This window comes from Anomaloglossus baeobatrachus, chromosome 11, assembly GCF_048569485.1.
Source record: "Anomaloglossus baeobatrachus isolate aAnoBae1 chromosome 11, aAnoBae1.hap1, whole genome shotgun sequence".
NCBI classification, from domain to species: Eukaryota; Metazoa; Chordata; class Amphibia; order Anura; family Aromobatidae; genus Anomaloglossus; species Anomaloglossus baeobatrachus.
In genome coordinates this window covers 61,116,006-61,692,721 of record NC_134363.1, presented here as the reverse complement: position 1 = coordinate 61,692,721, position 576,716 = coordinate 61,116,006, and the positions used below count along the sequence as shown (strand labels likewise).

The following is a 576,716-nucleotide window of genomic DNA, read 5'->3' as shown; positions in this document are numbered from 1 at the left end:
AGTGAATAGCACGTTCTTCTTCACAGGAGTACCAAGATGGCAGTAACGGGGGTTATCAGCAGGCCTTCAGCTCTCATGGTAACCCACTGGTTCCCCACAATTGCATAACGGGAAGCTAATGGGAGATAGTGAGTTCTATCACAGGCAACTGCAGGCATTTAAATGGTCCACAGCCGTGATCAGAGTTCAGCTTTGGCTGCTTTTGTTAAACACAGATGCCTGCTATGTAATATAGCTGTCATCTACAGCATGTGAAGGAAGCTCAGCTCCTGAGCCCCCTCCTCACATTAGCCCCAACACTGGCATACCTGTATGTCATTTTGCGCTAAGGGGTGAAGTAGCATGATCCAGGTGGGCTCTCCATTCTTGCACAAAATTGGTCAACCACCTATACGTTTGTGAGGTGCTTATGGTTTGCTATAGTGGCTGGGGTCTATTGAAGGTGCTGTCTTTGTGCTCTCTTGAAGCCAAACCACAGGCTGTGGGCTTAGTAGGTGATTGTCATGACCCCAGCAATCCAGAGAACTGGGGCTCAGAAAAGCCTCAACTGAATGGAGCATTGGTCGATCATGCACACTGCCACTCCAATCATTCTAATGGGAGTGGGTGTACCCCAGCCGAGCTCAACTCTTGGTAATCTCCGGCACTCCCATTACGAATAACTGTAGCAGCAGTTTGCATGATTGACCACTGCACCATTCAGCTGAGGCTTTTAGAGTCTCGCGATTGTTACATAGTTACATAGTTACTTAGGTTGAAAAAAGACCTAGGTCCATCTAGTGCAACCTTCCTCCACCAGTTCTACATTTGGTCACTAAGTCATTTATAACCAACAACTCGTACTGAGGAAATCATCCAGCCCTTTTTTAAAAACTGTTATAGTATCTGCCATTACTACCTCTTGTGGTAGGGCATTCCACAGTCTGACTGCTCTAACTGTAAAGAACCCTTTCCTATTTAGCTGTCGGAATCGCTTTTCTTCCACTCGCAGTGAGTGCCCCCTGGTCCTTAGTATTGTCTTTGGAAGAAATAAGTCATGTTCCAGTCCTTTATATTGACCACACATGTATTTATACATATAAATGAGATCTCCTCTGAGACGTCTTTTTTCTAAAGCTAAACATATCTAACTTTTTCAACCTGTCATCATATGGGAGGCCTCCATTCCTTGTAGTAGTCTAATTGCCGCCTTTGAACTGACTCTAACTTCTGAATGTCCTTTTTAAAATGTGGAGCCCAAAACTGGTTCCCATATTCCAGATGTGGCCACAAGTGATTTATAGTTGGTTGCCACAGTGATCAGAAAGTAATCTCCTATCCCGTGAACATTCAAACTCCTTTTGACCCACACCCATAAAGAGGGAAAAAAAATGAGGGTGCCAAAATTGTGTTTTTATTTTTTTACTCAATACACCTCCCAAAGAAACAAGATTAGTATTACTATAATCGTCCTAACCTTAAATAGGTTGTCCACTACTTTTACATTGATAGCCTATTCTAAGGGGCACTTTGCACACTACGACATCACAAGCCGATGCTGCGATGCCGAGCGCGATAGTCCCCGCCCCCGTCGCAGCTGCGATATCATGGAGATAGCTGCCGTAGTGAACATTATCGCTACAGCAGCTTCACATGCACTCACCTGCCCTGCGACGTCGCTCTGGCTGGCGACCCGCCTCCTTCCTAAGGGGGCAGGTCGTGCGGCGTCACAGCGACGTCACACGGCAGGCGGCCAATAGAAGCGGAGGGGCGGAGATGAGCGGGACATAAACATCCCGCCCACCTCCTTCCTTCCGCATAGGCGGCCGGGACGCAGGTAGGAGATGTTCCTCGCTCCTGCGGCTTCACACACAGCGATGTGTGCTGCCGCAGGAACGAGGAACAACATCGTAACATCGGTCTTTCCCAAATCATGGAAATGACCGACGCTACACCGATGATACAATTACGACGCTTTTGTGCTTGTTAATCGTATCAAAAATGCTTTACACACTACGATGTCGACAGCGACGCCGGATGTGCGGCACTTTCGATTTGACCCCACCGACATCGCACCTGCGATGTCGTAGTCTGCAAAGGGCCCCTTAGGATAGGTCATCAATGTCTGATTGGTCAGGTTCAGACCCTGCACCCCCACAGATCAGCCGCAAATGCTCACTTCTGGAGCTACGCTGTCTCCTGATAGGGACTGCGGCCGGATACTGCACATCCGCCTCCTATTAAAATCAATAGGAGGTGGCTGTGTAGTAACCCGCCGCAGCCACTATCAAACGATGGAGCAGCTCTGGAACTGAGCATTTCCGGCTGCCGCCTCTGGGAACAGCTGGGGTGCGGGATGTCGGATCCTGGCCGATCAGACATTGATGACCTATCCTAAGCAGAGGCCATCAATGTAAAAGTAGTGGACAACCCCTTTAAGAATCATGCTTCCTGCAAAATGAATGGTCTAAAAACAAAAGCCTTTTCTAAAAATGCCCTTTTTTTTTCTCCATTTTGCAAACCTTAAAAAGATGGAAAAAATTCTAAGTACATTATATAGTAAAGTTAAAAAACTACAGCTCGTCCTGCAAAAAAAAAAAAAGTATAAATACGCCAAGTGCAATCAAATAAAAAAATCACAATGCACTCAGACCCATCTTTTTCAGACAGTGCTGATCTGTGAGTTGTTCCTCAGCTGTTTTCGACCTGAGAAAAAAAATCATAGTATGCTGCGTATGGTTGTGTAAAACAGCTAAGACTCGCCAAAGCAACAAAAGGGACATCACAAAGACCATCCATATGCCGTCTGATATTTACAGATACATTACCATTCTGTAGCATAGAGCACTGTAAATACTCCTGTAAATAATTGCTGATTAATAGCTGCTGAGAAAAAAAATATACAGTGGATTAGGAGCATAATTGGTTCTGGGACTGTGCTGTTAAACCAGAGAGAGGCTTCAGAATAGCGTTAGGTACCCAGTTACGAGATATGCCGTGAAGGGGCAACTGGGCAGATATACAAATAGCCATTTCTATATGCTAAATATCTCATTTTTTTTTAGATTTTCCTTAGCAGTAATGCAGGTCCATGTTCACACATTCATGGTTTCCATACTTTAGCATTATCAGAGCGCAAACTGTCTTTTTTTTGTATTTTTTGCATGTAAAAACTTATGCAAAGGATGCGGTGTTTGCGCCGCATCCGTTGCATAGGTTTCACAGCCGGATTGAGCCGCACGGCTCAAACCGGATGTGTGAAAGTAGCCTTACAGTAAGTCATGTATCCTGATTTGTAACCTGATTTGTGTCTTGAAGCTTCTTAGTTTTTGCAATGATGATATAGATCTCCCTGCAGGAAAACGTCACATCACTGATATATATACTGTAAAGGAATGTGCTACTTTGTGCACCTAGATAATAAGTGTAACAGTCCTAACTCAGTAATGACCCTGACTCACCTGTAATTACAACACGGAAGTAGGTTGTGTGACTTACCTTCCAGTAATGGACTTTTCTCCTTTACCTGTGTCATCGGGTGGGTGTGCCCTGTACTAATAAGTCGTACAGCCCCGTGAGCACCAACCCAACTGGCTCTAATGGAAGCTGACTGATTTACTGAAGGAAATTGTAGGAAGAACAGCACAAGGTATGCCGGAACCATAGCAAATATATATAATGTGTGTGTATTAGTTGTATACAGGCTGTATTCAGGGTCAACCTTGAGTAAGGATCACTGAGGTCTAGATTTCTATTCTTTCTTTTTTTTTATGAACTATGTGTCAACTAATTGGTGTCCATAAAAAAAAATAATAATCTATCCATCTTCTCTTTTGTGGGGTCCTTTCTTTCGCACACAATTTTAATTGCATTTTTGGGGCACTTTTTCCACATATGGGGTTTTTTTGTATGTAGAAAAGGCCTATATACACATAACCCCTTCACCCCAGGTGATTTTTCATTTTCGTGTTATCCTCCTCCTTCTTCCAGGAGCCATAATTTTTTTTTTCACATAGCCGTATGAGGACTTGTCTTTTGGGTGACAAGTTGTACTTTGATTGACACCATTCATTTTATCATTTGATACACTAGAAAGTGAGAAAACAATTCCAAGTGCGCTGCATTTCATAAAAAGTTGCAATTTTACAGTTCTTTTTTGTTTGTTTCTTGTTTTCTTATTTAACATGTTCACTATACAGTAAAACTTGTCTTGCTTGGCAGTATGGTTCTCCAGATCAGTACTATTATGTACTATCCAGCATTATTTTTTAATTAATTTATTTATTTTTTAATTAATTAATTAATTAATTAAATTTTTTTACATTTTAGTGGTAGAAATAAAGAAATTTAATCTGTAAAAAAAAATAAATAAAAAAAAAATGTTCTTTGTGTCGCCATTTTCTGAGACCTATAAGGCTAGGGCCCCACTTTGCGTTTTTAGGCTATGTTCGCACGTTGCGTTTTTTTCCGCGTTTCTGCAGCGTTTTTAGCAGCAGCGTTTTTGCGCTAAAACGCATGCGTTTTTGATTGCCAGCAAAGTCTATGGGAAAAGCAGAAATCCTGTCTGCACTTTGCTTTTTTTTCAGCAGCGTTTAATTTGCATATTTGTGGTCAAAAACCATGCTGAAAAAGAAGCAGCATGTCAGTTGTTTTTGCCATTTCTGCAGCGTTTCCTTAACATTGGAGTCAATGAGAAATGGCAAAATGCAACCAAAAGCACAATTCCTGCGTTTTTCATGCTTTTTACCTGCTTTTCCACTGCGTTTTTGTCTCCAAAAACGCATGCTTTTCTGGCCAAAAATTAAAGGGTTCTAATGTTCCTTTACACACACACAATAACCGAAAATTTAAATGCTAAAAAATAATAAACTTTACCTATTTTCCAGTTAAAATGTGCATAACCACTATTATTTCATTAAAATTGATAATTTTTCATATAGTTTTAATAAAAGTTAATTTTATACTTTTTTTCTCTTTTTTCAGTCTTTTTGACTATTTCAACTTTATTTCTCAGTGTCTTGATCTACAAAACGCATCTGCAGAAACGCAGGTGAAAACGCAGGTAAAAAGCGCTGAAAACGCACTAAAAACGCGGTAAATACGCATGCGTTTTTAGCGCTAAAAAATTGTCAAAAGCCATTTGGTCAAAAACCAAGGGAAGGAAAACGTGCAGAATAAACTGCAGGTACTCCGACGCAACGTGCGCACATAGCCTTACCTGCTTTTCAGGTGCTTTTTGGGTGCGTTTTGAGAAGCACCTTTTTTATGCCGAAATGCTTGCGTTTTCATTTTCCAGCCATTTCAATAGCATTTGTGATTTTTCCGACCCCACTTTGCGTTTGTAAACGCATCTGCGAATTTGCATATTTTGTGGCAAAACCAAGCGTTCAAAGAAGCAGCATGTCAATTGTTTTTGCCATTTTGGGTGCGTTTTGCTAACATTGAAGTCAATGAGAAGTTGCAAAAACCAAAATTCCTTCAAATTCCTGCGTTTTATCTCCTTTTTATGTGCAGAAAACATGCGTTTTGGACTACCAAAATGCATGATTTTTGGACATTAAAATAATGATTTCATATGTCCCTTTTCACACACACATAGTCCAACAATTAAATTTAAGAAAAATAATAATTTATTGCTATTTTTCCAATAAATAATATATTACCGCTATAATTTTAATAAATATTTCTATTTCCTTAATTATTTCTAAAATTCTATGTTTTCCTTTTTTTTCTCTTTTTTCATTTTGTTTGACTGTTTAAACTTTATTTATTTATAATTGCAAATAGGAGAACGCAAAGTGGGGCCCTAGCCTTAAGCCTTCAATTTTAGAATATGGGGTTGCATGACGGCTTATTTTTTCGTGCCCCAAGCTGACGTTTTTACTGATACTGTTTTGAGATACATACCAATGCAATGTTGTTGTGGCCAAAAAAACGTAATTCTGGCTTTTTGATTTTTTTTTTTCTCATTACACTGTTTACCAATGGTATTAATTTATATTCTATTTTGATAGAATGGACAAATGCAGCAATACCAAATACGTGTTTCGGGGTTTTTTTGTTTTTTTTTAATGGGGCGAAAGGAGAGTGATTTGAACTTTTGTGGTGTTTTTTTATTCTTTTCGAAAGATTTTTGTTTTTACTTTTTACTGTATTTAAAGGGAACCTGTCAGATACAATATGCACACAGAACCATGAGCAGTTCTGGGTATATATTGCTAATCCCTGCCTAGCTGTCCCATCATCTAGTAGCATCTTAAAGAGATCTTTTGGGTGCACACACACGAGCGTATTAATCGGACGAGTGCAATCGAGAAAATCTTGCATTTCACTGGAACCAATGATGGTCAAAGAGGGACAGCAGATGGTCAGCTTTTTTCTCATCCAGATTCTGGATGAGAGAAAAGTTGCAGCATGTTGCGATTGTCTGCGAGAGCCGTGTCACCCGCACCCATACAAGTCTATGGGTGCAAGAGACACATCGGACTGCACTCGGGTGATATCCGAGTGCAGTGCGATAATCGCATCAACTGACAATGAAGGTGATGGAGAGATTAATCCATTCTTCTCCTCCACAGCTGCAGGATCCGGTCACAGTCGCATGACATGCTGGCAGCACAGCGGGAGCCGAGGGTAGTGTCTGACTGGTTACCGGAGGAATCTCCAGTAATACCAGGCCTGGCTGAGGTTACCTGCACTGAACTCTGGAGCTCTCCCTGAGCTCCGGAGTGCAGCCTGGACTGAACTCAAGGTTTGCAGGACTGAACCGCGAGTACCGACTGATTCCCCGACGATTGTGGTTCAGTTCATGGCAGCTGCGGACGGGCCGGGTTGAACACCGAAGCTGTCACCTGAGCTCCCAAGTTCATCCCGGCCTGTCCGCAGCTGTGACATGAACTGAACCGCAATCGTCGGAATCATTCGGCGCTCGCGGTTCAGTCCTACAAATTCTGAGTTCAGTCCAGGCTGCACTCCGGAGATCAGGTGAGAACTCCAGAGTTCAGTGCCACGCCTGGTATTACTGGAGATTCCTCTGGTAACCAGTCTGATTCTGGCCGAGGGACATTAGCATATCGCATCCGATGCATTTGCATCAGATGCTATATGTTCGTGTGAGTCCAGCCTTAGGCCCCCTTCACATGTCCGTGAAAAAGACGTGCGTGTCTTACGTGCCGTTTTTCGGGTCCGTGTTCCGTTTTTTTTTGTCCATTTTTCTGGTACGTGTGACATCCGTGTGATTGTGTATGCTATCCGTGTGTGCGTGTGGAATGTCCATGTGTCTGGTATCTCGGGGAGACGCCTGCCATGATTAACCTAGGACTTAATGGCAGCTATGGGCTGCTGTCATTAACTCCTTATTACCCCGATTGTCACCGCACCAGGGCAATTCGGGATGAGCCTTGTACAGTCTCGGGACTTTCGCATCTAATGGATGCGGCAATTCTGGGCGGCTGCTGGCTGATATTTTTAGGGTGGGGGGCTCCCCATAACGTGGTGCTCCCCATCCTGACAATACCAGCTTCGAGCCGTATGGCTTTACCCTGGCTGGTATGAAAATTGGGGGGAACCGCACGCCGTTTTTTTTATTATTTATTTATTTATTTAAGTTACTGAATGATATAGACCCGCCCACCGGCAGCTGAGATTGGTTTCAGTGAGACAGCTGTCACTCAACGTGGGGGTATCATAGGCGCCGGTGGGCGGGGAAAGCAGTGAATACTAGATGGAATAATGAGCGGCCGGCTTTTTCAAAAGAGGAAAAGCCGTTGGAGCTTTGTGACAGCCGTGCAGCGCCGCGCCGGTGATCGGGATCGGTGAGCATGAGAGGAGGGGGGGGGAGAGGGATAGACAGACAGAGAGAGATAGAGACCAACGACAGGAAGACAGAGAGACCGACAGAGAGAGAGACAGACCGACTGACAGAGATTGACCGACATCGACAGACCTCACTCATTTCCAGTGTTTTCTGCAACATGCGATAAATGTATTTAGAAAAACGCATGTAACTAGGATGGTGTCTGTGCCGTCCGTGTGAAATCCGTTTTTTTCAATGCACCCATAGAGTTTAATTGGGGAGACACACGCGATAAACTCACCAAAACGCGGCATGCTGCGATTTTTTTTCTCAGTACGATTTGAGCTGAGAAAAAAATAGCAGATGGGAGCAGCCTCATTGCTTAACATTGGTCCGAGTGCAATGCGAGATTTTCTCACATTGCACTCATGCGAGTTAATCGCAAGTGTGAAGCCGGCCTTAGATGTGACTTGCATTGAGGTTTATGTCAAGTGAGTCGCTTGCAGGGTTGCCAACTTGACTTTTTATTTTTTCTGGGCAGCTTCTGAAAAAATCACACACAGGCAATATTTTTTAATCATTATGATTATAAGTGATCCATGTCTACAGTTCTGATATACAGACATCAGTAGCATTCGCTGTAAAAATATGCTAATTACAGTCAAAATAATAGTATACATTTTTCAGTTTCCAAAATAAACACGTATTGAGCTTATTAGACATGTTCTGTAGAGAAAACTCATCTGTAATTCGCACCCAAAAAAAAATGCTGCAAAAAGTCAATAAAAAGAGCAGCGAAAACTCAGCAAAACAATCATTTTGAATGCAGCGTTTTTACTGCAGGTTCTGGCTACAGAAAAAAAAAAAAAACCTCTGCGCGTGAACATAGTCTTACAGGGGTTAGAAAGTGCTTCCCAAACGTCAGCTGTCATGTAAAAAAACAAATTAAATTAGTACTCACCATCCCTATGTCCAGTGCCAGCCCCAGACCACAGCTGAAATCTCTGTGTTTTGGGTGCAGCAGAGGAATACAGTACTCATTACCGCTGCAGCTAATCACTCAGCTCTGCCTATGCAGACAGCACAAACCAATGGCCGCAGTGGGGATGTGTGCTGTAGTTTTGATGTTAGGGTTGTAGCCAAAACACCAACCGGTGAAGTGTTGGGATGCCGGTTGCTCTACTAGGTGACAGTGAGTACTATCTGAAGTTCTTGTTCTACATGTCAGCAACCATTTGGGGACCACTTTTCTAAATCATGGCTGACACCTGCAGCAAAGCAATATTTTATGATGAGCTGCTAGACCCATTGAACAGACGGGAAATGTCTTTTGCTAAACATTGACGAATTGGCCCATTTAATTTCAATTATTTTAATGTAAATTAATTATTTTTTTGTATTAAAATGAAAGGGTGATGAGGGTAGATTATCCCGAAGGATAATCTTCTAATTTCACTTCAGTTTGATGAAAGCAAAGAAACAATGAATGTCAGGAACAATTATCCAAATAGTACTTTTTCCCCCAAAGTAAAGTAAGTAGCATAGTTCCATCACAATTCATAACTTTGTACTGAGCACCATATAAAGAATGGATTTGTTTCTTTTAGGATTCCAAATAATAAAGATTTTTCATCTATTAGAGGGATCTCAAACTATGTGCACACGGGACTATGTGTTGTTAGGAACATTTAACCCCGTGCTTTACAGTTACTTTAAAAAAAAAACTGCCTCCATTAAAGTGAATGGAGCTGCGAGCTATAGGTTATTACTAGGAGCCGTGATTGGTTGCTATAGAAACAAAGTAAATTGTTAGTATAAGAAGCTTATGTGTGAGGTAATATGATGTCAGTGGGGAGATGGATAGCGACAGACAGACAGACACAGACAGACATGGAAAGAGACAGAGAAAAACAGACAGAGACAGAAAGAGACAGATATTAAGACAAACGGGGAAAGAGACAGACAGGCAGAGGCAGACAGGGAAAGAGGCAAACAGACAGAGAAAGACAGGGAAAAAAGGCAGACAGGGAAAGAGGCAGACAGGGAAAGAGGCAGACAGGGAAAGAGACAGACAGGGAAAGAGACAGACAGGGAAAGAGAAAGACAGGGAAAGAGAAAGACAGGGAAAGAGACAGACAGGGAAAGAGACAGACAGGGGAAGAGACAGACAGGAAGGGACAGGCATAGAGAGACAAAAACATACAGAGACAGACCTGGAATGAGACAGACCTAAAAAGAGACAGATGGGGAAAAAGACAGACGGGGAAAGAGAGAGACCTGGAAAAAGACAGGCAGGGAAAGAGACTGGCAGACAGACAGAGACAGACAGAGACACACAGAGACAGACAGAGACACACACAGAGACAGACACACAGTGACAGACACACAGAGACAGACACACAGAGACAGACAGACACACACACACACAGACAGACACACACAGACACACAGTGACAGACAGACACAGTGACAGACAGACACAGTGACAGACAGACACAGACAGACAGAGACAGACCGAGAAAGACAGACAGACAGACCATGAGAGACAGACAGAGAGACAGACAGACATAGTGACAGACACAGTAACACACACAGAGACAGTCAAACAGAGACAGACAGAGATAGGGAGAGATATAGACAGAGAGACAGACAGAGAGACAGACAGACAGAGACAGGGTGTCATGTCCCCACCGGAGTCCGCTCCTGCGACTTCTGCTCCGATGGACAGTCAACGCCGTGTTCCCGCCATGGATAGTGCTGGTGATGGGAGCAGAGTCGGTGCCCGTGGCTCTGCTGAGCACAGGCTCCGCTCATCCACTAGGCTGGTTTTCCCTGGAACCTGCAGTACCACTGGCTGACTGTAGGTGGCGTATGTCTTCCAGCTGAAGTTGCCATTATTCACCTGCAGCCAATGGGAAGACAGCACACCCTTCTTATTCCCCTCCTGTCATCTGACCACTGCCAGAGATAGTTTGTATTCCTGGTTCCTGTGCTGTTTGTATTCTGATTCCTGTGCGCTGACCTTGCTTGTTTCCTGACTACCCTTCTGCCTGTCATTTATGTACCTCGCTGCCCGATCTGGATTTGACCTTTGCTTTGTTTGCTGATTACGTCCTTGCCTGCCGATTCTGTCCCTGTTCTGCAATTCCTGGTTTGACCCTGCCTGACAACTACTCTCCGGACTGCTGGCTTCCACAAGTAGTGATCTCCAGGGCCCTGTGTAATTCCAAATCCCTATATAGGGGTTAAAGGATCTGGGGGTCCTGCTTGGTGAGTGGCTTCCCTCTACCCTGTCCATTAGAGTCCGTCTCAGTCTGTGGATCCAGGCAGGCGTTACACTGGCAGAGTGAGAGACAGACAGACAGAGACAGGGAGATAGACAGACAGACAGTTACTATCCCGGACAATGCCAGGTACTACATCTAGTAAATACTAAAAAGGAGAAAGTATGGCCCTGATACATGAAACAAACTGTTTTCTGCAGATTCCTGGTGTAGAACGTTTTTAAAAGTTTTTTTTATTTATTTGTTATTGCATAACGTATTTTTGCTTTTGTAAATTTTGTGATTTATTTAATTTTTTTTTCTTTGTCTCAGCCAGTCTTGCAAACTTTTTTACAAGTGTGAGGAGCTTAGTTTAGAGAATTTGTAGCCAATCATGGACAATTTAAGCCACAAAAGTAGAACAAATTCTGACAGCTGGCGACGCTCTGCATCTTAACTGGTTCATGTCCTATGATGTACATTTTCGCAATCTGTCATTAAACAAAGTGTGAAACTGGCCGAGAAGCTGAGCCTGCTTCTTATGCGGTAGATGCTGGCTGTGTTATCTAGCCATCATCTGCCTGAAACTACAGCATCCAAAGTGCACTCCAATTACTGTAGTTTAACCACTTAAATCTTGCTGTGAATTTCCGGCAGCGCCATTTAATTGAAGTCAGTGTCGATGTAAACATGAATCGTCTTCCCACAACTGCTAGCATTCAGTGGATTATCATGGCAGCCAACTGCCTGATGTCGGGCCCCAAAATTGCCATTAATTCTTTTGTGAAGTTCAGTCTCATATGAATTAAAAAAATTAAGGGTTTCAGAGAAAGGCGTCATAAACATTTATTTTTTTCCGATTTTTCTTTACACTACTTAAGTAATAAAAATGGACAAGTTTGGTATTGCTGTACTCATACTGATCTGGAGAATAATACTGCCAAGTCTGTAAAAAAAAAAAAAAAAAATCAAAACAACCCTCCCATGCTCAATCCCAAACAATGGCAAAATTGCCTTTTCTTTTCAAAATTTCACAACACTTGGATTTTTTGTTTCCACATTTTCCAGGACATTATCTTGTAAAACGAATGATGTCATTCAAAACTGTAACACGTCCTGCAAATTCCAATATGGCTATGTCAATATAAAAAAAAAAGTTATGGCTTTTGCCACAAAGGAAAGTAAAAAAAAACTATAGATCAAAAGTGAAAAATGTCATTAAAGACATATTGAAGTCACTGAAGGAAAAGCAGTACGGTGGATTTTTTCTTTTGTTGTGGATGCAGTATGTTGAGGGTTTCAATAATTGCCAACGTGTACCCAAAGCTTTACTGAAATATATGTGAAAAAATATATATATTTATGAATGTGTGTGTGTGTGTGTGTGTGTGTGTAATAAAAAAAAAATATTGTATGTATATACATTTTTTTATGGTCACTTTTAATAGGGTATAAAATGACATGATTGTGCTTACATATACATAGAATGTGAATAGTTTATGTAATGTATTGTGCTTTATTATGAGGCATTAGTCATGCAGTAAACATGACAGTTCTCCCTCATGCTCTTAACCTTGCCGATTACTAGATAATTTGATTACGGGTGGAGACTATAATGTCGATAAGTCCACATTGACAGCTGTAAGGTATTTACACTATTACCACTTATGACTAAAGGTATAAAAATCCTAATAGTAGTTGTTTCTGTAACATCCTTGATGAGTACGGTATATATGCAGGCCCAAGACTAAACACTGAAAATGACATAACAAGCATGCACCTCATCTACCATCTGTTAGTAAAGGGCCGTTCCATCGAGAAGGTCAGGTAGCCATGGGTGCATTGATATTAGCATGGATGCTGTAACAGGGGATTTCAACAGGCAAAAAAAAAAATTAAATATATATATATATTATATATACTGTGTGTATGTATATATATATGCGTCACTTTGCACAGTATTACATATGTGGAAGAAGGAAACTGGGATATGCTGTGTTGACATCAAACATCCAGAAGTTGATTAATTTCTCTTTTATTTAATCAGGTCTATGCGTTTCAGAAGACGCAGCCTCCTTCTTCAGGGCAATTATTACAGAAAAATCAACCTTAGTGGTACATCAGAGTCTCCTCTCCAGATATACACTTGTCTAAGTAACGACTGAATTCAAGACCGCCCCCAAAATTTAAAAAAAAGGCTTTATTTATCGATCGTACTTCCCACTGATCGGCCATCCGCCTTTTTTTTAAATTTTAGGGACGGTCTTGAATTCAGTCGTTACTTAGACAAGTGTATATCTGGAGAGGAGACTCTGATGTACCAGTAAGGTTGATTTTTCTGTAATAATTGCCCTGAAGAAGGAGGCTGCGTCTTCTGAAACGCATAGACCTGATTAAATAAAAGAGAAATTAATCAACTTCTGGATGTTTGATGTCAGCGCGGCAGATCCCGATATTCTTCTTCCCCATCTGTAACACGTCTCTCCGGGGCTGCAGCAGACGCCATTTTATGCCTATGTAGGAGTTGTGACTGGCACAACTTCTGCAGGTGAGTACCTTACCTGTGTGTCTTGTCAAATCCCACCAGATAAGACCCTATCTGCGCTTCTTTTATCCACAGAATTCTTTGCACAGTATATAATGGCCCCAATTTATAAAGATTAATGTTTTGCCCTTCATTCTTGATGACGAGCACACTGGAGTAGGTCACAAAAATAAGAAACTTTGTAATATACCTGAACAGATAATTCTGCTTCTTTCTCCACCAGTACTGGCTTTCATTCTCAAAATGTTTAATTTATGGGCAAAATCTGTATTGTGAAGACATAATGTTACATTACTCAGGAGATGGCAATTAGCGCTCATAATATTCTATGTAGAAGAAAGGAGAAGGGGCTAGAATTTTTTTTTCCTTATTTTCCATCCCTCCTACATAGAATCGTATAAGCATCAACTCCCATATCTTTTCTCAGTAATTTAAAAATCTTTCTCCACTGAATACACATATTACCCGTGAATTGAGAATTTTGGGAATGAAAGATCAGACCAGAAGAATGAATCCGATTTCTCTGATAATATATATTACACAATTGTTTCCTAATAAGTGTGCTATTGATTTATCAAAGATTTAAATAGTGTGAAGCCCCGCTAGTATGTGTCGGTGCAGTACCTTCAGGGACTCCACGTGGATGGAACAGTCTGGTCACAGGTAGGGAACCTTCTTTTAGGATTGTCGTGACGCCATTCTCAGTATTGCGGTCAGCGGGGACCGCCACTGCAGATTAAGGGATGCCTGGGGCTGATGGTGGGTGCAGTCAGTATATTAGCCCCCTGAGAGTGAGGCAAGCCCCAGGCCCCGGTGTATGTGTGTGGGACCACAGGTCGCAGAATGACTCAAACACAGTCCAAGAAGTCTTTCAACGTGTTTACTCACTGTTTGGAGGTCACGGTGAGATGCCCGGGCGACACTGTGATAACCAGGTTGAACCAGGAATTCCAGGAGGCCGTTCTGAGGGTAGCTGTCCACTCGCCTTCCTTGCACTCTTTCTGTTTTAGGAGGATCCTTTGCTTGAAGCGTGGTAGGACCCCTCCAGGGAAGCTGTTACCACCCTGCTCCCCTCTCTCTGGCTCGTCTGCCGGCAGCGTGGCCTTGGTGGGATGGCTTCTGGCCCTGTCCCCTTATGGGCCTGGTGATTGCTGCTTGGCTCAAGCTCTGTGTAGTCGTGGTGAGGGCATGAAGTACCCCCCCCCCCCACCTGTAGGTTAAGCAGCTCTGGATGATCTGCTGCCTGTACTGGGGACCTAGTTCCCCTTGTGTGCTCGGATACCGGGATCTCCGTACTCAGCCACCCTTCTCTCTGGATGATTTTCAGGCCGACCCACGGTACTCCTTTCTCCCCCGCTTTCAGCTACTGCACTCCTCAGGACCTGTCTGACACGAGAGCTCCTCTGCTCCCTTCCACACACTTCAACTTCTTCCTCCAGACTCCCCTCTTCCTCTCTCTCTCTGCCCTGCTTCCTAGCAACTAGCCCCTGAACACACCCCCAGCTGGGAATTGAAAGTTAACCCCTTTTGGCTACCCAAGGGTCCCCTCTGGTGATGTGGGAGGCCTGATCACTATATGTTTGTGTGTGCACCTCATCCTGGCCTTTGGAGATTACCTGGAAGCATTGCTCCCGCATGGGTGCAATACGCTGTGGTGCCTGACCAAGTCAGGGGCGCCACATTCCCCCTTAGTTATCATCAGCACGTCCTCGGGCTGCAAAGACAAGAGAAAAAGGTAAATACAAACTTTTCCCACACAGGGGCAATTATTTACATTTAAACATACCAGGTACCATTCCACCACCAACCACCCACATGTCCGAACCCCACCCAAAAACCTCCAGGAGGTAGGTCGCCGGTCCTTTTGGTGACCAGGGCTGGGCCATCACATTCCCCAGACCTTTCCTCCAATCTTCCTCTCCTGAGGAGAGTGGTGTAAGGTAGGCCCCATAAACAGGCGTACCCGCTTCCGAGTGTTGGAGGGCAGGCCCCATAAACAGGCGTGCCCCCTTGTTGGTGCAGAGCCATGCCCCTCAACAGGCAGACTCTGTGGTTGATACCAAGAAGGCAACTTTTTACAATGCAAAGTTTGTGGTTAAAGCCAGTTCATAACCAGTGGTCTAACATTTTAAGGAGGTCTCACAATAGTCCTTGTGGGCACATTTCGCTTAAACGTTACCTAACTGTAAACAGGTTAAACATTACATTTCATACAGTCACTTTGAACTAAACTGTACTTTCTCTATAGCGTAATGGGAGCTGACCAAAGTTGCTGCGGGTTGATCTACGCAGTACTATACTGTCATCTGTCTGAGGTTGTGTCCTCCCACCCGATGTATGTGTCTCAATGTGAATAATGGGTGTGCTAGGTATTGATACCAGTGCATGGTCTTCTGCTTCAGCTACATTTGGCTCTTCCAGGTTCTGAACAGGTTCTTCTGGGTCTCTTGCTTCTCCAGATTGAGGGAATGTAATAACCGGAATAACTACTGCTCCATTGTATTGAGGCCAACTTGCTGGAAAATCTCCAAGTACAGTATGGATCATCTTTTCTTTTGGTTCTTGAACTGGCAAAGGGTTGGGAATTTCTTCAGGGATTCTTAGTTGTTCAGGACATTTCTTTAAGCGATCTCTAGAAACGACAGCTGTTGTTTTTCCTCCATCTTTGCTGATAAGGCATGTCTTTTCACTGCTAAGCGTCGATGGCAACACAGTATAGGGTTCTTCTTCCCAGTGATTGTCAAGTTTATGACGTCTTCTCTTTCTTTTGAGAACTATATCTCCTGGCATCAAAGGAACAGCAGGTGCTTTTCGATTGTAGGCCTTTTCTTGTTTCTCACGCTGCTGAGTCAGGCTTCGCTCCACACACTCTTGTACTTTCTTGTATTGGGCTTGGCGGTTGGAATCCCAATCAGCACCTTGTAGATGGTCTTCAGGGGTCTCAACTCCCATTTCCAGATCTACTGGCAATCTCCCTGGTCTGGCCCTCATCAGGTATGCCGGTGTGCAGTTCGTGGAACTCACAGGGATGTTGTTATACATGTCCACTAGATCGGGCAGTTTTTCCGGCCACTGACTTCGTTCTTCTAGTGGGAGCGTCTTCAGAAGGTCGAGAATGATGTGGTTCATCTTCTCACACATGCCATTGGTCTGGGGATGGTAAGGCGTAGTACGGATCTTCTGGCAGCCGTATAGGTTACAAAACTCCTTAAACACTTCAGCTTCAAAGGCTGGTCCTTGGTCAGTGAGCACTTGGTCTGGATAGCCATGTGGTCGACAGAAATGTGTCTGGAACGCTTTGGCTGCAGTCTGACCGGTCAAGTCCTTGACTGGTACTACCACCAGGAATCTGGAGTAGTGGTCAACCATAGTGAGAGCGTAGTTGTAGCCTTGTCTGCTGGGTGCCAACTTTACATGGTCCAGGGCCACGATCTCCAAAGGCCGTTTAGTTTGGATTGGCTGGAGTGGTGCTCTCTGGCTGTGCTGGTCTTTTCTTCTAAGATTGCAGGGCCCGCAGTTTCGACACCACTTCTCTAGGGCAGATCTCATGCCCACCCAGTAGAATCTTACTTTAAGTAGGGCCTCCAGTTTCTTCCAACCAAAATGGCCTGCACCATTGTGATAGGCTTCTAGCACCATCCTCGTGTCCTTCTGTGGTACAATCACTTGCCACACCTTCTCATGCGTCCTCGGGTCAATGATGCTCCTGTAAAGTTTGTCTTGATAGATGAATAATCGACCCCTCTCCTTCCATAGGTACTGTGCCTCAGGTGGGGCTCCTTTGTCAAGGCTGGCGCCAGGCTGGCTGATCAGTTTCTTTACCAAGCCTACCGCTGGATCATTTTCCTGGGTCTCCTTCCAGTTGTAGTGAGGTAGTGGGTTCAGGGTCACCTCTTGGCGGTTGGCACGCGACTGCCGACACTGTTTTGCTCCATGGCGATGGAACGCTGGCAGCTCAATCTCTTCAAGATCATCTACATCTTCACCCTCGTCTGCTAGGTGAGGCATCCTGGACCGAGCATCTGCGTTGCCGTTCTTGCGGCCAGCTCGATACTTGACAGTAAAGTCATAATTCGCCAGTCGGGCTACCCAACGCTGCTCCATGGCACCCAATTTAGCAGTATCCAAGTGGGTCAGGGGGTTGTTGTCCGTGAAGACAGTGAATTTGGTGGCTGCCAGGTAGTGCTTGAACCGCTCTGTGATAGCCCATACCATGGCCAGGAACTCTAGCTTGAATGAGCTATAATTCTCTGGGTTTCGTTCAGTAGGCCTGAGCTTCCTGCTGGCGTAAGCAATCACACGCTCTTTGCCTCCCTGCACCTGTGAAAGCACTGCTCCCAGTCCCACATTACTGGCATCGGTGTACAGTACGAATGGCAGACCGTAGTCAGGGTAGGCTAGGATCTCTTCACCCGTCAAGGCCCCTTTCATTTGTCTGAAGGAGTGTTCTTCTGCTTCTCCCCAGTGAAATGGCGGGCCGGAGATCTTTCCTTTCTTCTTTGGGTGGCCTACCAGGAGCTCTTGCAAAGGCGCTGCCATTTTCGTGTAGCCCTTGATGAACCTTCTGTAGTAGCCTACCAAGCCAAGGAACTGACGTACCTCCCGGACGGTAGTAGGTGTGGGCCATTCCTGGATGACTGTGACCTTCTCTGGGTCCGGTGCTACTCCTTCTGCACTGACCACGTGACCTAGGTACTGGACCTTTGGCTTCAGTAGATGGCACTTGGATGGTTTCAACTTCATTCCATATCGGGATAGTGCTTCAAAGACTTCAGCCAGGTGTTTCAGGTGGTCCTCGTAGGTCTTGGAGTACACGATGACATCATCCAGGTAGAGCAGGACGGTTTCAAAGTTGAGGTGCCCTAGGCAGCATTCCAAAAGCCTCTGGAAGGTCCCGGGGGCATTGCAGAGTCCAAATGGCATGCTGTTGAACTCACAGAGGCCCATTGGGGTGGTGAAGGCCGTCTTCTCCCGATCTTCTTCTGCTACAGATACTTGCCAGTAGCCACTAGTAAGATCTAGGGTAGAAAAGTAGTTAGAGGCTTTCAAGGCAGCGAGGGATTCCTCTATCCTTGGCAAAGGGTAGGCATCCTTGTGTGTTATCTGATTTATCCATCTGTAATCCACACACATCCTCATCGTGCCATCCTTCTTTCTTACCAGGACCAGGGGAGCCGCCCAGGGGCTACAACTGTCCCTTATGACGCCTGCCTCCTTCATGTCTTTCAGCATGTCCTTTGTGCGCTGGTAATGGGCTGGTGGAATAGGCCTATGTCTTTCCTTAATGGGAGGATGACTGCCTGTGGGTATGTGATGTTGCACCCCTTTGATCCTACCAAAGTCTAGTGGGTTCTTACTAAAGACCTGCTCGTATTCCTGCACGACCCTGTAAACCCCATGTTTCTGGTAGTCGGGTGTAGAGTCAGTCCCCACGTGTAGTTTCTGGCACCAATCCTCTAACTGCTTTTGGGAGGTCTCACCCTCTTTTGAGTCAGCTTGTGTCAGGGGACCTACAGGCGTTATGGCGTCATCTGAGCATGTAAACAGTTTGGCTATGGTAGCGTACCTTGGTAGTCTGGCTTCCTCCTCCCCACAGTTCAACACTCGTACAGGCACTCGTCCCTTGTGTACGTCAACTACCCCCCTGGCTGTCAGAATCGTGGGCCAGTGGTCTGAATGAGTGGGCTCTAGTACAGCCTGGTAATCTTGTCCTCTGAGACCTACCGCTGCTCTACACCACATCATCATTTCACTCCGTGGGGGTATCACAATGGGGTTTGCATCCATCACCCGTACACTACCAATCTCACCGCCAGTCTGTTTTACCTGTTGCTTCCTCATAATGATTCGGATCTCCTTTTGCAAGGCTCTTTGCGACCTGCCCTCAGCACCTTCAACAATCTGGTGAAGCAACAACAACACTTCCCCTAGGCAATTTTCTATGACATTAGTGCCTAAAATCATTTGCGGGTTCCTTTCTCTAATATCAGTGTCCACAACAATCAGTCCTTGTCCCTTCATTTCCTGCCTTCCCACCTTTATGGTTACCTCTTTGACCCCGATCTGGTCTATAGGTTGTCCGTTGGCAGCATAGATGGTGAGGGAGGGGTCCGGTGGTCGGAGATCGTCGTCCGACCAAAACCTCCGATAAAGGACATACGGGATCGTGGTGACCTGAGAGCCGGTGTCCAATAACGCCGGGGTAGGGATCCCGTCCAGGACGATGGACAGGACAGGACGTCCACCCACGTACTGATCACAGCAGCGACTTGGGCCTGATCTTCTTAATCCTGAGGACTGGCCCCCGGCCCCAGGTTTGGCTCGTTTAAAGGACAGGCCCTTGCATAGTGTCCTGCCTCCTGGCAACGACGACAGATGGGTTGTCCAGATGAGTCATAGCGATCACTGCTCCTGCCTCGGGTTGGGGGACCTCTTCTCCTCCGCATCCAAGGGACGTCCTCTGGGTTGTCAGCTAGCAGGATCCGATGAGGGACTTTGGTCTCTGAGGGCAACTGCATTGCTTTCAGGATTTGTGCGACGTCCTTAGTGAGCTGTTGCACCTGGGAGGATAGTGTATTTATGGTCTCTGCTGGCGCGTTGAGTCCTTTTGCAGTTATTAGGGTCTGCGAGGAGGATTCCGCTCCTGCAGCCGTGGAACTGGCAGGCCATGCTGGTGCGACGGGGTCTGTGTCCACAGGAGGTTGGAGTGCTTTCACTGCCCTGTCTTTCAGAATGGCAAAGTCCACGTCAGGGTGTTCCAGGGACCACAGCTTCATCTGCTTCCCATCCTCAGGAGAGCGCAGGCCCCGCAAGAATTGTTCCTTCATCATCCGGTTTCCTTCCTGATCACTGACAGGGTCCACCAGCTTGAGAGCCCGTAGTGCAGCCTGCAGCCTGAGGGCATAGGCTCTTATGCTATCTTGGGGCTTCTGCCGGCAGTTATAGAAGTCCGTCCTCAGCTCTCCCTCGGTGCGGTGTTCAAAAGCAGCTGCTAGTTTGGCAAAGATGGTCTCAACAGAGCTCCGGTCATCATTGGTCCAGGACTCAGCTTCCAATTCTGCTGCTTCAGTCAATTGTCCCAGCACCACAGCGGCCCTCTGCTTACCAGTCATCGCGTGCATGTCTAGCAGGGTGTTGATCTTCTTCTTAAACCCGGTCAGCGTGTCTATTTTACCGGCATATTGGGGCAGCCATTGCGCTCCTGGGACATACAGCAAGGAAACTGGCATTATGAAGGAGATTTCAGCCGGCGCGGCTGCGACCGCGGCACCGGCACCAGGCGCTGCTGCGTCCAGCGCGACGGGGGCTGGCATCGCTTGGGCTGCGTCGCCCTGACCAGGGGCATTACCTCCTGCAGCGTCCATTTTTCTTCAAAAATCTCCGCGCCCCCTTTCCACTTCCTGGGTCAGTACGCTCTCCGAATTGTGGGGGTTCTGGGGCGGCCACACCTCTTCGTGGGCGGTGCTCTTCTCCCTCGCGCGGGCTGCAGCGCGCGCTTTTGAAGATGGCAATATGGCGGCGGTTCAATTTTTGCGGTCGGACCTCTGAGGCACACGGTCACCTGTCTGAACAGGTCTAGTCCTTATCCTGTTCGTGACGCCAGAAGTTGTGAAGCCCCGCTAGTATGTGTCGGTGCAGTACCTTCAGGGACTCCACGTGGATGGAACAGTCTGGTCACAGGTAGGGAACCTTCTTTTAGGATTGTCGTGACGCCACTCTCAGTATTGCGGTCAGCGGGGACCGCCACTGCAGATTAAGGGATGCCTGGGGCTGATGGTGGGTGCAGTCAGTATATTAGCCCCCTGAGAGTGAGGCAAGCCCCAGGCCCCGGTGTATGTGTGTGGGACCACAGGTCGCAGAATGACTCAAACACAGTCCAAGAAGTCTTTCAACGTGTTTACTCACTGTTTGGAGGTCACGGTGAGATGCCCGGGCGACACTGTGATAACCAGGTTGAACCAGGAATTCCAGGAGGCCGTTCTGAGGGTAGCTGTCCACTCGCCTTCCTTGCACTCTTTCTGTTTTAGGAGGATCCTTTGCTTGAAGCGTGGTAGGACCCCTCCAGGGAAGCTGTTACCACCCTGCTCCCCTCTCTCTGGCTCGTCTGCCGGCAGCGTGGCCTTGGTGGGATGGCTTCTGGCCCTGTCCCCTTATGGGCCTGGTGATTGCTGCTTGGCTCAAGCTCTGTGTAGTCGTGGTGAGGGCATGAAGTACCCCCCCCCCACCTGTAGGTTAAGCAGCTCTGGATGATCTGCTGCCTGTACTGGGGACCTAGTTCCCCTTGTGTGCTCGGATACCGGGATCTCCGTACTCAGCCACCCTTCTCTCTGGATGATTTTCAGGCCGACCCACGGTACTCCTTTCTCCCCCGCTTTCAGCTACTGCACTCCTCAGGACCTGTCTGACACGAGAGCTCCTCTGCTCCCTTCCACACACTTCAACTTCTTCCTCCAGACTCCCCTCTTCCTCTCTCTCTCTGCCCTGCTTCCTAGCAACTAGCCCCTGAACACACCCCCAGCTGGGAATTGAAAGTTAACCCCTTTTGGCTACCCAAGGGTCCCCTCTGGTGATGTGGGAGGCCTGATCACTATATGTTTGTGTGTGCACCTCATCCTGGCCTTTGGAGATTACCTGGAAGCATTGCTCCCGCATGGGTGCAATACTCTGTGGTGCCTGACCAAGTCAGGGGCGCCACAATAGCGGGTTTTCTATAAGAGGCATGGGTCTCTTAATGAATTTGTGCACCATTTAGGGACTGGAGTATATTTCTGTCATAATCTTCAACACTGTTTTAGCATATACTGTATTACGATGCATTTGTCAACCGGGCTCCTTCCCTGCCATGATCCCTGTCTTTTAAAAATTTGGCAGGTACGGCCAAGGCTCATTAAACTGCCAAAAGTTGCAACAGTTTTGTGCAACTTCAAGCTGCACAGTAAAACTTTTTATTTGTCAGGTTAGTTAGATAACAAAGCTCTGTGTTCCACGGTACTGTTTCATGTGTGGTGCTGGGACTTGCCAAAAAATAATAGTCTTTTGGGCAACATGGACAAGAAAGGATGAAGTAATCGTATTGCTGCATATACATTGAAAAGTAAACTCGGGACTACAGAACAGGAGAAGGACTTGGGTATTCTCATTACAAATAAGCTGAGCAGCAGCACTCAATGTCAGGCAGCAGCTGCTAAAGCAAACAAGATATAAGGGTGTATAAAAAGAGAGATTAGATCCCGGGATCCCAACGTATTGTTACCCCTCTATAAATCACTTGTAGGGCCACATCTGGAATATGGGATCCAGTTTTGGGCTCCACATTTTAAATAGAAAATTCAGAAGTTAGAGTCAGTTCAAAGGCGGGCAACTAAACTATTACAAGGAATGGAGGCCGCCCATATGATGAGAGGTTGAAAAAATTGGGATTATTGTTTAGCTGAGAAAAAAGATGTCTCAGAGATTACATTTATATGTATAAATACATATGTGGCCAATATAAAGGACTGGCACATTGTCACGGATGTGTCTGGAACTTCAGGTGCTGCTGCTAGGACCAGGTGCAGAAGGGCTCTGCGAACGTCCAGACGTTAATGGACGCGGTCCCTTTTAAAGGCTTGATTTAGGGTTTTTTTTCTGTTTCCTTGCCAGGTTGGAGGAGCCTTTCCTCCAGCTGGTAATTAAGGACCTTTCAAAATAAATGCAGTATGTTCATTCTTCCTGCGTTTTTGTCAACATTTGTCACAAAAACGCAGCAAAAATGCATGTTGTGAAAAACGCAACGAAAACGCAGCAAAAACGCACCTACAATTACAAGCGTTTTTTGTGACATTTCCAGGCTCTCTCTGACAAGGTGCAGTTTGTGAACACAAAAAGATGCAGCGTGCGCATGTAGCCATATAACGTTGGGCCTCTCACTCCTCCAGTGGGGGTTATACTCTTCACTTGGAGAAGTTGCTTGCCCAGGAGTGCATGTGACTTCAGACTACGGTTGCGGTATATTCTGAAGATTCCCTCTCAAGATAAGTTGTTGTTTTTCCTTTTTCCCTTTTTCTGGTTATTTTTGTTTTTCCCTCCGTGGATTGGTAGGTAGTGGGATTTAGTCCTAGGGTCTGGCTAGGAGACAGGGGCATGTTTGCGGGTCACACCTCCTAACCATTATAGGTGCCTGTGATTTGAGGGCTAGCACAGGGCCTCCCAGTATCAGGGTCAGTGCAGGAGCCCTGGTTTCCACCCCCACTCTGTGTTTCAGCCTTCCTTATTTCCAGGAGTCCACTTGCTGGGTGTCTCTCCCCACACCCAGTGTGACACACATGACTTATTCCTTCCAAAGACAATACTAAGGACCAGGGGGCACTCACTGCGAGTGGAAGAAAAGCGATTCCGACAGCTAAATAGGAAGGGGTTCTTTACAGTTAGAGCAGTCAGACTGTGGAATGCCGACCACAACAGGTAGTAATGGCAGATACTATAACAGCTTTTATAAAAGGGCTGTATGATTTCCTCAGTACACACAACATTGTGGGTTATATGACAAAATATATAATTGGTGGAGGAAAGTTGAGCTAGATGGACCGGGGCTTTTTTCAACATATGTATATGTATGTATATAATGTGAAAAGAATTGCTGCTGTCTATATTTCTTAATGTATCCGGCAGGGAGGCTGAAAACAGGGTGATTTCCTACAAAACCTAGAGCATTGACTTGTCTGCTGGCTTCTGTAGTGCATGGCAATTGCAGCCTTATTAGGCCTTATGAGAATGACAACCTCTTTACCATTGCCTGGTATTCGTATCCCTGAATAATGACTTTGTAATCCTAATGTGTTGATTAGTAGGCGGCTGGCATACAGGTACAAAGATGCAGTGTCTATGGCCTATTAGGCTAAGTTCACACATCCTGTGTTTTGCATCAGTCACAATCCGTCGCCTTGGGGAATTACGGTAACCTGCAAAATATTTTGCAGGAATCCTGTATTTCCCCATAGACTTCTATTAGCGACGGATTGCGACTGATGACCCTGCGTTGCATCCGCTGCGTCGTGGTCCGTCGTTTTTGACTGACCGCCGAGCGGGGAGCAACGCAGAATGTAACGTTTTTCGGGCCGTCAAAATTAACGCGCCGCGCAGGAATCCGTCGCCATCCGTCAAGCTTGTAATGCATGTCTATGGTGCTGGATTCCGTCGTAATCCGTCTTACAACGGAATCCAGCGCAGGATTCCGTCATGCTCTACTGAGCATGCCCAGCATGCTTGGCACGCCCACTGGGCTGTCCCAAACACAGACGGATCATGACTGATCCGTCAAAAAACGGACGCACAGCGGATGTAACGGACGCAACTGATGTGTTTTTTCACAGGATTCCTGTGAAAGGAATCCTGTGAAAAACACATCAGTTGCATCAGTTGACATCTTGAAAATGACTGATCCGTTGCTGACGGACCTGACGGATTGAAAACACAGGATGTGTGAACTTAGCCTTAGGGTTTATGGCCTCTTCTAATATACATATCTATAAATAGTCATTTCAGTTCCTGAATGACCTAAAAATAGAAAAGTCGATAGTAGGACACCATATAATAAGCAGATAAAGGCTACACTTTGTCCTTCTTGCCACATGTGCATTGTTATATAGCTGCTGATATCAGCAATGCAGAACGTCCGTCCTGCCAGTACACTAGTAAGTGGTCATCGAGTGAAGAATTACTATTACAACATAGATTTAGCGTATTTTAAAAGCCTGTGTATATGGAGAAATGTCTTACACAGGCAAATAAGGATACTTTTATGCCAGCAGTCTTCTGATTCACTAGAATCATCAACTACCTGACCTATGTCCTGCTCGGCATCATTGACAGCGGCTCCTGGTCTCCGAGAAGGCTGCATTTAGGATCGTGAATTCATTAGTATAGAAAGTAGGGATTCAAATTAATTAACGAATTAATTCAATTAACGAATACTGAATTTTTTCCCACAAAACTATATCTCAATGCGTTCCTCCTGCTCTATAACATACTGTCCACAGATTGTATATACAACATGACAGGTATCCTTTAAAGAGAACAATCAGTCATGGAGGTGCAGGATGCAATTGTCCCGGGCGGAGGAGGGGACGCTGCGCTCTCCCACTGCTCGGGTCCGGCTGCTGCTGCTTGGTGGTGGCTCGAGCAGTAGGCCGGATCCCGGGGACTCGAGCGGCGTTCCTCGCCCGTGAGTGAAAAGGGGGGGAATTGATTGTGGGGATTTGATATTGTCCGTGACGCCACCCACGGTTGTGGTGAGGTTGTGACACAACCGCTGCTCTGGACGGGGATCCCGGGAGCGATGACTGGGAGCAGCTTAGATGTTGATTCTTCCCTCCGTGGGTAGGGGATTGGTTGTCCTGGGGCCCGGTGATGGCGTAGGGATGGTTGACAGGCGGGTTACGGGGCCTGGTGAGGTGCAGGGTCGCGGGGGCAGCGCTGTGCCGCACGGCATGGTGGTACTCACTCAGCCAATGATGTACACAAAGTCTCCGGTAAAACAAACGGCTGGATGGACGGGTCCCACAGACGGCTGCGATGTTTCTTCTCCCGGCAGGTTGATGGTGACTGCCTTTCCCTGCACCTGTTTAGTATGTACGGTTCCAATGGGTTCCCACCGGTAACCCGCTCCCCAGCTTGGATATGTGCTGAGGGAGCCCCTTTTGCCCGCAGGCTCTGGCCCTGGGAACTTTAGCCTTGGCGGTGACTGTGTTTCCCTCTCACGGTTGGACTGTTGCCTTCTGTCGGGACTTGGCTGCTGGGAAACCCAGGAGGTTCCCTTCGCTAACGGATTTGACAAATTGCACGGCGACTCCTAGCCTTGTCGGGGTCCGTAAGCCCCTGCCGGATGGTGCTGGCTTCTCTTTGCGTACCGGTCCGGTACCGCCGGGCCACCGCCCGTCCACGGTCCTTACGGCTAGCTCCAATAGGCCTCTCCTGCAGACGGTCACCACCGTCTGCCAACCTTGCTACTTGTGCCCGGGCCACACACCCGGACACGGTCAGTCTGCTCCTCTACCACTTCACTCCTTTCACTTCAAACTCTAAAACTCCACTGATCTGAACTCTTTTCCCGCCTCCAGGACTGTGTACTCCTCGGTGGGTGGGACCAACCGCCTGGCCCACCCCCTGGTGTGGACATCAGCCCCTGGAGGGAGGCAACAAGGATTTTGTGTGACTTAGGTGTGCCTGACCGGGAGTGTGGGGTGTGTTGGTGTTGTTATCTGTGGCCCCTGGCTTGTCCAGGGCACCACACAATCATGATTTATGATTGCATCCTGCACCTCCATAACTGATTGTTCTCTTAAAAGGATACCTGTCATGTTGTATATACAATCCAGTCTGTGGACAGTATGTTATAGAGCAGGAGGAACGCATTGAGATATAGTTTTGCGGGAAAAGATACAGTACATGTTGTAATTTATTCACTTGAATCCCTATTTCTATACTAAGGAAGTCTATGTGTGCCAATAGATGTTAATCACAAATAATAGACCATCCACTGGACTACGAAGTATGGAAAAAAATATTTAAATGAATAAATTACAAATTATACTGTTTATTCTGTACAAATATGTAACAGTGCTGCTTAGATCGGACTGATAATCAGAAGAGGTGCCAGGGATGCCAGCTCCTAGGAGGCAGGCAGCCACTGACTACAACTGTGGCCATTGGACCAAATTCTTGCAAAGCTTTTTGCTCAACTCCAGTGTATCCAATATATGTCTTGTACTCTATGGCCACAACACTGGCCAGGTGTCTGATTTGTATTCTGATTACACCTGCTTATCAATGGGAGCAATAGCCAACTAAATGTGGATGGGACTGTAGGATATATTTACTGTATAAATGTGTCGCCCTGGGCAAGCCAGGGGACACAGGTCAAACACCACCACACCCCACACCCCAGGTAGGCACATCAAAGCTGAACCAAAAATCCTTGTTGCCTTCCTCCAGGAGTCTGTTGATGCACACCAGGGGGTGGGCCAGGCGGTTGGCTCCGCCCACCAAGGAGCTCACAACTCTGGAGGCAGGAAGTTACCAGGCAGATAGCCCCAGGCAGGGCAAGAGTGAAGTCCAGTGAAGGGCTAGAGTAAACAGCAGAGAAGTGAAAGTGAAGGAAAGAAAAGTGGAAAAGGAGGAAAGCAAGAAGTGGTGACAGAGCAGAGAGTGTGCAAGCCTGAGAGCCCAGCTTTGTGTAGGGCCAGAACAGCAAGGTCAGCGACGGCGGTGACTGTCCGGAGGGGGACCGTTTGGAAGTTCCTGGAAGGACCCCGTTGGCTGTGTGCCCGGTGGTCTGGAGCAGTGTTCAGAAAGACAGTCAGCACCAGGGCAGGGGCCTCTCGGACCCTGGCCAGGCTAGGAGTCGCCAAATTTGCCGAATCCGTCAGTGAAGGGGACGTAGATTCCCCCAACAACCAAGTCCCGATAGAAGGCAACAGTCCAACCTGTACAACAGAGGCACCGCCACCGCCAGGGCACCAGTCTCTGAGGGCCAGCGCCTGCGGGCAAAGTGTAGTGCTCCTCCGGCCCAGCTTGAAGCCGGGGAGCGGGTTACCGGTGGGGACCCATCGCAACCATCCGTACATACAGGTGCAAGGAAGAGGGACATCACCGTCACCTACCGGGGAAGCAAAGCAGCCGTCTGTGGGACCGTCCTACCAGCCGTTTGGTTTACCGTACAAACTGTGTCCAAGCCTCAGGCTGAGTGAGTACCATAGTGCCGCAAGGCACAGCGCTGCCCCCGCGTCCCTGCGCCCACCAGGCCCTGCACCTCACAAGCCATCACCGGGCCCCGGGATCACCAACCCCTACCCACGGAGGGGCAACACAACACCTGGCTGCTCCCCATCACCATCCCCGGGATCCCCGCATTGAGCAGCGGTGGTGCTACACATCACCACAACCGTGGGTGGCGTCACGGACATTATCCCAACACCCCAAACAACCCCCCTTTCACTCACGGGCGAGGAGTGCCGCTCGAGAAACCCCGGGATCCGGCCCACCGCTCGAGCCACCACTGAGCAGCTGCCGGACCCGAGCAGAAGGGGTGAGCGCGGTGTGCTGACACCCTCCTCCCCGCCCGCGACATAAACACCAGGGTTTTCAATGAATAATAAATATACAAGATATACAATTTTTTTTCCCAACACATCTAGATATCATTCCGTTCATGTTCTCCTTCTCTATATGATGTTCTCCGTGGACTTCATGTGCAACCTGACAGGTTCCCTTTAAAGGTGATCTAAACCTCACAAGTTTGGGAATGATGCTCAATAGTGGAAATTCACAAGGTCCATAACCATGGATTATATAACGTATCCTACAGCTGTTTGTTCATGCCTCTATGCACAGATCGCCTCAGCGCAACAATTTTACGTAATGTTGTTCAATTAGCACAACTCTACTAAGATTAATTCTGATAAATTATCCAATATTTAATAAATATTAATAGACGCTATAAAGTCGGCAGAACTTCTGATAAAGTTATCTAGAAATGAGCTTTTATTGAAGAGGCGTCATCAATATGTGTAGTTACTGGCAGTGCTGTAGATGTTACCTAATGCTGGATACAAAAATGATGACCCTGCATTGATTAACGCCTCTGGCAGAGCATTAGTAAAAACATTTCTCTGAGGGTCACAGTCCTGATCATAGATAAGTAAAATCTTGGCAAAGTGAAGGAATCTAACGTATCTTTTGAAAATTGCATCATGTACTTAAGACTTTAGCTTATTCCATCGGGCACTTGACCTTCACCACTAAGCACAATGAAGGGGTCCTATGAAATGATTATTCGTGTCCATACCACTGAATAAATATTGATGGCGCAGCAACACTCTCTGCTGTCAATAGAAACAGGAGAACTGGAGTACTATATAGTGCAAATTATCACAAATATTTATTAGGCGATACAAAATTCAAAAAACACACACCAAGAAATAAATGGCCATGATTAAAAATGACAATAAAAACAGCATGGAAGGGGAGATCAAGCCCTATGTATGGAAACAACAATGTCAAAATGAATGAACACCCATATACAAAAATAGATTATTAATATGAAACAGTATATCTATTATGTACAATAATAATATTTGTATACATACCCCAATCTGGGGAGGACAGCATACGGCCCAAGCAAAATGCGCATCCTAAAGTATCAAAAACCCACAGTGGCAGATGAACATAAGAGCCGTGCTATCCAGAGGGTGTATACCAAGTCACATAGGGTAAAGTGCTAAGTGTAGTCAACAAAGTGTCCCAACTCAGGGAGTCCCCACATCAAAATGCCCCCAAGCCATCCAACGTACGTTTCGCCAAAGATAAATACCTGTGTGTTTAGTGTCCTGAGTTGGGACACTTAGTGCTAAGTGCAGTCAACAAAGTGTCCCAACTTAGGACCTCCTGGGCCTCAACGATCACCAGAATGGGTGACCCCATTTCTCCAAGTTGGAAGAGCATGACTAAAGGAAGAGTTCTTCTGGGTTTCCACTCACACATGTGCCCTTTGGTGGCACTGATCAGTAGACCCAAGTTTTGCGTTCAGGTATTTCTAGTATATAGGTAGTGACAAGTTCTTCCACCTGGAATCAAAGAATGGGCTGTCACCCACTTTTATAGATTGCTAACTTACTGTCAGCCTCTCCTATTTCTTGGTCTTGTCACTGTTTTCCGCCATTTCATTGGACCTGTATATATTTTATGCAGTCTATTTAACAATGAAAATACAGATTGTTTTATATTTGATGAAATATTTATTTTACCTGTTTTGTTGCTTTTCAGCTTTCTTATTAGTGAGATGTGGGCCTGGGCTCTATTACCGATTTTTCTAGCAGTATTTGCTACAGCAGGAATATGGGTGGTGTAAGTTGATTTACTATGTAGCTTATCTATGCATCCGGACACTACAATTTTTGTTTCTTGCTAACTCTTATTTCTCTAGATTCTTACATGTTCCAAATAGTTCCGATATCCTGTCTTGAATCATATTGTGATTTATCTTAATAGGTAAATGACTTCCTTAATAATTACTTGACTTAGCTTTATAATGGCCAGAAGTGTGCTGACACAGATTAAAGGTGATTAGTCACTTTTTATATGATCAGTATGAAATAGTATATAAGTGGCGTGAATGTAACTTACTATCTTTAGAAGTTCTGGGTTTTTTTTGTGTTTTTCTTAAAGTAATGCTCATTTATCATCAAAGTCTTCTCCCCTGTTAACCCCACTGCCACCCATTAAAAAGTGTCCACTTGTGTTTTTTTTCTCCTTACACATCAACAAAAGAAAACCCAATGCATTTGATCAGGAGCCATGGATGGTTGGTGTGCGTCTACTTGCTTCCATAAGGGGCAATTTGCAGAATATGGTCATCAGGGCTGACAGGCAGAAGGCTCAGATGACAAACACATGTTGCTTCCAAACTGGATCCAGAACTTCTTAAGACTATATAGTAATACGTTGCCTGCACCATTAATGCCAACTCTTTTGTGCTGATTATATAGAACATGGTTAACCATTTTAGGTGATACTATGCTGGGGCCAGCAGTGGAGGGAGCTTTAGGGAATGTCTCTTTTGCATAAGGCGGGCTTTGCACGTTGCGACATCGCAAGCCGATGCTGCGATGTCGCACGCGATAGTCCCCGCCCCCGTCGCAGGTACGATATCGTGTGATAGCTGGCGTAGCGAAAATTATCGCTACGCCAGCTTCACATGCACTCACCTGCCCTGCGACCGTCGCTCTGGCCGGCGACCCGCCTCCTTCCTAAGGGGGCGGGTCGTGCGGCATCATAGCGACATCACACGGCAGGCGACCAATAGCGGCGGAGGGGCGGAGATGAGCAGGATGTAAACATCCCGCCCACCTCCTTCCTTCTGCATTGTGGCCGGCGGCAGGTAGGAGATGTTCCTTGCTCCTGCGGCTTCACACACAGCGATGTGTGCTGCCGCAGGAACGAGGAACTACATCGTACCTGTCGCTGCACCGGCATTATGGAAATGTCGGAGGCTGCAACGATGATACGATAACGACGCTTTAGCGCTCGTTCATCGTATCATCTAGGATTTACACACTACGACATCGCAAGTGACGCCGGATGTGCGTCACTTTCGATTTGACCCCACCGACATCGCACCTGCGATGTCGTAGTGTGCAAAGCCGCCCTTAGAGTTGTTTTCCCATGAACAAAGTTCATTTTAATCAATAGATCTTGGAATAAATAAATTCCACAATTAGATGTGTTTAAAAAACATTACTGTGCTGAGATAAACTTATATATGTGTCCCTGCTATGTGCTGTGTAATGGCTGTGTCTGACCGTACAGGGACATGATCTGATCACGAGGTAAAACATTTCCCTGCCTGTTTTGTTTTATTTTTTAAATATTTTACCTCACAAAAAGAATCAGCTGTGATCCCATGCTGTAATGTCTGTTAATTCTCTGTTGTACCCTCTTCGACCCAGTATGATCAGATCCTGTACGGTCAGACAAAGCAATTACACAGCACATAGCAGGGAAACATGTATAAGATTATCTTAGCACAGGAATATTTTTTTTAAACACATCCAATTGTGGAAATTATTATTATTCCAAGATCTATTGAGTAAAATGAACTTTGTTCTAAGGGAAAACAACTCTAATGCAAAAGAGACATTCCCTAAAGCGCCCTCTACTGCTGGCTCCAGCATAGTATCACCTAAATTAAATGTGAAAATTCTAATTATTCCAAGATTTATTGAATAAAATGAGCTTTAAAGGAGTTATCCACTACTAGGACAACCCCTTTTGATTCCACAAGTTTCCCCCAGAAAGACTAAACTCCCCTCCTGTACCGGCACCCCTTCATCAGTGTCCAGGATTGCGGTCTCGGGGCTCACGTGGGGTTGTGACGTCCCACGAGCCCTGCCTCCATTCAACACAGGCTTCTCGCCCGCCCCCCTTCTTCAGACCAAACAAACAACCAACAAGAAGTTGGCATAGCCGCTGTTGTGCTCACTTCCTGATGATTAACTTGTTTGGTCCGAAGGCGGGGAGAAAGGAACCAGAGCTGATTGGACGCGGGTCTTGCTTGACCTCATAACCCCACGTGAGCCCCGGCACCGCGATCCCGGACACTGCTGGAGGGGTATTGGTGTGGGAGGTGAGGATACTCTTTATAATTTTACCTGGGGGATACCTGTGGAATCAAAAGGGGTTGCCCTAATAATGGACAACCCCTTTAAAATTAGCTTTCTTCTTGTTAAAACCCCTTTAAGTTGGTTCAAAGGCATGATCTGCATGAAAAGAAGAATATAAGTATTGTTGAAGTACTGCCATTCCAGAATTCAAGAGTCACTTCTTCCCAATGGTCTTTGTTGACATGATTGTGTCCATGAAATCGGTCCACAGCATATGACTACTAAACTTAGACACATAAAATATATTGAAAATGTAGTAGGGTTTGGAAAAGAAGGATATGTACACAAGAGGGCAGCACGTAACTACAGGATGAGATGGGTAAAAACAGGCCACATCCAACATAAAGAAGGCATCATATTATTAGGAAGTCAGCAGAGACGTGTTATGTCCATAAGAGGGGTGCGTCTTCAAACGTTGATGTGTGAATATGTTTAGTAGGTAAGCTTCTAGCCATATGAGATACTATGATTTCAGTATTAGGAGGCTGTATATTTTTGAAGCTGTTTAGACACACAAGTTTCCATAGTCCTTCTCTAACTTTTGGCTGAATCTAGGTAATTAGCATATGACTACGGCAGACAATCCCTGGTCTCAGCAGTCATGAGCCTTCTACCGCTGAATGATTGCTGAGCCCAATAATTGGCTGCAGTGGTCACGTGCTGTATATGGATGGAAGAGGCAGTGCTAGAGCAACATGTTAAGTGATGCCGATATTCTTCATTTCATGTAACCATGCTTTTGGCCAAGTTTACTGTAAAATCCTACATCACCTACAAGAGCATACGCACAGAACCTGTACATTCAGCATAATAATAATGCAGTATATAGCAGACCCACAGCTCTTGCTAGTAATGGCTGCAAGCAGTCAGCATTTCATTAGGTATTTCCTTTTCAAAATAAGGGATTTGGAGCTCACTATGAGGAAAAAAGTCTTGACAGATTCTCTAGTAATGGGGAAAAAACACAGAAAATGTAAGGAGGCAGTGAGCATGTGCAGACTGAGGCTCTGACCTGGAGATACCACATGCTGTCAAGCTATATCCAACCCATAGCAGCAGAGCTTCCCACTGCACATGCTCACAGGGATATGTCCTACTAATTAGATTTTAGGACAAGTTTCCTTCAGTGCAAAAGGCAGTGGCCATTTTAAGATCGTGTAGCAACTATCTCCACAGACAAATCAAATGTAATTTGCTGAATCAAGGCATTTAGATACGTATTTATAATGACAGACATTATTCTTTCTTTCTTTCTTTCTTTCTCTCTCACCTTTCTCTTTCCTTTCTTTTTCTTTTCTTTCTCTTTCGCTCTTTTTCTCTTTCTCTCTCTCTCCTTTCTCTTTTTCTCTCTCTCTTTCTCTCTTTCTTTTTCTCTTTCTTTCTCTCTATCTCTAGTTCTTTCTCTTTCTCTCTTTTTCTCTCTTTGTTTTTGTTTCTCCTTCTCTCTCCTCCTTTCTATTTTGATCTTTAGCGCTCTCTTTGTCTCTTTCTCTCTTTCTCTCTCTTTCTCTCTTTCTTTCTCTGTCTCCTCTCTCTTCTCTCTCTCTTTGTCTCTTTCTTTGTCTCTTCCTCTCTTTCTCTCTCTCTTCCTTTCTTTCTTTCTCTCTCTCTTTCTTTCTCTTTCCCTCTCTCTTTCTCTCTCTTTCTCTCTCTCTCATTCTTTCTTTCTCTCTCTCTCTCGCTACATCTCTCTCTCTCCTCTCTCTTCTCTCTCTCTCTTCCTTTCTTTTTCTCTCGCTCTTTCTTTCTCTCTTTCTCTCTCGTTCTGTCTCTTTCTTGTTCTCTTTCTTTCTCTCTCTTTCTCTCCCTCTCGTTCTCTGTCTCTTTCTCATTCTTTCTTTATCTCTCTTTCCCTCTCGCTTGTTCTCTGTCTCTCTCTCATTCTCTTTCTTTCTCTGTCTCTATATCTCTCTCTCTCTCTCTTCCTCTCTCTCTTTCTCTATCTCTCTTTCTTTCTCTTTTCTTTTTTTCTTTTTCCTTTCTCTTTTTTTCCTTTTCACTTTATTTTCTTTCTCTTTTTTTCCCCCAGAGAATTGTTTTATGAACTTCTTGCATAAATTAAATGATGTGACACCTACAAAGTATTTCATCTCCAGCTTTTTCCTTCTGTAATGCGTCAAGTGTAGAACTGTAACTCTCCCCAATGTACTTGATATGCTAGCTATTACTTTACCCTTCTTTCTTCATTTTTTCCTCTGCCTTCCTAACCCTCTAACATTCCTTCGATAATTTCTTTCATCTTGAAGTTTTGCTTTGTTTTTGCTCAGTTCTCATGTTTTATTCTGTCTCAGGTATGTAATGTCCGTGTCCAATGGCTCAGTCAATCTGGAGGAGGGTTTTCCTTATATCAGGTGATTATATGTTTACTTGTAGTATCAGAAGTGTACAAATTATTCACAGGTATATAGGTCTCATTCATATGCTTGGGTTTTTTTCATGTGTGCTGCATCTGTTTTTGATCCATTTGTCAGTTTTTACAATTCAGGTGTCGTTTATTTTTCCTGAATAAATGAAAAGTGTAACAAAATATAAATTGCTTTTTTAATATTTTGTGGTCTTTTTATATTTTCTTCACAGTACATGCGGGTCATATCCTCCTCAAAGCTGTATATTTGGCCAAGTTCTTAATATTGGTGCAATGCTGGGTAAGTATTTTTCAGCATGCAATTAGCATCCACTTGTCATACTAATGCATAGCTCTAATTATGTGGTTGGTTTACTGTGCTATTTACTTATGATAGTTTGATATATTTTTTGTTTTTTATGAGAGTCCTTATTACATATTCCCTCCATGAAGGACAAAAATTAAACCACACTAAACCTAGAAGTGAACGATATGTGAGCAGAATTTGCATTTCACAGACTGCATCGACAAAAAGAAAGTGATGGTGGAGCCTTAAGGTGCGTGTCCACGATCCGTGCTTTCGCTGAGTCCAAAATGCTGCATTGTACTGTACAAGCACAGTGGATGGTATTTATAGAAATCCCATAAACACTGTGCGTGTGTGACCCGCAGCGAAAAATGACCTGCGGTGTGGCTTTCCGGTCGTAAGCAAGTCAATTCTTTGCTGCGGAGTCACAAGTGTTCTATGTAGGAAGAACACAAGTGAGAGAACCTTGATTGTGGGCACAAGTAGCTATGTTCTCCTGCGGAGGACACTCGTGGCCCCGCAGATCAAGACCCGCCGCCTCCAGGACGTAGTGATTTCTGATCGTGGGCATGTACCCTTAGAGAGAAACAAAGGTTTACTTTCCTCCTGATCCCTTCCATTTTCAACACACAGGTTACTGAGGCATGTGTCTCAGTTTGGATGGACATTAATTGTCTCCGAGCACCTTCAGAGCAATACTGCTGTGCTCCTTCTGCAACTAGTACACATTCGGTTAATATCGCCCCAAACCCAGTGAGCCATGTAGACTGGACTGGCCTTCCATCTATTGTGTATGGTGGTGTCAAGACTGTCCCCCAATGGCAAATGTCTTATTTCCCTCTTCTTATTAGGAAGGAATGCATCCTCAGCCAACCTGAGGGTGAATGTGCATGAGAAGGTCGGGAGTAGAGATGAGTGGACCCGTGGATGTTCAGTTCAGCGGAGTCAGACAGATTTTTGATAAAATTCGGTTTGGGACACGGACTTTACCTGAATCCCAATGGCAGTCAATAATTGGACAGTTCGGGTCTCTGCCCACATGCAGCCCGCCATAAACAGATCACTTCTGGGGACGGGTGGGCAGATTTTTTTTTTTGTTTGGTGCACAATACATTCAATCACTAGATCCTATCAAACACTGGAAGCGGCTCGCACTGTGCTGTGCGCGAGCATATCTGAGCACGCGAGTGCTTTGCATACATAAAGCACCCGAACTGTGAACCCAAACTCTGTTTTTTGGGAAAAGTCTGTGTTTGATACGAACACCAAACCTCAGCTTCACTCATCTCTAGTTGGGAGTAGTAGCTGTTGCATGACAATGATACCATGATTTTGAGAAGAGAGGTGGGAATGGCTGGTTTCTGGGCCACATACGTAGTTTTTAGGGATGATCGAATATCACAAATATTCGGCAATATTCGGCTTTGCAAATATCCCACGAATAGGTCGCCGCTATTCGACTATTTGCGAATATTCGATGTGCAATGTAAGTCTATGGGAAGCCCGAATAGTTGCTATTTGGCAACTATTTGGTTTGCCCATAGACTTACATTGTGCATCGAATATTCGCAAATAGTCGAATAGCAGCGACCTATTCGGTGAATATGGGTGTTGCCGAATATTTGAGGTATTCGATCATCCCTAGTAGTTTCCAAATGTCCCAATTTTGCTGGTACAGTCATGCAAACTAGAGTGAAAAAGGGGTGCAGTGTACAAACTCCATCCAAACTTTTCAAGGCTGTGAAGGCAGAGAAATTGCACACACGATTTTTGTAGACCCCAACCCCTGTGAATTGGGAAGTGTTATTATCACAGCGCTGAGATCCATAAATGTTACAGAGATATATTTGAATTGTATATTGTGTTTTAAGATTGTTTTAATTCCCATAATTAACATAGTTTGAAACCATTTCTTTCCTAGCATGCTACTAAGCTGCTAAGAAGGTAGGAGGCTCAGTATATCTGGCATGTCTAGTGCTAATGTAGTCACCATTATTCCATAACCTTTAGTGTATGTGCGCACGTTGCGTACTAGCCATGCAGAAATTTCTGCAGCGATCTGAAGAGCACATGTGCGCTTTAGATCGCTGCAGAAATGTCCGTAGTGAGCGCCGATTCCATGCGCTCTGCCTGCAGCTCCTCCCATAGACAGAGCAGGAGCTGCCGGCAAAGCGCAGGAAAGAAGTGACATGTCACTTCTTTTTGCGCAGCGCTTCGGCAGTAGCCGAAGCGCTGCGCTCTGAGACGCCACGTGCGCACGGCCCCTGCACAATCTCCATAGACTGTGCAGGGGACGCAGGACGCATGCAGTTACGCTGCGCTGCAAAGCGCAGCGTAACTGCATGAATTTACGCAACGTGCGCACATAGCCTTATAGTTTACTCATGATTTTAGTCCTCAAAAGTTAATCTCACCTCAGCCTTTCATGGAATTCAATTTCATCAATTAATAGCATGACCTAATTTTGTTATTAGGCTTCGTTAACCACAGTTGGGGTATGCTGCCCGCTGCCAATCTATCCTAGTCTGCCCCTACTGCTTTTTACCACTTTTTTTATTACCTATTTCTATCCCAGGCCATGCTTACCGCAAAACTACCTGCTTTTCCTTCCATCCGTACAAACCTACAGTATCTTCCACCACTTAATGCCATAACACCACCCCATATGCCATGATTTCACGTCTGCCATCCACTCTGCAGTCCGATATTTTGCTATTACGGCCGTGGTGCATGGACATCATTGCATATGGCTAGCTGAGAAAGTGATAGAAAACAATTACCTGCCTTCCGTTTCACTAAATGATTATTTCCAGTTATAAAGTTCTAATCCCATTTTGGTTCTCTTTTTTGTTAGTGGTCTGGATATGTGTTATACGGTTCCAGCAAATCCGAGATTATGGCTGCCATTCTCATGTAAATTCTGTGGGGCTCGCTTTAGGATTTCTTTGTGCTTTAGGAACATCAATGGTTGGTAATTTTCAGGTGAGTCTTCAGGGTAAACTTGTAGTGGCCACTGTTGCACTGAGAGCTAATATTAACACTATTTCCATATTTAAAGGTGTCATGAGTAGCGGCAGCAACACAAATTCTCCATAGCTTGATGTTAAATAATATATGCCAGAATATCACATCTAAAGGACCCGTTACACGCAACGACATCGCTAACGAGATATCGCTGGGGTCACGGAAATCGTGACGCACATCCAGCATCGTTGGCGACGTTGTTGCGTGTGACACTTACGAACGACTGCTAACGATCTCACTTACCTCAACTATCGTTGATCGTTGAAAGGTCGTTCCTTTCCCAAATGTTGTTGATCTTCTGGGACGCAGGTAGTTCGTTGTTCCTGAGGCAGCACACATCGCTATGTGTCACACCCCAGGAACGACGAACAACAGCGTTCCTGTGTCCTCCGCCAACGAGGTGGGAGTGTCAATAATGCAACTGGTTTCCGTCCCTCCGCTTCTATTGGTGGGCTGCTGTGTGACGTCGCTGTGACGCCGCACGAACCTCCCCCTTAGAAAAGAGGCTGTTTGCCGGCCACAGCGACGTCGTTATTAAGGTATGTGCGTGTGACGCACAGTACCGATATTGTACGCCAAGGGCAGCGATTTGCCCGTGACGCACACACGACGGGGGCGGATGCAATCGCTAGCGATGTTGCGGCGTGTAAAGCGGCCTTTAGATACTGAAATCTAGCGGAATATCTGCCTGATATGAACCATCCTCAGTTCCTTAGCTCGCTCCATAAATCACACAGCGACGTATGACAAAGAAGTAAATCACAGGTCATTAAAAGGTTAAAGTGTTTTAAAGGGGTTTTCCCATGAACAAAATAAATGTTAAAGTTAATTGTAATCAATTGGAATAATTATAATTTCCACAATTGGATGTGTTTTTAAAAAATGTTCCTGTGCTGAGATAATCTTATGTGTGTGCCCCCGCTATATGCTGTGTAATGGCCGTGTCTGACTGTACCACATATAATAGTCATGGGAGGACACAAAAGAGTTTACAGATATTACAGCACAAGATCATAGCTGATTCTTTTTGTGAGGTAAAACATTTCCCTGCCTGTTTTTTTAAAAAATGTTTTACCTCAAAGAAAGAATTATTTGTAATCCGATGTAGTAATGTCTGTATACAAATCATCAAATCAAATAAGCTTTATTGGCAGAACCAAATACACATAGGTTTTGCCAAAACAAGTGTACAATAGGGACAGGGACTGTGGGGGTGATGGGTAGGGACTGTAGGAAGGATGGGTGAGGGCACATCCAGGGTGGGGACTGTAGGAGCGAAGAGTGGGGGATACGGTATACTCTCTTTTGTGTTTTCCCTGGCACAGGAGATGTGGTATGATCAGACTGTCACTGTACGGTCAGACACAGCCATTACACAGTACAGCAGGGACATATAGATTTTCTCAGCACAGGAACATTTTATATAACCCAACCAATTGTGTAAATTATTATTTTTTCAAGATCTATTGATTAAAATGAACTTTGTTTATGGGAAAAACCCTTTAAGTATTTAATGTGATATATAATTAGCAGCTCACACAATGCTTGTCATTTAGAAAAGATAATTTCATTATTCTACCTTAAACTAACTGCTTCTGTCCCGACTAGTCCACTCAAACTGCCCTAACCAAAGTTACAAATGACCTGTTCTCAGCTGAAGCCACCAAATCATACTCTGCTTTCTTCTAGACCTGTCTTCTACCTTTGACATAGTTGACCATTTACTTATAATACAAACCCTCTTTCCTTGGTATTATTGACCTGACCTTCCCCCGGATATCCTCATACCTCACAGGCCAAAAAGACTAATGCACTGCCAGGATGCAGCAAGACCTCCATTAAATGGAGACATCACAGGTGCAAAGGAAGATGGTAAAATTGCATACTTGTGGCTTGCATAGGTTACGTTTCACACATGCAGGTTCACAGTATCTGGTATGCAGCCTATTAGTTACGCCCATCAAAATAGATGCAAGCGGGCTGCACCAGTACTATATATGTGCACCATGCAGGGACAGTGACTATAGTATGCAAGGCCTAACATAAAGAGGCCTGGCTGCATCCTGTATAAAATATTCTGTGCAAAAGAGGATTTGGAGGATTTTTATTCCTCTTTTTGGTGTTTTTTATGTATATACACATATGATATATTAGTGTAGGGACCCACAAAATGAGGATCCGTGACGTGGATTGTGGGCTTTCCGTACTATGGCCATATTACCTACCAATACCTCATATATTTATTTATTCTTTTGCACAGAATATCCGGTCCTCACAAAACCGTCTTCTCTCTTCTACTCTTGTATGTTCCTCACCCAATCACCTTCAAGATTTTTTTCAAGCGGGCCTAAAATTCTGTGCCTCAACACGTTTACTTGTGTCCCACATTTCAATCCTTCAGAATGAAACCTGAAAACTCATCAGGAAAGCCCACAGCCTCAAATTACCCCATTGCCACCTCACTACCAAGGGCCAGCTCCTGTTTTTTTGTGGGCTCTGGGTGAAAAAGTCTCAGTGGGCCCCATGCGCACACAGAAACACACATAAATAAATACAACAGATATACGTACACATACAGGCATACTGTACATATATACATAGTTGAAGACAAAGTCCCTAAAATACATATAAATAGACAAAAATATACACACAGTCATATACACACTGACATACATAGATATACACATCATACATGCACATACCACAGACATATTAGAGATTTTATTAATATGGAAAAGCTGGCAGCAGCCTCACTCACCTTCCCGCTTGTCTCCGTCCAGCTCCTCCTGGACATGGGGCTCTGCAGGCCACTATACGTGGCGGACATCACTTAAAACAGACATGGCTGCGCACAGTAAGACTGATGTATATACATCACAGGGGAGGCTGGGGCTACAGGATACACATCACGGGGGGGCTGGGGGCTACAGTATAAACATCACAGGAGGGTCTGGGGGATATAGTATATACATCACAGGGGAGATTGGGGGCTAACGGCATATACATTAAAGGAGGGGCTATAGGCTACAGTATATACATCACAGGAGGGGCTGGGGCTACAGTGTATACATTACAGGGGAGGCTGGGGGCTACAGTACATACTTCACAGGAGGGGCTGAGGCTGTAGGATATACATCACAGGAGAGGCTTGGGGCATAGACAATACTGGGGGGCATATACATTATTGCGGAGAGGCATACACATTACTGAGGGGCATACATGTTACCAAAAGGCATACACGTTACTAAGGAGTATACACATAACTGGGGGAAATACACTTTTCTGGGTATACACATTACTAGGGGGCATACACATCACTGGGGAAGGGCGCATACAGCTCTGGTGTTGGGGCTCATACAGCTCTGGTGGGGGGACATACAGCTCTGGTGGGAGCGCTGGGGGCATACTGCTCAGGTGAAAGCCGCTGGGGGCATACAGCTCTGGTGAGGGAGGCTGGGGCCATACTGCTCTGCTCTGGAGAGGGGGGCTGGAGGCATTTTGCTCTGCTCTGGTGGATCCATACTGCTCTGGGGGGCTCATGCTGCTCTGATGAGGGGGGCTGGAGGCATACTGCTCTGTTCTGGTGTAGGGGGTCCCATACAGGACATACGCTGTTCTCATTGTGCTGGGGGACGCTAGCTGGAGCTGCGGCTCCTTTTCATCTGTTGGACTGGAGCACACTGTGCGGTAGCCCCGCCCACAGATAAACTTCAATGAAGGAGGAGCACGCAGTATTCAGCAGTGAATGCTGTGTGCCAGTCTGGATTAAAGGGCCGGCAACCGCACTATCTAGGATAGTGCGGCTGCCAGCCCAACCACTGCAGTCCCGGGAACTCAGCCCGGGGCCCGCAGGACTTATGAGGGCGAGTGGGCCCCCCAGCTGTCCAGGGCGCCGGCATTTGCCCGTGTGTCCCGGGTGCTCATGCCGACCCTGTCACTACCACCGGAGCTGCTCGACCATCTCCTTCCACAATACCCTGTAGACTATAAGCCCTAGAGGGCAGGGTTCTCTGCCCTCTGTACCAGTCCGCCACTGTTTGATTATTGTAATTTATATATGTATTTTTCATGTGAGCACTCTGATCATCTACAGCTCCATGGAATTACTGGTGCTTTAAAATGAAATAATAATTATTATTATTTTCTACAGCAATCCAATCAGCTGGAAACTCACCTCATCGGAGCCTTTCTGGCATTTGTCATTGGTATTATTTACTTCTGGATACAAACATATCTGACCTACAGAGTGAAGCCAAGACATGGCGGGAAGTGGATAGTACCTCTGCGATTTATCCTCACTCTTTTGGCAACAGTATCACTTATTCTGAGTATCCTTACCAAGGCAATAGACTGTGAAATACACATGTACAACTCCATAATTAAAGGAGTCCTTAAAAAAGTGGTCACCTAACAATGGCTCTTCAAAGGGCTCTGCTGTAAACCATGCCAAAGTCTTTTTTATATCTGCTTTCTCAAGTCATCATCTATTCCAGTCCTACATTTAATTTCTATCAATTAAGGGGATGGAACAATGGGGATGGAACAATGGAACAATTCAATCATTTATCCCCTCATGCTACCCAAATGAAAAGCAATGCTTTTCCTTGTCGCTGCTGACTAGGTACGGACTATCTTGTGTTTATAAAAAAAAAAAGATCTAATAGGTACATAAAACATACTTTAAAACAGAAAATAAAATCATAAGATATATTATAAGTGCCAAAAAAATACATTTTTAACTTTCAACTAAAGTCGTGTTCAGGTATTACTGACATTAGAGTAATAGCGCTGAACAGGTATTTGAAAGTTGCTCAACAGACAGGTCAGGGTTACTTTTCACAATTTTGACCCCCAGATGAAACATGTCGTCGAAACACGCGTCTGGGTTTGATCTCACACCAGCTGGAGGTAAACAGTTGCTAGTTATTTTGTTACATGTCTCCATCCATCCTAATTATGCTTATATAGGTATGTGGATGGTTGTTTACTCTCACCGGCCTTCAATACAGCACGTATCCTATTTACAATGATACAATTGAAAGGATTCATAGGTGTTTGAATATTTTATAGGCCTAGAGTACCTTATGCACACTTTATACTTATTTCTTGCTGTGTTGTGGTATCGTCTGCTGGAGAACTCAGATTTTTTATCCGTGTTTTTAATTGCTTTTTTGCTACTTGTTCTCATACAATATAGTTACCGTATATCCAACACAATGTTAATATGTAGATAAAATAGAACTTTTATTTGTTCATCATACATGACCATCTTGAACATTAAATTTGTTACAGAAAGTGGGCACACTACTTGAGGTGCATCCTATAAGCCCAAGGTACAGGTGGACACAAGGGCCATGGGCATCGGTGCAGAAGGCTGGTATTGAACATGGGAAACAGCAGAGTTCCTGGATGCAAACAATTTTAAAAGGAATCCTGGAAGCCACAAGTGGATACATAGAGGCAAACTAAAAGTCTTAAAAGGGCCCTGGAAACCGTAAACGAACAGGAGATGTCCCAGAAACTGCAGGAGTACATGTAAAGTCAAACTGAAAGTCTTAAAGGGGTCCTGGAGACCTCTGACAGGTATCATGGATACCAGAGGCCGCAGACATACATGTGAAATCCTAAAGACCACTGTCTGGCTGCAGGGCTACTGGAAGACGCAGAGAAGTGAAGTCATGAAGACCACTTACAGGCAGCAGTGTTACTGTAGGCTGCAAACAAGTGAAGTCCTGAAGACCTCTGACAGGCACCAGGGTTACTGGAAGCTGCAGACAAGTGAATTCCTGAAGACTACTGATGGGCAGCAGGGTGACTGGAGGCTGCAGAGAAGTAACTTAGGGACTGGAAACCACAGGTGACCAGGAGAAGGCCTTGAAGCTTGTCAACGGTCACAGGAACTGTGCACAAACAAAATGTCATGACCCTGGCTGTCAGTCTTTACTGGCCTCTCCCCGCCTCGTTCCCGGGATCATGCCGCTTTATCTTCAGAGCACTTGCGTTCATGCGGGTGCCAGTTATAATCCTGCTCTGTAGTATGCCGCTGGTCCCTGTAAGTACTGATCCTGTCTCCCGTCCTGACTACGTCCGTCCTCCCTGCATCCCTTCCTGTGTCCGATCCCCCTGCCTCCTGTCCTGACTGTGTACGTTCTCCCTGCCTCCCATCCTGACATTCCGTCCCCTCTGCTTTCCATCCTGACCGCCTCTGTTCCTCTCTGACTCCCATCCTCCCTCCTCTGTTGTTCCGTACTCCTTTACTCCCTGCTATTACCTGCTCTCCCGGTTCCTGACTTCGGCTTGTTAATAAATTCTGTGTTTTCCGTGCTCACCCGGTCTTTGACATTCTCTCTCGGTTTCCTGACTCGGCTCTAGCTAGACTCTGTCTCCGTATGACTCCTGGTACCTCGTCGGCCTCCTGGCTCTGACTCCGGCTTGTATGACCATCCACTTCTTCCACTGGGGAGACTTATGCCCTCTAATGGAGGGTTGCTGTCAGCACTCTCCTGGTTCTCTGGCTCCCCCTGCTGTTTTACTATGTCTAGTGCCATCTAGTGGGGAATCCCTACCTAGCATTCTCCTGGTGTTCCTGCTCCCCCTGCTGGTTCATTACACAAACTAAAAGATTTGCTAGAAAGTCTTTATATAATACCAAGACACAGGTGTGAGTCTTGGGAGGCCTTATATAGGCCCAGGAAATGCAACACATGGCAGCACTCCGGGCTACTTGAAAAGCCTGTCGTGCAATGCAAGAAAGCCTAGTGGACTGTAACAAAATTAAGATATAAGAAGTGTCTGGGGAGTGTGTCTTGTCTATATAAGAGTATATGAGATATTCTGCTTCTAGTCTGCCATTCACAGTACTTTCACCCTCTTCCAATCTACTATCTGACCTTGTTGACATGTTTTGCTGCGCACACGGCATTTTCAAGGGGTTTTGGGTATTGCTTGAAAACACCATGAGCACAGCAAAATATGGAATTTAATCTTAGTCTTTTAATAAGCAGAAGTGATTTATGATTAAAGTTTTTTAAACTATTGATTCATGTTGTTTGGGAAATTGGCTGTTTAGTGGCCTAAAGACAAATAATAATCAGTTCACACCTGATGAAGACTCTGGTTCCGAGTCTAAAACATGCTTGTTTTGGCACTTACTGTATATCTTTTAATTATATTTTAAGCTTTGCTTTATGTGACTATTAAATCAATAATCTTGCAAAAAATAAATAAAAATCATCAGTTCTCAGGAACACAGAGAAAATCCGCCATTGATTTTCTTCATTTGGATAAACACACCCATGTCAGGAACCGCGAAGGGGGCAGCCTGCAGTGGATAGTACTAACAATTATTCATTGCTTATTTGGCCAATTCACAAGGTGAGAATATAAAGAAAGGCATTCTTTACTTTACATTTAATGTGACCAAAATTTATTTCACAAAGGATGCCTTGCATCCCTTTTTTTGTTTTATACACCATAGCTCTTCATGCTAAGCATAGGAGTCAGTTGTTTGCCATAAAACTGACCACAAAACAGCTCCGCTACACAGAAATACACACACAGCATTACAACAGCATCACACAAATATACAGCTCTGCTATATCAACACACAAGTGCGCACACACAGCTCCGCTACTACATCAAACAAAAAACACACAGCTCTGCTACATTAACACACACAGCTGTGCTACATCAACACACAAATGCACACACAGCCCTGCTACTGGAGCACACAAAAACAGCTCAGCTACATAAATATTTAAATACACACAGCTATGCTACTGCAATAAAAAAAATACACAATTGCACAGCTCTGCTACTGTAAAATACCCACACAGCTCAGCTACATAAACACAGATATACACAGAGCACTGATACAGCAACACACTGTATTCATACTTAATCACTATATGCTGTATACACATGCACAATATAATGTATACGCAAACACTTTCTAAATGCACACACATACTGTATACACACTATATACTGTATAAATATATACATGCACTACATACTTCATACATTTTACAAACTATATACTCTATAATGCTGTATATATAAACAAACTATACTGTATACTAACAAATTCTATATATTTTATATATATCACCACTGCCAGTCATGTGATCTGCAAAAGGCAACTTGACCTGAAAGTCCTAGCAAGACCTTCAGCATTTACATAGAGCTGTCAGGTCTCTGCTCCACCATTACATTCAGCTGTATCTGTGTCCTGAAGATACAGATACAGCTGATATGTTGGTACATACCCTCGACCTCCCTGGATCTGGGATGGTTGTGCGGTATGCGAAACACCACTGGATGGCAGATGACGTTTGTTTTGCTCTACATGGTTAATGCATGGAGGCTTCTACATGCGCACAAGACCTGAACCACATGCTTTAGAGTTTTATAAAGGGCTGGATAATATGTTATAGTAGAAGTTATATTCTGAGATAGACAGCTGAAGCAGAGCTGAGTGTGCTAAGGCATTGTGCAGTGTCTATCAAAATAGGTTGGATGTATCCATTGGCAAAGAAACGTCCATAGGTGTATAAAGTCATCAAAAATTTATTTTCAAGCAAATAGAGTTATTACGCGTTTCGAACTTAGAAGGTTCTTAATCATAACCATATTCAGTGTCTAATATTCTCTCACTTTACTTATGATTCCTTGACCGATTTTACTAGTGTTCGCATTCTTCAGCAAGCAAATGAAATCTATAGCTGCCATATGTGAATGGATTTTAGCCATAATTTTATTCTTCTTATTTGGACTCTTCTGCGTTGACTTCTGGTATCTAGAAGGACACTTCTTCCATGTCAGGAAACGGAGGGTGGTGATTCCCACCGAAGTTCAGGTTTCTACAGTCGCCCTTAGTTTATAGCTGCCAAGTATTATGGAGCTCAACATTGCTGTACAGACTGTTCTACCTTCTACCATAAGTCTTGTATGGAAAATTCTGGGAATTTCTATTTATTTTATCAGAAATGTGGACTTTTATACCATCCAGTATTGTACGACCTATGAATGAAATATTTATGTACAAGGTTGATGTAGATTTTAGCCTTGGGTTCACAATTGTTTCCGGTCAGTTGTTTGAAGTCTGATCCAGACGCTCCTTACTCATTTTTATGTACTTTGTGCACCAATCTGACATCCACAACCTCTAAATGCAGCATTTTTCTGTCCACCGTCGAGACATTTTTTAGCACAGCTGATGATATGGATGCCAGAACTGCTCTCATAGGAAAGCATGGGATTAGTCATTGCATCAGTTTCCTTCAGGATTTTATGTAGCACACCAAAAGGAAGCGAAACCAGATTGCTGGACATATGTGTGTGTATGTATATTAATTTCATTGTACATGACTGTTGCCACTCTATGCAGCAGAAAATAGAGCCATATGGGTAGGTATACAAAACTTTGAAAACCCAGGTATTCTGGATCAATACATTTCTGTCAAACATTTCAGTAAAACATACTATGAATTTGATATTGTGCAAAAAAAGACATACTTGGAACTAAGCCCAAATTAGACTTGCTTCACCAAAAACAGATGGCATATAGAAAAAAATCCTAAATTTGTACATTTTTTTTCACTACTGTTTTTGCTATTTTTTTTACCATTCATACAGTTGGTTCATTTTACTGGCTTTGCATTTGTACCACATTAGATTTAATATGTGAAAAAAGAATCCTCTAATTGGTTTTAATCTAAATTGTTTAATTGTTTTGCTTTTTCAGTTTGCATGTATTACAATACATTGATAGCTGCTCAATGCTATTTAATTGTAAGCCTGACCCTGACAGCCAAACTTGCTGCTAGTTCATTAAAATCGGAATTTAAGTTACATTCATGTTCAGGAAAAGACTGAAGTGGCTGAAAACAAAGCCGAAAGATAGCTCAGGTGCTGAAAATTGAAATTGAACAGCGCTGAGCAGCTTGCAATGGATTGCAACATATGGAAGCTGCAGAAACAAAAAGGTCATTTTTAAATTAAAACTAGTTACGTAAATATTTTTTCACAAAATATTCAATAATATTAACAAGGATACAAAGGTGTTTACAGAATTTTAAACCATTTTCCAAGTTTCACATGTAATCTATGTGTGATCAGTGTTTCCATTTGTATTCTACACTGACGAGCAAAAGGGAAACAATGTTTTGGAAGGTTTTACTTTCAGGCTCCATATTTCACCATCCACTACAGCTTTGAGCATGAGACTACCTTCATTTTATAGACAATCATATTGGCTATCCCATGCATAAATTTGACTTGCAACTATTTAGCATATGATTAGTTTTGTAGATTATTGTCATATCACTGCATTGTTACTGTTTTGCTCCTAAAATTCTAAGGTTTCATTTTTATTAACTTGTTAGTATTTTTCAAATAGACCTTTTGATTTTCGACACTGCCTGAATCCTTCTGGGCATGCTCTCCTTCAGATTCAAGAATGATTCTACCAAATTCCGATCCCAGGTCCCAATGTTGGTGCATACTCGTCGGCTTAGTTGGGGATGTATACAGCTTTGTCTTCAACTCTACCCACAGGAGTTTGTTTGGGTTGAGTTCTGGGAACTGTGGGGCCAATCCAGCACCTCTACTTCATTGTCATTGAACTATTTCTTTGCCTACCTTGACGTATGCTTCGAGTCATTGTCCTTTTTATACCATAGTACTCAAGTGTAACAAGTAACTCATCTTGTAGGACACTCACATATAGCTCAGCATTGAGACCACCATCAATCCTGATCAAGTATCCAATGCTTTTGGCTGTGAAATAACCCCATATCATTAGGCTTCCTCCACCGAACTTGACAATTCCTTCAATTTCTCGATCCGTTAACCCTTCTTTCCCTTGTTTATTCTAGACCCATTTGCACCCATCAGAGCTTAGTCTATTGACTTTTGTCGCATCGCTCCAAATCACCTGTTTACAATCTTCTACTGTCCATTTTTTTTGAAAACTCGAGCCGAGTTTCTTATGATGATATTGAAGTCGAGGCTTCTTCATCTTTTTTCAGGCCACCATTCCAGACCTGTGTAACATGTGTTGCACGGTGCTTGCATGGACGTCTGTGATCTCACTATTAGGAAGCATACGAGCCGCCTCTACTGTCATCTTTGTCACACTAAAACTGATAGACCTTGTATGAGCCAACTTGTTGACTGCAATATTTTGCCTGGACGTCACCTCTTGGCTTTTGACTGGATGGGCGGACTTATTTTCATATTCTTTCAAGTCATGGACTCACATGCTGCAGTTTGGCAATATTCTTGGCTGAGAGACTGCTATCGATGAGCTGCATGATGGTTTTAGCTCTTTTCTTGAGAAATCTACATGGCTGCTCCTCGTTTTGTTCGAACCCGTGACTTTTTTTCTTGGGAATCAACCTGATAACACAATGACCGATTAGACAATGTGAAAATAGGTTGTAATTTGCAGTATACAGAAAGAAAAATATTTTTCAACTGCCAGAAACAAAACAGTAACAATACAGTAACCTGACGAGAATCTGCATAACTAGTCATATGCTAAATAGTTGCAATTCAAATTTATGTATGAGATAGCCAAGACAATTGTCTATAAATTAAAGGTCGTCTCACACGCACAGCTGTAGTGGATGGTGAAATATGGAGTCTGAAAGTCAAAAGTTCAAAATATTGTTACTCTTTTGCTTGTCAGTGTATATAGTATTCAACGTTTTTCTTGGTGCTAATTTAGACCCCTAAAAGTTATCACCTATGCTGTGAATACATGGTAGCATCTTGTTACCGGAACATTGGTACAGTTAGTTTATCAGCTGATCATACAGTTCAGAGATTTCAGGCCACTTTAAAGCCTGCAGAATTGTGAATGCAGCTCTGGAGTATAATATTAAATGTTTAAAAATTATTACAAAATAAGAAATACAATGTATTATTAACACTATGCCTTATTCACACATCTGTATTTTTGGTTAGTGTTTCATTAGATTTTTTTATGTCAAAACCAGAAAAGAGGTTAATAGTTTTAATCTCTAAGTTTCACTTCTAATTTTTATTCAGAAACAACCAAAACTGACATGAATAGTGAGCATTGCTCACTAAGGTCTTTTTATGTAGATACATTAATTTTATATGTAAACTAATTAAATTAATTTTCAAAGTTGAACTTCTGGTTTAATCATTTAACTCCTAATATGAGTAAGTATTCAGTGCTCAATTTGTTTTACTCATATTATGGGAGTCACAAAGCTGAAATGGTGGGGACACTAACAATTTTTCGTCTTTTGTAGAATATTTGTCATGAGTCTCGCTTGGGGGAGACCCCAGGTGAATCTGGTATCAGAAGGTCAAAGCGCCTTGCCGCTGGCAGGTTCACTACTGTTATTTGATAACCTCTCCTTGCTTGTGGTTCTGTAAGGGCTAAGCCCCTTCTCCTGCCTGGCTGCTGGCTGTAGCTTCCAATCTCAGGTGTGACTCTTTGGGATCACTCCCTTTCATTATTTAAGTAATATGATCTGATCACATGATGCCTGTGATAGAAACTGAATCTCTCATTTCTATGTGGTCTACTTTGGAAGGAGCCCACTCTGGAAGGCGCTTGTTTTGTTGTGTGCAGCAGTGGTGTTTGCTGCACTGAAGCAGACTGGAAAGTTTTTCCTTTCTGTGTCTATTTCCCCTGTTTGTAGTCCTTCCTTGTGTTTCTGTCTTGTAATGGTGAGTCTTGTGATCTCGTCGGCCTGCTCACTAGCCAGGGTAAGTGTAGGGCTAGCTGAGGGCCTAAGGTATCCAGATCGGCGACAGGTTGCAAGAACCTGTATTGGGACACTAGGGAGGTCAGGAATCAGCTTGAGGCGAGTTCAGGAGGTGTCCCCTCACCCCTCTTCCTAGCAGCCAGGACCTCCATTATAATGTGACCCCTGTGTCATCCTGTGTGTTGTAACATCTTTTGGGGTTTTTTTTTAGGTACTAGGTAAATGTGCTAGTCATGTGCATGACTGTATTATTTGATGTCATATGACTCAAACCTGGATCATACGATATCTTTGATCCTAGATCACAATAGGCGACATGTAAAATCTGATTTATTTCTCCCACTAGTACTTTTGCATTATTAGGATGGATTCTTGTGCAGCAGATTTGTAAAAAAAAAAATCATGAATATGGTTTCTTTGTCAAAAAGCTCATAGACCTTAGTAAGTCTTCTTTAGGTATACTAGTTTCTGCAACAAATCTGACACATAAATAAATGATTAAAGATGTGGTCCGACTTTTTGAGAAAACGGAGACCAGGAATTGTTTGAAAATACCCCCAAATCAGTACTTACTTCTTCGATCCCCAGCAATCCAACACAGACGTTTGGCTGTCCTTGTCTTTTTCGGTTTCAACGCCGTCAACATGTATTTGCTTCAGCAAACTAGTGGCCTCAGAAGTCACATGGACAACTTCTGGTACCACCATTAGAACCAGTTAGTATGGAATGTGACTGGTATGGGCAGGCATGGCTCTAGCAGTCTTGTTCCAGTACAAAATGTCATCACTGGCAGTTTGCAAATAAAAATTGGTGGGGAAATGCAGGAGCTTCTCTTGCTCTACTGAGAATTGGAGAAGTGAGTATATCTTGTGCCAATATATTTGTCAGCACAAATGAGAGGGAGCGCCGCGCTGCTTCTCATCACTGTCCCGCTGTCTGTGCGCTCCGACAGAGAGCACGGCTCAGTTCAGCAGTAACATCACTACTGTGCTGATATGGCCAGAGCACAGACAGTGAGCGAACGAGGAGCAGCGGCGGGGACCGAGGAAATGTGACTATGTATGTGGGGTAGGTGCAGAGCGCTATGTGGGGTGCAGAGCAATGTGTCTGGGGGTTTGCAGAGCGCTATGTGGAGGGTGCAGAGCGATGTGTGGGGTGGGTGCAGAGCGATGTGTGTGTGGGGTTGCAGAGCGCCATGTGGGGGGTGCAGAGTGCCATGTGGGGGGTGCAGAGCGATGTCTTTGGGGGGTGCAGAGCAATGTGTTTGGGGGGTGCAGAGCACCGAGTGGGGGGGTGCAGAACTAGATGTAGGATGGTGCAGATCGCTATGTGGGACCTGCAGAGTGATGTGTGATGAGGTGCAGAGCCCTATGTGGTGAGGCCTGCAGAGCCCTATATATGTGGTGGGGTGCAGAGCCCTATGTGGGACTGTTATTTCCAATGCTGTAGTGATGAGAAGTCCGTGTTGGGCAGAATACTGGCAGCCAATGAGTGTGCAGAGGGCAGGCAGAGGGTGGGTCTGGACAGTGAGGTCGGGCGGTGCCAGCTCTGACTGTAATACTGGAAGATTTCATGTTTGGTTGAACTGCAGGTAAATAAAGTGTCTGCAGAGAATAAAGGGATAATTCAAGAGGATCAAAAGTTAGAAAACAAAAAAATGAAAATAATATCGGGATGTTTTTTATGACAATACAAAGTTAAGATACCATGCCTGATGAAGGGACCTGAGATGTCTCGAAAGCTTGCTTTGTAACATCACCTTAAAAGGTATCACAAGATTATAATTTTGTTCCTCTCACTGAGAACATTCAATAATACGACAATACAGCACAGATCAGCTTAAAAAAAAATTGGAATTTACCGTATGCTGGACAACTCCTTTAACTAGTCACTTTCAGAATTTTGGAAAATTTAGGTGCAACTCTTTAGATACATTTATCAAATATTTTTAGCCAAAACAGTTGTTTCTAAAACATTTGCACTTTTCCAAAATGTTTAGGCAAATGGGCTTTTAGTGGAAAAGGTGACACAATACACCAATATTTTGGTACCAAATAGTGGTATAAACTAATCCAATTTTAGTAGGGGTCTAAAGGCCAAAGATGTTTAATGATGAGCCACATTTATAATCCAGCATGTGCCACTGTAATAAATTTTGCACATTTTAAAACTGCCTAATCTAAGGTTTTGCTAAGTATTGGTCAGAATTGATCTTCCGGGAGGCGGAGCTTCGGAATGGCTGCTTCTTAAGAGAGCTCCCTGTTACAGCCTGAGAAAAGCCCAAATAGAAATCAGCAGAGGGCTTACCGAAAACCAGGCAGTGGGGGATAAGGTCAGGACAAGGGCAGTGCAGCGTTAGCCCGGCTCTCCTGTGTCCCCGGGGGTCCTAGAAGCTCGTCACACCGAGCAGCAGCAAGCTCAGCAAACAGGACTGCACGCTGTGTTTACCTGTCACACAGAGCTCCGTGGACAGGCCCACCGTCTGAGATACTGTGAGTGAGGGGCGAAGGGGAAGCTGAGAGCCCCTGGAGACATTCGGCTGTGAGAGCAGGTCAGGAGATAAACGGGCTGAGGCGGGGGTCTCATCTTAAATGGCTGCTGCACAAGGCCTGTAATCTGCAACAGTAAACAGAGGCAGATAAGCCTGAAGTGCATCACAGCTCAACTTGATTAACCCCTACTTCACCACTTCACCAGCACTGACAGTATAGAAGAGGCTGAAAAACAAAAAGAAGTGGGATCAGTCATCTGGCCTGCCTCCTGCCCTTCTGACTGGTCTTTTTCAAGTAACATCTATACACTCTCATACACAGCGTGGAAATAATTGTGAAACAGCCAAGTTTACCACACAGATGTAATTAAGCTTATGTTATTGTGACGTCACCACAGTCTCTAAAGAAGCTCCATATTTACAGTTCTTACTATGGATAAATTTGTGGGTAAGAGCAATGCCACACAACCAAGTAAAGGAATTAGACCGCAAAGACGAAACCAAAATGCACCCCCATCACCAGGGGCTTTCCCTGAGGCAACTACAGACGCACCCCAGGCCACTGCTAAGGCCATCATGGATCTCTTGATGCCGGTGATTGATGGGCGGCTGGCAGCCTTCCAGTCTTCATTAGACGTTATAATCACCCAAGTTAATGCCCAGGGTTCAAGGCTAACAGATGTGGAGCAGAGGGTCTCTGACATGGAGGACTCTGTAAAGGAAATTTCAGAGATGCTGGAGAGCAGGAATAAGGACATTGCTATATTGCTGGACAAGGTAGATGATCTTGAGAACAGGTCCAGACGCAATAATTTAAGGTTGGTGGGCGTCCCTGAATCGGTTCGGCAAGCTGATCTACTGAAACTCACTTCAGAATGGCTACCAGGAGCTTTGAAATTGGATCTAAAGTCGGGGCCAATTGCTATTGAAAGGGCCCACTCTGTGGGCCCACCTCGAAATGATGGAGAGGTCAGACCCAGACAAGTAATTTTTAAGGTCCTGGACTTCCAAGACAAGATCAGATTGCTGACAGCATTTAGAAAAAATCGCTTACTTACCTACAATAACTCTAAACTGCTTTTGTTCCAAGATTACTCAGCAGCCTTGACAACAAGACGCAAAGCCTTCAATCCAGTATGCAAACTATTGGCGGAAAAAAATATTCGCTTCAGTCTACTGTATCCTGCTGTTCTACGCTTCACTACAGGGGGAAAGAATTGGACTTTTGAAGATCCTAAGTTGGCTTTAAATTACCTTCTTCAGGAAAATGGAGCTTCGCCAGCACTCAACATAGATACTTAAATAGAAGACGTCACTGTGCTACAGTTCTGATGTTCATTCTGTTTTTCCTTTTTTTTTTCAGTGTCAGGACTGCCAGAGAGGCAGGTGACATTGTCATTAGATTAAGGTTTTTGTTTAGATGGGAAGGGGTTAGGGGGCTCTGCGTGCGTACCTTTAGTTTAGCTCTCATATGGGTTGTCGCGTTTACTCGCTGGGATGGACGAGGGAACCCAAATAGGTTGTTTATAATTTTACAATTAATTCCTCCTTCTGGAATAGGATAAATGGCTAACACAGAGAGCACAAATGTGTCCACGATTAAATCGCTGTATTGGTGCTCCTGGAATGTTAACGGGTTAAACTCTCCTATTAAGAGGAAAAAAGTTTTAAATTATCTACATCGTTTAAATTGCCATATTGTCTTCTTACAGGAAACACACTGGATGAAGGGCAATCACCCATTTCTTCACAGCAGAAAATATGCCGTATGCGCAGAAGCGTCATTTACAAGAAAACAAAGAGGGGTAGCTATATTGATCAATAAGCATATTAGTCATGAAGTTCTGGAGGTTTCAGAGGACCCTATGGGGAGATTATTATTGGTGAAAGTGAAGATAGAGGGCACTATCTACAACTTAGCAAACATATATGCACCAAATATTCCTGATCCACAGTTCAGAGCCAGATTGATCGAAAGTATCACAGGTTGGGATATGACTAATTTAATTGTAGGCGGAGATTTCAATGAGGCTCATGATAGAATTTTAGACAGGTCAAGTCCCCAGCCATCTCCTCTATTGGCGCTCCATAGTGGTTTGCAATATCTCGTCAATCAATTGGGACTAATAGTCACATGGCGCATGCAGCACCCAATAGATAAAGATTATACATTTTATTCACATGTCCATGACTTACATACACGGATTGACTATTGGCTACTAAGCCCAGCACTGATGCCACATTTACTTTCCTCCAACATCCTAGACATCTGTATTTCGGATCATGCACCGGTTACTTTTAATTTGTTATTATCTACCACAATACTACGGGAAAGAAGGTGGAGGTTTCCTTCATATTTATATCAATCTGAGGATTTCAAAGCTTCTTTACAAAACTACTGGAGCTTTTATGAGAAGGATAATCACGAGCATAGTGGGGACGCTGGATTGTATTGGGCTGCCTCCAAGGCAGTAGTAAGAGGTCAGATAATATCATACAGTTAGGTCCAGAAATATTTGGACAGTGACACAAGTTTTGTTATTTTAGCTGTTTACAAAAACATGTTCAGAAATACAATTATATATATAATATGGGCTGAAAGTGCACACTCCCAGCTGCAATATGAGAGTTTTCACATCCAAATCGGAGAAAGGGTTTAGGAATCATAGCTCTGTAATGCATAGCCTCCTCTTTTTCAAGGGACCAAAAGTAATTGGACAAGGGACTCTAAAGGCTGCAATTAACTCTGAAGGCATCTCCCTCGTTAACCTGTAATCAAGGAAGTAGTTAAAAGGTCTGGGGTTGATTACAGGTGTGTGGTTTTGCATTTGGAAGCTGTTGCTGTGACCAGACAACATGCGGTCTAAGGAACTCTCAATTGAGGTGAAGCAGAACATCCTGAGGCTGCAAAAAAAGAAAAAAAACATCAGAGAGATAGCAGACATGCTTGGAGTAGCAAAATCAACAGTCGGGTACATTCTGAGAAAAAAAGGAATTGACTGGTGAGCTTGGGAACTCAAAAAGGCCTGGGCGTCCACGGATGACAACAGTGGTGGATTATCGCCGCATACTTTCTTTGGTGAAGAAGAACCCGTTCACAACATCAACTGAAGTCCAGAACACTCTCAGTGAAGTAGGTGTATCTGTCTCTAAGTCAACAGTAAAGAGAAGACTCCATGAAAGTAAATACAAAGGGTTCACATCTAGATGCAAACCATTCATCAATTCCAAAAATAGACAGGCCAGAGTTAAATTTGCTGAAAAACACCTCATGAAGCCAGCTCAGTTCTGGAAAAGTATTCTATGGACAGATGAGACCAAGATCAACCTGTACCAGAATGATGGGAAGAAAAAAGTTTGGAGAAGAAAGGGAACGGCACATGATCCAAGGCACACCATATCCTCTGTAAAACATGGTGGAGGCAACGTGATGGCATGGGCATGCATGGCTTTCAATGGCACTGGGTCACTTGTGTTTATTGATGACATAACAGCAGACAAGAGTAGCCGGATAAATTCTGAAGTGTACCGGGATATACTTTCAGCCCAGATTCAGCCAAATGTCGCAAAGTTGATCGGACGGCGCTTCATAGTACAGAAGGACAATGACCCCAAGCATACAGCCAAAGCTACCCAGGAGTTCATGAGTGCAAAAAAGTGGAACATTCTGCAATGGCCAAGTCAATCGCCAGATCTTAACCCAATTGAGCATGCATTTCACTTGCTCAAATCCAGACTTAAGACGGAAAGACCCACAAACAAGCAAGACCTGAAGGCTGCGGCTGTAAAGGCCTGGCAAAGCATTAAGAAGGAGGAAACCCAGCGTTTGGTGATGTCCATGGGTTCCAGACTTAAGGCAGTGATTGCCTCCAAAGGATTCGCAACAAAATATTGAAAATAAAATTTTTTTTGGGGTTTGGTTTATTTGTCCAATTACTTTTGACCTCCTAAAATGTGGAGTGTTTGTAAAGAAATGTGTACAATTCCTACAATTTCTATCAGATATTTTTGTTCAAACCTTCAAATTAAACGTTACAATCTGCACTTGAATTCTGTTGTAGAGGTTTCATTTCAAATCCAATGTGGTGGCATGCAGAGCCCAACTCGCGAAAATTGTGTCACTGTCCAAATATTTCTGGACCTAACTGTATGTCAGCCATAAGAGAAGAAAGCTCCTGGAACAAACTTTATCAGCACAAAAACTTCTCACGCAGGCATATAAAGATTTTAAAAATAACAACACGGATACGACAAAACAACATTTCTTGGAGGCCAAGGAGGCGGCGGACACCCTGGCCCATGAGATGGCACTTAGTAACCTGGACTACCAGAAACATAAATACTTTAAATGGGGCAACAAACCTGGGAAATTACTAGCTTCTTTAACCAAACCCTTTAGAACCACCACTAGAATCCACAAAATTAAAAAGAAAGATGGTACCATGGTAACAAAAGATGAGGAAATAGTGGAGGAGTTCAGGGCATTCTTTGGCTCGCTGTATGAGGCGGAACCGAGGGAGGTTGACGGGGAAGCTGATTTTATCCATGGTACTGTCGCGGGCGGAGGAGGGGACACTGCGCTCTCCCACTGCTCGGGTCCGGCTGCCGTTGCTGCGGCGGCCTGCTGCTGCTCGGTGGCTCGAGCGATGGGCCGGATCCCGGGGACTCGAGCGGCGCTCCTCGCCCGTGAGTGAAAGGGGTTTGGTTGTTGGGATAGTTTATTGTCCGTGACGCCACCCACGGTTGTGGTGATGGTGTGGACACCACCGCTGCTCTGGACGGGGATCCCGGGAGTGGTGATATAGAGCAGCCAGATGTTAGTTCTCCCCTCCGTGGGTAGGGGGTTGGTTGTCCCGGGGCCCGGTGAGGAAGGTGGATGGGCAGCAGGCGGGTTATGGGGCCTGGCAGGGTGCAGGGTCGCAGGGGCAGCGCTGTGCCGCACGGCACGGGGTACTCACTCAGCCAGTAATCACGACACAGTCTACGGTAAACAAACGGCTGGTTGGACGGGTCCCTCGGACGGCTACGGTGCTGATGTTCCCTGCAGTTAGCGGTGACAGTCACTTCCCTGCACCCAAGTACGGTTCTTTGGTAGCGATGGGTTCCCACCGGTAACCCGCTCCCCAGCTTGGATATGAGCCGGAGGAGCCCCTCTCTTGCCCGCAGGCGCTGGCCCTGGGAAACTGGTGCCTTGGCGGTGGCGGTGTCTCCCCTTCATGGTCGGACTGTTGCCTTCAATCGGGACTTGGTTTTTGGGAGACCCAGAGGTCCCCTTCACTGACGGATTTGGCAAATTATGGCGACTCCTAGCCTTGCCGGGATCCGAAAGGCCCCTGCCCTGGTGCTGACTAATCTTTGTATACCGCTCCGGTACCGCCGGGCCACAACCCATCCACAGTCCTTTCGGCAACCTCCGATCAGCCTCTCCTGCAGACGGTCACCGCCGTCTGTCAACCTTGCTGTCTCAGTCCGGGGCACACACCCGGACCAACTTCAGGCTTCTTGCTGTCACTTTCTCTTTCTCCTTCTTCCTTTTCTCACTACAACTTCACTGTTTACTCCTCACACTTTCAACTCTAAAACTCATCTGCCTGGTTTTCCCGCCTCCAGGGCTGTGAACTCCTCGGTGGGTGGAGACCAACCGCCTGGCTCCACCCCCTGGTGTGATCATCAGCCCCTGGAGGAAGGCAACAAAGGTTTCTGGTCTGACCTTGGTGTTCCTGCAGGGAATGTGGGGTGCATGTGGTGTTGTGACCTGTGACCCCTGGCTTGCCCAGGGCGTCACATTCCCCCTTAGCAAAACGCAGACCGTCCTCGGGCTGCCCGTCCAACACCGGTTTTATTTTCCTTTTTTTTTTTTTTTTTTCTGAAAGATAAAAACGGTAACACTTACAATTATATTAACATCATCCCACAACGGGAGGCACATTGCTTGAACGTTACGGTAACAAACGGTTGCGGCTGCCGCTCTCTCCCACCCAAGTAACCTGGCCCTGATGCTGCCCCTAGAAAACAGGCAGCACCCCTTGACCCCAGTCCTGAACCAAGTTACCCGAGCGGGATCTGTCCTTCCCCTCCAGAGGGTAGCCACCGGTTCCTGTGGTGGCTGGGCCCCAGCCTGCTCTACTGTGGGCCCTCCCTCCAATCTGCCTCTCTGGAGGCGGTAACGGTGCTGCAACGGTAACATATTTACAAGCCACTAACGTCTGTGGTTGCCCTGCAAGTTCACGGGCTTGTCCATAGAAAGTTCTCTATGCAAACATTGTGGATGGTCCCCACGGGGACAACGGTGCCGGCAACGGCCGGTTTTCCAAATCACGGTTAATCAGGTGACTTTCACGGTAATTACTTTCATTCTCTTCAAAACTTTTCAAACTTTTACACACACACACACTTTGGTCCCCCCCCTTTTAAAGGACGGTTTCCCTGTACCTAAGTGGGGGTCTACCTAGGTTGGGACGGGTGGACCTCCGGGGTCCGGTGTAAGTAGGGCTAGGCAGTGGGGTAGAGGGAACAATCAGTTCCTCCTCCCTGCTATCGTGTGGGGCAGGCGGAGGCATAGGGGAGCTGGGTACAGGTTCATTCCTGGGCACTGGCACTGACTCACGGTTGACCGCTTCCATCACTTCTTCATCCACGGGTTGTGGGAACAGTATCACTGGAAGAATCACCGCGCCGTTCTGTGTAGGCCAGTCCGCTGGGAAGTCTCCCATTGCAGTGTGGATCACCTCTTTTGCCTTTTCTGCTGGTAGGGGAACCGGTACTTTAGCTGCCGCTCTTAAGGCTGGTGGGCACCTTTTCAGATGGTCCCGGGAAACCGTGGCCAAAGTGCCCTTTTGGTCACGACTGATTTGGTAGGCCTTCCCATCTTCCCATCCTGTGGGCTGTATGACGTACAGGTTTTGTTCCCATTGATCATCCAGCTTGTGGGTTCTCCTCTTCCGCTTCAGTACGACATCTCCGGGCTGAAAAGGGCCAGCAGACGCCTTTTGATTGAAGCGCTGCTCCTGCAGTTCCGACTCCGACTCAAGTTCTTCTCAACATATTCTTGAATCTGCCGGTATTGTACCCTCCGCCGAGTTTCCCATTCAGCTGTCGAAGGGAGTGCTTCTGGGGCCTCCAATCCCATTTCCAGGTCCACCGGCAGTCGGCCGGGGCGAGCCCTCATCAGATATGCTGGGGTGCACTTCGTTGAGCTGGACGGGATGTTGTTGTACATATCGACCAAGTCGGGTAGCTTCTCTGGCCACAGGTTCCGCTCTTCCAGCGGTAACGTCTTGAGGAGTCCCAGGACCAAGTGGTTCATTTTCTCACACATGCCGTTGGTCTGGGCATGGTAAGGGGTGGTCCGGATCTTCTTATAGCCGTACAACTGGCAGAACTCATGGAACACCTCTGCTTCAAAAGCCGGGCCTTGGTCAGCAAGCACCTTTTCTGGATATCCATGTGGTCGGCAGAAATAAGCCTGGAACGCTCTAGCGGCAGTACGACCAGTTAGGTCCTTGACTGGGACAACCACCATGAACCTTGAATAGTGGTCTACTATGGTCAACGTGTAGGCGTACCCACTTCGGCTGGGGGTGAGCTTGACATGGTCCAGGGCGACCAGCTCCAGCGGCTGATGAGTAATGATTGGGTGTAGGGGCGCCCTCTGGCTGGCCTCGTCCTTCCTCCTCAGCGTGCAAGGACCGCACTCTCGGCACCAAGCCTCTACAGACTCCCGCATCCCACTCCAATAGAACCGCTCTCTCAACAGCATCTCCAGCTTCTTCCATCCGAAGTGTCCGGCACCATCATGGTATGCCTGCAAAACAGTGGGCACATCAGCTTGGGGAATAACCAACTGGCGGATTTTCTCATGAGTCTTTGGGTTGATCAGCTCGCGGTACAGCTTCCCTTGATGTACAGTTAGGTCCAGAAATATTTGGACAGTGACACAAGTTTTGTTATTTTAGCTGTTTACAAAAACATGTTCAGAAATACAATTATATATATAATATGGGCTGAAAGTGCACACTCCTAGCTGCAATATGACAGTTTTCACATCCAAATCGGAGAAAGGGTTTAGGAATCATAGCTCTGTAATGCATAGCCTCCTCTTTTTCAAGGGACCAAAAGTAATTGGACAAGGGACTCTAAAGGCTGCAATTAACTCTGAAGGCGTCTCCCTCGTTAACCTGTAATCAATGAAGTAGTTAAAAGGTCTGGGGTTGATTACAGGTGTGTGGTTTTGCATTTGGAAGCTGTTGCTGTGACCAGACAACATGCGGTCTAAGGAACTCTCAATTGAGGTGAAGCAGAACATCCTGAGGCTGAAAAAAAAGAAAAAATCCATCAGAGAGATAGCAGACATGCTTGGAGTAGCAAAATCAACAGTCGGGTACATTCTGAGAAAAAAGGAATTGACTGGTGAGCTTGGGAACTCAAAAAGGCCTGGGCGTCCACGGATGACAACAGTGGTGGATGATCGCCGCATACTTTCTTTGGTGAAGAAGAACCCGTTCACAACATCAACTGAAGTCCAGAACACTCTCAGTGAAGTAGGTGTATCTGTCTCTAAGTCAACAGTAAAGAGAAGACTCCATGAAAGTAAATACAAAGGGTTCACATCTAGATGCAAACCATTCATCAATTCCAAAAATAGACAGGCCAGAGTTAAATTTGCTGAAAAACACCTCATGAAGCCAGCTCAGTTCTGGAAAAGTGTTCTATGGACAGATGAGACCAAGATCAACCTGTACCAGAATGATGGGAAGAAAAAAGTTTGGAGAAGAAAGGGAACGGCACATGATCCAAGGCACACCACATCCTCTGTAAAACATGGTGGAGGCAACGTGATGGCATGGGCATGCATGGCTTTCAATGGCACTGGGTCACTTGTGTTTATTGATGACATAACAGCAGACAAGAGTAGCCGGATGAATTCTGAAGTGTACAGGGATATACTTTCAGCCCAGATTCAGCCAAATGCCGCAAAGTTGATCAGACGGCGCTTCATAGTACAGATGGACAATGACCCCAAGCATACAGCCAAAGCTACCCAGGAGTTCATGAGTGCAAAAAAGTGGAACATTCTGCAATGGCCAAGTCAATCACCAGATCTTAACCCAATTGAGCATGCATTTCACTTGCTCAAATCCAGACTTAAGACGGAAAGACCCACAAACAAGCAAGACCTGAAGGCTGCGGCTGTAAAGGCCTGGCAAAGCATTAAGAAGGAGGAAACCCAGCGTTTGGTGATGTCCATGGGTTCCAGACTTAAGGCAGTGATTGCTTTCAAAGGATTCGCAACAAAATATTGAAAATAAAAATTTTTTTTTGGGTTTGGTTTATTTGTCCAATTACTTTTGACCTCCTAAAATGTGGAGTGTTTGTAAAGAAATGTGTACAATTCCTACAATTTCTATCAGATATTTTTGTTCAAACCTTCAAATTAAACGTTACAATCTGCACTTGAATTCTGTTGTAGAGGTTTCATTTCAAATCCAATGTGGTGGCATGCAGAGCCCAACTCGCGAAAATTGTGTCACTGTCCAAATATTTCTGGACCTAACTGTAGATACAGCCGGTTCCGTTCCTTCCACAAGTGTTGGGCTTCAGCTGGGGCGGCAGGGTCCATTCCAACTGCGCCTTTTTCTACCAGGGTCTTGACGAGGCGGACAGCAGGCGCCTGGTTTTGAGCTTCCTGCCACTCCTGACTGGGCAGTGGATCCAGGTTCACCCGTTGTTGGTGGACATGTACCTTCTCAGTTGGTGGCTGGTGAAATGCAGGCAACTCGATCTCTTCGAGGTCGTCATCCTCGCACCCTTCTTCTGACAAGTGGGGCATCCGAGAGAGTGCATCAGCATAAATGTTGACCCGACCAGCCCTGTATTTGATTGTGAAGTCATAGTTGGCTAGCCTGGCCACCCACCGCTGCTCCAACGCACCCAACTTGGCCGTGTCCAGGTGAGTCAACGGATTGTTATCCGTGAAAGCGGTGAATTTTGCTGCGGCCAAGTAGTGGCGGAACCACTCGGTGATAGCCCATACCAGTGCCAGGAGCTCGAGTTTGAAGGAGCTGTAGTTCTCAGGGTTCCTTTCAGTTGGCCGGAGCTTTCGGCTAGCATAAGCAATCACTTTTTCCTTCCCGTCCTGGACCTGGGACAGGACTGCCCCCAATCCCACATTGCTGGCATCTGTGTATAGGATGAATGGGCAGCCATAGTCAGGGTACGCTAGGACCTCTTCTCCGATCAAGGCTGCTTTCAGCTGGCAGAAGGATTCCTCATGCCTTTCTTCCCACACCAGTGGGGCTCCGATGGGTCTACCAACTTTGGTCTGTCCCACGAGGAGATCTTGCATGGGGGCAGCCATCTTCGTGTACCCCTTGATAAAGCGCCGGTAGTACCCCACCAGACCCAGAAACTGCCTTACTTCCCTCACTGTGGTTGGTCTTGGCCAGCCTTGGATGGCAGTGATCTTCTCAGGGTCGGGGGCGACACCTACTGCACTCACTACATGCCCCAGGTACTGCACTCTGGGTTTCAGCAGGTGACACTTGGAGGGCTTCAACTTCATCCCGTATTTAGCAAGGGACGCGAACACCTCGGCCAGGTGCTCCAGATGGGCTTCATACATCTGGGAGTACACAATCACATCATCCAAGTACAACAGGACGGTCTCGAAGTTAAGATGTCCCAGACAGCACTCCATCAGCCGTTGGAAGGTTCCAGGGGCGTTGCAGAGCCCGAACGGAATACTATTGAATTCACAGAGCCCCATTGGGGTGGTGAAGGCGGTTTTCTCCCGGTCCTCCGGTGCCACTGCCACTTGCCAGTATCCACTGGTAAGGTCAAGGGTAGAGAAGTAATTTGCAGTTCTCAGTGCGGCCAAAGACTCTTCGATACGGGGCAGTGGATAAGCATCTTTATGCGTTATCTGGTTAATCTTCCGGTAGTCCACACACATCCGCATGGTGCCATCCTTCTTTTTGACCAGCACCAACGGGGCGGCCCAGGGACTACAGCTGTCCCGAATAACCCCTGCCTCCTTCATGTTCCTCAGCATATCTTTGGCGCATTGGTAATGCGCAGGGGGAATAGGCCTGTACCTCTCTTTGATAGGGGGGTGCTCACCGGTGGGGATGTGGTGTTGGACCCCTTTAATCTGCCCAAAGTCTAATGGATGTTTGCTGAAAACTTGCTCATACTCCCGCACCACCCTGTATACCCCTTCTTTGTGATGTGTAGGGGTATCGTCAGTGCCCACGTGTAGCTGTTGGTGCCACTCATTTACCTCCCCTTGGGGCGGGTGAGTGCTGGTAGTAGGTGGGGAGACTGGGGGAGCTGCCTCGTGGATCGTGTGGGGATCTAGGGTGAGCAGCTTGGCAAGGGTGGCATACCGGGGAAGCCTGACTTCTTCCTCTCCACAGTTCAGCACCCTCACGGGCACTCTCCCCTTCTTTACATCTACCACCCCTCGGGCGGCCATTACGGTGGGCCAGTGTTCGGAGGGCATGGGCTCTATCATGGCAGGGTAGTGACGCCCCTGAGGCCCTACTGCCGCTCTACACCAAATCATCATCTCACTCCTAGGGGGTACAATCAACGGAGCAGCATCCATCACTCTCACTCCACCAATCTCTCCTCCTGTTGAGTTTACATGCTGGCGGTACATCAAGGCTCGGATCTCACGCTGCACAGCTCTCTGTCAGCTCCCCGCCGCCGTGGCGGCCAGCTGCTGCAGTAGGGCCAACACATCACCCATACAGTGCTCCATCACATTGGTTCCTAGCACTATCTTCGGGTTATGGTCACTGGGTTCATTCATGATCACAATCATACCCTGGTGTTGCAGTTCAGCTCGCCCCATGGTCATAGCCACTTTTTTATACCCCACTTGGGTCAATGGGAGTCTATCAGCAGCAATCAGTGTTATACTAGTATCGGGGGGGGCCAGCTCGTCTGTCCCCCAATACCGCTGGTATAATGTGTATGGTATGGTGGTTACCTGTGATCCAGTGTCCAAGAGAGCCATCACCGGTATGCCGTCCACAGCCACGGGGATGATTGGCGGGGCACCGATATACCGGTCCTGCCAGTCTGGGGGGCCACGGGGTTCTACTCCTGAGGATTGGCCCGTGGCCCCAGGGCTTGCTCGTTTAACGGGCACTGTCGGAAGTAATGGCCAGGCTTGTTGCACTTGTAGCAGGTTGAAGGTCTGTACCGTGAGTTGTTAGCACTTCTCCGCTGCATCCAGGGAACATCCTCAGGGCTGTCAGCGAGCTGTATCCTGGGTGGAGGCTGGGATCTGGTAAAAGGTTGGAGTGCAGCGAGAATCTTGGCGAGGTCTCCGTCCATGCAGCGGACCTGGGCTGCCAGTTCTTCCATTGTGCTGCTGGGAGCTGTAGGCATTGGAGAGGCTGGTGGAGCAGGGGCCACCACGACAGGGGCTGTCTCAATTGGCCACGGGGCTGGCTCCGAGATTTCTGAAGCTGGGGGTTGCAGTGCTTTAATGGCCCGTTCCTTTAACACAGCAAAGTCCACATCAGGGTGTTTCACGGCCCACAGCCGGAGCTGTTTGCGATCCTCCGAGGACCTCATCCCCTGCACAAATTGCTCTACTAGCATCTTGTTGCTGTCTGCCTCATTAATAGTGTCTACCCGCTTTAGGGTGCGAAGAGCGGTTTGCAGGCGTAAAGCGTAGTCCCGAATGCTATCCACAGGCCGTTGCCGGCACTGGCAAAACTGCATCCTCAGCTCAGCTTCGGTACGGGTCTCAAAGGCAGTCTGTAGCTTCTCAAATATGGTGGCTACAGAGAGCCGGTCCCCCTCGGCCCAGGTCTCCGCTTCCTGCTCAGCCGCGCCGGTTAGCTGGCCCAGCACTACCGCTGCATGTTGCTTATCAGTCAGGGGGTACAATTCCAAAAGCGGATTAAGCTTTTTCCGGAAGACCTGTAAAGCATCAGGTTTCCCGTCATACTGCGGTAGCCAGGTAGCCCCGGGCGCATAGGGCAAGGAGAACGGCATCACCTGAGCGAGAGCGGGGGCCGCGGCACCTCCCGCCAGCACGGCCGGGACCTGGGAAGGCCCATTCCCATCCACGGGTGCCACTGCGGCTGCGACCACCGCTCCTCCAGCGGCTCCGTCGGGCGCAGACATCTTGTTTCCGTCCCCCTTAGCCTCTTTCCGGCCCCTCCTTTATCGGGGCGGGGTTTTGGCCTTCACGCCTCTGCTACTCGAGAAGACGCTCGAGTGGGAACTCTTCGCGCCAAAGATGGCGGCTTCTGAAATTTTTCGGCCGGACACCTCCGGCGGTCACAAGGCGCACCTCTACCCAACGGCAGAGCGGTAAGATCCTGTTCGTGACGCCAAGTTGTCGCGGGCGGAGGAGGGGACGCTGCGCTCTCCCACTGCTCGGGTCCGGCTGCCGCTGCTGCTGCGGCCTGCTGCTGCTCGGTGGCTCGAGCGATGGGCCGGATCCCGGGGATTCGAGCGGCACTCCTCGCCCGTGAGTGAAAGGGGTTTGGTTGTTGGGATAGTTTATTGTCCGTGACGCCACCCACGGTTGTGGTGATGGTGTGGACACCACCGCTGCTCTGGACGGGGATCCCGGGAGTGGTGATATAGAGCAGCCAGATGTTAGTTCTCCCCTCCGTGGGTAGGGGGTTGGTTGTCCCGGGGCCCGGTGAGGAAGGTGGATGGGCAGCAGGCGGGTTATGGGGCCTGGCAGGGTGCAGGGTCGCAGGGGCAGCGCTGTGCCGCACGGCACGGGGTACTCACTCAGCCAGTAATCACGACACAGTCTACGGTAAACAAACGGCTGGTTGGACGGGTCCCTTGGACGGCTACGGTGCTGATGTTCCCAGCAGTTAGCGGTGACAGTCACTTCCCTGCACCTAAGTACGGTTCTTTGGTAGCGATGGGTTCCCACCGGTAACCCGCTCCCCAGCTTGGATATGAGCCGGAGGAGCCCCTCTCTTGCCCGCAGGCGCTGGCCCTGGGAAACTGGTGCCTTGGCGGTGGCGGTGTCTCCCCTTCACGGTCGGACTGTTGCCTTCAATCGGGACTTGGTTGTTGGGAGACCCAGAGGTCCCCTTCACTGACGGATTTGGCAAATTATGGCGACTCCTAGCCTTGCCGGGATCCGAAAGGCCCCTGCCCTGGTGCTGACTAATCTTTGTATACCGCTCCGGTACCGCCGGGCCACCGCCCGTCCACGGTCCTTTCGGCAACCTCCGATCAGCCTCTCCTGCAGACGGTCACCGCCGTCTGTCAACCTTGCTGTCTCAGTCCGGGGCACACACCCGGACCAACTTCAGGCTTCTTGCTGTCACTTTCTCTTTCTCCTTCTTCCTTTTCTCACTACAACTTCACTGTTTACTCCTCACACTTTCAACTCTAAAACTCATCTGCCTGGTTTTCCCGCCTCCAGGGCTGTGAATTCCTCGGTTGGTGGAGACCAACCTCCTGGCTCCACCCCCTGGTGTGATCATCAGCCCCTGGAGGAAGGCAACAAGGGTTTCTGGTCTGACCTTGGTGTTCCTGCAGGGAATGTGGGGTGCATGTGGTGTTGTGACCTGTGACCCCTGGCTTGCCCAGGGCGTCACAGTACCATAGCGCCCATCTTGACAGAGGAACAAAGAGTAGTACTAAACGCCCCTATAAATATTTCAGAAATAGTAAAAACTATTGGCACTCTTAAACTAGCCAAAAGCCCAGGGCCCGACGGATTTAGTAACGAATATTATAAGATCTTGGGAGCCTCTATCGGTCCTCATCTATGTGCAGTGTATAATAAGATAGTCACAGATAGAATAATTCCCGACAGGTTCAATGAGGCAAACATTATAGTATTACCTAAGCCAGGAAAAGACCCACTACAGGTGGAGGGATACAGACTAGTGATGAGCGAGCATGCTTGTCACTACTCGGTACTCGCACGAGTATCGCTGTACTCGGGCTGCTCGGCGGGGACCGAGTAATCTCGCGATACTCGTGCTGTACTCGTGGTCTTCATTTCTGCATGTTGGCGCTCTTTTGAGAGCCAGCCCTCATGCAGGGATTGGCTGGCAGACCACTGCAATGCCACAGCCCTGTTAGTTGTGGAATTGCAGTGATTGGCCGGCCTGCACAGCGTGACCGAGCCTTTATATCGGCCGGCGCGCTGTGCTCTGCTCACAGCTATTCAGACAGTCAGTGTAGGGAGAGTGTCGCTGATTCAGGGAAAGCTTTGCGGCCCTTTATAGCTTTTTCAGTTGCAGGGCTGCAAACAGTGTGACCAAAAGTCCTTCTCAGGACTATTCTAGTTGTATACAGGCAGGCAGGGTATAGCCAGGTCGGAGTACAGTAGCAGAGTCCTTCTCAGGACTATTGTTGCTATATACAGGCAGGGTATAGCCAGGTCTGAATACAGGCTAGTGACCAAAAGAGTCCTTGTCAGGACTATTGTACCAGTATACAGGCAGGCAGGCAGGCAGGGTAGTGGTGACCGTATACCAGCCTTCATCATATCTGGGGCTGGTGTACACAGTGTAAAACAGTCCAGATAGTGTCTGACTTGTCTGTAATTGTCGCTCCCCAAAAAAACCTGTTAGGTTATTATTGCGTCCGTGCTTGGTTTTTAAAACCGCACGTGTGTGCCTGTTGGTGGCAGCGTACAGGTGCACTTGTGTGCAATTTCCACACACTTTGATATAACGCACAAGTAGTGAATATACACGTCAGCAGTGCACAGCATTGCAAAATGCGCAAGGGCATTGGCAAGGAACAAGGAAGTGGACGTGATGGTGGTGCAGGCAGAGGCCGAGGTTGTGGGCAAGCTCTAATTTCGCCACAACAAAGGGCCACATCTAGTCGCTCGCACGTCCTGTCCCAAATTCTTGGGGACCGCAGCAGTACACCGCTCTTGAACCAAGACCAGTGTCAACAGGTTGTTAGTTGGATAGCAGATAATGCTTCCAGTCAGATTGGCACCACCACAAACACTCTGTCTTCCACACGGTCAAGTGTCAGTAGCCGTGATACTGCACCGCACATTTCTGAACCTGATCCTCCTTCCTACCACCAGGCTGAGTACACGTCCTCCTCGGACATTAATGATCCCACACTTGGACACTCGGAAGAGCTGTTCACGTTTCCATTCACCTATTCTGGCCTCTCGCCAGCTCATATTGAAGTGGGTCATGAGGAGATCGTCTGTACAGATGGCCAAATATTTGAGCAGCCACGTTCTCACGAAGTTGGCAACGTGTCTCAACAAGTGGTGGACGATGATGAGACACAATTGTCAGCAAGTCAGGAGGAGGAGCAGGGTGCGGAAGAGGAAGACGACGTGGTGGATGATCCAGTAACTGACCCAACCTGGCAGGAGGATATGCAGAGCGAGGACAGCAGTGCACAGGGGGAGGGAGGCGTAGCATCACAACAGGCAGTAAGAAGCAGGGTGGTGGCCCCAGGCAGAAGTCAGGCAACCGTTCCCCGGAACAACACGACGACACAAGGTGCCTGTACAAATGTTAGGTCTTCCCGAGTCTGGCAGTTTTTTAAGTTGGATCCAGATGATTCAAAAAAGGCCATTTGCAACACCTGCCGTGCCAGCATCAGCAGGGGTACCAAAACTAGCAGCCTGACCACCACCAGCATGATCAGGCACATGTCAGCCAAGCACCCGACTTTGTGGGAAGTACAACAGAGTCGAGGAGCAGTGCTTGCTGATGTCACTGCTACGTCTTCGCTGGTTGTGCATGCGAGCCAATCCTCTGTCCATGCTGCCTGCGAACAAGCCTCCTCCACTCCTGCACCTGCAGTTGCCTACGCAGAAAGAACACCATCATCAAGCACGTCCTTGTCCCAGCGCAGCGTTCAGTTATCCATTCAGCAAACCTTTGAACGCAGGCGCAAATACACTGCCAACACCCCACATGCCACAGTTCTAAATGCTAACATTTCGCGACTGCTTGCGCTGGAAATGTTGCCTTTTAGGCTGGTGGAGACTGAAGCATTCCGTGACCTGATGGCGGCAGCTGTCCCACGTTACTCGGTCCCCAGCCGCCACTATTTCTCCCGGTGTGCCGTCCCCGCGTTGCATAACCACGTGTCACAAAACATCACACGTGCCCTGAACAACGCTGTTTCACCCAAGGTCCACCTAACCACAGACACGTGGACAAGTGCTTGTGGGCAAGGCCGCTACATCTCGTTGACGGCACACTGGGTTAATATTGTGGAAGCTGGGACCCAGTCTGAGCGAGGGACGGAACACGTCCTTCCCACACCAAGGTTTGCAGGCCCTACCTCAGTCAGTGTTTCACCCACACTCTACAGCTCCGGAATGTCATGCTCTTCAGCCTCCTCCTCCTCCTGCGCATCCTCATCCACTGTGCCCTCCACACCAGTCACAAGCTGGAAGCACTGCAGCACTGCCTCGGCGAAGCGGCAACAGGCTGTGCTGAAGCTAATCTGCATAGGTGACAAACCCCACAATGCAGAAGAGCTGTGGACAGCTCTGAAACAGCAGGCAGATCACTGGCTCACACCTCTGAACCTAAAGCCAGGAAAGGTCATGTGTGACAATGGCCGGAACCTGGTGGCGGCTTTGAGGCGAGGCCAGCTGACACATGTTCCATGCGTGGCCCATGTGCTCAACCTCGTGGTTCAGCGGTTTATAAAGTCATACCCAGAGCTGTCTGATCTACTGGTAAAAGTTCGCCGCCTGTCTGCACATTTTCGAAAGTCACCTACTGCTTCAGCCGGCCTTGCCGGCTTTCAGCGCCGTTTGCATCTTCCGGCTCACAGACTGGTGTGTGATGTCCCCACGCGTTGGAATTCAACTCTGCACATGTTGGTCAGGATATGTGAGCAGAAGAGGGCAGTTGTTGAGTACCTGCATCACCTAAGCCGTCGGGAAATGGGTCAAACTCCACACATAACACCTGAGGAGTGGAGATGGATGTCAGACCTATGTACCATCCTCCAAAACTTTGAGGACTCCACCAAGATGGTGAGTGGTGATGACGCCATTATTAGCGTCACCATACCGCTACTCTGCCTTCTAAAACGGTCTCTGCTGAAAAACAAACATGATGCATTGCAGGCGTAGCGCGATGAGTTGCAGCAAGAAACAGTAGTGGGTGTGGGTGATAACACACAGCCCAGCCTCGTCTCATCACAACGTGCAGTGGAGGACTATGACGAGGAGGAGGATGAAGACATGGAGCAACTCTCTGGCCAAATTGAGGATATGACATGCACACCAGTCATATCCTCGGTTCAGCGTGGCTGGCCAGAGGACAGGGTAGATGAGGAGGAGGAGGAGGAGGAGGAGGAGGACAGCATGTTCAGTCATCTTGTTGGTCAGGCTACTGAAGTCCTGGCTGTTAAGAGTCTGGCGCACATGGCTGACTTTATGGTAAGCTGCCTGTCTCGTGACCCTCGCGTTAAGAACATCTTGGCCGACAATCATTACTGGTTGGTAACACTGTTAGACCCACGCTACAAGGAGAACTTTTTGTCTCTTATTCCCGTGGAGGAGAGGTCAACCAAAATGCAGCAGTTTCGGAAGGCCATACTCACGGAAGTAGGCAAAGCATTCAGCTCACAAAACGCTAGCGGCATAGGTCATGAATCAGTGGACAACCGAGGCGTACAGCCGAGAGAGGCACAAGTCCAATCCGCCAGAGGTAGGGGAACAGTCTTTAAGATGTGGGACAGTTTTCTCAGCCCCTCACGTACCACAGCCCCTGAGGTGCGGGGTAGTGCCACAAGAAATCCTAAGTTTGCCCAGATGCTGAAGGAGTACCTTGCAGATCGAACAACAGTACTCCGACATTCCTCTGTGCCTTACAATTATTGGGTATCCAAGCTGGACACGTGGCATGAATTGGCTCTCTACGCCTTGGAAGTCCTGGCCTGCCCTGCTGCTAGCGTTTTGTCAGAGCGTGTTTTTAGTGCCGCAGGTGGAATCATTACAGATAAACGCACCCGCCTGTCAACTGAAAATGCTGACAGGCTGACTCTGATCAAGATGAACAAGGGTTGGATTGGGCCAGACTTCACCACACCACCAGCAAATGAGAGCGGAATTTAAAGTTTGCCATGTACCTCCACTCACCCATGGGTACACACTTCTGGACTTTGGATAATCGCTGGACTCCTCCTCCTTCTCCTCATGCGCCACCATGATGATGACCGTTACAAATTGCAATACTTAGGCCTTTGTTTCAGGTATACCCCCAGTGGTAAATTTTTTCGCCCATTCTTTGCAGAATGGACATTACAACGACAGGAGACCCGCTCCTTTGCAATGGGAACAATGTTTTGAGGCCCTCATGCACGTTTCTACCCAGGGACAACGTGGAGCCTCCCAATTTTTGGCTGCCCTGCCTAAGGGCTATACTATAATACACCCACTTCCTTAAAATGGACACTTAAGGTTTTGAGGCCCTCATGCACGTCTCTACCCAGGGACAACGTGGAGCCTCCCAATTTTTGGCTGCCCTGCCTAAGGGCTATACTATAATACACCCACTTCCTTAAAATGGACACTTAATGTTTTGAGGCCCTCATGCACGTCTCTACCCAGGGACAACGTGGAGCCTCCCAATTTTTGGCTGCCCTGCCTAAGGGCTATACTATAATACACCCACTTCCTTAAAATGGACACTTAATGTTTTGAGGCCCTCATGCACGTCTCTACCCAGGGACAACGTGGAGCCTCCCAATTTTTGGCTGCCCTGCCTAAGGGCTATACTATAATACACCCACTTCCTTAAAATGGACACTTAAGGTTTTGAGGCCCTCATGCACGTCTCTACCCAGGGACAACGTGGAGCCTCCCAATTTTTGGCTGCCCTGCCTAAGGGCTATACTATAATACACCCACTTCCTTAAAATGGACACTTAATGTTTTGAGGCCCTCATGCACGTCTCTACCCAGGGACAACGTGGAGCCTCCCAATTTTTGGCTGCCCTGCCTAAGGGCTATACTATAATACACCCACTTCCTTAAAATGGACACTTAATGTTTTGAGGCCCTCATGCACGTCTCTACCCAGGGACAACGTGGAGCCTCCCAATTTTTGGCTGCCCTGCCTAAGGGCTATACTATAATACACCCACTTCCTTAAAATGGACACTTAAGGTTTTGAGGCCCTCATGCACGTCTCTACCCAGGGACAACGTGGAGCCTCCCAATTTTTGGCTGCCCTGCCTAAGGGCTATACTATAATACACCCACTTCCTTAAAATGGACACTTAATGTTTTGAGGCCCTCATGCACGTCTCTACCCAGGGACAACGTGGAGCCTCCCAATTTTTGGCTGCCCTGCCTAAGGGCTATACTATAATACACCCACTTCCTTAAAATGGACACTTAATGTTTTGAGGCCCTCATGCACGTCTCTACCCAGGGACAACGTGGAGCCTCCCAATTTTTGGCTGCCCTGCCTAAGGGCTATACTATAATACACCCACTTCCTTAAAATGGACACTTAAGGTTTTGAGGCCCTCATGCACGTCTCTACCCAGGGACAACGTGGAGCCTCCCAATTTTTGGCTGCCCTGCCTAAGGGCTATACTATAATACACCCACTTCCTTAAAATGGACACTTAATGTTTTGAGGCCCTCATGCACGTCTCTACCCAGGGACAACGTGGAGCCTCCCAATTTTTGGCTGCCCTGCCTAAGGGCTATACTATAATACACCCACTTCCTTAAAATGGACACTTAATGTTTTGAGGCCCTCATGCACGTCTCTACCCAGGGACAACGTGGAGCCTCCCAATTTTTGGCTGCCCTGCCTAAGGGCTATACTATAATACACCCACTTCCTTAAAATGGACACTTAAGGTTTTGAGGCCCTCATGCACGTCTCTACCCAGGGACAACGTGGAGCCTCCCAATTTTTGGCTGCCCTGCCTAAGGGCTATACTATAATACACCCACTTCCTTAAAATGGACACTTAATGTTTTGAGGCCCTCATGCACGTCTCTACCCAGGGACAACGTGGAGCCTCCCAATTTTTGGCTGCCCTGCCTAAGGGCTATACTATAATACACCCACTTCCTTAAAATGGACACTTAATGTTTTGAGGCCCTCATGCACGTCTCTACCCAGGGACAATGTGGAGCCTCCCAATTTTTGGCTGCCCTGGCAAAGGGCTATACTGAAATAGACCCACTTCCTTACAATGGGCACTTCAGGTTTACAGGCCATCATGCACGTCTCTACCCAGGGACAACGTGGAGCCTCCCAATTTTTGGCTGCCCTGCCTAAGGGCTATACTATAATACACCCACTTCCTTAAAATGGACACTTAATGTTTTGAGGCCCTCATGCACGTCTCTACCCAGGGACAATGTGGAGCCTCCCAATTTTTGGCTGCCCTGGCAAAGGGCTATACTGAAATAGACCCACTTCCTTACAATGGGCACTTCAGGTTTACAGGCCATCATGCACGTCTCTACCCAGGGACAACGTGGAGCCTCCCAATTTTTGGCTGCCCTGCCTAAGGGCTATACTATAATACACCCACTTCCTTAAAATGGACACTTAATGTTTTGAGGCCCTCATGCACGTCTCTACCCAGGGACAATGTGGAGCCTCCCAATTTTTGGCTGCCCTGGCAAAGGGCTATACTGAAATAGACCCACTTCCTTACAATGGGCACTTCAGGTTTACAGGCCATCATGCACGTCTCTATCCAGGGACAATGTGGAGCCTCCCAATTTTTGGCTGCCCTGGCAAAGGGCTATACTGAAATAGACCCACTTCCTTACAATGGGCACTTCAGGTTTAAAGGCCCTCATGCACGTCTCTACCCAGGGACAACGTGGAGCCTCCCAATTTTTGGCTGCCCTGCCTAAGGGCTATACTACAATAGACCCACTTCCTTCCAATGGGCACTTCAGGTTTACAGGCCCTCATGCACGTCTGTATGCAGGGGCATTGGTGAACCTCACAATTTTGGACTGCCCTGGCAAAGGAAAATACTACAAAGACTCACTTCCTCAAAATGGGCACATTAGACTCAAGAGGCCTTCATGTACGTCTCTTCTCAGGGACATCGGAGTGCCACACAATGTTTTCACGTAAAATCTTTCATGTATTAATCTCAAAAAGTAACATACACCAGCTCTATCTCACTATTGGGTATGTGCCCTTAACATTTCCGCCATGAAAAATCATTTTGGGGTCATTTTGGAAGGTTTTCTGGTGAGTCCGTAAAAATGGCGTAAAACGCGGACAAAATTGTTCACAGCTGTGACTTTTCAGTGATAAATGCTTCAAGGGGTCTTCCCCATGCTGTTGCCATGTCATTTGAGCACTCTTCTGAGACTTTTGTGACATTTTTAGGGTTTCTCCATGCTGCCGGGGGGTCATTTCACAAAAATACTCGGGTCTCCCATAGGATAACATTGGGCTCGTTGCTCGGCCCGAGTACACGAGTATCTTGGGAGGCTCGGCCCGAGCTTCGAGCACCCGAGCTTTTTAGTACTCGCTCATCACTAATACAGACCCATCTCATTACTCAACTCTGATTTTAAAATCTTTACTAAAATACTAGCTGGTAGATTACAACAAGTGATTCCAGATCTTATTCTGCCCTTCCAAACGGGATTCGTGCACGGGAAATCCATCACCTATAACATCAGGACGGCAATTGGGGCTATCTCTTATAGCAGGAAGCATAGATGTACCAAACATATAGTAGTTAGCCTTGATGCGGACAAGGCCTTTGACAGGGTCTCTTGGGCCTATTTACATAATCTTTTGACATGTCGCCAGGTGGGATCCTGGTTTTGCGAAGCAGTCAAGATGATCTACACAGAACCCAAATCCAGACTATCTATAAATAATACATTCTCTGAGCCATTTGAGGTACAGAGGGGAACGAGGCAGGGGTGTCCCTTCTCACCTTTATTGTTTAATTTGGCTCTGGACCCAATGTTGAGGACCCTACATAATTTAGCAATATTTCAGGGCATGAGAGTCGGTGGGACAACAATTAAACTTTTGGCTTTTGCTGATGATATTTTATTGTTTATTGCCAATCCCTCTCAAGCGATTCCAGAGATAATGAACACATTGAATAATTTTGGAAAGGCCTCAGGCTTCAGGGTAAATTACAAAAAAACTGAGGCATTGGCAATGTACAAATCGGGTAAAATTGATAACTTATTTCCCTTCCAGTGGTGTACCAGGTCCATTAAATATTTGGGGATTCAGCTCCCAGCAAACCCCTTGTTACTATATCAAATTAATTATAAGCCTCTTATAAATTCATTAATACATCTACTCCAATCTTGGAAACATCTGAAAATATCCTTTTCGGGCCGATGTCACTTAATTAAAATGGTAGCATTCCCCAAAATAATGTTCTTATTTCAGACTTTCCCGTTGCTTCTACGCAAATCAGAAATTAAGTTACTAAATTCATCCTTTGGAAAATTCATTTGGGGGCACAAGGGGCGTACTAGGATCAGCTTAATCAAGCTTCAATTACCAAAAGGGGCAGGGGGCATAAATCTTCCAGATCTGGGCAGATATAATCTAGCAGCAAATTTGAGATATGTGGTGGACTGGGTGCGAGGAGTATCTTACTTTGCCAATGTACAATTGGAACAACAGCTATGTTCACAAGTCTCGTTAACAGCATTGCTGCATTTAGGGAACGAGGAAATACCGAGTGAGGTTAGGGATCATCCAACACTATGGCATACTATACAAACGTGGAGGAAGGTGAGGAAACTTGGTAAAATTAACACTTTAAGTTCCCCATTTCAACCCTTTATTGGAAATCCGAGATTCCTCCAGGGTCGCCCTCCGAGGATTTATGAAACATTGTCAATGCAGGGTTGTGCTTATGCTGCAGATCTAATGGAGCCTGATTGGTCGTTGCTTTCTTACGAGAAGGCGGCACACCGATTTCCAGCTTTTGTGGGTCAGCCTTTTCTTTTTCTTCAGGCGCGTAGCTTGGCACAAAAATATCTTGTTGACAAGCCAAAGGGAGATCTTGGAGGAAGTGTGGATAACTTTCTTAGGAGGGCAAGAAGCCAGGCATCCTCGACTAGTCAGGTTTATTCAATGTTGCGTACAGTTTGGACATGGGAGGGGAAAACAACAGGTCCAGCAAAATGGAAGGTAGACATGCCAAAGTTCGAGGTAAAGGATTTTTTACAAGCCACGCTATTGCAACGTAAATTTCTCTCGTCCAGTAGCTACACAGATATGGCTTTGATGATTCTACATAGAGCATACATTACTCCAAAAATTCAATCAAAAATGGACACAAATGCCTTATACTCTTGTTCTAAATGTGGCATAAGAGACACTGACATGTTTCACCACTTATGGGACTGTGTTCAAATACAGGGAGTATGGAGAAGCGTTCACTCAGTCTTACAAAATACATACAATATTCAGTTTGCTCTGACACCACAGTGGGCGATTTTTAACATGTTGGAGGAGGCTCAACAAAGTCTTCCGAGAGGTACCAGGGCAATGTTAACTATTTGGGCCTCGGCCACTAGGAAAAGTATCCTACATCTCTGGGTAAATCCTGAAGCACCCTCTCTAGCGTTTATCCAAACAAAACTAATGTTCATATTCAAAATGGACTGGCTGGATGCACTGTCGAATAAGGAGAAGTTGACTAAGCGTTTCTTTGAAACATGGTCTTTATTTATACCTAACTTGGCTACAGTGCTTAAGGATAGACTTAAATCTCAGTTTGGACAGACCTCTTGGTACCTTCTTGAACTGCTCAATGGACACATACCAATTACATAAGTTACCATTTTAAGTTGCTTCTGGTCGCACGCAGAGCGGGGGGAGGGGTGGGCGGGACTGTTTTGATTATAATGTCATCAATGGAATGCTCTTTGTATAAGAGCAGATTGTAAAACAAATTCGGTTAAAATTCAATAAAAAGATGTTTAAAAAAAAAAAGTATTGGTCAGAATTTGGAAATCTGCCACATAGAATTTGTAATTACCGTAGAGTGCTGTATTTTTTTTCACTCATGATTGAGAGATGAGCGAACCTCAGACCGAACACAGACTTTACGAAAAAAACAGAGTTCAGGTGCTTCACGTATGAACACCACTCATGTGAGCATCGCTGTGCTCCGGTACGCTCGGTGCTCAGCCAAGTTCGAGTCGCTTGAGTGTTTGATCGACTCGCACTGGGGGTAACAACAGCGTCATCAGATGTAGTGTGCACCCCCCAAAAAAAATGAAAAAAACCCTGCCCTTGGAAGTGATCTTTTTATGGTTGGCTGCATGTAGGCAGAGACCCGAACTGCACAATTAGTGACTTCCATTGGGGTTCAGGTTAAGTCCGGGTCCCAAACCGAGCTTTATGTAAAGTCCAGCTTCCACAGTCCTCTGATCTCTACTTGTAAATCATTTTAATTCCCCTCTACAAAACATATTGAACTAGGATGTGATAATTGGTCTGCAGTTTTTAATTTTTTTGGGAGTTTTATTTTTATGCTATTTAATTACTTCTCTTTGTTTTAACTCTTTATCTTTTTATATTATGTTTCTTTCCATGGTTTAAGATATTCTTCTTTGTTTTCCATCTTTAACTTTTTTTTGTGTAGTATTTTTTTGGGAGAGGTATTTTAACCCCATAGTGACGGCCTAACGTCTCAAGACATTGGAAAAACAGGGTACTTATTCTGTTACGACGCTTTGAGACGTCAGGCCGGAAAAAGCTTGTAGCGCCCCCCAGTGATGGAAAATCTCGGGGGTTTCAGCTACCGGAGGTAGCTGAGAGCCCCAAGATTATGAATCGGGGTGTTTTTTTTGGACCCCCATAATGTGATTGCCGGTATACACCGTATACCGCCAATCACATAAAAAAAAAAAAAAATGGCAAATAATACTGATTTCTTTTTCATCTGACATAATCAAACATGTCAGATGATGAAGAAATATAAGCCCCTAGTGCCCCCAAAGCCCCCGGTACCGGAGAAATCAACCCCCCCGGAACATCCAAAATGGCGCCGACGCGTGCCGAAAACTGCAGCCGCCGCCGGCTCTGCATTCATTTCCCTCTAATCTGAAATGATCAAACATTTCAGATGGCAGGGAAATGTCCTCCCCCTGACCCCTCCTCCGGGACACCGGAGCCCTCTGGTCCCCCGGAGCCCCCTCCGGTTCTCCAGAGCCACCCCTCTTCACCCTCCGGAGCATGCAAGATGGCGGCGCGCAGCGCACAGTAGCGCGCGGCCGCATTCATCCTGCTCTTTCTGCCGCATGTGACACGTCACATGCGACAGAAAAGTTCTCCCCAGGTCCCGCCAGGTCTCCCGCCGTCAGCCCCCGGTCTTCCCCATTACCTGGCTGCTGCTGCGTCCCTGCGATCACTCCTCCTCCTTCTGGAAAGCTGGCGGCGCATGTGCAGACAGCGGCTGTCAGCTGGATCCTTGCAAGCAGGGACGCTGACCTCGCTGCTGCACATGCTGCTGCACTGTGGACCGGGGGAGAGTGAGTGCAGTAATCTACCGCCACACTCCTCACATGGAGAGCCTGCTGTTCTAGAAAATGGGGGGTACGTTCTGTGAGCGTGCCCCATCATATTCTGGAATGAGGTTACTGCAGGTCACTCTGCCCTCGGTTGGACCGGGGCAGTGTAATTGCAGTATTCTCAGATTACTGCACCCACACTGCTCATGGAGAGCTTGCTCTTCCAGAAAATGGGAGATACGTTCCCTAAACGTGCTCCCCATATTCTAGAAGGTCCAGAGTCGTCGAGGGACCTCCAAAATAGATTACAGCGACCGGAATTTGTTTATTTTCAATAAATTGGTGAAAAAGGAATGTTTCGGGGAGTTTTTTTCAAATAAATTTTTTTTTTGTCTTTATTTTTTTCTATTACTGACTGGGTTAGTGATGGCAGGTATCTGTTTAGATGCTGTGACATCACTAACCCCAGGGCTTGATGCCAGGTGACATTACAGCTGGTATCAACCCTGTATATTACCCCATTTGCCACCCACCGCACCAGGGCGCGGGATGAGCTGGGGCGAAGCGCCAGGATTGGCGCATCTAATGGATGCGCCACTTCTGGGGCGGCTGCAGCCTGCTATTTTTAGGCTGGGAAGAGTCCAATAACCATGACTCTTCCCACCCTGAGAATACCAGACCCCAGCTGTCCGCTTCACCTTGGCTGGTGATCTAATTTGGGGGGGACCCCATGTTTGTTTGTTTTTTTAAAAAAAAAAACAAAAACACGCCTGGGGAGCCCTCCAAATTGATCACCAGCCAAGGTGAAGCTGTCAGCTGTGGTTTGCAGGCTACAGCTGTCTGCTTTACCCTAGCTGGCTATCAAAAATAGGGGGGACCCCACGTCGTTTATTTTGATTATTAATTTTTTGGGGGGCTAAATACAAGGCTAGGCATCCTTTAGTGCCACATGAAAGGCACTAAAGGGCGCCAGCTTAGAATATGCAGGGAGTGATTTTCCTTAGCAGTAATGCAGGTCCATGTTCACACATTCATGGTTTCCATACTTTAGCATTATCAGAGCACAAACTGTCTTTTTTTGTATTTTATGTCATGTTCAGTTATGCGCCTGTTCACATGTCAGGTTGATGAGGCAGAGTGCAGGCAGACTTTTTTTGTCTATATCAAGAGGGTCATACCTTCTGACTGTGCACCCCTCCCCCAGTTGCCACAGGTAAACTTATTCTATATAGCAAGTTCCTACGTGCCCATACACAGGAGGTTTTTAACCCAAAGAGAGGTTTCAGAATAGCGTTAGGTACTCAGTTACGAGATATGCCGTGAAGGGGCAACTGGGCAGATATACAAATGGCCATTTCTATATGCTAAATATCTCATTTTTCTTAGATTTTCCTTAGCAGTAATGCAGGTCCATGTTCACACATTCATGGTTTCCATACTTTAGCATTATCAGAGCGCAAACTGTCTTTTTTTGTATTTTATGCAGGGAGTGGGACGTTATATTTGTTTGACATCTATCCATTCATCCATTGTAGCATTTTAGGCTGTGCGCCCACGATCAGGCTTTGCAGCGTTTTCGGCGCAGTGTTTTCCCTGCGTCCATAACGCTGCGTTGTGCAGTAGAAGCACAGTGGAAGGATTTTTAGAAATCCTGTGCCCACTGTGCTTCTCTTCTCCGCAGTATAAACCGACCTGTGGCGCAGCTTCCCGAGCCTCAGCATGTAAATATATGCTGCGGAGACAAGAGTGTTCTCTGCAGGTAGCATAGAGCTCCACAGCAGCCTGAACCCAAATCATGGGCATGGGCAGCTGCGTTCTCCCGTGGACAACACTCACATCTCTGCAGGAAGGCTGACACTGTGTACTAGACGCCGTGTCGCTGGATCATGGCCACATAGCCTAAAAGTGAGAAATTTGTTGCTACAGCAACATTTTTGTGAAGTACCTGTGGATTCAAAATGCTTACTATACTCCTGAATAAAATCCAGTTTCCAAAATGGGGTCACTTGTGGGGGGTTTCTGCTGTATAGGTACCCAAGGGGCCCTGCAAATGTGACATGGTGCCCGCAATTTATTTCAACTTTTCCAGAATTCAAATGGTGCTCCTTCCATTCCAAGCCCTCCCATTTATCCAAACAGAGGTTTTTGGTCACATGTGGGGTATCCCTGTGCTCATACGACATTGGATAACAACCTGTGGGGTCCACGGTTTGTTGTTGCCTCTTCAAAAAGTAAGAAATATGATGCTAAAGCAACATTTTTGTGAAAAAAATGAAAATTTCCAATATGGCAACTTAAGCTTATCAAATTCTGTGAAGTACTCTTGGATTCAAACTGCTCACCTAGATAAAAGCCTTGAGGTGTCTTGTTTCCAGAATGGGGTCACTTGTGCGGGACCTTCACTGTTTAGGCACCTTAGGGGCTTTCCAAATGCAACATAGCGTCCGCTAATGATTCCAGCCAATTGTGCAGTCAAATGGCGCTCCTTCCCTTCCGAGCCCTACCGTGCACCCAAACAGTTGACTCAGGAGAAATTGCACAATAAATATTATGCTGAATTTTTTCCTTTTACACTTGTAAAAAAAAAGCTACCTGGTTGAAGTAACAATTTTGTGGTAAAAATGTATTTTTTTATTTTCACAGCTCAACATTATAAACTTCTGTGAAGCACCTGAGGGTTCAGGGTACTCACCAAACATCTAGATAAATTCCTTGAGGGGTCTATTTTCCAAAATGGGGCCACATGTGGGGGAGCTTCACTGTATAGGCACCTCAGGGGCTCTCCAAATGCAACATAGCGTCCGCTATTGATTCCAGCCACTTTTGCAGTCAAATGGCACTCCTTCCCTTCCGAGACCTGTCATGCGCCCAAACAGTTGATTTCCACCACATATAAGGTATCGCCAAACTCAGGAGAAATTGCACAATAAATTTTATGCTGAATTATTTCCTTTTACTTTTGTAAAAAAAAAAGCTACCTGGTTGAAATAACAATTTTGTGGTAAAAATGTATTTTTTTTATTTTCACAGCTCAACATTATAAACTTCTGTGAAGCACCTGGGGGTTCAGGGTACTCACCATACATCTAGATAAATTCCTTGTGGGGTCTATTTTCCAAAATGTGGCCACATGTTGAGGAGCTTCACTGTTTAGGCACCTCAGGGGCTCTCCAAATGCAACATGGTGTCCGCTATTGATTCCAGACAATTTTGCAGTCAAATGGCACTCCTTCCCTTCCGAGCCCCGCCGTATACCCAAACAGTTGATTTCCACCACATATAAGGTATCGCCAAACTCAGGAGAAATTGCACAATAAATTTTATGGTGATTTTTTTTCCTGTTACCCTTGTGAAAAAAAAGCTACCTGGTTGAAATAACAATTTTGTGGTAAAATTTTATTTTTTTATTTTCATGGCTCAACGTTATAAAATTCTGTGAAGCACCTGGGGGTTCAGGGTACTCACCAAACATCTAGATAAATTCCTTGAGGGGCCTAGTTTCCAAAATGGGGTCACTTGTGCGGGGTTTCTGCTGTTTAGGTACCTTAGGGGACCTCCAAATGCGACATGGTGCCCGCTATCTTTTTCAGCCAAATTTCCTTTCCAAAATTCAAATATTGTTCCTTCCATTCCAAGCCCTCCCATTTGTCCAAACAAAGGTTTCAGACCACATGTGAGGTATCACCGCACTCATAAAAACGTGGGTAACAAACCTTGAGGTCAAATTTTTGGAATTACCTCTTGAAAAAGTGAGAAATTTGATTGTAAAGCAACATTTTTGAGAAAATTATTAAAATTTTCAATATGACAACATAACGTTAACAAAATCTGTGAAGTACCTGTGGATCCAAAATGCTCACTATACCCCTAGATAGAAGCCTTGAGGGGTCTAGTTTCTAAAATGGCATCACTTGTGAGGGGTTTCTTCTGTTTAGGTACCTTAGCGGACCTGTAAATGCAACATGGTGCCTGCAATCTATTTCAGCCAAATTTGCTTTCCAAAATTCAAATATTGCTCCTTCTGTTCCGAGCCCTCCCATTTGTCCAAACAGAGGTTTCTGACCACATGTGGGGTATCCGTGCGTTCATAAGAAAGTGGGGAACAAGTTTTATTGTGTTATTTTGTTGTGTTATTTCTTCTAAAAGTGAATAAATTTGGGTTTGAGCAACATTTTTAGGTAAAATTTAATTTTTGCTTTTTTTCATTCCACATTGCTTTTGTTCATGTGAAGCACCTGAAGGGTTAATAAACTTCTTGAATGTGGTTTTGAGTACTTTGGGGGGTGCAGTTTTTAGAATGGTGTCACTTTTGGGTATTTTCTGTCATCTAGGCCTATCGAAGTCACTTCAAATGTGATGTGGTCCCTAAAAAAATGGTTTTGTAAATTTTGATGTAAAAATGAGAAATTGCTGATAAACTTTGAACTCTTCTAACTTCCTAACAAAAAAAAACAATTGTTTCCAAAATTGTGCTGATGTAAAGTAGACATGTGGGAAATGTTATTTATTAACTATTTTGTGTCACAGAACTCTCTGGTTTAACGGTATAAAAATTCAAAAGTTGAAAATTGCTAAATTTTCAAAATTTTTGCCAAAATTAAATTTTTTTCATAAATAAACGCAAAAAATATTGTCCTAGATTTGGTACTAACATGAAGTCCAATATGTGACGAAAAACCAGTCTCAGAATCACCGGGATCCGTTGAAGCGTTCCAGAGTTATAACCTCATGAAGTGACACTGGTCAGAATTGCAAAATTTGGTCTGGTCATTAAGGTGAAAATTAGCTCCGTCACTAAGGGGTTAAAATTCCATAGATTTACATTGCAGATTTATCGTTGTTGGGGAGGGCATATTAGACCTGTTACTATTAGACCTGGTGTTGTTACCTAGCAATCATAAAATTGTTCGGACTGTAACAGCAAAAGGCATTGAGAATTGTAGAATTGTGCACACTATTAAGTAACAGGAAGATGGAGAAAGTAATTAAAGGGTAACCAACTTTGCTTTTGACTATCATTTCAGATCTTAAGCTGCCTGTGTGTATATGAGAAATAACTCTACCTTTTACAATTATATGACTTGTATCCTGTACGCTCATCAGTTTTTAGCCTCTGCAGTCTCTATCGCTTAATTTGCAATTAACTCGCAGCTGGTGAGAAGAGATTAGTTGTTAATATGTCTCCCATACACAGCACAAAACACACAGAGGGATTCCTGCTCTTCATTCCTTGGTTAACACACACAGAGATAAGCAGCAGCATGGAAGACATTATACTGTAATCCTAAACTGTGTGGATATGAATGAAGCCATAGGGTGAAGTAAAAGACTTGTTAGAAACCTCAGCACAATGTTTATGTGTCTCCCTCTATAGTATAGTATGAAATGTAGTATAGTGTATAGTGTAAGGGTGAGTGCACACGGTCTGGGTTTGCAGCGTTTTGGACTCAATGTGTTTTCGCTGCGTCCAAAATGCTGTGTTGTACAGTAGAAGAAATGATCAAAAACAGTTCAGTCGAATTGAGTTTCAAAGACCAAATAGAAAGAACCTCAATTATCAATATAAAATAAACTTTATTAATATCACGAATTTTTAAGAAAACACACCCAGTGACTGTGAACATACATGGGCATACAAGGAAAATGGAAGGAGCTTCCTGGATGGGATCCCTATATTATCCTTATGAGATCCTGCTCCTACCTATCAACGGGGGGATATACAAATATATATAATGCCGTAGATGTTCTGGGCGCCCCCGTTCAGCGTCAACTAACCCTTGATGCACCCTAAATTACAGTGAAGTATTAATAACACTATAGGGGCAGGGAGGAAGGAGGAGGAGGCACTCTCTATGGGGACCCTATCTCACCCTGTGGGAACTCACTCCTACCTACCAACGGAGGGTATGACACCGTAAATGTTTTGGGTGCCCCCGTTCCACGTCGGCTTTCCCTTAATGCACCCTAATTTATGAGTGAATAATACTAAAAAATGGCACAACACTCATACATGATTCAAAAAGATGGATTTATAAACACGCAACCTGCAGTTTAATAACATGGATACCGGTTCCTTACAGAATGATTAAAGTCAATAATCAGTATGCCACCACTTGAATCAATAAGTTTGTGACCATCATGCATGGATACACACCAAAACTTCAAAATTTGTAGGCTTACCAAGATGCACAAGATAATCATAAAGCTAAATAATAAACTCATCAGTCGTGCAATCTTATATCAAGGCAATCCTACATACCAAGAAGCAAACCAGCAAGTTAAATGCAAAAATGCACACAAAAAGGGAGATATTTAGATACAATCTTCTTCCCTTCAAATGAATGTTTCCATATCGCCTCAACGCGTTTCCCCTTTTTCTAGGTACAAGGATCATCAGGAGGCCAAAATCCCAGCTGTCAGATCTAATGTGATGCGCCAATTCTGAGGCAGCTGTGGGCTGGTATTTTTAGTCTGGCAAGGGCCCAATAACTATGGACCTTCCCAGCATGATAATATCCTCCCCCAGCTGTCTGGTTTTACCTGGTTATTAAAAATAGGATGCACTTTACTCTGTTTTTTGTTGTTTTTTTTTTAAATTTTTTATTAATTTAGCAGCGACCTGGGAGTCAGAGATGTGTCCAGCCATCTTCACCATGCTGTTCCCATTCCATTTGAGCACTGTTTCCATCCATTTCAATGATTTTCCTGCCCTTCAGCCCTCCTGTTGAGATCTTCCAGAAAAATGCTCTTTAATCATTGATTACCATCATGCTTGTTACTCAAGTCGAGCTGTCCGAGTGTCCGACCTGCTCAATTTGAGTAACAAGCACGCGAGCATTTTAGTGCTCGCTCATCACTATTGTACACCTCTCAAGTAGTGATAGCGAGCATGCGTTACTCGATTGAGCATCGGGATTCTCGAGTGAAACTTGAGTACCACATATAATGGAAGTCGGATATCTTGCTATGCTTGGTCAGCTTCCTAAGCTTGCCGCTATCTCCTCTCAGTGGGTGCCCACCAAAGCAGGGTGTTGCTGGCTTAGATAATTGGCCCTGGAAGCCCCGAAGTCATAAAGATTCTAATCTCTGGTGGGCCAGTGGAAGAGAGAGACTCTGTAACCTATATCATCTTGTGTTCTTGCTGGAAGTGTACTGTAGGTTTTTGCCTATTGGTGAGCCAATAAAGTCTTACCAATGTGTGGTTCCCTCACCCTGTATTGTCTGAGCATTGTTCTGCCCATAGGGAAGGCGTGTGAGCGTTCAGTGGGATGAGCACTGGTCCATACAGTTTTTATGAAGATAGCCAGGTCAGCGGATGAGAGCACCCATTGACCCTTGTGGCTTCACATAGACCCACCTACTTGTCTGTCAGGATTTTTATCATCCCTTTTTTTATTGTTTAATATTTACCTAATACATGGTGGTTCCTGGACTGGACCATCCCAAGGGATTAGGACACCCCTCCTAGGTAGAGATGAGCGAACCGGTCCCGGTTCGGCTCGAGGTCGGTTCGCCGAACGGAGGTCCCGTTCGAGTTCGGCTCGTCGAACGTTCGACGAACCGAACTCGAGCCAATAGGAAACAATGGCAGGCAATCACAAACACAGAAAAACACCTAGAAAACACCCTCAAAGGTGTCCAAAAGGTGACAAACAACTCACAACACATGGGAAAGTGACAAGGACATATACTCATGCGAAAACAAAAGAGCTGGACAAGGAAAAAGAGGAGGACACACAGATATATGAGTATATGCAAGGAAACGTCGATGCCATTACTGTGCAACTTGAGCCCTGCTCATTTTAGGCTTCCAATCTGGATAAATTGACTGAGCTTGCCACGTACGCCTTGGGGATCTTGTCGTGTCCTGCAGCCAGCGTTCTCTCGGAACCTGTCTTCAGTGCTGCTGGGGGTCTGCTGGCAGATAAGCACACGTGTCTGTCCACTGACAATGTGGACATGGCTCTGAGAGGACTTTTCTTCCCCTGGGTCAGCCAGGGGAGGCGAAAGGCACGCGTATTTTTGAGAGTGCTTCATGCAAAGCATCTTTTTCTTTTTCAAAAGGGGGGTCAACTGATGCCAGTCAAGTGGGGTGTGTGTGGCCCAATTAGTGGAAACTAGGGAGACTGTGGTTGGAGTCTCCTCGCTGTGTTTCTAAAAGAACCAAGATGAACAAGTCATGGCTCTCAGAGGACTTTTCTTCCCCTGGGTCATCCAGGGGACGGGAAAGGCACGCGTATTTTTGAGAGTGCTTCATGCAAAGCATCTTTTTCATCTTGAAAATTGGGTCAACTGATGCCAGTCAAGTGGGGTGTGTGTGGCCCAATTAGTGTCAACGAGGGAGACTGTGGTTGGAGTCCCCTCGCTGTGTTTCTAAAAGAACCAAGATGAACAAGTCATGGCTCTCAGAGGACTTTTCTTCCCCTGGGTCAGCCAGGGGACGGGAAAGGCACGCGTATTTTTGAGAGTGCTTCATGCAAAGCATCTTTTTCATCTTGAAAATGGGGGTCAACTGATGCCAGTCAAGTGGGGTGTGTGTGGCCCAATTAGTGTCAACGAGGGAGACTGTGGTTGGAGTCCCCTCGCTGTGTTTCTAAAAGAACCAAGATGAACAAGTCATGGCTCTCAGAGGACTTTTCTTCCCCTGGGTCAGCCAGGGGATGGGAAAGGCACGCGTATTTTTGAGAGTGCTTCATGCAAAGCATCTTTTTCATCTTGAAAATTGGCTCAACTGATGCCAGTCAAGTGGGGTGTGTGTGGCCCAATTAGTGTCAACGAGGGAGACTGTGGTTGGAGTCCCCTCGCTGTGTTTCTAAAAGAACCAAGATGAACAAGTCATGGCTATCAGAGGACTTTTCTTCCCCTGGGTCAGCCAGGGGACGGGAAAGGCACGCGTATTTTTGAGAGTGCTTCATGCAAAGCATCTTTTTCATCTTGAAAATGGGGGTCAACTGATGCCAGTCAAGTGGGGTGTGTGTGGCCCAATTAGTGTCAACGAGGGAGACTGTGGTTGGAGTCCCCTCGCTGTGTTTCTAAAAGAACCAAGATGAACAAGTCATGGCTCTCAGAGGACTTTTCTTCCCCTGGGTCAGCCAGGGGACGGGAAAGGCACGCGTATTTTTGAGAGTGCTTCATGCAAAGCATCTTTTTCATCTTGAAAATGGTGGTCAACTGATGCCAGTCAAGTGGGGTGTGTGTGGCCCAATTAGTGTCAACGAGGGAGGCTGTGGTTGGAGTCCCCTCGCTGTGTTTCTAAAAGAACCAAGATGAACAAGTCATGGCTCTCAGACGACTTTTCTTCCCCTGGGTCAGCCAGGGGACGGGAAAGGCACGCGTATTTTTGAGAGTGCTTCATGCAAAGCATCTTTTTCATCTTGAAAATGGGGGTCAACTGATGCCAGTCAAGTGGGGTGTGTGTGGCCCAATTAGTGTCAACGAGGGAGACTGTGGTTGGAGTCCCCTCGCTGTGTTTCTAAAAGAACCAAGATGAACAAGTCATGGCTCTCAGAGGACTTTTCTTCCCCTGGGTCAGCCAGGGGACGGGAAAGGCACGCGTATTTTTGAGAGTGCTTCATGCAAAGCATCTTTTTCATCTTGAAAATGGGGGTCAACTGATGCCAGTCAAGTGGGGTGTGTGTGGCCCAATTAGTGTCAACGAGGGAGACTGTGGTTGGAGTCCCCTCGCTGTGTTTCTAAAAGAACCAAGATGAACAAGTCATGGCTCTCAGAGGACTTTTCTTCCCCTGGGTCAGCCAGGGGACGGGAAAGGCACGCGTATTTTTGAGAGTGCTTCATGCAAAGCATCTTTTTCTTTTTCAAAAGGGGGGTCAACCGATGCCAGTCAAGTGGGGTGTGTGTGGCCCAGTTAGTGGAAACGAGGGAGACTGTGGTTGGAGTCCCCTCGCTGTGTTTTACATGCTTTTAGAAGGGCATGACATGGCTTGGAGGTTGACTTTCAGCATCTGCAAACTGTTGCCTACCAAAATGCTGCCTTTCCAACACCTGTGGTTATAGACAATGAGGAACATACTGATGAAGATGAGACGCAGATACCCGATTGGGATGACAACTTAAATATTCGGTCAGGGCAAGAAGAGGCTCGTTCTGAGGGGGAGGGGAGTGCAAACACAACAATTGATGATGAAGTTCTAGATCCCACCTACTGTCAACCCACAGTCAGACACTCGAGGAGGTCAACAGAGGCGGTGGAGGAGGATGCAACCGACGACGAAGTTACCTTGCGCCTTCCTGGACAGAGTCGGAGCACTGGTAGCACGTCTACAACTGCATCCTCAGCCACCACTCTGCCTCTGAGCATTATTCGGGGTGGATCAACAGGTCACATGGCCTCTAAGCCTTGCCTAGCCTGGTCCTTTTTTGACATAGAAAAAGATCGCCCAAATTATGTGATCTGTAAAATTTGTCATGGTTCTCTTAGTAGAGGTCAAAACCTCAGCAGTTTGACAACTTCTTCCATGAATCGTCACATGAATAAATATCATATGGCCCGGTGGGAAGCTCACCGTGCTGCAATGCGGCCTAGCGGAGCGAACCATCCACCGCCTGCCCCTTCCAGTGCATCCGCGTGCTCGTCATCTTCTAGGACTGTGGGGACAGCTGTCACACCTGTTTTTCCACCCACAACTTCCACCACTGTAACCGCAACAGTCAGTTTGCTTGGTAGGTCGTCAGTTGGTTTGGAAGGGGAAACAAGTGAGTGTGTACAGCTCTCTCAGACATCGATAGCACCAACGTTGGATGAAGGCAACATCATGTCTCCGCCTGCACTTTCCTCACAAACCTGCATTTTTCCATGGACACCCTACTCAACACCGTCTACACACAGCAGCCAGATCTCTGTCCCTCAGATGTGGTCAAATAAAAGGCCACTTCCTGCGACCCATGACAAAGCGAAGAGGTTGACTCTATCCGTCTGTAAGCTGTTGGCTACCGAAATGCTGCCTTTCCGCCTAGTGGACACACAGGATTTTAGAGACCTTATGTCTGTCGCTGTGATCCAGTACAAGATGCCCAATCACCACTGCTTCTCCAAGAACAGCATGCCCGCGCTACACCAGCATGTCGCACACAACATCACCACTTCCTTGAGAAACTCTGTGTGCGACACGGTGCATTTCAACACAGATACTTGGACCAGTAAGCATAGACAGGGTCATTACATGTCACTGACTGGGCACTGGCAAACTATGGTGAGAGATGGAGAAGGGTCTGCTGTCCAAGTCTTGCCGTCCCCACGAGTTGTTTCAATCCTTCTTCTGTATGTAGAAGTTAATACACTGCTTCTGCCTCTTCAACCTCGTGTGGGTCCTCCACCTTGGCTCAAACCCTGTGTGGTCAGGCCACCCTTCCTTGTAACTGCGCACAAGCACTACCACACACCTCCTTACTATGCTGGCAGCAGAGCTCAATGCCATCAGGCGGTCAAAGTTTTACTTTGAAATGTATGGGAAATGTGAGTCACACCGCTGAGAAGTTGTGGACGGTTAGCTCTGGATACCGAGTTTCATCAATGGTTGTCTCCACTCAACCAACTCAACCAGCAGCCAGGGAAGGCCGGGTGCGACAATGATGCAAACATGGGTGCGGCCCTTCGCTGTGACAATGTGACACACATGGCTTGTGTGGTTCACGTGTTGAACCTGGTTGTCCAGCAATTTTTAAAGCACTATCCTGGACCACATGGCCTTCTGCAGAGAGCACGGTGTAATGCCTTCCTTGATCCACACACTCAGATGGGCTGTTAATGATAGGCTAGAGGGAAGCCACTCACCAAGCAGGACCCCTAGAACCCTGAAACCCTTTAACCCCTATACAGGGATTAGGAATTGCACAGGGCCCAAGGTGATTAATACCTGTGGAAGGCTGCAGTTCCAGAGAATAGTAGTCAGGCAGGGTCAAAACATTAATTGAGGAACAGGAACAGAATGGGACGGCAAGGACTTAATCAGAAAACAAGCAGAGGTGAAATGCGGATCGGCCAACAAGGTACATAAACAGCAAGCAGGAAAAGTAGTCAGGTAACAAGCACACAAAATCATAAAACTGAACTGGGGGTAAAAGTAACCAGAGGTCATAGCTATGTCTGGCAGTGGTCTGCAGACAGGAGGGGCCTAAAAAAGGGTGTGGTGTCTTCCCATTGGTTGTAGCTGAATGATGGTATTTCATCTGTGAGATACCCACCAGCTACATTCAGCCAGAGATTCTGCATCTGTCAAGGTAATGCAGCCCAGTGGGTGAGCATAACCTGCGTCCACCTGCGCCGCTGGCATCGACTACTCTCACATCATCAGCACTATTCATGAAAGGAACACGTTGTCACCTGGCAACCGGAGTACAAATTGACGGAGCGGACTCCGTTGGTGACTTAACAGCCGTGTGCGGCAATGATGCAAACCTGGCTGCGGGCCATCCTCAGGGCAATGTGACACACGTGCCTTGTATGGCTGACGTGTTGAACCGAATTCTCCAGCAATTTTTAAAACACCATCCCGGCCTACATGGCCTTGTGCAGCGGGCACGCTCGCTATGTGCTCACTTACATCGTGCGCACACAGCAGCTCAACAACTTTCATCACTCCGGAAGTCTTAGGGTCTGGCAGTTAAACGCCGGAAATGCGATGTTCCGACACGCAGGAATTGGAATCTGCACATGTTGGAGCGTGTGTGGCAGCACCGCAGAGCCCTGCTGAAATACGGTATGACATATAGCCTGGGATAACTTGATCAAGAGGTGGTGCAGATCACGCTGCTGGAGTGGTGTCAGATCAAGGACCTATGCACCCTGCTACACAGTTTACAAATGTCGACGAAGATGTTTAGCACTGGCAATGCCATTCTCAGCGTGACAATTCTGGTCATCTACATGATGGAGCACACTGTAATTATTATTCGGAGTCAGGTGTTGGGACAAGAGGAAGGGGAGGAAGTACAGGAGGAGTCATATGCGGAAGGGATAACAAGATCTACGAGGTCCAGATGGTCAGCGGCACCTATGCGGCATTCATGGTGAGGGAGAGGGATTAACAAGGGCGCATAGTATCAGCAAAAAGTGTTGATGAAAGTGCAGGAGCCCATGAAGAAATGGAGGATGAACTGGCGATGGGCATGGAAGACTCAGCAGATGAGTGAGAGCTTGCTCACATTTCGGTTGTGCGAGGTTGGGGGGAGAGGGCAGAGGAAGGAGGCACGATTCTCACCTCTCTGCCACCAACACACCAAGGACTTGGTCCTCCTGGATGCACAAGACACATGAGCGCCTTCTTGCTGCACTACCTACATGACCCTCGGATTGTATGAATTCGAAGTAATCCTGAATACTGGGTTGCCACACTGTTAGATCCCCGGTACAAGACAAAATTTGGCAAACTAATTCCTGCCATAGAAATGGACGCACGTATACAGGAGTATCTGCAGAATGTGGTACGCAATCTTAGATCTACTTTTCCACTAAACACCAGTGCTGCACAAAGTGAATCTCAACGCTTTCTCATGGATAGGAGGAAATGGTCTTTTACTTGTCCACATCGGAGGGACCGAGGGATGGCTGCTGTGCTGAGATGGCGTTGAGTACGGTGTCTCTGCAGAGTTGCACTTTTGGTCATATACCAAAATGAGTTGAAAAAGGACAGATGCTGGTGGAAAGGGGAACAGGTGTGTTGGAAAGGGGAAAAAAGTTTGGGTCCGTGGATTTGGTGGTTAAGCAACTGTAACATTTGCTGAAGAAACACCATCTGTTACAGTGGGACTGGCAGATTTGGATAAAGTGGTATATACTATGTTACCGCTATATAACGAAAATTAATAAGAAAAGAAAGAGAAAGGTATATATCCCCATCAGCAGTCAGTGTCCACCGTGCTCCCAGTTGGAAAAGGAGAGGTTGGCAACTGGAAGGTTTGGTGGAGGATACAGAGCTGTGTGGCTATGAAACTAATAGTAGCCTGAACCGAGTTAGACGCCATTCGGATCTGGAGACTGTGAGCCCTGTTAGCGTCACAGGGTCCACACGCCCACCCAGCCCAGGAACTCCCTGTTAACATCACAGGGGCCATTCAGTACGCTGACCGTGTGCATTGGGGCCACACCTGTGGACAGCAGGCGCATCAGCAGCAGCAGGCCTGTTAATGCCACTGGGCTGCACAAGCAGGACTGGTAGGACAGGAGCTGGTCTTAACCGTTCTGCGTTACCAACTGTGGTGGTGGCCTGCATCGACACCCTATCCCTGCCTACCTCTGGCCTAAAGCCGCAATGGGTTCAACACATGGAGGTGTGCTCTTTCGTAGCATAATAGAAGACTGCGCACCTCCTTGTTGGCTCCAGCCCCTTTTATAACCTGGGTCCGCCCCAAACCAGGGTGAACCACAATGCACCTCCTGGAGACAAAAGTAGAGTGACATGTCATGAGTGGCATAACTAGCGTCCTATTTGGAACCGCAACTTCAATGATGACCTCATGGCTGCCATGACCCAAACACCTCACCAGTCATCGTCTGACCATCAATAATGCGGTGACAAGTCATAGGGGTGGGCCTCTGCAAGCCATTTGGGAGGACACCTGATGCCCTGTGGTCTATATGGGACCCCCACATCAGGGGCAGGGCCCAAGAGTTCATTACCGTACCTAGTCTCTGATGCAGGAAGTGCCTCAGCATGCTCAGTAGCATGAAATACAGTCTCTGAAAAAAGACTATCAGCTTTAGCATGGTGTCTAGGCACAAAACAGGACTTAGACCCGGCACAGAATGCAAGCACCTGTGCAAAGAGGCTTTTCACACTTAGTGTGGGAGCATGCGCTGTATCCCGAAATGAAGACTTAGCGTCAGGAATAACACAGTCAGGCTGAGCATACTCACTACGCGAAACACTGTAATTAGGCTGCAGCTGGGGTAAATCGGCACACGCATGCGCACTAGCTGCCTCTCCACACTTAGACGTGGAGGGGAAATTGCTCTTGGAGATGCTGTCTATGAACAGAAGGAAAAGCTAAAGGAAGCCTGACTTTCTATCCCTCCGAATTATGAAATGCAGCAATGAATTCCATGAGTTTGCTATAACATTAGCGTAGCAAAATGTGCATGAGGGTGTCATGTAGAGGTGCTATAAATAGCTTGGCACCAGTGGCGCACTAATGGAATACAACAGCCAGTTCTATGATGCCACTAAATGGAAGTATTTTTTGCTATCATTATAGCTTATTAAAAACAGAGCAGGAGGGTGTCCTGCAGAGGTGCTGCACATAGATTTGCAGTAGTGTGAATAGACAAAAGTACAATAGCCACGTTTAGGATGCCACTAGGTACACTGAGTGTTTGCTAGTATAATGGCTTAGTTTAAAAAAGTTGTAGTGTGCAATGCAGGCAGACGTGCTGCAAATATCTTTACAATAGTGTGAATAGACAAAAGTACAATAGCCACGTTTAGGATGCCACTAGGTACACTGAGTGTTTGCTAGTATAATGGCTTAGTTATAATGAGTTGGAGTGTGCAATGCAGGCAGAGGTGCGGCAAATGTCTTTGCACTAGTGGGACTATAGCAAAGTCCAATAGCCACGTTTAGGATGCCACTAGGTACACTGAGTGTTTGCTAGTATAATGGCTTAGTTATAATGAGTTTGAGTGTGCAATGCAGGTAGACGTGCTGCAAATATCTTTACAATAGTGTGAATAGACAAAAGTACAATAGCCACTTTTAGGATGCCACTAGGTACACTGACTGTTTGCTAGTATAATGGCTTAGTTATAATGAGTTGGAGTGTGCAATGCAGGCAGACATGCTGCAAATATCTTTACAATAGTGTGAATAGACAAAAGTACAATAGCCAAGTTTAGGATGCCACTAGGTACACTGAGTGTTTGCTAGTGTAATGGCTTAGTTTAAAAAAGTTGGCGTGTGCAATGCAGGCAGACGTGCTGCAAATATCTTTACAATAGTGTGAATAGACAAAAGTCCAATAGCCACGTTTAGGATGCCACTAGGTACACTGACTGTTTGCTAGTATAATGGCTTAGTTATAATGAGTTGGAGTGTGCAATGCAGGCGGACGTGCTGCAAATATCTTTACAATAGTGTGAATAGACAAAAGTACAATAGCCACGTTTAGGATGCCACTAGGTACACTGACTGTTTGCTAGTATAATGGCTTAGTTATAATGAGTTGGAGTGTGCAATGCAGGCGGAGGTGCTGGAAATATCTTTACAATAGTGTGAATAGACAAAAGTACAATAGCCACTTTTAGAATGCCACTAGGTACACTGACTGTTTGCTAGTATAATGGCTTAAGGTACCGTCACACATAACGAGATCGCTAGCGAGATCGCAGCTGAGTCACGGTTTTGGTGACGCAGTAGCGATCCCGTTAGCGATCTCGTTATGTGTGACACTTACCAGCGATCAGGCCCCTGCTGTGAGATCTCTAGTCGTTGCAGAATGGTCCAGGCCATTTTCTTCAAAGGCGATGTCCTGCTGGGCAGGACACATCGCTGTGTGTGACACTGTGTGACAGGGACACAGTGACTGCTGAGATCGTTATACAGGTCGCTACTGCGACCTGTATTGTTCCGGCATCGCTGGTAAGATCTCACTGTGTGACATCTCACCTGCGACCTCCCAGCGACTTACCTGCGATCCTTATCAGGTCGCATCGTTTTCGGGATCGCAGGTAAGTCGTTATGTGTGAAGGTACCTTTAGTTATAATGAGTTGGAGTGTGCAATGCAGGCAGACGTGCTGCAAATATCTTTACAATAGTGTGAATAGACAAAAGTCCAATAGCCACGTTTAGGATGCCACTAGGTACACTGACTGTTTGCTAGTATAATGGCTTAGTTATAATGAGTTGGAGTGTGCAATGCAGGTAGAGGTGCTGCAAATGTCTTTGCACTAGTGGGACTATAGCAAAGTCCAATAGCCACGTTTAGGATGCCACTAGGTACACTGAGTGTTTGCTAGTATAATGGCTTAGTTAAAAAAAGTTGGAGTGTGCAATGCAGGCAGACGTGCTCTGCAAATATCTTTCCACTAGTGTGACTACACAAAAGTACAATAGCCACGTTTAGGATGCCACTAGGTACACTGACTGTTTGCTAGTATAATGGCTTAGTTAAAAAAAGTTGGAGTGTGCAATGCAGGCAGACGTGCTCTGCAAATATCTTTCCACTAGTGTGACTACACAAAAGTACAATAGCCACGTTTAGGATGCCACTAGGTACACTGACTGTTTGCTAGTATAATGGCTTAGTTAAAAAGAGTTGGAGTGTGCAATGCAGGCAGACGCGCTCTGCAAATGTCTTTGCACTAGTGGGACTATAGCAAAGTCCAATAGCCACGTTTAGGATGCCACTAGGTACACTGAGTGTTTGCTAGTATAATGGCTTAGTTATAATGAGTTGGAGTGTGCAATGCAGGCAGACGTGCTCTGCAAATGTCTTTGCACTAGTGGGACTATAGCAAAGTCCAATAGCCACGTTTAGGATGCCACTAGGTACACTGAGTGTTTGCTAGTATAATGGCTTAGTTATAATGAGTTGGAGTGTGCAATGCAGGCAGACGTGCTCTGCAAATGTCTTTGCACTAGTGGGACTATAGCAAAGTCCAATAGCCACAGATAGGATGCCACTAGGTACACTGAGTGTTTGCTAGTATAATGGCTTAGTTATAATGAGTTGGAGTGTGCAGAGGACAGGAGGGTACAGTGCCAGGATTGTGGGTATGGGTAGAGGAATGGAAGCCTGCCTTTCTATTCCCTCCTAATGGTGAAATGCAGCGACGAAATCCCTGACCTTGGCTACACAGATGCTGTCTCTGTTTTCAGGACCTGTCACCTATGGCTCTCTGACCCTGCCGGTTTGAGCCCTTAAAAGGACTGCTAGAAAGTGCTCTCCCTAAGCTGTCTAACGCTGTGTATGGAGCGCATACAGCTGTATCAGCGATAGGACAAAGGACGGAGCTGCGACAGTGATGTCTGACACCAAAGACGCAGAAGAGATAATGGCGTCCTGGAGGAAAATGTCCGGTTTTATAATGCAGGGACATGTGACATGGACATCCTATCACACATGCCGTTGCTTCTCTGGCTAAAAGTCCACTTAGCTGTGTGTGTGTCTGGGATTGGCTGACATGCTGGCCCGCCCCACTACACGCGCGCGCTTAGGGAAGGAAGACAAGGAAAAAAAAATGGCGATCGCCATTATAGAAACAGCAGTGATCTGAAGGCGCTGTTCACGCACACTATACACTGAAATGTCATAATAGTGTGATTCACAGAGTGACTTACACTATTACACCGGAAACCAAGCTAGGATTTAGCTGTTTTTTTGCTGCTAGAACTGTTCTCGAACGTTTCTAGAACTATCGAGCTTTTGCAAAAAGCTCGAGTTCTAGTTCGATCTAGAACAGGCCCCAAAATCACTCGAGCCTAGAACTGGAGAACCTCGAACCACGAACCGCGCTCAACTCTACTCCTAGGTGAATGTACTACGATATACCTTTTCTGTCAGTCCTCACCCTCTCCACTTTATTATTTATTATTGATTTTGGTTCTATGAAACTCCCTGCTTTTTTATTCTTATTACAGGTTCATTACCAAAAATGTCCACCATTGTTGCGGCAGCCATCCAAAAATATTTTAGCAGCCAAGAAAACAAAGCGTCTCTATGGTTAGTTTGCATGTTTTTAAAGATTTTTTTGTTTGTTTCCACCTTTTCATAACCCAACAGAATAGTACAGAATGGCAACTAAAGTTGGTCATACATATAATCAAACGTTGGCCAAAACTATTAATTGTTTTTCAAGGCTCCTTTTAAAGATAATGACCCCTATTCATCACTGCTGTTAATCCAATTTTCTGGAGTAATTTGCGCTTTTTTAAGTTGTTTTAGTATTTGTGCCTTATGCGGGCGGCACACGAGACGAGCTATCGCGCGATGCATCGTCGGGGTCACGGTTTTCGTGACGCACATCTGGCATCGCTTGTGACGTCGTGTCGTGTGACACCTCCGAGCGACGCAGAATAGCTCACAAATCGTGAGTCGTGTACTCGTTGCTTATTTTTAAAAAACTGTTTATTTTTAATGTCGCTGGTTGTTCATCGTACCTGGGGCAGCACTCATCGCTCCGTGTGACACCCCGGGAACGAAGAACACAGCTTACCTGCGTCCCGCAGCTCCCGCCGGCATTGCAGAAGGAAGGAGGTGGGCGGGATGTTTACGTCCCGCTCATCTCCGCCCCTCCGCATTCTATTGGCCGGCCGCTGTGTGACGTCACTGTGATGCCAAACGTCCCTCCCCCTTCAGGAAGTGGATGTTCACCGCCCACAGTGAGGTCGCTCAGCAGGTAAGTACGTGTGATGGCGGTTTAACAAGTTTCTGCGTCATGGGCAACTAATTGCCCGTGACGCACAAACGACGGGAGCGGGTATGATCGCTCGTGCAATCGCACGATAGATCGTACCGTGTGAAGCCCGCATAAGGCTATGTTCACACAGGGCTTTTTTGGTAAGTTTTTTTTTTCCTGACCAAAACCTGATCTTGAGGCAGGAAATCTCCTTTGAGTCATTTGCGTTTTTGGTGCGTTTTTCATGCGTTTTTGCAGATTTGGTGCGGATTTGCTGCTTTTTTTTCTACAAAATGGGTTGTATCAATGAAAAAACGCAGCAAATCTGCAGCAAAGAATTGACATGCTCATTCTTTAAAAGCCTGGCCAAAAATGCAGGTATTTGACAAAACAGTGAGGAAAAAAACCATGATGTGTTTATGTGTGTGTGCATTAGATTTCAGAAATCTCAGACTTTGCTGGGACTGTAAAAAGCAGCTTTTTATTATCATGGATTTGCATAAAACCAAAGCAAATCTGCAGCTATAAACGCTGCAAAAACTTACCAAAAAAGCCCTGTCTGAGCATAGCCTTATTCTGTAAATGTTTTGTGACACTTTTTAAGTTGACTTTGTTTTGTGTCTTTTCTTTCTCAAAAACTTTGTTGATGTTTTAAACAGGTTCATGAAATTTGAACCTTACGAAATGTCCCATTTTTTGGAGCACCTCTAAAGGGTGCTTTACACGCTGCGACATCACCAGCAATAGCACCCGCCCCCGTCGTTCGTGCGACATTTGGTGATCACTGCCGTAGCGAACAATCCCTCCTTCATGGGGGAGGTGCGTTTGGCGTCATAGCGACGTCACTGTGGCATCACTAAGCGGCCGCCCAATAGCAGAGGAGGGGAGGAGATGAGCGGCCGGAACATCCCGCCCACCTCCTTCCTTCCTCATTGCCGGTGGACGCAGGTAAGGACAGGAGATGTTCGTCGTTCCTGCGGTGTCACACATAGCGATTTGTGCTGCCGCAGGAACAACGAACAACCTTGCTACTGACTAGACAACGATTTTTGGTAAATGAACGTGTTACAGACCAACGATTTTTAACTCTTTTGCGATCGTTCGTTTAAGGTCGCTCCTAGGTGTCACACGCTGCAATGTCGCTAATGACGCCGGATGTGTGTCACAAACACCGTGACCCCGACGATATATCATTAGCGATGTCGCAGCGTGTAAAGCACCCTTTACACCAGTCCATGCCTGGAGTAAGATTTATATTGGAGTTTAAAATTTGGCACATTTTTGCTACTTTTAAAAGAATTTGCGACTTTTGTTTCTGAATAGTTGCAAAAAAATGATTTTGGACCAAATTTATGAACCACAATATTTTTTGAAGAATTTGGCACAGAAAAACATTAGCAAATACTACAATGTAGGAGGTAGTCAGGATACCTCCACTCCTAGTAGGTGTTATATTAAAGTGTATTACATAATGTATGTTTTAGGCTGCTTTCACACATCAGTTTTTTGCCATCAAGCACAATCCGGCAAAAACATGAAAAAACGCATCCGGCGTCTGTTGCTGCCGGATCCGTTTTTTCCCCCATAGACTTTCATTAGCGCCGGATTGTGCCGGATGGCCTTGCGTTTCATCCGTTTTTTGCCGAATCCGGCAAAATGTACTTGTCCGGCAGCTGGATGAAACGTTGAAGTGAACATTTTTGTGTCCGGAAAAAAAAACAGATCGCGGCGGATCCAGCGCTGTACGGCATGTTTTGTAAGTGAAGCCTATGGACGCCGTATCCGGCGTAATGCAGCAAAAAAACAGATCCGGCCGCCGAATCTGTTTTTGTGAACTGAGCATGCTCAATATCACACCGGATCTGTCAAAAAACTGAAGGAACAGATGGAAAAAACTGGTGCAACTGATCCGTTTTTTCTCCGGATCCGTCGCATCAGTTTTTTCGCCGGATTGTGCCTGATGCCAAAAAACTGATGTGTGAAAGCAGCCTTAGACTACGTTAAAGTGTAAGCTATGGGGTGTCATAAATGTATTAGAGTTATATGCATAGGAAAAGATAGAGGGTTTGTTAGTGGCAGGAAGAGTAATATGCCCTTTGTTCCAGGTTTGTGTTTGACTGGCCGACACCTTCCCTCCTCTGGACTGTGTGTGGTGTAACCCAGCAGAAAAAGTGCGGGAAAGTGTCTGGGAGGACAGAGACCGGACTGAGGGGGTTGAGGAGTGGTTGTGCCTCGGACATGGTTAGATCTTGCAGGACACTGCCTGAGGAGAATCCAATAAGCACAGAATGGAAAGATATACAATGCCAGCTGCAAGACTTCCACGAGTTGGACTCTGAGAGAATCCAGACTTTAGCCAAGCCAGGACTCGTAAGCAGAGAAGATGTCGTCCATATGAGCCCAGCAGCCTATGCCGGAAGAGATTTAAAATCCCTGTCATGATCCAGGCCCAGTATTCCCCACTCCAGAGTTTCCCAGACCCGGCCTGGTCATGTCAGGGGTTAACTGCCATCAGTCTCGTTCCGGTTTCAGGAGACACTATATCTGGTCACTGCAACAGCATTCCAGTGCTGGTTATAGTTTTGCTCTGCAGCCTTGGACTGGCTCTGGTGAGATTTCCTGTTTGATCTGACTCCTTGTTACCATGCCCTGACCTGTACCCTCACCCGTTTGTCCGTTTCTCTCAGTGTCTGTGTCTCCTCCTCCTTGTCTTCTGTTCCCTGTGTGTTTCCCTCTGTCTGTCTGATCTCCCGGCATCCGACATAGGTTCTGTTTTCTGACTTGATCTTGATCTTCCTTCTGCAGTGACTTGACTTCATGGCTTGACCCTTACTGCTTGACTATTCTATTGCCCCCTGGTGGTTCACCTGTGAACTGACTGCTGAGGTTACTTTGCTGTACTTCAGCCTACAGCCTCCTTTCTGTTACAGTGTTGCTTTGACTCTCCTTAATTACTCTTCTGCCACCTAGTGGGAATACGCTGTACTATGTCTTACCAGCCCTTTGTACAGCATGACAATCCCCTCTTGTCTTGCCTGGAGAAGTGTGCACCAACGAACCTTGCTGTCCCTGGAGAGAGATGGTTTCTAATGACGGTACCGTGAGTCTGCATTCGTGCACCTTGGTTCGGGTGTAATGTAGGCTGGAGTTGTTAGAGCGTGGAGGCCTGTCAGACTGTAGGGTAGTTGATGTTCTGTCCTCTTCCCACTTTATTTTGTGATAGTTGAGATGACGGCTGTAGTTCGCCCCAGCTAAGCAGGTTACTTGTTAATTACCTGTCTAATTCCTCATACCCTCTGTCCACTGCCTCGCAGCAGTTGCGTGTCCCTATAAATATACCCTGTTTACCTGTAGTCTCATCTTGTGTCGTAACTTACTCTGCACTTCGGTGGGCCCTGGCCATCACTTCAACAAGATGAAAAAAGAAAAGTGATTTCAGTAAACTGCAAATCATAAATCTGGCCCAATGTCTACAGGACCTTCCAATTGTCCCTTCACAGAAAATATTTGTTACCATGGGCAAAACCTCAGTACAGACTATTTTCTCATTTAGCCGTCGACACAATTACATTTTTGTTAATCAGTTTTTTTTCTTTTTTTAACGAAATCTTAATAACACATAGTTATTAGAAATTCTACTTAAGGACGTAACATATAAAGCAGATGATGATTTTGCTTTCTCCCAGTTCCAGCATATATTTCATTTATTAACAAGAAAGTACCAGGAAACCATTTTGTTCATATTTTTACGATTTGTAATTTGTTTTTTTTTTAGAGCATATTTTAACTTAAAGATAAAACAAAAAACAAAAGAAAATACAGGTTAAAATGAAACAGAAGCAATCAATTAAAATCCAAAGGGGTGAAGGCTGTAAAACCAAAATGAGAAGGAACGTAATATAACAGTAAAGTGTAAAATAACAAAGGCTGAAGAAGGAAGAAAAGTATGTGGGAGAAGATCTACATGGTCTCCTCTTAGAAAACACATTCTGAATATTCAACCAAGAGTCCCTTGTCCGGGGCGGACAGTCAAGGGGTGGAAGACAGAAAGAAGGGATAATGGAACATTTACATACATTTGATCTGAAATAATGTGCACGCCAGCATGCGTTGTGGTCCTCGCCAATGATTAATTCTCTACCTAAGCTGCATTAACCGCCATTGCTCCAACCATTGGGGGTTAATACATTACAATGTCCAGTTTGGCATACATTTCTGCATGGAATACAGGTAAAACATTGTTGTGCATTGCCACCCGATAACCAAACCATTGGTAAATTAATTAGAACTATAAGAGCTAAATGGTGGAATGTGATGGAGAAAGGTGAAGCGTAAAGTTATGTTAAGTGCATCATTTTCGTTATGTCAAGTCCCATGAACTAACGAGAATATTTAATGAACAAGGAAAATTCTGTAAAACAAAATTAACTTTGGTATTTGGCTGATCTTTCCTCTTGCAAGCACATCGTGCTGGTTCGGAACGACCCTTCTAAAGATGTGTTGCCATCTAGAAGACTATTGATATAAATGAATATTAACTAATGTAAGGGTGGGCAGATGAAGTCTTTGCTGCGTACATATCATTTCTTTGAAGGTGAATTGTGAGAGTACGGAGAAGATGTTATCTGTGCCATGTTATCTTAATATTAAGAACGATGTTAGTCTGTCCCACCACCTTCCTGTTTTACCAGATACGTTGCAACCTTGGGTTATCCAGTCTTTCAAAATTGATGGCTATAAATTCTCGGAAACCATATACTGCAAATTGGAAGCTAAGGACCCAAACATTTCTCCTTCTGAAGAGGCATTAAACTTCTGCAACAGAAGAACTATTGGTTATGTAGACCTATGCTGGACAAGGCACCATTGACACTTAAATCTTGATATGTGGACTGTTACCACCCCAGCATGGCATTGACTCTAGATTTCTGAAGACGGTAGCTAATTAGGCAGTAAGTTTCTCTAAAGTTAGTGAATTCATAAACATGAAGAAGGTACAATGAGATCGAGTTAAAGACCAATTAAGTAAAACGCCAGTTGAGCATCCAAAATAACTAAGCAAAGAAGAGCAAGTATCTACTTTAGAAACTAGTGGAATTACCCAATGAAAAAAATGACCTCAGCAGTCTTTATTTGAAAGGGAAAGTGCCTCTAGAATCCTTGATTTTATATAATTTTCTCAAGAAAAAGTCTAAAATGTTACGGAGATATGTGATAAGATATAATTAAAGAGAGTCTCTGTCTTACTTGGCCACTACTATTTGGATTCTGCACTTTTCCAGACAACGTATAACTTTATACTATGAGTTGGAAATCTTTGCATGGGAGTTGGAATAGAGATGAGTGAACTAGTAGATGTTTGGGTTTAGCCATACTTTAGTTAAAAGTTAGTTTTGGGACCCAGACTTGATCTGAACTTGTTCCTGGATCCCGAACCCCACATAAGTCAATGGAGGTCTGAACTAATGATCTCGACTCAAGTAACGAGTATAATGGAAGTCAACAATTGGGCACTCCGGCTCTCTGCCCACATACAGGCAGCTATAAACAAAGCATTTCCGAGGGAGGAAGGGTAGATTTATTTTATTTTTATTTTTTTTTTGGGACACACTACATCCAAAAATGTTGTTTTTCCCCCAGTGAGAACTATTCAGAGACTGTAAGCAGCTCTGTAGGCCAAGCACCATGCGTATCCGAGCACCCAGATGCTCGATTAAGTGGTTAACATACAAACAGCACCCAAAATCGGGCATGGATTTTTTTAAAAAGACCGTGTTCGGGTTTGAGCCCTGAACACCCAGTGTTTGGTACAAGCCCCAAACTTTACAGGTCAAGTTCGCTCATCTCTAATTTGGAAGCCTCCTATTCTCAGCACTGGCACTATAAGATGCATGCACATGCAGCCCTCTTTTAGAAAAGAGTAGATGTCTACAAATTCTTGTAGAAATGTTAACAAAGCTCTTTAGAATGGAAAACGGATTTTTGGAAGAAACTTGGATGTCTGCCACAGATGTGTAGTTTCATATGCTGCCGATCTGGACTCAGACCCGTTTAGTCAAGGTAATCCACATGTGGCATTCTGCCGGATTTTCCATGCAGGAGCTGCCTCAATAAGTGACCTGTCACGTTTTTAGTTTCATTGGATGTGCATTTCAAATCTGCCTTTAAGAATCTGCAAGTAACACAATCTCATATTGAAATCGATCAGAAGTGGATTCCAAGTGGATTTCATAGTGGAATACACAAAAAAAGTAAGTGAAATTACCCTACTGGTCTCCAGGTCAGATGATGAAAGGACACGGCATCAGTTGAGAGCGAATTCCCCATTGTTCAATCAATCAATGTAGGTCGCAGTGTACAAACTCCGACTGATGACATCTTCTCACATAATTTGTTACGGCATATACAATAACAAAATAAATCACACTTAACTTAAAGGGAACCAGTCATGCCCACAAATGCTATTAACCTGTAGATATAGTGTTAATGTGCAGGTTAATAGCCTTAGAAAGCTGTCTGGCCACTTACTAAACAAGCAGAAAAAGGGAAAAAGTTATTTTTTTTTCTCCTAGTACTTGCCAGCTTTCAGTCATAGAGGTGTGCCTGGCTACTATATCTGCGCAGCACACAGGGAGTGGTGGCTGTAAGCATGGCCTGGCACTTTGGTTTACAGCCAACTCTGCACTAATGCACTACATTGTGACCTGTCAATCAAAGTGCCAATGTGCAGTGACAAGACTTTATGACTGAAAGCTGGAGAAATAAAGTAAACTTTCTCTCTGTAGCCGCTATAACTGAAAGCTGGGGAAATAATGTAAACTTTCTTTCTGTAGCCTCTATGACTGAAAGCTGAAGAAACAAAGTAAACTTGCTCTCTGTAGCCTCTATGACTGAAAGCTGGAGAAATAAAGTAAACTTTCCTTCTGTAGTCGTGCTTTAATTTTTGGTGACCAGACATCTTTAAATTGCTATTAACATACAAATTATCCCTTTGTCTGCAGGTTAATAAGGTATGGGAAAATAATAGCTTCCCTTTATCGACTGAGGGTTGCTCCTTTTCTTTAGATTTCTGATCCACTGCCAATTTTTGTTCTTCCTGTTTCAGTGATGACATTTTCACATGGATATGTAACTGCTGCATGCAATCACAGTCAGCAGTAATGATCCAGTAAAGTTGAAGGGAGTTGCCCACTACTTGGATAACCTCTTCTCAATTGGCACGTTTTCCCCCGTAAAATTACAACACTTATACTCACCTCCGGTGCCAGCGTCTTTCCAACTGTGTCAGCACTTGCTCTCCTGAGGCTCACGTGACATTATGTCATGTGAGCCCTGCTCTCAGTCAGTGCTGGCTTGACGCTCTCCACCTTCGGACATGAAGATGAAGTGAGTGGCCAGTCACAGCTCTGACTTCCTTTTGATTATTTATTTTGTCCGAAGGAGGGATATTGAAGCCAGCATGGACTGGCTGCAGGGCTCATGTGATATAATGTCACGTGAGCCCCAGGAGAGAAACTGCTTGAAGCATGCATGGATTGGTTGCAGGGCTCGCAATGACATAATGTCACGTGAGCCCCAGGAGAGCAAGTGCTTGAAGCCAGTGTGGATTGGCTGCAGGGCTTGCATGGCATAATATCACGTGAACCCCAGAAGAGCAAGTGTTTGAAGCTAGCATGGATTGGCTGCAGGGCTTGCATGACATAATGTCACGTGAACCCCAGAAGAGCAAGTGTTTGAAGCCAGCGTGGATTGGCTGCAAGGCTTGTATGACATAATGTCACGTGAGCTCAAGCAGAGCAAGTACTGACATGGCTGGAACAGCGCCAGCACCGGAGGGGAGTATCAGCGTTGCTCTTTACGGGGGCAAAGAAGCTGATTGAGAAGGGGTTTTCCAAGTAGTGACTAAACGTTTTAATGACTGGCTGCAGTGCTTTCATGGCCATTTCAGGACATCATTGCTGAAGCTGAAACTATAGAGACTGGCGGGGTACCTGGAAACATCAGAACTGGAGCCGGAGTGAGTACAGTATGTCTTCTTTTGATTTTTCCTACCATTTTAAAACTATTGATGATTTGTCAACCCCTTCAATGTAGTTCTGAACGTAACAACATTAAATAATTCTTAATTACTAGGAATTTGTAGTATTTGGGTCTGCACATTCACTGTATTTTTTGGAAAAAACATGTTGTATGACTGATACCGACAGCGTTGTACTGGAGGCAGCGTACAATATATTTTACTATTACCGAGCGGCTCATCTTCAGAACAGATGGGTCCTGCTGCCCGGAAGTGTTTTAGCTGAATCTGTACAATTTATGGCTTGAGAAGTCAATTTTAAACTGTGTAGATTAGGCCTTATTAACGGCGTTTGCCTTCCGCAGAAATTATCTTTCCATTTAACTTAAAGTACAACCCATAAATCTTAGGCTTGTACTCTCGGACGACTGTCTTCAGAATTTCAAGTATAAATTTAAATTCCCTTCCCATGAGCTTAAATGTGTTTTTAACTCTGAGAAAAAGACTACTAGCGTCTCTAAATTTCTTGCCTTAGAAGAGGTGCAATCGGTGAAGGCTTCAATAAAAAGTCGTGTCGGAAGATCTTTATATTACTGTGCATTAGGGACTTTATAGAAAATTCTTACTGTGGGAAAATATCACATATATTCTGCATATACTTCAATGTGTGTTACAATATTTCATCCTTCGTCCAAAGCAATCGACTTCGTGGTGATAAAAACTCTTTGGATGGACAACGTTTGGGCCAAAGTATGACAAAATCATCAAGACATAAAAAAAAATCATATTTATATATATACATGCAAAATGCCTATTTCTATTACAGACTGAGAACATTGAAAAGCCTTGAAAGCATGTCATAATTTGGTATCCAGATTTGTTGACCATTTTGTATGGAAAACCCTTGTCCTACATCGGATATTTAGTAGAACCCCACAATGCAATACTGAAATTAAAATGCATACACAAGAAGTGGGTGACTGCGAGCCTCTCAGGATGGCTTCTCTCCGTTTTCGGTACATAACCTTGAATAGAACAGACAAGTGTAAAATAGGTTTCTTTGTCCTTTTTTAATCTTCCGGTTAATCCAAAGTGAATGGTGCATTACGTATGTTAGTCATCTAAAGAGATCTGACCCCATTGACTTGGTTGAGATTGCATAATGTTTTCCAAAAAATAAAATACATCAGGTAATAAGAGACAGTCGAGAAGGTTTACAAAGGCAATGCATCATGAGGACTCGGGCCCAAAAGAAGAGAACCATATTTCCCATATTCAGGTAACGACCAAGAATACCAACAATAGTATTATAGCACTCATGGTTTTCTTATTTGATCTGCTGATTATTACAAGTTTAATAGACCACAACTTACAATAGCTTTTTTTTGCTTTCCAGCGTCTTGCATCCATTCTTGTTGACCAAAGTAGACCTTTTTTGACTTAGGTTCCCTGTCACGTCTACAAACGCAGATATTGGGTTAATCTGAAGGTTAATAGCTTTTCCAAAGCTCGGCTACTGGGAAGAAAATAACTTTATTCCTCCCTGCAGCCTCTGGCTTTCCTGGTGTGGCTTCAGTCACCACTCTTTACATAGTGAGCGGCGGCTGTAACCACACCCCCCAGGACTAATTGACAGCTGGATTTTTACTGAGGCACTGTTCATTTGGCTATCAGTCAGTGCCGGGGGCACAGTTACAGTCGCTCCATATGATGTAGTGAATTGTGACTGAAGCTACGCTGGCTGTGCCTCCATAACTGAAAGCTGGAGGCTACCGGGAGGAATAATCTTATTTCCAACCTGTAGCTGGGCTTTACAGGACGCGCAGCACGCACAATCACCATCGCACACAGAGGCCAGCCCCACTGGAGTTACCCTTATCTCCTTGACACATTATCTCCAGCAGGATTTGATCCAGCCTCCTGCAGCAACTGATCTGCTACTGCTACCAGTATAAACAATTGACTTTACCTAGTGTCCCCTTACTGGAAGTTTCACTATAGACTTATTATTGCTAATGGTAACAGCAGTACATTTTAAGGTGGCCGTGACAGTGTAAATCTAACCTGTGGTTTACGGATCTGGATCCATAGCAACAATCAGGCTTTCAGCCCCAATACATCCACAAAGTTATATTGCAGATATACTACTGCCACCAGTATAAGCACCCTAACCTAACTGGCATTCTTGCGGACTAGCAGTTCCTTACTGATATATCCATTGCCATAGGCAATAGCAGTACTTATTATGTGGTTTGTACATTAATTATCCAATCCGGAAGTAACGGACCCAGAGCCTTAGTAACCAATAGGCCTTTAGCCTAATTACATCCATGCAGGACACTCTAGTCTACTGAATCACCCCACAGGACTTTTCCAAGGTCTATACCTCCCAGCAGGACTAGATTTCATGCTGGATCATATTTGTTTATGACGACTGGTGATTCTTCTCTTTTTTTTCCCTTCATTACGGATCTTTGCTCGACATGGTCAGATTGTCCGACCTGATGAAGGCCTAGGGCCGAAACGTCCTGGCGGATTTTCTACTCATGTACAGCACAACATTTTTTCCAATAAAGAAAAAACAGATTAAAATGACTTGAATTTTGTATCTTCCTTATTCTGGGAAACAGCACAGTGTGCCGGAACTCTCTTCGTTTTGAACATTATATTTATTTATTTTTTCCAGAGCACCTGCCTAAGGTGATGCTAGGTCTTATCTCTATTTGGGCTTTCAGTGCAGCTGCCCATGATGTAGTGAGCTGTGACTGAAGCTGTGCCTCTATAATGAAAGCCAGAAGCTGCTGGGAGGAATAAACTTATTTCCTCCCTGTTGCTGGGCTTTCAGTGCAGCTGCCCATGATGTAGTGAGCTGTGACTGAAGCTGTGCCTCTATAATGACAGCCAGAAGCTGCTGGGAGGAATAAACTTATTTCCTCCCTGTTCTGGGCTTTCAGTGAAGTTGCCCATGATCTAGTGAGCTGTGACTGAAGCTGCGCCGGCTGTGCCTCTATAACTAAAAGCCAGAGGCTGCTGGGAAAAATAAACTTATTTCCTTCCTGCAGCTGCCTAATAACTTTCGAACTCTATTAACCTGTAGCTTAATCCTGTATCTGCAGATTAATAGCATTTGAGGACATGACAGTTTCCCTTTAAAGGGGTTATCCAGTTCCATCATTTTGTTTTTTTAGCAGTGCTGTAAAATAACATTGAGTAATGCTAATTTTACATTCCCTGCTGATCAAATATGGCTGTTTGTTACATTACCAAAAGCTTAGAATGGTATACAGTATGTAAATATTTTTATGTCGAAAAAGACAAGTATTTTAAGAGTCATAGCCTTATTGGCTAACCAGAAAAAATGATAATTCTTTTAGATTTTCATGCTTTTGAAGCCGAGAGAGCCCTTCATCAGGCCCATTTCCAAACAAATGACTGAGACAAAAATGTAAAAGATGTTACAAAGAAATTTTTACAAGTGATCGATTGTGTTACAGTGATTTTTTCTGGTTAGCCAATAAAGGCTGTTACATATATTTTAATAACTTACTCAGTATTACAGTATAAGCTTTTGGAAAAAGGATTTTTAAAGGGGCACAACTGCCCCTTACATGTGTAATGAGGATGGTTTAATAAAAGAGACAAAAAGCATTTTGTTAAAATATACAATTGTCTGCCCTACTATGTCAACTGGAACTTTTTTTTTGTCGGTTATATGGGATCTTAGAGAAAGATACATAAATATTTTATAAATATATCTATATTTATTACTGGTGCAACCAGGTGACTTCCACACTAAAAGAGAGTGGCGTGATGAATAATACGGATGGCGTCGCGGCGGAGAGAATACCGTGACATGTCAATGGTATGGCACAATAGGGATTTATAGAGCTGTCCCAATCTAGAGGTGCCTTATTGCCATAGTAATTATGATATAGCAGCTGATCGGATCGAGGAAAACAGCCGACAAAAAGGGCTTTGTAACAGATGTGCAGCCTTTCTGAGATCGAGCTTTAATTCAATGAATTATTCTGCTTGCACCCCTGAATATATATCAAACATATAGGCAAATTGGAATTAGTAGTACTAAGCGTTGAAGGAAATGTTAAAAAAAAACAAAACTAAATTACAGACTCATAGAAGAGGATATGTGTGCTGTCTTGCTCTTACCAAAACCTCTTCTTGCCTATCGTGGACGGCTACGGTAATGGTTAGTGGTTGAAACTGTGGTCGGCGTGTTATCACTATGGCACATGTGGTTTTGCACATGCAGTTTAAGTTTCCGCACAAGCCCTTTGATGTGAAAGGGAACTTGTCACCAAGTTTTTTCCTTATGAATTGCGACCACCACCAGTGAGCTCTTATATACAGCATTCTAGAATACTTTATATAAGGGCCCAGGCCGTTCTGTAACACATAAAAAACACCTTTACAATACTCACCTAGGGGGGCGGTCGAGTCCGATGGGTGTTGCTACTCTTGGTCCGGTGCCTCCTCCATCTTTTGTGTCCTCCTGCCAGCCCCATGTGCATGACGCCTCCTATGTCATTCACAGAGAGGCCTCCCATTGCGCTCATGCGCAGGCACACTTTGATCTGCCCTGCTAAGGGTAGAGCAAAGTACTGAAATGCTGTAATGCGCAGATCTATGACCCCTGGGCATGTGCATTACAGTACTTTGACCTGCCCTCAGCCTGAGGAGATCAAGGTGTGCAGGAGCACAATGGAGATCTCTCTGTGAATGACGCAGGGCGCGTCATGCACATGGGGCTGGACAGGAGGACAATGGAAGCCTCTGTGTGGATGACGTAGTATTCGTCATGCCCACGGGGCTGGGCAGGAACGCAATGGAGGCCTCTGTGTGGATGACATAGGATGCGTCATGCCCACGGGGCTGGGCAGGAGCGCAATGGCAATGTGTGGATGATGTAGGATGTGCCATGCACAAGGGGCTGGGCAGGAGCACAATGAAAGCCTCTGTGTGGATGATGTAGGATGCGTCATGCCCACAGGGCTGTTCAGGAACGCAATGGAGGCCTCTGTGTGGATGACATAGAACGCGTCATGCACATGGGGCTGGGCAGGAGCTCAATGGAGGCCTCTGTGTGGATGACATAGAACGCGTCATGCACATGGGGCTGGGCAGGAGCTCAATGGAGGCATCTGTGTGGATGATGTAGGATGCGTCATGCACACGGGGCTGGGAAGAAGCACAATCGAGATTTCTGTGTGGATGACATACGACATTATCATGCACACGGGGCTGGACAGGACGGCGGCAATCGCAAAAGATGAAAAGGCGCCAGCCTGAGAGTAGTGACACCGATCGGACCAGACCACCTCCTAAGTGTTTTTTTTACATTCTACAGCGGCCTGGGCTCTTATATACATTATTCTAGAATGCTGTATGTAAGAGCTCACTGGTGGTGAAACATCTGGTGCCAGGTTCCATTTAACATTCAAAAGAACCCGTCATTCATAGAAATCAACTCTTCTAATCTACACTTGGATTGTATCGGCCGAGGGTCATCCGGATGTTTGACATATGGCTGCCGCGTTACAGGTGCAGCCACAACAGCACTGAAACAATCTGAGCTGAGAAAAGTTTTCAAGAATTGTGTTTGGGTCATGCCTTTTTGGCGTGGGAAAATGGGGGGAAAAAAACTGCGAAAAGAAAATAAAAATAGACAAAAAAGTTGAAATGAAAGAGCCCCACACCCGGACAATTTCCAATGAAATAAATAAATAAATATATTAAAAATAATAAACTTATTCATGAAGAATTGCAGTTTCTTCATAGATTTTTTTTGTTTTCCTTCCGGTTTATTTTCTTGAATTCCATTTGTAGTTTGCTTTTTTTTTGTTTGTTTTTTTTTGTCATTTTTGATTTTTTGGAAATATTTACATCTTCACAGTAACGCCAATCCTTAACTCCGGTCGCTTTTGTTCTTTTCTGTGGTGTATGTGCTCATCGCTCTGTATGTTCGTGCACTTGTATATGTACTGTATGTAACAGACGGTTTTGTCAAACCTTAGGTATGCATAACGGTATATCCGGCCACGCGCTGGAGCCTGTGTACACCTGGGATAGGATACATGTCTGTGTACCTATTGATTTATGTAAGCGGATCCATGTGAGTTTTCTCTCATCTTCAGGGCGCTGCGTTCTCTTGCGTTGTTTTGTTCAGTTTTTTTGTTTTTATTATTATTATTGTTCATTCATAGCTCGGCCAGATATGTCCTGGCAATGATAGTTTCTCCATGGTCATGGCTGTGTTTGCGTTCCGTTGGAAGCCAAAAGTTTCTTGTCTTTGGAGGATCCTCTCCGGTGGTGTTCTGCCATGTCAGGCTCGGAGCGACGCGAGTTCTGGCAGCTTCGGGTTGGGGTTCCGGGCGGCCGGCTTTGCTGTCCGTTCTTCTCATCTGGTGGCAAGAAGAGAAGATGATCCAAGGAACACTCCATCTGGGTTCTTGTTGTTACATTTGCTCCTAAATGAAATCATCAATTGCACTTATCTCTCGTAAAGACTTGAATACACAATATAAAAGGAGAACTCCGCTGTTATATAATAATGCTGATAAGTGGGGACATCCATATCATACAATCATAACACATCCCATCCCAAATACTGTCTTAATGGCAAAACCAACAGCCTGAAGCTTCCACTTTTTTTAGGGAACTGAGCACATTCAGATTTGATCACGGCCATTGCCAGCTGCATAAATATGGATGCAATTAGCTCCCTCTAGTGGTGGCCTTCTACAGCAGGAATAACATCCAAAAATTGAGAAAACTTTAGCTTTATTACGGAACCAACATAAAATCAGAACAGGATTGTGGACTTAAAAACAAAATGTAGACATTAATTTTGATAGAGGTGTAAATCTTTCCCTTAGTGAGGCTAATTCTTTTAGTTTTGTTTGTTTCTCTAGAAATATTTTTATGCTCCTGTGTATGGCAAAAACAGATGAGGTGTTAAAATTGCACTCTAAAGATGTCGCATATACACATATACATATGTGTGTGTACATGTACAGTGTGTATAAAATATATATATACTGTATATATATATTAAATATCTACACACACATACATATATGCACATACACATATCTATCTATATTTACACATGCACAAACACATATATACATAAACACATATATAAACATGTATACATACACATACATACACACATACAGTATATATAGAGATACATACACACATACATACATATACACACCCACAGACATACCTACATATATGCACATACCTACACACATACATACACACATATGTGACGCCCTGGACCTACAGGGGTCACAGTACAGTACACTAACCACACACACACCCCCTCCCCTGGGTAGGTGACACCAGTCAAACAAAATCCTTCTTGCCACCCTCCAGGCTTGATGTCCACACCAGGTGGGGCGGAGCCAGGCGGTTGACCCCACCCACCGAGGAGTTCACAGGCCTGGAGGCAGGAAAAGACAGTAGATTGTGGTAGAGAGTGGAAGTGTGAGGAGTAAAAACTGTGTGTGCCTGGGTTGGAGCCCAGGCACGATCAGCAAGGTCGGCAGACGGTGGTGGCCGTCTGCAGGAGTTGGTGGAGGTCAGTGGAACCGTAGGACCGGGGTCGGGCGGTGGCCCGCCGGTACCGAACCGGGGAGCAGATTGAAGCCAAGCGCCAAGGCAGGGTACTCAGACCCCGACCAGGCTAGGAGCCACCGAAAAGGTCAAATTCTCTGATTGCGGTCTGGACCTCAGGGGTTCATTCCCACCCAAGTCCCGTCAGAAGGCAACAGCCCAACCCGTCCGGATAAGTGCCACCGCCAAGGGCCAGAGATCCAATGGCAAGCGCCTGCGGGCAAAACGGGCTCTCCCGACACGTACACGCCGGGGAGCGGACTAACCGTGGGAAGCCATAGGAGTCAAACACACATACACAGGTGCAGGAAAACGACAGCCACCATCAACCCGTTCGGGGAGAGCGAGAACACCGCAGCCGGCTGTGGGCCCCGTCCATCCAGCCGTTTGGTTTACCAGAGACTCTGTCCTTCTGTGTCTGAGTGAGTACAACAGTGCCATCCGGCACCGCGCTGCACCGCAACGTTGCACCCGCACCCACGCTGCCTTCCCGCATCGGCACCTGCACCTATTCTCCTCCCTACCTCCCCAACCGGGGCCCCAGGACCAACAGCCCCTACCCACGGAGGGGTCAACACCTTAGCTGCTCTATGCCGTCGCTCCCGGGATCCCCCGTCACCAGCAGCGGTGGTGCCCACCATCACCACAACCCGTGGGTGGCGTCACGACCGACATCCCACCACAAACCTCCCCATTTTCACTCGTGGGCGAGGAGGCGCTGCTCGAGCCCCGGATCCAGCCCCGTGCTCGAGCCACCGAGGAGCAGAAGCACCGGATCCGAGCGCCAGCGATCCCAGACGAGCGGCGTTCCCATCCCCTCCGCCCGCGACACATACATATCTACATAAATATACACACAGACATAAATGCACACACAGACATACCCACATACAGACATACATACATATACACAGACATACATACACACGTACCTACATACAGACATACCTACATACACACATACTTACACAAACACAGACATACAGACATTCATAGATATAAATACTTACATATATATATATACACACACACACACACACCCTATACACATACAAACACACATACAAACACCTACCTACATACATATATACACATGCACATAGACATACACACACGTACATACACACACATACATAATATATATATACATACACACACACACGTACATACACACATACGTATACACATACATATACACACATACATATACACGAATACATATACATACACGAACATACATATACACATACATACATACCTACATACAGACATACATACACACACATACCTATACCCATACAAACACACATAAATAAGCACATACATACCTACCCACAGACATACCTACATACAGACATACATACGTATGCACAGACATACATTCGCACACACACCTACATGCAGACATACACACATATATGTATACATAGGCATGTATACATACATACACACATATATATATATATATATATATACATATAGACACATATGAATGTGTGTGTATGTGTGTATATATATATATATATATATATATATATATATATATATATATTACGTATGTGTGTATGTACGTGTGTATATGTACGTGTGTGTATGTCTATGTACATGTCTTGTGAGAATGTGCAAATTGGTTACCAATCCACATTTAATGTTTCAGGTCCAATGTCCTGTGAGATTTACATCCTTAATAGCGCTATATATAAATATCAGCCCCATTTTACTTAATAAAATGATAAAACTCATGCTACCACTAGAGGGAGCTCACTGCCTACTGTATTATGATTACATTCATTGTATACACAGGATACAACAAGCGACTTAGTGCCCTCTAGTGGTGAACTTTATAATGTAATAGAGATATATGTCTGCCCCACTACAGACCGACACTGCATATTGTACATTACTTACATTGAAAAAAAATATTAATTTCATGCTTAATTATTTTATTGAGCCAACTAGAGCTTGAGCTACAATTATTCAGTTAATAGCAGAAACAAATGACAAGGTTTTGGCCACGAATGAGAGGATTACATAAAAACACTACAGTCTGTGTACACCCTGATTATTGCCGCATATGTCTGTGCATGCTCTGCAGCCACAGTAATATGTAATCAATTAACAAGGTTGTCACATGGAAGGCAATGCTGCACTTAGAATATTGCACCGCCATGAAAGTGGATGTGAATTTACCAAACCTCACTCACATGGTGCGTAAACGATCTGTGCAAGATGTTCCCAGAGGGGGTGTCAATTTATGTTCAACATTTTGACTTGCAATTTCAATCTTTGTAATGCATAAGGTGAAATATGATGCGAATATACAGCAAAAGCCGTGAAAATCTGCATTTGGCTCATGATTATTTTGCCACATATTTGTTATGCATTTCTCTACAGCTTCTGGTTAGATTATGTCCCAATATTCTATCAGTGTTTTATCAGAATCCTCTCATTGGTAACGAACAAACATCTATCTATCCCTCTATCTATGTCTATGTATCCAATCATCTATCTGTCTTTCTATCTTTCTGCACTGTCTCTAGCCCTAAAAGAGCAGCTATCTGTGCACCACAAGGCATGACTGACTAAATGAGACTGCAACTTTGAGGAAACCTATGGTGTAGATCTCCTGTTTGTTGGGATTGAAAAAAACGACTAATTTGCACTATAATAAGGTCCGGGCCTGTCACCGCTGGAATTAAATGTTAAAACATTGCTGATAACTGATCGACAATGGCTTGATAGTAATAAAGAAAAAATTCCCATCATGAGCTATTAAATACTACCGCTGCTGCTACTACTTCTGCTACTGCTACAATTAATTACTATCGTAGTACTACTATTGCTGCTACTATTACTTCTATTATTACTACTGTTACTTTTGCTCCTACTACTACAATTACTTCTACCGGGGCTGCTCCTAATCCTGCTCCTCCTCTTCCTCTCCTCCTCTTCCACCTGCTCATCCTCTCCCTCCTGCTCCTCCTCTTCTCTCTCTTCTCTTCCTCTCCTCTTCCTCTTGCTGTTCCTCCTCTCCCCTTCCTCATCCTACTTCTGTTCGTTCTCCCCTCTTCTTTCTGCTCATACTCCTCTCCTCCTCCTGCTTTTAATCACCTCCTCCTCCACCTGCTCCTCCTCCTGCTCCTCATCTTCTCTTCCTCTTTCTCCACCTCCTGCTCTTCGTCCTCTCCTCTTATCCTACACATCTTTTCTTCACCTCCACCTCCTGCTCCTCCTTTCTTCTTCCTTCTTTGCCTCCTCCTCCTCCCCTCTTCCTCCTCTCCTCTTGCTGCTCCTCTTCTTTTTCTCCTCTCCTCTTCCTCCTGCTCATCCTCCTCCTGATCCTTTTCCACCTGTGTTCCTCTTCCTATTCTCTTCCTCCTGCTCCTCCTCCACATCTCTTCTTTATCGCCGTCTCCTGCTCCTGCTTTCCTCTTCTTTCTTCAACTCCTTCTCCTCACCTCCTGTGCGTCCTCTCCTCTTCTTTCTGCGCCTCCTCCTTCTCACCTCTGCCTCCTGCTCCTCCTTTCCTCTTCTTTCTTCACCACCTCCTCCTCCTCACCTCCTGTGCTTCCTCTCCTCTTAGTCCTGCTCCTCCTCTCCTCCTTCCCTCTTCCTTCTGCTCCTCCTCCTTCTCACCTCTGCCTCCTGCTCCTCCTTTCCTCTTCTTTTTTCACCTCCTGCTCCTCCTCCTCACCTCCTACACTTCCTCTCCTCTTCCTCCTGCTCTTCCGCTCCTCCTTCCCTCTTCCTTCTGCTCCTCCTCCTTCTCACCTTTGCCTTCTGCTCCTCCTCTCCTCCTCCTCTTTCGCCTCCAGCTACTCCTCCTCTCCTGCTCTTCCTCCTCTCCTCCTCCTCCACCTGCTCTTCCCCGGCTCCTCATCTGTCTACTACAACTGTTGCTACTACTGCTCCTACCATTATTTCTCCTGCTCCTCCAGCTGCTGGCTGTTTGCTCCCTTCTTTTTCCTTCCATCAACTTCACACAAGGTAATTCCACCAATTTCCTAACAAATAAGATGCCCTTTCATATATTTCTGATATATTTCTGATATGCAATATATGTACCTGCCAAGGCCTGGACTGACGGCTGGTCATGTGTGCTCAGCAGCTGTGCCTGAATAGTCTCTACAACCCTCTTAAATCGGCGGCTGGGACCTGGAAAAGAAGCAAATAAAGTCAAGTCATATAAATTACAAACATAAAAACCTGCAAAATGAGAGAACTTTGAGTACGTTCACACTTCAGAATCCACATGAAAACATGATTTTGTTCTGGGATCATAGAACTGATGACCAGCTTGGTGGAGGTCCAGCTCTCCGCACTGCTGCCAATCAGCTGATTGCCGAGACTGTGGTGCTCGGCTGAGAGTAGCGGCCCCTTCATTGCTGACATTTCTCCATCTACCTGCATGTGAGCTCTTACCCACAGTGTTGTGTTATTAACTTGAAGTCCACCCCATCATGATTGCCTAAAGATAATTCATCAATACTGTGATACCAGAAAATCTCTTAGAAATTCTGTATGCCATGTATTACATATAAGGTCTCATACACACTATATTTCTGCACTATAAGAATCACAGAGGGTAGAAAACAAGAAAAAAATAGGATATTATATACACTCTACAGTATGGAAAAAAGAATTGGGAGACCTCCACATTACACTTATAGGTGCCTTTATGACCTCCTGTTCTAAATTCATAGTCATTAATATAGAGTAACTCCCCACCCAATTCCCCTTTGCAGAAATAATAGCTTTCTAATGCTCGCCGCAGGAGATGGTAAAGCAGCCAGCAGGACTGGACACACTGGACCACAGGGAACACCGGGTTTACCTTTGAATAAGCACCCACCATGCGGCAGACGCCAGATGCCACTTCCAGGGCAAGGATCGGGACTGTGGCACCTGACTCCTAGGGCAGGCATGGACACAGGGACAAGCGGATACAGTCTCTAGTACAGCAAGGATGTCCGGGGTAACTGAGACTGGTGGCACAGCCGTGGTGGACGGACACAGACTCTAGTATAGCAAGGACCTCCAGGGTAGCTGAAGCTGGTGGCACAGCAGGGGTGGACGGGCACAGTCTTTAGTATAGCACGGACCTCCGGTGTAGCTGAGGCTGGTGGCATGGCCGAGGTGGACAGGCACAGTCTCTATAATAGCAAGGGCCTCCAATGTATATGAGGCTGGTGGCACAGCCGGGGTGAACGGGCACAGTCTCTAGTATAGCAAGGACCTCCGAGGTGGCTGAGCTGGGTGGCACGGCTGAGGTAGATAGGCACAGTCTCTAGTAATGCAAGGACCTCCGGGGTAGCTGATGCAGATGGTTTGGTGGGGGTGGATGGACACTGGGTACCAATGGAATGGGACCAGGAGACAAGCACAGTACAGCGGACAAGGGGACCTGACAACTAGCTGGCTAGGTAACAAATCACTAACTAACTGAACACATTAATCAGGCACCTCTCCTAGTGGAAGAGTGCCTTAAGTACCCAGTGCCTCTCAGCGATAAGCTGAGAGGCACTTCCCAGGAATTATGTGCTGGCCCTTTAAGAGCAGGGCAGCGGCGCGCGTGCATATGCCCTAGGAGCACTCCCGGAGGATCTGTGCCCGGGAGGGGGAAGCATGAAGCACCCATTTAAAGAACACCGAGCAGCGTGGTGAGAGCTGGCTGTGGCGGTAAGTGTGCGTCCCTGCGGGGACGGGAGCAAGGAGTGCCGGGATGCCAGCACTACAAGCTACCACTCTTCTGGTAAGGATTTTACAAGAACTTTGAGGTTTCTGTGGATATGTTTGCCCATTTATCCATAAGGACATTTCTGAGGTCAGACACTAATGTTGGGGAGAGGCCGGGCTCCCAATCTCCCTTCTGGTTTATCTCAAAGGTGTTGGATGGGGTTGAGGTCCGGGCTTGGTGCAGCCGGCCATGTTCTACTACACCAGACTCCCCCTACCATGCCTTTTTGGACCTTGTGCACTAGGCACAGTCATAGGGAAAAGAAAATGCCCTTCCCCAAACTGTTCCGACCAACACTGTAAGCTAAAATTATTAAAATTATCCGAAGTATTAAGATTTTCCTTCCCTGGGACTAGGGGGCTGAGACCAACCGCTAAGAAACACGCTCAAAGCATTATTCCTTACCCTCTGTAATTTATAGCTGATACAATGCAGTCAAGTGGGTAATATTCCCCTGGTATTCAGTAATCCCAGACTCATCCATCATATGCTAGATAGAGGAGTGGGATCCGTCACTGCACAGAACACAATTCCACTGCTCCAGTGTTCAGTGGCGGCTGCCTTACACCACTACATCATACACTTTATATTGTGCTTGGTGATGTAAGGCTGCATGTGTGGCGCCGCTGAGGCTCCAGTCGCCACAGAGGTACTGCATCTCAGCCAGAGGTGTAGTATCTCATTCTCGGGTAAGGAGGGGGTCACAAACTGGTATACCCAAAACACCGACACTCTCATCAGCAACACTCCATCAGACCAGGGTTTTGGCGGCCTGCTGGGGGGTGGAGTCTAGTTGGTGGGAGCAGCCTGTATAAAGTTGGTCAGTCGAGTAAGAGCAGTGGAGGAGTCAAGACCTGTGAGCTGGAGCTGCAGTAGCTCGGCCCAGGCACACGACGGAAAGGGTCCTAGAGCCCACCGGAAGCTCTACGCCTGGGGCCTCGTTCCACATATGACATACCGGAGTGGAGGGACTTGGCCGCAGTGGAGAACTTCAAGACTCAGCTAGCTAACCGAAGGATGAGGTTACTTCAAGTGCCGAAGCCAAATCCACACACATTGAGTGAAAAAGTGACCACATAGGGCCAAGGGATAGAGCTTCAAGCCACCCAACAGGGTCCGCGGACACCAGCTCGGGGCTCTGTGTGTGCAGGCGCAGGACAGGCGGGAGAGGTCAGTGCAGGAAGACGACCAGGAAAGGAACACAGAAGGGTGTACCGTGTTGTGCCTCCGAACTATCCGGGATCGGCTGGAGCCCATCACAGCAGGACCCGACACTCCAAAGGCAGCATTTGTCTGGACGTGCTAACCTGGAACTCTTAACTGTGAGTAAAGACCTTGTGAATGCATCTATGTGTCATCCGATTATTCCCTGCGCCTCCGGCCCTGCGCCCCGCTGTTACAGACTACTACTCTCAACAGCCCTGGGGCTCAGCTCTACCTGTGGAGAGCAATTCCAACTCTGCTGCGTCACCACCGACCCTAGAGGAACCGAACGGCAGCGGCGGCACCTATCTTGCCGCATGCCACAGAGGGGTCACAACATCTCCAATGTAAATATTCCCCCACCATCATCAGCCAATTTATTTAAAACGACACCGCCAGGGTAATGGAACCGGGCCCTGTCGCCGTGAGATTCACCGAGTAGAACAGAGCCAACCCGGTGACGAGTAACTCCCAGGCCCCGGTGCGGGTGTGTCACATGCAGCTGCTCAGACATGGAAACCCATGCTACGAAGCATCAGGTCTCCACAGGTTTTGTGTTGATCTTAATAACAGAGGACGTTTGGAGATCTGCAGTTATAGTCAAGTTATTGAACAGTATATTGGTGACTTTTATGCACGATGGGCCTGAGCATTTATTGACCCCACTCTGCAGAGTGCTGAATAGATGTGGCATCTACAGATGTAAAATTTGACTATTAAAGCATATGTCTACAAAATAATTTCCTGCGCATGCACATTTTTTGAGTTAAGGTGGTGTCACACACAGCGACAACGACGTCGCTGCTACGTCACCATTTTCTATGATGTAGCAGCAACGTCCCGTCGCTGTCGCTGTGTGTGACATTCAGCAACGACCTGGCCCCTGCTGTGAGGTCGCCGGTCGTTGCTGAATGTCCTGCTTCATTTTTTGCTCGTTTCTCTCCCGCTGTGAAGCACACATCGCTGTGTGTGACAGCGAGAGAGCGACGAACTGAAGCGAGCAGGGAGCAGGAGCCGGCTTCTGGCAGCCTGCGGTATGCTGTAAACACGGTAAACATCGGGTAACCAAGGGAAGACCTTTCCTTGGTTACCCGATATTTACCTTCGTTACCAGCGTCCGCCACTCTCACGCTGCCAGTGCCGACTCCCTGCACACGTAGCCGGATTACACATTGGTTATTTAACCCGATGTGTACTCTGGCTAGGAGAGCAGGGAGCCGGCACTGGCAGCGTGAGAGCGGCGGACGCTAGTAACTAAGGTAAATATCGGGTAACCAAAAGAAGTACTTTCCTTGGTTACCTGATATTTACCTTAGTTAAGCTTCCACGCGTCGCTGCTGGCTGGGGGCTGGTCACTGGTCGCTGGTAAGATCTGCCTGTTTGACAGCTCACCAGTGACCATGTAACGACGCAGCAGCGATCCTGATAAGGTCAGGTCGCCCGTCGTGATCGCTGCTGCGTCGCTATGTGTGACCCCAGCTTTAGACAGTCGTGGGTAAATGTCTGGATTTTGGGGAATTTAAAAAAAAACAACAAACAATTATTCACCATTTACAAAAACAACTGAGCAAAAAATTAAAAAACTCAGTACAGTCGCTTGTAACTAGCAAGCACACTGTCTCTAAACAAATTTTATTTCAGATTTTTCCTGCAAAACTATTGTGCTGTTTTGCTGCTGCTTTCTAGTGCATTTATAATGAATTAAAAAAAATGTGTAAATATACCGTAATTAAATCCAGGAGAGATGCCAGCTACACTATATCACTGATCTGGCACTATTGCTGTAAGCTCTGCTTTCTCTCTCCCCCTATCAATTTAATCTGTATTTTTCTCCGACTACAAACTTGTACAACTGAAGCAGTGAAGAAGATACCACATTACTGTGTGAGCTTTGATGTCCTCTCACTGTTCTAAATCACACCAAAAATCTATGCTGCATTCCCTTCTTCAGCTTTTATATAGTCTTACCACTTACTGTATCTCTACTGTAGGAGTGAAGACATTTTATGAACTGACTTGTTTCACCAGTGGCTCCTATTACAAGGGATATATCAGTGAGCTCTTTACCACAAGCCAATCTGTCACAAATGTTAGCAAATGCAGATGGCATGGCAGGGGACCTGTTATACACCGGAGAGCAAGAGTCGAGCTTGTACACTGGGGGTGAAGGCTGGATAATATACACTGGGGGCAAGAGTCTGGAGGTTATACACTGGGGGTGAGGGCTGGATGGTATACACCAGGGGGTGAGAGGCTTGAGGTTATATACCAGTGGAGAGGGCTAGATGGTATACGCCAGGGGCGAGAGGCTGGAGGTTATACACTAGGGGGGTGAGAGGCTTGAGGTTGTACACTAGGGGTGAGGGCTGGATGGTATATACTGGGGGTCAAAAGGCTGGAGGTTATACACCAGAGGGCGAGAGGCTTTAGGTTGTACACTGGGGGTGAGGGATGGACAGTATACAATGGCAAGTGAGAGGCTGAAGGTTATATACTGGGGGTGAGGGTTAGATGCTATACACGGGGGACAAGAGGCTGGAAGTTATACACCAGGGGCGAGAGGGTGGAGATTATACCTGGGGGTGAAAGCTGGATGGTATATCCTGGGGGGATAGAGGCTGAAGGTTATACACTAGGGAAACAAGAGAGGGTGGAGGTTGTACACTGGGGGTGAAGGCAGGATAGTATACATCGGAGGCAAGAGGCTGGAGGTTATATACTAGGGGTGAGGGCTGGATGGTATACACCGGGAGGCAAGAGGCAGATGTTATATGCCGGGAGGTGAGAGGCCACATGTTCTACATTGGAGGAGTGAGGACTGGATGGTATACACTGGAGGTGAGGGGTCAGATGTTATACACAGGGGGGTGAGAAGACAGATGTTATACACCGGGGGGGGGGGGGCGGAAGGTCAGATGTTATACACTGGGGGTGAGGACCGGATGGTATACACCAGGAGACGAGGGGCCAGATGTTATACAGCAAGTTCAATAGAACTGAATAAAAAAACCTGATTTAAGATTTAAAAAATTCATTTCATCATCCAGTATGTGATGTTATGGAAAAAAGAGGCCGGTCTGAATTTCCAGGTAGCAATGAATCTTTCCAATTCAAGCAGATTGTCCTTGATGGTCAAAGAGCATCTTCCTCCAAGGCCTGGGCCATCACCATGATTTGTGCCGTTGTGGGAGGACACATGTCTATCGGGAACGTTGCGACCATAAACCCTGTGAGCAGAGCTGCCAACAGTGTTCTGCTTCATGTCACAACTCCAGTGAGCAGAATGGTGATTGACAGCTCCCTTTTTGCAGGAGCCAATCTCATACTCTAGATGTCCTGAATACGCGGCATCTGTGGTGTCTGGTGGTTTGTAATCCCTTAGATTTATTTATCCTTTCTTCAAATAAAAACCTGTCACCCCCCCCCACCCCTTATCCCCTGCGTGTCCGGCTGTCTGGTATACCTGATATTAGAGTGAAGGTCACAGAGTAGATGCCATTCTCTTTTTGTGCCTCAGCTCCCTCCGAGTAACTGATGTCCACCTGAAATTTGACAGGTTTCTGAAATACAGATGGACCCCCTGATGACTTGTACTCTGCCCTGAAGCTGGTCTGAGAGATCACGCTGTGACTTAAGCTGGGGATCTGGAGGAGACAAAATTCACAAAATCAGCAGACCTGGTGCTTGCTAGAGGTCAATATAATGATGAGGATAATAAGATCACTAATAACATACAAGCCCACATTACCCCCAAATACAAGGTCAATACAGCCCAACAGTATAAACTAAGCCCATCACCTTGTAGGGGTGTAACCCCTAAAATAAAATTACATTTAATGATCTAATTGCTGCCTCTGTTCTGCCAAAACGGAAGTGTAATCAAATATGCAAATTTGGGTCTTGGGTGCACCCTTGTTCTGGCCAAGAGGCTCAGCGTATCGTTCCTTCCAGTGGCTTACTGCCAATGGTGTCAAACCATGTGGCCGCTATGGGGTCAGTGAGTCAAGAAGGCCTAGTGTCGATGTGAACACCAGCAACAGTCCCCCCACCCCCTTCCCTTGTTTAACTGTATCGACCTGGATGCCGATACAGTTGAAAGCAATGATGAAAGAGGGAGCGCACTGCTCCCTCCACCATTTTCCCTCACAGTCTGATGTCTCAGCGCAGCAGGCCCAATAACGTCCCTACAGCTGCATATCTTTCGCCACGGAGACCGGAGCAGAGGCGGGAGGTGAATATTTATTTATATTAATCAGTCAGTACACTGGTATTCATAATACTATACGGATGACTATGGGGGTGCATTATTTTTTATGGAGGACTACGGGAAGTGCATTATTCTATATGGAGAACTATGGAGTACATTATACTATATGGAGGACTATGGCTGGTGCATTATACTATATGGAGGACTATGGCTGGTGCATTATACTATATGGAGGATTATGTGCTGTACGTTATACTATATGAAGGACTATGGGCTGTGCATTATACTATATGAAGGACTATGGGCTGTGCATTATACTATATAGAGGACTATGGGGGTGCATTATACTATATGGAGGACTATGTGCTGTACGTTATACTATATGAAGGACTATGTGCTGTACATTATACTATATGAAGGACTATGGGGGGGTGCATTATACTATATAGAGGACTAAGGAGTGTGTTTTATATTATATGGAGGAGTATGGGTTGTGCATTATTTTATATGGAGGACTATGGGGTGAGTATTATACTACAGGAAGTGCATTATACTATATGGAGGAGTATGGGGGGGTGCATTATTTTATATGGAGGACTATGGGGTAAGTGCTATATATTATGGAGGACTACGGAGGTGCACTATATAATATAAAGGACTATGAGGGGCCCATTATTCTATATGGAGGACTATGAGGGGTGCATTATACTAAATTGAGGCCTAAGGGGGTGCATTGTATTATATGCAGGACAATGGGGGGCCCATTATACTATATGGAAGCCTATAATATTTGAAGGGCTATGATGGAGCCTTTACACTTTATAGTGGGCTATTTAAGGGCCATTATACTGTATTCAATTGTACAGTGTGAGGGTTTGTGTGAGGTCCATTATACTATACAGGGGTCTGTGTGTGAGCCATTATACAGTGTCAAGAGGTGTGAGGGCCATTATGCTGTATGTAATCCTTTTATACTGCATGGAGGGCTGTGTGGGGGGTCAAGATTGGGGGATCATACTTTGTTAAGGTAACTATATCTTGCCGGGGTAGTTGACGGAGGTACGTAGGATCATCATACTGCACACGTGGAGGGTACTGTGGGGGAATTCACTATGGGGGTATGGTACAGTGTTTGTTGGGCATCATACTTTATGGCTGCAATGAAAGGGGAATCTAGAGGCTTCAGTAGGAGGAAATCTACTTTGTAAGGGTTGAAAGTTGTGTGATATACTTTTCTGTCACCCAACCGACAATTATTATTATGTTTCTTTGGGGGGTGCCAATTAGAACTTCTGTTATGGGGCGCCATGACTTCTATGTACTTCCCACTGGTTTTGAATGTCCCATCTCCCTCACTGGTGATTGACAGCACTGGCTTATCTGGAGCAAGCACTGTCTGCAGGGAAAAGAATCTAACGCTGTCAATCACCAGTGACAGTGGCGGGACATACAAAACTACTGGGGAGAAATAATAGGCCTTGGTAGGTAATGTGCACACATCGTCTTTTTGATGCCGACAAACCAGCATTGTGTTTGAAGCATCTTCTGTAACACTTTTTCTGATGTTTTTGCTGCCAATTTCTTCTTTTTTAATTTTATTTTTACATTTAAAATTGTAGCAGCTTCCAAGCAGAAGTCACCTGAAAAATGGTCAGGGCAGCTCTTGTAGCCACGTCATGATTTTCGAAGCTTGAAATGGTTACAAGAAGTTACAAAAAACAGAACATGTGCACAGCAATGTCGTTTTTCATATGGCTGTGCATGTGTTCATTGTTTTTAACGTTCACTGAGCACTTTTTCAAGCAGAAGCCACCTGAAAAATTAGCATGTCAGCTCTAGTAGCCGCTCCATGACTTTCAAAGCCTGAAGTGGGTTAAAAGAAGTTGCAAAAGATAAAACATGTGCACAGCAATGTCGTTTTGAAGTTACTGTGCATGTGTTCATAATTTTTAACATTTACTGAGCACTTTTTCAAGGAGCAGCCACCTAAAAAATGGTCAGGTCAGCTCTTGCAGCCAATTCATGATTTTCAAAGCCTGAAGTGGGTTATAAGATGTTATAAAAGATAGAACATGTGCACAGCAATGTTGTTTTGACATGGTGTGCATATGTTCAGAATTTTTAAAGTTTACTAAGCACTTTTTCAAGTAGACGCCACCTGAAAAATGGTCAGGTCAGCTCTTGTAACCACTTAATGACTTTTTAAGCCTGAAGTGGGTTAAAAGAAGATATAAAAGACAGAACATGTGCACAGCAATGTTGTTTTTTATATGGCTGTGCATACGCTCATTATTTTTAACATTTACTGAGCACTTTTTGAAGCAGACGCCATCTGAAAAATGGTCAGGTCAGCTCTAGTAGTCGCTTAATGACTTTTAAAACCTGAAGTGGGTTAAAAGAAGTTACAAAAGACAGAAAATGTGCACAGCAATATCCTTTTAACATAGCTGTGTATGTGTTCATTATTTTTAACATTCACTGCGCACTTTTTCAAGCAGAAGCCACCTGAAAAATGGTCAGGTCAGCTCTTGCAGCTGCTTCATGACTTTTTAAGCCTGAAGTGGGTTAAAAGGAGTTACAGAAGACAGAACATGTGCACAGCAATATCGTTTTTGACATGACTGTGCATATGTTCATTATTTTTAACATTTACTGAGCACTTTTTCAAGCAGATTCCAGGTGGAATCCATCTACAAAAGACTCTTTGAACATATATCCTTAGGCTGAATTCACACATTTTGTAAGAGACAGCACATGGATGCAACACAGATGGCATACATAAACTATTCACATTACACACCCAGTAAATGAAATGTATGATGTATGAGTTCGGTCAAGGGTCAATGAATCAGTCCAAACTTAGACATGTCTCTGCTCTTAAGTTGTGGACCAAAGAGGGTTTGTGAAACTGTTCGAGGCTGAGAAGGATAGCACATGTCCATCTTAGCCAGTGTGAATGGGGCCTTATTCTGATTCACAAGGGCAGCTGTAGTTTTTTCAAGAGGGATCTCAGGGACCACAAAAACCCATGTTCATCTGTACTTACTGAGAGAAAGGCATGGACTATGTCAGCTTTTATGGAGCTGAGAGGTTTATCTTTGATCACCACAAATATCTGCTCTTCTTTATCTAAGTTGATGAAGTTTCCAAACCATGACTTTTTGGCAAGCCTATGATCAAAGGGAATTGGAAAAAGGTTAGAGAATCCAAGACAGATCTAAAAGTAATTGGATTTAGTAATTGTCACCTCTGATTCAGTACAAAGAATAGATACTCACTCCGGTGACGACTCTGGAGTGAGACTTGACATTTCTTCCGGTGTCGGTACTGAGGAAAAATGAAGAATTTATAAGGAATTAATAGAAAAGAAGAGAATACGGATAGATGAATAGACTGACAACTGGGTGGTCCATTTCACTTGTCAATAGGGTGTGTCCAGGAACAATTACATCGCCAGCACTGACTGTGCAGTCTGAGACTATGTGGCAAGAAAAGGTGTGGTAACAATCAGTATAAAACTATTAAAAATGAACATATTGCATTCAGATATTTGAATGCAACAGGAAAAACTTTGATAAAAGTATCATTCAGACATGAGTTTTCATAGTAAATATGTTAGCCTCATCGAATCTAAGAAATATAATTATTCCAGTAATGGAGCAACGAACAACACATCCAGCAATGAGATAAGAGGCCAATCCGATGGAAGAATAAAACTTTATATTTATTGTAAACGATAAAAAATGCTGTGCAACGTTATCATACAATAACCAAAAAAAACCAACGCGTTTCCACCATGGTGCTGGAAAGTGACTCCACATTTGCCATGCATAGTTACCCTAACTGGTGTCCTCCTATTGCCTTTTCTATACAGATCGGTGTTCTGGTCCTCTTGCAACCTAGATGGCCACCACAGAGGAATAGGGAGTGCAGTAGTGATTCTGAACCAGGCCTCCCCTGCCTTTTCCCATGCTTTGGAGATGTGGTGGTCATCTTGGATGCAGGATGCCAATCTCAGTGGAGGCGAATTGAGGAAACAAGGTAGAACAACAATACATGACAAATTTATAGTCACTTTTCAACACCAGGGGATCACCTTAAGATCAGACGATCAACTTTGGTGCTAAATATCTGAAGAAGTGGTTTATGACCACATGATATTTTGATTCAAGGCCAAAAAGTAAAGATCGTAAATGGGTGTTAGATATCAATGGCTTATAAAATGAGTTTTAGTGGTGATTTATCATCTGCAATATGCATGGATCTACAGCCATTTTGATGGAGCCATCTCCACACTCTAACCACTAGATGGCCCTCACATATAGGAAAACAAAACTTACCTTGCAATTTCCGACGGTGGAAACGTGGGGAACCCAGGAAACTATTCTTGATAGAGTTGAGTCGTGTCTTCCAAGCCACCCCACCAACGCCAGGACTTGAGGGTGGGGTGCCACTGGGCGTCCCAGTCGGGCTGTCCTTGGGCGTATGCACTGGGGTACCCAGCGGGGTAGGGAGGGGACTACCTCGGGGAGAAGGGTGAGGGGTCACCTGCGGCAAAGGGATAGATTTGGTGGTGGATTTAGTACCAGGGAAAAAACGAGCAGGTAGTGAGGAAGGGAAGAAAGGAGGGGATAATGGGGAGCGATGAGGTGAAGTTGAGGAGTCATGCGGTGGGGAGGAGGCAGTCATGGTAATCGGTAAGGGATTGGATTTAATGGTGTGGAGGGGCTTCTCTCCCAGGCTGGTCTTAGCAGGCAACGTTTGGGTCTTCGGATCAGGCTGACGGTGAGCAGCTTTGGATTGCCAGATGGCACGGGGGTCCTCCCCATCAGCGGTTTCCAGCGGCGTGGGGGAGAAAGTGAATACGGGACTCTGGCAAGGGGGGACAGAAAAGTGCCCAATGGGCATTGATGTTTGACAATGAGATGGAGCAATGTGACAGGACATGGGCTCTACTGGTGTGTGCATAATGTGTAACAGGTATGAACTTTCATCAATGGCAGTTCTCAAATAGGCGGGAAAAAGTCATATTCTATAGGATCTCTACACTTTTTGAATTTCTTTGTATAATGATATAATGGGATACAACCATATTTGAGTACAGCAATGATGAATGATGCACAAAAAGATTGTAGGTGTAAGGTTTTAAGGGGGGTTGGCCTGAATTGGTGCATGATGGCTTGTGATGGTGTATGTAATGTAAGGCATCGGGAGGTGACAATGTGATGTACTGGCATAGTAATCCACTTCTGCAGTCTGTATCACTGTGTATTTCCTTCTCAATGCTTACCCTTGGACTGCTGAGCGGGCTGGACGAGAGACCAGTGGATGCGCCACTCACAGATCTGGACCTACAATAGAAAAGATCCATTACCTACGGCACATGGAACAATGACGCTGACCCCATTTTGCCCCGTTCTAAATTGTATGCTTTGGAAAGGATTACGTTTCAGCTAGATAGATATATAGGTCAAGTGGTATGATTTCAGATGGTTATTCCTTCTGCATCTAGCAATTTCATCTGATTTCTCTCCTTTTAAGCCATACATCATTTTTCCTACAATATAATCAGTTCTTGCCTCTTGTATTTTTAGAAATAATGTGATCGTGCCTACTGGATAAAATAAAGGTACCCGGAATATGCGTCGTGTAGCCTTCCTATCCCTGGTACAGATATACTATAGTTCAGCTCCCGTCTATATAACCTCTGTCATATATTAGAAACATGTTTGCCCTCTCTAGACTATATATAATAGTATATCTATTATTTACATATAAAAGAATTCTAGAAAAATATATATACAGTGCCTTGCCAAAGTATTCAAACCTTGTGAACGTTTCTACATTTTTTCACATTATACCCACAAACTTAAATGTATTTTTATTGGTATATTATGTGATTCTCACACTATCTAGAAAGTATTTGTCAAGTGTAAAGGAAATGATACATGATTTTCAAAATATTCTAAAAATTAAATCTAAAAATTGTGATGTGCATTTGTATTCAGCCCCCCTGAGTGAATACCACCTTTTGCTGCAATTACTCCTGCAAGTCGTTAGGAATATGTCTCACTCTCTACTAGATTTGCTTATGTAGAGGCTGACTTTTTTTTACCTTTCTTATTTGCACACAAGCTCTAGAGCCAGCTTTACACCTTACAATTAGGTGTGCGATCTCGTATGCGATGTGACACGCCCAGGTCGCATATGCGATTGACTGAGATTGCACGTAGGTCGTTCATTTGCTGTCACACGTGCGTTAGTAGTCTATGTTAAATTGATCAATTTTGTGTGCGATCCTTTAGATCATGTGTTCTGTGACGTATGCATTGGGCACCTTTTTTTTTTTTTATTTATTGACTTGCCAAGCGTGTGTAGTGTGTAGGGATACGTTTTTACTATGTCATCTGCCATTCAGCTCTGCTACATGGCCGCTGACAGCAGACACAGACAGCCATGTAGCAGAGCTGAATGGCAGATGACAGCAGACACAGACAGAGCCGCACTGTCAGAATGAACTCGGGTGAACTTCACCCGACTTCACGGTCATGCTGCGGCTCTGTCTGTGTCGCGCCCTGATTAGCGGTCACCTGTGAAGGATTCACCGGTGACCGCTAAACTCCTAAGTTACTGAAGTTTGCAGCCCTCTCTCATACTCACCGATCCCCGATCCCCGGCGCTGCACGGCATTCACACTGCTCCGGCGGCTTTTACTGTTTTGAAAAAGCCGGCCGCCCATTAAACAATCTCGTATTCCCTGCTTTCCCCGCCCACCGGCGCCTATGATTGGTTACAGTGAGACACGCCCCCACTCTGAGTGACAGGTGTCACACTGCACCCAATCACAGCAGCCGGTGGGCGTGTCTATACTGTGTAGTGAAATAAATAATTAAATAATTAAAAAAAACGGCGTGCGGTCCCCCCAATTTTAAAACCAGCCAGATAAAGCCATACGGCTGAAGGCTGGTATTCTCAGGATGGGGAGCTCCACGTTATGGGGAGCCCCCCAGCCTAACAATATCAGCCAACAGCCGCCCAGAATTGCCGCATACATTAGATGCGACAGTTCTGGGACTGTACCCGGCTCTTCCCGATTTGCCCTGGTGCGTTGGCAAATCGGGGTAATAAGGAGTTATTGGCAGCCCATAGCTGCCAATAAGTCCTAGATTAATCATGTCAGGCGTCTATGAGACACCCTCCATGATTAATCTGTAAATTACAGTAAATAAACACACACGCCAGAAAAAATCCTTTATTAGAAATAAAAAACACACACATATACCCTGGTTCACCACTTTAATCAGCCCCAAAAAGCCCTCCATGTCCGGCGTAATCCAGGATGCTCCAGCGTGGCTTCCAGCGCTGCTGCATGGAGGTGACCGGAGCTGCAGAAGACACCGCCGCTCCGGTCACCTCCACGCAGCTAATGAAGACAGCCGGCGATCAGCTGAGCTGTCACTGAGGTTACCCGCTGTCACTGGATCCAGCGGTGGATGCAGCGGTGGCCGCGGGTAACCTCAGTGACAGCTCAGCTGATCGCGCTACTCACCGCCGCTCCTATCACCTACACGCAGCAACTGAGGTGAGTAGCGCGATCAGCTGAGCTGTCACTGAGGTTACCCGCGGCCACCGCTGCATCCACCGCTGGATCCAGTGACAGCGGGTAACCTCAGTGACAGCTCAGCTGATCGCCGGCTGTCTTCATTTGCTGTGTGGAGGTGAGAGGAGCGGCGGTGAGTAGCGCGATCAGCTGAGCTGTCACTGAGGTTACCCGCGGCCACCGCTGGATCCAGTGACAGCGGGTAACCTCAGTGACAGCAGCTGATCCCGCCGCTGTCTTCATTAGCTGCGTGGAGGTGACAGGAGCGGCTGTGTCTGCTGCAGCTCCGGTCACCTCCATGCAGCAGCGCTGGATGCGACGCTGGATCATCCTGGATTCCGCCGGACATGGAGGGCTTTTTGGGGCTGATTAAAGTGGTGAACCAGGGTATATGTGTGTGTTTTTTATTTCTAATAAAGGATTTTTTCAGGTGTGTGTGTGTTTATTTACTGTAATTTACAGATTAATCATGGAGGGTGTCTCATAGACGCCTGACATGATTAATCTAGGACTTATTGGCAGCTATGGGCTGCCAATAACTCCTTATTACCCCGATTTGCCAACGCACCAGGGCAAATCGGGAAGAGCCGGGTACAGTCCCAGAACTGTCGCATATAATGTATGCGGCAATTCTGGGCGGCTGTTGGCTGATATTGTTAGGCTGGGGGGCTCCCCATAACGTGGAGCTCCCCATCCTGAGAATACCAGCCTTCAGCCGTATGGCTTTATCTGGCTGGTTATAAAATTGGGGGGAACCGCACGCCGTTTTTTTAAATTATTTAATTATTTATTTCACTACACAGTATAGACACGCCCACCGGCTGCTGTGATTGGGTGCAGTGTGACACCTGTCACTCAGCGTGGGGGCGTGTCTCACTGTAACCAATCATAGGCGCCGGTGGGCGGGGAAAGCAGGGAATACGAGATTGTTTAATGGGCGGCCGGCTTTTTCAAAACAGTAAAAGCCGCCGGAGCAGTGTGAATGCCGTGCAGCGCCGGGGATCGGGGATCGGTGAGTATATGAGAGAGGGGGATAGACTGACATGGACAGAGAGAGAGGGACAGAGATAGTGACCGACTGACAGAGATTAGGGAATGACAGACATTGTGAGGCGCTTCAGAACACAGCTTTTCAGCTGCGCTCTGAAGCGGACCTTTTTTAAGCTGCGGTGCAGAGCGCACACCTGCGCACATAGCATCAGACATCAAAATCGTATGAGGGATGTCACACGTTACAATTCACTAGGTTCATACAACAAAACGCTCAATGTATGAGGAATAAACGACGTGTATGCGATCACCGTATTTTCGGTCAATCTTGATCGCACGTAGGTTTCACACGCAAATACGTCACGAACGATGCAGGATGTGCGTCACTTACAACTTGACCCCGACGACGGATTGAAAGATTTATTGAAGCGTGTAAAGCAGGCATAGCTCAGTGAGATTGCATGGAGACATCTGTGATCAGCAATTCTCAAGAATTGTCTCATATTCTCAATGGGATTTAGTTTTGGACTTTGACTTATGCCTGCTTTACACGCTTCAATAAATCTTTCAATCCGTCGTCGGGGTCAAGTTGTAAGTGACGCACATCCGGCATCGTTCGTGACGTATTTGCGTGTGACACCTACGTGCAATCAAGATTGAACTAAAATACGGTGATCGCATACACGTCGTTTATTCCTCATACATTGGACGTTTTGTTGTATGAACCTAGTGAATTGTAACGTGTGACATCCCTCATACGATTTTGATGTCTGATGCTATGTGCGCAGGTGTGCGCTCTGCACCGCAGCTTAAAAAAGGTCCGCTTCAGAGCGCAGCTGAAAAGCTGCGTTCTGAAGCGCCTCACAATGTCTGTCATGCACTAATCTCTGTCAGTCGGTCACTATCTCTGTCCCTCACTCTCTGTCCATGTCAGTCTATCCCCCTCTCTCATATACTCACCGATCCCCGATCCCCGGCTCTGCACGGCATTCACACTGCTCCGGCGGCTTTTACTGTTTTGAAAAAGCCGGCCGCCCATTAAACAATCTCGTATTCCCTGCTTTACCCGCCCACCGGCGCCTATGATTGGTTACAGTGAGACACGCCCCCACGCTGAGTGACAGGTGTCACACTGCACCCAATCACAGCAGCCGGTGGGCGTGTCTATTCTGTGCAGTGAAATAAATAATTAAATAATTTAAAAAAACGGCGTGCGGTCCCCCCCAATTTTAAAACCAGCCAGATAAAGCCATACGGCTGAAGGCTGGTATTCTCAGGATGGGGAGCTCCACGTTATGGGGAGCCCCCCAGCCTAACAATATCAGCCAACAGCCGCCCAGAATTGCCGCATACATTATATGCGACAGTTCTGGGACTGTACCCGGCTCTTCCCGATTTGCCCTGGTGCGTTGGCAAATCGGGGTAATAAGGAGTTATTGGCAGCCCATAGCTGCCAATAAGTCCTAGATTAATCATGTCAGGCGTCTATGAGACACCCTCCATGATTAATCTGTAAATTACAGTAAATAAACACACACACCCGAAAAATCCTTTATTAGAAATAAAAAACACAAACACCACTTTAATCAGCCCCAAAAAGCCCTCCTTGTCCGGCGTAATCCAGGATGGTCCAGCGTCGCATCCAGTGCTGCTGCATGGAGGTGACCGGAGCTGCAGCAGACACAGCCGCTCCGGTCACCTCCACACAGCAAATGAAGACAGCCGTGCGATCACCTCAGTGACAGCTCAGCTGATCGCGCTACTCACCTCAGTTGCTGCGTGGAGGTGAGAGGAGCAGCGGTGAGTAGCGCGATCAGCTGAGCGGTCACTGAGCTTACCCGCGGCCACCGCTGCATCCACCTCTGGATCCAGTGACAGCGGGTAACCTCAGTGACAGCAGCTGATCGCGCGGCTGTCTTCATTTGCTGTGTGGAGCTGATAGGAGCGGCGGTGTATTCTGCAGCTCCTGTCACCTTCATGCAGCACAGCTGGACGCGACGCTGGACCATCCTGGATTACGCCGGACAAGGAGGGCTTTTTGGGGCTCATTAAAGTGGTGAACCAGGGTATATGTTTGTGTTTTTTATTTCTAATAAAGGATTTTTCGGGTGTGTGTGTTTATTTACTGTAATTTACAGATTAATCATGGAGGGTATCTCATAGACGCCTGACATGATTAATCTAGGACTTATTGGCAGCTATTGGCTGCCAATAACTCCTTATTACCCCGATTTGCCAACGCACCAGGGCAAATCGGGAAGAGCCGGGTACAGTCCCAGAACTGTCGCATATAATGTATGCGGCAATTCTGGGCGGCTGTTGGCTGATATTGTTAGGCTGGGGGGCTCCCCATAACGTGGAGCTCCCCATCCTGAGAATACCAGCCTTCAGCCGTATGGCTTTATCTGGCTGGTTTTAAAATTGGGGGGGACCGCACGCCGTTTTTTTTAATTATTTAATTATTTATTTCACTGCACAGTATAGACACGCCCACCGGCTACTGTGATTGGGTGCAGTGTGACACCTGTCACTCAGAGTGGGGGCGTGTCTCACTGTAACCAATCATAGGCGCCGGTGGGCGGGTAAAGCAGGGAATACGAGATTGTTTAATGGGCGGCCGGCTTTTTCAAAACAGTAAAAGCCGCCGGAGCAGTGTGAACGCCGTGCAGCGCCGGGGATCGGGGATCGGTGCGTATGAGAGAGGGCTGCTAACTTCAGTAACTTAGGAGATTAGCGGTCACCGGTGAGTCCTTCACAGGTGACCGCTAATCAGGACGCGACACAGACAGAGCCGCAGCATGACAATGAAGTCGGGTGAAGTTCACCCAAGTTCATTCTGACAGTGCGGCTCTGTCTGTGTCTGCTGTCATCTGCCATTCAGCTCTGCTACATGGCTGTCTGTGTCTGCTGTCAGCGGCCATGTAGCAGAGCTGAATGGCAGATGACATAGTAAAAACGCATCCCTACACATTACACACGCTTGGCAAGTCAATAAATAAAAAAAAAAAGGGTGTCCAATGCACACGTCACAGAACACATGATCTAAAGGATCGCACACAAAATTGATCAATTTAACATAGACTACTAACGCACGTGTGACAGCAAATGAACGACCTACGTGCAATCTCATTCAATCGCATATGCGACCTGGGCGTGTCACATCGCATACGAGATCGCACACCTAATTGTAAGGTGTAAAGCTGGCTTAAGACATTCACACACAGGAATATGCCTTGATCTAAACCATCCATTGTAGCCCTGGCAGTATATTTAAGGTCATTGAACCTACACCCCAGTCTCAAGTCTTTTGTAGCCTTTAACAGGTTTTCCTCCAGAATTGCCCTGTATTTAACTCCATCCATCTTCCCATCAGTTCTGACCAGCTTCCATGTCCTGACTGAAGAAAACTTTCTCCACAGCATGATGCTGCCACCACCATGTTTGATGGTAGGAATAGTGTTTTCAGGGTGATGTGCAGTGTTAGTTTTCTGCCACACACAGAGTGCTTTGCATTTCACTCAAAAAGTTCAACTTTGGTCTCATCTGACCAGAGCACCTTCTTCCACATGCTTGTTGTGTCCACTACGTGGCATGTGGAAGAAGGTGCTCTGGTCAGATGAGACCAAAGTTGTACTTTTTGGGCTAAATGGAAAATACTATGTGTGGCAGAAAACTAACACTGCACATCACACTGAAGATACCATCCCCAGGAGTGTGCAAGGAAGAATGGGCACAAATTTCAGGTTCTAGATGTGTAAATCTAGTAGAGACATCCCCCAAAAGACTTGCAGCAGAAATTGCAGCGATAGGTGGTCCTACAAAGTATTCATTTAGGAGCTGAATACAAATGTACGTCATAATTTTCAGATTTATATTTTTAAAATAGTTAGAAAACCATTAGTCATTTTCTTTACACTTAACAAATACTTACCATCACATACAATCCCAATCACTTCCAGGACTCTTTGTTCTTTTTTACTCTCAAATAGTTCTTAATGACATTGGTTTTATGTTTGGGGTCATTGTTCTGTTACAGAATATATTTGAAGCCAATCAGACACTTCCCTGCTGGTTTTGCATTACAAATAAGTGTCTGCCTGCATTTCTTGGCATTGAGGACATCATTATTCCTGACCAAATCCCCAACTCTATTTCTTAAAATGGAGCCCCCACATTGCATGGGACCTCCACCATGCTTCACTGTTCATGTAGACACTTATTATTGTTCTCTTCTTTAGTCCTTCAGCAAACAAACTGCCTTGTTACAGTAAATATTGCACAGTTTTACTCATCAGTTCAGAGTACTCTCTGCCATATTTCTGCAGGTCCTATGTTTTCTTCCATAGTTGAGTTGCATTGACTTGTTTCCACGTTGAATGTATTGTCTTTAAGGCCACAATTCTTCTATAAAGACCACTTTGTCCAGACGTCCTCGAATAGAAGATGGGTATAGTCAAGTCCCACTGGTTGCTGTCAGTTCTGAGCTGATGGCACGGCTGGACAGCTTCCAATTTTGACGGAACTAAGGCTAAGTTCACACTTCCGTTGTTTTGCATCAGTCACATGAGTCGCTTGACGCATGTGACTGATGCGCTGTACAACCGATTGACAACGGATGACAAAGAACAGAATTCTTTGTCGGATTCCGTTGTGTGCGGGGGGCGGAGTTCGGGGGCGGACTTCGGGGTGGGTGGAGCCGAGCGGGGCAGTGGAATTGAGTACGTCAGTGCCGCGGGGACTGCAGGACAGGTTAGTGTAAGTGTGTGTGTGTGTGTATGTATACATGCTGTGTGCGGGGGGCAGACGCGAGGGGGCGGAGTTCGGGGTGGGTGGAGCTGAGCGGGGCCGTGGCACTGAGGACATCAGTGCCGCGGGGACTGCAGGACAAGTGAGTGTGAGTGTATGTGTGAGAGTGTGTGTTTTTCGATGCTGACAGGTGCAACGGACATGAGGGAATGGAGGGAAGGGAGCACGAGGACGATGGTACCGTTTCGCACCTCTAGGGGTGCTTTCACGGGTCCATACATAGGTATGGACCCGTGAAAGCACCCCTAGAGGTGCGAAACGGTACCGTCGTCCTCGTGCTCCCCTCCCTCTATTCCCTCATGTCCGTTGCACCTGTCAGCATCGAAAAATAAAGCTGTCTAAAGTTTACCGCAGAGTGCTGCCCGCTCTCTTATTTTTTATGAATTGATTGCTTCCTCTGGGCAACAGCACCACGGTTGGAGACATCAGCTTCCATCATACCATGAATATATTCAGGATTTTGCCTAATGTTACAAAGCAACAGCCACACTGGATAGTGTTGGAACGGGATTATCATACTACCTTTTGAAAGGGTAAGCAGTGCTGTGCACTTTCCTTCTTTTTTATTTTATATGAGAGTGTGTGTGTGTGTATATATACATGCTGAGTGCGGGAGGGGGCGGAGCCGAGAGGTGAAGTGTCAGGCTCCGTGCACAGCCAGGGTAAATATCGGGTATAAGCAAAGCACTTTCCTTGGTTACCCGATATTTATCTTGGTTACCAGCATACACCGCTTAGCGCGGGCTCCCTGCACCCATAACCAGTGTAAATACCGGGTAACTAACCAAAGCGCGTTGCTTAGTAACCCGATGTTTATCCTGGTTACCTGTGCGGGAAGCCAGAGAGTGCATGCGCAGCGAAATCCAACGGATTCCACTGCACAAAAAAAGTTACATGCTGCGTTGCTCCCGCCCGGCGATCAGTCAAAAAACGACTGACCGCGACACAGCGGATGCAACGCAGCATCATCAGTCACAATCCGTCGCCAATAGAAGTCTATGGGGAAAAACTGGAATGCTGCAAAATATTTTGCAGGATACCGTAATTCCTCAAGGCGACGGATTGTGACTGATGCAAAACAACAGTGAGACATCTGATTGGTTCCAAATTTATTCTGCAGCCAGACAACTAACCCAAACATACGTCCTAAGAATTATCTTCAGCGTAAAGAAAAACAAGATATCCTGGAAGTGATAATCCAGCCCCCACAGAGTCCTGGAAGTGATGATCCGGCCCCCACAGAGTCCTGGAAGTGATGATCCGGCCCCCATAGAGTCCTGGAAGTGATGATCCGGCCCCCACAGAGTCCTGGAAGTGATGATCCGGCCCACATAGAGGCCTGGAGGTGGTGATCCAGCCCCCACAGAGCCCTGAAAGTGAAGATCCGGCCCCCACAAAACCCTGGAAGGGATGATCCGGCCCCCACTGAGCCCTAATCTCACACCATCCAGTCTTTCTGGGATCACATGAAGAGACAGTAGGATTTGTACAAGTCTCATACACAGAAGATCTGAGGTTAGTTCTCTAAAACCTCCCTGCCTGTCACCTTCAAAATCTGTGTGTACATGTGCTTAAAAGAACTGATGCTCTTTTGAAGGCAAATGGCAATCACCGCAAATATTGACTTGATCTAGATTTCTCTTTTGTTCAATCAGCATGTATTTTGTTTAAGTGGTAATAATAAACTTCAATTTTTGAATGCATTCCTAACCTGCAGCAATTTTTACACACCTGCATACAGTTTTTGCACATATTGTGTGTGTATATATAATGTGTGTGTATATATATATATATATATATATATATATATATATATGTCAGTCTTATGTGGGCGTCACACGATACGATCTATTGTGCGATCGCACGAGCGATCATACCCGCCCCCGTCGTTTGTGTGTCACGGGCAATTAGTTGCCCGTGGCGCACAAAGTCGTCAAACCGCCGTCACACGTACTTACCTGCTGAGCGACGTCGCTGTGGGCGGCGAACATCCACTTCCTGAAGGGGGTGGGACGTTCGGTGTCACAGCGGCCGGCCAATAGAAGCAGAGGGGCGGAGATGAGCGGGACGTAAACATCCCGCCCACCTTCTTCCTTCCGCATATCCGGCGGGAGCCGCGGGACGCAGGTAAGCTGTGTTCATCGTTCCCGGGGTGCCACACGGAGCGATGTGTGCTGCCCTGGGTACGATGAACAACCGGCGCAAAGAAAAATGACTATTTAAAACTGAACGACGTGTGAACGATACACGATTTGCGAACGTTCTGCGTCGCTCGTAGGTGTCACACGGGACAACGTCGTAAACGATGCCGGATGTGCGTCACGAAAACCGTGACCCTGACGACATATCGCACTATAGATCGTCTCGTGTGACGCCCACATTAGAAGTTCGTAACTACATTTGAGGGGCCCAGTGTCATGACATTTCTTGACTTGTTGTTGTTACTATAGCCCAAAGATCTAGTTGCAATTATTATATAGTTGCATTTGGAGTTCCTATAATGCAGTGGGAAACATAGAATGAGTAGGAAATAAGTATAGCAATGACTTTTCCAAAGTTACTTCAAGGCGCTGTCTCCCAACGATCCCATCTACCAATTTGCCCCCTCCATGAACCTGAAAAGAGAGCTTCTTTGGTGCAACTGTGAATGGAGAGGTGGCCGCACATATGTGGCTCCCTTTATCTTGGAGTATTGAGTGTCCTTGCTCAATAAATAAGGGAAGTATTCAAAAACTAAGCTTAAATTATAAATCACACAAATAATATAGGTTGGTCTTTACCTTTGACTGTGCTGTGCCATCTCTATTGCCCGTCGTGCAGGAACCGGTGAGCCACCATCTGTCACACTTAAGACTTCCATAGACTTTCTCTCAGGTCGGCGTTTTCCATGGCGGTTAAGCATTGGGGAATCAACTCTTTTACGCGGTGGATCTATTGTAAAAATATAAAGGGTATAATAAACAGAGATATACAGGACTTGTAGGTAATGTCCAACACTACAAGCATTCGTGGACTTTGTTTGTCCTAAGTCATGTCGATAGTTGCATTTTACAATTACGGAGGATTCATTTTGGAAGTTCAGCATTTCCATGATGCAGTTTTCTGAAGTCATAATTTTGGAAACTCTTTTGGCTTCATAGCATAGAGCAGGGGTTCCCAACATGTAACTCAGGTCACAAGTGGCTTACGGGCCTGTGACGTGTGGCTCGCAGCTGTTTGCCAGCTTGGTGCTCTATGAAGAACAGGTCTCCAAATGGTGACTTTTGTAAGATACCCCTTGATAATACTGGTATAGTGCCTCGGTGTGATTTCTGTTGAAAAGCTTTGGCTATTATTATACTGTAATTGGGGTTCTGGGTGTTACTACTGTGAGGGGGTTTGGGAGCTGGATGAGGCTCACAACCCTCTCTTGGAGTTGGATGTGGCTCACGACCCTCTCTCAGAGCTGGATGTGGCTCACAACTCTCTCAGAGCTGGATGTGGCTGACAAACCTTCTCTTAGAGCTGGATGTGGCTCACGATCCTCTCACAGAGCTGGATGTGGCTCACGACTCTCTCCCAGAGCTGGATATGGCTCACGACCCTCTCTCAGAGCTGGATGTGGCTCATGACCCTCTCTCAGAGTTGGATGTGGCTCATGGCCCTCTCTCAGCACTGGATGTGGCTCATGACCCTCTCTCATAGCTGGATATGGCTCACGACCCTCCCTCACAGCTGAATGTGCTACTCCTGGTCAGAAAGGTTGGGGACCTCTTTCATAGAAAATAGCAACCTGTGTAACATTTCTGTTGAGAATGCCCTTGGAACACTTCTAACCCACACTGGATCACCCACTTTGGTGCGGAGTTTAGGCAAAGTGGAGCACCCCACGGAACCTGGGGGGATACTGTCACGCTCCCCGGGTCCTCACCCCCGTTCCCCGGCTCACCTGCCACGCTCTCCGCTCCCCAGTCACCGGATTCCGTCCGTCCCAGGGCTCCGGGCCCCCGATCCCGGCGCCCGACAGCTTCCCTGGACCTGGCCGGCTCCCCTGCGTCCTCCTCGCAGCCTCCTTCCCTGGCTTCTGGCACCCGGGCGGCGCGCATGCGCATTAGGGCGCGCGCGCGGTCACTGACCCTTTCTTAAAGGGCCAGCGTCCATTAACAGGAAATGAGGTTGCACAGGTACAGGGTATATAGGGGGTCATTGTCCAAGGGGGCGGGGCCTGATCTTCGTGTTCCCTGAGCTAGGAGTCAGGTCTCTTGGTGTTTATGTGCCTGTACTCACCTATCTGTCTTTGTAGAGCCGTACCTGCCTCGCCATCCAGTCTGCCGTGTCCTGATCCCCGCACGCTGTCCGTCTGCCATCTGACAGTCCGTACCATCCCGGATCCCTGCGGTGACCCGTCATCTTGCTCCAGAGGTTCCGGACCCCGCCTGATATCACCTCGGCCTCCGAACCTGAGCTACGTCACCAAGACCACCTTCTGTGACTCCGTGGTCCCTGGGACTCCTCCGCTGCCTTCTCTTGCACGGACTGTTCTACTGCCCATCAGTGCTTCAGCTGCCGGACTCCCTACCACCATCTCAGAGAGTTCGGTCCAGTGGATCCACCTCCTGGGTCTGCCCGACCGCCCGGCCGTGACAGTAAGATCAGGCCATGGATCCCGCTGCAGCACTAATGGCTCTGCAAGAGGAACTCCAACGCCAGCGTGAAGTCCAGACCCGCATGCTGCAATTCATGACCTCCGTGGACACCCGCCTGTACACATTACAAGCATCAATGACGCCTGCGGCACCCAGGTCCCCCGCCAGGCAAGCCATGGCCCCCGCACCAGTGGCAACCTCGTCAGATGCTTCCCGACTCCGTTTGGCGTCACCTCCTCGTTATGCTGGAGATCCCAAGACCTGCAGGGGCTTCATAAATCAATGTTCCCTTCATTTCACGCAGCTGCCACATCTGTTCGCCTCCGACCAAGCCAAGGTCGCCTTTATAATGTCCCACCTAGAGGGCGAGGCGCTGGCGTGGATGAACCCCTTGTGGGAGAAGGAGGACCCCATGACCAAGGATCTTCAACAGTTCCTGCAGGCATTCCGCAGCACCTTTGACGAGCCGGGACGCGCTTCTGCCTCTGCTTCATCACTCCTCCGCCTACGTCAAGGAACACTGACGGTGGGCCAATACGCCATCCGTTTTCGCACGTTGGCTTCAGAACTCGGGTGGAATAATGAGGCCCTAACAGCCGCCTTCTGGGAGGGACTCTCGAGTCGCATCAAGGATGAGTTGGCGGGTCGGGACGTGCCCTCCACCCTAGATGCCCTGATTGCCCTAGCAACTCGTGTGGACATACGTTTTCAGGAGCGCTCCAAAGAGCTATCTCGTGAGAGACGCCCGTTACGGCATTCATCTCCTCCTCAGAAGCCCTCCGTACCTCAGTCATCAACAGCTGGGAGTCCCGTCCACGAGCCCATGCAGATTGACCGAGTGCGTCAGTCTGCACAACGTAGAGCAGAGCGGCTTGCCCAGGGTCTCTGCTTTTACTGCGGTGAGGGCACACACCTCCTCCGTTCCTGTCCGGAAAGGCCGGGAAACTCCAAAGCCTAGGGTTGGTAGGAGAGGCCACCCTAGGTGCTGGGACTCTCTCTGATCCGGTCACATGGACCGTGCAAGTGACAACGGGAGAGACGCGGTTCACGGCTGAGGCCTATCTTGATTCCGGGGCAGCAGGCAATTTCATCCAGCAAGCCACCGTGGACAAATACCAGGTGCCTGTTATCCCACTCAACAAGCCCCTGGTGATTGCCTCTGTGGATGGGAGACCCCTTTCTGACACCATCTCCTGGACCACCAGGCCGGTTGAACTGCGCATCGGTGCTCTTCACACCGAGAACATCGCCTTCTACGTCCTTCCGCACATGTCCCATCAGATCCTGCTGGGCCTTCCATGGTTACGGACTCACGAACCATCAGTCAGCTGGGGCACTGGCGAAATCACCCGCTGGGGTGCTTCGTGTCATGAGAGATGCCTAAAATCCACACAACCCATCCGACGACCTCCGGTTCCTGAGAACCTACCGGGGCTGCCCTCGGCTTATTGGTCCTTTGCTGATGTCTTTGATAAAAAAGAATCCGAGGTACTGCCGCCACATCGCCCCTACGATTGTGCCATCGACCTGCTCCCTGGAACAACGCCACCACGAGGACGGATATATCCTTTATCTCCAGCCGAAACACGGGCTATGTCGACTTACATCTCAGAGAGCCTGGCTAGGGGATTCATTCGGAGATCCTCCTCTCCTGCTGGAGCAGGTTTCTTCTTTGTCAAGAAAAAAGAGGGCGATTTACGTCCCTGCATCGACTACCGGGGTCTGAATCAGATCACTGTTAAGAACAAGTACCCTCTGCCGCTCATCCCCGAATTGTTTGACCGGCTTAGAGGAGCTCGTCTGTTCACCAAGCTGGATCTTCGGGGTGCTTACAATCTGGTGCGCATCCGCTCTGGTGACGAATGGAAGACCGCGTTTAATACGCGCGATGGACATTATGAGTACTGCGTGATGCCCTTCGGCCTGTGTAACGCCCCTGCCGTCTTCCAAGAACTGGTGAACGACGTGTTCCGAGACCTCCTCTACACCTGTGTGGTAGTATATCTAGATGACATCCTTGTCTTCTCTCCGGACCTCCCAACCCACAGAGAGCACGTACAGCTGGTTCTACGACGACTAAGAGAGAACCGTCTGTACGCAAAGTATGAGAAGTGTGTCTTTGAGCAGTCTTCTCTCCCCTTTCTGGGGTACATCATCTCTGAGACTGGACTGCAGATGGATCCCAAGAAGGTCTCCGCCATTCTCAACTGGCCTCCCCCTTCTGGACTGAAGGCAATCCAACGCTTCCTGGGATTCGCCAACTACTACCGCCAATTCGTCCCTCACTTCTCTGCTCTGACTGCTCCACTTTCCGCTTTGACTAAGAAAGAGGCAAATCCAAAGGACTGGTCGCCTGCGGCCGACGCCGCGTTTGGCTCTTTGAAGCGGGCTTTTGCTTCCTCGCCTGTACTTCACCGTCCGGAGTTGAACCGCCAGTTCACCTTGGAGGTGGATGCCTCCTCCTCAGGAGCCGGAGCAGTGCTCATGCAGAAGTCCTCCTCCGGGAAGATGGTGACTTGCGGATTCTTCTCCAAGGGCTTCTCAGCGCCTGAACGCAACTATACCATCGGGGACCGAGAGCTCTTGGCAGTCAAACTGGCACTGGAGGAATGGCGCTACCTCCTGGAAGGTGCAGTGTATCCCGTGATCATCTACACGGACCACAAGAACCTAGAATACCTGCGGTCCGCTCAGCGACTGAACCCACGGCAAGCCAGGTGGTCCTTATTCTTTGCCAGGTTCGACTTTCAGCTTCACTTCCGACCCGCGGACAAGAATGTACGCGCTGATGCCTTGTCCAGGTCTTTCATGCCCATGGAGCAGGAGGAAGAGACTACCCAACCCATCATCTGTCCTAGCAACATCATTCCGGTGGCCCCTGTTACCCTAGCCCAGATACCGCCCGGGAAGACCTATGTCTCCGATACCGACAGGCAAAAAGTGTTACACTGGGGTCATGCCTCAAAAACAGCCGGGCATGCTGGTCAGAAGAGAACATGGGGTGCGATTGTACGCCATTACTGGTGGCCATCCCTTCGCACGGACGTCGCTGCTTTTGTCTCTGCCTGCTCCTCCTGTGCCAGGAACAAGACGCCCAAACACTTGCCCCATGGCCGTCTTCTGCCTTTACCGATACCCTCAGTCCCGTGGCAACACATAGCAATGGACTTTATTACGGACTTGCCATTATCCTCCGGGCACACAGTCATATGGGTCGTGGTTGATCGATTCTCCAAAATGGCCCACTTCGTTCCTATGGCCGGACTGCCCTCTGCTCAGGAACTCGCGGAAGCCTATATACATCACATCTTCCGCTTGCATGGCTTTCCATCCCACATAGTGTCCGACAGAGGAACTCAGTTCACCTCCCGCTTCTGGAGGGCTCTATGCAAACATCTGGGAGTGACTCTGGACTTTTCTTCTTCTTACCATCCTCAGTCTAACGGCCAAGTGGAGAGGGTCAATCAAATCGTGACCTCATACCTACGTCACTATGTCAACGCCCATCACGACGACTGGTCCTCGCTTCTGCCTTGGGCTGAATTCTCCCATAACCACCACGTCAGTGAGTCATCCTCCGAATCTCCCTTCCATGTTGTTTATGGACTCCAGCCCGCCGTCCCATTGCCTATATCCCCTTCATCGGATGTTCCGGCTGCTGATACTGCAGTTCGTGACTTTGCTACCATTTGGGACTCTGTCAAAGCGTCCCTTGGGCGCGCTTCCCAGCGGATGAAGAAACACGCTGACAAGAGACGTCTGGATCCTCCGTGTTTCTCTCCTGGTGACCTGGTCTGGCTTGCTTCCCAGTACATCCGATTGAAGATACCTTCCTACAAGCTGGGTCCTCGCTACATCGGGCCGTTTAAGGTCCTCAGCAAGATCAATGAGGTATCCTACAAGCTTCAGCTCCCGGCCACGATGAGGATACCCAACTCCTTCCACGTCTCTCTGCTCAAGCCGGTTGTCCTTGGTCCCTTCTCCGCTGCTGCCAGTCCGGCCCCTCCTCCTATTGCCGATGATGACATCTATGCGGTAAGGGATATCGTGGCCATGAAGACCGTACGAGGTCGACAGTTCTTCCTGGTGGACTGGGAAGGGTATGGTCCTGAGGATAGGTCTTGGGAGCCCAGGGAGAACGTGGGCACTCCTCTTATCCGTGCCTTCATGTCCCGGTTGCGGGGAGGGGGGCGTGGGGGGGGGGGTACTGTCACGCTCCCCGGGTCCTCACCCCCGTTCCCCGGCTCACCTGCCACGCTCTCCGCTCCCCAGTCACCGGATTCCGTCCGTCCCAGGGCTCCGGGCCCCCGATCCCGGCGCCCGACAGCTTCCCTGGACCTGGCCGGCTCCCCTGCGTCCTCCTCGCAGCCTCCTTCCCTGGCTTCTGGCACCCGGGCGGCGCGCATGCGCATTAGGGCGCGCGCGCGGTCACTGACCCTTTCTTAAAGGGCCAGCGTCCATTAACAGGAAATGAGGTTGCACAGGTACAGGGTATATAGGGGGTCATTGTCCAAGGGGGCGGGGCCTGATCTTCGTGTTCCCTGAGCTAGGAGTCAGGTCTCTTGGTGTTTATGTGCCTGTACTCACCTATCTGTCTTTGTAGAGCCGTACCTGCCTCGCCATCCAGTCTGCCGTGTCCTGATCCCCGCACGCTGTCCGTCTGCCATCTGACAGTCCGTACCATCCCGGATCCCTGCGGTGACCCGTCATCTTGCTCCAGAGGTTCCGGACCCCGCCTGATATCACCTCGGCCTCCGAACCTGAGCTACGTCACCAAGACCACCTTCTGTGACTCCGTGGTCCCTGGGACTCCTCCGCTGCCTTCTCTTGCACGGACTGTTCTACTGCCCATCAGTGCTTCAGCTGCCGGACTCCCTACCACCATCTCAGAGAGTTCGGTCCAGTGGATCCACCTCCTGGGTCTGCCCGACCGCCCGGCCGTGACAGATACTCGTCATGGGGCCGGTGAAGGGTCAGGGGATGTCAAGGGTGGCCTGCCCGGTTTCATGACTCTTAGGTGTCCATGGAAGGGATGGATGATGGGATGGAGAGGATGAGGGTAGTAGTGGATGAGGGTGAGGGTGATTGTCTCGTGACGCCACCTGCAGTACGCGGCCAGGGATTAACCGTCGCTGCTGTCGCTGTCCTCCGGGGCGGATGGTTGTAGCAGCAATAATGGTTCTGCTCCCCACAGGTGGAGCGGGCCTCGGGGAGGATAATGAGGGGAGTAGTAGTGGCCATTGGCGGCGAAGCACGGGGCGACGGCGAAAAGAGGCTGAGTCAGCTGCTGTGGGTCCAGGTCTCTCTTTACTCACAGTTCTAGTAATGCCCTCAGAGTACTGGTCACCGCCGTGATGGGCCCCAGTCAATCCTGAGCAATTCGGGGTCCCGCCGGTGTTCCAACTGTGTGTCCTTTTTGGTCGGGGTCCCTCCAATCCCGGTGTGTGGAATATGGAACGGGCTGCGGGTGTTTCCTGCACTCTCCACAGACCCTGGAATCCCATGTAGCTGTACAGAATCCGGGCTGAGCCGCCTGCTCCAAGCCACGGGTCTCTTAGTGCTCCCATAAGTGTGAAGGTAGAAAGAATATGCCTGGACCAAAGTCCTGGCTGTGCTTCTCACCCCAAGCTATGCCCGGGGAAATCTGACTGTGTGTGAAGATGCTCTTTCCCTTTGCAGTGGTGCCCGCCCCCCAGGTGGTTGTTCTAGTGACCGGGAAAGTCTCATGCCTTGTGATGGCCACCCCCCCGTCTACCCTGGCCCAGACCCCAATGGGAAAGCACCTAACTGTGCTTGGTGTGTGAATGTGAGAAACACCAGCGATTAACCTCTTCCTTACCCGGGATGAGTACTGCACCTAAGTGAGCTGCAGTACCCTGTGGCGACTGAAGCCTCAGGGGTGCCACAAAAGCCCAACATTTTTTGTCCAGGATACCTTACATTTGCTGGAATTGTGTTTCAAAAGTGGAGAGTCTCATCAAAACCGGGACGGCTGGCAGGTATGGGCATGTTGCCCTAATTATTGAGTTCATGTGTTTCAGCTCATTAACTTTAAATGTGGCACTGTTATAGCATGCTATCTTTGCAACAAGATTGCTTCTGAAATTTCTGGTCTACTAGACCTTGCCCGTCAACTGTGTCAGTTATTATGCAGTGAAAACTTATAGAAGCAGTAGCTTCGCCAGCACTAGGTAGTCTGCACAAACCAGGGTCACCAAGTGCCCCAATGCATGGCACTTAAAAATCACCTGTCCTCTTGTCCTCACCCACTATAGAGTTAAAAACTAACCCTGGAAGTGACATCAGCTCAAGAATAATGCGTCAGATGCACAAAGGCGTAAGTACACTAAGCGCAACACAGACTGTCAGATGGAGTTGTGTAAAGAACGCCAACACTGGACTCTGGAACACTGAAATCAAGCTTCTCTACAAGGCATTCTGATTTTTTTTTTCTGAAGGACGGACAGATATCAGGGGCTTATTTTCCAGTTTGGGCAAAGGTTTATTACTGGTACAGAGTAATGTCAATACAATTACACAATTGTATGCAACCACTAGGTTGTGGAAGGTATTTTCCTGTTCCAGCATGATTATATTATAGTGTGTAGGAGTGCCGCCCCTACGTATGGTTAAACACGCTATCACTTTAAGAGACAGTGCTTCCCTGTGTTCCGTGTGTTGTGGATTAACCGGCAGAATTGGCGTTCCCCTTTGATTTGTGCATTTGCACTAACCTGCCCAAAAAGTAGGGGAAGTTGAGAAAGAGCAGGAAAAGAGCTTAGGGTGGTGACAGGATAAGTTGGGTTGCCAGTGTGTCGCCCTGGGCAAGCCAGGGGTCACAGGTCACAACACCACCCCACCCCACACTCCAGGTAGGCACATCTATGCTAACCAGAAATCCTTGTTGCCTTCCTCCAGGAGTCTGTTGATGCACACCAGGGGGTGGGCCAGGCGGTTGGCTCCGCCCACCGAGGAGCTCACAACTCTGGAGGCGGGAAAAACCAGGCAGATAGCTCAGGGAGGAGCAGGAGTGAGGAGCTAAGTGAGAGAGTAGACAAGCAGTGAAAGTAGAGAAGTAGTAAAGGAGGAAAACAAGTGAAGTGACAGTAAAGAAAGAAAGCCTGAAGGGTCCAGCTTTGTGGAGGGCCAGATCAGCAAGGTCAGCGACGGCGGTGACTGTCTGGAGGGGGACCGTTTGGAAGTTCCTGGAAGGACCCCGTTGGCTGTGTGCCCGGTGGTCTGGAGCAGTGTTCCGAAGGACAGTCAGCACCAGGGCAGGGGCCTCTCGGACCCCGGCAAGGCTAGGAGTCGCCAAATTTGCCGAATCCGTCAGTGAAGGGGACGTAGAACCCCCAACAACCAAGTCCCGATTGAAGGCAACAGCCCAACCTGAAGCAGAGAGACACCGCCACCGCCACGGCACCAGTTTCTCAGGGCCAGCGCCTGCGGGCAAAGTGTAGAGCTCCTCCGGCCCAGATTGCAGTCGGGGAGCGGGTAACCGGAGGGAATCCACCGCTACCACAAGTCAAACATAGGTGCAAGGAAGAGGGACATCACCGTCACCTACCGGGAGTGCAGGTGCAGCCGTCTGTGGGACCGTCCTACCAGCCGTTTGGTTTACCGTACAAACTGTGTCCATGTCTCAGGCTGAGTGAGTACCACAGTGCCGCAAGGCACAGCGCTGCCCCCGCGTCCCTGCGCCCACCAGGCCCCGCACCTCCTTCTCCATCACCGGGCCCCGGGATCACCAACCCCTACCCACGGAGGGGCAACACAACACCTGGCTGCTCCGCATCACCATCCCCGGGACCCCCGAATTGAGCAGCGGTGGTGAAATCACCACAACCGTGGGTGGCGTCACGAACTATAACAATCCCCCACACCCAACCACAAAACCCCCTTTCACTCACGGGCGAGGAGTGTCGCTCGAGCAACCCCGGGATCCGGCCCACCGCTCGAGCCACCACTAAGCAGCTGCCGGACCCGAGCAGAAGGGGTGAGCGTAGTGTGCTGACACCCTCCTCCCCGCCCGCGACAACTTGGCGTCACGAACAGGATCTTACCGCTCTGCCGTCTGGTAGAGGTGCGCCTTGTTACCGCCGGAGGTATCCGGCAGAAAAATTTCAGAAGCCGCCATCTTTGGCGCGAAAAGTTCCCGCTCGAGCGTCTTCTCGAGCAGTAGAGGCGCGAAGGCCAAAACCCCGCCCCGAGAGAGGAGGGGCCGAAAAGAGCTAAGGGGGACGCGATGGCGGCTGGACGCATGTAGCAGCAGCTATAAAAGCAGAGACGCCAGGACTCTGCAGCAATACTGGGTTCCTGGAAGGCACAATTGCCAAGATGTACGATCCAACTCCCAACGAAGCAGCCCCCGCGCCCGGCACGGCGACGTGGTTGAGGGACCGGACTGTCCCGCTGAGTAACCGTCTGCAGGCTCATATGCAACTCCTCCTGGAGGAGTGGGAGACCGACATGGCGGACGTGGTGGCTGCTATGTGGAGACGCGAGGCAGAAGAGGATTTGGAGGAGCGGGTAAGCGACCCACGCCCCTGTATTCCTGAGGGATCGGCCGTTGGAGCTGAGGGGCCCGGCCGGCTTCCGCTCACCCTACCTCTCTCCCTGCTACCCGTAATAGCTGCTGCCGCCCCACCATTAGGCCCGCTACCTGCCCAACCGGTAGCGATACCCTGCCCAGCCGCTCCGGCGGACCAGCTGGCTGCAGACGTCCGGGACGTCCCTGAAGTACACCAGGGGGAACCGCTGGAACCGCGGCCCCTTAACAGCATGGTGCCAGAAGTCCCAGCAGTGACTGTGCCAGACCCTGAGCCTGGAACCGTGGCCTGGATGAAGGCCCGGGTGATTCAATTCCACCGGCGTCAGCAGGAGCAGATCTTCCGGATGATGGAGCAGTGGACCAACGAGGTGGAGGAGCTGCTTACAAGTGCCCCGGGGTACGGAGGGGGAATGGATGTAGCAGAACCGACTGGTGACCCACGTCCCTATGTCTTACCAGGACCGGCCGCTGCGGCTGAGGGGCCCGGCCTAGTCTCGGCCTATGCATCACCCTTGCCGTTACTCATGAGGCGCCTTAATGTCAGCTCGCCTAATCTGCTGCTCCGTGCTACCGTAGAAGGGGCTGAAGTGCTGGAGGCTGGAGAACAGGAGGCTGCGGCAGCTGGCGGCAACCCGCCTGACGCAGGAACAAGAGATGACGACTCCTGCCCCAGCCTCGGGTCTGCTGTTGAGTTCGAAGAGGCAGGTGAGCGTACCTGCTGTGTAGGAGACCCTGTGGTTGTTCATACTCCGTGTACCGGTGGAAATGGGTACCGGGTGCCCCTGTCACCGCGGGCATGTCAGTGCATGTTGGATATGCTGGTGGCAGAGGATGGGTCCGCCGCGGCAGAAGGACCGGAGTAGGGCAGCGGATGCCCGTTGCACCGTCCCCGTTGGGACCACCACTGAGTTTACAGTTTGTTTGTTTGTTGAAAAGTTTGAAATGATGAAAAATGATGATACCGTGAAAGTCACCTGATTGTCTGAAGTGATTGAACCGGCAGGAGCCGGCACCGTTGTCCCCGTGGGGACCGTTTAAAGTTTTGCATGGAGGACTATCCATGGACAAGCCCGTGAACTTGCAGGGCACCACAAACGTTAAGTGGCTTGTAAATATGTTGGTTACCGTTACCGTTTCCGCAATGCCGTCTCCGGAGAGGCAGGTTGGAGGGAGGGCCCTGAGCAGAGCAGGCTGGGGCCCAGCCACCAAAGGAACCGGTGGCTACCCTCTGGAGGGGAAGGACAGATCCCGCTCGGGTAACTTGTGCTGGACTGTGGGTCAAGGGGTGCTGCCTGGGCTTTAGGGGCAGCATCAGGGCCAGGTTGCTTGGGTGGGAGAGAGCGGAAACCGTAGCCGTAAACCGTTGCAACGTTAAAAGTAAATGTGCCTCCCGTTTTGGGAAGAGTTATTAAAAATGTTATTCATGTTTGCTTAACCTTGTTACCCCCTTTTTCAGAAAAATAAAACCGGTGTAGGACGGCAGCCCGCGGACGGTCTGCATTTTGCTAAGGGGGAATGTGTCGCCCTGGGCAAGCCAGGGGTCACAGGTCACAACACCACCACACCCCACACTCCAGGTAGGCACATCTATGCTAACCAGAAATCCTTGTTGCCTTCCTCCAGGAGTCTGTTGATGCACAACCAGGGGGTGGGCCAGGCGGTTGGCTCCGCCCACCGAGGAGCTCACAACTCTGGAGGCGGGAAAAACCAGGCAGATAGCTCAGGGAGGAGCAGGAGTGAGGAGCTAAGTGAGAGAGTAGACAAGCAGTGAAAGTAGAGAAGTAGTAAAGGAGGAAAACAAGTGAAGTGACAGTAAAGAAAGAAAGCCTGAAGGGTCCAGCTTTGTGGAGGGCCAGATCAGCAAGGTCAGCGACGGCGGTGACTGTCTGGAGGGGGACCGTTTGGAAGTTCCTGGAAGGACCCCGTTGGCTGTGTGCCCGGTGGTCTGGAGCAGTGTTCCGAAGGACAGTCAGCACCAGGGCAGGGGCCTCTCGGACCCCGGCAAGGCTAGGAGTCGCCAAATTTGCCGAATCCGTCAGTGAAGGGGACGTAGAACCCCCAACAACCAAGTCCCGATTGAAGGCAACAGCCCAACCTGAAGCAGAGAGACACCGCCACCGCCATGGCACCAGTTTCTCAGGGCCAGCGCCTGCGGGCAAAGTGTAGAGCTCCTCCGGCCCAGATTGCAGTCGGGGAGCGGGTAACCGGAGGGAATCCACCGCTACCACAAGTCAAACATAGGTGCAAGGAAGAGGGACATCACCGTCACCTACCGGGAGTGCAGGTGCAGCCGTCTGTGGGACCGTCCTACCAGCCGTTTGGTTTACCGTACAAACTGTGTCCATGTCTCAGGCTGAGTGAGTACCACAGTGCCGCAAGGCACAACGCTGCCCCCGCGTCCCTGCGCCCACCAGGCCCCGCACCTCCTTCTCCATCACCGGGCCCCGGGATCACCAACCCCTACCCACGGAGGGGCAACACAACACCTGGCTGCTCCGCATCACCATCCCCGGGACCCCCGAATTGAGCAGCGGTGGTGAAATCACCACAACCGTGGGTGGCGTCACGAACTATAACAATCCCCCACACCCAACCACAAAACCCCCTTTCACTCACAGGCGAGGAGTGTCGCTCGAGCAACCCCGGGATCCGGCCCACCGCTCGAGCCACCACTGAGCAGCTGCCGGACCCGAGCAGAAGGGGTGAGCGTAGTGTGCTGACACCCTCCTCCCCGCCCGCGACACCAGCTAGTGTGAGGAGACACTAACTTTGTGACTGTCCAAAAATGGTGTTTGTGAGACAGGCACGGTGCTAAGCTGTGAGGAAGACTGCGAGCCAGACCATGACAGAGCCTTGACATCTGCTAAGCCAGCTCTAGATTGGGAAGCTCCTGAGGATGGTGATCCCAAAGATGAGAAGCGGCACCATCCAGAGGAGTAAATCAACCCCATCCCCGAGGAAGAGGAAAGGTTCCCTTGCCCTGGAAGGAGAGTACTCACCTACGAGCCACCTGAGCATGGCGGCATCGCGCTCCCCGAAGTGGACGTGGTCCTTCACAGTGGTTCAATGAGTGCTTTACCGGTGTGCAAACGCAATAGGGTTTAGTAGTGTAGGCCTCATTAGTCAGAGCGCTGTCAGGTTGATATGGTAGAGTAATTGTAAACTAATTCATTCCACAAAGTTTTCCGCTGTTCCTATAGTTTTAATACCTTGGACGAGGCCGTGTTGGTGTGGCCCAGATAGATCCTGCAGTGTTGTTAACCTTACTTTCGATATCCTATACTATACTGTTAACCTGCAGATATATATTATTCCTGTCCAAAAATAAAGCTTTTCCCTTGTTTCTGCTACCTCATCTTGTGTACAATAATTGAACTCTTTCTCGAAATGCTTCCTTTGTCTCCACTACTGGTGCACAAGCCAAGGTCTATACATAGACATGATGTGATGATTTTGGTGGCGATGAACTTGAATGTCTGCACAAAGCCCTGACTTCACACTAAAGGCTCCGTCACACGCTACGATATATCTAACGATATGTCGTCGGGGTCACGGAATTTGTGACACACATCCGGCATCGTTAGAGATATCGTAGCGTGTGACAGCTCCTAACGACTGTGAACGAGCAAAAATACTCACCTTATCGTTGCTCGTTGACACGTCGTTCATTTTCAAAATGTCGGTCCTCCTTCTGTGCTCCGGTTGTTCATCGTTCCCGAGGCAGCACATATCGCTCTGTGTGACACTCCGGGAACGATGAACACAGCTTACCTGCGGCCGCCGGCAATGAGGAAGGAAGGAGGTGGGCGGGATGTTACGTCCCGCTCATCTCCGCCCCTCCGCTTCTATTGGCCGGCCACTGTGTGACGTCGCTGTGACGCCGAACGTCCCTCCCCCTTCAGGAAGAGGATGTTCGCCGCCCACAGTGACGTTGTCCGGGAGGTAAGTATGTGTAACAGGGGGTTAACGACTTTGTGCGCCACCGGCAACTAATTGCCCGTGATGCACAAACGACGGGGGCAGGTACGATCGCTCGTGCGATTGCACGATAGATCATACCGTGTGACACCGCCCTGAGGCTGATGCTGGTGTTTTATTTGTTTCAGTGACAATTCACATCCATACCTATATCATTCCGAGGAGGGAGGTCTTCATCCTCACAGCTTGGATATCTTTCTTTACGATCCAGGAGAAGGTAATAAATCATTTTTTCTTGGTTTTCACTGAAAAAAAAATTGTTGTAAAAAATATTGCAATTTTTGCAAAATGTGCAAATATTACGTATTAATAAGAATCTTTCCTGTCAAGTTACAAAACAGTCTGAAGGAACAAGTCTTGTAGAAGGCAGTATTTTTCGGAAGGACACACTCCTACTGGAACTATGTACTAAAAGACAATGGATGATTAATACGTGAAGCATCCAGCTGCACAGAAGGTGACCCTGATTCAGAACATACAGATAAATGTACATTTTATGAAGGTCATAGTTATACTATGAGTTATCATCAAGAAATATGAGAATCACATGTCACACTATATCTACAGCAGGTGACACCAAATGGTTAGTCAAGGCATCAAGATCCTTCAGTGATAGTACTGCCAAACACATGGGTAAGAGGCCTCTTTACTAATATGGCAGAGGGAGTCTCATATGGGAGGAATGTGAAGTGGAATGAAGTCAGCCCTTATCTGTCGGCCTCTACTTTTTAAAGAGGACTTATCTGTTATGGAGAAAAACATTAATTATGGTCATTCTCAAATATATGTCATTAGCAAATCAGATGTTTTCTTTTAAAAGGGTGACATAGCTGCCTCAAAAGGGAAAAAATATACAGGAAGAGGACATTTGTGATGTCACTAGAGCCCTGTGTCCAATCAGCACCGGCTTCCTTCTCCCCGCCTTCGGACCAAACAAACAATCAACAGTAAGTGAGATCAGCCGCCCGCTCACTTCCTGTTGATTAACTTGTTTGGTCCGATGGTGGAAAGAAGGAAGCCTCTGCTGATTGCGCACAGGGCTCTAGTGACATCACAAGCCCACGTGAGCCCCGACACCATGAACCCGGACACCACTGGAACAGCACTAGTACGGGAGGTGAGTTTAGGCTTTATTATTTTACCTGGCGGAAACGTGGAATCAGAAGGGGTTGTCCTAACAGTGGACAACCCCTTTAAGATCTCTGGATATAGAGGGCACTTTATTTTAGAGACCAGTAAACAAAATTTCTTATATAATAACAAAAAAAAAATCTAATTTTTCATTCACAGGACCATGAATACTTACTCTTCATTCTGTAGTTCGAGTTTCAGTTTGGTTTTATCCCTGAAGCAACCCAAGGAGTGCATACTATCCAGGACGTCTGGGTCAAACTCACTTACTGAGTGAATTCTTCTGATGGACACCTTTCGGGGAGTGGGCTGCTCAGGCTCTGGTTCATTTTTGCCACCCCTGTGGAAAGAGTGAATAAATATGAATATAAGAACGCTAATGGAATTTAGGTTAAAGAAGTATAACATTAGCTTGACCACAACAGAAGCAGTAAGTGGCCACATTAATATATTGATTCCACTCTGTAAAGATTGCTCTCAGCTTAACTTGCCCAATCCTCATCACCCCCAATATCATCTCAGGGGAGAATTGAGGGGCCTCATACATATCAGATGTTAAGCCAATCCCCCAAAAGTCAACAGTGATGTAATATCTGTATGGGGACCCAAAAAGACAAATGTCATCTGAACCCACCAATATCAACTCTTTGGGCCAATAATCTAATGTCTATGGAGGCATTGATGATTGTCGGAGGAGATAAAGATCTGGTGTGTCCAGTTTTGTCTTTATACAAGTCACTAATGCGACCACACTTAGAATACTATATTCAAGTTTGGTCTCCAGTGTTATTAGAAGATCATGGCTGAACTAGAATGGATGCAGAGAAGAGCAACCAAGGTTATTAAAGGGAGCCTGTCACCTACTCAACTGTGGGGCAGTGTGGTCCATTGGGCGTTGCTGGACTTGACGCGACACCTGCTCTATTTTTGCAATCACCTTCCACTTTCTCTGCTCCGTGTGGATGATTCACAATGTCCTCCATTGTCGTCCTGCGCATGCGCACTTCTTTCTGCCCTTCTGTGGGCAAAACAAAGTACTGTAATGTGCAGGTGTGGGGAAAGGTCAAAGAACCCCCACGCATGTGCACTACAATCCTTTCTTTGCCCGCAGCAAAAAGAAATGCGCAGGTGCACAATGGAGGAGTCTGTGTGGATGATATAGGACGCATCATCCATATGGAGCAGGGAAGAAGGAAGGTGATCGCAAGCAGACTAGAGGAGCTAGGTCAACAATAGCAACACTCATTGGACCAGACCACCCTGTAGGTGACAGGTTCCCTTAACAGAATGGGTGGACTGCAATACCAAGACATGTTATTCAGTTTGGCTTAGGGGTGTATGAAGGAACAGTGCATAGATTTCTATAATGATCTTTTTACACCTAGGTCTGCGATAGTGCAAAGTGGGCATCCTCTACGTCTAGAGAAAACAAGGTTTCTCAGTGAAACCAGATGGAATTCTTTACTATAAGAGCGGTGAGACTATGGAGCTTTGTATCACATGATGTTGAAATGGTTGACTTAATGAAAAATAACTCAAAGGAGGGCTTGGAAGCCTTTCTTGAAAAATATAACCTCACGGGTTATGAGTCCTAGATTTTGGAGACGGGACATTAATCTATAGATCTAGTTTAATTTCTCTATTTGGAGTCAATAAATAATTTTTCTCTAAAATGGGGCAGTAACCATCGGCCTCATGAGGCTTTTGATTATTTCTGGATCAACATGTTGGGCTATAGATTGAACTTGATGGACTTGTGTCGTTCAACCTTAAAACTAGCTATGACCATGACTTTGAATTTCCTCAAAACACTTTAAACCCTTTAGGCAACATGATATTTATTTCTCTATTATACTAATAGAATTTCAAAGGTGTTTCCTCTGAGATCTGCAGAATGGAAATTAACATTTGTGAAATTCCCTGGTTGTCCTGTACAAATATTTGTCTACACATACACATCTAACACTCTTGTGTACTTGAGAATGTCACAGGCGGCATTATGCCCATAGGTTTACGCATTATTTGTAAAGATTGGATTCTATCTTCCACCATACAAGAGCTTTCCATGTGTTTATATAGGAGGTTAGGATTCTGTCTACCTAAAGCAGTGTTACCAAACATGACTGTTTCCTGCATACTGGCCAGAGGTGTCACGGAAGATATTGGCCAGAAGACCTCTCATTTTTACCCTAGTGGTATCTGATGTTAGATAACTTTTCAAAGGTCAAAGGCAGTTGGTGTGAAGTCAGGCAACGCAGTCAAGAGATGCCAAAAATAGCAGGGTCCGAGAATCAGAATAATAAAATTGTCGTTTTTTGAGAGCCTCCACCACAGTATCACTCTTAAGAAACATGGCACATTTTGGTCTGTCTTTGAGATTATGAAATCTGTACATGTTATGAAAAGACACAGAATTGCCCCATTGTAATAATTTCTGACTAATAATTCAATAAATATGTTGGGTAGAAATGAGCGAACCCGAGGTGTTCATGCCAAACACAGACTAAAGGGCACTTTACACGCTGCGATATCGGTACCAATATCGCTAGCGAGCGTACCCGCCCCCGTAGGTTGTGCGTCACGGGCAAATCGCTGCCCATGGCGCACAACATTGATAACACCCATCACACGGACTTAGCTTCCCTGTGATGCCACTCTGGCCGGCGATCCGCCTCCTTTCTAAGGGGCGGTTCGTGTGGCGTCACAGCGACGTCACACGGCAGCCGTCCAATACCAGAGGAGGGGTGGAGATGAGCGGCCGGAACATGCGGCCCACCTGCTTCCTTCCTCATTGCCGGTGGATGCAGGTAAGGAGATGTTCGTCGTTCCTGCGGTGTCACACACAGCGATGTGTGCTGCCGCAGGAACGACGAACAACATCGTACCTGGAGCAGCAACGATATTTTGAAAAGGCGCGACGTCAACGAGCAACGATTTTTCACGTTTTTGCGCTTGTTGATCGTCGCTCCTAGCTGTCACACGCTGCAATGTCGCTAACGGCGCCGGATGTGCGTCACTAACGACGTGACCCCGACGATATATCGTTAGCGATGTCGCAGCATGTAAAACACCCTTTACAAAAAGACAGAGTTTGGGTGCTTTACATATGCTGACCACTCGTGTGAGCATTGCTGTGCTCAGGTACGGTGGGTGCTCTACCCAGTGCGAGCTGCTTGCAGTGTTTGACTGGCTTGCACGAGGGGTAAAAACAGCGTGATTGGATGTAGTGTGCACCCTCCCAAAAAAATGGAAAAACCCTACCCAGTTTATGGCTGGCTGCATGTGGGTGAAGACCCAAAATGTCCAACTAGTGACTTCCACTGGAGTTCAGGTCAAGTCCGGGTTCAAAACCGAACTTTGTCTAGAGTCCGTCTCAACCCATCAAACCAAACCTCCACGGGTCCACTCATCTCTAAAGTTGGGACAATGTTGGTCATGTTCACAGCACAAATATTGTTGCACCACAATTGAAATGTATGCAAAATGCTAAATACATTTTCTCCATAATTGAAACAAAAAGTAGCTAAAAATTACGAAATAGAAAAAAATGGGAATGCTTTGGAACATAACACAAACTCCGAAAAGAAATACAGCATAAAAAAGAAAGACGCTCCATTGATCCATTGTATGCAGGATCTTAATGGTGCCTGGCTTATAATGGAACCATCTGGGCAAAAATAGCGGATGTGAACAGAGTCATAGATAATAACACATCTCTATCTATGAGTAAACACTGCTGAAAGCATTTATCCACAGTAAGAAGTGTGTAGGTTTTATGTTGAGTACAGGTGAGAAATTAACTTTTGAGACAAATTGCAAAATTGATAGAAACTAATTCATTAAGGTGTTCAGGCTGGAATCCTGACTTAAAATACCTTAAATAGTTGCAAAATTTTGATGGAATTTGGGATTGTGCAAATACTTTTGACATCAGTTTAATCCAGCAAAATTAAACTGGACACAGCTGGGGTAAGACAGGGACTTGAAAACACCCTCCCATCTAATTCATAACTGTCATGGCTGCCTCTCTGTATTTTGAGACTAGTGACAGGATCAGGACTAGAGTCTCTCATTGTCATCTGAGACTCTATGTTCAACATATTTTCTTTCTTTGGGTGTGGCAAGGGTTAATGTCAGTTTTCCTTGCCAGCAGTTTCTGACTCCTGGTCAGGTGTTTCCGGTTTGGGCCGCTCCCAGTCCATTTATATACCCTCTGCTTCCAGCACAGGGTGCCTGTTATTCTCTTTGCCATTTGGATCCTGGGCAGGAGGTGGAAGGAGCTGCTGGAGTCCTTGATGTTGGTAGCGGTGTAGGCTGCAGTACGGGTGCCTGACTGCAGTCTAGTTGTTGGAGCCAGTCTGTTATTGTTTTCCCCCCTGTCCCTCTCACCTTCCCTTGGCGTGTTATTTTAGTGCAGTGGTGAGACTAGTGATCCTTATATTCCCACTCACTAGCCAGGGCTTACTGCAGTGTCTTCCAGGGCTTCAGGTTCCCGCTTGGCGACAGGTGAGGAACCTGTATAGGGACTGGCTAGGAGTGCAGGGTACAGCGGCAGGTAAGGGAAGGAGGTGTCCATCTTCCCTCTCACTAGGATCAGGGTTAATGTGTCCGAAGTATACGCCTTGTTTATCTTGGAAAAACCTCTGTGTGTTGTGTGTTTTACATCACACCGGACCTTCCCTAAGTCCGTGTCATGACAATAACCAATTGTGGCATACCTTACACTAGAAATGTTACACCAATACATGACTACAGTAAGATTTCTGGCGAAGAGCATGGAAGCGCATGCCACTTATAAGATAGATCAATTTCATTCAGTGGAGTGTGCCTATTAATGAATCAGGCACCTCTTGCTCCGCCATGACCTTTCATTGAGAGTGGACAGGCAGGAATAAGAGGTGCCTAATTCATTAAGCGGTGAACTGCACCTAATGAAAACGATGTATATTATTAGTGCGTTGGTCTTTGATTAAAGAAATATTTCTGGCGTAATGAATGCCAGCACTTTTAATGTATTTGCCGGGTGGCAGGCCTTGCCATTCCTCATACCACCCAGGATGCGCCCCATTTTGGTGGAACTGCCAGAAACTGGGGTGTAAATGTCAAACATCCAAAACTTTTTAGGCAAAACTTCAGCGACCTTTAAAAGTGTTTAGCTCCAAAATTGTGGCATTAACACCATGAAGAATCAGGGTCATAGTGTTTTTAAAAATGCACCTGAATGCTCCCATCTAGCTAAATTGCAGAACTCCCTTTCTAAAACAATTTATTTGATTACCACACAATAATTATTTGGTTGGTGTCCAGTTGAGGAATAAATCACGTAGTCAGCTCCAATAATATGTCATCATCGGCCTCAACCGGAGAGATGGTAATCAAGCCTGGAGGAATCGGTGGACTGCACTGCTGGTCCTGACTCTGGACCCTATTCTTATTCTGATGAACTAGAAGCGCATTCTTAGATTTAACAAATTATCCCCTAAATCAAATACACACTGAATAATGCTTTTTTTTAAAAAAAACCTGAGTTCTTCTGTGTCGCCCTGGGCAAGCCAGGGGACACAGGTCACAACACCACCACACCCCACATCCCAGGTAGGCACATCACAGCTGAACCAAAAATCCTTGTTGCCTTCCTCCAGGAGTCTGATGATGCACACCAGGGGGTGGGCCAGGCGGTTGGCTCCGCCCACCAAGGAGCTCGCAGCTCTGGAGGCAGGAAGTGTCAGGCAGATTAGCCCAGGGAGGGCAAGTGTAAACACCTAAGTGAAAGTAGAGAGAGAGAAGTGGTAAAGGAGGAAAGCAAGTGAGGTGACAAGAAGAAAGGAAAGCCTGAGAGCCCAGCTTTGTGTAGGGCCAGAACAGCAAGGTCAGCAACGGCGGTGACTGTCCGGAGGGGGACCGTTTGGAAGTTCCTGGAAGGACCCCGTTGGCTGTGTGCCCGGTGGTCTGGAGCAGTGTTCCGAAAGACAGTCAGCACCAGGGCAGGGGCCTCTCGGACCCCGGCAAGGCTAGGAGTCGCCAAATTTGCCGAATCCGTCAGTGAAGGGGACGTAGATTCCCCCAACAACCAAGTCCCGATTGAAGGCAACAGTCCAACCTGTACAACAGAGGCACCGCCACCGCCAGGGCACCAGTCTCTGAGGGCCAGCGCCTGCGGGCAAAGTGTAGTGCTCCTCCGGCCCAGCTTGAAGCCGGGGAGCGGGTTACCGGTGGGGACCCATCGCAACCATCCGTACATACAGGTGCAAGGAAGAGGGACATCACCGTCACTTACCGGGGAAGCAAAGCAGCCGTCTGTGGGACCGTCCTACCAGCCGTTTGGTTTACCGTACAAACTGTGTCCAAGTCTCAGGCTGAGTGAGTACCACAGTGCCGCAAGGCACAGCACTGCCCCCGCGTCCCTGCGCCCACCAAGCCCTGCACCTCCCAAGCCATCACCGGGCCCCGGGATCACCAACCCCTACCCACGGAGGGGCAACACAACACCTGGCTGCTCCCCATCACCATCCCCGGGATCCCCGCATTGAGCAGCGGTGGTGCTACACATCACCACAACCGTGGGTGGCGTCACGGACATTATCCCAACATCCCAAAACCCCCCTTTCACTCACGGGCGAGGAGTGTCGCTCGAGAAACCCCGGGATCCGGCCCACCGCTCGAGCCACCACTGAGCAGCTGCCGGACCCGAGCAGAAGGGGTGAGCGCGGTGTGCTGACACCCTCCTCCCCGCCCGCGACAACTTGGCGTCACGAACAGGATCTTACCGCTCTGCCGTCTGGTAGAGGTGCGCCTTGTTACCGCCGGAGGTATCCGGCAGAAAAATTTCAGAAGCCGCCATCTTTGGCGCGAAAAGTTCCCGCTCGAGCGTCTTCTCGAGCAGTAGAGGCGCGAAGGCCAAAAAGAGCTAAGGGGGACGCGATGGCGGACGGCCGCATGTAGCTGCGGCTATAAAAGCAGGGACGCCAGGACTCTGCAAACATCCCGTTCCTGGAAGAAAGAAAGAAAGCCAGCATGTGGATGCCGTCCCGCGACACCGTACCCCCCGCGCCTGGAACCGCGGCGTGGGTGGAGATCCGGACCGCGCAGCTCTACCAACAGCTGCAGGTAAAGATGCAGCTCCTCATGGAGGAGTGGGAGGCCGACATGGCGGACGTTGTAGCCACCGTGCGGAGACGCGAGGAGGAAGCGGAGAAAGGGAGGGTGAGTGACCCACGTCCCGACGCCCTTGAGGGGCCGGTCATCGCGGCTGTGGGGCCCGGTCCAAGCCCTCTCCCTTCGCTGCCTCCCTCGCCACCCGTCCCGGAGGCCGTGACCCCGCCACTAGGCCTGCTACCACCGCAACCGGTAGCAGTACCCAGCGTCCCCGCCCAAGCGGGCCAACCTGTAGCCGGAGCCCGCAGCAAGTCCGCAGTGTTGCCGTGGAAGACTCCGAAGACCGAACCGGAGGCATCCCCTGAGAAACTCCCCGAGCCGGAGCCGATGACCCGCTCCGGGCCGAAGGCCCAGCAGCGGAAAGCCCCTAGGCCCATCCCCCACACCTCGGCTGAGGTAGCGCCGGGTTGTTGCTGCAAGGCAGCGCCCAAGGCCAAGACACTGCGGGACATGCCACCCGTAGTCCTGACAGTGGGTAATGTCCAGGATGTCCCGCGGGGCCCGACCCGTGCGCCGGCGCTGGCGGCAGCGCCGTACTGGGATAGGGAGCCGGTACCGCTGGGCCTGGAGATCGCCGAGAGGGAGAGGAAGAAGGCCGAGCTGGTGGCCAGAGCGATCCGGGAGAAAGAGAATCTCCGGCAAGCGACATTCCGTGACCGGGGACCGCTGTACGAGGGGCAGGTGAGGCGGTTTGATGTCCGTCGGGGCTACGGGTTCATCTACGAGCCGGGCCTGGAGGCCGAAGTGTTTGTAGCCCGGCGGGATGTGCATGCTCACCTGCCCGAAGAACATCCCGGCCGTAACCTGATGCCGGGAGATATTGTGCAGTATACCCAACACTTTGGGGAGCGAGGATGGTTTGCGCTGGACGCTAAACTCAGGAGGGGCCCGGAGGCCCGAGCGAGTGCAGACCTCTACCCCTTGCCGGCAACCCCAGCGCTTGAAAGACCGGAGTAGGGCAATAAAGGCCCGCAGCACCGTCCCCGTTGGGACCACCTGCTTGTTTGAAAAGTTTGAAAGTTTTGAAAAATGAAAAAAAATGATTATCCGAGTTTTCACCTGATTCACCGTGTGATTTGCAACCGGCTGGAGCCGGCACCGTTGTCCCCGTGGGGACCGTTTAAAGTTTAAAAATGCATGGGAACTATCCATGGACAAGCCCGTGAACTTTGCAGGGCAACCACAAACGTTAGTGGCTTGTAAATATGTTGGGTACTGTTACCGTTTCCGCAATGCCGCCTCCGGAGAGGCAGGTTGGAGGGAGGGCCCTGAGCAGAGCAGGCCAGGGCCCCGCCACCAAAGGAACCGGTGGCTACCCTCTGGAGGGAAGGACAGATCCCGCTCGGGTACCGTGTGCTGGACTGTGGGTCAAGGGGTGCTGCCTGGGTTTTAGGGGCAGCATCAGGGCCAGGTTACTTGGGTGGGAGAGAGCGGAAACCGTGACCGTATACCGTTGAAACGTTAAAAGTGAAATGTGCCTCACGTCTTGGGAAGAAGTTATTAAAAATGTTATTATTGTTTGTTTAACCCTGTTATCCCCTTTTTACAGAAAAATAAAACCGGTGTAGGACGGCAGCCCGCGGACGGTCTGCATTTTGCTAAGGGGGAATGTGTCGCCCTGGGCAAGCCAGGGGACACAGGTCACAACACCACCACACCCCACATCCCAGGTAGGCACATCACAGCTGAACCAAAAATCCTTGTTGCCTTCCTCCAGGAGTCTGATGATGCACACCAGGGGGTGGGCCAGGCGGTTGGCTCCGCCCACCAAGGAGCTCGCAGCTCTGGAGGCAGGAAGTGTCAGGCAGATTAGCCCAGGGAGGGCAAGTGTAAACACCTAAGTGAAAGTAGAGAGAGAGAAGTGGTAAAGGAGGAAAGCAAGTGAGGTGACAAGAAGAAAGGAAAGCCTGAGAGCCCAGCTTTGTGTAGGGCCAGAACAGCAAGGTCAGCAACGGCGGTGACTGTCCGGAGGGGGACCGTTTGGAAGTTCCTGGAAGGACCCCGTTGGCTGTGTGCCCGGTGGTCTGGAGCAGTGTTCCGAAAGACAGTCAGCACCAGGGCAGGGGCCTCTCGGACCCCGGCAAGGCTAGGAGTCGCCAAATTTGCCGAATCCGTCAGTGAAGGGGACGTAGATTCCCCCAACAACCAAGTCCCGATTGAAGGCAACAGTCCAACCTGTACAACAGAGGCACCGCCACCGCCAGGGCACCAGTCTCTGAGGGCCAGCGCCTGCGGGCAAAGTGTAGTGCTCCTCCGGCCCAGCTTGAAGCCGGGGAGCGGGTTACCGGTGGGGACCCATCGCAACCACCCGTACATACAGGTGCAAGGAAGAGGGACATCACCGTCACCTACCGGGGAAGCAAAGCAGCCGTCTGTGGGACCGTCCTACCAGCCGTTTGGTTTACCGTACAAACTGTGTCCAAGTCTCAGGCTGAGTGAGTACCACAGTGCCGCAAGGCACAGCGCTGCCCCTGCGTCCCTGCGCCCACCAAGCCCTGCACCTCCCAAGCCATCACCGGGCCCCGGGATCACCAACCCCTACCCACGGAGGGGCAACACAACACTTGGCTGCTCCCCATCACCATCCCCGGGATCCCCGCATTGAGCAGCGGTGGTGCTACACATCACCACAACCGTGGGTGGCGTCACGGACATTATCCCAACATCCCAAAACCCCCCTTTCACTCACGGGCGAGGAGTGTCGCTCGAGAAACCCCGGGATCCGACCCACCGCTCGAGCCACCACTGAGCAGCTGCCGGACCCGAGCAGAAGGGGTGAGCGCGGTGTGCTGACACCCTCCTCCCCGCCCGCGACACTTCCACCTGCTACAATAACAGGGGTCTGGCTCAAGCTCTCGCAATCGGCTTATCACTGGGGAAACAATTTTTTATATAGAGGTCTCCTCCAAGGACATCTACCTTGTTTTCACTTACAATGGATCATCCAACAAAACAGTATATTAGTCATTATGATCGCAAAAGGCGCATATGACAAAAGCCATTGTTACATACAATTAGAGATGAATGGTTGTCTCCGATTCACTATTTTAACTGATGTTCAGATTCAGAAAGTCACCGTTCCATAAAATACAATAGAAGATTTGTTTGCTTATTAATTTAAAAAGTGACAACCAATAAGACCGGGAATATGTTGCCAAGTAGCCCCAATATGTCATGTTTCTTATGCTACATAATATTACAGTGTCGGTTTTAAGATGGTTCGGACGAGACCAGTCTACTATGTATGGAGGGCTTTAGTTTTGGAAGTAACCTGGAAAATCTTGAGGTTTCTTCACATGATGTGACGTAATGTACTAGTACTTACTAAGAAATTATAGACATGGGTGGATCGATTTGTGGAACTCTGGTTCAGTGTCCAGGTCAGTGAGGTCTGGCCTATAGACTGGAGGCCCACGAGTCTCTTAACTTCCGGCGTCCTCGAAGCATTATTTGGTTTGTCAGACCTGGCACAACACCATTGACATCATGTGCATCTATAGATCAGGTCCCACGGATATGGACTCTGGACCGAGTCCCACGAATCGATCCACTCATCTCTAAAAGATAAGGTTCTCCTATTTTAGAGCCGCCCTCTCCATAGACTGTACAAAGCTCCTGTTCGTATAATGGCAGCTTATAGAGAGGTGTGTGACTAGACCTGTCCATCAGTTTCCTCCAAGTGAATAAACCATACAAAGGAAAGCTGTTAGTTGAGCAGTCTGTGAGGAGAGCTCCTCTAACAAGTGCAGGAGAACTTGTAAGGTCTCATTCAGACATCAGTTTATTTTTCCCTAAACAAGAACATTGGTCCAAGTTTCTTCTTTATCAGCATTTCACCAGTTTGGCCACATTGTCAATTTTTATGGCTCATTCCTATGTCATTTTTTGGCATACGAGTGCTGTCCATGTTTTTCATAGATGGCCCTCATCATACCTATAATGGGACTATAATGGGGCTCTTCACATATCCATGATTTTTCACGGTGTGTGCAAAATTGCGGAGACATGTCCATCATTTATTACACTGCAAGTCTTTGGGTTTGTGAAACAACATTGGACAGCACTCGTGCGCTATCGGATACCATCTGAGTGTGGTCTGATTTTCACAAACTGTTGGACATGAGAAAAATAGGAGAAGGTGGTGAAACTTTTTCTTTTTGATGTGTGAGAAAAGTGATGAAATTCTGATAAAACGCTGATGAAAATCACTTTTTATCGTATGTGATCAAAACTTACATGTGAATGAGCCCTTAAATAGCACCAACCACAGGATTTTCATATATAAACTAAAGCCAGGGCTATACTGGTGCTATCATGCTGATTCTATACATATCTTTAGTTGTGAGATCGGATGTATAGTTTCTGAAATACAGGCAAGTAAAGTTTGTGTAATTCACTGTGATTTGATTGATAGGTGCAACGGAATATCTAATAGGTGGGTCGGGTTTTGCTAGTTATTCCCGCCCCTGACTGCTGCCTGTCCTTCCTCCTCCTGTCGCTGTTATTCCAGGGGGAGGAGACAGGGAGGGAGAACAGACAGCAGACAGGGGCGGGAATAACTAGTAAAACCCGACCCACCTATTCAATATTCTATAGCAATTAATCAGGTAACAGTGAATTTCACAAACTTTACTTGCCTGTATTTCAGGAACTATACATCCGATCTCACAACTAAGGGAATGTATAGAATCAGCATGATAGCGCCAGTATAGCACTGGCTTTAGTTTCTATAGGAAAATCCTGGTGGTTGGTGCGCTTTAACATCAGAATTTGGTGTAAGTTTCATTCAGCTATTCTCAGATGAGAACAAAAAAAAAGAGATTCTCTATATTCTATTCTCTAGCACTTAGTGAAAAATGCACAACACTTGGATGCAATGTCCGATTTTGTCACAGACACATAGACTTGCTTTGTGATTTTAATCTGACACTCAGATCAATATCGAGTATAGGGTGCTTTACACGCTGCGACATCGCTAACGATATATCGTCGGGGTCACGTCGTTAGTGACGCACATCCGGCGTCGTTAGCGACATCACAGCATGTGACACCAAGGCGCGACGATCAACGATCGCAAAAGCGTCAAAAATCGCTGATCGTTGACACGTCGCTCCTTTTCATAATATTGTTGCTGCTGTAGGTACGATGTTGTTCGTCGTCCTGCGGCAGCACACATCGTTGTGTGTGACACCGCAGGAACGACGAATATCTCCTTACCTGCGTCCACCGGCAATGCAGAAGGAAGGAGGTGGGCGGGATGTTCCGGTCGCTCATCTCCGCCCCTCCTCTGCTATTGGGCGGCCGCTTAGTGACGCCACTGTGACATCGCTATGACGCTGAACGCACCTCCCCCTTGAAGGAAGGATTGTTTGGTGGTCACAGCGACGTCGCTAAAAAGGTATGTGCGTGTGATGCTGCCGTAGCAAAAATGTTCGCTACGGCAGCGATCACCAAATGTCGCACGAACGACGGGGGCGGGAGCTATCACTCGTGATATTGCTAGCTATCGCTAGCGATGTTGCAGCGTGTAAAGCACCCTTATGTCTCAACAATTTTGCACCTACTGCTCAGTTCGCGAAGAAGCAAGGACATGCAAACGACCCCCATTCACTATTATAGGTGCAAGTACTATCCATGGAAAACATGTCGTACGAAGCAGTCGTACGCAAAAACTGAATGAGCTCTAAAACATATACACTAGTAAGTGCCACAAAATAGTGTCCTCAACACATTTGTTAAAATGAAGATAAAGTGCAAATTCTCTTTACAATTATAATACACTGATAAAAGGTGGCACGTCAGAGGAGCGGTGAAGAATACCGTATTACCAAAAAAATAGAAGTCAATGTATTCAGCTTTCAGCATGACCCATTTTATCCATCTGACACTAATCTTTTCCAATTATCCAGAGTCTGCAGATACATGTCCTGAAATAATGCACGGTGCGCTGTTATTTTCAACATGTAACCGCACTGGAGAATTCGCATGAAGAACTCCAGAAAGTGATAATGATATGTAATAATAGAAGTTATATACCTGTATACAGCACCTGCAGCATTTGACGGTGGCACAGAGCTATACTTAAAATTCCGTCCCTGTAGAACGTATATTTTACATTTTTGGTGCCTTAGGCGGTGTGAAAAGAGTGACTTCTCCTGGGTCACAAATTGCTGACACAGAAATCTAGCAATACATTCGTCCTTGGTGCTCAGGAGTCTAACAACCAAACTATACACTATTGGTTTTCTGAATTTTCATTAACCTTGTGCAAGGAATTTGCTCTTTTTTTAGGAACGTACATGACCATAGCATTAAACCATATTTGCAGACTATTAACCAAAAAGAGACAACAACCACAACACAGTTAATGATATAAAGTGCTAGTGCTTGGAAAAAAATGATGTTTCAATGAGTTTGAAGCATGAATATACTGTAGAGGTGCATCTCAATAAATTAGAATATCATCTAAAAGTTAATTTAATTCAGTAATTCAATATAAAAAGGGAAACACATGTATTATATAGAGCCATTACACACAGAAGGATCTATTCCTATATATTATATAGTCATTACACACAGAGGGATCTATTCCTATATATTATATAGAGCCATTACACACAGAAGGATCTATTCCTATATATTATATAGTCATTACACACAGAGGGATCTATTCCTATATATTATATAGAGTCATTATACACAGAGGGATCTATTCCTATACATAATATAGTCATTACACAGAGAGATCTATTCCTATATATTATATAGAGTCATTACACACAGCGTGATCTATTCCTATATATTATATAGAGTAATTACACACAGAGAGATCTATTTCTATATATTATATAGTCATTACAGACAGAGGGATCTATTCCTATATATTATATAGAGTCATTACACACAGAGGGATCTATTCCTATATATTATAGAGTCATTACACACTGAGGGATCTATTCCTATATATTATATAGAGTCATTACACACAGAGTGATCTATTTCTATATATTATATAGAGTCATTACACACAGACTGATCTATTTCTAGATATTATATCGAGTCATTACACACAGAGGGATCTATTCCTATATATTACATAGAGTCATTACACACAGAGGGATCTATTCCTATATATTATATAGAGTCATTACACACTGAGGGATCTATTCCTATATATTATATAGAGAGATTACACACAGAGTGATCTATTTCTATATATTATATAGAGTCATTACACACAGAGTGATCTATTTCTAGATATTATATCGAGTCATTACACACAGAGGGATCTATTCCTATATATTACATAGAGTCATTACACACAGAGGGATCTATTCCTTTATATTATATAGTCATTACATACAGAGGGATCTATTCCTATATATTATACAGAGTCATTACAGACAGAGGGATCTATTCCTATATATTATACAGAGTCATTACACACAGAGGGATCTATTCCTATATAATATATAGAGTCATTACACACAGAGGGATCTATTTCTATATATTATATATAATCCTTACACACAGAGGGGTCTATTCCTATATATTATATAGAGTCATTACACAAAGAGGGATCTTTTTCAAGTGTTTATTTCCGGTAATGTTGATGATTATGGCTTACAGCCAATGAGAACTCAAAAGTCATTATCTCAGAAAATTAGAATATTTTATAAGACCAACTGAAAAAATGATTTAACACTCAGAAATGTTGGTGCCTACTGAAAAGTCTGTACAGTAAATGCCCTCAATGACTCTATATAATATAGAGAAATAGATACCTCTGTGTGTAATGACTCTATATACTATATCGGAATAGATCACTCTGTGTGTAATGACTCTATATAATATATAGGAATAGATCACTCTGTGTGCAATGACTCTATATAATATATAGGAATAGATCCCTCTGTGTGTAATGACTCTATATAATATATAGGAATAGATCCCTCTGTGTGTAATGACTCTACATAATATATAGGAATAGATCACTCCGTGTGTAATGACTCTACATAACATATAGGAATAGATCCCTCTGTGTGTAATGACTCTACATATTATATAGGAATAGATCACTCCATGTGTAATGACTCTATATAATATATAGGAATAGATCCCTCTGTGTGTAATGACTCTATATAATATATAGGAATAGATCCCTCTGTGTGTAATGACTCTATATAATATATAGGAATAGATCCCTCTGTGTGTAATGACTCTATATAAGATATAGGAATAGATCCCTCTGTGGGTAATGACTCTATATAATACATAGAAAAAGATCCCTCTGTGTGTAGTGACTCTATATAATATATAGGAATAGATCCCTCTGTGTGAAATGACTCTATATAATATATAGGAATAGATCCCTCTGTGTGTAATGACTCTATATAATATATAGGAATAGATCCCTCTGTGTGTAATGACTCTATATAATACATAGAAAAAGATCCCTCTGTGTGTAGTGACTCTATATAATATATAGGAATAGATCCCTCTGTGTGAAATGACTCTATATAATATATAGGAATAGATCCCTCTGTGTGTAATGACTCTATATAATATATAGGAATAGATCCCTCTGTGTGTAATGACTCTATATAATAAATGTATATCCTTTTTGTATTGAATTACTGCAATAATTTACCTTTTTGATGATATTCTAATTTATTGAGATGTTCCTCTATATATGTCATAAAGAATAGGGTCAAAATTCCTTCAAACGATGTGAGACTGATAAAGTCAAACCGGAGACAATTGCTTAAAATTATTACTGCTATAGATGTTTCTACAAGCTATTGATTCATGAGGTGTACTTATTTTTCACATACTTTGGTTTACATTTTGGTAAATAATTAAACTAGATATTTAAAATTTCATATTGTCATTATCTGATGTTTTATTTACTCACTTTTAATACCTTTTACAGATCTGATGGTTTTTGTTTTGTTTTATGCCCTCCTGATATGTAAACCTATAGAAATCAGAGGGTGTACTTAGAAGTGGTGACATAGGTCCACTAATATCTCAGTTTCAGTTGTACTCTTAAAGGGGTTGTACAGGCTTCAGACCATATGGGGTTCAAGAGGTTGTCACAGTGTGCGCAGCACACGCTATCAGGATTCTCAGTATGGGATTTGAACATTTATGACCACATTCTGACTAGACGTGTCCAACCTTGCTCAGTTCACTTGTATTGAGTCCACACAAGTCTAGTCTGCATGTGACTGTGTCGCGGGCGGAGGAGGGGACGCCGCGCTCTCCCACTGCTGCTCGGGTCCGGCTGCCGCGGCTGCTGCGGCCTGCTGCTGCTCGGTGGCTCGAGCGGTGGGCCGGATCCCGGGGACTCTAGCGGCGCTCCTCGCCCGTGAGTGAAAGGGGGTTGTTTTTGGGTGTGGGAGTTGTTTATTGTCCGTGACGCCACCCACGGTTGTGGTGATTTGTTAGCACCACCGCTGCTCTGTATGGGGTTCCCGGGAAGGATGGTATGGAGCAGCCAGTTGTTGTGTTGCCCCTCCGTGGGTAGGGGTTGGTGATCCCGGGGCCCAGTGAAGAGGTGGGGGATGCAGGGACGCGGGGGCAGCGCTGTGCCTTGCGGCACTGTGGTACTCACTCAGCCTGAGACGTTGACACAGTTTTTCGGTAAACCACACGGCTGGAAAGACGGTTCCCACGGACGGCTGCACTTGCTTTCCCAGTAGGTGACAGTGATGTCCCTTTGACCTGCACCCTATGTTTCGTTGTTGGTAGCGATGGGTTCCCACCGGTAACCCGCTCCCCGACTTGGATATGTGCCGGAGGAGCCCTACTTTGCCCGCAGGCGCTGGCCCTGAGAGACTGGTGCCCTGGCGGTGGCGGTGTCTCTCCGTTACGGTCGGACTGTTGCCTTCAATCGGGACTTGGCTGTTTGGAGACAGACGTCCCCTTCACTGACGGATTTGGCAAATTATGGCGACTCCTAGCCTTGCCGGGGTCCGAGAGGCCCCTGCCCTGGTGCTGATTGTTCTTCGTATACTGCTCCAGACCGCCGGGCCACTACCCGTCCACGGTCCTTCCAGCAACCTCCGAGCAGTCCCCCTCCAGACTGTCACCGCCGTTGCTGACCTTGCTGACTCTGTCCTGCACACAGCTGGACTAACTTCAGGCTTTTTCGACTCTCACTTTTACTCTTCTTTGCTCCAGTACTACTTCACTTTCACTTCACTTAGCTCCTCTACCACTCCACTGTTTACTCCTCCACTTCCCTCACTCAAGCTCTGCCTGAGCTAAACTGCCTGGTTTCTCCCGCCTCCAGGGCTGTGTACTCCTCGGTGGGCGGAGCCAACTGCCTGGCCCTCCCCCTGGTGTGAACATCAGCCCCTGGAGGAAGGCAACAAGGATTTTGGTAGCTTTGGTGTTCCTAACTGGGATGTAGGGTGTGATGGTGTAATGACCTGTGACCCCTGGCTTGCCCAGGGCGTCACTTTCCCCTTAGCAAAATGCAGGCCGTCCGCGGGCTGCCCGTCCAACACCGGTTTTATTTTCTGTAAAGTATAAAAAGGTAAACGGTAACATTTTAATGCATAACATCATCCCACAACGGGAGGCACATTTCTTAAACGTTACTAAACAGTTTTACGGGTACGGTTTCCGCTCTCTCCCACCCAAGCAACCTGGCCCTGATGCTGCCCCTAAAGCCCAGGCAGCACCCCTTGACCCAAGTCCAGCACAAGTTACCCGAGCGGGATCTGTCCTTCCCCTCCAGAGGGTAGCCACCGGTTCCTGTGGTGGCTGTGCCCCAGCCTGCTCTGCTGAGGGCCCTCCCTCCAACCTGCCTCTCCAGAGGCGGCAACTGCAGAAAACGGTACGGTAAAACAACATATTTACAAGCCACTTAACGTTTGTGGTTGCCCTGCAAGTTCACGGGCTTGTCCATGGATAGTTCCCATGCTAACTTTTTAAACGGTCCCCACGGGGACAACGGTGCCGGCAACGGACGGTTTAATCACTGTTAATCAGGTGAAGTACACGGTAATCATTTTCCATTTTCATCTTCTGTAAACTTTTTAAACTTAAACTCACATACACACACTGACTTACTGATCCCCCCCCATTTAAAGGACGGTCTCCCTGTACCTAAGTGGGGGTCTACCTAGGTTGGGACGGGTGGACCTTCGGGGTCCGGTGTCAGTGGGGCTATGCAGTGGGGCAGAGGGAACAACCGGTTCCTCCTCCCTTCTATTGTGTGGGGCAGGTGGAGGCATAGGGGAGCTGGGTACAGGTTCATCCCTGGGTACTGGCACTTGTTCTGGTTCACGGTTGACCGCTTCCACCACTTCTTCATCCACAGGTTGTGGGAACAGTATCACTGGAAGAATCACCGCGCCATTCTGCGTAGGCCAGTTTGCTGGGAAGTCACCCATCACAGTGTGGATCACCTCTTCTGCCTTCTCCACTGGTGGAGGAACTGGTACTTTAGCCATCGCCCTCAATGCTGGTGGGCACCTTTTCAAATGGTCCCGGGAAACTGTGGCCAAAGTGCCTCCTTGGTCACGGCTAATTTGGTAGGCCTTCCCATCTTCCCATCCGGTGGGCTGTATGACGTACGGGTTCTGCTCTCATTGGTCATCCAGCTTGTGGGTTTTCCTCTTCCGCTTCAGGACAACATCCCCGGGCTGGAAAGGGCCAGCAGACGCCTTCTGATTAAAGCGCTGCTCCTGCAGTTCCCGACTCCGACTCAAGTTCTTCTCGACATACTCTTGAATCTGCCGGTATTGTGCCCTCCGCCGAGTTTCCCATTCAGCTGTGGAAGGAAGGGCTTCCGGGGCCTCCAACCCCATTTCCAGGTCCACCTGCAGGCGGCCGGGGCGAGCCCTCATCAGATATGCTGGGGTGCACTTTGTGGAACTGGACGGGATATTGTTGTACATGTCGACCAAGTCGGGTAGCTTTTCCGGCCACAGGTTCCGCTCTTCCAGCGGTAGCGTCTTGAGGAGTCCCAGGACCAAGTGGTTCATCTTCTCACACATGCCATTGGTCTGGGCATGGTAAGGGGTGGTCCGGATCTTCTTACAGCCGTACAACTGGAAGAACTCGTGGAACACCTCCGCTTCAAAAGCCGGGCCTTGGTCAGTAAGCACCTTTTCTGGATATCCATGTGGTCGGCAGAAATAAGCCTGGAACGCTCGAGCGGCAGTTCGACCAGTTAGGTCCTTGACGGGGACAACCACCATGAATCTTGAATAGTGGTCAACGATAGTCAACGCGTAGGCGTACCCACTTCGGCTGGGGGTGAGCTTGACATGGTCTAGGGCGACCAGTTCCAGCGGCTGATGTGTGATGATTGGGTGCAGGGGCGCCCTCTGGCTGGTCTCGTCCTTCCTCCTCAGCGTGCAAGGGCCACACTCCCGGCACCAGGCTTCTACCGACTGCCGCATCCCACTCCAGTAGAACCGCTCTCTCAACAGCATCTCCAGCTTTTTCCACCCGAAGTGCCCGGCACCATCATGGTATGCCCGCAAAACAGTAGCTACATCAGCTTGGGGAATAACCAACTGGCAGATTTTCTCATGAGTCTTCGGGTTGATCAGCTCACGGTACAGCTTCCCTTGATGTAGATACAGCCGCTTCCGTTCCTTCCACAAGCGCTGGGCTTCAGCCGGGGCGGCAGGGTCTTTCCCCACAGCACCTTGATCCACCAGGGTCTTGACCAGGCGGACAGCCGGCGCCTGGTTTTGGGCCTCCTGCCACTCTTGACTGGGCCGTGGGTCCAGGTCCACCCGTTGTTGGTGTACCTGTACCCTCTCGGTTGATGGCTGGTGAAATGCAGGCAACTCGATCTCCTCGAGGTCATCATCCTCGCACCCTTCTTCTGACAAATGGGGCATTCGGGAGAGTGCATCAGCATTAATGTTGACACGACCAGCACGGTACTTGATGGTGAAGTCATAGTTGGCTAGCCGGGCCACCCACCGCTGCTCCAACGCGCCCAACTTGGCCGTATCCAGGTGAGTCAACGGATTGTTGTCCGTGAAAGCGGTGAATTTTGCTGCGGCCAAGTAGTGACGGAATCTCTCTGTGATAGCCCATACCAATGCCAGAAGCTCGAGCTTGAAGGAGCTGTAGTTCTCCGGGTTCCTTTCAGTTGGCCGAAGCTTCCGGCTAGCATAAGCAATCACTTTCTACTTCCCATTCTGGACCTGGGACAGGACTGCTCCTAGTCCCACATTGCTGGCATCTGTGTAGAGGATGAATGGACAGCCATAGTCGGGATACGCCAGGACCTCTTCTCCGGTCAGGGCCGCTTTCAGCTGGCAGAAGGATTCCTCGTGCTTTTCTTCCCACACCAGTGGGGCTCCGATGGGTCTACCACCTTTGGTCTGTCCCACGAAGAGATCTTGCATGGGGGCAGCCATCTTCGTGTACCCTTTGATAAAGCGCCGGTAGTACCCCACCAGACCCAGAAACTGCCTTACTTCCCTCACGGTGGTTGGTCTTGGCCAGCCCTGGATGGCAGTGATCTTCTCAGGGTCAGGGGCAACACCTTCTGCACTCACCACGTGCCCCAGGTACTGCACTCTGGGTTTCAGCAGGTGGCACTTAGAGGGCTTCAACTTCATCCCGTATTTGGCAAGGGATGCAAACACCTCGGCCAGGTGCTCCAGATGGGCTTCATACGTCTGGGAGTAAACAATCACATCATCCAAGTACAATAGGACGGTCTCGAAGTTTAGGTGTCCCAGACAGCACTCCATCAGCCGTTGGAAGGTTCCTGGGGCATTGCACAGCCCGAACGGCATACTATTAAATTCACAGAGCCCCATCGGGGTGGTGAAGGCGGTTTTCTCCCGATCTTCCGGGGCCACGGCCACTTGCCAGTACCCACTGGTGAGGTCAAGGGTGGAGAAGTAATTTGCAGTTCTCAGCGCGGCCAAAGACTCTTCAATCCGGGGCAGTGGGTAGGCATCTTTATGGGTTATCTGATTAATCTTCCGGTAGTCCACACACATCCGCATGGTACCATCCTTCTTCTTGACCAGTACCAATGGAGCGGCCCAGGGACTACAGCTTTCCCGAATAACCCCTGCCTCCTTCATATTCCTCAACATATCTTTGGCACACTGATAATGTGCAGGGGGAATAGGCCTGTACCTCTCCTTGATAGGGGGGTGTTCCCCGGTGGGGATATGGTGTTGAACCCCCTTGATCTGCCCAAAGTCTAGTGGGTGTTTGCTGAAAACCTGTTCATACTCCCGCACCACCCTGTATACCCCTGCTTTGTGATGTGTAGGGGTATCATCAGTGCCCACGTGTAGCTGTTGGTGCCACTCATTTACCTCCCCTTGCAGCGGGGAAGTGCTGGTAGTAGGTGGGGAGACGGAGGGACTGGCTTCATGGATGGTGTGGGGATCTAGGGTGAGTAGCTTGGCAATGGTGGCATACCGGGGAAGCCTGACTTCTTCCTCCCCACAGTTCAACACCCTCATGGGCACTCTCCCCTTCTTCACGTCTACCACCCCTCAGGCGGCCATTACCGTGGGCCAGTGCTCAGAGGGTATGGGCTCCATCATGGCAGGGTAGTCACGCCCCTGAGGCCCTACCGCTGCTCTACACCAAATCATCATCTCACTCCTAGGGGGCACAAGCAACGGGGCCACATCCATCACTCTCACTCCACCAATCTCTCCTCCTGTTGAGTTTACATGCTGGCGGTACATCAAGGCTCGGATCTCTCGCTGCACAGCCCTCTGTCGGCTCCCCGCTGCCGTGGCGGCCAGCTGCTGCAGTAGGGCCAACACATCACCCATACAGTGCTCCATCACATTGGTTCCTAGCACTATCTTCGGGTTATGATCACTGGGTTCATTCATGATCACAATCATACCCTGGTGTTGCAGTTCAGCTTGCCCTACCGTCATAGCCACCTGTTTATACCCCACTTGGGTCAATGGGAGTCCATTGGCAGCAATTAGCGTTATACTAGTATCTGGGGGTGCCAGCTCGTCTATCCCCCAATACCGCTGGTACAACGTATATGGTATGGTAGTTACCTGGGATCCAGTGTCCAAGAGAGCCATTACCGGTATGCCGTCCACAACCACGGGAATGATGGGTCGGGCCCCGATATACCGGTCCTGCCAGTCCGGGGGGGCCACGGGGTTCTACTCCTGAGGGTTGGCCCGGGGCCCCAGGGGTTGCTCGTTTAACGGGCACTCTCGGATGTAATGCCCAGGCTTACGGCACTTGTAGCAGATGGGAGGCCTGCCCCGCGGGTTGCTGTTACTTCTCCGCTGCATCCAGGGGACATCTTCAGGGCTGTCGGCAAGCTGTATCAGTGCTGAAGGCTGAGATCTGGTCAACGGTTGGAGTGCAGCAAGAATCTTGGCGAGGTCTCCGTCCATGCGACGGACCTGGGCTGCCAGTTCCTCCATAGTGCTGCTTGGGGCTGCAGGCGTTGGGGAGGTTGGTAGGGCAGGGGCCACCACCACGGGAGCTGTCTCGATGGGCCACGGGGCTGGCTTCAGGGCTTCTGAGGCTGGGGGCTGTAGTGCTTTAATGGCCCGTTCCTTTAACACAGCAAAGTCCACATCAGGGTGTTCCAGGGCCCACAGCCGGAGTTGTTTACGATCCTCAGGGGACCTCATCCCCTGCGCAAATTGCTCTACTAACATCTTGTTGCTATCCGCCTCATTAATAGGATTCACCCGCTTCAGCGTGCGGAGGGCGGTTTGCAGACGTAAAGCATAGTCCCGAATGCTATCCACAGCCCGTTGCCGGCACTGGTAAAACTGCATCCTCAGCTCAGCTTCAGTCCGGGTCTCGAAGGCAGTCTGTAGCTTCTCAAAGATGGTGGCTACAGAGAGTCCCCCTCGGCCCAGGTCTCCGCTTCCTGCTCAGCCGCACCGGTTAACTGGCCTAGCACTATCGCTGCATGTTGCTTATCAGTCAGGGGGTACAGCTCTAGCAACGGGTTAAGCTTTTTCCGGAAGGCCTGTAAGGCATCCGGTTTCCCGTCATACTGCGGTAGCCAGGCAGCTCTGGGCGCATAGGGCAAGGAGAACGGCATGACCTGAGCGAGCGCAGGGGCCGCGGCACCTCCCGCCAGTGCAGCCGGGACCTGGGCAGGCCCATTCCCATCCGCGGGTGCCACTGCGGCTGCGACCACCGCTCCTCCAGCGGCTCCGTCGGGCGCAGACATCTTGTTTCCGCCACTCCTCTATTGGGGCGGAGTTTTGGCCTTCGCCCCTCTGCTACTCGAGAAGACGCTCGAGCGGGAACTTTTCGCGCCAAAGATGGCGACTTCTGGAAATTTTCAGCCGGATACCTCCGGCGGTCACAAGGCGCACCTCTACCCAACGGCAGAGCGGTAAGATCCTGTTCGTGACGCCGCGCTCTCCCACTGCTGCTCGGGTCCGGCTGCCGCGGCTGCTGCGGCCTGCTGCTGCTCGGTGGCTCGAGCGGTGGGCCGGATCCCGGGGACTCTAGCGGCGCTCCTCGCCCGTGAGTGAAAGGGGGTTGTGTTTGGGTGTGGAGGTTGTTTATTGTCCGTGACGCCACCCACGGTTGTGGTGATTTGTTAGCACCACCGCTGCTCTGTATGGGGTTACCGGGAAGGATGGTATGGAGCAGCCAGTTGTTGTGTTGCCCCTCCGTGGGTAGGGGTTGGTGATCCCGGGGCCCAGTGAAGAGGTGGGGGATGCAGGGACGCGGGGACAGCGCTGTGCCTTGCGCCACTGTGGTACTCACTCAGCCTGAGACGTTGACACAGTTTTTCGGTAAACCACACGGCTGGAAAGACGGTTCCCACGGACGGCTACACTTGCTTTACCAGTAGGTGACGGTGATGTCCCTTTGACCTGCACCCTATGTTTCGTTGTTGGTAGCGATGGGTTCCCACCGGTAACCCGCTCCCCGACTTGGATATGTGCCGGAGGAGCCCTACTTTGCCCGCAGGCGCTGGCCCTGAGAGACTGGTGCCCTGGCGGTGGCGGTGTCTCTCCGTTACGGTCGGACTGTTGCCTTCAATCGGGACTTGGCTGTTTGGAGACAGACGTCCCCTTCACTGACGGATTTGGCAAATTATGGTGACTCCTAGCCTTGCCGGGGTCCGAGAGGCCCCTGCCCTGGTGCTGACTGTTCTTCGTATACTGCTCCAGACCGCCGGGCCACTACCCGTCCACGATCCTTCCAGCAACCTCCGAGCAGTCCCCCTCCAGACTGTCACCGCCGTTGCTGACCTTGCTGACTCTGTCCTGCACACAGCTGGACTAACTTCAGGCTTTTTCGACTCTCACTTTTACTCTTCTTTGCTCCACTACTACTTCACTTTCACTTCACTTAGCTCCTCTACCACTCCACTGTTTACTCCTCCACTTCCCTCACTCAAGCTCTGCCTGAGCTAAACTGCCTGGTTTCTCCCGCCTCCAGGGCTGTGTACTCCTCGGTGGGCGGAGCCAACCGCCTGGCCCACCCCCTGGTGTGAACATCAGCCCCTGGAGGAAGGCAACAAGGATTTTGGTAGCTTTGGTGTTCCTAACTGGGATGTAGGGTGTGATGGTGTAATGACCTGTGACCCCTGGCTTGCCCAGGGCGTCACAACTGCATGTATGCAAATTGAATACTTGTGATCACATGCCAGCTCGCTCCCAGAATTCTGACAATGCTTACACTGCGTGCTGTCAGCATTCACAGGTCTGCAGTCATATAGAGTCACTGCAGCCTTGAACCCCAAGCCTCGACAACCCCTTAAAGTCCCAACTGCTAAGGACAGGAGAGAGTTTTTAGTATCTACACATGATTAATTCTGTGTGAAGAGGCTGGCTGATTGGCTTATTTCAATACCTTAGCTATTAACATTACCAGTCAGCCAGCCCCCTTCATGCACAGCACTAGTCACATACAAAACACTTGTTGGTAAAGTTTGGGAGGAAAACTGCTAGAGAGAGACAGGTATTGATTTACCCACTAGAGAGGGTACATATAGAGATTAAAGAGGTTGTCCACTGCTTATACATTGATGGCCTACCTTTACGATAGCTCATCAATATCTGATTGACCAGCACCCCCCACCGATCAGCTGCTCTCGGTGCCGGAGGTTGGCAGCAAGTGGTCGAAAAAACTCAGTTCCGGAGCTGCTTTGTCACCTGATTGTGACCGCAGGTAGCTCCTGCACATCTACCTCCCATTCAAACCAATAGGAGGCGGTGTGTATCCGGTCGCGGCCGAAATCAGAACATGGGGCAGCTCCGGAATGGAACATTCACGTCCACCTGCTTCCGCTGCCGGCACCAAAAACAGCTGAATGGCAGGTGTGCGGGGTGTCAGACTCCGGCCAATTAGACATTGATAACCCGTCCTAAGATCAGGTCATCACTGTAAAAGTAGTGGACAACCCCTTTAATATAGTCCACTATTAATAACGCCCTTCGATCAGTACCCATAGTATACTTGTAGTTCCCAAACAGAGGCGGATGATATTTTGCGACGCTCATCTGCTAAAACTGGTTTGGGCTTCAGAAGTTAAAAAGGTATATAAAATTTGAAGAAGAATTTTCAGACTTCCCAGTAAAAGTGGAGCCTCGGTAGTGAAAATCAATATGTAACGTATTGTGATTTATGCAGCAGAAGCAGGTAATTATCGTAGAATAATGCAGCTTGTTCACCATGAAGGACATCTTCAGGGCGGCTTTTGTTCAACATCAACTGAAAGGTTTGGACGGGTAAAAAGTATGACCAGGCGTGACTCAAAAGCAATATCCTTGAGTTTTGGCCATAATGTTTTTCAGAATTTCTATATATTTGAAAAATGAACCCTAATACCGCCAATGAAACAATATAAACAAGGTTTTTGTAAAGCTACATGAACTCGTTCAAACGCCAATATAGGTTAATCCCTCCCGCCCTTATGCTTTTATTTTTTCCTCCTTTTCTTCCTAGGGTCACAGCTTTTTTATTTTTTCTATCCATGGGGCCTTATCTTTTGCAGGCGAGTTGTAGTTTTGAACGACACCATCTATTTTACCATTGACTTTACTGGAAAACAGTAAGTGCGATTCTATCATTTTTTTGGGGGGTCTTGCAACGTGATTGCTCGGATCAGTAGGATTAGAGCAATACCGCCCAAATTTTTACTTGTGTTGCCGTAATTTATTTATTTATTTTTTTTTTTTAATGGAGGAGTGTGAAAACTTTTTTTGTTTGGTGAGCTCAAGTTATTATCGATACCAGTTTTAGGCCCCCTTCACACGTCCGTGAAAAACACGCACGTGTGTTACGGGCCGTTTTTCGGGTCCGTGTCCCGTTTTTGTGTCCGTTTTTATGGTCCGTGTGGCACATGTGTGAATTGCGTATGCTAGCCGTGTTTGTGTGTAGAACGTCCGTGTGTGCGTGTGGAATTAACGTGTATGTGTACGTGGAATGTCCGTGTGGAATGTCCGTGTGTGTGATGCACAATGTCGTTTATAAATGTCGGCTGACAGCAGACAGAGTTGCGCGATGAGAATGAACTCGGGTGAACTTCACCCGACTTCATCCTCATACCGCGGCTCTGTCTGTGTCGTGTACTGATTAGCGGTCACCTGTGAAGGATTCACCGGTGACCGCTAATCCCCCGAGTGACTGAAGTTTCCCCCCCTCTCTCATACTTACTGTTCCTCGATCCCCGGCGCGGCGCTGCACGGCATTCACACTGCTGCGGCGGCTTTTACTATTTTGAAAAAGCCGGCCACTCATTAAACAATCTCCTATTCCCTGCTTTCCCCGCCCACAGGCGCCTATGATTGGTTACAGTGAGACACGCCCCCACGCTGAGTGACAGGTGTCACACTGCACCCAATCACAGCAGCCGGTGGGCGTGTCTATACTGTGCAGTAAAATAAATAAATAAATAATTAAAAAAAAACGGCGTGCGGTCCCCCCCAATTTCAATACCAGCCAGATAAAGCCATACGGCTGAAGGCTGGTATTCTCAGGATGGGGAGCTCCACGTTATGGGGAGCCCCCCACCCTAACAATATCAGTCAGCAGCCGCCCAGAATTGCCGCATACATTATATGCGACAGTTCTGGGACTGTACCCGGCTCTTCCCGATTTGCCCTGGTGCTTTGGCAAATCGGGGTAATAAGGAGTTAATGGCAGCCCATAGCTGCCACTAAATCCTAGATTAATCATGTCAGGCGTCTATGAGACACCCTCCATGATTAATCTGTAAATTACAGTAAATAAACACAAACACCAGAAAAAAATCCTTTATTAGAAATAAAAAACACACACATATACCCTGGTTCACCACTTTAATCAGCCCGAAAAAGCCCTCCATGTCCGCCGGAATCCAGGATGCTCCAGCGTCGCATCCAGCGCTGCTGCATGGAGGTGACCGGAGCTGCAGAAGACACCGCCGCTCCGGTCACTTCCACGGGGAACGGTAAGTATGAGAGAGGGGGGGAAACTGACCGACAGACTGTGAGAGAGGGACAGACAGACAGAGAGACCGACAGAGAGACAGAGAGACCGACCGACGGACTCAGGGAGATTGACCGACATACACAGAAATAGAAAGAATGGCCGACATCACTAGAAATAAAAACACCAAACGGACACGGACTATAGATAGATGCATACGTGTTTACTAACGTGTGTGCACATACCCATAGACTTTCATTGTGTCCACGTGTGCGTGCTCCGTGCAGATAACGGACATGCATCCGTGCAAAACGCAAACACATACGGATCACGGACACGCACACACAGACATAATGAAATAACGCACGTGTGACCACAATCATAGATTAACATTGGTGCACGTTTGGCCGTGTCTCCGGTATATACGGAAACGGACCAAACACGCACGTGTATCACGGACGTGTGAAGGGGGCCTTAGGTATATTATTTTTCCAGTTTTTTTGTGATGTTGCAAAAAGCAAAAAACAGCAATTTTGATATTTCAATTTATATTCTTGTTATACCATTTGGGTTACTTAATTTGAACTGTTGGTAGACTGGACCGTCACAGATCCGGAAATACTAAAAATGTATATTTTTTAAATGTTTTTTATTTGTTTATGTTTAATAGTGGGGAAAAAGGGGATGAAACAATTTTTTTTTAGTTTATTCATTTTTACATTGCATTAGGAGACTTGAATCTATTATCATCCCATCACTTAGGCTATGTGCGCACGTGTGCGCTCTGCACCGCACCTACAAGGTGCGCTTCAGAGCGCAGCTGAAAATCTCCGTTCTGAAGCGCATGGTGCCGGCAGAGAACGTGCGCTCTGACTGCAGCTCCTCCCATAGACAGAGCAGGGGCTGCCGGCAAAGCGCACGGAAGAAGTGACATGTCACTTCTTAGAACGCACGCTTCGGGCAGCAGCCGAAGCGCTGCGCTCTAAGACGCCACGTGCGCACGGCCCCTGCACAATCTCCATAGATTGTGCAGGGGACGCAGGACGCATGCAGTTACGCTGCGCTACAAAGCGCAGCGTAACTGCATGAATTACGCACACGTGCGCACATAGCCTTATACTGCAGAATTTTGTGAATTACAGTACAGACCAAAAGTTTGGACACACCTTCTCATTCAAAGAGTTTTCTTTATTTTTAGGACTCTGAAAATTGTAGATTCACATTGAAGGCATCAAAACTATGAATTAATACATGTGGAATGAAATACTTAACAAAAAAGTGTGAAACAACTGAAAATGTGTCTTATATTCTAGGTTCTTCAAAGTAGCCACCTTTTGCTTTGATGACTGCTTTGCACACTCTTGGCATTCTCTTGATGAGCTTCAAGAGGTTGTCACCGGAAATGGTTTTCACTTCACAGGTGTGCCCTGTCAGGTTTAATAAGTGGGATTTCTTGCCTTATACACGGGGTTGGGACCATCAGTTGTCTTGTGCAGAAGTCTGTCCCTTTTGCCTTCACTCTGCGGTCCAGCTCACCCCAAACCATCTCGATTGGGTTCAGGTCTGGTGACTGTGGAGGCCAGGTCATCTGGTGTAGCACCCCATCACTGTCCTTCTTAGTCAAATAGCCCTTACACAGCCTAGAGGTGTGTTTGGGGTCATTGTCCTGTTGAAAAATAAATGATGGTCCAACTAAACGCAAACTGGATGGAATAGCACGCTGCTGCAAGATGCTGTGGTAGCCATGCTGGTTCATGATGCCTTCAATTTTGAATAAATCCCCAACAGTGTCACCAGCACTGCACTTGGGACACTTTCAAAGTTTTCCCAATCTTTTGGACTGACTGACCTTCATTTTTAAAGTAATGATGGCCACTCGTTTTTCTTTACTTAGCTGCTTTTTTCTTGCCATAATACAAATTATTATATATATTCTATTCAGTAGGACTATCAGCTGTGTATCCACCCGAGTTCTACAAAATACAAGTGATGGTCCAAACCCCATTTATAAGGCAAGAAATCCCACTTATTAAACCTGATAGGGCACACCTGTGAAGTGAGAACCATTTCCGGTGACTACGTCTTGAAGCTCATCAAGAGAATGCCAAGAGTGTGCAAAGCAGTAATCAAAGCAAAAGGTGGCTACTCTGAAGAACCTAGAATATAAGACATATTTTCAGTTGTTTCACACTTTTTTGTTAAGTATTTCATTCCACATGTGTTAATTCATAGTTTTGATGCCTTCAATGTGAATCTACAATTTTCAGAGTCATACAAATAAAGAAAACTCTTTGAATGAGAAGGTGTGTCCAAACTTTTGGTGGGTACTGTATGTTCTTTTGTGAGGTTCACTCATAGGTCAGGCTTCACCGAAGGACCAAAATGGTGGCAACTGTGCTGGCATCAGTCTGGTACAGTGCGAACGCAGCTCCTGAGCACGTTCCATACTCAAGAATCCTACATAACAAGCGCTATTACGTATTATGTCAGGAAGAGGTTAAATATCAGCAATCAGACCACAATCCAGCCACTGTAGTTACAGGCAGATGCCAGCTGTATATTACAGCTTTCATCTGCCTGGTACGGTGCAAGCTCAGCTCCTGAACCTGTTTCATACACAAGAACCCTACATAACAAGCACTATTATGTTTTACATCAGGAAGAGGTTAAATATCAGCGATCAGACCACACTCTAGCCGCTATAGTTACAGGCAGATGTTAGCTGTATATTACAGCTGGCATCTGCCTGGTACGGTGCAAGCTCAGCTACTGAGCTCGTTCCGAACACAAGGTTCCTACATAACAATTACTATTACATCTTAGGTAAGAGAGAGGTTAAATATCAGCGATCAGACCACAATCTGGCCTCTGTAGTTACAGGTAAATGCCAGCTGTATACTACAGCTGGCATGTGCCTGGTATGGTAAAAGCTCAGCTCCTGAGCCCTTTCGATACACAAGGACCCTACATAACAAGCACTATTATGTCTTATTTCAAGAAGAGATTAAATACCAGCGATCAGACCACACTCCGGCATTTGTAGTTACAGGCAAATGTTAAGTGTATATTACAGCTGGCATCTGCCTGGTATGGTGCGAGCTCTGCTCCTGAGCCCGTTCCATACACAAAACCCTACATAAAAAGCACTATTATATCTTATGTCAAAAAGAGATTAAATATCAGCGATCAGGCCACACTCTAGCCAGTGTAGTTACAGGCAGATGCCAGCTGAAATATACAGCTGGTATCTGCCTGAAACAGTGCAAGCTCAGCTCCTGAGCCCGTTCCATACACAAATTTCCTACATAACCAGCACTATTACATCTTATGTCAGACAGAGGTTAAATATCAGCGATCAGACCACACTCCAGCCTCTGTAGTTACAGGTAGATGTTAGCTGTATATTACAGTGGGCATCTGCCTGGTACGGTGCGAGCTCAGCTCCTTAGTCCATTCCATACACAAGAACACTACATAAAAAGCGATATAATGTCTTATGTGAAGAACTTAAATATCAGCGATCAGACCACACTCCAGCCTCTGTAGTTACAGGCAGATGCCAGCTGTAATACAGTGTGGTCTGATCGCTGATATTTAACCTCTGCCTGACAAAATATAATAGCTTGGTACAGTGAGAGCTCAGCTCCTGAGCCCGTTCCACATGCAAGGACCCTACATAACAAGCACTATTATGTCTTATGTCAAGAAGAGAGTAAATACCAGCGATCAGACCACACTCCGGCCTTTGTAGTTACAGGCAGATGTTAGCTGTATATTACAGCTGGCATCTTCAAACGGAACCTGAAAACGCACCTGTTCCGAAATGCCTACAATCTACAATGAACTCGCTGCCGCCCGACCACCGTGCGGAGCTGCCGCCCGACCACCGTGCGGAGCTGCCGCCCGACCACCGTGCGGAGCTGCCGCCCGACCACCGTGCGGAGCTGCCGCCCGACCACCGTGCGGAGCTGCCGCCCGACCACCGTGCGGAGCTGCCGCCTGACCTACACCCCACCTATTGTCTCCTCCCCATAATCCTATAGAATGTAAGCCCGCAAGGGTAGGGCCCTCTTCCCTCTGTACTAGTCTGTCTACTGTAACTTGTATACGTATTTTGTATGTAACCCCCTTCTCATGTACAGCACCATGGAATTAATGGTGCTCTATAAATAAATAATAATAATAATAATAATAATCTGCCTGGTACGGTGCGAGCTCAGCTCCTCAGCTCGTTCCATACACGAGAAACTTACCTAACAAGCACTATTAAGTCTTATGTCAGGAGGAGGCTAAAGAGGACTTATCTCTGTTTTTTATTTAAATGAGTTCCTCCTGGTAGAGCACTAGTTTTTGGCCTGTGCGATGTACACACTACAGCCCATCTTTGCTGTAGGAGATGCTTAATTTTTGGAGGATATTTATTCCTCTTTTTGTTGCTATTTTTATATTTAATGTAGGGACCTACAAACATGAGGTTCCCATGACGTGCGTTGTAGGCTTCCATATTCTGGCCATAATACCAACTATAACCTCATATTTTTTTTGTACAGGATGCAGCCAGGCTCCTTTCAGTTAGGCCTTGCATTTTAGAGTTCCTGTCCCTATATGGTGCACAGATGGAGTACGGCTTGGCAGCCTGCCTGATCTAATAGTATGAGCGTCACCTAATAGGCTGCAGGCTTGTGATTATACATCTGCTAGTGTGAACAGCGCTCTATGCAAGCCATCAGTGTGCAGTTTTATCATCCAGCAATCGATCCCTTCATTCTTTGGAAGTGTGTGTGTGATTTGCTCCTCCTGCACCTGTGATGCCTCCGCTTAGTGTGGGCTTAGCTGTATCCAGGTAGAGTACTAGTTTTTGGCCTAGGCGATGTACAACTGTAGCCCATCTTTGCTGTAAGGCTTAATTTTTGGAGGATATTTTCTTCTTTTTGTTGCTATTTTTACAGTCTAAAGGCTGCTTTACACGCAGCGACATCGCTAGCGATCACACCCGCCCCCGTCGGTTGTGCGTCACGGGAAAATCGTTGCCTGTGGTGCACAACATCGCTAGGACCCACTACACGTACTTACCTGCCCAGCGTCATCGCTGTGGCCGGCAAACCGCCTCCTTTCTAAGGGTGCGGTTCATGCGACGTCACACGGCAGCCATCCAATAGAAGCGGAGGAGCGGAGAGCAGCCGAAAGAAAGTGACGCCCACCTCGTGGCCAGAGGAAGCGGGTAAGGTGTTGTTCGTTGTTCCTGGGCTGTCACACGTAGCGATGTGTGCTGCCTCAGGAATGATGAACAACCTGCATCCTGCACTATTTGGGATTAGAACGACGTGTCAACGATCAACGATAAGGTGAGTATTTTTGATCGTTAGCGGTCATTCGTACGTTTCACACGCAACTACGTTGCTAACAAGGCCGGATGTGCGTCACGAATTCCGTGACCCCAACGACATCTCGTTAGCGATGTCGTTGCGTGTAAAGCCCTCTTTACACTGGAGTAACATTTCTGGAGTAAGAAACACCACCACTTTTCAAGAATTCGATGGCGTATCTCCTCAATTTCCACATTGGTATGAAAACACCAAAAAGTAGCTACATTTTAGCGTCTATTCAAAAGGATTTTCCACCATTTTTTTTTTTTTAATAAACACTTTAATGCTTTGACCCCTATGTCTTCATAAAATTCGGGGTCAGTAGTCAATAATCACATAGCCTGATTGTGGTCTGTAACCCCACTCAATGCTGCACAGCGTTTCATTACCTAATAATTACACATCTCAACATGTGTTATTGTGGCGATAACTCCCCGAGAACTAGATGGAGTCGTTATTGGAAAATAATAAAACAAGACGGTCAAATGAGCCATTTATTTTAGCTTCGTAGTAAAGTCAGTCCTTAAATCAGAACACAAAACTGAACTCAATATAAGCACTTAATTCCTCAATTCAGATTACAATCCTGTCTTCAATTCATCTTGTATGTCTCAATGTCCCTTTAAATATTCTTTATTTTCATGGTAATATAATAATTTAGAAAAAAATACAAAAATTCCAATAATTTCTTATCTTTATTCATTAATTAAAATATCTAATTTGTTTCAAAAATTCACGTTCTCTACTTCAGGATAAAATCAGAGTATTAAGAATTTTCTAAAAGTCTATATAGAATCATGTTTACGTTGTGCTGTACAATTTCGGAGGCCTGCTGTGATCTGTGGCCTCGACAGGCTCCCATTATTGGCATGATTGAGTTTTCCTCTAATGCACCTGACAAAAAATATTCTCACACCGCAAATCAACATTTTAACAGATATTTGCCGTTGGTCATAATCTGTTACACTTGTTCTTGTCAAGAAAAGGAGCCAAAGGTCTGTAGGAAATATTCTTAATTGGCCAAATCAGCCATGTAAAATCACTATTGTATGGACATCTTTAAGGAGGTGCGCAGATTAGTACTGATCTTACAAGTTGGCAACCATCACACTAATTCTTTGGTCTTATTAAATTGCTTTAATAGGTAGACCGCATGAAAATAAGCAAGTTTGCAATTGACTTGCTTTTTCTAGGGGCTGTCATTCTCCTGCAATAAGAGCTTTTATCTTTCAGATTGTACAGGTGGTTTCCATAGAGCTTGGCCACTAGTGCCTGCCCAGACCATGGCCAAGAGCGAGCAGTAGTTACATTCAAGGAAAGCGGTTAACTCCTAACATCCCAGACATCTCTCTTAAGACCATAGATTTCTATACGGTAGTTAGCTTCTCACCTCTCTAAAGCTCCCTTCTCAGCTCCTGACAAGCTGCTGTTATAAATCATGCTAAATCACTAGCCTGCAACATTGGCTTCCCCCATAACAGTTCTCCCAACACACCAACATAGCCAATACCAGGAAGCAACATTATTTTTCTATTGGCTGATGCCCCGCCCCTTCTGGTCACATGGTTATGACATCAGCAAAGGTCCTTCTAGCCACTTAGTAAAACGCTTCTATAATAGAATTAGCATAAATAACAGATAGGGAGAGAAACAACAGGCAGGGGGGCGGAAATCACTATGAAAACCCACCCCAGCTATTAGCTGATCGGCAACTGTTGTCAATCAAAAAGCTGCTCATTTTACAAACTTTACTTGCTTGTGTTTCTAAAACATAACATTCTAGAAGGCAATATATATATATATATATATATATATATATATATATATATATATATATATATATATATATACACAGTATATATATATATATAATAAGCATGATAGTACCAGTATAGCACTGGGTTTAGGTTATATAGGAAAATCCTGGTGATTGGTACACTTTAAGAGAAAAATTGAGAATACTCCTTAAGAACACTACACCAACTATACCATATATTCATAAGTAAGTATAGATATATTTATCTTACATTATACATACATGTGAGCATGTGTGATTTTCAACTATCAAGTTCATAAACTAGCCACACATTTTTCTGGAACAATGCAAATGATATTGTTGGAGTCATTAACCTAATGTCTAAAGAGACGTTATCATAGCCTCCTCAATATCACTTGTTGAACGATACAAAAGGGTGGAATTTTAATCTGTACAATGTTTTGCTTCCCTCTTACCAGAGGTCCCGGATATGACATCCCCTCCTTACAAAATAGCTAATATTTGGACAAACCGGTAATGTACCTGTGTGTCATGTGATGTTCGGCTCTGCACGCACTTGGTAGCACAGCGGCGTTGAACCCTGTTCACACTACAGAGTCTGACAGGCAACATGATGCTTCAAAGTTGTTCAGCCAGAGCCGAGCATTGGCTGATTCAGGTTCACCGGTGTTCAGTCCTGCAGGAGTTAATTCCTGCAGACTGGTGAGCAGGAATTAGGAGTTCAGGTTGCTAACTGCCACATGCAGCTGTCTCCTCCCTATTTAAGGTACCGGTTTCTTTCAGTCTGTGCCAATAATAGCTCCACCTTGCAGCAAATTCAGTCTCTTTGTAGTGAACCTATTTTGGTGATCTATGATGTGTTCATTGTGCGGTGTGGAAGTTTCCGGTTGTCAGTTTACTTCCTCCCCTTTGTGATGTATTGTCGCCACTTTGTGTTTGCTTGCTGTGTGTACGAGTTTTGGTTTTACCCTTGTCCGTGTTTTGCTGTAGGGTTCGTGACTACGATTCCGGCTCACCCCTTGGGTGAAAGAGGGGGATGGAAGTTATACCAGGGCTTGAACAAGGGTTAGGGTCATGCTGACGACTCAGACCTCACTACCATCAAGCCTACCTCTGAGCTAAGGCACAGTGCAGGATCCCCAGTCAGAGGGTCAGCCTAGGTGTTAACACTCTGTCACTCTACGCTGTGACACTGTGCTCAGACTTGATTTCTTTCAACATTGATCTTTTTCACCCTAGACAAAGAGTTATTTCATGTCATAGCCAAGACAGTGTAGAATACTCTATTTTTTTGCAAAAAGCCTTTATTAAAGGGTCCAAGGGGTAACATTATGAGTTAAAAATGGCACTATGTATGTACTGCACCGACTTTTACGATAGGATTGTGTTATGGTCATAGGATGTAACACAACATTTGGACTCATTGACAAAAATTTTCCTATATCTTGACTGAGTGACAATTTAGTTTTTAGAAACATTTCTAAAATACAAAAAATATGTTAAAGGATGTATTAAGCCTAAAAAAGTTATAAAAGTTGAAGAGGCTTCGACATAAGGTGGAAGACTAAAGTCACATCCAAAAAATCAGTTTAGAGAGTAGGGAAGGGATTGATTTTACAGAAAAGCCTTGCTTGTGGCTCAGTATGGAGTAATATTGTAATTCTTTTATGTGACCATGGCGGACATATCCCTGTTTGATGCAGAGACGGACTCTGGCAAAATATCATCACTGTGAGAGCAGACATCTGGGGATATGGATATCGATTTTGGCTGTATTATATGCAAGAAGTCCAGCCTTAAAGTAGCAACTGATGAATTATGCACAGACGAGGATTGTGCTGCAGTGGAATAAGAATGATGTCAAGGCTCGTTGATGAATGGGGGGTGGGGGATCTTAAGTCTGTGTCTACCATAGTCATTAGTCTTCTAGTCTGTATTATAGTAAAGAGGAAATCAGGTTAGTGGTCTATTTCAAGTCTGATGATGAACTGATTCAAGTCTGCAGTTCTAGAAGTCACTTTAAGGGTTACATCAGTAGGCAAGGATGCCATAACCCAATTTATTCCCTAATTAATGGGATTTAAGGTAATAGAGATATCTTCCGAGTGGAAGAAGAGGATTCTGAGGGCACGCCTGTAGGGTCTGGTGTTTGCCCATTTAAATTAGTCCAGAGATTACCCACAATTACAGCAGATGATGTTATTAGCCGCTAAAACCATATATGAATGGATTTCCCAAAGGCAAGTTTCCATTATATAATTGTGTGGCAAAATAAATAGGAATTATAGATATGCAGAATATTAAAATAACAACGCTAGATGAGGCTACGATAGGGTCAGGCAAAGTTTAAAGAGACTTTATACAAAAAAAGACTAACTGCAAATAATGAGTGTTATCCTATTATTTATAGATTTCTGGTATACTGAGCAAAAATATAAACGCAACACTTTTGTTTTCGCTCCCATTTTTCATGAGCTGAACTCACAGATCTAAGACTTTTTTATATACACTCTCAAATATTGTTCACAAATTTGTCTAAATCTGTGATGTGTGTACTTCTGCTTTGCCAAGAAAATCCATCCACCTCACTGGTGTGGCATATCAATATGCTGATTCAACAGCATGATTATTGCACAGGTGTGCCTTAGGCTGGCCAGCATGATTATTGCACAGGTGTGCCTTGGGCTGGCCAGCATGATTATTGCACAGGTGTGCCTTGGGCTGGCCAGCATGATTATTGCACAGGTGTGCCTTGGGCTGGTCAGCATGATTATTGTACAGATGTGCCTTAGGCTGGTCAGCATGATTATTGCACAGGTGTGCCTTAGGCTGGTCAGCATGATTATTGCACAGGTGTGTCTTGGGCTGGTCAGCATGATTATTGCACAGATGCCTTGGGCTGGTCAGCATGATTATTGCACAGTTACGCCTTGGGCTGGTCAGCATGATTATTGCACAGGTCTTAGGCTGGTCAGCATGATTATTGCACAAATGAGCCTTAGGCTGGTCAGCATGATTATTGCACAGGTGTGCCTTGGGCTGGTCAGCATGATTATTGCACACGTGCGCCTTAGACTGGCCAGCATGATTATTGCACAGGTGCACCTTAGGCTGGCCAGCATGATTATTGCACAGGTGCGCCTTAGGCTGGCCACAAGAAAAGACCACTCTAAAATTTGCAGTTTTATCACACAACACAATGCCACACATGTCACAAGTTTTGGGGGAGTGTGTAATTGTTATGCTGACTGCAGGAATGTCCATCAGAGACGTTGCTCGTGAATTGAATATTCATTTCTCTACCATAAGCCGTTGCCAAAGGAATTTCAGAGAATTTGTCAGAACATCCAACTGGCCTCACAACTGCAGACCACGTGTAACCACAGCGGCCCGGGACCTCTACATCCAGCATCTTCACCTCCAAGATTGTCTGAAACCGGCCACCCGGACATTTGCTGCACTGATTGGTGCATAACCAAAGACTTTCTACATAAACTCTCAGGGACGCTCCTCTGCTGCTCGTCATCCTCATCGGGGTCTCCACCTGACTGCAGTTCATCATAACTGACTAAATGCTCACATTCGATAGTGTCTGGCATGTTGGAGAGGTGCTCTCTTCACAGATGAATCTTGGTTTTCACTGTACAGAGTAGATGGCTGACTGGCCATACCAAATACTAACTCATTTTTTGACACCCAAGTTGCCCCCAATACTTTAAAACTGTACATTTTAAAGGGGCATTTTATTGTGGCCAATTTATGGCACACCTGTGCAATAATCATGCTGTCTAATCAGCATCTTGATATGCCACACCTGTGAGGTGGATGGATTATCTCGGCAAAGGAAAAGCGCTCACTACACAGATTTAAACATATTTGTGAACAATATTTCAGAGAAAAAAAATCTGTTTATGTACATAGAAAAAGTGTTAGATCTTTGAGTTCATTTCATGAAAATGGGAGCAAAACAAAAATGTTTTTATATTTAGTGTTTATATTTTTGTTCAGTATATTTGGCAATTTTAAAGACTATAATCACATTAGCATTTTGTTCCATTATTTATTTGTTTCCTAAATTTGTAATTGTGGAATTATCTAAATAGTTTTCTTTAAAGGGAACCTGTCACCACTTTTTGGCCTATAAGCTGCGGCCACCACCACCGGGCTCTTATATACAGTATTCTAACATGCTGTATATAAGAGTCCAGGCCGCTGTGAGAACATAAAAATCACTTTATAATACTTACCTAACGGTCGCTCGGTTTGCCAGATAGGCGTCTCTGTTCTCTGGTGCCGGCGCCTCCTCTTTCGGCCATCTTTGTCCTCCTTCTGACTCCTGTGTGCATGATGCGTCCTACGTCACACACACTCACCGGTCCTGTGCAGGCGCACTACAATACTTTGATCTGCCCTGCTCAGGACCTGATTGCCGGCGAGTGTGGATGACGTTGGACGAGTCATGCACCGTGGCTAGAGAAGGAGGACGAAGATGGCCGAAAGAGGCGGCGCCGGCACTGGAGAACGGAGACGCCCATCTGGCCAACCGAGCAACCATTAGGTAAGTATTATAAAGTGTTTTTTATGTTATACCCCGGCCTGGGCTCTTATATACAGCATGTTAGAATGCTGCATATAAGAGCCCGGTGGTGGTGGCCGCAGCTTATACATCAAAAAAGTGGTGACAGGTTCCCTTTAACATTTCCTACCATTTTTCTAATGTAGAGTCTATCCAACTCCTTTACGTAGTTGGCTGCGCTGCTGCTTCTGCCATAGATCAGACAGCACACTGCTCCTGAGACTGAGGTCATCTGCTCTCTACCCTTAGGCTATGTGCGCACGTTGCGTACTAGCCTGCAGAAATTTCTGCAGCGATCTGAAGAGCACATGTGCGCTTTAGATCGCTGCAGAAATGTCCGTAGTGAGCGCCGATTCCATGCGCTCTGCCTGCAGCTCCTGCCATAGACAGAGCAGGAGCTGCCGGCAAAGCGCAGGAAAGAAGTGACATGTCACTTCTTTTTGCGCAGCGCTTCGGCAGTAGCCGAAGCGCTGCGCACTGAGACGCCACGTGCGCACGGCCCCTGCACAATCTCCATAGACTGTGCAGGGGACGCAGGACGCATGCAGTTACGCTGCGCTGCAAAGCGCAGCGTAACTCCATGAATTTACGCAACGTGCGCACATAGCCTTACACAGCAAAACACGTTAAGTTTTATTACAAAGAAAGGACAGCAAATGGGGGTGGAAATTACATAGATAAGCAGCAGTAGTGTATAGCTGGGTTTACACACTGAAACTTTCTAGCGATCCCACCAGCGATCCCAACCTGGCCGGGATCGCTACAAAGTCTCTGGTGAGCTGTCAAACAGGCAAACCTGGCCAACGACGCAACAGCGATCCGGACCTGCAGAACGACCTAGCTAGTCAAACACTGGAAACGAGTGATGTGTCACAATATCTGTCAATCACTATTCTCTGTCAGTCGGTCTCTCCCTCTCGGTCTCTATTCTCTCTCTGTCGGTCCGTCACTATCTCTGTCCCTCTCTCACAGTCTGTCGGTCATTTTCCACTCCTCTCTCATACTCACCGTTCCCCCAATCCCCGGCGTGGCGCTGCACGGCATTCACACTGCTGCGGCGGCTTTTCCTCTTTTGAAAAAGCCGGCCGCTCATTAAACAATTTCGTATTCCCTACTTTCCCCGCCCACAGGCGCCTATGATTGGTTGCAGTGAGACACGCCCCCACGCTGAGTGACAGGTGTCTTACTGCACCCAATCACAGCAGCCGGTGGGCGTGTCTATACTGTGCAGTGAAATAAATAATTAAATAATTAAAAAAAACGGCGTGCGGTCCCCCCCAATTTTAATACCAGCCAGATAAAGCCATACGGCTGAAGGCTGGTATTCTCAGGATGGGGAGCGCCACGTTATGGGGAGCCCCCCAGCCTAACAATATCAGCCAGCAGCCGCCCAGAATGGCCGCATCCATTAGATGCGGCTGTTCTGGGACAGTACCCGGCTCTTCCCGATTTGCCCTGGTGCGTTGGCAAATCGGGGTAATAAGGAGTTATTGGCAGCCCATAGCTGCCAATAAGTCCTAGATTAATCATGTCAGGCGTCTCCCGGAGAAACCTTCCATGATTAATCTGTAAATTACAGTAAATAAACACACACAACTGAAAAAATCATTTATTAGAAATAAAAAACACAAACACATTCCCTCATCACCAATTTAATCAGCCCCAAAAAGCCCTCCTTGTCCGGCGGAATCCACGGACCTCCAGCGTCGCATCCAGCTCTGCTGCATGCAGGTGACCGGAGCAGCAGAATACACCGCCGCTCCTGTCACCTCCACGCAGCTAATGAAGACAGCCGCGCGATCAGCTGAGCTTTCACTGAGGTTACCCGCTGTCACTGGATCCAGCGGTGGATGCAACGGTGGCCGCGGGTAACCTTAGTGACAGCTCAGCTGATCGCGCTACTCACCTCAGTTGCTGCCTGGAGCTGACCAGAGCGGCGGTGAGTAGCGCGATCAGCTGAGCTGTCACTGAGGTTACCCACGGCCACCGCTGCATCCACCACTGGATCCAGTGACAGCGGGTAACCTCAGGGACAGCTCAGCTGATCGCGCTGCTGTCTTCATTAGCTGCGTGGAGGTGACAGGAGCGGCGGTGTATTCTCCTGCTCCTGTCACCTGCATGCAGCACAGCTGGAAGCGACGCTGGAGGTCCGTGGATTACGCCGGACAAGGAGGGCTTTTTGGGGCTGATTAAATTGGTGATGAGGGAATGTGTTTGTGTTTTTTATTTCTAATAAATGATTTTTTCAGTTGTGTGTGTTTATTTACTGTAATTTACAGATTAATCATGGAAGGTTTCTCCGGTAGACGCCTGACATGATTAATCTAGGATTTATTGGCAGCTATGGGCTGCCATTAACTCCTTATTACCCCGATTTGCCAACGCACCAGGGCAAATCGGGAAGAGCCGGGTACTGTCCCAGAACAGCCGCATCTAATGGATGCGGCCATTCTGGGCGGCTGCTGACTGATATTGTTAGGCTGGGGGGCTCCCCATAACGTGGAGCTCCCCATCCTGAGAATACCAGCCTTCAGCCATATGGCTTTATCTGGCTGGTATTAAAATTGGGGGGGACCGCACGCCGTTTTTTTAAATTATTTAATTATTTATTCACTGCACAGTATAGACACGCCCACCGGCTGCTGTGATTGGGTGCAGTGAGACACCTGTCACTCAGCGTGGGGGCGTATCTCACTGCAACCAATCATAGGCGCCTGTGGGCGGGGAAAGTAGGGAATACGAAATTGTTTAATGAGCGGCCGGCTTTTTCAAAAGAGGAAAAGCCGCCGCAGCAGTGTGAATGCCGTGCAGCGCAGCGCCGGGGATCGGGGGAACGGTGAGTATGAGAGAGGAGGGGAAAATGACCGACAGACTGTGAGAGAGGGACAGAGATAGTGACGGACCGACAGAGAGAGAATAGAGACCGAGAGGGAGAGACCGACTGACAGAGAATAGTGATTGACAGATATTGTGACACATCACTCGTTTCCAGTGTTTTAAGTCCCCTTTATACACTGAGACTTTGCTGCACAGCGGGAAACAAAGGACCAAAGAATGGTCCTGAACGATTTGTAGCGATCAGCAACTTCACAGCAGGGGCCAGGTCGCTGATGTGTTTCACACACTGCAATGTCCCTGGGGAGGTCGCTATTACGTCACAAAACCGGTGACGTTACAGTGATGTCGTTTGAGATGTTGCAGTGTGTAAAGCCACCTTATGTGTTAGCCCAGGGATGAAGCAATCCCTTGGGTGCTGTCTAAGGGTATGTGCACAAGTTGAGTATTTCCAGCAGATTTTTATACAGCAAAAAGTAGAGCATTAGCAGGAAAAACATGTAAGATAGATGCATTGTTTGTGTTTATGATGCTTTATTAAATGTTTTCTTTTTTCAATTAATTTGAATGGGTGAAAAACTGCAAAAAAAACACTAAAAGAATTGATTTGCAAAAAAACCCAGGATTTTTCAAAAATAAGCAGCATGTTCATGACGTTTTAGAAATCTCATTCACTTTGCTGGAACTGTAAAATGTTGATTTTTTTTTTTTATGCTGCAAAAAAAAGGCTGCAAAAACGCAGCTTGTGAATAAGCCCTTAGAGCGTAAAACAGTACATGAATGAAGTTATATTAGTAAATGAGAGCTATTGAAGACAGTAGCGTTCTAGAGTTACAGAACTCACACCTACAAGGAATGATCTAGGAGAGACCCTGCACAGGAGAGAAGTTTGACTTAAAAAGAATGAATGGAGATTGCAACCTGAAATTTAGTGCATCTCATAGGGGTGTGATAATACCCCTAATAATTATGGAAAGAGGGCTGACTAGTCTGGGGAACTAACTCCCTTTCAAGGCCCTAATTAGCATAGGGAAAACAAGGATCATCAGTCGTTTTTTTTAAACATTCATATTTGTATATAACGATATACAGGACTGGTTAGAGAGGGAATTTGGGCATAATTTTTCTACTGTAGAGTCTATCCAACTCCTTTACATAGTTGGCTGTGCTGCTGTTTCTGATGTAAGGCTGGAATCACACTTGTGCGTGTAAATTCGGTCCGAGTCTCATGCTTGAAAGTTGCATGAGCTCTGTTCAAGTTGTGATTCGTGTGCAATGCAACTGCAATGCGATCCTGGGATTTTTCACATGATTGCCGTCCGTGTGTAATCCGTGTGTGATCCGTATGGGATTCGTTTTTATTTTCAGCAGCTATGTCATCTGCCATTCAGCTCTGCTACATGGCCGCTGACAGCAGACACAGACAGAGTCGCGGGATCAGAATGAAGTCGGATGAACTTCACCCGACTTCATTGTCATCCCACGGCTCTCTCTGTGTGTCATGGCCTGATTTTCGGTCACCGGTGAAGGAATCACCGGTGACCGCAAATCCCCTGAGTGACTTAAGTGATCTGCGCTCTCAGCGGTGCCGTCACTGAGGTTACCCGCGGCCACAGCTGAACTCCTCCCACTGAGATCTGTGGCCGCGGGTAGCCTGAGTGACGTCATCGCTGATAGCGCGACTCACTTCAGTCGCTGCGGTGAGCTCACAGAGAGCGGTCGTGGTCTGTGACCGCTCTCTGTCAGCTTCTGATGTAGCAGAGCTTAAAGCGTTGTTTGACCTCTGTGGATTACTTCGGACCTGGAGGGGTATTTGGGGACTTGAATAAAGTGGTGAAAGAGGGTGGTTTTTTTTGTCATTTATTTCAAATAAAGGATTTTTGGGTGTATGTCTTCATTTTCTTTATCTTACAGGTTAATCATGGAAGGTATCTCGGGGAGACGCCTGCCATGATTAACCTAGGACTTAGTGGCAGCTATGGGCTGCTGCCATTAACTCCTTATTACCTCGATTGCCACTGCAACAGGGCAAATCGGGATGAGCTGGGTACAGTTCCGGAACTGTCGCATCTAATGGATGCGGCAATTCTGGGCGGCTGCTGGCTGATATTGTTAGGCTGGGGGGGCTCCCCATAACGTGGGGCTCCCCATCCAGACAATACCAGCCTCCTGCCGTATGGCTTTACCCTGGCTGGTATCAAAATTGGGGGGAACCGCACGCCTTTTTTTTAATTATTTATTTAAGTTACTTCACGATATAGACACGCTCACCGGCGGCTGTGATTGGTTGCAGTGAGACAGCTGTCACTCAATGTGGGGGGCGTGTCTGACTGCAACAAATCATAGGCGCCGGTGGGCGGGGGAAGCAGTGAATACTAGATAGAATAATGAGCGGTCGGCTTTTTCAAAAGAGGAAAAGCCGCTGGAGCTTTGTGACAGCCGTGCAGCGCCGCGCCCGTGATCGGGGATCGGTGAGTATGAGAGAGGGGGGGAGAGGGATAGACCGACAGAGAGAGAGAGAGACTGACAGAGAGAGAGACCGACTGACAGAGATAGAGATTGTCCGACATCAACAGACCTCACTCAGTTCTAGTGTTTTCTGCAACATGCGATAAATGTATTTATAAAAACACATGTCACTAGGATGGTGTGTGTGCCGTCCGTGCGACATCCGTTTTTTTCACGCACCCATTGACTTTCATTGGAGTGACTTGCGCGTGAAACTCACCAAAACGCAGCATGCTGCGATTTTTTTCTCAGTCCGATTTGGACTGAGAAAAAAATAGCAGATGGGAGCTGCCTCATTGATTAACATGGGTCCGAGTGCAATGCGAGAATTTCTCGCATTGCACTCGTGCGAGTTAATCGCAAGTGTAAAGCCGGCCTTATAATGAAAATAAGTCTCACGACATAATTGGATAGTGGCAGTTCCCATGGGATGGTAAAATGACAGAATAATGAAGTAAAGCTCAAGAAGTGATATTTGTGTAAAGCAAAACTAAGTGCTCATTCAGAAACCTGATTTTCGCATACAAGTGCTATCTGTAGTTTTCATGGTTAGCACTCGTACCTGTGATAGTCTATGAGGCCATGGTCTGCAGAAAATCGTGGAGAGACCGCCAATGTTGATCTAAGAGTCAATCAAAATCGTCAATGCAAGTCTATGGGTCTGTGGAAAAATTGGACCGCATTCAGATGACAACCGAGTGCGGCCTGATTTTCACGACTGTTAGAATGGAAAAGGTGGAGAAATTGTTTTTTTTCTCCTCGTATGAGAAAAACTGATGGCATTCAAACCAAACTCTGATTAAAAAAAACCCCCACAAAAGTCGGTCAACCAATCACAGACTGACAGTGGGTGGGGGAAGCAGTGAATATGTATGAGGGTTAATGAGCGCACCTGGAAATAGTGTTACAGCCGCGAGGAAGGTCGGTAAGTATTTCTTATTTTCTTTCTTTCTATTATTATCTGGCTGGCCGAACACGAACAGTTACACGGATTTACCCGAGAAGTACTTGTTCGGGGTCCATGTATGGGCATCAGGAATCCGGTACGGGCCCGAAACTTTACAGTTCAGGTTCACCCATCACTACTGATCATTCATTCGCAGCTCACTGATAACTTGTCTAACTGAATACAGCACACTGAAGGATAAGAAGGCAGTTGGTGCTTTTAGAATTCTATGGAGAGGCAGATGCAGACATTCTGCAATTTCCTCTGAGATGACAGTTACAACTTTTTGATTGATTTTCACTACACAGTAGAGTTGAGCGCGGTTCGCGGTTCGTGGTTCTCCAGTTCTAGGCTCGAGTGATTTTTGGGCTGTTCGAGATCGAACTAGAACTCGAGCTTTTTGCTAAAAGCTCGATAGTTCTAGATACGTTCGAGAACGGTTCTAGCAGCAAAAAGCAGGGCTTTTTACAGCTACAGTGAGCAGGAGCCATCGCTGGCAGCCTGCCACAAGCTGGTAACCAAGATAAACATCGGGTATCCAAGCAAAGCGCTTTGGTTAGTAACCCGATGTTTATCTTAGTTACGTGCAGGAAGCCCACACTTCCCGCTCAGCTCGCTCCACCCCCTCCTGCCCGCGGCATGTACACATACATACACATACACAAACACACACACACATCCATCCCCCCCCCCCCGCCCGCCCGCCCGCCCGCCCGCCCGCCCGCTCGCTCGCTCGCTCGCTCGGCTTACCTGCGGTGATGAAGTCCCGCCATCCCGACCTCAGCGCTGTCACTGTCCTCCATGGCCGCCGCTTGTCACATCACCTATCGCTTCCGACCCGAGACTGACACTGGCGGTGACGTCACGGACCTCTCGCGATACTTGATGTGAAGGCGCCGGTCATTGACCTCAGTGACAGGGGCTGTCAGTGTGCTGGAGATCAGCGCAGGTAATGTACCTCGCTGACAGCAGCACTTGTCACCCCCCTGCAGTGACCTGGGCTGACCCATTGATGTTAGCTCAGGTCACTGCACTGCTCTCCCAGCCAATGGGGAACATCCTGCTCTTCATTGACTGGGACAGTGTGCATCGTCATGGCAACCCCTTGGATTACACCAGACCTGGATTTGTTTTTCAATCTAATAAATTGGTTAAAGAGGGAATGTTTTGGGGAGTGTTTTTTCAAATAAAAATGTGTTTGTTGTCTATTTTTTTTTATTACTGACTGGGTTGGTGATGTCGGGTATCTGATAGACGCCTGACCTCACCAACCCCAGGGCTTGATGCCAGGTGACATTACACATCTGGTATTAACCCCAAATATTACCCCGTTTGCCACCGCACCAGGGCGCGGGATGAGCTGGGGCGAAGCACCAGGATTGGCGCATCTAATGGATGCGCCACTTCTGGGGCGGCTGCGGCCTGCTATTTTTAGGCTGGGGAGATTCCAATAACCATGGACCTCCCTAGTCTGAGAATATCAGGCCCCAGCTGTCTGCTTTACCTTGGCTGGTGATCCAATTTTGGGGGACCCCTACGTGTTTTTTTTTTAATTATTTATTTAATTTAAAATAACAGCGTGGGGTGCCCTCAGTTTTGGATTACCAGCCAAGGTGAGGTTGCCAGCTGTGGTCTGCAGGCTGCAGCCGTCTGCTTTACCCTAGCTGGCTACAAAACTAGGGGGAACCCTATGTCATTTTTTTTTTCATTTTTTTGGCTAAATACAAAGCTAAGCACCCCTTAGTGCCACATGAAAGGTACCAAAGGGTGTTCCACTTTTTCTCCATTTTTTTCTCCACTTTCTCTCCACTTTTTCTCCACTTTTTCTCCATTTTTTTCTCCACTTATTCTCCACTTTTTCTCCTCTTATTCTCCACTTTTTCTCCACTTTTTCTCCACTTTTTCTCCTCTTATTCTCCACTTTTTCTCCACTCTTTCTCCATTTTTTTCTCCACTTTCTCCACTTTTTCTCCACTTTTTTCTCCACTTTTTCTCCTCTTATGCTCCACTTTTTCTCCTCTTAATCTCCACTTTTTCTCCACTTTTTCTCCACTTTTTCTCCACTTTTTTCTCCACTTTTTCTCCTCTTATGCTCCACTTTTTCTCCACTTTTTCTCCACTTTTTCTCCACTTTTTCTCCACTTTTTCTCCTCTTAATCTCCACTTTTTCTCCTCTTATGCTCCACTTTTTCTCCACTTTTTCTCCACTTTTTCTCCACTTTTTTCTCCACTTTTTCTCCTCTTATGCTCCACTTTTTCTCCACTTTTTCTCCACGTTTTCTCCACGTTTTCTCCACTTTTTTCTCCACTTTTTCTCCTCTTATGCTCCACTTTTTCTCCACTTTTTCTCCACTTTTTCTCCTCTTAATCTCCACTTTTTCTCCACTTTTTCTCCACTTTTTCTCCACTTTTTCTCCACTTTTTCTCCTCTTAATCTCCACTTTTTCTCCTCTTATGCTCCACTTTTTCTCCACTTTTTCTCCACTTTTTCTCCACTTTTTTCTCCACTTTTTCTCCTCTTATGCTCCACTTTTTCTCCACTTTTTCTCCACGTTTTCTCCACGTTTTCTCCACTTTTTTCTCCACTTTTTCTCCTCTTATGCTCCACTTTTTCTCCACTTTTTCTCCACTTTTTCTCCTCTTAATCTCCACTTTTTCTCCACTTTTTCTCCACTTTTTCTCCACTTTTTCTCCACTTTTTTCTCCACTTTTTCTCCACTTTTTCTCCACTTTTTCTCCTCTTAATCTCCACTTTTTCTCCTCTTATGCTCCACTTTTTCTCCACTTTTTCTCCACTTTTTCTCCACGTTTTCTCCACTTTTTTCTCCACTTTTTCTCCTCTTGTGCTCCACTTTTTCTCCACTTTTTCTCCACTTTTTCTCCACTTTTTCTCCACGTTTTCTCCACGTTTTCTCCACTTTTTTCTCCACTTTTTCTCCTCTTATGCTCCACTTTTTCTCCACTTTTTTCTCCACTTTTTCTCCTCTTATGCTCCACTTTTTCTCCACTTTTTCTCCTCTTATGCTCCACTTTTTCTCCACTTTTTCTCCACTTTTTCTCCATTTTTTTCTCCACTTATTCTCCACTTTTTCTCCTCTTATTCTCCACTTTTTCTCCACTTTTTCTCCACTTTTTCTCCTCTTATTCTCCACTTTTTCTCCACTTTTTCTCCACTTTTTCTCCATTTTTTTCTCCACTTTCTCCACTTTTTCTCCACTTTTTTCTCCACTTTTTCTCCTCTTATGCTCCACTTTTTCTCCTCTTAATCTCCACTTTTTCTCCACTTTTTCTCCACTTTTTCTCCACTTTTTTCTCCACTTTTTCTCCTCTTATGCTCCACTTTTTCTCCACTTTTTCTCCACTTTTTCTCCACTTTTTCTCCACTTTTTCTCCTCTTAATCTCCACTTTTTCTCCTCTTATGCTCCACTTTTTCTCCACTTTTTCTCCACTTTTTCTCCACTTTTTCTCCACTTTTTCTCCTCTTATGCTCCACTTTTTCTCCACTTTTTCTCCTCTTAATCTCCACTTTTTCTCCTCTTATGCTCCACTTTTTCTCCACTTTTTCTCCACTTTTTCTCCTCTTATGCTCCACTTTTTCTCCACTTTTTCTCCACTTTTTCTCCTCTTATGCTCCACTTTTTCTCCACTTTTTCTCCACTTTTTTCTCCACTTTTTCTCCTCTTATGCTCCACTTTTTCTCCACTTTTTCTCCACTTTTTCTCCACTTATGCTCCACTTTTTCTCCACTTTTTCTCCACTTTTTTCTCCACTTTTTCTCCTCTTAATCTCCACTTTTTCTCCACTTTTTCTCCACTTTTTCTCCACTTTTTCTCCTCTTATGTTCCACTTATTCTCCACTTTTTCTCCACTTTTTCTCTACTTTTTCTATGGTCGGTCTACCCATTAGCTCTGCCATGCATACTGTAGCTCTACACCTACTGCACATGTTACTTTATGATTGACATCTCTTTCGTACCAGAGCTGTCTAAGCCTACTCTGACCCCATATTTGTCATTACTATATTGTCCTTGTACTGTATTATGACATTTGTATCATGTGTTTCATTTCTTGCTGTGTTGCAATTTTTTTGCTGCATCCCAATTGTACCTCTACATTGTTCGAGTTTATGTTATTGTTCTCTCACTCTTATGTGATACTGATTATTGTCATTTTTCATGATTACATGCAGATAAGTCCAATCTGACGAAGGCTCAGGCCGAAACGTCATTTGTAACTTGTTTTGGACAAAAACATATATGCTTATGAAAAAAAAATTTTCTTAATACGGACCAATAAAGAGTGATTTTGCATTACTATCCGTTGTGACTTACTGACTTAGTCTGGGAGATATAGAGTGCCGAGGTTACTCACTAATTTTATCTATTATTACCTCTGAGCACCTATATACCAGTGAGCAGAGCTTCCTCTACAGTAGTTCTCCTGATTAGGCATGCCCTTACCTCATGAGCAGGGCATTGCAGCTTTGGTAGCAACCATTACGACATGGACTCTGCTGCTGTGGACCCGGGGAGAGTGAGTGCAGATTCATTGCACCCACACTCCTCACATGAAGGGTCCGCACTCCTAGAAAATGGGGGATACGTTCCCTGAGTGTCTCCCCCCCATATTCTAGACGGTCCAGAGTCGTCGTGGGACCCCTTTATTTTTTTTCTTACAATAAATTGGTGAAAGAGGAAATGTTTTGGGGACTGTTTTTTCAAATAAATTTCTTTTGTCGATTTTTTGTTTTTGTTAGTACTGACAGTTTATGATGTTGGGTATCTAATAGACGCCATGACATCACAAACTGCTGGGCTTGATCTCAGGTGACTTTACAGCTAGTATCAACCCGATTTATTACCCCGTTTGCCACTGCACCAGGGCACGGGATGAGCTGGGGTGAAGCGCCAGGATTGGCGCATCTAGTGGATGCGCCACGTCTGGGGTGCCTGCGGCCTGCTATTTTTAGGCTGTGAAGGCCCAATAACTATGGACCTTCCCACCCTGAGAATACCAGACCACAGCTGTCCGCTTTACCTTGGCTGGTGATCCAATTTGGGGGGTCCCCTACTTTTATTGTGTAATTATTAATATTTATAAAATAATTATAAAAAAGAGCCTGAGGGGACCTCCACATTGGATCCCCAACCACGGTAAAGCTGCCAGCTGTGGTTTTCAGGCTACAGCCGTCTGCTTTACCCTAGCTGGCTATCAAAAATGGGGGAACCCAACGTAATTTTTTTTTTTTAACTATTTTTTAAATAGAAAAAATTAATGGGCTTCCCTGTATTTTGATTGCCAACCAAGGTAACGGCAGGCAGATGGGGGTGGCAACCCATAGCTGTCTGCTTTATCTGCGCTGAGAATCAAAAATACCGCGGAGCGCTACGTCATTTTTTTAAAGATTTATTTTTACAGCACTGTGATGTCCAGCAATCAAAATACAGGGAAGCCCATTTTATTTTTAGTTATTTAAATAAATAATTAAAAAAAATATATGTTAGCTCCCACTGCATTTTTTGTATTGCTAGCTAAGGGTAATCCAAGCAGCTACTGGCTGCTAACCCCCACTGCTTGGTGTTACCTTCACTGGCAATGGAAAATCCAGGGAAGCATTTTTTTTTTTTTTGCCAAAAAGCTACAAAAAAAGGACGTGAGCTTCGCCATATTTTTGTATGCTAGCCAGGTATAGCAGGCAGGTGCTGGAAGAGTTGGATACAGCGCCAGAAGATGGCGCTTCTATGAAAATGCCATTTTCTGAGGTGGCTGCAGACTGCAATTCGCAGCAGTGGGGCCCAGAAAGCTCAGGCCAACCGGTGGTGCGGATTCCAATCCCAGCTGCCTAGTTGTACCTGGCTGGACACAAAAATGGGGCAAAGCCTACGTCATTTGTTTTCTAATTATTTCATGAAATTCATGAAATAATAAAAAAAGGGCTTCCCTTTATTTTTGGTTCCCAGCCGGGTACAAATAGGCAACTGGGGGTTGGGGGCAGCCGTACCTGCCTGCTGTACCTGGCTAGCATACAAAAATATGGCGAAGCCACATAATTTTTTCAGGGGGCAAAAAACTTCTGCATACAGTCCTGGATGGAGTATGCTGAGCCTTGTAGTTCTGCAGCTGCTGTCTGTCTGTATGGAGAAGAGCAGACAGCAGCTGCAGAACTACAAGGCTCAGCATACTCCATCCAGGACTGTATGCAGAAGTTTTTTGCCCACCAAAAAAATGACGTGGGCTTCGCCATATTTTTGTATGCTAGCCAGGTACAGCAGGCAGCCACGGGCTGCCTCCAACCCCCAGTTGCCTATTTGTACCCGGCTGGGAACCAAAAATATAGGGAAGCCCGTTTTTTTTTAATTATTTCACTTATTTCATGAAATAATTAAAAAACAAATGACGTGGGCTTCGCCCTATTTTTGTGTCCAGCCGGGTACAACTAGGCAGCTGGGGATTGGAATCCGCAGCACAGGTTAGCCCGAGGTTTGTGGGCGCCTCTGCTGCGGATTTCAGTCCGCAGCCGTCCCAGAAAATGGCGCTCTCATAGAAGCGCCATCATCTGGCGCTGTATCCAACTATTCCAACAGCCCTGGAGCCGGGTGGCTTGTTGGGTAATCATGAGTTAATACTGGCTTTGTTTTACCAGCCAGTATTAAGCCAGAGATTCTTAATGTCAGGCACGTTTGACCCGGCCATTAAGAATCTCCAATAAAGGGTTAAAAAAAGACACCACACAGAGAAAAAATACTTTAATAGAAATAAATACACAGACACATTAGAGACTCCATCTTTATTACCCCTGTCAGCCCTCCACGATCCTGCTCTTCTGTCTTCTTTCTTTCTAGTGTAGTAGTAGTGACGATTGTAGTGAGGGGCATCACTTGGGGCTGGGGAACCTCCATCCTAACTACAATGCTCACTACAATCGGGAAGCAGCGTGCAGCCTTCACTCCGTGAGTGATCAGTGCTGGCTGCTAGCGGTAACGCTGACAGACGCGTTACCATAGCAACGGTGCTCCCGGAGCCGCGGTTAGCGGTGACGTCACCGCTAACTGCGTTGCTATGGCAACGGTGATCTCCGTTAATGACCGGCTGTGTCAGCCGGTCCCTAACGGAACGGGGAGTCGACCGTGTGCTAGAGCATGTCGCCGGTACACGGCGATACACATATGTGCACCGTGTACCGGAGAGATGCACTCGCAGGTCCTACATGACGTGTCATAGTCATGTGACCAGTCTGTAGCCAATGAGATAATAGCCACGTGACTGGTCACATGGCTATTTTGACGTCACGATAGGTCCTGCTTCTCTGCTGGCAGTGCAGGTCACCGGGAGGATTCAGCGATCATCGGATGGAATAGCGGCAGGAGACAGAGTGCAGGAGAGATCGCAGGGACCGGTAAGTGTTATGGCAATGTTTATTAACTGTTTGTGTACATTTATAATGCATTTTTATGTGTTTGTGATTGCCTCCCATTATAGCCTATACGTTCGAGTTCGGTTCGTCGAACGTTCGACGAACCGAACTCGAACGGGACCCCCGTTCGGCGAACCGGCCTCAAGCCGAACCGGGACCGGTTCGCTCATCTCTACTACACAGGACTCTCCTGAGCTACCCATTGTGCAGTGGTACAAGAAATCTGCTTCTTTCTCCTCACAGACTAATCATTCACTCACAGTTGACTGATAAAGTATGTATTCACTTAAAGGGGTTGTCCGGGACTACTACTTCTTATCATCAGGGCAGGTCATCAACATTTGATCAGTAGAGGGTGCAACACCTGGCACCGCTGCCTCCCTATTCCCAGTGCTGCCACCATCCAGAACTACTCATTTGCGGAACTGCAGAGCAGAGCTCAGTCAACTGTATAGTGGCCACAACTGGGTACTGCATAACCACCCATTATTTGAATCAATAGGGGGCGGATGTTCAGTACCTGTCCGCAGCCGCTATTCCATCAACGGAGCTGTGTTGTGCAGCTCCCACACTGAGTAGTTCCAGCCGGCGGTGGCACTGTAGAACAGCTTATCGTCAAGGTGTCGAATGTCGTACCCCCACTGATCAGACATTGATGACCTCTCCTAAGGATAGGTCATTGATGTTAAAGTTCCTTAACCCTAGAACGCGCAAGCAATTCAATCTACCATAGAAAACAAATGACCTAGCAGGCCTGCGAGGCCCCAGGTATGCGTTCTAGGGTTAAAGACAAGTTATCAGGTGACTGAAGCATAAGAAGGCAGTTGCTGCTCATAAAACTCTATGGAGAAGAGAAGAGGAGGAAAAGGGAGGAGATGGCGATAGATGCCAAAGTTACATTGAACATTAGAAATGCCAGTTTGCCGTCAACCTCTATATTCTCATGGTTGGCAGGAGTCCAAATCAGACTTCCATCAATCACAATGTTTTGGTATGTCTTTGTGATCAACGCGCTTGGTATCCTACAATTGAACACAAAAGGGTATAACATAACCCTGGTAAGTTAGTGCAGACACTTGCAGATGGGTTGATGGGAAGACTTTAACCACTGCAATGCCAATCTCCTATCCTGAGTGGCCCATAAATGGTTAACACGGATGAGGTTAGACAGCTGTGTGCTTGGCCACAATTTATCATGGTCTCTTGAGCTTCCATGATGCCAAGTCCCTAAAAACTGCCAATGCCAGACAGCCAAGGGGACTATGTACATATGGACCTAATTAAGCATCCACTTTCTAAATTACTATTATTTCAATCATTTTATAATTGGTTTAATTCAGTTTAAGCAATGTAGTTTAATATAATGAATCAAGTATTTAGGAGGCTTAGGAAATCGCTGTGCGGCTTTTCCCTCTATAAACAGGGATTATGGTTTGATGTATGTGATCAGATTGGAATTTATCACTGTGTATGGGCAGAATCCTGCTAGCTTCCCACAGTCTCTTAGAGAATAACGTTGCTAATTTGTGAAGACTCGTCTTGTATAATTAAAGGTGTTTATAGTTCCTATCGAGCTTACAGTGTCGTTGTAGATTGTCTTCTACTTGGACAACCCGTACTCATTCCCCTTAAATATAAATAAGCCTATGCTTCCCCCCCGGTACGGCCGCGGTTTCAGTGATGTCTGAAGCCGCATTCCCAACGTCCATGTGACATTGTTTTGACAAGCAACCAATCAGTGACTGCTTCCTTCACCCTGCCGTCAGACATTTGAGCAGGAAGTGAGTGCAGCGCTCACTTTCTGCTCAAACCTCCGAAGGCAGGGTGAAGTAAGCTGGCACTAATTGGTCACGTGTCATAACAATGTTGCATGGAACACAGAAACGCGAGTTCAGAATTGCTGGAGCCGCGACCGCTGTTAGTATAGGCTTATTTATTTTTAAGGGGAATGAGTAGGGGTTGGACATTTTCTTTAAAACCTGTAAAAAAACATGGTCTGTCATGATGCCCTCCACCCCAACAACAACAACATAAAACTACTTTTCGTGTCTTACACCAGTAGGCCTCGTGCACACATTGAGTATTTAGTGAGTTTTTACCTCAGTATTTGTTGCTAAAACCAGGAGAGGAACAACCAGAGGCAAAGTATAATAGAAACACGGGCACCACTTCTTTTTTACCCATTCCTGAGGTAAAATACTGACCAAAAGCCTCAACGTGTGCATGTGTCCTTAAGGGTGCTTTACACGCTGCGACATTGCTAACGATATATCGTCGGGGTCTCGGTGTTTGTGACGCACATCCGGCGTCGTTAGCGACATCGCAGCGTGTGACAGCTAGGAGCGACGATCAACGATCGCAAAAACTTGAAAAATCGTTGACACGTCACTCCTAATCATATTGTCGTTGGTGGTGCATGCCGCTGGTTGTTCGTCGTTCCTGCGGCATCACACATCACTGTGTGTGACACCGCAGGAACGACGAACATCTCCTTAGCTGTGTCCACCGGCAATGCGGAAGGAAGGAGGTGGCCAGCATGTTCCGGCCGCTCATCTCCGCCCCTCTGCTTCTATTGGGTGGCCGTTTAGTGACGCCGCTGTGACATCGCTGTGACGCCAAACGCACCTCCCCCTGGAAGAAGGGATTGTTCGGCGGTCATAGCGACGTCGCTGCCCAGGTATGTGCGTGTGACGCTGCCATAGCGATATTGTTCGCTACGGCAGCGATCACCAAATGTCGCACGAACGACGGGGGCGGGTGCTATCGCTCGCAACATCGCTAGCAATCGCTAGCAATGTTGCAGCGTGTAAAGCACCCTATAGGGTAAGAAAGAAGGTTAATGTCTTTACAGGCACGTGCACACATTGAGTATTTGGTGACTTTTTTTTACTTCAGTATTTGTAGCCAAAACCAGGAGTGGGTGATAAATCCAGCAGTGGTGCCCATGTTTCTATTATAATTTTCCTCTGATTGTTCCACTCCTGGATTTGGCTGAAAAATACTGAGGTAAAAAACTCACCAAATACACAAGGTGTGCACATGCCTGTAGGGACATTAACCTCTTTCTTACCCTAAGGCCATGTGCACAAGATGAGGCCTTTGGTCAGTATTTTACATCAGGAGTGGGTAAAAAATACAGAAGTGGTGCCCATGTTTCTATTATACTTTTCCTCTGATTGTCCCACTCCTGGCTTTGTCTACAAATACTGAGGTAAAAAACTACCAAATAACCAATGTGTGAACATGGCCTTAGGCTTAATTTCCACATCCCTGAAACACAGGCCTATTATTTGCCTGAACAACAGTTAGCTCAAGTAAAAAGACTCTCCGATATTACGATCTGAGTACAGTTCAAGTTTCACTGACTTGTAATTACGGCCTAATATGTCCATGAACTGTATTTTTAGTTCATGGACATTATAGATCTCCTGCTCTCCTGACGTGAGCGCTGTCACCGCCTTCCATTGGCCGCTGCGTTCTCACGTCTCGCGGGCGGCCCGAGACTGTCACTAGCGGTGACGTCACGGGATCCCGCAATTCTTCGCTGAGAACTCGGCGGGCATAGAAGTCAGTGACAGCACTGACGTCAGGAGAGCAGGAGATCGTCACAGCAGGTAATGATCTCATCCAACCTCCTGACAGCAGCGCTCGTCATCCCCTGCAGTGACCTGGGCTGACCTATTGATGTTAGCTCAAGTCACTGCACTACTTTCTCAGTGAATGGGGAACATTCTGTTCTTCATTGACTGGGACAGTGACTATGGTATTGATCGTCGTGGGACCCCCTTATTGGATTACGCAGGACCCGGATTTGATTGTTCTTTTCAATAAATTGGTGAAAGAGGCAATGTTTTGGGAAGTGTTTTTTCAAATAAAACTTTTTTTGTTGTCAATTTTTTTTTTTATTACTGACTGGGTGTGTGATGTCGGGTATCTGATAGACGCGTGACATCACTAACCCCAGAGCTTGATGCCAGGTGACATTACACATCTGGCATTAACCCCATATATTACCCCGTTTGCCACCGCACCAGGGCAACGGGATGAGTTGGGGCAAAGCGCCAGGATTGGCACATGTAATGGATGCGCCACTTCTGGGGCGACTGTAGCCTGCTATTTTTAGGCTGGGGAGTGTCCAATAACAGTGGAACTCCCTAGTCTGAGAATACCAGACCACAGCTCTCCGCTTTACCTTGGCTGGTGATTCAATTTGGGGGGGACCCCATGTTTTTTGTTTTAAATCATTTATTTAATTTAAAATAACAGCGTGGGGTGCCCTCTGTTTTGGATTACCAGCCAAGGTGAAGCTGCCAGCTGTGGTTTGCAGGCTGCAGCCGTCTGCTTTGCCCTAGCTGGTTAGAAAAGATAGGGGGGACCTCACGTCATTTTTTTTTTTTAATTATTTATTTATTGGCTAAATACAAGGCTAAGCACCCTTTAGTGCCACATGAAAGTCACAAAAGGGTGCCAGTTTAGAATATGCAGGGGGGTGGGACATTATATATGTCTTTCTCATCTATCTATATATCTATCTATCTATCTATCCATCTAATCTATCTATCTATCTATCCCTCTAGTCATTTATTCATTCATCCCTCTATCTCTCTGTGTCTATATCTATCTATCCATCTCTATATCTACTCATCTATTTATCTTTCTTGCTGCTTCCGTTTTTTGCGGTCCGCAAAAAAACCAGAAGGCACACGGATGACACGCGGATGACACACGGACCGTATACGGAATGGAACGGATGTCACATGGATGCCACACAGATGCATTTGTGAAAAAAACGGACCGTTTTTTGCAGCCCGCAAAAACGGAACGGTCATGTGAATGTAGCCTTATGCTGACCACGTTGGAAGAAGCCTGTCTCTGGAAGAAGCTGAGGTATTGTGACTATGCAGGGGTGGTGTTTTACTACACTTAAGAAACTTGGAGTATTTTCCTTTTTCTTTTTTTTGGCACTCTGTCTGTCTCCCTTACCTTGTGCTGTATCATTGTAGTGGTGAGACTAGTGCTCTCACCGGCCTTCTCACTAGCCAGTGTGAGTTCAGGGCAAGCAAGGGTCTAGGCATGGAATGGCAATGGGGGAAGGACCCATATAGGGACATTAGGGAGCTTAGGGTACAGACTGAGATGAGTTGCAGGAGGTGCCTCCTGTCCCTATTGCTAGGGCTTTCCTTTTATACCATCCCTGTTGTTTCCCCTGTATTGTGCCACACACTGAGTGTCTGTACGCTCTGGTGTGATACCCTCTCCCTGTTTACCGTTTTAATTCCAAATGATTTACCCTCTAGATGTGACTGTGGTATCTGAGTTATTTCCTGATTCTGACCAATAAAATGAAGTTTATGCAATGTACTAATACAGCACACTGTCATAGGGTGTTAGAAGGTAAGTGAATAAAAATTTGACCTTACAAATTGTTGGGTTGGGTTAACATTACCCTCTAGAAAAAAAAAAAGAATCAAAGCCCCACTCTCTATATAGAATATATGCTTGCTCACTTTTAATTTCAATGTAATATTATTGCACACAGAACATTTAAGGTCTAGTAAAAAAAAAAAATACTAAATGGGGTTGTCCTTTGCGGGACTTTGTGACTTATATTTTCAGGGACACTTGAAAATCCTGTGGTGGCATGTTGGGCCAGACCAGCCAAGGACTTATAGTATCATGGCTGATAGCTATTTATGGAAATGTTATACATTTTAGAAGGAAGCCTTGCTTTACTCACTGATATTAGAGCAGACATATTATTACCCCTCAGGCTAATCAATGTTCTCTTTCGTCAACCAGAAAGTGAATGACTGAAAGAACAGAGACTAAAATGCCTGCAAAAACTAAAAAAAAGCCCAAAACTTCCCTAATATGTAATGTATAAAATCTGGAATATAAATTTATAGGGTAAAATATTAAAAACTTACATAATCTTAAAGGGAACGCGTCACCAACGTCTTGTTCATTAAACTAACACTGCACCATGGTCGTCTCTCTGTTGCAGAGTCCAGTGACAGGTTCTGGGCCAGAGTCTCTCTATGCATTGAGACTCTGCAGATTCCTTGCGGGAGGAGAGGGTTAATGTCAGTATTCTTTGCCAGCAAGGATTCTCATTACCTTCCCAGGTGTTTCCAGTTTGGATCACTCCCAGTCCCTATATATACCCTCCCAGTAGAGGGTGCCGATTATTCTCTTATTCATTTGGATGCTTGGCCTGGAGGTGGAAGGAGCTTGTGGAGCCCTCTCTGCAAGTTGCTTTATAGGCTGTAGTCTTGATGATGACTACAGCAGTCTGTTGTTGTGTCTCCCCCTGTCTGTCTTTCCTTCCCTTGGTGACACTCCATGACGATTTAGTATTTGTAAGTTCCTAATTAAACAGGTTCACTCTAATAACTAAGTAAAATTCATTAATATCGTGAACAGCGCCATTATTGGATTAATTTCACAGCAAATAATTCACATTTATAAAATACTCATCCAGTTAACATTACGTCATCCACTATGTCGTATTGAAGGTTCTAAGGTTGGAATAAAAAAAAGTTTACAACTCCAAACAAGATTTAGTCTTTGTAAAAGTGCTATTCACGACAATGTTGTCTACCATCAGACTAGACCATATGGCATTGCTTGGACATTTTAGAGAACAAATGAGGCTATGTTAACATTTCCACTGCAAACCTCTCACAGCAGAGATGCAATAGTAACATAGCAGATATTATTGTGAAAGAAGGCACTGTAGAACTGTTATCAACTTAAACACACACACAATTAATGGGAAGACCTACTATAGTGAGAATGATGCCCCCCCAACCAACTGGTTCTTGTACAGACTAAAAAGAGCTTAGCTGAACAACTAATAACACCAACTCGGACCTGACTCCCTAAAAGGCCGTCAAGGAGTTTCTCATAAGTCCTGAAGAACCAAAGGGGAGACCTCAACACACTACCAACAAGAAGAGAAGAAGGTGTGCTGGAGGATACAAAAAGACTGCTGTTGAAAGCCTAAGTGGGACTGAAACATTCAGTTGTGAACAATAAAGGTTATTTTAATGCAACCAGGGAATGCTGGGACCATTTTTTTTAATATTGGATTATATCTGACCACGTGCACTATGACTAAAGTGGAGTGCTGATTCCCCTCTCTTGTCTGACTCCCTAAAAGGCCGTTGAGGATTTTCTCATACCTTCAGAAAAAACACCAACAAGAGGAGAGGAAGGTGTGCAGGAGGATACAAAAAACCAAGAGTGAGAGGACTAAAAACATTCCTAACAGGTGAAAGGAATAGGTAGAAGGAAAGTAGATATTGGAACGACAACACACTAATTCACTGCAGAAACTAACCTGACGTTTATCCAAAGATAAAGCCGTTAGCTGAAGGAGTGTAATGCCAAAAAACAAGTCTACCTAGAAGTATAGCCAGCAAGGAAGTGCAGTGAAAGTGAATATATAAAACCCAACCCAGAATGTTATAGGGCAGACCAAAACGGGAAAATGAGAAACACCTGGAGAGAAGTGAACCAAAACAAGAGAACAAAGACATTTGAAACCATAAGCATTTGGACGGAAGAAAAGGCACCTAAAAGGCTGTCGAGACGTTTCTCACACCTCCTAATGAACCAGAGGGGAGGCCTCAACACACACTCTATAACAAGAGGTATAGCCAGCAAGGAAGTGCAGTGAAAGTGAACATATAAAACCCAACCCAGAATGTGATGGGACAGACCAAAAAGAGAAAATGAGAAACACCTGGAGAGGAGCGAACCAAGAAGGGAGAACAAAGACATTCGGAACCATCAGCATTTGGACAGGGAAGAAAGCAGCAATAGCCCAACAGACCGAGGAACCAACCATGAAAATAAGAGGTCACCAGATCAAATCCCAAAACCGAGCCATGATAAGAGCCACACAGTCCAAGAAACCCACAGCCCCTGTCAACTTTTGTAGATATATTGGATTTAGATTTTTTTCTTTTGTTTATCCCCTTTGAATTTTTAATTGATAAAAATAAACATTTTTAACACTTCTATTTTTTTGAAACCCTTTTTACTTTGCTGCATTTTTTTCACCCCGCCTAACACTTTTGCCCAGTGCTGTATTTTGCAGCATGTGCATACACTTTCTTACTAAGCTGGCACTGTAAAATACAGCGGATTTTACACAAGCGAATTCTCAGCTGGAAATCCTCCGTGTTTTCACACCATGGGTACTTCGCCTTAGGGATGTTTTTGAGAACTAAAATGCAATTATAGTATGAAACAAATATAGAACAGAGACATAGAAGGGAAATGGTGTAGAAAATACAGAAACCTATGTAAACTGATGTATATGGTTTTTAATGTTTGTCCACTCCTGCAGATTCAGAATTCAATACTTTTTGTCCATAATGGTCATTAAATATTATATGAAGAATTTACAAAATGCAAAATATCGAGTGTTACTTACAGATACCACGAATGCTTCTGGATCTGATCTAGCTGCAATAGGAAAATAGTGAGAACAGTGTTATTAAAGCACCAGCACTAAATGCACAAAATTAATAAAAAACTAATGCTTCCTAATAAAATCTGTGCATCTCAAACTATTCTATAGACAGAAAATTAAAGGCACCCTGTCACCTGATTCGTGCTCATCACACCGTGGGCAGCATGAATCGGATCCCGGCTGCACGATCACAGTCAGGAATACTTTTCTCTGAAATGCTAGACATAGAAATATACTTTAAATATCCACTTTTTCACAGCACTGCTTCAGTAGAGTGACAGTTTTTTTTCCATACTCAGAGACCTGTCAATCATTTGCAGCAGCGCTTAGAAGAGCCAGGTGGGAGCAGAACCGGACTAGTTATGGTCCCCGGTTGGGTCTTTAAAGTATAATTTTCTCTAAAACGCCCGAGCGGAAAAGATACCTGGCTGCAGTTGTGCTCTGATCAGGTTTGGGCTGCATGAATTAGGTGACAGGTTGCCTTTAAACCTATGAGCAGTGGTGTATTGCCAATGGCGGCAGACCACATGGCTGCTTTGGGGCCTATAAGTCTTAGCCTCCCATCAGACATTGCACTTTCAAATGTATCAGCATTGCGGATTCCAATACAGTTGAAATCAACGATTAAAGAGGGAGCAGTGTACTCCCTCCTTCATCATTCTCCCGCTGTGTTTGGGTTCTGACGTCTCAGCACTGATGGCTTGATGACGGCACTACTGTCGGTCGAGATGTGCAGCCTCTTGACAAGGAGATTGGAGCAGCAGGGGAAAGAGGAGAGGTGAGTATTTATTTATTTTACGTTAGTGAGTACATTGGTGAAGGACTATGGGGTGTGCGTTATATTATATGGAGGACTATGGGGTGCATTATACTATATGGAGGACTATGGGGTGTATGATAATACTGTATATGGAGGATTATGGGGTGTATTATGATATATGGAGGACTAAGGGGGTGTATTTTACAATATGGAGGACTATGGGGGGGTGCATTATACTATATGGAGGACTAAGGGAGGTGCATTATAATATATGGAGGACTATGGGGCGCCTTATACTATATGGACGACTATGGGGGATATTATACTATATGGAGGACTATGGGGTGTATGATAATATTGTATATGGAGGATTATGGGGTGTATTATAATATATGGAGGACTAAGGGGGTGCATTATACAATATGGAGGACTATGGGGGTGCATTATACTATATGGAGGACTATGGGGTGCATTATACTATATGGACGACTATGGGGTGTATTATACTATATGGAGGACTATGGGGGGTCCATAATACTATATGGAGAACTGTGTGGGGCAAATTATACTATATGGTAGGCTAAGTGGGGGCCATGATAATATTTGGAGGGCTATGTGGAGGCCATTAAACTATTTGGAGGGTTATGGCTGAGCCATTATAATATTTGAAGGGCTATGAGGGAGCCTTTATACTTTATGGAGGGCTATTTGATGGCTTTGTTGGGGCTATTATTCAGTGTGAAGAGTTGTGGGGGGCATTACACTGCATGTAATCCTATTATACTGTATGAAGGGCTGTGTAGGGATCTTACTGTGTTGGGGTCACCATACTTTGCTGGGGTAGTTGAGGGCGTAAAGTAGGGTCATCATACTGTGTGTGTGGAGGAATTCACTGTGGGGTATCATACAGTGTTTAGGGGGCACATTTGTTGGCATCATACTTTATGGGTGTAATGAAAGGGGAATCTAGGGTTTCAATAGGAGGAATATTGTTATAAAGTTGTGAGATAGGTTCTTGTTACCCAGCCAAATATCCATTTCATTTTTTGGGGGGTGGGGGGGCCCAATTAGAATTTCTTCTATAAGGCCTCATGGTTTTATGTACACCTCTACCTATGAGGGCAAGTTATCATACATTTTAAGCCACTTTGATGGCTAAGAAACCTTCATATTTGCCCTACGAATTCTGACTCTTTGCGCCTCTTGTCACTGTTCAAAAGTAGCGAGAATTGTAGACTGGGTTCAGTGGAGTGGGTGAGATTTACCATCACTTATGCTAGAAAATGCAGCAATATACAGTATGTAGTGCAAAGCTAGGCATGATGACAGCAGGCATAGATATGAATTTCTAGCACATTTACAATCCGAGATTTGTCATATTGAAGTGTTGTATGCTATGAGCAAGCATTATAATTTGCACCATTTTTTTGCATGAATAATAAATTTGCTGAAAATGTGCTGACCCCACTCCCTATCACTGACACCTCACTCACCTAAAAAGTAAATGGAGGAGCAGATGATAGGGAGTAACACATGACTTCATGTTCAAACTACATGGGATTGTATGTAGGTTATAATTAATCTTAGAGACATATTAGACTGTATAATAGCAATGCAAAAAAAAACCGCTACAAAACACATATAAAGATATTTTTAATTAATTGAAATTTGACATTATTATTGATTGTTAATATGTCTAAATGCTGGGAAAAGGGGAAAGAGAGGGCAATAGAGTCATCAGCCTTGAGCTAAAAGCAGCCAAGAGCAGTGTGCTGTGAGTTCTATGTGAAAAGCTTCTGCACAGCCAGCTATGTGCAGGTGTTATAATGATATACAACAACAAAATAGTAGAAAATTCTTAATGAAGGCTATTTAGATGGTATCTACATTAAATTACATTACATTACAGCAAATTAAGGAAAAAAAATCAATGTAAAATTGTCCATTTTTGTATGGCCATTTCAAATGTTACTAATACAATACTATACAATTGATGTAAGGGAAGAGAAGGAGACAGACGGCACATCCAATCTCTGATGGCCTGTCACGATGACTATGGAATAGCGCGGTGCCGGGGCTCTTAATCTGTTCCTCATGCTTGGAAGGCTCTATGCTATTCCTAATCTCAGGGATACTCCTGATGGTGGAGAGGCCTGAGTCTCCTTCTTGGCCCTGCTCCTGACCAGCCTGATATGAAGCCCTTTTCCCCCTCACCCCAGGGAGAAATGTGACAGGAGTGTGATGAAGTGCACAGATAAAGACAGAAAAGGGAAAAGCAAAACTCTGTCACTCAGCACGTACACACACAGGATAAGACAATAAGAGATTCAGGAGGAAAGTAAGAGCAGGAAGAAAGTTGCAAAACAACAGGGGTAAACTCCACAACTGCACCAAGCGAAGAAGCTCAACTTTCACCAGACCATCTGGGACACCACACCTCACAGACCGACATAGAACACACTATAAAGCAGAGAAAGGAGGAAACACTGGCACCATTCAGCGAGCTAACCACTCAATCTTCCTATTTCAGGTTTATACATGCATTATATGGCTTGTAAAATTCCTTGCATTCTGGCCACGGTGCTCATTCCAAAAGACAACAATCCATACAGTCCATGTGAAAAGAGATGGAATGCACTCACCAAATATGCGTTAACAAAAAGCTGTTTTATTCGACCATCAGGTCAGGGGGAAAGGCGTGAGGGAGGTGGGAACACACAATCCGTCGGACGACGATCTTCACATTGCACTCTGTAAAAAACGTATCGGTGTCCAACCTCCCAGCCAACAAGCCTATCTCCCCCCGCAGGTATCTCCTGCTGCAACAACTTAAGGCCGCTTTACACGCTGCAATATCGTTACCGATATCGCTAGCGTGCGTTCCTTGCCCCCATCGTTTGTGCGACACGGGCAAATCGCTGCCCGTGGCGCACAAAATCGCTCGGACCTGTCACACTACTTACCTGCCTAGCGACGTCACTGTGACCAGCGAACCGCCTCCTTTCTAAGGGGGCGGTTCGTTCGGAGTCACAGCGGCGTCACTAAGCGACCGCCCAATAGAAGTGGAGGGGCGGAGATGAGTGGGACGTAACATCCCGCCCACCTCCTTCCTTCCTCATTGCCGGTGGAGGCAGGTAAGGAGATGTTCGTCGCTCTTGCTATGTCACATGTAGCCATGTCTGATGCCGCAGGAACGATGAACAACATCGTAGAAGCAGCAGCAACGATAATTGGGAATAGGGGGGATTGTCACCGATTAGCGATTTTGCACGTTTTTGCGACGATGTAAAATCGCTCGTGTCACATGCAACGACATCGCTAAAGCGGCCGGATGTGCGTCACAAATTCCGTGACCCCAACGAGATTGCTTGAGCGATGTCATAGCGTGTAAAGCGGCCTTTAGTCCGATGGATTGTGTGTTCCCACCTCCCTCACGCCTTTCCCCCTGACCTGATGGTCGTATAAAACAGCTTTTTTTTACCGTATATTTTTTGAGTGCCTTCCGTCTCTTTTCACATGTACTGTATAGAACACACTATAGCTGGCATGGGTGGAATGATTCAGCCAGCATAAATAGGAGGGGAACAGAGGAACAGATGTGATAGGCCTCCCCACAAAATGTGATCAAAGGAGCAAGCAGACCAGCAGAGATTAACTCCTGCTAGCGGGCCTATAAAGCAGCACACTGCAGGTTGATACCCGAGTCTGCCTGTGTTGATCCCAGCCACCAGAGAAACCATGGGGCAATGTGTCAGAGCCTGCAATCTGAACAGAGGTATCTACCGCCATGATAGTCACAAGTGAAGTTTGTGCAAAACTCCGTGTGACATGGCCAATTCTTTTCTTCTTTGGAAGAGAAGCTGCTGCCAGAGGAGTCTGGCAGCAGCTTTCTCAGTGAAGCCACAGGAGAACTCCATTGGGCTTAGCATTTTTTGTGAATGGGGAGAAAACTAAGGTGATAGCTGTCGGCTGAAAGCTAGGTCGAATAATTGTTCGTTTGACAGCTATTCATTATGTGTGAGACTTTACGATGTAGATGGCAGATCATATACTATGCAATGTTAACACATTTAATGTCGAAGACAAGAATTAAGGATTTCTGGGTTAATAAAACACTATAGACGGGTAGGCACAAAAATTAGATCACTTTAACTATGAAAGTAAAGAGTATATTACTCACACTGAGGCGTTTCTCTGGTTCCACCTCTATCATGCCTCTCAGCAGGTTCTGACAGTCTGGTGGTATAAAATGCGGCATATGAAATACACCACGTTTCACCTTCTCTAGAAGCTGGCGCAAGTTATCATCATCAAAGGGCAATGCTCCCTGCAAAACAAGATAAAAGATACTAATATACAGTCAGAAAATCTTTGCATTACTTAAAAAATACACAATAAGATCTGAATGACATACTACTGTATAAAATTAACACAATCACATTATACAACTTTCATGACTGGTTAGGGTAACAAAAGGGATTGCACCTAAATGTCATGCCTTGGGATTTTATACGGCAATCTTGTGCTGTGATCTGTTTCCCTCTCCACTGAACCACATTCAGATTCGGTCTCTATCCAGGTTCTGATCTTCTTTTGTTTGTGTTCATTCCTTTTCTGCCAGCAGGTGTTTTCCATGATGTAATTCAGGCTGTCCTATCACCTGGCGGGTATAACTACTTAAAGCTTCCCCTAGCTTTTCTTTTCCGCTGGTGATATTCTGTAGTGGATTCTGCATTGAGTTACAGCCTTTCAGCCACATGCTATGTTCTGGCAGATTGTGACCTATTTGGTTTAATCCTATTTTTACATTGCATCTTCCCCTGGATTCTTAAGGAGGTACGTGAAATCCTCAATGGCCAATTAGGAAGCAAGGCCCGAGTGGTCATCTTAGTCACCGGGTTAGGGTTGTTTCAGTCCATGCAGGGGCCTTTAGAGACCACGCAGATGGCAACTCTAGTCTGTACGAGAACTGGGTAGATCAGGTGTAGTCGTGTGGAGTTAGACTTTAGATTACTTTATTTTCCATGTGTGCACTAAAGTGCGCATAACACTAAGTAGAACAAATAAGTAGAACATCTCAAGGTGTCCTTTGGTTATCAGCAGATCCTATAAGTCCTATAATTTGCAAGGTGCAACCTCCATGGATTGGACTTGTTTTTCCAGCTCATGACACAAATGGATTACTATTTAAGGAATTTTCAGGCCAAGTCAACACTTTGAGCTCTTTATTATGTTCCTCAAACAATTTCTGAACAATTTTTGCAGTGTGGAAATGGATTATCCTTCTGAAAGAGTTCACTCCTGTCATGAAGGGATGTACTTGGTCTGTAGGATGTTTAGGTACCTCCACATAAATAAAAGGACTCAAGGTTTCCTACCATTACCCAGATCATCATGCTATCTTCATTGTCATATCTACTGTACCTCCCAAAGTGCATACTGGTACCATCTATCTACTGTACCTTCCATAGTGCGTACTGGTGCCATCTATCTACTGTACCTTCCATAGTGCGTACTGGTGCCATCTATCTACTGTACCTTCCATAGTGCGTACTGGTGCCATCTATCTACTGTACCTCCCACATGGCATACTGGTGCCATCTATCTAATGTACCTCCCATAGTGCGTACTGATGCCACCTGTTCCCAGGTGAGCGAGGCAGACACAAAACCATCCACAAATTGGTAAAAAAAAAACAATGACAGTGTACACCAAACCAGGTCACCTTCTTCCATGGTCCAGGTCTCAGGCGTGGTGGTGGACATGATATAATCAATGCCGATTACTTAATCTGTCAAAGGTTTCGATGTTATTGCATAGCTCATAGGTGTATTTCCCTCAGTGCTTGCTGTAAAAATATGGTGTACTATATGAGGCAATACCAACAGTTATTCAGATCAAAGTATGGATCTGCATTATGGTCCAAAATGAACTCATGTCCATGAAGCGAATATTCAAGAAGTGTCTTGTTCTACATTATATCAGTATGGCTGCTTATTCACGTTACTTTTAGAACTCTAGACTTCTCATTCACTTATTGTAACGAGTTTGGACATCTTAACTACGACTTGAACTTGACTAACCCTAAATCATCTCCATAAGAGGAAATGTTCACCTCCAAATTACTGTGTTGGTCTAAGCTTGCCCTTTTCCTTTCCAGTTTTCTTGCTAAAATTTTCATACGTTAAGGCAGACTAGATACTTTATGTTGCCTTGGGATATGTCAGTTATGTTGTGCATCTTGATCTGTATAAATCAATATCTTGTAAGAAAGTTTGTATTTTACCCCCGAGCTAAGAACGCAAGCAAAATAAAACCAGACAACATAAAGATAAATATATGATAGAGATAAGTTGGAAGAAAAAAATGGGCCTACAATGTAGGTTTTCAGAGAGTCAAGAGGCAGTAGAAGTCATTACACATGTTACAGTTGTGTGAAATTTTCCTTTGATTACTATTGAAATACAAGAAGTGCATGACCTCATCATCTCCCTCTTCGACTACTGCAACATCCTCCTCTGTGGCCTCCCTGCTAACACTCTCAGACCTTTCCAGTCCATCCTTAACTCTGCTGCCCGACTAATCCACCTCTTTCCTCACTTGGCTCCCAATTCCCCAGCACATCAAATTCAAAGTGCTAACAAAGCCTTAATCTGCCTCCTACGTACAGTGCCTACAAGTAGTATTCAACCCCCTGCAGATTTAGCAGGTTTGATAAGATGCAAATAAGTTAGAGCCTGCAAACTTCAAACAAGAGCAGGATTTATTAACAGATGCATAAATCTTACAAACCCACAAGTTATGTTGCTCAGTTAAATTTTAATAAATTTTCAACATAAAAGTGTGGGTCAATTATTATTCAACCCCTATGTTTAATATTTTGTGGAATAACCCTTGTTTGCAATTACAGCTAATAATCGTCTTTTATAAGACCTGATCAGGCCGGCACAGGTCTCTGGAGTTATCTTGGCCCACTCCTCCATGCAGATCTTCTCCAAGTTATCTAGGTCCTTTGGGTGTCTCATGTGGACTTTAATCTTGAGCTCCTTCCACAAGTTTTCAATTGGGTTAAGGTCAGGAGACTGACTAGGCCACTGCAACACCTTGATTTTTTTCCCTCTGGAACCAGGCCTTGGTTTTCTTGGCTGTGTGCTTTGGGTCGTTGTCTTGTTGGAAGATGAAATGATGACCCATCTTAAGATCCTTGATGGAGGAGCGGAGGTTCTTGGCCAAAATCTCCAGGTAGGCCATGCTATCCATCTTCCCATGGATGCGGACCAGATGGCCAGGCCCCTTGGCTGAGAAACAGCCCCACAGCATGATGCTGCCACCACCATGCTTGACTGTAGGGATGGTATTCTTGGGGTCGTATGCAGTGCCATCCAGTCTCCAAACGTCACGTGTGTGGTTGGCACCAAAGATCTCGATCTTGGTCTCATCAGACCAGAGAACCTTGAACCAGTCTGTCTCAGAGTCCTCCAAGTGATTATGAGCAAACTGTAGATGAGCCTTGACATGACGCTTTGAAAGTAAAGGTACCTTACGGGCTCGTCTGGAACGGAGACCATTGCGGTGGAGTACGTTACTTATGGTATTGACTGAAACCAATGTCCCCACTGCCATGAGATCTTCCCGGAGCTCCTTCCTTGTTGTCCTTGGGTTAGCCTTGACTCTTCGGACAAGCCTGGCCTCGGCACGGGTGGAAACTTTCAAAGGCTGTCCAGGCCGTGGAAGGCTAACAGTAGTTCCATAAGCCTTCCACTTCCGGATGATGCTCCCAACAGTGGAGACAGGTAGGCCCAACTCCTTGGAAAGGGTTTTGTACCCCTTGCCAGCCTTGTGACCCTCCACGATCTTGTCTCTGATGGCCTTGGAATGCTCCTTTGTCTTTCCCATGTTGACCAAGTATGAGTGCTGTTCACAAGTTTGGGGAGGGTCTTAATTAGTCAGAAAAGGCTGGAAAAAGAGATAACTAATCCAAACATGTGAAGCTCATTGTTCTTTGTGCCTGAAATACTTCTTAATACTTTAGGGGAACCAAACAGAATTCTGGTGGTTTGAGGGGTTGAATAATAAATGACCCTCTGAATAAACTTTTCACAATTTAAAAAAAAAAATAAAAAAATAAATAACATTCTTTTTTGCTGCAGTGCATTTCACACTTCCAGGCTGATCTACAGTCCAAATGTCACAATGCCAAGTTAATTCCGAATATGTAAACCTGCTAAATCTGCAGGGGGTTGAATACTACTTGTAGGCACTGTATGTCTCCAAACTAAGCTCCCAAAAACTCCTCTCCTCCACACTTATCGGTTCCTCATCCAACCACCTCCAAAACTTTTTCTGACCTCTGGAATTCCGTACCCCTACATCTCTGATCCCAACATATAATCTCTAGATCTCCAAAGATCTCCTACTCTCTTTCACATATAGGTTCCTCATCCAACCATCTCCAAAATGTCCTCGAAGTATCTCCCAGCCTCTGGAATTCCATGCCCCAACATGTCTGATCCCAACATTTAATCTCTGGACCTCCCAAAACATCCTTCTCTCTGCCACACTTATCGGTTCCTCTTCCAACCGCCTCCAAGACTTCTCTCGAGTAGCTCCCAACCTCTGGAATTCCATGCCCCAACATGTCCTATCCCAACATGTCTGATTATCCGCTACATTCGGAAACTTCAAATGGACCTGGAAAACCCCTCTCTTCAAGAAAGCTTACAGTCTGTAATGACCCCACTGCCTCCTCACTACCATCAGAGCTGCAGAAAGACCCCAAACCACTCTCTCCTCTCCATTATCCTGTAAACTGGTTCCGCAAGGGCAGGGCCCTCTACCACTATCTCATTGTAAGTCTGTCTACTGTATTTTATATCTGTTTTTGTATGTTACCCTTTCTCTTGCAATCAATGGAACTCTAAATAAATATTAATAGTATTAACACATCACTGCAGCTTTGGAGTCATTGCGGCTGAGATGCTTTATGTTGCAGACATGGGGACATTTGCATTTCCGCAAGGACCACCATCAGACCAGTGTAGCCAATAGCATCTCTTGCCCTAATACTACACCCACTTTTATAGAATTATCCAGTACAACCTAATTACTACGGTAATAACAATACACAATCTGGAAATTTATTTCTGTGGCTCATTATTCATAACAGAAAAGGAACCTACCACAAGAAGTGCAAACAGGATGACTCCACAGCTCCATACGTCAGCTCTGCGTCCATCGTATTTCTCCCCCTTACAAAGAAGAAAATAAAATCACACTTGTTTATTATAATCTGGGAAAGTTGAGTAAAAACCCCTAAAACTTTAAGGCAACATTCACACATTCTTGTGTCTTTACCATCCGTGAGAAACGGAACGTTTTTCTCATGTGTCATCCATTTCTCAGCTACATTGCATCCGGTTTTTTTTTCACTTCTGGTTTTAAAAACTGGAGGTGGACTGAAATTGTATGTCTCCATTGACAAATAATAAATGAAACATGGATGGAAAATTGACAAAGTTTGTCTTCCGTTTTATACTGACATGGATGAGCATAGCACAGGCTCTAAATTTCACGGATTGGACACGTGGAAATGCACTAAATATGCTATAAAAATTACCACACCAACAATTTAATCTGTGGGGGGTCCCCATCAAAATAAATGGGTATAATCTGAACTAGAAAGATTTGTTTCGACAACAGAAATTGAGACGCTGCTCAGAACGAAACACTATAAGAATCGATGGGCGTCGTGGGACATCATTGGATTACGTCGGAACTTCAAGGATTTCTTTTTAATTAATAAAGTGGTAAATGAGGGAGTGTGGTGTGTGTTTATTCAAATAAACTATTGCTCCATGTATGTTTCTGTGTTTTTGTTGTTTTTTTAAACTCTACACTTACCGCGTTAGTTGGGGGTGTCTGATAGATGCCTCTTCATTATTAACCCCTGGGCTTGATGCCAGATGACAAGTCACAGCTGACATCAACCTCTCCCCGATAAAAATAAAAATAAATTGGTAGAGTGGGAGAGTCTTTATTCAAATAAACTATTTTTTCCTATGTGTGTGGGGTTTTTTTTATTACTGGGTTAGTCATGGGGGGTGTCTAATTGATAGATTTCTCTTCATTACTAACCCCTGAGCTTGATGCCAGCTGACATCAAGCCAAAAAATTGTATTCTCATTGCCACCGCACCAGGGCAATCGGGAAAAGCCAAGCAAATCGCCAGCACTGGCATACCTAATGGATGAACCACTTCTGGGGTGGCTGCGCGCTGCTATTTTTAGGCTAGAAAAGGACAAATAACCATGGACCTTCCCAGCCTGATAATATTTGCTGTTAGCTGTCTGCTTTACCTTTGGCTAGTTATCAAAAATGATTTAAATAACAGCGTGCGATCCCCTCTATTTTTGATAACAGCCAAGGTAAAGCAGACTGCTGAGAGTTGCAGCCCTCAGCTGTCTGCTTTACCTGCACTGGTTATCAAAAATAGGTGGGAGCCTATGTATTTTTTTTTTTTTAACTTTATTCCCCATCCACATTTGTTTGCAGGGCAATTGCCCCCATTTTTCTTCCTTTTGCGGCCCCCACTTTGCAGCACAGAAGTTCAGGTCTATATTGACTTATATGGAGTTCGGCATCAAATCAAGGTCCCGAACTGAACTTTTAAATAAAGTCCCACCATTTCAGGCAAACCTGAACTTCCATGGGTCTGCTCATCTCTACTTATGAATCCGATTATTGTATTGTAAACATAAAAAAAGCTTTTCACAAGGAATAAGTACATTTTAAAAGAGATCTCCATGATATCAGATACCTCTGTATATCAGTCCCTTTTATATGATACTAGATACTTTTAGGTAATCATGAACAGGCACAATACCCGGTCACGATGCCGGGAGTTCCTTTTGTCTATATTGTTCTTGCATATCAGTTTTATGCCACCAAAGCTAAAACGAGAATAATGTGATCTCTGAGAAATAAAACCTCTATTCCCCAAACAGCCACTAAAGCTGAAGAATTCACCGAGGAAAGGCGATGACATAATCAGCAGCGAGCGCGTGAATAGCTGAGATGTAAGCAAAATGCCAAGAAATAAGGGTTTTGTTGTATAAGAGCTATTTCTGCATCGGTGGACACTACATAATATAATATCTAATACATTTATATATCTGTTACAGCCATCTGCAATGGTTTTAATTGCATAGGGGGTGCAGATTTTGATGTTGTACCCGGACCCTGGTTGCCCCTCTTCCATATATGAAGACACCAATATTATAAATGGGGCTCAGATTTGTGGCTCGGGAGCTTCTATTTAAGAGTCTTCCCATATAGGATCTATCATAAATGTCTAATAGATGCTGCACCCATTTTTGGGTACTCATGTATCCCAAGAAGTGGACGCTTATGCCTTGCTATCCTGCTATGCCTTTTGATAGGAGTTAATAGATGGCACTGATGTAGATTTGCCATCAGTCTGGGATGATAATACCTTGCATGGCCCAGCTTGCATGGGGCGTAGGGGCAATGAGCGGGATTAGTGGACCCAGTGGATCACAGGGTACAGTTGGGGTGACTGAGGCAGGCTGACAAGTGGGACAGGCGGGTACGGACAGGAATCGTGGGCATGGCAGGGATAGGCAGGTATGGGAAGGAAAGTACTGGAGACAGACATAGGGTTAACGGGACCTGACAACTAGCTAGCAGACTGGTATACTGACTAAATGAATGTGTTGCGCAGGCACCTCCCCTAATAAGAGGATGCCTTAAATACACAGTGCATCTCAGCCCTAGGCTGAGAGGCATTTACTGGAAATAGCATGCCGGCCCTTTAAGAGGAAGGCCGGTGTCCGTGTGCACCTCTTAGGTGCACTCCTGGGAACTCACAGGCCCAGGGGAATGAGGCAGCAGCACATGTGGATGGCCGGGACAGAGAGGGCAAGGATGTGACCCGGCCAGGGCAGTGACTAAGTCAGCGTCTCTGCAGAGACGCCGGAGCTACACCTGCTGTCTCATGCCCCCCCATCCTTTTTTTACTGTATTAATAAATTGTCATGTACGTATTTTGTTATTTTTTGCAATTTCACAGGAAGCCAATTTACATAATTAGTGTATGTAAAGGATCAGTACCAGACAGGACGTCCAGATGTACATGGGGAGACCATGCCAAGTACGTGCAGATGTTGTCTTGGCCAGATCTGTACGTCTCTGGTGCTAACCACCGAGTCAATGTGCGGTCAAGTTTCACTGCCAAATTCATTATTCAGTTTATTACGGATATTATTTTATATTATATTATACTATTTTGCTATTATTTCAGATTTTTATGCTAATGTTTGCAGTTTTTTTTTTTACATAACTATTAGTGATGAGTGTGCACTACCATACTCGAATGCTCGGTACTCATAGTGAGCAGTTAGTTGAATGCTGTCACGGCCGGGCGGTCGGGCAGACCCAGGAGGTGGATCCACTGGACCGAACTCTAAGATGGAGGTAGGGAGTCCGGCAGCTGAAGCACTGAAGGGCAGCAGGATAGTCCGTGCAAGTGAAGACAGCGGAGGAGTCCCTGGGACCACGGAGTCACAGAAGGTAGTCTTGGTGACGTAGCTCAGGTTCGGAGGCCGAGATGATATCAGGCGGAGTCCGGAACCTCTGGAGCAAGATGACGGGTCACCGCAGGGATCCGAGATGGCAGGTGCTGTCGGATGGCAGACGGACAGCGTGCGGGGTTCGGGATACGGCAGACTGGATGGCGAGGCAGGTACGGCTCTACAAAGAGAGATAGGTGAGTACAGGCACATAAACACCAGGAGACCTGACTCCTAGCTCAGGGAACACGAAGATCAGGCCCCGCCCCCTTGGACAAGAACCCCCTTTATACCCTGAACCTGACTAACCTCATTTCCTGTTACTGGACGCTGGCCCTTTAAGAAAGGGTCAGTGACCGCGCGCGTGCCCTAATGCGCATGCGCGCGGCCCGGGTGCCAGAAGCCAGGGAAGGAGGCTGCGAGGAGGACGCAGGAGAGCCGGCCAGGGCCTGGGAAGATGTCGGACGCCGGGATCGGCGACCAGAGGACCTATGGAGGACGGGCACCGGAGGCTGGGACGAGGGGAGCGTGGCAGGTGAGCCGGGGAGCGGAGCTGAGGACCCGGGGAGGGGAGCCGAGGACCCGGGGAGCGTGACAGTACCCCCCCCCCCACGCCCCCCTCCCCGCAACCGGGACATGAAGGCACGGATAAGAGGAGTGCCTACGTTCTCCCTGGGCTCCCAGGACCTATCCTCAGGACCATACCCTGCCCAGTCCACCAGGAAGAACTGCCGACCTCGTACGGTCTTCATGGCCACGATATCCCTTACCGCATAGATGTCATCATCGGCAATAGGTGGAGGAGCTGGACTGGCAGCAGCGGAGAAGGGACCAAGGACCACCGGCTTGAGCAGGGAGACGTGGAACGAGTTGGGTATCCTCATCGTGGCCGGGAGCTGCAGCTTGTAGGAGACCTCATTGATCCTGGTGAGGACTTTAAACGGCCCAATGTAGCGAGGACCCAGCTTGTATGAAGGTATCTTCAGGCGGACGTACTGGGAAGAAAGCCAGACGAGGTCTCCAGGAGAGAAACACGGAGGATCCAGGCGTTTCTTGTCTGCGTGTCTCTTCATCCGCAGGGAAGCACGTCCTAGAGACACCTTGACAGAGTCCCAAATGGTGGCAAAGTCACGGGCTACTGTATCTGCAGCAGGGACATCCGAAGAGGGGGATACAGGCAATGGGATGGAAGGCTGAAGTCCGTAAACAACATGGAAGGGAGAGCAGGAGGACGACTCACTGATGTGGTGGTTGTGGGAGAATTCAGCCCAAGGTAGAAGAGCGGACCAGTCGTCGTGATGGGCGTTAACATAGTGACGTAGAAATGAGGTCAAGATTTGATTGACCCTCTCTACTTGGCCATTAGACTGAGGATGGTATGCAGATGAAAAGTCCAGAGTCACTCCCAGATGGTTACAGAGAGCCCTCCAGAAGCGGGAGGTGAACTGAGTTCCTCTGTCTGATACGATGTGTAATGGAAAGCCATGCAAGCGGAAGATGTGTTGTATAAAAGCGTCCGCGAGTTCCTGAGCAGAGGGCAGTCCAGCCATAGGAACGAAATGGGCCATTTTTGAGAACCGGTCCACCACGACCCATATGACTGTGTGCCCGGATGACAATGGCAAGTCCGTAATAAAGTCCATTGCTATGTGTTGCCACGGAATCGAAGGTATCGGCAGAGGCAGAAGGCGGCCATGTGGGAGGTGTTTGGGCGTCTTGTTTCTGGCACAAGAGGAGCAGGCCGAGACAAAGGCGGCGACGTCCGTGCGAAGAGATGGCCACCAGTAATGGCGTACAATCGCACCCCATGTTCTCTTCTGGCCTGCATGGCCGGCTGTTTTTGAGGTATGACCCCAGTGTAAGACCGTTAGCCTGTCGGTCTCCGAGACATAGGTCTTCCCAGGTGGTATCTGGGCCAGAGTGACAGGAGCCACCGGAACAATCTTGCTAGGAGAGATGATAGGCTGGATAGTCTCTTCCTCCTGTTCCATGGGCATGAGAGACCTAGACAAGGCATCAGCGCGTACATTCTTGTCCGCTGGTCGGAAGTGGAGCTGGAAGTCAAACCTGGCAAAGAATAAGGACCACCTGGCTTGCCGTGGGTTCAGTCGCTGAGCGGACCGCAGGTATTCCAGGTTTTTGTGGTCCGTGTAGATAATCACGGGGTACACTGCTCCTTCCAGGAGGTAGCGCCACTCCTCCAGAGCCAGTTTGACCGCCAGTAGTTCTCGGTCACCGATGGTGTAATTACGTTCGGGTGCTGAGAAGCTCTTAGAGAAGAAACCGCAGGTCACCATCTTCCCGGAGGAGGATTTTTGCATGAGCACTGCTCCGGCTCCTGAGGAGGAGGCATCCACTTCCAAGGTGAACTGGCGGTTTAACTCCGGTCGGTGGAGTACAGGGGCGGAGGCGAATGCTCGCTTTAAAGAACAAAATGCGGCGTCTGCCGCAGGTGACCAGTCCTTAGGATTAGCCTCCTTTTTGGTCAAAGCGGAGAGAGGAGCGGTCAAGGCAGAGAAGTGCGGGATAAACTGGCGGTAGTAGTTGGCGAATCCCAGGAAGCGTTGGATTGCCTTCAGTCCAGAAGGCGGAGGCCAGTTGATGATGGCGGAGACCTTCTTGGGGTCCATCTGCAGTCCAGTATCAGAGATGATGTACCCCAGAAAGGGGAGGGAAGACTGCTCAAAGACACACTTCTCATACTTTGCGTACAGGCGATTCTCTCTCAGTCTTTGTAAGACCAGCTGTACGTTTTCTCTGTGGGTTTGGAGGTCCGGAGAGAAGACAAGGATGTCATCTAGATAAACAACCACACAGATGTAGAGAAGGTCCCGAAACACGTCGTTCACCAGTTCTTGGAAGACGGCAGGAGCGTTACACAGACCGAAGGGCATCACGCAGTACTCATAATGTCCATCGCGCGTATTAAACGCGGTTTTCCATTCGTCACCAGAGCGGATGCGTACCAGATTGTAAGCACCCCGAAGATCCAGCTTGGTGAACACACGAGCTCCTCTAAGCCGGTCAAATAATTCGGGAATGAGCGGCAGGGGGTATTTGTTTTTCACGGTAATTTGATTGAGACCCCGGTAGTCTATGCATGGGCGTAAGTCTCCCTCTTTCTTCTTGACAAAGAAGAAACCTGCTCCAGCAGGAGAGGAGGATCTCCGAATGAACCCTCTTGCTAGGCTCTCTGAGATGTAATCTGACATGGCCCTGGTTTCGGCTGGAGATAAAGGATATATCCGTCCTCTAGGTGGGGTTGTCCCTGGAAGCAGGTCAATGGCACAATCGTATGGACGATGTGGCGGCAGTACCTCGGATTCCTTTTTGTCAAAGACATCGGCAAAGGACCAATAGGCCGAAGGCAGCCCCGTTAGGGTCTCAGGAACCGGAGGTCGTCGGAGGGGTGGTATGGACTTTAGGCACCTCTCATGACACGAAGAGCCCCAACGGGTGACTTCGCCAGTACCCCAGCTAACCGATGGTTCATGTGTCCGCAACCATGGGAGTCCCAACAGGATCTGGTGGGACATGTGTGGGAGAACGTAGAGAGCGATGTTCTCGGTGTGAAGAGCACCGATGCGTAGTTCGACAGGCCTGGTGATCAAGGAGATGGTATCAGAGAGAGGCCTCCCATCCACCGAGGCAATCACTAGGGGTTTGTCGAGTGGCATGACAGGCACCCGGTACTTGTCCACCGTGGCCTGCTGGATGAAATTGCCTGCTGCCCCGGAATCGAGGTAGGCATCAGCCGTGAACCGCGTCTCTCCCGTGGTCACTTGCACTGTCCATGTAACTGGGTCAGAGAGGGTCCCAGCACCTAGGGTGGCCTCTCCTACCAACCCTAGGCTTTGGAGTTTCCCGGCCTCTCTGGACAGGAGCGTAGCAGGTGGGTGTCCTCACCACAGTAAAAGCAGAGGCCCTGGGCGAGCCGCTCTGCTCGACGTCGTTCAGACTGCCGCACTCGGTCGATCTGCATGGGCTCGTGGACGGGAATCCCAGCTGTTGATGACTGAGGAACGGAGGACTTCTGCGGAGGAGGAGAATGCCGTACCGGGCGTCTCTCCCGAGATAGCTCTTTGGAGCGCTCCTGAAAACGTATGTCCACACGAGTTGCTAGGGCGATCAGTGCATCTAGGGTGGAGGGCACGTCCCGACCCGCCAACTCATCCTTGATGCGACTCGAGAGTCCTTCCCAGAAGGCGGCTGTTAGGGCCTCATTATTCCACCCGAGTTCTGAAGCCAAAGTGCGGAAACGGATGGCGTATTGACCCACCGTCAGTGTCCCTTGACGTAGGCGGAGGAGTGATGAAGCAGAGGCAGAGGCGCGTCCTGGCTCGTCAAAGGTACTGCGGAAGGCCTGTAGGAACTGTTGAAGATCCTTGGTCATGGGGTCCTCCTTCTCCCACAAGGGGTTCATCCACGCCAGCGCCTCGCCCTCTAGGTGGGACATTATAAAGGCGACCTTGGCTTGGTCGGAGGCGAACAGATGTGGCAGCTGCGTGAAGTGAAGGGAACATTGGTTTATGAAGCCCCTGCAGGTCTTGGGATCTCCAGCATACCGAGGAGGTGACGCCAAACGGAGTCGGGAAGCATCTGAAGAGGCTGCCACTGGTACGGGAGCCATGGCTTGCCTGGCGGGGGACCTGGGTGCCGCAGGCGTCATTGATGCTTGTAATGTGTACAGGCGGGTGTCCACGGAGGTCATGAATTGCAGCATGCGGGTCTGGACTTCACGCTGGCGTTGGAGTTCCTCTTGCAGGGCCATTAGTGCAGCAGCGGGATCCATGGCCTGATCTTACTGTCACGGCCGGGCGGTCGGGCAGACCCAGGAGGTGGATCCACTGGACCGAACTCTAAGATGGAGGTAGGGAGTCCGGCAGCTGAAGCACTGAAGGGCAGCAGGATAGTCCGTGCAAGTGAAGACAGCGGAGGAGTCCCTGGGACCACGGAGTCACAGAAGGTAGTCTTGGTGACGTAGCTCAGGTTCGGAGGCCGAGATGATATCAGGCGGAGTCCGGAACCTCTGGAGCAAGATGACGGGTCACCGCAGGGATCCGAGATGGCAGGTGCTGTCGGATGGCAGACGGACAGCGTGCGGGGTTCGGGATACGGCAGACTGGATGGCGAGGCAGGTACGGCTCTACAAAGAGAGATAGGTGAGTACAGGCACATAAACACCAGGAGACCTGACTCCTAGCTCAGGGAACACGAAGATCAGGCCCCGCCCCCTTGGACAAGAACCCCCTTTATACCCTGAACCTGACTAACCTCATTTCCTGTTACTGGACGCTGGCCCTTTAAGAAAGGGTCAGTGACCGCGCGCGTGCCCTAATGCGCATGCGCGCGGCCCGGGTGCCAGAAGCCAGGGAAGGAGGCTGCGAGGAGGACGCAGGAGAGCCGGCCAGGGCCTGGGAAGATGTCGGACGCCGGGATCGGCGACCAGAGGACCTATGGAGGACGGGCACCGGAGGCTGGGACGAGGGGAGCGTGGCAGGTGAGCCGGGGAGCGGAGCTGAGGACCCGGGGAGGGGAGCCGAGGACCCGGGGAGCGTGACAAATGCTCAGATGTGTGACTTGAGTACCTGAGTATAATGGAAGTCAATGAAGGATTTGAGCTTTGTTCTGGAAGATTGCCCTGAAAAATGATTGAATTGCCCATTGACTTCAATTCTACACGGGTACTCAATTCACACATCTGAGCATTCAACTGCTCACTATGAGTACTGAGCACCTGAGCATGGTAGTGCCCGCTCATCACTAGTTACGAGTACTGAGCACCCGAGCATGGTAGTGCTCATTCATCACTAGTTACGAGTACAGAGCACCCGAGCATGGTAGTGCTCATTCATCACTAGTTACGAGTACAGAGCACCTGAGCATGGTAGTGCCCGCTTATCACTAGTTACGAGTACTGAGCACCCGAGCATGGTAGTGCCCGCTCATCACTAGTTACCAGTACTGAGCACCCGAGCATGGAAGTGCCCACTCATCACTAGTTACGAGTACAGAACACCCGAGCATGGTAGTGCCCGCTCATCACTAGTTACAAGCACTGAGCACCTGAGCATGGTAGTGCCCGCTCATCACTAGTTACGAGTACTGAGCACCCGAGCATGGTAGTGCCCGCTCATCACTAGTTACGAGTACTGAGCACCTGAGCATGGTAGTGCTCGCTCATCACTAGTTACGAGTACTGAGCACCTGAGTATGGTAGTGCCCGCTCATCACTAGTTACAAGCACTGAGTACCTGAGCATGGTAGTGCTCCCTCATCACTAGTTACAAGCACTGAGTACCTGAGCATGGTAGTGCCCGCTCATCACTAGTTACAAGCACTGAGTACCTGAGCATGGTAGTGCTCCCTCATCACTAGTTACAAGCACTGAGTACCTGAGCATGGTAGTGCCCGCTCATCACTATGCTTACTATGTTTGGATGAAGACTGGGACATTTGTATAGAGAGCAGAGTTACTCCTGTTTACGACATCTAGGTATATTGCAAGAAATCTGGTTTCCTTGGTACATGTCATCACGTGCCGGGCCGCCCTTACATTGCTGTCTCGTTTACATGCTCTCTTTATTATGGAGTGCGGTTTGGTCCCGCTCTGCCCTCCTCCTCCTCCTCTTTGTTCACCTCCTCTGTGGTCTCTGCTGGAGCACATGTCCTCGTTCTTTCCACTTGCTGGTGTCTCCTTCCTTCTGTTACTATTGGCATTAGCTCCTCACCTCTGCTCTCATATAACACCTTCTGTTTCTGGCCGATATCTTTCTTTTGCTCGATGGCTGCTTTCTTACGAGGGGGCCTATACATGTTAGGATTCCTGCCGGTTGTGGCAGAAAATTTATTAAACACTTGGCATGGGCTTTTATGACAACCACTAGAAGGTGGCCCGATTCTACGCATCGGGTATTCTAGAATTTACGTATTGTGTAGTTCATGTATGATTTTTGTTTTATATATATATATATATATATATATATATGTTGTTGTGTGTAGTTACCAAGTGTTTGTGTAGGGCGCTGTACATGTTCTGGGTGTTGTCTGGGTGTGACGGGGGGTGAGAGTGGTGTTGTATATGTGTTGCGTTTGTTGCGTTGTTTGTGGAGCGCTGTGTGTCTGTAGCGTTGTGTGTGTGTGTGTTGCGCGGTTTGTGTGTGTGTTGTGTGTTTTGGGGGGAGGTATGTTTTGTGCAATGTGTGTGTTGTGCGGTATGTGCGTATATTTGTGTGTGACGCGGTGTTTGTGTGTTGGGTGTTGTGTGTGTGCAGCGTTGTCTGTGTGTGTGGGTATCTGTGTAGGGCAGTTGTTTGTGGTTCCCAGTGTGTGTGTGTGGTGTGTTGTGCAGTGCGCGCGCGCGTGTGTGTGTGTGTGTGTTGGGGGGAGGTGTGCACTTCCCATCGTGCTCCATCCCCCATGCTGCGCACCCCCCATCGTGCTCCATCCCCCATGCTGCGCACTCCCCATCGTGCTCCATCCCCTATGCTGCGCATTCCCCATCGTGCTCCATCTCCCATGCTGCGCACTCCCAAACGTGCTCCATCCGCCATGCTGCGCACTCCCAAACGTGCTCCATCCGCCATGCTGCACACTCCCAAACGTGCTCCATCCACCATGCTGCGCACTCCCAAACGTGCTCCATCCGCCATGCTGCGAACTCCCAAACATGCTCCATCCGCCATACTCCGCACTCCCCATCGTGCTCCATCCCCCATGCAGCGCACTCCCCATCGTGCTCCATCCGCCATGCTGCGCACTCCCAAACGTGCTCCATCCGCCATGATGCGCACTCCCAAACGTGCTCCATCTGCCATGCTGCGCACTCCCAAACGTGCTCCATCCGCCATGCTGCGCACTCCCAAACGTGGTCCATCCGCCATGCTGCGCACTCCCAAACGTGCTCCATCCGCCATACTCCGCACTCCCAAACGTGCTCCATCCGCCATGCTGCGCACTCCCAAACATGCTCCATCCGCCATGCTGCGCACTCCCAAACGTGCTCCATCCGCCATGCTGCGCACTCCCAAACGTGGTCCATCCGCCATGCTGCGCACTCCCAAACGTGCTCCATCCGCCATGCTGCGCACTCCCAAACGTGCTCCATCCGCCATGCTGCGCACTCCCAAACGTGCTCCATCCGCCATGCTGCACACTCCCAAACGTGCTCCATCCGCCATGCTGTGCACTCCCAAACGTGGTCCATCCGCCATGCTGCGCACTCCCAAACGTGCTCCATCCGCCATGCTGCGCACTCCCAAACGTGCTCCATCCGCCATGCTGCGCACTCCCAAACGTGCTCCATCCGCCATGCTGCACACTCCCAAACGTGCTCCATCCGCCATGCTGCGCACTCCCAAACGTGCTCCATCCCCCATGCTGCGCACCCCCCATCGTGCTCCATCCCCCATGCTGCACCAGCATCAGCCTCTCTACCCGCAGCATCAGCCTCTCTGCCCGCAGCATCAGCCTCTCTCCTCCCAGCATCAGCCTCTCTACCCGCAGCATCAGCCTCTCTCCTCCCAGCATCAGCCTCTCTGTCCCCAACATCAGCCTCTCTGTCCCCAGCATCAGCCTCTCTCATCCCAGCATCAGCCTCTCTCCTCCCAGCATCAGCCTTTCTGTCCCCAGCATCAGCCTCTCTCCTCCCAGCATCAGCCTTTTCTGTCCCTAGCATCAGCCTCTCTCCTCCCAGCATCAGCCTCTCTCCTCCCAGCATCAGCCTCTCTCCTCCCAGCCTACCCCAGCCTCAGCCTCCCCCAGAATCAGCCTCTCTCCTCCCAGCATCAGCCTCTCTCCTCCCAGCATCAGCCTCTCTCCTCCCAGCATCAGCCTTTTCTGTCCCCAGCATCAGCCTCTCTCCTCCCAGCCTACCCCAGCCTCAGCCTCCCCCAGCATCAGCCTCTCTCCTCCCAGCATCAGCCTCTCTCTTCCCAGCATCAGCCTCTCTCCTCCCAGCCTACCCCAGCCTCAGCCTCCCCCAGCATCAGCCTCTCTCCTCCCAGCATCAGCCTCTCTCCTCCCAGCATCAGCCTCTCTCCTCCCAGCCTACCCCAGCCTCAGCCTCCCCCAGCATCAGCCTCTCTCCTCCCAGCAGCAGCCTTTTCGGTCCCCAGCATCAGCCTCTCTCCTCCCAGCCTACCCCAGCCTCAGCCTCCCCCAGCATCAGCCTCTCTCTCTTCTCTCAGCCTCCCCATCCCAGCCTTCCCCAGGATCAGCCTCTCTCCTCCCAGCCTCCTCCAGCACGCCGTGCTCCTCTGCCGACACTCACAGATCCGATCGCATACACTCACACACACCAGATCGCATACACTCACACACACCCGATCGCATACACTCACACACACCCGATCGCATACACTCACACACACCCGATCGCATACACTCACACACACCCGATCGCATACACTCACACACACCCGATCGCATACACACACACACACCCGATCGCATACACTCACACACACCCGATCGCATACACACACACACACCCGATCGCATACACACACACACACCCGATCACATACACTCACACACACCCGATCGCATACACTCACACACACCCGATCGCATACACTCACGCACACACACACACATTGACGATATTGCACATACGCGCTCACACTCACAACATCCGGAGATACCACATGCTTCTGGCCATGTGATCCTCCGGCAGGTCCTGGAAGCTCACTGCACGGTATCGCCGCCGAGAAGCAAGCGATATCCCAGGATGTTGTGAGTGTGTGGATGCGATGTGATGTGTGTGTGAGGTGTGTGTGAGAGTGAGTGTGATCTGATGTGTGTGTGTGTATGTGTGTGTGTGTGCTGTTGTGTGTGTGCGTGTGTGTATGTTCCGCCGCTGCAGGACCTTGATGCGCTGGTAACTATGCTACCATGGTTACCAGCGTATCCCGTCCCCCGCTCGCACGGGAGCCCACACCAGCATACGCCGGCCAGCCCCAGCAATGCGAGGGTATGTGTCGGCTGGTTTGGCGGCGTACGCTGATGTGGGCTACCAGGGGTACAGTACTCACCTGGGAGTCATGGCTCCGTGACCGTGTCGGTTCGGGGAATGCGTGGGGGGGGCGGGGCAAGAGCTAGCGTGCATTGCGTGAGGGGGGCGGGGCGTGGCCGAGTTGCCTGCAGGGTGCCGGGGCGAGAGGCCAATCTGTGGGGGGGGCGGAGCCTGGGCGAGCGGCCGGCCAATCCGTGTGGGGGCGCAGCCTGGGCGAGCGGCCAATCCGTGCGGGGGGGCGGGGCCATGGCGAGCCCAGCAGCCAATCAGCTTTGTGTCACCGTAAGGACACAATTTTGGAGCAAGACAGACAGACAGACAGACAGACAGATAGACAGACAGACAGACAGACAGACAGACAGAATAAGGCAATTATATATATATAGATTACATTTCTTTCTTGGAAATTTCCTCTCTCACATTTTTCCTTCAGCCAATAGACATTACATGGCCTGCTGTCTTCTGACGTCTCACTGTTGGTTATTAAAAATGCAAATGCACCTCCTCCCTCATATACAGTATGTGTCATATATTAATGCCTTATGAACTCCAAAGTGAATCTGTCACCAAATATGCCATTATATATTAAACAGATCTCTTACGCCTGATGTGGCTGGTGTACTTACTCTAAAAATCCACGCGAGAATGGCTGCATATTCCTTTTTTAAACGTTTCCTCCCTAATATTAAAATTACTTTGAAGAAAAAAGATTTATATATATATATATATATATCTTATTAGTGAAATCTGCTTCTTTCTCCTCCTGGACTGATCTTTCATTCTGAAAATTCTCAATTCACGGGTAAAACCCGTCCCATTACTGAGATATGAGATGACAGTTGGTGCTCATAAAGTTCTATGGAGAACTGTAACTGTCATTACAGTAGAATGTCTGGACCCGCCTCTAGCTCCTCCCTTCTCCATTGATGTTTTAAAGCACCAACTGTCATTTCCTATCTCAGTAATGAATAAATTTGTCTTCACACTGAATATATTATCTACATATTTGTATCTATAATTTGAAAATAAAAGTGTCACGCTAGGTACGGGGGAGTATCAAGCGAACAGCGACAGGGAAAGGAAACCCTGTGTCTAGGGAAAGGGAGGATGGTGACCTCTGAGCAAACCTACTGCTGGTCCCTGGGGTCCCTCACAACCCTAGATAGGATCCGCACCTATGCTCTGAGCCAGATACCTGACCCTAGGTATCTCATCTATGTGTCTAGCCGGATACCTGACCCTAGGTATCCCACGTATGCGCCAAGCCAGATACCTGACCCTAGGTATCCCACCTATGCGCCAAGCCAGATACCTGACCCTAGGTATTCCACCTATGCGCCTAGCCGGATACCTGACTCTAGATATCCCACCTATGTGCCTAGCCAGATACCTGACCCTAGGTATCCCACCTATGCGCCTAGCCGGATACCTGACCCTAGGTATCCCACGTATGCGCCAAGCCAGATACCTAACCCTAGGTATCCCACCTATGCGCCAAGCCGGATACCTGACCCTAGGTATCCCACCTATGCGCCAAGCCAGATACCTGACCCTAGGTATCCCACCTATGCGCCAAGCCAGATACCTGACCCTAGGTATACCACCTATGCGCCTAGCTGGATACCTGACTCTAGATATCCCACCTATGCGCCTAGCCGGATACCTGACTTTAGATATCCCACATATGTGCCTAGCCAGATACCTGACCCTAGGTATCCCACCTATGCGCCTAGCCGGATACCTGACCCTTGGTATCCCACCTATGCACCTAGCCAGATACCTGACCCTAGGTATCCCACCTATGCGCCTAGCCGGATACCTGACCCTAGGTATCCCACCTATGCGCCTAGCCAGATACCTGACCCTAGGTATCCCACCTATGCGCCTAGCCGGATACCTGACCCTAGGTATCTCACCTATGCGCCTAGCCGGATACCTGACCCTAGGTATCCCACCTATGCGCCTAGCCGCATACCTGACCCTAGGTATCCCACCTACGCACCTAGCCGGATACCTGACCCTAGGTATTCCTAATGCTGGGCCCTAAATAGGGAATGGATGGGATAAGCTCTTCGTCAACCCACTAAACACTATAGAAGACACAAGGAGGACACACAGGAGGGAAAACATGAACTACTTATCTACAAATGACTCAGGAAGAAGTTCAGCAAAGTTTTCAGCAACGATACTACAGATGAGTACAAGCCACCTGCGTGAATGAACTGAAAATATCACCAGCAAGAGTCCAAAGAAAGGAAGGGGTATTTAAGCATCAAGATGTTGGTTCCAAAAGGGGAAGATATTAACCCAGCAGGAAAGCTACCTATGGTATACAATGAATACTGACAGCAGGAGCAATGTAAAGTCAGGGAGCATTCTGCGCAGCCAGACGTTGTGACCTTCTATGGCCAGCAACCACCTGACTGTCACCCGTGACAACAAGATCAGTCCCAGAGGTGAAAAAAAGCAGATTTCTCTAATGAACTCTATTACAAAGTAGTTTATTTTTAGGGGTACTATTGACTAATCAAATAAAAATTAATTTATTTTTTCTTTATTAAATTTTAATTATACTGTATGTCAAGGGGTTTAAACAAAATAGCATAAAAACGGCCCCAGCTAAAGCTGGATGTATAATTGAGGTTCATGAGTTTTGTGATTCCAATAGTGGGATTCAGTAATGGATGGCAATGACGTCTTAGGCTATGTTCACACTAGAAAAATGATTTTTCTTAAGAAATTTCTTAAGAAATTTCTTAAGAGTGAAGGATTAATGCACCTGCGTTAAAAAATGCACCAAAAACGCACCTGCGTTTTTGCCGCGTTTTCGGTGCGTTTTTGGTGCGTTTTCGGTGCGTTTTTGATGCGTTTTTACCGCTGGTTGCTCCCTGCGTTAGTGTGCCAATTATCTATGGCAAATAACGCAGTTAGCTGCAGAAAAGAAGTGACATGCTCATTCTTTTTCTTAAGAAAATCTACTGAAAGAATTTTCTTAAGAAAAAAACGCAGTGTGCGCACAGCTAATTTTTTTTGCCATAGGTTTTGCTGGGGAATGTCTGCAGAAAGGTTACAAGAATTTCTCAAGAAATGTCTGCAGCAAAAACGGACCAAAAACGCAGGTCAAAAACGCAGTGTGTGAACATAGCCTTAAGTGTCATTTTCTATAAACCATAGGTACTATACATGACGCTATATAAAAGTATAGTGGTCTGTAGTAAATGGTCAAGGTTGTTTATTGAGCCATAATATCTGTAAAAATTAATCAGTGCAAAGCTGTGGCCTCCCCTGGCACAGAGACGGTGTCACATCAGCTGCGGAGGGGAATGGATTCGGAGTGACGCTAGCCTGGCATCCTCAGTCTGTCACAACAAGTCTCCATAGAACTAATGCACGGCACTGATTACCTACGCCACTACACCGCCAGCCCTCAGCAGTGTCAGACCAGTGTGTCACCGCATGTCATATCAATGCTGCGCTCATACCATATGTGCCACGTTGCATGACACCCTATAATCTATGAAGTCTCCTTTAGTCTGCGGATCTTTTTCCTCTGGCAGCACAAATCATTCAGCCATTCAAATGGAGCCTGTTCTTTATAATCCCTGCCCTGTCTGTTATTTACAAGTTTTACATCATTTAACATCCCTTAGATCCCCTGATTAGGATGCTCTCACCTAATCAAATCAGATATTCTGCTTTGCACTGAGGAGATGCAACACCCCGAAACACGTGTTTAAAAATGGATTTTCTGGTTTGGCTTCTTATCCTAAGTCATTGTCATGGCCATGATAGGATCTGGGCCAGTCTCTCTTAGCCACCTGAGACTCCTCACATTAAACGAATTCCCTTTCCTTTGGTGCTAGAAGGGATAATGTCAGTTTTGCTTTCCAGCAGCTTCTGAGTCCTGGCCTCAGTTGCTTCCGGTTAATGATCACTCCCTTCCCCTATATGTGGTCTCAGTAGAGGGCACCGGTTATTCAGATTCATTCTGAAGCTAGGCCTCTAGGTGGAAGGAGCTGCGGGAGCCCTTGTGAATTGAACCAGTGTAGGCTGCAGTCCTGGTGTATGACTGCAGCCGTGAAGCTGGGATTTATCCTTTGTTGTTGCCCCTGTCTGTCGTACCTCCCTTCTTGTCATATTAGTACAGCGGTGGGACTAGCGATCCTCACCTGCCAGCTCACTAGCCAGAGCTATTACAGAGTTTCTCAGGGCTTCAGGTATACTGCTCAGCAACAGTTGCAGAATCTGTATAGTAAACAGCTCAGTGCTCGGGTGGCATAATTGGACCAGGAGGTACAGGACACCTAGTTCTCTATTGATAATCTCCTACTGATAAAACACTGATTGTATGGATATAGGAAAACACAGCCTAATAAGTGATATATTGGTGGAATCAAGGCTTCAGACCCTTCATCATGCTGCTGTTAGATTCCATCCCAAAAACCTGCTGATGGAGTCCCTTTAAAGGGTTGAGTAAGGAAGCTATTACTTTTTCAGCAACCCAAAACTTTTTAAAATATATTATTTTCCAGGAAAAGCTGCTGTCAGGTATACTGTATTATTTAATGGGAAATATAGTATTACATTCACTTAATGGCCAGCTATAGATGTAAAAGATGGTGCTAGAGAATCCACTAGGTTTGTGCCAAAATTTTCCACGGTTATACATCAAGCCAATAATAAATTTCACCTGTTTGCAAACTTGCCGGCAGCCTCAACGTCGAAAAAGCAATCTAAAAAGCGGGTATTTTGGGGGAGGTCCCTAATGACCCTGGGGTCGGGCTTAAATGTCTAAGGTTGGACTAAGTTCATCAATTAGAAGAGGCGAGGTGTCACACCTCTGCATAACCCCTGTTACGCCCCAGCTCTGCTCATTGGCCAAAACTGGCGTGAAAATGGGATCCAGTGCTGGTTCTCTGCTGCTACCCCGGCCTAAACAGCGCTGCAGTCAATCACTGAGCTGAGCTGCTTGTGCTGTCCATACAGGTAGAGCCAGCTGCTAAGCTCTGTGATTAGCTGCAGCGCGGTTAATGTAACCTGACGCTGCCAACACTAACAGAGACCGGAGCAGCAGCACAGATCAAGCAATGGACCTGGAGCAGATAAGTAACAAACAATTTTTTTTAAAAAAAATGTTTATAACTACCAAAGCTTATACCGAAAAGTTTTCTCAAAAGGGACAACCCCTTTTAGAAGTGTTCATCTCTTTTGTGACATTGGCGCATCTTTCAACTGCTGCGCGTCATTGGCAGAAATGCATCTCAGTCAATTCTGATAAAATTTTCGGGTGTGCTAAGCCACGGAACAACCCCCCCAAACTTGGTCAACTTTTAAAAAAGTTTAAAGGGTTGTCCACTACTGGGAAAAACCCTTCTCATTCACCATTTTTGGCCCATAAAAAAGCTCATACTCACCTCCAGTGCCGACGCGGATCCAGGCACGTCAGCGCTTGCATTCCTGGTGCTCACTTGAGGTTGTGATATCTTGCGAGCCCTGCACCCAATCACCACCGGCTTCTCTCTCCCTGCCTTCGGTCATATGAGTAATCAACAGGAAGTGAGTGCCCGCTGCAGCTCTCATTTCCTGTTGATTTCTCATACATTAAAAGGTGGTGAGAGAGAAGCCAGCGTCGATTTGGTGTGGGGCTCGCAGGACATCACAACTTCAAGTGAGCCCTGGGAACATGAGTGCCGACAGCATTGGAACCGCACCAACACAGGAGGTGAGTATACGTTTTTTTATTTTAATGAGGTCAAACATGGGGAATGAGAAGCGGTTGTCCTAGTAGTGGACAACTCTTTAAACTTTTTTATAAGTTGGCAAAGTTCACAGGGGGGTGAGACTCGTCCTAGTAGTGGATAACCCTTTAAACTTTCTTAAAACTTGACAAAGATCGGTGGGAGTTGAGGCTCATCCTAGTAGTGGACGACCCTTTAAACTTTCTTAAAAGTTGACAAAGTTAGGTAGGGTTGAGGCTTGTGTTAGTAGTGGACAACCCTTTAGACGTTTTTAAAAGTTGGCAATGTTTGGGGAGTTGAGGCGACTAATCTTAGTAGTGGACAACCCTTTAAACTTTTTTAATAGATCACAAAGTTCAGGGGGGTTAAGGCTCATCCTAGTAGTGGACAACCTTTTAAACCTTTTTAAAAGTTGGCAAAGTTCAGGGGGTTGAGGCTCATCCTAGTAGTGGACAACGCTTTACACTTTTTTTTACAAGTTGGCAAAGTTCGGTGGGGTTGAGGCTAGTCCTAGTAGTGGACTACCCTCTAAACGTTTTTAAAAGTTAGCAAAATTCGGGGGGGTTGAGGCTTATCCTAGTAGTGGACAACCCTTAAGACTTTTTGAAAAGTTGGCAACGTTCGGGGGGTTGAGGCTCGTCTTAATAGAGGACAACACTTTAAATTTCTTAAAAGTAGGCAAAGTTCAATGGGGTTGAGGCTCATCCTAGTAGTGGACAACGCTTTACACTTTTTTTTACAAGTTGGCAAAGTTCGGTGGGGTTGAGGCTAGTCCTAGTAGTGGACTACCCTCTAAACGTTTTTAAAAGTTAGCAAAATTCAGGGGGGTTGAGGCTTATCCTAGTAGTGGACAACCCTTAAGACTTTTTGAAAAGTTGGCAAAGTTCAGGGTGTTGAGGCTCGTCCTAATAGAGGACAACACTTTAAAATTCTTAAAAGTAGGCAAAGTTCAATGGGGGTTGAGGCTCATCCTACGGTGGCTCAGTGGTTAGCATTGCAGCCTTGCAGCACTGGGATTCTGGGTTCAAATCCCACCAAGGACACCATCTGCAAGGAGTTTGTATGTTCTCCCCGTGTCTGCATGGGTTTCCTCCGGGTTCTCCGGCTTCCTCCCACACTCCAAAGACATACAGATAGGGACTCTAGATTGTGAGCCCCAATGGGGACAGTGTTGCCAATGTATGTAAAGCGCTGTAGAATTAATAGCGCTATATAAATGAATAAAATTATTATTATTATCCTAGTTGTGGACAACCCTTTACACTTTTTTTTACAAGCTGGCAAAGTTCGGTGGGGTTGAGGCTTGTCCTAGTAGTGGACTACCCTCTAAACGTTTTTAAAAGTTAGCAAAATTCGGGGGCGTTGAGGCTTATCCTATTAGTGGACAACCCTTAAGACTTTTTGAAAAGTTGGCAAAGTTCGGCCGTAGTAGTGGAAAACCCTTTAAACTTTTTTAAAAGATCAGAAAGTTTGGGGGGGTTGAGGCTTGTCCTAGTAGTGGACAACCCCCTTTAAACTTTCTTAAAAGTTGGCAGTTTGGTGGGGTTGAGGCTTGTCCTTTAAACTTTTGTAAAAGTTGACAAAATTCGGTGGGGGTTGAGGCTCGTCCAAGTAGTGGACAACCCTATAAACTTTTTTAAAAGTTGGCAAAGTTCGGTGGGGTTGAGGCTTGTCTGAGTAGTGGACAAATAATCCTTGGAGCTGGACTGTTGCAGAATTTTTGGGGGAAACTTTTGAAACATTTCAAGTAGTATTATGCCAGAATTCGGAGAATCCGAAATCACAGCCATGATGTTTATCTAATCGTGTGATGAGCAGACGTTTCTTGAAGACAAAAGGTCTATATATCAAAAATAAAAGGTAACCAACCAATTAAAAAAAATAAATCACTACTGCCATATACTACATCACATGGTCGTTAGACGCAATATTCCCAAGATATTGCAGAACCTCAACTAAAGAAATCAGAGGAAGCGGAAATAACAAAAGATAGATGGAAGTCAATAAAACTTACCTTGATCACCTCTGGACATGCATAGTGAGGAGACCTGGACACAAGGGAAGGAGGCATGAAACAATGCAAGAGAAGGAAAGACAGAGAGAAAGAATAGGGATGTTAGCAGCAGGATAAAGTGAAGAATTGGTTAAATAGATTCATGTCGCTAATGTAAGTCTAGTAAATGTGGATACTACACAATAATGGAAATGATGTGTATGGTACTGGCTTCTGGGATGTAGCAGAGCTGAATTTACTTTTTGGCTATTCCTATAATTCAATAGCTTGTCCCGCAGCCCCTTATAGAGAAAACACAATGTGATCATAGAAGAACATCAGCTCTGCTACATCTGTATATGGTAGTCAGGGCCTGAACCAGATGTAGGACATGTACTGCTACACAAAGTGGTGGAATTATTAGAATATTTTTTCAAGGTTTTGTAAAAATCCGTACTCACCCACAGCTGGTCTCAAGTAAACTGTCCCCGACCTGCAGTGACGCCATCCCAAAATCTGCTATCCGTATGTTGTTTTTTTCATCTAACAATAAATTTTCAGGCTTCAGGTCTCTGTGGCTGGCCAGGTGGAGAGTAAAAGGCAAAATGATTGTGGATTGGAGACAATGGGGAGACAATGTATAGACAAACATTATACTACGTTTTTCTGCCTCACTATTTCTTGTCTAGATAGATTAAAGGGAATCTGTCAGCAGGTTTTTGCTATGCTGCAAGGGTTGAAACATAGAATTCAGGGATGTGTGTCTTGTCAAGGTCCAATCTGTTGTTTATTTGATATGTTTGTTTAGCCAGCAGGGCTTCTCATTGCTCGGACTACAATATCAAGTGCACGGCAGTCCAACACCCCATTATCTGTAGAGAGCCTGGTATGGGAAGGACAGCTCTCTCAGCTCTGCTACATGCTAAATCTAAAAATTCTGATTGTGTTTGAACAGATCCAGCCAGTAATCTAAGTGATACATCACTGGATTCAGGATCTCCTTGCCTACATCATGCTGCTCTCAGATGCGGCAGCAAAAACCTGCTGACAGATTCCCTCTAAGGGATATTCACGAACGTCAAATATCTGCAAATGAAAAATTAATTCCACACAAGTCTGGTTCTGCATCAGGTGCCTAGACGTACAAAAAAAATTTCCTGCATCCAACACAAGGGGAATTTTAGAACTTACTTATGCTGCTCCCCTTAGATGAATATTCTCAGACATTTATTGTATGTGTACAAGTCCCTCCTCCCCATATTCGGGACTACTACTTACAATATCTAAAGAAATGTTTTGGCTCTTGCAGCCACTGTGAATGAAGAAGTAGCCACACATGCGTAGCTCTTTCTATTCACTTCAATGGAGTTTTGAAAAGCTATTTTTGGAACCAGATTTCGCAATGGACCTGGAGCGGATAAGTAAGACACAATCATTTACTTTTTTTTTTTTAGAACTATCAAAGCTTATACCAAAAAGTTTTCGGAAAAGGGAAAACCCCTTTTAGGGCATCCATCTCTTTTGTGACATTGGCGCATCTTTCAACTGCTGCGCTATTGGAAGAAATGCATCTTAAGGCTGCTTTACACGGTACGACCGATTGTGCAATTTCACAATCGATCGTACCCGCCCCCGTCCTTTTTGCGTCACGGGCAAATCGCTGCCCGTGTCGCACAAAGTCAGTAACCCCCGTCACAAATACTTCTCGTGCGACCTCGCTGTGGGCGGCGAACGTCCACTTCCTGGAGTGGGAGGGACATTCAGCTTCACAGCGACGTCACACGGCCGCCGGACAATGGAAGCGGAGGGGCGGAGATGAGCGGGACGTAAACATCCCGCCCACCTCCTTCCTTCACATAGCCGGCGGCCGCCGCGTGACGCAGGTGAGCTGCTGTTCATCGTTCCCGGGGTGTCACACGGAGTGGCGTGTGCTACCACGGAAACGATGAACAACTAAATTAAACGATATTATGGAACCTAGCGACCATTACTCGACTCACGATTTGTGAGTGATACTGCGTCGCTAGGAGGTGTCACACAGGCCGGCATGTGCGTCACAAAAACCGTGACCCCGACGATCTATCGCATGATAGATTGTCTGGTGTAAAGCAGCCTTTAGTCAATTCTGATAAAATTGTTGGGTGTGCTAGACAAAGATCAACTCCCCCCTCCCCGAAAACCCCTTCTCATTCACCATGTTTAGCCCCATAAAAAAGCTTATACTCACCTCCAGGGCATGCTCAGATCCAAACATGTCGGTGCTTGCGTTCCCGGGACTCACTTGAGGTTGTGACATCCTGCAAGTCCCGCACCCAGCTGACAACAGCTTCTCTCTCCCCGCCTTCAGATGTATAGATAATCAACAGGAAGTAAGTGGCAGCTGCAGCTCTGACTTTTTGTTGATTACTCATGCATCCAAAGGCAGGAAGAGAGAAGCCGGTGTTGATTGGATGCGGCACTTGCAAGACGTCACAACTTCATGTGAGCCCCCAGAACATGAGTTCCAACATCACTAGAACTGTGCTGGCACTGGAGGTGAGTATACACTTTTTTATTTTACTACTGGGGTCAAACATGAGAAGGGGTTGTCCAAGTAGTGGACACTCCTTTAAATTTTTTAAAAGTTGGCAAAGTTTGGGTGAATAAAGAAAAGCGGGGCAAGAGCCCACCAATAACATTGTCTCTGGCACCCAATATTTAGCTATGTGCAAATTTGACATTACCCTCTTTCTCAAACGTACCTGTGCTTCATGATAATAAACTGGGTAGTTTGGTGGATGAGATTCTATTTTGTCTGTACAAAGAGAATTAAATGTATTGGGCCAACTACTGCTTAAGTTTTGGGAAAAGCAGTTTACTCCTTCAGAGGGGCCCACCGGGGAATTTACCTGTCCTCCGGTGGTCCAGTCCGAACTTGGATTTGAATTTTGAAGCTAAAAATGAATCTTTTTAAAACATTTTAAATCACTTTAAATGTAATAATTGGTCTAAAAGAGAGCACAAACAACTTTGATTTTTATTTTGCCAACAGCTTCCCTCCTTTTTCTGAGCCGCAGGCAGGTGATAGAGGTTTCCTCTCTAACTTTTGACACATCAATATTGAATATCAATTAAAGCTAATTTAAAAAGTAACTGGATTTAAAATTCAAATCAGTCTAATTTCTTTAATTATAAAACTTCAGAATAATTTTTGGACCGGTAGTCATGGCAATATTGCGAACATTTTAGATGACCCCCAGGCAATGTAGCTGAATCAAAAATACATAAGATCAGGCTCTGCATATCAAAAATATTTACGCCCCCCCCCCCCATCATTTAACAGTTAGTTAATTTGGATTTTGCTTTTCTCTATCGCTCACATCAGGTTGACAAGATCCTTTTTTTTCTGTATCCATCAGCTCTTTATTTCAGGATTCCGAGGCTGAATGTTGTAACCTTTCCATTGTAGACTATCTTTAGCAAACATTTATCACATCACTGCCTACAGGAAAAAAAAAAGCGAAAAAAAACCAACACAAAAGCTCTGACTCACCATATAGAGTAGCTGTGACAGAAATCAAGAGCGGATATGATTTGTCGGAAGAATTTTCGAGCCTCCTTTGGAGTTAGTCGTCCCTTTTTAACCAGATAGTCAAAAAGTTCTCCACCAGAAACGTGTTCAAGCACCAAATATCTGGAAAAAAATCAAATAAAATATTGAAAGTTGAAAATTAAATTTTCAGTACTTGTCAACACAGATTTAGGAAGACTTTTTTTGTTTAAAAGCATTACTTAAAGTAATTTACATTTAAAGGATTCTTTATGGTTGCAGCTTCCTGATATTAATTTACATTGAAGGGATTCTTTACGGTCCCAGATGTACAGCTGATATGGTCAACCAGGGACATGATTAGCAACTACATCTATATTAACATAATGATTCGTGAAGAACAAGTAATGCTTTATGCAGGAATAGATGTATCTGCATCAATATTCCTGCATCATTGAAAAACATAGTTTCACAAGCTATATATGGGAACCGGAGGAGTTCTTTAAAGAAAAATCATTGAGATTCCAAGTTCTGACTAGCAACAGATGACAAAGTATTAGACGACGAAGTTGCATCCACTAAATTACTTCTCAAAATACCCATTGTAGGATATATTTCTTTCATTGAGAGGCTAACCTGGAAATCCAAGAGGTGCTACATGGAATTTCTCTTACATTCAGATGAAACAAAGGTTACCTTGACTCAGGTAACACAGCACTAGGATAAGATAAACCCAAAAAATGCCTTCCTTCAATTTGGCTTCGGACAGTCCCTAAAACTTGATACACAGATACTTAAAAGTCTCTCTCCTTCTTCCGGTACAGCTTTCACAATCTGCTTCATCAGTCCAACAATGTGTAGCGGTGGCAGGAGAACTTCAGTGGGATCAACTAAAACTTTCCACAACTATCTTCTTGAGTCCAGGTTGCAAAGATGTTCTTGTTGGCCTAGTGTCATGCATTAACATGTGGCAGGCGTGTTCAGACCAACAGATGTCTGTACACACAACAAAAACACACCTCAACAACACCACAAACAAGAGGGACACCGGGAATACAATTACAATGGTGGGCCCTGGCGCGAGTGAGAGGGGTAGATGGGACACCTCCTGTCTTACCTGGTGCTGTACCCTGCACTCCTAGCCTAGCTGATCCTTGTAGTAAAGTTTCATGAAAATAAAGTCTACAGGTCCCTCACCTGTTGCCGAGCAGGAATACCTGAAGCCCTGAAAAATCCCTACTGTAGTCCTGCCTAGGGAAAGGGAGGGAAGGTAGGGTACACTTGACCCACTGCTGCACTAATACAACATGAGGGTAGGTGAGACAAACAAGGGGAAAAACAACCGAAATGGAGAAGATATGTCTCAGGATGAATCCACAGCAGCTCCTTCCACCAAGGCAGCCAGAATACAAATGAATTTGTATAAATCAGCAAAGACTGCTGGGAAACCTAGCTACTTAAACACAAAGAGGAGTGGCTACAGAGCAGCTACAGCTGACAAGCACTGCCGGAGAGCTGCTAGAGCACACCTGAAAATAACTGTTTCTGCACCAAGAGAAACGAAACTCCATTTCAACGTAGAGTCCAAGATGGGGTTGAGGGGCTCCAGTCCTAAAGCTGTCACTAGTCTCTAAGAACAGGGAGACAACCATGACACCAACTTTTTTGGCTCCAGTGATGAGTCCTATCCCGGCTGTCCCATTCACACAAAAAGCATGGTTTCTTTGTGTATCCTGCTTACTGCCCAAGGAGCAAAGAGAGCTGTCAGATCACCACATATTGACCATCCTTGATCCTCATAGTTAAGTTTCTTTACAATACAGTCTAAATTCTCATAGCTTTCCTTCCAGTGCACAGAATGTAGTACAAGCAGTGAACCATACTCCCTGCCATTGTGCAGTAGCAGCTTTCAGACATTTTTTTAGATGAATCAATAGTCTCCACTCACTCACATTGTACTTAATGTTACACTTTTCCATCAGCCCAGGAACATCAATGCAATACACTAGAGCACCGTCTGGAGAAAAGTATGGAAGGAATTCCATCAGGAATACGATGGAATTGTTTTTTGGAAGCCTATGGAGTCAGTGTTTGTGTAAAAACTGTACGTCATGGAATTTTTTAGACATTTTTAATGAGTTTAGAGATCAAAAATATATAAACATCACCTCTTACTTTTTAAATAATTTTACCCTTGCAGACCTATGTAATCTTTGCTACATTTGTGTGTATATCGGCCATCAATCACTCATTGGCACTTTGGATTACCACTCAATAGTTGCTAATTTTTTACCTAATAAGTGGAAAGTTTATTGTTCAGGTTCCCAAAGGGTTCTGTGAAAGTTTATTTTTTTTTTATTTCTCTTTTTATTTGGAAGTAGATTTGCTTTAGGTCAACTGATATTGGCCCTGATGTGGCATTGTCATATTACACATAGCACAATATTACTAGAGTGCTATGCCATGTTGTATGCTGTCCCATGAGACACTTCCTTAAAGCACCATTTCAGCGTTTGTTCGTTTTACGTCCCCTGCCCTTTGTCTTATACTCACCCTCCCACATCTTCATCGTCTATCACCTTTGCTCCCTTCGGTGTTTGGCAATTTGTGTTTTACGGAGCGCGCCAGAGATCACATCTCAATACAAGTCTATGAGAGCCTCGTTCTGGCTTCACTGTGGCTCTCATAGACTTGCAGTCAGAAGTTATTGGCACAAGATGGCACCATGGGATTGGACTGACGCCGAAGAAGCATAAAAACACGAATGGTTGAGTATAAAACTGAGTGTTGAGGGCTTAGACTTAAAGCGCCACTCCAAATAAAAAAAACCCACTAGAATAGTGCTTTATCTACAGTATATAGATATTGCCAAGAGAATGATATAAGTATGCTTATATTATAAGTACAATATTTAACACAAATATGCTTATAATATAGGTACAATATATAACACTTTTTAATACAACCATAAAGGATCTATAATTTGGAACGTTTTGCCCGAGCATTTGATGAATATTTCTATCATAACAATCCTTTTCCCCTTTGTGGGAGAATCAATGGATTGTCAATATTATCTAGCAATCATTTGTGTAAGAACTGAGCATTAGTCTACAGTGCCGCGTGTAAATGTCACCACCGGCAGCATTTTTCTATCCCTTTCATGCTGCTGACACAATGTAAGGCACGACACCACTGATAACAACAAACCATGTCTCCATTCACATTGACCAGTGCAAATGGACCGTTCTGGACCACAGGAACCAGACTACATTGACCCAGTGTGGTCTAGTTTGGTATGCGCCACAAAAGCATTTTTTTCGGGCTTTTTCACACAAAATGGTTTTTTTTACTATGGCTGAAACATCTGTAATTCTATGGGAAATAAAGTAGTGATGCAGTATCCCCATGTAGTGTTATGCGTTGTACAGATCCGCGGATTACAGCTATGGCGTCGGACTCTGTTCACACTGCAGAATGCGACAGGCAACCTGGTCTCTTGTAAGTGTTCAGCTCTGCCGGGCGTCGGCTGAGTTGTTTCACTGCTCCCAGCCATGCAGGAGTTAATCCTTTTTGGATCAGTGTGCAACTCGTCTGTGAGTCATGTTGCTGATTACCATCCACAGCTGGTCTCTTCCTATTTCAGGCTGGGGAGTGTAGTAGGAAATTGCCAAAGATAGCTCCAGCGATTCTGGTCTTTGTGGTTATCCAGTTCAAGTTGATCTACAGTTGCTATTCTGCGTGGTGTGAACATTCCCCTGTTATGTGTTTTCTACTCCTTGCTACAGTTAGGTCCAGAAATATTTGGACAGTGACACAATTTTCGCGAGTTGGGCTCTGCATGCCACCGCATTGGATTTGAAATGAAACCTCTACAACAGAATTCAAGTGCAGATTGTAACGTTTCATTTGAAGGTTTGAACAAAAATATCTGATAGAAATTTCAGGAATTGTACACATTTCTTTACAAACACTCCACATTTTAGGAGGTCAAAAGTAATTGGACAAATAAACCAAACCCAAAAAAAAAAATTTATTTTCAATATTTTGTTGCGAATCCTTTGGAGGCAATCACTGCCTTAAGTCTGGAACCCATGGACATCACCAAACGCTGGGTTTCCTCCTTCTTAATGCTTTGCCAGGCCTTTACAGCCGCAGCCTTCAGGTCTTGCTTGTTTGTGGGTCTTTCCGTCTTAAGTCTGGATTTGAGCAAGTGAAATGCATGCTCAATTGGGTTAAGATCTGGCGATTGACTTGGCCATTGCAGAATGTTCCACTTTTTTGCACTCATGAACTCCTGGGTAGCTTTGGCTGTATGCTTGGGGTCATTGTCCATCTGTACTATGAAGCGCCGTCCAATCAACTTTGCGGCATTTGGCTGAATCTGGGCTGAAAGTATATCCCGGTACACTTCAGAATTTATCCGGCTACTCTTGTCTGCTGTTATGTCATCAATAAACACAAGTGACCCAGTGCCATTGAAAGCCATGCATGCCCATGCCATCACGTTGCCTCCACCATGTTTTACAGAGGATGTGGTGTGCCTTGGATCATGTGCCGTTCCCTTTCTTCTCCAAACCTTTTCCTTCCCATCATTCTGGTGCAGGTTGATCTTTGTCTCATCTGTCCATAGAATACTTTTCCAGAACTGAGCTGGCTTCATGAGGTGTTTTTCAGCAAATTTAACTCTGGCCTGTCTATTTTTGGAATTGATGAATGGTTTGCATCTAGATGTGAACCCTTTGTATTTACTTTCATGGAGTCTTCTCTTTACTGGTGACTTAGAGACAGATACACCTACTTCACTGAGAGTGTTCTGGACTTCAGTTGATGTTGTGAACGGGTTCTTCTTCACCAAAGAGAGTATGCGGCGATCATCCACCACTGTTGTCATCCGTGGACGCCCAGGCCTTTTTGAGTTCCCAAGCTCACCAGTCAATTCCTTTTTTCTCAGAATGTACCCGACTGTTGATTTTGCTACTCCAAGCATGTCTGCTATCTCTCTGATGGATTTTTTCTTTTTTTGCAGCCTCAGGATGTTCTGCTTCACCTCAATTGAGAGTTCCTTAGACCGCATGTTGTCTGGTCACAGCAACAGCTTCCAAATGCAAAACCACACACCTGTAATCAACCCCAGACCTTTTAACTACTTCATTGATTACAGGTTAACGAGGGAGACGCCTTCAGAGTTAATTGCAGCCCTTAGAGTCCCTTGTCCAATTACTTTTGGTCCCTTGAAAAAGAGGAGGCTATGCATTACAGAGCTATGATTCCTAAACCCTTTCTCCGATTTGGATGTGAAAACTCTCATATTACAGCTGGGAGTGTGCACTTTCAGCCCATATTATATGTATAATTGTATTTCTGAACATGTTTTTGTAAACAGCTAAAATAACAAAACTTGTGTCACTGTCCAAATATTTCTGGCCCTAACTGTATATTGCCTTATACATATATTGTCTTTCTTTGTGTTTGAGTGCAGTATGTACGCATTTTCATTCTTCCTTGTCATTTCTGTGGGGTTTTGTTACTGGGTTTCCAGCGTGCTCCCAGGTGAGTTCAGGACTCAATCAGAAGTCAGGGTCACGCTCAGGGCTTGGACCTGGCTACCATCAAGCCTACCTCCGAGATAAGGGACATTGCAGGGTCTGAAGTCTGAGGGCCAGCCTAGGAGCCCCTGTTCCATCAGTACATAAAGCGTGACATGTAAATACAGATTTATTATAGGATGCCCCATTATTTACTGCAGGCACCAAAAACTATGATAGTGAAGACTTGCCTTCGCAAAGACCTGGTTTTCGAAGAAAATTGGCCTAAAAAAAATTCACTTACATCTATTCTACCATCCCCAAAATTCCGCCAAATTTGGAAGGGTTAAGACTTGAAGACCTTGTAAATGAACCTAATATTCCTGGGAAGTTTGATCATCTTCTGGTATAAAATCAGCTTAGCTATTTCACTATTTAAAGACTCTAATAAGATAAAACATATTTATGCGCATTAGTGACCTTGAACGATTAAGACGCTTAAAGGGCTTAACGGGAGTCTGCTTCTTTATGTGGTAGAATATGGTAATGATCTCTTAGAATGAATTTGGACATGTATCATTTATGATCCACACATTAGTCATTGTGAAAGGATGTTCAAACAATTATATTGACCTCATTAAATTGAAGAACCCTTTTGACCCCGACACCTTTTCAGAGTGTCGATATAGAGGACGGTGGTGATAATGGCTCCCGCTTCTAATACGAGGGGGGTGAAATAAATCATACTGTCCCGGCTTTATCATAAAGACATTTTAATTAACAGAGAAGTAAGGTGGGTGGTAAAGCCGAGAATCACACTACCTAAATAGCACAATTTGGCCTAAGAATTATAAGGCTAAAGATAAAGATGTTCCCTGGTCATTCAAAATAGGAAAATCACTCCTGATGGAACCAAGTTCATCATACTGGGTAATGAGAAAATTATTTACAAAATCCACATATTAAAGGGACTCTGTCAGCAGGTTTTTGCTGTGTAATCTGAACAAATTTCCACTTCTTAAGGCCCCGTTACATGCAACGACTTTGCTAACGAGATGTCGTTGGGGTCACGGAATTCGTGACGCACATCCGGCCTCGTTAGCGACGTCGTTGCGTGTGACACATAACAGTGACTGCTAACGATCAAAAATACTCACCTTATCGTTGATTGTTGACACGTCATTCATTTCCATAAAATCGTTGCTGGTTCAGGACGCAGGTTGTTCGTCGTTCTTGAGGCAGCACACATCACTACGTGTGACACCCCGGGAATGACGAACAGCAACATTTCTGCATCCTCCGGCAACGAAGTGGGTGTGACTTTCATGCAGCTGCTCTCCACCCCTCCGCTTCGATTGGATCCCTGCCGTGTGACGTCACTGTGACGCCGCACGAACCACCCCATTAGCAAAGAGGCAGTTCCCGCCCATAGCGACGTCGCATGGAAGATAAGTAGTGTGACGGGGACTAGCGATATTGTGCGCCACGGGCAATGATTTGCCCGTGATGCACAAACAACGGGGGCGGGTGCTTTCATGAGCGACATCACTAGCGATGTCGCAGCATGTAAAGCCCCTTTTACACTCTTAAATTGCTTGTACTAAAGCCTCTAATGTTCTACTAATGGGTAAATCTAATGGTCTCTGCTGATTATCCTGGATCTCTCTGCTGGATTCAATATTGTGGATCACCAGTTCTTTCTGCCTATGCTCCGCTGTATCAGACTTAAGGACACCATTCTCTCTTGGATCTGTTACTACCTTTCTGACCACTCCATCACTGTATCTTTTGCCGGTTCCTCTTCCTCTCCTCTTGCCCTTACTGTCCGGGTTCCTCAGGGTTCAGCTCTAGGCCCCCTCGTCTTCTCTCTATACACTGCCCCTATTGGACAAACCATCAGTAGATTCGGTTTTCAGCACCATCTCTATGCTGATGACACCCAATTATACACCTTGTCTCCCAACATGACCCCTGCATTATTATAAAATACCAGTGACTGTCTGTCCGCTGTCTCTAACATCATGTTCTCCCTCTATCTAAAACTGAATCTGTCAAAAACTGAACTTCTCACTTTTCTTCCCTCTAAAAACCATCATAAATCCAACATTGCCATTTCCGTGTGTGTACCATTACTCCCCAGCAGCACACCCACTGTCTTGGGGTCATATTTGACTCAGATCTCTGCTTCACTCCTTACATCTGATCACTCGCTCGCTCATGTTACCTCCATTTCAGAAACATCTCTAGAATACAACCTTTTCTTACTGTTGACTGCAAAAACTGTTATGGTCGTTCTAAATCATTCCCGTCTGGACTATTGCAACTCTCTACTAATTAGTCTCCCTCTTAAAAAACTCTCCCAAATCTAGTCTATCCTGAATGCAACATCCAGGATCATATTCCTCTCCAACCTCTACACCAATGCCTCCACCCTGTGCCAGTCATTGCACTGGTTGCCCATCAGCTTCAGAGTACAATATAAACTTCTTTTTCACCCACAAATCTCTCCACAGTTCCTCATCACCCTACATCTCTTCCCTCATTTCTGTCTATGACCATACCCGTGCCCTTCATTCCACTTATGACCTAAGACTGATATCCTCTATAATCCGAAACTCCCATGCCAGTCTCCATTTCTGCGCCAATTCTCTGGAATGCACTATCAAGAACAATTTGATTAAGTCTCAGTATCCACAGTTTTAAGCATGCCTTAAAAACGTATTTTTTAGACTGGCCTATCCCCTCACTTATCTAACTATTTCTGTTCTGCCCTTTCAAAATTTTCTTCCACATCTGGTCCCTTTTATCATCTGTGTATACACCTTCAATGCACTCAATAGCACTCCGTACCTGTACACATACTGGCTGGTGACCGATTCATGCAGCACTATTTTAATACCCTATTTATTATATTGATGGTCTGACCTTACAATAAAAGCACTTTCTACCATTCACTTTTTGTGCCTCCCCTATTTCCTCACCCCTCTCGGTATCTATTGTATTGTGTTTCTCTGCAATGTCTCATATTATCTGTACATGTCCTCTAGTAAGGACTAGGATAAGTAGTAGGCTGATGATGCAACTTCTTATGGGGCATGGTTAACTAGTAAAGGGGTTTATTATTAATAATAATAATAATAATAATACTTTCATTTACATAGTGCCAGCATTTACCACAGAACGTTTGAGACAATTGCAGGTTTAAAGGGAACCAATCACCAGGATTTTTCTATATAACCTAAAGCCAGTGCTATACTGGCACTATCAGGCTGATTCTATACATACCTGTAGTGGTCAGCTCAGATGTTTAAGTTTTGAAATCCAAGAAAGTAAAGTTTATAAAATCGGCAGCTGCTTGAGTGACAGCAGCTGAGGATCAGATAATATCTGGGGGAGTATTCATAGTTATCCCTTCCCTCTGTTAGAATTAGCATAAGTATTATACAATCGATGTAACTTTTCACTTCCAGGACCTGTGGTGAGGTCATACCCATGTGACCAAAAGGGGCGGGGGCTCAGCCAATAGGAAAATGTTGCTTCCTGATATTAGCTTTGTTGGTTGAGGCTCTGCCCCTTCTGGTCACATGAGTATTACCTCATCACAGGTCCTGCTAGGTCTTTTGTATAATATTTATACTAATTCTAACAGGGGGAGGAGATGACTCTGAATCCCCCCCAGATATTATCTGATCCTCAGCTGCTGTCACTCAAGCTGCTGCCGATTTTATAAACTTTACTTTCTTGGATTTCAAAACCTAAACATCCGAGCTGACCACAAAAGGTATGTATAGAATCAGCCTGATAGTGCCAGTATAGCACTGGCTTTAGGTTACAAAAGAAAATCCTGGTGATTGGTTCCCTTTAAGTCTCCAAGGGGACTAATAAATAAAAGTTAAAATTAACAAAAAAATCTAAAAAAAATGTAATCACTCCCTCTTTTCCCCATTTAATAAAATAAATAAACAACATATTTAGTATTTCATAAAAGTCACATATAAGAAAATCTAGAATTAATTAACCTGATAAATACTGTAATGAGAAAAACAAATTTGAATCTACAGAATCATGGTTTTTGGTTGCTGCAACTGTATGAAAAAAAAACCCAAAATTTATCATATATCCAGCCAAAATTATATCAATAAAATGACAGATCACCATGCAGAAAACGAGCTGTCCAACAGCGCCTTACAACAAAAAATGACAACGTTATGGGTCTCAAAAAATGGCAATAGGTGAAGATTATTATTTTTAAAGTTTTACCATTTTTTTAAACAGTTTGGAAAGGGGCTAAAGTAAATGTGCACCACTGAAAAATATATTTTTCCTACTCTTCTACAGAGGTTCAAAATTCTGTGCTGAGCAAAATTATTTATATACAGTATAGTCATAGATATCAAAGCTATAAATCTCCTTCAGATAAACTGTGGATTTGAATGGGGGTGATCCTGCTAAGTTAATTTTTTTTAACAACTTAGAATGACATAAAATAAAAAAAAATGAGTCACTCACATCTTACCATTCCCAGCCACTTCCTATCCACTGGCTTCTAGTCCCCTGCCAGTCTCTGTACTATAGACAGCAATGACAGCCATAATTGGCTGCCACGATGGAATGGCGATGTTGAGATCTCATAGCCACAGTAGGAAGTACAGAGACCGACGGGGACCCAGAAACATTGGAATGAGGGCTACAAGGGATCGATAAAGGGGGTATGACTCATTTTATGCCATTCAATAAGATGATACATAGATGGATAACCCGTCTAAAAAATTAAAAAAATAACATGCCAGTTGTTGGTAGGTACTTCTAGAGGGAACTCACTTAATACTGCTGTACATTGGACCCAATGATATGTGACACTAGTCCTTACACGGACAAGTCATGAGGCAGAATAGTCAAACAATCCTGGTTAGGTACCAGGAGAGCACGTCAAGATTAACGGAATAGACAGAGGTGTAATCAGGTCACGGTCCAGAGTTAGAACACCTGAAGGGTAGCAGATCAGAGCAAAGAGACAAAGCAAAAGGATGGTCAAAAGAAGTCAAAGGTCTGGCAGCAAAAGATCAATCCATGAAGCACAGACAATGAGGCCAACAAGCACCACTGAACAGAAGGCTAAGACTGGCAATGCTACGGGATAAACTGCTCAGCTAAATAGCTGGGCAATTACCGGGAACAGGGAACACCTGCAGAACCCCAGCGCCTCCCAGTATAAGATTGGAAGATTGAGCTGTCACTCAAAACACTGATAGCTCAGCACACCCCAACTCCAAAAGATATTCATTTGCAGATGCTGTTAGATGTTGGCTGGATGTGTCTTTTGATCACCACCCCCTTAAACAGTCACTGTATGTAACAGCAGGGTTGTAAATTCTCACAGCATGCAGTGTGAACGCTGTCAAGTTTCTCCGGTGCTTGTTCCAAAAGCAGGCTGGCACATGACCGCAAGTATGCAACTTGAATACATGCAGTCGCGTGTCAACTATGCCTGTGAGGCCTCACTCAATACAAGTGATTGAGTGAGTCTGGACATATCTAGTCAGAATGTGGCCATATGACTGCCAGCTCCAGCATCAGAGAATCCTGACAGTGTGCACGCTGCACCATGTGAGGATTCACCAGTCTGCAGTCACATAGCGTGACTGCAAACGTGCTCCCCAAGCCTGGTCAACTCCTTTAAGGGTAGAGTAGAGCCCGGTGTACTGGAGTTGTCTTCAGCCATGCAATACACATGCTTTGGAGTTCTGTTAACACAGACCAGCGACTTTATATACTGTATAAAAATATATATATAACCATTCTCACCATTTATGCGGATAGGTGCAAAAGTTAGCTGGAAAAATCTCTTTGAGGGGTCGCATTGCTTACCTTTGATCAAATGTACAAAACTGTTCCCCTTCCGTCGACATGTTGCATTTAGTACTATCTGGTTGCTATGTATGGTAATGTTTATTGATAATTTATTTTCAATGTATTAAAATATTCAGTGATTGCAAATGCAGTGATATTCAGCTCCCAAAGATATAGTAATGACCAGAGATGAGAGGATCGATTGGTGGAGGATCGAGTTCTAGTCGGATTTCCTAAAATTTGTGGTTCCATGCATGTTCAAAGACTTTGTAATTTGATTCGCAAGGAATGAAAAAAAAATATGCTGGACTGGATTTTTTGTAAATCGTAAAGGTCCGGCAAATAATACACGGCAGGACCCTGAAGGCCTGGTCATAGCGGGAAAGCTCGAATGGAAGAAGAAGCCTTGAGGAATGGACAGAGGGCAGAGAAGTGAGCGGTATAGGGTTTTGTTAGTGTTTTATATCTTACACCTATTATGCTTCAGAGTCGTGGTGAATAACTTTGCTGAAAATGGAATTTCCCTGGAAAATTCTTCCAAAGTCAAAGTTAACAAGATCCGCTCATCACCAGTAATGATACCTTTCTTACACACATCACCTTGATGGCAAAAAAGCCCATAAAAATTGCCTTCAACTGTTAACCCAAGTAGGTGATAAATCTTGGTCCATCTTCAGTGGATGAAAATAACTGTTTATTGGACATTTGTATTTGACGGATATACCCACAACAAGGACTGTTATCGGCAGACGTGACTTTAGCCGGTCATGCAATGCTGTAGACATGTTACGAGCTCTCACCCCTGTGTTTCACTATAGCTTGTCTTCATTATAGATGTCTCCCTTTACACCATATAGCACAGTGCATCCTCATTAAGGAGATCTCAGTATAGAGAACTGTCATTATAAGCCTTTCATGCCGGCCCTCCACTCAATAACACCCTCGTTACCCATTTCTAGAGAAGTCTTTGACTTTCAGCATCTTGTTAGATTTCATTCGTAAATGATCTGATAGTGCTCAGTATGTCTCCAACTTCTCCTAAAGCTCTTGCCTTGTGCACAAGGTTCATTACCAGCGTTCAATACCCCCTTAATAACAGCTCCGAGGGCCTCGGGATAACATTTTACTGCATTATGGATTCAGTTGGGTAAATTCAGTATGTCAGTGATCAGCTGTTACTACAATGCCCCAGCTCTATATCCCTTAGTTCCTCCATTGAGGAATTATGGTCTTGTAAAACACAGATTTTACTAATGACAAACACATTTTAGCTGGAAATAGTCGTTTGCACAGATTTAGTGTACTTAGATAAGTCAGGGAATAGGATATTGCAGGAGTTTACAATCCCCATGAGATATCCAGGCATGCTCCACAGATTGACTAAAGCTGAATCTTAGAAATGAGTGAATCGTTTGGAATTTAATTTTGTCAGAATCACCTAATTTTCCCAGAAAATTCAATTCATCACGAATAAAAAGCCTCAAATTGCTCTGAACAATTTGTGGCAGTGTGCTGTCACACCACACACTATCTGTACAGATGGTTAAACTGTAAGCTTTGATGTCCTCTTACTATCCAGATTCAACATAAACTAGCTGCTGCATTCCCTGTCTCTGCTTTTATACAGGCTTATGATAAACCATGCTTATTTGATGTGTTATGCCATGTGATAATTACAAGACATTATGAGGAAACCTATCCAAGGTCATGCCATCCTACTCGAGGATGAATCTTCTACAGTGTTTAAATCAGAGGCGGCATTTTAGGCAACTCATGCAAAGCAAATCGTCGTCATGCCATCCTGCTCAAGGATGAATCTTCTACAGTGTCTAAAATAGAGGTGGCATTTTAGGCAACTAATGCAACGCAAATCGCAATCTGTTCGAATTTACCAAATTTAGCCAATTCTTAATTGTTGATATGAATTCAATTTGCACCAAATTGATTCACTCATCTTTACTGGTTGATACACATTTTTGTCCTTAGGATACATCCCCATGGGTTGAAAAGTTTGTTGATTTTCCATCTACATTTTTCGGGTTTATAATGCACAGCATATTATAGCCCCAACATTGTCGAAGAGATTTTAAGAAATGTTATCCACATACAGCGTAAATTGGTCCGGTTTCTACAACAAAATCCGTTTTAACATTGCTCGTAAGTCCCATGTGGATGTACCCTTAGGGGTGAGATCATACATGTCAGCCAAAATTCTATGCACTTTTATGGCTAATTGCTGAACAATTTTGTTTCTCTAACGTGCATCCATTGGCCCGCCACAGTTACTGCACTGGCTGTATGGCAACCTTCAACGTGTGCGCCTCAATTCAGGACATAATACAAACAGGTTGAGAACAAAGCCAAGACCTGACAACTTGGACAACCACTCCATTCAAGACACAAAAGCATCTAACATCTTGAGCCTGAAGAAGAGACCTGAGTAGTCTCGAAAGCTTGCTATTATTACTATCTTTTCAGTTAGCCATTAAAAAGGTCTCAACCACTGAGGACTCAGTTCTTTTAAACAATTTTTTATCTCTACTGGCTAACACGGTACAAAGACATATTTCACCTGTATCACAATTTCCATAATTATCTGGCCAAAGTAAAAAAAACTAATAAATGATATAAAGTTAAACTATAAAGTCTATAAAAATGCACAAAAGTATCAACAAACATGAGCCACTTTCATAAATCTGGCACATTTTAGGACTTTCTAGTCTATCTAAAAGTCAGACAGGATTACCTGGATACAGGCAAAGCTGAACTGGGTCTGCGAGGACCCAGTAGTTTCTGTTATGTCTGAAGAGATTCAGGGATCATGTGCCAATGCTCCTGATCGTTGCTGAATGCTCATTGAGTGCTATGCAGCTGGCAAAATAGAAGACAGAAGCAGCGATAAACTGCCTCTGTCTTCTCCTTTGGGTCCCTGGAAGTCGGGGATGAACAAAATCCTACTAGACTGCAGGAGCTTTAACCTTGCACAGTAAAATTGCAATGGTATGAAGTTAAAGCCAAGTGTTGTAAATTTTTGGAGCTCGGTTGTTATTAAATGGAGAATAAATCTGTAATACAGAATGTGATGTCACAGATCATAATGTGTCTAAAATTACAGACACACAAGGGTACATTCAAAGATCTTAAAAGGTAAGAATCTGTACCACGAAGCTTTATAGTAAAGTGGTGTGGCTATTCTCCCAAAGGAGTTGTCCAAGAGCAGAGATAAGGGTCTGCTTTTTTTTGGTGTTGCCAGAAACAGTGCTAGTGTTGTCCTTGGACTATGTCAAGAATTTCATTTTGAAATGAAGAAATCAGTCGTATTTTTCATTATATTTTGTGAGCGATCGGTTATGTTCAATAGTACTACACCTTAGAAATGCATTGAGGTCTTAGAGTGACCTACTGGAGTTCCATCTTGGACATCTATAGGAAGTCCACAGACTACGCCACCTCTGAGACCTGCTCATATCTGGAAAATAAGGCTCTTTTTCTTATTTTCTTATGGGACTTATGTTGGGATTTCTCAACATAGTGGAACAAATGCGCAAATATTTCCATCCACAAGATGGACCTTAAAGTTTGGACATGAGCTATCAGACATTTGTGGCATATTCTGTGGATATCTGAGGTAACAGTACCCCTTTGAAAAAATCTCTGAGTTCCGTTGGAAAATAATATTTGCCATATATAATACTGAGTTGTTATCTGGCAAAGGGGCCTTTGGTCATGACCAGCTGAGGGAGGATTCTCCGGTCGTGATGTCTGTGTTACCAAACCCCTTATACTCTAAAAATAAACACACGGACTGCATGCGACTTGGTTCAAAATGGCCACAGCAGCCTTTTATTGCCTATTGTTCACAAACTAACACCTTAGGGACGCCGTCCAACGGGCGACCCCCAAACAACAACATAAAGGTAACAATAGACAATAACATTTACAAGACCCCCCGGGGCAGGCCCAGTCCATAACTACTACTCCCCCTGTCCCCGGCCGCAACACACCGACCCAGAGACGAGGTGCCAATCACCCACGGATTGACACCCCACACCTTGGCAGAACCCCGTGCCTGCCACATCCCGGAACCGAGAGCCACCATACCGAGACAATGACTCCCGGTCCAGCCACCACTCACTTCCAAACCTCTGGACCAGACCTACCCCCCCGCTGCTGTGACAAATATCATCCCAACTACCCAAAACACATCCCAAAGAACAACATAAAGGGAGGGTGGGCAGGGATCGATCGGCGTCCGGAAGCAGGAAAGGAGGTAACCTTTTCCTCCTTCCCAAACTAACCCTTTCCCTACTCCTCCTCTTCCTCCCAGGCTAGGACCAACCCCCTTAAAGCCATATTAGGCATACCTACACTGTCCCTATTAACCCCATCACTCCCTACCTCCCCCTTGGTCATGTCGCCCCTCCCCCCAGGGGGATCCGTGGCTTTCTTCTCACGGGTCATAATCACTGGATGCAACTGTTATCTCTGTACCTTTTAAAGGTACGCCCAAGATTTTAGATAAAGCTTGGATCTATGTCAGATAAAAGTGCAGAAATCAATTACATGCTATAGTACATTCCCTTACGAGTTAAGGTCCAGTCACACTAAGCAACTTACCAGCGATCCCAACAACGATAGGGATCGCTGGTAAGTTGCTAGGAGGTTGCTGGTGAGATGTCACACTGCGACGCTCCAGCGATCCCACCAGCAACCTGACCTGGCAGGGATCGCTGGAGCGTCGCTACACAAGTTGCTGGTGAGCTCACCAGCAACCAGTGACCAGCCCCCAGCGCCGCGTGGAAGATGCTGCGCTTGGTAACTAAGGTAAATATCGGGTAACCAACCCGATATTTACCTTGGTTACCACCGCACGTGCAGAGAGCAGGGAGCAGCGCACACTGAGCGCTGGCTCCCTGCTCTCCTAGTTACAGCACACATCGGGTTAATTACCCGATGTGTGCTGCAGCTAAATGTGCACAGAGCAGGGAGCAGCGCACAATGCTTAGCGCTGGCTCCTTGCTCTCCTAGTTACAGCACACATCGGGTTAATTAACCCGATGTGTGCTGCAGCTAAATGTGCACAGAGCAGGGAGCAGCGCACAATGCTTAGCGCTGGCTCCTTGCTCTCCTAGTTACAGCACACATCGGGTTAATTAACCCGATGTGTGCTGCAGCTACATGTGCACAGAGCAGGAGCCGGCACTGACAGTGAGAGCGGCAGAGGCTGGTAACAAAGGTAAATATCGGGTAACCAAGGACAGGGCTTCTTGGTTACCCGATGTTTACTGTGGTTACCAGCCTCCGCAGAAGCCGGCTCCTGCTGCCTGCACATTTAGTTGTTGCTCTCTCGCTGTCACACACAGCGATGTGTGCTTCACAGCAGGACAGCAACAACTAAAAAATGGCCCAGGACATTCAGCAACAACCAACGACCTCACAGCAGGGGCCAGGTTGTTGCTGGATGTCACACACAGCAACATCGCTAGCAACATCGCTGCTACATCACAAAAGTTGTTCGTTAGCAGCGATGTTGCTAGCGATGTTGCTTAGTGTGACGGGGCCTTTATCCTTAAAGAAGCTGTGAAGTGATAATTGGACTATCAAAGAGGTTCTGCATCATCTGGATCTGTTACCACAGTCATCCATTCAAAGAAAGAAAAAGATTTATCAATGTATGTTTCAAAGTGGTTGCAATCATTAAAACGACATTAATTTCTCCTCCTGCCACCCCCAGTCATCCAGAGACTTACAATTTGTGCATAAATAATTTAGTTAATACAAGTCTTGCTTTTCAGACACGGGCAGCTGACAATGATTGATTCTCTGGCTCGGCGTAATATATTGCAAATGGGTGTAAATATTTATGGCAATTTTAACACTGTAAACGGTTTAGAGGACTGAAATATAACGGAAATCTAGGTAACATTTATAAAACATCGTATGATGTAATGTGCGCTATATATTTTCATCGTAACTACTCCCAAGTGTGGCTGAAGTCTATAGCTTTATCGGTTAGATGATCGAGGTAGAAGATTAATGGGAGAAATCAAATTCATTAAGCAACACATACAAAACAAATAAATAATGACATGGAGTATAAAGCACCACACCAGCATTTTTTTTATTGCACCGCTGGAGTGGTGCTCTAAATCTAAGTCCCCTGCCCCCAGCCTTTTAGTCACTCTCTGGCTGCTTCGTCTACTATGGCCGCCGCTCCGGACTGTCTTGGCTATTTGTGACCTGCTAGAAGCCCTAGTGTTTCATGGAGAGCCAAAAAACACGATCATTACAAATCTATGAGAGCCTCGTTGGGGCTCTCATAGACTTGCATTGAGAGATTGTGTTGTAACTTCTGACTTCCGGTCAGTCAAAAGTTACTGTCATAAGTTGTCGCCGAGGGACCGGAGCGGCATTGGTAAGAGTTGAAGACGCCCGTAGGTGAGTATATGACTGATGGCAGGGGGGTTATTTTTAAAGCATCATTCCAGAGCTGGAAAAAACAAAATGCTTGAGTGGTGTTTTAAAAGGGGGGGGGGGGGGGTGGGGCACACCCAGGACCGTATAATGAATTGTGGGGTGGGGTGGACACTAAGGGCCATATAATGAATTGTGAGGTGGGGAGGACACTAAGGGCCATATAATGAATTGTGGGGTGGGGAGGACACTAAGGGCCATATAATGAATTGTGGGGTGGGGGATGCTATGAGGGCTATATAATGAATTTTAGTGTGGGAAGGAGGTTATCAGGGCCATATATTGAAGTGTTTGATCTCATGATGTTATAGATCCTGATACAGTATCACACTATAATGGTTTGCTACAAAATGCCAAATGCAAGCAGCTACAGTACCTTCTTAACGTTTTGGGTAAGATCGAGTGTAGTATCATTTGAAAATGTGGTATTAGCATGGGCTGCCCTAGTATAAGAGAATATTATGCACACTGGGTACAGAGCACTGGGCATTACACTGGGTGGCTTATATAGTCATCCAGTGGAAACCCCGGTCCTCCAGTATTGAGGCCCTTAGGTAGGGTAAGTTTGAGAACCTGAGGCATGAAGTTCCCCCAGAGTGGTGACCTTGGGGTACCTTAACTCACAAGTCATAGGTAACCAACTTGAGTTGATGGCACATTTGCACTGCACATTCCCGTTCAAGGGTCCAATTAGTATTACTTTAGAAAACCTTCACAATTTATTCAAATTTTTCACTTGTTTGTCACCCTTTTTTCGTGTGTCCTCGTCACAAGGACTTTTCAGGATATGGTTCCCTTTTTAATTCCCTTCTGATTGGTCAAGGGGGAGAGTATATGGCCATTAGGTTCTGTTCTCCCCTGAAAACCCTTAGCTCTCCTCTCCCATAAGGGGAGACTACTTAGATGGCTCCTAATTTTGCTTTAGTGGGAGCCTAGTCAGATACTGGGGGTAAGATTGGGTCTCCCTTGGCTTTGTCTTGAGAAGTCCACTAGTCCCGGACTTGCTGTGGCCTTCTGGCTCAGAGGAGAGGGGATAGGTTTAGTGGAGGTCTTTCTACTCTTGGAGAGGGCTACAATTGACCATAGTCTAGTGAACTTTTTGGTGGCACTTATCACTTTTTAAAGCACGCTCGAATGTAGAGCACCATTGTCAAGCTCTAAAAAAGATAAAAAAAAGAAGTGTTGACAGGTCTTCTACAAAAGCTTCATTCCCCCATGGAGTTTGGGGTTTTTCCATACTCCAAATACATACAAATGCTGACAGAGAAATGTTTCATACGTACAAGAAACTGCAGTAACCAACCTTGTCTCCTTTTTTCAGTACGACAATCGTCATAATCCACAACCAAGCAACAGAAGATAAGCCTAACAAAATGTACTGTAAAGTGGAAAATCCCTTTAGATAAGTCTATAGTTGCTCACTTTACTTTCCGGTGAAATGCAAGAGGCTTTTAAATTCTTCAGGTGAAAGTATCTTAATCTACAAAATGGAGAGCTGGAATTTAGGATATAAACAGATTTTAGCTCATGGTTTAAGTAAGCATTTAAAGTATAATTCTCAACGTAAATTGAAAATTCAGCTTTGACCGAATTAAAGTTCAATTTCCAACAACCCAAAATCTTCCAATAAAGAAGAGTTTATAGCACTATACTCTCAATAATGTGAAATTCCTTCTACTGGATCCTAAAGGCAAGAACCTGTGGAAAAAAAGCGCATAGGGTTTTACCCTGCCGCTTGGGGTACTGCTGCCGTTGATCAATATCTCTCTCTGTTATCTGCCGCTTGGGGTACTGCTGCCGTTGATCAATATCTCTCTCTGTTATCTGCCGCTTGGGGTACTGCTGCCGTTGATCAATATCTCTCTCTGTTATCTGCCGCTTGGGGTACTGCTGCCGTTGATCAATAATCTCTCTCTGTTTTCTACTGGATCCTGTACACCTCATGCCTCAAAGTGATGCCCATACTCACTTATTCCATATAAGGGCGCAGTCACGCCCTTATATGGAATGTTGGCGTGTGACAATGCAGCCAGGGAAAGAGACAGACACAGACAGGGAAAGAGGCAGACACAGACAGGGTAAGAAACAGACATAGAGAGGGTAAGAGACAGACACAAAGAAACAGACACAGACAAAGAGACAGACTGACAGGGAAAGTGAGGGAAAGAGAGAGACAGGTTAAGAGACAGACACAGGCAGGTAAAGAGACAGACAAAGAGACAGACACAGGGAAAGAGACAGACATGAAAAGAGAGGGAAAGAGACAGACAGGGAAAGAGAGGGAAAGAGAAAGGGAAAGAGAGGGAAAGGGAGGGACAGAGACAGACAGGGAAAGAAACAGACAGCGAAAGTGAAAGAGATAGACAGACAGGGAAAGAGATTGAGACAGACGGAGAAAGAGACAGAGACAGTCAGAGACAGACAGGGAAAGAGACAGACAGAGAAAGAGATAGAGAGAGAGACAGAGAGATATATACAGAGGGGGAGACAGACAGAGAATGGGAGAGAAACAGAGAGACAGTTACTATCCCGGGCAGCGGATATTGTGTGCAGAATAAATATTTGTTAATACATTCTATTTTGTTAACAACAGTTATTAACCCGGGCGAAGCCGGGTAGTACAGCTAGTTGTTAATATGTTAAATGACTATTCTAGCTACAAACGTCTGTTTTTTAATGCAATATCTACATAGGTGTACAGAGGCCCATTTCCAAGAACCACCACTCCAGTGTTCTAATGGTACATTGCGTTTGCTAACTATGTTAGAAGGCTAATGGATGTTTATAAATCCCTTGAAAACCCTTGTGCAAGTATGTTAGCACAGCTGAAAACAGTTTTGCTGATTAGAGAAGCTATAAAACTGACCTTCCTTTGAGCTAGTTGAGAATCTGGAGCATTACATTTGTTGGTTCTATTAAACTCTCAAAATGGCCATGAAAAAAAGAACGTTCATGTGAAACTCGACAGTCTATTCTTGTTCTTAGAAATGATGGATATTTAGTGCGAGAAATTGCCAAGAAACTGAAGATTTCCTACAATGGTGTGTACTACTCCCTTCAGAGGAGAGCACAAACAGGCTCTAACCAGAGAAGAAAGAAGTGGGAGGCCGCGCTGCACAACTGAGCAACAAGACAAGTACATTAGAGTCTCTAGTTTGAGAAATCGACACCTCACAGGTCCTCAACTGGCAGCTTCATTAAATAGTACCTGCAAAACACCAGTGTCAATGTCTACAGTGAAGATGCGGCTCTGGGATGCTGGGCTTCAGGGCAGAGTGGCAAAGAAAAAGCCATATCTGAGACTGGCTAATAAAAGGAAAAGTATAATATGGGCAAAAGAAAAAAATATGGACAGACGAATCAAAGTTTGAGGTGTTTGGATCACACAGAAGAACATTTGTGAGATGCAAAACAACTGAAAAGTTGCTGGAAGACTGCCTGATGCCATCTGTCAAGCATGGTGGAGGTAATGTGATGGTTTGGGGTTGCTTTGTTGCTGGTAAAGTGGGAGATTTGTACAAGGTAAAAGGGATTTTGAATAAGGAAGGCTATCACTCCATTTTGCAATGCCATGACATACCCTGTGGACAGCGCTTGATTGGAGCCAATTTCCTCCTACAACAGGATAATGACCCAAAGCACACCTCCAAATTATGCATGAACTATTTAGGGAAGAAGCCGGCAGCTGGTATTCTATCTGTAATGGAGTGGCCTGCCCAGTCACCAGATCTCAACCCTATTGAGCTGCTGTGGGAGCAGCTTGACCGTATGGTGCAAAAAAGTGCCCATCAAGACAATCCAACTTGTGGGAAGGGGGAAGCATGGGGTGAAATATCTCCAGATTACCTCCGCAAATTAACAGCTAGAATGCCAAAGGTCTGCAAAGCTGGAATTGCTGCAAAGGAGCATTCTGTGCCGAAAGCAAAGTGTGAAGAGAAAATTATTATTTCAAGTGAAAATCATTATTTCTAACCTCGTCAATGTCTGGACGATATTTTCTATTCATTCTGCAGCTCATTTCATAAATAAAAGTATGATTTGTCATGGAAAAGACACAATTGTCTGGGTGACCCCAAACTTTTCAATGGTAGTGTATGTACTATTTTTGATATATAGTGGTAATGAACATTAAAAAAAATGTAGAAAGATTATAGTTCCTGAATCCTAAACAGTCTTCTCTTTAATTTAGATTGTTCTTCTGGCTCCTTCCTCAACAGAGGTTGATCAAAGGCTGGTGATGCCAAGTTTATACCTGCTGAGTCAGGTGCGAGATTGGCAGGTAACGGTGCACTATTCTACAATGCATGGTATCTGTTGGATGCGCACTCGTTCCATTAGGTATTAGTAGACATGACGTCACCTACAGAGCAGAAGTCAGTGGAGCCAGAATATCCCCCAAACTGTAATGTGATATGTTTTGCACAAACTTTGCTGACTGTGATGGCTGTGTTGGGCGCTCTTCAGACAGTCATGGTGACATTGGACTGTACAGCTTGCAGATTCTGACACTCAGCCCGATGGTTTTTCTGGTGTCTGGGATCTATACAGGCAGACTCAGGCATCGACCTGCTGTTACGTCACCACCGGAGTCCGCTGCAGCGACTTCTGCTCCGATCGCCAGGAGACACCGTGTTCCTGCCGTGGATGGTGCTGGTGATGGGAGAGGAGTCGATGCCAGCGGCACTGGTGGGCGCAGGCTCCGCTCATCCACTGGCTGGGTTATCTTGGGATCTGCAGTACCACTGGCTGACTATAGGTGGCGTGTGTCTTCCAGCTGAAGTTACCATCATTCAGCTACAGCCAATGGGAAGACACAACACCCTTCTTAATTCCCCTCCTGTCTGCCGACCACTGTCAGAGATAGTTCTGATGTTTTGACTCCTGTTCTGTTTTGTGATTCTGGTGTTCTGACTTTTGCTTGTGTTCTGACTACCCTTCTGCCTGCTGTTTTTGTACTTCGCTGCCCGATCTGGGTTTGACCTCTGCTTGTTTCTGATTACGTCATTGCCTACCCATTCTGTCCCTGTTCTGCAATTCCTGGTTTGACCCTGCCTGTCGACAACTTTCTTGGACTGCTGCCTTCCACAGGTAGTGATCTCCAGGGCCCTGTGTAATTCCAAATCCCTGTATAGGGGGTTAAAGGGTTTCAGGGTTCTGGGGGTCCTGCTTGGTGAGTGGCTTCCCTCTAGCCTGTCCATTACATCCCGTCTGAGTCTGTGGATCCAGGCAGGCGTTACACCTGCATTGTGCTGATTCATAGGCAGGCTAGGAAGAGTTAAGGCCACTTTACACACTGCGGTATCGGTACCGATATCGCTAGTGTGGGTACCCGCCCCTATCTGTTGTGCGACACGGGCAAATCGCTGCCCGTGGCGCACAACATCGCCCAGAGCCGTCACACATACTTACCTGCCTGCGACATCGCTGTGACCGGCGAATCGCCTCCTTTCTAAGGGGGCGGTTTGTTCAGCGTTACAGCGACGTCACAGCAGTGTCACTGAACCGCCACCCAATAGCAGGGGAGGGGCGGAGATGAGCGGGACGTAACATCCCGCCCACCTCCTTCCCTCTGCATAGCGGCCGGGACGCAGGTAAGGAGAGCTTCCTCGTTCCTGTGGCGTCACACGAAGCGATGTGTGCTGCCGCAGGAACGAGGAACAACTTCGTTACTGCTGCAGTAATGATATTTGAGAATGGACCCCTATGTCACCGATGAGCGATTTTGCACATTTTTGTGACGATGCAAAATCGCTCATAGGTGTCACACGTAACGGCATCGCTAATGCGGCCGGATGTGCGTCACAAATTCCGTGACCCCAACGACAACGCATTAGCGATGTCGTAGTGTGTAAAGCCCCCTTTAATCTCTGCTGGTCTGCTTCCTCCTTTAATCATATTTTGTGGGGAGACCTATCACATCTTCTCCCCTCCTATTTATGCTGGTGGAATCCTTCTACCCATGACAGCTATAGTTTATTCTGTGTTGGTCTGTGAGGTGTGGTGTCCCAGACTCTCTAGTGACATTTGTACTTAAGTTGTGCTTAGTGCTTGGAGCGGTTTTGGCATTTACCCCTGTTTTATACTTCTGTCCTGCTCTTGTTTTTCCTCCTGAATCTCTTACTGTCTTTACCTTTGTGTGCGTGCTGGGTGACAGAGTTTAAGTTTTCCCTTGTCTGTCTTTATCTGTGGGTTTCATCAAACTCCTGTCCTGTCCCTCCCTGGGGGAAATCAGATCAGCACTGGTCAGGAACAGGGCTAGGAAGGAGATTCAGGCATCTCCACCATAGATGACATCGGGCCCCCCTAGCCTGAGGGACAGCTTAGGAGCCCCAGTTCCCCGATATCCCAAAGTCATCGTGACATATAAGAAACAAATATAATACCATGCAGCTTACAAAGTTTTTTTTCTGCTGCCATTATAATAATAGCATTGCCATAGTAATTAAAACCTTGTTTTAGAAATTACATTTTTGATTCATGGCCCTCTCGATCTTAAAAAAAAAAAAAGGGAAAAAAAAATCTCCAGTCCATGATATAATGCAGGCACTCTTCAAAATAGCTGTTTACGCAGGCTGTGCTATTACGGAAATTGTACATATACTGCAGAGTATTGAGAAAAAGCCTCGGAAGCATTTACTATAGAAATATAGGAGGAATGTAAATTGCACTTGTCAGTGGTTTGTTTACATGCAGGTTAGCAGGGTTCAATTCACCGAGGAAATTAAAAACCCAATAAAACAAGCAAAGAAAGAAGACGGGAAATAAAAACGTAAGGGTAGAGGAAGCTTCACTACATGCGTTTACATTTATATTCGCAGAAAGAAAGGTAAGACAGGAAAAAATAAAGCAATTAATGCACTATCAAATCTTAAAGGAAATCTGTCAGTAGGATCAATCATCATGGGCACATAGGTCATAGAAAGTTGAATAAAGTGATATTTGTGATCCGATGGCACACTGCATAGAAAACCATCATATTCTTAATAGAAAAGATCTCTGGCCGGGACAATGATCTTCCCGAGAATCGGCCTCCAAAGCTTATTTTAAGGATTAGTGATGCCTCTGTATATAAAGTGATTATTATGAGCGGATACATGTATGTTCAGGTTCATGGAATGGCAGAACACTGCGCACAAACGAGCACAGTGGCCATCTGCGCCCATCTGAGCTTTTAGGAATGGAACCCCATGTCACACATGCAGCAAGGGGATCAATTTAAAGCGTCCTCACTAATCATGAAAATGAGCTCTACCAGCAGAAGCTTGGAAAGATCTTTGCCCCACCTAGAGATCTTAACAGCTCATTTACATATTAAGAATAACAAGGATTTCTCTGCAGTTTGCCATCGGACCACATATATCAATATATCATTTTATTTAACCATCTATGACCTGCACACCTATATAGATGGCTTAGGAAGGTTGATCCTACTGACAGATTCCCATTTTAAAGACAACTTGCCCTGTAGGGAAACTGACTTACCTCCCCAGCGGGGTCGCGTCCTCCCCTGCACTCCTCTGGCCATCCAGGTGTGTTGCTGCCTCCTTCCCCTACTGGGGCCTGTGCGCAAAGCCCAGGTCTCCCAGGAGTGTGCTTAGGGCAAATGCGCGCACGCGCCGGCCCTTCTCTTAAAGGGCTGGTGCACTATTTCCAAGAAATGCCTCTCAGCCAGTGGGTGAGAGAAACTATGTTTTTAAGGCACCCTCCCATTATTGGAGGTGCCTGCGCAACGCCTTAGTTAGTCAGTATACCAGTTTGTCCAGCGAGCTGTCAGGGCCTGAGCTCCTGTCCCGTTAAACCTGTGTCTGTCACCTGTACCTGAGTCTGGCATCCCATATGTATCTGCCTCTGCCGTGTCCACCATCCCTGTCCGTACCTGCGTGCTTGTCTTCTCCATTCATTCCAACTGTACCTGCCTGCATCGGTGTCCATACATGAGTAAGCCTCCTGTACTGGGGGTCATCTGCCATAGTTCCCGGTCACTGCCCTGGGAGTGGAACCTGACATCCGCCTCATGGTAGGCGCTTAGTTAAGCCCCTCCCAATAAAGGGTAAGCCCAGGTTCTCCCTGTGGTCCAGAGGGTCACTAATCCCGGTCGCTGCCCTTACACCAGCCATGAGCAGTACACATTGAAAATTAATTTTCTGCAACTTATTGTATTTACCCTGCAAAATACCACTAAAATTACACCCTGTTGCATTATACTGTACTCGTACCTATTACAGTCTATGGAGCTGTTCACATGTTCTTGACCAAGTAATCTTATTGATGCAAGTCTGAGTCTGTGAAAATACCCAGAGCCAGAATGAAAGATATATGTTAAATTAATATATGTATACACTTCTCAACATTGAAATTGCAACACTAAGGACGAAAAGTTGTGGAATTTACTGGATGGAGAGACATGTTACTGATCTGCAAATGATGAAAAAATGGAAACAAAGTATTCAAAACATCTCAATTTGTTCAATATGGAGTATGAGCGCCATGTGCAGAAATCTCCCAACCTACAGCCTTGACTAATGACTATTGAAGAATAGTCTGTTGCAATGGATGCACTTCAGCAAATCATCAAGATCCGCTGCTGGCAGCTCCATGTGCAATTAGCAACCATAGACGTCACAAATGTGCTCGATGGGAGACAAGTCTGGAGCCTAGGTCATCAAAGTGGCTCATGGTAGCACGAGTAACAAACATGCAGTCTGGCATTGTGTTCAAAAATGGCTCTTTGGATACTTTGGAGAAATGGCCGTATCACTGGTTCCACAATCAAATCAATGTTATGCTGAGCTGTTACTGTCCAGTCACACTAAGCAACTTACCAGCGATCCCAACAACGATAGGGATCGCTGGTAAGTTGCTAGGAGGTTGCTGGTGAGCTGTCACACTGCGACGCTCCAGCGATCCCACCAGCAACCTGACCTGGCAGGGATCGCTGGAGCGTGGCTACACGAGTTGCTGGTGAGCTCACCAGCAACCAGTGACCAGCCCCCAGTCTCCTAGTTACAGCACACATCAGGTTAATTAACCCGATGTGTGCTGCAGCTAAATGTGCACAGAGCAGGGAGCAGCGCACACTGAGCGCTGGCTCCTTGCTCTCCTAGTTACAGCACACATCAGGTTAATTAACCCGATGTGTGCTGCAGCTAAATGTGCACAGAGCAGGGAGCAGCGCACACTGAGCGCTGGCTCCTTGCTCTCCTAGTTACAGCACACATCAGGTTAATTAACCCGATGTGTGCTGCAGCTAAATGTGCACAGAGCAGGGAGCAGCGCACACTGAGCGCTGGCTCCCTGCTCTCCTAGTTACAGCACACATCGGGTTAATCCGATGTGTGCTGCAGCTAAATGTGCACAGAGCAGGAGCCGGCAGCACAGGCAGTGAGAGTGGAGGAGGCTGGTATCAAAGGTAAATATCGGGTAACCAAGGACAGGGCTTCTTGGTTACCCGATGTTTACATTAGTTACCAGCCTCAGCAGAAGCTGGCTCCCTGCTCACTGCACATTAGTTGTTGCTGTCTCGCTGTCACACACAGCGATCTGTGCTTCACAGCAGGACAGCAACAACTAAAAAAATGGCCCAGGACATTCAGCAACAACCAACGACCTCACAGCAGGGGCCAGGTTGTTGCTGGATGTCACACACAGCAACATCGCTAGCAACGTCACAAAAGTTGTTCGTTACCAGCGATGTTGCTAGCGATGTTGCTTAGTGTGACGGGGCCTTTAGTGTGCCTGGAAGAAAGACTAGAGGGATCTGGCTACTGTACATTATGCCACCCCACACCATAATCCAGGGAAAAGGGCCACTGTGACGTTGTCTCGTGAATACCTTTTCTTAGCATTGCGTAGATGACTTCCAGATCATTCTCTGCCATTACAACCAAGATAAAATGGGATTTATCACTGAAGACAATAGACCTCCATTCCAGCCTCTGTTGCCATCTTGCTCTGCACAGTGATAGTCATTGAGGGTGGTGGCATGAGGTCAATAGAGCACTTGTAGCTGATGTCATGCAAACGCCTTCCAAAGGATTGTGTAAACACAATGTGATGTCTGCCTGGAACCACAGCCTCAGGATGGCTGTCATGGACAGACGAGAGGAAAACCGCCCACTCAGCAGAATCTCGAGAACCCCAAAACCCGTTAACCCGTGTACAGGGATCTGGAATTACTACAGGATCCAAGAGATCACTGCCTATGGAAGGCTGCAGTCCAGAGAAGAGTAGTAGTCAGGCAGGGTCAAAACCAGGAGGTACAAAAAGTGACAAAAACAGCAAGCAAGAGAGTAGTCAGGAAACCAGGCCAAGGTCAAACCGGAGACTGGAAAATAATACAAAACACGGCATGCAGGAGAGTCATCAGTGAACAGGCAGAGGTCAAAACACAGGAATCAGAATTCAGGACCAGGGGTCAACCAGAGACAAGCAGTATACTGCAAGACTATATCTGAGAAACAACAAAGAGCCAGCACCAATGTGCACTAAGGCATCAAATATTCCAAACTGCATTATAAAAATTTTTTTGAGATTTTTGGCAAAAAGACTATATCTGGCAGCGACCAGCAGACAGGAGAAGGAATAAGAAGGGTGTGGTGTCTTTCCATTGGTTGTAGCTGAAAGGTGGTAACTTTAGCTGGAAGGCACATGCCACCAGAGTCAGCCAGTGGTACTGTAGGTCCTATGGAAATCCAATCTAGTGGATGAGTGGAGCCTGTGCCCACCAGAGCCACTGGTACTGACTCGTCCCCCTTTGTGTCACCTGTTAGTTCCTCGATTTGCATAACCCTGTGCTTCTTGGTGGTACAATTTCTATGCTGAGTGATGTATAAAATATTAGAAATCCTTTTTGAGACCTCAAAGTTTGATAGAACACATCAATTACTCCAAAATCAACATAACACCAGCTCTAAATACATGATATGTCAATACGGTCCTATGGATAGTCAATGTCATCGATAATCTCTAGTGATCACCAAAGTCAAAATGATCTTCTACGAGAGCCATCTACTACAGCCTTATTCAACCAGCACTCATTGAGTTTCCTGGAAATATGACTTAGTCATTAATCTCATGCATTATCCGTCATTTCCTACTTTTGTCAACATCGATCAACCCCGTATTCTCTACTGTTCTTGACGGCTTTACAATTACATCCAGAAAAGACTTCAGAGCCCCCAAGGCCAAACTGCTTCCACCGGCTGCCATAGATTATAGGAGAGTACTGCGGGTTACTGGTTCAGAGTGACCTCTACTGGGGCAGTAAATGGGCACAGATAGACATGGTAGGATGGCACCAGTACATGGCAGATATATTATTTTATCCCTATTCGCAAGTCAGAAATATAATATTTCACCGCGAGGAAAAGGGGAAATGTCTCAGCCAGTGGTGGAGATATGGGGTTTGCAGATGTAGCAATCACAGTAAGAGACAACATGGAGGTCTATTGTCCTCTATTTCCCCCAAAATATATAGTAACGTAACCATAATTCATAGGGCTTGTAATGGATGTTAGCTGGAAGGGTCACGTGAACATTTTTTTTAGAGATGTAGCACATTCAACCTATTACCCTTGGATGTAGCCCTCAGATGGCAGCCGTGAACACTATCGATATACTCCTGACAATGCATGGGCACCGCAATGATAAGTTCATAATGTGCCTGAAAGTATGAAAAATTGCATGCTTGACGTCACATAACCGTTCCCAGAGCTGGCAGTGGAGAATCCTAACAGTGTGTGTGCAGTGTGCACGCTGTGAGGATTCCCAAGTCTGTAGTCACAGAGTGACTGCAGACTCGCGCCCCAACCTGGATAACCCCTGATTTATATGGCACAGGGATATTGATGAACCTCAGCTGGGCACCCGTCTCTATAGCCACTAAGCAGGTACAAAGATTATTTCTACATTTCTGTAGGCCCTTGCCAATCTCCATAAACATAATTTGGACAGCAAACCTCGAATTTTCAGGATTGCAAAAAATCTAAAGGCCTTGCTGCCACATGAAACAACAGTAATGTAAATGGTGCATAAAAGTTGGAAAGTCCAGTTACAGGTTTTCCCTTAGCAATTAAAAGGAATCTGTCATCAGGTTGTTGTTATGTAATCTGAGAGCAGCATAGCAGCGTCAGCGCCCCTGCAGGGATGCCGACTTACTTACGGCTGCGGCTGAGTCCCATCTTTCCCCGCTGCCCCGTGGTGGCCCATTTGTTCTCCTGCCTCCCTCTCCTTTGGGGCCTGTGCAAGCCGGACAGGATCCCCTTAGTACAAGTGCGTTCACTAGCCCTTCTCTTAAACGGCCGGTGTGCTATATCCAGGAAATGCCTCTCATCCCATGATTGAGAGGAACTATGTATTTAAGGCACCCTCCCATTAGGGGAAGTCCCTGCGTAACACCTTCAGTTAGTCAGTTTCCTGTCTGTCCAGCTAGTTGTCACTGCTCCAGCTCGCTACCCCTACACCGGCCGCGAGCATTACAAATATGATGTACGGGCAGAGATCTGATTCCTGCAATGTGTCACTTACTAGGCTGTGTATTGTTTCACTGTTTCACTAAAATCAGTGTTTTATCAGCAGGAAATTATCACTAAAGGACTAGGTGTCTCATGCCTCCTAATCCAACTACACCCCCTTTTCCACATATTCACAGAAAGCTGCAAATCAGTGATGTGGGCGTGGTTATACACAGCTCAGCATTCCAATTTCTGCTAGATCTGCAGCACATAAATCTCAGGTTCTATCACAACTGTTATACCCAGTAAACTAAATGATACATAGCTGGAACCAGGGTCTCTGCCTCTACATCATGCTGCTGTCAGATTACATAACAAGAACCTGCTGACAGATTCCCTTTAATATCTACAAGTTTTAAAGAGGATTTATCACTAGATTTCATGTTAAATAACCAGATGACATGGATGGTATACTTACTATGAAAATCCATGTCAGAATCTCTGTAAAATACTGAAGTAAAAATTGAACATGTTAAAAGACTAGCTAGAGAAGGAGGGGGATTTTAAGAAAGGATTATACAGCCTTCTGAAATGGATTGTCAAAGTAAGTGCACAGGCTTCATCAGTTCTGAATAATCCACATTTCTTCATATTGTACCTACAAACTTAAATGTATTTTATTGAGATTTTATCTGATATACCAAAATTAAGTAGCAAGTATTTGTGAAGTGTAAAGGAAATGAATAATGGTTTTCTAATTATCTGAAAAATATAAATCTGAAAATTGTCACATGCATTTGTACTCAGCCCCTTCTAGTCTGATATTCCTATATAAAATCCTGAGTTACCAATTGCCTCCAGAAGTCACCTAGTAAATTGAGTCGACCTGTGTGTAATTTACATATTTTCTGTGAAGGCCTCAGAAGTTTGTTGGGGAACATTAGGGATCAAATATCATCATGAAAAGCAAGGAACACACCAGACAGGTCAGGGATAAAGTTGTAAAGCAGGGTTAGGTTATAAAAAAAAGTAGCCCAAGCTCTGAATATCTCACAGAGCACTGTTCATTTCATCATCCAAAAATGGAAGGAGTATGGCACAACGGCAAACTACCAAAACATGGCCGTCCACCTAAACTGTCATCCCAAGCAAGAAGAGCACTAATTAGAGAAGCAGCCAAGAGGTCCATGGTCACTCTGGAGGAGCTGCAGAGATCCACAGCTCAGGGAGGAGAATCTGAGCACAGGACACCTATTAGTCATTTATGGAAGAGTGGCAAAAAAGAAAGTCATTTTTGTAATCAAGACATAAAAAGTCCCATTTGCAGTTTGCAAAAAGCAATGTAGGAGACACAGCACGCATGTAGAAGAAGGTGCTCTGGTCAGATGAGACCAAAGTAGAACTTTTTGAGCTAAATGCAAAATGCTATGTGAGGTGAAAATCTAACACTGCACATCACTGTGAAAATACCATCCCCACCATCAAACATGGTGGTGGCAGCAGGGACTTTTCTTCCACAGGGACAGGGAAGCTGGTCAGAGTTGATGGGATGATGATTGGAGCAAAATACAGGAGCCTGTTAGAGGCTCGAAAAGACATGAGACTGCGGCGTAGGTTAACCTTCCAGCCGGACAATGACCACAGTGATGGTTTAGATCATATTCATGTGTGTGAATGGTCCGGTCACAGTCCAGACCTAAATCCCATTGAGAATCTGTGATGAGACTTTGAAAATTGCTGTTCACAATCCAATCTCACTAAGCTAGCACTATTATATATATATATATATATCTATATATATATATACATATACAGTACAGATAGATATAAAACATGCACTTTGTTCTCTGGAATGTGATGACAGATCTGCTGTAATGGTATGGTATCCTATGGTGTGTGGGAGACACTCAACGTACTATGAAGAAGCTATATGTAGCAGCTGCAGTTACTATAGGAGATAGTCCTACAGTAGTGTTGTACATTGTGGTCTCTGAACATGTGATAGTAGCTGCCTAAAATCCTTCATGACATGCACCCAGACAGCAATTGTGTTTGACAGTGCACTGAGACGATCCACTCATCATTCCTGAAGAAGCGTTTCCTTTGATTGAAGTGTAAGTCCACCTTTAGGCTTGGGCTTTTGGCTGCTATAAAATCCCAGGATTACCACAACCGTCACGCAAGCTTAATGTCTTCCTATAAGGGAAACAGTCGCTACACAATTGCGAGAATTGGGATATGGTCCCTGTAGTGAAATAATGAGGTCAATGGACGGTCTTGGTAATATGCAGGACAGGAGCAGTATACACAACATACACAGTTCCACAATATACTGTGTGATACAAACAATTATATGCACAGCTCCACATGATATATTGTACTACGGTGTACAGAGTGGAGCTGTGTATGTAGGGCACTGCAGCCCGAATGTGGATGCTGCCCCCTGACTGCTGGCCCCTTCCTGTGAAAATAGGTGATCCCCCTTTAAGAGACCTCTCGACTCTGTCACTCCTCCCATTAAAACGTCATTGGTTCCTCCCTCCGCAGCTTGCTGCACAGGATCAAGGGAGTTTTCCTGGCCACTCTCTCTGAGGACCCGGACCAGTTTGGACTGCCGGTATGATGGACCCGCTCATGGAGGCGGTGAGAGAGCGCATCGGCAGGGAGGGGAGCGGATGGCTCACAGGGCTGTTACCTGTGGGCAGCTTCCTCTCTGCCGAGGTTCAAGCGAGCGGTGCCGGCGAGCGGAGGTCTAAGAGACATACCCGCCCGCCGGCCCGCTTGAGCCCGCCACAGAATTCAAAAAGGAGCGCGAAGAAAAGCTCTTCGCGCTCCCAGCGCTTACCCCCGCCCACCATCCTTAGCTCGGCTGCCGGCGCCATTGTGAGGGACGCTCCAGGGGACAGGGAGTCAGCGCAGGTCCACGGCCCCTCGTTACAAGCAGCAGGCAGCTGCACGGGGTTAAGGGGAGCCGATTTACATCAGATTGCCCTGAGCAGCATTGCTCCAAACGTCCTCCCCTTAGTTGCAATGGGAGGAAACAATACATGCCAGAGTTCCTCTGGTTCTAGCGGTGCTTCTGCTGATATGAGAGCACCGCTTGAGTCGGCACCTCTAGCCCAAAGGGAGGGGGGAAATGGGCCCATAAATATTCCACAGGTGGATGGACAGTTGGTCCTGTGGCCCCCACCTGATCAGACGCCGCCACCATCACAGTTGAGCCAGCCTTTACTTATTGCCCCACTAGGTACTGGTTTAGTCTCACAGCTTAATCCTCCCAGTGTAATTGTACCTCACCAACTGGCTCCCTATGTAAGGGGGGAGGGGGCCAGTTCGCCACTTGGCCTGCAGAATAGCCTCCTACAGATGAGGGCGGGGGTGAGTAGCGGAGGGTATCAGAGCATTTCACGGTCACGTGCTGGGACCCCGGCCACGGCTATTGCGGGTGGTGCGGGCAGCCAACGTGGGCGTGCTTCCTCATCATCATCTGACGAGCAGCGCGCGCGTAGGCGCAGCAGGCGACGTATCAGCAGCCGTCGCCGTGGCAGATCTAGGTCTAGGCGGCGTAGTCGGCGTTCCAGGTCCTCGCGCTGGCGCTCCCCCTCTTCCTCAGACGAATCCTCAGAGAGGTCACGCAGAAGAAGGAGGACACCAACCGCTACAACTGTGCAGCGTGGCGATGTGGGTCCAACATCCGTGGACCAGTTCCAGGATATGGGAAACACAATTTCTTCGACGCACGGTGAGTACCCTTACGTGGGGGTCTGGAGTGGGGTTGGGTCTACCGGGGCTGCGCCTAGGGACCCGGCTCAGGTTCAAAAAGTATTCGTGAACCCCAAATTGTTACAGGTGCCAGAGGGGTCAAAAGTAACCCCTCCTGGCCCGGACCTTTACAAAGGTGGTCTGTTTTGTGGGGTCCCTCCCTTGGGTTCCCACCTTGACGTGCAGGTGAAAGAGTTAATCTGGGCCAACAGTTACGTCGACATCTGGTCATTAATATCGACAGACCAGCATTCGGTTGATCGGGAACGGCGGCCGGGCGAGAAGTTTTATGACCGTAAGCCTAAGGTTGCCAAGACCATAAATAATTGGTTGCAGGCGTTCGCCGTTCTGGGATGTGTTATGGGTCAACGGCACCCGGAAAGGTGCTCAGAATTGTTTATTTACCTGGACAGCATCTACAGCTCGTACAAGGCCCATGGAGGTTCGGCGTGGTGGAAGTACGATGAGGACTTCCGTCGCCGTTTGGACCTTCAGCCCCACCTGGGTTGGGGAGTCAAGGCCACTGACTCTTGGCTCCGCCTGATGATGGCTCAGAGGGTTATACAGCCTTTTCCCGGGGGGGCTGCCGCGCCCGGATCTCACACGGGCGCGGTGGCCATCCGCCGCCCGGGAACATGTTGGTTATTTAACGACGGATTCTGTAAATACCACACCCTGTGCAAGTACAAGCACGAGTGCTCGGTGTGCGGGGGGCCTCACACTGCCTCCAAATGCAACAAGCCCGCTCAAAAAGCCCACGGGGCTAAACCCGGGACTCAGGAAAACCGTGACCCCAGTGAGCGTCACCATGATGGAGCCGTGGCTAAGCAGGTACCCCAATAGACGGGCTGCAGCCCAAATCAGATTCGGTTTTTCGTTCGGTTTTTTCATACCTTTCCTTTTTTCTAGGCCCCCCTCATCATCCCCCAATTTGAAATCAGCAAGGGAAAACCCGGAAGTCATCCGTTCCAAACTGGTTAAGGAAGTGGCCTTAGGGCGTTTTCAAGGTCCGTTTAAGGCCCCACCTTTCAGTAACCTGCGGGTGTCACCCTTGGGGGTGGTTCCCAAAAAGGAACATGGACAATTCCGGCTCATTCATCACCTGTCCTATCCCAAGGGTAGATCGGTGAATGACGGTATACCTGAGGAAGACTCGTCGGTTCATTATGTGTCTTTCGATAGGGCAGTTGAATTGGTCAGGCTTGCTGGTAGGGGTGCTCTCTTGGCAAAATCCGACATAGAGTCGGCCTTCCGCCTCTTGCCGGTACATCCGGACTGTCATCACCTGCTGGGTGCAATGCTGGACGGTGAGTATTATTTCGACACCTGTCTCCCCATGGGTTGTTCCATTTCTTGCCAGTATTTTGAAATGTTCAGCTCCTTTTTAGAATGGGTTGCCCGCCGGGAGACAGGTTCCGAGGGGATAACTCACTATTTGGACGATTTCTTATTCGTCGGCCCCGCTGCCTCTCCGTTGTGCCAATCCGTATTGGACTGTTTTCAGTCCCTCATGGGACGGTTTGGTGTCCCCCTTTCAAAAGAAAAAACCATTGGCCCTGTCACGGTCTTGTCTTTCCTGGGTATAATCATTGATACCGAAGCTATGGAGTTCAGGCTTCCCCCGGAAAAAATCCGAGGCCTGCTTGACCTTATTTCGGCGGTCATTTCCGTGGAAAAAGTCACCTTGTTCCAAATGCAGTCACTATTGGGTTCACTCAATTTTGCCTGCAAGGTCATGCCCATGGGCAGGATTTTTTCCAGGCGCCTGTCATTGGCTACTTGTGGGGTACGGCTTCCACACCATCGAATTCGTATAACAACATCCCTAAAGAACGACTTGTTTGTGTGGCAAAAATTTTTGAGTACATACAACGGCCGCACTTGCTTTCAAGAGGCGGACCGGACAAACTCGGAGGTAGAACTTTTTTCGGACGCTGCAGGAGCCATTGGATTCGGGGTCATTTTTGGCACGCAGTGGTGTGCCGAAAAATGGCCGGAAACCTGGGTACAGTGGGCGTGGACCGGGAACCTTACCCTGCTGGAACTTTTCCCTATAGCGGTCGCGGTCGAAATTTGGGGGGAGGCGTTGAGGAATAAGCGGATCATTTTTTGGTGCGATAATGCCAGCGTGGTGCATGCCATCAACCACTTGTCCGCCTCTTCCCCCCCAGTCATCAGCCTGATCAGATTTTTAGTTTTAAAATGCTTATCAATAAACGTTTGTTTTAAAGCGAAGCATGTTCCTGGTTGCAAAAATAACATGGCGGACGCCCTGTCGCGTTTTCAATTTCAGAGATTCCGGGATTTGCATCCATCAGCAGAGGTTCAAGGTTTGGTGTGCCCAGCAGGGATGTGGGATGTCCCGCTCAGCTGATCCCGATGATCCATTCCTCAGTGGCCCCGTCGACTTGGAGAGCCTACGGTAAGGCATGGAACGATTGGTGCGAGTCGGTGGGGGAAATTTCTGGTGCGCCTTCGGGCGACACTTTATTACAGCTTACACTGAAGTATTTGGTGTCCCTGCACAACCGGCGGGCATCCGGGGCGGTTACACGTAACCGGCTATCGGGCATAGCGTTTAACTTTAAACTCAGGAACTGGCCAGATGTTACAAAGTCCTTTTTGGTGCACCAAGTTCTGAAGGGCTGGAGGAGAAGTGACATTAGGATTGACCGTAGAAGGCCCATCTCTTTTCATCTGTTGGCTGAATTAATCGATGGGGCAAAGGTTTTATGTAATTCTTCATACGAATTCACTTTGTTTGCAGCGGCTTTTGGAACCGCATTTTTCGGGGCCCTTCGGGTCGGGGAACTTGTACCGAAGGCACGGGGAGACATAGGTGGCTTACAACGGGACGATGTTTTAGTATGTGGCGACGGGTTGCGAGTACGCTTGCGTAAATCTAAGATGGATCAGGAAAGCAGGGGAACATGGTTTCCCCTGTTTTCTATCCCAGGCCCAGTGTGCCCTGGAGCTCTTGTTAGGTCTTTTCTAGCGATCAGAACCGATGGGCCGCAATTTTTTACACATGAGGACGGTTCCCCCCTATTAGCGGGGCAGTTTTTAAATTTTTTGCGGCGCATTCTTACCCATCTTGGCCTGCCAGCGTCTGAATTCGGGACTCATTCTTTCCGTATCGGGGCTGCCACGGAGGCTTCACGGGCAGGTATGCAAGATTCGGAAATCCAGCGGGTTGGAAGATGGCGTTCCAGGTGCTTCATGAGATACATTCGCCCTGAGCTGGTCTTAAACGCAGGCACTGCAGAGCAGGCCTTCGACTTGGATTAGGTGTTGTAACTGGAGCACGCCGGTGTGGTTTGGGAGCTCATGAGTCGTTCTTGCGGTATGTGGTTAGCGGGAGCATTGGAAGGGTGAAGGTACCTGTTCATCTGTTTTTGTCTGTGGTTTGACATTGTTTTCTTTTCAGATACAAGCCGTCCGAGTGTGTGGATCCTAGGTCATTCGTTTGTGTACTGGGCGGCTCGGAGAGCGGACTCCCGACCTGGTGGCCGGTCCTTGGGATTACTTGACACCGACGTTAACTGGAGAGGTATCAGGGGCCTGTCCTGGCCGCAGGTTTTACCAGGAGTGGTCAAGATAGCAAGGATGGTCTCCTCCCCAGTGGTTTTGGTGATACACGCCGGGGGTAACGACCTGGTTTCGTTTCCGTTGGCTGAGTTACTGACCCTTATGCGGTCTGATATGGACAAATTCCCCTGTTTCTTCCCTCAAATGAAGCTGGTTTGGTCCGAGGTGATTCCGCGGCTTGTTTGGCATGGCGCTAAGGAAGGTTTCGCCATGGAACGAACCCGGCGTACGCTGAATCAGCGTATCTCAAAATTTATACGGTTCAAAAACGGGGTGGTCGTCCGCCATCACCAGCTGGAGGGTGATAATACGGCTTACCTGCGGGCGGATGGAGTGCATCTGAATGATAGTGGTCAGGAGTTGTTCTTGGCAGGAATCCGTGAGGGTGTCGTGCAAGCACTCCAGTCCATGGTGGGTGGGGTCGCAGCTCGTTGATTTGCTGCTCCTTGGCGGAAGGGGTCGGAATTAAGGAGAAATGGAGGTGAAACACCCGCACCGGACGGCCGAGTGGCGGTACTTTACCTAAACCCCTGGTATATTTGGCTGGTTTTAACGCCTGTTTTGGAGAGCTGTGACCATAATTTTATCCCAAAAGATGAGAGCATTGTTTTCCTTTGACTCTCCAAAGAAAAAGTTAAATAAAAAGTTTTGTTTTCAAAGAATATTGTGTCGTGGTGTCTCTTAAAGGGGAGGGGGAGGATTTGTTGGGGTCCTGGCAGTCTACACTACATAGTGTAGAGATATTCCAGTGTATGTACAGTAGTGTGGATGCCACACTATACAGTATGTATATGTCGCAGGTGGGGAGGACGCCACTGCGCTGCGCTCGCTAACGCTCGGGTCCGGCGCTGCTGCGATGGCTGCTCGGTGGCTCGAGCGGCGGGCCGGATCCGGGGACTCGAGTGGCGCTCCTCGCCCGTGAGTGAAAGGGGGGTAGTTTGGTTTGGGGATTTGGTCCGTGACGCCACCCACGGGTTGTGGTGAGGTTGGGCACCACCGCTGCTGGTGACGGGGATCCTGGGAGCGATGGTAGGGAGCAGCTGGGATGTTGTTTTTCCCCCTCCGTGGGTAGGGGTTGGTGGTCCCGGGGCCCGGTGAGGTGACGGGGAGGCAGGGCTGGCAAGGTGCAGGGCCGCCTGGACTGCGCAGCGCGGTGCCAGATGGCACGGTGGTACTCACTCAGCCACAAATGTACGCAAAGTCTCTGGTAAACCAAACGGCTGGATGGACGGGTCCCGCAGCCGGCTGCTGTGGTTTCTCCCGGACGGTTGGTGGTGGCTGCCTTTCCCTGCACCTTTGTGTATGTTCGGTCCCGATGGCTTCCCAATGGTAACGCGCTCCCCAGCGTGTATATGTGCCGGAGGAGCCCTTTTGCCCGCAGGCTCTGGCCCTTGGAACTCTAGCTGTGGCGGTAGCTGTATTTCCTTCTATTGGTCGGACGGTTGCCTTCTATCGGGTCTTGGATGTTAGGAAACCCCTGAGGTTCCGGTCACTGACAGATTTGACCTCTTAACGGCGACTCCAAGCCTGGTCGGGGTCCGCAGGCCCTGCCGATGTGTGCTGGGTTCACTTCGCTCCCCAGTTCGGTACCGGCGGGCCACCGCCCGACCCCGGTCCTACGGTTCCGCGTTGATCTGCCTCTCCTGCAGACGGCCACCACCGTCTGCCAACCTTGCTCTTAGTGCCCGGGCCACACACCCGGACACGGTCAGTTTACTCCTCCACTCCTACTTCAGTCCTCTCCCTTTCACTTCCCTAACTGAACTCCCTTCCTTTTCCCGCCTCCAGGACTGTGAACTCCTCAGTGGGTGGGGCCAACTGCCTGCCTCCACCCCACCTGGTGTGGACATCAGCCCCTGGAGGGAGGCAACAAGGATTTTGTGTCTGGCTGATATGCCTGTCTCGGGGTGGGGGTGTGTGTTGTAGTACCTGTGATGACCTGGCTAGTCCAGGGAGCCACATATATACGGTACACCATATAGGAGACACCCCAGCTGTTTCTGCTGTATATACATTGCATAGGAGACCGACTGCTATATATACATTATATAGGAGATACTGCAACTGCTGTATCTCCATTTTGTGTGGGATACTGAAAGCAATCGCAGTATCCCCTACCTAATGTATGTACAGCAGTTACAGTATCACCTTTATAATGTATATAGATTGCTGTATATAGCTTATGCAGGTGATACTGTGACTGATGTATATACATTACATAGGTGATACTGCAATTGCTGGCAGTATTCCACACAAAATGTACATACAGCAGTTGCAGTATCATCTATATAATTTAGAAATAGCAGTCTGTCTCCTACATAATGTATGTACAGCTGTCTGCTTTATATACATTACGTAGATGATTCTGTCAGCAGTCACAGTATCACCTATATAATGTATAAAGACTGCTGTATGTACATTATATAGGTGAGTACTCTGACTACTTTATATTACATTTTATAGCTGATAATGCTGTATGTACATTAAATAGGTGATACTGCCAGTAGTCAGAGCACTCACCTATATAATGTACTTACAGCAGTCTATATACATTATATAGGCGATACTGCGACTGCTGTATATACATTACATACTGTAGGTGATACTGCCAGCAGTCGTAGTATCCCCTAATTAGCATACATACAGCAGTCACAGTATCACCTATATGTTGTATATAGACTGAAGTACTTTGACTACTAGCAGTATGCCCTATGTAATGTACATACAGCAGTTACAGCATCACCTACAGTACAGTTAGGTCCAGAAATATTTGGACAGTGACACAATTTTCACGAGTTGGGCTCTGCATGCCACCACATTGGATTTGAAATGAAACCTCTACAACAGAATTCAAGTGCAGATTGTAACGTTTAATTTGAAGGTTTGAACAAAAATATCTGATAGAAATTGTAAGAATTGTACACATTTCTTTACAAACACTCCACATTTTAGGAGGTCAAAAGTAATTGGACAAATAAACCAAACCCAAACAAAATATTTTTATTTTCAATATTTTGTTGCGAATCCTTTGGAGGCAATCACTGCCTTAAGTCTGGAACCCATGGACATCACCAAACGCTGGGTTTCCTCCTTCTTAATGCTTTGCCAGGCCTTTACAGCCGCAGCCTTCAGGTCTTGCTTGTTTGTGGGTCTTTCCGTCTTAAGTCTGGATTTGAGCAAGTGAAATGCATGCTCAATTGGGTTAAGATCTGGTGATTGACTTGGCCATTGCAGAATGTTCCACTTTTTTGCACTCATGAACTCCTGGGTAGCTTTGGCTGTATGCTTGGGGTCATTGTCCATCTGTACTATGAAGCGCCGTCCGATCAACTTTGCGGCATTTGGCTGAATCTGGGCTGTAAGTATATCCCAGTACACTTCAGAATTCATCCGGCTACTCTTGTCTGCTGTTATGTCATCAATAAACACAAGTGACCCAGTGCCATTGAAAGCCATGCATGCCCATGCCATCACGTTGCCTCCACCATGTTTTACAGAGGATGTGGTGTGCCTTGGATCATGTGCCGTTCACTTTCTTCTCCAAACTTTTTTCTTCCCATCATTCTGGTACAGGTTGATCTTGGTCTCATCTGTCCATAGAATACTTTTCCAGAACTGAGCTGGCTTCATGAGGTGTTTTTCAGCAAATTTAACTCTGGCCTGTCTATTTTTGGAATTGATGAATGGTTTGCATCTAGATGTGAACCCTTTGTATTTACTTTCATGGAGTCTTCTCTTTACTGGTGACTTAGAGACAGATACACCTACTTCACTGAGATTGTTCTGGACTTCAGTTGATGTTGTGAACGGGTTCTTCTTCACCAAAGAAAGTATGCGGCGATCATCCACCACTGTTGTCATCCGTGGACGCCCAGGCCTTTTTGAGTTCCCAAGCTCACCAGTCAATTCCTTTTTTCTCAGAATGTACCCGACTGTTGATTTTGCTACTCCAAGCATGTCTGCTATCTCTCTGATGGATTTTTTCTTTTTTTTCAGCCTCAGGATGTTCTGCTTCACCTCAATTGAGAGTTCCTTAGACCGCATGTTGTCTGGTCACAGCAACAGCTTCCAAATGCAAAACCACACACCTGTAATCAACCCCAGACCTTTTAACTACTTTATTGATTACAGGTTAACGAGGGAGACGCCTTCAGAGTTAATTGCAGCCCTTAGAGTCCCTTGTCCAATTACTTTTGGTCCCTTGAAAAAGAGGAGGCTATGCATTACAGAGCTATGATTCCTAAACCCTTTCTCCGATTTGGATGTGAAAACTCTCATATTGCAGCTGGGAGTGTGCACTTTCAGCCCATATTATTATATATATATATATAATTGTATTTCTGAACATGTTTTTGTAAACAGCTAAAATAACAAAACTTGTGTCACTGTCCAAATATTTCTGGACCTAACTGTATGTACCATAGATACAGCAGTCTATATACATTATATAGGTGATACTGAGACTGCTGTATGTACAAAAAAAAGGTCCTTATTGAATCTCAACCAGATTCGTGAGACGGCGGAAGATGGAGAGCTGCAGCAGGTCCAGAGTAGGGTGACAGGTGTGGGGCACACAGAGTAGTGGGATCCAGAGACTGGAGAGGAGAGGGCGAACTCCAATTACAAAAATACGTTCTCATGCTGGCAATGGCCAGCATCATATAAAAAGAGTCCTGTGGACACCATGGTGGCCTTTATGTGTGAGTGCACGCCACAGCGGCTTGTGTCGGAGCGATCACGCACACGCACTTAAAGGGCCGGCGGCGCTGAATGACAAAGTGGGCTGCCGGTCATTTAAGACTCCAGCGTAGATCACTGCGGCTCGCATACGAAGACAAGGGCTGCCGCACAGGGCTCTACACCGAAGTCTTAAAGGGCCGGTGGCCGGATGAGCATGCGCCGCTGCCATGGCAGCCCACTATGCATATTTACTCCGTGGCTCAACAGGTAAATGCCCGCAGCACTAGATTATCAGTCCGGGCCTGAAGACTGTTGTAAGGCAACATTGCCAAAGAGCCCTAGCCTTACAGGTAGAAATAGGGAACTGCTTAAAGAGGACCTTCCACCAAATTTTTTATGCTGAACTGGACACACAAGGAGCTGCAGAGATGAATAGAATATTTTTTGTTTGTTTGGTTTTAATTTTGCCTCTGCATTATGGAGAAAATAGCAATCAAAGTATTTGGAACCTAAACAGCTCTATTGTTAAGTCCAAGTGGGCGTTACCAGAGAGATTTCACTGGAGGCGTGTACTTCTTCCTCTTTCTGAAGCTGACCAATCATAAGCAGGCAGTAATACACTGGAGAAAGAAGAACACGCCCCCACAATCGCATTGGCAAACAGTCTGTTCTCCTCACTGCAGTGCGATGCCATGTGCTGGAGAACGGCAGACCGAGTGTGATTAACTAACAGGGCAGAGCTCTCATCTCTTGATTCTCCAAATTTGAACCATTAGGGTGAAACCAAACACGTTGAAAAAAAATTCAGAAATTAATTTAAAATTTTTTGCTTTTTTCGCCATATTTCAAGACTCGTGATGTTTTCATTTTTTGGTAAATGGAGCTGAGAGCTCATTTTTGAGATGGCGCTCTTATTATTGCCATATATATATATATATATATATATACAGTTAGGTCCAGAAATATTTGGACAGTGACACAAGTTTTGTTATTTTAGCTGTTTACAAAAACATGTTCAGAAATACAATTATATATATATAATATGGGCGAAAGTGCACACTCCCAGCTGCAATATGAGAGTTTTCACATCCAAATCGGAGAAAGGGTTTAGGAATCATAGCTCTGTAATGCATAGCCACCTCTTTTTCAAGGGACCAAAAGTAATTGGACAAGGGACTCTAAGGGCTGCAATTAACTCTGAAGGCGTCTCCCTCGTTAACCTGTAATCAATAAAGTAGTTAAAAGGTCTGGGGTTGATTACAGGTGTGTGGTTTTGCATTTGGAAGCTGTTGCTGTGACCAGACAACATGCGGTCTAAGGAACTCTCAATTGAGGTGAAGCAGAACATCCTGAGGCTGAAAAAAAAGAAAAAATCCATCAGAGAGATAGCAGACATGCTTGGAGTAGCAAAATCAACAGTCGGGTACATTCTGAGAAAAAAGGAATTGACTGGTGAGCTTGGGAACTCAAAAAGGCCTGGGCGTCCACGGATGACAACAGTGGTGGATGATCGCCGCATACTTTCTTTGGTGAAGAAGAACCCGTTCACAACATCAACTGAAGTCCAGAACACTCTCAGTGAAGTAGGTGTATCTGTCTCTAACTCAACAGTAAAGAGAAGACTCCATGAAAGTAAATACAAAGGGTTCACATCTAGATGCAAACCATTCATCAATTCCAAAAATAGACAGGCCAGAGTTAAATTTGCTGAAAAACACCTCATGAAGCCAGCTCAGTTCTGGAAAAGTATTCTATGGACAGATGAGACAAAGATCAACCTGTACCAGAATGATGGGAAGAAAAAAGTTTGGAGAAGAAAGGGAACGGCACATGATCCAAGGCACACCACATCCTCTGTAAAACATTGTTGAGGCAACGTGATGGCATGGGCATGCATGACTTTCAATGGCACTGGGTCACTTGTGTTTATTGATGACATAACAGCAGACAAGAGTAGCCGGATGAATTCTGAAGTGTACCGGGATATACTTTCAGCCCAGATTCAGCCAAATGCCGCAAAGTTGATCGGACGGCGCTTCATAGTACAGATGGACAATGACCCCAAGCATACAGCCAAAGCTACCCAGGAGTTCATGAGTGCAAAAAAGTGGAACATTCTGCAATGGCCAAGTCAATCACCAGATCTTAACCCAATTGAGCATGCATTTCACTTGCTCAAATCCAGACTTAAGACGGAAAGACCCACAAACAAGCAAGACCTGAAGGCTGCGGCTGTAAAGGCCTGGCAAAGCATTAAGAAGGAGGAAACCCAGCGTTTGGTGATGTCCATGGGTTCCAGACTTAAGGCAGTGATTGCCTCCAAAGGATTCGCAACAAAATATTGAAAATAAAAGTATTTTGTTTGGGTTTGGTTTATTTGTCCAATTACTTTTGACCTCTTAAAATGTGGAGTGTTTGTAAAGAAATGTGTACAATTCCTACAATTTCTATCAGATATTGTTGTTCAAACCTTCAAATTAAACGTTACAATCTGCACTTGAATTCTGTTGTAGAGGTTTCATTTCAAATCCAATGTGGAGGCATGCAGAGCCCAACTCGCGAAAATTGTGTCACTGTCCAAATATTTCTGGACCTAACTGTATGTATGTAGATGTTTGTATGCATCTTTATATATGTATATCTATCTAACTATCTATCTATCTATCTATCTATCTATCTATCTATATATATATATATATATATATATATATATACAATCACATGAAAAAGTTTGGGCACCCCTATTAATGTTAACCTTTTTTCTTTATAAAAATTTGGATTTTTGCAACAGCTATTTCAGCTTCATATATCTAATAACTGATGGATTGAAATGAGGTTTATTGTACTACCGTAACAGAAAATGTGCAATCCGCATTTAAACAAAATTTGACCGTTGCAAAAGTATGGGCAACCTTATCAATTTCTTGATTTGAACACTCCTAATTACTTTTTACTGACTTAATAAAGCACTAAATTGGTTTTGTAACCTCATTGAGCTTTGAACTTCATAGGCAGGTGTATCTAATCATGAGAAAAGGTATTTAAGGTGGCCACTTGCAAGTTGTTCTCCTATTTGAATCTCCTATGAAGAGTGGCATCATGGGCTCCTCAAAACAACTCTCAAATGATCTGAAAACAAAGATTATTCAACATAGTTGTTCCGGGGAAGGATACAAAAAGTTGTCTCAGAGATTTAAACTCTCAGTTTCCACTGTGAGGAACATAGTAAGGAAATGGAAGAACACAGGTACAGTTCTTGTTAAGCCCAGAAGTGGCAGGCCAAGAAAAATATCAGAAAGGCACAGAAGAAGAATGGTGAGAACAGTCAAGGACAATCCACAGACCACCTCCAAAGACCTGCAGCATCATCTTGCTGCAGATGGTGTCAATGTGCATCGGTTAACAATACAGCGCACTTTGCACAAGGAGAAGCTGTATGGGAGAGTGACGCGAAAGAAGCCGTTTCTGCAAGCACGCCACAAACAGAGTCGCCTGAGGTATGCAAAGCACATTTGGACAAGCCAGTTACATTTTGGAAGAAGGTCCTGTGGACTGATGAAACAAAGATTGAGTTGTTTGATCATACAAAAAGGCGTTATGCATGGAGGCAAAAAAACACGGCATTCCAAGAAAAGCACTTGCTACCCACAGTAAAATTTGGTGGAGGTTCCATCATGCTTTAGGGCTGTGTGGCCAATGCCGGCACTGGGAATCTTGTTAAAGTTGAGGGTCGCATGGATTCAACTCAGTATCAGCAGATTCTTGACAATAATGTGCAAGAATCAGTGACGAAGTTGAAATTACGCCGGGGATGGATATTTCAGCTAGACAATGATCCAAAACACCGCTCCAAATCTACTCAGGCATTCATGCAGAGGAACAATTACAATGTTCTGGAATGGCCATCACAGTCCCCAGACCTGAATATCATTGAAAATCTGTGGCATGATTTGAAGCGTGCTGCCCATGCTCGGCGACCATCAAACTTAACGGAACTGGAATTGTTTTGTAAATAGGAATGGTCAAATATACCTTTATCCAGGATCCAGGAACTCATTAAAAGCTACAGGAAGCGACTAGAGGCTGTGATTTCTGCAAAAGGAGGATCTACAAAATATTAATGTCACTTTTATGTTGAGGTGCCCATACTTTTGCACCGGTCAAATTTTGTTTAAATGCGGATTGTACAGTTTCTGTTAGTACAATAAACCTCATTTCAATCCAGAAATATTACTCAGTCCATCAGTTATCAGATATATGAAGCTGAAATAGCTGTTGCAAAAACCCAAATTGTTATAAAGAAAAAAGATTAACATTAATAGGGGTGCCCAAACTTTTTCATATGACTGTATATATATATATATATATATATATATATATATATATATATATAATTTCCTTATTCTGTCTGTCTGTCTGTCTGTTTGTCTTGCTCCAAAATTGTGTCCTTACGGTGACAAGCGTCTGATTGGCCGCTGCCTCGGCCTGGCCCCGCCCCCCCACGGATTGGTAGCTCGCCTCGGCCTGGCCCCGCCCCCCCGCACGGATTGGCCACTCGCCCCGGCCCTCCGCACGCATCGCCAGACATAACCTTGCGCTGCTGGGATCGTGACGGAGTCGGTGAATGCTGGTAACCATTATACACATCGGGTAACTAAGGTCCCTTAGTTACCCGATGTGTATCATAGTTACCAGCGTACACCGGCTCCCGGTACACATGTGCAGGGAGCCGGCATTATACTCCTCTCCCCCCAGGACTACTCCTCCTATTATAGTCCTCCTATTATACTCCTCTCTGAGTATAATAGGAGCACTATTATAGCATGGGGGATGGAGCACGATGGGGAGTGCGCAGCATGGGGGATGGAGCACGATGGGGAGTGCGCAGCATGGGGGATGGAGCACGATGGGGGGTGCGCAGCATGGGGGATGTAGCACGATGGGGGGTGCGCAGCATGGGGGATGGAGCACGATGGGGGGTGCGCAGCATGAGGGATGGAGCACGATGGGGGGTGCGCAGCATGGGGGATGGAGCACGATGGGGAGTGTGCAGCATGGGGGATGGAGCACGATGGGGGGTGCGCAGCATGGTGGATGGAGCATGATGGGGGGTGCGCAGCATGGGGGATGGAGCACAATGGGGGGTGTGCAGCATGGGGGATGGAGCACGATGGGGGGTGCGAAGCATGGGGGATAGAGCACGATGGGGAGTGCACAGCATGGGGGATGGAGCACGATGGGGAGTGTGCAGCATGGGGGATGGAGCACGATGGGGGGTGCGCAGCATGGGGGATGGAGCACGATGGGGGGTGCGCAGCATGGGGGATGGAGCACGATGGGGGGTGCACACCTCCCCCCACTGCACAACACCACACACACACTGGGAACCACAAACACCGCCCTACACAGACACCCAACACACAAACAGCGCGGCACACACTAATAAACACACATACCGCACAACACACACATTGCACAAAACATACCTCCCACCAAACCGCGCAACACACACATCCCACACCCACACAAACCGCGCAACAAACACACACAGCGCTCCACAAACAACGCAACACACACAACGCAACACACAAACAACACCGCTCTCACCCCCCGCCACACCCAGACAACACCCAGAACATGTCCAGCGCCCTACACAAACGCTTGGTAACTACACACAACAACATCTATATATATATAACAAAAATCATACATTAACTACACAATACGTAAATTCTAGAATACCCGATGCGTAGAATCGGGCCACCTTCTAGTATATATATATATATATATGTATGAGGTCTGATCCCTGCTTAGTGTATTTTTTGCTGTCTTGCAGAACAAACAAAATTCTAGTGTTTTAATTTTATTTCTCATTACACCATTTACTATTTGTGTTAATTAATTATATATTTTGATATTATATATTTATTTATTTTCAGGTTTTTTATTCAAACTTTTTTTCTTTTATATTTAAAAAAAAAACCCAAACAAACAATTTTTGATAATTCTCACTGTAATTTCTAGAGTCCTATGAAAAAGCTCTGTGCGAAACGTACGTTGGGGGTTTGTTGGCCTTCAGTTGGTGGAAGTCTCTGCTTCACTTGGTATGTTTTTTTATTAATATACCTATAATCAAAATTAGAATTTTTTATACTATATTTTTTGTCATCTTTCATCATTTCATTGTGTGGCTACAGAATGAGTTAACTGAGAACGTGTCAGGCAGCTCACTCTCATGGTCTTACAGGAGTTTGTAACTTTTTTATCTCTTTCCTGAGCTTCTATCAGCTAATTTATGACCACAATCCACGTCAAAATTGAATGTGCCAGGAAATAAAGTGCTTGTAAAAGCTAAACAGGGCAAAGTTTTTAATGAAACCCAATTTTAAAAAAAAATATTCTTAGCCTCAAAAACATGGTTAAATAAAGAAAACATCCTTATATTGTTCTAAGACTCCAGAGACAGACCTGTGCAAGGCATAACCATAAACCTCACATTAATGTTGCATCAGAATGTATTACAGTGCCCTGAGCCCTAATATGTCTCATATATATTGATGTGCACAATGGCGGTACACAGCTTTAATGCTCACAACTTATAACACAATCATTTCTGTGTCCTTAGATGCCCATGCCCTCAGCCGTTTACATGCTGCAATATGTCATCTGAAAGAAACCCAGCAAAAATCCAGGAGGCAAAATGTGAGTAGACACAAAAAACGGCCATGACAGAATGCATTTATACCGCACAAATACTGGACGCTGAAGCAACAGTGCGCTCCATTACTGTGCTGCTCCAGATCAGTATATCAGTGTGCTGCGTGTCCAGCCATCTGTCTCCAGAACTCAATGGGTTTATGGGAGCCGATACATTGCAGAAGATATGGATCAATAAAGTAACCCCACCTCTGAACAATTATAGGGGGCTCTATGGCACAGAACTGCATCAATCTTATTCTACGGTGCTTCTTTCTTTCTTTCTTAATTTCTCTCTTTTTCTTTATTTTCTAATTCTTTTTCTCTTTCTGTCTCTTTTTTCTTTCTTTCTTTCATTTTTTCCTTTCTTTCCTTCTTTCTTTCTTTTCTTCCCCTTTCTTTCACCCTTTTTTTTTCTTTTCCCTTTCTTTCTTTCCCTCCCCCTTTCTTTACACTTTTCCCCTTGCTTTACCCCTTTCTTTCTTTGTTTCCCTCTTTCTATTATTCTTTCCCCCTTTCTCCCCTTCTTTCCCCCTTTATTTCTTTCCCCCTTTCATTTTTCCCCTCTTTCTCTCTTTTTCCCTTTCTTTATTTATTTTTTTCCATCTTTCCCTCTTTCTTTCCCTCCCTCTTTCTTTCTTTTTCTTTCCCTCTCTCCCTCTTTCTTTCTCTTTTTCTTTTTCTTTCTCTCTTTCTTCCTCCCTTTCTTTTTTTTCTCTTTCTTTTTCTCCCTTTTTTTCTTTCTTTTTTTTCTTTGTCATTACAATTTATATATCTTCCAACCACCTATTGATGCAATATTATTTTGTTTATGTCCTATATATTGTTCTGTCATATACTGTATATATATATATATATACAGTATATCTCAGTATCTCATATCTATTTATTACAGATGATCAAAAAGAATTAAAGTACCCTGCTCCAGCGGCCATGCCAGTAGTCCATTGCTGCTGGAATAGAGCCCAGTGAACCTTGTCTTACCTGCCAGCATCTCTGGCACCACTTCTGATTAGCTGGCCTGGAGCTACATAATTGACATGTCGCGATGCAGACATGAAATCACACCAGATCTAACAACCGGAAGAGGAGCCGAGGTCCTGAGAATATTTTTGATCATCTCTACTATTTCTATATCAGTTTTTCTATTTTACTTGTATCTATCTATCTATCTATCCAGTTATCTGTCTACTCATCTATTTATCTATCTATCTAATCTCATATCTACCTATCCATCCATCCATCCATCCATCTATATATCCTATATCTATCCCATATCTATCTATCTATCTATCTATAAGTAGATGGATAAGTGTGAAACTCTCAAAGCTAAATACATGCTTTAGCAGAGCATCTGCAAGTGAACACTGCCATCTACTGGTCAAAGGTTATATGAAAGGGAAATAATTCTATCAGTAGGAACTATGAAGCAAAGCGTGCGTGTCCAGAGAGGAAGGGATAGCAGGAGATACCCAATCATGTGATAGCTGTGTCAAAGTTAGGAATTATAAAAAAGACTCAGGAGAGTAGAGAAGGAGAGGAGTTGATGGCTGTAGATATCAGGACAGATGTATGTACCATCTGACTTGGCTTATAGCCATAATCATCAATACGAGACAAACCAATGAAGTTGGGCCTCAGCCTTAAGTAAAAAGGAGTGATTAAGAGGGAAGCCAGCAGCAAGAGTTTGGGATGACTGGTTGATCAGAGGAATAGAGATTAGTGGCTGGCCAGAGGAATAGAGAGGACCAGATGACTAGAGGGGACCAGATGTCAAGAGGAATACAGAGGACTGGCTGACCAGAGGAATAAAGAGGACCGGCTGACCAGAGGAATAGAGAGGAGCAGCTGACAAGACGAATAAAGTGTATTAGCTGACCAGAAAAATAGAGAGGACCAGTTGACTAGAGGAATAGAGGGAACCAGATGTCAAGAGGAATATAGAGGACTGGCTGACTAGAGGAATAAAGAGGACCGACTGACCAGAGGAATAGAGAGAACCGGCTGCCAAGATGAATAAAGTGTATTAGCTGACACGAGGAATAGAGAGCACTGTCTGCCCAGAGGAATAAAGCGGACTAGCTAACCAGAGGAATAAAGCGGACTAGCTAACCAGAGGAATAAAGCGGACTAGCTAACCAGAGGAATAAAGCGGACTAGCTAACCAGAGGAATAAAGTGGACTAGCTAACCAGAGGAATGAAGTGGACTAGCTAACCAGAGGAATGAAGTGAACTAGCTGACCAGAGGAATAAAGTGGACTAGCTGACCAGAGGAATGAAGTGGACTAGCTGACCAGAGGAATGAAGTGGACTAGCTGACCAGAGGAATGAAGTGGACTAGCTGACCAGAGGAATGAAGTGGACTAGCTGACCAGAGGAATGAAGTGGACTAGCTGACCAGAAGAATGAAGTGGACTAGTTAACCAGAGGAATGAAGTGGACTAGCTAACCAGAGGAATGAAGTGGACTAGCTAACCAGAGGAATGAAGTGGACTAGCTGACCAGAGGAATGAAGTGGACTAGCTGACCAGAGGAATGAAGTGGACTAGCTAACCAGAGGAATGAAGTGGACTAGCTGACCAGAGGAATGAAGTGGACTAGCTGACCAGAGGAATGAAGTGGACTAGCTGACCAGAGCAATGAAGTGGACTAGCTGACCAGAGGAATGAAGTGGACTAGCTGACCAGAGGAATAAAGTGGACTAGCTAACCAGAGGAATTAAGTGGACTAGCTAACCAGAGGAATGAAGTGGACTAGCTGACCAGAGGAATGAAGTGGACTAGCTGACCAGAAGAATGAAGTGGACTAGTTAACCAGAGGAATGAAGTGGACTAGCTAACTAGAGGAATTAAGTGGACTAGCTAACCAGAGGAATGAAGTGGACTAGCTAACCAGAGGAATGAAGTGGACTAGCTTACCAGAGGAATGAAGTGGACTAGCTGACCAGAGGAATGAAGTGGACTAGCTGACCAGAGGAATGAAGTGGACTAGCTAACCAGAGGAATGAAGTGGACTAGCTGACCAGAGGAATGAAGTGGACTAGCTGACCAGAGGAATGAAGTGGACTAGCTGACCAGAGGAATGAAGTGGACTAGCTGACCAGAAGAATGAAGTGGACTAGTTAACCAGAGGAATGAAGTGGACTAGCTAACCAGAGGAATTAAGTGGACTAGCTAACCAGAGGAATGAAGTGGACTAGCTAACCAGAGGAATGAAGTGGACTAGCTTACCAGAGGAATGAAGTGGACTAGCTGACCAGAGGAATGAAGTGGACTAGCTGACCAGAGGAATGAAGTGGACTAGCTAACCAGAGGAATGAAGTGGACTAGCTGACCAGAGGAATGAAGTGGACTAGCTGACCAGAGGAATGAAATGGACTAGCTGACCAGAGGAATGAAGTGGACTAGCTGACCAGAGGAATGAAGTGGACTAGCTGACCAGAGGAATGAAGTGGACTAGCTGACCAGAGGAATGAAGTGGACTAGCTGACCAGAGGAATGAAGTGGACTAGCTGACCAGAGGAATGAAGTGGACTAGCTGACCAGAGGAATGAAGTGGACTAGCTGACCAGAGGAATGAAGTGGACTAGCTGACCAGAGGAATGAAGTGGACTAGCTGACCAGAGGAATGAAGTGGACTAGCTGACCAGAGGAATGAAGTGGACTAGCTGACCAGAGGAATGAAGTGGACTAGCTGACCAGAGGAATGAAGTGGACTAGCTGACCAGAGGAATGAAGTGGACTAGCTGACCAGAGGAATGAAGTGGACTAGCTGACCAGAGGAATGAAGTGGACTAGCTGACCAGAGGAATGAAGTGGACTAGCTGACCAGAGGAATGAAGTGGACTAGCTAACCAGAGGAATGAAGTGGACTAGCTAACCAGAGGAATGAAGTGGACTAGCTGACCAGAGGAATGAAGTGGACTAGCTGACCAGAGGAATGAAGTGGACTAGCTGACCAGAGGAATGAAGTGGACTAGCTAACCAGAGGAATGAAGTGGACTAGCTAACCAGAGGAATGAAGTGGACTAGCTTACCAGAGGAATGAAGTGGACTAGCTGACCAGAGGAATTAAGTGGACTAGCTAACCAGAGTAATAAAGCAGGCTAGCTGACCAGAGGAATGAAGTGGACTAGCTGACCAGAGGAATGAAGTGGACTAGCTGACCAGAGGAATGAAGTGGACTAGCTGACCAGAGTAATAAAGCAGGCTAGCTGACCAGAGGAATGAAGTGGACTAGCTGACCAGAGTAATAAAGCAGGCTAGCTGACCAGAGGAATGAAGTGGACTAGCTGACCAGAGGAATGAAGTGGACTAGCTGACCAGAGGAATGAAGTGGACTAGCTGACCAGAGGAATGAAGTGGACTAGCTGACCAGAGTAATAAAGCAGGCTAGCTGACCAGAGGAATGAAGTGGACTAGCTGACCAGAGTAATAAAGCAGGCTAGCTGACCAGAGGAATAAAGTGGACTAGCTGACCAGAGGAATGAAGTGGACTAGCTAACCAGAGGAATGAAGTGGACTAGCTGACCAGAGGAATGATGTGGACTAGCTGACCAGAGTAATAAAGCAGGCTAGCTGACCAGAGGAATAGGGAGGACCAGCTTACCAGAGGAATGAAGTGGACTAGCTGACCAGAGGAATGAAGTGGACTAGCTAACCAGAGGAATGAAGTGGACTAGCTAACCAGAGAAATGAAGTGGACTAGCTAACCAGAGGAATGAAGTGGACTAGCTTACCAGAGGAATGAAGTGGACTAGCTGACCAGAGGAATGAAGTGGACTAGCTGACCAGAGGAATGAAGTGGACTAGCTAACCAGAGTAATAAAGCAGGCTAGCTAACCAGAGGAATGAAGTGGACTAGCTGACCAGAGGAATGAAGTGGACTAGCTGACCAGAGGAATGAAGTGGACTAGCTGACCAGAGTAATAAAGCAGGCTAGCTGACCAGAGGAATGAAGTGGACTAGCTGACCAGAGGAATGAAGTGGACTAGCTGACCAGAGGAATGAAGTGGACTAGCTGACCAGAGGAATGAAGTGGACTAGCTGACCAGAGTAATAAAGCAGGCTAGCTGACCAGAGGAATAAAGTGGACTAGCTGACCAGAGGAATGAAGTGGACTAGCTAACCAGAGGAATGAAGTGGACTAGCTGACCAGAGGAATGATGTGGACTAGCTGACCAGAGTAATAAAGCAGGCTAGCTGACCAGAGGAATAGGGAGGACCAGCTGACCAGAGGAATGAAGTGGACTAGCTGACCAGAGGAATGAAGTGGACTAGCTGACCAGAGGAATGAAGTGGACTAGCTAACCAGAGGAATGAAGTGGACTAGCTGACCAGAGGAATGAAGTGGACTAGCTGACCAGAGGAATGAAGTGGACTAGCTGACCAGAGGAATGAAGTGGACTAGCTGACCAGAGTAATAAAGCAGGCTAGCTGACAAGAGGAATAGGGAGGACCAGCTGACCAGAGGAATGAAGTGGACTAGCTGACCAGAGGAATGAAGTGGACTAGCTGACCAGAGGAATGAAGTGGACTAGCTAACCAGAGGAATGAAGTGGACTAGCTGACCAGAGGAATGAAGTGGACTAGCTGACCAGAGGAATGAAGTGGACTAGCTGACCAGAGTAATAAAGCAGGCTAGCTGACCAGAGGAATAGGGAGGACCAGCTAACCAGAGGAATGAAGTGGACTAGCTGACCAGAGGAATGAAGTGGACTAGCTGACCAGAGGAATGAAGTGGACTAGCTAACCAGAGGAATGAAGTGGACTAGCTGACCAGAGGAATGAAGTGGACTAGCTGACCAGAGGAATGAAGTGGACTAGCTGACCAGAGGAATGAAGTGGACTAGCTGACCAGAGGAATGAAGTGGACTAGCTGACCAGAGGAATGAAGTGGACTAGCTGACCAGAGGAATGAAGTGGACTAGCTGACCAGAGGAATGATGTGGACTAGCTGACCAGAGGAATGAAGTGGACTAGCTGACCAGAGGAATGATGTGGACTAGCTGACCAGAGTAATAAAGCAGGCTAGCTGACCAGAGGAATAGGGAGGACCAGCAGATAAACAGCGGACAGATGACAGCGAAACCAGAGAGGACAAATGGACATTTGTGAGCTGTGACTGGAGGTGTACATTACAGAGGGAACCGGACCTTGCTGCAAGAGACAGAGGTGACAGAGTAACATTGAGGAGACTCATCAGTAAGAGACTTGTGGCCTAACTCTCATTAGGGCTGGTACGAAGCTTACCATGGTAGGCTTACTGATCAAGTAACTACAATATCAACCCCTTTCCCCCACTCTGACATACTGCAGACTAAGGTATCAGAGGCTCCATTGTAAATGGTAGCTGTTTATCTAGTTGCTAGTGATGAGCGAGTACTAAAAAGCTCGGGTGCTCGAAGCTCGGGCCGAGCCTCCCAAGATACTCGTGTACTCGGCCCGAGCACCGAGCCCAATGTTATCCTATGGGAGACCCGAGTATTTTTGTGAAATGACCCCCCGGCAGCATGGAGAAACCCTAAAAATGTCACAAAAGTCTCAGAAGAGTGCTCAAATGACATGGCATCAGCATGGGGAAGACCCCTTGAAGCATTTATCACTCAAAAGTCACAGATGTGAACAATTTTGTCCGAGTTTTACGCCATTTTTACGGACTCACCAGAAAACCTTCCAAAATGACACCAAAATGAATTTTCATGGCGGAAATGTTAAGGGCACATACCCAATAGTGAGATAGAGCTGGTGTATGTTACTTTTTGAGATTAATACATGAAAGATTTTACATGAAAACATTGTGTGGCACTCCGATGTCCAAAACGCACGTTTTGTGCTTTTTACTAGCGATGTCGGTCATTTTTTTTTTTTTATTCTATCTCCCTCAGTCCGTCGGTCTGTCTCTCTCTGTCTTGTCTGTCCCCCTCTCACAGTCTGTCGGTCAGTTCCCCCCCCTCTCTCTTACTTACCGTTCCCCGATCACTGCCGCGGCGCTGCACAGATGTTCAAACTCCGGTGGCTTTTCCTCTTTTGAAAAAGCCGGCCGCTCATTAATCAATCTCCTATTCCCTGCTGTCCTGCTTTTCGGCGCCTATGATTGGTTGCAGTGAGACACGCTCCCACACTGAGTGACAGCTGTCTCACTGCAACCAATCACAGCAGCCGGTGTGTGTATACTGTGCAGTGAAATAAATAATTAAATAATTAAAAAAAACGGCATGCGGTCCCCCCAATTTTAATACCAGCCAGATAAAGCCATACGGCTGAAGGCTGGTATTCTCAGGATGGGGAGCTCCACGTTATGGGGAGCCCCCCACCCTAACAATATCAGTCAGCAGCCGCCCAGAATTGCCGCATACATTAGATGCGACAGTTCTGGGGCTGTACCCGGCTCTTCCCGATTTACCCTGGTGCGTTGGCAAATCGGGGTAATAAGGAGTTAATGGCAGCCCATAGCTGCCACTAAATCCTAGATTAATCATGTCAGGCGTCTCCCCGAGATTCCTTCCATGATTAATCTGTAAATTACAGTTAAAAAACACACACACCCGAAAAATCCTTTATTAGAAATAAAAAACACTAACAAAGTCCCTCATTACCAATTTATTAACCCCGACAAACCCTCCATGTCCGGCGTACTCCACAGTCCTCCAGCGTCGCGTCCAGCTCTGCTGCATGGAAGTGACAGGAGCTGCAGAAGACACCGCCGCTCCGGTCACCTCCACGCAGCTAATGAGATGAGTATAGCGATCAGCTGCTGTCACTGAGGTTACCTGGATCCAGCGGTGGATGCAGCGGTGGCCGCGAGTAACCTCAGTGACAGCTCAGCTGATCGCGCTACTCACCGCCGCTCCAGTCAGCTCCATGCACCAACTGAGGTGAGTAGAGCGATCAGCTGCTGTCACTGAGGTTAATCGCGGCACCGCTGGATCCAGCGGTGGCCGGGAGTTACCTGACTGACAGCAGCTGATCGCGCTATTCCCTTCATTAGCTGCGTGGAGGTGACCGGCGGCTTTTACTATTTTGAAAAAGCCGGCCGCTCATTAAACAATCTCCTATTCCCTGCTTTCCCCGCCCACCGGTGCCTATGATTGGTTGCAGTGAGACACGCTCCCACACTGAGTGACAGCTGTCTCACTGCAACCAATCACAGCAGCCGGTGTGTGTATACTGTGCAGTGAAATAAATAATTAAATAATTAAAAAAAACGGCATGCGGTCCCCCCAATTTTAATACCAGCCAGATAAAGCCATACGGCTGAAGGCTGGTATTCTCAGGATGGGGAGCTCCACGTTATGGGGAGCCCCCCACCCTAACAATATCAGTCAGCAGCCGCCCAGAATTGCCGCATACATTAGATGCGACAGTTCTGGGGCTGTACCCGGCTCTTCCCGATTTACCCTGGTGCGTTGGCAAATCGGGGTAATAAGGAGTTAATGGCAGCCCATAGCTGCCACTAAATCCTAGATTAATCATGTCAGGCGTCTCCCCGAGATTCCTTCCATGATTAATCTGTAAATTACAGTTAAAAAACACACACACCCGAAAAATCCTTTATTAGAAATAAAAAACACTAACAAAGTCCCTCATTACCAATTTATTAACCCCGACAAACCCTCCATGTCCGGCGTACTCCACAGTCCTCCAGCGTCGCGTCCAGCTCTGCTGCATGGAAGTGACAGGAGCTGCAGAAGACACCGCCGCTCCGGTCACCTCCACGCAGCTAATGAGATGAGTATAGCGATCAGCTGCTGTCACTGAGGTTACCTGGATCCAGCGGTGGATGCAGCGGTGGCCGCGAGTAACCTCAGTGACAGCTCAGCTGATCGCGCTACTCACCGCCGCTCCAGTCAGCTCCATGCACCAACTGAGGTGAGTAGAGCGATCAGCTGCTGTCACTGAGGTTAATCGCGGCACCGCTGGATCCAGCGGTGGCCGGGAGTTACCTGACTGACAGCAGCTGATCGCGCTATTCCCTTCATTAGCTGCGTGGAGGTGACCGGCGGATTTTACTATTTTGAAAAAGCCGGCCGCTCATTAAACAATCTCCTATTCCCTGCTTTCCCCGCCCACCGGTGCCTATGATTGGTTGCAGTGAGACACGCCCCCACGCTGAGTGACAGGTGTCACACTGCACCCAATCACAGCAGCCGGTGGGCGTGTCTATACTGTGCAGTAAAATAAATTAATAAATAATTAAAAAAAAACGGCGTGCGGTCCCCCCCATTTTAATGCCAGCCAGATAAAGCCATACGGCTGAAGGCTGGTATTCTCAGGATGGGGAGCCCCACGTTATGGGGAGCCCCCCAGCCTAACAATATCAGTCAGCAGCCGCCCAGAATTGCCGCATACATTATATGCGACAGTTCTGGGGCTGTACCCGGCTCTTCCCGATTTGCCCTGGTGCTTTGGCAAATCGGGGTAATAAGGAGTTAATGGCAGCCCATAGCTGCCACTAAATCCTAGATTAATCATGTCAGGCGTCTCCCCGAGATTCCTTCCATGATTAATCTGTAAGTTACAGTAAATAAACACACACACCCGAAAAATCCTTTATTAGAAATAAAAAACACACACACATTCCCTGGTTCACCACTTTAATCAGCCCCAAAAAGCCCTCCATGTCCGGCGTCATCCAGGATGTTCCAGCGTCGCATCCTGCGCTGCTGCATGGAAGTGACAGGAGCTGCAGAAGACACCGCCGCTCCGGTCACCTCCACGCAGCTAATGAAGACAGCCGGCGATCAGCTGAGCTGTCACTGAGGTTACCCGCCGTCACTGGATCCAGTGACAGCGGGTAACCTCAGTGACAGCTCAGCTGATCGCACGGCTGTCTTCATTAGCTGCGTGGAGGTGACCGGAGCGGCGGTGTCTTCTGCAGCTCCTGTCACTTCCATGCAGCAGAGCTGGACGCGACGCCGGAGTCCGTGGAGTACGCCGGACATGGAGGGTTTGTCGGGGTTAATAAATTGGTAATGAGGGACTTTGTTAGTGTTTTTTATTTCTAATAAAGGATTTTTCGGATGTGTGTGTTTTTTAACTGTAATTTACAGATTAATCATGGAAGGAATCTCGGGGAGACGCCTGACATGATTAATCTAGGATTTAGTGGCAGCTATGGGCTGCCATTAACTCCTTATTACCCCGATTTGCCAACGCACCAGGGTAAATCGGGAAGAGCCGGGTACAGTCCCAGAACTGTCGCATATAATGTATGCGGCAATTCTGGGCAGCTGTTGGCTGATATTGTTAGGGTGGGGGGCTCCCCATAACGTGGAGCTCCCTATCCTGAGAATACCAGCCTTCAGCCGTATGGCTTTATCTGGCTGGTTTTAAAAATGGGGGGAACCGCACGCCGTTTTTTTAAATTATTTAATAAATAATTAAAATTAATAATTAAAATTAATAAATAATTAAAAAAAACGGCGTGCGGTTCCCCCCATTTTTAAAACCAGCCAGATAAAGCCATACGGCTGAAGGCTGGTATTCTCAGGATGGGGAGCTCCACGTTATGGGGAGCCCCCCACCCTAACAATATCAGCCAACAGCCGCCCAGAATTGCCGCATACATTAGATGCGACAGTTCTGGGACTGTACCCAGCTCTTCCCGATTTACCCTGGTGCGTTGGCAAATCGGGGTAATAAGGAGTTATTGGCAGCCCATAGCTGCCAATAAGTCCTAGATTAATCATGTCAGGCGTCTATGAGACACCCTCCATGATTAATCTGTAAGTTACAGTAAATAAACACACACACCAGAAAAAATCCTTTATTAGAAATAAAAACACACACATATACCCTGGTTCACCACTTTAATCAGCCCGAAAAAGCCCTCCATGTCCGGCGTAATCCAGGATGATCCAGCGTCGCATCCAGCGCTGCTGCATGGAGGTGACCGGAGCTGCAGCAGACACCGCCGCTCCGGTCACCTCCACACAGCAAATGAACACAGCCGCGCGATCAGCTGCTGTCACTGAGGTTACCCGCGGCCACCGGTGGATGCAGCGGTGACAGCGGGTAACCTCAGTGACAGCAGCTGATCGCGCGGCTGTGTTCATTTGCTGTGTGGAGGTGACCGGAGCGGCGGTGTCTGCTGCGGCTCCGGTCACCTCCATGCAGCAGCGCTGGATGCGACGCTGGATCATCCTGGATTACGCCGGACAAGGAGGGCTTTTTCGGGCTGATTAAAGTGGTGAACCAGGGTATATGTGTGTGTTTTTTATTTCTAATAAAGGATTTTTTCTGGTGTGTGTGTTTATTTACTGTAACTTACAGATTAATCATGGAGGGTGTCTCATAGACGCCTGACATGACTAATCTAGGACTTATTGGCAGCTATGGGCTTCCAATAAGTCCTTATTACCCCGATTTGCCAACGCACCAGGGCAAATCGGGAAGAGCTGGGTACAGCCCCAGAACTGTCGCATATAATGTATGCGGCAATTCTTGCCAGCTGCTGACTGATATTGTTAGGGTGGGGGGCTCCCCATAACGTGGGGCTCCCCATCCTGAGAATACCAGCCTTCAGCTGTATGGCTTTATCTGGCTGGTATTAAAATTGGGGGGAACCGCACGCCGTTTTTTTAATTATTTATTTATTTATTTTACTGCACAGTATAGACACGCCCACCGGCTGCTGTGATTGGGTGCAGTGAGACACCTGTCACTCAGCGTGGGGGCGTGTCTCACTGCAACCAATCATAGGCGCCTGTGGGCGTGGAAAGCAGGGAATATGAGATGGCTGTGTACAGAGCACAGCGCGCCGGCCGGTATAAAGGCTCGGTCACGCTGTGCAGGCCGGCCAATCACTGCAATTCCACAACTAACAGGGCTGTGGCATTGCAGTGGTCTGCCAGCCAATCCCTGCATGAGGGCTGGCTCTCAAAAGAGCGCCAACATGCAGGGATGAAGACCACGAGTAAAGCACGAGTATTGCAAAATTACTCGGTACCCGCCGAGCAGCCCGAGTACAGTGATACTCGTGCGAGTACCGAGTAGTTACAAGCATGCTCGCTCATCACTACTAGTTGCATATCAGAAGCAAATTGTTATAGTAACTAGTGATGGGCGGACCCTCAGATAACCGGGACCGGCAGACCTAACTGGAATAAAAAAAAAAATTTGGTTCCGGCCCAGAATTGATACCGGATATTTGGTCGGACGCCGGTCCCCATATAAGTCTATGGGAACCAGAATCTGGTGGTTTAAAATGGTGGGAGAAGGGATAGGGAGATAGGAGCAAGCATGCTGTACTTACTGAGGCTCTGTCGTGGCTGTAATTGCTCCTGCAGCCGCTCATTAACTTCTGGGGCTGCTCATTTACCTTCATTGCATATGCACTGCATTCCCCACCCTCTGGTGTCTGTGATTGGTTCCTGTCAAACGCACCCCCACCCTGAGTGTCAACATGTCAGCTGACTGCTTCGAATCACAGATGTTACATGTGTCGATCATGGTATAAAAATAAATAAATAAAACAATTGGCATAGTGTCCCCCCATATTATGATACCCAACACAGATAAAGCACACGGCTACAGGCTGCAGCCCCCAGTTGTGTGCTTATCTTGGCTCTGTATCAAAATAGGAGGAACCGCATGTGTTTTTTTTTTTTTTAAATATTTAAAAAAAAAATTCTAAAATAACGCATGCGGTTGAGCCAGGTAAAGTGCTGGGATTGTCGCATCTAATGGATGTGGCAGTTTGAGCAGCTGCAGGCTACTATATTTAGGCTGGGGGGGGCAATAAGCATGGGTCTCCCCAGCCTGAGAATACCATCTCCCATCTATCAGGCTTTATCATGGCTGTCTATCAAAATTGGGGGGACTGCACCCACAGCCTGTAGCTGTGACCTTTATCTGTGCTGGCTATCATAATATGGGGGGACCCTAAGCCAAATATTTTAGTTATTTATTTTTACTGTACGATATTGACCAGCAGACAGCGCCTGTGATTGGTTGCAGTCCGATGCTGTCACACAGGCTGGGGGCGTGTCTGTCTGCAACCAATCATAAACACTGGCTGGCAGGGAAAGCAGTACATATGCAATGAAGGTAATGAGCAGCCTCAGAAGTGAATGAGCGGCCGCGGGAGCAATTACAGACTCTGTAAGTATGAGGTGATTACTTTATTCTTATTTTCTTTACTTTTCCTTTATTTTTTTTATTTTCTGAGTTCATGGACCCAGATCATTAGCTTAAGTGCCCTGAAAATTCCGGGCTTGGGTCCGTATTCAGATCCGCTTGAAACCGCGTGGATATTTTACCAGGATAACCTTGAATGCGGCTTGATTCATACGTCCTTCACAAAGATGTTTGTTGAATTTTCTTTACCTAATTTTCAGCCTTGCCCAACACCTGGTCATCTAATAGTTAGACGGAGACCTGGAGAGGCGTACAAGCCACAGTGTCTTACACCCTCTGTGAAATTTGGTGGAGGATTGGTGATGATCTGGGGATGCTTCAGCAAGGCTGGAATTGGGCAGATTAATCTTTGCGAAGGACGTATGAATCAAGCCGCATACACGGTTATCCTGGAAAAACAGTCGCTTCCTTCTGCTCAGGCAATGTTCCCCAACTCTGAGGACTGGTTTTCCAGCAGGACAATGCGCCATGCCACACAGCTAGGTCAATCAATGTGTGCATGAAGGACCACCACATCAAAACCCTGTCATGGCCAGCCCAATCTCCAGACCTGAACCCCATTGAAAACCTCTGGAATGTAATCAAGAGGAAGATGGATAGTCACAAGCCATCAAACAAAGAAGAACTGCTTACATTTTTGCAGCAGGAGTGGCATAAGGTCACCCAAAAGCAGAGTGACAGACTGGTGAAAAGCAGCCAAGACGCATGAAAGCTGGGATTAAACATCATGGTTATTCCACAAAATATTGATTTCTGAATCTTCCTGAGGTAAAACATTATTAGTATTGTTGTTTCTAGATGATCATGATCTTGTTTTCTTTGCATTGTCTGCATTGTTCTGTTATTTTGACTATTTCTCAATTTCAGAAAATACAAAATTAATTGCTTGGAAATTCGGAGATGTTGTCAGTAATTTATAGAATAAAAGAACAAATTACATTTTACTCCAAAATATAAAGAGAAAAATCAGAAAAACTGACAATTTTGCAGTGGTCTCTTAATTTTGCTGTATCTATCTATCTATTATCTATGCATCTATCTATATGCATCGATACAGTATTGAGGTTTTCCCATGCAAATAAAATAAAGTACTGAACTAATATATATGTGGTCAGCAATATACCTAATACATAAATGCATCTTGAGGACTTTCCAACATTTTACAAAGATTAGAGGGAACCTGTCATCAGATTCATGCTGGCTGAACCATAGGCCTAAAAATGGCTGTAAAGCACATGGTCCAAAAATAGCCTTACTGACAACTATTACAAACAATAATTCTTCTCAGTAGTTGTCAACCAGACTTCATGGCATAAACAGCAAATCTGTTATAGAACAATGTGAAGGTAATGTATTGTGGCATTCACAAATTTAGGAAAGTTGGTTGTTACCCCTGTGGGAGGAACATTGGTTGTCATCAAGGAATATAAATCAACATCTATACAGAAGAGAAGAACATATCAGTCAATGACCTACTGTTTAAATCAGATTTTTGTGTTAAATGTATTTTTTTGATCCATGAAAATGTTATCATACCATTACCATGCAATCTGTATTAAAAATAAAATAAATAATATATATATATATATATATATATATATATATATATATATATATATTATTGTTTATATATATATATACTAATATATATATATATATATATATATATATATAAAAAAAATAAATAAATAAATATATATATATATATTATATATATATATAAATTAATAAATATATATAAGTCTGGCTGTCAGTGGTAAGGGAACTTAATAATGCCCCTCTGGGAATTATTCAATTTGTCTCTCCAGGAAAGGAGACAAACTAGCGCCATTTCTTGGAAGTAGAAATCCTAAAAGTCAAAAGTGGCCTTCTAACAAGCCTTTTCTTATGACCTAGGTCATAAGAAAAAGGCTTGTTAGAAGGCCACTTTTGACTTTTAGGATTGCTATTTCCAATAAATGGCGCTAGAGTTTGTCTCCTTTCCTGGAGAGACAATTTAAAGACAATTTAAATAGATTTTATATATATATATATATATATATATATATATATATATATATATATATATATATATATATCGAGCAATTTTTACACTGGCCACTGGAGTGATTCTATGGTCATACTCTCGGATCTCTCAAACTGAGTTGAGTTTTCAGGAGTCTCATCATCATGAGAGTCAGGATTACAATGACAGATAACACCTGACTCTGATGGTAACGAGACTCAGCTGATAACTCACCAATCACAATAGGTGATGTCACAGCTTATCCTGTTTTCACAATCATCTTTGCACATGCTCATTAGATGCTTCAGTGCAGGGTCTGTCAGTCTATTGATGCTAATGTGCATGTGCATTTTTGCAAAAATTGCTAAAATGTATTTATTTTTTTTAATACAAATAGGGATAGAAAAAAATACAATAAAAACCTAATTTAAACAGCAGCTTATTTTCTGATAAGAGCTAATTTTACATTTATTTCTATGTTTATTTAATCTAAATGGTCTTTTAGATGAAAACAGAACAATAAGTCATTAGGATATCATTCTCGTGCCCCCTTCCCCTTATTCCATGGTTGATTATCAACATAATGGGAGATGTTGAGCCGGCAGCAATTCTGGCAAACGAGTTTGCTCAAAAAAAAATTCTTCTGAATATTTCATGGAAGGCGTACAAAAGAAGAACAAGCAGTTATCATATGTCTTTGTAAACCAGCAAGGCATTAAAAAGCAAGATGCATGTAATTTACATAACATCCAGATTACTAAGCAATGCTCAGAAGTAACGGCTGCCTACAGCAGAGACAATGCATGCGCCTCTCATGCCAAGGAATACAGATGCCCAGAGCTCCGCAGGCTAGTGCAAGCAAGGGAATGTCTGTAAATACCTACAAATATTTCTTATTCTCATAGACATCATGCAGCTTGAGAACGTGGGGATGTTCAATCAGCTTCAGGATTGCAATCTCTCTTTCCACCTGCGGGAATGGGATTAAAGCACAAGGGTCAGTATTAGAGGCAAACACAAAATGAAATGCAGATGTAGCAGAGTTAAATTTGTCATTTCACTTTTTTTTGGACTCACATCATCTAAGCAGCTTTGCTACATCTAAAGAAGAATAGCTTATCACTAATACTATATCTAGTTTACTCTATACAATGTACATACTGCCTCAAAGATGCTAATAGTTTCTACAGGCTGCCAAACAATTTAATCTGTCACCAGGTTGCCGCATAATGTAGGGGCAGAGACCCTGATTCCAGCGATATATCACTTGCTTCAGTTTTTCTAAAATCCCTGTTTTATCTGCTTCAGATTTACCAGCTCTCTGAAAACAGAGCTGTGTATAACCCCGCCCACACCACTGATTGGCAGATTTTTAAGTACACTGCCAATCAGTGGTGGGGGTGTGGCTGAACTACATAGCAGCAGATGTACAAGTCCTGTGTAGTCAAAACCTCCTGCTGATAAAACACTGATTTTATCGAAATTACAGCAAGCAGCCCAGTAAGTGATACATCGCTGGAATCAGGATTTCTGCTCCTACATTATGCTGTTCTCAGATTAGGTGGCAAATACTTGGTGACAGATTCCTTTTAACTTGAGGCACAAGAAAAGTACAAAAAATACTGCCAACATATAGCAACAAGGTATACAAATCTATTTGTTACAAATTATGCTTCATACACACCCCTTTATTACAGATTTCTGATATTAGTCTACACTGAGTGTCCATGTGCCTCTTATTTTATATAGAGCAAAACAGGAGCACAAATTAAGGGGTTATATGTTGCCACAAGAAGGAGCCATAAAGTGGCAGACTATGACCCCAATTCATCATTTGCATTTCTTCTTTCTATCTTCTCATACGTGTTGGCTATTTTTTTGCAAAAATCTTCAAAATGGCACGAAATTCAGAAATTTTGTGTAAAGTAAAAAATGGTCTTTAATGTTTCTTTAACCTTTCTGTGACTTTATAGCATGTGTTTCGCAAAGTGAGGCAAAAAGTCCACCAAAATATCTGGTGTACCTAAAAATCACTTCACGTGGGACTGAAGAGCATTTGTGAAAAATGTGGCCTTTTGAAAAGTTGTAAATGATAAAAAAAATTTTTAAAAACACTAAGCTCCACCTACAATGGCAAAAGAATAAAGTAAAAAAACAACAAAAGATGAAAGCAAATAAAAGATATTTTAAAAAAAGGTGCAAATTGAAAGAAAACGATAGTCAAAAACACTAAAAAGTTGAGAAAAATTGGCCTAGATGCATTGGGCCCTAAGTGCCTACAGGTCCAAGTGTGTAGCACTACTGTGTACATAGCGCTAAGGCCTTAATCATACATCATTATTTTAGGTCAGTATTTTATTAGTATCTATAATAACCACAAAGAAGGAGCAGCTCCAAACACAGAAGACATGTAAATATTTCAATTATGGCTTTCCCATCAAAAAAGGTTTCGCACCTAATCTTGGCTTAGTCTGGGGCCCCATGTAGCGTTTAGTGCTTATGTAGTGCGGATCTATTGTGCAACTTGCTAAGAAGTCGGAGTGCTTTTATGCAGCAACATTAGGATGTAGTTGCAACTGACATGCCTATTTAGACGTTTTAATGCTTTAACTCCTTCACGACCTTGTGTTTCCACCTTTGCTCTTTCGTTTTTTCCTCCCCTTATTCCAAGAGCCATAACTTTTTTTTATTTTTCCATCAATACAAAACACCATCCATTGCACAGGAAAAAAATTCCAAATACGGGGAAATTGCAAAACAAAAGTGCACTTCCACAATTGTTTTTGGTTTTTTTTATTTACCATGTTCACTATGTGCTAAAACTGACCTAGAGTTATGATTCTTCAGGTCAGTACGAGTACTCCGATACCAAACATGTAGAGTTTTTTTTATAGAAGTGGTGAAAAAACAATTTTTCTATGTTTTATGGGGGGTTCTCACCATATACACAAAGGAAATAAACCGTGTATAGCAAAACATGGGTAATAGCAATCCTTTTTTTGGGAGACATTCTTCATTTTCTGGAACAATTTCAAAGGGGGCCAACACTTTCGGCCATAATCGTATGACTATTTTTTCTTAACATGGATTCAAAAAGCTGAAAAAATGAATGAAGGCTTTAAGTTATTTTTAAGCAAACTTTTTTAACAATGTATTTTGGCCTAAAATATCCGTGTAAAAACAGATACGTATTGTTATACCAGCTCTGGCGTTTTTGGTCCACAGTTCTTGGTCTATTTTTTAAATGAATATGTTTTAGCACTGTGTCACAAGGAGGTTTTTGCAGGCATCGCCAACTACAATGGCGGCATCAGGATCTGAGGAAACTACACATTCTGGCTCTCTGCCTGCTAACTTCTCTGATGTCTGTGATCAGCGCAGGGAGACACGGACGTCGACCCACAGACTTAGGCAAGTTAGCAAAAGTTAATCTCTGCTGGGCTGCTTGTTCGTCTATGTTCACATGCTGTGGAGGAGCAAGTCACATTCACTCCCTTCCTATATATGCTGGCTGTACTATTCCATTAATGCCAGCTATAGCTTCTCTATACTGGTCAGGTGAGGTGTTGCGATCCAGAATTACTGGTGGTTGTTGTGCTATATTGCTGTCAGCACTTATGGTGTTAACCTTTGTTGTATTTTTGTTGCTGCCTTCCTGATCTTGCTTTTTTCATTTGTCCCTTACTGTTTATTACTTTGAGTTTGCAATATGTCTGACTTTTGGGTTTCCCCTGTATGTCTTATTCTTTGATTTCATCACACTTCTGTCTCTTTCTTGCCTGGGTTGGGGTAACAGATTAGATCTGGTCAGAAGAATAGTAGAACACGGGACTCCGGCGTCTCTACCTTCAGAGGAAATCCGGAGGTTTAGCATGAGGGACAGTTTAGGAGCCCCATGTCCTTTGCTGTCCGGCAGTCACATTGGGACAAAGTAGCATTTTAGTTTGCATTTTTGGTTATATTTTTCACATTATTTACAGATTAGATCTGGTCTGGAAAATAGTAAGACACGGGACTCTGGCATCTCCACCATCAGGGGTAATCCGAAGATCAGAGATAACCTAGGGTCCACTAGCATGAAAGACAGTATAGGAGCACCTGTCCCTCGCTGTCCTGCCATCACATTGTGACACATTGGCATCTAATTTGCATTTTTGGTTATGTTTTTCACATTATTTACAGATTAGATCTGGTCAGGAGAATAGTAAGACATGGGACTCTGGCATCTCCACCATCAGGGGTAATCCGAAGATCAGAGATAACCTAGGGTCCACTAGCATGAAGGACAGTATAGGAGCCCCTGTCCCTCGCTGTCCTGCCATCACATTGTGACACATTGGCATTTTAATTTGCATTTTTGGTTATGTTTTTCACATTATTTACAGATTAGGTCTGGTCAGGAGAATAGTAAGACACGGGACTCTGGCATCTCCACCATCAGAGGTAATCCGAAGATCAGAGATAACCTAGGGTCCACTAGCATGAAGGACAGTATAGGAGCCCCTGTCCCTCGCTGTCCTGCCATCACATTGTGACACATTGGCATTTTAATTTGCATTTTGGGTTAAGTTTTTCACATTACAAGTCATGTGATTCATAGGTTGTGTCGTTTCTAGATTTCTCTTAGGGTTCGTGCAGACGATCGTATTTTTGGATTAAGTGCGGGGTCCGACAAAACATCACACTCAGACCCATATTTTGCTATGGGGCCAAGCACATGTCCAATTTTTTGGGGACTCCACCAAAAATGCAATACACATTGACACACAAGGTTCTTACCAGTTGAAAAAAACAATGGTAGAGAAACATCACAAATTGACTAAAGCTGACATACCTAGAGCATGTTGCAAATTGGGAAAAAAAGGGAATAAAAAAAGTATGTTCTCTTTCATAGATCACTTCTAACTAGAAATCATAATGAAATGTTAGTGTTCTCTTTCCCTTTTGATGTAAGCGTTGAATATAAATCCAGCAGAATAGACCTTTCCAACTGTTGACGCTGCGTTCTGTGATGCTGCACACATATGACATGCGTGGAGTGAAAGTCTGGCATATATAAAGCGACTTCCCCTAGGGGGAAATTAGCCGGCATTGATAGTGCTGTACATATGACCTTATTTACAAGAATTATTCTGTACAGTGACATGAAACTCATGTGCCCCTGGCTCCAGCTCTCCGCTGCTCACAGAATTGGAGGCAAGTTCTTGAACCAAGCATGAAGAAGTCTTCTAGGATGTGATTGAAAATTAAAGGGAATCAGTCGTCAGGATTTCACCCCCCAAACTATTTATATACACATGTAGCTCTTTGATTGCCAAGTCCAGCAATACTTTTACATGCTCAGTCCGTTCCTCCATTACTGAAAAATTAAAGTTTTAATTGATATGCAAATGAGTGTGTAGATCTGAAGCCTCCGTCACTCCAGCTCTATTCTTTTTCCTGCTTCACTGATAGCTCCTATGTTTAAAGTCACACATCATAGATGCTGTCAGTCAGGAAGGTGGTGGCGGCACTGGGCGCAGAATAGAGCTGGAGTGACAGGCGTCAGATCTACCATAGACCTTCAGCCTCAAATCAGATTTAAACTGATATCCAAATAAGGCTGAAGGACTATGATAGATCTGAAGCCTCCGTCACTCCAGTTCTATTCCCCACCCACCGCCGCCTCTTCCTACTTCACCGACAGCTCCTATGTTTAAACTTAAACATAGAGGCTGTCAGTCAGGAAGGTCAAGGTGGCGCTGATTGGAGTATAGATGTGGAGTGACAGAGATTTCAGCTCTACCATAGTCCCTCAGCCTCAAATCAGCATGTAAACTGATATGCAAATAAAGCTGATAGACTATGGTAGATCTGATGCCTCCGTCACTCCAGCTCTATTACCCGCCCAGTGCTGCCTCCTCCTCCCACTTTACTGATAGCCTCTATGCTGTGTAACTTCAGGCAAAGGAGCCAGTTAAGCAGGAGGAATCAGTGCTGGGGGGGAAATAGAGCTGGAGTGACAGAGGCAACCAAGAGGAGGCGGCACTGTCTGCTTTATATTTATTTATTTTTACACTCCACTTCGGGGACCCAGACAACCAGTGTGAGGACAACCAATCTGAGACGCTGTCACAGACAGTGGGGGCGCAGTCTGATTGCAACCAATCACAGAGACTGTCACAGAGGGTGGGCGGGGGAAGCAGTGAATATTCATAAGAATTAATGAGTAGACCTGGAAGCAGTGTTACAGCCATGAGGAAACTTGGTAAGTATAATTGTCCTACTTTGCAGGCCCCTAGCCCTTATTAACACCATTTATAGCACTAAAGTTCAGGTTTCCATAGACTTATATGGGGTTTGGGGCCAAAGCAAGTTCAGAACCGGACTTTTTTTTTTTTTTTTTAAGTCTGGCTGGGCATGCAACAGAACATCTGCGGGTTCACCCATCTCTAAGTATGACAAAATATTGAATCTTTGCTCATGACATGATTCATGCTAGTAAGAATAATGATAAAGTATGTTGTGCACTTACCTTCATTAAGACAGATTCTGAAAGCTTTTCTCGGTTTACAATCTTTATTGCCACTTTCTGTCCAGTGATACAGTGAACACCTAGTTTAACTAACCCTGTAAAGAAGAAAAAAGGTGATCAGCATCAAATCAGATCACAATTCAGAATACGTAGAACATGTAAATAATGGAGTGTATGGGCAAATGCCTCGAAAACATTCCATTCAAGTGTTCAAAATTGTAGGTAAAGTATTTTCATGAGAACAAAGGAGAAATGCGAGTATATGTGCAATTACAAAACTTTTATTAATGAGGATCACACACAAAAATACAGCACAATATCATACGTTAAAAAAACTACCAAAAAATTAAGGGGAGTACAAGATGTGGGAGCAAATGGATAGTGCTTATTGTAGAGTTTCTTATCTGCCTCTAATAATTGTAACAGAGGTAGATGAACCTCAAATTTGAGGACAATAATAGATGGATAAAGAGGGAGACAAGAAACCAATAGAGGTTGATTAAATTCCATCACATAATTCAATAAAGTGCTAGTGCACACGATTGGGCAGTTACCCCGAAATAAATAGACAGGAGGTAAAAAAATATTACCTAAGATTGCCTGCAGTATGAAAACAGTCACAGGGGAAACCAAGGCACAGTCACAATGTTACTTCCTCCTTGAGAAAGCAACAGTACCTCTGCGAAACGCGCGTTGGTGGTGATCCTATCTTCATTGGGTATTTGTATAGATGCTGCGACTGTGCCTCGGTTTCCCCTGTGATTACATCTGCACCTCAGGCTATTTTAGGTAATGACTTTGACCTCTTATCTATGAATGTTTATACCAGGGCCCTTGACCAGTCATGTGCACTTGCACTTTATTATTCGTACTGACGTTGTGACTGTGCCTTGGTTTCCCCTGTGATTACATTTTGCACCTCAGTCTGACATCTTTGGAAATTATTACTGTACATATCTTTGTAGACCTTTCATAACTGGACACTCAGCTGTGACCAAGGCCATGATCCAGCAGTATAGGGGTTCTCCTAACACTACAGTTTCACCCAGATAATGGTAACAGGAATAGATTAAGTCGCCCTCATCACATTGGTGCAGACACGTTTCTAAATTGCAATTTCACTAAACAAGCAAAATGTATATTTTTCAGTAATTGGAAAAAAAGAGAGCTTAGAAATGGGCTTAAGTGGTTGAGCGACTGTCGACTAATGAAAAGTACCTCTAAAATAAAAAATGTCCAAAATAAGTGAAAAGGACAAAGTAAAGTATAATAATTCTGATGAAACGCAGTTCGAGTTTTTCAGGATAGGTGACAACTCTCTGATCGTGGGGGGACCATCTCCTATAGACAGATAGAGAAGAAATGTTTTCAGGTTCAAAATGGTGCGCCCCACCGTCACTCTAATCATACATTATAAGCCTGCCGGAAAAAGCAGCATGCGACAGCCCCAGAACGATTGGACGGAGCACAATTTGCACATGCTCACTGTCGCTCTGTTCAAACAAAATAAAGCTCCTGATTGCTGTTGGACCCTCACTGGTCACAACTTGTCACCTTTCCTTTGGAAAGGAAATTACTAGTTCTTACCAGACAGTTGCCTTTGAATTTAATCCCTATGGGTAATTTAATTCTGTGTACAGTGCTGTAAAATATGCCAGTGTAATATAAGTAATGGGAAATAGTTGCAATTACAAGCACTTTAGTAGAGAGTATGACGTCACGGCTGACAGACAGTCATTTGATTTCTGGCAGTAGAAGGTCACAACGTTTGGCTGTGCAAAACGCTCCCTGACTTTCTATAGTTCCTGCTATCAGAATTCATTGGTATAGGTAGCTTTCCTGCTGGATTCATCTCTCTGCCTTTTGGACCCAGCAGAAGCTCGGTGTTACGGGGGGACCGGCAGATTAGGACCAGGGGGTATATATCCTAATCGCCAGTCGGGGCCCACCGTGCTCCAGATGACAAAGGAGCTGCTGGCACCTGAGGGTTGGGCGGAGACTATAGAGCTGGATGGCTCTGAGATAAACCAGGAACTCTGGGAACCGGTCACGTGTGTTGGGACACGTCAGAGCGGACGACAACCCGATTAGCGTTTTGGTGCACCTAGCGCTACACCAACCACGTGTGCAGGAAACACGTCAGGCCGGGTGGTAACCAGGTAGCGTTGACCGGAAGACCGCCACGAAAGCGCCCTGTCGGCCACGTGTGTAGGACACGTCAGGCCGAGCGGTCCTCCGATTAGCGTTTCTGGCCCCCTCTCGACTGGCCACGTGTGTGTAGGACACGTCAGGCCAGATGGGTACACCAGTAGCGTTGACCGGGAAGCCGAGGAGGATAAGGAACACCCTGTTAACTCCACAGGGGTCCTAGGGTACGTTGTCCGTGCGCGTAGGGGGCACAACCGGACAGGTGGCGCAGCAGGTGCGTTGTCCGTGTGCGTAGGGGGCACAGTCGGACAGGTGGCGCAGCAGGTGCGTTGTCCGTGTGCGTAGGAGGCACAATCGGACAGGTGGCGCAGCAGGTGCGTTGTCCGTGTGCGTAGGAGGCACAATCGGACAGGAAGCACAGCAGCCGCAGCCCAGTTAACGCCACTGGGCTGCTATAGCAAGACTGGAACGGCAGGAGGGAAGCACGGCGCCTGACCCTGATGTGCCGAGCCACGAATCTTGGCGTGACAGGCACCGTTCGCCTAACCCTACCTACCGCTTCCCAACATAGGCTTATGCCGCAATGAGGCTCTAACATGGAGGTGTGCTCTGACTGAGCAAAAGTGAAGACTGCACACCTACATGTTGTCTCCAGCCCCTTTTATAACCTGGGTCTGCCCCAAACCCAGGGTGGAACCACCAAGGTCCAATAGCAGAGTGCCATGTCATCAGTGACGTCACATGCGACCTATCCGGAACTGCCACGTCATTGATGACCTCATGGCAGCCACGCCCCAAACACTTCACCAGTCATCGTCTGACGACCAATACTGAGGTGCCAGATCATAGGGGCGGGCCTCTGCGAGCCAGTCCGGAGTTGCCACGTCATCAGGACACCTGACACCCTCTGCCCTATCAGGGCCTGCCACCTCACGGACATGCTCAGTGAGGTCCTTACCGGACCTAGCCTCTGGTGCACTAAGTGCCTGAGCATGCCCAGTAGCCTGAGCAACAGGCTCAGAAAGCAGACTATCAGTTTGAGCATGCTCTGTAGGCACATCCCAGAACTTAGACACAGCACGAAGTTCAAGTACCTGTGCAAAGAGGCTGTTAGGGTTAATTGTGGGGGCATGCTCAGTAGCCTGAACTGAGGACTTAGTCTCAGACATAACATAAACAGGCTGAGCATGCTCACTAGGCAAAACACCGGGCTTAGACTCTGGCTGGGGTAAATCGGCGCACGCATGCGCACTAGCCGCCTCTCCACACTCAGACGTGGTGGAAGGAACAGCCAACTGGACGACCCGAGGCACGGCCAAGAACGTCAGCCGGCGCCTGGGCGCAACAGGGACCGCAGCAGGCTGCTTGCGGCTATGGCGGCGCCGGTTCGTAACACTCGCCTTCCACCCAGCTGCTGATCATCAGTATTCTCTTGGTGCTTAAATACTCCCTACTTCTTTAGACTGGTGCTGGTGATATTATTCAGTTCACTATAGCTCTGGTTGCAAGCAGGTGGCTTGCTCTCATCTGTATTATCGTTGCTGAAGCTTATTGAATGCCTACCTAAGTCATCTGTGGATAAGTAGTTCATGCTTTCCATGGGTGTCCTACTAGTGTCTTCCTTTAGAGTTTAGTGGGGTTGACAAAGAGCTCATCCCACCCCCATTCCCTATTTAGGGTCCAGCACTAAATTCTAAAAAATTCCAGAAGATTTGGAGTGCCGGTCCTTTGTTCAAGTTAGGGTCCAGCAGTAGGGATACCTAGGGTCCGATATCCGGCTTGGCACATAGGTGTGAAACCTATCTAGGGTTATTGTTTTTATTATTATCTGTATCATTTTCTTCAACTTAAAAAAAAAACAACAGACACCTTAAATGTTTTTTACGGGCTTGGCAAAAAAGTGCCTTATTTTTACGGACTGTCCTGGAATTTTTGGACCATTGGTGACCCAGATATGTACATAGTAGTAAGTGCTCATTCACATGCTGTTAATACAGATTTCTAGGCAAGATTCCGAGCAGTTATGGCTCCGGTATATTCACAGATTTCATTAACATCACCGTTACATAAAAATACCTGCTCTCTTTGTTGGGTGAGATGAACATGTAAGAAAACACTTCATTCAGCAGCCAAATGAGGGACATATAATTGGATCGTTTGCAGACATGTTAAGCTTTTAGAATACTAAAGGATGCAATTATATTTCAGGGCACCTTGTATGACGAACTAATAATATGGCTATCGAGAAAACTACTGTCACAGGCGGCGAGCATGGAGAATCTGAAATATAACATTTCCTGAAGTGGATTATAATTATTACTATAAATTATTTATATAGCCGAAAAATAATTGGCAGCTTCATGAAGAAAATACAGGACAAAGTCAGGGATCTTTAGCTGCCGCTGCTGTAGGGGTTTCCTGCATCTTAAATATGGCCCAAGTGCGCTTCTCAAAAAATAGCCAACACCTCTTCATCTGGTGATCCCCCTCCACTGCCCTGTCCGGCTGCCTATTTCCCCCGTCAGTGTCCTCTCCTTCTCTTCTGGCAATGTCGGCACCCGACTACTGCACCCATTCAATTTCCAAAACAAAGGAAAGGAGACTGACCTGGGACAGGGTCAGCAGAACAGGAGAGTGGTGGGGGATAACTTGACGATCAGGAATTGTCGGACCACTGGGAACCCTACTCATCCTGAGAATGCAGAGTCCCAACTGAATGCACACCATATCTTCATTCATTATCTATGGGACATCTGACGAAAGCTGAATACAGCACTTGTCTTTTTCTGGCAGTCCCATAGGGAGCGGTGGTACACATGTCCGACCATTGCTTCATTCAGATGAGGTTCTGTAGAGTCCTATTCCCAGGAACAGTGTGGGTCCCAGCTGTCAGATCTGTATGGAGCAGAAAGTTATCACTTATCACATAGCTCCCAACCGTCCCAAATTCAGCGGACTGTCCTAATTTGAAGGCTCAATCGCGCTGTCACGGTATGTCAAGACTTTGTCCTGAGTTTTTCTCACACTCTGTTACATGTGTGTTATGCTATCAGACAGTCCTGTAGTTTCTGGCTGTAGAAGGTCACCGCGTTTGGCTACTCAAGCGGCTCCCTGACATTCCCTTTTTCTCTGCTTGGGGTTAATCCCTTTTTCTTTAGGACCCTGTGGATTTTGTCACCTTTCAGCTGCTAATCATCAGCACTTCCCTTTATGTCATTACAAACTCTCATTACCCCTTACTCTGTGCTGTTGCTAGGTTTACATACCCTTTACAGGTCTTGAGTGCAAGCAGTCAGCTTGTATTCATCCAGAGGAACTTTGTTGTTGCAGTTCTCACCTTGAGTCATCTGGAGATAAGTTATTTGTTTACTTTCCCCTGTGTGTTTTTCCTGTGTGCTTTTTAGAGCTTAGTGGGGTTAACTAAAGGTACCGTCACACTAAGCGACGATCCAGCGATCCCACCTGAAACCTGACCTGGCAGGGATCGCTGGAGCGTCGCTACACGGATTGCTGGTGAGCTGTCAAACAGGCAGATCTCACCAGCAACCAGTGACCAGCCCCCAGCCAGCAGCGACGCGTGGAAGCGATGCTGCACTTGGTAACTAAGGTAAATATTGTGTAACCAACCCGATATTTACCTTGCTAACCAGCACACACCGCTTAGCGCTGGCTCCCTGCACTCCTAGCCACAGTACACATTGGGTTAATTACCCGATGTGTAGTCTGGCTATGTGTGCATGGAGCAGGGATCCGGCACTGACAGCGTGAGAGCAGCGGACGCTGGTAACAAAGGTAAATATCGGGTAAATACCTCAAGTTACAAATAAAGGGAGGAACCCAAAGATCAAAAAACCATGAAGAAAAAATTCCTATTTAAAATTACCAAATTTTATTAGTCATTTACTCTAAAAAACTGTCGGTGCAGTCATACAGAATAGTCACTTAAAAGTGGTTGGGCGGGTGAGAGGGACTAGTGCGCCAGATGTCGATATTAAAGATGTTAATGGGTATAGGAGGGGGTTGGCTAACCCTAGCCCTATGAATTCCCCCTACCTACCAGCGGAGTGCAAACACCCTAACACTCGGTGCCCCCGCTCCTCGGCAGCTGTCCCTTACTGACCCTCCAAATCCACAAAACCACCATCACCATATAGTGTACGTGCAAAAAGTGCAGGTCAAAAACAATAAATGTAAGGGTAACTACTCTATAGAGTCAGTAATTGTCAAATTGCAGTAGTTCCCTTAGGGATAAACAGACAATACTTATATCCTGAAAGATAAGTCAATACAGATATAGTCAAAAAAATGCTGAAGCACCTGCACACCCATCTCAGGTAATAGTACTTATCTATATACGATTAAAGTACTTATCAGATCGCTTGTCATCTCAACGCATTTCTCCCTCAGGATATCTGGGGGTTCATCAGGAGATGTTCAGAAGTCCATAGAACCGATACCACAATGGAGATCCGGTTACAGCTGTGTCTGGTGGCGCCACTACGGACCACACAAATATGGGTCCTGTCTCATTAGTGGTGTCAGGAGTAATGCCTCCTTTTTGCACGTACACTATATGGTGATGGTGGTTTTGTGGATTTGGAGGGTCAGTAAGGGACAGCCGCCGAGGAGCGGGGGCACCGAGTGTTAGGGTGTTTGGTAATTTTAAATAGAAATATCGGGTAACCAAGGAAAGGGCTCCTTGGTTACCCGATATTTACATTAGTTACCAGCGTCCGCAGAAGCCGGCTCCTGCTGCCTGCACATTTAGTTGTTGCTCTGTCGCTGTCACACACAGTGATCTGTGCTTTACAGCGGGAGAGCAACAACTTAAAAATGGCCCAGGACATTCAGCAACAACCAACGACCTCACAGCAGGGGCCAGGTTGTTGCTGGATGTCACACACAGCAACATCGCTAGCAACATCGCTACTACGTCACAAGTCGTGCCTCAGCAGCGATGTTGCTAGCGATGTTGCTTAGTGAGACGTGGCCTTAAGTGCTCTTCCTATCTGTTCACTACCTAGGTGCTATTACAGGGTCAGCCAGGATCAGGTATCCTGCTCGCCGTATCGATGCAGAACCTATCTAGGGTGATGAAGGAAGTCAGGGGCCAGCGGTAGGTTTGGTTTGGGGTCACCATCTCCCCCTTCCCTGGACACAAGGTTTACCTTTCCTTTTCTTTTGATTGGTACTTCCCCGTACTTAGCGTAACACTCCTTTACCAGCTCCTCCTTGAGGGATGGGTCTGGCATCTCTAGGCACACATACATTATTTAAACAAATAATTTTGTCCTCTCCCAGAGACTCAAACTCGTGGACTCCATGTTCACAGGAATCAGCGACTGACCGATAGAAGGTGGAGAAACAGTTTGTTTTTCTCATCAGTGAAAAAACTGCTCAAATTGACCAAATTCTGATTAAATTCTGATAAAAATTACTGATGAAATTTGGTCCATTTTTCTCTTATGTAAAATAAGCTTAGCTGACGTCTGAATCCTACGTAAGGCAGTGCTTCGGTTTTGTCAAATAGAGCATGCTCTAGGTGTCGCTTTTCTTGGGAGGTGGTGACGAGGTAGGACATTTTTCAATAAATTTCTCTAAGGGAAGAGTGACGCGGCCGTATAACTTGGACAGGGATCACAACGCAGTGCTCGGACTGGCCGGCGGCTCTCCCGACCCGAGCATGACGGCATGTATTTCTATGCAGCTGTCATGCTCGAGTCGGGAGAGTCTTCAGCTGGTCCAAGCATTACTTCTGTAAATGTATTCCAGAAAAACATAGTGTATTTATGCTCGTGGCCAATTTTAACTATGTGTTTATTAACAGTTTGAACCCAGCACATATATTTCATTACTAGTTAAAGGGAAGATCAGAAATTTTGCTTTAAACCTAAATGTTTCCCCCTCTGCAGCTCCTGGGCTGCATTCTAGCAAGGTTCCTGTTGGTTTTTAGCTCCCTTTTAGACCAAATATAATACTTTATAAAGGTGTACCTTTTGGGATGCTAATTTTCTAAATCGTCCATGGGGGCGGGCTCTCTGGTATCCGTTATGTCCATTCTGCCGATTTACGTCGTCCCCCAACGCAGCATTTCATACTTCCAGGATGCCGCCCAGTGAGCCCGTGGTCCGGCGCATGCGCAGTGCCACTGTAGCGGGACTGTGCACTGCGTGCCCAGTGTGACCGCTGGTGATGTTTGCGCAGGCACGAGAATGGGCGGCGCTGTGTTGTCATCACAAGTGCCCGCGCTTTCCCCTCTGCCTCCAGCGTTCTGCGCAAGCGCTGGCCAGATGACCGCACGTCCCCTCTTTCCCATCTTTCCCTGTAGCAGGAAATAGATGGGAGGATCGGAGCAGGACACCACCGGTTACGGCCAGCGCTTGCGCAGAACGCTGGAGGCAGAGAGGAAAGCGCGTGCACTAGATTATGGGTGGGCACTTGCAATGATAATCACAGCGCCGCCCATAATCTCGTTGGGGGACGTCGTAAATCGGCAGGATGGACATAACGGACACCAGAGAGCCCGCCCCCATGGACGATTTAGAAAATTAGCATCCCAAAAGGTACACCTTTATAAAGTATTATATTTGGTCTAAAAGGAAGCTAAAAACCAACAGGAACCTTGCTAGAATGCAGCCCAGGAGCTGCAGAGGGGGAAACATTTAGGTTTAAAGCAAAATTTCTGATGACAGGTTCCCTTTATTCCTTAGTATGTTATAACAAATGCAAAACTGTAGGCCTCTTTCACTTGTTTGTGTGTCAACTCATAAATGAAAAAATGGTTCCGGTGTCATCAGTGTGACATCCGTGTGTTTGTTTTTACCATCAGTGTCATCAGGGGTTTTTTTGACTGATGGACTAAAGATATAAATATATTACAAAGCTTCTCCTACACTTTTCAATGTTAAACACGTGCATCCATGTGCCATTCGTGTTCTGTAAGTGTAAAGTATGAAACGTTTTGCATTTGGCAAAAAGTTGCATATTTTTGCACAAATGTGATATGGGGCAAAATTTATGATTGTTATATGCTAAAAAAAGGGATGCAGATCTGTTAATAAGTTCCCCACATTGTGTAAAATATGGCTAAATAAGCTTCACTTGCAAAAAAAATTTGAAAAAAAAAACCTGTAAAAAAGGATGAATGGCTAAAAAAAATCAATAAAAGAGGCAATGTTAATCCATACTTCACTGTTCCCCCTTCTGACACTGCCTGATTCCACATTGACCTTTGTTGTAGGGGTAGATTCTTTACACAGGGGAAATATGATTGCTGCAGTCAAAAATTGGATGGGCGCTCAGGCACCAAAAAGTAGAGACTGTTGAAGGGCTTGGAAGGTATCGGAACGGGGACGACGGTTAATCTCACTGATCTGTAAGGAGGTGGACAATAGTAGTCATGTTCGGCCCCTGAAGAAATCAGTTGCATCAATTTGGTGTAATGTGAATTGTTTTTCTGTATAATGTATGCTGTATTAGGCCGTGTGTGCACGTTGCGTTTTTTCATGCGTTTCCGCCGCGTTTTGAACTGCAGCGTTTTAATGCAAAAATGCATGCGTTTTTATTTCCAAGCAAAGTCTATGAGAAATAAGGCTTTCTTGTGCGCACAATGCTTTTAAAAAGGCAGCGTTTTAGTAGCAGAAAATTTGTCAAAATCTCTGCGTTTAGAGAAGCAGCATGTCAATTGTTTTTGCCATTTTTTTCAGCGTTTTGCTAACATTGGAGTCAATGAGATCTTTCAAAATGCACACACAATCAAAATCCTAGCGTTTTTCATGCTTTTTTGACCAAATAAACGCATGCGTTTTTGTCATTAAATTGAGGTTATGATGTGTCCCTTTACACACACATAATCCGACAATTAAATTAATGAAAAACAATAGTTTAACGTTATTTTAGCCATAAATATTAGATCACCGTTATCATTTTAATAAAATTAGCTATTTTGTGTATGATTTTAATCATGATATTTTTTTTCCTTTTTTTTACAGTTTTTTCATAGTGTTTGAATGTTAAAACTTTATTTAGTCATGTATTTGTAATGAAAACGCATCTGCCTATAAGCAATGAAAAAGCATGTAAAAGGCTAATGCGGAGTCGTTGGGGTCACAGAATTTGTGACGCACATCCGGCCGCATTAGCGATGCCGTTGCGTGTGACACCGATAAGCGATTTTGCATCGTTGCAAAAATGTGCAAAATCGCTAATCGGCGACATGGGGGTCCATTCTTAAAAATCGTTACTGCAGCAGTAACGAAGTTGTTCCTCGTTCCTGCGGCAGCACACATCGCTGCGTGTGACGCCGCAGGAACGAGGAAGCTCCCCTTACCTGCCTCCCGGCCGCTATGAGGAAGGAAGGAGGTGGGCGGGATGTTACGTCCCGCTCATCTCCGCCCCTCCGCTGCTATTGGGCGGCGGTTCAATGACGCTTCAGTGACGTCGCTATGACGCCGCACGGACCAGCCCCTTAGAAAGGAGGCGGTTCGCCCGTCACAGCGACGTCGCCGGACAGGTAAATATGTATGACGGCTCTGGGCGATGTTATGCGGCACGGGCAGCAATTTGCCTGTGTCGCGCAACAGATGGGGGCGGGTACCCACACTAGCGATATCGGGACCGATATCGCAGTGTGTAAAGTAGCCTTTAGAGTTATGTATAGCAGTGTTATATGAATGTAAAATGTAAGGTATAGTAAAAAATGGATAATATGTAGCAGAGTTGATAATGTAATGCATGATAGACACAAGTGTTAGTAACGTAAGGTATAATGTGATGAATGTGAAATGTATAGTATTTATATAAGAATGTTACATAGGTGAAAGGTTAAGTCTGCCCAGCAACAGACAGAAGGGGCAGAAACAGTCATGTGTTGGGGCTAACACACTCTAGGAGGGGTCAGCTGACATGGAAAGGATGGTTAATTTTAGAAGGAGTCAGTGAAGGCCTAGTGAACGAACATGACAGACGTATAGTTGGTCGGTTGCGAAGGTCACATACAGTGGGTGGTTTGTGGCAAAGGAGACAGAAGGCAAGATAACGTGAATCAAGAAAGAGGCTGAAGATGCATAGTGGGGTGTCAACAGCATTGTAATTAGAGACAGATCCTTGGAAGGAGTTGCTCGAAGCTGTAGCAGCTGGACGGCAGAACCCTAACATCCAGGCGCCTATTAATATGAGAATGTTATATAGGTGAAAGGTTAAGTTTGCCCAGCAACTGACAGCAGGGACACAAATAGTTAAGTATTGGGACTAGCCAACCCAGGGAGGGGTCAGCTGACAGGGAAAGGACGGTTCATTTTAGAAAGAGTCAGTGAAGGCTTAGTGATGAACATGACGGACGTACACTTGGTTGGTTGTTAAGGTCACATACAGTGGGTGGTTTATGGCAACAGAGCAAAGGAGACCAAAGACAAGATAGCAGTGATCTTGAGAGAGGCCAGAGACACATGGCGGAATGTGAACAGTGTTGTAAATAGAGACCGATCGACTGATTGAGTGGCTCCAGGCTACAGGAGCCTGAGGACGGAATCCTTACATCCAGGCCCCTAACTCAAGGTACCGGGTGACTTCTACTGGTGTGGGACTTTATGCTTTTCTCTAACCAAACTTTCTTTTTTTAATATGAGTAAGAAGAGAGAGCCTATTTTCTGGTTATTGCTCCATATCAGGAAAGCAAGTATGTGTATACTAAGGTCAGCAGCTGCCGTCATGAGACAAGGGATCCTTGAGCTATCGTGGATTCAAGATAAGGCACCCCGGAGCTATGTGACAATGGCGTCATGAGGAATGGAAGGGACGAAGAGGGGAAATTCCAAAAATGGATAAACGTTACAGACTTTTTGCATATGTTTTTAATATAAATAATGGCATACTTAGGAATTTTACTAAAAGATTAACCCATTACTGCTCTATAAAAGGCTTGTAAAAAAATAAACCACTTGACATGGGCACCTTCACTGAGAAGGAATTCATATCAGATGTTATCTGTGTGGTCTGGATTTATCCACCGGCACTCAGAGATCTCAGCAGACATTCGCTGTTAAGAAGGAGATTTCCGAAATTATGAAATATCTTCTTGACAAAAGTACTCGGTCAACCTCTACTGGCATGTGGCATAATCAACCAACCTAGTGATGTTTCACTAGACGTCCGAGTGTGAAAACCTTTACTCCAGTAATTATGGAAACCCTGAGGAGGCTAAACTTGGGACTGCAGGAGGGGAAGGTGAACATCATGATGTGCATTATAACGCTGGACTGGGACTCACCACCCTGGTTAGATCATACGTTAGATCGTACACAACCCAGATTGAAGTTGAACTGTGTCTGTTAATGCAAAGTGAAATCGTAACATTCTGGAAGACGTGTACCCACTACCTGGAGTGTAAAGGTGTGAACGACAAAGAACTATCCAGTAGAGTTGTGGTTACAGCTGGTCTCCTTGTGCGTGTGAGTCGTCACCCGGTCCTGAGCAGCCAACACCTGTGGCAATATGCGGCCTACATGGGTTCCCAGCCCGCATTGCCAAAAATGTGGCCGTGTCTTACTGACTTCTGTATTCAGAAAACTGACAATATGGAAGTTAATTATAAAAGTATGTCATTATTTGCATCAGACAAGAATGCTACTTCTTTGTTGGAGAATTCCCCAAATTGCATTCATTTTCAGAATGACCTTAATAGCTGAACGTCGGCAGGATACATGTGTCTACTCCGGCGCTCTGATCTCAGACTTACACCGTCTATGTTAGCATTCACCAAGGTTTACAGTGTTTTTAGTAAATTGGAACAGGATTCAGAAGATGAACCCTCAGGTATTAAAACAAAAATCCTTTGAAGCTCCAGAATAGAGATTGTTACTGAAGTTGTAACACAGAGGTCACATATGAAAGCGCCAGTTAATTTACTTTGGGGGTTTACCCCAGAAAATGAACATTTTGCAATGTATGAGAATATTAAATCTCTGTGGGCTTTGTGCACCGTTTCTGCAGAACAAAGCTCCACCATGTATATCCGTACCGCTCAGGTCTTTTTCTGTGACAACAGGATTCACAGACATTAATATAAAAAAATTAATTTTTCCACCGTAGTATCAGTTTAGTTGGCGTCTTTTCCTAAACAATCAATTAATATTTTAAAATGTCAGGTAAAACTATTTTTCTCAATCACATTATTTGTACGTGAAGAAAGGAAATATTCTTCATTAATTCTGTAAAATTGCAAGCTGCTTTAGGTACATTGGACCCCTTACAGATGCTGTATCATGTCACCTGTGCCGCCCCCGTGCCAGACGCTGACCCTGCTCAGATCCGGACCTTTAGGGGTGGTGGCTCGATGGTCTCCGGACCCAGGGGTCTCGCGGACATGCCGAATAAAATGGGGGACGTAGCTATACGGGCTAGGCCGTAATAGGTTCGTGACGCCCCCCACGGTGTGTGGTGAGGTGGAACACCACCGCTGGTGTTACGGGGCCCCGGGGGGAGATGTTGTGCAGCAAGTTGTTAACCCCTCCGTGGGCAGGGATGGTGGCCCCGGGACCCGATGGCTCTGGTGCAGGGGGAATGATGACCGCAGGGGGTGTTGGTGTACTCACTTTCAGTAAAACACACAAGTTTCTGGTGAACCAAGGTGGTGGTAGCCGGTGCCGCGGCCGGTTGCGTTCGGGATCTCCCACCCGGCTGGTGGTCTCTATCCTTTTCCTGCACTGTTTAAGTAAAAAAGACTTCCCAGTTTCAAACGTAGGAGTCCGCTCCCGCCTGGATGTGGCCTAAGGAGCCGTGCCCGCAGACACTGGCCCGTGGGATCTGTGGGCCCTGGCGGTGAGCTCTTATCCCTAATCGGTGGGCTGTTGTCTTCTATGAGGGACTTTGGGTGGGACAGGACCTCTAGTCCTGGCTCAATCGGTTAATTAACCAGTTCCACTTGTTTCTGGCTCCTGGCTTCAAGGTCAGATTACCCCCCTTTGTGCTACGGTTTCCGGGTCGGTTCCCCGTGTTGGTATCGGCGTGCTACAACCCTGGCCCGGTCCGCCTCGGTTCCATCGAGCCGTCTTCCCGTCTCCTGCTGATGGAGACCATCGTCTTCCTCCTAGCCAAGGCACCAGGGCTCCTACCCTGGTACCTGTCAGTCCACTTCAGACCTGACACACAGGCCTGACCTCCACTCCACACTCCTCTGTCCTTGAACTCCAAGACTGAACTCTCTTACTTTCCCGCCCCCGGGCTGTCTGGACCCCTGGGTGGGCGTGTCCCAACCACCTGGTCACGCTCACTGGTGTGTTTATCTTTCCCTAAGGGGAGTGACTAGGGTTTAATGGTTCGCTGTGTGTTTCCTAGTGAGGGAAGGTGTTATGCAGGGGCCTATTTGTGGCTACCTGGTTTTGCCAGGGCGTCACATCACCCACCACTAGTGATGAGTGAGCACTACCATGCTCAAGAGCTCTGTACTCGTAACTAGTGATGAGCGGGCACTACCATGCTCAGGTGCTCAGTACTCATAACTTCTGATGAGTGAGCACTACCATGCTCAGGTGCTAGGTACTCGTAACTAGTGATGACTCAGCACTACCATGCTCGGGGGCTCGGTACTCATAATTAGTGATGAGCGAGCACTACCATGCTCGGGTGCTCAGTATTCGTAACTAGTGATGAGCGGGCACTACCATGCTCGGGTGCTCGGTACTCGTAACTAGTGATGAGTGGGCACTACCATGCTTGGGTGTCCGGTACTCGTAACTAGTCATGAGCGAGCACTACCATGCTCGGGTGCTCTGTACTCGTAACTAGTGATGAGCGAGCACTATCATGTATGGGTGCTTCATTCTCGTAACGAGCAGTTGGACGCTTGTATGGGCGCAACTTGAGTACCCAAATATAATGGAAGTCAATGGGGGACTCGAGCATTTTTGTGGAACAATTTTTCCCCAGGACCACTCGGCCCAAGGCAAAAATTGGATGTGTGCATTGCCTCATTGATAACGTCGGTTTGAGTGTAATTCGATATTTAGTTTGATCGTACTCAGACTATAAATATGGTCATCTCCATGAGCCCCAACTCTGTTTGTTTAATCTGTACAGTACATTCACCTTACAATCCGAACCATGCTTTATCTCATACAATTAACTACATCGGTATATGGCAGAGGCCATAAAGAAAGTAAAAACACCTGAGAAACAGGGAGGCAAGGGGCTCAATACCAATAATAAAAGTGAGGCCTCCTCTTAGTATTGGGCCACTGTAAAGCCTAATCCTCACTTCTACACTGTGTGCAGAATTATTAGGCAAATGAGTATTTTGATCACATGGTACTTTTTATATATGTTGTCCTACTCCAAGCTGTATAGATTTGAGAGCCAACTACCAATTAAGTAAATCATGTGATGTGCCTCTCTGTAATGAGGAGGGGTGTGGTGTAATGACATAAACACCCTATATAAGGTGTGCTTAATTATTAGGCAACTTCCTTTCCTTTGGCAAAATGGGTCAGAAGAGAGATTTGACGGGATCTGAAAAGCCCAAAATTGTGAGATGTCTTGCAGAGGGATGCAGCAGTCTTGAAATTGCCAAACTTTTGAAGCGTGATCACTGAACAATCAAGCGTTTCATTGGAAATAGCCATCAGGGTTGCAAGAAGCGAGCGAGGAAAATCAAGCGTGAAGCTGCCAAGATGCCATTTGCCACCAGTTTGGCCATTTTTCAGAGGTGCAACATTACTGGAGAATCAAAAAGCACAAGGTGTGCCATACTCAGGGACATGGCCAAGGTAAAGAAGGCTGAAAAACCACCACCTTTGAACAAGAAACATAAGATAAAACGTCAAGACTGGGCCTAGAAATATCTTAAGACTGATTTTTCAAAGGTTTTATGGACTGATGAAATGAGAGTGACTCTTGATGGGCCAGATGGATGGGCCAGGGGCTCAACCAGTAAAGGGCAGAGAGCTCCACTCCGACTCAGACACCAGCAAGGTGGAGGTGGGGTACTGGTATGGACTGGTATCATCAAAGATGAACTTGTGGGACCTTTTTGGGTTGAGGATGGAGTGAAGCTCAACTCCCAGACCTACTGCCAGTTTCTGGAATACAACGTCTTCAAGCAGTGGTACAGAAAGAAGTCGGTATCATTTAAGAAAAACATGATTTTCATGCAGGACAATGCTCCATCACATGCATCCAACTACTCCACAGCGTGGCTGGCCAGTAGAGGTCTAAAAGATGAAGAAATAATGGCATAGCCCCCTTGTTCACCTGATGTGAACCCCATAGAGAACCTGTGGTTCCTCATAAAATGTGAGATCTACAGGGAGAGAAAACAGTCCACCTCTCGGAACAGTGTCTGGGAGGCTGTGGTGGCTGCTGCTCGTGTGACGCCCTGGCCGGGCCAGGTAATCACAGATAGGGCCCCGCATTACACCTGTCCCTCATAGGTAACATACAGCCAAACATTTAAACCCTAGTCACCTCCCTCAGGGCTTGATGGACACACCAGGGGCGGAACCAGGCGGTTGGAAGACGCCCACCGAGGAGTTCAGAGAGCCTGGGGCGGGAAAGTAGCCAGATAAGGTGTAGAGTTCAAGTTGGAGAGGTGTGTGGGCTGGAGCTGTGTGCAGCTCCAGCAGAGGAGAAAAAACTATTTGAGCAGGTGCCGAGGTAGAAGCCCTGGTACCTTTGGCTACGAGGCAGACGGCGGTCTCCGTCTGCAGGAGCTGGGAAGACGGCTCGGTGGAACCGAGGTGGACTGGGACAGGGTTGTAGCTCGCCGATACTGACCCGGGGAACCGACTCAGAAACCGGAGCACAATGGGAGGTACTCAGACCTTGTAGCTAGGTCCAGAAGCTACTGGGGGCTAGCTAATTAACTGATTGCGGCCAGGACTAGAGGTCCTGTCCCACCCAAAGTCCCGACTGAAGGCAACAGCCCAACAAGGGGGATAAACGGCCACCGCCACGGCTCAGAGACCCCACGGGCCAGCATATGCGGGCAAAGGGCTCCTTAGGCGACCACAAGCCGGGAGCGGACTCCTGAAGTTGCAGGCACAGGCAGTCCACCATTCAACACAGGTGTGGGAGAAAGACAGAGACCACCAGCCAGATGGGGGACCAGACTGCAGCCGACTGCGGGCACCGACCACCATCACCTTGGTTTACCAGAGACTCGTGTGTTTACTAATAGTGAGAACAACAGCACCCTCTGGTCGCCCATCTCCCTGCACCGCCAAACATCCTCCCAATGGGTCCCGGGGCCACCATCCCTGCCCACGGAGGGGTTAACAACTTGCTGCGTAACATCTCCCCCGGGTGCCCCGTAACTGCAGCGATAGTGTCCACCTTCACCACATCCCGTGGGTGGTGTCACGAACTTAACACGGCTCCGGCTATACATCTATGTCCCCAAACCACAACCCCCCTTTCAGTTGAAGTGACCACGAGACCCCCGGGTCCGGAGACCCTCGAGCCACCCACTGAAGGTCCGGATCCGAGCAGCTCGGCTGCTGAGAACGGGGCGGTACACACGCAATATTGATCGTAAACAGATCAAGCAATGACAGAATCTATGGATGGTAGGCTGCTGAGTGTCATCATAAAGAAAGGTGGCTATATTGGTCACTAATTTTTTGGGTTTTGTTTTTTCATGTCAGAAATGTTTATTTCTAAATTTTGTGCAGTTATGTTGGTTTACCTGGTGAAAATAAACAAGTGACATGGGAATATATTTGGTTTTTATTAAGTTGCCTAATAATTCTGCACAGTAATAGTTACCTGCACAAACACATATCCACCTAAGATAGCCAAATCTAAAAAACCCCACTCCAACTTCCACAAATATTAAGCTTTAATATTCATGAGTCTTTTGGGTTGATTGAGAACATAGTTGTTGATCAATAATAATAAAAATCCTCTAAAATACAACTTGCCTAATAATTCTGCACACGGTGTAGTCCTAGAGCTGTGGGACCTGGTAACAACTGATCAGTTGGGTTGTGGCTACATGGCCTCCACCTATTTGATATTGTTTTCCTGTCCTATTAATTACCTTTCACCTATCTTAAGTCCTGGACAACCTCTTTAAAAAGTTAGTTCCATCTTAAGCAGGAGCGCACCGCTCCCCAGCCTTCTAACTTCCTGCTTGTCGAAGGTGAGCGCGCTCTTGCCTGAGTGACAGTGCATCTGTGGCGCCCTGGACAAGCCAGGATGTCACAGGTACTACAACAACACACCGCACACCCCGGCTAGGCACACCGAGGTCAAACAGAAATCCTTGTTGTCTCCCTCCAGGGGCTGATGTCCACACCAGGGGGTGAGCAAGGCGGTTGGCCCCGCCCACCGAGGAGTTCACAGTCCTGGAGGCGGGAAAAGGAGTCAGATGAGTTAGGGAAGTGAGGGAGATGGAGTTTGAAGTTTGAGGAGTGAAGTGGTAGGAGAGGAGACTGAAGGCGTCCGGGTGTGTGGCCCGGACGGAACAGCAAGGTTGGCAGACGGTGGTGACCGTCTGCAGGAGAGGCTGATTGGAGTGAACCGTAAGGACCGGGGACGGGCGGTGGCCCGACGGTACCGGATCGGGGAGCAAAGAGAAGCCAGCACCATTTGGCAGGGCTTACGGACCCCGACCAGGCTAGGAGTCGCCGTAAAACTGGTCAAATCCATTAGCGAAGGGAACCTCCGGGGTTTCCCAGCAGTCAAGACCCGATTGAAGGCAACAGCTCACACCGTAAAGGGAAGCACAGTCACCGCCAAGGCTACAGTTCCCAGGGCCAGAGCCTGCGGGCAAAAGGAGTTCCCTCAGCATCCATCCAAGCTGGGGAGCGGGTTACCGGTGCGAAGCCATTGGAACCGTAAACACAACACAGGTGCAGGGAAAGGCAGTCACCATCAACCTACCGGGAGAGCTACCACAGCTGTCTGTGGGACCCGTCCATCCAGCCGTTTGTTTTACCGGAGACTTTGCATTCATCATTGGCTGAGTGTGTACCACCGTGCCGTGCGGCACAGCGCTGCCCCCGCGACCCTGCACCTCACCAGGCCCCGTAACCCGCCTGCCATCCATCCCTACCCCTCATCGGGCCCCGGGACAACCAACCCCCCTACCCACGGAGGGGAGAAATAACATCCAAGCTGCTCCCTGTCAACGCTCCCGGGAACCCCGTCTAGAGCAGCGGTGGTGTCACAACCTCACCACAACCGTGGGTGGCGTCACGGACAATATCCCTAAACCCAAACCACCCCCTTTCACTCACTGGCGAGGAACGCCGCTCGAGTCCCCGGGATCTGGCCCACCGCTCGAGCCACCACCGAGCAGCAGCCGGACCCGAGCAGTGGGTGAGCGCAGCGTCCCCTCCTCCGCCCGCGACAACTTGGCGTCACGAACAGGATCTAACCGCTCTGCCGACTGGTAGAGGTGCGCCTTGTGACCACCGGAGGTGTCCGGCCGAAAATTTGGAGAAGCCGTCATTTTGGGCGCGAAAAGTCCCCGCTCGAGCGTCTTCCCGAGTAGTGGAGGCGCGAAAGCTGAAACCCCGCCCCTGTAGAGGAGGAGCCGGAAAAAGACTAAGGGGGACGGATGGCGTCTGGCTGCATGTAGCCCGCGGCTATAAAAGCAGGGACGCCAGGACCCTGCGGCCATCTTGTGGTTCCTGTAAGAGGCCGCCGCAGCAATGTACCAGCCGTCCCGCAGCACCGTAGCCCCCGCGCCTGGAACCGCGGCGTGGGTGGAGGTCCGGACCGCCCAGCTCCAACAGCGGCTGCAGATCAGGATGCAACTCCTCTTGCAGGAGTGGGAGGCCGACATGGCGGAAGTGGTGGCGGCCATACGGAGACGCGAGCTGGAGGGAGTTTTGGAAGAGAGGGTAAGTGACCCACGCCCCTGTACCCCTAGTGGGTCGGTCATCGCGGCCGAGGGGCCCGGTCTACACCCGCTCGCCTTGCTACCTCCCCCGCTACCCGTGTTGGCTGCTGCTGCCCCGTCACTAAGCCCGCTACCACCACCACCGGTAGCGGTACCCCCGCCCATTCGCCCAGGCGGACCGACCTGCAGCCGGGGCCCGTGACCGCTCGGAGCCGCTCCCGTGGAAGGTGCCGAAGTCCGAACCGGAGGCACCTGTGGAGACTTCCCCCGAACTGGTGCCGACAGACCGCTCCGTGCAGGAGGTCCAGCGGGAGACGATCCCTGTGCCCATTCCCCACGCCTCGGCTGAGGCCGCGCCGGGTTGCCACTGCAGGGCAGCACCCCAGGCCATGACACCGCGGGACCTTCCCCCCAGAATGCCAGTCCTGGGCATCGTGAAGGAGGTCTCGCGGGGCCCGACCCGTGCGCCGGGGCCCGCAGTAGCCCCTTACTGGGACAGAGGACAGACCCCGCTGGGCCAGGAGATTGCAGAGAGGGAGCGAAGGAAGGCCGAGCTGGTAGCCCGTACGATAAAAGAAAAGGAAAGTCTCCGTCAGGCCACCTTCCGGGTACGGGACCCGTTCTATGAAGGACAAGTGAGGAGGTTTGACGTCCGTCGGGGGTACGGGTTCATATACGAACTGGGCCTGGAGGCCGAAATCTTTGTGGCCCGTCGGGACGTCAATGCCCACCTACCCGAGGACCATCCAGGCCGCAACCTGATGCCGGGGGACTTGATCCAATACACCAGGCACTGTAGGGAGAGGGGTTGGTTTGCGCTGGATGCGAAGCTGAGGGGCAGTCAAGAGGCCCAAGTATCTGCCCAGCCCCCTCCCCTGGCTGACACCGTGGATCTGGAGTAAGTCAGCGGTCCACCGTTGTTAGAAGTTGTCCCCCGTTGGGACCACCAGTACAGTTTGAAAGTTTTTAAATGATAAGTGAATCAACCGAAGAAGTAACCGATTGAGGTTTTGATTGAACCGGCCGTTGCCGGCAACTGTTGTCCCCGTAGGGACTGTCTTTGATCCTTGCGTAAGGAACTGCTTACGGACAAGCCCGAGAACTTGCAGGGCAACCACAAACTTAGTGGGATGTAAATAAAAATGTTGTTGGCTTGATTCCGTTACAGCCTCTGGAGAGGCTGATTTGGGAGGATGGGCCTGGAGGAAAGGGATGGCCCATGCCCGCCACTACCGTAACCGGTGGCGATCCTCTGGGGGTTCAGGGGTTCCCCATGGACGTGGGTCCCCTGAAAGAGACAGAACCCGCTCGGGCAGCCTGGTGATGGACTGGGGCAAGGGGTGCTGCCCACTTCTTAGGGGCAGCATCAGGGCCAGGTTGTTTGGGTGGGAGAAGAGCGGAAGCCGTTACCGTTTGCAACGTTTAAGTACCGTACCTCCCGTTATGGGAAGATTGATGAAAATGCTTATGTTCCAATGTGTTATATGTTTTACATGTTTTACCCTTTTCTACAGAAACAAAAATAAAACCGGTGATGGACGGGCAGCCCGCGGACGGTCTGCATTTTACTAAGGGGGAATGTGGCGCCCTGGACAAGCCAGGACGTCACAGGTACTACAACAACACACCCCACACCCCGGCTAGGCACACCGAGGTCAAACACAAAAATCCTTGTTGCCTCCCTCCAGGGGCTGATGTCCACACCAGGGGGTGGGCCAGGCGGTAGGCCCCGCCCACCGAGGATTTCACAGTCCTGGAGGCGGGAAAAGGAGTCAGATGAGTTAGGGAAGTGAGGGAGATGGAGTTTGAAGTTTGAGGAGTGAAGTGGTAGGAGAGGAGACTGAAGGCGTCCGGGTGTGTGGCCCGGACGGAACAGCAAGGTTGGCAGACGGTGGTGACCGTCTGCAGGAGAGGCTGATTGGTGTGAACCGTAAGGACCGGGGACGGGCGGTGGCCCAACGGTACCTGATCGGGGAGCAAAGAGAAGCCAGCACCATTCGGCAGGGCTTACGGACCCCGACCAGGCTAGGAGTCGCCGTAAAACTGGTCAAATCCGTTAGCGAAGGGAACCTCCGGGGTTTCCCAGCAGTCAAGACCCAATTGAAGGCAACAGCTCACACCGTAAAGGGAAGCACAGTCACCGCCAAGGCTACAGTTCCCAGGGCCAGAGCCTGCGGGCAAAAGGGGCTCCCTCAGCATCCATCCAAGCTGGGGAGCGGGTTACCGGTGGGAAGCCATTGGAACTGTAAACACAACACAGGTGTAGGGAAAGGCAGTCACCATCAACCTACCGGGAGAGCTACCGCAGCCGTCTGTGGGACCCGTCCATCCAGCCGTTTGTTTTACCGGAGACTTTGCATTCATCATTGGCTGAGTGAGTACCACCGTGCCGTGCGGCACAGCGCTGCCCCCGCGACCCTGCACCTCACCAGGCCCCGTAACCCGCCTGCCATCCATCCCTACCCCTCACCGGGCCCCGGGACAACCAACCCCCCTACCCACGGAGGGGAGAAATAACATCCAAGCTGCTCCCTGTCACCGCTCCCGCGATCCCCGTCCAGAGCAGCGGTGGTGTCACAACCTCACCACAACCGTGGGTGGCGTCACGGACAATATCCCTAAACCCAAACCACCCCCTTTCACTCACGGGCGAGGAACGCCGCTCGAGTCCCCGGGATCCAGCCCACCGCTCGAGCCACCACCGAGCAGCAGCAGCCGGACCCGAGCAGTGGGTGAGCGCAGCGTCCCCTCCTCCGCCCGCGACACATCCCAGCAGCATTGTTCCATGCCGGAATTGTGCTCTCCAGATTGGGATGGGATGTTCAGTCACCACTCCTAGACAACTGTGGTGGCCTGTTCCTTTGACAGCGAGCAATAAACAATAAGATATTAAAGCAGTAATATCTTGAAAAAGGGCAATTTTTAATAAAAAATACATTGCAAAGGTGCGAGTTTTTATAAGAGCTCGCAAAATATACTAATCTACGTAAGAAGATGGAAATAACTTATTAAAAGGGTTGCCTCTAAAGTGGTATGCTCCTGCTTGATTGATAGATTAGGAGCTAACAGATTGTTGTAACCTAGACAACAATCTGTAAACAATAAAGTTTAAAATCACTCTATTTTTTTATAACAGAGAGTATTTTTAACCCCTTAACACCGCATGATTTATATAGCACGTCATCAGCAGGTATCAGTTTCCGTGACAAGGCCATCATGGATTTAAACTGTCATTGTGTAGAAACACACAGTGACAGTTCCGTGCTGAATCGGTTACTGACAGCTGACTGGCAGGGCTAGAGATGCGGAGACTAGTGATGGGCGGACTGTAAAGTGCCAGACCCGGGCCCAGGATTCCGGGTGTTTAATCCGTATCCGACACTCGAGAAATTTAAAAAAAAGAAAAAATAAACAGGAAATAAAGAAAATAAGAGTGATGCAAGTGCTTCATACTTACCGAGGCTCCGGTGCAGCTCCCGCACGGATGTCACACTGCTCCTGCGGCCTCCCTGTGCTGGTCATCATTGCTCATACATATACACTGCTTTCCCTGCCCACTGGCCGTCCTGGCGTCTGTGATTGGTTACAGTCAGATGTGCCCCCAGCCTGTGTAACAGCATCTGCCTGCAACCAATGACAGACACTGTCTATGGGTCAGAATCATGATTCATGTAGCAGGATGCTCAGGATGGGCAGAGGAGGGACACATCATCGTGGGTGCAGAGATCTGCTCATCCCTCTCCCCCATCTAGGGGTCTTACCCCCAGACTCCCGCTTCTATTATAAACAACTCCATGCCCACGTGGACTTAGAAGAACAATGTTTATTCTAAACCTGGCTGCATTTTGAACTTGCCCCCCTAACACATGACAAATTACATCATATATGGCGCCCTGGACAAGCCAGGACGTCACAGGTACTGCAATAACACACCCCACACCCCGGTTAGGCACACCAGTCACACACAAATCCTTGTTGCCTCCCTCCAGGGGCTGATGTCCACACCAGGTGGGGTGGAGCCAGGTGGTTGGCCCCACCCACTTAGGAGTTCACGGTCCTGGAGGCGGGAAAGGAAGGCAGTACAGTTTTGGAGTAGTAAGAGTGAGGAAGTGGCAAGTGAGGAGCAGTCTGACCGTGTCCGGGTACGTGGCCCGGGCACATACAGCAAGGTTGGCAGACGGTGGTGGCCGTCTGCAGGAGAGGCCGATCGACGCGGAACCGTAGGACCAGGGACGGGCGGTGGCCCGCCGGTACCGAACCGGGGAGCGAAGAGAAGCCAGCACCATTCGGCAGGGCCTACGGACCCCGACCAGGCTTGGAGTCGCCGTTAAACCAGTCAAATCCGTTAGCGATGGGAACCTCCGGGGTTTCCCAGCAGCAAAGACCCGATTGAAGGCAACCGTCCAAACCGTGAAGGGAAATACAGTCACCGCCAAGGCTACAATTCCCAGGGCCAGAGCCTGCGGGCAAAAGGAGCTCCTCCGGCGCCTATCAAAGCTGGGGAGTGGGTTACCGGTGGGAAGCCATCGGGGCCGAAAACACACTACAGGTGCAGGGAAAGGCAGTCACCGCCAACCTACCGGGAGTGACCACTGCAGCCGGCTGCTGGACCCGTCCATCCAGCCGTTTGTTTCACCAGAGACTCCGTGTATATTACTGGCTGAGTGAGTACCACCGTGCCGTCGGGCACCGCGCTGCCCCCGCGACCCTGCACCTCACCAAACCCTGCCATCCACATTCCAGTCACCTCACCGGGCCCCGGGACCACCCAAAACCCCCTACCCACGGAGGGGAGAGAAACATCTTGGCTGCTCCCTGTCATCGCTCCCGGGATCCCCGTCCAGAGCAGCGGTGGTGTCCCAACCTCACCACAAACCGTGGGTGGCGTCACAAACCGACTTCCCCAACCCCAAAAACTATCCCCTTTCACTCGCGGGCGAGGAGCACCGCTCGAGTCCCCGGATCCGGCCCACCGCTTGAGCCACCGAGCAGCGAGCAGCAAGCAGCAGGCTGCAGCAGCGCCGGACCCGAGCGCCAGCGAGAGCGCATCAGCGACGGCTCACTCCCCGCCCGCGACACATACCTGGAAGGAGCCCGTACATTCTAGCATTTACCTTTATTTTTAGTGCACGATCTAGATGCACGCAGCACCAGAAGTGAATGCACGACCTCGAAGCAGCCGCCCGCCATGACACGGAGCTTTGGTGAGTACACCACGCATGCTCCTATCCCCCCATCCCTTCCATCAACATTTTTAAATGCCGGATTCTGGTTCCCATAGACTTATATGGGTAGCAGATTCCGGACCGAAACCGGATTTTTTAAAAAAATTAGCAGGTACTCGCTGGTCCCAGTTTTCTGTGAGTCCACCCATCTCCAGTGGAAATCAATCTGACTGACCGATCACAACATGATCGTGCAGGAGGAGCTAAAATATCAGCACTTCCCCACACAATCATCACCAAATGTTGGCTTAGCTGACATCTGAGCTCCAGCGGTAACTACCGGGGCTCGTGCGCATGCTGCCTCAGGCTATTTAATTCTCCAAATGTGGCGGCTGGTAGCAATAGCAGCATTGTAGAAAGTTGTGAGAGGGAGGGGGCTCTCTTTCTTACCAACATCGACACCCCTGCAATGAAATCATGGGTGCCATAGTTGTCATGGCATCTGGAGGTCAAAAATGGCTTCTCGTGTGCCAAGTATGGTGGTCTGTTAGACCCAGCCATAGCTAGGGTCTAACAGGCATTCTACCAGTGTAATGTAATCTGCCTATTGCAATGCATGAGAACAATGATCAAAATAATAGAAGTTAAAGTCCCATAGAGGGACTAAGTCAAAAAAGTAAAGAAAAAAATTACAAACGTTCTAAAAAAAAAACACCCCTTCCTCCACAAAATAAAGAACAAATAATGTTACATCAATAAATGTGAATATTTATGTACTGTATAAACAAAAATAAATTCATAAGGTACACAGATTTGGTATCGCCAAGTCCAGAACAACACGATCTATAAAACTGTCACCTTATTTAAACCTGACAGTGAACACTGTAAAAAAAATTAAAAAAGTAGCAAAATATTATGCTTTTTCATCATACCACCTGAAATAAGTGGAATAAAACACTATCAAAAAGACAATGGTAAGTAAAAATGGTACAACTGAAAACGTCATCTTGTCCCCAAAAAAATAAACCACGAAACAGCTCCATCAGTGGAAAAATAAAAAAGCGATAGTGCTCAGAATACAGCAACGCATAAAAAATACATTTTCTATAAAATTATTTTTATTGTGTAAATGTGGTAAAACGTAAAAAAAATTATATAAAAAATATAAATGGTATCGCTGTAATTGTGCTAACCCGATGAATATTGAAGTCATCAATTTTACCACTCAATAACCAGCATGAACAAAAAAACAAACAATTTCTGAATAGCTTTTGTTGATTCTGTCTCCCAAAAATTGAAATAGACAGCAATCAAAAAATATTAACTGACTGAAAATGGTATCAATAAAAATATCAACTTATCCCATAAAACAAGCCCTTACATGACTTTGCCAGCAGAAATATAAAAAAAATTATAGCTCTAAGGTAATGCAAAAAACTTTTTTTATTTATAAAAAGAGTGTTTTTAGTGTGTGATAGTAGCTAAACATAAAAAAAAAAAAACTAGAACAATCTGGTATCATTGTAATCGCACGGACCCAAAGAATAAAACCGTCTATCACTTATACTACGCGATGTATATTGTAAAAAGTAAATAAAAGCAATTCTTGACCTGTTATTTATTTGTTTATTCTGCCTCCCAAAGATCACAGTAACGTGCGGCTCACATTTATACTGTGCTCTACGCTGAGCGCTTACACTGGGGTTTCAGTGTAAAAGTCTGAAATATGTTTGTCAACATAACATGGCACCTGAAAACCATCCCAGCTAAATCTGCACTCCAATATGGTGCTTCTTACTGTCTGATATTTGCACTGTGCCTGAAAAGTAGTTTCCGACCAAATGTGGGGTATTGCCATACAAAAAAATTCTGAGACCAAAACAGAAAAAAAAAAATGTTTCTGAGACCCTTGTGAAAATGATAAAATTGGGTCTTTAGCCTAATTTTGTTGAAAAAAACATGTTTCATTTTCAAAGTCCAATATTATTAAATTTTGGGAAGCACCAAATAGGTTCAAGATGCTCACCGCATCCCTAAATAAATTCCTTGAGGGGTGTAGTTTGTACAATGGTGTCACTTTTGGGGGTCTGTGCTGTTTTGGAATCTTGGCTGCTCTCCAAAAGGCAACAGCATTGGCAATCTATTCCCAACAATTTTGAACTCCAAAAGTCAAATGGTGCTCCTTCCCTTCTGAGCCCTGATGTGCATCTAAATAGTAGTTTTCCATCACATATGGGGTATCAGTGTACTCAGGAGAAATTGCACAACAAATTACTTTCTTTTTGAGCCTTGCTGTGTGCCCAAACAAGAGTTTCTGACCACATATGGGGTATTTCTGTACTCAGGAAAAGTTGCACAACAAATTATGTGGTCAATTGTCATGTGAAAATGAAAACAATTGGTGCTAAAACAACTTTTTTTGGGGTAAAAACTTAATTTTTAATTTTCATGGTCCAATGTTTTAAAATTCTGTAAAACACCTGTGGGTTCAGAATGCTTCACACACCTCTACATAAATTCCTCAAGAGGTGTAGTTTCCAAAATGGAGTCACTTGTGGGACATTTCCACTGTTTGGAAACCCCATGAAGTGCCTAAACGCGACATGGCATCCGTTATTGATTCCAGACAATTTTGCACTCTAAAAGTCAAATGGCGCTCTTTCCCTTCCGAGCCCTGCCCTGCATCTGAACAGTAGATTTCCATCACATATGGGGTATCAGTGTTCTCAGGAGAAATTACACAACAAGTCCATTTTCTCCTGTTATAAATATAAAAATGAAAAATGAGGGACTAAAGCAATATTATAGTAGGAAAAATGTATTTTTTCCATTTCATGGCTCAACATTATAACATTTTGTGATGCTTCTGTCGGATTTATCTGTAGGTGCTTGCACACCTTTGGATATATTCTTTCAGGGGTGTAGCTTCCAAAATGGGGTCACTTGCCCAATGTTTAGGCACATCAGTGATTCCAGACAGTTTTGTGTCTCAAAATTCTAATAGCGCTCCTTCTCTTCTGAGCCCTGCTGTGCTCCTAAACAGTGGTTTTCACCACATATGAAGTATCCCTGAACTCATTACGTACACAGACCCCCTAGATGTGACATACATGTGACGCAGGGTGAGGAAGGGGTTTACATTGGGCTCCGAACACCACGGTGTGCTACAGAATCTCCCTGCGCAGGCACCTGATTTTGTTTGGCTATGTGGATGACATAGGGCGCGTCATTAACATCAATCACATCAGGAGGACGGTGATTACCATCGGGGAGGAGGGACAGAAGCCGCTGCAAAGACACCCATCAGACCAGTTGCATTTGCATACAGCGCGGGAGCTATTCAAAAGGTTGTTTTGGGGCTATGCAGAGGGGTCAGAACATAATATACGAGGGCCTGCTGATAAGTCTTTGGCTTTGTGATTTTTTGTTTCTATGGTAACGAATGTTACATCACATGAAAGCCTTATGTGTGTAATATATGTTTTCAAAATGTTGTGTTTGTTGCTTATGGCAACAGTGTTCTACGCACGCGGGAAAACAACATCGGAGGCTAATGCGATATTCACAGCAACTGAGAGCAGAGGAGGGATAAAATTCTTGTTTCTGCAAGGAAAGTCCGCAAAGGATATTCATACTGATATATCGCAGACATTGGGGGATCAATGCCCTTCATATTCCACAGTTAAAAACTGGGTTGCCAAATTTAAAACGGGCCACTTCACCACCAATGATGAGGAACGTCCTGGACGCCTGAGAGTGGTTGTTGTTCTGGAGATCGTCGATGCTGAGCACAACCTCATACTGGAGAATCCACGAATTTCAGCTAAAGCAATAGCAGACATCATGGGGATTTCCCGGGAACGTGTTTGTGTCATTATCCACGAACATTTGGACATGAGGAAGCGATCTGCAAAGTGGGTCCCCAAATGTCTGACAACAGATCAGAGAAGCAGCGAGTGAAAACTTTCCGGTCCATTTGTCAGCATTTCTGGACAAATAAGAACTTCCTGGATCGACTGGTCACTACGGATGAGACCTGGATGGATTTATTTGTATGACCCTAAAAACATGGAGCCGTCAAAAGAGTGGAGGCACAGTGGTTTTCCTTGTCCAAAGAAGTTCAGGGTGCAAAAATCAGAGACTAAAGGGATGGTGTCTGTGTTCTGGGATAAGGAGGGCGTGCTGCTAGTGGACTACCTTCAAAAGGGTTCCTCCATCAATGCAAGGTATTACACTGAACTTTTGGACCAATTGAAGGCAGCTCTGAAGGCCAAAAGACGTGGCAAGCTATCCAAAGGAATCTTGTTCCTGCAAGACAACACCTCCGCTCACACTGCACAAGCGACCACTGAAAAACTGGCAGAGCTGGGCTTCCAGCGGGTTGACCACCCACTTTATTCACCAGATCTAGCTCCCTCCGACTATCATCTGTTTCCAACCCTGAAGAAACACCTCAAGGGTAACAAAATTCACACCATTTCTGATGCCATGGCTGCTACGGATGCCTGGTTTGAGGCACAACCGAAATCCTTCTTTTTGCTAGGCTTACAGAACTTGGAATACCGAATTAAGAAGTATGTTGTCATCAGCGGAGAGTATGTGGAATAAATGTAAAGTTTCATCATAATAGCTCGTTTCTTTATGGGTAAAGCCAAAGACTTATCAGCAGCCCCTCATATCACTTTTTAGAATGCAGCATAGGTGTGTAGTATTTGCTCATACACTAAAAAACTGGTGGGAGGTTCACTTTAAATCTGCATTATGTCATTTCCAATAATAATTTATGGTAAAAATCTGCACCAAAAATGTGCGGCAAAATTGCATAAAAATGTGGCATGTTGTTTTCCTGCCAAGAAAATGCAGAAATTTCTGCACCAAATACTTTACTTCTGCGCAAATGTAGGAATTCTGTCCTGTTGATGCAAAAAGATGGTGACGTCAAGTGTTGTTGTATGCAGCGCTCACATATCCATTATACTAGGATCAATCACTATTATTCTGAGACACACAGATACACCTTGACTGTTCTGCTGGGGTTTCTTCTTACATCTGTAAGAAGCGAGATCTCTTCTATGGTTTGCATCAAATGAAAAACCCTTATGCGGTGAAAAATGACTTCTCCGGCTTTATCGTGTGGAAATAAAATCTCATTATAAAATGTGCAGTGTGCTATATATAACGCTGCCTCCACCTCTTCACGGGCAGACGGGGGATCCTCCGCAACGAGTCAATGAATCCAGCAGGCATGCGACAAATCTGCCCGGCCACCAAAGGTGGTTACCTTGAGAAAGACACTTTCCGAATAGCAAGATATGAAAGATGAGGGAACAAAACCAGAGGGGGAAACCTGAATGCCGGCACCATCCCCACCGGAGTCATCATTCACCGGCATGAAGAACCTACGAGTCTGCGCACAGGCGGCCAGTCGTGACCTTGAGGATTCCAGTTTCTTGTATCTGCGTTTGGCTGTGGGACAGCTGCAGCGTGATACCAGATCTATAGCCCCCCAGAGAGAGCCACCGGCTCTGGAGCCGCAGCATAGACACTACCTGGGCAAAGGAACGCCATAATCCTGGAACAATTGACAAACGACTTTCTAGAGTCCTTTTTATCAATACGAGTTATTTTAGGAGGCCCCCTAGATTGTATAGGTTTAGTTAGTAGCCACATCCGAGATGTGGTATTGACTGAGACCCCCATATGCCATACATAAATGACATATGGTAGACCCCGTTACAGATTTTGCTCCGGAATCTTGAGCTTTAGGTTTACAGATGTAAAATTGATTATGGATATTAATCACGTTTACACAAATCCATCCTCTTCTTTGTCCCCATACAAGCTGCCTCCTGTCCAATGCATTCACATGTATTTTTTTGTATTCTCCTCGTGTCTGCTACTCACAGCATTATTTCTCCCACGCATTCCCCATACTGCTCCCTTCTTACAAGACCCTTTGGACTATGGCTGCCCCCTGGTCCCCTGCACGCTCCGCTGTCTCAGAAAGACATTTATTATACTCATCATCCATGGCCTAGTGCATTATGAATTTGATACGAGGACCATGCTGACTTTTTGCAGAGAAATAGAACAAAAGGAGAGGAAGGAGGATCGGAACTGAACCATATCAGACACAAATTATATTTCAGAGGACAAAAGTTATACTGGCTTTTTCATTGGAAGGGAAAATCCATAAAATCCATAAAAAATGAAAAAAATAATGTCAGTGCAAAAAAATATTTTCTCATTTGTTTGGTTGACAAATGGGGTATTTGCAAACTCGGACCGGCCCACCGGAGAGCAGGAGAATCCTCTGGTGGGCCCCTTTGTAGTAGTATGTCACTTAACCACCCAACATATTCAGTACTTGGCACAATACACTTGTATCGCTATGTACAGACAAACAAAACATCTTATCGTTGCTGATGTATGTAAAGCGCTGTGGAATTAATAGCACTATGTAAGTAAATAAAAATTGTTATATTATATTATTTATTTTATAAATAACCAGTATATTTATAAATAAATATATATATATATATATATATATATATATATATATATATATATATATTTATAAGTACAGGTAAATTTGTGCAGGTAATATCTGCATGTAGTTAATCAGTGGCCCCAGAGTCAATGTTACTGGTGGGCCCCTGCCGTCCCAGTCTGACGCTGGTGTTTGTATATTTTTGCATATAGTTGCCTTATGTTATGCAATTCTGTCTTTAGTATTATTATAGCTAAAGCAAGCAGCACAATAATTTCCTAAAATACTTTTTAATGGCCACAGTCATTTCAATAAACTTATTTACAAAAAAAAAAGAAATTTCAGTACCTATAGTGCTGGCAGAATGCTGTTAGAGAAGAACAGCCCACTTGAAGGAAATCCATAAGCAGGATTTCACAAATTATTTATATGCGCATGTAGCTCTTTGAAAGCCAAGTCCAGCAATACCTTTACTTAGACAGTCCATTCCTCCTTTACTGTGAAATCAGCGTTTGAATTGATATGCAAATAACTATGGAAGATCTGAAGCTTCTGTCACTCCAGCTCTATTTCCCGCCTTGCCCCACCTCCTGCTGCTGGACCGATGGGTCCTTTGCCTGAAGTCACACATGTCACAATGACTTTGGAATAGCGAGTAACCGGTGCTCCTAGGCTGTCCCTCAAGTTAGGGGGTCCTATGCTATCCCTATTCTCAGGGATACTCTTAATGGTGGAGAGGCCTGAGTCTCCTTCCTGACCCTGCTTCTCACGAGTCCTGGTCTAATTTCCCCTTCCACTCCCCCAGCGAGGGACAAGAGTGTGTTTAAACCACAGAAAAAGACGGACAAGGAAAAACCCAAAACTCTGTCACATGGCACACACACAAAGGAAAAGATAATAAGGGGTTCAGAAGCAAAACAAGAGCAGGAAGAAAGTACAAAACAACAAGGGTAAAGTCCAGAGCCACTCCAAGCAGTAAGCACCACTAAACACAACTTTCACGAGACATAGTTTGGTACACCTCACATCACAGACCAACATAGAATAAACTATAGCTAGCATGGGTGGAAAGATTCAACCTGCATAAATAGGAGGTGAGCATGATAGGCCTCCCTACAACATGTGATCAAAGGAAAAGCAGAATAGTAGAGATTACCTTTTGCTAGGCTGTATATGAATCAGCACACAGCAGGTTGATGCCCGAGTCTGCCTGTGTTGATTCCAGACACCAGAGAAACCATTTGGTAGAGTGTCAGAATCTGCAAGCTGTACAGTCCAATGTCACCATGACAGTCGGTGAAGTTTGTGCAAAACTCCATGTGACAACACAGCATAAAGACTGTCAGTGACGCAGGAGGAGACGGCAGCACTGGACAGGGGAATAGATCTGGAGTGACAGAGGCTTCAGATCTACAAATAGCTTTTCAGACTCATTTGCATATCAATTCAAATGCTGATTTCTTAGCAATGGCTGAATGGATTGACCAAGTAAAGGTATTGCTGGACTTGTCTTCAAAAGAGGTTGATGCATATATGATGTAAGGTGACAGCAGGACATGTCTTGATCTGGAGGTATGCATCAAGGTGTAGAATAAGGAGAAACAGGCTCTATGGCAGGGGGTGTTTTTTTATTGAGCCATCATTTTGGGTCTGGGATTTAGGAACAGCCACTAGAGATCTGTGGGATTGGCCGTTCCCTTACCTGCAGTTCGGGCATTTGGAACAAGTCATAAAAAGGAACTCACCTGTCTCATTTGCTGTCTGGGAGAGGAAGTGAAACACCTCTAAAGGGTGCTTTACATGCTGCGACATCGCTACCGATATATCGCCGGGGTCACGTCATTAGTGACGCACATGCGGTGCCGGTAGCGACACTGCAGCGTGTGACACCAATGAGCGTCGATCAACAATCGCAAAATCATTCAAAATTGTTGACACGTCGCTCGTTTCCTTAATATCGCTGCTGCCACAGATACGATGTTGTTCGTCGTTCCTGCGGCACCACACATCGCTACGTGTGACACCGGGGGAGCGACTAACATCTCCTTACCTGCCTCCACCGGCAATGAGGAAGGAAGGAGGTGGGCGGGATGTTACGTCCTGCTCATCTCCACCCCTCCTCTGCTATTGGCCGGCCACTTAGTGACGCTGTAGTGACGTCGCTGTGACGCCGAACGCACCTCCCCCTTGAAGGAGGGATTGTTCGGCGGTCACAGTGACAAGGTATGTGCGTGTGACGCTGCCGTAGCAAAAATGTTAGCTACAGCAGCGAGCACCAAATGTCGCACAAACGACGAGGGCGGGTGCTATCGCTAGCGATGTTGCAGCGTGTAAAGCACCCTTAAGTCTGAAGGAAGGTGAGAAGACCTGTGCAGACCTTTTTGTTAACGGCTGAGCCAGTACATCTTAGTTACATAGTTACATAGTTACATAGTTACTTAGGTTGAAAAAAGACCTAGGTCCATCTAGTTCAACCTTCCTCCACCAGTTCTACATTTAGTCACTAAGTCATTTATAACCAACAATGTTTTGTGTACTGAGGAAATCATCCAGCCCTTTTTTAAAAGCTGTTATAGTATCTGCCATTACTACCTCTTGTGGTCGGCATTCCACAGTCTGACCGCTCTAACTGTAAAGAACCCTTTCCTATTTAGGTGTCGGAATCGCTTTTCTTCCACTCGCAGTGAATGCCCCCTGGTCCTTAGTATTGTCTTTGGAAGAAATAAGTCATGTGCCAGTCCTTTATATTGACCACACATGTATTTATACATATAAATGAGATCTCCTCTGAGACGTCTTTTTTCTAAGCTAAACATATCTAACTTTTTCAACCTCTCATCATACGGGCGGCCTCCATTCCTTGTAATAGTCTAGTTGCCCGCCTTTGAACTGACTCTAACTTCTGAATGTCCTTTTTAAAATGTGGAGCCCAAAACTGGATCCCGTATTCCAGATGTGGCCTTACAAGTGATTTATAGAGGGGTAACAATACGTTGGGATCACGGGATCTAATCTCTCTTTTTATACACCCTAAAATCTTGTTTGCTTTAGCAGCTGCTGCTTGACATTGAGTGCTGCTGCTCAGCTTATTTGTAATGAGAATACCCAAGTCCTTCTCCTGTTCTGTAGTCCCGAGTTTACTTCCATTTAATGTATACGCAGCTATAGGATTACTCCGTCCTAGGTGCATTACTTTACATTTATCAACATTAAATCTCATTTGCCAAGTATCTGCCCATTCTGACATCTTATCCAGATCTTTTTGTAATATTGTACTATCCAGGTCATTTTTTAATATCCTACATAGTTTGGTGTCATCGGCAAAGACTGACACTGTACTATCAATCCCATCCACAAGGTCATTAATAAAGAGAGTAAAAAGAATCGGTCCAAGCACAGATCCCTGCGGCACCCCACTGCTGACTATAGCCCATTTAGAGAATGTACCATTTATGACTACTCTTTGTTTCCTATCTTTTAGCCAATTCCTTACCCAGTTGCATATTGTGTCCCCTAGTCCTTGCTTCTGGAGCTTTAGTATAAGGCTATTATGTGGTACAGTATCAAATGCCTTTGCAAAGTCCAAATAAATCACATCAGCTGCATTACCAATATCCAGGTTTGCACTTACCCCCTCATAGAACCCCAACAGGTTGGTTAGACACGACTTATCTTTCATGAATCCATGCTGTCTGTCAGTTATCATATTATTTTCTGCAATATATTTTTGCATGTCATCCCTTAAAATGCCCTCAAAAACTTTGCATACTACTGATGTCAGGCTTACTGGACGGTAGTTGCCTGGATCTACCCTCTTACCTTTCTTAAATATCGGTACCACATCAGCAATCCTCCAATCCTGAGGCACCAACCCTGTTACAAGTGAGTCTAAAAAGATGAGATACAGCGGTCTGTCGATTACGGAGCTCAATTCCCTCAATATTCGTGGATTGCTTATAGCAAACTCCAATTAGCATTTTTCCATTATTCCCCTCCCCATGTACATTTACCCATACTGACTCTACATTGTTGCTGTTCCCCTCAATGTCATCATACAACACAGGTTTTAGGTTAGATTTAATAAATATACACACCCCACCACCTTTTTGGCCTTTCCTGTCCTTCCTAAATGTACTATAACCCTGTATGTTTGTCACCCAGTCATGGCTTTCATCCAGCCAGGTTTCCGTAATGCCCACCACATAAGAGTCTCCAATTCATTCATTTTGTTTGCAAGACTTCTTGCATTTGCCAGTAGACATTTAATCCTATTAACACCTTTATTACTCCTAGCCTCCCTATGTTCCTTGTATGTCCCATCCCCCCTAATCCTTCATTGACCCCTACCGTTTCCCTGTCTCTATCTGCTCTATCTATCCCCTTATTTGCTCCACTACCCTCCCTCCCCCCCCGATCCTAGTTTAAAAGCTCCTCCATCCGTCTGACCATTTTCTCCCCCAGCACAGCTGCACCTTCCCCATTGAGGTGCAGCCCGTCCCTACCGTAGAGCCTGTAGCCGACTGAGAAGTCGGCCCAGTTCTCCATGAACCCGAACCCTTCCTTCCTGCACCAATTTCTAAGCCACATATTTATCTCCCTAAGCTCCCGCTGTCTTTCTAGTGACGCTCGTGGCACCGGTAGTATTTCTGAAAACACCACCTTGGAGGTCCTGGACTTCAGCTTCTCTCCTAGTTCCCTGTAATCATTTTTAAGGACCTTCCACCTGCCTCTAACTTTGTCATTAGTACCAATGTGCACCATGACCGCTGGGTTTTCCCCAGCCCCACCCAGCAATCTGTCTATCCGATCCACAATATGCCGAACCCGAGCACCCGGCAGACAAATCACTGTTCGGCATTCACGGTCTCGGCGACAGATGACCCTGTCTGTCTGCCTAATTATAGAGTCCCCTACCACCAACATCTGTCTGGGCTTTGCTGCACTCCTATTTCCCTCCTTCCTACAGCAGTTGTTTTCCTGGTTGCTAGGCGCAACATCCTGCTGTAGTGACCCTAGTCCAGGCCCTTCATTCCTAATATCAGCCAAACAGGCATATTTACTAGGTTGTGCCAGGTCAGGACTAGGCTCCCTGACACTTTTCCCCCTACCTCTTCTTCTAACTGTTACCCAGCTACCTACCTCTGGGTCCTGATCTTCCCCACTTCCACCCTCCTCCATATCACTGGCCCCAGCCAGAGAAAGCTCAGTGAGCTCTAAACTCCTCTCCAGGTTTGCAATGCCCCTTAGTGTTGCAAGCTGCTTATTTAGATCAGTTACCTTGGCTTCCAAATCCGCAACATGCTTGCATCGAGTGCAGATATAGTCACCCTCGAACGGCTGCTCAAGGCATGCATACATCTGACAAGATACACATCTGGTAGCATTGTCCATGGAGCACCTATCAAATGGGGATAAACAGTAAAGTAGAAAAACAAAGAGAAAAAAACGAAAAAAAACCCAATGGGAAACGTATAAGGATAATTTCAAACTATGTTCTTGTGTCAAACTATGTAATTGTGTTGAAACTATGCACTTATCTTAAATTCAGCACTTTACTTCAGTTCAGCACCTCGCTCGCTCAGCACCTCGCTTGTGCTGGGTGGTTTATATAGATATACAATGACTATCAGAAGCTGCTAGAAGCTTCTAGAAACAGGTGTGACAAATCCTACTAATTAAATCACAAGACTAACTTTTTTTTTTTTTTCCCTTTTCACAGAATCACAAACAGACACACAATTCCCTAATGAAATTCAACAATTACAGTTATCACCACTATGTAATTGTGTTGAAACTATGCACTTATCTTAAATTCAGCACTTTACTTCAGTTCAGCACCTCGCTCGCTCAGCACCTCGCTTGTGCTGGGTGGTTTATATAGATGTACAATGACTATCAGAAGCTGCTAGAAGCTTCTAGAAACAGGTGTGACTAATCCTACTAATTAAATCACAAGACTAACTTTTTTTTTTTTTTTCCCTTTTCACAGAATCACAAACAGACACACAATTCCCTAATGAAATTCAACAATTACAGTTATCACCACTATGTAATTGTGTTGAAACTATGCACTTATCTTAAATTCAGCACTTTACTTCAGTTCAGCACCTCGCTCGCTCAACACCTCGCTTGTGCTGGGTGGTTTATATAGATATACAATGACTATCAGAAGCTGCTAGAAGCTTCTAGAAACAGGTGTGACAAATCCTACTAATTAAATCACAAGACTAACTTTTTTTTTTTTTTTCCCTTTTCACAGAATCACAAACAGACACACAATTCCCTAATGAAATTCAACAATTACAGTTATCACCACTATGTAATTGTGTTGAAACTATGCACTTATCTTAAATTCAGCACTTTACTTCAGTTCAGCACCTCGCTCGCTCAGCACCTCGCTTGTGCTGGGTGGTTTATATAGATATACAATGACTATCAGAAGCTGCTAGAAGCTTCTAGAAACAGGTGTGACAAATCCTACTAATTAAATCACAAGACTAACTTTTTTTTTTTTTTTCCCTTTTCACAGAATCACAAACAGACACACAATTCCCTAATGAAATTCAACAATTACAGTTATCACCACTATGTAATTGTGTTGAAACTATGCACTTATCTTAAATTCAGCACTTTACTTCAGTTCAGCACCTCGCTCGCTCAGCACCTCGCTTGTGCTGGGTGGTTTATATAGATGTACAATGACTATCAGAAGCTGCTAGAAGCTTCTAGAAACAGGTGTGACTAATCCTACTAATTAAATCACAAGACTAACTTTTTTTTTTTTTTTTCCCTTTTCACAGAATCACAAACAGACACACAATTCCCTAATGAAATTCAACAATTACAGTTATCACCACTATGTAATTGTGTTGAAACTATGCACTTATCTTAAATTCAGCACTTTACTTCAGTTCAGCACCTCGCTCGCTCAGCACCTCGCTTGTGCTGGGTGGTTTATATAGATGTACAATGACTATCAGAAGCTGCTAGAAGCTTCTAGAAACAGGTGTGACTAATCCTACTAATTAAATCACAAGACTAACTTTTTTTTTTTTTTTTTTTCCCTTTTCACAGAATCACAAACAGACACACAATTCCCTAATGAAATTCAACAATTACAGTTATCACCACTATGTAATTGTGTTGAAACTATGCACTTATCTTAAATTCAGCACTATTTATTCTATGGGACTATTTATTTTATGGTATACCATTTCGCCGGAGAAAAGGCTGTATTCTTTGTTTGGAATTCTTTGGGAGCTGATGAAGTTAATAAACCTCTTGTTGGCTCAGAGACATTGCCTGTGTGTGCGCTACCTGCTACTGGAGAGCTTATATCCCTGCAACAAATAATTTGAGGGGGGGGGGTGAAATCCTGTTTACAGAGTCCCTTGAAAAAAAAAATATATGGCCTAATATATTATATTATTATTATTATATGTTAAATTATTATATACATATTATCACTGATATTATTGTAGAATCTATTTTTTAATAATCATGTCCCCTTTATTGCATTTCCAAAACATGCTTATGTTGGAGTTATTGTCTCCCTCTTGCCACAACCTTTTGTGAAAGTGGAAACTGAATGATAACTCTGTTGTCAAAGTCTGTTTATGATGTTTAATACTGACTGTAAAAAGATCACACTAATCGTCTTTTTGTATTCTCTTTATGGACTTTGTTATATATTTGTGTGTAATAAACATACCTGAAAATAATATAATGAATTTGCAAACAGCCAAAAAAAGGATGGCAAGTGTCATGCCTCAGATTTTACCCAGTAGTCCTCTGTGCTGTGATCCGTTCCTCTAAGTTACTGTCCTGGTTCTGAACACTTTGTCTATGTTTGTACACTTTGTGTGTTCATTGACTTTCTGCCAACAAGTGTTTCTATGCTGTAATTCAGTCTGTCCTATCACCCGGCAGGTGTAACTATTTAAAGCTTCCCCGGACTTCCATTCCCCACTGGTGATATTTCTGAAGTGGACCCTGCTTCAAAGTACAGTCTGTTTGTCTTGTGTTTCTCCAGGAAGATTATAACTTTTGGATCTCCTTATTATACTCTGCCCCTTACCTCGGATTCTTAAGGATTTACCGGGAACCCTTGATGGCCGCTTAGGAAGCAATGGTCTGTGTGGTCATCTGAGTCATCCAGTTAGGGTTGTTTCAGTCTGCACAGGTGCCTTTAGGAACTGCACAGCTGGGACTTCTAGTCTGTACAAGAACCGGGTGGGTCAGGTGTAATAGTTTTAGGTGTAATAGTTTTAAGTAACATCTTATTTTACATTATTTTCCATGTGCGCACATCTGTGTGTGGCGCCCCTGAGGCTTCTGTCGCCACAGAGATATTGCACCTCAGCCAGAGGTGTGATGTCCCATCCTGGGTAAGAATGAGGTCATATGCCGGTCCACAGACTAAACTTGCACACACCAATTGGTAGGCATACACAGGGTCAGGGATAGTGGCAGCCACCCCCATAGATGTATTCATGGGGCCATAAGTCCCATTCCTGGTCCCAATAGTGTGGGTGGGGCCTAGTCAGTGGGTGTGTGGAAGGAGTCAGAAAGTGTGAGTAGATGAGGGAACTAGGAAGTTCAAGGTGAAGAGCAGTCTGTCAGAAGGAGCAGAGGAGTGAGGAGAGTGTGAGAGGGAGGTAGTTACCTCAGGAGAAAGTGATAGAAGGAAGTTCCTGGTGGAGATCCTGGGGTATAGTTAGGCCCAGGTGACACCTAAAGAAAGGGAGAAAGGATTCCAGGGCCACGGAAGGGCATATTGGCTTGTGGCCTGTTCCACAGGAAGATCGGGTGGAGGGATCTGGCTGCATTCGGGGACGGTCCCCAGACAGAGGGAAGAAAGACAATTCTTCAAAAGTAACACCGAAGGCCTGGGGTGGTTGCAAGCGCCCGAAGCCACAACCCACTACAGATCCCCAGTGAAGGGGGCAAGATACAACTACGGTTAGCCCCCTTTGTTCAGGCTCTGTGGTGGAGGCCGAGACCAGTTCAACTAATAGAGTCAAGGCTAAGAAGTCAGTCAGGAAAGAGACACAGGAGGGGTGCACTGGTATTGACCTCTGAACTACCCGGGATCGGCGGAGGCACCTGACAGCGGATCCTGGCACTCCGTGGGCAACCGGTCCGCGGTCAAATTGAACTGAACAGTGAGTAAAACATCTGAACTGCAAGCCCTGTGTCGTCTGTGTTATCCTGCACCTCGTCCACAAACACCATAGACTTTATAAAGCACCAAAAGTTGCCCCGGGGTATCCGCTCTACCTGTGGAGAGCAAGAAACATCTTAGCTGCCATAACATCAGCCCCGGAGGTCCCTTCCCGAAGCTTCGGCTCCATAGCTGCAAATTACCACAGGTGGCGTCATAAATCTTTCATAAACTTTAACACTATCATCACCCCCAATACCGCCACATTAACTGACCCCACCAGGGTCCCCGCTGACTACTCCGGACTAGTCCGGCTCGACACTGAGTCTCCTAAGGCCCTGGGGTGGGCGAGTCATGTGCGCATAACAGCAAGTAAAAGGGCATGAGAATGACAGTTTTTGGACCTAGTAGACTGGTATGTGCACCTAAAGGAGCTCTAGCTTCTGGGGTCTTAGGGACAATAAGACCCTGATTTTTTTTTGTGTTTTTTTTGGGGGGTGACAAAATGACAAGTAAGCTTTAAAAGTAATCTGTCAACACGGCAAAGAGAATGACTCAAGGGATGTGTCACTTATTGGGCTGCGCTGTAGTTTCAATACAATAAGTATTTTATCAGCAGGAAATTATCAGTACATGACTAGGTCTCACATACAGATCAGTCGACTTATCTGTATAATTCAGGCCCTCACTATTGATTGGTAGTTTGCAGACAATGTATATTGTATGCAGGAAGCTGACTCAGTAGTGGGGGCGGGGTTATATATAGCTCACTGCTACATCTACAGCAGAGAAAACAGGGATTCTATCAAAACTGCACCAATAGCCAAGGAAGTGACACATCACTGGATTCAGGCTCTCTGCCCCTACATCAGATTACATAACAAAAACCTGCTGACAGATGCCCATTAGAGCAGCTCCAGTCCTCAGGGTATGTTGAGGTCCCGCAGTATGTCAGGTTGCCTACCACTGGTATGAGCTGCCACTCAGCTATATGGAGTCTTGAGTGCTTAATGTGTCTGCTTATGTAATGATAAAAAGACCTTTATTTTCCGATGAGGTTCAGATTTTTATAGAAATGCTCCTTAAATAGTGATAAAAGAAGAAAAGATGACGCCAAGCCACCGAATGTTCTGACCACCGTCATATGTACCCGATAGGTGGATTTATCTCCCGGCACATTTGGGATGATTCAGAAGGGTACACGATCCGACCATTAATCAGTGCACGGAGAAATTAATACATTTTATGATTTAAATCACGCACTAAAAACCGTCATGCAGATTGATAGGTTTTTCTCCGCCACAAATTCTCAGGTTTATGAATGTGACAACAACCTCCATTAAGACTTTATATTTATGAACTTCCCCCTACGTTCTGTATAATGGCGTACACGGGGGAACCACACACAAAGAAACGTCTGACATATATCATACGCACTCGCTACACTCCTGTCAGGAAGATTTCAGCCGGTTAAAAGGAAAAAGTCACTCTATGTAAACAGAGGATCAGGCAGTAATCCAGACATAGGCCCGATACCTGACAGACGCTTTATAGCCGCAGCCGGTCAGTCCCAATGATTGTCCTCCAGACCCTCCAGCCGCGATCTTTAGATTGGACTCTAAGAACAATGGCCGCTCTTCTCTCTATTTGGATCTGAACTAAAATATATTGCAAGGTCCAGAGATAATGAAATTCTGAGAATCAGTACAAATATTGTAAAATTGGTTATTTTAAAAAATGGCCACAAGGCAGGAGGGATGCCATAAAGTAATAACTTCACCTATACTCACCCGGTAAATCTCCTACCGCTCTATTGCTTCTATTCCGGTGCTCATCACTAGTCTATGTTTAGTTTCCTACAGTGATGATGTGCTGATCATCTACATATGACCACTGTTGCCAATCACTGAACTCAACAGCTATGATAGCCCAATTGGCAAATGATCGGTTGCATGTCATGCAGTGACTACCGTGGTTCCCCCAGGAATAAGGGAACCTCTGATGAGTGCTGCAATAAACAGGGTAAACCGGAAACACAATACATTGGTGGGCCCTGGCACTAGGGAGAGGGGAGCAGGGTCTCCTCCTGCATTCACCTGATGCTGATCCCTGTACTCCCTATACGGGTCCTTCTCCCATCGCCAGTCATGTGCCTAAGCCCTCGCTTTCCCTGCTCAGACCCTGGCTAATGAGAAGGCAGTGAGACCACTAGTCTCACCACTACAATAATATAACACAAGAAAGAGGAGCTGGACAAGGGAAAATAGACACAAAAGGAAAACACTCCAAGCTCCTCCAACGCAGCTAAACACCACAGCTGCAATTGTCATGACACCTCAGCTTTTTCCAGGAACAGACTCCTTGCAAAGTGGTTAGCATAAGAATGATGAGATTCTATAACTGGCATCAGATGGTAAGACACATGACTATTTGTAGCTAAGTGAAGTGGTCACAAAGACCTGCACCTGACATTAAGGCTCCAAATGATAGCCAGATGGGAAAGACTCCTTTTTTCCTACAGCACCAAAAGAAAGAAAATATATTTAAACACAAGCTGCAGACCTGCGCATAATAAGGCATAATGACCTTCTGGTTCCAGAATCGCTAGAGGTCTCCCCAGAGCAGGGCACATCAATGACACTGTAGCTGTCATGCGGTGTTCTGCATTAATCTCATCAGTTGGCTTGACATCTTCAGACTGTTCACACTGCAAAGTCTGACATGACCCCTGGTGCTGTTGAGTTACTTTTTCAGAGACGGGAATCGACCAGTTTTTTGCTTCCTGGTGACTGGACTAGCAGGAGTAAATTCCTGCTGGCTTGTGTATTGCTGCCGAGGTCACAGGTTGCTGAAGACCTATCACAGCTGCCTCTGCCCTTAAAAAGATGATGGAACATGATGCCTCATGCCTATTATAGCTCTATCATAACAGATTTCCAGAAAACCATACTAGTCATATACCCGGCGTCCCTGTCTGTCCAGGGATCACACAGGTGGCACAAACTCCTAATTAAATCCAGGAAAGGAGAAACACGAGTTTTTGTAGTGCAAACAATACATAATTTATTTAGTGAATATGGTGACAAGGACTTGAAAAAGTTAAGATGAGCACTAAAAGCCTGATCAAAAATTAGATTGTACATGTACCGAATACAGTAGGTTCAATACATCCATAAGAAATGTCCCTCTGTTTACAACATATAAAAGTATACAAAACCGTATTCATATATAATCCAGAGGGAACATTAGTATACCCAAATCAATAATGGCTGTATCAGGGCCAATGGCAGGCAAGAGGGCATACAGTCAGATGGATGGGTCCAATACATCCCCAAGGAATGTCCCTCTGTTTACAACATATAGATGAGAGTGTACAAAAACATATTCACATATAGTACAGAGGGAACATTATTATACCCTAATAGAGAGTGGATGTACCAGAGCCCATGACAGATGCAGGAGCATGCGGTCAGATCATGACATTCAATCATTAGCGTTCCTAGTGAGTCCAGGGTTTTGGTAAGCACAATGCAGGAAACACATCCGACCACAACTCATACCCCTTATCTGCCAGGCCCACGTCCGATAACATGTGCTGTAGTAAGACTTTTGATCCGGAAAGGAGGCCCCAAATAGCCCAACGTACGTTTCGATGAATGTATTCAATCTTCTTCAGGGGATGGGATGCCATGGGGTACGTAGCGAAAATGCTGGTATTTAAATGGTGCAAAAGATGAGGATGTCCAGCTCTTCAGGCAAAAAATCACGTCTTTATTTTATCATGCAGACACAAAGAATGACATGACCAGCACATACTTGTGGTTCTAATTCACACCAAATTTACACCATCTGCGACTTGTGCAGTTATATTGCGTTATATTCAACATGGCGCTTTATGTTCTATCATAATATAGAATAACTATGTGTTTCTCTCATTGAAGCATAGTTTAAACAATAATTTAACCAAAAAAAAGAAAAAGAAAGGTTTTTCAAAAAGGTTGTTTTTTTTTTTTAAAAAGAAGGAAAAAGGGAAGGAAAGAAGGAAAAAAAAAAAAAAAAAAAAAAAAAAAAGAACAGAAACCCAATAACATTAAAATAATTAAAATAAATTTTTGACAATAAAAAATGAGGCTTCTTTCAAAGTATATAGATCCATTTGAATTTATATATAAGCATTTAGGTATTCCGAAGTGCAGGAAAATCCACATAATATAGATGTTAAACTTCCATGTCGGAACTTAAAAGCTTTCACATAGTATGACAACTGAGCACATACTTAATAGGGCAATATGTGTGCATACACATGGGGTTATACATGAGTAAATATGTTTGAAAAAATTCCAGCGTGCGCTATTTGTTGAATGCAGATTTATTTATATGATATATTGGCACATATGTATGTGCATTAAACTTGAAGGTGTTATATCTGCATACACTGAATGGCGCACTGTAACTGGTTTGGTTATAAACGCATATATCTTCAAAACCAGAAAACCATTGAAAAATGTGTATTTTGTTGCATTGTATTGTATTGTATTATTGTTTGTTAATTGTATATGTATGTAATGATTTTCATGGTAAAACCTATTTCGTGCATGTAAGGTGCTGAAGTAATTTAAACATCTGTTACATTGATTAGCATTTGCATATAAGCTTTGCAGCACCGTCTATCCAGTATCATGATTAAGGGTGAGTGTTTTCACCTGAAACGCGTTGTGCTGGTCATGTCATTCTTTGTGTCTGCATGATAAAATAAAGACGTGATTTTTTGCCTGAAAAAACAAAAAGTGCTGGTCATGTCATTCTTTGTGTCTGCATGATAAAATAAAGACGTGATTTTTTGCCTGAAGAGCTGGACATCCTCATCTTTTGCATTATTTTGGGCTGTGGCAGTGCCTGTCCGTGCTCCAGGACGAAATCAAGACTGAGCTTTTTCCACGGTGAGCTGATTCATACTATTGAACTATTTAAATGGTGGCGGTATCTTTCCAATCCCGGAAATCACGTAGTGGCGCATGCGCAGATCCACCCGTGAAGTCTCGCGTGATGCACCGCCGTCATATCATCCCGCGCATGCGCGGGAGCGGGGGCGCGTCACCATAGCTCCCGCGCATGCGCCCGACACCAGACGGCGGCGACAGTCACGGAGACAAAGGCAGGGGGACCCGGACATGCGCGCATGAGAGCCGGGACAGGAAAGAAAGTACATACATCAAAACATTATATTAAAGGCCACCGATGACAATGTTTTCCAAAAGGGTCCATAATAGCGTCATTAGGTGGACAGGGTGCCTATATGGGAAAAAACCAGATAGAGCCAGCATTAAAAGATGGGACCATAAGAACAGTTAAAAAAGGGGTTTAAAAGTCATATTAACAATGACAAGAATTGCAGTAAGGCAAAGGGTGGTCACTCGGACAATATCAAAACCAACTAAAATAAGAGAATTTTATACCTAGTTTTTTAATGATAACGATGTTATAGAAAGGAAGCGTAGCTAATGGACTCATTAAGTTCCTGGGGGGCCATAGTGTTAAGAGTGAGAATCCATTTCACTTCACATCCATGACACTGTAGCTGTCATGCGGTGTTCTGCATTAATCTCATCAGTTGGCTTGACATCTTCAGACTGTTCACACTGCAAAGTCTGACATGACCCCTGGTGCTGTTGAGTTACTTTTTCAGAGACGGGAATCGACCAGTTTTTTGCTTCCTGGTGACTGGACTAGCAGGAGTAAATTCCTGCTGGCTTGTGTATTGCTGCTGAGGTCACAGGTTGCTGAAGACCTATCACAGCTGCCTCTGCCCTTAAAAAGATGATGGAACATGATGCCTCATGCCTATTATAGCTCTAGCTTGGCTCCAGCGATACCAGTCTGTGTGCATAGTAATCCAGCTTTGGTGATTTGTTGTATGCTATTTGGTGTGCTGTGGAAATATCTTTGTTGTTTATTTCCTCCCTGTACTTTATTTCTCTCTGAGCATGTATTGTCTCTTCCCCTGTGTATGGTTGCAATGAGTTTGAGTCTTGGTTTTCCCCTCTGTCTGTTTTTGTGGGATTCATTACTCCTGTCCCAGCCCTCCCTGAGGGTGGGGGAGAGGGTCTGTGAGACCAGGGCTGTTCAGGAGTCAAGGCTACGCTGGTGGTCCAGACCTCGCCACCATCTTGTGTACCTCTGGAATAAGGACAGTTTAGAGTCCCTAGTCTGAGGGCAAGTCTAGATGCCCCTACTCCTAGTCACCATATCATACCCTGTGATAGCAGCAGTCAAGTCAGGATTAGTAAGCAGCGACTTATAGAAACCCCAGATCCGTGGCACATTTCCTATTGAAATCAATGGACTGTCCATGTAAAGCACATTCTATACAGTCTCTTTATAAATGAGTATTCCGAACCGGTGCTACAAAATCAAAAGGTATTTGAAAGTTATTTTTTAAAGCAAATTAAATTAATTCTTTAAAGCAGACTGTGTGATTTTATATTAATTAATTTGTGAGAAAAGTTCACTGGAAGCCAGAAAAGTACTAAATTATACAGAGTAAGCAAGATTGATCCATTTACATTAGTAAGAAAGTTCTTTTGTCTTTTCTATGTGTTAATCTTTTTATCACAAAATTTTGCTCAGATGTTCAATGTATTTCAGATGAGACTTGCCTATTCAAGACAATGGGTGAACACAAAAAATCAGATCCGTATAGTATGCAATATTAATCAACGCATTGCGATTAATAACATGGGTAACTGTTTTTGGTCTTGTTAATTTACTGGTGAGGTATAACAATAAGTACCATACTGGGCATCCGAATAGCATTCAGATCGTAAACAGATGACAATATGGATGAAAAATTATTTGTTTTAGCCAGCTGAAAACTGGATGATTTTGTTTGTATATGCTTGTGTTCATTATAAGGGGTTGACCATGTGGTCTTCGAAAAATGCAGAGCCAAGCATAGGAGTATAGTGCTTTCCTATTGAAACTGTCATTGCCACATTGTTCTATTAAACAGCAGGCGGTCACGATGGTCAGACACCCTCCCTACCCCCTAGTGATGACTATTTAAATATTTTTTCTATGGGCCTAAGAACTAACAGGCTTGCTAACTATCTGCCTGTTGCACCCATTGCCAACCTCTGCCAGCACAGAGAGGTCAAAAACCACTCCACCCAATTCCACTAATGTCACATTAACAGACCAGCAGCTTCTCATCCATTCTGCTCTATTGACGGGGCCTTACTGCAGACACGGAGGGGAAGCTCACAGGGCTCTGATCTAGCGGACACGGTGGGGGAGGCTCACAGGGTTCTGGTGCAGCAGACACATTGGGGGAGACTCACAAGGCTCTGGTCCAGCAGACACGGAGGGGAGGCCTACAGGGCTCTGGTCCAACAGACATGGAGGGGGAGGCTTACAGGGCTCTGGTCCAGCTGACACAGAGGGGGAGGCTCAAAGGGCTCTAGTCCAGCAGACACGGAGGGGAGGCTCAAAGGGCTTTGATCCAGCAGACACAGAGGGGGAGGCTCACAGGCTCTGGTCCAGCAGACACGAAGGGAGAGGCTCACAGGGCTCTGGTCCAGCAGACACATATGGGGAAGCTCACAGTAGTTTGGTCCAGTAAACATGGAAGGGAAGGCACACAGGGCTCTGGTCCAGCAGACATGGAAGAGGAGGCTCACAGGGCTCTGGTCCAGCAGACACAGAGGGGTTGACTCATAGTGCTCTAGTCTAGCAGACACGAGGGGGGGAGGCTCACAGGGCTCTGGTTCAGCAGACATGAAGGGAAGGCTATCAGGGCTCTGGTCCAGCAGACACAGAAGAGGAGGCTCACAGGGCTCTGGTCCAGCAGACGCAGAAGAGGAGGCTCACAGGGCTCTGGTCCAGCAGACGCAGAAGAGGAGGCTCACAGGGCTCTGGTCTAGCAGACACGGAGGGGGAGGCTGACAGGGCTCTGGTCCACCAGACACAGAAGGGGAGGCTCCCAGGGCTCTGGTCCCGCATATACAGAGGGGAAGGCTCATAGCGCTCTAGTCAGACACGGAGAGGCTCACAGAGCTCTGATCCAGCAGACACGGATTACTGATGTGGCCTCTAGTATCTATGTATCTTTTGCTCAACTAGACTAAAAACAAAAATTCTCTATAAACTTCGAACCATGCAGCGTTTCCTACAATAGTATCCAACCTGGGTAACATTGTGTTTTCTACACTGAATTGAATGTCAGCAATTAATCATTGAAGAAAACCAACAGCCAATAATAAATATAAAAATGAATAGTTCTGATTAATACTGCTACTAATAGTAACAATGTTCAGCACCACAGACACTATTACAATCAGATAGGCTTTAAGTGTTGCGAATCCATCAAATGTAATTGTTCCCAAGTAGATCTCAAGCCGAATGTTTACAACACTTTTAATTATTCAGTAAATTAAAATATTAATTATCAGGTAAAGCAATTTCTAGGTTTACATAAGATGTATAATTAGTGCAAACGTGCGTAAACACTGCCAAAATCCAGGAGTGGTCTCGGGACACATAAAAATATCAATATGCAGTACATAATAAACCTTCAACCCCTTCACCCCGGGCCATTTTCCATTTTTTTGGCGTTTTAATTGTTTTCTTCCCCTTCTTCCAAGAGCCATAACGTTTTTATTTTTTGGGATCTGAGGCTGTGTTATGGCTTATTTTTTGTGTCTTGAGCTGACATTTTTACCGATACCATTTTGGGGTAGATACTAGTGTTGAGCGAGCGTGCTCATCATTGGGGTGTTTGGGTACTTGCGGTGCTCGGCCGAGAATCGTGGGTGCTCAGATGTATCGTACATGAAACAATGACCACTGAATGATGTGAGCAGGTACCCCAGGGAGAAGCAATTGCAGTGTCTAAATGGCTCTCAACATTTTTGGATGTGGTGTGTCCAAAAAAGAAATGAAAGAAAACCTTTCCCTTCTTCCCCCTGGAAATGCTCTGTTTATGGCTAGCTGTATGTGGGTAGAGATCCGAACTGCCCAATCATTGACTTCCATTATACTTCATTACTTGAGTTGAGCCTGTCCGAGTGCCTGATCTGCTCGACTCGAGTAACGAGCACCCGCTCATTTTAGTGCTCACCCATCGCAAGTAGACACAATGCTGTGATCACTTCTTAGCTGTGTTGCGGCAGCTAAAAAAATCATAATTCTGCTGCATTTTTTTTCTTTTTTTTTTTTCGTTGACAGCCCATTGGCCCATTGGTGCCCCATGGTCACAATTGGAGCAGGGAATGGTGCACTCCCCGTGGGCAGGTGTTAATTCCCGCTGTCAAAGATTGACAGCGGGATTTAACTGGTTAACGGCCACGGATAGATCTCCGATGTACCCACGGCTGTTATAGGCACATGACGGCTGATCAGATCCGGGTAAAGACGCAGGCTTGGCCTGTGAGCCTGCATCAAAGCAAATGATACGACCAAGGACGTACCACTACGTCCTAGGTTGGAAAGGGGTTAAAGGACACAGACTTTTTTCGTTTTTGAGCTTTCCTTGTTTTTTTCTTCAAAGTCATAACTTTTTCACTAGTGTGAGTGCTCGTGCTCGCCATTGCTTGTTACTCGATCAAGCCTCGGAGTTTAAACATTTTTCCCATTGACTTCCATTATACTTGGTACCTGTTTTGCACCAGAGAACCCCAATACCCAGTCAAGGAACACCCACTCGCTCATCACTATTTTTCACTTTTCGACAGACATAGGAGGGCTTGAGTTTGGTGGGATGAGTATTTTTTAAAGACACCTTTCATATAATAGACTGAAAACTGGGTAAAAAAATACCAACAGGGATGAAATAGTGACAAAATTTAAATTCCGCCATTCTTTAGTTGTGTTTTGTTAATTCTGTTCATTATGGCACCAGTATATGCTCTTTTCTGTTGCAGGTAGAAGGTCATTCTCTGACTTTATATGAACTGGGAACTCTCAAACAACTCCCCACTCCTTCTTTTTTGCCTCCATACCACGCAGGTGGAGATACCAATCACGCCCCATATAAGAGAGAAGGGATATAAAAGGAAAGTACAGATACAATGATTAAATATTAATCTCCCCTGACTCACACTGCATGTCTATATTACCTGTGCGTAGTGTCCAGTGCATTCTATGAGATACAAATTCCTGTCTTCCCTGACTCCTGCTTGTGATTTGTTTCTGCCTGTCAGCTTTTACAGCTTCAGTCTTTGTCACTTGCCTCCTTTGCATAAGAGCTGACAGGTAGAAACCTATTACAAGCAGGAGGCAGGGGACAAACTCTGAACCTAAATCACAGAGGATACACTGAGACTCTGTGCAGAGATGGGACACTGTTACTGTTCCATCACTGCTACAGGTAGATATAGAATAATGTGACAAGACTTATCCATGTCTGCAAACATCAGAGGCATAATTGGAAATGTAGGCGACATTTAGGGAACATACACAGCAAACTTTGTTGAATTTTGTGCTGAGACACCAGTAATAACTTTTTCAGCAATGTATGCTACAGCAAGCTTTTTGTGGGATTGGACCTGACTGGCTAACCTTCTCTCCTTTCAGGCATCAATGAGCCTAAGGTTCATTTTCCATATTCTAGGATTTGTAATCTGTCTCTACTTGCACAGATTAGAGAAAGTGCATTGGCAGAACTATAGCCATAATAGCTGCTATTGGACCCAGGACTGTAAAGTTGCTCATGATGCTGGCTGTTCTGCAAAACTGAGTCCCTAGAAGATGCAGCGCGCACGCTGACATGAGAGATGCGGTTCTCTGCTCCAATCTAAGGAGATGTTGAGATGCTGACTGCAGATGGATGAGAGTGCCAGCCTAGCAAGAAAAATTAGCATCCAACTCAGCGGTAGTAAGCATCACTGGCCATCTCCTGACCACTATCTTATAACTTTAAGTGGTGGAAAATCACAGCCCCATCACACTGGCTCCTCTATGACAGCCAGACTCTCCTATGACTACTCTTTACAATATGGCAGTGAATGCCAGAATGAGATGAGTTGAGAGTTGTCAAGAAGAGGAAGGGATTTGTTGATGGCCACAAACAATATATAATTAGTGATGAGTGAGCACTACCATGCTCGGTTGCTTGGTACTCGTAAGTAGTGATGTGCGGGCACTACCATGCTCAGTTGCTCGGTACTCGTAACTAGTAATGAGCGGGCACTACCATGCTCAGTTGCTCGGTACTCGTAACTAGTAATGAGCGGGCACTACCATGCTTGGGTGCTCGGTACTCGTAACTAGTGATGAGTGAGCACTACCATGCTTGGGTGCTCGGTACTCATAACTAGTGATGAGCGGGCACTACCATGCTCAGGTGCTCGGTACTCATAACTAGTGATGAGCGGGCACTACCATGCTCGGTTGCTTGGTACTCGGAACGAGCAGCTGGACACTCGGATGGGCACAACTTGAGTACTTGAGTATAATGGAAGTCCATGGGGAACTCGAAAATTTTTCCAGAAGATTTTACTGAAAGAATGCTTGAGTCCCCCAGATGGGAGCATTTGTCTGGAAGATTTTCCAGAAATATGTTCGAGTCCCCCACTAAGTTCCATTCTTCTCAAGTGCTCGAGTTGTCCATCCGAGCGCCCAACTGCTTGTTAGGAGTATCGAGCAACTGAGCATGGTAGTACTCGCTCATTACTAATGATTGTCACGACAGTCGATAGAGGTTATACAAGCCGTATAGGATAACATAAAGGAAGAGGAAGGAATGCCTTATTGCTAGGGGAAGTGGTGACCCCTGACAACAACGTGCAGATTGCCATAGCCGATCTTATTCAGGTTCCGCACCTATCAACGAGCTGGATACCCTAGGCCCTGTCTTCCTCTGGCAAAAAGGCTCTAAGTAAGGATAGAGGGTATGAGCACTAGTCAACACCACAAACACTAAAAGGAAACAAAAGGAAACAGTACAGGGGAAACACGAATACTATCACTTGAGCCCAGCTAGCTAGTAAAAGACAAACACTTATCTTAGGACCAGCAACCGTAGACGTCACTGGAGTAACATGAGGCAAACACTGCAGACTACACAAGGAGCAAACTATAAACCACACCCAAACCACCCCAGGGTGAGGATAATAAAGGAAGTCAGAGGATAGCAACTGAGAGGCAGGACTGACAGTTCCCTGGGGTCACAGAGTCCTCTAGCTGCAGAAACAGGGAACTGTAAGATAACAACACATGTCACCAATCTCTGTGATCTTCTAGCACTCGCTGCCACTGGATTGTCAGCCGGCCGTGATGCCTCCTTGACATGCCATGACACATCCGTGACAATAATAATGTACAGTACTGTGCAAACATTTTAAGCAGGTATTGACAAAATGCTGCAAAGCAAGAATGCTTTAAAAAATAGAAGTGTTGATAGTTTACTTTTATCAACTAACAAAATGCAAACTGATTGGACAAAAGAGAAATCTAAATCAGATCAATATTTGATGTGACCACCCTTTTGCCTTCATCAATTCTTCTAGATACACTTGTTACTTGTACACGGTTTTTGAAGGAACTCGGAGAGGTTGTTCCAAACATCTTGGATAACTAACCCCAGATTTTCTATGGATGTCGCTTGTAGAAATCCTTCAGTCTCTTCATGGGATCCCAGACAGACTTGTTGATGTTGAGTTCAGGGCTGAATATCTGGGGTCATTATCCTGCCGCAGAATAAATCTGGAGCCAGTCACCTCCCTGATGGTATTGCACGATGGATAAATACAGTATGTACCTATATTTCTCACCATTCAAGACACCATTAATTCTGACCAAATTCCCAACTCCATTTGCTAAAATGCAGCTCCAAACTTGCATGGAACCTCCACTGATCCTCCCTACTGTCTGTAGACACTCATTATTTCCCCACTCTCTAGCTCTTCAGTGAACAAATTGATTTCTGTTACAGACAATTTTTTTCCAAATTTGACTCATCCATCCAGAGCACCCGCTGCCCTTTTTCTGCACTGCTATGTTTTTATGCATAATTGAGTCCCTTTGCTATGTTCGCATGTAGAAAGTATGCCCAAAAAGCTTCCACCCAATCCACATCTGGCCAGACTTATTGTAGATGAGTCGTGGGGTCCCACTGGTCTCTGCAATTTCTGAGCTGATGGAACTACTGGACATCTCAGGATTTTGAAGGGAAATAACTACAACATGTCTTTATTCTGCAGCACTTGGCCGACGACTGCATCTATAGCCCTCAACGTTGTCCATTTGTTGAGGCTTTTTTAGAAGACCTTGAGCAGCAGATGTTACAACCCCGGTCTACTTCAAAATCTTTGCTTGGGAGACACCTTGCTGATGCACTACAACTACCCTGTGGCTGTTAATGTGCTCAGTCTCACCATGGTGTATGACCTGTCTTATGACAAGAGCTGATCCTCATCCAGTTTTAAGCCTCCTACATGTTTGTTTCTGTTTCTGTTAATGACCATGTTCTAACCTTACATAAAAAAAATGATGACCATAATCATTTGTTTGGTGTAATTGGTTACTTATACAACTGACCAGGTACATAACGATCGCGGTCACAGTGATCACAAAAAAGACACGGCTGTACAGGGGGCCTGCCAATCCCAGCTCCTGTTTCATCATTATAGGGACATTTATACCAGGATGGGGACATTTATACCAGGATGGGGCTATTATGGGGACATTTATACCAGGATGGGGTCATGGTGGGGTCATTTATACCTGGATGGGGCTATTATGGGGACATTTATACCAGGATGGGGCCATTATGGGGACATTTATACCAGGATGGGGCCATTATGGGGACATTTATACCAGGATGGGGCCATTATGGGGACATTTAAACCAGGATGGGGCCATTATGGGGACATTTATACCAGGATGGGGCCATTATGGGGACATTTATACTAGGATGGGGCCATTATGGGGACATTTTATACCAGGATGGGGCCATTATGGGGACATTTTATACCAGGATGGGGCCATTATGGGGACATTTATACCAGGATGGGGCCATTATGGGGACATTTATATCAGGATGGGGCCATTATGGGGACATTTATATCAGGATGGGGCCATTATGGGGACATTTATATCAGGATGGGGCCATTATGGGGACATTTATACCAGGATGGGGCCATTATGGGGACATCTATACAAAGATGGAGCCATTATGGGGACATCTATACAAAGATGCGATCATGATGAGGACATATATACCAGGATGGGGCCATGGTAGGGACATACATACCAAGATGGGGCCATGATGGGATCATATATACAACCTTTGGGTCATGATGGGGATATCTATTCCAGGATGGAGCCATTATCGATACATCTATACAAAGATGGGGCCATGATGGGGACTTTTATACCAGGATGGGGCAATATACTCCAGGATATAGACATGATGTCATACACCAGGATGGGGGACATATTTACCAGGAAGTGTCCCAGAATGGGGAACATTAGTACACTATGGAGGTCAGTACTACACAATGAAGATGGAGGGGGGAAACTTGTGTGTCTTTTGTTCATTCACTTTGTATTTTGTTAATTGATAAAAAAGCTACTAACTTCCATTTTTTAAACCATTCTTTCTTTACAGAATTTTTTCCATGCATGCCTAAAACTGTTGCACAGCACTGTACAGTTAGGTCCAGAAATATTTGGACAGTGACACAATTTTCGCGAGTTGGACTCTGCATGTCACCACATTGGATTTGAAATGTAACCTCTACAACAGAATTCAAGTGCAGATTGTAACGTTTAATTTGAAGGTTTGAACAAAAATATCTGCTAGAAATTGTAGGAATTGTACACATTTCTTTACAAACACTCCACATTTTAGGAGGTCAAAAGTAATTGGACAAATAAACCAAACCCAAAAAAAAAATTTTTATTTTCAATATTTTGTTGCGAATCCTTTGGAGGCAATCACTGCCTTTAGTCTGGAACCCATGGACATCACCAAACGCTGGGTTTCGTCCTTCTTAATGCTTTGCCAGGCCTTTACAGCCGCAGCCTTCAGGTCTTTCTTGTTTGTGGGTCTTTCCGTCTTAAGTCTGGATTTGAGCAAGTGAAATGCATGCTCAATTGGGTTAAGATCTGGTGATTGACTTGGCCATTGCAGAATGTTCCACTTTTTTGCACTCATGAACTCCTGGGTAGGTTTGGCTGTATGCTTGGGGTCATTGTCCATCTGTACTATGAAGCGCCATCCGATCAACTTTGCGGCATTTGGCTGAATCTGGGCTGAAAGTATATCCCGGTACACTTCAGAATTCATCCGGCTACTCTTGTCTGCTGTTATGTCATCAATAAACACAAGTGACCCAGTGCCATTGAAAGCCATGCATGCCCATGCCATCACGTTGCCTCCACCATGTTTTACAGAGGATGTGGTGTGCCTTGGATCATGTGCCGTTCCCTTTCTTCTCCAAACTTTTTTCTTCCCATCATTCTGGTACAGGTTGATCTTTGTCTCATCTGTCCATAGAATACTTTTCCAGAACTGAGCTGGCTTCATGAGGTGTTTTTCAGCAAATTTAACTCTGGCCTGTCTATTTTTGGAATTGAGGAATGGTTTGCATCTAGATGTGAACCCTTTGTATTTACTTTCATGGAGTCTTCTCTTTACTGTTGACTTAGAGACAGATACACCTACTTCACTGAGAGTGTTCTGGACTTCAGTTGATGTTGTGAATGGGTTCTTCTTCACCAAAGAAAGTATGCGGCGATCATCCACCACTGTTGTCATCCGTGGACGCCCAGGCCTTTTTGAGTTCCCAAGCTCACCAGTCAATTCCTTTTTTCTCAGAATGTACCCGACTGTTGATTTTGCTACTCCAAGCATGTCTGCTATCTCTCTGATGGATTTTTTCTTTTTTTTCAGCCTCAGGATGTTCTGCTTCACCTCAATTGAGAGTTCCTTAGACCGCATGTTGTCTGGTCACAGCAACAGCTTCCAAATGCAAAACCACACACCTGTAATCAACCCCAGACCTTTTAACTACATTGATTACAGGTTAACGAGGGAGACGCCTTCAGAGTTAATTGCAGCCCTTAGAGTCCCTTGTCCAATTACTTTTGGTCCCTTGAAAAAGAGGAGGCTATGCATTACAGAGCTATGATTCCTAAACCCTTTCTCCGATTTGGATGTGAAAACTCTCATATTGCAGCTGGGAGTGTGCACTTTCAGCCCATATTATATATATAATTGTATTTCTGAACATGTTTTTGTAAACAGCTAAAATAACAAAACTTGTGTCACTGTCCAAATATTTCTGGACCTAACTGTATATCCTATCTGGTTTGCCCTGCACTTGTCATTGTTAAGATGGGTGGGGGCTACATACAAAATCTGTGGCTCATCTAGCTACACTTCTGAAAAGATGGAAAAGAAAGACTGGCTTTCAGTTTGTGGCAGGAAAATCATTAGAATATGGCAAGGGCAATAAACTCTTGGAAGTTGGAGGACAAAGGAAGTTCAAGCACCTATAATGCTGTCAGAATTCTGATGACGAGGAACCGCCACTCAAAAAAAATTACAGAGCATGACAATTAGTGCGATTTGTTGACGGTAAGTCTGATTTGTGCACTAAAAGCAGTTTTAACATGTTATGGGTAACAATTCTACTAGAGAAGGAGAAGAATTCAAATAGCTATTTAATGAAATACTAAGTGTGCCTTATGGAAATGCATTTTGACATATTACGGCATACAGTAAGGCTATTTATATATGCCATAATTTATTTTTTTTGCCCTTATAGCTTTCATAGAATATTCCAGTGCTAGACCTCATGTAGCCAAGGACAAGTATTCATCAGCAATTCCCCTGGGTAGCCGGAGACCATTCCCTAAAGCTCTAAGTAATTAACTTTGATTTTCAGTTCTTATAACCTGAGGGTTTAAAATTCTGGAAAAAATGATGCAAAATTGCAAATGCAAAAAAAACCCCACCATATCCCTCCTTATGTCCTGGAGGAGAAGTCCTGCTATGAGTCTACGCTCGTTCCTACCGGATAAGATGGAGAATGAAAAATGTTCCCAGCACTTGTGGTGATTACGCAAACAATATCCGCCATGTATCTGGAAGTTTATCCGGCCAACATGTGACTTGTGACCTGACAGCTCCTCTATCAGGAAAACACCAATTATGGAGCCCTATAAATGCGCCATTTGTCACTGTCTTTATTCAACACGTTCCCTCCGAAATCAAATAAACTCTCCCCTCCGGAGGAAACAGGTTATTGTATTTGCCCCGAAGACTAAATAACATTCCGCGACTTCCTTTACCCTGCACTTAAAATCTACCATGTTAATAATGGACAATATTGAGAAGCAGCAGAAGGTGCTTGCAGATTCTGCATTATCTCTTGAAGGCTTCTCCGGCAGAAAGCATCTCACCCATAGCCAATTCCTAGAGGCAAATGGTGTTTTTTTTTTTTCCATAATGGATTTTTTTTGTGGTTCTTCCTAGTACACAATAATAACCTGCATTGAGAAATGTGTTTTACTAAGCATCTCAGCAAATGGGATTGTGTTCTGATGAGTCAGCGGCTCTTAACCTCTTCAGCTACTGATTTATGGAGGAGGAGGCCATGGATGCCAAGAGTCTATTCAGCAGTCGATGAGTTAAGGCACGAATTGTATTGTAGCTGAAGGGGATGCTCGGGTCTTATGAGCAAGGAGAGCAGAGGAATGTACGTAGAATGACTCCATTATGGTCAACGGGGAAATAGAAATAACCGTGTTAGCCGCGGTGCCGGACTGGGGTTGAAAGGTTGCCGGAATCTTATAATGCTTCCTATTAAGTAACACATATTGTACGGCTTTGCCACCTCTTTTCTTTGACCCCCTCGCTGGACGGCATCCATGCAGCTGCTTAATAAAAAAGCTTTTCCAAAAACCGCCAGTGCCGCCCACTCTTATCGAGGTTTCCATGGAAACTGCAAAGCAAAAAATAGCTTTTTCTTGTGCCTGATATTCTCTACGTATACACGATAATCCTCCAGCCTTTCCTTGAAAAGCCAAAAGAAGAGGGGAATCTAGGGATGGGGAGAGCAAAGGACGAGAAACCAGAGGAGTCAGCGGCAAGAGCAAAAGAATGGCAGGGCGATAAACTAGACTGGTGAGATGCCAGCAGCACAGACCTAACATGCCAGGGTCAAAGGAGGAGATATACATGGCAAGAAATGGAAGATTGCAAATGAGAAGCGGAAAACACTTCAATTATTGGTGTTAGCCGGGGATAGGACGTAATGGACTGATGGTAACCTCTTGTGTGCCGGTACTGGTTGGCGTTACACAGCACGTCACCATGCAAGTAGTGAGAGAGGATCAAGATGAAACAATGCTGTAATCCCACTGGGAGAAAATCATTGACCGAGACAAAAAAGGCCAACAAAAGTCATTGACATGACAAGATAGTGCAAAGTAATCATAGCTCCCAGATCCTAATGCAAAACCTATGTGCCATGTATTATTATCTTCTTAAGAGTTATTACCTTGCAGCCATAACTTCTTCAGTTATATAGTTTCAAATCTTTTAATTCAAAATCTTAATTAACACAAAAAATAAATAAATATAGAAATATTACATTTTTCCTACTGGCCACTGAGGTTTTTTAAACTTTAACTTCCTGTGTTTCAGGAAACAACATATGTACATAGCCTGAAACACAGGAAACAACATATGTACATAACAATAAAGGTGAGTATCCAGCACCAATATGAAAAAACTCAAAGTTTATTTCATCATTAAAATTATGATAAAACACAGAACACCTGATGCGTTTCGGATGTCAGTCCTTAGTCGTCGGAACACCTGGATTGCCGAAACATGTCAGATGTTCTGCGTTTTATCATAAGTTTAATAATGAAATAAACTTTGAGCTTTATTCATGTCAGTGCTGGATACTCACCTTTTTCGTTCCTGTAACCTGTGGAAGCCAGCCACATGTATTTGTGCACCTGCTATGGAGTACGGATGAATACTACCTGCACTTGATTATCTATTACACCTACAGTGAGCTGATCCCCTCTTCTTGTTTTCCAACATATGTACATAGCCTGTAACACAGGAAACAACAAACATAGATAGCCTGAATACAGGAAACAACATATGTACATAGCCTGAAACACAGGAAACAACATATGTACATAATCCGAAACACAGGAAACAACATATGTACATAGTCCAAAACACAGGAAACAACATATGTACATAGTCCGAAACGCAGGAAACAACATATGTACATCGCCTGAAATACAGGAAACAATAGATGTACATTGCCTGAAATACAGGAAACAACATATGTACATAATCCGAAACACAGGAAACAACATATGTACATAGTCCGAAACATAGGAAACAACATATGTACATAGTCCGAAACGCAGGAAACAACATATGTACATCGCCTGAAATACAGGAAACAATATATGTACATCGCCTGAAATACAGGAAACAACATATGTACATAATCCGAAACACAGGAAACAACATATGTACATAGGCACAATGGTCAGCTTTTGACCCTATCTTTTGCATTATGTTCATGTGCAAAGATGGAGGGAGGAAGTGTCAGGTGACACCACCTTATTGTGATTGGTAGATCCTATGTTATAAGCTGTGTATGGAGGTGTTAGCTGTCATTCTAATCCTGCTTCTGATAAGGAGACTGCTGAAAACTCTTCCTAAAAGAAAATGAAGTTCGAAGATAAAAAAAAAAGCCAGTGGGAAAACTGTAAGATTATTAATTGTGTGTTTTATTAAGATTGTCAAAAATAATTAAAAATACTGAAATTAATAATAAAAAAAATAATAATTTAACAATAGGTCATTTTCTAATGATAGAGTTTAAAGTTGTTGTCACATGATCGCACCTTGTTATCTAGGCATGAAAAGGTGACGAGTTGTAGATTGCTGGGGGATTCAACGCTGGAACACCCGCCTATCACAAGAATGGGGGTCCCGTGTCTCTCGTCAGAGTAAAACTGTGATCACTCAAACAAACTAGTGCATCACTCAGTGTCCTTGTGACTAGCAAAGAGCCCAGCTCCATAGACTTGGAATGGGACGACTCATGAGGGACTCGGGACCCTTGTTCTTATGATCAATGTTGGATCCCAGTGGTAAGACCCCAACATTCAGTAACGTAAAGGGGTATTCTCATCTCCAAGATCCAATCCAAACATATAGTAAGTGTAATAATAATTAAATTAGCAAATACCTCCAATTAGAAATGTAGTATAGTTCTCTTACCTTATGTGCAAGGCACTGCAGGACCTTAGAAAGCCATGGTTATGACCAGGAGCAACTAACCAACTGTGACTATATGTGTGGTAATAACCATGGATTCCTAAGGATGTAAAGCCCTGCACATGTGGTAAGCATCATAGCTAATCAGGAAAACTATACTAAATTTTTAATTGGAGGTATTTGCTAATATTATTATTATCATTGCACCTACTACATATTGGGCTAGGATCTTGGAGATGGGAATGCCCCTTTAACAGCTTTTCTATGTTGCAATATTTCTGAAGAGGATTTTAAGAACTTGGCAGAAGAAAACAACTTGTCGTTACCGATGCACTAAGAGAAGTTCATGGAAGGTTAGTGATAATTTATACAAGGTAAGCAAGAAAAATACATCTACAGTAATGCAGGAAGAAGATCCTTACTAAACCTTATTTCAGCACCATGGACAGGGAATGTTCAAGATTAGTATAGTAGTTAAAAGGGAACCTGTCGTCATCAGGTTTCCAAACTGCTTCCATCACCTTATGTGCCTCCTAGTTTGGCAACTTACGTGCCTCTTAGTTTGGCACCTTACGTGCCTCTTAGTTTGGCACCTTACGTGCCTCCTGGTTTGGCACCTTATGTGCCTCCTGGTTTAGCATCTTACGTGCCTCCTAGTTTGGCACCTTACGTGCCTCCTAGTTTGGCACCTTACGTGCCTCTTAGTTTGGCACCTTACGTGCCTCCTAGTTTGGCACCTTACGTGCCTCTTAGTTTGGCACCTTACGTGCCTCTTAGTTTGGCACCTTACGTGCCTCCTAGTTTGGCACCTTACTTGCCTCCTAGTTTGGCACCTTACGTGCCTCTTAGTTTGGCACCTTACGTGCCTCCTAGTTTGGCACCTTACGTGCCTCTTAGTTTGGCACCTTACGTGCCTCTTAGTTTGGCACCTTACGTGCCTCCTAGTTTGGCAGCTTACGTGCCTCTTAGTTTGGCACCTTACGTGCCTCTTAGTTTGGCACCTTACGTGCCTCCTAGTTTGGCACCTTACTTGCCTCCTAGTTTGGCACCTTACTTGCCTCCTAGTTTGGCACCTTACGTGTCTCCTAGTTTGGCACCTTACGTGCCTCCTAGTTTGGCACCTTACGTGCCTCCTAGTTTGGCACCTTACGTGCCTTCTAGTTTGGCACCTTACGTGCCTCCTAGTTTGGCACCTTACATGCCTCTTAGTTTGGCACCATACGTGCCTCCAAGTTTGGCACCTTACGTGCCTCCACGTTTGACACCTTATGTGCCTCCTAGCTTGGATCCTGATGATCCGTTCCGTGCATCCTGCTGCCAAGTACACAGATAAATATGGTTTATACACTGCCTTTCCTGTACGGCAATTAGCGCCAAGAGGTCCGATGGGTGTGTAGGGTCCAATCTGAGCGCCATCAATCAAAGACAGAGGGACATGGTTAGAGAGCTGACATCAAGCGCTAACATCAGTGATGACATGCCCAATGATTGCCATCCAGAGACACCGGTGTATAAAGATCATTTATAGCTCTATGCCTGGCTACAGGAGTGCACGGAATAGATCACCTGATAACAGGTTCCCTTTAATTAGGTAATTAAAGGGGTTGTCCAGCTATAAAAGTATATTTAGATGTGTTTAAAATTTATATTTTCATAACCTACCAATATAATTTAATTATCAAAGTGTTACCAAAATCCCACCAATAGCAGCAGTCTGGGCAGCTCCACCTCCTCATCACAGGAGAGCATGTATAGGCATGTGACCAGTGATGTGTGTAATGGGGACTTGAAGACTGGCTCGTTTCAATAATTGAGCCAGTCCCCTTCCCTTTCGATGAATCAGCCATACTCACTCTGCTTGCTCTTTGAGGCAGGACACAGGAATGCTTTCATTTAAAAGTCCAACAATTTTATTAAATCACGCATAAACCGCTTCTTCTGGAACATAACACAAGCCTTCCTTCGGCTTCACAGAGCATAACATGGTTTTCAGTCCTTTTCACCTGCGGTACGCCTGCATAGGTTTGGATACAGCTTTCCCTTAGAAGTATCCCAGCGGAGGTATCTCAACCTCCACTCACTGAGCCTGGGTAGAAGAAGAAAACCCTCTCTTTCCTTTAGAGGATCCCTTCAAGAGGCGTCACAACCTCTATACACGGTCCCGGTCAGGACAAGTTAATCCTCTCTCTGAGGATTCCTTATTGGAGACATCACAGCCTCCCCACACTGACCATGTGTCAAACAATCAGTCTCCATTTTGACACATGAGACACATCTGTAGGTGGAGGTATGTGGATAGCCAGACCTGCCTGCCACTCCAGCTATCTGTAAAACCTGGCCCTGGAACACTCAAAGTTCCTTTGCAAAATGGATTCCTTTTGGCTGTCATTTTTAAGAGATCCGTTAGGTCGAAATGCACAACAGTTTTGTTCTGGGCATGCACAGTGAAAATACAGGATCCATTGTTTCTGGGAAAGGGTTAAGAAAGACAGACCTCCGAGCAGCTGCACCAGAGATTTAATGAAAGACCTTTAGACTTGTTTCTCGTATCTAGCTATCAAATTCCGACACTGCAACCGAAATCCCCCAGTTCAGAATGTTAGCGGCACTGCTTTGGGACGAAGAAAGGTTATGAACCCAATTTATTTCCTGTACACCTGAATGGACAGACATCTTATGTACGCCTCTAGGGTATTCCTGGTCATTGTAGTCACCAATCGTAGCAGGAGCCTTTCTCTTCAATGTGATGTGCGTATTAATGAAGCACACGCAGAGCTACTAATGCAATAAAAAAAAAAGAGTACTATTGCCTGGACGAAAGAACTGGAGGTGCATCTGCCTTAATGAGGCTGTAATAACATTCCAAATGAGCTATTTGCTTTCAAGAAATACTGAAAAGAAGAAACCGAAAGATTGGATTCTCATGCTCTAAATGTAATTAATTAGCAGGTTCTTAGCTGCCTGCTCATTGATGCACAATGTGTATGATCATTGCAGTATCACAATAGACGTGGAGTCATAATACCGCACGCTCATGACGCTTGGGATACAATTTATTTTGCTATATAAACATATAAACAATGGATCTGCTAAACAGTCCGCTACTTCCTTCTATCACCAATTGTTAAGATTTTAAGAGACTCCTTTGTGATGCTAACTAATGGAAATCCATAGATCCTGCTGAAAATTTGTAAATATTATTAAAAGGAGCAAATCATTCATATATCGCCTGTTTAAATCAATTCATTCTTAAAGGGGGAAATTAGAAACAATAGGCGATATATGAATGATTTGCAATTTCCCCCCTTTAAGAATGAATTAATTTAAACAGGCGATATATGAATGATTTGTTCCTTTTAATAATATTTACAAATTGTAAGCAGGACCTATAGATTTCTATTAGTTAACGCCATTAACAACTCTTTTAAAATCTTGACAATTGGTGATAGAAACAACAGGCGATATAAGAATGATTTGCTCCTTTTAATAACATTTACAAATTTTAAACAGGATCTATGGATTTCTATTAGTTAGCGCCACAAACGAGTCTTGTAAAATCTTGACAATTGATGATAGAAACAATAGGAGATATATGAATGATTTGCATCATCAATTGTTAAGATTTTACAAGACTCGTTTGTGGCGCTAACTAATAGAAATCTATAGATCCTGCTTACAATTTGTAAATATTATTAAAAGGAACAAATCATTCATATATCACCTATTGTTTAAATCAATTCGTTCTTAAAGGGGGGAAATTGCAAATCATTCATATATCGACTGTTGTTTCTATCACCACTTGTCAAGATTTTACAAGACTCGTTTGTGGCGCTAACTAATAGAAATAGATATTGCTTACAATTTGTAAATATTATTAAAAGGAGCAAATCATTCATATACCGCCTATTGTTTAAATCAATTCGTTCTTAAAGGGGGGAAATTGCAAATCATATCGCCTGTTATTTCTATCACCAATTGTCAAGATTTTACAAGACTCGTTTGTGGCGCTAACTAATATAAATCCATAGATCTTGCTTACAATTTGTACATATTATTAAAAGGAGCAAATCATTCATATATCGCCTGTTGTTTAAATCAATTCATTCTTAAAGGGGGAAAATTGCAAATCATTCTTATATCGCCTGTTGTATATGTGCCGCCCTGGCAAAACTAGGGTGTCACAGAGGTCTGCATACATCTTTATGGTGCAGAGCTCACTCTCCCTTGGGGAGTTTCCACACCAATACACACCAGCCAATCAGGCCCCACTCGCCCCCTCCTCAGGAAAACGGGAGGGGGAGAGAGGAGCTTGGAGAGAGCAGAGTTGAGTTTCAATTAGTCTGCAGGAGGTGAGAAGTCTGGACGCAGCTCCAGTGGGGAGCTAGGGAGAGTGGCAGTAAGGGCCTCAGGAATAGGCCAGCCGCTTGTGGGCCCCGAAGTGGACCGGGAGAGGGTAGTGGCCCCCCCGGTGCCAGCTGTTGGGACCCTGTCCGGACCTGTGCACAGAGCAGACACAGACACAGACCTCAGGCAGGAAAACAACACCTGAATTACACACACGGGTGTGGGACCCGTCCTCACAGCAGCCGTGGGCACCAGTTACCAGCAATTTGGTTTACAAAAGACTCTGTGTATTTCTTCCATCTCCGTTCCTGACCCTCCACATCAATCCAGCTTCATCCAGCACCACGATAACCGAACTGTGAGTGTACTATTCCCTGCAATCCCTGCCACCACCACAACTCCCAATTGGGCCCCGGGACTACACCTCCCCTACCCGTGGAGGGGATTCCACCTTGCTGCCCCACACCACCAGTCCTGGGCACGGTCCCTAGAGGCAGCGGCGGCCACTCATCACCGCAATCCACGGGTGGCGTCACGGACAATCTCCCTTACCTAATCCCCATTTTGCTGTGGAGCCTGGGATCACAGACCGGGTCACGCCACTGTGATACCTACACAAGTGACCCCTTGGCCCGGATCTGAGTACCCCTTATCCCTGCCTGGGCGACACATATAAATCAACTCATATTGTTTTATTGTTTAATTGCAAAGTGTTTGTTAAGCAAAAAAAAATATTAAAATTCCTCTCACTCTAAATAAAGGATTTTTTTTTTTTTGCTCATTGCGTAGGACAGCATAATCCACTATGCGGTGGCCAAACATACACAGTGCATGAAGACAATCTGTTAGCATGCTTTTACTATTTAATCTGAGGGCAGCATGATGTAGCAACAGAGACCCTGATTTCAGGGATGTGTCACTTACTGGGCTTAGTTTCAATTAAAACAGTGTTTTATCAGAAGGAATTAACACTGTTGGACTATGTATCACATGCCAGGTAGTCCAGCTAATCTGTGTAATCCCGCCCCCCACCATGGATTGGCAGCTTGCTAGGGATGTGGGTGGGGTTATACAAAGCTCAGCATTCTGCTACATCTGCAACAGGGAAAACAGGAATTTTTATCAAAACTACACCAAGCAGTCCAGTGATATATCGCTGGAATCAGGTTCTCTGTCTTTGCATAATGCTGCTCTCAGGTTGCATAGCAAAAACCTGCTGATGGATTACCTATAAAAGGTCTTTCTAATACATCTTGCAAGTGCTAATCTGGAGCCCGTGTGAGATCGCTATACTCCACTATTAGCTCCGGCTGTGGCCCAGTTCAATGCAACTGGGCTCGTCCACTGCTAAAAAGTCAAATCTACTTCTGCTTGCCGCATTAAAGACCATGAGGATGCTGCTGGACCGAACCGTCAATCAAGCAGGAAACTGTAAGCAGGGGAGTAGTGGGTTCCTGAACAATGAGGACGAGAACAACCCTTGAAGCATGGGTTTTTTTGGCCAATTTTCTGCAGTCATTTCATTATCATCTTAGACAGGTTTACAATGACTGGTAACCGCTGTATTATCAGCTGGAGACAGAAAACACTAGGTCGTCTGACCATCACACCTCCTCCTCCTTTCTGCCCAGTGACTTCTGCACATTACCACAACACAACACTTTTACATAAAAGCCAAATGTTTTTAGGAAAACAGATACAGGCATTTGACTGGTCCTTCATTGAGTTTTGTTAGTGAGAAGAGTAGCGAGGACTCAACACTGGATTTGAAGAACAAGTTTAAGCAGTGGGGTAATTTTGGCATCTGAGAACTATAGTTGCTTTAGGATGTCCAATAAAGTTAACTAAGGCAAAGCATTAGGAAAATTAACTCATGGGAAGACTTAGGTATATTTGCATGCATTGGGGTATTATCATAGGGACATTACCCTAATCTGACCAGTAACTATAACGGGTTTTGGTATCAATCTCCATATTAAAAAGGAACTATTCAACAGTGAAAGCGGCCAGTTTTTACACATATTGTATCTCCACTCCTCCTCTGAGTATTCCGCTTTTTTCTTTTCTTAAATCCACCATACGCTTCCAAAGATATGGGGCATTCAATTTAGTGCTAATTCTTGTCTTCACTAAGTGGGCGTAGCTCATAGGATAATTATGCAAAAGCACGCCCCTGAGGATCTGTGAGTCACACCCCTTAGGTGAAAACTGTAAAAATTAGCACAAACTACATAATGCCAATATGTCTGGAAGCATATGGCGGATTTAAAAAAAAATAAAAAATAGAATACTCATGGAAGCAATGTGAATAACACAATGGCAAAAACTGTTTACTTTGACCTGGATTTGACTCCTCTTTAAAATAAACTTTTCCACTACGCCTTGGAGCTCAATGGAGAGTACGCTAATCGCTCTTAATTAAAATTAATAGAAAGTTAAAGGGGTTGTCCAGGTATGGCACCAAAGTCTGCAGTTACTCTAAAGGCCTTGTCACAAACAGAGATAAATCTGCGGCAGATCTGTGGTTGCAGTGAAATTGTGGACAATCAGTGCCAGGTTTGTGGTTGTGTACAAATGGAACAATATGTCCATGATTTCACTGCAACCACAGATCTGCCAAAGATTTATCTCTGTGTGTGATGGGGCCTATAGACTTGTGAATCCTCACCGTGCGCACAATATGCACTGTCAGGATTCCCCAGTGTGTGGCTCTGCTCAAGTCACTGGCATTTAGCAAGGCCACGTAGTCAAGTTAGAATGTGGCTGGAAGCATGCATATCGATCTTTGCGTTCACGTGACCGTCTGCATCGAAGAAACCTGACAGTGTGTAATGTGCGCTTTCAAGATTCAAATAGAGTGGCTGCAGACTTTGGTGCCAAACCTAGACATCCCCTTTAAAGAAATCTACTAGATGTAATACTGGTCATGTAATGGATGACAATTGAGCATGGTCAGGGATGCACAAATACCTTCTTAGTGAAAACAAAGAGTAGGTCAAAAATTTGCATTAAATAATCATGCAAAAAACATGCAAAAAAACACTGCAAAAAAAGCAACGCGTGACCATACCCTTAAAGGACAAGATGAGAAAAAACATGCCTGCTTCTCCCAAAACAGCACTATATTTCATAAAGGATACGTGCAGTACTGTATCTGCTCTATATATTGATAAACAATGAAAATTGAAATCTTCTATCCTTATTACTTAGGACATTCATATAAGAAACCAAACAAGCTTCTCCTAAAGTATTGCAGTGCTGGACAAACCTAAAACACCAGCAGGAAATCTACAGACACCCAGCAGGGACAATATCCTCAATTAATGCAGATAGTGTCACAGCAGGAATCAAACCTAAGGGCTGATAAATCAATGTAATAAGAACATCTCATTTATTTTCTCATTTCCATATTCCTCAGCAGACATCTCCTCCAAAGAGGTAAAATAAGACTTAAAGGGGTTGTCCACCTTCGGCGACAATTTTATTTTCCCTTAAATGCATATTTTTCAGGCTAAAAATCTGTCTTATTACAAATTTTGCACCGTTTGTCTTACCCAGGTTTTTTTCCCCTGTACTTTCAACTTTAATGTGTTCTGTGGTTATAAATCAGTTGTGAAGAACTCAGAGATGGACAGGTGAAAAGTTACAAACTCTCTATATCAGGGGTGGGGAACCTGTTTGCAGCCCGTAATGACCTTTTCGGCGGCCCCTAGGGACCGCTGCCAGCCCTTTAAATCCCAATGCATGATGATACGAGGATGCGCACGCAGCATTCACTACTGAACACTGCATGTGCATACTATAAGGTCCTTATGCTGGCCTGTGCCAGCATGCTCAGGGCTTACCTCCCGCCTCACAGAAGAAGAAAAGAAGCGGAAGTTTTACCAACCTCTTTGCCATACATGCCTCCCAGACTGGTGCTGTGTGGGTCCTCCCCCCAGTGCAGTGAGCCTCAGCCCACAAAAGATGTGCTGTTCCCCCCACCCGATGCTGTGTAGTCTTTAGTACTATGTGTGCCACCCCCAGTGCTGTGTGCCACCCACCAATGCTGTGTAGCCCCCAATGCTGTGTGTCACTCCCCAGTGCTGCGTACCCCCTCAGTGCTGTGTAAGCATCACTGTTGTCTGTGCCCCCAGTGTCTCCTGTACCCCAGCCTCTCCTGTGATGTATATGCCCCCAGCCTCTCCTGTAATGTATATGCCTCTAGCCTCTCCTGGGATGTATATACTCTCAGCCTCTATGATGAATATGCCCCCAGGCCCTCCTGTAATGTATATTCCACAGCCCCTTCTTTGATGTACATGCCCCCAGCCCCTCCTGTAATGTATATGCCCCCAGCTTCTGTGATGTATATGCCCCCAGCCACTTCTGTGAATTGTAGATGTGTATACCCCCAGCATCTCCTGTAATTTATGCGCCCCAGCAACTCTTGTGATGTCTATGCTGTCAGCCTCTCCAGAACAAAAAGCAGTTGTGAGAAGCAACATGATCAATATCACCGAACATCACAGCCGCACCAAAGATAAGCAGCTCCAGCCTCCACATTAGGGGTGTAGGGGTGAGGTAATGAATTATGTCACCAAACATAGCAGTGTAATTTTCAAGTTGATAATTTTGTGCGGCCCCTGAAGGTTGGTAGAAAATTCCAAATGGCCTCCGGCAGAAAAAAGGTTCCCCGTCCCTGGTCTATATAATCTGACCACCTCCTCCAATTGCAGCAGCTCCACTGATTCTGGATCAGTTTTTATTTTTCTTCTGCGCCCCTCCGTTCCAAAGTTATGTCCTCCAGTAACAATGGTGCACATTTTCACACTAATCAACGGGGCGTATACCACAGAACTTCTCCGTGGGCGTGGCCATGCTTTGATTGGCCAGTGTCAGAGGGGAAAAAGTAAACGCCCACAGAGAACATCTGTGGTATACGCCCCGTTGAAGGGAACATTTGCATCATTAGTACCCAGGGGCATAACTTTAGAACAAAGAGGCATAGAAGAAAAAGAAAAACTGTTCCAGAATCGGTGGAACTGCGCCAATTGACTGTAGTTACTCATTTTATATTAAAAAATCCTGTCAAGTGTCCCCTTTAAGTACCAAAACTATTGGCTCTGGACTGGATTCATTACCTTGTCACATTTTGGGCTGATCTAAATATTATTTAGTCTTTTCATGAGCTATTCCAACCTGATCTACTAGAATTACTATCTACCAAAACAATCCTGACTTTATCACACATATCTCTATTTCTGAAAAGCTCCAGACATATTACATATATGTGTGAATGCTATTAGCAGCTCTTTTTATAATCTGCTCTTTAACAAATGCCACTGGGTTTGAAGCTTCCTTAACGTCTCTCCATTCCTCATTAACGGGCCAATCTGCAAGGTTTTCTTCAGAAATACAGATCATCCTGGCTCCTGTCCAGCATACTCTGACATCACAAGGTAATTACTGCGCTACCGGAGCTCAAGGGCGCCGGAGCCAAGTGACATTGTAGTATTTACTCACACAATTGGAGTTGCCTGGGAATAAGAGATCATTTTAGTTACACGATCACTTTACCTTAGTGAATGCATCCAGAAACCTACTGGAATTGTAGAGCGTAAGGTCAGAATTACCCAAAGCAGCAGAGCAATTTACTGGCGTTTGTTCCAGAAAAGTCTGGACATCCTTCCCTCGAAAACCAGATCACCTTTTTAGTAGTTAAAATATATTTCTGTGGAGGGATGACAGGAGTGTTGGAAATGACCGGAGCCATTTCTTATTTCCAGCTCTTAAAATGAAGAAATATTTTCTGGATTTATCTACTGACCTGTTGAGGCCAAGAAGAACCTCATATATACCACTTGTAATACTAATGGGGGTTATTTTACGGGATGGTAATGTTAGAACGAAATTTTAGGTCAAACAGGGTCCAACTCCATACGTTTCTTTGTGACCATTTTTGCTCCTTTAGAAAACATTCATATGGATATATATTAGACAAGGACGCAGACCACCATCTTCTGCAAACATTTGGTTTTAAGAGGACTCTTCATTTTGCATTTGACTGAGCCATTTTTTTTTTTTTTTGCTCTCTTCTAATCATTAAAGCACAACGCCAATGTTTTTTTTATTATTTTTACACTGGAGTGGTGCTTTAAATCTAGGTCCCCTGCACCGGTCTTATACTCACCCTCCAGCATCTTCATCTTCTATCTGCAACGCTAACATTGGTCTTTGGTAGTTTGTGACTTGCCAACCACTCTAGTGGTTCATGGAGGTCACAACTCAATAAAAGTCTATGAGAGCCTCGTTATGGCCTCATTCAGACTCTCATAGACTTTTGCATTGGCCAGTCAGAAGTTGCAATCCAGATGGTATGTTGGGACCAGTGTGACACCGATAAAAGGTGAAAACACCAGACATTAAGTATATTACTGAGGCCAGGGACCTTTGGTTTAAAGCAGGACTCCAGAGCTGAAATAAAAACAAAACACTGGAATAGTGTTTTAAAGTGCCCTTTGTTGTAAAATAAGATGCAATGTGCAATGCATGTCTTCCCTTTCAGACCCTTAATTCTATATTTGCCATGGTGTTTAAAGCCCACCTACCATCGTCCTTGGAAAACGTACTTAATACATTGATCCATGCAATAAGCACACTATTAAAGCCAACCTGACAGCCGATTCTCGCTAAACAAACCATCATCCTACCTGGCTGCTTTACTAGAGCAGCGGCTACAGGGAGAAAATGAATTCAAGACATCGGCAGTGGATACAGTCACCTCTCACTACACAGTGTGCGCGCTGTTATCATTCTCCATCATATAGATTGATACCAGAGATCAACAGATCAGGCAAAATTCACCTGTTCACACAGATTTCCCCAGGAAACTCTATTTATTAAAAGTTATTACTTCTAAATTTAATGTTCCTTACTATGCTTGGGAGTGATTACAGTGCACTCACTGTGTAGTGAGCAGTGACTGTGACAACTCCCTGATGGAAATAGAGCAGCTGCAGGGAGAATTTAACTCCATTTTCTCCCTGCAGCTGCAGTTCTAGTAAAGCAGCCAGGCAGGATTTTTCCCCTATATCTGCAGATAAATCTTCTGGAGATGACAGGTTCCCTTTAACTCCAGAAGGTTCCAAAGATCATTGTGCCTGTATTGTATTTTTTGTGAAATGTACACACTACAGTGTTTGTTGCAGCACTTGCATCACCAATAGTCTTGATATGCTGGCCCTCCTGCTGCTGATTGACATTTTTATCCCTGTGTGTATAGGGATAACATTGTTAATTGGTGGATATAGGGAGGGGTTGGCTTGCAACTCATGAATACTGAGGACTCCTGAGCTTGTCATATTATTGAGAGGACTCCTGGTTCATCAGCAATAAACTAAACTGGTTTCACAAGTCAAACTTCACTATTTGTATATGTATCATGATTTCTGGACTAACAGTGTGTCTCAAGACCTAAACTCAACAGCCTCGTAGACAATGGGGGACCCAGACAGATCAGAACAATAAAGGGGGTCCTTTGCAGCCCAATAGCTCATAATAATGCACAATTCCACCTACTTTGTGTCACACTGTACAAAGGGCTGGTAAGACGTAGTACAGCGTATTCCCCACTAGGTGGCAGCAGAGTAGTGAAGGAGAGTCAAAGTAACACTGTAACACAAAGGGAGCTGAAGTTCAGCAGAGTAACTTCAGCAATGTTAACAGGCGAACCACCAGGGGGCAATAGAGTAGTCAAACAATCAGGGTCTAGCCAGGAAAGTCAAGTCACTGCAAAGGGAGGATCAAAATCACGTCAGAAAGAGTCGTAAGCCGGGAGATCAGGAATGCAGAGGGAAACACAAACAAAGAGAAGAGCGGGAATTCAGGGCCTGGGACAGACGGACAAACGGGGAAGAGTACAGGTCAGGGCACGGTAACAAGGAGTCAGATCAAACAGGAAATCTCACCAGAGCCAGTCACAGGCTGCAGAGCAAAACTATAACCAGCACCAGGATGCAAGTGCAGAGACCAGATATAGTGTCTCCTGAAACCATAACGAGGCTGATAGGAGTTAACCTCTGACATGACCAGGCCGGGTCTGGGAAACCTGGAGCAGAGAATACCGGTCCTGGATCATGACACTTTGGAGGCAGAAATGGACCCTTTACCACTTGGGCCCCTGTGCGGCTGCCCAGGTTGCACCAATGATATGTTGAACCTGCTGGTAGACGTGTCTGAGGCTGTCGAGCTCAGGCCAGGAAACCTACAGACAGTCGGTAAATTGCGGATTATATATCGACCCTGATATTCATGACACGGAGACGAAATCAACACGACTGTCACCTCCTTATCGAAGAGGGCAGCAAAGTGTGGCCTAAGATTTGGTTTAAAACAGGATGTATTTAACGCCTCATTATTAAATGGCAGATTTGATAAAATTTTAGGATGAGCGGATCCTTAAAAAATAGTAGGATAAGAGCTCATACATAAGTGTACTGGAGGTCCGTGCATTACCATGTATTTAGAGATAAGAATAGGATTGGATTACTTTGAGAAAGGCTTTCCTAATCTCACAGTGCGGCATCTGATCCTACCCATGGCACTAAGTATAGCTTATGCATGGACCCATAATACGTCCATGTGCATAAACCCCGAAGAAAAGAAGCCTGTGTAGCTGCATTGCAGGGATGAGACCTACGGACTTGTTCTGCCGCTGATCTATAACTGTCCTCGTGGAACACAATTCATGCCAAAAACACAATTAAGTGTCGCTGTCACTATACGCACTAGTGCTGCAGTCAGCATATAGATGAAGGTGGGTAATCTCGTGACAGGGGATCCATTCTTGTGCTTACAAATGGGCATCTCCCTTAGTATGGTCCATGAGAGCCACACCTAAACTGGATCTTCATGGGTTCTGACAATACACCAAGTTGGTATTAAAGAGTAAATAAACTTTTTTTAGATTTTCTCCAGCATTGAAAGTTGCAAATTATTTCTATAAAAAAAAAATGTAAGTGGCTTCTAAGCTTCTCCTTTTCCCCAGTTTATTAGCTAGCCTTCAGCTGCATGTGGAGGAGTACAGATGATGGCAGTGATGGGTCAGCGCCTGTCTCATCCTAAGTGTTCTGCACGGCGATATAACTGTTGCGCGGTGTTCGGCGATGCACTCACTGGGTGTCATGACGTTATTGGACTCTGTTCACACTGCAGAGTCCGAAAAACAGCTTGAGTTCCCTGAGTTGCACAACCTGTCATGGACGTTGGCTGGTTCTGGCTTCACTGCTCCCCAGTACAGCAGGAGTTAATTCCTGTTCGCTTGTGATCATCTGCTGGAAAATCAGTCTGCTGACTACCATTCTCAGCTGCCTTCACCCTTTATAAGGTTCTGGGGCTGAGTGCCAGATATAGCTTCTGCTACCTCGGTTCCTGTGGTTATCCGTTCTATGGCTATCGACAAGTTGCGGTTTTGCGGGGGCGTGAGTCCTCAAGTTGTGGATTTATTTCCTACCTCTTTTGTGTTACTTCCCAGTTCCCTTACTGTCCCTCCTTTGAGTTTTCGTTTACCCTTGTCTGTGCCTATTAGTGGGGTTCTTGTTACTGGGCTTCTGGCATGCTCCCTGGGTGGGGGGGTGTAGTATCAGAGCTCGGACAGGTGACAGGGTCACGCTGGGGCTCGAACTTGGCTACCATCGAGCCTACCTTCAAGATGAGGGACAGCACAGGGTCCCCAGTCTTAGGGTCCGCCTAGGAGACCCTTGTCCATTTTTACATACCCCGTGACAATAACTCATTCGAGCATCACATCTCAATGCTCGGACTGGCCGGGGGCTATCCTGACCTGCGCATAACAGCTCGGGTCAGGAGAGCTGCCGGCCAGTCCAAGCATTGAGATATGATCCTTGGATGACTTATACAGCCATGCACACTTCAGAGGAGACGGTGCTGACCCATCACTGCCATCATCTGTACTCCAAATGAGTACACTCCGACATCAATGCAGCAATTTGGGAAAAGCAAACGTTTGGAAGTCACTTATATGCAATATTTTACCAGGAATTGTGATTTTTGCAAAGTTTCATAACTTCCAATTCTGGACAAAATGAAAGTTTAGTTCCTCTTTAAATTACTACCACCATGTTTTTGGGCTATCGACAATCCTACCATACCCCATGTGCAAACTGCAGAATACTAGACAGATATCCACAGTTTGGTGACTGGCGCTCAGGGCACATACTGGAAATAGAATATTTTTTTCGGCCGTTCTGCTCAGTTTACAGTTTTGTTTCTGATAACATGACATTACATCAGGAAAATGCTGCTCCTGTAATTTTGTATAAATCCTGCTGTTTCCTCTTAGTAATGGCCAGTTATAAGCAAGAGGACTCTTGTGCACCTGAATAGCTTTCCTTTCCCTTCGAGCCGCGGGCCGATAACCGTACGATTTGCATCCATATTGTTTCCGTATGTCATCCGTGTGTCCGTATTTTACATCCGCTTTTATACATCAACATTTTAAAACATACCATCAAATTCAGTTTCCTAGGATAATCAGACGCTTTATAGATGATGTGTACGGGGTCTGATCTCTTTTAAAGGGAATCTGTCAGCGGGTTTTTGCTACCTCTTCTGAGAACAGCATAATATAGGCAAAGAGATCCTGAATCCAATGATGTATCACTTAGATTACTGGGTGCAGGCGTTCTGACACAATCAGAATTTTTAGATAGAGCCATGTAGCAGAGTCCAGAAAGCTGTCCTGCTCACACTGGGCTCTCTATAGAGACTGTTCATTGACAGTGAGGTGTCGGACTGCCATGTGTGTGACACTGTAGTCTGAGCAATGATAAGGTCTTGTTGCTTAAACAAACATAGCAAACAAACAACAGATGGGACCTTGACAAGACAGGCATCCCTGAATTCTATGGTTTAACCCTTGCAGCATGCTGTCTTAGATTACATAGCAAAAACCTGCTAATAGATTCCCTTTTAGCACCCACAGACTTGAATGAGCGACTCTCGTCCGACACTTGGAAGAGAGTATTGCAGCCCTATTGATTTACATTGGTCAGTGAGCTCTCCGCTTCCTACTCGGACAGCTAGGGTCTGTATAATTTACTTGTCTGAACAAGCCCTTACAGATAGGATCATGTGGAAGGGGAATCTATGAGCCTTAAGAGTTTATTAGATCAGACTGACAGTATATATTAAGGAGATCGCATTGTAAGAGATGTAATTGCTAAAAAATGGTGCCGTTAGTGATCTATTCAAGCCTCCTTTTTTACATAAACCTCTGTAGTTTTTGTGTCTTTTTGGTGTGTCAAGTTTTAAATAAAGCTGCTTTGTTTTTGATACTTCCTGGTTACTTGACTTTGACAAAACTTTATTGATATGCTTGTGTGGACGACATGCGTTTATGATGTGTTTCCGCCGTCATTCTCCGCAGGAGAAAGTGATAAACAGTATTGCAGATTTGAAGCCCGCACCGCAGGTCCGTTTACTGAGGTTTTCATGTAGGGAAAATACGCAGCATCAAAAGCTCACGATGGGAACATAGCCTCAGGGTATATATGCCCATGAGACTGTGGAGTTCAGGTCAAACATCATACATCGCGGTCCATATTCAGACCGACCGATGGATGTGTGATGGTTAAAAAGCGCATGAATTTGTGCAGGTCCCAATTAAATCAATGGTACAAATGTGCCAGGTATGAATGTATCCTAATGGAACCAGACCCACAATACATCTAGCCAAACTAAACTAATAAAATAAGGGGTTAAAATAGAAAACAAAATAAAGCATAACATAATTTGGAAAAAAAAATGCATTTCCAACATTTTTCCTGCTTTTTTTCTACAGAAATTTTACACACTTTTTTGGACACTTATTGCTCACTTTTTGTCTATTTTCCACTTTTCACAATCATCTCAATCATCTTTAAAGGGGTATTCCCATCTTCAAGATCCCATCCCAATATGTAGTATGTGTAATAATGAGAATATTAGAAAACACCTCCAATTAGAAATGTAGTATAATTCTCCTGATATAGCAGTGTCTCTTACCTCATGTGCAGGGCATTGCAGCGCCTTAGGTATTCATGATTATGAACACTCATATAGTGACAGTTGTTTACTTGCTCGTGGTCATAAACATAGATACAAGAAGTAAATGGCACTTCCTCTGTGCTGATGGTAATAGATGGCAGCCTCCATGCGGCGGTAGACACCGCGCTAATCCCCGACGCTGAACTCCTCTTCACGAATGTGCTTACTGAGGAAGGTCTACGGACCAAAAACGTTCTGTTGTTGTTATGTACATTAAATAAATCACACGTTGCAGCCAATCTTGGGAGTGCCTTGTATTCTTCTATAAACATAGATACAGTACCTAAGGTCCTGCAATGCCCTGCACATGAGTTAAGAGACATGGCTATATCAGGAGAACTATACTACATGTCTCTTACCTCATGCGCAGGGCATTGCAGGATCTTAGGTATCCATGTTACATACACTTATATAGTGACAGTTAATTGCTTGTGGATGTAACCAAGCTGCAATGCCCTGCACATGAAGTAAGAGACATGGCTATATCAGTAGAACTATACTACATTTCTAATTGGAGGTATTTGCTAATATTTTTATCATTATTCCTACTACATTTTGGGATAGGATCTTGGAGATGGGAATACCCCTTTAACCCTTACTAGTACGTCATTGGACATGTGCCTGCGGACGCCATGGGCTTGCGGTAATCCCAACACATGTCTGCTGATCTGATGACATATGTGGCTAACAGGCACAGGTGCATCAGAGATCCACCTGCACCTATTAATTCCTTACAAAATTCTGTCAAATACTGACAGCGCAATTTAAATGGCCGCAGCATGGGTGCCAATGTGTTGCCATGGTAGCGCGGGGTCAGCTGATGACCCCTGACGCTACCATGACATGTTTCCTGTGAGAGCCGACAGAGCGCAGCATTCACAGGAGATCAGCAGTTTCTCCTGATCAGAGCGATGCTGCTCTGATCAGCAGAAATGAACAAGCGATTGTACAGTGCAGTGATAAAGTCCCTGAGGAACACTAGTAAAATAAATAAAAGATGTAAAAAAAAAGTTTTAAAAATATGAAGAAATAAAAAAAACCTAAAAGTTCAAATCACCCTTTACCCCATTTAAAATAAAAGTTAAAAAAAAATAAAATATACACATATTTATTATTATCGCTATGTTCAGAAACACTCAATCAATCCAAATATAAAATCAATTATTATGATCGGTACACGGAGTGGCAAGAAAAAAATTGAAACGCCAAAATGACATTTTTGGTCACCACAATTTTTTTTATAAATGCAATAACAGCCGATCAAAATGTTTCATCTGCACAAAAATGTTATAATTAAACACGTCAGCTCAAGATGCAAAAAATAAACCATCACTGAGCCAAACATCCCGAAAAAAGAGAACAATGTGGGTCTCGGAAAATGGCGCCAAAGGTCAATTATTTTTTTTTGCACAAACTTCTGAACATCTTTTAACCATTTCGATAAAAGTAAACCTATACATGTTTTGTATCAACAAACTCGTACCGACGTGAGGCATCATATGGACTCCTCAGTTTTACCATATAGTGAACGTGGTAAATAAAAGACTCCAAAACACTATCGTGTAATTGCATTTTTTTGCAATTTTACCGCATTTCTTTCAAAAGTACAACTTGCCCCACAAAAAATAAGCCCTCATATAGCAAGATTTATGGAAAAATAAAAAAGGTATGACTCTCGGAAGAAGGGGAGGAAAAACGAAAATGAAAAATGGAAAAACTTAACCCATATCCTATATATCAAACATATAGGAACTTAGAAGTATTCCTCGATACCTTTTTTTTGTATACTTTCAGTTTGGCGCACAGACGCTCTGTTCCCTTGGCCTTCGACCTCTTTCCTAATTTTACAAGTTCTCGGTCTCTTTTGACAATGAAAACTATTGTGTCTACCAAAGTAAAATTTAAGAAAAAGAAAACACCTGTAAAAAATACTAAAAGCCAAAAAAGAAAAGGTAAAAGATGAATAGGTTTCTTACCCCAATTAACAAAAGGTTTCCATTATCTACAGTCGGCACCATATGACCCGGTCTGATCCCTTTATATAGTAATTATATTTTAGAATATTCCCTTTTTCTGAGCTGAATCACTGTAGCAGCAAAAAAAAATTCAGTTCATAGAAAATGGAGAGGGAAGTCCTCATTAGCCGGAAATAAAAGGTTCCAGTTGCCGAATTCCTCGAAAAATTATTTAGATAATTTGGCAGAGTTGAACGAAATGATCCAATTAGTCCATTATATTCTGCACTTCCAGCTTTTCAATCTACGCAGGCACTAAAGAAGGCGTCTAAATAATGTAAATACACGCAAACCTGTACCAATAAAAACATCCGCAAACTCCTAACACACAAATAGGGGGTTCGGTATTGCACAATTTTCTGCAGATGCATTTAAATCTAAAACAATTAAGGAGCCGTGTGTTAAATCTAGCATGATTAAATATGTCATCATTAACTTGTAGTTGCATTGCCTGTGGTTTCTATGTGTTAATTAAAATAAAATGCATCAGGGATGTGTGAAAGGGTCAGCCTCAAACATGGCGCAGACCGAGATTTCCATTCATTTTTCATTATCGCTGTACATGTCATTAGCTAACAATTGGCAATGGAATTACCGGTATGAAGCTGTGTATTCAACCATGGCGATTACCGCTATAGGAGTATCGGTCCTGCTAAAGAGGTGAATTTTCACACTGGCCAAAGGGGCTTTATTATATTCTACCTTCTTCCCTTTATTTCAAGGAAATTCACATGTACATTAGCAGCATTGTGCTGCACTTTGAACTTATCTTTTGTATTGAAGCATCTAATGAGCGAGTGCAAAGAGGAGAGCAGGTTCAGATGTGACATCACCAATTGTGATTTGTGGATCCTGCATTATATATGTGTATACAGATGTTATCAGTCGTATTCCTGTCCCTGCTGATAAGGAGCCTGCTGTAAAGTCTTCCTGAAAAAAACAGGAAGTATAAACAGGAAAAAGCCCCAGTGGAAGGAGTGGGGTCAGCAGTGACATTGCAGATTGTGATTGGTGGATCATATATTATATATGTGTACAGAGGTTTATCTGGCATTGTATTACTGTCTCTGTTGATAAGGTGCCTGCTGAAAATTCTTCCTGAAAAGATAGGGAGTATGAACATTAAAAAGCTCCAGTGGCAGGCTCAAGGTCAGCTGTGACATTGCCAATTGTGATTTGTGTATCCTGTATTATATATGTGTAAAGAGGTGTTATCTGTCATTGTATTCCTGTCCCTGCTGATAAGAAGCCTGCTGAAAACTCTCCCTGAAAAGATAGGGAGTATGAACATTAAAAAGCTCCAGTGGCAGGCTCAAGGTCAGCTGTGACATTGCCAATTGTGATTTGTGTATCCTGTATTATATATGTGTGTACAGGTGTTATCTGTCATTGTATTCCTGGCTTTGCTGATAAAGAAAACGCTTTCTCAAAAGACAGGAAGTGGGAGAAATAAAAATGTCCAGTGGCAGGAGCACGGTCAGCTGTGATGTTGCCGACCGATTGTCATTGATGAATCCTGTAGTATAAATGTGTATACCCATGTTATGTGTAATTGTATACTATCTTTGCTGATAAGGAGTCTGCTGATAACTCTTCCTGAAAAGACAGGAAGTATGAGAATTAAAAAGCCCCAGTGGCAGGAGCAGGGTCAGCTGTGACATTGCTGGTTGTGATTGGTGAATCCTATATTATAAATGTGTATAAAAGTATTATCTGTCATTGTATTCCTGTCTTGGTGAGGGTGAGCCAATGCAAAGTGCCAGGATTGGCACATCTAGTGGATGCGCCCCTTCTAGGGCAGCTGCAGCCTGTAATTTTTAGGCTGGGGAGGATCCAATAACTATGGGCCTCCCCAGTTTTAGAATACCAGACCACAGCTGTCTACTTTACCTTAGCTGGTGATCCAATTTGGGGGGACCCTATGTTTGTTTTTTTTAATTTTTTTTAATTATTTAGTTAATTTTAAATAAATAATTTAAAGCAACAGTGTGGGGTGCCCTCTGTTTTGGTTACCAGCTAAGGTAGAGCTGCCAGCTGTGGTCTGCAGGATGAAGCGGTCTGCTTTACCTTAGCTGGCTACCAAAAATAAGGGGAACCCCACCTCATTATTTATTTATTTATTTTAATTATTGCATTTGGGGCTAAAAACAAGGCTAAACACCCTTTAGTGACACATGAAAGGCACAATAGAGTGCAAGCTTACAATATGCAGGGAAGGTGGGATATTATATATGTGTGTTCACATATATCTATCTATCTATCTATCTATACATCTAGCTTTTGACAGTATGTAACATTCCATGTTAAAATACGCAAGTCACATGGACATCACATGGATGACACATGGATGATACACGGATATCACACGGAGACTAGGTGAGGGAAAAACGCTCTTGCATAGCACTCGTATGACATACAGAATGACACTCGCATGTCACTCGTATTTCACTCCAAAACACTTCAGGAGCAACAACGGAGCCATATCTTACACGTAGAGCTATGGGCGTGTGCCTCGGCCTTAGGCTGGAATCATGCACTGTGTATTTGGTGAAGATTTTATGTGGATTTTCCACACGTGACATTCACAACCTCTTACAGTACTAGCACAGTGGATGAATCTGAACTTTCCATCATCCATACTGTATTTTTCTGTGCTGGGGATGTTTAGAAATTGCCTTTTATTGCACTTTTCATGTCAATTTCTGTTGCAGAAAACACTTTTTTTTGGAGCAGATTTAACTAATATATTTCACTAGCAAAACCTCTGACTCTCTTCTTGCGCCTTTTTTTTGCAGAAAATAAACGTGGAAAATCGGTGTGGATTTTAGAAGCAGGAACGGTGCGGATTTCAGGTCACCAAACATTCAACCTGTGCCTTAGGCGGCAAATGGAAAGTGCGGAAACTTCTGATAATCTGTTCATAGATCTGATTATTATGGGTCCTTTACAAACCCTATGAAACATTTCTCCAAAGAGACAATACCAATTAAAGACAATAGCAATGTAACATGTCTGAATATTCACAAAATCCCAGAACGAGTAAGTAAATCCATGAAGGCATAAATCCATGCTTCCTGTGAATGACGCTGTAAAACATTGATTTCTGGGACATTTCTGCATTGGACAGGGGCTGATGATAAATCTCATTTTAATCTTTCAGCAGATGATGAATCCTTGACAGCCAGAACCTGTGATCCAATCCAGAAAAGGCAGAAGCCTGTGAGTTTAATCAAACGGCATCAGTCAGCTGTGACGTGACCTCTGCGTTCCGTCATTAGCCGATCACCAGTCCATCTGGTGTCTCATCCCAGGATGAGGGCTTTTTTTTTTCTGTCCCCGGATCTTTTCATATCCCCTCCATAGACCACGTACTCACAGCTGCTGTCCCACTTTGTGCATGTCATCCAGATTACAGCTGCCACAATGTACACCAGTCACATCTTTACCAAATATCTCATTAGAACGCACACAACGGAATGTTTAATGTTTATATACACAAGTATGTTACCTCTATGCTTTTTTTACTGCTTAACTTATTTTTTTTTCTATTTTATTTTTTACACCATTCGGTATTTAGACTGGTTTAGACACTGGGACTAGATGCAACATCCATGCACACACTGGGGAAGATTTATACAAAGTGATGTAAAATGCATCAGTTTCTGATATGGTTAAAAAATTGCTTAGAATCAAGTTCGAATGTTGATGGAACTTGCAAAAGTCATGATGGACTGGATTTCCACATCCGAGGGACAAAGATCTGCTCGGATTGCAATGCACAGTCTGGGGGCGCATCTGACTGCAACCAATCACAGACGTCAGGCAGGCCGGTGGGCGGGGAAAGCAGTGTGTGGCGCCCCTGAGGCTCCAGTCGCCACAGAGTATTGCAGCTCATTTAAGCTGCTTTATTCACCTCGGGTAAGGAGGGGGTTAATCACCGGTGTTCCACATTCACACATTACATAAAGCTTAGGAGCCTTCTCTCTGGGGAGCTGGACTAGGGTAGGCAGGGGGTTGACCAACACAGAGCTTGGGGCTGCCCCGGTCACTAGGACAGCCTCCTGGGGGGGGCAGATTCCACTTGGGGTGGAAATAGGAGCAAACTCACACAAACCTCAGACAGTTGACCCAATACACCAGTTCTGGGACACGACATTACTTTCTTCTCTTCACGGGTCCTGCGGCTTGGAGTAGAGCGCTCAGCACAGGTTCCTCACGGCTGGAAGGGCAACTCTGAAAAAGGACTTTCTGCTTTCAAACACCAGTGATTTCTTCTAACTTATCCAAGGTCGGCGGGGCCCATCACAGCGGGTGACCAGTACTAGCCGGGCGAGCGGCACAAAGAGTTAGTAAAGACACCTGGAACCGCAGCAACCGACTCGGACTCTTATTACCGGCGCCGCTGCCCCTGCACCTCGGCACCAAAGACCATCGCCATTACTACTCCCCTCATCATCCTTCCCAGGGCCGCTCCACCTGTGGGGAGTGATACCATCTCTGTCTGCTGCTACCATCCGCCCTTAGAACAGTGAAAGCAGTGGCGGCTCATCTCTGGCCTCATACCACAGGTGGCATCACGACAATCATCCTACTATTACCCCCATCATCCTCCCAACTTATTCGTGTACATGTCAGGCACAAAGTCAGGTAGGTCACCATGACATCCCAGACCATCACACAAGCCAGGCGACGAGTAACTCAGGTACGGGACCTTGTGCCTGAGACTCCCTGCCCCCTGGGTGCTAAAAGTGCATATGGATGAGCAATGATGAGTGGCCCAGGAAGTGAAGGAGAGCCCGCAAGAGCGTGTACAGCCATGCAGGAGCTTCATTCTTACTTTCTTTATTTTTCCTTTATTTTTTTTAATTTCTCGAGTGCTGGATCCGGATCAAACACCCAGGTCCGACAACAAGTATTTATGAAATTGCGAGGATCGGGACTTTTACGATCTGGGTCCGCTCATTTCTAACCTTCATCCAAACTCTATTTGAAACCAGCTTTACACACTTCTCTCAAGAGCTCAATCAGACATCTGTTTTTGCATATTAGTGCTATCTGTATTTTTCACTGATAGCACTAGTACCTGAGATAGTCTATGGGGCCATTCACATGTCCGCAATTTTCTGCACACCTCTCGGTCAGCTAAAAATCACCGAGACTTGTCCAAGTTTTGATCCAAAGTTTGGATCAAAATCGGCAATTCAAATCAATGGGCCAGTGAAAAAAATCGAACCACACTCGGATGACATCCAAGTGCAGACCCCGTGACATCCAAGTGCAGACCTGTGATAGCCTATAGGGCCATTCACATGTCCGTGATTTTTAGCTGACTGAGAGGTTCGCAGAAAATTGTGGGGACTTGTCCAGGTTTTGATACAAAGTTTGAATCAAAATCGGCAATTCAAGTCAATGGGCTAGTGAAAAAAATCGAACCACACTCGGATGACAATTCAAGTGCAGTCACCATGACATCCAAGTGCAGACCTGTGATAGTCTATGAGGCCATTCACATGTCCGTGATTTTTGGCAGACCAAGAAGTTTGCAGAAAATTGTAGACTTGTCATACAAGTGCAGTCCCGGTTTTAATCGACTGACAGAATGGAGAAGGTGGAGAAACTTTTTTTTTATTGTTCCACGTCATACCTATTCTGTCCATATTGAAGGAGCTTGTCTCTGCAGAGCTGTGGAGTTGTTACTGTTGCAGCTACAAAGTCACTGCTGAAGATATCTTGGAGTGGACTTTGTTGTGTCTTTCCTCACCTGTTTGTGTTACCTACCTCGTGTTTGTAATGAATCAGCAGGGGAGCGAGAACACCAGGAGAATGCTAGGTAGGGATTCCCCACTAGATGGCACTAGACTTAACAAACCAGCAAGAGGAGCCGGAGAACCAGGAGAGTACTGACAGCAATCCTCCATTAGAGGGCATAAGTCTCCTCAGTGGAAGAAGTGGATGGTCGTACGGGTGGGAGTCAGAACAAGGAGGTCAACAAGGTACAATGAGCCAGACGAAGACAGAGTCCAGGGAGAGCCGAGTCAGGAGCCAGGAGGAACGTCAAAGACCGGGGAAAGCGTGGAAACCAGAGTTTATAGACTAGCTGAAGTCAGGAGTCGGGAGAGCAGGTAATAGCAGGGAGTACAGGAGGACGGCACAACAGAGGAGGGAGGATGGGAGTCAGAAAGGAACTGAGGCAGTCAGGATAGAAAGCGGAGGGGACGGAAAGTCAGGACAGGAGGCAGGGTGAATGTACACAGGCAGGACAGGAGCCCGGGGATCGGACACAGTAAGGATGGGAGGCATGAAGGACGAATGTAATCAAGACGAGAGGCAGGATCAGAACTTACAAGGGACCAGCAGCATACTGCAGAGCAGAATTATAACTGGCACCGCATGAACGGAAGTGCCCAGAACATAAAGGCACCGTGATCCCGGGAACAAGGCATAGAGGGGGGCCCCTCCCACCAACCACACTCCAGGAAACACTGACAGTCAGGGTCATGACAGTGTTGTCTTTTTTGCAGTAGCGAGACTAGGCTTTCACTAGTCAGGGTGACGTTCATGGCCAGCGAGGGTCTAGGCATGTGATCGACACACGAGGGAAAAGACCCCTCTAGGGACATTAGGGAGTGCAGGGATCAGGTGAGTGTTAGGAGATGGCCGCCCTCACATTTCCCTAGCACCAGGACCCACCGTTGTATCATTTCCCTGGTGTACCCTATGTGTTGCGGCGCTTGCCGGGTGTCCATCTACATCTGGTGGGACCTCAGTAGTCACTCAGTGACAAACAGGGGCCAAAACCATCCTTGTCACTGCCATATTGGAGATTGACATGGCATTTAAGGAATCAACAGTAACAATCAGAGCTCCTGCTCCAGACTGATGCTGGCAGTGTAACACAGCCAGCAGCTGCCAGATATAGTGCAGCCCCAGCTCTTGAGCCCGCTCCATACATGGGGATCCAATATGTGCTGTAAACGTACGGCAAATGTAGGGAAGGATTTAAGGGACTAACGGGGTTATCCAGCATTGTAAAAAAAAAGTGCGTCTTTTGTTTGTAGAAGATGTCTACGCAGCGCAGGGCCTTTTTTCACTAGAACCAGACAACAGGACTATGTTATATGGTTTACTGGTTGGAGAATAATCAAAATAGTGGCCATTATCTAAGGCTTTCTGGAGCTGTAAATGCACTCCGAATGATCTTCCCTGGTTTATAAGGCCATAAAACATTTCATGGGGCCAGTTATTGAACACATACCATAGCCATCAAGTGTCTTACAGTAGTATTAATTGCTCTACACTAGTATTATTGCCACTTTGCCTTTGGATTTACAGCGACTATATATTGATGCATAAACATATCGTTACCAGTAACATAAATGTGTCCACGGCTGCGTCCAGGAGCAATAAAATATCATCTAAATGAACTTTTGCGTTTTAATTTGAAGGGAGAAATAGTAAAAAGTTTTTGTTATATTTCAGAACACAAACAAAAAGACAAAGGTGAAGTAATACAACTAAGCAGTAACATGAAAAGGGAGCTCGCGACTCTTCTGACATGTCTGTTTTAGTAAATAATTGTATTCCTCAAAATGGAAAATTTGGGGGCATTTTTCCTTCTTTGGCTAAATTACCAGCCTTGAAACGCGTTGTGTAAATAAAAACTGTTCAACATATTTTGGTCCTAAGGATTCTTCATTACGGCAGTGCAGCCTAAAATCATGATATCGTCCAGTTTGGTCAACTAACTGGAGGAGATTGTAGCGCCGGGATCCCTGCGGGGATATTGACTTACCCACCGGCCCGGCCGGGTCGCATACTCCCCCACACTTCCCCACCCATCCACTTGTGCTGCTGCCTCATTCCCCTCTTGGGGCCTGTACACGCAGCCCGGGTCTCCCGGGGGTGTGCTTAGGTCCAGCATGCTATTTTAAGGAAATCCCTCTCAGCCTATGGCTGAAAAGCACTTTGCATTTAAGGCACCATCCTATTATGGAAGGTGCCTGTGCAACGTCCTAGTTAGTCAGTTTACCGTACTGCTGCTAGCTAGTTGTCAGGTCCTGAGCTCCTGTCCCATTATCCCTGTGTCTGTCACCCTGTACCTGCTTTCCCATACTTTTCTGCACGTCCTGTGCCTACCATAACTGTTTGAACCCACCTTCCAGTCTAACCTTGTTGCCCCACCTGTACCTGCCAGCATTGCCTCCATATCCAAGTCCGTCACATGTCCTTGGGGTCATCTGCCAAAGTACCGGTCACTGCTCTGGGAGTGGTACCTGGTGTCCACCTCGTAGAAGGCGCCAAGTTAAGCCCCTCCCACTAAAGGGTAAGCCCAGGTCACCCCTGTTGTCCAGTGGGTCCAGTAAACCTGCTACCTGCCCCTACACCGACCGCAAGTGTTACACAGATCATCCCCCAGCCACGAGGCAGCAGGAGCTGATATTTTCAGCCGTTCATAGGACTTGTGCCTGCACACAAACTGCTCAGGTGAGCACCTTCCTTTTAATTTCCTTATACTTCAAAAGGTATTACCCAATGTCTTGTGTACTTCTGTTCTACAGTTTTTCTACCAGTTTTTTTTTCTTTTTCTCCCTACTTCTATTGCTAAGCTGTTAGCTCTGATGTCCTCTCACTAAACAGATTCACACTAAAATGATGGTGCGCTACATTCCCTGCCTCAGCTTTTATACAGGCTACAAGCTGTACTATAGTATGAGATAGCTGCAAGGCATTATTGAACATTGTTTGCATTTGCCAGGTCCAGCAGATTTCCTAAAATTCTGCATGAATTCGATCTGCATCAAATTGATTCACTTATTTCTAAACAGTCACATAAATTGGTCAAAAACACCCCTCATAAATGTGCTTAGATAACAATGGTATACACTGCCATACACTGCACTAATATACTTTACAGTGCTGAAATAATCCCAATATACAGTGTTTATTTTATTATAAATATTCATGGTAGTCAGTAGCCCCAGATGCCAGGATGTGGCCATGTAGCCTTCCCCATCCTCTGATGCCCCACTTTATCATATGGGTCACTGAGACATGTGACTTTGGTACTATACCTTAGCATATACCAACCACATCCCATAAATTGTGCTAAAGGACAAATCAGTATTAGGCACAGCTATAAAATAAATGTTCCAGAAAGTACAACACTTCCTTCACACATACTTGTCAGAGCCAATTACACCTAGGACTTATCTGGTGCATAAAAAAAAATTGGCGTAAAATAAATGTTGTGCTGCATCATACGATGTTAATTTGTGACATTTCATCGTTTGGATCTTTCTGCAATAGATAAAGCCCAGAGCTGTGGTGAGAGCACCACCAGAAAGGACTGTCACAAGGAGATTTTTGCAGGCAGCTCCAACTGTCACAGCAGCATTAGGAACTATGGAGACTACGGATTCTGGCACTCTGCTTGCTAACTTCTTTGATGTCTGTGATCAGCGCAGACAAACTCGGGCGTTGACCCACAGACTTGTAGTTCATAGACAGTCTACCAAGAGATAATCTCTGCTAGGCTGCTTGTTAATTTCCTTTGATTACATTTGCACCCCTCCTACATATACTGGCTGGACTCTTGCATTAATGCCAGCTATTGCTAGTCTATACTGGTCTGGTGAAGTGGTGTGATCCAGAATTACTGGTGGCTATAGTACTTTATTGGTGTGAGCGGCTGTGATGTTAACCCTTGTTGTCCTTTTGTTGCTGCCTTCCTTCTGTTGCTTTTCTCCTGAGTCTCTTACAGTTTGTTTCTCTGAGTTTGTTTTTTCCCTGTCTGTCTAAATCTGTGTTGCCATCACACTTCTGCCCCTTCCTTCCCTTTGGCAGGGGGACATTTTAGCTTTGGTCAGTATAATAGTAGGGCATGGGACTCAGGCATTTCCACCATTAGGAGTAACCCTGAGGTTAGGGATAGTCTTAGGTTACCTAGCTTGAGGGACAGTATAGAAGTCCCTGTCCCTCTCTATCCTGCTGTGAGTGGTTGTGGATTTAACCCTTGTTGTTTTTTTGTTGCTGCCTTCCTTCTTTCTTTTCTTCTGAGTTTTTTACTGTTTGTTCCTATGAGTTTGCAGTGCGTCAGAGTTTTGTTTTTTCCCTGCCGGCCTAAATTTGTGTTGTCATCACATTTCTGCCCCTTCCTTCCTGGTGAGGGAGGAACAGATTAGCTCTGGTCAGGAGAATAGTAGGGCACAGGACGCAGGCATCTCCACCATTAGGGGCTCTTCTGAGGTTAGGGATAGTCTTGGGTCACCTAGCTTGAGGGACAGTATAGAAGCCCCTGTCCCTCGCTATCCTGCTGTGAGCAGTTGTGTGTTAACCCTTGTTGTTTTTTTGTTGCTGCCTTCCTTCTCTTTCTTTTCTCCTGAGTCTCTTACTGTTTGTTCCTATGAGTTTGCAGTGTGTCAGAGTTTTGTTTTTTCCCTGCCTGCCTAAATTTGTGTTGCCCTCACACTTCTGCCCCTTTCTTCCCGGTGGGGGTGGGAACAGATTAGCTCTAGTCAGGAGAAAAGTAGGGCACGGGACTCAGGCATCTCCACTATTAGGGGTAACCCTCAAGTTAGGGATAGTCTTGGATCCCCTAGCTTGAGGGACAGCATAGAAGCCCCTGTCCCTCGCTATCCTGCAGTCACATCACAACAAGGTTTGACATCTTCCAGGCACTGTTGTATTATCTGCAGCTTTGCCAACACAGAAAACGGTGAGCCATGAGTCAAAAAAGGATAAAAGTGGTTTACATAAATATGACATTTTCCGTGCTATTTTTTCTAAGCATGTTTTTATCATTCTTGTCTAGTAGGCAAATATCACATGCCGCAGGAATTTATGAAAAGAAACGTTGACTAGGAATCTGAAGGAAGATGACTATTTCTGCCTATTCTACGCGCCTTTCTCTACAAAATCGAAATGCTGCACTCGAGCATCGAAACATTTTTCACCTATCCACCTAGTGCAGCAATACAGCAGAAAGGCTATAAATTTGTTAAAGTGCTGCAATCTAAATTGATTTTTTTCTCCTTCTGTTAGATCAGTACAAGATTTCTGGTACAGGGCAATAAATTACTTTCTTCTATATATGGATTTTAAAAGGTGATTGCCCCTATAGACCGTTTTATATTAACATGGTAATGAATGTGCACAAGCCACACACAATAAAACAAAAGGTCTAGTACATAGACTGAATCCCGATTTATAAACAAAATATCTATTTTCTATGTATTATTTATTACTTATTAAGAAAGGGCATTGTCGTGTATTTATGCCAAAGAACTATTAATCGCACTATAATTGTGAATGTAAAAGCCATAAATGTTACAGGGCACAACATCCAATTAACATCAAATTTGTCCCAATATGAAAATTTTGCATTCTTAAACACTATTATTTCAGATGAGGGGTTGGAAAGTGGTTACTAGTCACTTCTCATGTCACCGATCCCTGGGCAGGTTGAGATTTGACCTGTTGGATCTTCATTTTCCCGGTTGGGCACTTGGGAATGGTTGGGCAGTTACTATAGATTGCTGACAGTTTCAATTAAAATCAGTGGCTTCGCCAAGAATAACTCAATGTCGGAATAGTAGGTTGTTCTGTAACCTGACCAGGTCTGAAGCACAGCAGTTGGCTTGAAGATGACCTTTCGCTAGGTCAAAAAGTGGCCAATTTTTGCTCTCATTTTATTACCATTGCATCTCTTAATTTTCCATCTTTTTTATTTTAAACCTACCATAAGGTCCCAGAAATATTGGCCATGTGATGTAGTACTCATTTTAATAATCTTTACAAGGGGGCATTGCTCAATGCCCTCATTATCTCCAGCCTGGACTACTGCAACCCCCTGCTCTATGGCTTTCCTTCACTCTCGCACCCCTACAATCTATCCTAAACTCTGTGGCCAGATTAGTCCACCTCTCCCCCCGCTATTCCCTAACCTCTCCGCTCTGCCAATCCCTTCACTGGCTTCCCATTGCCCAACAATTCCAGTTCAAAACCATAACCATGACCTACAAAGCCATCCACAACCTGTCTCCTCCATACATCTGTGACCTAGTCTCCCGGTACTTTCCTGCACGTAACCTCCGATCCTCACAAGATCTCCTTCTCTACTCCACTTGCATCTCCTCTTCCATAATTTCATCCAAGATTTCTCCCGTGCCTCCCCCATACTCTGGAATGCTCTGCCACAACACATCAGACTCTCTCCTACCTTGACAAGTTTCAAAAGGAACCTGAAGACCCACCTCTTCTGACAAGCCTACAACCGACAGTAACCCTCAGTCCACCATAGCGCCACACGATCATTTCTACTCTCACCTACTGTATCCTCACCCATCCCCTGTAGACTGTGAGCCCTCACAGGCAGGGTCCTCTCCCCTCCTGTACCAGTCTGTACCTTGTATTGGTCTTGATTATTGTACTTGTCTCTATTATGTGTAACCCTTTTCATGGAATTAATGGCGCTATAATAATAAATAATATTAATAATAATGTGTAATAATACAGAAATGTATAAGGACACGCCCCAGAGGATCCTATGAACAAGGCCCAAAGGCCATAAAAATTAAATAAACCAAATAAAAAAGCCAATATCTCAAGAAGCATTTGATACATTAAAAGAGTAAACCTCATTTTAAGTTTTATTTCATGAACTTTGTAAAATATCTTATCAAAGAAATGTGCTTCTCTCTCCTCCTGGACTCATCTTCCCTCAAAATTCATGAGTAAAATCTGTAAAATGAGTGAAAACTGGACACTTTTGATCTGGTGACATTTTTTTTTTACAGTGATTACATTTTTAACTGTTTTTGATGTGTGATAGATGTTTAGTACTGATGATCAGTGGGATCTGGTCCCTTAAACTTCCCCCCCAACACAGGGGTAGAGGGAGCTTATGAATTAATAAGGTCTAGTGCCATTGGCCAGAATACAGTGTACCACATCCAATACTGGACGGTAATATTGGAGCTCGAAGCTTTTGGTTACAATAAGTGGTGGCTTGACCCTTTAAAAGTAGAGTAAATAAGTGTTGTAGGGTTGACATGTGATGCGCACCATGTAGTCTGTAAAGATCTGTAGGACAAGATTATCTACTTTGAAATGTTGAAAAATGTTAGTGCAACATTAGACTGTGCCAAAATTTTGCGACTTTTCACAGTCTCACACCATTTTTGCCTAGCTCCCACAAAGTGGACAGAGTTGGTACCGGGCGGAGCTAGGGTGTGAAAATTCATGATGAGCCACAGCATGCCTTCTTATGTCGCAAATCTTACTCCAGTCCTTGACTGGAGCAACATTTGTGGCAAGCTGCACACAGAGGCGCACTCAACTTTAAGAGTTATGTAACGTTTAGTGAATCAAGAGTGCCCGACTCCACGAAGCCTCCTCACCAAGACCAGCATGAAAAATAACAGCCTTGATGAATTAGGGTTCAAGTTTACATGAGCGCATTAACCCCTTCCCAACCTTAGACATACTAGTATGTCCTAGGTTGTCTCCCTGCCTTTGATGAGACTTGCATGCCGAGCTCACATCTTTCTCTACACATGTTGGCCGATCTAGCCATCATGTGCCTTTAACAGCCGTGGGTGGATCTGAGATCCGCCTGCAGCTGTTAACCAAATTTAACAAATGCTGGCGGGGAGTGTGCCATTTCCATTGGTGGTCCTATGATGATGACCCCTGTGTTAGACGCTCTTCCTGTGAACTCCGGTTGTGAGCGACATTCATAGGAGACCATAATTTCTGCTGTACAGAGCTGTGCTGATGATGCTGATGCACCACTCTGTACATGTCACGGATATGACACAGTAAAGCAAAATGAGAGCACCTAGACTGGCCCTTAGACTAGGGGCCCTAAACTGACCCTTATTCCAGAGGTAGGTTTAATGGTAGCCAGGTCAGGATCGCCACCGTAGCCCTAACTCCTGAACAGCTGTGGTCTAAAATTCCCGGGGAGGGTCTGCAATGTTAACAGTATGGAGTCACCTTAACACCTAGTGAGTGAGGGGCAGAACATCGCACGACAATACAGTACAAGCGATCAGATAATCGCAGCTTCAAGTCCCCTAAGGGGATTAGTAAATACAATGAAAACAAGATTTTAAAAATAAGAGAACCCCCCCCCCCACAAAGTTCAAATCCCCTCCCTTTTACTCCATTCAAAATGCAACAAACAAACAAAAAAATACATATTTGGTATGGCCGTGTTCAGAAATGTCCTATCTATCAAAATATTAACTAAATTAATCCGATTGGTAAACAGCGTAAAGGAAAAATATTCTAATTATCTTTTTTAGGTCACCGCAACATTACAATGAAATGCAATAAGAGGCAATCAAAAAATCACATCTACCCAAAAATACTATCAGTAAAAATGTCAGCTTATGGCACAAAAAATACGCTATCACACAACCCCATAACCCAAAAAATAAAAATGTTATGTGCCTTGGAAAATGGTGCCAAAGCAAATTTTTTTATTTTTTTTTACAAAATTCTAAATTTCTTTTCACCAATTAAATAAAAGAAAAACTATACATGTTTGCTATCTATGAACTCGTACTGATCTGGAGTGTTATAATATCAGGTTAGTCTTACCATATAGTGAACATGGTAAATAAAAAACCCTAAAAACAATTATGGAATTACACTGTTTTTTTCAATTTTACCACACTTGCAAATTTTTTTTTCATTTTCTAGTACACTATATGGAAAGCTAACAATGTAATTCAAAAGTACAACAGCCTTTATATGGCTGTGACAAAAAAAAAGAGACAGTTGCACCCTGAGATGCTTAAAGCATGAAAATCATGAATGTAAGAATAAAGGTAAGCATTACTGCTAAAGGAAATCTAAGAAAAAAATGAGATATTTAGCATACAAAAATGGCCATTTCTATATTTGCCCAGTAGCGACGTTAAGGCATACCTCATATACTGGGAACCTACTCTGCACTGAAGCCTCTCTCTGGGCTTAAAAACCTCCTTTGTATGGGCGATTAAGAACTTGCTATACAGAATAAAATCACATGTGGCTAGTTAGGGAGGGGTGCATGGTCAGAAGGCATGACCCCCATTTATCTAGACAAACTGCAATGTGAACAGGTGCATAACTGAACAAGACATAAAATAACAAAAAAAGAGACAGTTGCACTCTGAAATGCTAATGCATGAAAGCCATGAATGTAAGAGAGAGAAAGGCTTCAGTTCAGAGTAGGTACCCAGTATACGAGATATGCCTTGACATGGCTACAGGGCAGATATAGAAATGGCCATTTTGGTATGCTACATATCTCAATTTGTTTTTAAATTTCCTTTAGCAGTAATGCATATCTACTGTATATTCTTACATTTGAGATATGCCTTGACGTGGCAACTGGGCAGATCTAGAAATGGCCATTTTTGTATGCTACATATCTCAATTTTTTTTAGATTTCCTTTAGCAGTAATGCATATCTACTGTATATTCTTACATTTGAGATATGCCTTGACGTGGCTACTGGGCAGATATAGAAATGGCCATTTTTGTATGCTAAACATCTCAATTTTTTCTTAGATTTCCTTTAGCAGTAATGCATATCTACTGTATATTCTTACATTTGAGATATGCCTTGACGTGGCAACTGGGCAGATATAGAAATGGCCATTTTTGTATGCTAAACATCTCAATTTGTTTTTAGATTTCATTTAGCAGTAATGCATATCTACTGTATATTCTTACATTTGAGATATGCCTTGACGTGGCTACTGAGCAGATATAGAAATGGCCATTTTTGTATGCTTAACATCTCAATTTTTTCTTACATTTTCTTTAGCAGTAATGCTTATCTATATTCTTATATTCATGGTTTTCATGCTTTAACATTTCAGAGTGCAACTATCTCTTTTTTTAGTCATTTTATGTCATGTTCAGTTATGCACCTGTTCACATTGCTGTTTTGGGAGCGCAGTCAGTCATTTTGTTTTCTTATGTCTATGGTGATGGAAAAATAAAAAAATTATGGCTCTTGGAAGAAGGGGAGGAAAAAATGAAAACGGAGATAAAGGATTGAAAATTGTACATTTTTTTCATCAATATGATTGCCCATGAGTCATGAAGAAATGGTTCATCCGTGAGTCCCCAACATTTGAATATAATTGTACCAAATGGAGAGATTTTCTGAGCCCTAGTCCTATTGACAGGGGTTGTTTCTATGGTTAGAGCCATTTAATTCTTCTATGTAACATGCCCAAAAAATGTTTACACCATCATAGATTTTGGATGTAACAGTCGAAACGTCTGACGGTAATTCCACCAGACAAACTCCAATTAAAGCGCTTTTATTTACTACACGTGTGAAGTATAATCTCGCCCGGCACGCCATAGTATTTCACAGCTAAAATGATTGTATCCTTCAGCACCAGCTGGGTCTTGCATGTAAACCTGTACACAATGCGGGCGGCTATAAAGGCGCACAAGTCTAATTATATCCGCGCTATTTCTAGATGTAGGCCATAACTTGTCAATCACAACAAAAAACACATTGGAATATACACAAAACACATTTCCCGCCCGGACCTGCAACATTTACTTCCCCACCACGGTGAGACATATTGAGGGCACTGGAAAATTTAATGGAGAAAATAAACTGTAGAAATATTAGTCATAAAGGTTCATTAAAGCTATGATTTCACAAACGGCTCGCAGCAATTTTGGCAATCTGTCCCCAATGTTCTCCTAGATTTTATTCTCTTCTGTTACTATATCATGAGTTAAATGTAGTGTAAATTTTCTGCAAAGTAATTATCCCTGGTGTTACTTCATGGTCTGTACATTACAAAGACATGCACACCAGTATAGCACAAAAACAACTTAAAGGGGATGTGCGGAATTAGGAAAAAATAAAAGGATCTGTCTTTTTTGCTATAGAAAAAGCTATTTCTGTATAGAATAAAACAGGCTGTATTTGCTGAAGGGATAATAGGGAAAGTGGGAAAAATGGGATTTAAATAAATAAAAATCCACAGCACTCACTCATCGACCACGTGCTGCACCTTCTCCTCCACTGTATTTTACCTGTTACGTACCAGATAGTTGCCATGATGTGACTGTAGGATATTGAGCGACATCCTATACTGTCCCTCACACTAGGGGACTCTAAGCTATTCCTAATCTCGGGAATACCCCTGTTGGTGGAGATGCCGGAGTCCCGTGACTTCCTATTCTCCTGACCAGAGCTATTCCATTCCCCTTTAGAGAAGGAAGGGTCAGTAGTGTGATAGTAACACATAAAGATAGACAGGAAAAAAGATGGTGTGGTGGAGCCAGTTATATTTGCGCCCCTCCTATATATGCTGACTGGACATTTTCTTTAATGTCTGCTATAGCATCTCTATACTAGTCAGGTGAGGTGTTGTGATCCAGACTTACTGGTGGTTGTTTTACTTTGTTTCTGTGAGCAGTTGTGTTGTTAATCCTTGTTTCCCTTTTGTTGCTGCCTTCCAGCTCTTGCTTTTCTCTTTAGTCTCTTACTATTTGTTCCTGATAGTTTGCAGTGTGTCTGAGTTTTGAAAAGGGAAGGAAGCTACAATGCTGCATGTGAAAATCCATGTCTGTTTCCAAGGTGAGGTGCTGTTGATGCTTATGTGCACAGCAAATAAATGGAAAGATAGGAAAAACCTTGGCACAACCACTCCAGATGATGATAAAAGGTAAAAAATGTTTACTGAGACATGATAAAAAATGCACATGGCAGCCTTTATGCATTTCAGGCATACACAAACGGCTCTAGTCCTGTATTCTTTCCCTATGACTAAGGGCATCTGTGTATGTCTGAAACGCATAAGGACTACATGTGCAAGTTTTTTTAACATGTCTCAATAAATATTTTTTACCTTTTATCATCATCTGGAGTGTTCGTGCCCAAATTTTTCCTATCTTTCCATTTTTTTTGCTGTGCACATAAGCAGGGCTGTATTTTGCCTTCGTGCTGCCCTAGGCACTTTAAGTGGTCGCGCCCCTTATTGACAACGTAAAACTGAGTTTTCGCACACGACATCTGTTTAAGGCAGATCTACTCTGTAAAACACTTTAAGGCTATGTGCGCACGTTGCGTACAGTTCACTGCAGAAATTTCTGCAGTGATCTGAAGAGCACATGTGCGCTTCTAATCGCTTCAGAAAATGTCCGTAGTGCGCGCCGATTCCATGCGCTCTGCCTGCAGCTCCTCCCATAGACAGAGCAGGAGCTGCCAGCAAAGCGCAGGAAAGAAGTGACATGTCACTTCTTTTTACGCAGCGCTTCGGCAGTAGCCGAAGCGCTGCGCTCTAAAGCGCCATGTGCGCACGGCCCCTGCACAATCTCCATAGACTGTGCAGGGGACGCATGCAGTTACGCTGCGCTACAAAGCGCAGCATAACTGCATGTATTTGCGCAACGTGCGCACATAGCCTAAAAAGTATCAATGAGAAACGAAGGGCACTAACCCCCCCCCCCCCAATGGGGATCACCACGGGCACATCAAAACATAGCATGGGTATAAAATATTTCCACCACACCATCCCCACTTATATACTGTGACTGTCACACTGCCCCTAATAAACTACACACTACCCTCCCTTATAAATTATACCCACCACACCTTCCTCAATTATGAAATATGATCTGCACATTGACCTCACATCATGCTGCCCCCTCCTCACAATGTCCCATGCATGCTGCCCCCTCCTCACAATGTCCCATGCATGCTGCCCCCTCCTCACAATGTCCCATGCATGCTGCCCCCTCCTCACAATGTCCCATGCATGCTGCCCCCTCCTCACAATGTCCCATGCATGCTGCCCCGTCCTCACAATGTCCCATGCATGCTGCCCCCTCCTCACAATGTCCCATGCATGCTGCCCCCTCCTCACAATGTCCCATGCATGCTGCCCCCTCCTCACAATGTCCCATGCATGCTGCCCCGTCCTCACAATGTCCCATGCATGCTGCCCCCTCCTCACAATGTCCCATGCATGCTGCCCCCTCCTCACAGTGTCCCATGCATGCTGCCCCCTCCTCACAGTGTCCCATGCATGCTGCCCCCTCCTCACAGTGTCCCATGCATGCTGCCCCCTCCTCACAGTGTCCTATACATGCTGCCCCCTCCTCACAGTGTCCCATGCATGCTGCCCCCTCCTCACAGTGTCCCATGCATGCTGCCCCCTCCTCACAGTGTCCCATCCATGCTGCCCTCTCCTCACAGTGTCTCATGCATGCTGCCCCCTCCTCACAATGACCCATGCATGCTGTTCCCTCCTCACAGTGTCCCGTGCATGCTGCCCCCTCCTCACAATGTCCCGTGCATGCTGCCCCCTCCTCACAGTGTCCCGTGCATGCTGCCCCCTCCTCACAGTGTCCCGTGCATGCTGCCCCTCTCCATGAGCTCCTAATGCTGCCTTCCTCTTTTCCATAATGACACCTCCATGCTGCCCCATTCATCATACTAAGACCACCACACTAGTGCTTATGCTGAGACCCACACACACACACACACTACCCCACTCTTGATATTGACTCCCCCTACATTGTTCCACTCCATACTGAGCCCACACATGCTGCCCCTTCTCCATAATGAGCTCCCAATGCTGCCCCCCTCTTATTCTGAGTCCTTACACTCCCCCCCATCGATATTGTCATTGCTCTATCCCTCAACCCTTGTCCTCTGTCTCTAGCATTGGCCCCTCTCTCCCATTCCCCCAGCAGCAGCCTCTCTCCCCCCGCCTCCAGCAGCAGCCTCTCCCCCAGCATCAGCCTCTCTCCCCCCAGCCTCCCCCAGCATCAGCCTCTCTCCCCCCAGCCTCCCTCAGCATCAGCCTCCCTGCTCCCAGCTTACCCCAGCATCAGCCTCTCTCCTCCCAGCCTCCCCCAGCATGAGCCTCCTCCAGCATCAGCCTCTCTCCTCCCAGCCTCCCCCAGCATGAGCCTCCTCCAGCATCAGCCTCTCTCCTCCCAGCCTCCCCCAGCATGAGCCTCCTCCAGCATCAGCCTCTCTCCTCCCAGCCTCCCCCAGCATGAGCCTCCTCCAGCATCAGCCTCTCTCCTCCCAGCCTCCCCCAGCATCAGCCTAACTGCTCCCAGCATCAGCCTCCCTCCTCCCAGCCTCCCCCAGCATCAGCCTCCCTCCTCCCAGCCCCCCTCCTACAAGCCTCCCCCAGCATCAGCCTCCCAGCCTCCCACAGCATCAGCCTCCCTCCTCCCAGCCTCCCCCAGCATCAGCCTCCCTCCTCCCAGCCTCCCCCAGCATCAGCCTCCCTCCTCCCAGCCTCCCCCAGCATCAGCCTCCCTCCTCCCAGCCTCCCCCAGCATCAGCCTCCCTCCTCCCAGCCTCCCCCAGCATCAGCCTCCCTCCTCCCAGCCTCCCCCAGCATCAGCTTCCCTTCTCCCAGCCTCCCCCAGCATCAGCCTCCCTTCTCCCAGCCTCCCCCAGCATCAGCCTCCCTCAGCATCAGCCTCCCTCCTCATCAGCCTCCCTCCTCATCAGCCTCCCTCCTCATCAGCCTCCCTCCTCCAAGCCTCCCCCTCCCCAAGCATCAGCCTCCCTCCTCCCAGCCTCCCTCAGCATCAGCCTCCCTCCTCCAAGCCTCACCTTCCCCCTCCCAGCCTCCCCCAGCATCAGCCTCTCTCCTCCCAGCATCAGCCTCTCTCCTCCCAGCCTCCCCCAGCCTCAGCCTCCCTCCTCCCAGCCTCCCCCAGCCTCAGCCTCCCTCCTCCCAGCCTCCCCCAGCATCAGCCTCTCTCCTCCCAGCCTCCCCCAGCATCAGCCTTCCTCCTCCCAGCATCAGCCTCCCTCCTCCCTCAGCATCAGCCTCCCTCCTCCAAGCCTCCCTCAGCATCAGCTTCCCTCCTCCAAGCCTCACCCTCCCAGCTTCCCCCAGCATCAGCCTCTCTCCTCCCAGCCTCCCCCAGCATCAGCCTCCCTCCTCCCTCAGCATTAGCCTCCCTCCTCCCAGCCTCCCCAGCATCAGCCTCCCTCCTCCCAGCCTCCCCCAGCATCAGCCTCCCTTCTCCCAGCCTCCCCCAGCATCAGCCTCCCTTCTCCCAGCCTCCCCCAGCATCAGCCTTCCTCCTCATCAGCCTCCCTCCTCATCAGCCTCCCTCCTCATCAGCCTCCCTCCTCATCAGCCTCCCCCTCCCCCTCCCAGCCTCCCCAAGCATCAGCCTCCCTCCTCCCAGCCTCCCTCAGCATCAGCCTCCCTCCTCCAAGCCTCACCTTCCCCCTCCCAGCCTCCCCCAGCATCAGCCTCTCTCCTCCCAGCCTCCCCCAGCATCAGCCTCCCTCCTCCCTCAGCATCAGCCTCCCTCCTCCAAGCCTCCCTCAGCATCAGCTTCCCTCCTCCAAGCCTCACCCTCCCAGCCTCCCCCAGCATCAGCCTCTCTCCTCCCAGCCTCCCCCAGCATCAGCCTCCCCCAGCCTCAGCCTCCCTCCTCCCCCAGCCTCAGCCTCCCTCCTCCCTCAGCCTCAGCCTCCCTCCTCCCTCAGCCTCCCTCCTCCAAGTCTCCCTCAGCATCAGCTTCCCTCCTCCAAGCCTCCCCCTCCCCCTCCCAGCCTCCCACAGAATCAGCTTCTCTTCTCCAAGCCTCCCCCCCAGCTTCAGCCTCTCTCTCCCCCCAGCCTCAGCCTCTCTCTCCCCCCAGCCTTAGCCTCTCTCTCCCCCCAGCCTCCCCCCCAGCCTCAGCCTCTCTCGCCCCAGCCTCAGCCTCCCTCTCTTCCCAGACTCCCCCCAGCCTCAGCCTCTTTCTCTTCCCAGCCTCTCTCTCTTCCCAGCCTCCCCCCAGCCTCAGCCTCTCTCTCTTCCCAGCCTCCCCCCAGCCTCAGCCTCTCTCTCTTCCCAGCCTCCCCCCAGCCTCAGCCTCTCTCTTCCCAGCCTCCCCCCAGTCTCAGCCTCTCTCTTCCCAGCCTCCCCCCAGTCTCAGCCTCTCTCTTTACAGCCTCCCCCCAGTCTCAGTCTCTCTCTCTTCCCAGCCTCAGCCTCTCTCTCTTCCCAGCCTCCCCTCAGCCTCTCTCTTCCCAGCCTCTCTCTTCCCAGCCTCAGCCTCTCTCTCTCTTCCCAGCCTCCCCCCAGCCTCTCTCTTCCCAGCCTCCCTCTCTTCCCAGCCTCCCCCCAGCCTCTCTCTCTTCCCAGCCTCCCCCAGCCTCAGCCTCTCTCCCCCCAGCCTCAGCCTCTCTCCCCCCAGCCTCCCCTTGCATGATTACAGTGGACAAAAAGAGGCATCGCAATTTGCAACGATCAGCAACTAACCTGTAAGGAGCCCATACATTCTAGGCTCTGCCTCTGCCTTACCTGCTCCGGTGCCCGCCTCCCTGCTCTGGCTGGCTCCTCTTCTGGCTGGCTCCAGCTGCAGACGCGTCCTCCTCCGCGGCGTGTGTCATCTGCAGGATTGGACGCTGCAGCACGGGGCAGTGAGCTGACTGTCGCGCCCGCGCGCCTCTGACCCCGGAAGTGCAGGCCATGGAACTTCCGGGGTTAGTCAGCTCCCCGCCATGTATTTAAATAGACAGCAGAAGTGCGCCTCTCCTCCCTCCCAACCCCCCCCGGAACACAGCCGAGTGTAACGGAGGGAGGGACGGGGGGCGGGGATGTAAAAAAAAAAAAAAAAATGTATATATTTTTTTTTTTTTTTTTTGCTGCCAGAAAGTGCCGCCCCCCGCAACGTGCCGCCCTAGGCACGGGACCACGGGTGCCTAGTGGCAAATACGGCCCTGCACATAAGCATGGCACCCTCACCTTGGAAATGGACATGGATTTTTCATATGTAGCATTGTAGCTTCCTTCCCTTTTCAAAACTCAGACACACTGCAAACTCACAGGAACAAACAGTAAGAGACTAAAGAGAAAAGCAAGAGCTGGAAGGCAGCAACAAATGGGAAACAAGGGTTAACACCACAACTATTTACAGTAACAAAGTACAACAACCATAAGTAAGTCTGAATCACAACACCTCACCAGACCAGTATAGATAAATTATAGCTGGTATCAAAGGAAACATCCAGCCAGCATGTATAAAAGGGAAGCGAATGTGACTGGCTCTCCACAGCATGTGATCACAGGAGACTAACAAGCAGCCCAGCAGGGATTAACTCTTCCTAGATTGCCTATGGACTGCAGGTCTGTGGTTGACACCCGAGTCTGCCTACGCTGATCACAGACATCAGAGAAGTTAGTAGGCAGAGTGCCAGAATCTGTAGTCTCTACAGATCTTGACGCCGCCATGACAGTCGGCAATGTTTGTAATATACCTCCTTGCGACAGTGGTAAAATAAGAGTGAGCTATTAATCCACAGTGAGCGTTGTAAATGTATCTTCTTCATTATGGACACTGTCATGTGCAGATGCTCAGGAGGTATGCACCGGACACTGGCCGCACTCAGAACAGATGTGTAGGCATCCATTTCTACCAATGTAGAAAAACATGGCATAGGTTTTTAATGCAGTGGCTTTTTTTAGAGGAAATCAAATTCTGCTACACATTTCTATGCAATGAAAAAAATAGTAAAATACAAGGCGCTGTTTATTTTCTCCTAATACATGGAGTTATAGAGTCATATTGATACATACAAACTTTACTATTAAATAACGGATCTGTGTCCATTAAGGCTCATGCAGGGGAGTGTAGCTGAGAGGAGACTTAATAGCGGTCTACAAATATCTGAAATGTAGTCACAGTGCAGAGGGAACTACCCTATTCTCATTAAGGAAGTGCAAGAAGCAATGGGATGAAACTAAAAGAAGGATATTCCGATTAGACATTAGGAAAAACTATCTGACAGTGAGGGCAGTCAGAGAGTGGAACAGGCGACCACGGGAGGTAGTGAGGGCAGTCAGGAAGTGGAACAGGCGACCACGGTAGGTAATGAGGGCAGTCAGGAAGTGGAACCGGCGACCACGGGAGGTAGTGAGGGCAGTGAGGAAGTGGAACAGGCGACCACGGGAGGTAGTGAGGGCAGTCAGGAAGTGGAACAGGCGACCACGGGAGGTAGTGAGGGCAGTCAGGAAGTGGAAAAGGCGACCACGGGAGGTAGTGAGCTCTCCATCAAGGGAAATCTTCAAGCGAAAACTGGATAAACATATAGCTAGGATGATTTAGATAAACCTGCCAACTCTACCATTCTATGATTTCATGATTCATTGTAAGATGGCTTTAGAAAGAAAAGAAGTGATCATATGTGATGGAAATGTATAGAGTAATGTCTAGCCTGGTATTTATATACTGCAATTATTGCCGTCAGTGGGAATCACCCACACACTGATGAGATGATGGGTTATGTGGATGTACAGTAAATCTCTATTGTGTTTACAGCACATTGTGCGTGCCAGCTTTGCCATCCAGATTTACTCCGGACCTCCTGGGGATATTGGCATCAATGGAAAGCGCTCATCTGTTTTATAGAAAGATTTAAGGGGTAATCCAAAGAAATCATTCCATATGATTCAAATTACTGTGAACGCGGATCAAGATGACACAAAGGAAAGATTATTATCACTTCCATAGTGGAGACTGTGAGCAGCAATTCAGGAGGAAAGAGACATTGGGGAATATTTATTTATTTAATTTCTTTATTTATAAACAAAACAATTACATAACCTAAAAATATTTAGCATCACATATGTATCAACAGCAAAGTGAACCATTATAGTAAAATCCTATGACAGGCAAACATGGAAGAGCTCAAAAACAGAAAACTGCAATATAACCGTAATTCCACAGTGCGAAAATCAGTTTTGTCAAAGATTTTTCCTATTATATCAAAAAGAAAATATGGAACGAAGAATGACAAGAAGAGAAAAGAAACAGAAAAAGACAAAAAATAGATAAGCAAGAATAAAGGATAAAAGAGAATGGAAATGAGGGGAAGGTGGGGAAGAGGGAAGCAGATTACCAACTAAGTGTCCATTCAAACAAGACCAGATAGTGTCCGGAAGCGGAAGGCTACCGATTCAGTGCTGAAACTCCTTCCAGTAAAACCTGGTTTTATAGAAAGCCTCATATCTGTTGTATGAAAAACCCATCAAGTCCTCCATGGGCATTAAATCGTTAACTTTGGAAATCCAAAAGGGACAGACTGGGAGTTTTAGCTCTCTTCCATAACAGAGGAATGCAAGCCCTGGCAGCCATCACCAAAAATCTCAGTAAGAGAGGGTTTAAAGGAGGATACTGAAGTCTCACAAAGGTGAGGGAGAGACATTTGGGACCCATATCGAATCTGTGGCCTGTAGTCATCATGTGTCGTCCGGATCCACAATCGCGGATTACTTCTAAGGCGTCGGACTCTGTTCATATGCAGTGACCGACAGGCAACCTGGTCTCTCTTAAGTGCTCAGCTCGACTGGTCGTCGGCTGAGTTGTTTCAATGCTTCCAGTCGTGCAGGAGTTAATCCATTTTGGAGCAGTGTGCTACTCTACTGAAAACCAGGTTGCTGATTACCATCCACAGCTGGTCTCCTCCTATTTAGGCTGGGGAGTGTGGTAGGAGACCGCCAAAGATAGTTTCTCCTTGCAGCTACAATATCCCAGTGTCCGTGGTGATCCTCCATCTGGTGACCAGCGATTTGTTGCCGCGCTGTATGATAGCTCCCTGGTGTGACTTACTCATTCCCCTTTGGTTTATTCCCTCTGGTGTCTTTTTGTCTCTCCTCTGTTGATATTTGCGGTGTGAGTGAGTTTCAGTTTTAGCCCTTTGTCGTTGTCTTATCGGAGGTGCATTACTTTGTGTCCTGCCCAGCTCTGGGGTGGGGGTGCAGGGATATTAGGTCAGGATCCGAGAGGAGACAGAGCCACGCTGAAGACTCGACCCTGACTACCTTCAAGCCTAACATAAAGATAAGGGACAGCACAGGGTCCCCAGTCTTAGGGTCAGACTAGGAGCCCCTGTACATTCTGTACTTCCCCGTGAAAGTAATCAATCGGATTATGCTCCTCACCTTAGTCCAACCATAACCAAAAGATATGGAGGAAATCACCTTCTTGAGGTCTACATCTCCAACAAACTGGGTCAATGGAGGGAAACATTTTGTTTAATTTTTCGGGACCCTATACCATCTTGACAGAGATTTTACAATTCGATTCCTGCAGACCTCAACTTATCAATGATTTAAGTGCCACGGATAAAATCTTAGCCAGTTCCGTGGGGAGATAACCAATTGCTCATCACATTGTATAAAAAGTCTAGGTGGAGGCTGGTCCAACAAGCATTTGATAAACAGAAGAAAATGTGTGGTGGATCGTACCCTCACCCACACAAAGATTTCATACATATTGGGCATAATTTGGAAAGGTGCAAAGAAAATGTCTAAATGGAAGGGAATGCCAGGTTCCCAACGGAGACGGGGTCACTATATCTTGTAGGGGCCTCAAGAGAAGGCCAGTCCATATCCTCTCTGATCTGATTAGTTCTAGACTTTCCCTAAGAAAATGGATCTGACAGGCCTGGGGGAAATTCGGGAGAACTGATAATAGGAAATAATGAAGACAGGATAGGTAAAGGCAACTTACGTATCTCTGAACTGGAGCAGCAATGAAGTGTGGGACTTATTGTGGGATGTGAATGTAATGAAGACTGGTTATTATTGGGCAGCCAAGGAAGGGCTGATAGAGAGATGTTTACATGTCCATGTTCTTTTGCGGGGACATGTAAATACATAAAGTACTTAGTTGACACTATTTTGATCAAAAGAGCATAAAAGCCATCCCACCACGACAAGGTGTACCTAATCAAGACAGTCCCTAGCTCTAGTGGCTCACCTCAATATGTGACAGCAGGCCTCAAAATAGACAGGGGGGCAGATTTTTGGTTCTGCTTTAGTGTCTCATATAGTCAGATCCTGCTCTACCCCCCTCATCTATTTTTAGGCCTATTGGCACATGTCAAGGTGAGATATCAGAGTTAGTGTCCATCCTGAATAGGTACACCTTGTTGCGGTGGGATGGATTTTACGCTCTTTTGATCAAAACAGTGTCAACTAAGTACCCAATCTTATTTACAAGAACTATTAGTATTTACTATATTTACTTACTGCAGGGTATCTGCTCATTGCTTTTCTTCTAGGTTTTATCTGCTAATGGTCAAAGTGTGAATGTGCCCCTAAACATTACACTTATACAAACAAGTATGCTGGCTCAGTTTTTCAGTTTTATCTTTTATAAATTTGAGCATGTTTAGACTATACTGTCTAACTTTACACAAGATGGTTTTTAATGTTCAGAAATTTGTACCAAAATTTTGGCACTTTTTACACACTGGAAATTCAAGCCTCACCCTTTCCAGCTAAGACATACAAAAGGTGCCAAAAGCACATCATAAGTATGGTGTCAGATTATGGTGCACATTGTATCAGAATTTGTCTTAACAGATCTCAAGACCCACCTCTTCCGACAAGCCTACAACCTACAGTAACCCTCAGTCCAGTAGACCACTGCGCAACCAGCTCTGTCCTCACCTATTGTACCATCACCCATTCCCTGTAGACTGTGAGCCCTCGCGGGCAAGGTCCTCTCTCCTCCTATACCAGTCTGTTTTGTACTGTTAATGATTGTTGTATGTATACCCTCTTTCACTTGTAAAGCGCCATGGAATAAATGGCGCTATAATAAGAAATAATAATACTCTCCCTTTTGTCTTTCTGCGGTATTATTGTGGGTCAACTTATAAGGAAAGTGCAGCATAATGATTTTTTTGGGCAAATCATAGAAAGTACAATTTGTCAGCATGTCATCTACAGAAAATGGAGCCTGAAACCTGTATTAGGTCACATTACTGTCATAGAGTATAAAAGGGATGACCGGGGACCAGGGTTCTTAGACTGGCCCTCAGGGTATGGGGCCATAGCTGTCCCTTTTCCCAGAAGTACTTCTAATGGTGAAGAGGTCTGAACCGCCAGCCTAGCCCTGCTCCTGTACATCCCTGATCTTGTACCCCCACTCCTCCAACCCAGAAGCGGGCCGGGTCAGGAGTGGTTATACCCACACAAAATAAAAACGGGGAAACCAAAACTCTAAACCACAGCAGCAATCACATACAGAGGTATTAGACAATACGTGATCAGGAGGAAATAAAGAGCATGGAAGGAATAAACAGACGACAAGAGAATTCCCACAGTATACCAAACAGCCCTCAGTAGTTCACCAGCAGCTGAATCCCAACAGCATATGGACCAGTATCGCTTAACGCTATAATCGGCACAGGAAGTCAGTTTCCACCATCTTAAAAAGGAGAAGCTGTGATAAGTTTCTCACAACATGTAATCCTAGAGGTAACCAGCAGGCTAGGAGAGATTAATCCCTGCCAGCCCGATCACTAATGAGCACACAGCTGGTCGATGCCTGAACTGGCCTGTGCAACTCAGAAGCCCCAGAGAAACCACAGTGTGAAGTGTCAAAGTCTGTTGTGTGAACAGTGCCAGATACTGCCATGACATTAGGCGACTTTTGAGCCATGTGACAGTTACCATGTGCAAAAACACTGTTCTATTCTATTGTCTGCACCAAAATACACAACACCAGTTTGCTGTTGTGGTGTTTTGGCTGCTTTTTATGCTTTTAGATTTGAAACAGTAGTATTTTATGTGGTTTTTAGTACATAAGCATTAGGATTCTGCACTTAAAAAGGTAACTGCATTTTTTTCAGGATTCCCATAGATGCCTAGGGCTAAGTTCCCATGAGCATTTGGTGCATTTTTGATGTTGCGAAGTTTTCTGCAGTATTTTTGCACTAACTAGTTAATTTATTTACACTATGTGTTCACATAGCCTTAAAGGGGTTTGTCATTTTTTTTTCAGTCTCCCTGCTCTTATATGTTTTTAAGACTATATAATGTAAAATCAATTGGCAACGTAAAAAATTCCAAAAATGCACTCATCGCTGAATGTAGTGAGACATTTTGATTGTGCAAGGCAGGAGGAAGATTATTCTCTTGTATCCATAGCAAAAATATCTGACCCTAAAGAAGCTATCTGGCAATCAAATATTGGGTAACAGCAAAAATAATTGATAAAAATAATAATTATCCAAAGAAATTCCAGCTTCACAAACGTGTGCTCTTTTATTCATTAAAATTCTTTCAATAACAGCAATGCCCAAGTGTCAGAAGTTAATTATGCACGCGTTTTGAATGTTGCAGCATCCTTAGTCATGATTAACCACGTTTTTCGAATGTCGCAGCATCCTTAGTCATGATTATCCACGCGTTTCAGATGTTGCAGCATCCTTAGTCATGATTATCCATGCGTTTCGGATGTCGCAGCATCCTTAGTCATGATTATCCACACGTTTCAAATGTCGCAGCATCCTTTACAACTAAAGATGCTGCGCATCTGAAGTGTGTGGATAATTAACTACTGATTCAGTAGTTATCCACATGTTTCAGATGCCCCAGCTTCCTCAGTCATGAAGGATGATACAACATCCGAAACGCGCGAGTAATCATGGCTAAAGATGCTGCAACATCCAAAACGTGTGGATAATTATTGATTCAGTAGTTAATTATCCATCTGTTTCAGATGTTGCAGCAATCTTAGTAATGAAGATGCTGCAACACGTGGATTGTTGGGGGAGACCTCCAGGGGGTCTCTCTCAGGGTCTCAGAGGAGGAGTTCAAATCAGCTCTGCGCATATGTATATGAATCAGGAAAATGACCACTCAGAGATCTCTATTTTGGAGAAGCACAGTTACATAGTTACATAGTTACATAGTTACATAGTTACTTAGGTTGAAAAAAGACCTAGGTCCATCTAGTTCAACCTTCCTCCACCAGTTGTACATTTAGTCACTAAGTCATTTATAACCAACAATGTTGTGTACTGAGGAAATCATCCAGCCCTTTTTTAAAAGCTGTTATAGTATCTGCCATTACTACCTCTTGTGGTAGGGCATTCCACAGTCTGACCGCTCTAACTGTAAAGAACCCTTTCCTATTTAGGTGTCGGAATCGCTTTTCTTCCACTCGCAGTGAGTGCCCCCTGGTCCTTAGTATTGTTTTCGGAAGAAATAAGTTATGTGCCAGTCCTTTATATTGACCACACATGTATTTATACATATAAATGAGATCTCCTCTGAGACGTCTTTTTTCTAAGCTAAACATATCTAACTTTTTCAATCTGCCATCATATGGGAGGCCTTCCATTCCTTGTAATAGTCTAGTTGCCCGCCTTTGAACTGACTCTAACTTCTGAATGTCCTTTTTAAAATGTGGAGCCCAAAACTGGATCCCGTATTCCAGATGTGGCCTTACAAGTGATTTATAGAGGGGTAACAATACGTTGGGATCACGGGATCTAATCTCTCTTTTTATACACCCTAGAATCTTGTTTGCTTTAGCAGCTGCTGCCTGACATTGAGTGCTGCTGCTCAGCTTATTTGTAATGAGAATCCCCAAGTACTTCTCCTGTTCTGTAGTCCCGAGTTTACTTCCATTTAATGTATACGCAGCTATAGGATTACTCCGTCCTAGGTGCATTACTTTACATTTATCAACATTAAATCTCATTTGCCAAGTATCTGCCCATTCTGACATCTTATCCAGATCTTTTTGTAATATTGTACTATCCAGGTCAGTTTTTAATATCCTACATAGTTTGGTGTCATCGGCAAAGACTGACACTGTACTATCAATCCCATCCACAAGGTCATTAATATAGAGAGTAAAAAGAATTGGTCCTAGCACAGATCCCTGCGGCACCCCACTGCTGACTATAGCCCATTTAGAGAATGTAGCATTTATGACTACTCTTTGTTTCCTATCTTTTAGCCAATTCCTTACCCAGTTGCATATTGTGTCCCCTAGTCCTTGCTTCTGGAGCTTTAGTATAAGGCTATTATGTGGTACAGTATCAAATGCCTTTGCAAAGTCCAAATAAATCACATCAGCTGCATTACCAATATCCAGGTTTGCACTTACCCCCTCATAGAACCCCAACAGGTTGGTTAGACACGACTTATCTTTCATGAATCCATGCTGTTTGTCAGTTATCATATTATTTTCTGCAATATATTTTTGCATGTCATCCCTTAAAATGCCCTCAAAAACTTTGCATACTACTGATGTCAGGCTTACTGGACGGTAGTTGCCTGGATCTATAAAAAAAGCAACAATAAGAGGATAATGTCCTCCAAAAATCAAGTATTACTCACAGCAAGTTGGGCTGCAGTGTGTACATCGCCCTGGCCAAAAACTGATGCTCTAGCAGGATACAGCTAAACCCCCACTAAGTGGAGACATCACAGGTGCAGGAGAAGCACATCACACACACACCTTCATGGAATGGAGGGGAGGTGACTGCTAGATGATAAAACTGCACACAAGTGGCTTGCATAGAGCGCTGTTCACATGCAGATGACACAGTCACAAACCCGCAGCCTATTAGGTAACGCCCTTCTATTAGATCAGGCGGGCTGCCAAGCCGTACTCCACTGTATATCATGCACGGACAGACACTCTACAATGCAAGGCCCAACAGAAAGGGGCCTGGCTGTATCCTGTACAAACAAAAAAATGAGGTTTTTGTTGGTATTTATGGCCATAAAACGTAAGCCTACACCCTCGTCAAGGGACCTCATGTCTGTAGGTCCCTACACTAAATATAGGGCCTTGCATTGTAGAGTGTCTGTCCGTGCATGATATACAGTGGAGTACGGCTTGGCAGCCCGCCTGATCTAATAGAAGGGCGTTACCTAATAGGCTGCGGGTTTGTGACTGTGTCATCTGCATGTGAACAGCGCTCTATGCAAGCCACTTGTGTGCAGTTTTATCATCTAGCAGTCACCTCCCCTCCATTCCATGAAGGTGTGTGTGTGATGTGCTTCTCCTGCACCTGTGATGTCTCCACTTAGTGGGGGTTTAGCTGTATCCTGCTAGAGCATCAGTTTTTGGCCAGGGCGATGTACACACTGCAGCCCAACTTGCCTGGATCTACCCTCTTACCTTTCTTAAATATCGGTACCACATCAGCAATCCTCCAATCCTGAGGCACCAACCCTGTTACAAGTGAGTCTAAAAAGATGAGATACAGCGGTCTGTCGATTACGGAGCTCAATTCCCTCAATATTCGTGGATGAATGCCATCTGGCCCTGGGGATTTGTCAATGTTTAATTTACTCAGACGTAGGCGTACTTCATCTTGTGTTAAATTAATTATATCGGGTGGTGGACTTTGATTTTTCACTTGTTGAATGATCCCTGGTACAGTCAGTTCCTTGGTGAATACAGATGAGAAATGCCTATTTAATATCTCAGTCTTTTGTTTGTCCTCTATAACTAACTTGTTATTATATTTTAAGGGTCCGATACTATCCTTTGTTTTCCTTTTGGCATTAATGTATTTATAAAAGATTTTGGGATTTATTTTAATGTCATTGGCGATTTTTGTTTCAGTAGCTAGTTTTGCTTGTTTGATTTCTTTTTTGCATTGCCTATTGATATCTTTATACTCCTGCAATGCTATTTCTGTATTCTCAGCCTTTAAGATGTTAAACGCCCTTTGTTTTTGTTTTATTATACTTTGTACAGTCTTATTTATCCATAGTGGTTTCTTTTTATTCCTGGACATTTTATTACCAGAGGGTATAAGTTTTTTACAGGACTCTAGCAGTATATCCTTAAACTTACCCCATTTATGTTCGGTATCCCCAGTTACCATGACTCTGTCCCAATCTACACATTTAAGCTCTTCCCTTAATTTGTTGAAATCAGCTTTCCTAAAATTCCAGGTTTTAGCATTCCCCCTTTGAAATGTTCTACTGAATATTATGTCGAAGCTTACCATATTATGATCGCTGGTGCCCAAGTGCTCCCGGACCTGTAGATTTGAAATTGTTGTGTTCTTCTGCCATGTATTGAAAGTATAGCATTCTTATAGTTGATCCTGTGACATTGAAACGCGTGGATAATTACTGATTCAGTAGTTATCCATGCATTTCAGATGTCACAGCAACCTTAGTCATGAAGGATGCTGCGACATCCAAAACACATGGATAATTAATTACTTATTCAGTAGTTAATTGTCTACTCGTTTCAGATGAAGCAGCAACCTTAGTCATGAAGAATGTTGCAACATCTGAAACGCGTGAGTAATCATGACTAAGGATGCTGCGACATCTGAAATGCGTGAGTAATCATGACTAAGGATGCTGCAACATCTGAAACGCATGGATAATTAATGACAGATTCAGTAGTTAGTTATTCACATGTTTCTGATATTGCAGTTTCCTTAGTCATCAAGGATGCTACAACATCCGAAACACGTGAGTAATCATGACTAAGGATGCTGCGACATTTGAAACGCATATATTTAATGACTGATTCAGTAGTTATCCACGCATTTCAGATGTTGCAGCTTCCTTAGTCATCAAGGATGCTGTGACATCCGAAACGCATGAGTAATCATGACTAAGGATGCTGCGACATCTGAAACGCGTGGATAATTAACTACTGATACTTGCGCAATGCTATTTTTGGAAGATTTTTAATGAATAAAGAAGAGCACAAGTTGGTGAATCTGGAGTTTCCTTGGATTATTGCACACGTCCCGGCTGGAGAGTCACCGTGCTCCAAACTGCCTCCTAGTGATACCAACAGTGAGCTGGACTTTTTTCCTTTTCTATTCAATACCTCATGACACCAACATTCTGATGGCCTCCTACAACAATGACATCCATGTGTCTGCTGCAGTCAATCATCAATGTTGTACATGCTAGCATCACTCCTGAGGCTAGTGATTGGCTGCAGCGGTCACATACATATATGGCACTACATTGCAGCAGGAAAATAAACAAAGACTGGGCGGACCATGGAATGAACACTAGTATAGATGGAACTGACATTTTGGTTTTACAAACTTTGGTATTTTTTTGTAACTATCCCAGAAACTAGAATTTGAGGGTTGCGGAAAAAGGGAGATAACGGGATCCCAATGTTCAGGCTTAATACAGACATTATTAGTCACCACTGAATCACACTAGAGCTCATTTTAAGAAACTAAAAATAGCAGAGTGTAATTTTTGAGTATACATATTTTATAATGTTAATCGATAATAATCTATCACATAAATATCACTAGCACATAGTAGAAAGCAGTGGGATCGATAGTCCCGTTTCCTCCGTGCCGGCCTGGCTCATGGATCCTCAGGTAACTCCACCGCCTCCTTTTAGACCTAAAGTCTGTCTGTAAAGTGTATAATGACTACATACAGTATAGTGGAAGTGATAATTATTGTTAGGAAACAATACAATTTACGGTGTGGATATTGTGTATATATAGTAAAGAACAAGTGCGGTACAACAAAAAATGATGACTATCCTGTATGTAAAAAATGTTGAAAAATTGAAGACGTTGTACACTAATAAAACTTTCTACTGCTGCCGGTGTTTCTGGATGGTCCCCTGCTTTCCTCTAAGGCCTCTTTGACACTGCGTTCCTCTCCCTGTTGAGTAGTCTCATTGGATCTTCCACCATGCTTTATTTCATGCTTTTTTTTGTGCTTTTTTCGTGATGACAATCGCGGAGGCTCAGAGGTTCAGGCGCTGTACCCCGCAATTTCTGTCTCTAGCTGATGTTACAGCCGGGATTCACCAAATCCTCACTGCCCGAAGCGATGTTCGCGCAACTCACGGCAATTTAACCCCCTGAATTTTGCAATCAGTGCGATCGCAGCAGTCAGAAGTAAGTGAGAGGGATCTCTTACCTCTCCCTGGCGATTGGGTCCCTGGAAAGTGATCACAAGTACAGTGTCCATTTTAGGACATGATCATATATCAGTGTCAAACATCAAAAATACCCTGTTTGACAACTGACTCTGACAACTGACTCTGACAACTGATCACTGACTCCGACAACTGACTCTGACAACTGATCACTGACTCTGACAACTGACTCTGACAACTGATCACCTACTCTGATAACTGATCACTGACTCTGACAACTCAGCACTGATAACTGACTCTGACAACTGATCACTGACAACTGATCACTGACTCTGACAACTGAGCATGACAACTGACTCTGACAAGTGATCACTGATTCTAACAATTGAGCACTGACTCTGACAACTGACTCTGAGAACTGAGCACTGACTCTGACAACTGATCACTGACTTGCCGCCAGGTCTCCACTGCCCGGAGTGGTGCTCGCACCACTCCCGGCAATTTAAGCCCTGAATGCTGTGATCAGTGTGATCACAGCAATCAGAAGGCAGGGAGAGGGATCTCTTACCTCACCTTGGCGATCAGGTCCCTGGAAAGTGATCACAGAGGCTCGATCGCTGCCATAGTAATCCTGGGTCATCACCATGACGACCCAGGCTTACTGAACTACGGATCGCCTCACAGACCAGGGCACTTACTTCACCGGACTTCTCTCCAGCAAAGTCCAGCAGTAAAGCCCACAAAGCCTAGGTGCAGGGAAACCCGATGACGTTCATGCTGGTGGATCTGCAGGAATCCCTGGTGATCCACCGGCATGAACACGATTCACCTTGTGACGTCAATCAGTTTACCTGCGGTCACACATGAACGTCCAGCTGTGACCGTCACTAACCTGAGTGACATCACCGATAATCGCGACTCACTCTCTGCATGCAATTACAGTGTTCGGTCATGTTCCATGATTTTGCGCTGTAATGTCAGATGTACCAGAGCTGAATCGTCGTGGGACCTCATGCAGATTACGTCGGACCTTCAAGGGTGTTTTGGGGTTAATAAAGTGGTGAAAAGGGTGTTTCTTTTTCTTTTCAAATAAAGGATTTTTTCCGTGTTTATGTTTATTTACTGTTACTTACAGATTAGAGTCAAAGACGCCTGCCATCACTAATCTAGGGCTTAGTGACAGCTGTGGGTTATTAACCTCTTTATTACCCCGATTGCCACTGCACCAGGGCAATTGGGAAGAGCCGGATAAAGCGCTGGGCCTATCACATCTAATGGATGCGACCATCCCGGGTGCCTGCAGGCTGCTATTCTTAGCTGGGGGGGCAGCCTAATAACCATAGGACTCCCCAGGCTGAGAATATCAGCCCCCAGCTGTCGGGCTTTATCATGGCTGGGTATCAAAATTAGGGGGTGACTCGCCCACCCCAGGGCTATGGGACACCCGGTGCCGGGCCGGACTAGTCCAGGGGTTGTCAGTGGTGGCGGGGCCCGACTCCGTGGCCCTGGTGGGTGTCAGTTTAAATATGGCTGGTGACTTGGGGTTTGAATAAAGTTTGTGTTCGTGACGCCACCTGCGGTATGCGGCTATTAAGCCGCCGCTGCTGTGTAAGGCCTCCGGGGTGATGATATGGCAGCAATGATGGTACTGCTCCCCACAGGTGGAGCAATGCCCCGGGGCACTGTTGGTGCTTGTGAGAGTCTATGGTGTAGTGAAAGTCTAACTAGACGAAATAACAGAGGCAACTCCAAGGGTGCAGTTTCAGGTTCTTTACTCACACGTCCTGGTATGCGCACACTGGTGCCCTCAGACGACTGGAACCCACTGTCAGGGACCTCCGCCATTTCTGGGTGATTCTCGGAGTAAAAACCGGTACCCTTCTCTCTAAGGTGTCTCTGTCTTCAGCTGTCTTCCTAAGCCTAGCTCTTTTAGGATGAACCTGCTCGGCCTCCACTACAGCCTCCAGGCTGGGGAGTCACCTGTCGGATGATTCTCCCTTTTCTAGAGGTTCTGCTGTGGGCTGTGGCCCGGGGAGTTTACAACTTTCCCTGGGCCTCGGTTTTTACTGTTTGGAGATGATTTTGCACTCCTCCGGTTTCTAGGGACCGTCCCCTGTTGCAGCTTGATCCCTCCACCGATGTTCCTGTGGAGCAGGCCACCACAGCTCACCAGCTATCCGTGGCCCTGGAATCCCTTCTTTTCTCTGCTTGGTGTCACCTGGACCCTCTGCGTCCCAGGATCTTCACCAGGAAGCGTCTCTTTCTTCTTCTTAGCTCCTGACTGACTAGAGCTGTCTTTCCTTCTCTCCTCCTTGCCTGCCTCCTGCAGACCTCCTCCTCCTTCCCCACTCTCTCTCCTTCTTCTGTTGCTTTTTCTGTGCGGATACTCTGAGCTCACAGAGCTCCTTTCTCTTTCACAGCTACATGCTGTCTCCTCACTCTCTCACTCTCTGAGGTAAACTGAAACTAACTTGACCTTCCTTTATCTGCTCTCTCGTGGCTCCTCCCACCTCCCCAGTTGCTATGCTGTACCCTATAGGAGCAGGGATGGGTCTTACGGCCCCTCCCAGCATGCAGCATGGGAGGGTTACTGCCACTGTCCCTGGTCCCAGTATGTACCTAACAATGGGTGTTGTGTAGATTTACCAGGGGACCGGTGTTCATTCCTTTCCTCACCCAGAATGGGGCATCACACCGCTGGATGGGGTGCAATGTCCTGTGGCGACGGAAGCCGCAGGGGCGCCACACTCCCCCACAGCGAATCCCAGCATGTCCTCGGGCTGAAAAACAACAAGAAATGTGGGAGGAAACTGCAAAAACATTTTTGGTATGCATACATAAAACAATAAACTTTTCTTCCCTTTATGGGAGGCACAGATACTTGAACGTTGCAAAACTTTCTTACAAAGAAACTCTATGTGTGCACTTCCAGTCCATTGCACGGTTTGGGCACTTCCCCCATAATTCTGGTAGGGGGCACAACAGGTGCAACTATTTACATTGTTGGCTACAACAAGTCCAGTAGCCTGGCAGTTCGTTAACTTCTTTTTAGACTAAGGGGCAAAGACAAAACCAGCCACTAAGTCCAGTGGCCTGGTTACACAGGACACATTACACATTCACATTCACATTCACCGGGGACCACATTCCAGTTACGTGGCCCGGTACACATAATCAAGGGGGGGTGTCATCTTCGAAAAGCACAAGGGGCAGTAAGGCAGGAAAGGGTGTCGTCTTCAAAAAGAACCTTAGAGCAAAACAAAAGGGGCATCTTCACAAAGGATGAGGGGCAGACAGGGACTATGTACAGTTCAGTTTCTTCTTCTTTCTTTTAGTTAGTTGCGGGGTGACTGTATCAGAGCTGCGTCCCTGTCTTGGCGGGCCGCGCCCTGCGTGGCGGCGGCCTGGATTGGAGTCGCTGCTGTGACCGATTCTTGACGGGCCGCACCTGGCGTGGCTGCGGCCTGGGCTTGGCGGGTCGCACCTGCGGCGTAGATTAACGTCGCTGCTGCGGCGGGATCTTGCTTGGCCGAGCGGCGTATCGCTGCTGGGGCCTGAGCTGGACGGGCCGGGCTGGGCGTCGCTGCTGCGGTGTGGATGGGCGTCGCTCCGGCGGCGAAATCTTGGCGGGCCGCACCTGGCGTGGCTGCGGCCCGGATCGGCGTCACCATGCCGGGCATCCTTCCAGAGACCGCGGGCATGGCAGCGGGGGTTGGGGCACTCGCACTGGCAGGGGCATTAAATGACTCACCCCTCAGTAGCATCTCCGGTGTTCTGGCGGTCGCTGCTCCGCGCGTCGCTTGCCGGATCTGCTGCATCACCATCGCCTGCAGCCTTTCACACCACTGGTCCATCTCCCAGCCCCACCAGTCAGCGGAGTCTAGCTCTGGATCGCTGCGTGTGGACGCCATCCTCTCTGCGTCTCCTTCTGCACGATCTCCCAGCAGCAGGCTCGTCGCTTCTTCTAGTAGCAGACTTTTGATGTTGCCCAGCAGCAGGCTGGTAACTTCCCGCTCCTTCATCCTGTCAGCCATCCTCCCGACCTCAGCCTTCAGCTCAGCGGCAGTCACAGGCCTGATCCAGGTGAGCTCTTCCTGGCCTCCGCTTACAGGAGCCATCTTCTTTCTTCCTCTAGACAGCAGCATTAATTGCCAGTCAGTTTCTTAGCGCGCCATTTTGCCTTCTCCTTCCGCTCTCCATAGCGGGCACTGCTTCGCGCTCTTTTCTTAGACAAGGGGGCGGGGCTTCTTTTTTGCGCCCTTTCTGCTGGCACGCCCCCCCTTCTTCCCGCGCTCAGTGACTTCAATGGTGGCAGTTTCTCACTATAACACAGTCTTTTAAGCACAATTCTTCAGGCGCACAGTACCCGGTGGGACCGGGCACGAAATCCTGTTCGTGACGCCAAAATTGACTCGCCCACCCCAGGGCTATGGGACACCCGGTGCCGGGCCGGACTAGTCCAGGGGTTGTCAGTGGTGGCGGGGCCCGACTCCGTGGCCCTGGTGGGTGTCAGTTTAAATATGGCTGGTGACTTGGGGTTTGAAAAAAGTTTGTGTTCGTGACGCCACCTGCGGTATGCGGCTATTAAGCCGCCGCTGCTGTGTAAGGCCTCCGGGGTGATGATATGGCAGCAATGATGGTACTGCTCCCCACAGGTGGAGCAATGCCCCGGGGCACTGTTGGTGCTTGTGAGAGTCTATGGTGTAGTGAAAGTCTAAGCAGACGAAATAACAGAGGCAACTCCAAGGGTGCAGTTTCAAGTTCTTTACTCACACGTCCTGGTATGCGCACACTGGTGCCCTCAGAAGACTGGAACCCACTGTCAGGGACCTCCGCCGTTTCTGGGTGATTCTCGGAGTAAAAACCGGTACCCTTCTCTCTAAGGTGTCTCTGTCTTCAGCTGTCTTCCTAAGCCTAGCTCTTTTAGGATGAACCTGCTCGGCCTCCACTACAGCCTCCAGGCTGGGGAGTCACCTGTCGGATGATTCTCCCTTTTCTAGAGGTTCTGCTGTGGGCTGTGGCCCGGGGAGTTTACAACTTTCCCTGGGCCTCGGTTTTTACTGTTTGGAAATGATTTTGCACTCCTCCGGTTTCTAGGGACCGTCCCCTGTTGCAGCTTGATCCCTCCACCGATGTTCCTGTGGAGCAGGCCACCACAGCTCACCAGCTATCCGTGGCCCTGGAATCCCTTCTTTTCTCTGCTTGGTGTCACCCGGACCCTCTGAGTCCCAGGATCTTCACCAGGAAGCGTCTCTTTCTTCTTCTTAGCTCCTGACTGACTAGAGCTGTCTTTCCTTCTCTCCTCCTTGCCTGCCTCCTGCAGACCTCCTCCTCCTTCCCCACTCTCTCTCCTTCTTCTGTTGCTTTCTCTGTGCGGACACTCTGAGCTCACAGAGCTCCTTTCTCTTTCACAGCTACATGCTGTCTCCTCACTCTCTCACTCTCTGAGGTAAACTGAAACTAACTTGACCTTCCTTTCTCTATCTGCTCTCTCGTGGCTCCTCCCACCTCCCCAGTTGCTATGCTGTACCCTATAGGAGCAGGGATGGGTCTTATGGCCCCTCCCAGCATGCAGCATGGGAGGGTTACTGCCACTGTCCCTGGTCCCAGTATGTACCTAACAATGGGTGTTGTGTAGATTTACCAGGGGACCGGTGTTCACTCCTTTCCTCACCCAGAATGGGGCATCACACCGCTGGATGGGGTGCAATGTCCTGTGGCGACGGAAGCCGCAGGGGCGCCACACGGGGACCGCACACTGTTTTTTTTATTATTATTTATTTAAATTATTTTAAAAACCCGCATGTAGTTCCTCTTATTATGATACCCAGCCAAGATAAGCACAAGGCTGGGGGCTGAAGCCTGTAGCCATATGCTTTATCTCTGCTGGTATCATAATATAGGGGGACCCTATGCCAATTGTTTTATTTATTACAATTTTAGCACTTCATAGTTTATATTGAAATGAAGATTCTCTAATTTTACTCGACCTCTATGGAATATCATATGGATGGTGCAATGAGAAAACACATCCTTTCGATGCCTACAGATGGGCATAGTAGGGGGTTGGTGCCTTTTGGCCGAGGTCTAATCCCAAAATGAAACGTAGATTGCACAGAGCAATTTTATTAATCCCGTGAGAGGCAATCAGCCCTTTTCCATTGACAGCCCATCTATCAGCGATTATTTTACGCCTATGGCTGCCTTAGCTCATTAATTAAAACATAATACAACAAGGTTATAAGCGCTAAGTAGAATTCCAAAAGAATAGTAAATGGCGTTTAGAAATCCTCTAATTATTTCTATGCAATTACATTGAGATTATTGTTGTTTTATGTGGTGCGCGTGATCCTTTTGTTTGAGTGGTGTTTCTATTGTTATACATGTCCATTGTTAATTCTTCATGTAAACAAAAGGAGCGAGAGGTTAGGTGGCTCTTCCTATTATCTTGGTTGGATATAAATAGCTACAATTAAGCCTGACAGCAGTAGGCCGCGCCAGGCTACCTTACACTTTTTATCAAGGCAGCCTGATGGATTAACAAAACCTTGCTAATCCTAGGGATATGAAAAGGACTGAAACTACATTTCCCAGCATGCAATAGTTTTTAATGAAATTTGGGGAACTTGGATGAAATAATCATCTACATTGTGAACAATACTTTGTTAGGAAAAAAAAAAAGACCATTGTTCCTTGGTGTCATCATGAGACAGTAAACATTATAAATGAGGTGCTTTCACATCCCAGAGTCCAATAATACTAAAAAAAATTCGGTCAGCACAAAATGAGTATAATAGCAAAATACCGCAAGCCGGTAGGTGGTACAGTACTCTTTAGGGCAATATTGTAGAATCCAAATAACCCCTCTACATGGATCTGGGTGCCTTAGGTTGGGTCCACAGAGTGGCTGCTCTCAGAGAAAAGTCTTATAAATCATGTAAAAACCAAAGATATCAGAAAACAAAGTCAGAATCACCAAGCAAAGGTCAGCAACTGAATGACACACAGGATCAGGGAGCAGAAGTAGAGGGACAGAACCATGTAAGGTATAACCTATGACTGGCAACTGGAGACAGAGAGATAGGGGTTTATATAGTGCGAGTCCAACTCAAGGCAGAATTAATGAGATAACTGTGTTCAGGAAATGATCTGTCATGGGTATATCATGGTTGACACTTTTATGGTGTAGAAGGTTGCTGCGTATGACTAAACAAACGGTTCCCTGATATTATATCCTTCCTTCTGTGATGTAAATAGAATCCTCGGTCTTCTCAGTTTAGGTTTATTTCTTTTCCTTTTAGGACCCTACAGATATCCTCACCTCTCAGCTGTTAATCCTCATCACTACCCCTTGTGTCCTTAAATGCCTGCATTTTCCCTTGGTTATTGCTAGTGATAGAGTTAAATTTCTATACGGTTTTGAGTGCAAGCAGTTGGCTTGCACTCATCTGGAGAAACATTGTTGTTTGTTGCTGCCACTCTTCCTGAGTCATCTTGGAGATAAGTTGTTCATTTACTTGTGTTCCCTGTGTGTTCTTTAGAACTTTATGGGGTTGACTAAACACTCATCCCATCCATTCCTTACTTAGGGCCCAGTTCAGGGTCAGCTAGGGCCAGGTATCCTGCTCGGCGCAGAGGTGCGGAACCTATCAGGGGATTCAGGGGTCAGCAGAAGGTTTGATCAGGGGGTCACCATTTCTCCCTTCCCTAGAAACAGGGTTTCCCTCTTCCCTACCTTTTCACCCTTCGTTTGGTATCTCCCCATACCCAGCGTCAGATAATCCCCACACTCCCCATAAGTCCCAGAATACTATACAGCGCTGGTGCATTGTCGTCTTGCATCAAAGGCATTCAAGAAGCAGTGCCACCCAATGACGAAAGCAAAAGCAGAGGGAGTGAGCACAGACATGGATGTAACAATGCCTTGATACAATGCTGTATAACAATACATAATACTGCCATATAGTGCCTATGCAACACAACAGGGACAAACAAAAATTATTACATAGAAACATAAGAAATATGGTAAGGAAAGGGTGATGGAGACCCCACATTACAATGACACTATTTTCAATGCTATAGTCTGAAGGACAAAGAGCTGAAAATCTCCAGAATTAAATCAAACGATGAATCCTGCTCTGCATGCTAAGGTAGCCATGATTACCGATATAGGCATATCAGCTACCCTCACCCCAATTCACCCCAACTGCTCTTTCATCAATCATTGATTTGATGAGTTTTACCTTCAATTCACAAAAGAAAATGACAAACTTAGCAGATTGATTTAGCCGATGTATGTAAATGACGGAGGCAACACAAATCAATTTCAAATGGGAAGATTGATTCGCGCACGTCACGTCTTGGTTGCACGAAATGTCGGAACATGGACCAGAAAATATACAAGCCTTCATTGTAAAAAGAAGCTGTAGGAACATATCTGGTGCCATCATAGCGTCACCTTGTAATTTCACACTTTTAATGGAGCGGTGTTACATGTTTGCGGTAGAACAATCCCTTCTTCAGGCCATAGTGTATTCTATGACAATAATGTAGCGGGAAGAATAGTTTATATTATGTAACTCTACCGCCGTCTATATAAGACTATATTGTGACAGGTAGAACAATTTAAAAAAGTGGCACAAAAAAGGTGAGTAATCAAACATTCTAGATAAATTTTGGCCACTTTGACCCTATATTATTGTTATATTAACCTTATTCTATACGTCTGTCATGGGGTATGAAATGACAGAACAGGGGCCCATAGGCTGGCCTTCAGACCTAAGACCCTGCATTGTCCTTTATCTGTGAGGTAGGCTTGATGGTTGCCAGTTCTGAGCCCTCAGCGTGATCCTATCTCCAGAACGAGCCCTGATCTTACTCCCTTCTCCCCCACCCTTGGGGCAGGCCTGGAAACACAGTAACAAAACTCACAGAAATGATACAGAAAAGGGAGAATAAAAACACACAATGCACTCAAACACAAAGGAGAGACTATACGTGTACAGGGGAATAAAGAAAAAAGGGGAGGAAGTAGCGCACAAAAGGGAAACATCCACACCACTCAAAATAGCAACACAGATCACCATAAACTGTATCACCACCGAGACCGGAATCGCTGGAGCTATGCTGAAGCTATTATCAGCTCTGAGTAGCAAGGTCCAGACTCTTATATAGGGAGGATACGGCTGTGATTGGTAATTAGCAACCTGAGCTCTTAGCAGAGTTCCCCAGGTCAGCAGGAATTAACCCCTGCAGGAGTGAGTAACAGAGCACATGAAACAGCCGATGCCCGTCTCTAACTGAACAACTAGGAGACGTCCGGTTGCCTGTCAAGCTCTGCAGTGTGAACAGAGCCTGGTGCCGCTGTGACACCTAATGAGTCTGGAACCGCACATCACATTACAACGTCTTTATATGAAGTAATTACTAGTTTTAGTCTAATATTGAATTATATAGACATGTATGTGTTTATACCCACAGTGCAAATTTTTTTAGGCAATTTTGGAGCTGATAAATGACTCAAAAACCATTGAAAGACTCTTCCTAGTCATTACTATGGAAAAACTTAAACGAGTTTTGAGCATAATTTAGGTTTCAATAAATGTCAGGTTCTTAAAAGAACATAGCAGACTATTCATCCGCTATGAAACTGCTCCATAATATACAATACATGTCAAAGGGAAGGATACAAAAACGCCTGAGTGGTTTTTGGAATGTTCTCCAAGCGTTTGAGGATTTTTAGGCTCAAAAAGTGAGAAAATCGCAAAAAAAAAGGCAAAAAAACCCGCTTCAGGACAAAAAAAGACGAAAAACCCTGAAATGTCAGTATCTGCTGAAGCAGTTTGCACTTGAAAAACTCATTTTTTAACCGTGTGAAAAAAATTCTTGTGAAAATACTATTACAGAAAACTTTTTACTACATTTGGGGTCACAAAAAGCTCCAGCATGTTGTTGTGTAGTTGCAGTTTATCCATGCACCCACAGTTTTTTGAAGAGGTCAAGATACAATACATCACTGGATGGTGCTTTTAATCCAATCCCTCTGCCCCCTGTCTTTTACTCACCTGCCGCCGTCTTCATCTGTTAACATTGACGCTCCCGTTGGTCTGTTATGGTTTGTGACTTGCTGGCAGCTTAGTGTTTTCTGGAGGTCACAAATCAATACAAGTCTATGAGAGCCTCTTTCTGGCTCTCATAGAGTTGTATTGAGATCTTGTGATGTAACTTCTAACTTCTGGGCACTGAGAAGTTTTGGGCACAAGATGATGCCATGGGACCAGAGCGGTGCCAAAAAACAATTTTGAGAAGACGCTAGGGACCTGCCTTGGACTAGTCACCAGAGATGCATTTTCCTCCTTCAGGTTGTCAACATACCTGGCTGTAATTACGCACCCGATTTATGGTGTCTTTGGTTATGTGATTCAAGAAGCATGAATCCCTGTAACAAAATTCTGTGTAGACCTAACTAGCTTCCATCAAATTGTTAAATATAATCGTCTACCTGCATATAATGGGGTACAAAGTAAATCAGTAATAATTTCACCGTCACTTCTGTAATACCAGACTCATTTTCCTGTTCAAGCTTGTATGTCATCTTATCCTACATAACACGTACTCGTATGCCCTACTAGAGCGCTCATATATTGCACCGGCAATGAATAACACCACATTTCTCTATGGTGGCCAGTGAAGGAGAAAAAAAATACAGCAATACAACTTTGTACAATTGCTGAGGATCTATAGTGGCTTTTTTGTTAAAGGGGCCGTCTGTGATGAAATAACACATTTAAAGGTAATTTTTCACTGGGTTGTTGCCCCCTAATCTGATAGCAGAATACGGTAGAGACATAAACCCTAATTTCAGCGATGTTTCAAATACTGGGCTGCCTGCTGTAGTTTTTATAAAATCACAGTTTTATCAGTAGTAGATTATCATTACATGACTACGGTAGTAAACCTACTGGCTGGTAATCTTTGTAATTATGAGCTCTGTATAACCCCGCCCCCACCATTGATTGGCAGCTTATATGCACAGTATACACAGAAACCTGCCAATCACTGGTGTGGGCGGGGTTATACAAAGTTCAGCAGTGAGAAAACTGATAGGCTGGAGTCTCACTTGTGAGAGACTCGCGCAAGTCTCGCATCGCATCACCCGGCACAGCCTGATGCTCTCCAGACAGGAGCTTCTCAGCTGCATAGAAATACATGCTGCCATCCCGCCCCTGTCTGGGGAGTGTGCGGCCATGCCGGGTGATGCGATGCGAGACTAACGCGAGTCTCTCACAAGTGTGATTCTGGCCATAGAGTTGCAATAGATAAAACTGTGATTTTATCAAAACTGCAGCAAACAGCCCTGTAAGTGATTTATTACTAGAATCAGGGTTTCTGCCCCAATATTATCGCGCCCCGGGGCAGTCGAGTTGCTCAGATCCGGGTGGTCCATGGCTCGAAGGGTTCCGGACCAGTGGCACCATTGACCAGTTTTAAATGAAAATAAAAATAAAAATAAAGTCCGACTACGCCACTCGCGGTTTGCGGCCAGGTATGGTAGGGCCGCCGCTGCGGGTTCCCATTGCGGATGATGGATGGGGCAGCGTGGATGGTGGAGCCCTCTGAGAGCAGGGCTTTTCCCCAGGGGTAGGTGAAGGGTTAACGTGAAGGTGCACGGCAATAAAGCAGTCCAGACAGAGAGTGCAGTTTGATTGTCCGTACTTACTGGCTTCGCGCCCTGGGGACGTACTGGATTCCAGGTGTGCCTGTGTCCCTGATGGCTAACCCGGCCAACCTGGTGCCACTCTCCACCTGTGCACTCTGGTGTATGTGGGTCCTCCCTGGTGTGGAGCACTTGGAGGTCCTCCTGGTGTCTAGGTCCTGCCGCAGGCAGCTTGGACTATTTAAGGGAATATGTCCCGGTCCCCTCTTTGCTGCTGATGCATCGGACGTTAGTGGTGGCAGATGAGTTCTGGAAACCCACCCACCTGGCAGAGTTAAAAGATGGTCTGTTCTGGGATCTGCAACCCGTGTGTGCAAAGTACTGTGAGCCCTGGATGTCCACCACACAGGATCCCTCTGTCCTTGGAGCTTGATCTCTCGCTCTGCAGCTACTTTCCTCCTCTGAGTGACTGATCTTTCTTACTCAGGTCTTTGCGGATTCTTTGCTACTTCTAATGTGTCTCAAGAGTCTGTGGTCTGTCTTGACACCTTTCTTTTTACTCCTCTCCAACCTACTACTCCCTCCTCCTAAACTCTTCTGACTGTCTTAGTGTCTACCCACATTTCCAGGTCACTCTCTCCTCCTCCAGGTTTGGTCTCTTCCTCACAGTTGGCTGCCTGTTATCTACAGAGCCCAGCCCTGTCATCTGGCTAGGTGAGGCTCCCAGCCGGGTAGGTCGGGGTCACATGGGGCACTACTGTGATCCTCGCATGACACTCGGCTCGCGCTGGCAGCACAGCAGGAGCAGAGTGTCATGCGAGTGTCCCTGCGCCTGAGGTCCGACTGTACATGCGGACCTCAGCTGAGGAGGGGCGGGCCGGCTCTGAGGAGGGGAGGGAGGGATTTCTCTCCCTTTCTCCTCCGTAGCCGGCTATTGCAATTCTAGCTCTGCACTTGCGGTACACCGGTGTACTGCGAGTGCAGTGCGATTTTTCTCTTGCCCCATTCACTTGAATGGGTGCGAGAGAAAGAGTCTCGCATTACAGTGGCAGCATGCTGTGACTGTTTTCTCGGTCCGATTAGGGCTGAGGAAATAATCGCTCATGTGCGCTGACACACAGGCTAATACTGGTCCGAGGGGAATGCGATGTTTTATCGCACTCCACTCGTACCGATTTTCTCGCCGTGTGGCTTAGGCCTAAGTGTCCTGGTGTGCTAGTGTGTGTGTAGTGACTAGCACAGTCATGTTGGACCTAAGCTGTTCCCTTGTTGTTACCTTATTTTTGTGACACCTGGTTACCGCAGGGGCGTCACAATATCATGCTGTTTTCTAATGTGACAGCAAAAACCTGGTGTTAGAATTCTGACATGAAAGCTGTGACAAATCTGGCACATAAGGCACTATTTCTACATGCTTTGTGGTTAGCAATGTAAGGTGCTCAGTGGTTAGCAATGTAAGGTGCTCAGTGGTTAGCACTGTTGCTTTGCAGCACTGAGGTCCTGTATTTAAATCCCACTAAGGACAAAATCTGCAAGGATTGTATACCATGTTTCCCCAAAAATAAGCCCTAGCAGCAATTTTCAACCTTTTCTGCATAAAGCATAAATATAAGAGAAAAAAACAATCCAGCTTCCGGAATAATATAAAATCTTGTGCAAGCTTTATTTTAAAGGACGTAAAAATTATAGTTACAAGGGATAATATAGGGAGCGCATGTGCGGCTACGCGTTTCGAACGCTGCCTGCGTCCTTTGTCAAGTGTGGCTTGCAGGCAGCGTTCGAAGCGCGTAGCCGCACATGCGCTCCCTATATTGTCCCTTGTAACTCTAATTTTTATGTCCTTTAAAATAAAGCTTGCACAAGATTTTATATTATTCCGGAAGCTGGATTATTTTTTTCTCTTCTATTGGATCCCTGTGTTATCCTTGCATGCCGGACCTTACCACAGCTGAGCTGGATCATCTTTGTTTCCCCATAAATATAAGCCCTACTCCAAAAATAACCCCTAGTCGCTGTTCAATAACGAAGTGTCCATGCAGCTAAAAAAGTTAAAGAATACTGCAGGACTCTTCATTATAGAAATCAGACTCCCCCAAAAGATAGGAGAAAGAAGAGAGACCCCTGATATCATACTCACCAGACCCCGAACGGGAGGACCTGCACACCGACCCACATACAAATCTGGTGATGCTCTAATGCTTCGGGGACCTAAGACGCACTGGAATGCGAGGACTGCGGTGGAACGCATGGAGGACCTAAGGTGGAAAGTATCAATGAGTTCCACCACAGGTTCTCCATTCATTCCACCACAGGTCCTCATGCTCCACTGCACTGATTTCCAGTCCCCCTGCAATACGGTATTACGGGATGTTGTGTGTGTGCGATCTGATGCATATGCAGTCTGATGTGTGTGTGTGTGTGCTGACCAGAAGTGAAGGACCACTGGGGTGTGCCTGTCGAGGATCGCTGGAGGACCTTTGAGCGACCCAGATGTTTGGGGTTTGGTAAGTATGGTTCTCCTCTGCGGGGGGGGGGGGGGGATTTCTGCTGAACGGGCATGTGTAGCACCATAGATTATAGTGGGTACATGTTGTATCCACTAAAAACATGAATACAATACATATGTGCAACATGGATATCTGGATTGAGACCAAAGTAAAATGCAATGAAATACAGAGTAGAGCGAGTACTAGTCTGCACCCTGTAAAGCAGATCATCGTACGCATCAGTCCAGATAGATCAAAGGCACTTAATGAATTTTTCGCTTACAATGACGGAGCCTGTGTACTGTAGTTCAGCTATTATCGGGCCAGACCTGATTATGTTTTCTTTCTCTGCTAAAAGGTTGAGATGAGATAACTTCCCTTTAGATGATGGTCTGCGTTCTTCAATTACCTGCAGCGGCAGTTTGTTACAGACCAATGACTGCTTACAGATCATATTAGGAATGGATTCCACACATGGTGCCTTGCCGTCTATGTGGATTGGATCACAATTATCATCACTACTAGACAATTTCATCCCATCTTACTGGTACCACAACAAAGTCCTGACAGATTAATTGACTTCAATGTTCTCACCAGGCAACGTCGATTCAGGGCAAGCTCTACCCTTTGCGTAAATGGCATGATGTCCACTAGAACATAGGTGGGGGGCTTTGTGAGATCCAGGACACTTCTAGATTAATGACTGATGATCAGCTAGGACATTGGCAGCTACAAGAGGTTTCAAAATAGGTCTAAAGTTAAGAGGTTGGCCACTACTTTTACATTGATTGCCTCTCCTTAGGATACGTCATCAATGGCTAATCATCTGGACTTCTACACTCGGCACCACCTCCGCCGATCAGCTGTTCTCGATACCGGTGGTGGCAGGAAATGCTCAGTTACGGAGCCACCCCGTCAACTGCAAGGTACTGTACATCCCCCTATTGATTTGAATGGGAGGCAGATGTGCAGATCCGGCCAATATCAGAAGACAGGGCAGCTCTGGAACTGAGCATATCCGGACGCCTTCTGCTGGCACCGAGAACAGCTGATCGGCGATGGTGCCGGCTGGGTATTGGACCCCTGCTGATCAGACATTGATGACCTATCCTAAAAATAGGCCATCAATGATAAAGTAGTGGACAACCTCTTTAGGGAGCAATGCCACATGAACCCCATTTTATGTTCTGGGCTGATATCCTTTATACTGTATATTGGCAGGTTGTTATCTGATAACTGAATGTGAAGAAGATGACCAAGCCAGGGACAGCTTGAAGGCTAGTGCATGTGTGTGTGATAAATGGTAACTGAGGAGTGGGCTGCAATAATGCACATGTATATATACAAAACCATGTATAGGGAACCCTCCTGTGGCGATAAGTAATAGCCTGTGAATACATTATGCTCATCCTTTAAGCCTCTGTATATATTTGGGCTAGGGTATGCAACACAAACAACATTAAAAAAAATAATGCTGCATTGTAAGGCACTGGAGTCCATTAGGTGACGGTGATATAATATTATAATGGCGGTCACTGGTAGTTGTCATTTTTGTAAACCAGAGAATGAAAAGTAACTAATAAATGCCACAATGACTCTTGGATAGCAGGGAACCGGTGGCCCCTAAGTTGTCCGTATAGCTAGGGGGCCCTATGCTATCCCTAACCTCAGGGATACTCCTCATGGTGGAGATACCTAAGTAATCTTCCTTGCCTTGTTCCTGACCAGTCCTGATCTGATTCCTCCTCCCCCCAGGGAGGAATGGGACAGGAGATTAATGAAATTTATAGATATAAAAAGACAAGGCTAAAAACAAACCTTTGTCACACAGCACACACACACATAGGTAAAGACAATAAGAGATTCAGGAGGAAAAACAAGAGCAGGAAGGAAACTACAAAACAACAGGGATAAACTCCATAACTGCACAAAGAAATGAGGACAACTATCTGCAGAATGTCTGTAACACCACACCTGTTATGATCCGGAACCATGGAAGACCACCATAAATCATTTTCAAAAAGGTGACAAGAGCATTGGCAACTAATCTGGCCGCCATCCCCTTACTAACCATCAACACTAGAAGTAGCTGAGGGGTGAACTAACATCCTATGCACCGCGAACACAGCCGGAGAACTAGCTATCCTAAAGGAAGGAAAGATGAATAACTCTCTGCCTCAGAAATAGACCGCAGAGGTATAGCAAGCCCCCACATTCAAAGACTGCGGTGATATAGGAAAACACAATACACAGATAGATGATAGGTTTAGCAAAGGTGAGGCCCCATTGACTAAATAGGAAAGGATAGGAAAGGGGCTGATGGTAGCCAGAGAAAAACCCTACAAAAATCCAAATATCTGATAGTACAAAAAGTCCTCAGATCACTAGATCTGAACTCTGTCCTATATCATGCGCTCTTGTCATACCAAGGAACAAAAAGCAGGAACCATTACAAATTCAAGATGCAACAAACACATGGACTTATAGGAGCAATACTCCAGACATAGCTGCAGGGAGCTTCCCAGCTAAGCAACTGAGAGGGAAGATTCCTGCAAGCTAATGAACTGACAATAACCACAGTAAATGAAAAACCCAGATAAGAACAAAAAGAACAAAACAACATAAGAAAGAGCCAAGCACTTATCTGGGGTAGATGTGGTCTGGAACAAGAAGAGAAGGCTGAAAAAACAAGGAACAAATGACAACCGGCTCAGCCTGCTAGCAGACCAAGGTTTAAATAGGCAGAGAGTTAGCAATGGAAATGCCCATTGCTCCAACACACCTGGTCTCTGTCCAAACCAGTCCTGGCCACAAGAGGGAGCCTCACAGCAGCAAAAGCATAACTGACATTCACAACACACACCTCCCAGACCAACAAAGACAAACTATAGCTGGCATGGGTGGAAGGATTCAACCAGCATAAATATTAGGAGAGGAAATGTGATTGGCCTCTCCACCACATATGATTAAAGGAACATAACAAGCAGACCAGCAGAGATTAACTCCTGCTAGCCTACCTATGAATCAGCACACAACGGGTCAACGCTCGAGTCTGCCTGTGTTCATCCCAGACACCAGACAAACCATCGGGCAGAGTGTCAGAATCTGCAATGTGAACAGAGCCCAATGCCGCCATGATAGTCAGCGAAGTTTGTGCAAAACCTTGTGTGACAATAGATAACTGATAGAAAAGGACAATGCAAATCACCATTCACATCTGTAGCGCTGTAGAAAAGGTTGTGAACGCACATCGAAAACTCATACATTGATCTATTGTGGTTAAGCAAAAATGTACAAAACTGAGACTCTTAGTATAACATTTTGATTAGGCTGTATGAAACCCACTGCCAAGTCATGGCAAATCTCTCAGTGGGTCCTTAACCATGGATGACCACCACTAATGCAAAAGAGCAATGGGTGGGGGAGGAACATGGTGCCCCAAAGCACCCATGCTGCAAGCAGATTCCATGTGGCTCCACCACGAAGCGCCAACATCAAGGGAATTGATCTAAAAAAAAAGCTCACTTTTTTTTTCCCAGCTTTTAGTATGGGACCATGTGGAAGTTGAGGTTTTTTAGATCTATTCCCTTGGTGTTGCTGTGTGGTGGCCATTGCTGGTAAGCCTGTAGGGTGATGTGACCTAGAGTCATGGGGCCTCTGCCTTACAGCATGGATCCAAGCTCCCAGTGATATCACTAGGGTCTGAAGACACTCATGGTATACTTATAGAAATTTTCTAAATGTCTAAGGTGAAAAAAATCCTTTAAGAGTCTATGATTCCTTATTTTCATGTAGGTATCAATGTTCTTTAACGATTCAGTTATATTGGATATAGTAGATCAGACATGTCCCAATATAGAGCGTGGTGGTTTTACAGCTCTAATTGTCATGTGTAACTCTTACCGTTCTTCATGTTATTGATCGGAATGTATTGATCTGATTTGTTCCTATGGAGAACGTCTTTTCATTGACACTGTGTGTCATTCAGAAGTAATTGGACAGTGACAAGTCTGCCACCATATTCAGGTAGTCGGAGCTCAGGGTTTGAGGAGCATTGAGGGCTCACCACAATTGACGTAAGAGAAGGAATATTTCTCTATCGGTGGTCAATAGACATTACTGTTATCTGAAATCTAATCACATATTCTGGTGACAGGAAATTGGTGGAGATTGCAAGTTCAATGTTGTATGTGACCCGAATGAATATTCTTCATCACTGTTTGCCTAGTCTATGGATCTATTCTAGATAAGAAAGGCCTTGAATGTACATTCATATTCTAAAGGAGTTGTACAATAGAAAACAATAATTATGGGAGATGATTGCGTGACTAGGGTATGGTAGATGGGCTATGCCTGAAATGTGACCAACATTATGAATCCCCACCTCAAATTAAGACACGGGCGGTGAGTTGTATGGAAACATAATGGCCACAGTAGACTCTTAGATTAATATCTAAGAAAAACAAATATCACTTTGTATGCTATAGGCCATTACCATATGAACAGTTTAGGGCCTAAATTTTAGGCAGTCATCTACAGTCCACTGAGGAGGTTTAAGATGGCCAATTTTGTCAAAATACCCTCACCACACCAGCCTGAGGGGTCAACAAAACTGTCGAAATGACACAGTGGGAGCAACACCCACCATTATTCATAGCACACAGTAGAAAAGGGGTGACCATACTTCCTATTTCATACCAGTACACCATGCTTCTACTGGTTGGCGGCTCTTTTGCAGCTAGCATGCTCGGGAACGAAGAGACGCCGACCAGCGCAAGCATTACGCTGCAATCCTGCAATGACAGTCAAAGTGAATCACTGATACCCTACAGAGAAGGATGGGAGGGTAAAAGGGTGAATATTTATTATTTCATTAACACAAATTCCAATCAATGATGCCGGCGGGTGGGTGGTTATTGCGGGAAGAAAGAGGGGTGAATATTCATTCCATTACCATGTGACTATAAAGTTCTGGGGTTTACCAATATATATATATATGAGTGCAAGCCAAAAATACATACTATACATAAGAATAAGGCTGCACATCAAACTTAGATAATGGTATAATGCCTCAAGCATATGGAAAATTATTGGAATATACAATGAAAAATGCTACTTGCTAATTTGAACATGTGAATAATGAATTGCATACCTGCTATGAATATTAGGAAAAAGGAGATATTTAGCAATCGCATTGATCAATGTAACTGAGCCCCAAGGCCTCGTCAAGGCATATCTCTATATTGGGGTCCCTAGCTCTGTGACCCTAACTGTGTGTCATCTCATTGCAATTAAAAACTGCTATGGGTGGAGAGGGGTAACTAAGGACTTTCTTATATAGGAGATGGAAAAAACATGGCCAAAAGGGGCGGAGCTGTGTTCACATTCAGAAAAAAAAACTACATATAACTGAATAGGATAACTGAAGTGAGCACTAATATATATATATATATGAGTGCAAGCCAAAAATACATACTATACATAAGAATAAGGCTGCACATCAAACTTAGATAATGGTATAATGCCTCAAGCATATGGAAAATTATTGGAATATACAATGAAAAATGCTACTTGCTAATTTGAACATGTGAATAATGAATTGCATACCTGCTATGAATATTAGGAAAAAGGAGATATTTAGCAATCGCATTGATCAATGTAACTGAGCCCCAAGGCCTCGTCAAGGCATATCTCTATATTGGGGTCCCTAGCTCTGTGACCCTAACTGTGTGTCATCTCATTGCAATTAAAAACTGCTATGGGTGGAGAGGGGTAACTAAGGACTTTCTTATATAGGAGATGGAAAAAACATGGCCGAAAGGGGCGGAGCTGTGTTCACATTCAGAAAAAAAACTACATATAACTGAATAGGATAACTGAAGTGAGCACTAATATATATATATATGAGTGCAAGCCAAAAATACATACTATACATAAGAATAAGGCTGCACATCAAACTTAGATAATGGTATAATGCCTCAAGCATATGGAAAATTATTGGAATATACAATGAAAAATGCTACTTGCTAATTTGAACATGTGAATAATGAATTGCATACCTGCTATGAATATTAGGAAAAAGGAGATATTTAGCAATCGCATTGATCAATGTAACTGAGCCCCAAGGCCTCGTCAAGGCATATCTCTATATTGGGGTCCCTAGCTCTGTGACCCTAACTGTGTGTCATCTCATTGCAATTAAAAACTGCTATGGGTGGAGAGGGGTAACTAAGGACTTTCTTATATAGGAGATGGAAAAAACATGGCCGAAAGGGGCGGAGCTGTGTTCACATTCAGAAAAAAAACTACATATAACTGAATAGGATAACTGAAGTGAGCACTAATATATATATATATGAGTGCAAGCCAAGAGCTAGGGACCCCAATATAGAGATATGCCTTGACGAGGCCTTGGGGCTCAGTTACATTGATCAATGCGATTGCTAAATATCTCCTTTTTCCTAATATTCATGGCAGGTATGCAATTCATTATTCACATGTTCAAATTAGCAAGTAGCATTTTTCATTGTATATTCCAATAATTTTCCATATGCTTGAGGCATTATACCATTATCTAAGTTTGATGTGCAGCCTTATTCTTATGTATAGTATGTATTTTTGGCTTGCACTCATATATATATATATTAGTGCTCACTTCAGTTATCCTATTCAGTTATATGTAGTTTTTTTTTCTGAATGTGAACACAGCTCCGCCCCTTTCGGCCATGTTTTTTCCATCTCCTATATAAGAAAGTCCTTAGTTACCCCTCTCCACCCATAGCAGTTTTTAATTGCAATGAGATGACACACAGTTAGGGTCACAGAGCTAGGGACCCCAATATAGAGATATGCCTTGACGAGGCCTTGGGGCTCAGTTACATTGATCAATGCGATTGCTAAATATCTCCTTTTTCCTAATATTCATAGCAGGTATGCAATTCATTATTCACATGTTCAAATTAGCAAGTAGCATTTTTCATTGTATATTCCAATAATTTTCCATATGCTTGAGGCATTATACCATTATCTAAGTTTGATGTGCAGCCTTATTCTTATGTATTGTATACTGGGGTTTACCAAAACATACACGAATAAAAATTACATACCCTGAAAGGGCTGCCCAAGCCCTACCCTAATTCAGGATACTATTAATGTGATGATCCGCAACTAGGGCTTATATATTACGCATACTCTAAAAAGGCAGAAAAATCCTGTGAGGGTCTTTTTTGGGATAGGTCTTATTTTTGGGGAAATATGGTATGTACGTATGTAGGATGCTGTGTGGGGGATCATAATGTATATAGGGGCTATGTGGGGGCTCCAAAATGTATGTAGTAGGCTATTTGGGGGCTCATGATGTATTTAGGAGGCTATGTGAAGTTTGTGATGTATATATGAGGCTATGTGGGGGCTCATACTGTATATAAAAGACTGTGGGGCTCAAAATGTATATAGAAGACAATATGGGGCTCATACTGTATTTAGGAAGGTATGTGAGGGGTCATATTATGTATAGGAGACTGTAGGGCTCATTCTGTATATAAGAGGTTATGTGGGGCTCATACAGTATTTAGGAAGTTGTGGGGGCTCAAACTGTATATAAGGGCTATGTGGGGCTCATACTGTATATAGGAGGTTATGTAGGGGCTCGCTATATATAGGGCATTACGTGGGGGCTCAGACTGTATATAGAGGGGCTATGTGGTGGGCTCAAACTTTATATAAGTGGGGGTCAATACTCTGTATAGAGAGGCACTATTGGGGACTTATACTGTATATAGGTACTATGTTGGTGCTCACATACTGTATATAGGAGACACGTTCGATTTTGAGTACACGTGGAATCAAAATCGGCAATGCAAGTCTGTGGGTCCATAAAAAAAATTGGACAACACTCTGATGCCATCCGAGTGCAGTCCTATTTACACAGACTGATAAATAAGAAAAGAATGGAGAATTTATTTATTTATTTATTTTCACGTACGATGAAAACTGCTGAAACTTTGACCGAAAAACATTGGTCAGTTTTTCTTGTATGTGAAAAAAATGGACATGTGAATGAGGCCTTGGAGATCATTCAGACATCAGTTTTTCACGTACAAGAGCTGTGTTTTTCACGGATAGCACTCTATCTGATACTCCACGGGGTAGTTCACTGTGTGTCAATAAGCATGGGTGTGTATTTTATGGCCCTTAACAAATGAGTGTGTCAGGCAATGCACAGTGAGGCGGCATTACACCAGCCCCAACGATTGTAAATGAACAGTCCTTATGAATGATATTTTTGTTTAAAGAAGTTTGACAATACTAATGTAGTATTTCTTTTATCCTAACTCTTCCTAACTAACACTTTCCTAAAATACTTCTGCCAGCTACTCTGCTCCTGTAAGATTATCCGTAAGAGGCTCATAAATACCTTTATTGTTGTCATAGCTCTGATCCTTCTGGCTGCAGACCGGAATCAGACCAACTGAGCAGGGCACGTCACTGGTTGGGGAGGGGCTGCCTCTGTGAGTAACAGCAGTTTGGGTGCACATGCCCAGATCACACTTCACTCTCCTCTCAGCACCCATTAGTGATGTGCCCTGCTCAGTTGGTCCGATTCCGGTCTGCTCAAAGCTACAACAATAATAAAAGTATTTATGAACCTTTTAGAGAAAAGCTTACAGCAGTAGAGTAGATACCAGAAGTATATTAAGAAAGGGTTAGATAGGAAAAGTTAGGATAAAAGAAAGGGGATCACATTAGTAATAAAAAACCTCTTTAACATGGCAACAACCTTAACTCGGTCCCTGGCATACTCCAAACCTCTCCAGTACAGTATGTAGAAAGTAGATTTTGTGGCATTTTTTAGATCAGTTTATAGATTTCTAAAAATGTACCCTCTAATTTATAATGATTATAACTTGGAAACTGCTGCATCCAGAGAGCCGTTTCTAATAAATTCTGCTGCATTCAATTAGCTAACTGAATGCAGCAGTAGTTTCAGATCCCAGTTCCTTACAGTATCCAGTGAGGGCGGGTATGGGGGGATTAGTGACTTGTAGAGAGCAGTTCCTTAAATCTGCAGTTGTATTAATGCCGTCAGCTGCCATCTTGGTTGCTTCCCTGAATATATAAACTCTTCTATTACAGGAGGGTATACACTGTGCAGCAATGAACACCCTGCATGTTGGAAGCTGTGAGCCTCGGACATAGAATGAAGTTTCTGGGGCACAAGTACTATTTTTATAAAGTCGTGGGCCCCTCATATGGGAGAGAAGGAATTTTTGGACCCCAGATGTGACCTCTTATCTGTCCCCTCTAACTTCATACCGATGACAGGGTGTTATTCGGCCTAAAGATAGCAAGGAAGAATTATAAAACTCATTGAAGGAAGAAGTGACTTTATTTCCAATAAAAAAACAATCACAGCGCAGCTTTCAGTTTGTATTCTCCTCTTGTAAAATGAAAGCTATGCTGTGATTGGTTGCAATGGGCTGCAAATAGTTTTTTACATAAACCCAGAATTTCTGTTTTTTATAAGAGAGCAGTAATATAGTAGGAGAGATAGATTGCGGTTGTATCACATAACATACAGAGACTTCTGTATACATCATATAGGATACACTGAAACTGCTGTATATACTTCACAAAGGAGTCATCCAGACTGCTGTAAACATAACATAGGATACACTGGGACTTTTGTATATACATCACATAAGAGAAAATGAGAGTGCTGTATATACATCACATAGGAGACACTGAGACTGCTCTATATACATCACATAAGATATACAGACTGCTGCATACATCACATAGGATACACTGTGTATGCTGTATATACATCACATAGGAGACACTGAGACTGCTCTATATACATCACATAAGATATACAGACTGCTGCATACATCACATAGGATACACTGTGTATGCTGTATATTCAACCCCCTGCAGATTTAGCAGGTTTGATAAGATGCAAATAAGTTAGAGCCTGCAAACTTCAAACAAGAGCAGGATTTATTAACAGATGCATAAATCTTACAAACCAACAAGTTATGTTGCTCAGTTAAATTTTAATAAATTTTCAACATAAAAGTGTGGGTCAATTATTATTCAACCCCTAGGTTTAATATTTTGTGGAATAACCCTTGTTTGCAATTACAGCTAATAATCGTCTTTTATAAGACCTGATCAGGCCGGCACAGGTCTCTGGAGTTATCTTGGCCCACTCCTCCATGCAGATCTTCTCCAAGTTATCTAGGTTCTTTGGGTGTCTCATGTGGACTTTAATCTTGAGCTCCTTCCACAAGTTTTCGATTGGGTTAAGGTCAGGAGACTGACTAGGCCACTGCAACACCTTGATTTTTTCCCTCTTGAACCAGGCCTTGGTTTTCTTGGCTGTGTGCTTTGGGTCGTTGTCTTGTTGGAAGATGAAATGATGACCCATCTTAAGATCCTTGATGGAGGAGTGGAGGTTCTTGGCCAAAAATCTCCAGGTAGGCCGTGCTATCCATCTTCCCATGGATGCGGACCAGATGGCCAGGCCCCTTGGCTGAGAAACAGACCCACAGCATGATGCTGCCACCACCATGCTTGACTGTAGGGATGGTATTCTTGGGGTCGTATGCAGTGCCATCCAGTCTCCAAACGTCACGTGTGTGGTTGGCACCAAAGATCTCGATCTTGGTCTCATCAGACCAGAGAACCTTGAACCAGTCTGTCTCAGAGTCCTCCAAGTGATCATGAGCAAACTGTAGACGAGCTTTGACATGACGCTTTGAAAGTAAAGGTACCTTACGGGCTCGTCTGGAACGGAGACCATTGCGGTGGAGTACGTTACTTATGGTATTGACTGAAACCAATGTCCCCACTGCCATGAGATCTTCCCGGAGCTCCTTCCTTGTTGTCCTTGGCTTAGCCTTGACTCTTCGGACAAGCCTGGCCTCGGCACGGGTGGAAACTTTCAAAGGCTGTCCAGGCCGTGGAAGGCTAACAGTAGTTCCATAAGCCTTCCACTTCCGGATGATGCTCCCAACAGTGGAGACAGGTAGGCCCAACTCCTTGGAAAGGGTTTTGTACCCCTTGCCAGCCTTGTGACCCTCCACGATCTTATCTCTGCTGGCCTTGGAATGCTCCTTTGTCTTTCCCATGTTGACCAAGTATGAGTGCTGTTCACAAGTTTGGGGAGGGTCTTAATTAGTCAGAAAAGGCTGGAAAAAGAGATAATTAATCCAAACATGTGAAGCTCATTGTTCTTTGTGTCTGAAATACTTCTTAATACTTTAGGGGAACCAAACAGAATTCTTGTGGTTTGAGGGGTTGAATAATAAATGACCCTCTGAATAAACTTTTCACAATTTAAAAAAAAAAGAAAAAAAGAAATAACATTCTTTTTTGCTGCAGTGCATTTCACACTTCCAGGCTGATCTACAGTCCAAATGTCACAATGCCAAGTTAATTCCGAATGTGTAAACCTGCTAAATCTGCAGGGGGTTGAATACTACTTGTAGGCACTGTACATCACATAGGAGACACTGAGAGTGCTGTATCTACATCACATAGGATATACAGGGCGTCACGGTGGCTCAGTGGTTAGCACTGCAGTCTTGCAGCGCTGGGGTCCTGGGTTCAAATCCCACCAAGGATACCATCTGCAAGGAGTTTGTATGTTCTCCCCGTGTTTGCGTGGGTTTCCTCCGGGTTCTCCGGTTTCCTCCCACATTCCAAAAACATACATATAGGGAATTTAGATTGTGAGCCCCAATGGGGACAGTGTGGCCAAAACTCACGGTGTATTCTATGTGAGTTATATATAGCAGAGTTTTAGTGTATCCTATGTGATGTATATTCAGCAGTCTCAGTGCATCCTATGTGACGTATATACAGCAGTCTCAGTGCATCCTATAAGACGTAAATACATCAGTCTCAGTGTGTCCTATATGATGTACAGTATATAGCGCAGTTTCAATGTATCCTATGTGACATATTTTCAGAAGTCTCAGTGTATCCTAAGTGATGTATATACAGCAGTTTAACTGTATCCTATGTGACGTGCAAACAGCAGTGGCAGTGTATCCTATGTGATGTTTAGATAGTAGGGTTTCAGTGTATCCTATGTGATGTATAGACAGCAGTCTCAGTGCATCCTATGTGATGTGTATATAGCAGATATAGCAGAGTTTCCGTGTATCCTATGTGCATTTATATATGTACTGTATATGTTTTGTTTGTTTGGGGGGTTTTTTCATATCCCAGTAATTGCTGAGTATTATATGGGATATTTATTGGAATACACATACCCAGTGATATCTGATGAAATCTGTTTTTATGTTACAGTACAATGTGTGTGTCGGAGTATCACAGCACAGTGCCAGACCTTGGCAGTTATTATGCCACCTATGAGGTGGCAGACGCCTGTGTTAGAGGTGATTGAAATAACAATTATTTTATCATTTCCCAAGATGTCCTCCGCTAACTGCAGCCATTGCTGCACCAATTTACCTCTTGCCAGGATATGAATTATAAGGGTCTTTTAAAGGGAGCGATATAACGGTCAAAGGAGGAGGGGCATTTTCTTTTTTAACTCCATCTAAAATCCCCAAATTTTTCTTTTTTTTCCTCTCTACTGCTTCTCTTTCATTCTTGATTCAATGACCGACATGTGGATCCCAGTCCTCCCTCCTGTGTAAAATGCTAATCAGACAGCAGGACTGGTTTGTGCTGCCAGGATTCCACCCAAAGCTGCAGACGAGAACATCCCTGGTGTATCGTCCGTACAGAATGAAGTGGCAGTCTAAATATTATCAGATTAATGAAGTATTATTAAAGCAGTGAGATACAATATTATGACTAAGTGGTACGTGTGTTTTTCCCTTCCATGGAAGTCACATCAGGAGCCACACAAATTAGATTAATTAATAGCCACGATTAACCCTGGCATGAGCTAATTTCTTGCAAAATTACCAAAATTCATTCCTGTCGTGGTTTGTTGACAGTGTACCCGTCTCGGTTTCCCAAACACAGTGCACTGGTGGCTTCTTTTAAGCAACCATGTGTGTAAGGTCAGATTTTTCATCGTATGATTTGGAAGCCTGAATGTCCTGATAAATCTGGGGCACAAGGATCAATAATTCTAAGGTGTTTGGATCAAAATGTTTTAGACAGAAGCATAATTTCATATATACAAGTGAATAGGGTCAGAGACAGTCTAATGCTGTGGTTCAGAGACAATCTAGTGCTCTGGGTCACAGACAGTCTAGTGCTGTGAGTCAAACATAGTCTAGTGCTGTGGGACAGAGATAATCTAGTGCTGTGGGTCAGACACAGTATAGCGCTGTGGGTCGGAGAGAGTCTAGTGCTGTGGGTCAGAGAAAGAATAGCGCTGTGGGACAGAGATAGTCTAGTGCTGTGGGTCAGAGACAGACTAGCGCTGTGGGTCAGAGACAGTCTAATGCTGTTGGCCAGAAACAGTCTAGTGCTCTGGGTCACAGACAGCTCAGTGCTGTGGGTCACAGACAGTCCAGTGCTGTGGGTCAGAGACAGTCTAATGCTGTGGGCCAGAAACAGTCTAGTCCTGTCGGGCAAAGACAGTCCAGTGCTGTGGGTCAGAGACAATCTAGTGCTGTGGATCATAGACAGTTTGGTGCTGTTGGTCAGAGATAGTCTAGTGCTGTGGGTCAGAGATAGTCTAGTGCTGTGGGTTAGAGACAGTCTAGTGCTGTGGGTCAGAGACAGTCCAGTGCTGTGGGTCACAGACAGTCCAGTGCTGTGGGTCAGAGATAGTCTAGTGCTGTGGGTCAGAGACAGTCTAGTGCTGTGGGTCAGAGACAGTCTAATGCTGTGGGCCAGACACAGACTAGTGCTGTGGGTCAAAGACAGTCCAGTGCTGTGGGTCAGAGAAAGACTAGCGCTGTGGGACAGATAGTCTAGTGCTGTGGGTCAGAGACAGACTAGTGCTGTGGGTCAGAGACAGTCTAATGCTGTTGGCCAGAAACAGTCTAGTGCTCTGGGTCACAGACAGCCCAGTGCTGTGGGTCACAGACAGTCCAGTGCTGTGGGTCAGAGACAGTCTAATGCTGTGGGCCAGAAACAGTCTAGTCCTGTCGGGCAAAGACAGTCCAGTGCTGTGGGTCAGAGACAATCTAGTGCTGTGGATCATAGACAGTTTGGTGCTGTAGGTCAGAGATAGTCTAGTGCTGTGGATCATAGACAGTTTGGTGCTGTAGGTCAGAGATAGTCTAGTGCTGTGGGTCAGAGATAGTCTAGTGCTGTGGGTTAGAGACAGTCTAGTGCTGTGGGTCAGAGACAGTCCAGTGCTGTGGGTCACAGACAGTCCAGTGCTGTGGGTCAGAGATAGTCTAGTGCTGTGGGTCAGAGACAGTCTAGTGCTGTGGGTCAGAGACAGTCTAATGCTGTGGGCCAGACACAGACTAGTGCTGTGGGTCAAAGACAGTCCAGTGCTGTGGGTCAGAGAAAGACTAGCGCTGTGGGACAGAGATAGTCTAGTGCTGTGGGTCAGAGACAGACTAGTGCTGTGGGTCAGAGACAGTCTAATGCTGTTGGCCAGAAACAGTCTAGTGCTCTGGGTCACAGACAGCCCAGTGCTGTGGGTCACAGACAGTCCAGTGCTGTGGGTCAGAGACAGTCTAATGCTGTGGGCCAGAAACAGTCTAGTCCTGTCGGGCAAAGACAGTCCAGTGCTGTGGGTCAGAGACAATCTAGTGCTGTGGATCATAGACAGTTTGGTGCTGTAGGTCAGAGATAGTCTAGTGCTGTGGGTCAGAGATAGTCTAGTGCTGTGGGTTAGAGACAGTCTAGTGCTGTGGGTCAGAGACAGTCCAGTGCTGTGGGTCACAGACAGTCCAGTGCTGTGGGTCAGAGATAGTCTAGTGCTGTGGGTCAGAGACAGTCTAGTGCTGTGGGTCAGAGACAGTCTAATGCTGTGGGCCAGACACAGACTAGTGCTGTGGGTCAAAGACAGTCCAGTGCTGTGGGTCAGAGACAGCCTAGCGCTGTGGCTCAGAGACGGTCTAGCGCTGTGGGTCAGAGACAGTCTAGTGCTGTGGGTCAGAGACGGTCTAGTGCTGTGGGTTAGAGGCGGTCTAGTGCTGCTGAAAAGAACAGGAACTGTGGCCCAATTCATCATTGCCGTTTCGCCAGTTAATTTTTATTTACTTTGCTTGTTTTGCACCTAATTTATTATTTTTTTGCCTTTTTTGAAGCCTATTTTACATGTGCTTGCCAGTTTTCCTTTTTTTTTTACGCTTAATGATTCCAGATGCGCCTTTCTTAAAAGTTGATAAATTTGGTGCAACTCTACTCCAGTGTATGACTCTACAGCCTCAACCCCGGCCCCAAAGTCCACCCCCACCCCAGTGTAGTGTCATACATGGCTTTGAAAACTCACATATTTTGCCGACATTTTAAAAAAAGAGAAAAAGTCGCAGAAAAAGTTAATGACAAGAAAAAAGTCCTTTTTTTTATTTACTTTTCTCCAACATCATAAACTGCGAGTGCCGTTTTGAAGAATTTGGCGCAATACACTTCAGCGAGTTCCAAAAAAATAATAAAAGTAATTTAATGAAAAATCTAAAATGATGAATCCAGGTCCTTGAGACTAGGTCAGATATATATATATATATATATATATATATATATATATATATATGGAGAGAGATGGAAAGAAGCTGGAGCAATCACTAGATAAAGGGAGATTTTCTGGGGCTCTCAATACAAGTCTATGAGAACCAGAATGAGGCTCTCATGAAGTTACATTGAGTTGCGAGTTCCGCTGCACTCTATGAAACACCGGAGCTGCGGGCAGATCACAAACAAGTGCCCCTATCGAAATGAAGCACAATTAACAGATGAAAATGCTGGAGGGTGAGTATAAGAAAAAATGCTGCAGTGGCACTCTGAAACTCAATAAAGTATGGTTAAAATGCATGTAAAAAGCGCAGTCATAAACACCATGAAAAAACACAAGTATCCTAAATGAACTACTGCAACATCAAAAATGCCCCAAATAGTCATTTTTCTGCGCTTACGTCTTCCCTGACCCCATCTGCAGTGCTGCTCCTTCTTCACTTGGGCCTGTTCACACTTCGTTCATAAGCCCGCAGTTCTTTCTTTGCTGGATCCTCTATAATGAAAGGACACTTTTCTTTGCTAATAATCTGGTAGATAGCCACCAGCATATGCACCATACACAAAGGTAAGATATCTGTAAGGGGCTCTCCAAGGAAAGACATTATTCCCATAGCCATGGGATAGGAGATAAATGTATTGATGCTGGGGGTCCATTGCTCGACCATTTTGGTTAGTCCTTGTCACAGTTGTCTCTATATATGAGACTAATGACAGATTCAGGACTTGAGTCATTTTCCATTCTTGACTCTCAATAGTAAACGTGTTTACTTTTTGTTGGCAGTTGTAGGGTTAATATCAGTATTCCTTGCCAGCAAGGAGGCTAATTACCAGCTCAGGTGTTTCCGGTTTGGGACCACACCCAGTCATTTTATATACACTCTGCTACCAACAGAGGGTGCCGGTTATTCTTATTGCTATAGGTGGTCCAGCATGAGGAAGGAGCTGCTGAAAACCCTCCGCGCTGGTGTGGCTGCATTCTTGGTGCTGACTGCAGCAGAGTGTTCTAGTGTTCCCCCGTCTGTCTTCCTTTCCCGGTGTGTTGTTTCAGTGCAGCGGTGAGGCTACCTTTCCCTACGTGCCCACTCACTAGCCAGGACTATTGTAGGGTCTTTTCAAGGTTTCAGGTTTCTGCTCAGCAACAGGTTAGGACCCTGTATAGGGTCTGGCTAGGTGTGCACGGTAGAGTGGCAAATAAGTGGAGGTGGTGTCAATGTTCCCTCTCACTAGTCCTAGGCCCCTCCGTTGTTAAAGTGACCCCGGTGTACCCCTTGTTTGTCATGGTGTAACCCCTGTTGTTGTGTGTTATGGCTCATGCCGGACTCTCCCCTAGTCCGTGCCATGACAGTCCTATTCCTGACTATCGGCCTGTCTAAATAATGACCCAGGGTTACTCTTGCAATTTAAGCTGCTCAGCCCCTTCCTCCTCCCCAGATATGTAAGTAACACAGGCACAATATAGCGCTGTCAGTGACTTCAGCAAATAATGTCATAAATGCTTTCATGGAAGAAAGTTGGTTCCGAGCCGAAGCCAAAATAACTCTTCCTACAAAGCTCTAAAAATAAGATGCTTTTACTTCTTGATACAAAACGGCCCCATCCCCAAACGATGTTTTGTTCTTTTAGTCCAGCTCTCCTCCTATGTTAACCCCTGAGGTGCCAAGACCTAGCGGCAACTGCAACCTCTGCTCCCCCTATGGCTGCACCACCGGCGGAAAGCAATTACAAGATTGCTCTTTGTTGTATCTGTTGCAGAAACCCTACTATTCTTCATTCCTCAACACCAGAGGGCGTAATGCCAAAAATCAGACTCGATGGTGGAAACGTATTCAGACGTATAATGTCCAAACCGCGAAGATCCGGGATGGACAATTTCAGCCAGGTATGTCTTGCTCTGAAATGTTCCAACGTTTCAGATCCACCGCTAGAGGTGACCAAAGCCTGAGACCTGTCAATCATTCACCTGTCAATTATAGGCCAGAAAACACGTGACGGAGTATATCGTGAGATGAGTATCCCGGACCCCTCTGATGCCTGAAGCCCCCTTTGACAGTTTTGTTCGGTATTAATATTATAGCTTCTTAGGTCAACTCATTTTCCCGGATGTCTGAATAATAGATGCATGCGGCACGGACCCTCGCTATGGTCTGCATGCTGAATATGGTATGTGACATGACAGCTATTCTGTACTTTGCACCATGTCTATGTTATACTGAGCCGCAGGCTGTGGTAGCACTTTGTATAGAAAGTCTAAATATAACACGTGACTGCAGGGAAAATATCCAACAGCCAAATTAAAATTACAGTCTCTAAAAGCTAATCCTGTACAAAAGATGTAAAGTTATCTGTTACCAGAAGCATCTAATTATATAACATACATCATAAGCACCGGATACATATGAGAGTATAAAAACTATAGGTACAGTATAGATACATGTAGGGATTGCAGAATAGAACGTTAGGCCGTGGAACAAAATTGACTATCTATATGACATGAACTGGCAAATTTCAGAATTGTCACTAAAAACTTAATTAGAATTTTAACTACTCCTGAGCTCCTATCTGTTACAGGAAGAGCAGGCAGATCTCTGCTCCTGAGCTCCTATCTGTTACAGGAAGAGCAGGCAGATCTCTGCTCCTGAGCTCCTATCTGTTACAGGAAGAGCAGGCAGATCTCTGCTCCTGAGCTCCTATCTGTTACAGGAAGAGCAGGCAGGTCTCTGCTCCTGAGCTCCTGTCTGTTACATGAAGAGCAGGCAGGTCTCTGCTCCTGAGCTCCTATCTGTTACATGAAGAGCAGGCAGGTCTCTGCTCCTGAGCTCCTGTCTGTTACAGGAAGAGCAGGCAGGTCTCTGCTCCTGAGCTCCTGTCTGTTACATGAAGAGCAGGCAGGTCTCTGCTCCTGAGCTCCTATCTGTTACAGGAAGAGCAGGCAGATCTCTGCTCCTGAGCTCCTATCTGTTACATGAAGAGCAAGCAGGTCTCTGCTCCTGAGCTCCTATCTGTTACAGGAAGAGCAGGCAGGTCTCTGCTCCTGAGCTCCTATCTGTTACAGGAAGAGCAGGCAGATCTCTGCTCCTGAGCTCCTGTCTGTTACAGGAAGAGCAGGCAGGTCTCTGCTCCTGAGCTCCTATCTGTTACAGGAAGAGCAGGCAGGTCTCTGCTCCTGAGCTCCTGTCTGTTACAGGAAGAGCAGGCAGATCTCTGCTCCTGAGCTCCTATCTGTTACATGAAGAGCAAGCAGGTCTCTGCTCCTGAGCTCCTATCTGTTACAGGAAGAGCAGGCAGGTCTCTGCTCCTGAGCTCCTATCTGTTACAGGAAGAGCAGGCAGGTCTCTGCTCCTGAGCTCCTATCTGTTACATGAAGAGCAAGCAGGTCTCTGCTCCTGAGCTCCTATCTGTTACAGGAAGAGCAGGCAGGTCTCTGCTCCTGAGCTCCTATCTGTTACAGGAAGAGCAGGCAGGTCTCTGCTCCTGAGCTCCTATCTGTTACAGGAAGAGCAGGCAGGTATCTCTGCTCCTGAGCTCCTGTCTGTTACAGGAAGAGCAGGCAGATCTCTGCTCCTGAGCTCCTATCTGTTACATGAAGAGCAGGCAGGTCTCTGCTCCTGAGCTCCTATCTGTTACAGGAAGAGCAGGCAGGTCTCTGCTCCTGAGCTCCTGTCTGTTACAGGAAGAGCAGGCAGGTCTCTGCTCCTGAGCTCCTATCTGTTACATGAAGAGCAGGCAGGTATCTCTGCTCCTGAGCTCCTATCTGTTAGGCCCGTTTCACACGTCAGTGAAAAACACAGACGTTTTTCACTGGCGTGTAAAACACGCACATGTCCCTGCGTGTGCCGAAAATCACGGCACACGTGGGTTGTCTAAGTGCAATCCGGGCTCCGTTCTCCGTGGCCCGTGATTGCACTTGGAGATTCACTCACCTGCGCCTGCTCCCGCTGTCCATGGTGCTGATCGCTCCCGCGACGCAGCATCCGGCCGGCGGTGACCCCTGCAGGAGCTGCTTCCGGGTCGGCTGTGTCGCGCATAATGAATATGTGTGACAGTAATCAGCCGGCACAGAAGGAGCAGGGAGAACGGGCTGCAGAGGACATCGCTGGACGCCGGGTGAGTTAAAATGTTTTTTATTTTAAAAGCACTTTTTTTCTGGCACGTGTTTCACGGACCACACCACTGCGTGGTCCGTGGAACATCAGTGATGCCAGAAAAAAATGGACATGTCTCCGTGCAGCAATCACGCACACGCGGGTACGCTGCACGGAGACACGTGCAGTGACAAATCACTGATGTGTGAGCAGACCCATTCATTATAAAGGGCCTGCGTATGTCAGTGATTCTGGTACGTTTAAAAAAAAGCACAAACGTATCAGAATCACTGACGTGTGAAAGGGGCCTAACAGGAAGAGCAGGTAGGTATCTACTCCTGAGATCCTGTCTGTTACAGGAAGAGCAGGCAGGTATCTCTGCTCCTGAGCTCCTATCTGTTACAGGAAGAACAGGTAGGTATCTATTCCTGAGATCCTGTCTGTTACAGGAAGAGCAGGTAGGTATATTCTCCTGAGATCCTGTCTGTTACACGAAGAGCAGACAGGTCTCTGCTCCTGAGCTTCTATCTGTTACATGAAGAACAGGCAGGTATCTCTGCTCCTGAGCTCCTATCTGTTACAGGAAGAGCAGGTAGGTATCTATTCCTGAGATCCTGTCTGTTACACGAAGAGCAGGTAGGTATCTGCTCCTGAGCTCCTGTCTGTTACAGGAAGAGCAGACAGGTCTCTGCTCCTGAGCTCCTGTCTGTTACAGGAAGAGCAGGCAGGTCTCTGCTCCTGAGCTCCTGTCTGTTACAGGAAGAGCAGGCAGGTCTCTGCTCCTGAGCTCCTATCTGTCACAGGAAGAGGAGGAAGGTATCTCTGCTCCTGAGCTCCTGTCTGTTACAGGAAGAGCAGGCAGAGCTCCCATCTGTCATAAGATAGGTAGCAGGTATCTCTGCTCCTGAGCTCCTGTTTGTTACAGGAAGAGGAGGCAGGCCTCTCTCCTTCTGAGCTCCTGTTTGCTACAGGAAGAGCATGCAGATCTCTCTGCTCCTGAGATCCTGTCTGTTACAGGAAGAACGCAGGTTTCTCTCTGTTACAGGAAGACCAGACAGGTCTCTGGTCCTGAGCTCCTGGCTGTTAAATTAAGAGCAAGCAGGTCTTTCTGCTCCTGAGCGCCTACGATTACGTCATCGCTGTGCGCACGTGTTGACGCACAGCCGGCACAGACAGGAGGACATCACGGTGCTGCAGGGATAGTGGCCGGCGCCACAATGCGGCGCTTCTGCTGGCACAGACAGGAGAAGGAGCGATGCTGCAGGGAGTGAGGTAAGGTGAGTATGAACGTTTATTTTTTTTATGTGCCACAGGATGCGGGCCGTATACCAGGATGGGGGGTATAAGTAGGATGGGGGTGTATATAGTAGGATGGGGGTATATTATGAGCAGGATGGGGGTATATTAAGAGCAGGATGAGGGTATATGAGCAGGATGGGGGTATATGAGCAGGATAGGGGTATATGAGCAGAATGAGGGTATATTATGAGCAGGATGGGGGTATATAGCAGGATAGGGGTATATGAGCAGGATAGGGGTATATGAGCAGGATGGGGGTATATTATGAGCAGGATGGGGGTATATTATGAGCAGGATGGGGGTATATAAGCAGGAAGGGGGTATATAGCAGGATGGGGGTATATGAGCAGGATGGGGGTATATTATGAGCAGGATGGGGGTATATGAGCAGGATGGGGGTATATAGCAGGATGCGGGTATATAGCAGGATGCGGGTATACAGCAGGATGGATGGGGGTATATTATGAGCACGATGGGGGTATATGAGCAGGATGGGGGTATATGAGCAGGATGGGGGTATATAGCAGGATGGAGGTATATAGTAGGATGGGGCCATATGCCAAAATGGGTTATATAGCAGGATGGGGCCATATGCCAGGATGACGGTATATAGCAGGATGGGGGCTATACCAGGATGAGGGACATATACTGTATATACAAGGCAGAAGGATCGTTACCAAGATGGGGTTCCTTAGTAGAGAATTTGGGGACATTACCCCCATAACAGTGTCAGCAGCAGATCCTCGCCCCATAACAGTGTGTCATGACCACAATTTTATTTTCCTATTTTCCTTCTCTAAACCCAGGGTGTGTCTTATAGTCCAAAAAAATACAGTACACTTTAAAATATTTCCTTTAAATAAAGTCCTTGATTTGTTCTCTTTATAAATAATATCCATATGGACACCATTAAAGACCTTCCTATAGTCCTGAATCTACCTAGTTAGGAACATTCAAATTAGCCTTTAGCTGTCCATTTCTACCTCCAAAACAGGTGGAATTGTCCATTTTGATGAGTTATTGGACTGAAAAGGGCCCATATATTGTTCTTCTACAGGGATTCTGTGTCCATCAGTGACCATCTTTGTTTGATCGGTGAAAGATCTGACCCATAGGATCTCCCCAATCATTAGAATGAAGGGCCCATGGCACAAAATATTTTTGTTTTCAGCAAAAAAAAGATTGGACAGTTTGGGGGATGGGGTAAAGCCTTCTGCCGCCTTTATTTTTGTGCAATTATTAATGAAATTCTATAGACTTCAAGGTTCGAGAGCGATTCCAGAGATGGCAATTGGTAAGATGATCTCCAGGAAGAGTGAACTCACTTTGCTAAATGTACGTGTTCTGCAATCAATGGATTTAGTAGACATGAGAAAAGCAAGGCTCAGCAGAAAGGCAGTGGCGTTATTAGAAGAGAGGGCTGGACAATTTAATGGAGTAATAACCTGCAATATAGATCTGCAAGCTGATAGAGGTAGAGGGATGATACATCAGGCGAGAAAGTCACATTTTAGCATGGATGACTTATAGTTCATGTGCACCGCCAAGCAAGCCTTTGGAAATGAACTTCGTTCTGTGGTTTTCTACTACATATACTTATCCCCTATTTACAGGAAAGGCATAAATAAATGGTCGCTGAGGGCCACATTCTGGGGTTCGAAAGTCTCATCAATTAATGGAGAGGTAGAGCGCATGCGTGACCATCACTCAATCCACATCTATTGGACTGGTGAGATTACGTCAATCCTCTAAAAGGTGACCACTAGAGTTGAGAAGAAAGCTTCACAGATTCCTAGCCCAGTGGCTACGTTGGTAGTCCTTGGCCATTTTGCCAGAACCCAACGAACCTACAATCCATGGCACTTCTTCTGATTATTATTACTTATGACAACTACGAGCACAAATCGTGCCGCAACAATGACTTTGTGATGAACCTGCTCATTAGAAGAGGTGTTGGGGATGTCAGCAGTAGGAGAATGTTTGGTCCGATGGCCAAGGACTACTGATGTGGCTGGCCGCAGGACCCTGCAAGTCTTTATGCTCAATCCTAGTGGTCACTACAGATCCATTCACACGGGGGTGTCCATGTGTTTGGATTCCCAGTGATCACACACTTACGGTACCTCTTAACCTTTAGACGTGATCAATATATTTAGTGGGAAAAAAGTGGAAATCCACCCAAACACGAGTAGAATTTACAAACTTATCGCAGATGACGGCCTTTGTGGGATCTGATCCAAGTACCCCCGTGCAGCAAAGCAACAATGCTAACAACTGAGCCTCTGTGCTGCCCGCTGGTCACATATCTATCGTATCCATCTCTCATATCTCAGTAACTGACATATCATTGGTGCAACCAGTACAGCCACACTGCGGGAGTGTTGTCTATAGTGTATGGTGGAGTATGAGCATTGTCTATAGTGTATGGTGGAGTCTGAGCGTTGTCTATAGTGTATGGTGGAGTCTGAGCGTTGTCTATAGTGTATGGTAGAGTCTGAGCATTGTCTATAGTGTATGGTAGAGTCTGAGCATTGTCTATCGTGTATGGTAGAGTCTGAGCGTTGTCTATAGTGTATGGTAGAGTATGAGCATTGTCTATCGTGTATGGTAAAGTCTGAGCGTTGTCTATAGTGTATGGTGGAGTCTGAGCGTTGTCTATGGTCTATGGTGTACGGTGGAGTGTGAGCGTTGTCTATAGTGTATGGTAGAGTCTGAGCATTGTCTATAGTGTATGGTAGAGTCTGAGCATTGTCTATCGTGTATGGTAGAGTCTGAGCGTTGTCTATAGTGTATGATAGAGTCTGAGCATTGTCTATCGTGTATGGTGGAGTCTGAATGTTGTCTATAGTGTATGGTAGAGTCTGAGCGTTGTCTATAGTGTATGGTAGAGTCTGAGCATTGTCTATAGTGTATGGTAGAGTCTGAGCATTGTCTATCGTGTATGGTAGAGTCTGAGCGTTGTCTATAGTGTATGATAGAGTCTGAGCATTGTCTATCGTGTATGGTGGAGTCTGAATGTTGTCTATAGTGTATGGTAGAGTCTGAGCGTTGTCTATAGTGTATGGTGGAGTGTGAGCGTTGTCTATAGTGTATGGTAGAGTGTGAGCATTGTCTATCGTGTATGGTAGAGTCTGAGCATTGTCTATAGTGTATGGTAGAGTCTGAGCGTTGTCTATAGTGTATGGTAGAGTCTGAGCATTGTCTATAGTGTATGGTGGAGTCTGAGCATTGTCTATAGTGTATGGTAGAGTGTGAGCATTGTCTATAGTGTATGGTGGAGTCTGAGCGTTGTCTATAGTGTATGGTGGAGTGTGAGCATTGTCTATAGTGTATGGTAGACTCTGAGCGTTGTCTATAGTGTATGGTGGAGTCTGAGCGTTGTCTATAGTGTATGGTAGAGTCTGAGCGTTGTCTATAGTGTATGGTGGAGTCTGAGCGTTGTCTATAGTGTATGGTAGAGTCTGAGCGTTGTCTATAGTGTATGGTAGAGTCTGAGCGTTGTCTATAGTGTATGGTAGAGTCTGAGCGTTGTCTATAGTGTATGGTGGAGTGTGAGCGTTGTCTATAGTGTATGGTAGAGTGTGAGCATTGTGTATCATGTATGGTAGAGTCTGAGCATTGTCTATAGTGTATGGTGGAGTCTGAGCGTTGTCTATAGTGTATGGTGGAGTCTGAGCATTGTCTATAGTGTATGGTGGAGTCTGAGCATTGTCTATAGAGTATGGTAGAGTCCGAATGTTGTCTATAGTGTATGGTAGAGTCTGAGCGTTGTCTATAGTGTATGGTAGAGTCTGAGCATTGTCTATAGAGTATGGTAGAGTCCGAATGTTGTCTATAGTGTATGGTAGAGTCTGAGCGTTGTCTATAGTGTATGGTAGAGTCTGAGCGTTGTCTATAGAGTATGGTAGAGTCCGAATGTTGTCTATAGTGTATGGTAGAGTCTGAGCATTGTCTATAGTGTACGGTAAAGTCTGAGCGTTGTCTATGGTGTATGGAGCAGTCTGAGCATTGTCTATAGTGTATGGTAGAGTCTGAGCGTTGTCTATAGAGTATGGTAGAGTCCGAATGTTGTCTATAGTGTATGGTAGAGTCTGAGCATTGTCTATAGTGTATGGAGCAGTCTGAGCATTGTCTATAGAGTATGGTAGAGTCCGAATGTTGTCTATAGTGTATGGTAGAGTCTGAGCGTTGTCTATAGTGTATGGTAGAGTCTGAGCGTTGTCTATAGAGTATGGTAGAGTCCGAATGTTGTCTATAGTGTATGGTAGAGTCTGAGCATTGTCTATAGTGTATGGAGCAGTCTGAGCATTGTCTATAGTGTATGGTAGAGTCTGAGCGTTGTCTATAGAGTATGGTAGAGTCCGAATGTTGTCTATAGTGTATGGTAGAGTCTGAGCATTGTCTATAGTGTACGGTAAAGTCTGAGCGTTGTCTATGGTGTATGGAGCAGTCTGAGCATTGTCTATAGTGTATGGTAGCGTCTGAGCGTTGTCTGTTGGGTATGGTGGAGTGTTAGCGTTGTCTATAATGTACGGTAGAGTGTGAGCATTGTCTATAGTGCATGGTAGAGTCTGAGCATTGTGTATAGTGTATTGTACCGCCCCCACGTCAGCAGCTGGGCTGCTCGGATCCGGATCTGTGGCGTGGCTCGAGGGGTCTCCGGACCCAGGGGTCTCGCGGACACTTCAAAATAAAAGGGGGGATGTTGGTATGTGGGGATATTGTATACAGTCCGTGACGCCACCCACCGTGTGTGGTAAAATGGGGTACCACCGCTGCTATTGGGGAGCACCCGGGGCATTGGGATGGCAGCTAGCTGTTGTTAACCCTCCGTGGGTAGGGATGGATTCCCCGGGGCTCAGTGTCTCTGTGATGAGGATGGTGATTGCAGGGGCCGGCGCGCCCGGACGGACCGGGGAATGTTGGTGTACTCACTATTGAAGAAATCACACAAGCCCATGGTAAACCAAGGTGCTGGTGGCCGGAGATCCGCGGCCGGGTGTACCCTGGTCCATCACCCGGGGTGTCGGTCTGTGTCACTTTCCTCTGCACTACTTTTGTTTCTTGTGGACTTCCCGGTATGGAACATGGGAGCCTGCTCTTGTTACTTCTATTGGGAGCCTTGCCCGCTGACGCTGGCCCTTGGGATCTACCGGGCCCTGGCGGATGCCTTATCCCCTGCGGTGGGCTGTTGTCTGCTTTTAGGACTTTGGTTGGGACAGGACCTATAATCCTTTCTTCAATTGCTTAATTAGCGAGGCCGTTGGTTCCGGTCCTGGCTTCAGGGCCCAAGTACCCCCTCTGTGTACGGTTTCCGGGTCGGTTCTCCGGTGTCGGTACCGGCGGGCTCCTACCCTGTCCCACTCCACCTCAGATCTCCCGCAGCCGTCTTACCATCTCCTGTCAGACACTGACCACCGTCTGCCACCTAGCCAGCACGCCGGGGCTCCAACCCTGACGCCATTGCTCTTAGACTTCACTTGCACTTGACGTTCTCCTCTCAACTCCAACTACCAACTCCCACTTAGACTTAGACTGCCACTCACTCTTTTCCCGTCACCGGATTCTCTAGACCCCCAGGTGGGCGTTCTCCACCCGGTACCGTCCACTGGTGTGCCTGTCCTACCCTGGGAGGGGGGGGAGTGACTAGGGTTTTGTTGGCTTTGGTTTAATCCTGTGAGGAAAGGTGTTATGCGGGGGCCTATTCTAGGTGTGACCATCTGGGGGGCCAGGGCGTCACATATGGTAGAGTGTGAGCATTGTCTATAGTGTATGGTGGAGTGTGAGTGTTGTCTATAGTGTATGGTGGAGTCTGAGCGTTGTCTATAGTGTATGGTAGAGCGTGAGCATTGTCTATAGTGTATGGTGGAGTGTGAGTGTTGTCTATAGTGTATGGTGGAGTGTGAGCATTGTCTATAGTGTATGGTGGAGTCTGAGCGTTGTCTATAGTGTATGGTAGAGTGTGAGCATTGTCTATAGTGTAAGGTAGAGTGTGAGCATTGTCTATAGTGTATGGTAGGGTCTGAGCGTTGTCTATAGTGTATGGTGGAGTCTGAGCATTGTCTATAGTGTATGGTAGACTCTGAGCGTTGTCTATAGTGTATGGCAAAGTCTGAGAATTGTCTATAGTGTATGGTAGACTCTGAGTGTTGTCTATAAAGTATGGTAAAGTCTGAGCGTTGTCTATAGTGTATGGTGGAGTCTGAGCATTTTCTATAGAGTATGGTGGAGTCTGAGCGTTGTCTATAGTGTATGGTGGAGTGTGAGCATTGTCTATAGTGTATGGTGGAATCTGAGCGTTGTCTATAGTGTATGGTAGACTCTGAGCGTTGTCTATAGAGTATGGTGGAGTCTGAGCGTTGGCTATAGCGTATGGTAAAGTCTGAGCGTTGTCTATAGTGTATGGCGGAGTCTAAGCATTGTCTATAGTGTATGGTAAAGTCTGAGCGTTGTCTATAGTGTATGGTGGAGTCTGAGCGTTTTCTACAGTGTATGGTGGAGTCTGAGCATTGTCTATAGAGTATGGTGGAGTCTGAGCGTTGTCTATAGTGTATGGTGGAGTGTGAGCGTTGTCTATAGTGTATGGTGGAGTGTGAGCGTTGTCTATAGTGTATGGTGGAGTCTGAGCGTTGTCTATAGTGTATGGTAGAGTCTGAGCGTTGTCTATAGTGTATGGTGGAGTCTGAGCGTTGTCTATAGGATATGGTGGAGTCTGAGCGTTGTCTATAGTGTATGGTGGAGTCTGAGCGTTGTCTATAGTGTATGGTAAAGTCTGAGCGTTGTCTATAGAGTATGGTGGAGTCTGAGCGTTTTCTATAGTGTATGGTGGAGTCTGAGCGTTGTCTATAGTGTATGGTAGAGTCTGAGCATTGTCTATAGTGTATGGTGGAGTCTGAGCATTGTCTATAGTGTATGGTAGAGTGTGAGCATTGTCTATAGTGTATGGTGGAGTCTGAGCGTTGTCTATAGTGTATGGTGGAGTCTGAGCATTCTCTATAGTGTATGGTACAGTGTGAGCATTGTCTATAGAATATGGTGGAGTCTGAGCGTTGTCTATAGTGTATGGTGGAGTCTGAGCGTTGTCTATAGTGTATGGTAGAGTCTGAGCGTTGTCTATAGTGTATGGTGGAGTCTGAGCGTTGTCTATAGTGTATGGTAGAGTCTGAGCGTTGTCTATAGTGTATGGTGGAGTCTGAGCGTTGTCTATAGTGTATGGTGGAGTCTGAGCGTTGTCTATAATGTATGGTGGAGTCTGAGCGTTGTCTATAATGTATGGTGGAGTCTGAGCGTTGTCTATAGTGTATGGTGGAGTCTGAGCGTTGTCTATAGAGTATGGTGGAGTCTGAGCGTTGTCTATAGTGTATGGTGGAGTCTGGGCATTGTCTATAGTGTATGGTGGAGTCTGGGCATTGTCTATAGTGTATGGTAGACTCTGAGCGTTGTCTATAGAGTATGGTGGAGTCTGAGCGTTGTCTATAGTGTATGGTGGAGTCTGGGCATTGTCTATAGAGTATGGTAGAGTCTGAGCGTTGTCTATAGTGTATGGTGGAGTCTGAGCGTTGTCTATAGTGTATGGTGGAGTCTGAGCGTTGTCTATAGTGTATGGTCGAGTCTGAGCGTTGTCTATAGTGTATGGTGGACTCTGAGCATTGTCTATAGTGTATGGTGGAGTCTGAGCGTTGTCTATAGTGTATGGTGGAGTCTGAGCGTTGTCTATAGTGTATGGTGGAGTGTGAGCGTTGTCTATAGAGTATGGTGGAGTCTGAGCGTTGTCTATAGTGTATGGTATAGTCTGAGCGTTGTCTATAGTGTATGGTGGACTGTGAGCATTGTCTATAGTGTATTGTATAGTCTGAGCGTTCTCTATAGTGTATGGTGGAGTGTGAGCGTTGTCTATAGTGTATGGTGGAGTCTGAGCGTTGTCTATAGTGTATGGTGGAGTCTGAGCGTTGTCTATAGTGTATGGTGGAGTCTGAGCGTTTTCTATAGTGTATGGTAGACTCTGAGCGTTGTCTATAGTGTATGGTGGAGTCTGAGCGTTGTCTATAGAGTATGGTGGAGTCTGAGCGTTGTCTATAGTGTATGGTAGACTCTGAGCATTGTCTATAGTGTATGGTAGACTCTGAGCATTGTCTATAGTGTATGGTGTAGTCTGTAGTCTGAGCGGTGTCTATAGTGTATGGTGGAGTCTGAGCGTTTTCTATAGTGTATGGTAGACTCTGAGCGTTGTCTATAATGTATGGTGGAGTCTGAGCGTTGTCTATAGTGTATGGTAGACTCTGAGCGTTGTCTATAGTGGATGGTAGACTCTGAACGTTGTCTATAGTGTATGGTGGAGTCTGAGCGTTGTCTATAGTGTATGGTGGAGTCTGAGCGTTGTCTATAGTGTATGGTAGACTCTGAGCGTTGTCTATAGTGTATGGTAGACTCTGAGCGTTGTCTATAGTGTATGGTAGACTCTGAGCATTGTCTATAGTGTATGGTATACTCTGAGCGTTGTCTATAGTGTATGGTAGACTCTGAGCGTTGTCTATAGTGTATGGTAGACTCTGAGCATTGTCTATAGTGTATGGTGGAGTCTGAGCGTTGTCTATAGTGTATGGTGGAGTATGAGCGTTGTCTATAGTGTATGGTGGAGTCTGAGCGTTGTCTATAGTGTATGGTAGAGTCTGAGCGTTGTCTATAGAGTATGGTGGAGTCTGAGCGTTGTCTATAGTGTATGGTAGACTCTGAGCGTTGTCTATAGTGTATGGTGGAGTCTGAGCGTTGTCTATAGTGTATGGTGGAGTCTGAGCGTTGTATATAGTGTACGGTAGACTCTGAGCGTTGTCTATAGAGTATGGTGGAGTCTGAGCGTTGTCTATAGTGTATGGTAGACTCTGAGCGTTGTCTATAGAGTATGGTGGAGTCTGAGCATTGTCTATAGTGTATGGTGGAGTCTGAGTGTTGTCTATAGTGTATAGTGGAGTCTGAGCGTTGTCTATAGTGTATGGTGGAGTCTGAGCGTTGTCTATAGTGTATGGTAGACTCTGAGCGATGTCTATAGAGTATGGTAGACTCTGAGCGTTGTCTATAGTGTATGGTAGACTCTGAGCGTTGTCTATAGTGTATGGTAGACTCTGAGCGTTGTCTATAGGAGTATGGTGGAGTCTGAGCGTTGTCTATAGTGTATGGTGGAGTCTGAGCGTTGTCTATAGAGTATGGTGGAGTGTGAGCGTTGTCTATAGTGTATGGTAGACTCTGAGCATTGTCTATAGTGTATGGTGGACTCTGAGCGTTGTCTATAGTGTATGGTGGAGTCTGAGCGTTGTCTATAGTGTATGGTAGACTCTGAGCGTTGTCTATAGAGTATGGTGGAGTCCGAGCGTTGTCTATAGTGTATGGTAGACTCTGAGCGTTGTCTATAGAGTATGGTGGAGTCTGAGCATTGTCTATAGTGTATGGTGGAGTCTGAGCGTTGTCTATAGTGTATGGTGGAGTCTGAGCGTTGTCTATAGTGTATGGTAGACTCTGAGCGTTGTCTATAGAGTATGGTGGAGTCCAAGCGTTGTCTATAGTGTATGGTAGACTCTTAGCGTTGTCTATAGAGTATGGTGGAGTTTGAGCATTGTCTATAGTGTATGGTGGAGTCTGAGCGTTGTCTATAATGTATGGTGGAGTCTGAGCGTTGTCTATAGTGTATGGTGGAGTCTGAGCGTTGTCTATAGTGTATGGTAGACTCTGAGCGTTGTCTATAGAGTATGGTGGAGTGTGAGCGTTGTCTATAGTGTATGGTAGACTCTGAGCGTTGTCTATAGTGTATGGTGGAGTCTGAGCGTTGTCTATAGTGTATGGTGGACTCTGAGCGTTGTCTATAGTGTATGGTAGACTCTGAGCGTTGTCTATAGTGTATGGTGGAGTCTGAGCGTTGTCTATAGTGTATGGTAGACTCTGAGCGTTGTCTATAGAGTATGGTGGAGTCTGAGCGTTGTCTATAGTGTATGGTAGACTCTGAGCGTTGTCTATAGTGTATTGAGGAGTCTGAGCATTGTCTATAGTGTATGGTGAAGTCTGAGCGTTGTCTATAGTGTATGGTGGAGTCTGAGCATTGTCTATAGTGTATGGTGGAGTGTGAGCATTGTCTATAGAGTATGGTGGAGTGTGAGCGTTGTCTATAGTGTATGGTGGAGTGTGAGCATTGTCTATAGTTTATGGTAGACTCTGAGCGTTGTCTATAGTGTATGGTAGACTCTGAGCGTTTTCTATAGAGTATGGTGGAGTCTGAGCGTTGTCTATAGTGTATGGTGGAGTCTGAGCGTTGTCTATAGTGTATGGTGGATGTGAGCATTGTCTATAGAGTATGGTAGAGTCTCAGCGTTGTCTATAGTGTATGGTAGACTCTGAGCGTTGTCTATAGTGTATGGTAGACTCTGAGCGTTGTCTATAGAGTATGGTGGTGTCTGAGCGTTGTCTATAGTGTATGGTGGAGTGTGAGCATTGTCTATAGTGTATGGTAGAGTCTGAGCATTGTCTATAGTGTATGGTAGAGTCTGAGCATTGTCTATAGTGTATGGTGGAGTCTGAGCATTTTCTATAGAGTATGGTGGAGTCTGAGCGTTGTCTATAGTGTATGGTGGAGTCTGAGCGTTGTCTATAGTGTATGGTGGAGTCTGAGTGTTGTCTATAGTGTATGGTAGACTCTGAGCGTTGTCTATAGAGTATGGTGGAGTCTGAGCATTGTCTATAGTGTATGGTGAAATCTGAGCGTTGTCTATAGAGTATGGTGGAGTCTGAGCGTTGTCTATAGTGTATGGTAGACTCTGAGCGTTGTCTATAGTGTATGGTAGACTCTGAGCATTGTCTATAGTGTATGGTGGAGTCTGAGCGTTGTCTATAGAGTATGGTGGAGTCTGAGCGTTGTCTATAGTGTATGGTAGACTCTGAGCATTGTCTATAGTGTATGGTGGAGTGTGAGCGTTGTCTATAGTGTATGGTAGACTCTGAGCATTGTCTATAGTGTATGGTGGAGTCTGAGCGTTGTCTATAGTGTATGGTGGAGTCTGAGCGTTGTCTATAGTGTATGGTGGAGTCTGAGTGTTGTCTATAGTGTATGGTAGACTCTGAGCGTTGTCTATAAAGTATGGTAGACTCTGAGCATTGTCTATAGTGTATGGTAGAGTCTGAGCGTTGTCTATAGTGTATGGTGGAGTCTGAGCGTTGTCTATAGAGTATGGTAGACTCTGAGCATTGTCTATAGTGTATGGTGGAGTCTGAGCGTTGTCTATAGTGTATGGTGGAGTCTGAGCGTTGTCTATAGTGTATGGTAGACTCTGAGCGTTGTCTATAGAATATGGTGGAGTGTGAGCGTTGTCTATAATGTATGGTAGACTCTGAGCGTTGTCTATAGTGTATGGTAGACTCTGAGCGTTGTCTATAGTGTATGGTAGACTCTGAGCATTGTCTATAGAGTATGGTGGAGTCTGAGCGTTGTCTATAGAGTATGGTGGAGTCTGAGCGTTGTCTATAGTGTATGGTAGACTCTGAGCGTTGTCTATAGTGTATGGTAGACTCTGAGCGTTGTCTATAGTGTATGGTAGACTCTGAGCATTGTCTATAGTGTATGGTAGACTCTGAGCGTTGTCTATAGTGTATGGTGGAGTCTGAGCGTTGTCTATAGTGTATGGTATACTCTGAGCGTTGTCTATAGTGTATGGTAGACTCTGAGCGTTGTCTATAGTGTATGGTAGACTCTGAGCATTGTCTATAGTGTATGGTGGAGTCTGAGCGTTGTCTATAGTGTATGGTGGAGTATGAGCGTTGTCTATAGTGTATGGTGGAGTCTGAGCGTTGTCTATAGTGTATGGTAGAGTCTGAGCGTTGTCTATAGAGTATGGTGGAGTCTGAGCGTTGTCTATAGTGTATGGTAGACTCTGAGCGTTGTCTATAGTGTATGGTGGAGTCTGAGCGTTGTCTATAGTGTATGGTGGAGTCTGAGCGTTGTCTATAGTGTATGGTAGACTCTGAGCGTTGTCTATAGAGTATGGTGGAGTCTGAGCGTTGTCTATAGTGTATGGTAGACTCTGAGCGTTGTCTATAGAGTATGGTGGAGTCTGAGCATTGTCTATAGTGTATGGTGGAGTCTGAGTGTTGTCTATAGTGTATGGTGGAGTCTGAGCGTTGTCTATAGTGTATGGTGGAGTCTGAGCGTTGTCTATAGTGTATGGTAGACTCTGAGCGTTGTCTATAGAGTATGGTAGACTCTGAGCGTTGTCTATAGTGTATGGTAGACTCTGAGCGTTGTCTATAGTGTATGGTAGACTCTGAGCGTTGTCTATAGAGTATGGTGGAGTCTGAGCGTTGTCTATAGTGTATGGTGGAGTCTGAGCGTTGTCTATAGAGTATGGTGGAGTGTGAGCGTTGTCTATAGTGTATGGTAGACTCTGAGCATTGTCTATAGTGTATGGTGGACTCTGAGCGTTGTCTATAGTGTATGGTGGAGTCTGAGCGTTGTCTATAGTGTATGGTAGACTCTGAGCGTTGTCTATAGAGTATGGTGGAGTCCGAGCGTTGTCTATAGTGTATGGTAGACTCTGAGCGTTGTCTATAGAGTATGGTGGAGTCTGAGCATTGTCTATAGTGTATGGTGGAGTCTGAGCGTTGTCTATAGTGTATGGTGGAGTCTGAGCGTTGTCTATAGTGTATGGTAGACTCTGAGCGTTGTCTATAGAGTATGGTGGAGTCCGAGCGTTGTCTATAGTGTATGGTAGACTCTTAGCGTTGTCTATAGAGTATGGTGGAGTCTGAGCATTGTCTATAGTGTATGGTGGAGTCTGAGCGTTGTCTATAATGTATGGTGGAGTCTGAGCGTTGTCTATAGTGTATGGTGGAGTCTGAGCGTTGTCTATAGTGTATGGTAGACTCTGAGCGTTGTCTATAGAGTATGGTGGAGTGTGAGCGTTGTCTATAGTGTATGGTAGACTCTGAGCGTTGTCTATAGTGTATGGTGGAGTCTGAGCGTTGTCTATAGTGTATGGTAGACTCTGAGCATTGTCTATAGTGTATGGTGGAGTCTGAGCGTTGTCTATAGTGTATGGTAGACTCTGAGCGTTGTCTACAGAGTATGGTGGAGTCCGAGCGTTGTCTATAGTGTTTGGTAGACTCTGAGCGTTGTCTATAGAGTATGGTGGAGTCTGAGCATTGTCTATAGTGTATGGTGGAGTCTGAGCGTTGTCTATAGTGTATGGTAGACTCTGAGCGTTGTCTATAGAGTATGGTGGAGTGTGAGCGTTGTCTATAGTGTATGGTAGACTCTGAGCGTTGTCTATAGTGTATGGTGGAGTCTGAGCGTTGTCTATAGTGTATGGTAGACTCTGAGCATTGTCTATAGTGTATGGTGGAGTCTGAGCGTTGTCTATAGAGTATGGTGGAGTCTGAGCATTGTCTATAGTGTATGGTGGAGTCTGAGCGTTGTCTATAGAGTATGGTGGAGTCTGAGCGTTGTCTATAGTGTATGGTAGACTCTGAGCGTTGTCTATAGTGTATGGTAGACTCTGAGCATTGTCTATAGTGTATGGTGGAGTCTGAGCTTTGTCTATAGAGTATGGTGGAGTCTGAGCGTTGTCTATAGTGTATGGTAGACTCTGAGCATTGTCTATAGTGTATGGTGGAGTGTGAGCGTTGTCTATAGTGTATGGTAGACTCTGAGCATTGTCTATAGTGTATGGTGGAGTCTGAGCGTTGTCTATAGTGTATGGTGGAGTCTGAGCGTTGTCTATAGTGTATGGTGGAGTCTGAGTGTTGTCTATAGTGTATGGTAGACTCTGAGCGTTGTCTATAAAGTATGGTAGACTCTGAGCATTGTCTATAGTGTATGGTAGAGTCTGAGCGTTGTCTATAGTGTATGGTGGAGTCTGAGCGTTGTCTATAGAGTATGGTAGACTCTGAGCATTGTCTATAGTGTATGGTGGAGTCTGAGCGTTGTCTATAGTGTATGGTGGAGTCTGAGCGTTGTCTATAGTGTATGGTAGACTCTGAGCGTTGTCTATAGAGTATGGTGGAGTGTGAGCATTGTCTATAATGTATGGTAGACTCTGAGCGTTGTCTATAGTGTATGGTAGACTCTGAGCATTGTCTATAGTGTATGGTAGACTCTGAGCATTGTCTATAGAGTATGGTGGAGTCTGAGCGTTGTCTATAGAGTATGGTGGAGTCTGAGCGTTGTCTATAGTGTATGGTAGACTCTGAGCGTTGTCTATAGTGTATGGTAGACTCTGAGCGTTGTCTATAGTGTATGGTAGACTCTGAGCATTGTCTATAGTGTATGGTAGACTCTGAGCGTTGTCTATAGTGTATGGTGGAGTCTGAGCGTTGTCTATAGTGTATGGTATACTCTGAGCGTTGTCTATAGTGTATGGTAGACTCTGAGCGTTGTCTATAGTGTATGGTAGACTCTGAGCATTGTCTATAGTGTATGGTGGAGTCTGAGCGTTGTCTATAGTGTATGGTGGAGTATGAGCGTTGTCTATAGTGTATGGTGGAGTCTGAGCGTTGTCTATAGTGTATGGTAGAGTCTGAGCGTTGTCTATAGAGTATGGTGGAGTCTGAGCGTTGTCTATAGTGTATGGTAGACTCTGAGCGTTGTCTATAGTGTATGGTGGAGTCTGAGCGTTGTCTATAGTGTATGGTGGAGTCTGAGCGTTGTCTATAGTGTATGGTAGACTCTGAGCGTTGTCTATACAGTATGGTGGAGTCTGAGCGTTGTCTATAGTGTATGGTAGACTCTGAGCGTTGTCTATAGAGTATGGTGGAGTCTGAGCATTGTCTATAGTGTATGGTGGAGTCTGAGTGTTGTCTATAGTGTATGGTGGAGTCTGAGCGTTGTCTATAGTGTATGGTGGAGTCTGATCGTTGTCTATAGTGTATGGTAGACTCTGAGCGTTGTCTATAGAGTATAGTAGACTCTGAGCGTTGTCTATAGTGTATGGTAGACTCTGAGCGTTGTCTATAGTGTATGGTAGACTCTGAGCGTTGTCTATAGAGTATGGTGGAGTCTGAGCGTTGTCTATAGTGTATGGTGGAGTCTGAGCGTTGTCTATAGAGTATGGTGGAGTGTGAGCGTTGTCTATAGTGTATGGTAGACTCTGAGCATTGTCTATAGTGTATGGTGGACTCTGAGCGTTGTCTATAGTGTATGGTGGAGTCTGAGCGTTGTCTATAGTGTATGGTAGACTCTGAGCGTTGTCTATAGAGTATGGTGGAGTCCGAGCGTTGTCTATAGTGTATGGTAGACTCTGAGCGTTGTCTATAGAGTATGGTGGAGTCTGAGCATTGTCTATAGTGTATGGTGGAGTCTGAGCGTTGTCTATAGTGTATGGTGGAGTCTGAGCGTTGTCTATAGTGTATGGTAGACTCTGAGCGTTGTCTATAGAGTATGGTGGAGTCCGAGCGTTGTCTATAGTGTATGGTAGACTCTTAGCGTTGTCTATAGAGTATGGTGGAGTCTGAGCATTGTCTATAGTGTATGGTGGAGTCTGAGCGTTGTCTATAATGTATGGTGGAGTCTGAGCGTTGTCTATAGTGTATGGTGGAGTCTGAGCGTTGTCTATAGTGTATGGTAGACTCTGAGCGTTGTCTATAGAGTATGGTGGAGTGTGAGCGTTGTCTATAGTGTATGGTAGACTCTGAGCGTTGTCTATAGTGTATGGTGGAGTCTGAGCGTTGTCTATAGTGTATGGTAGACTCTGAGCATTGTCTATAGTGTATGGTGGAGTCTGAGCGTTGTCTATAGTGTATGGTAGACTCTGAGCGTTGTCTACAGAGTATGGTGGAGTCCGAGCGTTGTCTATAGTGTTTGGTAGACTCTGAGCGTTGTCTATAGAGTATGGTGGAGTCTGAGCATTGTCTATAGTGTATGGTGGAGTCTGAGCGTTGTCTATAGTGTATGGTAGACTCTGAGCGTTGTCTATAGAGTATGGTGGAGTGTGAGCGTTGTCTATAGTGTATGGTATACTCTGAGCGTTGTCTATAGTGTATGGTGGAGTCTGAGCGTTGTCTATAGTGTATGGTAGACTCTGAGCGTTGTCTATAGAGTATGGTGGAGTCTGAGCGTTGTCTATAGTGTATGGTAGACTCTGAGCGTTGTCTATAGTGTATGGTGGAGTCTGAGCGTTGTCTATAGTGTATGGTGGAGTCTGAGCGTTGTCTATAGTGTATGGTAGACTGAGCGTTGTCTATAGTGTATTGTGGAGTCTGAGCATTGTCTATAGTGTATGGTGGAGTCTGAGCGTTGTCTATAGTGTATGGTGGAGACTGAGCATTGTCTATAGAGTATGGTGGAGTGTGAGCGTTGTCTATAGTGTATGGTGGATGTGAGCATTGTCTATAGAGTATGGTAGAGTCTCAGCGTTGTCTATAGTGTATGGTAGACTCTGAGCGTTGTCTATAGTGTATGGTAGACTCTGAGCGTTGTCTATAGAGTATGGTGGTGTCTGAGCGTTGTCTATAGTGTATGGTGGAGTGTGAGCATTGTCTATAGTGTATGGTAGAGTCTGAGCATTGTCTATAGTGTATGGTAGAGTCTGAGCATTGTCTATAGTGTATGGTGGAGTCTGAGCATTTTCTATAGAGTATGGTGGAGTCTGAGCGTTGTCTATAGTGTATGGTGGAGTCTGAGCGTTGTCTATAGTGTATGGTGGAGTCTGAGTGTTGTCTATAGTGCATGGTAGACTCTGAGCGTTGTCTATAGAGTATGGTGGAGTCTGAGCATTGTCTATAGTGTATGGTGGAGTCTGAGCGTTGTCTATAGAGTATGGTGGAGTCTGAGCGTTGTCTATAGTGTATGGTAGACTCTGAGCGTTGTCTATAGTGTATGGTAGACTCTGAGCATTGTCTATAGTGTATGGTGGAGTCTGAGCGTTGTCTATAGAGTATGGTGGAGTCTGAGCGTTGTCTATAGTGTATGGTAGACTCTGAGCATTGTCTATAGTGTATGGTGGAGTGTGAGCGTTGTCTATAGTGTATGGTAGACTCTGAGCATTGTCTATAGTGTATGGTGGAGTCTGAGCGTTGTCTATAGTGTATGGTGGAGTCTGAGTGTTGTCTATAGTGTATGGTAGACTCTGAGCGTTGTCTATAAAGTATGGTAGACTCTGAGCATTGTCTATAGTGTATGGTAGACTCTGAGCATTGTCTATAGTGTATGGTGGAGTCTGAGCGTTGTCTATAGTGTATGGTGGAGTCTGAGCGTTGTCTATAGTGTATGGTAGACTCTGAGCATTGTCTATACAGTATGGTGGAGTCTGAGCGTTGTCTATAGAGTATGGTGGAGTCTGAGCGTTGTCTATAGTGTATGGTAGACTCTGAGCGTTGTCTATAGTGTATGGTAGACTCTGAGTGTTGTCTATAGTGTATGGTGGAGTCTGAGCGTTGTCTATAGTGTATGGTAGACTCTGAGCGTTGTCTATAGTGTATGGTAGACTCTGAGCGTTGTCTATAGTATATGGTAGACTCTGAGCGTTGTCTATAGAGTATGGTGGAGTCTGAGCGTTGTCTATAGTGTATGGTGGAGTCTGAGCGTTGTCTATAGTGTATGGTGGAGTGTGAGCGTTGTCTATAGTGTATGGTAGACTCTGAGCATTGTCTATAGTGTATGGTGGAGTCTGAGCGTTGTCTATAGTGTATGGTAGACTCTGAGCGTTGTCTACAGAGTATGGTGGAGTCCGAGCGTTGTCTATAGTGTTTGGTAGACTCTGAGCGTTGTCTATAGAGTATGGTGGAGTCTGAGCATTGTCTATAGTGTATGGTGGAGTCTGAGCGTTGTCTATAGTGTATGGTAGACTCTGAGCGTTGTCTATAGAGTATGGTGGAGTGTGAGCGTTGTCTATAGTGTATGGTAGACTCTGAGCGTTGTCTTTAGTGTATGGTGGAGTCTGAGCGTTGTCTATAGTGTATGGTGGATTCTGAGCGTTGTCTATAGTGTATGGTAGACTCTGAGCGTTGTCTATAGTGTATGGTGGAGTCTGAGCGTTGTCTATAGTGTATGGTGGAGTCTGAGCGTTGTCTATAGTGTATGGTGGAGTCTGAGCGTTGTCTATAGAGTATGGTGGAGTCTGAGCGTTGTCTATAGTGTATGGTAGACTCTGAGCGTTGTCTATAGTGTATGGTGGAGTCTGAGCGCTGTCTATAGTGTATGGTGGAGTCTGAGCATTGTCTATAGTGTATGGTGGAGTGTGAGCATTGTCTATAGAGTATGGTGGAGTGTGAGCATTGTCTATAGTGTATGGTAGACTCTGAGCGTTGTCTATAGTGTATGGTAGACTCTGAGCGTTTTCTATAGAGTATGGTGGAGTCTGAGCGTTGTCTATATTGTATGGTGGAGTCTGAGCGTTGTCTATAGTGTATGGTGGATGTGAGCATTGTCTATAGAGTATGGTAGAGTCTGAGCGTTGTCTATAGTGTATGGTAGACTCTGAGCGTTGTCTATAGTGTATGGTAGACTCTGAGCGTTGTCTATAGAGTATGGTGGAGTCTGAGCATTGTCTATAGTGTATGGTGGAGTCTGAGCATTGTCTATAGAGTATGGTAGAGTCTGAGCATTGTCTATAGTGTATGTTAGAGTCTGAGCATTGTCTATAGTGTATGGTAGAGTCTGAGCATTGTCTATAGTGTATGGTGGAGTCTGAGCGTTTTCTATAGTGTATGGTAGAGTCTGAGCATTGTCTATAGTGTATGGTGGAGTCTGAGCGTTTTCTATAGTGTATGGTGGAGTCTGAGCGTTGTCTATAGTGTATGGTAGAGTCTGAGCATTGTCTATAGTGTATGGTGGAGTCTGAGCGTTTTCTATAGTGTATGGTGGAGTCTGAGCATTGTCTATAGTGTATGGTAGACTCTGAGCGTTGTCTATAGTGTATGGTGGAGTCTGAGCGTTGTCTAAAGTGTATGGTAGACTCTGAGCGTTGTCTATAGAGTATGGTGGAGTCTGAGCATTGTCTATAGTGTATGGTGGAGTCTGAGCGTTGTCTATAGAGTATGGTGGAGTCTGAGCATTGTCTATAGTGTATGGTGGAGTCTGAGCGTTGTCTATAGTGTATGGTAGACTCTGAGCGTTGTCTATAGTGTATGGTGGAGTCTGAGCGTTGTCTATAGTGTATGGTGGAGTCTGAGCGTTGTCTATAGTGTATGGTGGAGTCTGAGCATTGTCTATAGTGTATGGTAGACTCTGAGCGTTGTCTATAGTGTATAGTGGAGTGTGAGCATTGTCTATAGTGTATGGTGGAGTCTGAGCGTTGTCTATAGTGTATGGTGGAGTCTGAGCATTGTCTATAGTGTATGGTGGAGTCTGAGCGTTGTCTATAGTGTATGGTAGACTCTGAGCGTTGTCTATAGTGTATGGTGGAGTGTGAGCATTGTCTATAGTGTATGGTAGACTCTGAGCATTGTCTATAGAGTATGGTGGAGTCTGAGCGTTGTCTATAGTGTATGGTGGAGGCTGAGCGTTGTCTATAGTGTATGGTAGACTCTGAGCGTTGTCTATAGTGTATGGTAGACTCTCAGCGTTGTCTATAGTGTATGGTGGAGTCTGAGCGTTGTCTATAGTGTATGGTAGAGTCTGAGCGTTGTCTATAGTGTATGGTAGACTCTGAGCATTGTCTATAGTGTATGGTAGACTCTGAGCGTTGTCTATAGAGTATGGTGGAGTCTGAGCATTGTCTATAGTGTATGGTGGAGTCTGAGCATTGTCTATAGTGTATGGTGGAGTCTGAGCGTTGTCTATAGTGTATGGTGGAGTCTGAGCGTTGTCTATAGTGTATGGTGGAGTCTGAGCGTTGTCTATAGTGTATGGTGGACTGTGAGCATTGTCTATAGTGTATGGTGGAGTCTGAGCGTTGTCTATAGTGTATGGTGGAGTCTGAGCGTTGTCTATAGAGTATGGTGGAGTCTGAGCGTTGTCTATAGTGTATGGTGGAGTCTGAGCGTTGTCTATAGTGTATGGTGGAGTCTGAGCGTTGTCTATAGTGTATGGTGGAGTCTGAGCGTTGTCTATAATTTATGGTGGAGTCTGAGCGTTGTCTATAGTGTATGGTAGAGTCTGAGCGTTGTCTATAGTGTATGGTAGAGTCTGAGCGTTGTCTATAGTGTATGGTGGAGTCTGAGCGTTGTCTATAGTGTATGGTGGAGTCTGAGCGTTGTCTATAGTGTATGGTGGAGTCTGAGCGTTGTCTATAGTGTATGGTGGAGTCTGAGCGTTGTCTATAGTGTATGGTAGAGTCTGAGCGTTGTCTATAGTGTATGGTGGAGTCTGAGCGTTGTCTATAGTGTATGGTGGAGTCTGAGCGTTGTCTATAGTGTATGGTAGAGTCTGAGCGTTGTCTATAGTGTATGGTAGAGTCTGAGCGTTGTCTATAGTGTATGGTGGAGTCTGAGCGTTGTCTATAGTGTATGGTGGAGTCTGAGCGCTGTCTATAGTGTATGGTGGAGTCTGAGCGTTGTCTATAGTGTATGGTAGAGTCTGAGCGTTGTCTATAGTGTATGGTAGAGTCTGAGCGTTGTCTATAGTGTATGGTGGAGTCTGAGCGTTGTCTATAGTGTATGGTGGAGTCTGAGCGTTGTCTATAGTGTATGGTAGAGTCTGAGCGTTGTCTATAGTGTATGGTAGAGTCTGAACGTTGTCTATAGTGTATAGTGGAGTCTGAGCCTTGTCTATAGTGTATGGTAGAGTCTGAGCGTTGTCTATAGTGTATAGTAGAGTCTGAGCGTTGTCTATAGTGTATAGTAGAGTCTGAGCGTTGTCTATAGTGTATGGTAGAGTCTGAGCGTTGTCTATAGTGTATGGTGGAGTCTGAGCGTTGTCTATAGTGTATGGTGGAGTCTGAGCATTGTCTATAGTGTATGGTGGAGTCTGAGCGTTGTCTATAGTGTATGGTGGAGTCTGAGCGTTGTCTATAGTGTATGGTAGACTCTGAGCATTGTCTATAGTGTATGGTGGAGTCTGAGCGTTGTCTATATTGTATGGTAGAGTCTGAGCGTTGTCTATAGTGTATGGTGGAGTCTGAGCGTTGTCTATAGTGTATGGTGGAGTCTGAGCGTTGTCTATAGTGTATGGTGGAGTCTGAGCATTGTCTATAGTGTATGGTGGAGTCTGAGCGTTGTCTATAGTGTATGGTAGAGTCTGAGCGTTGTCTATCGTGTATGGTGGAGTCTGAGCGTTGTCTATAGTGTATGGTGGAGTCTGAGCGTTGTCTATATTGTATGATAGAGTCTGAGCGTTGTCTATAGTGTATGGTGGAGTCTGAGCGTTGTCTATATTGTATGGTAGAGTCTGAGCGTTGTCTATAGTGTATGGTAGAGTCTGAGCGTTGTCTATCGTGTATGGTGGAGTCTGAGCGTTGTCTATAATGTATGGTAGAGTCTGAGCGTTGTCTATAGTGTATGGTAGAGTCTGAGCGTTGTCTATCGTGTATGGTGGAGTCTGAGCGTTGTCTATAGTGTATGGTGGAGTATGAGCGTTGTCTATAGTGTATGGTGGAGTCTGAGCGTTGTCTATAGTGTATGGTGGAGTCTGAGCGTTGTCTATATTGTATGGTAGAGTCTGAGCGTTGTCTATAGTGTATGGTAGAGTCTGAGCGTTGTCTATCGTGTATGGTGGAGTCTGAGCGTTGTCTATAGTGTATGGTGGAGTCTGAGCGTTGTCTATCGTGTATGGTGGAGTCTGAGCGTTGTCTATCGTGTATGGTGGACTCTGAGCGTTGTCTATAGTGTATGGTGGAGTCTGAGCGTTGTCTATAGAGTATGGTAGACTCTGAGCATTGTCTATAGTGTATGGTGGAGTCTGAGCGTTGTCTATAGTGTATGGTGGAGTCTGAGCATTGTCTATAGTGTATGGTGGAGTCTGAGCGTTGTCTATAGTGTATGGTGGAGTCTGAGCGTTGTCTATAGTGTATGGTAGACTCTGAGCGTTGTCTATAGTGTATGGTGGAGTCTGAGCGTTGTCTATAGTGTATGGTGGAGTCTGAGCGTTGTCTATAGTGTATGGTAGAGTCTGAGCGTTGTCTATAGTGTATGGTGGAGTGTGAGCGTTGTCTATAGAGTATGGTGGAGTCTGAGCGTTGTCTATAGTGTATGGTGGAGTCTGAGCGTTGTCTATAGTGTATGGTAGAGTCTGAGCGTTGTCTATAGTGTATGGTGGAGTCTGAGCGTTGTCTATAGTGTATGGTGGAGTCTGAGCGTTGTCTATAGTGTATGGTGGACTGTGAGCATTGTCTATAGTGTATGGTGGAGTCTGAGCGTTGTCTATAGTGTATGGTGGAGTCTGAGCGTTGTCTATAGAGTATGGTGGAGTCTGAGCGTTGTCTATAGTGTATGGTGGAGTCTGAGCGTTGTCTATAGTGTATGGTGGAGTCTGAGCGTTGTCTATAGTGTATGGTGGAGTCTGAGCGTTGTCTATAATTTATGGTGGAGTCTGAGCGTTGTCTATAGTGTATGGTAGAGTCTGAGCGTTGTCTATAGTGTATGGTAGAGTCTGAGCGTTGTCTATAGTGTATGGTGGAGTCTGAGCGTTGTCTATAGTGTATGGTGGAGTCTGAGCGTTGTCTATAGTGTATGGTGGAGTCTGAGCGTTGTCTATAGTGTATGGTGGAGTCTGAGCGTTGTCTATAGTGTATGGTAGAGTCTGAGCGTTGTCTATAGTGTATGGTGGAGTCTGAGCGTTGTCTATAGTGTATGGTGGAGTCTGAGCGTTGTCTATAGTGTATGGTAGAGTCTGAGCGTTGTCTATAGTGTATGGTAGAGTCTGAGCGTTGTCTATAGTGTATGGTGGAGTCTGAGCGTTGTCTATAGTGTATGGTGGAGTCTGAGCGCTGTCTATAGTGTATGGTGGAGTCTGAGCGTTGTCTATAGTGTATGGTAGAGTCTGAGCGTTGTCTATAGTGTATGGTAGAGTCTGAGCGTTGTCTATAGTGTATGGTGGAGTCTGAGCGTTGTCTATAGTGTATGGTGGAGTCTGAGCGTTGTCTATAGTGTATGGTAGAGTCTGAGCGTTGTCTATAGTGTATGGTAGAGTCTGAACGTTGTCTATAGTGTATAGTGGAGTCTGAGCCTTGTCTATAGTGTATGGTAGAGTCTGAGCGTTGTCTATAGTGTATAGTAGAGTCTGAGCGTTGTCTATAGTGTATAGTAGAGTCTGAGCGTTGTCTATAGTGTATGGTAGAGTCTGAGCGTTGTCTATAGTGTATGGTGGAGTCTGAGCGTTGTCTATAGTGTATGGTGGAGTCTGAGCATTGTCTATAGTGTATGGTGGAGTCTGAGCGTTGTCTATAGTGTATGGTGGAGTCTGAGCGTTGTCTATAGTGTATGGTAGACTCTGAGCATTGTCTATAGTGTATGGTGGAGTCTGAGCGTTGTCTATATTGTATGGTAGAGTCTGAGCGTTGTCTATAGTGTATGGTGGAGTCTGAGCGTTGTCTATAGTGTATGGTGGAGTCTGAGCGTTGTCTATAGTGTATGGTGGAGTCTGAGCATTGTCTATAGTGTATGGTGGAGTCTGAGCGTTGTCTATAGTGTATGGTAGAGTCTGAGCGTTGTCTATCGTGTATGGTGGAGTCTGAGCGTTGTCTATAGTGTATGGTGGAGTCTGAGCGTTGTCTATATTGTATGATAGAGTCTGAGCGTTGTCTATAGTGTATGGTGGAGTCTGAGCGTTGTCTATATTGTATGGTAGAGTCTGAGCGTTGTCTATAGTGTATGGTAGAGTCTGAGCGTTGTCTATCGTGTATGGTGGAGTCTGAGCGTTGTCTATAATGTATGGTAGAGTCTGAGCGTTGTCTATAGTGTATGGTAGAGTCTGAGCGTTGTCTATCGTGTATGGTGGAGTCTGAGCGTTGTCTATAGTGTATGGTGGAGTATGAGCGTTGTCTATAGTGTATGGTGGAGTCTGAGCGTTGTCTATAGTGTATGGTGGAGTCTGAGCGTTGTCTATATTGTATGGTAGAGTCTGAGCGTTGTCTATAGTGTATGGTAGAGTCTGAGCGTTGTCTATCGTGTATGGTGGAGTCTGAGCGTTGTCTATAGTGTATGGTGGAGTCTGTGCGTTGTCTATCGTGTATGGTGGAGTCTGAGCGTTGTCTATCGTGTATGGTGGACTCTGAGCGTTGTCTATAGTGTATGGTGGAGTCTGAGCGTTGTCTATAGAGTATGGTAGACTCTGAGCATTGTCTATAGTGTATGGTGGAGTCTGAGCGTTGTCTATAGTGTATGGTGGAGTCTGAGCATTGTCTATAGTGTATGGTGGAGTCTGAGCGTTGTCTATAGTGTATGGTGGAGTCTGAGCGTTGTCTATAGTGTATGGTAGACTCTGAGCGTTGTCTATAGTGTATGGTGGAGTCTGAGCGTTGTCTATAGTGTATGGTGGAGTCTGAGCGTTGTCTATAGTGTATGGTAGAGTCTGAGCGTTGTCTATAGTGTATGGTGGAGTGTGAGCGTTGTCTATAGAGTATGGTGGAGTCTGAGCGTTGTCTATAGTGTATGGTGGAGTCTGAGCGTTGTCTATAGTGTATGGTAGAGTCTGAGCGTTGTCTATAGTGTATGGTGGAGTCTGAGCGTTGTCTATAGTGTATGGTGGAGTCTGAGCGTTGTCTATAGTGTATGGTGGACTGTGAGCATTGTCTATAGTGTATGGTGGAGTCTGAGCGTTGTCTATAGTGTATGGTGGAGTCTGAGCGTTGTCTATAGAGTATGGTGGAGTCTGAGCGTTGTCTATAGTGTATGGTGGAGTCTGAGCGTTGTCTATAGTGTATGGTGGAGTCTGAGCGTTGTCTATAGTGTATGGTGGAGTCTGAGCGTTGTCTATAATTTATGGTGGAGTCTGAGCGTTGTCTATAGTGTATGGTAGAGTCTGAGCGTTGTCTATAGTGTATGGTAGAGTCTGAGCGTTGTCTATAGTGTATGGTGGAGTCTGAGCGTTGTCTATAGTGTATGGTGGAGTCTGAGCGTTGTCTATAGTGTATGGTGGAGTCTGAGCGTTGTCTATAGTGTATGGTGGAGTCTGAGCGTTGTCTATAGTGTATGGTAGAGTCTGAGCGTTGTCTATAGTGTATGGTGGAGTCTGAGCGTTGTCTATAGTGTATGGTGGAGTCTGAGCGTTGTCTATAGTGTATGGTAGAGTCTGAGCGTTGTCTATAGTGTATGGTAGAGTCTGAGCGTTGTCTATAGTGTATGGTGGAGTCTGAGCGTTGTCTATAGTGTATGGTAGAGTCTGAGCGTTGTCTATAGTGTATGGTAGAGTCTGAGCGTTGTCTATAGTGTATGGTGGAGTCTGAGCGTTGTCTATAGTGTATGGTAGAGTCTGAGCGTTGTCTATAGTGTATGGTAGAGTCTGAGCGTTGTCTATAGTGTATGGTGGAGTCTGAGCGTTGTCTATAGTGTATGGTGGAGTTGTAGGGGGTGGGCAGACCCCTTACAAAGGAGCCCGGAAATGTCTGTGTTGTTAATAAAAATGTTTTTATTATATTGCATGTATATTGGGTTAGGGTACCCCCTAGTGGCCGGGTGGGACGGCTGTCACCACAGTGGTAAGGAGGAGCCGGCAGGAGAAAGGGGAGGGAAACATTTGTTGTTGTAGAAAAAGTGGGAGATCAGTGAGCAGTTGTCTCGGGGACGGGAGCGGAGCAGCAGAGCCGGGGCAGAGTGTGGGAGCTGAAGAACAGGGAAGCCGGAGAGAACAGGAGCGGGCGGAACCTCATAGGGTGAAGCAGTCTGGTGTGGGTCCGGGCTGTGGGTAGCCAGAAGTGGGAGCCGGGTGAAGAAGAGTAGCCAGGCACATCCCCACTGGAGGGGACGCAAGAACAGGCTTTCCCCAGCTAAAGCAAGCGTAACATCACCTTTTCCTGCCTCGTGTGAAGATTTGTGAAAAATAAAGAATGTCTTTTATTTGCATCGAACCATGCCTGGAAAGTGTTTGTGCGTCTGACAACAACTGCACCGCCACACTCTGCCCCACCATGACATCTCCTGTCCCCAAAGTGACGGCGGCACCAGGGGTAAGCCTGATAGCAAGGGCCACGACTACAAGCCCGGAGGCGCCCCTGGCTCCCTGTTAAATGTGGCGTAGTCGGCAGGATGCGAATTACATGCAAGGGACCCAAGAAGCCGGAGATCAAGTGGTGCCTAGGGCACAGGATACGGACTACTGGAGAAGATTCCCGATCCCATGGTGGGAGGAAGAAGCAGTGCCTGCAGCGTTGGACCGGGCACAAGATGGCGGCAAGATGGCCGTCGTCTGTGAAAATACAGAAAGAGCGCGAAAAGTTGGCGCCAAAAGAAGAGCCTGGGGCTGGCCGGTGCCGAAAAAGAAGTTCGGAGTACTCCGCCCAAAGAGGGGAGGTGCCGGTCCCAGGGCACTTACGAAGATATGTGAAGTGGGCGGTGTTGTAAGAAGAAAGAAGTACCGCCGCGGAGGGGTCGACCTGAAGTGTGAGACTGGGGTTGGAGTATGCCCAAGAGCGGGAAAAGTAAGCCCGCCTCCACTTGCTCCAGCTTCTCCACCGACCCTGACGCCTTTGCCTGAGACTCGTTGCCTAAGCGAGATGGAAAACGCCGAGGGACTACACTCTGCGCCTGGTCTGGAGAAGAGCTACCCGAAGCAGATTGCGGCTGCGTCTGCGGAGGGATTTCCCGCTCATCTGCCGGCTGTACCCGGAGGACCGGGACGGGCCACAAAAGTGACTTGGGTGACAACGTGGGACGCGGTGACCGGAGAGACCACGACTGAGGTCCGGGCGACGTATACTGCTCGGCTGCTGGCAGGGAATCGGCCCCTGGGAACCCCATACCCAGAACCAGACCTGGAGACACCCCCGCCAGCCGCGGTGGAACCGTCGACAACTGTTACCGTACAAGCTCTGGAAGATTCATACGCCCGAAAGCTGGAAAGGGACAACTGGGGCTTTTTCTGGGACCCAGTCCAGCCGTCTCCCCTACCTCAAAGGAAGTCTCCGTCACCAGAACTGGACCCGGTACAGGAGCGCCTGCTTGCCGAGACCGTGGCCCGGGAGATGATGTCCGGCTCCCGGAGTGAGGAGTTTGAACACCAGTACACCACCGGAGTCGTGGTGAAATTTAACCAGAGAGAGGGGTACGGCTTCATCCGGGACGGAGAGACCGGTGACGACTATTTTTACAATAGAGTAAACCTGGACACGGAAGGCCTCCTGCAGCGACTACATACCTTGTTCCAAGGAGAGAAGTTACGGTTCCTGAGGGAAGTGGGATGCCGGGGCCTGTTTGCAGTCGTGGTGACCCGGATGCCCACCGCACAAGAGGCTGCTCAGTGGCAGCAAGAAGTGGAATGGGAGGAGTGTCAGAACCGGCGACGAGTACAGCGAAGACCGGTATTAGCCGAAACTTCCCACTCGCGAAGTACCTTGGCTGTAGCCCCGGCAGTCATGCCCGGGCAGAGTACTGACCCAGAGAAAGGGACCCCGCCGGTGCTGGCGATTAACCAAAGCATCACCACCCATCCGGTAATTGTTATGGGCAGCCCTCCGCCGTCCCGCGCAGCGACCCCATCACCCCCGTCGGGGACTGAGGAGCCAAAGCTGGAGGCTGAGAAAGCGGAGCAACCCATCAGCTACGAGCCCTTCCGGAGGCTGCGCCGGTTGCCCGGGCAGTCTTTGTCGGAGTATGTGCAAGCCCAGAGAGCTGAATGGCAACGGGCTTACCATCCGGAATGAGCATCAAGACCGGAAGATGGCGGGCCTTTTTTTTTGTGTTAGACACCGGCGTTGTTCCGAGCCGGAAGAAGTTGTACCGTTTAAATTGCTGAGCCCGGAGAGAGCCTGGTGCTGGACTGAGCCAGGGGCTCCTCCGCGTCGTCCAGAAGATTCTTTTTGCCAAGCTGTGTTCCTGCCGGCCAACATCCAAGACCGGGAGCGCTACAAAAGCCTCCGGGCAGAAACACGACTAAGACCGGGAGCTTCCAGGAGGAACTCCGGGCGCTGGACTGGTGCACCCCTTGCGGTTGCCCCAAAGGTGAACTTGTTTAGTTTTAAATGTGATTTTAGATTTATGCCTTGCCGGGAGGCTCAGGCTTTAAGAGGGGAGGTATGTAGGGGGTGGGCAGACCCCTTACAAAGGAGCCCGGAAATGTCTGTGTTGTTAATAAAAATGTTTTTATTATATTGCATGTATATTGGGTTAGGGTACCCCCTAGTGGCCGGGTGGGACGGCTGTCACCATAGTGGTAAGGAGGAGCCGGCAGGAGAAAGGGGAGGGAAACAGTTGTTGTTGTAGAAAACGTGGGAGATCAGTGAGCAGTTGTCTCGGGGACGGGAGCGGAGCAGCAGAGCCGGGGCAGAGTGTGGGAGCAGAAGAACAGGGAAGCCGGAGAGAACAGGAGCGGGCAGAACCTCATAGGGTGAAGCAGTCCGGTGTGGGTCCGGGCTGTGGGTAGCCAGAAGTGGGAGCCGGGTGAAGAAGAGTAGCCAGGCGCATCCCCACTGGAGGGGACGCAAGGACAGGCTTTCCCCAGCTAAAGCAAGCGTAACATCACCTTTTACTGCCTCGTGTGAAGATTTGTGAAAAATAAAGAATGTCTTTTTTTTGCATCGAACCATGCCTGGAAAGTGTTTGTGCGTCTGACAACAACTGCACCACCACACTCTGCCCCACCATGACATCTCCTGTCCCCAAAGTGACGGCGGCACCAGGGGTAAGCCTGATAGCAAGGCCCACGACTACAAGCCCGGAGGCGCCCCTGGCTCCCCGTTACAATGTCTGAACGTTGTCTATAGTGTATGGTAGACTCTGAGCGTTGTCTATAGAGTATGGTGGAGTCTGAGTGTTGTCTATAGTGTATGGTGGAGTCTGAGTGTTGTCTATAGTGTATGGTGGAGTCTGAGCGTTGTCTATAGTGTATGGTGGAGTCTGAGCGTTGTCTATAGTGTATGGTGGAGTCTGAGCGTTGTCTATTGTGTATGGTGGAGTCTGAGCGTTGTCTATAGTGTATGGTAGAGTCTGAGCGTTGTCTATAGTGTATGGTGGAGTCTGAGCGTTCTTGGTGGTGCTGTTGCGCTTGGATGCCGCGGTACGATGACCATCTGCTGACCTGTAGCTTGTTTTCTACTGTCTCCACAGTCCATAAAAAACCTGATTAACTGAAAGAGCCAACAGCTGAGCTCTCCGCAGCGCTACTGTCTTAATTCTCCATCTGGAGATGGAAAATACAACCTTCACATTTCTACCGACGACTTTATTTTTCACCCATGGAACAAATTATTAGCAGTGAATCTCGCTGTTCTCTTCTGTGTCGTTCTCATTAATGATACCGGTGACTTCTCTCTACCTGACCCGAGGACTCGCCTGTTCGGCCATCGTTATTATTATCCCTCGTCTCGTACACTTTCAGACCAGAGCAGAATCCATTTCTCGTGTATTAATGCACCACTGTATGCTGCGATTTTTCATGCTCTTTTCACGCCAGTGAATTATAACAGTTGATTGGAAAAAGGGATTAACATTAAATTATCTGTATCAGTATGGAGAAGGAGCTTCATGTGACAGGAACTGCATAAAATCAATAGATGTCACGATAAGGCTTGCAAAGATCGTTTTAATTTCTTTGATGTCAACTCCTTCCACCCATCAAGTCACTTAAATAGCAATTCCACCTATGAAATGAAGATCAAGGAAAAAAACCTTCACAGACTTTATCTAGAATCTATTGAACGAGGATGGAAATTATCAGCATCTTTCACACAAAAATGGGGGCAACCGTCACAATCTTGGGGACAAATCCCCCAAAAATAGGAGGAGATGCTGAGTTCTGGGACACGAAGCCCCACGTTTTTTAAAAAAAAATAAAAAAAAAATGGTATTCATCATGTTTACTTTTACTTTCTGTATTTACAAATATTGCAAATTTGAATTTTGCCTTAATTGGGACTTTCACGTATGGTGAAAAATTAAACTTGCAACATAAATTTATTTGTTCCTTGCCTATGTTAACAAAGCTATGACCAGTCTAGAATAAGTGCCTTTCTGTATCTTTTAGATAGAAAGGCATTCACAAAAATGCTGCATTTTATGCAAAAAAAAAAGTTAACTATGTCACATACTCTTGTAACTTTTAAGTGTTGGATGGTGGAAGTTCTAAAAACTGATGCAAAATATTGATAAATTTAGAGCATGATTTACAAAAAGGAAATGGCACAAATTTGTTCAAAATTATAGCCACAAGTACAACAATAAATATTCTCCTTAAAATTCAATTTTATTTTGTATTTTAATGTAAAATGCTATTAAGATTCTGTGTTATCTGGTAGAGAAAGCCTGTGAGTCCTGCTCCTCCTCACTCATAGAGAAAGCCTGAGAGTCCTGCTCCTCCTTACTCATAGAAAAAGCCTGTGAGTCCTGCTCCTCCTCACTCATAGAAAAAGCCTGTGAGTCCTGCTCCTCCTTACTCATAGAAAAAGCCTGTGAGTCCTGCTCCTCCTCACTCATAAAGCCTGTGAGTCCTGCTCCTCCTCACTCATAAATCCTGTGAGTCCTGATCCTCCTCACTCATAAAGCCTGTGAGTCCTGCTCCTCCTTACTCATAAAGCCTGTGAGTCCTGCTCCTCCTCACTCATAAAGCCTGTGAGTCCTGCTCCTCCTTACTCATAAAGCCTGTGAGTCCTGCTCCTCCTCACTCATAAAGCCTGTGAGTCCTGCTCCTCCTCACTCATAAAGCCTGTGAGTCCTGCTCCTCCTCACTCATAAAGCCTGTGAGTCCTGCTCCTCCTCACTCATAAAGACTGTGAGTCCTGCTCCTCCTTACTCATAGAAAAAGCCTGAGAGTCCTGCTCCTCCTCACTCATAGAGAAAGCCTGTGAGTTCTGCTCCTCCTCACTCATAGAGAAAGCCTGTGAGTCCTGCTCCTCCTCACTCATAAAGCCTGTGAGTCCTGCTCCTCCTCACTCATAGAGAAAGCCTGTGAGTCCTGCTCCTCCTCACTCATAGAGAAAGCCTGTGAGTCCTGTTCCTCCTCACTCATAGAGAAAGCCTGAGAGTCCTGCTCCTCCCCAAACATAGAAAAAGCCTGAGAGTCCTGCTCCTCCTCACTCATAGAGAAAGCCTGTGAGTCCTGCTCCTCCTCACTCATAGAGAAAGCCTGTGAGTCCTGCTCCTCCTCACTCATAAAGCCTGTGAGTCCTGCTCCTCCTCACTCATAGAGAAAGCCTGTGAGTCCTGCTCCTCTTCACTCATAGAGAAAGCCTGTGAGTCCTGTTCCTCCTCACTCATAGAGAAAGCCTGAGATTCCTGCTCCTCCCCAAACATAGAAAAAGCCTGAGAGTCCTGCTCCTCCTCACTCATAGAAAAAGCCTGTGAGTCCTGCTCCATATAACTCATAGAGAAAGCCTGTGAGTCCTGCTCCTTCTCACTCATAGAGAAAGCCTGTGAGTCCTGCTCCTCCTTACTCATAGGGAAAGCCTGTGAGTCCTGCTCTTTCTCACTCATAGAGAAAGCCTGAGAGTCCTGTTCCTCCTCACTCATAGAGAAAGCCTGTGAGTCCTGTTCCTCCTCACTCATAGAGAAAGCCTGAGAGTCCTGAGAGTCCTGCTCCTCTTCACTCATAAAGAAAGCCTGAGAGTCCTGCTCCTCCTCACACATAGAGAAAGCCTGAGAGTCTTGCTCCTCCTCACTCATAGAGAAAGCCTGAGAGTCCTGCTCCTCCTCACTCATAGAAAAAGCCTGTGAGTCCTGCTTCTCCTCACTCATAAAGCCTGTGAGTCCTGCTCCTCCTCACTCAGATAAAGCCTGTGAGTCCTGCTCCTCCTCACTCATAAAGCCTGTGACTCCTGCTCCTCCTCACTCATAAAGCCTGTGAGTCCTGCTCTCCCTCACTCAAAGAAAGCCTGTGGGTCCTGCTCTTTCTCACTCATAGAGAAAGCCTGTGAGTCCTGCTCCTCCTCACTCATAGAGAAAGCCTGTGAGTCCTGCTCCTCCTCACTCAGAGAAGCCTGTGAGTCCTGCTCCTCCTCACTAATAGAAAAAGCCTGTGAGTCCTGCTCCTCCCCACTCATAGAGAAAGCCTGTGGGTCCTGCTCCTCCTCACTCATAGAGAAAGTCTGTGTGCCCTGCTCCTCCTCACTCATAGAAAAAGCCTGTGAGTCCTGCTCCTCCTCACTCATAGAGAAAGCCTGTGAGTCCTGCTCCTCCTCACTCAGAGAAAGCCTGTGGGTCCTGCTCTTTCTCACTCATAGAGAAAGCCTGAGAGTCCTGCTCCTCCGCAAACATAGAAAAAGCCTGAGAGTCCTGCTCCTCCTCACTCATAGAAAAAGCCTGTGAGTCCTGCTCCATCTCACTCATAGAGAAAGCCTGTGAGTCCTGCTCCTCCTTACTCATAGGGAAAGCCTGTGAGTCCTGCTCCTCCTCACTCATAGAGAAAGCCTGTGAGTCCTGCTCCTCCTTACTCATAGGGAAAGCCTGTGAGTCCTGTTCCTCCTCACTCATAGAGAAAGCCTGTGAGTCCTGTTCCTCCTCACTCATAGAGAAAGCCTGTGAGTCCTGCTCCTTCTCTCTCATAGAGAAAACCTGTGAGTCCTGCTTGCCAACTTATTTGCAGAGACATTGTGCCATTTGTAATTCACTTGCCCAGAAAGTGACAAACGAACTTTAAAATAAAAAGCTGTCAATCACTCTATGTGGAGGCGGAGAAAGCAGGCGTTCTCTATAAATAGGCAGATAAACAGGATTCAGATTTTCTCCAGGAGTCTTAGTAGCATTTTTTAATTTAAAATATAGAATTAAATAATACAAAACTTTACACATCTATTTTGCCCACTCTCCTGCGCAGCCCACAGATAAGGAACCAGGTAGCTCCACTTTCAATATGAACTTTTGTACAGTTCTGGTTTTATGTGAATTTAATGATTTGATTAAATCTGAGCCAAATAATAACAATAGGAGCAATTACAAATAATAAAAGATAACCCTGGACCGGCTTGTCTTAGCAATGACCAGATTCATCAGTTAATAATCTAAAGATGTTAATAATTATGTCAACATATACAAATTAATATCTTTATTAATTTTAAACATATTCCTGCCATCAATGTAATAATGTGCCTGAATGGCCTGCCAAAGGGAGAAATAAAATATTCAGCACAGCAGACGATGCATATGTTTGTCAAAAGGAGATCTTTATCGATAGATATAATTTCATGGCGCATTATTCAGTCCTAACACTTCCTGATGAATCACCCGCGTGGAGTGACTGCATGAGGCGATATGTATCTCATGTAGAACAAATGTCATTCGGCGATCGAGATACTAACAAGTGTGAAAGACAAAAAGTATCACCTTTATTCTACCTGAAGGACTAAATGAAAAAGGACAATGGCCGGACAGCGGGTTTTCCTTTATAATGGTAGTTCTATGATTATGTGTTTGCTTGTTTTTTGAAATATCAAAAATATTATTTCTTTAAGAAACAGCGCCACATTTGTCCAAAGGGCCATGTGTGGTATTGCAGCTCGGCCAAATTTTCAAGTGTTTATGATTTGGAGGTGGTATAAAACATTGAGTTCCAACCAATTGTAATATTTATGGGGAGAGGAGAAATAGCCCCAAACAGGTAATCTCCGTAATCTCAGCCAAACAAAAATATCAAGAAAATTAAGGCTAATGCTCAGTCCAACCCACTGTACTGCCTACTTGACTGTCACGATGACTATAGGATAGCGGGAACCGGGGCTCCTAAACTGTCCCTCAAGCTAGGGGGTTCTATGGTATTCCTAATCTCAGGGATACACCTGATGGTGGAGATGCCTGATTCTCCTTCCTGGCCCTTTTCCTGACCAGTCCTGATTTGATTCCCCGTCCGAGAGACGAGACAGGAGTGTGATGAAAATAACAGCTATAGACAGACAGGGGAAAACCAAAACTCTGTCACACAGCATGTACACACACAAAGGTAAAGACAATAAGATTCTTGGTCCTGCTCCTGCCCAGTCCTGATCCTTCCTGGCCCTGCTCCTGCCCAGTCCTGATCATTCCTGGCCCTGCTCCTGACCAGTCCTGATCTGATTCAACCTCTAACAGGGAAAGACGGGACAGGAGTGTGATGAAACCCACAGATATAGGCAGACAAGGGAAAAACAAAACTCTGTCATACAGCACACACACACACAGGATAAGACAATAAGAGATTCAGGAGGAAAAACATGAGCAGGAAGGAAGCTACAAAACAACAGGGGTAAACTCCACAATCGCACCAAGCAATGAGCACAACAAATATCTCCAGAAAGTCTGGGACAACACACTTCACAGACCAACAAAGAAAAACTATAGCTGGCATGGATGGAAAGATTCAACCAGCATAAATAGGAGGTGAGCTAATGTGATAGGCCTCCCCACAACATGTGATCAGAAGAGCAAGCAAATGAGCAGAAATTAACTCTTGCTAGCCTGCCTATGAATCAGCACACAGCAAGTTGACGCCTGAGTCTCTCTGTGTTGATTCCAGACACCAGAGAAACCACTGGGTGGAATCTGTAATCTGAACAGAGCCTAACAATGCCATGACAGTTACTGAAGTTTGTGCAAAACTGTGTGTGACACTGACCCATTGCTGGAGTCACCAAAAGAATAAAGTCACAATGGCACTCTCAAGCAGTACTTTAAGGGGCTGATTAGCACACTTAGCACCCACCACTTCATTTTTTTAAGGGGTATATTGTTTAGTAAACCCATTTTAAAGAGGAGCTATCAGCAAGTTTTTGCTATGTAATCTAAGAGCAGCATGATGTAGGAGTTGAGACCCTGGTCCCAGTGATATATGACTTGCAGTGCTTGGAATGCTGAGCTGTGTAAAACCCCATCCACACCACTTATTGGCATCTTTCTGTGTACACTGTATATTGACAGATAACTGCAAATCAGTTGTGGAGGTGGGGTTGGACCAGGAGGCACGAGATACTAGTCCGGTATCATCACTGTTTATTGAAACAGCAAAACACAGCCCAGTTAGTGCACACATTGCTGGAATCAGGGTCTCTGCTGCTCTCGGATTACATTGAAAAAACCCCATGGAACGTGCATGCATCCACTTTCTAATCTTTTTTTTAATAAAGGGGTTTTTGTTTTTTTTAAGACAACCCCTTAAGGCCATCTTTCAGATATTTGAAGTCTGCAGTGTACATAAACCCTATGGACAGATTTAGTTTGCCGCACGTTTTTTTGTATTCCTTCTTACCTGATTCTCACCCAAGGCACATCCTTCATTATCAGCTGATACATAACAACAGGTTTTTGTGTAAATGAAAAGACAAAACTAAACAACAACGCTGTAATGTAGGGAGGGAGATTTTCATTGCTGTAGAAAGTGTTACTGTTGTTTTATTGGTGTAATCTGTATGGTTTGTTTTAGTTTATTACCCCTAGGACTGTAAATACACTTGCACTATGGCTCTCTTGGGACGAGTGGATTTTTTTGGATTACTGGATGTTGACTCCGGGGTCACAGATTCTCGATAAATCCTTTTTTCCTCATTTCCTTGCAAGTATTGTAATGTTTCTTATCACATCTCTTAGCTGCCTGAATACTTTCTACATTTTTACCGGCAATTTTTGAAATAATGAAAAACAGAATGTATCTGGGCACCAGCATCAGACTATAGAAGTATAAGTATACTGAATAGTTAAAGGGGATTTCCGTGTTTCAGAAAACCCCTGTACCCTAACTGCAGTTTATTAAAAAAAAAAAAAAAAATCTGGGCTTTACTCACCCTCCCCAGGTCCAATACACAGTCTCCCCTGCTGCCTTCGGTGTCTGAGATTGTATCAACAGTGCTATGGACAATAACTGAACTCAGTGGCTCTTGCCTGAGTTGATTCACCAAGTCATTTGGATCCATTGAGAATACTAATTGGCTGTAGCGCTTCTGACGTGACATCAGCTCTGCAGACAATAACAGAAAAGGACTGAGCGCTGGACCTGGGGAGGGTGAATAAAGTACAGTTTGCCTTTTGAAAAGAAAGTACAGCCAGGGAACGGGTTTTCTGAAGACGGAAAACCCATTTAAAGATATATCCAACAGTATTGAGCCATAGCAAGAAGCTATTTTTATTTTTTTATTACTATATAGTGCAGAAAAGACTTGTTATGGAATAATATAGAGATTTTTGTGTATGTCTTCTAGTTTTTGGTAATTTTTCCTCTAAAGCAAGCAACATTTCCCATGAAGCCTTTGGCTTTGGAGAAATGGCGATGTCATCTTACATTGCTATCACTCCTATTTAGTGGCAGTAAGTGATAAATTAGTGACACAGAGCTGTTGTCCACATGTGCATATTGCAGAATCTCACTACATCGTATGTAATGCAGCTTCAGCCTTTCTCCTGCTTGTGATAGGTTTCTCCAAGTCAGCTTCTAGATGTGCAAACCTGCATTCCATAGAAATGCACTGGATTTTTTAAAGGGAACCTGCTATTTACATGCAGATATAGGGTTAATCTTCAGATACAATGCTGCCTTACTATACCTGCGGTTACAGGAAGAAAATGAGCTTTTTCCTCCAGGAAGCCTCTGGCTTTTAGTCATAGCAGGGATGGAGATGTAGCTTTAATCTTCAGATGCAATGCTGCCTTACTATACCTGCGGTGACAGGAAGAAAATTAGCTTTGTCCACCCAGGAGCCTCTGGCTTTTAGTCATAGCGGGGATGCAGATGTAGGGTTTATTTTCAGATACAATGCTGCCTTACTATACCTGCGGTTACAGGAAGAAAATTAACTTTTTCCTCCCAGAAGCCTCTGGTTTGTAGTCATAGTAGGGATGCAGATGTATGGTTAATCTTCAGATACAATGCTGCCTTATTAAACCTGTGGCTACAGGAAGAAAACAAGCTTTTTTCCCCCCAGGAGCCTCTGGCTTTTAGTCATAGTGGGGATGCAGGGAGCGATTACAATCATCAATCACTATAATGTGAGTGTAAACTGTAAGGGGTACTTTACACGTTGCGATATCGCTAGCGATGTCAAGTGTGATAGCGCCCGCCCCCGTCGCACATGCGATATCTGGTGCTTGCTGCCGTAGCGAACATTATCGCTACGTCAGCTTTACACACACATACCTGGTCGGCGACGTCGCTGTGACTGCCGAACATTCCCTCCTTCAAGAGGGAGGTGCGTTCGGCGTCACAGCGACATCACCGCAACGTCACAAAGCGGCCGGCCAATAGAAGCAGAGGGGCGGATATGAGCGGGACGTAACATCCCGCCCACCTCCTCCCTTCCGCATTGCCGGTGTACGCAGGTAAGGAGATGTTTGTCGCTCCTGCGGTGTCACACACAGTGTGGTGCCGCAGGAGCAACAAACAACATCGTATCTCCTGATGTAGCGACATTATGGAAATGAACGACGTGACACAGATCAGCGATTTTTGACGCTTCTGCGCTCGTTCATCGTCGCACCTAGGATTTACACGTTGCGATGTCGCTACCGGCGCTGGATGTGCGTCACTAACGACGTGACCCTGACGATATATCGTTAGCTATGTCGCAGCGTGTAAAGCCCGCCTAAGAACGCTCCAGAACTTTAATTGACATCTAGCTCTGCACAGATGCTGTTTAATACAAGCTGTTAATAAAGGTGCTAGGTAGTTGCCTCACAGTGTGTAATCAGTACCTGCTTTTTAGCTGGCGGCTCCTGGGAGGAAATAAGCTCATTTTCTCCCAGTAGCCGCAGTTTCAGTAAAGCGGTCATGAAGCATTGTAGGGCTATTTATCTGCACATGAACCCTGTATACTGAGGTAAATATTGTTTTCCAAGGTGACAGGTTCCCTTTAAACTATTCTGAAAATCAAGCAGCCACAGGTAAGCACAGAGACTTCCATCACGCCCGCGGAATTTGTTACCGCTTGTCAATCCAACTCCGGAGCTTCTTGATAAGTTTTCCGATGCAATCTCAGTGAAAAGCTACAGCCCGTATTTTATCGTTCTGCCGATGTGTCCCTTTTTCCACGGCTGCTGCATTAATCTCATTTTCTCAAGTCTGCATCTTATGCGAGTTCTTATTTGTTCGGCTTCCAGCGTTATTAAGAATGCAAAAAACGTTTCACCCCGAACATTCTTTAAACAAAACCCTCTGATTGAGATGGGAAAAAAAAACATATAGAAGGGAACAAATCATTTAAAAGACATTCAGAAACGCGTGATTGGTAAATGTTCCCAAATCACATCCATTCATCGGCAAAGACACTATAGCACAATTAACGCTGTGGAAGATCCAGCAATTTCACTGCAGCTTATCTTAGATCTGGGCAAGAAACTATTCCGGGGTCTCAAAAAACGCTATATTTATTGAAGACCCGGTGAATGCACAAACAGTTGGGGAGGCAGGATCCTTCTGCTGGCAAAACTTACAAAGTGTGGGAGATAATCAGATGGAAAAAAGCCAAAGTAGCTATCTTTTCAGAGCAAAATGAAGTCTTTCTACTCAAAGCCAAGAACTGAGGCAGCATCGACAGTCATCAGTAATAAGACTATAAAACCCAAGCCTCCCGGCAGGCCGCCGTGCACGTTACACTAAAGTTGGCTGAACCCACTGATTTCCACAGGAAAGGCCCACCATCTAGGGTTAGATTTGCCTTTGGGGAAAAAAGGATTGGGCATATTGAATTTCAATATGCCCAATCCTTTTCTCAAAACCAATATAAACACAAGTATGCTTGTGAATGTAGGTTTGGGAGGAATAGCTGCCAGACATTAACGACCAGCTTTACATCACCAATTCTAGAATCCAAAGATGATCAGATTTAGTTGAACTTTGGGTCTGGGTATTGTGGGCATAAGGAGATTTCGCAGGCATCACCAACTATCATGTCGGCGTCAAGATCCGTGGAAACTACAGATTCTAGCACTCTGCCTGCTAACTTCTCTGATATCTGTGATCAGCGCATACAGACTTGGGCATCGATCCACAGTTCATAGACAGGATAGCAAGAGTTAATCTCTACTAGGCTGCTTGTTAATCTCCTTTGATCACATGCTGGGGGGGAGCCAGTCACATTTGCTCCCTTCCTATATATGCTGGCTAAACTATTCCACTAATGCCAGCTATAGCTAGTCTATATTGGTATGGTGAGGTGTTGTGATCCAGATTTGCTGGTGGTTGTTTAACTTTACAGACTTGTAGTTCATAGACAATCTAGCAAGAGTTAATCTCTGCTGGGCTGATTGTTAATCTCCTTTGATCACATGCTGTAGGCGAGCCAGTCACATTCGCTCCCCTCCAATATATGCTAGCTGGACTATTCCACTAATGCCAGCTATAGCTAGTCTATACTGATCTGGTGAGGTGTTGTGATCCAGACTTACTGGTGGTTGTAGTACTTTGTTGCAGTGAGCGATTGTGGTGTTAACCCTTATTGTCCTTTTGTTGCTGCCTTACTTCTCTTGCTTTTCTCCTTAGTCTCTTACTGTTTGTTCCTGTGAGTTTGCAGTGTGTCTGAGATTTGGTTTTCCCCAGTCTGTCTTTATCTGTGTTGCTATCACACGTCTGCCCCTTCTTTTTCTAGGGGGGAACAGATTAATTCTGGACAAGAGAATAGCCAGGCATCTGTACTATTAGGGGTAACCCTGAGGATAGGGTTAGACTATGAGAGGGACAGTATAAAAGCCCCCTGTCCTCGGTATCCTGATTCCTAAAACTGCACATAATAGCCGAGGCTTCAATAAAAACCGCAGGAGACTGAATAAATATACAATTTATACCTAAAATAATGATGTATATTTTATTAATTCCTGCATTATAGAATATTGGTCAGGATTTGCACTATTAAGCATGGCATACAAAAGCCTTTTTCATGCATTGGGTGACAACAGTACCTCTCCATCATCCTGTGTGCTTCTGGGCTGCTTCCAGTGCCTGGTAGATGACATATGGCTAATGCCGCACACATATGGCTATGCCGCACAGTCATCAATGTCCCACCATGCAGAGGAGCCCATCCCCATGGAAGGCTGTAGCTTGACATTGTGCTGCTGCTTTCTGTCATGGAGGACCAGTGTGGTTTCTGCAATCAATATCCAGACTAAAAGCCGGATTACAATGTGCAGAAGAAAAGGCCAAATTGGGCAACTGGGGTATAGGTACTAATGTAACTGCACCCATCGTATAATGCGTTACAAATGTATTCCCCTCCTAAGGGTCAAAGCACATGATGCATTTTTGATGGATTTTTTTCAGCACTAAAAATCTGCAAGTAAATTCCATATCAATTACTGCAGATTTTGATGCTTCTTTTCTACAGTGTTTTTTTCATACTTTTTTATGTTGTTTTTTTTTAATGTGAGATTGCATCCTTGCTTTTAGAAGGTGTCACCTGTGGCTTGTGATGCAGAAACACATGTAAAACAAATCAAAAAAATGTAGCAACACAGGTGGATGCATTTTTTATGACAAAAATAAGCTCCACATTGAAATATATGATGAAAAATGTATGAAAACATAGCAAAAATGCACCGAATAGGAATCTATCACCAGGTTTTTGCTATGGAAGCCGAGAACAGCATGATGTAGGGGCAGAGACCCTTATTCCAGCGTTGTGTCACTTGTTCAGCAGCTTGCTGTAGTTTCAATACAATCAGTGTTTTATCAGCAGGAGATTATCACTGCAGGATTAGATGTCTCATGCCAGGGGGTCCAGCTAATGTGTGTAACCCCACCCCATTACTGATTTGCAGCTGGGAATGCATAGTGTACACAAGAATATGCGAATCAGGTTTGTGGGCAGAGTTGTACACAACTCAGCAAAAATGCACAAATCTATCAGCAGGTTTTTGCTATGGAATCCGAGAGCAGCATGATTTAGGGGCAGAAAGCCTGATTCCAGTGATGTGTTACTTACAAGACTGCTTGGAGCAGTTTTGATATAATCCCTGTTTTCTTTGCTGTAGATGTAACAGTGGACAGAATGCTGAGTTGTGTATAACCCCGCCCACACACTTGATTGGCAGCTAAGAATGCACAGCGTACACAGCATCTGCCAATCAGTGATGGAGGCAGGGTTACACACACTAACCCGACTCCTTGGCACGGGACACCTAGTCCTGCAGTGATAAACCCTTGCTGATAAAACACTGATTGTACTAAAACTACAAAAAGCTGCTGAGCAAGTGACACATTGCTGGAATCAGAGTCTCTGCCCCACATCGTGCTGCTCTTGGATTCCATAGCAAAAACCTGCTGATAGATTCCTATTCGTGTACACTGTGCATTCTCAACTGCCAATCGGTGATGGGGGCGGGGTTACACACATTAGCTGGACTTCCTGGCACGAGACACCTAGTCCTACAGTGATAATCCCCTGCTGATAAAACACTGATTGTACTGAAACTACAAAAAGCTGCTGAGCAAGTGACACATCGCTGGAATCAGAGACTCTGCCCCTGCATAATGCTGCTCTCGGATTAAATAGCAAAAACTTGCTGACAGATTCCTTTTAGTGAATGTTGAGAGGACTACATTGTACTGGCTGGCACTTATAAAGTATAATTGACTTTTCAGTGTTTCAGCTTGCCTTCGCCACGCCTGTTTGATATCTCCATTCATTTTGCAGAGCACACCTAATATATCAGCCCATTAAAAGTCCCGAGTTATCCATTTAAATAGCTGACATGCACAGATGTAGGTCCTTCAGGCAAGTTCTTCAGTATCAATGACTAAAAAGACCACAAAAGCAGCATTTCCAACTTTGGACTATGCTCAGAAGTCGAAACTTCGAAAGGGTATCCTCCAGGTACATATGTTCACTGTAATCTCTGGCTTAGCCTTGGCATCAAGGAAACTGGCACCAAAGATAAAAATTATTACAGAAAGGCTGAGATTTTTGCTGTACAGAAAATACACTTTAACTTCCTAAAAACAGAAGCCAAGGTCAAACGTGACACCGGCGAGATGAACGAACCGTGACCAAATGCTTTTTATAGGTTCATGGCTGAAAATAAAACTCAGTGGGGAGGACAATGTATAAATAACTGTGAGTTTTACTGTCAGACCTAAAAACATTCCTCTGTGAGGGTATAAAATGGGACCAGGGCTCCTAATCTGGCCCTCAATCTGTCATTGATCCCATAGATACTTCTAATGGTGAAGATGTCTGAGCCGCCTTCCTTGCCCTGCTACTGGCCATCTCTGGTCTAATACCCCCTCTCTCCAACGCCAATGGAGGACTGAAATAGCTATGGACAAATGGGGAAACCAAATCTCTATCACATACGGAGATATAAGACAATACATGATAAGGAGGAAATAAAGAGGAGGGAGGAAATAACCAGATGACGACAAGATTTCCACAACACACTAAGCAGCAGGCAATAAATCACCAGCAACTGGATCACAACAGCACACGAAGCGAATAAGCAAAAGCTATAGTTGGCATGGGAAGACAGATTCCGCCATCTTAAAGAGGCGGGGAGTAACTGTAATAGGTCTCCCATAACATGTGATCGAAATGGTAACCAGCAGTCTTGAAGAGGTTAACTACTGCTAGCCTGATCACTAATGAGCACACATCTGGTCGATGGCTGAGCCTGCCTGTGCAACTCAGAAGCACCAGAGAAAGCATAATGTGGAGTGGCAGAGTCTGTAGTCGGAACAACGTATTATGCCGCCATGACCCTCGAAGAGTTTAAAGCCAAACATTGTATGATATCATCATTGCTTGAATCATTTTAAAAAAAACAAACCAAAACTTACACGGATAATTCCACTGGACGCCAAAGTGACAATAACATTATCCTGAATAGAAGATTTGTTGAGGATCATAAAAATGCAGCAGTAAATGATAAAAATCTGTGAGCTGGCAGGTTTTAAAGGGAATCCGTCACCAGGTTTTTGTTACTCATCTGAGAGCAGCATAATGTAGGGCCTGAGACCCTGATTCCAGAGATGTATCACTTACTGGGCTGCTTGCTGCAGTTTTGGTAAAATCCCTGTTTTATCTGCTGCACATGAAACAGTTCTCCAAATGTTCAGTTCTATTAACCCCGCCCACACCACTGATTGGCAGCTTTCTATAAACATTCTGCACCAATCAGTGCTGGGGGTGTGATTGGACTATCTGGCAGCAGGTTTACTAGTCTAACAGTGATAATCTCCTGCTGATAAAACACTCAAAATTACAGTAAGTGACATCACTGGAATCAGGGTCTCTACCCCTACATCATGCTTCTCTTAGATTAGATAGCATAAAGCTGCTGACAGATTCCACCAGCCATAACCACAGTCTGAGCTGATATTCACCTTCCCGTGGTCCAGTTCTACTATCATTGATTTTGTGTAGACTGCAGCAATGACATCATGTTGACAGCACTGCAGCCAATCACTGAGCTCAGCAGCCCTGCCAAAGTGGACTGCACAGGTTGCTGAACTCAGTGATTGGCTGCAGTCTCACAATTACTGAAGCAGAAGCGTGGAGCAAAGCCAGACCCTGAAAGGATGAGTACAAGCTCGGTTTGTTGGTTTGTTTTTTGCTTGAGTCTTTGGAGCAATAATTTCTGAAAATAACTAAATCACTTTTACAATACTCAAAAAAAAAGCTAAAAAAGAAATTCAAGTAGCAATGAAGACATCCCTTTACTGAGAGAAAAAAAACTATAAAAACTGCACTAAAACAGTGCAGCGTGAATATAGCTACATTATATAAGTATTCTACCAGCACTATAGGAGCTGGATCTTTCTTTCCTTCACTTCCTAGCATGCATTCTCCAATTACTGTACTATATGCAGCGGTGTAACTAGAGTTTGATGGGCAAAATTTGGACCTGGGCCACCCCACATCCCCGCATGTTGGTCAGATGTATGTATATGTATGTACACATTAAGCGTTCTAAATCCTATAAAGACATACAATTTGCCCTCCCCCCATTATCTAACAATGTCTCCCCATTTTGTGCTAATGTCCCCCATCCTGGGCTCCTTCCTGAGAAATATGTCCGCATCATGGCAAATGTTCCACATCCTGGGCTACTTCCTGGTAAATATGTCCCCCAATCCTGGTATATATGTTCCTCATCCTGGTATACATGTTCCCCATCCTGGTATATATGCCCCCCATCCTAGTAAATGCATCCCCCATCCTGGTATATACTGTCCCCCATCCTGGTATATATTATCCCACTACTGGTATATATGTTCCTCCATTGGGTCCCATCCTGATATATATGTCCCCATCCTGAGCCCTTTCTGGAACGTATGTCCCTTTCCTTGTGTATATGTCCCTCTCCTCGGCCGATTCTGGTATATATGTCCCCATCCTGGTTTATTGTTCCCATCCTAGTGTCGCGGGCGGGGGGTGCGCTTCTCAACCGCGCGCTTGCGGCTCGGGTCCGGCTGCTCCTGCTGCTGCTCGGTGGCACGAGCGGTTGGCCGGATCTGGGGACTCGAGCGGCGCTCCTCGCCCGTGAGTGAAAGGGGTGGTCTGTTGGGGTTTGGGATGTCGGTTTGTGACGCCACCCACGGTGTGTGGTGAGGTTGGGGCACCACCGCTGCTCTGTACAGGGATCCCGGGAGCGATGACAGGGAGCAGCTGGGATGTTTTCTCTCCCCTCCGTGGGTAGGGGAATTTTGGTAGTCCCGGGGCCCGGAGTTGTTGGCTGTAAGGTGGATGGTGGGGCTTGGCCGGGTGCAGGGTCGCAGGGGCAGCGCAGTGCCAGACGGCACGGTGGTACTTACTCAGCCAGTAACGGACACAGAGTCTCTGGTAAAACAAACGGCTGGATGGACGAGTCCCACAGACGGCTGCGGCGGTCACTCCCAGTAGGTTGGCGGTAACTGTCTCTCCCTGCACCGGTGTTATGTTCTCGGCCCCGATGGCTTCCCACCGGAAATCTGCTCCCCAGCGGTATATTTGCCGGAAGAGCCCCTTTTGCCCGCAGGAGCTGGCCCGGGGAACTCTAGCTGTGGTGGTGACTGTATTTCCCTTCACGGTTGAGCGGTTGCCTTTAGTCGGGTCTTTACTGCTGGGAAACCCCGGAGGTTCCCGTCGCTGACGGATTTGACAGGTTTAACGGTGACTCCAAGCCTGGTCGGGGTCCGTAGGCCCTGCCGAATGTTGCTGGCCTCTCTTCGCTCCCCGGTCCAGTACCGGCGGGCCACCGCCCGTCCCCGGTCCTTACGGTTGTGCATCAATCGGCCTCGCCTGCAGACGGTCACCACCGTCTGCCAACCTTGCTCGTAGGTGCCCGGGCCACGTACCCGGACACGGTCAGTCTGCTCCACTACCACTTCCTCAACTCTCAAAACTGTCCTCTCCACTCAACTACTGTCCTTTCCCGCCTCCAGGACTGTGAACTCCTCGGTGGGAGGAGCCAACCGCCTGGCTCCACCCCACCTGGTGTGGACATCAGCCCCTGGAGGGAGGCAACAAGGATTTGTGTCTGACTTTGGTGTTCCTAACCGGGGTGTGGGGTGTGTTGTTGCAGTACCTGTGACGTCCTGGCTTGTCCAGGGCGCCACACTAGCATATATGTACTCCTCCTCATATATATATATCCCCATCCTGGTATATATTGTCCCACTACTGGTATATATATTCCTCCCTTGGGCCCCATCCTGGTATATATGTCCCCATCCTGAGCCCTTCCTGGTACGTATGTCCCTCTCCTTGTGTATATGTCCCCCTCTTTGGCCCATTCTCGTATATATGTCCCCATCATGGTTTATTTTCCCTATCCTAGCATATATGTTCTCCTCCTGATATATATGTCCCCATCCTGGTATATATTATCCCACTACTGGTATATATGTTCCTCCATTGGGTCCCATCCTGATATATATGTCCCCATCCTGAGCCCTTTCTGGAACGTATGTCCCTTTCCTTGTGTATATGTCCCTCTCCTCGGCCGATTCTGGTATATATGTCCCCATCCTGGTTTATTGTTCCCATCCTAGTGTCGCGGGCGGGGGGTGCGCTTCTCAACCGCGCGCTTGCGGCTCGGGTCCGGCTGCTCCTGCTGCTGCTCGGTGGCACGAGCGGTTGGCCGGATCTGGGGACTCGAGCGGCGCTCCTCGCCCGTGAGTGAAAGGGGTGGTCTGTTGGGGTTTGGGATGTCGGTTTGTGACGCCACCCACGGTGTGTGGTGAGGTTGGGGCACCACCGCTGCTCTGTACAGGGATCCCGGGAGCGATGACAGGGAGCAGCTGGGATGTTTTCTCTCCCCTCCGTGGGTAGGGGAATTTTGGTAGTCCCGGGGCCCGGAGTTGTTGGCTGTAAGGTGGATGGTGGGGCTTGGCCGGGTGCAGGGTCGCAGGGGCAGCGCAGTGCCAGACGGCACGGTGGTACTTACTCAGCCAGTAACGGACACAGAGTCTCTGGTAAAACAAACGGCTGGATGGACGAGTCCCACAGACGGCTGCGGCGGTCACTCCCAGTAGGTTGGCGGTAACTGTCTCTCCCTGCACCGGTGTTATGTTCTCGGCCCCGATGGCTTCCCACCGGAAATCTGCTCCCCAGCGGTATATTTGCCGGAAGAGCCCCTTTTGCCCGCAGGAGCTGGCCCGGGGAACTCTAGCTGTGGTGGTGACTGTATTTCCCTTCACGGTTGAGCGGTTGCCTTTAGTCGGGTCTTTACTGCTGGGAAACCCCGGAGGTTCCCGTCGCTGACGGATTTGACAGGTTTAACGGTGACTCCAAGCCTGGTCGGGGTCCGTAGGCCCTGCCGAATGTTGCTGGCCTCTCTTCGCTCCCCGGTCCAGTACCGGCGGGCCACCGCCCGTCCCCGGTCCTTACGGTTGTGCATCAATCGGCCTCGCCTGCAGACGGTCACCACCGTCTGCCAACCTTGCTCGTAGGTGCCCGGGCCACGTACCCGGACACGGTCAGTCTGCTCCACTACCACTTCCTCAACTCTCAAAACTGTCCTCTCCACTCAACTACTGTCCTTTCCCGCCTCCAGGACTGTGAACTCCTCGGTGGGAGGAGCCAACCGCCTGGCTCCACCCCACCTGGTGTGGACATCAGCCCCTGGAGGGAGGCAACAAGGATTTGTGTCTGACTTTGGTGTTCCTAACCGGGGTGTGGGGTGTGTTGTTGCAGTACCTGTGACGTCCTGGCTTGTCCAGGGCGCCACACTAGCATATATGTACTCCTCCTCATATATATATATCCCCATCCTGGTATATATTGTCCCACTACTGGTATATATATTCCTCCCTTGGGCCCCATCCTGGTATATATGTCCCCATCCTGAGCCCTTCCTGGTACGTATGTCCCTCTCCTTGTGTATATGTCCCCCTCTTTGGCCCATTCTCGTATATATGTCCCCATCATGGTTTATTTTCCCTATCCTAGCATATATGTTCTCCTCCTGATATATATGTCCCCATCCTGGTATATATGTCCCATCCTCGGCCCATTCTGGTATGTATATCTCCCTCCTGGACACATTCTGGTATATATCCCCATACTGGTTTTTGTCCCCTGCTTGGTAGATATGTCCTCCTTCTTGTATATATGTCTCCCTCCTGGTATATGTGTTTGCTGCAAAAAAAAAAAAAAAAACCCAAAACATTTTACTCACCCTCCCTGACTCCCATGTCGCGCAGCATCCAATCTGAGCTGTGATGCATTTCCGCTGGATGTGTGCCCACTGACTCACATCCAACTGAAGCAAGGCAGGGAATAGGGACAGCAACCCCTGCGACCGTGATAGCTCCGCTCCTGACTATATATATATATATATATGATGTCCTTTATAGGACTCCTTCTATAAATAATTTTGATATAGATAAAAATACTTTTCTGCCCCAGAGACTCTTCCACATGGCTGGTAAGAATTCTGCGGGGTCACCTGACGGTCTGCAGGCCTCATCCAGTGGGGTCACTCGACAGTCTGCAGGACTCATCCAGTGGGGTCACCTGACGGTCTGCAGGCCTCATTCAGTGGGGTCATCCGACGGTCTGCAGGCCTCATCCAGTGGGGTCACTCGATGGTCTGCAGGCCTCATCCAGTGGGGTCACTCGACAGTCTGCAGGACTCATCCAGTGGGGTCACCTGACGGTCGGCAGGCCTCATTCAGTGGGGTCACCCGACGGTCTGCAGGACTCATCCAGTGGGGTCACTCGATGGTCTGCAGGCCTCATTCAGTGGGGTCACCTGACGGTCGGCAGGCCTCATTCAGTGGGGTCACCCGACGGTCTGCAGGACTCATCCAGTGGGGTCACTCGATGGTCTGCAGGCCTCATACAGTGGGGTCACCTGACGGTCTGCAGGCCTCATTCAGAGGGGTCACTTGACGGTCTGCAGACCTCGTTCAGTGGGGTCACCCGATGGTCTGCAGGCCTCATTCAGTGGGGTCACCTGACGGTCTGCAGGCCTCATTCAGAGGGATCACTTGACGGTCTGCAGGCCTCATTCAGAGGGGTCACTTGACGGTCTGCAGGCCTCGCAAATTAAAGGGTCCATTGAAAAGGAAATGTTGTGTTCGTTTTCATGAAAATAGTCTTACCAGCCTTGTCTAAGTTAATTAAATGTGTTTAATGAAGGCAATTAATCTGGGCTTTTTTGTTCAGATTGCTCATTTCCATCTCAACATCCTTCATTGTACATCCATAATTAATACTTCAGTTCTCCATGATTGCAATATAAACACAAATTGCTTACATTAACACATATATGAGATGCTTGCAAACATGGGACCATAGATGCGGGAACTGTCTATATACTATATTGTCTGTATGATTATTCACAGCATGTAGCAGCCGCTGGGGTAATACCTAAGAAGACACAAAGAAATAAAAAAATCATATGATCCAACATAAAGGGTTAAGGGCCCATAAAAAATATCTAAATTTAATAGAACACCTTTGTTGGCATGTGGAGTGATGGCCGATTGGGATTCCTAAAAAATGGTAAATAAACAATCTGCAAATTATTTTATTTACAATTGTGTTGTTTTAACCCCTTCTTCTTTTAGATAATGGTAGGAGCAATGTGTGCTGGAAGGTTAAGGAGGTTCTGGCTCCCATAGTGCTGACAGAATACAAATGGAGAGGAATTTCCCAATGATATAGAGTGGATGACAAATTCTAAAAGATAAATGACTGGTATGTGCACCAAAGGCTTGTTGTGGGCAATGAGGACAGCAATACCATGCTTTTCTACATGTTTGGTGTGAAAAACACATTTTAAAGGGAATCTGTCAGCAGGTTTTTGCTTCCTAATCTGAGAGTAGCCTGTTGTAGGCAAAGAGATCCTGAATCCAACGAGGTATCACTTAGGTTACTGGGTGCAGCCATTCTGACACAATCACAATTTTTAGATTTAGCCATGTAGCAGAGCTGAGAGAGCTAACCCCGCCCACACCGGGCTCTATATAGAGTTTGTACATTGACAGTAAGGTGTCAATTACAGCAGGGGCTGTCGTGAGCGTGACTTTGCAGTCTGAGCAATGATAAGGGTTCAGCAACAACAGATCGGACTGTGACAATACAGGCATCCCTGAACTGTCTGTGTTAACCCTTGCAGCATGTTGGCTTTAGATTACATAGCAAAAACGTGCTGACAGATTCCCTTTAAGGGCTGCTCACTCCTGGCTTGAGAGCTTACACATTGAATGGACCATTAACAGTTTGGAACTGCAGTTTTAAGTTCAGTCAATGTGATTTTAACTGTACTGCGTATTTGTAATAAGTGTCTCATTAGTTGTGAACTGCAAACATCACCCGGATTCTATGACTCACCTGTGCGGCAGAAAATGCATCATTGTGACCAAACGGTGAAGAAGAAACACAAGAGATATGGCCCTGAATGTATGAGGCTTACTCCATTGAAAAGGAATCTATCAGCAGGTTTTTGTTATTTAATATGAGAGCAGCATAATGTAGGACAAGAGAGCCTGATTAGAGGGATGTGTCACTTACTAGTCTGTGTGCCGTAGTTTTAATACAATCAGTGTTTTATCATCAGAAGAATATCACTACCTGTGACTAGGTCTCATGAGCAGGCCAATCCATAAAATCTGTGTAAGCCTGCCCACACCCCTGATTGGCAGCTTGCTGACAGTTCACAGTGTGTACACAGGAAGCTGCCAATCAGGGGTGCAGGTGGGGTTATACAAAGCTCAGCATTCTGAGCACTGCTAAATCAACAACAGAGAAAACAGGGATTCTATCAAAACTGCACCAAACAGTTCATTGCTGGAATCAGGCTCTCTGCCCCTACATTATGCTGCTCTCATCCCTAATGCACAGGGATAATGCACACAGGGATGTTTCAATACTGGGATAAAGCAGATAAGTTACAGTATGGGGAGAATAACTTATAGGCTTCTTCTTTCTACAAAAAGATCTGCGTAATACTATGTATCATACAGCTCACTGTATCCATCAGGTTGTTGAATATCTGAGCTGTAGATACAGATATGTTTATCCTACATGTTCCTGCCTTCTCCATCTATTTGATAATGCCAACATTGCATTACCGCTGCTGGAGGTGATTGGACGCTTGATATATGTAAGCTGTGCCGTGCGGCGGGCTGTGCTGTGCGGCGGGCTGTGCCGTGCGGCGGGCTGTGCTATGCAGATCCTCCCAGGCCTACATGTGAATCTTATTCTGATATAACTAGTTTGACCTTAAACCAAAATTGCTTCCTTTGTGCGCCTCATAACGAATAATGACTTACATGAGTAATGTCATGTCAATTTATAAAATTACAATGCATGAAGGTTTGTATCATTTGTGGTCTGCTCATGCAATGATTCTGGCTATAACAGCCTTCCTGGTCTACGTAGAATATATAAACTCAATCTGAACAGGTACGTACGCACAGGACTGATTTGCTGCAGATTTGGAAAAATCTTTTGTTTTTTGTTGTAGTCGCGCCCTTCAGGTTTAAGTAGGGGTGTATCCCAGCAATCCCTGCTGAAGATACAAAGTCATTTGGTCTCTGGCTGCCTTGGAGGAAGGCTCTGCAGTAGAAGTTTCCTGTGCTCAGGCTTTATCCTTTTGGTTGTTTTTTCCCCCCTGTTTGTCTTTATCTACCTGGTGTGTTGTTAGTGCAGCAGTGGGGTCTAGTGAACCCCACCTGTTTCACTAGTCAGGGCTACTATCGGGTCTTCCAAGGGTCTCAGGTTCCTGCTCGACGACAGTAGCGGAGACTGTATAGGGACTGATTAGGAGATGATGGACAGCTGCAGGTGAGAATAGGTGTCTCATTGACCCCTCTCACTAGTTCCAGGGCCTCCCGTTGTTTTTGTGTCCCCTTTCTTATGTTTTTGTTGTGCATCAGACGCATATAGGTCTGAACGCACCCCGCCACGCTTGCTACACCCGCAAGTGTGACAGGTGCTCAATTTCAAAAAGAATAAATGTAGAGAACCTTAGGAAAATGGGAAAAAGTGTCACTCACAATCCCATAAAAAATGGAAGCCAGGGTATCAGGACCCCCTGAAGTGTTGTTATAGGCGAAACAGCCATCATCCACAGCACTTACTGCGTCCTACTGCAACCATGCTCTTATTGAATGTCGAATAAAGGACATTTTTTATAGGATGGTTAGGGCCACTTATTTTTTCTATTTTCCTAAAGCTTTTTGTGCTAAAGTTTTGCAAAAAAGTTTAAGAACAAAATAAAGATGACTTTTGACTTAGTACAAAATTTTTAACAATTTGGCACAAAAAAGGCAGCGAATAACACAAGATAAAAAAAGAAAGGTGATTGATGACTCTGGCCTTAAAGGGGTTATCCATTTATTTTGTTTTACTCTAAGTCCAAGAACTAACAGGCAGCTAGTCACTAACTACCTACCTGCTGTGCGCGGCGCTGGTCTCTGCCGGCTCAGAACAGTCACAGACTCCGCTGATGTCATGCGGCTTCTTTTTTTCTTTGCTCTGTTGAGGGTCATGGCTGCTGACGGGGAGCCGGCTGTCACTCAGCATGATGTCGGCAATCATGTCCCATCAACAGAGCTGCCCAGAAGCAGAAGAGCTGCCTTCAGTGACCACAAGACCATTTGGGGAGATAGATATTATAGAAGTAGCACAGTATATTGACAGTCCAAAGATAAGTGTCCCCGAAACTCTGTGTGTCGGGGGGGGGAGTTTGGGGGGGGAACAACTTTGCAAATAGTTTTTATTAAAAGTATCATATTGTTTTGTGTTTACAGCTCCTGCAAAACTATGTGTCTCCATGGCAACAGACTACAAATAAACTTTGCAGTCATAAAGCCTTACGTTTTACTAAAAACATTACAGAACAGTCAGTAACTATCTGTCGAAGAACACCATAAGAAAGTGTTAAAAAAAGGCAAAATATAACAAAAAATAGTTCAGAATATTAATTACAGATTGACACTTAATGAAACAAACCACAACTAAAAAAACATGCATCATCAAGAGTGACGGGAAACAGACAAATGTATAATTGTAATCTAACAAGTAACTATAGAGTCAAGGACATTGTAGATATAACCATACAAAAAATGCACAATAAAGCCAGTGCTATATGTTTGATGGACCAATAGTAAACCATAATAATGCAGGTTGTTCCCTTGCCATGTACGTCCAATACATGTTTCGCTTTTTGGACTTCTTCAGGAAGTATCAGTATAACCATACAACAAATGCACAATAAAGCCGGGTGCTATAGGTTCTATGGACCAGTAGTAAACCATAAAATGCAGGCTGTTCCCTCATCACATACTTCCAATACATGTTTCACTTGGGCTTCTTCAGGGAGTCTCAGTATTTTATTGCCATTTTTGAATACTTTCTTTTTTTTTCTTTCAGTATTTAATGACATCGATTTTTTACTTATGTGTTAGTTACTTCCTTTTAATATTGGTCTCCTCCCAAAAGATGAAGTTGGGGACAAAGAAGAACAGAGCAAGTTTTGCTTGGGTTTTTTCAGGGGGTATCTGTTATGATTGCCATTTTTGAATACTTTCTTTTTTTTATTTCAGTATTTAGTGGCATCAATATTTATATATGTTTTAGGCACTTCCTTCTAATATCGGTCTCCTCCCAAAAGATGAAGTTGGGGGCAAAAAAGAACAGAGCATGTTTTGCTTGGGTTCTTCAGGGACTATCAGTTATTATTGCCATTGCTTGAATACTTTCCTTTTGTATTCAGAATCTTTTTCAGTATTCAGTGGCATTAATATATATTTTTTTAGTTACTTCCTTCTAATATTGGTCTCCTCTCAAAAGCTGAAGTTGGGGGCAAAAAAGAACAGAGAATGTTTCTCTTGGGCTTCTTCAGAGAATATATGTTATGACTTCCATTGTTTGAATAATTTCTTTTTTTTTCTTTCAGTATTCAGTGGCATTGATATTTATGTTTTAGGTACTTCCTTCAAATATTGGTCTTTTCCCAAAAGATGAAGTTAGGAGCAAAAAAGAACAGCGCATGTTTCGCTTCGGTTTCTTAAGGGTCTATCTGTTATTATTGCCATTGTTTGAACACTTTTTCTTTTTCTTTCAGTATTCAGTGGCATTAATATTTATTTATGTTGTAGGTACTTCCTTCTAATATTGGTCTCCTCCCAAAAGATAAAGTTGGGGGCAAAGAAGAACAGAGCATGATTTACTTGGGCTTCTTCAGGGAGTATCTGTTGTTATTGCCATTGTTTGAATACTTTCTTTTAGTATTCAGTGGGATTGATATTTATTTATGTTTTAGGCACTTCCTTCTAATATCGGTCTCCTCCCAAAAGATGAAGTTGGGGCAAAGAAAAGAGTATTTTTGTCTTGAACGTTTTCAGGAAGTATGTTATGACTTCCATTGTTTGAATAATTTCTTTTTTTTTCCTTTTAGTATTCAGTGCCATTCATATTTATTTATGTTTTAGGTACTTCTGTCTAATATTAGTTTCCTCCCATGAAGTTGGAGCAAAGAAGAACAGAACATGTTTCGCTTGGGCTTCTTCAGGTTATATCTGTTGTTATTGCCATTGTTTGAATACTTTCTTTTAATATTCAGTGGGATTGATATTTATTTATGTTTTAGGCACTTCCTTCTAATATCGGTCTCCTCCCAAAAGATGAAGTTGGGGCAAAGAAAAGAGTATGTTTGGCTTGAACTTTTTCAGGAAGTATGTTATGACTTCCATTGTTTGAATAATTTTTTTTTTTCCTTTTAGTATTCAGTGGCATTCATATTTATTTATGTTTTAGGTACTTCCATCTAATATTAGTTTCCTCCCAAAAGATGAAGTTGGAGCAAAGAAGAAAAGAACATGTTTCGCTTGGGCTTCTTCAGGTTATATCTGTTGTTATTGCCATTGTTTGAATACTTTCTTTTAATATTCAGTGGGATTGATATTTATTTATGTTTTTGGCACTTCCTTCTAATATTAGTCTCCTCTCAAAAGATGAAGTTGGGGGCAAAGAAGAACAGAGTATGTTTCGCTTGGGCTTCTTCAGGGATATTTGTTATATTGCCATTGCTTGAATACTTTCTTTTTGTTTTCAGAATATTTTTCAGTATTCAGTGGCATTAATATATATTTAAGTTTTAGGCACTTCCTTCTAATATCGGTCTCCTCCCAAAAGCTGAATAACAGAGCATGTTGAGTTTCGACGGCTAATCCTTTCATTGTCAGGGGAGATAATTTACCGTAAATAAGTGTTGGTCAAAGTAAAATACTGAGTATTCATACAAATTCCCTGGAATTTGGACAGAATTTCTGTTTTTTCACTGTACATTCAGAATATTTAATATTCTTGCATAATAGTTACACATGCAAGAATGAAGATTTGGAAAAGTCATTCTTAAAAAAATATAAAAAAGTTTGAGCAAATTGTTTCCGGTCCCTGAATGACGAAGAACGTATCGACCTCAGCGCTGTCACTATAGTTATGTCACTCAGTGTGACAGTTAGCATCAATGCAAGCATGTGTCATTTGTACTATTACAATGTGTGTCATCGCCAACATCTTTTTAATTTTGCTGCATGGAGCAGAGTGGGAAAAACACAATGAAACATGGCGGGAGATGCATGATAGAAAACAATGCTCTCCACATCAATTTTCCTCCAAATTACCCTGAATATTGCACCCCGCGGTTCAATCACATCCACCACATTATTTGTACACAGAAGGTGGCCGGGCTCGGCTGGCGTATCATTTATGTATTGTTCTAGAGAGGTTTTGTTCAATTTCTTTACAGGTGTTTTATGTTGTAATTTAAAAAAAATATCTTAAAAAGGCAATAGACGGATTGTGATAGTCAAAGAGTAAATTACTGAAACGTTTTTAGGGATTTATTTCATGGTCCAAATTTTCTAAAAGTCCATCGTTGAAAAAAATAGTCCAAATACCAAGTTGAGAGTTAGGCAAATCCTCACTAATAGGTCAAATAGGCCTCACGCATCTCAATACATACTGACATACTGGAAACCAGGGGTGGATACATCATTGGTGCAACTAGGCGCCCAAAGGTCTAAGGCGCCCAAAGGTCTAAGGCACCCAAAGGTCTAAGGTGCCCAAAGGCCTAAGGCTTCCAAAGCCCTAAGGCGTCCAAAGCCTTAAGGCATCCAAAGCCCTAAGGCGTCCAAAGGCCTAAGGCATCCAAAGCCCTAAAGCGTCCAAAGCCCTAAGGCGTCCAAAGGCCTAAGGCGTCCAAAGGTCTAAGGCGCCCAAAAGCCTAAGGTGCCAAAAGGCCTAAGGCGCCCAAAGGCCTAAGCTGCCCAAAGGCCTAAGGCGCCCAAAGGTCTAAGGTGCCCAAAGGCCTAAGGTGCCCAAAGGCCTAAGGTGCCCAAAGGTCTAAGGTGCCCAAAGGCCTAAGGCGCCCAACAGCCTAAGGCGCCAATTCTTACCTCCAAAGTAGATGGAATTCTGCATTACGATGAGCTATTCTACTGAAAAGGGTCCATATATTGTTGTTGGATAGGGGTCCTCTTCTGTCTGTGTCTGCTACTACTGCGGTGAGAGCAAAAAGGTCCTTGTTATTGTTTTGTTTTTATGCGGTAGTATTTTCCTGTCTTCAGGGCATTCCTGATGGTCCTATGGCTCCGATAATTCTGCAATGAAGTGTTCCCTAGTTTGACAGAATCTCAAAATTTTAGCCTACCTGTCCATGGTGGCATTATTCATATAGGGTTGGACTAATCATACAGGCAGAAACTCAATGCCAAAGGTCCCTGGCCTGAAGAAGCCCAGGTGCCCAAAGAGGGGTTGAGCCACAGGACTCAGCGGTTATGCCGAGGCCAGTGATTGGCTGCAATGGTCATGTGTTGTAGGCGGGATGTCACCGCCACAGCCTTGAACCCAAAGACTGGAGAAGAACAGTTTAGAGGCAACACTTAAGTGCAAGGGCTTCAACAGAAAAGTATTTCTTATTTTGGACTTTTAGGACATTACCTATTTTATGGTCAACCGATGTAAGTACAGAACTTTAGAAATAAAAAATTGTAGGTGTGAAGTACTCACAGATATATGTGTGTGTATACACACACATATGTGTATACATATGTATATATATACATACATATATATATATATATATATATATATATATATATACAGATAGATAGGTCTATCTATCTGTGTATATATATATATATATATATATATATGTATATATATATATATATATATATAGGTATATCATGACTGTGGTGGCCAGTGAGCAGGTCATGACATTTATTGATCACTCTGAGACCACCTAAGCCTTAAATCATCCACTAATGTAGCCACGAACCTACATAGTATAAATGCTCACAATTCACTAGCACAGTCTATACCCAACATGAGTCATCATCTATGAGTCAACGAGCAGAATGTAAGAATGCCACACATCTTGACAGTTTTCCAAGCAAACCGTACCAGAGAAATGACAGGGAAAGAACAAAGAAAAAATTAGTAAGATATTTAAAGGAAATCTGTCAACAGATTATCTCTACCCCACATGAGAGCAGAATGATGTAGAGATAGAGACCCTGATTCCAGGTATGTGTCACTTACTGGGCTGCTTGCTGCAGTTTTCATAAAATCAGTTTTCTCTGCTGCAGAACTACTAGTTCTCAGAATGCTGAGTTCTGTATAATCCTGCCCACACCACAGATTGGCACTTTTCTGTGTAAAGTGATGCCAATCAGTGGTGGGCGCGAGGTTGGACTACATGACAGCAGGTTTACTAGTCCTGTAGGATAATTTGCTGCTGATAAATTAGTGATTTTATCAAAACTATAACAAGCAGCCCTGTAAGTGACACATCACTGGAATCAGGAAGGATCTCTGCCTCGAAGTTATGCTACTCTCAGATTAGGTGACAAAAATCTGGTGACATATTCCCTTTAAGGTTGTATGATACTGATTTGAGGGTGAAAAAATTGCGTTATTGAATATTTTTTCTCTCTTACTGCCTTATTGATTTTATTTTTGTAATATCTAAATGTATCTAGACGAGTAAATCAATAATATCCCCCTTAACAGAAAAAAATCAATCCCTATGATCCCAACTGAAATTATTCTTTTCTTGAATGTAATCAGAAAAGGCAGTTATTTTGCCATTAAAGTGATCTAGGCGACACAAGAAAACTTACAAGCAATGGCTCATGGGAGAAAAATATGCAACTCAGACCTGTTCCAGAAAGATGAAAACTGTTTGTTATTGGCCAATCCTATCCGTAGAGTGGTCCCATAATACTTTCTTCCTTGAATAGGACAGAGGCCCCCTCAAAATTGATCCCTTCTGGACACTGTTCAACATTGGATATAACTCCTAAGTCAGATGTGGGTGTATAGAGCAGGCTCAGGAGCTGAGCCCGCTCAATCCATGGAGTTTTTTAATAATGTCACCCCACTTGGGATTTTTGGGGGGATTTTTGAGCATAATATATAATAGAATTATAGTTGTCATTCAAAAGTACAAGTGATCCCTCAAAAAAAACCAACAAGTCACTCATACGATGAATGTTGTAGAATTATTATTTTTTTAAAGTTATGGTTCCTAGTAGAAGAAGGGGGGTGTAATGGTGTTTAAGGGGATAACAGGGGACCGGGGCCCAAAACTGGCCCTCAGGCTAGGGGGCCTTAGCTATCCCAGGGATACTTCTAATGGTGAAGATGTCAGGGCCACGTTCCTTGCCCTGCTCCTGGCAAGTCCTAATCTAATACCCCCTCTCTGCCACCCCAGGGAGGACGGGGACAGGAGCAGTTGAAGCCATATTTATGAACAAATGGGAAAACCAAAACTCTATTACACAGCTAGCACAAACAAAGATTTAAGACAATATGTGATGAGGAGGAAATAAAGATCAGGGGGGAAATAACCAGATGACAGGAGGATTTCCACAGCACACAGTAATTCACCAGCAACTGGATCACACCAAGACATGGAGCAAAAGCTATAGTGGGCATGGGAAGACAGATTCCACCATCTTAAAAAGGCAGGGAGTAACTGTGATAGGTCTCCCACAACATGTGACCCAAAAAGTAACAAGCAGGTTAGCAGAGATTAACTCCTGCTAGACCGATTACTAATGAGCACACAGCCGGTTGATGCCCGAGCCTGTCTATGTAACTCAGAATCACCAGACAAAGCATATTTGTGGAGTGTCTGTGGTCTGAACAGCGTCTGATGCCGCCATGACACTTGGCAAGTTTAGAGCCAAACATCAGGTGATGGCGGGAATGAAAGTGCAAAAAACATAAATCGTTCAGTTACAAAAGGGTTAAATATACCACGTAACATAAATCTAAAGAAAGCTGATTGATGTTGTTTTATAGCAGGATATTAGAAGTCGATTCGAGGTTCCAGACAAGGTCAGCGGACCCTACAGAGGTCATCACTCTACATTGCCCATTTTGTTTAGCCCCAGGGGCTTGTCTTTACATTTTTGCTTCATGATTTATGCAAGAGATTGGACTATGGAAACATTATAAGGCTAATGTTACCACTACACCAGTGCAAATGTTCCAAGTGACATACAAAAAAATCCCTATAAAAATAAGAAGCAGCCAAAATGGTAAATATTTTGGGACTCTTGGAGTGAGGTCCATTGGTCTTTCTGTCCTTAGTCTCACCCCATATTTAAATGCCCATGAGATACTTTAAGATTCATTTTTTTAAAGAAAAAGTGTCTCTAAAGGAGTTTTCCAGGCTTACAATATTGATAATATATCCTTAAGGCCCTGTCACACGCAGCGACGTATCTAACGATATATCGCCGGGGTCATGGATTCTGTGACGCACATCCGGCATCGTTAGCGACGTCGTTGCGTGTGACAGCAAGGAGAGACTGTTAACGATGGAAAATACTCACCAAATCGTTCATCGTTGACACGTCGTTCCTTTTCAAAAAATCGTTGATTGTTGAGCTCGTAGGTTGTTTGTTGTTCCCGAGGCAGCACACATCACTACGTGTGACACCTCGGGGACGATGAACTGCAGCTCACCTGCGGCCGCCGGCAATGAGGAAGGAAGGAGGTGGGCGGGATGTTCTGGCCGCTCATCTCCGCCCCTCCGCTTCTATTGGGCGGCCGCTTAGTGACGTCACTGTGACGCCGCACGAATCACCCCCTTAGAAAGGATGCGGTTCGCCGGACACAGCGTTGTCGCTAGCCAGGTAAGTCCGTGTGACGGCTCCTAACAATATTGTGCGCCACGGGCAGCGATTTGCCCGTGGCGCACAAACGATGGGGGTGGGTACGCTTGCTAGCGATATTGCAAACGATATCGCCGCGTGTAACACCCACTTTAGTTCATCAATATCGGATCAACACCCATCACCCCCCACCGATCAGCTATTTTCAGCTCCGATGTTTCAGCTGAATAGGAGCTTAGCCTAAAGTCCGCTTTACACGCAGCGACATCGCTAGCGATCGCACCCACCCCCGTCGTTCGTGCGTCACGGGCAACAAAATGCTGCCCTTGGTGCACAATATCAGTACTGCGCATCACACGCACATACCTTACTAGCGATGTCGCTGTGGGCGGCGAACAACCTCTTTTCTAAGGGGGCGGTTCGTGCGGCGTCACAGCGATGTCACACAGCGGGCCACCAATAGAAGCGGAGGGCTGAGAGCAGCCGCATTCACGTCACTCCAACCTCGTTGCTGGAGGACGCAGGAACACTGTTGTTTGTCGTTCCTGGGGTGTCACACATAGCAATCTGTGCTGCCTCAGGGACGATGAACAACTTGCATCCCAGAAGTTCAACGACATTTGGAAAATGAACAACATGTCAACGATCAATGATATTTGAGGTAAGTGAGATCGTTAGCGGTCGCTCATAAGTGTCACATGCAACGACGTTGCTAACGAGGCCGGATGTGCGTCACGAATTCCGTAACCCCAGCGACTTCTCGTTAGCGATGTCGTTGCGTGTAAAGCGGCCTTTACACCATTCACATTCGGCTATATCAGCTGATCGATGGGGCGCCGAGTGTCAGACATGCAAAAAAAAGAAAATAAGTCAGAAAATAAATATTTTGAAGATGATTCATGTAACGTTACAAATAGTGATGAGCGAGCACTCCCCTGCTCGGGTGCTAGGTACTCGGACGGGCTTGATACGTCTACAGAGTATCATGGAAGTCAATGGAGAACTCAAGCATTTTTCCAAACTATCTTCCGGAATAATGTTTGAGTTTCCCATTGACTTCCATTATACTTGGTACACAAGTCTAACTTGTCCGAGTGTAAGACTGCTTGTTACGAGCACCAAGCACCTGAGCATGGTAGTGCCCGCTCATCACTAGTTACGAGTACTGAGCACCCGAGCATGGTAGTGCCCGCTCATCACTAGTTACGAGTACTGAGCACCCGAGCATGGTAGTGCCCGCTCATCACTAGTTACGAGTACTAAGCACCCGAGCATGGTAGTGCCCGCTCATCACTAGTTACGAGTACTGAGCACCCGAGCATGGTAGTGCCCGCTCATCACTAGTTACGAGTACTGAGCACCTGAGCATGGTAGTGCTCACTCATCACTAGTTACGAGTACTGAGCACCCGAGCATGGTAGTGCTCACTCATCACTAGTTACGAGTACTGAGCACCTGAGCATGGTAGTGCTCACTCATCACTAGTTACGAGTACAGAGCACCCGAGCATGGTAGTGCCCGCTCATCACTAGTTACGAGTACTGAGCACCCGAGCATGGTAGTGTCCGCTCATCACTAGATACAAGTACTGAGCACCCGAGCATGGTAGTGCTCACTCATCACTAGTTACGAGTACTGTGCACCCGAGCATGGTAGTGCTCACTCATCACTAGTTACGAGTACTGTGCACCCGAGCATGGTAGTGCTCGCTCATCACTAGATACGAGTACTGTGCACCCGAGCATGGTAGTGGTCATGTGGCACCCCAGTGGTCATGGGAGCCACAGTCGCATTGTTCTCCTCACTGGAGAGCAATGCTATTCCTGGAAGCAGTGGGGACATCTCTATGCCAGGTACAATCACGCACAGAACACTTCCTAATCCAGGCCAGAAGGGGAAGCTCAAGTCCTGTTTGGGGCAAGCTTCCATGTGCATTCTGGGCTGGGGAGGGGTTAGAGAGAGAGGAACAGGAAGAGAAAACTCAGAATTCCAGTAGCAGTAAAAGAGAGCCGTCGCTGTTAGAGAGCTGTTTCAAGCTTTCCAGGACCGAGCGCTGAATCAGGACACTGGGGTCCTCGACTGTCGGGTACTAATGGCCCAGCAGTAAACCCGGAGGGCAGGAGGTTCCACACCGCCTGGCCCAACAGAGCCTCACAAGGCTCAGTAGCATAATAGAACCCGGGGCCGCAGAAATACCAGCGGGCCCTTCATCTGGCTCACGCTGCCCGCCATAATGGACAAGGCAAATCACTAGGAAGAGGGATACTGTGCTGCTCCAGGCCACAGCGACCCACAGTCAGAGCGCACTAAGGAAGGCCTCCAACGTACCTGGCAAAGAGAGATTCCTCACTGCTTCCCGGCTGACCGGACCACTGTGACCTGGGACTATAACAACTGACCAGTAAAAGGTAAAGGAAACTACCAGCCTGTGTCGTCTAGTTACTGTCAGCGTCCTCAGCCCTGTACCCCCCTGTACAACACCATAGACTACCACCCTCATCACCTTCCCCGGGGCCTGCTCTGCCTGTGGGGAGCAGAACCATCTTGCTGCGAGACCATCAGCCCCGGTGGACATCACCCGCAGCTTCGGCTAACCCTGGCCGCGTACCACAGAGGGCATCATGAGACAAATTATCCCCATCATCCTCCCCTTTGATTGTACACCTGTGGGCCACGAAGCCGGGCAGGGCAATCCGTGATATCCCCAGAGCTGACATCACCGACCCGCGATGAGTAAAGCTAACCCCTTCCCCTGTGGGTGCTACATTCACTCATCACTAGTTACCAGTATCGAGTACCCGAGCATGGTAGTGCCCGCTCATCAATAGTTACCAGTATCAAGCACCCGAGCATGGTAGTGCTCGCTCATCACTAGTTACCAGTATCAAGCACCCGAGCATGGTAGTGCTCACTCATCACTAGTTATGAGTACTGAGCACCAGGCATGGTAGTGCTAGCTCATCACTAGTTACGAGTACTGAGCACCCGAGCATGGTAGTGCTCGCTCATCACTAGTTACGAGTACTGAGCACCCGAGCATGGTAGTGCTCACTCATCACTAGTTACGAGTACAGAACACCCGAGCATGGTAGTGCCCGCTCATCACTAGTTACCAGTATCAAGCACCCGAGCATGGTAGTGCTCACTCATCACTAGTTACGAGTACTGAGCTCCCGAGCATGGTAGTGCCCGCTCATCACTAGTTACGAGTACAGAGCACCGGGCATAGTAGTGCTTGCTCATCACTAGTTACGAGTACTGAGCACCGGGCATGCTAGTGCTCGCTCATCACTAGTTACGAGTACTGAGCACCGGGCATGGTAGTGCTCGCTCATCACTAGTTACAATTCATTGATGGAACAGAGGAACATATCTCCGCCGGCTAGTGGGTACTCCATTGTGGATCCATAACCAAACGGATCTGCAGCATTTGTCTTCTAGATAAAGAGCTTTAGTTGTTTACTACATCATGTGTGGCGCCCTGGACCAGCCAGGGGCCACAGAGAACAACACCAACACACCCCACACTCCCGGTCAGGCACACCGAAGTCAGACACAAACCCTTGTTGCCTTCCTCCAGGGGCTGATGTTCACACCAGGGGGGTGGGCCAGGTGGTTGGCCCCGCCCACCGAGGAGTTCACAGTCCTGGAGGCGGGAAAAGTGGGCAGATTAGTTTTTGGAAGTACAAGTGGAAGGAGGAAAGTAGTAGTCGAGCAACTATCTGACAGCGTCCGGGTGTGTGGCCCGGGCGGTACAGCAAGGTTGGCAGACGGTGGTGACCGTCTGCAGGAGTGGCCTATCGGAGTCTACCGTAAGGGCCGTGGACGGGCGGTGGCCCGGCGGTACCGGACCGGTACACAAAGAGAAGTCAGCACCATCTGGCAGGGGCTTACAGACCCCGGCAAGGCTAGGAGTCGCCGTGAATTTGCCAAATCCGTCAGCGAAGGGAACCTCCTGGATTTCCCAGCAGCCAAGTCCCGACAGAAGGCAACAGTCCAACCGTGAGGGTGAAACACAGCCACCGCCAAGGCTACCGTTCCCAGGGCCAGAGCCTGCGGGCAAAAGGGGCTCCTGCAGCCCATATCCAAGCTGGGGAGCGGGTTACCGGTGGGAACCCATTGGAACCGTTTACAGTACATAGGTGCAGGGAAAGGCAGTCACCATCAACCTGCCGGGAGAAACAACGCTGCAGCCGTCTGTGGGACCCGTCCATCCAGCCGTGTGTTTTACCGAGAACTGTGTCCTCATCATTGGCTGAGTGAGTACCACCGTGCCGTGCGGCACAGCGCTGCCCCCGCGACCCTGCACCTCACCAGGCCCCGTAACCCGTCTGGCATTCATCCCTACCCCATCACCGGGCCCCGGGACAACCAACCCCCTACCCACGGAGGGGAGAACTAACATCAAAGCTGCTCCCTGTCACCGCTCCCGGGATCCCCGTCCAGAGCAGCGGTGGTGTCACCAATATCACCAAAACCGTGGGTGGCGTCACGGACAATATCCAATCCCCACAATCAAATCCCCTTTTCACTCACGGGCGAGGAACGCCGCTCGAGTCCCCGGGATCCGGCCCACCGCTCGAGCCACCACCGAGCAGCAGCCGCAGCAGCCGGACCCGAGCAGTGGGAGAGCGCAGCGTCCCCTCCTCCGCCCGCGACACATGTATTATCCCCATGATATTGGAGAGGTGTTAGTTATGACATTCCCAACAATATCACTGGTTCGAAACGCGTAGAATTCTATGGCTATATTTTTTTTGCTATATTTTTTTTTTTTTAAATGGGATGTTTGTAATTTTTATACTACATTGGACTGTAATATGAAGTAATAAGGAACTACATTTTTCTACCCATTATGCTGGGTGTGAATTCCCCACCAATCTGGTATTGATGGGTCATCTATGTTGTATGTCTGCTAAAATCTTGCTATACTAATAAATACATATTTCCTAAGATATCCTTGTTCTAGAGTCAGGGAATGACAGCCATCTTGTTCTCTTTGTCGTGAGAAAGGCCATAAGAGAGCGGAGGGCCATATTTGTCACCCATATGGTGTGGCCTATGTTGCTATGAAACAGACATCGCGTATAATAGCAGTTGCCTAGCAAAGACCAGACCCAAATAATTATTCACTAGGGAGTCTGATGGGATCCCCAATGAATAATTACAATGGGAAACTGTGTGGGTTTCCTGTAAGTGAAATGGTATGACTATTATAGAAAGCATAATAATAGCGTATATTCACAATGTATAGTACTTAAGTGCAATAATAGTTGAGCATGTAATAGTACAGCGCAACATACGGGACTAATATGTAAAATTATTAGTTTCCGGATTGTATGGTTCTGCTCACATTTACCCCTGTTTCTGAATGGAGGCCATGACGCGGTGCCAGATCCATTGTGTGTCTAATGATGGGGTCTACGAATGTTATCATCGTTCTAAGTGTAAGAAAAGCTCCGCATGCTGCACTTATAATTCTAGCAAAAATGACCGAACTGCCGACGAAGGCTCCGAATGGAGTCCATGACGTATGACCATTGCCTAAAACAGGGGTGGGGAACCTTTTTGGCTGAGAGAGCCATGAACGCCACATATTTTAAAGTGTAATTCTGCGAAAGCCATTCTCACCAGGTGGTTGAGCAGCTCAGAAGGTCCCAGGAGGCAGGGTAGGCGATGTTGCGGGCACGGAGTAGGGGGTGTCGCGGCTCAAGAGGGTCAGTATGCGGAGGGTCGGCAATACTGCTGCGGGATCATGGGGTGTCACGGCGGTGGGCGCCATTGATATGCCGGCATGCTGCTTCGAATCTCCGGCAGTTGACGTGATGGACTTCAAGAAAATGGCCGCGGAGTCCTATCTGTGCAAGCGCCGCCTCTGCGGCTATTTTCTTGAAGTCAATCTCGTCAACTATGGGAGATTCAAAGCAGGCTGAAGTCCGCCAGCTACTGCAGGCTCGCCGTCGTGACACCCCACGAACCCACAGTATCGCCGACCCTGCACCACCACTGCCACCATATGCGGTTTGCAAGATGCACCCCCATTTTTCCTCCAGTTTGGGTGGGAAAAAGTACGTCTTACAAACCAGAAAATACGGTATTTTTTTATTAAAGATGTGTCTGCAAGCCAAATGCAACCATCAAAAGAGCCACATCTGGCTCGCGCGCCATAGGTTCCCGAACCCTGGCCTAAAATATTGTGCCTCTATTTGTAAAATGTAAAAGACACAATTTTAGGAACTATCCACTGGCTAACTTGGTGGTCAAATATATTCCTCCTATGTTAAAGGGAACCTGTCAGTTGATTCACACTGACAAAATCACTTACAGAGGGACAGGGACTGTATGAAGCGTCCAACAGAGCATCGTAAGGAGAGATGGGACTAGTCTGGTACCTCTGGTGGTCGGGATCCAGGTAGTTGACCGATCTCTCGCTATGTACACATAATCCAAGGGAAATAGGAATAAAAACATGGTTAATCCTGCACTGCTCTCGGTGAAAGAAGCCAATATAAAACAATAATATGACTTCTTCTTCAGGAAAGGCCACCAGAATGCAGAGCAATGACGGATTGGTGGCCTTTCCTGAAGAAAAAGCGAAGTTCACTTTGAAACACGTTGAATAAACCACCTTTACTTTTATATTGGATTCTTTCACCGACAGCAGAGCAGGATTAACCACAGTTTTATTCCCGTTTCCTTTGGATTTTGCAACTTAGCCCTTGTGGCGTGTGGTCCATACACTGGCGATGTATACTAGTTGTGGGTCACACAACCCCACCAGGTGAGCGATTTGCCTCTCTTTATCCCTGTGGTACTCATAGATAAGACCTTATTGCACTTTTTATCCACAGATTTTCTCTTTATACACACATGGAATAGACCTGTCAATCAACTGAAGTGAGGTGAGGAGAAGCTGGTGGTGCTGGACTAGCCAGGTCTTTCTTTATAGTCCCCTGCCGGGTCTTCAAATAAAGTTTTCTCTGAAACTCCAGATCGTTTTAGGGAAAAACATACCTGGATACAAGCGCACAGCAAGGCTCTCATTCTTGTATGGACAGGGGACTTTGTGACCCCCATTCTTGGGTCTGAGCTCTGCTCCCTTTTACACGATCCACTAAACTTTCTTGTGCTCCACGTCGGGTTTTACAAGTAGCCCGGTGTGATGCCATGTCATGTGCTCCCTAGGCCTATATATGGCCTTGCAAAACATAAACCTGGGTCTTGGGATTAAAACTCTTTGTTTGTTTGTGCTCCACAACCTGCTCATTATCTGTCTGCGGTCTCTAGGACCTCTGCTACTTGTCTGTAGTCTCTAGGACCTCTGCTACCTGTTTGCAGTCTTTAAGACCTCTGCTACCTGTCTACGGTCTCTAGAACCTCTGCTACCCGTCTGAGGTCTCTGGGACCTCTGCTGTCTACTGTCTCTCGGACCTCTGCTACCTGTCTGCGGTCACCAGGACCTCTGCTATCTGTATATGGACTCCAGGACCTCTGCTACCTGTCTGCAGTCTCTAGAACCTCTGCTATCTGATTGCGGTTTCCAGGACCTCTACTATCTGTCTGCGGTCGCCAAGACCTCTGCTACCTGTCTGCAGTCTCTAGGACCTCTGCTACCTGTCTGTAGTCACCAGGACCTCTGTTATCTGTCTGCGGTCTCCAGGACGTCTGCTACCCGTCTGCAGTCTCTAGGAACTCTGCTACCTGTCTGAGGTTTCCAGGACCTCTGCTGCCTGTCTGTGGTCTCCAGGACCTCTGCTACCTGCCTGTGATCTCCAGGACCTCTGCTACCTCTGTGATCCCCAGAACCTCTGCTACCTGTCTGCGGTCTCCAGGACCTATGTTACCTGTCTGCAGTCTCCAGGACCTCTACTACCTGTCTGTGATCTCCAGGGCCTCTGCTACCTGTCTGTGATCTCCAGGACCTCTGCTACCTCTCTACAGTTTCCAGCACCTCTGCCACGTATCTGTGGTCTCCAGTACCTTTGCTCCCTGTCTGCGATCTCCCGGACCTCGGCTACCTGTCTGGGATCTATAGGACCTCTGCTATCTGTCTACGGTCTCCAGGACCTCTGTTACCTGTCTGGGGTCTACAGGACCTCTGCTACCTGTCTGAAGTATCATGGACCTCTGCTACCCGTTTGCGGTCTCCAGGACCTGGGCTACCTGTATGAGGTCTCCAGGAGTCTGCTACCTCTGTGGTCACCAGGACCTCTGCTACCTGTCTGTGATCTCCAGGACCTCTGCTACCTGTCTGTAATCTCCAGGACCTCTGCCAACCTCTTCCATCAGGGACGAGTTTCACTTGTAAACAGATAATATAATGCCTAGAATATTTAAGAATAAAACTCTTCTTGGTCCATAACCAGATACAGACATCTTCTCAGTACCAACATCTAAGATTTTATATAAGGGTTTTAGCAATGTAATCAGAGTTTAAGGAGACTATAAGACATGGCCACATCCCAGGTGATCCTATTATCAGCCACTTGGACAGAGCTGTAATTTATTTGTATTTCAGGCACTACAAATGACAAGAAGTTCAAAGTACGAAAGATACTGCTACAAAAACTCCCAGTTAGGTGTTACCATACATGTAATAATTGGTAAATATTTCCGACAATTGTAAAGCTTTACCCTGGTTATATTGGAGCATACAATGTGTGTTAATCTCTGGGTATGTCACACCAACATCTGTACATGACGTGCAATGACGGTACGTCGTGATAGCCTGCAGATGTGGAGGTGACGTCTACGGTAGCTGTTGAGTGAGTTCTCCTCGTTGCGGATTTTACACGTAGCTGGGTGAATCCTCTGCTCATTTCCCTTTAGCTCTTATACTACAAGGCTCTGATGATGGGAACGCTATGCTTATATATTGCAGGTTTGCACGTATTTATACCAGGAAATACTTTGGAACATACATATTTATGGCCTTTGAGAACATAATGTGATTTTAGAGTATAAAATACAGTATTTTTGCAGAGCTGATCCAGGCCTGAGACTCCATGGATGGTGGTGAGGATGACCTCTAGTTATCCCTTGATTTAAGGCCGGGGAGTCACCTTTGCGGCATCTTCGTGACTATATTATTGAGTCCATGTATTCTTCTGCTGAGGCCATTGTAATATTTGCCCTTAACTGACTTCTAGTTTTAGATCTAAGCCCTCTCAATAAATTGTACGCCAAGAGAAAACGATTGCTGCAAAGGAAAGTCTATCATTTCTCCAATCCGTCCATCCCAACCTTCCTCTTGGATACAACTACGTCTCTCAGAATCTACCCTCTCTCATTTAGCAACGCTACATAAAAATAACCATCAAGACAAGAGCACGTAACAATCTCCGAGAGGTATTCCCAAGGTGATTTCCACAACCCGCACATATCTCAATGACACCGGCAGTTTCTTAATCAGTCGCTAATTATTTCAAAATGCATCACCCTTCCGTTTATCCTTGTCATACCCAAAAAGTATCATCCTCCGAGAGTTTATACAGAGGGAAAGACTTGGTTCGTTGCGTCTTGAGAATGATGGACCCTCTTGGTAAAGGGAAACCTTGTTGCTGGGCTAAAGGGGAGTGTTCTTGTGAGGTGCTGATGTGTTGATGATGGGAAATTATATGAGATGTCAGCACAGCTGGAGGGTAAAGCCATGGAACGATATATGTCAATGATAGCTTCTTTTTTTTTCCCATATCTGATCATTACATCAGAAACTGACACGTAAGAAGGTCCGTACTGCAGAGGATTTGCTATATACTGCAGATCCCTAGAGCAAGGCACTGCTCCACCGTATAATGCAGATCCCTAGAGCAGAATCCCATATATAATGCAGGGCTATACAGCACAAGGAACTAATCAATTATTTACACAAATAACCCTATAGAATCCTGAAGGGCATAAGAAGCCAACCATAAATCCTCTCCAACTCATTACACCAAATAAAGTCAGCCAAAGATTGCATTTGAGATGTTATAAAGCAAGGCGAGTCTAAACATCACATTGATAGACCACTCAAAACAAAATCTGCATGACATGGTTGGACCACTTGGTACAAGATCTGCATGACATGGTTGGACCACTTGGTACAAGATCTGCATGACATGGTTGGACCACTTGGTACAAGATCTGCATGACATGGTTAGACCACTTGGTACAACATCTGCATAACATGGTTGGACCACTTGGTACAAGATCTGCATTACATGGTTGGACCAATTGGTACAAGATCTGCATGACATGGTTGGACCAATTGGTACAAGATCTGCATGACATGGTTGGACTACTTGGTACAACATCTGCATGACATGGTTGGACCACTTGGTACAAGATCTGCATGACATGGTTGGACCACTTGATATAAAATCTGTATGACATGGTTGGATTACTTGGTACAAAATCTGCATGACATGGTTAGACCACTTGGTACAAAATCTGCATGACATAGTTGGACCACTTGGTACAAAATCTGTATGACATGGTTGGACCACTTGGTATAAAATCTGTATGACATGGTTGGACCACTTGCTACAAAATCTGCATGACATGGTTATGGTAGCAAACGAGTCCATCATGATGTAAATGTCCAACCCATCCCAAAGAATATCCTGAAGATCCCACCACATTCAATTAAGAAACCTTTTAGATCCCAAAACATCTACGGAATCTTCATGAACATAACGGAATCTTCAGATTTTAGAAGAAAACCTCATGACCCTTCATGTGACATCATCCAAGACCTTGACAGAAATCTCTACATCATAGGACAGACCCCCCCCCGAACCAGAATCCATCCCACAGAAGGAAGCAAAATATAAAAGTACCACAAAAGTCCTACAAGAAAATTCTAATAACAATGTCCATCACATAAAATCAGAAGATCGTGTTCTTTGGCTAGTCTGAGGGTCAGCGTACCCTCACTCCTGCCGGCCACTTAGCACAGATTATTCCTCACGAGACCCTCTTAAGATTTATCTAGCTGAGGTTTCCCTACAATGACTACATCTTGCAGCAACTTAGGGATTTATTCCTCATCTCGGATCATCTTCACATCCCACAGAAAACACTTTACCTTCTCTCGGACACACATATATTTTTCACAGTGAAGAACAGAAATGCCATACAATATTTCAATCCATTGCATATGAAAATAAAAATAAGTGTCAAGCAATAAGAAATTGAAGGCCCACCTGTCTGTCCTTTGCCGAGCGTCTTCTCCAGCCGGTAGGGTCCAACATATTGGGCATGTTGTTGCTGTTGCTGGTAAGGGTGAATTCCCCCTGCCTCCTTTCCACTGGACATGGTTCCTGAATTTGTCCCCCTTTATTTTACAAGGCCTGTCCTTTTCTCCCAGGCTAGAACAAAAGAACAGGGGCAGAGAAATAAACAGTGCGGTGGTTGTCTTCTCCCCGTTCCCTGCCTCTCTTCTTCTAGGATCCCCTTGTATTTATTTTTCCGGGTAATTTTTTTTTTTACTATGGGTTTTTCCTTTTTTTTTTTTTCTCTTTTTTTTTCTTTTTTCTTTTTTTTTTTTTAGTTAATGGGGGGGGAGAAGGGGGAAATTGATCTGTGCTCCTCTTTGCTGATGCATCCAAGGGGGAGGGGGGGGAGTGGGGAGAGAGAGGAAGGGGGAGGGTGGAGGGGATGCTACACTCCTGGTACCAGCATCATCAGGAGAACGCAGCCCTGGGTACTGCTGGATGCAGATCAGATCTTGATGCTGCTGCTGTTTTTTGCTGATGTATTCTGGCCCCCTCCTCATAGGCTTTTCTTCAGTAATCTCTCTCTTTGCATCCTCCTCTGCAATGTGCAGGCTGCTCTCTCCCTCTCTCTTTCTCTCTCTCTCCTTACATCAGCATCCGGGGATTCGGTGACAGCTACAATTAGTTTAACCCTTCCTTCGCCTGCCCCTCCTGAGCGCATCGTCACCCCCCCCCCCTCTCCACCCATGCACACACTTACTCCCTGCAGCCTGCTGGGGTGGCACCAGCTGTAGTCACACAGACAGTACAGTGAAAAGGGAATGGCAGCTTGGAGGAGGGGCAAAGACCTCTGAAATTAGTTTAGGTTATTAGCCATTCACAATCCGAAACCAGCTGGGAGTTGTGACTCACTAAACGCATGGAAGAAAAAAAAAATAATGGGGATGGAGAGCAAATCTGCGTCCGAAAAAGAATACAGGAGGAGGTTAGGAGCAAGAAGAGATTGCAGGACATGCATTATTCACAAAAGACCTCTGCATGGATCACAGAAGAGGACCCCCTGTGCAAGAACAATATATGGACCCTCTGCAGGGCAAGAAGTCATAAAAATGCACAATTCCACCTGCTTTGGAGGTAGACGTGGCCCCCCTTAGCTCTTGGGCCCTTGTGCTCCTCTTCGATGTTTGGGGTTGGACTGTGTCCTCCACTGGTGGACACAGATCGGAAAGGGCCCCTGTGCAAGGACATTATATGGGCCCTCTGGAGCCTGAGTTCAAAAAAATGCACAATTGCACCTGCTTTGGAGGTAGACGTGGCCCCCCTTAGCTCTTGGGCCCTTGTGCTCCTCTTCGATGTTTGGGGTTGGACTGTGTCCTCCACTGGTGGACACACGCCGGAAAGGGCCCCTGTGCAAGGACAATATATGGGCCCTCTGGAGCCTGAGTTCATAAAAATGCACAATTGCACCTGCATTGGAGGTAGATGTGCCCCCCCCCCCCCCCTCTTAGCTCTTGGGCCCTTGTGCTCCTCTGGGATGTATGGGGTTGGATCATGTCCTCCTCTGATGGTCCCTGTGCACAAACAATATATGGGCCCTTTGCAGCCCAAGAGCTCATAAAAATGCAAAATTTCACCAGCTTTGGAGGTAGACATGGGCCCCCCATACCTCTTGGGCTTCTGTGATCCTCTGGGATGTATGGGGTTGGACCATGTCCTCCTCTGATGGACATAGACAGAAAAGGTCCCCTGTGCATGAACAATATATGGGCCCTTTGCAGACCAAGAATTCATAAAAATGCCAAAATGCACCTACTTTGGAGGTAGAAATGGGCCCCCTTATCTCTCGTACCCTTGTGCTTCCCTGGGATGTTTGGGGTTGGATTGTGTCCTCCACTGGTGGACACAGGCAGAAAAGGGCCCCTGTGCGAAAACAATATACAGTATGGGCCCTTTGCAGCCCAAGAGTTCATAAAAATGCAAAATTGCACCAGCTTTGGAGGTAGACATTGCTCCCCATACCTCTTGGGCCTCTGTGCTCCTCTGGGATGTATGGGGTTGGACCATGTCCTCCTCTGATGCACATAGACAGAAAAGGTCCCCTGTGCATGAACAATATATAAGCCCTTTGCAGCCCAAGAATTCATAAGAATGCAAAATTGCACCTGCTTTAGAGGTTGAAATGGGCCCCCTTACCTCTTGTGTCCCAGGTTGGACCAATGATGTATAGGGTTGGACTGTGTCCTCCTCTGGTGGACATAGACAGAAAAGGGCCCCTGGGCAAGAACAATATACTGTATTGTGCCTTTGCAGTCCAATATCTCATCATAATGCATGATTTCACCTGCTTTAGAGGTAGATATGGCCCCCTTACCTCTTGGTCCCCGTGATATGTCCGCCCCGGTGTCCTCGTTCCCTTCCCAATCTAGTACATCGTGTATGATTTATTCGGAAAGGAGACGGATGACATTAATTACTTTGCTTAGCCTTAGGTAACAGACTAAACATACCATTGTTGGAAAAGGAGGTAATCTAATAATGTAGCATTGCACAGCAACCCATGTGATTATCAGCTTACAAATAATCTGTCTAAATAACCGCACACTGACAGGGAAAATCCGCGCTCATCGTTAAACAGTAACCATCGTTTAATCTTTATTTCATAAATACAAGTAAAATAAGACATTTTGTAATATATCTCATCAGAGAAATCTGCTTCTTTCTCCTCCCGGGCTGATCATTCATTCTCCATTCATGGGTAATATGCGTTCAGTAAAGACCGACTTTCTCATTGCAGAGATAGGAGGTGACAGTTGGTGCTTCTAAAGTTCTATTCAGGTGGGAGGAGCTAGTGGCGGACACAGGCATTCCGCTACACGGTGAACGTCAGTTGGTGCTCATAACATTCTATGGAGAACCGTAACTGTCGTTTGCAGCAGAATGTCTGTCGGCCCCTAGCTCCTCCCCTTTCCCCCTTCATAAAACTTTATAAGCACCAACTGTCACCTCCTATCTAGATAATGGGAAAATCTATATTCACTGAAAGACAACCCCTTTTGATTCCACATGATTCCCCCAGGTAAAATGATAAAGCCTATACTCACCTCCCAAACCAGCACCATGCCAGGGCTCACGGTGACGGGGCTCAGATGGGGATGTGATGTCACACAAGCCTCCGCATCCAATCAGCTTCCTTCTCCCCACTTTAGACCAAATGAACAATCAACAGGAAGTGAGCGCAGACGCTGTTTGGTCCGAAGGGGGAGGGAAAGAGAAGCCGACGGTGATTGGATGTGGGGCTCGCATGATTTCATAACCCAACGTGAGCCTCATCACTGCGAGCCCAAATACTGCTGGAAAGCTACAAATAGTAGTGAACAACCCCTTTAAGGGCATGTGTTAAAGTGTAACTTCACTTTTATAGGGATTTTCTTTTTTTTCTGGAAAGTAGACCTCAAACACTAAAAAAAAACAGTGTCACAAAGTCTATGGGATATCAAGAAACAGGGGCTCCTAAGCTGACCCTCAAGCTAGGGGGCCCTAAACTATCCCTAAATCTCAGGGATACTCCTAATGATGGAGATACTTGAGTCTCCTTCCTGGCCCTGCTCCTGACCAGTCTTGATCTGATACCCCCTTCCTCAGGGAGGGACGGGACAGGAGTGAGATGAAACCCAGAAAAATAGACAGACAGGGGAAACCAAAACTTTTTCACTCTTCATGCACACACAGAGGTATAAGACAATAAGAGATTAGGAGAAAAACAAGAGCAGGAAGGAAGCAACAAGACAACAGGGGTAAAACCCACAACTCTCCAACAAAAAGCAACATTGTAAGGCACTGGAGTCCATTAGGTGCCGGTGATATAATATTATAATGGCGGCCACCGGTAGTTGTCATATTTGTAAACTAGAGAATGAAAAGAAACAGATATAACTAATAAATATCACGATGACTCTAGTAAAGTAGGAAACCAGGGCTCCTAAGATGTCACTCAGGCTAGGGAACCCTGTGATATTCCTATTCTCAGGGATACCCCTAATGGTGGGTATGTCTGTGACTCCTTCATGGCCCTATTCCTTACTAGTCCTGATCTTGATTGCCCCTCTCCCCAAAAGGGATGGGACAGCAGTCTAATGAAAATCACAGATAACTACAGACAAGGGAAAAACCAAACCTCTGTCACACAGCACACACAGGTAAAGACAACAAGAGATTCAGGAGGAAAAAGAAGAGCAGGAAGGAAACTACAAAACAACAGGGGTAAACTCCATAACTGGACCAAGCAATGAGCACAACTTTCCACAGAAAGTCTGGGACACCAAAGCTCGCAGACCAACACAGAATAAACTATAGCTGGCATGGGTGGAAGGTTTCATCCAGCCTAAATAGGAGGGGAGCAAATGTGATTGGATTCCCCACCACATGTGATCAAAGGAACCTAACAAGCAGACCAGCAGAGATTAACATCAGCTAGCCTGCCTATGAATCAGCACACAGCAGGTCAACGCCCGAGTCTGCCTGTGTTGTTCCCTGACACCAGAGAAAGCATGTGGTGGAGTGTCAGAATCTGCAATGTGAACAGAGCCCAATGCCACCATGACAGTCGGCGAAGTGACAAACAGAGCAGGGATTCACCCTTGTAAGGTCCAACACCGTCACTCCAATGCAAGTCTATGGGTCTGTGAAAAAAATCGGACATGTACCATCAGTGCTGTCTACTTTTCCCTAACTGATTCCATCAGTTTTTTGGGGGTTTTTTTTGTAAAAGAGAAAACCTGATGAAAATCTGATCCAAAACATTGATGAAAATTGGTCAGTTTTTTTTGCATTTTAGGATGCAACTGAATCAGCCGTAATTGGACCCCAGCTGTAATCTGTGGGGGGGACCCAGGAGCAATTATTTAATTATTCGGTTCTCATTATAAGGCTTTTCTTCATCCCCTATGCTAATACTGAATTTTTACATAGGATATAAAAAAATTGGGTTTCTAAACCATACAAGCCCTTTAAGCTTATTACTCGTCCCTATTTGTGATCCAATTTGTGAGCCTATTATTATTATGTGTGTAGAAGATTATGTAAAAAATGCTTACACGGCCATTTTTAGATATGTTGCAAATGTTTCCTAATCTGACATTACGGGGCCAGACATTCCTATACTGATGAATGAAAACGGCCTGTCTGCAACACAAATTATTAACACGCTAGATTAATTTCACTCACAATCACAGTAATTATCATAGGATTGAAAATGGTTGTCTGCTTGACAAATCTGTGCTTAGATACCGGAATAGAGAATTCTAAGTTAAAGCAGATTTCACATTACCAACTGCGTATCATGTGAAATAAATCTCTTGGACCAGATGAGATTAGTGTACTTACTTTGAAAATCCATATTAGAATGGCTGTATAATCCAGATATTAAATTGAGTTAAAGAGTGATGGATGTCACGAGTTCAAATGTACTCATGTGACGCTCACCTCCGGAGATGGTACTTTGGTGAGCAAAAGTGGACCCCAGACCATAGGGGAACCCCGGACTTATACTTTAGTGGGGTAAAGACTGGGACTGTGGCGGCTGACCTCTAGGGCAGGGGGAGACACAGGAGAAGATAGGGAGAGTCACTAGTGTAGACAGGGACCACCAGGGTAGCTGAGGAGGACAGCACAGGCAGGACAGACTGGCAGAGTCACTAGCAAGGCAGGGACCACCGGAGTGGCTGAGATGGACACAGTCACTAGTAACAACAGGGCAGGAAATACAGGTAGTAGGTACCGACATGACAGGATGGGCTGGTAGTAAGTACAGGCAGGACAGAACAGGAACCAGGTGCCAACAAGGCAGGATGCACTAGGATCGGGTGCAGGCAGAACAGGACTGGAACCAGGTGCAAACAGGGCAGGAAGGGCTGGAGACCAGGTACAGGCTGGCGGACAGGGAAAACAGGACAGGACAGGCAAGTGACCTGACAACTAGCTAGACAGATCACAACTGACTAACTGGACAGAAGGTGTTGAACAGGCACCTTTCCTAGTGGGAGCGTTCCTTATATACCCTGTGCTTTTCAGCAATAGGTTGAGAGGCACCTCCTAGGAGTGGCATGCTGGCCCTTTAAGAGAAAGGCAGCCATGCGCACATATGCCCTAGGAGCACTCTCAGAGGACCTGTGATGCGCGCACAGACTTCAGGAGGGGGAAGCAAGAAGAAACCACGTGAGGGAACGCAAGGACACCGGGCAGAGTGGAAAGAGACGGCCGCAGTGGTGAGTGAGAGCGCCAGCATTACAATTGACTATTCAGCCTGATCAACAATTGCAGCTTTGCAGCTTATATTGAGCAGTGAAAGATCTCAGCAAACAGAAGGGGCAGTGAGGAGCTGCCAATATAAAATAAGTTGTTGGAATTTGAGTTTAAACGTTAAAAAAATAATTATACAGCCATTCTGATGTGCCACCCCTGCAGCAGTCGAACTGCTCGGATCCGGAGTTGCTGTGGCTCAAGGGTCTCCGACCCGGGGGCTTGCAGCCACTCAAATGTAAGGGGGTATTTACAGGGGATAAATGTTCATGACGCCACCTGCGGGTTGCGGTAAGCGGGAATACCGCTGCTGCAGAAGGGAGTACCGGGGCAGATGGTGTGGGGCAGCAAGGTGTCAGTCCCTCCGCAGGTAGGGAAAGCCCCGGACAGTGGGGGCTTTGGTGAGCATGTGGCTTGGCCTTGGGAAAGCAGGGTGCAGGGGTCAAGTTACTCACTGCGGTAGTCTTGGTGCTGGATTAGGTGAAATAAGCAGACACTCACACAGATGGTAAACCAAAGTCCCTAGGTACCGCAGTTTCTGCGGGGGAGCCCGTCCAGGTCCCATTCCCACCGGTGTCACTTGGTAAGTCCGGGGCCCTGCCTTCATGCACAAGTTGATTGACCATTGTGGCCCCTTGACTTGAAGGTTTTGGGATCCCGCTCACTATGTGTAGTGTAGCTGTGCTCTTGATGGCTGGCACTTGGGATTTTAGTGGGTTGTGTACTTTGGAGAACCCTATACCCTGCGTTGTGCTGATGCCTTCAATCTCTGAGCTCTTGAGAAGGTCCCTGAAGATCTCCTTCTTCTGCAGGTTAATTGCCAGGACATTGAATCGGCTCCTGACCTAGGGTCCTGTACCCCGCCGTGCTCGGTACTGGCAAGGTAATTGGGCTTTCTGGTGCTGACAGTCCTCCTAGACTACGACCGTCACATCCCTGTCCAATGTTCCTGCTACCGGTCCCCGACTACTGTGGTCCCGGATCACCGTCTGCGACCCAACCTGTCACCTCCCTGGGAGCTACAACTCCCCAGCTCCTCACTCTTTGAAGGCTAACACACAACTCTTTGTCTCCCCTCCCACCAGTCTGCCTGACCCCTAGGTGGGCGGCCCTGCTCCAACTTGACCATCTCACTGGTGTGTCTGAACAGGTCAGTGTGTGAGGTGTGGTTGGGATTTGTAGTGCGGATGTTAGTGACACCGATGTTGGGAACCTGGAACCATGGGGGGTAGGCCCTGCACCCTGGGGGACAGGATGCAGTTCCCTGTAGCACCCTGATGTATTCAGGGTCGCTACAGTGACATAGATTTTCAGTGCATCAGCCTCATAGTTTAGAGTGTGTAATTTTGTGACAGATCCACTTTAAAGGAATCAGTCACTTTCTGGTCAAAAATCCCAGCATGTGACATCCCTGTATATTACATATCACGTGTGAAATATGGAGCTGAGCACGATCCATGCATGGTTAACTTCAGATGACCAAGATTAAAAATAGTTACTATTTTTAAAATCTAAACATGTAATACATTAACATTTAAATCACCCCTTCTCATTATGTATTGACCCACAGAATAAAGCGAACATCTCATCTTTACAGCACATTGAATACCATGGATGGAAACATGGGACAGGATGGTCTTCCCATCAATAGGAATCCAGATGATGATGGTGGCCACGTGACTCATTCACAGATGCAACAGTGAAGGTTTGGGCTCCACAGCAGAAATCACAATTGTTTATGACATGTTAAAAAGTTAACCAGAAAGTGCAAATTTTTATGAAGGATCATCCACTCTTTCGAGGAGGCTTTCGACATGTTTTTGGAGATATCCATGAGAATTTTTGTCTTCTTCATCCAGAAAAGTATTTATGAGATCAGACACTAATGTTGGAGGAGATACCGGGCTCACAATCTCTGTTGTAGTTCATACCAAAGGGTTGAGGTTGATGGAGTTGAGGTACCGGCTCAGTTGGGGTTGGTTATGTCCTTCAACAGCTATCTACCCCAACCATGTCTTTATTGAGTTTGTGCACTGGGCACAGTCATGGGAAACAAAGAAAGGGTCTTCCCCAAACTCTTACCACAAAGTTGGAAGCTACAACGTCTTGTGCTGAAGAATTATGATTTCTATCCATTTGAACTAAAGGGCAGAGACCGATCCCTGAAAAATAACCCATAGTATTATCCCTCCTCCTCCAAATTGTACTGTGGGCACAATACAGTCAGGCGGGTAAGATCCTCCTGGCATTCACCATACTCAGACTCGTCCATCAAACACAGAAAGAGTAGTGTGATCCCTTACTGCACAGAACACGTCTCCTCCACAGTCCAGTGGTGGTGGCTTTACGCCGCTCCATCTGATGCGCAGCATTGTGCTTGGTGATGTACGGCTGCTGCATACTAGACACGTTTCCTCCAGAGTCCAGTGGTAGTGGCTTTACACGGCGCCATCCGACGCTCGTCATTGTGATTGATGATGTACAGCTCGGCAGTGTGCTTGGTGATGTACGGCTGCTGCATACAGTACACATCTCCTCCAGAGTCCAGTGGTAGTGGCTTTACACGGCGCCATCCGACGCTCGTCATTGTGATTGATGATGTACAGCTCGGCAGTGTGCTTGGTGATGTACGGCTGCTGGTAATGTATTGGAACATTTTCCTCTACTATGAGGGCATTATTCATTTGCTGATATCTATTTATGTACTGCCACTTTATTATTTATTAACGTCTATGACAGTCTGTATACTGTTGCTATTCTCAATACAAGTGGCACATTATCTTTGCACTGTATTATATATTGATATTTCTTAGCAGCTTAACTTCTATCTCTCTATATTTAAGAGATTATTTATGACTTCCCATTGTGATCACCCTACCTTGTTTCAACTATACTTTCCTATGCACATTATGCTTCCATTATGTTATGATTTTGTCTGAACCATGTTCTACTATGTACTGTATTATTTCCAAGGCTTTTGATTCAGCACTGATTGTATTTTGTTCCTCTGCACACAGTCCCTGAAAAAAAAATCTTGTAATGTTTTAAATCATGTTTATTCAATAAGGTTAATTCACATATTACTAAAGGCAGATGGCATGGCAAGGGGCCGTAGGTAATACACCGGGGGCGAGGGGTTGGAGGTTATACACTGGGTGCCAGAGGTTATACACCGGGGGCGAGGGGCTGGAGGTTATACACTGGGTGCCAGAGGTTATACACCGGGGGCGAGGGGCTGGAGGTTACACTGGGTGCCAGAGGTTATACACCGGGGGCGAGGGGCTGGAGGTTATACACTGGGTGCCAGAGGTTATGCACCGGGGGTGAGGGACTGGTGGTTATACTGTGACGCCCTGGCGCCGCCAGGTAGTCACAGAGAAACAGTACACCCCAAACAACACCATCCCACATCAGGTACCATCTGCTACAAAACCCTAGCCACCCCCCCAGGGTAGGAAGGACACACCAGTGGGCGGGACCAGGCGGATTGGGAGCGCCCACCTAGGGGTCTTGAGGATCCGGGGGAGGGAACCAGTGAAAAGTAAAGTGAGAAGAAGAGTGTCAAAGTAGAATGTTGGAGTTGGAGGAGAGAGTTCGGTTGGAGTGAAGTCTGAGCCTAGTGAAGGGTAGCCAGGGTAGTGGCCCTGGTCTACTGGTTAGGTGGCAAGCAGTCGACCGTGTCCAAAGGCGACGGGAGTCCGGTCGCGGGAAATCCAAAGTGGATCGGGGCAGGGTTGGAGCCAGCCGGTACCGACAGCGGAGATCCGGTCCGGAAACCGTGCACAGGCGGGGTACCTGGACTCTAGTTAGAAGACGGTTGCAAGCCCCTTCTCTAATTAACCAGGCCGGGGACAAGGTTCCAGACATTGTTTCAGTGTGTTAGCCCAGACAGAGCGAAACGTCATCCCACCGCGGGGGATAGGGTATCTGCAACAACCCACTGAGATCCCACGGGTCAGTTTTCGCGGGCACATCTCCCAACCAAAACAGAACCAGGAGAGGACTTCCTCATTCCACACGAGGTTGTCCAAAGGAGAAGAAAAGTACATAGTGCTGGAGGAAGGGACATTGGTACACCAGCCGGGTGTGGGAACAGTATACACCCAGAAGCGGCAGCCGGCCACTGACACCTTGGTTTACCAGCGGACTTGTGTGCAATCATTTAATCGTGAGTACACCAACACCCTCCAGTCCAACCCAGTGCACCACCACTGGCAGCCATCACCTCCCGTGTTTTGGACACTGAGCCCCAGGGCATCTACCCCTACCCATGGAGGGGTCAAACACCTAGCTGCCGCTCCATCACCCCTGGGTGCTCCCCAACAGCAGCGGTGGTACTCCACCTTACCACACACCGTGGGTGGCGTCACGAACTATCTACAACAATTCCCTGTACATATTACATCCCTTTTTTGTTTGAGTGTCCGCACGATCCCCGGGTCCGGAGACCCCTCGAGCCACTGCGGATCTGGATCCGAGCAGCTCGGCTGCTGACGTGGGGGCGGCACCCCTCAAAACCTGGCATCACAAACAGGGTTGTAACCCCTCCACCTACCTTGTGGAAGTGTGCCTTGTTTTGGACTGTAAATGGTGCTCAGTTTCAAAATTTTTCGACAGCCGCCATTTTGCCGCCATTTTTGGGCGCGAAAAACAACAAGCCTGGCGTCTTCTTCCCCGAAAAAGAGCTCAAAGTTGAGGTCTCGCCCCCTGGGAACGCAGGCGGAAGTTGGTGACTCCCCGGACAGGAAGCACAAAGGACAGTGGGTCCCATGAGACTGCTGTCGAAAAACCAAGAGGGAGGACAGAAAAAGCGGCATGTGACACAAGGAGATAAGAGGCAGGGACACCAGGACTTTGCTAAATCCCGTTCCTGGACAAGTGTGATGCCCTGGCAAAACCAGATAGTCACAAATAGGCCCCTGCATAACACTGTTCCCTCATTAGGAAACACACAGCCAACCATTAAACCCTAGTCACCCCCTTAGGGACAGATAGACACACCAGTGGGCATGGCCAGGCGGTTGGTGCATGCCCACCCAGGGGTTTAGACAGCCCAGGGCGGGAAAACAGTCAGTCTAGTCTGAAGTTCAGTGAGAGTGGAGGTCAGGCCTGTGTGTCAGGCCTGAAGTAAACTGACAGGTACCAGGGTAGGAACCCTGGTGCCACTGGCTAGGAGGCAGACGGTGGTCTCAGTCAGCAGGAAACGGGAAGACGGCTCGGTGGAACCGAGGTGGACCGGTACAGGGTTGTAGCCCGCCGATACCGACACGGGGAACCGACCCGGAAACCGTAGCACAAAGGGGGGTACTCAGACCCTGAAGCCAGGAACCAGAATCGACTGGAGCTGGAAAATTAACTGATTGAGGCCAGGACTAGAGGTTCTGTCCCACCCAAAGTCCCTCATAGAAGACAACAGCCCACCGATTAGGGATAAGAGGTGACCGCGTCTGCGGGCACGGCTCCTTAGGCCACATCCAGCCGGGAGTGGACTCCTACGTTTCACACTAAGAAGTCTTTTCTACTAAAAGCAGTGCAGGACAAGGATAGAGACCACCAGCCGGGTGGGGGACCAGAACGCAACCGGCCGCGGCACCGGCCACCGCCACCTTGGTTTACTAGAGACTTGTGTGTGTTTCTAACCGTGAGTACACCAGCACCCCCTGCAGTCGCCATCCCCTGGACGCACCAACCGGGTCCCGGGGCCACAATCCCTGCCCACGGAGGGGTTAACAACTCGCTGCACAACATCACCCGCAGGTGCCACGTCACAGCAGCGGTGGTGTCCTACCTCACCACACACCGTGGGTGGCGTCACGAACTCAATACGGCCCAGTCCGTACATATACGACCCCCCATTTATTCGGCGTGTCCGCGAGACCCCCGGGTCCGGAGACCCTCGAGCCACCACCCATGAAGGTCCGGATCCGAGCAGCGTCAGCTGCTGGCACGGGGGAGGCACACAAGCAGGCGGCAGGATGTCTCAGGGGTCCGACAACCAGCATGAGGAGAGGCCTGTTCCCGGGACCGCCGACTGGAGTGAAGCGCAAATGGAGAAGATGTGTCGGAGAATCCAGGCCCAGGCGCATTTCATCATGACGCGGTGGACCACCAAAATGAAGGGCCTGGCTGCAGGTGTCCGGGTGCGCGAGTTGGAGATGGCCTCGGTGGAGCTTGTAAACGGTGACCCAAGCCTCTATATTCCCCAGGAACCAGCCGTTCCGGCTGAGGGGTCTGGCCTGCCTCCGTCCGCCATGTCGTCTCCCTCGCCACCCGTGTCTGCGGCCAGCGCCCCGATCAGCCTGCTTCCCCAAATAACGGCAGCGGAACCCGTGTTGTCTAAAGAAGAGGACCCAACAATGGAGACCTCGGGCCTTACCTGCATCCCCGCTCCGACACCCATCCCGGCCCGGAGCCGGACTGCAGTCCAGAAGATATCTCCTCCGGCCCCGAGCCAGGCCACAGCATTAGTGATGTCACCCCCGGCTCCGGCAGTCCGGCCGACCGCAACTATGATGACGTTGGCTCCGGCAGTCCGCCTGGCCGCAACTATGATAACGTCGGCTCCGGCAGTCCGCCTGGCCGCAACTGTGATGACGTCGGCCCCGGCAGTCCGCCCGGCTGCAACGGAGGCGGTGCCCGATCAGAAGCCACCCGCGGCAGCCGCGCAGGTGGCTACCCATTCCCCGGTCCCGGCTGTGGAGCAGCCGGGATGTACCTGCAGGGAAGCAGAGAAGGCCAGAGAAAGATGGGGCCCTCGGCAGAGAGAAAGGCATGTCTTAGCCGACACCGAGGGCATCCGTGTGGGCCAAGCTACTGAGCAGGAGGAGGAGCACGGAACCCGTGCCCCGTACTGGGAGCGACAGCAACGGCAGCTGAAACAAGAAATCGCTGCCCGGGAAAAATGTAAAGCCGAGGTGCTGGCACGCACCTACAAAGAAAAGGACCATCTACAGCAGGCTACCTTCCAGGTGTGGAGCTCGACCTACCGAGGGCAGGTCCGCCACTTTAACCCCCCAAAGTGATCGGGGTTCATCTACGAGCCAGGACTGGACTCCGAAATTTTTGTGTCCCTGAGGGATGTGACCCCTCATCTGCCAACAGGTCACCCAGACCGAGATCTGGAACCCAGGGATCTGGGGAGTTACACCCGACACTGTGGAGAAAAGGGGTGGTTCACCCTGGACATTAAAAAGTGGATGGTGGTCGATGGGCAGCCATGTCTCCAAAGCCCCCTGTAGAGAATAAGAAGTAAATGGTAGTGGTTTCCGGCTACCCATTAATCTGTTAAAGTTACCCTGTTACCCTGTTTTCCGTTTACAACTATGGACCAAGACCTCAGGACTGGTGAGGTCACCCCAAAAACTTGCTTAGGTCCTGTAAATAACCCCTAACCACTTTCTTGTTACTCCTCACCCACTGCACAGCCTCTGGAGAGGTCGATTGGAGGAAGGGCCTGCGGTGCAGTAGGCTGAGGCCCAGCCACTAATGAAACCGGTGGCTAACCTCCAGGAGGCCAAGGGTCCCTGGACTATGGGCCTTTGAGATGGATTGCCGGGTAAGGAACTTTTTACCCGGACCGTGCAGGCGTCGCCCGGAACTGCTGAGGACTTGGGGAAAAGGGGTGCCCACCATGATTAGAGGTGGCACCAAGGAACCAGGTTGTTTGGGTGGCGGGTGAAGGAGGGGAAAGTAATGTTACCATGTTTGTAACGTTAAAGTGATGTGCCTCCCGTAAGGGAAGAAATGTTCTTAAACTGTTTTACCTTTTTTACCGTTTATTTTAGAAAAATAAAAGGTCAGTGGTCGGACAGCCCGCGGACGGGCTGTATTCAAGAAAGGGGGAATGTGACGCCCTGGCGCCGCCAGGTGGTCACAGAGAAACAGTACACCCCAAACAACACCATCCCACATCAGGTACCATCTGCCACATCTAGCCACCCCCCAAGGGTAGGAAGGACACACCAGTGAGCGGGACCAAGCGGAATGGGCGTGCCCACCTAGGAGTCTTGAGGATCCAGGGGAGGGAACCAGTTAGAAGTAGAGTGAGAAGAAGAGTGTCGAAGAAGAGAGTTGGAGTTGGAGGAGAGAGTTCGGTTGAAGTCAAGGCTGAGCCTAGTGAAGGGTAGCCAGGGTAGTGGCCCTGGTCTACTGGCTAGTTGGCAAGCAGTGGACCATGTCCAAAGGCGACGGGAGTCCGGTCGTGGGAAATCCAAAGTGGACCGGGGCAGGGTTGGAGCCCGCCGGTACCGACAGTGGAGATCCGGTCCGGAAACAGTGCACAGGCGGGGTACCTGGACCCTAGTTAGAAGACGGTTGCAAGCCTCTTCTCTAATTAACCAGGCCGGGGACAAGGTTCCAAACATTGTTCCAGTGTGTTAGCCCAGATAGAGCGAAACGTCATCCCACCGCGGGGGATAGGGTATCCGCAACAACCCACTGAGATCCCACGGGTCAGTTTTCCCTGTACATATTACATCCCCTTTTTATTTGAGTGTCCGCACGACCCCCGGGTCCCGAGACCCCTCGAGCCACTGCGATCCAGATCCGAGCAGCTCCGCTGCTGACGTGGGGGTGTGGTGCCCTGGACAAGCCACGACGTCACAGGTACTGCAACAACACACCCCACACCCCGGCTAGGCACACCGAAGTCAGACAAAAATCCTTGTTGCCTTCCTCCAGGGGCTGATTTCCACACCAGGGGGTGGAGCCAGGCGGTTGGCCCCACCCACCGAGGAGTTCACAGTCCTGGAGGCGGGAAAAGGAGGGAGAGTGGAGTTGGAGTTTTGGAGTTGAGGAGTGAGGTGGTAGAGGAGCAGCCTGACCGTGTCCGGGTGCGTGGCCCGGGCACATACAGCAAGGTTGGCAGACGGTGGTAACCGTCTGCAGGCGAGGCAGATTGGCGTGAACTGTAAGGACCGGGGACGGGCGGTGGCCCGCCGGTACCGGATCGGGGAGCGAAGAGAAGTCAGCACCATTCGGCAGGGCCTATGGACCCCGACCAGGCTTGGAGTCGCCGTAAAACCGGTCAAATCCGTTAGCGAAGGGAACCTCCGGGGTTTCCCAGCAGTCAAGACCCGATTGAAGGCAACAGCTCAAACCGTGAAGGGAAACACAGTCACCGCCAAGGTTAGCGTTCCCAGGGCCAGAGCCTGCGGGCAAAAGGGGCTCCCTCAGCATCCATCCAAGCTGGGGAGCGGGTTACCGGTGGGAAGCCACCAGAACCGAGAACACAACACAGGTGCAGGGAAGAGCAGTCACCACCAACCTACCGGGAGAAGAACAACGCAGCCGTCTGTGGGACCCGTCCATCCAGACGTTTGTTTTACCGGAGACTTTGTGTTCATCATTGGCTGAGTGAGTACCACTGTGCCGTGCGGCGCCGCGCTGCCCCCGCGACCCTGCACCTCACCAGGCCCCATAACCCGCCTGCCATCCCTCCCCTCACCGGGCCCCGGGACAACCAACCCCCTACCCACGGAGGGGAAAAACAACATCCAAGCTGCTCCCTGTCCCCGGGATCCCCGTCCAGAGCAGCGGTGGTGTCACAACCTCACCACAACTGTGGGTGGCGTCACGGACAATAAACCCCCAAAACCATCACCCTTTTCACTCACGGGCGAGGAGCGCCGCTCGAGTCCCCGGGATCCGGCCCACCGCTTGAGCCACCACCGAGCAGCAGCAGCCGGACCCGAGCAGTGGGTGAGCGCAGCGTCCCCCTCCCCGCCCGCGACAGGGGCAGCACACCTCACTGGGTGCAAGAGGTTATACACAGGGGGTGAGGGGCCGGAGGTTATACATTGGGTGCCAGAGGTTATACACCGGGGGCGAGGGGTTGGAGGTTATACACTAGGTGCCAGAGTTTATACACCGGGGTGAGGGTCTGGAAGTTATACACTGGGTGCAAGAGGTTATACATTAGGGGCTGGAGGTTATACACTGGGTGCCAAAAGTTATACACCAGGGGCGAGGAGCTGGAGGTTATACACTAGGTGCCAGAGGTTATACATCAGGGGCGAGGGGCTGGAAGGTTTACACTGGGTGGCAGAGGTTATACACCGGGGCGAAGGGCTGGAAGGTTTACACTGGGTGCCAGAGGTTATACACCGGGGCGAAGGGCTGGAAGTTATACACTGGGTGCCAGAGGTTATACATCGGGGGTGAGGGGCTGGAGGTTATACACTGGGTGCCGGAGGTTATACACAGGGGGTGAGGGGCCGGAGGTAATACACTGGGGCCAAACACCAGGATGAGGGCCCGGAGGTTATACATTAGGGGGCGAGTACCTGGAGGTAATAAACTGGGGGCCGGAGGTTATACACCGGGATAAGGGGTTAGAGGTTATACATTGGGGGCCAGAAGTCATACACCATGGGGCAGGGGATTAAAGGTAATACACTGGGGCCCAGGGGTTATACTCGAGGGGCTGGAGGTTACACAACAGTGAAGGTAATACACTGGGGACTAGAGGTTATACAACGGAGTGAGGGGTTGGAGGTAATATACTGGAGGCCGGAGGTTATACACAGGGGGCAAGCGGCTGGAGGTAAGTCACTGGGAGCTGGAGGTTATACCCCGGGGGGAAAGAGGCTGGAAGTAATACACTGGGAGCTGGAGGTTATACACGGGAGGAAAGGGGCTTGAAGTAATACACTGGGAGCTTGAGGTTATACACCGGGGCCGAGGGGTTGGAGATTATACACAGTGGGTGAGGGGCCAGAGGTTATACAACGGAGCAAGGGGTTGGAGGTAATACACTGGGGGCCAGAGGTTATACACTGGGGGTGAGGGGCGAAACATTATACAGCGGGGGGCAGCGAGGCGGAATAAAAAAAACACAAAATCACTAATTATAACAAAGATGTGTGTCCCAATACTCTTCTAGTATATCACCAATCAGCATCTTATTTCCTACTATACCCTATGAATGAGTGATGGGTGGCTTTGGTGGGACACCCCCTGCAGCTTTATAATTACAGTACAGTTCCTTACCTCCTACATCTAACAATGCGCTTCTCTCTGCATTTACCAGCATGCAAAAAGCCGCAACTTGCAGAGCCAGCATCATATGATAAACTGGGCACCAGGCAAGGAAGAAATTAACTTGCCTCTCTCCTTATAGCTGAGTCTTGTCAGCAATGCTTCATCCACAGAGTAACTTACCGTTAATGAGAATAGAAGAAATCTTTAATAAATAATAGTTGCCTAATGGCTGCATTACCATTTTCTTTGAAGTGGCTCCTGATGGATTCTTCTCCAAACTCATCCCCGTCCAATCAGAAGGTTGCAAAAAAACGCTTTAGGGGGAAAAAAACTCTTCCAAAACACTTAAAAAATCCTTTAAAAATGAAAAATGCCTCCAAAACTCACAAAGAAAAGGAGCATTTCATGATGCAGTTTCCACTTGACCGTCTCAAGACAATTCTTTGTGCACATACGATTAGACACTCTGTAATTTTCAGTGGCTTTTAGAAAAGAACAGGTTCCTTATGTAGTAGAGTTAGGGTGGCTTTACATGCTGCGATATCCGGCCCGATATCGCTAGCATGCAACCCACCCCCATCGTTTGTGCGAAACGGGCATATCGCTGCCCGTCGCGCACAAAATCTGGCACCCCGTCACACATACTTACCTGCATAGCAACGTCGCTGTGACCGGCGTACCGCCTCCTTTCTAAGGGGGCGGTCCGTTCGACGTCACAGCGACGTCACTAAGCGGCTGCCCAATGAAAGCGGAGGGGCGGAGATGAGCTGGACGTAACATCCCGCCCACCTCCTTCCTTCCGCATTGTGGCCAGAGGCAGGTAAGGAGATGTTCCTCGTTCCTGCGGCGTCACATGTAGCGATGTGCACTGCCGCAGGAACGAGGAACAACTTCGCCCCTGCGACAGCAGCGATAACTGGCAGCGGACCCCCATGTCAACGAGGAGCGATTTTGGACGTTTTTGCAACGATCCAAAATCGCTCCTAGGAGTCACGCGCTACGACATCGCTACAGCGGCCGGATGTGCGTCACAAAATCCGTGATCCCAACGAGATCGCTGCAGCGAAATCGTAGCGTGTAAAGCCCGCTTTAGAACTGTAGACTAATTTGCCAAATTCTGCCACCCAGCGTCAGGTTAGGTCAAAGGTAAAGAGGATGTTAGATAAGATAGGGTTAAGATAGTGGAAGGGAGGAGTGACAGATGGCAGGGCGGATGGCTAGACAAGAAAGCTCCAGAGAAATGACAGTCTAGAAGTGGGTTCAATGTGAAAGGATGTGGACTTGTTGCTAGGGCCAGTCAGGAAAACTCGAGGTAACCGCTGTATGTCCGGAGCCTACGGCTCACCCCGGTGGCCTTATAGGATAGTAGAGTTAGGACTGTAGACTTGAGGCCGCTTTACACGCTGTGACATCGCTAAAGTGATGTCGTTGGGGTCACGTAATTCGTGACGCACATCGGGCCACGTTAGCGATGTCGCCGCATGTGACTCCTACGTGCGATCGAAAATCGTCGCAAACACGTGCAAAATCGCTAATCGGTGACATGCCCCCCTATTCCCAATTATCGTTGCTGCTGCAGGTATGATGTTGTTCGTCGTTCCTGAGGCAGCACACATCGCTATGTGTGACACCGCAGGGACGAGGAACCTCACCTTACCTGCGGCCACCGGCAATGAGGAAGGAAGGAGGTGGGTGGGATGTTACGTCCCGCTCATCTCCGCCCCTCCGCTTCGATTGGGTGGCCGCTTAGTCAAGTTGCTGTGACGCCGAACGAACCGCCCCCTTAAAAAGGAGGCGGTTCGTCGGTCACAGCGACATTGCTAGGCAGGTAAGTAGTGTGACGGCTCCTAACGATTTTGTGTGTCACGGGCAGCGATTTGCCCGTGACGCACAAACGATGGGGGTGGGTACACACGCTAGCGAGATCGCAGAGTGTAAAGCAGCCTTAAGTTGACAAATTCTGCCACCCAGCGTCATGTTAGGTTAGCAGTAAAGTGAGTTTTAGAAGAAGATGTTAGATAAGATAACATTAAGATAGTGGAACACAGGAGTGACAGATGGCATGGTGGATGGCTAGACGAGAGAGCTCCAGAGGAAGGGCAGTCTAGAAATGGGTTCAAAGTAAAAGGACGTGACCTTGTTGCTAAAATAAGTCAGGGAAACTCGAGGTAACCTCTGTAGGTCCGGAGCCTACAGCTCACCCCGGCAGGCTTATAGGGTAGTAGAGTTAAGACTGTAGACTAGGTTGACAAATTCTGCCACCAAGTGACGGGTTAAGGCCACGTCTCACTAAGCAACATCGCTAGCCACATTGCTGCTGAGGCAAAGCTTTTGTGACGTAGCAGCGATGTTGCTAGCGATCTTGCTGTGTGTGACATCCAGCAACAACCTGGCCCCTGCTGTGAGGTCGCTGGTTGTTGCTGAATGTCCTGGACCATTTTTTAGTTGTTGCTCTCCCGCTGTGAAGTGCACATCGCTGTGTGTGACAGCGAGAGAGCAACAACTGAATGTGCAGTGAGCAGGGAGCCGGCATCTGCGGACGCTGGTAACCACGGTAAACATCGGGTAATTAAGAAGCCCTTTCCTTGGTTACCCGATATTTACCTTCGTTACCAGCGTCCGCCGCTCTCACGCTGTCAGTGCCGGCTCCCTGCTCCCTGCACACGTAGCAGAGTACACATCGGGTAATTAACCCGATGTGTACTCTGGCTAGGAGTGCAGGGAGCCAGCGCTAAGCGGTGTGCGCTGGTAACCAAGGTAAATATCGGGTTGGTTACCCAATATTTACCTTGGTTACGAAGCGCAGCATCGCTTCCACACGTCGCTGCTGGCTGGTCACTGGTTGCTGGTGAGATCTGCCTGTGTGACAGCTCACCAGCAACCCGTGTAGCGACGCTCCAGCGATCCCTGCCAAGTCAGGTTGCTGGTGGGATCGCTGGAGTGTCGCTTAGTGTGACGGTACCTTTAGGTTAGTAGTAAAGTCTGTTTTGTAAGAAGATGTTAGATAAAATAGGGTTAAGATAATGGAAGGGAGGATTGACAGGTGTTAAGGTGGATGGCTATAGACGAGGGAGCGCCAGAGGAAGGGCAGTCTAGAAGTGGGTTCAAAGTGAGAGGATGTTGCCTTGTTGCTAGGGCCAGTCAGGGAACCTCTGGAGGTCCGGAGCCTACAGCTCACCCCGGTGGGCTTATAGAGTCGTCCGGATAGAGAATCTGCTGGGGCCCAAGAAACGGACAAAGGCGTGCTATATTAGGGGGAAGAAGGTGCAGACTCTGAAGTATTGAGGATGAGGTCTTAAATACCGGGGACAGAATGAGGAATAGTACCCCACAAAGAGTGAAAGGAAGGTCATGTCTGTCATAATGTTGTGAAGAATAAAAGTAAAACGGAATGGTTGGCCAAGTGAACCCTGGCATTGTGTCTTGCTATCTGATGATGACTGGCATCATAGGTAATGGACACTGTCTCGAAGCAGAAAGTAAGTGTCATGCACTCCACCCAAAGCCATGTCCGCTCATTGACTCTCCTTGGTGAAGGAGAGCGGCGCCCGGGTGGCCTGGAACCGGCTCATGCCGTTAATGGGCATCTCACCCAGCCAACACGTTCTCCTGCTTTGTTCTGATGAGGCACAAACATCCTGAGACACATGTCTGCAAATAGAAGTTCTGATTTGCCTGGGTGTCTTGAGTCAGGTGGCAAGGTTTGGCTTTTTTTTTTTTTCATTTTTTCCTTTGACCCATAATTTTTTCATTTACCCATTAATGTAGCTAGGTGGAGGCTTATCTTTTTTCCAGGATGAGTTGTATATATTAATGGCACTTTGTAGATGTAACATATAACTTATACACTGTTTCTGGGGTTTGACTCTGTGAGACCAAGCAATGTTTGTCAGGGCAGCGACTCTTCCCTTTGAAAACACGAGCCCATCTGAGTGTTTGCGGGTGTCTGAGCAGCGGGCTTCGCCGCAGTGATAGACCACCGCACAGAAGATCAGGCAACTGAAATAATGAGTTTTGTACAGCCTTAGCCCGTGTTTCTGTATGCAGAAGCCTCTTCCGGGTTTGGGCTGTTGCTATAGTGAATGGTGACATCAGGACAAACATCAAAGGCAGAGGAGGCAGGGAGGGAAGCGGAGCACATCCCTATATACAGATCACCAATGACCTAAGGTGCATATTCACATTAGAAAGTCAGTCGTGGGGAAATGTGGAGGGGCAAGGAATATCTGTCAGCCCAACAAGCGTTAGCACCGTACAAGCTAAATATAATCTTGGATCCTGGGAAAATAAAATCCGCCATACTGATCACCACCTTGGATTGAGGAGAGGGTGCTCTGTGGTCTGCACCTGTATCGAAAGTAAAAATGTCCCCATCCACCCCCCCCCCCCAGCTGGCTGTGATTGACTGCAGCAGTCAAGTGACTAGAATACCGTGTCACCAGGTATTCTAGTAACAGGACCGCTGCAGACAATCACAGAATTCCCATTTTCCACTGACAGTGCATGGTCACCTTCCTACTGCACACACTCACTGTCACCTGTCCTGTATTCTAGGTCTGGTTTCCGTCAATGTAACAAGACGGTGGCCATTATAGTGAACTTTAGCAATTACATCCTTAGAGAAGTGAGTGTGATTTGCTAATTAAAGCCATTTAGAAATGTATTTAGAATGACATTTATGTATTTTTTTGTTTTGTTTTTTCATTCCTTGCTAATTCCTTAAGTGTTTCATCAGCGTAAAGCATAATATGTATATACTGGGAATCTGTGGATCATATGTTCCCTGCGACTTTCAACTCCAGTAAATAGTAATATGATAGATAAATTTAAAAAATGCAAGTAGTGTAAAAACAAACTGATAAAAAATGCAATATTAAATTATAAAAAAGTGTCCTGCTTTTTCGTTTTTTTTTTTTATGTCTTTCATGACACTTTGGCTAATCCTCACAATATAGTTTTCCACCACCAGTTAGAAAGCCTTCACTAATCTGTATTTCCAGTCCATGTGGTGTCCATTTTCACATCCCCCCCCCCTCCCCAGTTTTGATAACCAGCAAAGGTAAAGCAGCTGGGGGCTGATATTATCAGGCTGGGAAGGTCCATGGTTATTTGGTCCTTCCCAGCCTAAAAATAGCAACCTGCAGTCACCAAAGAAGTGGAGCACCCATTGCCACAATTTGCCATTTGATATTATTTTTCCACTATGTGTCAGTTTTCTGGAGTAGAAAAAAATGGCAAAATATGGCGTTTGTGCAATTTTTTTTACATTTTTTTTTTTGCATCACTTACACCACATTTTACACTATTGGAGCTTGTATTAAAGCACCACACCAGTGTTGTTGTTTTTTTTTGCCCCCTGTTTTATACACACTCTCTGGCGGCAGCAAGTTTTACCCACGCTGCTCTGGTCCCACGTTGCCATCTTGTGATCGTAAATTCTAACTGGCCCGTAAGTCAGAAGATACGTTCCAATCTCTCAATACAAGTCTATGAGAGCAAGAACAATGCTCTCATAGACTTGTATTGAAGAGTGACCACCATGAAACACTGGACTTTAGTTATAGGAATGGAGCCTCACATGGGACCAATGTGTGGCACCCCTGACCTGGTCAGGCGCCACTGAGTATTGCACCCATGCCTGGGTCAGTACAAACAGGTAATCCTGATGGCTGAATATGGTGTGGACACACAGACACTTAGTAACCAGGACACACACAGCTAAGAGGGGACCCCTGGGCAGATCCAGGAAGAGGGTGTAGCCCTCACATCCAAGCTAGTGGTGGGTAGTGGGACTGGAAGCTAGAGAGTGTACAGTGGCAGCAAGAGGAGAGAAGTGGAGGATAGTGATGGGCAGTCCGGCTCTTTTTGATGATCCGGTTCCCATGGCTACGCTCACCAAAAAGAGCCGGATCTTTCAGATTGTTCTCGGCTCCTTATTAAATACTAGAAGGTGGCCCGATTCTACGCATCGGGTATTCTAGAATTTACGTATTGTGTAGTTCATGTATGATTTTTGTTATATATATCTATATATATAATTGCCTTATTCTGTCTGTCTGTCTGTCTGTCTGTCTGTCTATCTGTCTGTCTATCTGTCTGTCTGTCATGCTCCAAAATTGTGTCCTTACGGTGACACAAAGCTGATTGGCCGCTGGGCTCGCCATGGTCCCGCCCCCCCACACCGATTGGCCGCTCGCCCAGGCTGCGCCCCCACACGGATTGGCCAGCCGCTCGCCCAGGCTCCGCCCCCCCCACAGATTGGCCTCTCGCCCCGGCACCCTGCAGGCATTGGCAATTCGGCCACGCCACGCCCCGCCCCCCTCACGCAATGCACGCTAGCTCTGGCCCCGCCCCCTCCCTCCACCCGCGCATTCCCCGAACTGACACGGCTGTCACCGAGGTGAGTACTGTACTCCCCCCCCACCCCCCCCCCCCCCGCACATTCCCCGAACTGACACGGCTGTCACCGAGGTGAGTACTGTACTCCCCCCCCCACCCTCACCCCCCCCCCGGCCTCCGCTCGCACGGGAGTGGTGTGGATACGTTGGTAACCATGCTCGCATGGTTACAAGCGCATCAAGGTCCTGCTGCTGCGGCGGAAGAAAACATACACACACATCAGATCACACTCACTCTCACACACACCTCACACACACCTCACACACACCTCACACACACCTCACATCGCATTCACATACTTACAGCATCCGGCGATATCGCTTGCTTCTCGGCCTCGATACTGTGCTGTTGTGACCTTCCAGGACCTGACGGAGGATCACATGGCCAGAGGCATGTGGTATCTCCGGATGTTGTGAGTGTGAGCGCGTATGTGCGATATCGTCAGTGTCTGTGTGTGTGAGTGGATGCGATCGGGTGTGTGTGAGTGGATGCGATCGGGTGTGTGTGAGTGGATGCGATCGGGTGTGTGTGAGTGGATGCGATCGGGGGTGTGTGAGTGGATGCGATCGGGTGTGTGTGAGTGGATGCGATCGGGGGTGTATGAGTGGATGCGATCGGGGGTGTGTGAGTGGATGCGATCGGGTGTGTGTGAGTGGATGCGATCGGGTGTGTGAGTGGATGCGATCGGGTGTGTGTGAGTGGATGCGATCGGGTGTGTGAGTGTCGGCAGAGGAGCACGGCGTGCTGGAGGAGGCTGGGAGCAGAGAGGCTGATCATGGGGAAGGCTGGGAGGGGGAGGCTGATGCTGGGGAGACTGGGAGGGGAAGGCTGATGCTGAAGGAGGCTGGGAGGGGGAGGCTGGGAGGAAGGAGGCTGGGAGGAGAGAGGCTGATCCTGGGGAAGGCTGGGAAGGGGAGGCTGATGCTGAGGGAGGCTGGAAGGAGAGAGGCTGATGCTGGGGGAGGCTGGAAGGAGAGAGGCTGAGGCTGGGAGGAGAGAGGCTGATGCTGGGGAAGGCTGATGCTGAGGGAGGCTGGGAGGGGAAAGCTGATGCTGGGGAAGGCTGGGAGGACGGAGGCTGGGAGGAGAGAGGCTGATCCTGGGGAAGGCTGGGAGAGGGAGGCTGATGCTGGAGGAGGCTGGAAGGAGAGAGGCTGATGCTGGCGGAGGCTGATGCTGAGGGAGGCTGGAAGGAGAGAGGCTGATGCTGGTGGAGGCTGATGCTTGGGGAGGCTGGGAGAGGGAGGCTGATGCTGAGGGAGGCTGGGAGGAGGGAGGCTGGGAGAGGTAGGCTGAGAGAAGAGAGGCTGATGCACACACACACACACACACGCGCGCACTGCACAACACACCACACACCACACACACACACACTGGGAACCACAAACAACTGCCCTACACAGACACCCACACACACAGACAACGCTGCACACACACAACACCCAACACACAAACACCGCGGCACACACAAATATACGCACATACCGCACAACACACACATTGCACAAAACATACCTCCCCCCAAAACACACCACACACACACAAACCGCGCATCACACACACAACGCTACAGACACACAGCGCTCCACAAACAACGCAACACACGCAACACACATACAACACCGCTCTCACCCCCCGTCACACCCAGACAACACCCAGAACATGTACAGCGCCTACACAAACACTTGGTAACTACACACAACAACATCTATATATATATATATATATATATAACAAAAATCATACATGAACTACACAATACGTAAATTCTAGAATACCCGATGCGTAGAATCGGGCCACCTTCTAGTATATATATATAGATGTTGTTGTGTGTAGTTACCAAGTGTTTGTGTAGGCGCTGTACATGTTCTGGGTGTTGTCTGGGTGTGACGGGGGGTGAGAGCGGTGTTGTATGTGTGTTGCGTGTGTTGCGTTGTTTGTGGAGCGCTGTGTGTCTGTAGCGTTGTGTGTGTGTTGCGCGGTTTGTGTGTGTGTGGTGTGTTTTGGGGGAGGTATGTTTTGTGCAATGTGTGTGTTGTGCGGTATGTGCGTATATTTGTGTGTGCCGCGGTGTTTGTGTGTTGGGTGTTGTGTGTGTGCAGCGTTGTCTGTGTGTGTGGGTGTCTGTGTAGGGCAGTTGTTTGTGGTTCCCAGTGTGTGTGTGTGTGGTGTGTGGTGTGTTGTGCAGTGCGCGCGTGTGTGTGTGTGTGCATCAGCCTCTCTTCTCTCAGCCTACCTCTCCCAGCCTCCCTCCTCCCAGCCTCCCTCAGCATCAGCCTCCCTCTCCCAGCCTCCCCAAGCATCAGCCTCCACCAGCATCAGCCTCTCTCCTTCCAGCCTCCCTCAGCATCAGCCTCCGCCAGCATCAGCCTCTCTCCTTCCAGCCTCCTCCAGCATCAGCCTCCCTCTCCCAGCCTTCCCCAGGATCAGCCTCTCTCCTCCCAGCCTCCGTCCTCCCAGCCTTCCCCAGCATCAGCTTTCCCCTCCCAGCCTCCCTCAGCATCAGCCTTCCCCAGCATCAGCCTCTCTCCTCCCAGCCTCAGCCTCTCTCCTTCCAGCCTCCCCCAGCATCAGCCTCTCTCCTTCCAGCCTCCCTCAGCATCAGCCTCCCCTTCCCAGCCTTCCCCAGGATCAGCCTCTCTCCTCCCAGCCTCCTTCCTCCCAGCCTCCCCCTCCCAGCCTCCCTCAGCATCAACCTTCCGCTCCCAGTCTCCCCCAGCATCAGCCTCCCCAAGCATCAGCCTCCACCAGCATCAGCCTCTCTCCTTCCAGCCTCCCCCAGCATCAGCCTCTCTCCTTCCAGCCTCCCTCAGCATCAGCCTCCCGTTCCCAGCCTTCCCCAGGATTAGCCTCTCTCCTCCCAGCCTCCTTCCTCCCAGCCTCCCCCTCCCAGCCTCCCTCAGCATCAGCCTTCCCCTCCCAGTCTCCCCCAGCATCAGCCTCCCCAAGCATCAGCCTCCACCAGCATTAGCCTCTCTCCTTCCAGCCTCCCCCAGCATCAGCCTCCCCAAGCATCAGCCTCCACCAGCATCAGCCTCCCTCGTCCCAGCCTCCCCCAGCATCAGCCTCCCCCTCCCAGCCTCCCCCAGCATCAGCCTCTCTCCTCCCAGCATCAGCCTCTCTCATCCCAGCATCAGCCTCTCTCCTCCCAGCATCAGCCTCTCCTCTCTGTCCCCAGCATCAGCCTCTCTCCTCCCAGCCTTCCCCAGCATCAGCCTCTCTCTTCCCAGCCTCCCCCAGCATCAGCCTCTCTTCTTCCAGCCTCCCCCAGCATCAGCCTCTTTCCTTCCAGCCTCCCCCAGCATCAGCCTCCCTCTCCCAGCCTTCCCCAGGATCAGCCTCTCTCCTCCCAGCCTCCGTCCTCCCAGCCTTCCCCAGCATCAGCTTTCCCCTCCCAGCCTCCCTCAGCATCAGCCTTCCCCAGCATCAGCCTCTCTCCTCCCAGCCTCAGCCTCTCTCCTTCCAGCCTCCCCCAGCATCAGCCTCTCTCCTTCCAGCCTCCCTCAGCATCAGCCTCCCCTTCCCAGCCTTCCCCAGGATCAGCCTCTCTCCTCCCAGCCTCCTTCCTCCCAGCCTCCCCCTCCCAGCCTCCTTCAGCATCAGCCTTCCCCTCCCAGTCTCTCCCAGCATCAGCCTCCCCCTCCCAGCCTTCCCCATGATCAGCCTCTCTGCTCCCAGCCTCCTCCAGCACGCCGTGCTCCTCTGCCGACACTCACACACCCGATCGCATCCACTCACACACACCCGATCGCATCCACTCACACACACCCGATCGCATCCACTCACACACACAGACACTGACGATATCGCACATACGCGCTCACACTCACAACATCCGGAGATACCACATGCCTCTGGCCATGTGATCCTCCGTCAGGTCCTGGAAGGTCACAACAGCACAGTATCGAGGCCGAGAAGCAAGCGATATCGCCGGATGCTGTAAGTATGTGAATGCGATGTGAGGTGTGTGTGAGGTGTGTGTGAGGTGTGTGTGAGAGTGTGATCTGATGTGTGTGTATGTTTTCTTCCGCCGCAGCAGCAGGACCTTGATGCGCTTGTAACCATGCGAGCATGGTTACCAACGTATCCACACCACTCCCGTGCGAGCGGAGGCTGGGGGGGGGGGTGAGGGTGGGGGGGGTACAGTACTCACCTCGGTGACAGCCGTGTCAGTTCGGGAAATGTGCGGGGGGGGGGGATGGGGGGAAAGTACAGTACTCACCTCGGTGACAGCCGTGTCAGTTCGGGGAATGCGCGGGGAGAGGGAGGGGGCGGGGCCAGAGCTAGCGTGCATTGCGTGAGGGGGGCGGGGCGTGGCGTGGCCGAATTGCCAATGCCTGCAGGGTGCCGGGGCGAGAGGCCAATCTGTGGGGGGGGCGGAGCCTGGGCGAGCGGCTGGCCAATCCGTGTGGGGGCGCAGCCTGGGCGAGCGGCCAATCGGTGTGGGGGGGCGGGACCATGGCGAGCCCAGCGGCCAATCAGCTTTGTGTCACCGTAAGGACACAATTTTGGAGCATGACAGACAGACAGATAGACAGACAGATAGACAGACAGATAGACAGACAGACAGACAGACAGACAGAATAAGGCAATTATATATATAGATGTGTTCACCCCAGGTGAACACATATTTAAGATTATAGTGATGCCGCTGAAACCCTGCCCACCCGCGGCAAAACACCACCCTCTTAATAGTGACCAATTAGATTGTTGAGTAGGTGGAGTTTAGCCGCGGGTGGGCGGGGTTTCAGCGGCGATAAGAGCCGTTTAGAGATTTTATTGGCTCACACTAGTGATCCGGCTCCTGTCAGTTACTGCAGGGAGCCGGATCTTTGTGTTGGACACATCACTAGTGGAGGAGCCGCGTCTGAGGTGTAGAGCAGAGAGCAGGACACAGTTAGACCCTGCACCTGTAGTGGCTGCTGGCAGGGGAGAGCGGCTACCCAGTGGTGCTGCCTGAAATCCACCTAGTGAAGAGGTGGCTGAGTAAGGAGACTACCGGTAGACCAAGCCCACACGGGGAAACAGGTCCCTAGAGCAGGAACCCATTTACTCGGCGTGCTAAACCTGCTGGTGAGGGTACTGGATGTACCTCACTGAACCACACAGAGTCCGCAGCATCAACAGCAACGAGGGGGCCCATAAGGAGGGTCAAGCCTGGAGCCATCTTATCCTTGGTCCACGCTGTCAGCAAACGGGCCAGAAAGGGGAGAACGGCAGTTGTGACTTCCCTGGGTGATTCCAGCAGTACTACAAGTCAGGGGTCATCCGAAACAAGAAGGGCTAGGAAGGCGAGTCAGCAGTCACCCCTACATCAGCCGGAGGGATACCTGGTTCCACCTGGTTCATCATAGCATCGCCCGGGTTGCCTCACGTTACCATCAGAAACATCACACACTGCTTGTGTGTGAGTTCTTCTGCGACCTGTGGTACTACACACTTACACCGGGTCCTGGGGCCAGCCTCACTCTCGGGAGGCCACAACAACTTACTGCATCTACCATCAGCCCCAGGTGCTCCCTAAACTGCAGTGGTGGTCACCCCTGACCGAAATTACCGAGAGTGGCGTCACGATTCCCATTGAAGTTAACCTGACCTGCCTGTTGTCAGAAGAATCCCAGCACGTGGAGTCCCTGAGGCGACCTGAAGGTGAGAGGGGCTTCACAAATGTACTAGCAGTGCAGAAGAAGTTTGGGCTTTTTTTCCAATCCCAGCCAGAACCCAGATTAAAAAAAACTTCCTTATCATATAGTATAGCTAGTAATCACTCTTAATTACAGGAGCAATCTCTATCTAGTAGTACAAAGCTGCAATCAATAGTAGGCTACCTGCTAACTTAGTGAGCACTATATGTCAGATATCATTTCCAAGCTATAGAATTGTTTGGTAAAAAAAAGGATGGATCATGTGGGATTAGCCGTTTACCTGGGTGCAGTATTTTCACATCATTCACAATGATAATGGAGGGGATTCCCATAATAACTTTGCTCCGATTCAGGCAATTTACTAATATATTGTGTAAATAGGAAACCTGTTTTTTATACTTGCTGTTTTTAAGTTATCAGAACAATATAATAGTTTATTTTACACTCATGCTTCCTTTATTGTAGCTTCTAGAATATTGTTTGTTAATAATAATGGTAATAATAAGAACCATTAAACAGTATGTACAGCACCCACATATCCCGCAGCACTTAACAATCAGCGGAAAGAAAAAACATAAATAGTACGTGATATGGGAAAAAAAATTGTCTAAAAAGAAAAGAAAAGACACTCTCCTGAAGCATCCTCTAAGTGTATCTCCTTGAGAGTTTCATGGAATGATAAGATGACTGTAACGCTCACCGGCGCAGATGGTAAAGCAGCAAGCAAGAGTGGACCCACTGGATCACAAAGGGACCCGGGCTTACCCTTTAGTGGGAGGAGTTCGACTAAGCACCCATCACTAGGCAGACGCCAGGTGCCACTCCCAGGGCAGTGATCGGCACTCTGGATGGCAGCCGAGCTGACCCCCAGGGCAAGGACGGACACAGATGCAAACAGGCAGAGTCACTAATAGACCTAAGCCACACGGCATGAAAATCGGAGCGAGTGGAATGCGATAAAACATCACATTCCAATCGGACCAATATTAGCCTGTGTGTCAGCACCCATGAGGGATTATTTTCTCGGCCCCACTCGGACCAAGAAAACAATCGCAGCATGCTGTGATTGTAATGCGAGACTCTTTCTCTCGCACCCATTCACGTCTATGGGGTGAGAGAAAGATCGCACTGCACTCATGGTACACCAGTGTACCGCGACTGCAGGGCAAGAATGGCAATAGCCGGCAACGGAGGAGAGAGGGAGATAAATCACTCCCTCTCCTCCTCCGTGCTGGCCGCCCCTCCTCAGCGCTGGCCTGCCCCTTCTCAGTGCCGGCCCTTCCCCGAAGCTGAGGTACGATCGCATGATTGGACCTCAGTCGCAGGGACACTCGTATGACACTCGGCTCCTGCTGTGCTGCCAGTGTGAGCCGAGTGTCATGCAAGGATCATGCATTAGTCCCCGTGTGGCACAGGCCATACAGACAGGAATGGCTGAGGCAGGTAGCACAGTCAGGGTGGACAGACACAATCACTAGTACAGACAGGAACCATAGGGACGGCTGAGGTAGGTAGCACAATCACGGTGGACAGACGCGTTGACTAGTACAGACAGGAACCACTGGCATGGCTGAGGTAGGTAGCACAGTCGGGGTTGACAGACACGGTGACTAGTACAGACAGGAACAACCGGGATGGTTGAGGCAGATAGCACAGCCAGGACGGACAGGCAAAGTCACTAGCATAGATAGAAACCACCGAGGACGGGTGTGGCAGGGAGCCCAATGAGGACGGACAGGCAGAACCACTAGTATAGACTTGAACCACCGGGATGGCCGAGGCAGGTAGCACAGCCAGGGCAGACCAGCTGTGTCACTAGCATAGACAGGAACCACCAGGACAGCTGAGGCAGTTAGCAAAGCCAGGGCAGATAGGCACAGTCACTATTATAGACAGGGACCACCGGGACGGCTGAGGCAGGTAGTACGGACAGAGCAGACAGGCTGTGTCAGAAGTATAGACAGGAACCACCAGGACAGCGGAGGCAGGCAGCAAAGCCAGGCTGGACAGGCACAGTAACTAATACAGACAGGAACCACCAGGACAGCTGAGGCAGGTAGCAAAGCCAGGGTGGACAGGCACAGTCACTATTACAGATAGGGACCACTGGGATGGCTGAGGCAGGTTGCACGGCCAGGTTGGACAGGTACAAGGGAGCAACAGGGCAGAATGGACATCAACAAGGTACTAACAGGGCAGGACGAACAGGAACAAGGTACTAGCTAGGGAACAGACAATGGACAAAGGGATCTGACAACTAGCTGGCTAGACAACAAACCACTAACTCACTAATAGCGTTGATCATACCCCTCCCCTAGTCTGAAAGTGCCTTAAGTTCCCAGTGCTTCTTAGCAATAGGCTGAGAGGCACTACCAGGAAATGGCATGATTGTGTTTTATGAGAAGGGCATCAGTGCGCACGCACTCCCGGTGGATCTGTGCAGATTGTTGTGTGTTTTTAGGATTACTTGGTCAGTAATAGGGGAGGGGGGGTTGATATACACCCCTCCATTACTAACCTCTGGGCTTGAGGCCAGATGACATTACACAGCTGACATCAATCAGGAAGAGCTGATGCAAAGCATCAGAATTGGTGCATCCAATCTGATGCACCACTTCTGGGGTAGCTGTGGGCTGCTAT

At 46.2% G+C, this 576,716-nt stretch overlaps 2 protein-coding genes and 1 long non-coding RNA gene across 7 annotated transcripts; 2 read left to right on the top strand and 1 right to left on the bottom strand.

The window, feature by feature from the left end:
• The first annotated feature begins 3,546 nt into the window (after positions 1 to 3,546).
• On the top strand, positions 3,547 to 48,134 carry TMEM150B (transmembrane protein 150B). Its single transcript, XM_075327816.1, has 7 exons — positions 3,547 to 3,628; positions 30,383 to 30,463; positions 35,070 to 35,129; positions 35,356 to 35,423; positions 38,284 to 38,411; positions 42,604 to 42,781; positions 47,141 to 48,134. Exons 2-7 carry the CDS (start codon positions 30,399 to 30,401, stop codon positions 47,335 to 47,337), a joined length of 696 nt encoding a protein of 231 aa, XP_075183931.1. The 5' UTR covers positions 3,547 to 3,628; positions 30,383 to 30,398; the 3' UTR covers positions 47,338 to 48,134.
• Positions 48,135 to 103,221: 55,087 nt separating this feature from the next.
• Positions 103,222 to 545,471, bottom strand: LOC142256486 (serine/threonine-protein kinase BRSK2-like). Of its 5 annotated transcripts, none has more exons than XM_075328194.1 (19): positions 544,744 to 545,471; positions 324,732 to 324,826; positions 319,102 to 319,187; positions 254,049 to 254,189; positions 250,978 to 251,094; positions 250,538 to 250,571; positions 229,363 to 229,431; positions 224,364 to 224,510; positions 219,385 to 219,416; positions 158,157 to 158,321; positions 156,998 to 157,095; positions 142,477 to 142,627; positions 131,591 to 131,651; positions 130,641 to 131,172; positions 129,579 to 129,627; positions 129,347 to 129,470; positions 125,557 to 125,737; positions 119,219 to 119,308; positions 103,222 to 113,997 (listed from the first exon to the last, which is right to left on the bottom strand). In XM_075328194.1, exons 1-19 carry the CDS (start codon positions 544,853 to 544,855, stop codon positions 113,774 to 113,776), a joined length of 2,508 nt encoding a protein of 835 aa, XP_075184309.1. In that variant the 5' UTR covers positions 544,856 to 545,471; the 3' UTR covers positions 103,222 to 113,773. The 5 variants fall into 5 exon arrangements, with proteins under 5 accessions (XP_075184309.1, XP_075184311.1, XP_075184313.1 ...); XM_075328196.1 differs by having other exon boundaries at positions 103,222 to 113,931; XM_075328198.1 differs by having other exon boundaries at positions 130,641 to 130,848; positions 544,744 to 545,469.
• On the top strand, positions 287,784 to 291,651 carry LOC142256617 (uncharacterized). Its single transcript, XR_012727552.1, has 3 exons — positions 287,784 to 288,088; positions 290,402 to 290,530; positions 291,536 to 291,651. It is a non-coding gene; the product is annotated as an uncharacterized LOC142256617 (long non-coding RNA).
• Positions 545,472 to 576,716: the final 31,245 nt, after the last annotated feature.

What these genes read in the sequence shown, in the direction of transcription:
- TMEM150B (XM_075327816.1), top strand. Translation starts at nt 30,399, where the DNA reads ATGTGGGCCTGGGCTCTATTACCGATTTTTCTAGCAGTATTTGCTACA. An exon ending in GAGGGTTTTCCTTATATCAG is followed by an intron (nt 35,130 to 35,355) that starts GTGATTATATGT and finishes TTTTCTTCACAG; the next exon opens with TACATGCGGGTCATATCCTC. An exon ending in AACAGTATCACTTATTCTGA is followed by an intron (nt 42,782 to 47,140) that starts GTATCCTTACCA and finishes CGATTTTACTAG; the next exon opens with TGTTCGCATTCTTCAGCAAG.
- LOC142256486 (XM_075328194.1), bottom strand. Translation starts at nt 544,855, where the DNA reads ATGTCCAGTGGAAAGGAGGCAGGGGGAATTCACCCTTACCAGCAACAG. An exon ending in TGTCACAGCTACTCTATATG is followed by an intron (nt 251,095 to 254,048) that starts GTGAGTCAGAGC and finishes CCACCTGGCCAG; the next exon opens with CCACAGAGACCTGAAGCCTG. An exon ending in TCCTGTTTGCACTTCTTGTG is followed by an intron (nt 224,511 to 229,362) that starts GTAGGTTCCTTT and finishes CTTGTTTTGCAG; the next exon opens with GGAGCATTGCCCTTTGATGA.